At 37.2% G+C, this 576716-nt stretch overlaps 2 protein-coding genes across 38 annotated transcripts in view; both read left to right on the forward strand.

Moving 5' to 3' along the window:
* The first annotated feature begins 89089 nt into the window (after positions 1–89089).
* On the forward strand, positions 89090–374505 carry MAP2 (microtubule associated protein 2). Of its 29 annotated transcripts, none has more exons than XM_030325882.1 (19): positions 89273–89384; positions 158664–158713; positions 233138–233208; positions 271211–271288; positions 296787–297071; positions 320314–320427; positions 322797–322874; positions 332643–332888; positions 334672–338430; positions 338630–338836; positions 339012–339146; positions 341996–342057; positions 345963–346133; positions 347157–347304; positions 352228–352568; positions 363734–363826; positions 365804–365885; positions 370266–370378; positions 370606–374505. In XM_030325882.1, the coding sequence occupies exons 5-19, from the start codon at positions 296810–296812 to the stop codon at positions 370819–370821; spliced, it is 6027 nt and encodes a 2008-aa protein (XP_030181742.1). In that variant the 5' UTR covers positions 89273–89384; positions 158664–158713; positions 233138–233208; positions 271211–271288; positions 296787–296809; the 3' UTR covers positions 370822–374505. The 29 variants fall into 29 exon arrangements, with proteins under 29 accessions (XP_030181759.1, XP_030181760.1, XP_030181742.1 ...); XM_030325881.1 differs by having other exon boundaries at positions 233141–233208; XM_030325889.1 differs by having other exon boundaries at positions 233141–233208; positions 342002–342057.
* Positions 374506–407099: 32594 nt separating this feature from the next.
* Positions 407100–576716, forward strand: part of UNC80 (unc-80 homolog, NALCN channel complex subunit) — a 223233-nt gene continuing 53616 nt past the window's right edge. For 2 of the 9 annotated variants that reach the window (XM_030326989.1, XM_032594509.1), the window contains exons 1-43: positions 407100–407322; positions 408813–408861; positions 411752–411908; positions 412852–413153; positions 422889–423012; positions 426877–426950; positions 430642–430781; positions 451592–451853; positions 452971–453105; positions 455042–455258; positions 455893–456069; positions 457063–457331; positions 458417–458794; positions 463500–463646; positions 467525–467672; positions 469718–469866; positions 472023–472189; positions 472940–473038; positions 476269–476483; positions 477860–477966; positions 479800–479896; positions 485768–485940; positions 503446–503658; positions 506977–507112; positions 510197–510330; positions 516885–517050; positions 524317–524417; positions 529132–529332; positions 537076–537183; positions 538362–538500; positions 547525–547706; positions 548214–548345; positions 550353–550539; positions 551158–551289; positions 553441–553584; positions 556623–556723; positions 557743–557829; positions 561417–561600; positions 563568–563662; positions 565291–565380; positions 566105–566206; positions 574673–574853; positions 575957–576225. In XM_030326989.1, the coding sequence (XP_030182849.1) occupies positions 407231–407322; positions 408813–408861; positions 411752–411908; positions 412852–413153; positions 422889–423012; positions 426877–426950; positions 430642–430781; positions 451592–451853; positions 452971–453105; positions 455042–455258; positions 455893–456069; positions 457063–457331; positions 458417–458794; positions 463500–463646; positions 467525–467672; positions 469718–469866; positions 472023–472189; positions 472940–473038; positions 476269–476483; positions 477860–477966; positions 479800–479896; positions 485768–485940; positions 503446–503658; positions 506977–507112; positions 510197–510330; positions 516885–517050; positions 524317–524417; positions 529132–529332; positions 537076–537183; positions 538362–538500; positions 547525–547706; positions 548214–548345; positions 550353–550539; positions 551158–551289; positions 553441–553584; positions 556623–556723; positions 557743–557829; positions 561417–561600; positions 563568–563662; positions 565291–565380; positions 566105–566206; positions 574673–574853; positions 575957–576225 (6762 nt within the window). In that variant the 5' untranslated portion in view covers positions 407100–407230. Of the gene's footprint in view, positions 407323–408812; positions 408862–411751; positions 411909–412851; positions 413154–422888; positions 423013–426876; positions 426951–430641; positions 430782–451591; positions 451854–452970; positions 453106–455041; positions 455259–455892; positions 456070–457062; positions 457332–458416; positions 458795–463499; positions 463647–467524; positions 467673–469717; positions 469867–472022; positions 472190–472939; positions 473039–476268; positions 476484–477859; positions 477967–479799; positions 479897–485767; positions 485941–503445; positions 503659–506976; positions 507113–510196; positions 510331–516884; positions 517051–522127; positions 522332–524316; positions 524418–529131; positions 529333–537075; positions 537184–538361; positions 538501–547524; positions 547707–548213; positions 548346–550352; positions 550540–551157; positions 551290–553440; positions 553585–556622; positions 556724–557742; positions 557830–561416; positions 561601–563567; positions 563663–565290; positions 565381–566104; positions 566207–574672; positions 574854–575956; positions 576226–576716 lie in introns of all 9 variants that reach the window. The other 7 variants (XM_030326997.1, XM_032594506.1, XM_032594507.1 and 4 more) reach the window with 7 other exon arrangements.

Consider the following 576716-nt stretch of genomic DNA (forward strand, 5'->3'; position numbering starts at 1 on the left):
TTCTTCCAGTAGCATTACTTTAAACGCCATCCATACATTAATGATTCTTACATTTATATTTTCTCTGCTCTGTCATCTGCCTTTGACTTTCATATTCCATTGTTTACTTGCCATCTTTTCTTGCTTATCTTATACTCATTTCAGATACAGTACATGAAACACAACTTGATCTCTATTCATAAATTTACTTTTTATTACTATTATTATTGAAGTATAGTTGACTCACAATGTTACATTAGTTTCAGGTGTACAACATAATGATTCAGCTTCTTTATATGTTAGTCTCTGTTCATCAAAGTTACCATCTGTCACCATATAACGCTATTACGATACCACTGACTATATTCCCTGGGCTGTACCTTTCATCCCTATGACTTATTCATTCCATAACTGGAAACCTGTACCTTCTACTCCCTTTCACACATAAAGCTATTTTTCAATTTTTTCCCTATACCTACTAAATAATAATGCCATTACCTTTGATCAAGGACAAACCTTTAACATCATCTGTGAGTTTCCCTTTCTTTCTATGCCATCATTTACTTAGGAAATTCTAACTTTCTACTTTCAAAGTAACCAAATAGAATTATCTTTTACCAACTTCCTGCATACGACTCTAGTCCAAGTCTACATGATTGCAATAGACTCCCATCTGGCCTTTATTCTTGAGGTCAGACAATGTCAGTTTCCTGTTAAAAATCTTTTAATAAATTTCCTTAGTGTATAGAAAAAAGAAAAAAAAGTCACATCTTTCTACAGTCTTTAAGAATATACATTATTTAATCAGTGGTTACCTATTCAATTTCATGTGCTGCTTTTTTCCCCTTTCCTCACTCTGTTCAAGCCACAGTAGCCCCTTCTAGTTCCAGAATGTGTTAAACCTGTGTCTGACTCAGGATCTTTGCATTTGCTACTCGTTGCCTAGAGCTCGATTAACACAGGCATTTCCAAATTTCCATGGTGTGTTCTCTCACTTGGTTATGATCTTCATCCAAATATAACCATCTGAGAGCAGCTTCTACTTCTCCTCTCCCTATATCTTTCCCCTGCTTTGTCCTTAAAGTACTTGGTATTTTCCAGATACTTAACTGACATGATCTGGTATGTCTAGTTATAAATTTTCCATCTTCTCCACAAGAATATACCTTTTATAAGGTCCATAGTGTTTTATATAAATATGCTACACACACATGTCTTAAATGAAATAACACATTTGCTCATAGGCAAAAATTCAAATGTCATAAACCAAGTCAACAGAAAATGAACAAGCTATGAAAAAATATTTGCAGGAATGTGACAGATGTAGGCTAATTAATGATATAAGCATATGTATAGGTTAATAAGAAAAATAATCAAGTAGAAAAATGAAATCAGGATATAAATGGGCTATTTATAGCAAGAGAAGTACAAATGTCCAATAAACAACATTCGAAGAGGTGGAAGGTTTACTTGCATTTCATAGCTTTACCTCACACAGTCCTCAGAATAACCTAAAGTGGCAGGTTCCATTACTATTGTCATTATATAGATAAAAAAATAAATCTAAGACAAAGAGCAATGAAGCAACTTACCCTATGTCAGAATACTAGGTAGGATGTATATGTTATGATATTTAAAAAATAAGATTTTATCTCTTTGTGGGAAAAGCAGAGAGAATTCTACAGACTTCATTCATGAAAATGAGCACATATGTAAAAATAAAAACAAAACTATTATCTACAGATGCACAAATTGTACATAAATGTACAGAAAAAGTGTCTGACAGGGTAAAGGCAAAACCAATTATAGTGGTTTCCTCTGGGAATAGAATTTGTGGAGGCTGGAAAAGCCACCAAGTTGTAACTTAATTTTTATGTACACTGATTTTTTTTTTAAATAATGAGAATGTACTTACATATTAGTATTATAATTTAAGAATTCCTAGTTAAGAATAAAAATTACTTTTGAGGGAGCTTGTAAAAATTGCATGCCTTTTTAAAAAATTAATGTTTAATTCACTATTCTATGTAGGCTTCAAAGACAAAGCCTAAAAAAGGCTATGCGTGAGCGACTGTCCATGTTTTTTCATTATATTCATTTGTCTCTCTCCCTCTTGTTAAAAAAAAGAAAAAAAGGTTTGGCTAATGAACAGAATGCACTCAGGTCTTAATAATTGAAGGGTGCTTGGGTGGCTCAGTTGGTTAAGCGTCCGACTTCGGCTCAGGTCATGATCTCGTGGTCTATGAGTTTGAGCCCTGCTTCGGGCTCTGTGCTGACAGCTTGGAGCCTGGAACCTGCTTCAGATTCTTTGTCTCCCTCTGTCTCTGGCCCTCCCGCTTCACACTCTGTCTCTCTCTCTCAAAAAATAAACATTAAAAAAATTTTTTTTAATTGATACCACAAAATGGGCATGTGGAATTAAACAAACAGGTAAGTGTCACGTCTCAGAAAATGAAAACCGGACATGCTTATTTATAGGACCCATCTTAATTCATTGCCATCAAAGTTAAATGGGAAGCTAATATTCAGCGCGTATCCCTTAGAAAATTCAAAAGATGCCCACACATCCACACCCCTGTTGATGCTATTGCAAGAAGAACTTAGTCAGGAAGATGAGGTTGGAGTCAAATGAATTTTCAGCATCCTGTTCAGAACTCTTGGAAAAGCCACCTCTATAACCTCATAGCAACAACTACTGACACATTGCAACCCACTTGACCTGCTCTCTACCTGGGCATCAGGTCACTGAAAAGGATAAGAAATCACACTTATATCTGCTTATATTTACACAAGGAAACTCTGGGAGAATATGCAAAATACTACTAATAATGGTTATCTGTGGGAAGGGGGGTGGGGACCAGGTCAATTATAAAAGAAATGTGAGACGTTTTGAATCATATAACTATACCCGTTCAAAAATATTTTATTAATAAACAATGTACTAGGAAAAAACTAAATTGAGTCTAATGAAACTTGGTAACAGCTTCAGAGGTCAACAAAAAAAGCAGATTTGGAAAAAAACAATGTACTAAGAAAAACTAAGTTGGGTCCAATGAAGCTTGATAACAGGTTCAGAGGTCAACAAAAAGCAGGTCTGGAAATCATTTTGCCTCTGGCAAAGTTTTGGTGAGAAACCATATGACTGCTGGGTCAGTTCAGAAAAATTCACATCTTTATGAGGATTTTGCTGCAGTTTATGCATTGAATTGTTTTCCTTAGGTGTAGTCTAGGATCAGCATCTGCTAAACACTCCATTAATTATGTAAAATTCTTACTGTTCTAAGAGAAAGTCTCTCCCACTGAAGAATTGCTGATATATCAATTATTCCTAATTAGCTCTTTGCTCCTTGGTCAGATTTGTCCCTGCAGGAATTTAAAAAGGAAACTACCCCGGGGTGCCTGGGTGGCTCAGTCGGGGACGACTTTGGCTCAGGTCACGATCTCACGCTTTGTGGTTCGAGCCCTGCGTAGGGAGGGCTCTGTGCTGACAGCTTGGAGCCTAGAGCCTGCTTCGGATTCTGTGTCTCCCTCTCTTTCTCTGCCCCTCCCCCACTCATGCTCTGTCTCTCTCTGTCTCTGAAATAAATAAACATTAAAAAAAATTAAAAAGGAAACTACCCCATCGTCAGAATTTTAAAAAAAAATTACAAATTAGTTTACAACATCCCTTAAAATATCTTAGAACTTCTAAACATGCCCTTTATTATTTCTTTTTGACATTGGGGGCTGGGTTCCTCAACTCTGAAAAACAAGCAGAGTTGAGGTAGAACTAAACTTCATTGTCTTGTTTCAGCTACAGGAGTGAAGGTTCAGGAGTCTTGCTGGAGTCCATCAACTATTGTGCCAAGTTGGGCTTCTCAGTCTAGCTTACAAAGAGGATCTGTGTACAAGTAATGTTTTAAGGAGGTATTTTCCAGGATATGAGTCATACTAGAGACAAAGGTATGGTCCAACTTGATCCTGCAGGGGAACTCTGGACCATGAGATACACCTCAAGATTGTCTCCAGCAAATGTGAGGGAACCGAAATTTAGTACTCCCACATGGGGAGTGGAGGCCCACTGCCTAGGGCAGTTAACTGAAGAGCCCCAGATTTAGCCATGGAAGACACAATGAAAGCCAAAGAGTGGAAGGAGGTTGGGGAAGAGGACAGGGAAGAAAGCTATAGAAATGTACAAAGGGGTTGGGGGCTGGGGCTGGAGTGCTATACCAATACATCAGATCTTAACCACAGACACAGAATGCATTTATGTACAATCTGTGTTTAGACCTAAGGCTCTTATGTTTGTTTGTTTGTTTGTTTCTAATTGTTGCCATACTTAACACTGTAAGCCAGAATTCAGTAGAAATTCCAATTCTAAATAGCATAAAAGAAGCTGCCTTAACACTTTGATTTTTAATAGCACTTGGTAAATTCATTAAATTAATGAGTTCCATTGAATAGCAAGGTAAGCATTCTTCTCTACGGTGATGTCTTCACTTAGTAGCCATAACTTAAGAAGCCTTAAGAAATTTAATCCAATGGGGGCGCCTGGGTGGCTCAGTCGGTTGAGCATCAGACTTCTTCAGCTCAGGTCATGGTGTGTGAGCTCGAGCCCCGCATCGGGCTCTGTGCTGACATCTCAGAGCCTGAAGCCTGCTTCAGATTCTGTGTCTCCCCCTCTCAATCTGTCCCTCCTCTGCTCACACTATGTCTCTATCTCTCTCAAAAATAAATAAACATTAAAAAAATAAAAAATAAAATAAAATATTAAAAAAAAGAAACTTAATCCATTGATTAAATGTTTCTAAAAGTGTCCAATTTGGATAAACTATTATAGAGTTAAAATTTCTATATCTGGGAGTCATTTTTCAATGATTAAGTGAAATATTTCAATAATGAATTTATGTAATAAATATTGTGCCAAGCATGCTCTGGACATTGAAAATAAAGTGGAAAACCAAACCCACAAAGTCCTTTCTCATAGAGCTTACATTCCAGAGTGGGGAGATAGACCAAAAATAAAGAAAGGTATGTGTCACATTATTTCTGATGTGACATTATTGATAAAATAAAATAGTGTGACAGAAACTGATAATAGTTTAAAAACATACATAAAAATAAAACTAAAATGCTAACAGAAGAAAATATAAACACTTATCTTTGAAACTTTGAGGTAAAAAACAATGTCGTAGGACCCAAAAAGCACAAATCATAAGACTAAGTAATTGGCTTTAAACACATCAATATAAAGAATGCCTGATCAGTGAATTGAATCATAGACAAAATTAACTAATACACAAAAATAAACTAAAAATGGATTTAAGACCTGAATGTGAGACCCCAAACCATAAACTCCTAAAAGAAAACATAGGCAGTAATCTCTTGGACATCAGCCTTAACAACATATTTATAGATCTATCTCTTCAGGCAAGGGAAACAAAAGCAACAATAAACTTCTGGGACCACACCAAAATAAAAAGCTTTTGCAAAGCAAAGGAAACCATCAATAAAATGAAACAGCAACCTACTCAGTGGAAGAAGATATTTGCGAGTGATATACCTGATAAGGAGTTAGTATTCAAAATATACAAAGATATTATACAACTCAAAACCAAAAAAAAAAAAAAAAATCGGATTAAAGAGTGGGTAGAGGACCTGAATAGATATGTTTTCCAAAGAAGACATACAGATGGCCAACAGACACATGAAAAGATGTTCAGCATCACTCATCATCAGGGAAATACAAATCAAAACTACAATGAGATATCATATCACACCAGTCAGAATGGCTAGTATCAAAAAGACAAGAAATATAAATGTTAGCAAGGATGTGGAGAGAAAAGGAACCCTCATGCTCTATTGGTGGAAATGTAAATTGCTGCAACCACCGTGAAAACCGGTTTAGTTTCCTCAATAAATTAAAAATAGAGATAGCGCATGATTCAGTAATTCCACTATTGGGTATTTACACAAAGAAAATGAAAACACTGATTCAGGGGTGCCTGGGTGACCCAGTCGGTTAAGCATCCAACTCTTGGTCTCAGCTCAGGTTATGATCTCATGGCTTCTTGAGTTGGAGCCCTGCATTGGGCTACGCACTGTCAGTACAGAGCCTGCCTGGGATTCTCTCTCCCTCTCTCTCTGTCCCTCCCCTGCTCGCATTCTCTCTCTTTCTCAGAATAAATAAATAAACTTTAAAAAGTTGAAAAAAAGAAAACACTGATTCAAAAAGATAAATGCAGCCTTATGTTTTTGCAGTATTATTTACAATAGTCAAGGTATGAAAGCAACTCAAGTGTCCATCTTTAGATGAATGGATAAAGAAGACATGATACAAATACACACACACACACACACACACACACACACACACAGAGGGGGAGAGAGAGAGAGAAAGAGAGAGAGGGAGGGAGGGAATATTACTCAGTCATAAAAAAGAATGAAATCTTGCCATTTGTAAAAACATGGATGGACCTAGAGAATATTATGCTAAGTGAAAGAAGTCAGAGAAAGACAAATAGCATGATTTCACTTACATGTGAAATCTAAAAAAACAACAAATGAACAAATAAAAAAAACCAAACTGACTCTTAAATACAGAGAAAAAACTGGTGGAGTCAGAGGGGAAGTTGGTGAAGGAATGGGCAAAGGTGAAGGGGATTAAGAGGTATAAATTTCCAGTTATAAAATAAATAAGTCACAAGATGAAAAGTACAGCATAGGGGATATAGTCAATAACACTGTAATAACATTGTACGGTGACGGGTGGTGACAGGCAGTAACTACATGCACCGTGGTGAGCACTGAGTAATGTGTAGAATTGTGGAATCACTATGTTGTACACCTGAAACTAATATGACATTGTATGTCAACCATACTTCAATAATAAATAAAATACATTTTTTAAAAATATTAAAAAATTAACTGATAATGACAGACTGGGAAAAGATATTTGTGATATCTAAAACTGATTGAGGATCAATATACAGACTATACATGGAATTCCTAAAAATCAAAAAGAAATGAATTGATAGAAAAAAATGATCCAATGATCTAACAAACAGACAAAATGGGAAATCTGCTAACAAGTAGGTAAAGTAATATTGTTTCATGCAATAATTGGAGAAATGCATATTAAAACAAGACAATACGCTTTTTTGTTTTGTTTTTTGTTATTATTTGTTTTATTTTGAGAGAGGGGGAGAGCACAAGTAGGGGAGGGGCAGAAAGAGAGAGAGAGAATCCCAAGCAGGCTCCGCACTAATAGAACAGAGCCTGACACAGGGCTCAGTCTCATGAACCATGAGATCATGACCTGAGCTAAAATCAAGAGTCAAATGCTTAACCAACTGAGCCACCCAGACGCCCAAGACGATACTCTTAACACATCATATGAGCCAAAGTTTAAAATCAGAACGTTGTTTAATGGAGTTTAAAATCAAATGTTGGAAAGTGTGTAGAGAAATGGAAAGCACCATGCCCAGCAGGTAGAAGTGTAACTATTACTAAATACTCTCCAATTAAAAACCAATTAACACACATATACCAAAATGAGTAGTGTCAAGCAAAAACAATTGATAAGGTCCAGAGCGACGTACCACTCATATGTATTGAAAATACACAAATGCAAAATGACACTGCATATTGTATAAGCGTATGTATACATCCAAGGTAAATCAACGAATACAATGGTGGAACTAGGGGAACAAAATTAAAGAATAGCCTTGCACAGAAAACTTGAAGAACTGTGCTCCAATTTTATATTTAGAATCTCTTGCAAAACTTTAACCACATTTTTATTGTGTTTCATATTTACCATGTTACTGGGATCCATGCAATACATTAATTCATTTTACAAGCTCTTGTGAGGGTCTACTGTGAACAGGCTTTATGCTGAATGTTAGGATTAGAAAGATAAATGACACGGGAGCATGTGGTCTCCTGGAGGGCAGGATGCATACTTAGAATAGGTTTGTATCTTCAGGTGATATCTGGACATTTTTTCACATAATGAGTATGATGGCTATTTCATTCAATGTGAACACTTTCTGCTCGTGGATTCTGCGCCTCAGATTTAAATTGTGAATTCCGTAAGACTAGCTAACTAATCCTAAGCTTCTGATTCAGCATTTATTCTGTTTTGCCACAGATTTTGGTCTGACTTTAAACATGTTTATTTCAAATGTTTATTTTGGATGCATAATAATGCAATCAGTCCCTGAATCCTTTAGGAAAAAGATGAAGGATAAAACACAATATATCTGACTAATTAGATAACCATATTTAAATGCAGGCATTTCATGCTTTTTATCCTGCATTTCCCATTGTTATCCAATATCAGATGTCAGATAGCAAATCTGCAAAGTAACTCTGAATGTTACAAAATATTTCTAGAAAACTTGAAAGGTCATAATACAAGAAGTAGCTTTAAGGAAATCTAAGCATGAAGGTTTTGGTAGGAACAATAGATTCCACCAGTGATTGGATTCAGCAAAGTGAAAACAAAACGGGAGTAAGCAGCTGCTGGAGAAAAGAAATGTTTCAGCTGTTTTCTATGCAATACGTCCCAGAAATGTAGCAAATGACATTTTACTTGTGCCCTAGAGCTCCTTCCAACTAAAAGTTCATTTCCTCTGAGCCTCGGAAGACCTGCAGGTTTAACCCACCTTGGCAGTCCTCAGGTAGGAGCCTGACTCAGCAACCCGCCCCAGCTTCCTGTTGCCTCTTTCTGAAACCCGTGACTGATGTAAGGAACCAGTCACTCTCCAAATGAGAGTGAGCTATTAGCTTCATTGTAGGGACACTCATTTGACTACAACAAAACACAACATTGTGGGAGAGAAAATAACACCTCAACTACCTTGCTAGAAATTGTAGATGTATTACTGATAGAAATATTTCTAGGTTTCAGACCTCTTTTTGCTTTACATTCACATTTAATTAACTGAGCACCTTCTAAGCATCTGAGCATAGGTCATCTTTGAAGCAACCCTGAATGACAAATATAATTTTCTTTGTTTTATGGTAGTAGATAATTGAAGCTCTGGTATATTAAAGGCTTGTACAAGATAACATAGCTTTAAAGTGAAGCTGTTTGAGGGTGGCTCAGTTGGTTAAGCATCTGACTTTGGCTCAGGTCGTGATCTCATGGTAGGTTCAAGCCCTGCGTCAGGCTCTGTGCTGACAGCTCAGAGCTTGGAGCCTGCTTCGGATCTGTGTCTCCCTCTCTCTGTGCCCCTACAGTGCGTGTGCTCTGTCTCTCTCTCTCTCTCTCTCTCTTGCTGTCAAAAATTAATAAACATTCAAAAAAAATTAAGTGAAGAATATGTACTAAACGTACTGTTTAAGTCACCCAGGGTCTCAAGACATAAAAATCCCAGACTATCTACAACAATGTATATTTATTGCAAGGATGACAGTGCATGAGGTAAGAGCAGAAGTCAGTTTGTTGGCAACCCATCAACTCAGATTCAGTTATCCAAATTTCATGAGGTAGAAGAGTCTTCATAAATACACAGAAAACTGGCTTGACAAGTTTTTTTTTTTTTTTAATTTTTTTTTCAACGTTTATTTATTTTTGGGACAGAGAGAGACAGAGCATGAACAGGGGAGGGGCAGAGAGAGAGGGAGACACAGAATCGGAAACGGGCTCCAGGCTCTGAGCCATCAGCCCAGAGCCCGACGCGGGGCTCGAACTCACGGACTGCGAGATCGTGACCTGGCTGAAGTCGGACGCTTAACCGACTGCGCCACCCAGGCGCCCCTGGCTTGACAAGTTTTAAGACAGAAATGCTAGCCACATAACCACCCATTTCCCAAAGGGAAGAGTTTGCTTGGGGTGGCTAGGATATCATCTGGTGTGCTAGAGTTCTATTGGGCAGTTTTGGCCAACTATCCCTGTGTGATCAGCTGAAGAAACCTGCTGCCCTGAACCCCCAAGCTAGAGGGGATCCTACACCACCCCCTCCATTTAGAAAAGGTTTCTTCTTAACAGACAGGTGAAAAATAATAAGTGTCTTAAAGAGCACAAAGACTCTTGGGTCACTTGTCACAGATGATCTGTAACCCGCACATCCTCTCTCTTGAGGAACGCCCTTCAAGCTCCAGAGAATAGCTACCCAACATCTTTTGCTCCACATTCTCAAAAGAAAAGCACATGCAGACGGAAGTCATGAAGGTTTGAGGGTTTTACCTCTGCTGCCTACTTTGGAAAAATATACTGCTTCAGAATGTGGGGGAAAGCTGAGTAGGTACAGCCTTCACGTAACTAAAAAGACTAATGAAGTAACTTCTTGCTACCTTCTTCTCAGATATTATGCTTCTGTTTCTTGCATAATTAAGTGTTGTTTCCGAGGAATAAAGATGGTCCATTTCATTGCTTCCCTTTATATCTCAATTTGTGGAAACTCATGAACCAGTGGGGTGTTTGCAACAGTTGCGAATGGTTACTGCGATGTGATATAGCCTTATATATGCAAGTATATATATGTACACATATGTATATATGTACATGTACATATGTATATGTATATATATGTGTGTGTATATATATATATATACATATATATATATACACACACACATTAACTTTAGAGAAAGAAACATAGACATTAGTGCAATACTAATTTTCTCCTGGGCAACTAAGAAGATATTGAATACTAGAATGGTAGATAATTATATTCTTTATAAAAGTAATTTAATAATTTAATTAAATGTTAAAAATTAACATAAAAATTCCAGACTTAAAACAAAACTTCCAGACTTATCTAAATAATGCTGACTTTCACAGGGATAAAAGGTACAACATAGTAGGTGTAGTCAGTGGTGCTGTAATAGCATTGTAGGGTGACAGATGGGAGCTACACTTGTGGGGAGCAGAGAATAACATATAGACTTTTCCAGTCACAAATGCTGGACACCTGAAGCTAATGTAAAATTGTGTGCCAGCTATACTTCAATTAAAGAGATAAATGAATGATCAAATGTTTCAATAGAAGGGATAAATAAATAATAAATGAAGAATGCTGACTTTAAGTTTCAATTTATAACTTTGGTTTAGAGATATGGTATGTGGGCCTCTGTTTCTTTTTCATTTCTTATTTTTTTAAGGAGGCTCCATGCCCAAAGTGGGGCTTGAGCTCATGACCCTGAGATCGAGAGTGGGATAGTCTATCAACAGAGCCAGCCGGGTGCCCCTGTGGGCCTTTGTTTCTTGATGCAAGATGACAGATGTTAGGAACTAGCCTGTATTGGGGTCAGAGAATAGTCCAGATAAAATTTGCTATGACCTGGGCAGCGGCTGGATACCTCCTTCTGACAAAATAAATTGCACTAGCAATGACTGCCAAGATTGGGAAAGACCCTTTGGGGCCAATTTTTTCCCCAAATGGGCATGTATGTGCATGCACTAAGGATATTTGGACTCCTCTGTCAGCTCATCCAGCATATGACAATATGTCATGGTTGGTATTTTCCAAAACTTAAATCAGAGATTGGCAATATTTCTGGGACAAGAAACTTCTAACTTCCTTATGAGCATTAGAGGAAGTGGGTCTAGGGCCTGCCACAGTAAAAAGCCTTTGATCATAGGAGCTAACATCACTCTTCTCTGCAATTGTAGTATGAATGGCAGGGTGGGGATGTTTATCCAGAGTCCTGTCACAGTCCAGAGACACTGAGAAGAGAAAAGAGCTGATGGCCATTTTGACTATGCCCTTCCATGAACAATATCCTCTTAAGTAAGTATCTATACTTACCCTTTAGCTAATAGGAGTTAAGGAGAACAATTCAGGGTCTTAAAAATGATAGAAATAATAGCAATAATTACAGCTACTAGTCATTAAGCCTGTATGTGTCAGAGGCTTGACATACATTAACAAACACAGAAACCATGCAAGGAACACATTAGTATGCAATACTGAAGATGAGAAAGCTGTGATTAAGTAAAGCAAAGTCAGTTACCTGGAGTAACAAAGTAACTAACTTCTAGAGCCAGGATTCCAACCCAAATTTGTCTGATTCCCAAACTCAGGAAAACATTGACCTTTTTCCTAAGCCTATTGCCTCTCTTGCAGAAAGGAGAACTTGTAGAGAAGGAGACCCTCAAAGAAAAGTACAATTTCGGGTAACATAAAGAATATCTGGGCCAGTGCTTTCCAAACTTGAGGTACACAGGAATCATCCATAAGTCTTGTTAATTACTAATTCTGTAGGTCTGATTGAGACCCAATGTTCTGCATTTTCAAAGCTTTCAGTAACAAGCCTCTGGTCTAACCCCATTATTTTCAGATGAGTAAAATGAGGTCCAGAGAAGCTAGGCGATTGGCTCAAGGCCAAGCAGTTTGTTCAGTGCGCACAGATTGATCTGGTTCTCTTTCCAGCTACACAACCTTTCAGTTAACTAACTACACAGAATGGAATGAGAGAATCAGATGACACCCATGTGCTTGAAAAGAACATTCCCCAACTGCTGGGGGTTATTGTGATCCTACACAAAGATGTTCAAAATGGGCACATCCTCATTGCTAGAGCATTTCAGTCTACTACATATCTTTTCAGGATAAATTCCACTCCCATATCCCTGTAGTCTGGTGCTATTTAATACTCAGATTAGAGATTCCCATGTTCTCTCTTTGTATCTGTTACCATGTTAGTGATTGTTTTACTTACTGCAATAGACATATTTCTGGAAAATTATGTGGAACTTTTTTTGATGCTCTGAAAGATCTTATTCTTTTTTTTTGGTAGAGGGTAATAAATTCTATTAAATTTTTGGAAAAAATCTAAAGTTGCGATTTTGTTTACCATAATCTCTCATTGGAGAAACACTAGGTAATTCGTGGAGTTTACAAACAAACATAACTTACCCCAGACTCCAATATGATGCCATGGCACAGATCCATGATTATTAATATGTGAGATTATGTTATCTACACTCAAAGATAATTGTGTTACATAAATAAGAGCAATTCAATTTGATATTTCTCAGAGTTCATCCTCTCAGTTTGGAGAAACATTCTTCTGACCAAAGCACTTTAAGTGGATTTCTCTGGAACCTACTACAATGCAGCCTGCTTTGGCAAAAGGAAAGTTAATTCATCTTCTGATTTCAGAAATCCTTTAACAAATAGTGTCAAAAATCAATCAAAAATGAGAGTGATGTGTGATAACTGTTTTTATTAGAGATGGGGCATCTCATAGAATAAGCATATATGTGATGGAATAAATTCCTCAGGCAAACTGATTCTCATTTCTCTAAGAGCCTTTTTAATTACGAGCAAAGTATGGGCCTTGAACATAACATTACATATTATCACAATCGGAAATGGCATTTATACACTATTCTTAGGCAAATCACATATTATACTTCCTTGAGTACATTAAGTAATTTCTTGGGAGCTTTTTGAACTGACTGTGTTTTAAAATCATGTCTATCTCCTTCTTGCCTTCTTTTGTGTGGCTGCCAATTCCTAAGTAGCTTTTTTATGCCAAGCTTAATCCAATAGGAAGGATCACAATAACCCCAGCAGTTGGGGAATGTTCTTTTCAAGCACATGGGTGTCATCTGGTTTCTCATTCCATTCAGCTCCTCTCCCTCCTCCCCTTCCCCACTGCTGGAGGATTTTAATTTCTTGGCCTTTCACTAAAGAATTAACCTGAGAATAAACTGAGATTAAATGGTACAGATTATTATAGTGACCATCAGGGGAAAATTATTATGTCAACTTTTCCCCTCTCTTCTTTATTCCCACCCCCCCCCCACCAAAAAAAATTGTTTATTTAAAAAGTTCTAGACTGCAAACAAATCACTTAGAGAATTATCACATCATGACATATGGCCAACCTGGATCACTAGTCATTTCCTAACATATAATTGAGTGTCTCTCCATCTGAGCCTAGGTCCATACTGTCCCCACTAATGTGAATGTATTCAATTCACTTAGATGCCTGCTAAGATGCTACTTTTTCCTCAAGGCCCAGTCAAAAGCCACCTCCTTGCATCTATTTCTCCTTTGTAACTGGTCTGCATGGATTTACTCTCATAAGAGTATAAGCTCCTGAGGTCAGTGCCAACGTCTGTTTATGTTGCTTTCCACAGGGACTGTATTAGTGTCTTGTTACTGGTGGAGTTCACTACTAGACTGATGGAGGTCACAGGACAACAAATGCCAAAGTTTCCATAAAGAATCAGTACCATAGAAACACACAACTTCCTTGGGGTGCCATCATGAATAGTAACCAGCCAGTCTCCTGGTCATCCGTTTATTGCAGGTTTTGCAACATACCTGAATGAACTGATCTATGTTGTCCATCACTTTATAACTGTGTTTCTCAAAAGGTTGTATTCAGATCTTTGACAACAGAACCAACGGGGGCTCTGGTTTAAAATGGAGATTGTTGGGGGGCGCCTGGGTGGCGCAGTCGGTTGAGCGTCCGACTTCAGCCAGGTCACGATCTCGCGGTCCGTGAGTTCGAGCCCCGCGTCAGGCTCTGGGCTGATGGCTCAGAGCCTGGAGCCTGTTTCCGACTCTGTGTCTCCCTCTCTCTCTGCCCCTTCCCCGTTCATGCTCTGTCTCTCTCTGTCCCAAAAATAAATAAACGTTGGAAAAAAAAATTTAAAAAAAAAATACAGATTTAAAAAAAAATAAAAAATAAAAAAAAAATAAAATGGAGATTGTTGGGCCTTACCTGAGATCTTCTGAGTCAGTATCTTCAGAGATAACATCTAGGAATATGATTTTTTTTTTAAACAACAATCCTATGAGGACCTTAAGCCTACAAATCTTTGAGAATTGCTGATTCAGAGTAATGAGATTTCACCTTCTTGATAGCCAAGGACATTTAAATGCTTGAAGAAAAAAAATGGCTGGTAAAGATAGAGAAAAATATACAAAGCATGACTTTAAAACTTTTCTGACTTGGCCTGTTCTAAGGTGGAGTTTCTCAAAGGCAGAGACAAGTATAAAATGGAATCGAATATCCCTTGCAGCTAAATGATCCCCTAATTTTTGTCACAGCAGTAAGAGAGCCACAATTTTTATTTGGAAGATTGACAACTGTTTAATTAAAAAAAAACAACAAACTGATTACCATGTCTAACTACAGAAAGGATGGATAAGCAGTTTAGGCAAAACTGTTCAAAATTAATCCATTGCCCTTCCATTTTAAATAATATTCTTCCATTTCTGACCCATTTTTCTCTTTCCTAACATATTTTCCTTATTTCTTTTAACTGAAGTAGCTTGTGATCTATGAAGAGTCTGTTGAAATGATGCGTGGGAGGTTTATCTTTTCCTCCAAGGGGAAGCTCTCGAAAGGGCAAAAGCTCTATTTTGCTATATGCTGTTCAGGGTCATAAACTCCCTGGAAGCTGGGTGATGAATGCTCATATAATAAATATGTTCCCTTTTCCCGTTAGCTTTACATTAATTTCATCTCTTCCAGTGAGTAAATGAAGGCAGACATATTGGACAAGAGATTTCTCAAGCTTATGGGTTGGCAGTTGATGTTTTTGCTGAAACTGGTTAGTTTGGGGATCATATAATTATTTTTTCCTAGAGAAACATTCACAAAAAGATAAATTAGAACTTCCAATGAAACGGTCTTTGGTTCCTGTTCAGGGCAGTAGGCGTGACTGCTGTGTGTGCGCATGCAAATACTTCTGTACTCCTGGAGAACTGCCCACCTGCTCTCCTAAAGTCAGGTATTGCTGTTGAGTTGCTATTGCAAATAGAGTGTGTGTAAAAGGGCTGTGTCTTTTCTGGGTGGCAGCATTTAGTTTCTAGTGGTTGATGCCGCTGGGGCACCCATGGGAGCACATATTAGTGCCAAGGTGCCTCTCCTGAGAGATACAATCTGAGAATTTACTTTAAGGTTACAGAGCTTTGTTTCCAGTCCTTTTCATTAGCTGCCAGTTTCCCCTCAGACAGTTGTTCTTAATTATCAGGCTTGATTGCCCTAGAAAACTGAGGAAGATATTGTAAAATATCTTCTTCCTGCTTCACAGAAATCTCCAGGATGAAACTCTACCTGACGTTATCTCACATCACTCACACCTGTTCTTCTTGGAGTTCAGTCTCTGGGGTGTTTCAAGGGGCCATGTGCCTAATCTCTGAGGAATTCCTCAGGGTCAAGGTACAACAGGTCTAGGCCTGTTGTAATAAGCTACAACTAGCATTTTTCACTAACAAAATAGTTTCTCTTTCTAAAATTACAGAAACACAGATTATTTCACAGGAAATGGCAGTATAGTTGGTTTCTTTTGCCAGTATTGGCTACTTCTCTTGATCCTCTTGCTTTGTCACCTCTGAGTTGTAGTGAACCCTAGTTCCTAAACATATTCCAAATGATATATTTCAAAAATTAAAACCAATCTCAGAATTAGACTAATACAGCACAAGAGTTTTAAGTTATTATTTAGATATATATATGGATGATATACATGTTAGATATAAATATTGATATATATGTGTATACAAAGCACTTATAATTTAATGTAAGGCATGAAGAATAGACAAAAACCTCTATCTGACTACCATGAAGTTTAAAAAGTAAATTATTAAGAATGTTTTTGAAGGCCTCTGAGTAAGCCTCTCCAATCCTACCTATTTACCTCCTTTCAGAGATAACAGTATCCCAAATCTGAATATGGGGGATATCATGCCCCTACTTTTATTTATAGTTTTACCACCTATATTTGTAATGTTATATGTTTTTATTTTGCTTGAACTTGTGTGCTTTTGAATATTATATAAATGGAATTAAACTATGACTATTCCCATATAATTTGCTTTCCACTCAATATTATGATCATGAGATTTATATGATTTGTCACATATAGCTCTGAATAATTGACTCTTTGTTGCCAATGGTATCTCACTGCATATTCCAATGAAATACATATATTCATTCCAGTATTGACTGATATTTGGTTTTCGTCCAAGATTTTTTTTTGCAATTGCAGATTATGCATATCTGAGTATCCCTCTGCATATACTTTCAAATCAGAGATGACTGAAATGAGCCCTACAAGCAAGTGCTATTGAACTTAGTTTGAAAAATCTGGTTTTTCACTGCAAGTCACTGCAGAAGCAGTTTGGTGCAGAATATTTTAGGGAACCACACAGTATCGAAGAGCCCTGAGTGTCTCCATAAATTATCATAGTAAATGGAGATAATTTGGGATGAGGCAGAGAGGAAAATGACTTCAGCATTCCCTACAGAACAAAACAGAATCGTCTCGGTAGGACTGGAAGCAATAGGAGAACTGAAGTTCATGCAAGTATGACTCAGCCCAGATGCAGAAATAATGAGAAGCAAAGCCCCTTCCCGAACAGGGCGGAGTAGAGGCCAGTGTGGTTAACCTTCAAGAAGACGAGAGATCCTCTCTCTGTTAGGCAGAAGGCACCGACAAGAAAATTCCAAGTACAAAGAAAGGCAATGGGCCCTGAATCAGAAAAGTTTTAAGAATTACAATTTTTTTTTTCTTTCAAGGGAGGAAGGCATAACATGAGAGATAATAATAATTGGCTCCTATAACAAGAACTTCTCTCTAAAATCATCGCTGTATTCTTCAGAGGCACCTTGAAATGTTTAGTGAAAATTGGCATTCAGAGCTAAATAACTAAGGCAAATAGAAAGACAGAAATTGAAAATTGGGAGGGAAAAGAGAGAACCCAAGGATCCTCGGCACTACGTGGAAGAAGAAAGGGAAAGGGAATGCTGGAGGGTGGGAAGGCGGTGAAACGCATCTTCGGAAAACAACTGTAAACAAGCATGTTAGCTTGTGTAGTATTGGGTCCTCCCTCACTTCCCACGCAAGGCCTTTATAAAGGTCTGCATTGCCCTCATAGCTTTCATATGACTGGATTTTTGCAGAAACCTCGCGATTGTCGGGTTATACACCTCAGCCCATCTACTATAACACAAAGCACCTAAGGATGGAAGAAGAAGCCCCCAAAAAACATGAAAAAGTTAATTCTTGGAATCCGGAGATTGGTAATTTCGCAGGCCAAGGAAGTAGAGTTTTACGGCAATCCTAGATTTCATTGGGCAGGAAGGACCCAGCTGACATCTTTTGATAATATTAATCTATATCCTTATAGAAATGTTAATTAACATTTTACCTACATAGGGATTCCATGTATCCTTCTTTCTTGTAAAAACAAATCTTAACAGGAACTAAATATATAAAAAATGAAAGTGTCTTATCAAACTTTCTCCATTTTTCCCTCATCTCAGTATCATCCCCAGAGGTATTCACTGCTATTCATTTGATAGATTTCCTTCTGGAGCATTTTCTTTTCATTTGCATACATATATTCTGTAGCCTTTTTTACAACTCTTTTTATTCTGATACTATCCTCTCGGTAAGAGATTATAAATGTGAAATTCTGTACTTTCTGTTTTAGGAGGTAGTCTGAGTCAAAGAGGACTGCCTTCTTAAGAATGGTATTCCTAAACTAGACTTCTGGATATATACCCAAAGGATGGAAAACACTCTTTCCACATTCTTTTTTTTTCTTTTAAGTTTTTTCAAAAGTTTATTTTTGAGAGGGAAAGAGAGAGCGTTAGCAGGGGTGGGGCAGAGAGCGGAGGAGACACAGAAAACTAGGCAGGTTCCAGTCTCTGAGCTGTCAGCACAGAGCCCTACATGGGGCTCAAACCCTCAAACCGCCAAGATCATGACCTGAGCCAAAGTCAGATACTTAACCCACTGAGCCACCTAGGCACCCCACACTCTTTCCATGTTCCAAATAGAGCAACACATAATGAAGTATTGCCACTATGTAAGCCTTTTCTAATAGAATGATTGGGAAAGTGGGTAAAAGAGCAAGGAACTTTTTGCTCCTTCCCTACTTAAACCGAATCCTGTTTTCAAGTCTGACTCTGGATGGATTGGTGTGCCTCCTAATCTCTCTCGAGGCTGCTATCTACAGTCTGAGAAAGTTCCTTATGGAGTTTGCTTGCCTCTGTTTCCCTATTTGAAATCAGAACTAGGCTGATTCCTTCATTCGAAATAAGAACTGGGATGATTCCTTCAATAAAGTTTTAGAATGGCTTAAACAAATTGCTTTGCCTATAATATCCTTTTTACATATACATAAGAACACGTAATACAAACCTGTCTGAAAAAATTCAAAGTACTGTCCTTTTCAATAGTTACAAGTTACGAGCGCCTGACTGCCTCTGTCAGTAGAACATGTGCTTCTGATCTTGAGGTCGTGACTTTGAGCCTCACGTTGTGGATACAGTTTACTTTAAAAATAATAATTATAAATTTAAAATTCTAAGTGAAAGCATTATATCAGAGTTTAGTGGTCAGCGTTTTCTTTTCGTTAGTGGTACATAAAATAATCAGGTATTTCATAATTGATAGCTTCTTAGACGTACTGAAATCTGGTATTTCTAGCCTGTGCAAAAGCTAGGGGACAGACACGTGGACCAGCTTCCTACAATAAAATGCACCTATGTGAGACTTAGTGTCAGTCTGACCTTTGTGAATCAACAGGCTTCCATTTTTTTATGGCTTGAGTGATGGCTGCTGTCTGGGCTGGTCAAGCACAGTGGTTCAGGAAGTGTCCTAGAAGTTTGTTTCTAATCTGTTTTTCTAGCAATTGAATGACTCTGTGAGCTATATAACATCCTGAAACAAATTCCTTTTATGCAGATATTGCTGTTTGCATCTAAGAATCTTAAGTGACACATGAATTACATTTGAGAATACAGTTTATAGTAAAATTGCTAGAGAAAGGATAAGCAATGCATAAATGATTCTGAGCCTTTATACTCACTTGGAAAAAAAGCTATGTTTGAGTTCCACTTCACATGATACATGAAATAAATTCTAGGTGATTAAATATCAAAGTGTACAAAATAAAATTTAAAAAAATATAATGATAATAACTGGAATTTGTGAAACTAAAAAATCACACATACACTTGGTGAGGATATCAAAAAACACAATCTTGTTTTTTGTCAACAGTTCAGTGTTATCTATCAAAATATTAAATACACAAGTTTTTGTGGCAATGAATTTACCTCTAAGAATCCTACAAGAATATAATACATATTTGCAAAGATTTCTATACAGAAGTATTTATTTATTTATTTATTTATTTATTTATTTATTTATCTATCTATCTATTTATTTTAGAGAGGACTGGGAGGAGAGAGAGAGAAAGAAAGAAAGAGACAGAGAAAGAGAATCCCAAGCAGGCTCCATACTCAGTGCAGGGCCCAATGCCGGACTTGATCCCACGATGCTGGGACCATGACCTGAGCCAACATCAAGAGTCAGGCACTCAACTAACTGAGCCACAGAGGTGCCCCAATATAGATATATTTATAAAAGCATTTTTATTACAGGCAAATAGAAAATGAATCAACCTATACAACCTTTAATAGGGAATTGTTGGAAAAATGATAGCATGCCCACAGAATAAAATACTCTGTTGCTATGCTGAAGAATGTTGTTACACCTCTATGTGATAAACTTGATGGTTATATATGATATAGTCCATTCAATGTGTGTGGGAATTTTCACACATTGAGAATATTTGTATACACTAAAATCTCAAAAGACACCCAACAATGATCATCCTTGGGGAAGGAGACAGTAAGAGGAAGAGGAGGAAATTTTGTAATGTTTTATTCTGTATTGTTGGGATTTATTATAATGAACATTATTGCATTCATAATTCAAAAAAGCAATAAAGTCGGAAAAATAGAAACAGCCTCTTGCAAAGCAATATGAATATATTTTCCTGCTTCTGTTGGAGCAGAACAACGCTTTCTCCTGAGGCCCTTAGCTACAGATTCACTGGAAGTGATTTAGATTCTATGGGACTTTTTTCTGGGAGAATGACCACACCAATCCAGGGCAGGTAGCTGTTGTTTCGAGCTCTGTTGTCAAACCTGCTCAAATAATGTAGGGTCCCCATCTGGACTCACACACCCTTTTGGCTGGAGAAATAAATTTACCCGAGTGTGTGTATGCTGAGCCACACCATTCCTTAAAACTACATGTGTGTGTATTAAAAAAAAAAAATTAAAAAAAAAAAAAGGGGCGCCTGGGTGGCTCAGTCGGTTAAGCGGCCGACTTCGGCTCAGGTCATGATCTTGCAGTCTGTGAGTTCGAGCCCCGCGTCGGGCTCTGTGCTGACAGCTCAGAGCCTGGAGCCTGTTTCGGATTCTGTGTCTCCCTCTCTCTGACCCTCCCCCGTTCATGGTCTGTCTCTCTCTGTCTCAAAAATAAAATAAACGTTAAAAAAAATTAAAAAAAAAAACTACATGTGTGTGTAACAGATTTTATACAAACAATGGGAAGCAATACACTTTTCTCTTTCTTGTTTTATTTTTCTGACATCCATTAACCCACATCTGGCATCTTTGAAACAAAAGGATTCTATATAAGCAGTAGAGAAGGACTAGATCTGTAAAGTATATATTGACCAAAAGTGAAATAGATATTCATCATTGGAAGAATTACAGTATTTAGTTACCTTCTTGTAAAGCAATAGCCTATTACATTACCGAACCAACCCAAAAAGGATAAACCTACAAGTAGACAAAACTGAATTTCGTTTTGACATTGAGAAATCTGAGGCCGTTAAAACTGATGACTATCTCAGAACCGATCAGAGAAATTTTGAAACAAGCAGGCTGATGTGACCCATCATTTTAAGTCATTAAAATGTATCTGTCAAAAGCTTGTCGCTCACTCTCTGGTTCACTCTTTTTTTCAAGAAAAGTTGTTTAATTCCCGCGATGCTAAAGTCAATTAAAAGAAAAACAAATCTATGTATTCATTTAAATAAAAAATGCTAACAGTACTGTGGTACTCTTTGCTGTCTTTTGAAATTATATTAACCATCTGAATGGTGCCAAATGATTAAAATAATGTTATAAAGAGCAATATGTACCCGTGATATTAAATATGAATATTTGCCAAGGCCCAAAAGTAAGTTAAAAGAATCTTTATACTTTCAACGTGAAGAAAACTTACTTTGTGATGCTAAACAAAGAAACAGCATATGATTTAAAAAATATTATTAGAAAAATAAAATATTGTTATTAGTTAGAAAATAAAATGTGTGTGTTCACCATAATATTTCCTAGCAGTGTCTCCTCCCCAAATACGCTGATATGAAAGTGACTATGATTTGGGGGTGCCTGGGTGGCTCAGTTGGTTGACCATTTGACTCTTGATTTAGGCTCAAGTCATAATCCCAGTGTTGTGGGATCGAGCCCTGTATCAGGCTCCACGTTGAGCATGGATCCTACTTGAGATTCTTTTTTTTTCTCTCTCTCTCTTTCTGTTCCTCTCACCCTCTTCCCTGTTCTCTCTCTCTCTCTCAAATAAAAAGGTTTAGGGGCCCCTGGGTGGCTCAGTCGGTTAAGCATCTGACTTTGATTCAGGTCATGACCTGATTCAGGTCAGATCATGGTTTCTGGGTTCGAGCCCCTTGTCAGGCTCTGTGCTGACAGCTCAGAGCCTGGAGCCTGCTTCAAATTCTGTGTCCCTCTCTCTCTCTCTGCCCCTCCCTCACTTATGCTCTGTCTCTCTCTCTCTCTCTCTCAAAAATAAACATTAAACAAAAGTTTAAAAAAATGATCATGATTTGATGCAACAATAGCATTGTAGATCAAGGGCAAGTCCTTTTCTAAGCAGGCCACCATGCTTTTCTTTGTGGTTGATTTTATTGTAACTTAACATACTATTACCTTCCATTTGCATAATATAAATATGTTAATCAGATTCCCTTTTCAATTCCAACCTTGTATTGTAATTCTGTATGTACATAAGTAGGGTGGGTTTTTATCTTTATATTTCCCACTGTCTAGTCCAGTACATTGATCAGAATGCCTAATCGATAAGTGGTTTATGGGTAAAAGATTGACAGCCAGTATGTACCGTCACAGCAGATATTTTATTATCTCGACTATAACACAATAGGACAGCTTTTATTTTTCAGTGCATAGCAATTAAATGTTCCTGCTTCCATAGAAACCTAAGCTTATGGTCAGTGTGACATGTTAGTGAAATTACAAATACTGTATCTCTTTCTCTAAGGCAGTAAATTTTGCCTCAATTCAGAGATGATATGCAATACCTAATGTAAATTTGCAATACTGGAGATTCTACAAAGTTGTACTAATGCATATGAATCTGACCTTATAAGGTTTATATGGAAATTTGAGGAAATCAATTTCTTATTGTTTAATAATCTTGTCTTCATTTCTGACATGACATTATAAAAAATCCCCAGAAACCAAATACTACATTAATCATTTTGGTTAAATAGTATTTTTTAGGAAAATTAATTCCTTTCTGTTAGTTATTTAAACATTGCCAAATGCTATTGCTAAAGCACAAATGTAACAGTTCTAAAAACATTTACTTACTTAACATTAAATTTCTTCTATAATTCCAAATTATTATATTCAGGGTAATGCAGATTACTTCTTGATTCCCTAAAACATGATTTCTGCACATTCCTTGGAGATTTAATATAATAATATGAAACTTATGTAGTTGTTATTTTATTTATATATGATATTTCTTTAGCATAAAGTCATTCCTAATTATAGATTCAAAATAAAGACAGATAAAAATATCTCTTATATCTCCTCTTAAATATAGAGAACAAACTGAGGGCTGCTGGAGAGGTTGTGGGTGGGGGGATGGCTAAATGGGCAAGGGGCATTGAGGAAGACACTTGGGATCAGCACTGGGTGTTATACGTAGGGGTGAATCACTGGATTCTACTCTTGAAATTATTATTGCACTATATGCTAACTAATTTGGATGTAAATTAAAAAATATATATAATATATACATATATATAATATATACACATATATATGATATATATAATATATACACATATATAAGATATATATATATAATATATACATATATATAAGATATATATATAATATATACATATATATAAGATATATATATATATCCATGATATATATATATATCCATGATATATATATCCATGATATATATATCCATATATCCATGATATATATATATATCCATGATATATATATCCATGATATATATATCCATATATCCATGATATATATATATATATCTTATATCTCTCTAATGCTTTATTATCCAAAATACTTGCAGAAATTAAAGGGATACAACAACCAGAGCAGATTACCACAATAAGAATAAAATCTGTCATTATGAAAGAGGATGTTCTATCTTCCCCTAAAACAAAATCATGATTTAATGTTTACATTTTAATTCTTGCTAAGTGGTTGTCCTTAATACAGAGTAATTGCAATCTTTATATTCTTGCTTTTCCATTTCCTGATTCCCTCCTTCTTTTATGCTAACTTGGTCAAGCCTTTTTTTTTTTTTTTTTGAGATGGAAAGATAAAAGAGATCTGATTAGCTCTTATCACACATCATGTTGGATTTGCCTTCAAAGGAGTTTGAAAAAACTGTTGATCCAAAGGAAAGATCAAATAGTGGAATTTTAGACATTATTCTGTAAGTTTCTGGAAGAGAGAATATGCATATGTGAAAATGTACTTTCTCAAGAAGAATTATGTCAAAACATAAGCTTGTGACTAAAAAAAGATAATTTTGAACTATTTTCATTTATTAGCACATTAATATCATTAACTGTTTTATATTGTTTGGTATTATAAATATTTAACATGAACCTACTGCTAAATAACATCAGCCAACAACTTTTGAGAACTTATCATGCAAGACACCTGTGTAAAGAAACAAAATAAAGACAATTCCTACTCTTAAAAAGTTCACCACCTAAAGAGGACAAAGAAAAATGAGTTATAACACAAAATTATATGTGCAATAACTGTAAGTCAATTTATTGCCTTGTTAATGACTAATGGGCTATGGTAGCAGCAAATGATTATTTAATGTTTATTATGTGCCAGGCATCTACTATTTATAATCAAGAAAGTTCTTACTATTATACTCTCCATCTCACAAACGACAACACTAAAGCAAAGAGGGCAGGTCATTTTTCCAATGCCACAGAGCTAGTTAGCAGTAGAGTTGTGATTAATGGTCATGTTGGGGGAAGGAATAGTGTTTTGACTTGACACTTTAAGGATAAAAATTTTAAAAATGTACAAAACACTGTACTCTAATTAGTAAATCTGTTTCTTACAGGGGTACATGCTAGCACTTCTGAAACTATTTTATAGGTGTATTAGCATGGAACAAACAAGTAAATGTATTGTAAGTGATGAAAACCAGGTTTATCACTAGGAGAACCTGTAAAGTAGGTCCTCAATGTAAAGTTACAGATATGCAAAGGGGACATGGTGGAATGAATCCTGTGGTAGTGGATTGGAATTGGGAATATATGTATGCATTTATTTAATTTTCTGTATATTTAACAATAATATGTATGTAATATAAGTGGATAGATAAATAGATACATAAATAACATAGACCACAGAAAGGGAAAAATGGTGATTTTATTGTGGAGAAACCTAGCAGGCACTACCTTATCAAACAACCAAAAGTCACATCGCCAGTCATGGGACAGAGTGATATCACTTAACTCTGATACAGTATACCAAAAATACAAAAAACAACAACAACAAAAACCCCCACATCATCTCTGTGATTTTCTTCTGCAAAATTCATATTCTCCATCTAATCATTAGAAAGCATCAAATGAATTCAACTGAGGGATGTTCTGCAAAGTACCTGACCGCTGCTCTTCAAAAGTATCAAGGTCATAAAGGTGAGGAAAGACTGAGAAACCACCATGGGTTGGAGGAGACTAAGGAGACATGACAAGTAACTGTAATGTGGTGGCCTGGGCAGAATCCTGGAGGACAAGATGGTCCTGAAAACCTGGGAACCTTCAAACAAAGTCTAGAGTCCGGTTAGCAGTCGCACAAACGTTACATTCTTAATTTTGTCAGCTTTACCGTGGTTATGGGAGATGCTAGCATTAGGAGAATTATGGTGAAGAGTAAGTGGGAACTCTCTGCACTATTGCAATGTTTCTGTAAATCTAAAATTCTTTTTAATTAAATTTTAAAATTTTAATTTTTAAAAATTATTTCTTTTAAATCCAATAATCATTTTATTATATTTTAAGTTAAAATGAAGTCTAAAAACAAACATAAGGGCGCCGGGGTGTCTCGGTCGGTTAAGTGTCCACTTTAGCTCAGGTCATGATCTAGTGGTTCGTGGGTTCAAGCCCCACATCAGGCTCCACACTGGTGTGAAGCCTGCTTGGGACTCTCTCTCTCTCCCTCTCTCTCTCTGCCCCTCCCCTCATGCTTTCTCTCTCTCTCTCTCAAAATAAATGCAAAGGATGCAAAGGTACATAAATCTCAATACAAAATTTTTAAAGGATTTATAAGTAAATATCTACAGTAGCACTACTCTTAATAATAGTTTTTTAAACTAGAAACTATCCTGGGGCACCTGAGTGGCTCAGTCAATTAAGTGTTCGATTTTGGCTCAGGTCATGATCTCACAGTTTGTGGGTTTGAGCCCCCTGTCCGGCTCTGTGCTAAGAACTCAGAGCCTGGAGCCTGCTTCAGATTCTGTGTCTCCCTCTCTCTCTGCCCTTTCCCTTCTCACACTCTGTCTGTCTGTCTCTCTCTCTCTCTCCCCCGCCCTCTCTCTCTCTCTCAAAAATAAATAAACATTAAAAAAAATTTAAAAAAACCTAGAAACTAATGTTTATTAAGAGTTGAATGAATAAATACATTGTGACGTTTATACAATGGGATTCTACTTTAATGAAAAAAACTACAATAAAGATCACTGTCACAAACTTTATGCTGAATAAATGAGATAAAAGTAATTATTGAACAATTCCATTAATATGGAATTTTAGAGTAAGTGAAAGTAATCTCTAATGATAACAAGCACAAAAGTGATTGCCTGAGGCCTATAGTGGGGGTGGGGGTAGGGTATTGAATGCCAAGAGAGAGAAAGTATCTTGTTGAGATGACGGAAAATTTTATAACCTGATCACGGATGAGTTCCATGGGTGATCATTTCTTAATACTTATTGAACTATACACTTAAAATGGGTTCACTTCTTTTTATATAAATGACATCTCAACAAAGTTGATATAAAATTTAAAAAAATCATCAAGAGATTAATTTACATGTTTGCTAATTTATTATGATGACACAACCCAGCCTTGGTTTCTTGTGTATAAATGGTCTCTGGTCCCTATTTTGCCATATTGGACATGGTCTCAGAATTATTTTCGGAGGAAAAAATCTCCTGCCACTCCGGTGTTGAGATGGAACAGCCATCTCTCGAGACAGCTGTTCTGATTGACTTCTCCAGGTTCACTGAAAATTTCCACCCCTCTCCTCAGCCTGGCAAGTTATCAAAGCCTGTGGAGCTCTCCTTAGTTAGCAACGCAAAACAACTGCCCTTCAAGTCTCCCCCAAAATTAAGGCCTGAAGCACCCTGTTGCTAATTCTCATTAAAATTTTGGCTGTGATAAGTAATTTTATTTGGAGCACGGCCGGTGTGAGTAGTTATTCTGTTCATTCAGAGGTATAAATTATTTAGTCTTCCTAGATTCTCTTTTAGTAACTTGCGCTTTGGTATTAGACCATCAGCTTGGGTTAAAGAAATGAAGAAGAAGAACATACAACTCAATGTTGTATCTATTCATTTGTTCAACTTTTTAAAAAGTTGTTTTATGATGTGTTAATTTTGAGGTGCCTGTGAGAAATCCAAGTGGCTACGTATAGTATCGAAGTCTCAAGAAGTATGTTGTTTTGATTTGGAAATGATAAGACAACACATTTCACAGCCAGTGAGGCCTGGACACTGACCCATCAGGAGGAACACCGCCAGAGCGTTGGAGCAGATCTCGAGGCACCGCTTGCTGTGCCAGATTTCATCCTTGCCTCATGGATGTTGAGGATAAGCAGAGAATTACGAAGGCAGGTTCACATCAGAAAGAGTGAAGAAAAGGCATCGAGGGCAGTGGCAGTTTACCAATCAGTAAGGAAGTATTTCAATATTTTAACAACCAGGATGCCATCCAATACGTGCCCACTGAATGGCAATCCTGAATGCAGTTGACAAGATTTATTAGTATATCAGCCAATGGCTTATTTATGAAGACCCTTGGGAAAATTTTCATTCTGAAAGTTCTCAAGCATCTGGTCTTTTAAAAATGTATCTCATGGATATTCTGAATCTCAAAAATATCTATCTCTGTCTGGCTATTGAGAAGCTTAGAACCATATTTGCAGTCAACTTCAGCTACTGTATTAAAAATTTTTAAATAAAATATCTTGTATTCCTACATTTGGGTGTATTTCATTTTTATTCTAATTTCTTATCTGTCTTTTGAATATATTTTCCCATTGATTTATTTGTATCATATTATACACATTTCTTCAAGAAATCTCAAGCAAATTTTAAAATATTTAATGTATTTTCAATTAAATATACACATTATACACACACGTGCGTGCACACACATACACGCACAGGACAGGTTAAGTTTTTCTGAGTTGGAGTTAAGGGTTATATATGAAGTAGGAATTGAAAGACAATGGTGTTTATTTGGGAGACATTGAGAAAGGACATTTCAGAGAGAAGTCACAGCGTGTTCAAAGGCACAAATTTGTGAAAATAGCATTGCATGTTGCTGCTGATCTACAAGTAGTTCATTTTATATTATTAAAAAAGGATCGGGGGATCGGGGAAGGAGGGAATTACAGAAATAAAGGCTAGCTTTACAAAACCAAAACAATGAGCTGGACTCTTTCCTGTACTTAACAGAAATTTAATGAATAATTTTAAACATGAGAGAAATGTGAATTGAATTGCAATTTAGAAAAAGTACATTAGGAGCAATATAGAAAATCACTTCAAAGGTGGGAGAGTTTAGAATCTGGGATATAAATTGAAATGATAAAGAAGAAAAGTATGTACCAGGCACAGTGCTAAGAGCTTTTCTATATATTATTCTGTTTAGGACTCTGTTCTAAACATGCCACTCTCTTCATAGCCCCATGAAAACAGTCCTACAGTTACCCTAGGGTCTCTCACCTTTTCTGGAACAGTTGACCTGACTTCCTGACCTTCTTGGTCCCTTTCCCACCCTCCAAGGCTGAACTGAAGTGCCCCTCATCTACAGGAATCCTTCCCTGATTGTTCCAGCTTTCATAAGTCAGTCACTTCTCTAAGTTTTGAGATTATACCAAATTTACAAAACACTGTTAAGCACTTCATCATCGCTTCGTGTGTTTATCTCCACAGCAAGAGCCTAAGCTCCTCGAATAGCAGAGCCAGCATGATCGTCCTTTTGAGTTCTCTTTATTACCATCCTCACAGTAGTTAGCATTAAGAGTACACTGAAGAAATCTGGTTCAATTGATCAAAAAATTTTAAAAATGGATTGAATTCTTAATCAATTCCCAATGTCAGCTGCTGGCAAGAGACCAGAAATAAGTAGCTATAATAGGGTAGAAATTCATTTCTCTGCATTAAAAAAAAAAAAAAAAAAGTCTGTATAAAGCAACTCTGGTGGGAGTGGCAGCTCTTTTCATTGTCAAAGACCTTAGTAACTTTCCGGTTTCTCAGCCTTAGCAGGTAGCTTACAAACCCAAGGTTTCTTTGTAGGGCAAAGTGCCAACTAGTAGTCTAGCATATCCAGGAGGAAAGAGGAAAGGAAGGAGTGAGGGGCAGAAAAGACCCATGCCAACTGTCTACCCGCTCCTCAAAGAGGTTTTGTGGGACTTTCCACCTAAAAATTTCTGCTATTGTTTCTTTATTCTCAGTGGCTAGGAAATGTAGTCTTTCAGGTGGGCACTGTAAATCCCCTAATAAAATTAGCCGTCATACTAAGGAAGAAAAGTTGAGTGACTATTAGGTAAGCATTTCATAGTCTCTGCCACAAGTGTTTATAGCACACTCAACGCTTGTAATGTTTTCTTTCGTTTAACACAGACAGCATTGTGCTAAGAGTCATGGCTTTAATGTTGCCCAAATCCATGTCCCAGCTCTAGCTGCGACCAGCTGGGTGAACTCGGGCAAGTTATTCATCCACTCTGTGTCTCACTTTCCCCATCTGTAAACCGAGATAATAATAGTACCTACATCACGGATGGTTTTAAGCATTAAATGAGTTACTGGATAAAATCACTTCAAGGAGTATTTGACTGACTCGCTAAGCGTTTATTTTCTGTTCTTGTTTTATCTTATATTCTTGTTACATATGTTCTGTGCGGGTAGCTTCGTTATTATTGTGAGTGGCAAGATGCAAACCTGACTGCTAACTCCAAGCTCCGTGATCAGCCCATCCCACCTCCGACTCACCCGGCAGCAAGAGAGGCATGCAAGGAAAGGACTACAGAAAAAAAAGACGTGGCAAAGCCCAACGTGAGCTTCACTCCTTCACAATTTTGCTTAGGGCCAGGGCTTTCCATGCCTTGGTGGTCTGTGGCTTTAAATATTTAATAAAGCTTCATGCAGCCCCTGTATCTTGCACACTTACAAGTAAAGAATATCTCGATCTGTCATACAAAACATTGCCTGTCAAAATAAGAATTGCTATGCCGGGGCGCCTGGGTGGCTCAGTCGGTTGAGTGTCCGACTTCGGCTCAGGTCATGATCTCATGGTCTGTGAGTTCGAGCCCCGCGTCGGGCTCTGTGCTGACAGCTTGGAGCCTGGAGCCTGCTTCAGATTCTGTGTCTCCCTCTCTTTCTGACCCTCCCCCATTCATGCTCTGTCTCTCTCTCAAAAATAAATAATAAAACATTAAAAAAAATTAAAAAAAAGAACTGCTATGCCATTGAAACTGCATTGCAAGAATTTAGTAATAAAAAATATTTGTTCTTTTGGGGGCACCTGGGTGGCTCAGTCAGTTAAGTGTCTGACTCTTGATTTCAGCTCAGGTTTGTGCGTTCTCATGGTTTGTGCGTTCAAGACCCGTGTCGGGCTCTGTGCTGACAGTGCGGAGCCTGCTGAGGTTCCTCTCCCTCTCTCTCTGCCCTTCCCCCACTCAAAAATAAATAAACATTTAAAAACATTAAAAAAAAATGTTTGTTCTTCTTGATACCTAGAGTAAATTTCAAAGTTTCAAGCGGTTTTGCACATTAACCATAATAAAGTGGTTTTAATTCCAGACAACAGCAACATTCTCTGTCCCCTCTCAGGAAGGCCTGGCATTCCTAGCAGGTTACATTGCTTCTTATCTGATTGGAGCTTTGCCAGGAATTCTCGCCTCTTACACCTGCCAGCTGAGACAACACCACACCAGCTGACTGATTCATGGCACTGGAATGAAACCAACAATGGCACCGAAACAAGAAATCTTGTTGACAAAAATGGCATCATAGACTCATGATCGAGAACTATGGCTTCATGTTGATCACAAGTGGTGGCTAGAACATTTTCTTTATGTTTAAATTATTCCTGAGACATTTCTGATTTGAATCAGAGCAAAGACCCATATTTAAACCATGCCTTTCTGTAATGTCTTTAGCTCATCTAGAAGTATAACATTATTTAAAAACTTAATAGCTGGTTGTTGCAACCACTATAGAGTGTGACTTTTTTTTTTTTTTTTTTTTTTTTCAGGCGAAGCATCAGTTGTCTTAGTCTATTGTGAAGACAAAGCCACTATAGAGTAAAACGGAATCTCTGGACCTGTCCAACTTTTGCCCTTAGGAAGGAAAGCAACCATGCTGCAAAGAAATACAAGCATTTGGCAGAGAAGACTGCTGATTCTTTTTCTGTCTCAAGGCATAGCCATCTATTAAGCGCAGCCATGAACAATCCAACACCATCCCTTTTTGGTTTGTTCATTTGTTTGAAATTCTAGGCAAGACACATCACTACAATATATATTGCTTTTTCCTTTACCACATCATAAAGATGATAAGAAATGTATTACTATTTGAAATAAAATAATTTTTAATTGATCTGACTGGTAATAAAAAACTATGTAATAATGACAAGTGCAATATGAATTATAAACAAAAGCTGTCATCTGGCAGATTGCATTGCTATGGAAGCATTTATGGTCTTTCTCAAATTATTTAGAATAATGTTTGTCAAGCTGGAGGGTGCCTCGGGGGGATGATTCCCTTCAGTTAGAAGAAGCGAGAGCCAAACGAGTCCAGACGGGTAGGTCAGAGGTCAAAGTATTTGAACAGATGCTCGTTGACTTGGACTTCTGTCTCCCATTTTACCCACATATGAATTAGCACCCTTACATTTAGCAGCTACATATTCAATTCTAGTTACCTGACATTGTTTTATCTGCTCCATTGCAACGCTTTGTCAGATCGTTAAGTCCATAAAGCACAAAGTGGGAGAGTCTTGGGGTTCTCCATGCCCTAGGTCCTGACAGCTGTGAGAAAAACACCAGTCCTGAATTAATTTTGATAGCAAATATCACATGCAAAATGTGAAGCACATATTGTAATAGAAACATAAATAGTGCCTAGCACTAGTAAGCATTTAAGAAAAACGTATTTATCTAGTCAATGAAAAGTTTCAGACATGAGCTCATGGAATATGACTTCGATGCATATGGTTTCGGTGCTATTAACAACATATTTGAATCAATCATTGTATATATTAATGGAAATATGCATGTAAAAAGAAGATCATTTCTATGAAAACGAAGTTGAATGCTTTGGAAAGATCATAAATGTAATACTACCAAAATTCTTTATCAATTCAGGTGTATCTAGAAAACTAAAAATCTGAAGGGAAAATCATAAAATACATCAAAGAAATTTGTACTCTACTGGCTTTGTAAATATCTTTAAATTCCTATTCCTCTTTAAGGAAACTAAATCTCAAAATTGTATAGGATGAATTTTCGATGTGGATTGGGCAGGAAGATGACAATTCAAAGCAGGGAATCCAGAATAAAGAAGATCTTGGCACAAAATCAAAATATTGACAAGTTACTGTGGATTTTTCAAACCACTTAAAGTTAGGCACATATTATTTTTAAGCTTCCGCAATAAAATCACTTTTATTTTAAAACCAACTGACCATAGACCTGTTAGTATCAAAAAACAGGGATTTATCTCAAATATACATGAAAGAATTTTACAGCTCTTCAAGTCTTATAGAAATTTAAGTTATGTGGACCCTTGTCTTTTTTACCAATAAATCACAAAGTTGGTAAGTGAAGAATTCACTGAGAACCAGTGAATGGACTGATATGCAGTTGGTTCCAAAGCCAAAAGGATATATATTATGGCTTGAAAGGAGAGGACACAAAATTTTAGTGCTCATAAATTGGAAGGCTCCCAGAGAGCCTTCCTTACTTAACCTTAGTGGCTTTAGCAGGACTAAGTAACTAACTAATTAACTTCTGTTCATGTGTGTGAATGTGTGTGTGTATAAAATATTTAAACATATGTGCATCATGATTTTGTACAGGCATACCATACATACTTGTGGTCACATTATACATGTACTATATATAACATACATATGCCTATAAATACACAGTGACATGTCTGTCTATAGAACACTGAACACTCCGCTTCCCCTTTAATCTTATTCTTATAAACTCAATTTCCAGCCAACAATGTGAAGTTTCCGAAACAAAATTACCTAAAAGGAAACTTCACACTTAGCTTGCACCTTCTTATAGATTTTCTGTGGCAGCAGGTTCTCAAACTTTACTCTTGGCATTTAGAAAGCTTTACTGCTGATCTTAGGCAATAGAACTTAACACCTAAACAATATGTCCTACATTTTATGAACACTTTGAGGATACTAATTAATCTACGTGATATCCTTGTGAAGGGAATAATTACAATTTTCACAGGTTTTTCCAGATGACACAACCGAGACTTGGTTAAATAAAGTATCTAATAACACAGGACATTAATGAAAATGATTTTAACACTATTATTTACAGAGGAAAAATAACCTAGGAAAGATGAAATGGCAGTTCCATAAACAATTATGGGGCACTTATTATGTGCCTCACAAGCAAAGAAGAAAAAGAAATCATTTCTGTCCTTAATGTGATTGCAGTATAACACGATACGTGTGAGGAGAGACTTATTTAAAGCACAACTGAAGCACAGGGGTAGGGACGACTATCTGTTGTTTGTGTGGGAATGGCAAGAAATGTGTTCCTAAAATGACTTTGATGGAGCGTCTTGAAGAGTAAGATTTCATTTATCAGACAAAGAGGAGAAGGATATTCTACTGAGAGCATCATGACATATCAAGGTACAGAATGCCTTTTTCAGCCAAATAAAATCATAGCAGTACAGTTGGTCTGATGAAACCCCAAGGTTTCAGTGGGAAATTGCAGAATATACAGAAGCCACATGATGAATGGTCTGTATTCTACCTATGGAGCTTTACATCTATTTTGGGCTCCCAGGAGCTACTGAAGATGACATAGGGGAGCGAATGACACCATCCACTGCATTCTGGAAGATTTTTCTGTAAATAAGTAGGGGTTCAATTTGTTAATTTGAACAAGAAGGAGAATATATTAAAGAAAAAAAGTCTGGGATTAAGCCGTTGTACTGAGAATAAAGAGAGAGTGGCAGTTTGGGTTCTTATTTTAGGAGCAGAATTAACAACACTCAGTGCTTTTATTTTTTTTTTTTTTTTATTTTTTTTTTCAACGTTTATCCACCTTTGGGACAGAGAGAGACAGAGCATGAACGGGGCAGGGGCAGAGAGAGAGGGAGACACAGAATCAGAAACAGGCTCCAGGCTCTGAGCCATCAGCCCAGAGCCCGACGCGGGGCTCGAACTCACGGACCGCGAGACCGTGACCTGGCTGAAGTCGGACGCTTAACCGACTGCGCCACCCAGGCACCCCACACTCAGTGCTTTTAAATATAACTGATGACTTTCCTCCACTAGTTGCTTCCCAAAGGGTGTCGTGATTTTTCTCCTCAGGTCATTCCTGTATTTATTTGGGGGGACAAGTTTCTCTAGGGTGGTATATAACCCAGCTCGCTGGCTTGCTGCACGACCACTTAGACCAAGTGTAGGTTTAGAAATCATACAAGTCAACATTTTATCTGAAGATATTCTTATCTAAGGTGACAATAGTGTCTAACTCTTAACTTGGAGTCTAGGGTTACATCAGATTTACACAATCAGTATCTACTTTTCTCCCAAATTAAATCGAGACCACGACAGATTGACCAAAGGCTCTGCAGAGGGGAACTGCAGGTACAGCATGTGGGTTCTCATTTCTACCTTACTTCAGAGAAAAGAGAAGGGTGTGAAAAGTCAGGAAGGGTATTTAATTGCTCCAAACTTCATCGGCTCCATAAAAGCAACTAGAGAGTCCGGTTAATTACTCCACGAGTAATTAAATCATCAGGAGTTTAAAAATAAGTTACAAGGTACTAAAATGGAATGCTTTTCAGAAATTATGTCTCTGATAATTAAGCAAGTATTCAAATATGTGCACACACAAAATGACAATCCCCCAAGCTTTATCAATAAACATTAGCTTAAAAATTAGTTTTGGTCAAAATGATTTCCATTGTTATTAATGGAATCATGCCCCAACTTTATGCATCATGTGGGAAGCTATTAACTTGTAAATTAAGAGCCAAATAGTTTTGAGGGGCACCTGGGTGGTTCAGTCAGTTAAGTGTCTGACTTTGGCTCAGGTCATGATCTCACAGTTTGTGAGTTTAAGCCCCACGTTGGGCTCTGTGCTGACAGCTCAGAGCCTGGAGCCTGCTTCGAGTTATGTTTCTCCCTGTCTCTGCCCCTCCCTCCCTCATGCTCTGTCTCTCTCTCTCTCTCTCTCTCTCAAAAATAAATAAACATTAACAAAATTTTTAAAAAGCCAAATAATTTTGAAATACTCCATTTTTAATACTATTTGTATTGATCCATTATGTTTTGAGGTTTGACATAGAAATGTATAACCGCGACTTTCTTCTCCTTAGCCCTACGTTAAAATCCAAAGTAGAAACCTTTGGGAAGAGTAACGTTCACTAAGCCATTAGGCAAAACGATGAAAACAGGGAGACGGCTGGTTGACCGGCCTTGTACGTACTTTCAATGCATTTCACATGTCTTCATAGGAGGACTTCATATTTCCTCTAGAGTTCTCGATGGGCACAACTCATGCTCACTCGCTAATTTGACTTCTCAGAAAATTTCCCTCCTTATGAGATTCCACTCAAGGGCTTCCCTATAAGAATCAAAATAAAATGTTCTAGCCACCCAGGAGACAGCAGTGCGTAATGCTATAAGCGAGGTGGCAGACAGACTGCTCACTGATGTCAGACATAGTGAAGCTTTTGTGTACTCAGGCCTTGGTGCATTTTTTACCTTCTTATGCATGAGTTTAAGCATATGACTTAACCCAGATGTGTCTCAGTCTCTCCTGTGTAAAAAGTGTGAGGATTATAATTACTTACCTCTTAGGGATGTTATGACACTAATTAATGCCTCAGAATTCTGTGAATAAAAATTATTCTGCACAGATGTTAATTACTATTATTCAAAGAACAGCCATAAGGCCAGATGCCGGAGAAGGTGACGGGCAGGTTTTTAATGCCCGAAATGAAGGCTAAATAGAATTTATTAGGAAGAATTGTGGAGAAAAAGAAAACAACAAAAGACTTAAAATGAAGGCATTATATTAGCAGAGCTTAAGTAACTGGGCATCTACTGAAAATGAGTGTGGGGTGCACATGCCATAGCCAAAAATCAACAAAAAAAAAATGTAATGGCCCATGGCAGATTTCCTGAAGGAAAAAATGCTTTAGTAGTACTTAAATCCTAGTGTTGTGAGCAAATTTTAAGGTACATTGCTATACTCTATATAATCAAAAAAGACTAATTCACTCAAAAGACCCCATGTGAGTCCACCTGACACAGTCTTTTTATTATGTGTAGTAGCCCAAGATGTGAAAATTAACAAATCCGTAGGGATTGCAGAAGAGACAATGGTCAAATAGAGAATTACAGAATCTCCCTTATCTGTTATTTCATAACTGAAGAGATAAGGTAGTGTGTCTTAATGATGTTTCAAAGGCTTTATTTTCCCGTAATTTCTACAGTTGTATCCTTCGGGCTCTGCCCTTGGTTCACTCTCTGGCTACAGCTGGGGAAGCATGAGGAAGACAGGTCTTCAGTTTTCCCTGACCATTCTTGTACACCGTGACGTGATAAATCTTGTGAGGTTATTTCTGAAAGTTTTCTGTATCAGGAAAGACAGCCTAAGCAGAAAGTGGATTCTAAAGTCCTTCCCAGCCTAACACGATGGAATTCTTAGCACTTATATATTGTGGACTATTTACTCACATTTTGCTCTTTCTCCTGAGACTTCTGCAAGATGGCTTGCATTCTTGATGTTACCAGCTGCACTATAGTCTAAGGGCAGACATGCTGACCGAGCACTGGAGTTGTGATTGTGTAGGGGTGAGCTAAGCAATAAGTGGCCCAGCTGGAACGATGGAGAACTTGCTCCTGGGGTCAGGTTTAAAGAGCATCACTCGTTATCCGATGCACCTAAACTGTATCTAACAATGGTTTATTTTTGCGGAGATCAGATTCAACATAAATTGAATTTGTACTATATGTCAAGCATAGCCATGGCTGTTTTCCCATTTTGGATTAAAAAAAATTTTTTTTTTAAAGAATTTTTTTTTTTTTAATTTTTTTTCAACGTTTATTTATTTTTGGGACAGAGAGAGACACAGCATGAATGGGGGAGGGGCAGAGAGAGAGGGAGACACAGAATCGGAAACAGGCTCCAGGCTCTGAGCCATATCAGCCCAGAGCCTGACGAGGGGCTCGAACTCACGGACCGCGAGATCGTGACCTGGCTGAAGTCGGACGCTTAACCGACTGCGCCACCCAGGCGCCCCAAAAAAATTTTTTTAAATAAGCATAATAGTCATTTTCATTGCATTTCTTTTCAAGGAGGAAACTGAAGTTGAGAGAAATTAAATGACATTCTAAGGTAGTTGAGCAACACAAACGTCTTTGACTTTCAGTCTAGTGATCTTCCCTCTATACTCCATGGCATCCTCTGATGTCATAATTAGTTAAGTATCTACAGAAGTTGAATTAAACATGAGTGTGCAACTTCCTGATGGACCTTACCCCAGAAACATTCAAGCCCCAGTCGTAGAGAAGCAAAAATAGTGGCCAACTCAACTGGTACCAAGCCATAGTCACAGAAAGATGAGAAAATAAGCTAAAATATTTACTTTCACCAAATCACCATGGTTAGAAAAACCATGGGTTCATTTATTTTTACAACCAGAATTTATGGATAATCTGTTGTGTATAATCCCTACTAAGTATAGGGATGATCTGACAGTCAAGAGACCCTAGATCCTTTCCCTCAAGGATTTAACCATCTATGGGGGGAGACCGCCGTGAAACAAGTAAATTCCTAAACAAGCATTTAGTCACAATGTGAATAGTGCTAAAATGAATATAAACATTTAGTTACCATAATATCCAGTATATATAAAACAAACTGGGCTTCTGGCAGAAGATGGCAGCGTAGGAGGACGCTGGGCTCACCGCGTGTCCTGCTGATCACTTAGATCCCACCTACACCTGCCTAAATAACCCAGAAAACCGCCAGAGGATTAGCAGAACGGAGTCTCTGGAGCCAAGCGCAGATGAGAGGCCCACGGAAGAGGGTAGGAAGGGCGGCGAGGTGGTGCGCGCTGCACGGACTGGCGGGAGGGAGCCGGGACGGAGGGGCAGCCTGCGGGCCAAGCAGAGCCCCCGAGTCTGGCTGAGGGGCCGGACGGACGGAGTGTGTTCCGACAGCAAGCGGGACTTAGCATCTGGGAGCTCATAAGTTAACAGCTCTGCTCGGAAAGAGGGAAGGCTGGAGGACAAAGGGAGGGAGAGTTGCTGAGCCCCAGGACGACAGAGCTCAGCTTGGCGGGGAACAAAGGAGCTCGCCAGCGCCATCACCCTCACCCATCCCCCAGCCAAAATCCTAAAGGGAACCAATTCCTGCCAGGGAACTTGCTTGCTCTGCGCAAACACCCAATGCTGTGCTTCTTCGGAGCCAAACCTCCGGTTTGGCTCCGGAGGGTCTGACTCCCTCCCGCTGCCACAGGGCCCCTCCTGAAGTGGATCACCTAAGGAGAAGCGAGCTAAGCCTGCCCCTCCTGCCCCCATGCACCTTGCCTACCCACCCCAGCTAATACGCCAGATCCCCAGCACCATAAGCCTGGCAGTGTGCAAGTAGCCCAGACGGGCCACGCCACCCCACAGTGAATCCTGCCCCTAGGAGAGGGGAAGAGAAGGCACACACCAGTCTGACTGTGGCCCCAGCGGTGGGCTGGGGACAGACATCAGGTCTGACTGCGGCCCTGCCCACCAACTCCAGTTATACACCACAGCACAGGGGAAGTGACCTGCAGGTCCGCACCACTCCAGGGACTATCCAAAATGACCAAACGGAAGAATTCCCCTCAAAAGAACCTCCAGGAAATAACAACAGCTAATGAACTGATCAAAAAGGATTTAAATAATATAACAGAAAGTGAATTTAGAATAATAGTCATAAAATTAATCGCTGGGCTTGAAAACAGTATACAGGACAGCAGAGAATCTCTTGCTACAGAGATCAAGGGACTAAGGAACAGTCACGAGGAGCTGAAAAACGCTTTAAACGAGATGCAAAATAAAATGGAAACGACCACGGCTCGGATGGAAGAGGCAGAGGAGAGAATAGGTGAACTAGAAGATAAAATTATGGAAAAAGAGGAAGCTGAGAAAAAGAGAGATAAAAAAATCCAGGAGTATGAGGGGAAAATTAGAGAACTAAGTGATACACTAAAAAGAAATAATATATGCATAACTGGTATCCCAGAGGAGGAAGAGGGAAAGGTGCTGAAGGTGTACTTGAAGAAATAATAGCTGAGAACTTCCATGAACTGGGGAAGGAAAAAGGCATTGAAATCCAAGAGGCACAGAGAACTCCCTTCAGACATAACTTAAATCAATCTGCACAACATATCATAGTGAAACTGGCAAAATACAAGGATAAAGAGAAAGTTCTGAAAGCAGCAAGGGATAAACGTGCCCTAACATATAAAGAGAGACCTATAAGACTCATGACTGATCTCTCTTTTGAAACTTGGCAGGCCAGAAAGGATTGGCACGAGACTTTCAGTGTGCTAGACAGAAAAAATATGCAGCCGAGAATCCTTTATCCAGCAAGTCTGTCATTTAGAATAGGAGAGATAAGGGTCTTCCCAAACAAACAAAAACTGAAGGAATTCATGACCACTAAACCAGCCCTACAAGAGATCCTAAGGGGGACCCTGTGACAAAGTACCAGAGACATCGCTACAAGCATAAAACATACAGACATCACAATGACTCTAAACCCGTATCTTTCTATAATAACACTGAATGTAAATGGATTAAATGTGCCAACCAAAAGACATAGGGTATCAGAATGGATAAAAAAAACAAGACCCATCTATTTGCTGTCTACAAGAGACTCATTTTAGACCTGAGGACACCTTTAGATTGAGAGTGAGGGGATGGAGAACTATTTATCATGCTACTGGAAGCCAAAAGAAAGCTGGAGTAGCCATACTTATATCAGACAATCTAGACTTTAAATTAAAGGCTGTAACAAGAGATGAAGAAGGGCTTTATATAATAATTACAGGGTCTATCCATCAGGAAGAACTAACAATTATAAATGTCCATGCGCCGAATACCAGATCCCCCAAATATATAAAACACTTACTCATAAACATAAGCAACCTTATTGATAAGAATGTGGTAATTGCAGGGGACTTTAACACTCCACTTACAGAAATGGATAGATCATCTAGACACATGGTCAATAAAGAAACAAGGGCCCTGAATGAGACACTGGATCAGATGGACTTGACAGATGTATTTAGAACTCTGCATCCCAAAGCAACAGAATATACTTTCTTCTCGAGTTCACATGGAACATTCTCCAAGATAGATCATATAGTGGGTCACAAAACAGCCCTTCATAAGTATACAAGAATTGAAATTATACCACGCATACTTTCAGACCACAATGCTATGAAGCTTGAAATCAACCACAGGAAAAAGTCTGGAAAACCTCCAAAAGTATAGAGGTTAAAGAACACCCTACTAAAGAATGAGTGGGTCAACCAGGCAATTAGAGAAGAAATCAAAAAATGTATGGAAACAAATGAAAATGAAAATACAACAATCCAAATGCTTTGGGATGCAGCGAAGGCAGTCCTCAGAGGAAAATACATTGTAATCCAGGCCTATCTCAAGAAACAAGAAAAATCCCAAATACAAAATCTAACAGCACACCTAAAGGAAATAGAAGAAGAACAGCAAAGATACCCTAAACCCAGCAGAAGAAGAGAAATAATAAAGATCAGAGCAGAAATAAACAATATAGAATCTAAAAAAACTGTAGAGCAGATCAACGAAACCAAGAGTTGGTTTTTTGAAAAAATAAACAAAATTGATAAACCTCTAGCCAGCCTTCTCAAAAAGAAAAGGGAGATGACCCAAATAGATAAAATCATGAATGAAAATGGAATTATTACAACCAATCCCTCAGAGATACAAACAATTATCAGGGAATACTATGAAAAATTATATGCCAACAAATTGGACAACCTGGAAGAAATGGACAAATTCCTAAACACCCACACTCTTCCAAAACTCAATCAGGAAGAAATAGAAAGCTTGAACAGACCCATAACCAGCGAAGAAATTGAATCGGTTATCAAAAATCTCCCAATAAATAAGAGTCCAGGACCAGATGGCTTCCCAGGGGAGTTCAACCAGACGTTTAAAGCAGAGATAATACCTATCCTTCTCACGCTATTCCAAGAAATAGAAAGGGAAGGAAAACTTCCAGACTCATTCTATGAAGCCAGTATTACTTTGATTCCTAAACCAGACAGAGACCCAGTAAAAAAAGAGAACTACAGGCCAATATCCCTGATGAATATGGATGCAAAAATTCTCAATAAGATACTAGCAAATCGAATTCAACAGCATATAAAAAGAATTATTCACCATGATCAAGTGGGATTCATTCCTGGGATGCAGGGCTGGTTCAACATTCGCAAATCAATCAACGTGATACATCACATTAATAAAAGAAAAGATAAGAACCATATGCTCCTGTCAATCGATGCAGAAAAGGCCTTTGACAAAATTCAGCACCCTTTCTTAATAAAAACCCTTGAGAAAGTCGGGATAGAAGGAACATACTTAAACATCATAAAAGCCATTTATGAAAAGCCCACAGCTAACATTATCCTCAGTGGGGAAAAACTGAGAGCTTTCTCCCTGAGATCAGGAACACGACAGGGATGCCCACTCTCACCGCTATTGTTTAACATAGTGTTGGAAGTTCTAGCATCAGCAATTAGACAACAAAAGGAAATCAAAGGCATCAAAATTGGCAAAGATGAAGCCAAGCTTTCACTTTTTGCAGATGACATGATACTATACATGGAAAATCCGATAGACTCCACCAAAACTCTGCTAGAACTGATACATGAATTCAGCAAAGTTGCAGGATACAAAATCAATGTACAGAAGTCAGTTGCATTCTTATACACTAACAATGAAGCAACAGAAAGACAAATAAAGAAACTGATCCCATTCACAATTACACCAAGAAGCATAAAATACCTAGGAATAAACCTAACCAAAGATGTAAAAGATCTGTATGCTGAAAACTATAGAAAGCTTATGAAGGAAATTGAAGAAGATATAAAGAAATGGAAAGACATTCCGTGCTCATGGACTGGAAGAATAAATATTGTCAAAATGTCAATACTACCCAAAGCTATCCACACATTCAATGCAATCCCAATCAAAATCGCACCAGCATTCTTCTCGAAACTAGAAAAAGCAATCCTAAAATTCATATGGAACCACAAAAGGCCCCAAATAGCCAACGTAATTTTGAAGAAGAAGACCAAAGCAGGAGGCATCACAATCCCAGACTTTAGCCTCTACTACAAAGCTGTAATCAGCAAGACAGCATGGTATTGGCACAAAAACAGACACATAGACCAATGGAACAGAATAGAAACCCCAGAACTAGACCCACAAATGTATGGCCAACTAATCTTTGACAAAGCAGGAAAGAACATCCAATGGAAAAAAGACAGTCTCTTTAAGAAATGGTGCTGGGAGAACTGGACAGCAACATGCAGAAGGTTGAAACTAGACCACTTTCTCACACCATTCACAAAAATAAACTCAAAATGCATAAAGGACCTGAATGTGAGACAGGAAACCATCAAAACCCTAGAGGAGAAAGCAGGAAAAGACCTCTCTGACCTCAGCCGTAGCAATCTCTTACTCGACACATTCCCAAAGGCAAGGGAATTAAAAGCAAAAATGAATTACTGGGACCTTATGAAGACAAAAAGCTTCTGCACAGCAAAGGAAACAATCAACAAAACTAAAAGGCAACCAACAGAATGGGAAAAGATATTTGCAAATGACATATCAGACAAAGGGCTAGTATCCAAAATCTATAAAGAGCTCACCAAACTCCACACCTGAAAAACAAATAACCCAGTGAAGAAATGGGCAGAAAACATGAATAGGCACTTCTCTAAAGAAGACATCCAGATGGCCAACAGGCACATGAAAAGATGCTCAACGTCACTCCTTATCAGGGAAATACAAATCAAACCACACTCAGATATCACCTCACACCAGTCAGCGTGGCCAAAATGAACAAATCAGGAGACTATAGATGCTGGAGAGGATGTGGAGAAACGGGAACCCTCTTGCACTGTTGGTGGGAATGCAAATCGGTACAGCCGCTCTGGAAAACAGGGTGGAGGTTCCTCAGAAAATTAAAAATGGACCTACCCTATGACCCAGCAATAGCACTGCTAGGAATTGACCCAAGGGAAAGAGGAGTACTGATGCATAGGGGCACTTGTACCCCAATGTTTATAGCAGCACTCTCAACAATAGCCAAATTCTGGAAAGAGCCTAAATGTCCATCAACTGATGAATGGATAAAGAAATTGTGGTTTATATACACAATGGAGTACTACATGGCAATGAGAAAGAACGAAATATGGCCCTTTGTAGCAACGTGGATGGAACTGGAGAGTGTGATGCTAAGTGAAATAAGCCATACAGAGAAAGACAGATACCATATGTTTTCACTCTTATGTGGATCCTGAGAAACTTAACAGAAACCCATGGGGAGGGGAAGGAAAAAAAAAAAAGAGGTTAGAGTGGGAGAGAGCCAAAGCATAAGAGACTCTTAAAAACTGAGAACAAAGTGAGGGTTGATGGGGGGTGGGAGGGAGGGGAAGGTGGGTGGTGGGTATTGAGGAGGGCACCTTTTGGGATGAGCACTGGGTGTTGTATGGAAACCAAGTTGATAATAAATTTCATATATTGAAAAAATAATAAAAAATAAAACAAACTTAATTTTTTTCAGAGTAGTTGTATTATTTTCAATGTAAAAAAATATGACTTTAATTAATATTCTATAACTCTACACCCAAGTGGGATTTGCTGTTGCCTTTGCCCTGGGTTTTCACAGTTCCCAGGGTTTCCAAAGCATATTTTAAAGACTCTGCGTTGAAGGAAGATAGAGTTGAGGGTTTGGTTACCATTAAGGAATAACGAACCAGAAGCTTGGAAGTTGGCCTGAGAGGTTGAGTCAAGAACAATAAGACTACAGACACCACGGTGTGGCCTGGCTCAATCCCCTAGGGAATTAGATATCTGATGCCAGGTCATTGACAACCCTGACCAAGAACAAAGGGACTTGTCTCCTGAGCCTATAGGTGAAATGAAATCTACAGTTTCATTTAATCACAACTGTTCTTCAAAATGCTCACTCTAGCCACGAGAGACTCCTTGCGACTCTCTCAGCACTTGAACCTGAATACTGGAAGTGTGCCTTAGCAATTGGAGAGCAGTATGTGGCAACTGAGACTTGTTCATTTGTTTGTACGTGTGCCTTGATTTCTAGACTATTCTTCCTGTGAGTTGTTAAAGGTCTCTGAATTAAGCTGTACCTTCTTGCACTGCCGAGCAGCATTGTATCCAGCACACTGCCCTAGGCCAGCTCAGATAATGGGGCAGAACAGCAACATAATGGGATATTATAGCAATTCTTAACCCATTCCACACTTGACTAACCCCAGTAATGAGTCAATAAGGCCTGTAGCTCTGTAATGGGAGCTTATGCAGTGGAACATTGAGGCAGGATGTTGCAAAGGAAAACCTAGGAGCCATACTGGAGCAGTTACTGCGGCTCCTAATATTTATAATAGGCCAATTCAGTCTGCAATCTGATCTCTGTGTGGTGCCCAGAGTCTTCCTGGTTTGCTTTCCTGAATCACCTCTGTTTTTCCAGTTCCTTACACCAAAATAATTGAGATAGCCTTGCTAAAATGAGATAGACAAGGGATTTACAATGAGTTTTGAAAAGGAGGAAGTAGACTGAATGGAAACAAGGCTCATCATACACAATTTAGTCTCTCATGCCCCTGATTTCTCATTCTAAACTCAGATTTCTATGCTATGGATCCAGGAGGGGGAGATTAGTCAGGATTATTGCCTTCTCCTTCTGGTTCTACCAATACTTTTAGTTATTTTAATTCTTCAAGGATTTCTGATGGTTTTATTCTCTTTTAGCCCTAATAGCCACAAGATATCTTAAAATTGGAGGCTTCGAACACCTGCCCCTTGATCTCAAATTGATTAACTGAAAAGTTCAGCATGTACCTCTTAAGACCTAAATGATATTGTAATTAGATGCAGAGTTGTATTGCTGTGAACCAATATATGTATTCCCTCCTCCCTGCCCAAATTCGTATGTTGAAGCCCGTACTACCAATGTGACTGTATCTGGAGACAGGGCTTTTAGGAGGTAATGAAGGTTAAATAAGGTCATAAGGGTGAAGTCTTAATCTGATAGGATTGTGGCCTTATAAGAAGAGGAAGAGAGGGAGGTATCTTTATTGACATGCAAACATTGCAAGGAAAGGCCACATGAGCACACAGCAAGTGGGTGGCCATCTACAAGCCAGGAAGGCGTTCTCACCAAAACTTGACCAATCTAGGACTTCGAGCCTCCAGAAAGGTAAAAAATGCATTTATGTTGTTTAAGCCACCCACTCTATGATATTTTGTTATAGCAGCCTAAGCTGACTAATACAAGTATATTCAATGATGTACTTAACATTGTTTTCTACAACGATCCTAGAAGATCAGTCTAGCAGAAGAGAAGGATGGACTGTGCTACTCCTACCAGGAGGTTGGGCACAGAGAGCAGTGTCACAGACACTGGTAATATTATTATTAGAGAGCAGGAAGCCCCTGTGTATCGACTGTGGTTCAAAAGAAATCTATTCACACAGGAGCTAGCAAGACACCAACAAAGTTGACCATCCCTTCTGTGACTCTCAGATCTTCAGCAAAGTTTCTAAATTTTTGACTTGTTTTTGTTTGACCACTGACTTAGAATAAAGCCAAGAGCAGAAAGGAAATTGAACCAGAAGAAGAACCATGAAAATGTAAACAGGGATTTCCAAAAGTATGGGGAGAACTTTGAATGTCCTGAGGCCATGGTGTTGGACCAAGTTCAGTAAGCTCTTCAGAAGGCAAGGAGTTTCATTTAAAATGAGAGCAACAGGAAAAACACATACTATGAGAATATGTTATAGTTGGACCATACTAGCCGGCATTTTTTTCCATGGGCCAGTATAAGAGAAAAGGCACTTTGGCACTTTTCTGGGGATTGAATGAGGGCAAAGGAAGAATCCTTACAATATAGCGGAGGTAGAGGATACAGACCCATTACTGGGAATTCTGCTTACAACTTAATGAGTTGTTTCCCCTCAAAAATGACGAATGTACACTTCATTATCCTTCAATATTAATGAGAATAATCAATTTCACTTAATTTGCTCCCTGACACTTTCTCCAAAGATTTAATTTGTAACTGTGTACTTTTTAAAATAACACATTACAAATTTAGTAATATAGAACAAGGAAACAAAATAAGGCAAAGAACGGTTAAAAGGCAGATAAAGGGGAGAAAGACTAGGAAATGAAATATGAAAAAGAAAGAAGCAAACAACCTAACAAATGGGTCAAAGACCTTAACAGACATCTACCAAAAAAGTAGACCAATGACAGATAAACATACAAAAAGATGCTCCGCATCATATGTCATTATGGAAATGCAAATTAGAACAATGAGATACCACTACTACTAGAATGGCCAAAATCTGTAACACCAAATGTTGGCCAGGATGTGAAGCAACAGGAAATCTCATTGCTGGTGGGAATGCAAAATGGTACAGCCATTTTGGAAGACAAAAATTACAAAATTAAACATACCCTTAACATATGATCCAGCAATTGTGCTCCTTAGTATTTGCCCAAAGGAGTTGAAACTTATATCCACACAAAAACTTGCACACGGTTGTTTATAGTAGCTTTAGTTATAACTGCCAAAACTCAGTAGCAACCAAGATGTCCTTCATTAGGTGAATGAATAAATAGAACATGGTACATCCAGACACTGGAATACTATTATTCAGTACTAAAATGGCATGGGCTATCAAGCCATAAAAAGACATGGGGAAACCTTAAATGCACATTACTAAGTGAAAGAAGCCAATCTGAAAAGGTTACATACTGTATGAGTCCAACTATATAACATTCTGGAAAAAGCAGATCTATGGAGACACTTGGCAAAAGTCAGGAATTCGGTAGAGCATGTGACTCTTAATCTTGGGGTTGTGAGTTTGAATCCCACGTTGGGTGTGGAGATTACTTAAAAATAAAGTCTTTTTAAAAAGTCAGGAATTAAAGAGGGTAGAGAGATGTGTGGGTGGAGCATTAAGAATCTTTAGGGCAGTGAAACTACCCTGTATGACACTATAATGATGGATGCATGTCGTTATACATATATGTATAATGAATTTATACATATAGAATTTACAACACTAAGTTGAACCATAATGTGAACTATGATCTTTGGGTGATGATAATGTTTCAATGTAGGTTCATTGATTATAACAATGCACCACTCTGGTGGGGAGTCTTAACAATGGGGGAGGCTATGCGTGTGTAGAGGCAGAGAATATATGGAAATCTCTGTACCTTCTCTTCAATTGCTATACCTAAAACTGCTCTTAAAAATAAAGTCTTAATATTAAAAAAATGAGACTGGGAAAGGACAGATGCAAAGGAATAATGAGCAATTGTAAAACAGAGAAAAAGGACTGTATAGCAGAGATTTTGAGGACACACAAAATATCCATTTCCCATAACCCCTTAGGTTTGGGCTACATGACTAATTCTGGACAAGGAAACAGGAATGAAAATGACATGTGTCATTTACAAGCTGGGCAGCTAAGAGCAGGTGGCCACATGTTCCTAGATCTGTGCTGTGCAATAAATATGATACAAACCCCATATGTAACATTAAATTTTTTAGCAGTCCATTAAAATAAATACATGAAGTTAATTCAATAATGTACTCTGTTTATCCAATACATCCAAGATATTATCCTTTCAACATGTAAGCAATATACAAATAATTATTGAGATATTTTGCGGTTTTATTTTTACTAAGGCTAAATCCGGTGTATTATCTTTAAATTCAGACTAGACACATTTCAAATGTTCAATAACCACAGGTGGCTAGAAACTGAGCAAGAAATAATTTGCAAACTGAGCAAGAAATAATTTTTGGTTGCATTAAGCAAGCAACTGAAATTTTAGGGCTTACATATTACTATAACATTGTGTACATTTGCCCTATTATAAAAACTGTTACAAACTCAGGATCAAACAACAGACCTCCCCCTCTTCCTTTTAATTTTAGAGAAATTGGATGCAATCCTTGACCAGGAAATTAGGTAAAGGGTTGATGCGCTAGAGTTGTTCACCGTTGGGAGCAAACTTACCGAAGGATTGGAAGTTGACGTCTCACTGCCAGAAGAAACATACAGAACAGATGGAGTTGATTGTTCAGCCAGTCACTATTAGATGCGTACACAAAAACAGAGTTCTAGTCACAGATTTCAAAAAAAAAAAAAAAAAAAAAGAAAAATAGCAGCCTCCTTCCCTGCTTGTTAAAAACCTAACTTTTGGGGAGGATATCGTTCAGTCAAACACTAAGTTTATTATTTAGTACATCTTTCCAAGCTTTCTTTTTTCTCATTTAATGACAATTCTCCTTCCTTCTGGTCTGACCATCAACTGCTCAGAAGTCACAGATGCCTCACTGCCAGTGGAGGGGGAAGGAGTCTGAGACCGTGAGCTGGCAGAGGTTGGCGTCGTGAGGACTGAGTTGGGCTCTTTCAGCCCTGCCTGCTTCTCAGCCAGGTGTTCGGGATGATCACGTTGCTGACAGCTGTGAAGACCCATGGGAGCTGAAGTTCTTGTTTCTGGACCACTTCGTCTTTGGGTGCCCAGTTACAACCATGTATGTCACAAACGGCGCAAAGGTGATTCTCACATTACTGAGCAATTCCTTGGGAAACTGGTAGTCAGTCTCATGATTCAAATTAATTTCTCTGGCCGACCCTCAGCCTATATGAGAAACTTAGAAATGACAGCCACTCCCGAATAGGACATGGGGGTGGAGGAACCTCTTTCCTCTCTCATTTAGAAATGCCATTCTGGGACACTTGGGTGGTGCGGTCGGTTAAGCGTCAGACTCCTGATTTCGGCTCAGGTCACGATCTCAGTTTATGCGAAGTTGAGCCCTATGTCAGGCTCTGCGCTGACAGCAACAGAGCCTACTTGAGATCCTCTCTCTCCCTCTCTCTTTCTCTCTCTACCCCACCCCTACTTGTGTTGTCTCTCTCTTAAAATAAATAAAACTTAAAAAAAGAAATGCCATTCCAGCTTCTTCTATGTTCTCAAATTCTGCTGCTCTACAAACTCCAGTTAAAAAGTAGTCACCAGTCCTCTAATTAAAGACTCACCCCAAAATTCCATGGACATGTTCCATAGGGACATCTAACCTCCCAGGAAGATGAATGAAGTACCAGCAGCCCCCATTGTGAGGAGGGTGGCCTGGAGAGGGGCAACACAGCTCTCAGACACCTTTCTCCAAATCTCTTCCCCTGATGCTCCTTTCACTCCCACACCCTTTTGCTCCAACTCAGGAGTGGAGACAAACCGGTTCTTCTAGTTCTTATAATCTCTTTCCCAAAGGCCTTATTCTGACACTTAGCCAGGTCTCCACTCAAATAGCAATCTTCTGTCTTCCCTCCCTTCCTACACTCCTCTCCTGTGTGTGTGCGTGTGTGTTTTGTGATTTTTTTTTTTTTTTTGTAAGTTCATGTATTGACAGCGGAGGAGTGAGAAAGGCAAAGAACTCATTGTTCTCTTTTTCAGTTTATTGTCGCAGGTAAACCCTTCACAGCTCACCCTCTCCCTTGTAACTATAGCCTCACAGCAGATAAAGGAGCTTCCATAGATACTCAAGACAGGTGCACAACTGAGTTCCTGATGAAACTCTTTCTGCTTGGCTTTGTGAATAGATTTGACAACAGCTTCCAGGAAATTGCATCTGATGTTTTAAGGCTAGACCTGGCTGTCAAGCATGCTGAGTCATATCCATTGAGTCAGAGAGTGCTATGCTGTAAGGGAATTTTTCTAACATTAGCCAACCTCCCTGCTTTGGGATGAGGAAAACAGCAGAGTTTCATAGCTAATGATCCTGACGAGGGAGGAAAGCTTCCCTTCAGTTTGTTTGTTTGGTTGGTTGGTTGGCTGGCTGGTTTTTCTTCAAGGTCTTATTATCTCAAGGTTCAAACATAGCTCTAAGCTCACCTACCTGGGAAGTAAAGGCTTATAGCCCATACTATTTTTTTCTAATAAATGTAATTATAAAACAAAGTAAAAGATATGACATCAATTGATTAATTAAGCTCCCATAGGTTCAAAGTAAATACATAGTTAAATGCCATGAGGAGGAAGTTGGAGACCTCAAAATTGCAAAAGTAAAACATCAGCAATAGAGCCATATTTTTCTATGCCTTTAATTCCTAGATGTTCACAAATGACCAAGAGTTTATTGATTTGTGGTCTAAACATGACAAATTAAAACATTAGCAGAACCCATAAACTCCAAATTAATTGGAAGAGGAGATCTATTAAGAGTTGAGTAGAAACGAAAATAATATAAAAACAGGGAGGGAGACAAAAGAGACTCATAAATATGGAGAACAAACTGAGGGTTACTGGAGGGGTTGTGGGAGGGGGATGGGCTAAATGGGGAAGGGGCACTAAGGAATCTACTCCTGAAATCATTGTTGCACTATATGCTAACTAATTTGGATGTAAATTTAAAAACATAAAAATTAAAATAAAAAAAAAGAATTGAGCATCAGTGCACGTGGGTGGCTCAGTTGGTTAATACTTTTGATTTTGACTCAGGTCATGATCTCATGGTTCCTGAGATCAAGCCCCACACTGGGCTCTGTGCTGACAGTTCAGAGCCTGCTTGGAATTCACTCTCTCCCTTTCTCTCTGTCCTTCCTCTGCTCATGCTCGCTTGCTGTCTCTCATTCTCTCTAAATAAATAAATTAAAAAAAAAAAGAGTTGTGCATAATACTTCCACGTAGTTTATGGTTCACAGTCAGTATAAGAATACATATTAAACAGAAACATTAGTTACCCTTTCTTAAGTGGGAAATATCCCAAGCTACAATCATTAGACTAAAGCTGTTCACATTTCAGAAACTCAAGGACCGCCTAGAATAAGTCTGTGATCTTCATAACCTGATTTCAATGGGAAAAGGACCAAATAAATTGCAGGTATGTTTAAAACCACAGTGATCGCTACAAATCAAAAAATCAAGATACCTAGACACACATTCACATTACCTTCATGTGTTTCTCAATATGTAATTCCATGGTAAGATTTTAAATCTGATAATTATTTTTTTGCTTTTCTATTATTTCTTCAACAGCAACAAATAAAACTTGCTCTGCCTCTCAATAATGTGACATTAAAGAAATGGTCTACAGACTTGTCATTTTTCCAATAATGCAAAAATTTTCCTAATAAAAGCATGACTGAATGAGGATGAATATAGGGTAAAATTATTTCCATTATCTTTATCTTCAATTTTTCATCAGAATTTCATAATTAAACTCCTTTTCAATTCTATAAACAATATACTATTCATAAAAAAAATACTAAAAGGTTTTATGAATGCTATAAAATGATTTACATATATTTATGCTGGCTTCTAAAAGAGGTGTAAAGCATTTTCTTTGCCCAAATAAAATGTATTTGGGGCAGAAACTAATATAGATTACATTGAAAAATATGTATGCATTATTTACTCTTTTTTTTCCCCAGTTCATTTTTACCCATTTGAATAAAAATGGATATATAGAAGGGTGGAAAATTCTTTACATTAAGGAGTAAATGAGTGACATTCAAAATTAGTGATAAACTAACAATTGCCCTAAGAGACACAGGTAAAGGAATGTTGGTGGTTCAGCTCTACTATCCATAAACATGTGTAGGGGCCCGATGAGGAATTGGTCCTCCCAAGTCTTCCCAACCACCTACCCAAGTCTATTAAAATCCATTATCCTGGATCTTGAAATATGTTGAGGACTGACAGTCATCCATTAAAATGCACAAAGCTGAGCAAAAGGACATATTTTGGTAGGAAACAGTTTGGGGAGGAATAAAAAAGATGCAGGTTGGAGAAGAGGCAGAGTAAGAGAAAAGTTCTGTGATTGGGGAAGGGGCCCATAAAAGGGAAGGCAAAGGAGCCCCAAAGCCATATGTTGACATCTAGAAGCCCTCTTGTGAATGGCATGCCCTGATATCTTGAATTATTGGCCCTGATTTGTCACCTTTCCATATATCCAGCATCTTTGCCTTGTGCCTTTGAAGTTCTTCCCACTAAAGGCAAAATGTTCTTTCCTGCCCTTGACTTTGGGCTTGGCTTTGTGGCTATCCCAAAGACTGCTAGCCAACATGATGCACCTAGCAGCTTCAAATGTGCTTGTGCGTTCTATTGTCCTCTTCAACAGCTGTGAGTAGAGCATAACCAAGCTAGTGCACAGGTCCAGGGAAGATGAGAGAGACACGTGGAGCAGAGGTGGATTCAGTCTGCACCTTGGAGCCAAATGTATATCAGCCAACCCCCTGCAGACCTGCAAATGCATGAGGAAGAATAAATGATTGTTACTTTAAGCCGTTGAGCTTTATGGCGCTTTCTTTTGCAATCTCACTGTGGCAAGGGCAAACAGATAGATTGATTCTGGTGCTGGTGCTGAGGATAAGGCAGTTAACAAGACACAATTCTTGTTTTCAAGGGATTTACAATGTACTAGATGATACAAATCAGCAGGCAGAAGGTAAATTACTGTCTAGGGTAACGACGAGATATCTAACCTAATGTCCAGGATTCAGGTGCCCTAGATTGAGTTGCATCTAAGCTCAGACCTGACGGATGAAGAGGAATGAACAAACCAAAAGGACTGGCGGGGAGTTGTGATTTGAGAGAGCCCTGTCTGCTGAGCAAATATGCAAAGATATGCAAAGACCTGGGCATATGAGACAGCACAAAATTTTCAAGTGTGAGCAATGGGAGAGTGAGAGATGTTAAGAGAGGAGATGAGAAAGAGTAATAGCCAAATGATTCCAGTCAAAGACTGTACTGTGTAAGAAGGATAGCACGAATAGGTGTGGATTTTGGTAGAGTCTAGGGGAAAGATCATCAGGTTATTGAGTTGCCCGCCCAGAGTTTCAGTTTACTCATTTTGTAGGTCTGTTTCTTTGTACACATCACCTCTGAGCCTCTATTATTTGGTTGCCTCTATTATTTTGATTTAGAAATAATTAAATCCTCCTTAAAGTGTTGTGAACTTTCTTCACTAATTATCGAATTCTATGCAAATGCTATTATTATGTTTGACAATAATAATATCCATCTGCAATGCTCTTTTCTGACAAAGGTAAAAATAATGGTTGCAGGTGAATTTCCATTTTTCAACTTTTTATTATTTTAACATTACTTTTAAGAGTGTCTGTAAAGATATGCATACTTAAAAATTTTTTTTTAACGTTTATTTATTTTTGACAGAGACAGAGCATGAGCAGGGGAGGGGCAGAGAGAGAGGGAGACACAGAATCTGAAGCAGGCTCCAGGCTCTGAGCTGTCAGCACAGAGCCCCACGTGGGGCTTGAACTCCTGAACCGCGAGATCATCATGACCTGAGCCAAAGTCCGACGCTCAACCAACTGAGCCACTCAGGCGCCCCTACAATTTCTTTTTAAAAGTAGTGGGATATTACCAGTACCCATGTTACTCTGCCAACCAAAATCATTCCCTCTCTTCTCCAAACATAAACACAATGCTGGATTGTGTGTTAATGATTCTCTTATTCTTCTTTATAATTGTATCCTTTGTGTATGCTTCCTTAAACGCTATGTTTAGTTTTGAATAGTTTACTTTCTTACTGCGTATATCCTATTATGACTTGCTTCTCCATTCAACATTAGGTTGTGAGAATCATCGACGCTGATGTGTGTGAAGCATTCTGTAAAGTCCCCACCATTTTTTCTATTAAACCCGGAGATGCCAGGAACATTCTTGACCATGTATTCTGTTGTACATATGCAAGGATGTCTTGAGATTCTGTTCCAAGTAGTACAACTGGTGGCTCGTGGATTATGAGCATTTTCAAATCCACTGGGAATGTTAATTTTTTCCCCCAAACGTGTCACCGCCAGCGTTGCCTAAGAATTTACACTGGCCCTTTTCCTCTCTCACGTTATATACTGTGCGTTTCAATTTTGCAAGTCATGCTGGACCCATGTCTCCTTTCCGTCTCCTCCCTCCCTTCCCTTTTCTCCTTTCCTTTCATCCCTTGTGTACCTTCTTCTCTGCACTCCATCGCTGACATGGAAACAGATATCTATGGCTAAATTGTTTAGGGTAGAGAGTGGGGGCGGGAGGCGGGGAGAGCTAGAAATGCTTTGCAGACTTTGTAACACAGGCATCCCTACTTCAAGCTATACGGTGCCAGCTTGGCAATCCTCACCGTATTGTTTTTCCAGGCTACTGTAGCATCATTGATTGCAGAATGACATTTAAAAGGTGACCTCCCGAATCAGAGTCCATGGTCTATGTCAAATGCTTTACAGGCAAAGCTGCTGTTTTGAGAATCTGCACCAACCACGTTTTGGAAGGTACGCAAATAGAGGAAATCTTTTACTAACAGGCTGCAACCGCTGACTCCACTGTTTCCATGGCAACCCAGTCCTAGCAAGGTATTCCAAAGACTCTTTATTTAAGAAATATCAAACAGCCCCAGGGAGTCACTAGTCTTGTCAGACCACCATACCCACAATAGCAAAGATTATCCCCTGCCCATCACAAGGGGATAATCCTTCCCCAGATTTCATGACTTTCTGACACCTCTTGAGAGGAATAAAATTCCATCCTAAAGCTTTTCTTTTCATGTTGCTTTCTTGGAGCTAATAGAGTATTCAGAGTACAAAACAGGAAGAAATGGGGGTTGAGAGATGGATCCATTCTGCCTCCAGTGGTTCTATTTATGTAAGCTGTCTGGGAATATTCAACACAAGGATTCAGAAGGCCTAGGTTTTAATCTGTCCTGCTTACTGCTTGATATTAATACTTGAGTCTTGGGTTCTTCCCCTTTAAAATGAAAGGATTGAACTCGATTACCTCCAAGGATCTTCAAGTTATCAACCAGAAAATATAATGCCATGTGCTATCTGTCATTTAAGACCTCCATGCAAACAGACTTCCTCAGAAAAATGGTCAATAACAAAAACTTCTGTTTTTGCATTGCATAATGTTTTCATTTTGAAACAGGTGAAAAGATATGTTTTTATCCTGCACAGACTCTGTTGAGTTTTGCAGGATCAGCTTTTGTAGTTCATTGTGTTACAAAATGTAGCTCTTTTCAGGGCTAATCACTGAACGTTCATAATCTCTTGTGGCAAATGTAAGAAAGTTAGAGTGTACTAGTGCATCTTCTAACTTTACATAGCAGGGGTGACATTAAATCTGAACTTCTCTGCTCATTTTCTCCCCATCACATCACTGATTATTTCAGAAGGTGTCACCCTGTGGATAAGAGAATAGACCCTTGGGAGTGACAATCTGGTTTCCATTCCCAGATCTGTCCCTTCCGGCTCTTTGACTTTAGGCAACTTCCATACCTTCTCTGACCCCAGTTTCTACATATGTAAAATAAGAATGATGGTACTTCCATTATGGAGTTGTGAGAAATAAATAAGTCACTACTTGTAAGGCACATAACAGTGCCTTGCATAGCATAAGCACTCAATAAATATTAGCTATTATTATGTTATCATTTCAGAAGCATTCCTTAGGGTACCATTTAGTGCACTGAAGTGCTCACTTACTTGATAATGGTCTAGTTGCCCAAATGTTTATTTGCCTCCAAAGTAAGCAGTCCATTGCTTGCTTAATTACCTAAGGCACGCTGGCATATTTTAATCTGCTTGAATAATAACAAAAATCTATTATGAAACATTATCCTTATCATTTTAGGAATTATTAGAGGAAATTAATGCATATAATGAAAACAGGAAGTTGATTAAATTCAATTCTTTGAAAATATTGGCAAATGACTCTTAAAATTTATGTTGCTTAATATTTATTATTTTTTTAATTTTTTTAATGTAATGTTTATTTATTTGGGGACAGAGAGAGACAGGGTGTGAGCAGGGGAGGGGCCGAGAGAGAGGGAGACACAGAATCCGAAGCAGTCTCCAGTCTCTGAGCTGTCAGCACAGAGCCCGATGGAAGATGAACTGTGAGATCGTGACCTGAGCCAAAGTGGGACACTTACTGGACTGAGCCATCCAGCTGCCCCAATGCTGCTTAATATTTAAAAAAGCAGTTAAAAGAATAAAAGATTTTATGTTTTATTTAAACAAGCCTGTTTTTTAGCCTGTCCAGAGTCAGTTTCTCTGTATATCTCAGCATAATTTAGGCCCAAGATTTTTTCCACTTTACCTTTGGCAAGTGAATTTCAATTTTACAAGACCTTCAGGAACCTCCTTTTCTCCCTTCTTCCTCTCCCCCCTCTCTTCCCCGTGGTTCCCCCTTTTTAAATTCTCCAGTTAGTAAGGTTAACTAAAAATGTGCAAAAGTGACTTCAACAATCTAGACCTTTGGTAATTACAAGTGTTAGGAACCCAAAGGAAAACTGTCTTCCATAAAACTACTGGCCACAGCAACATTTGTATTTTTATTTCATCATTTATATTCTATGATTAATTTTGATTCCTGATTATTTCATAAATAGATGAAAGGCAATATTGTATGTAACAACACATTTTCTATGTAATTTTTTTAAGTTTTGCACACTGAATCATCAGCATCATTAATTTTTTTTACATATATACTGGATTTCCTTTAAGTGAGTCCCATCTGTATTTTTCCATCTCCAAGAAGGGCACAGTCAGGCCAATCGCAGCAGGAATGCAGTGAGATATTTGGAAGGGTTTCTACGTTGTTGTGGCTGGCAAACCCTGGGGTGCTTTACTAAAGCAGAAAGCTCTTTCTCTGAAGTTTTTAGGAACAGGATGAGTAACTTGTCTGGGAACAATGCCATCCTGAAATCTGAAGGACAGGCCGGAGTTTCCATATCATTTAATATAGCTCCATTTATCACATTTTATCACATGCTTATCAAACTTTCAATGCATTCATTGATGGTCAGCCTCCTACAAAACACTGACATAATCAAAATGTGCCTTGCTTGGGGCACCTGGGTGGCTCAGCCGGTTAAGCGTCTGACTTTGGTTCAGGTCATGATGTCATAGTTCGTGAGTTCAAGCCCCACGTCGGGCTCTGTGCTGACAGCTCAGAGCCTGGAGTCTGCTTCAGATTCTGTGTCTCCCTCTCCCCCACTCGCACTCTCTCTCTCTCTCAAAAATAAATAAACATTAAAAAAAAAATTTTTTTAAATGTGCTTTGCTTGCCTTTCTCTACAGTAGAATGTTACTCACTATATTACCTGAATCCTAACTGGTGTCCTCATCTCCCGAAGCCTGTGAACTATCCACAGTAGGAAAAATTAGGTGAATTAGCATCACCATAAATAGCATTCCATGTACAGAAATACTTACATGATTACATTTAATTTTCACAGAATAACTCCTTGAAGAAGACATTCTTTTCATTTTGCAACAGGAGAATCAGAAAGCTGAGTAACTTGTTCAAGGCAAACCAGCTGACTCCAAATCTGCTGCTTTTTCCAACAAAGTATGTTTTTCTATATTGCCCAACAAGTCCTCTAAATTAACCACAGAGGATGGCTAATTGGAATTTTTCAGGGACTGTGGACAAGCAGGTAGAGAAATTGTTTCAGAGTTGAGGGATAGGAGGGACTTTTCCCAAAACTCCTCAAACTGTGGTAAATGACCAGGTTCATTGATTGTGTCTGAGTCCAAGATTTCAGATTTCCCTGAAATAATGACATTTGTCCTTAGCTGCCTGGCAGTCCGAATCTTGTAGAAAACAGCAGCTGTCCTTACTTCAGTCACTTGCTCGGTATGTCTGTTAGCTCATCACCCAATAGATCATCCCTTAAATCTTACCACTCATTCACTCCACAAAGATTCAGAAACATCAGGAAAGGAAGAGTGTTACTGTTGAGACTTAATAATTACTTAAAAATATTTGCTTCAGCATCTTTGTTAGCACTTGCAAAGAAATGTAAATACTTTTTAAAGTTTATTTATTTATTTTGAGAGAGAGAAAGAGAGGAGGAGGGGAAGAGCAAGAGAGGGAGAGAGAGAGAATCCCAAGCAGGCTCTGCATTGTCAGTACAGAGCCCAATGTGGGGCTCGATCTCATGAACCATGAGATCATGACCTGAGCTGAAACCAAAAGTAGGACGGTTAACAAACTGAGCCACCCAGGCGCCCCAGAAATGTAAACACTTTAAATTAATGTTATAAAAATAAATGAGGAGAGTAAATTTTCATCAACTGTTTAGTTATACTTGTATATTTGCCTGATGATTCAAAAACTTTAAGATTCTGGAAGGGATCAAAAACCATTTGGACAAATTGATAAAAAATTAGCATATTTTGTGCTCACTTCGGCAGCACATACACTAAAAAATTAGCATATGCTAAAGTAAACATTTTTGCTTAGAATTTAATTTATATATTTAAAATAGTTCAAATTACCAATGTTTAATAGTGATATTAAATATCATTATTAAATGAGGTAATGTACATTAAGTGCTTTACCCAAGGTCTGATACATAGTAATAATGAAATAAAAATTATCATTATTTTTGCAAATCTAGAGTATGATTCTATGTCCTGTCCTCTTTTATTTCATTAATTTTTATGTGTCTCCTCCCGATAAATTGATTCGTTACTATTTTTTAACAAAGACACTTTGTAATAGTAAAAGAACTGAAGTTAAAATATATATCAAGTTATACTGCTGTATTTTTAAAACATGCTTACTAGCCATTTCATTCTCAGATCTTATGAATATGTATTGCAACTCCTTTGCAGAATTTTCATATTAATCTTGATTTTCTTCAGCATTAAACAAAAAAAAAAAAAAAGATTTGTTCATTTTTCAACAATAATATGGGGATTAATGGATTGAATGAAGCCCCTTGCTTATTTAGTTCAAGATCCACACAATGAAAATGATACTAAAAAAAATCTGATAATTGTTTGTATTTATGTATCTCCATGATTAGATTATGCATTACCTAAGGGCAAAGATCTGATATTAGTAATTTTTAAATTTATTTACCCATTTATTCATTAAAGAATTATTTATTGCAAACTTATGTGCTAACCCCCAACCCCGCTGGAATGTATGCATTTATCTCCATTTTCACCACTACCATGAGGGTTCTCTTCATGAATATCTCTTGCATAGGCTCTTCACAACAGCCTCCTCACTATTCTTCCTACCAAAAAGAAAACTTTGGGTTGGTTTATGACTATCTTTAGCAGGAGATATGTTAATAGGATGTTGACTCACTAATTTCCTCATCTTTCTTATCAGACATCAGTTTGTTAATATCCTTAGCGCATAGGTTATGGTGACACATATAAATCTATATGTAGAGGTATATAAAAATATATAGATATGGATATGGAGAGAGGGAGAAATGCCAACTGGCAAGAATGAAGGCAAGGGAGGAACACTAAATTTATTTGAATGAAAAAAATATTTAACAATATTGAAGGAAGAAAGATAATACAGGTCTAGATTATTTCTAGTCACTTTTGTAAGAAAGTTCTCAATTAAACAAATACATATAGGAATCTTTATAAAAATTCACCAGCCTTTAAAAAATTGGCTAGAGTGAACCTATAAAATGTACCTGAAATATAATTACAGAGGGTTTTAAAAAGAAAGGGTGGTCAGTGAGTCCAGTTATGGTCAAGAGAAAACAAACTGGAGGAGGCATTTTACTGGGTTTACTTTAAAGTGAAAAGTATACTTGATGTACATCCAAAGAGGTGTCTAATTGGTTATGATAAAATGGGTGACATAGTCAATAAGAATGATAAATATTTATAGTATTGAACAGAACGGAGTGGAAAACTACATTCATGGCCCTGAGCCCTTTTACCAAATTACAAAGAATATTTGTTTTGAAAAGAATTTTAAAACACCAGGACTATAAAGAAAGATGGGGAAAGTGATTATATTTACATATAAATGTGTTGTAAACAATATTTTTTGTGTGTTTTCATACTTTTATTTCAGCATGTGCTATTTTATTATATAATAATTTATATAATGTGTGGGGCACAAAAATGTAATTAAAATGCAATAAGTAAAAGGCTCATCTTATTGCTTTTTATTGCATGTAATAAATCTTATAAGTAAACACATGAATATTGTTTTCTCTATTACAAATTCAAGACAGACTACTGGTCAAGACCCTAGGCTCTGAAGTTAGAAATTCTGGAATTAAATTCTGCTACTTATTACTTGTGTGCTTTTGCACACTAAACTTCTCTAAGATTTAATTGCTTATAAATGTAATGGGAATAACAAAAGTACTTACCTCATAGCACTGATACACAAATTAAATGGGATTATGCATAAAGTAGCATAGTACCTAGCTACGCTAAGTGCTCATTAAATTGTTTTCATCATCCTAATGGCTATATATTATTTCAATATAATTTTATACTTACATGTATTTAACCAACCATCATATAAGGTCATTTAGACTGCTTCCAAATTTTGTTATTATTACCAAAGCTACATTGAACATTCCTATCACAAAATCTTTATTATTTTTTCTTTTTTATGTACTCATAGGTATAGATGGAATTGCTGGTCAAATGGCATGTCTATTTGTAGATTTCTAGTCACTTTTATTAGTCTAAGTAAAAAAAAAAATAAGATTAAAAAAAAGTGCCTCAGTGGCAGAAAAATGCATGCCTGATAAAACCTTAACTTTACACTGAGGATAGAAGTTAGGAAAAACACTGAAAGTCATGACATTATGCCCTTACCTGATGCAACAATTAAAATGAACAATGTAAATTGCAGGCAGGAGATTGGAATAAGACTTGAAAAAGCCATGCAAAATAGGTCAAAGACTAAGCATTTCAGAACATTCCAGCCATAGGATAGCAGCCAGAAATAATTAGCTCTGGCACCAGCTCTTTCAAGAGAACACTGACAGGCATTATCCAATGAAGACAGAAGAAAGTAAAAATTTGAAAGATGTCAGTATCAAAGGAGATGGGTGTGCTGAAATCCTTTTAAATCTACCCAGAGCACAATGTTATATATTCACGTGCAACTAGAAGAGAAAATAACACAGATTATGACATTCTTTTAGAGGACTGATACTTCAAAAACAATGGGTCAATTAGTTTCTGGAGAAGACTGTACATAAATCCAACATAAAATGAAGTCTAAAGAATGCAAGCTGTGTTTGACTCAGCAAGGAACGGAGATAAATCAGAGGCTTAGTTGAAGAAGTGTGGGCAGCCAGGAGCCCAACAAGAGTCAGGGGATTGAGGATGTACCCTCTCAATGAACACACACTCCTCCATGTCACGATGTGTTTACCCTGTAACTGTAAAGTAATGTTGCTGTGGAAAGTTTCAAGACCCAGAGAAGGAAAGAATTACAGCTGTAGAAAACTCATTACTGCAGAAAGCATAATGGTGCATGAAATTATCGATGCAAAGCTTACAACATAACACACAATTCTTGTTGTCCTACGTCTGTGTGAAAATTGTAAAATTTTTAACACAAAAGAATCTGAAAGCAAAGATAAACTAATGAAAAGCCACTATAAGGAAAGATATATTTCTACATCCTTACTCTCAGATAGTGTATACAGTTCTCTCTCTCTCTCTAGGTAAAAATGTTGAGATATTAAATACATAGTAAAGCTAGTTTCTAGAGCTATAAAAAGGGTAATGAAAAACATATACATTTTACAGTTTATTAAACCAGTGAATGGAGAAAGAAAATAGGTCAAAGTATTGCCTTGGTTTTCTATAAGGTGCATCAACTGTAAGTGGATGTGGGCTAAATCTACTCGAAATAGAGGCCTCCAATTATTCCACGTGGCTAGGAGGGGGCCTTATTTATTAAAAGCTACTATTAATTAAGCTCCTACCTATTCACTGTGTATTGCATTATTTCAGCTGAACTTTCCAACCACTCAAGAAGGATACTACTTTCCTACTTTAGGTAAGAGAGTTTGTGTATATTGTCCAACATCATCCAGCTGGTAAGAGGCAGAACTGGGACTCAAACTTAGGAATTCTGTATGATTTTGAAGCCTGTTAATTTTAAACACTCTACTATCTAACTACTGTTTAGAGACAGCAGCTCAATTCTAGAATAGGGCGTGCTCATAAAACTTGGTTGCCTATCTAAATTTCAGATTTGTATCTGGGATCAAAATAGATTATATAACCTTGTTACAGGAACATCAGGCATCACCCTCAGTTACCAAACTTCCAGTTCAATTGCAAATTGTACAGCCTAATAACACAGCAAGAGGAACTGTAAGAGAGATTTATCTATCTTAAATAGATCTGATCCCTGACCTATAAAAAAGTTAATTAATGCCGTTAAAAGACTGGGGTGTAGAATATGTATGAGAATATGGACAATTAACATGGAGGATATAAAAGCAAGGGCAAGGACTACATGAAGATATTTCAAGGATTAATGATTAGAAAGAAGTGAGTGTGAGTAAAAAGGGATACTGAGAAATGGTAAGACCATGCGGTTGCCAAGGAGACACCAAATCATGCTGTGGATGACCCAGCTAGGAGAAATATTCATAACAGAGAAAATGGTTTTGAGAGAGATATAAGGACAATCACATTCTAAAGCAGCATGTGGGGAAAGAAGACCTACTAGAACATTTGGTTTTTGGGTGCCTGGAAACAAAAAAATGTTGGGAAAAAATAGCAATAGATTTAAGAATGCCAAGGTTAGAGAACTGTCTGTATAAAGGAAGAAACGCCAAAGCACGATAAATGCATTTGCACTAAAGGGCACTGGAGGATAATTATCTAGCAAAGAATACACAGTGATTTTGCTGGTGTCACTGAGCATCAGTGGCCATAAAAACAACTTTTGTGCTAACTTGCTCATAACAAAATTGTTTTTAAGTGCCAAGTAATTTACTTTCTGGTTTGCAAGACCGGATTTGCAGAATCAATTTATTTCTTCCTATCACGTAATACATTCTGCCTTGCCAGCCACCAGGTGACTGCTGACGCTGCATTTATAAAGCAAGACCTAATCACTAGGATTAGTGTCGCTATAGTTAAAAGAAGGTATGAGCAAAAGCACACAATATAAAGAAATGCACTTTCCTAAAAACAAAAAAACAAAAAAAACCTAACTCTTCATTTGATTTATCTTTGCATGTTACATGGCGCCCAGCCATGCCTGGTATATATTTCTTGCTTTTTGGATCCCATTGAACAAAGCATTAACACTAAGTACTCATTAATTGTTAAGAATGGTAAAGTGGGGTCACGTTTAGAGCAAGATTTAAAGAAATGAAGATTGCGAGGAACAATCGGGATTTTTCTTTTTATATGTGACTTATGAGACATTTTTAATATTTTCTCAATTTTTAAATATGTAAGTAGTTGCTAAACCTCAATCTTTAGTGGATCAAATTTTAAAATTTTGCTTTTATTATTCAAATAATAAGGAAGCTCTAGCACCTATGCAGCTCCATAATTCCTTGGAAAAAAATGACGGAACTTCACTCGGTACAGTTTAACAGAGCTATTTTAATGACATCACCTTCTACAGACAACTAATATCTCACCATCTTGAGTCACGTGCAAAAATTGCTTTTTGTTCAATTTTGCTATATTACTTGTAAATGTTAGAAGAACTCATACATACTTGCATACAAGGGAATGGATGCTTCAATGGAACACCCTGGGCCTCTCAGAAAGAATCCTAAGAAAGAAAAATGAATGAATGAATGAATGAATGATAAAAATAAAAAAAGAATCATAAGAAAGGAACCAACACTTAAGGGAACAAATGGAAATTCAGTTGATAAAAAAGTGAGAATTATATTAGGATATCAGTATGTTTAGAGAAAGAAATTTATTGAGAATAATATCCAATTCACATTTTGACAACTGCAAACTTCACACTTCTTCCTTAAATATCATTATATTCTCACACTGAAAGTAATCTTATAGCTTGTTCACTTCCATCTTTAGGAACTGTGGTATTCTTTGTTAAACTTAGTACTCAAAATGCCTTGTGAAATGTTCAAGCCCTTCTTTCTTTAAGATCTTTATAAAAATAAGAACATTCCTTGCGAAAACAGCCACATGTACTTCATTTTAAAAATAATGATGTTCCAAAATTTATTTTTAAATAGCAGATACAATGATCACTTTATTTCTTACTATGACAAACTTGGATTAAATTACATGTCAGTCAAGATAGACTTTAGTAACTGATTTTCCCATCAGGTCAACCTATTAACAGACAAAGCTGCTGTTGGATGTAATGGCCTTGTTTGGGAGATTACTATTCAAATTCCTCCTCACTCATGGACTCAACCAGCTTCATCTTTGAAAAAAAGCATATTTCCATGAAACTGATCATTAAAAGGAATCATCCACTCATTTCATTAGCTCAATTTAGAATCGTATCAGGAATATTATTTTGGCTTTCTGTGAACACCTTTCTTGAGGTAATAAAGTCTGAAGAACTGTGTAATAAATAATGGCACAAGGCATACAGTAGAAAATTTTAATGTAAGTTGCTCTAGGTTTCAGATGTTAGCCTGAATTTTACTTTAACTTAAATAATAAAAAATACCCCACGGTAAAATAAAATATTAGAATATTCATTTGTATTTAAAATAAAAATTAATTCCTTGAGCTTCTAAGCTGGTAGGCTTTCTGAATTCTTCATGTAAAAAGAGCTAAATTAAAACAAATGCTATAGAAATATTTTGATTCACTATTCAAGAGACTAATGTGTTTTATCTTACTGCTTTGAGAAACAATATGTCTTTAAATGTACAATATATTTTAGGACATAGCATAGTTATCCAATTGTTGTTGTTTTTTTTTTTTCCTCTCTTCAGTAATTTCATAACAAAATGATGAACAAGTGGGGGCAGCATATGTGACTAGGAGGTTTCTAGTATTCTTCACTTTATGTCAAACTACATTTATATCTGCATTTTTCAATCTTGTTAATTAAAGCACAAAGACTTATTCAGAGTGCTACAACAATTACTGCAGAATTATTTGGCCTCTAGATATCTAAAGACCTTGTCTTCTGACCTTGTCAAGTATTACAAATTTTGAAAAATGAAACTGGAAATGCTTTTCTTAATTATGTGGGCTACTTTGAGCATGAGGTCATCATTTAAATGTATACTGGTGTTTTTTTTTGTTTCTTTTTTTTTTTTTTTAATTTTTTTTTTCAACGTTTATTTATTTTTGGGACAGAGAGAGACAGAGCATGAACGGGGGAGGGGCAGAGAGAGAGGGAGACACAGAATCAGAAACAGGCTCCAGGCTCTGAGCCATCAGCCCAGAGCCCGACGCGGGGCTCGAACTCACGGACCGCGAGATCGTGACCTGGCTGAAGTCGGACGCTTAACCGACTGCGCCACCCAGGCGCCCCTATACTGGTGTTTTGAGTGGGGTGTATGTGTGTATAGTTAGGTGGGCTTGCAAGACATGAGTCTGAGAAGTTAGGAAGAGAGCATAAATGATCTATAATGTGATAGGAGAAATGTATTTGTATTTTTCATTTCCGTCACTTTCAAGTATTACCAATGTTACTTTTGCAAAAAGAAAGTGAATAGGCAGTTGTTGGAGTGCTTGAGTCTTTCTGCAGAACTGAAGGTGGGGTGAAACTTCACAACACTGTCCAAAGTCTGAGCAGGCTCAGTAGCAATCACCATAACTCAGGGCTGGTTAAAGGCAGTACAAAAGTACTGCTGTTTGTTGATGGAAAAATACAAAAGCTCTGAATTATCCCCATTGGCCTTGGGGCAAACTGGCTTCTGTGTCAGGAGCTGTTCAACACTGTGCCTTTTCCAGTGCAATTATACAGAGAACTCTGACTCTCTTTCCAATGGTAAGTAAGAGCAGCTTCATGGAGCTGCTGATTGATGTTATTACAGTTGCCTTCTAAGCACCTGGCAAGACATGGCGGGGGGGTTGGGGGGGGATGCTATATGTCTCTTAGCAGCTAGAGTTTATGGTATCCTGTGCTTTAATATTCATCCTACACATTTTCATATCATTGTCACAAGAATAACTATTCTCATTTCATGTTGACTATCACTGTGCCCTGCAAAGTTGAAGATGCAGCCAAAATATCCTTGATCAGTGAGAAAGTATCATTCAGATAGAACAGGGAAAAGTGCTACTTTGCACAAAGGAAGGTTTATTAACTGTATAGCAATGTCTCATTATTAAGTGGTTTCTTTTGGAATGCTGAGTTGTACAGAGTGTTGAAAGAACTAAATCATAATGACTCATGTTTGGAGAACAGCTTGCTTACACATTACAATTTAATCAATTTGGGTATAATAAATTGGCACACAGCATTTCTTCCACCTTCATCCTTCCATTGCACACTGCAAAGGCTAGAAAACCAAAACAGACACGTGCCCTATGCTCTTGCAGATTGGGTTCTGGAAATTACATTCACGATTTCCTGCCATTTAGAAAGAAGTAAGGATAGTGATTCGGCTACTGCTGCTGATTAGTGTAGTTGAGGAGACAATGGGTTTTCTGCATTTATCACCAGCTGTGTGATTGTGAAGAGGCAGTTGTGGTGTAAGCAGGACTGGTTTCCTGATAGTTAGATCTCATTTAGGTCACCGCTCTTAAACTCATTACTTACAATAGCAGCTTCATGATTTGCAGTTCTCTGGTTGTGATAGAGGTAAGAGTGTTCCTGACTGACCAGTCCAGAAGGGATGTTCTCATTCTCCTTTGAAGGCCAAGCCTCAGCCCCCTATTCCATCGGTTCTAAAAATGTGTTAGTATTTTATTTCCTATATTGAATCCTTTTCTGTCTAAAGTATGTTGAGTGGTTTTTGTTTACTGCAAGATGATCCAGACAGAAGTTCTCTCGTTTCCCCTAGGAACACTGAAGACTGGATAATGAAAAGAGGATGTTAGGGATTTTAGCTCTTAGTAATTGTAGAATAGTTTATTGTAGCCCGATTCTCCCTCCAAGAAGAATGCGAAGATCTGGACAAAATGTAAACATATATCTGTGTGAAAGTAGCTCCAAATGAATATTGATGGTATAAAACAACAACAATAATGTGTTTGGCATTTAAAACACCCAAAGAAATAAAATAAATGAAAATTGCACATGAGTCAGGAGGGGATATAAGCTGAATTAAAGTGCTCTAACTTTTCTGGATTTCCAGGAAGTGATAAAAGGATACATGCAGGTTGAAATCACTAGCAGAAATAAAAGAATGTACAGGCAACAATCTAATGGAGGGAATATGAAATAAAAATAGCCAATTTATTGAGACGAGGGAAGAAAGAAAGAAAAAGGAACATGAAGCAGTATGTGCAAATATAAAACAAATAGTAAGATGGAAGATTGAAGCCTCAACGTAAATGAATTACAGTAAGTGGAAACAGACAAAACAGACCAAAATTGTCAGACTGGAAAAAGAACAAAACTTAACTCAATGTTGCACACAAACTACTTAAGAATTAACATAAAAGGACTAAAATGAAATAATGGAAAAAGTTATTCCATGTGAACAGTGGCCAAAAGAAGGTTGATGGAAGTGTACAAATATGAGTAAAATAGGCTCTAAGACATTACCACAAAAAAGAGGAATAGCTCATGTTATAAAACAACCAATTAACCCAGAATATATGATCATTCGATCATTTCGATGCTTTGTTTAGCATAGCCTTCAACATGTGAAGCAAAAACTGGCAGAATTATTATTTTTTATTTTCTAATGTTTATTTATTTTTGAGAGAGAGAGAGACAGACAGAGTGTGAGTAGGGAGGGGCAGAGAGAGAGGGAAACACAGACTCCAAAACAGGCTCCAGGCTCTGAACTGTCAACACAGAGCCTGATGTGGGGCTCAAATCCACGAACTGCAAGATCGTGACCTGAGCCAAAGTTGGATGCTTAACTGACTGAGCCACCCAAGCGACCCCAAATTTGGTGGAATTAAGAGAAGAATAGATCATCACAGTGGGAGATTTCAACACATAGCCCTCAGAAACTACTAGAACAAGCTAACAAAAGATCAGTAAGAAAGACAAGATTTAAAACTACAAATTGAAAAATTGATCTAGTAGATACATTGTGAAACAATAACTTGAACAACTGCAGATTACATGTAATTTTTAAGTGCAAATGGGCGATTTAGCAAACTTAACCAGGTACTAGGTCATAAAAGAATGTGGTCTCTGACCACAGTAGAGAAATATATGTATTTTTGATCCAGAAATAAACAAAAAAGATAATGTAAAAAGTTCTGAAGAGTTTGAAAACGAAATGCTATTCTACTAAATAACCACGGGTCAAGAAGGAAATCACAATGGAAAATAGAAAATAAGTTTGACTGAATGATAATTAAAATATGATATATCATATCTAAGAAATAGAGCTAAAACTATGTTTAGAGAGAAAGTCATGGCCTTAAATGCAATTGTTAGAAAAGAATTTCAGCTTCTATATGAAGAAGCTAGAAAAAGAACAGCATATGAATTTCAAAAAAGGTAGTACAGAATAAAGAAGATAGATAATAGGAAAAAACTGATGATAGAAAGCAATTATTTTCTATTTCAATAAAGACAAAAGTCATTTTGTCAAAATGACTTAAGAAATTATAGTCTTGGCAAAGCTGATGAAAAAGAAATATAAAAGGTACAAATTGCCAATATCATGAATAAAATTATGAATGTAAAATAATAAGGATCTCATAAAAAACTTAATACCAATAAATCTGGAAATTTAGTGAGATGATAATCTGGAAAACAAAGTATATTAAAATACACAAAAATAGCAGTAAAAATCTAAATACATTTGTTAAGTAAATTTAACTTTGAATTGGACAACTTTCTGCAAAAAAAGCACCAAGTCTGGGTGGCATTACTGGCAAATTGTTCCAGTCATTTATGAAAGAAAGAATACCAAACCTACGCAAATTCATCCAGATATAGAAAAAAAGGAAAATGTCTAAATTGGTTTCATAGAGTCGAATAAACTTGATATTAACACTTGGTAAGGATATAGCAATAAAGAAAACTTGCAGATCAATTCTTCTTTAAACATAGATGTAACACAAAGAACATGAAACATGAACATAATAAAATATTTGCAAATCATGTCCAGCAACAAAGCTGATGTAAATCATAACACAGTTGAACTGGGAATTCAAGACTGGTATCACATTCAAAAATCAAATCTCCTCACCATATTAACATAGTAAAAAAGAAAATTGCACAAATATATCAATAGATGTTGTGGAAGACAAAATAACATTTCCTTCCTGCAAGGATGTCTACATCTAGTCTCCAAAACCTGTGGATATGTTACCTTACATGGTAAAAACACTTTTCAGATGTGATTAAGGTTAAAGATCTTGAGATAGAGAGATTATTCTGTAATACGCACGTGGATTCATTCTAACAATGAGTCCTTAAAAGTGAAGGACCTTTCCTAGCTGCGGTCAGAGACATGCAATGTGAGAAAGATTGATACCCCTTCCCCATACTGGCTTTAAATTTGAGGAATGAGTCCAAAAAATGCAGTAGCATCTAGAAGCTGGAAATAGACCTCAGCTTACAACCAGCAAGAAAATGGGACCTTGGATCTATAACCACAAGGAACTAAATTCTATCAACAACTGAAATGAGCAAGAATGCTGATTCTTCCCTGCAACCTCCAGTAACAAAGGCAAGCCTACTGACATGTTGATTTTAGCCTGTCAAACTCATGCCAGACACTTAACCTACAAAATTGTAGATAATAAATCTGTGTTGTTTCAAGTTATTAAATTTATGGCAATTAGCTATAGCAGCCATAGTAAACTAATACAAATATATAAAAAGCATTTGATAAATTTCAATACCATTCTGTGCCATAATTTAAAAAATTATTCACAAAATTTAACATAAGGGGCCATCTTTAGTGTGATGAAGGTTGAATACAAAAAATATATATAAGCATCATATTTAATGGTAAAATATTGAAAGCATTCTCTCTGGGATAAGGAATGAGATAAAGGTATACAATATCATAACTCATATTTTCAATATGAGTAATTGATATCATTCAATAATGATACTGGGTGAATAGGAGATTCATGGTTAAAAAAACATTTATATCATACCATCAAACATTAATTTCAGGTGCACCATAGATATTAATGTAAAACCTAATCAAAAAGCTTCTGGAGGGGAGCCTGGCTGACTCAGCTGGGAGAGTGTGTGACTCTTGATCTCAGGGTCGTGAGTTCAAGCCCCACATTGGGTGTAGTGATTGCTTAAAAATAAATTTAAAAAAATTAACATGGAAATTTGCCTCATGACCTTGTGTAGGAGATGGCCAACATGAAGCATATCATTCAGAGTATGTTCTCCGACCACATTGGAAATAAATTAGAAGTTAATTTAAAGTAAGATATTTAGGATATTAAACAACATAATAATTTTTATTTAAATGATATTACAAAGGAAATTAGAAATATTTTGAACTTAAAGATAATAAAAATACAACATAACATTGTTAGAGTGAAACTAAAGCAATATTCAGGGAGGATTTCAGTTTAACTGCTTATATTAGACCATAAATGTCCAGTGTCCAACTGAAAATTACTAGATAAGTTAACAATACGATGATAACTAAGAGAAATATCACTCAAAGGTAAAAGAAGCAGAAATAACACAGATGGCAGAAATAGGAATGAAAAGATCTTAAAAAGGTACAAATGTTGATGTTCAAGTTTTTAAAGAAAAGCACAGTGAAGAGAAAAATGGAAGCATCAAAAACAATGGAACGTCTAAATATATTGGAAATGGAAACTCAACTTTCTGAGAGGCACTGAGGATTAAACGACATAGAGACAGCATTAATGAATCTAAAGACACAAAAATAGATTATTTCTAGACACAAGCACAAAGAAAAGACAGAGAAAATTAACAATCTCTGTGACATATGAAACAAGATCAAGGACTTAAGTAGCCATGTATCTTAATATTTAATATACCATGTAAACACTAATAAAATACTAAAGAAATACTGGTCAGGGAATTTTGAAATTTAAAGAAAATTATAAACCCAAGGATTTAGGGGGCTCATAAACCACTAAGGAGGATACACATCATACAACACACAAACCATTTACTAAGGAACATAATAATTAAATTCTAAAGAAAAATTATAAAAGCAGCTGTAAAACTTTATACATTACATACAGGGGGAAAATGACTGTAGTCTTCTCATCAAAAAATATGCAAGACAGAGGAAAATGGAGATATATCATTAAAGTGATGAAATGAAGAAATTTATCAACTAAAAATTGCATTACTTGTGAAAATGTTTTTAGAAAGAAAGGCAAGGCAATCAACAAAATGGGAGAATATATTTGCAAATGACATATCAGACAAAGGGTTAGTATCAAAAATCTATAAACAATTTACTAAACTCAACTCCCCAAAAAACAAATAATCCAGTGAAGAAATGGGCAGAAGACATGAATAGACACTTTTCCAAAGAAGATATACAGATGGCTAACAGACATATGAAAAGATGCTCAACATCACTCATCATCAGGGAAATACGAATCAAAACCACAATGAGATACCACTTCTCACCAGTCAGAATGGCTAAAATTAACAACTCAGGCAACAACAGATGTTGGCAAGGATGTGGAGACGGGGAACCCTCTTGCTTTGCTGGGAATGCAAACTGGTACAGCAACTCTGGAAAACAGTGTGGAGCTTCCTCAAAAAATTGAAAATAGAATTACCCTATGACCTAGCAATTGCACTACTAGGAACTTATCCAAACGATACAGGAATGCTGATTCGGAGGGACACATGCACCCCAATGTCTATAGCAGCTCTATCAACAATAACCAACTTACGGAAAGGGCCCAAATGTCCATCAACTGATGAATGGATTAAGAAGATGTGATGTGCTACATATTATATATATGTATGTATCTCTCTCTCTCTCTCTCTCTACATATATATATATGTATGTGTCTATATTAATATATGTATCTGTATGTATTTATGAATCTATCTACATATAAACAATGGAATACTACTTGGGGATGAAAAAGAATGAAATCTTGCCAATTGCAACAACATGGATGGAACTGGAGGGTATTGTGTTAAGCGAAGTATCAATCAGACAAAGACAAATATCCTATGATTTCACTCATGTGTGGAATTTGAGAAACAACAGATGACCATGGGGGAATGGAAGGAAAAATAAAATACAAACAGGGAGGCAAACCATAAGAAACTCTTAAATACAGAGAACAAACTGAGGGTTGATGGGGGTGGGGCTTGGGTGGTAGGGAAAATGGGGGTGATAAGACATAAAGGAAGGCACTTGTTGGGATGAGCACCGGGTGTTGTATGTAAGTGATAAATCACAGGATTCTACTCCTGAAGCCAAGGGTACATTGTATGTTAGCTAACTTGACAATAAAAAAAAAAATTGTTTACAGTATGAGTACACTGGGGCACTATAAAAACAAACAAACAAACAAACAAATAAAAAGACAGACAAAATTAAAAAAATTTAAAGACAATAAAATCTGAGAAAATTTGTTACCCACAGACCTAAACTATAAGAATACTACAATTGATAACTACATAGTTTGATGATATTAAAGACAGTACAAATGTATTTTTTATTTGCAATTCTTTTGCTCTCTTTTCTGATTTAAAAGAATTTCGGAAGCAATACTTATAAATCTACATTGATGAGAATACAATGTATAAAGATATAATTTGTACAGCAGTAGTAAGACAAAAAAGAAGGGAGGAAATGATGCTAAATAGAAACACAGTTTTTAGAGGTGCCTGGGTGGCTCACTCAGTTGGGTGTCAGACTTTGGCTAAGGTCATGATCTCACAGTCTGTGAGTTCAAGCCCCACATTGGGCTCTGTGCTGACAGCTCGGAGCCTGGAGCCTGCTTCAGATTCTGTGTTTCCCTCTCTCTCTCTGCCCCTCCTCTGCTCATGCTCTGTCTCTCTCTCTCTGTCAAAAATAAATAAACATTTAAAAAATAAAAAAAAAAGAAACACATTTTTTTATACCGTTGAAATTAAATTGGGGTTAATCTGAACTATATACCTATAAACTATGATGCTGATTACAATCCCAAAAGTATCCACTAGAAAATAACAGAAAAATATAGTAAAAGAAATAATGATGAAAATGATACAATATAAAACACTTAATTATCAAAGTCAGTAATGGGACAATAGAAGAACAAAAAAGACTTAAGATATATACAAACCAATGACATATAAATCCTACCTTACCATAAATATATTAAATGTAAATGGATTGGAAAATGCAGATATTGACAAAATGTACTTTAAAAACTGTTCCAAATATATACTATCCATAAGAGAGACACACAAAACAAGTCGTTAAATATAAATATATAAATAAAATCTTCAACAAATTAACCATTCAAATACAATAACATTTATTTTTATTTTTTTAATGTTTGTATTTGAGAGGGAGAGAGAGAGAGAGAGAGAGACAGAGAGAGACAGAGAGAGAGAGACAGAATCTGAAGCAGGCTCCAGGCTCTGAGCTGTCAGCACAGAGCCCCATGCAGGCCTTGAACACATAAACTGTGAGATTATGACCTGAGACGAATTTGGACGCTTAACCAACTGAATCACCCAGGCATCCCCAAATCCAATAACATTTAAAAAGGATTGTACAATATGATCAAGTGTGATTAATCTCAAGAATGTAAGATAAGTTCAACATGTAATCTATATGATAAATTATTTTAATAAAATAAAAGACAAAACCCAAATAATCATCCCAAAGGATACAGAAAAAGCATTTGACAAAATTCAACATCCTTTTTGATAAAAGCACTCAACAAACTAATAGACGGGAATTTCCTCAACCTGATAAAGAATATTGATGAAAATCCCACAGGTAACATCATACTTCCTAAAAAAAGACTGAAATAGTTTCTTCTAAAACCAAGAACAAGAAGAAAATGTATGTTCTTACTGCTTCTATTCAGCATGGTGCTGAAGATTGTAGCCAGGGAAATTAGGCAAATAATAATAATAATAATAATAATAATAATAGCATCCAGATTAAAAAGGAAGAAGTAAATCTGTATCTATATGCAGATGACACTTTTTTTGAAACAGAAAAACCTAAGGAGTCAAAAAAAAGATGAAAATTATTAGAATTAATAAATGAGTTCAGCAAATTTGCAGAAAACACACTCAGTTACATTCCCTTAACTATCAACAAACAACCCCCAACATATATAACATCAAAAAGTATTAAATACTTAGAAATAAATTTAACGAAAGAAGTGCAAGATTTGTACATTAAAAATAACATTGAAAGAAATTAATAAAAACCTAAATAAATGGAGGCACATCCTGTGTTCATGGATTAGAAGACTTAATATTGTTATAATAGTGATACTCCCAAACTTATCTATAGATTCAATGCAAGTCCTATCATTGTGGCTCATATTTCCCAATTTCAAAAGTTACTACAAAGCTACAGTAATCAGGACAATATAGCATTGGCATAAAGATGGATATACAGATCAGTAGAATAGAAATGAGATTCCAGAAATAAATCTTCACATTTTTTGTGAATTGATTTTTGAAGAATATGCCAAGACAATTCAATGGGGAAAGAATGGTTTTCAGGAAATGGTACTGGGATAACTGGTGGTCAATATGCAAAAGAATAAAGTTGAGCTTGTATCTCATACCACATAAAAAATCAACCCAAAATGAATTTAAAAACCTGCATGTAGATCCTGAAAGTATAAAACTCTTAGAAAAATCATAAAAATTTCCATGACTTTAGACTAGGCAATGGATTCTTACATATGACCCAAAAAATATAGTAACCCCCCCCAATAGATATATCAGACATCATTGGAATTAAAAACTGTTTCAGTGGACATGTCAAGAACATGAAAGGATAACCCATAGAATCAGGTAAAATATTTACAAATCATATACCAGATAAAGGATTAATATCCAAAATATGCAAATAACACTTTCAACTCAACAATAAAAGACGTAACTCAATTTTCAAAATGGGTAAAGAATTTGAACAGATGATTTTCCAAGTAACATATATAAATGGCTAAGAAGCATACGAAACAATGCTCAATACCATTAGTCAGTAGGGATGTGCAAATCAAGACCACAATGAGATACTACTCTACACCCACTAGAATGGCTAAAATTAACAAAAAGAAAAGGCAAGCAATTCCAAATTTTGGTAATGATGTGGAAAGACTGAAACCTTCATACACTGCTGGTAAGAATGTAAAATGGTGCAACTACTTTAAAAAAACAGTTTAGCAGTTAGTCAAATTATTAAAAATGTAGTTAAATACAACTATAAATATATACACATTTATAGGATGTATAGGATATATATGTGTGTGTATGTATATACACACACACATACACATTATATATACATATACATATATAAATATATATGTATATATATATATACACACACACACACATATATATATATACATATATATACATTTCTGCTTCATTCCTAGGCATATACACAAAAGAACTGAAAACATATATCCATATAAGAAGTTATACACAAATGTGCATAGTAGCATAATTCACAGCATCCAAGAAGTGGAAACAACCCAATGTGCATCAACTGTGTTTATCAGTGGTTGAACAAAATGTGGCATATCCTACAATGTAATATTATTAAGCCATTAAAAGGAATGAAGAACTAATCCATGTTACTACATGGATTAAGCTAAGTGAAAGAATTCAGGCACAAAAGACTACATAGTATATGGTTCCATTTATACTAAATGTCCAAAATAGGGAAATCCATAGGGACATAAAGTAAATTAATACTTCTTAGGGGCTGGGAAAGGTGGGAGCAGGCAGTACACTGCTATAAGTATGGAGGTTTCTTTTTATGGTGATGAAAACATTCTGAAATTAGTGGAGATGGTTGCACAACTTTGTGAATATGCTAAAACCCACAGAATTGCACTTTTTAGAAGGGTGAATTTTCATTAATATTTGAATTAAATCTCAATTTTAAAAGTAGAGCAAGATATACTCTATAAATCTTACTCAAAAGAAGTCTGGAGTGATTACATTAATTCAGACAAAGTGGACTTTGCAAAAACAGTATTACCGGGAACGGAGGAACATTAATCATAATACGTGGAATAATTCATCAAGAAAACATCTAATAATCCTTATATGTGCATGTATACTCTTTCAGAGCTTCAAAAACCATGATGGAAAAATCTAACAGAACTCAAAGGAGAAATAGACAAATCTACAATTACAGTTGGATATTTCAATACTCTTGTCTTCATCTCGAGATCAAATAAAAAGAAAATCTACAGGGATATTGATATAAACAACCATACAGGGCAAATTGGCATAATAGACACTTAATAAACACTTCACTTAGCAAAAGCACAAGGCATATTTTTCTCCTAACAGATTGATTGATATATAATTTACATACTATAAAATTCCCTCACTGTAAGCGTACAGTGTGATGAGTGTTAGTAGGTTTACACAGTTGTGCACCTATAACAACAGTTTTGAAACACTAAAAACACCACAAAAAAATTCCCTCATGCTGGTTTGTAGTTAATCATTGTTCCCATTCCTCACCTCAGGCAACCAGCGATCTACTTTCTGTTTCTATTGTTTTACCTTCTCTAAAATTTCACATGGATGAAATAACTCAGTAAGTCAATTGTTGTGTCTAGCTTCTTTAACTTAGAAAAACGTCTTTGAGGTTTATCTTGCTTGTTGCATACATCACTATTTTGTCCCATTACTGTGTAGTAGTATTCTAATGTAGAACTATATTATCTGCTCAATAGTTCATGGACATATGGGTGACTTCCAGTTTTCAGTTATTATGAATTACGCTGCTACGAACATGAAGACAAACATCTTTGTATGGACATATGTTTCATTTTCCTTGGGCAGAGAACCAAGAGTAGAATACCTAGTCATATGTAAGTGCACGTTTAAATGTTTAAGAAACCAACAAACTGTTTCCCAAAGTGAATGTATGGCTTTATGCTATTACCATCAGTGTATAGAATTCCAATTTCTTCATATCCACACTACACGTGGTAATGTTGGGTCTTTGATTATATTCTTCCTAGCGTACATGTAATGGTATCTCATGTTCAGATTTATGTTTTCCTAATGGTTACATGCTATTAAGCATCTTATGTTCTTGGTAGTCATTACTATATATTCGGTGGTAAAGCATCTATTCAAATATTTAGTCTTTGGATGGAGGGCTGTTTATCTTCATATTATTGAGTTCTGAGAACTCTCTATAATTTCTACATACAAAGCCTTTACAGAATACATGACTCTTGGTTCACTTGGGAAGCTTGGGAGCTTCCGCGTGAAATCTGAAACTGTTCACAGAGGTCAAGAAGAGACCATAGAAAGAAGCAGGCCACCTCATATTGGTAGGTGGCAGGATTAACATGCAAAGAAACTGACATTCAAGGCTTGCCTTGGGTGGCCACAAGATGAACGGATCTCTGTGCTCACCCACCAGGAAAAAAAGTTTATAAGAGGCCTCACCTCAGTTCAGATGGTCTCAGCAACACATTGCTCTCTCACAGCTGCATCCTTGAAAACTTCTCCCACTGTGGGAATAGTGGGCAGAAAGTACATTCCAAGGACAGAGGAGGGGGTGAGGAACCTCTAATTGCTCAGAGCCAGCTCACAGGTCAACTGGCGGTCACGACCTCTCAATTACCTCTTCTAACACTTCACCTCTCCAGTGAGCAGCTCTTACGATTTTAAATGCCCCTGTGTCTGCAGCATGTTAGCAAGGGGTTTCACTAACCATGGAGGTGACTCATTTGGCAGCTATCTGACTGCATTGGAAGTAGAAGCTACAGTGATGGTATAGGCACACACGCAGGAAAACACACACACACACACACACACACACACACACACACACACAGATTAAGATAATGATCTTTAAATTAAGTAACAATGTTTTTCTGCTGAAAGCCCTATCATCCAAACCACTAATTTATTAAGTGCCCTAGGCTGGGAGGCAGATCACCCAGGGTGTTCACTTGTGTCCTCACCTCAAGTAATTTAATCAAGATGATACATTAGCAGACTTACCATATATGTGTACCTACTCGTGTAAGTATGAACATACAACATTCTTTTTGGATAATGGCACACATGCCTTCTTGCAAAGCAGTAATAATGTCCAAGACCATACTATTTCGGAGGACAGCCTTTCTTATGAGAGTCATTTTGGTGTGCAGAAAGACAAGATTTGGGGCGCCTGGGTGGCTCAGTCGGTTAAGTGTCCGACTTTGGCTCAGGTCATGATCTTGCAGTTCATGAGTTCGAGTTCCGCGTCGGGCTCTGTGGTGACAGCTCGGAGCCTGGAGCCTCTTTCGGATTCTGTCTCCCTCTCTGCCCCTTTCCCGCTTGTGCTATCTCCCTCTCTCTCCCTCAAAAATAAATAAACATTAAAAAAAAATTAAAAAAGAAAAGAAAAGAAAGACAAGATTTGCAGGCTGTCATTTAAGATTATTGACTGAACTCAGTAGGGGCTTTTTCTATGTGTGCCTTAACATCTTCCAGGCCAGAAGAGGGGAAAAAAGTGGCCAAATGATCATACCAATAGAAAATAGAATCTCTCCATCTGGCCCTGAAAAGAAGAAGATTGGCAAGTTATATTGCCATGGGGCAGATTCTCCCCTATGCCCAGGGGAAACCCAGGGTACAGCAGCCCAACCACATAGGTGGAAAGTTGCAAAGATTCATATCTCGCAACCATTGGGATTCATTCGGGGCTACCCAATACACACCTGGGTGATGTGACTAGTTAGTGTCAAACCAATGGCTAACCTTAAGATGACAGAACGGCTACACAGTTCCAGTAAAATGCATCCCATGTTCTTGGTATAATTGAGTTGGTTTTGTTTGGCATTTTTCTCTTCCCAACTTGCAATAAGGGTGCCTTTGTGCTCAAATCTGCAGAACCTGAGGTGAGCCACAGGAACGCATCCCAAATCTGAGCATAGCCACTCATGGCCTCAATGGTGATATTTTTAGGACCCTTCCAGCCAGCGGTTTGATGGGCTGCCTGTGTAGTTTGATAGCAAAGGAATCCCCATGCCCAGGGTTGATACTGTGTGCCATAGGCCAAGTTTCTGGGTCAGTATTGGTAATACCAGGTGAATTAAGAATAAGAGTCCTAGCTTGTTCTTCCTTAATGTACTGCTTTAGTGTCTTCCAATTCCCTCCCTGGAGTGGTGATACCCACCCTGCAATCATGACAAGCTAGAGGGGGGCAGTTGTCCACATATCCAATAGCTGGATTGATTTTCTAGCCAGACACATGTTTGGGCCTATTGTAGGTAGGTATTTCCAGCAGATGCCTGTCCTATGACTGGATACCATAGGAATAGCAGAAGTCTAAGGTTGAAAAATGGATATTTAGTAGGAACTTCTATGGGAGGGTCTTCCCCTCCTATAAGAATTACACTTGTGGCCTGATCCTTAGATGTTAATGTGGTACAGCTTTAGGAATTTGACCTGGCTGTGTATACCCTACCTGTTGACCAGGGGAAGCAACACTGTTCAGAGTGAGGAGATGTACTGGGGAAGGCATGTGCCACACCAGTACTTCACCTTCTCCCCTTTCAATGGTGAATTTTCCATTCTAGGTATGGTGTGTTTCAATAGGTCCAACCTGAAGCAGGACAATGGGATCTCAGTGAAGATTGAGTAGTTCCTCCTCACCCAGTGATGCCAAGTGACTCCCCATCCAGGTGAGATGTCCCGTTGCAAATTCCAGTCGATGATGCCCTTCCCAGCTGTAATGGACCTTGGTGTTCTCAACAACCTCACCCCAGTGAGAATCAGAACGTTGGCTATTTCCCCAAACTTCTATACCTTTTACAGTATTGGGCATCTTGGCAGGCATCCCCAGTCAGGCATACAGAGCAACAGGCCCTACTGGCTGATCATTCAAGTGTATTAAAGCCTGAGAAAGTACTACTTGCCCAAGGTGGGTTTTACCTGTTAGTAATTCAGTGTGCTGCTTTAATATTCCATTCTTCCTTTTGACCAACTCTGCTGCTTGCATGTTGTAGGGGAGATGGAACCTCCATTCAATGTCGTGTTCTTTTGCCCAATCTTGTACATCATAGCCTTTGAAATGTGACCCCCTGGTCATTGTCTCCTGAATGAGAGTTTCTGTACATGGTACTTAGCATCCTCTCATCCCCTAATGGTGGCAAGCCTGGTTTGTGCAGCAAAAGGGGAAAGGTTAGGCCCTACCCAGTGTTTCCACACAAACGGAGGCATACTTAGAATTGTCACTCAGAGGAAGGGGGCAGAATAAGTAACTTGTCAATTCTTCACGGGTTGGGAATTCCTGTGGATGTTCCAGATTCCTTTGACGTTTGCCTTGGGTGTCGTCTAGAACACACAGAACATGCTGTTACCATATTAACCAAGTCACTGTATTTTAATCCTTCCTCCTTGACAATGCATCACACATCCTAGGCACTATGGTAGTTGCTCTTTTTAACACTGAATCTGCTGCATCTTCTGAAAATTCAGTTGCTAGGTCTCATACCCGAGCTATGGCATCAGCTTCCAAGGGGTGTCAGCCCCTTATGCACTGGGACATGGAAGACAGTGAGGATTGCCTCAGACTCTTACAGGGGAATGCAAATGTCTTTCCACATATCCTGACCCCAAAAGGGCTAATTCTTGATCATCCACCCCTTAGATTCCCATTGGTCAAGCCATAGTGTTAAACCCTTTGGAACAGCCCAACTGTCAGTGCAAAGGGTTAATGGCCAGGGCTCATGAGTGAATACCAACTAAACCACTCTGAGTTCAGCCCAGTGGTTGCTGTGGTTTGTTCCTGTTTCTACCCAGCTGGTGTCAGTATTGGGCTGCAGTCTATGTGGATGAGTTGTCCAGACTAGACTCCTCTCTTTACCATGCTTCAGGGAGAATTTCCTCTGCTCCCTTTCTATAGGCCAAAGGGACCACCACGGGAATGTGGCGGAGGCATATAGAAATTCTACACACTCTACAAGGCCTAATAGCACTGCATTCCTAGAGACAGTGGGCTGGTGGATAGGGTGCTCCTCTGCTGTAAATAGACAGGCCTTCGTCAAAGTGGGAGTTTGAGCCACAGCAGAAGTGAGCCCATGGAACACGTTCCTAAGCCACCCCGTGATAAGAAGGAAAGTTCGCACATCTCGTTCCTTCATGAGAGGCTCTACCTGCAGGAGTACTGTGTACACTGCTGGGAGCTATTGTTCTATGGAGGCATTTCAGGTTTCTGCCCCCTTCCACAGCTGGGACCAAAATCCTAGGGTGTTCTCTTCTTCTGCTGTCTCTGCCATAGCACCCAACCTATACCTTCCAGAGTTATAGACACATCTAACTCAGATGGAATCCCAGAGCTTCAATAGGCTTCACTAACATTTTTGCTTTCTCAAAGGCAGGTTGTTATACTGATTCCCAGTCTCACATGTGCCCTTTCTTTGTCAAGTTATGTAAGATGTGGAGGCATTGTGCCAGATCCTTCAAACTAATAAAAGTCCTTCAAAATCCCTAAATCCCTACAAACTCTTGTACCTCTCTTATGTCCTTAGGGGTCAGATAGGCTTGCACCTTATGAATCGTGGTGTCTGGGACAACCCGTGTCTCCACCCAACCGAAGACTCCCAAAAACTTTATGGCAGGGCCTGGGTCTTAAAATTCTGTGGGTTCACAGTCCATCCTCTTGCTCACAGATGCTCCAGAAAAGTCTGCAGAGTGTCTTGCAGCAGAGGCAAGTCTTTATTATACCACCAATATAATGGACCCATTTTACTGTGGGGAAGGAGAACAGAGACAAATCTTTGGCTAGCATCCCATGACATACTGTGGGGCTGTGCAGGTAGCCTTGAGGAAGGATTTGAAAGGTCTACTGTTGCCCCTCCCTCATGAAGGCAAAATTCATCCTCTGACTTAGCAGCCAAGGTTATGCTGGAAAAAAAAAAAAAGCATTTGCAAGGTCCAGTACAGCATGGTACTCTCCTAGGACCATGGCCAAGTTATCTAAGATGATGGCAATACAGGGAACAGCCTCATAGCTTGTGGGGAGGGGGGTACTATACCTTATTTAATTCTTGGTAGTCCATGGTCATCTACCATGAGCCATGTGGCTTTTTTATTGGTCACACAAGACTATTAAAAGCATTATGGACAGGACATACAATACCCACTTGGTGCAGTTCTTAGATAGTTTCTCCTCTTTCCTTATGCCCTCCACCCCAGGCAATTTACATTTTTTGACAGTTACTGCTCTTCATGGAGGTGGTAGATTTACTAGTTCCCAGTTGGTGTTTTCCCTCAGAAAAAAAATCCCAGAGTTTATGGTTCGATTACTCTAACCAGGAGACAGGGGTCACTAATAGAGGGGACTGCAAATTAAATCAGCAATGAGGTACAATCATACAGCTATTAGAAAGTCTAAAATCTGAAACACTGACAACACCAAATGCTGTTGAGGATGTGGAGCAACAGGAATTTTTATCCATTATTGGTGGAAAAGTACAACCACTTCAGAAGATAATTTGGCAATCTCTACAAAGCTAAACAGTCTGCTACACAATCCAGCAATTGTGCTCCTAGGTATTTACTTAAATGAGTTGAAAACATATGTCAGCACAAAAACGTGAACTTGAATGTTTATAACAGCTTCATTCATAATTGTCAAAAATTAGAAGCAATCAAGATGCCTTCAATAGGTGAATAGATAAACTGGTACATTCATACAATGAAACGCTATTCCACGATAAAAAGAAATGAGCTATCAAGCCATGGGCATGAGGAAATCTTAAATGCTTACTGCTAAATCAAAGAAGCCAGTCTGAAAGGGCTGTGCATTATTAGATTCCAACTATATGACATCTGAGTAGGGAGCAGAAGAAGGGGGGAGGGATAAGTAGAGCACGGGGGGAATTTTAGGGCAGTCAACTATTTTCCATCACACTGTAGATGGTGGATATTATATGTTTGGCAAAATCTGTAAAACTATGACACCAAGAGTGAGCCATAATGTAAACTATAGACTTTAATAATAATAATGTCTCCATATTGGTTCATCAATTATAAAAAAACGTACCATATCTGTGCAGGAAGTTACTAATAGGAGAAAGTCTGGGCAGAGGGAAAGGAAGTATATTAGGAACTCTCTATACTTCCTGTTCAATTTTTCTGTAAATGTAAAACCACTCAGAAATAAAGTTTGTTAATAATATTTTTCTATAAAACTTCCAGAAGGTCTAAAGAAATAGAGGCTTATACCATGTTCATGGATTGAAAGACTCAATATTGATAAGATGGCAATTCTGCAAAAATTGACCTGTAAATTGAATACAATTTTAACTGAAAAAACAGCACTATTTTTTAAAGGGTGAGATGCTTTATTTTTTTTTCAATATATGAAATTTATTGTCAAATTGGTTTCCATACAACACCCAGTGCTCATCCCAAAAGGTGCCCTCCTCAATACCCATCACCCACCCTCCCCTCCCTCCCACCCCCCATCAACCCTCAGTTTGTTCTCAGTTTTTAACAGTCTCTTATGCTTTGGCTCTCTCCCACTCTAACCTCTTTTTTTTTTTCTTCCCCTCCCCCATGGTTTTCTGTTAAGTTTCTCAGGATCCACATAAGAGTGAAAACATATGGTATCTGTCTTTCTCTGTATGGCTTATTTCACTTAGCATCACACTCTCCAGTTCCATCCAGTTGCTACAAAGGGCCATATTTCATTCTTTCTCATTGCCATTGTGTATATAAACCACAATTTCTTTATCCATTCATCAGTTGATGGACATTTAGGCTCTTTCCAGAATTTGGCTATTGTTGGGAGTGCTGCTATAAACATTGGGGTACAAGTGCCCCTATGCATCAGTACTCCTGTATCCCTTGGGTCAATTCCTAGCAGTGCTATTGCTGGGTCATAGGGTAGGTCTATTTTTAGTTTTTTGAGGAACCTCCACACTGTTTTCCAGAGTGGCTGCACCAATTTGCATTCCCACCAACAGTGCGAGAGGGTTCCCGTTTCTCCACATCCTCTCCAGCATCTATAGTCTCCTGATTTGTTCATTTTGGCCACTCTGACTGGCGTGAGGTGATATCTGAGTGTGGTTTTGATTTGTATTTCCCTGATGAGGAGTGACGTTGAACATCTTTTCATGTGCCTGTTGGCCATCCGGATGTCTTCTTTAGAGAAGTGTCTATTCATGTTTTCTGCCCATTTCTTCACTGGGTTATTTGTTTTTCAGGTGTGGAGTTTGGTGAGCTCTTTATAGATTTTGGATACTAGCCCTTTGTCTGATATGTCATTTGCAAATATCTTTTCCCATTCCGTTGGTTGCCTTTTAGTTTTGTTGGTTGTTTCCTTTGCTGTGCAGAAGCTTTTTGTCTTCATAAGGTCCCAGTAATTCATTTTTGCTTTTAATTCCCTTGCCTTTGGGGATGTGTCGAGTAAGAGATTGCTACAGCTGAGGTCAGAGAGGTCTTTTCCTGCTTTCTCCTCTAGGGTCTTGATGGTTTCCTGTCTCACATTCAGGTCCTTTATCCATTTTGAGTTTATTTTTGTGAATGGTGTGAGAAAGTGGTCTAGTTTCAACCTTCTGCATGTTGCTGTCCAGTTCTCCCAGCACCATTTCTTAAAGAGACTGTCTTTTTTCCATTGGATGTTCTTTCCTGCTTTGTCAAAGATGAGTTGGCCATACGTTTGTGGGTCTAGTTCTGGGGTTTCTATTCTATTCCATTGGTCTATGTGTCTGTTTTTGTGCCAATACCATGCTGTCTTGCTGATTACAGCTTTGTAGTAGAGGCTAAAGTCTGGGATTGTGATGCCTCCTGCTTTGGTCTTCTTCAAAATTACTTTGGCTATTCAGGGCCTTTTGTGGTTCCATATGAATTTTAGGATTGCTTGTTCTAGTTTTGAGAAGAATGCTGGTGCAATTTTGATTGGGATTGCATTGAATGTGTAGATAGCTTTGGGTAGTATTGACATTTTGACAATATTTATTCTTCCAATCCATGAGCATGGAATGTCTTTCCATTTCTTTATATCTTCTTCAATTTCCTTCATAAGCTTTCTATAGTTTTCAGCATACAGATCTTTTACATCTTTGGTTAGATTTATTCCTAGGTATTTTATGCTTCTTGGTGCAATTGTGAATGGCATCAGTTTCTTTATTTGTCTTTCTGTTGCTTCATTATTAACGTATAAGAATGCAACTGATTTCTGTACATTGATTTTGTATCCTGCAACTTTGCTGAATTCATGTATCAGTTCTAGCAGAGTTTTGGTGGAGTCTATTGGATTTTCCATGTATAGTATCATGTCATCTGCAAAAAGTGAAAGCTTGACTTCATCTTTGCCAATTTTGATGCCTTTGATTTCCTTTTGTTGTCTGATTGCTGATGCTAGAACTTCCAACACTATGTTAAACAACAGCGGTGAGAGTGGGCATCCCTGTCGTGTTCCTGATCTCAGGGAGAAAGCTCTCAGTTTTTCCCTATTGAGGATAATGTTAGCTGTGGGCTTTTCATAAATGGCTTTTATGATGTTTAAGTATGTTCCTTCTATCCCGACTTTCTTGAGGGTTTTTATTAAGAAAGGATGCTGAATTTTGTCAAAGGCCTTTTCTGCATCGATTGACAGGATCATACGGTTCTTACCTTTTCTTTTATAAATGTGATGTATCGCGTTGATTGATTTGCGAATGTTGAACCAGCCCTGCATCCCAGGAATGAATCCCACTTGATCATGGTGAATAATTCTTTTTATATGCTAAAACAGCACTGTTTTTATAGAAATTGACTTTTTGGCATTAAAATTTATATAGAAATGCAAAAAACTAGATGATTCAAAAGAATTTTGAAAATTTTGAAAGAATAATAACATTGTAGGACTTGGAATACTTGATTTCAAGGCTAATTGTAAAGCTAGAACAGTACTTTTTTAAGATTTATTTATTTTTGAGAGAGAGAGTACAAGCAGGGAGGGGGCTGGGGAGGGGAGCAGAATATCTGAATTGGGCTCTGCACTAACAGGAGTGAGCTTGATGTGGGGCTTGAATTCAGGAAATGTGAGATCAAGACCTGAGCCGAAGTTGGACGCTCAACCGACTGAGCCACTCAGGTTGACTTGCAATGCTTGACTTCAAGACTAATTGTAAAACTGGAACTGTGTTTTTGTTTGCAGACAATGAGGATGGGCAGGATTGTATTCAAGGCCCGAAGTTGTGGTTGTCCACTCTATTCGTTTTTTTAAGTTTATTTATTCATTTTGAGAGAGAGTGTGTGTGCATGAGCTGGGGAGGGGCAGAGAGAGGGAGAGAGAGAATCCCAAGCAGGCTCCATGCTGACATCCCAGCACTCGGGGCTCCATCCCAGAACCCTGAGATCATGACGTGAGTGAAACCAAGAGTCAGATGCTTAATGGACTGAGTCACCCAGGCACCCCCCATCTGTCTACTTGAGGCTCAGAGTTGATGCAGACTCAGGGGAATTCTGCCTGGCGTGAGGGAAGACAGAAGGAGCACCTTCCTTTTGGAATGTGGTTCTTCTATCAAATAGCACGGAATTAACAGGAACTGAGAAACACTCAATAATTGGACTATGTGGGACTGAAGAGATACTCTCAGTGAGCATCCGCAACTGTGTGCTAGGTCATAATTGTCAGCCACTAACGCTGTAGCAGGATTCTTACTTTTCCTTCCATCCCTCATATCATTTCACAGTCTCCTAAGATGTCCTTCTTCTCACGCAGACCATGTTCTGAGGAAAAGTCCTAACTCCTCCAACTTCCCTGCTACTTGGGTGTGCCCTGATACTTCCAGCCTCACTGCAAGCGTCACAGAGACATGGGGTGTAGCTGGGCGGAGGGAAGCAACACATGGAGCAGGGGTGTGACTTCAGAAGCCGGGCTTTCAGATTTTGCTCTGTTACAGTTTTTAATCTTCATAGCCTCTCATCATTAGGTTTCTGTCTTCCATATGAAAATTAAGAGAATTGGACCAAATGCCAAGAAAATCAACTCTAATGTTCTATGGTCTATGATTCTATGGATAATTGAAATGACACAACCAAATTATGGGTGCTATTTCATCAGCACTGTTGAAACTGTGCAAGCCACACCTCTCTATCTTGGCTGACCTTAAAAACACCTTGTTACGACTTGATATAGATGCTTGAAGCAATTCTGAGTTGCATCTTACCTCTCTTACTTACAGTAAAGTGCTGTTCTCTGATTAGAAAGATTCCATGGTAAAGAATCATCTGTTGTCTCAGTTGGTCATATCACTTTCAAAAGTATTTGAGGTGATATTTTTAATGGCGACATTTCAAAGTCAACATTTTCTGTGCTAATTCATTATTCTTATATTTGTCTTCATATTTTTCACAGACTCTTCTTATTCATGATCTAATTGTATCCTCATATTAAACATGGCAGAGGGGTATGGCTAATATTTTTAATCCTCATTCATACACTGAGATTTAGATTAAGTGAAGGGACTCTGGATCATACATCTAGCTAAGTAGCATGTAAATTAAATCCATGAAGCCAAAGTGCAGGGGAGGGAGGCAAGGCAATCTTGTTTTATTCAATGCTGCTTCCACAGTGCCCACAACAGTGCCTGACAGAGTAGGTTTTAATAAACATTTGTTGAATGAATAAATGAATGTCTGAATCTGATTGATGACAGCCATTGCTCCCTTAGCGTTGACAAAAGTTGGTCTCTGTCCTCATGCTCCCCCCAATTTTTCTGTCCTTTCCGAATGCAACTGTTGTCAGGTTTGTGGAGGCAAGTGCAATGGGCCTTCTCCGTGGAGGGGTAACGGGAACCCACGCCTCACAGTGACAGAGGAAGGAAAGGAAGGTATTTATAGAGACTCCCCCATCTCCCCCCCCAGGAGCAGAGAAGGTCCGCTGGGTGCCTCTGTTCCGAGGGCGCTGGTCTCCCTTTGGCGGCGGAGCGGGAATTCTCTGGAGCCCGGTGTGGCCGGGGCTCGGCAGGCTCTGGGTGGCTGCCACTCCCGCGGTCCCCACCGGGCGGCGGGCTGGCTGCGGCAGGAGGCGGGGCTGCCGCGCTCCCCGTTCCCGGACACTGCGGCGGGGGCACAGCCCCCCGGCCGAGCGGCCGCCGCATGGTGAGGAGGGGCCGGGGCGGGGCGCTGGGAGCGGGGAGGCGGGGCCGGCGCGGGGAGGCGGGGCCAGGGCGGGGCGGCCGCTAGGGGAGCCCGGGCCAGGGCGGCGCTCAGACTGGGCCGGGCGCTCGGGCTGCGCGGGCTCTCGGCGGCTGCGGGGCAGCATCCTCCTCCTCCTCCACCTCCTCCTCCTCTTCCTCCTCCTCCTCCACCTCCTCCTCCTCCTCCACCTCCTCCTCCTCCTCCTCCTCCCTCCTCGCGTCCTTTTCTTTCCTTCCGTTTCTTTCTCTTCTCCCTCTTCTCCTTCCCCTGCCCCTCTCCCCTTTTTCTCCTTGTCCGAGGCCTTAGTCCTCAGGTCCGTGAGCGCAGGCAGCGCCAGGGCGGGTGCATCCAGATTCTGCGTCCAGGTAAGAGAGCTGGTCGCCACTCTGGTTCTGTATTCGGTGCCCTTCCTTCCTCCGCCCAGCTTTCTGCTAGAGGGAGCCTCAGCTCGGAAACGGGTGGGACTGGAGAAGGGGCTGGGCTGTCACCTCTTGTCCTCTCTGCCTTGGAAGCCGGCACAGGTTGGTCGGCTATCCCGTCTCCCACCTGGCGGAAGCTTCAGGCCCGGCCTCTCCAGGTGTCACCACTGAGCACGGGAATGGGCGCTGCGCCTGGGCTCTAGATTTGTAGAGTGTGTGACCTTGTCAGGTACCACTTTGAAACCCGGGGAACTTACGTCGGGTTAGGATATCCATATTGAGAGCTAATATTACCTGAGCTGTAGAAAGAGGAGGAGTGGGTTATACAAAGGTAATGGAGGTGGGGGGGTGTGTGGAGAATTCGAGGTAGAGAATTTTTTTGTCCATCTAGCTGCAGAGAACTGCATACTGACGAATGAGTGAGTTAGAGAAGCCTTGTCAGTTTGAAATCATTTTCCTTGTAATTCTTCCAAAAACAGCTGGAAGAAAAAATTGATAAGTATAATTTTAGGCAAATGAGAAATCTATGATCGTGTTGAAGGGCGGGACACGAAAAAAAAATGTCTGGATGAGCCTGAGCGTTTACACAATATTTCTGTTTCAAACGATAGGGGTGAGAAAGCTGCACCTACAGTCCATCTATTCTTTTTATTTTTAAAGGCTTTTGGGGGCCCGCATTGCCAATTGCCCTCCTTCCCCAATGTAGTCTTTTGTTTAAGGGTGGAAATTTAAAGGAGTGTATGAAAGGAGAGGGGAGGTGTTGTGTTTGGGTGTGTGGAGGGGAGGGGAGGGGAGGGGAGAGTAAAGCAGATGGGGTCAGAAAAAAAGCATCTTTGGAAAACTGGAATTGATATTATATTGCTTGGCGTCAGGGCTTAAGGATTTTTGTCAGAAAATAAAAAGCTTTCATTAGCAACAAGCCCATTTATCACAATTACTGTGTGCCATCTGCTGTAAGCCCTTAGCACAATGATTCCAGGATACAGACCTTTAAAACTGACACAATGTGAAGGGTTTTTGTTTCAATGCATACACATACATACGATGTGTGCACTTGTGCACATCACACACACGCTTACACATATGTAATACACTGTATACAGAATATATACAGAAGAGAGTAACTGCTTAAAAGACAAATCTTTTAAAATTTATCTTTGAGGGTTTGGGGCTTATGGTGTGAATGAAATCTGTAGTGCAAAACAAAAAAAAAAAATTCTCAGGTGATATATAATTTTGAATGTGAGGCAGAAGGATTAATGGATGTTGGCAGGAACTAACTCAGATATTAAAGGTGTAATTTATTTAGAAATGGTTGGTCCTGGAGAGGAAATGACTGCAAACTGAAATTGAGGTTTGCAGCCGCAGTGAGGCGATGGAGAACAAAGCCTTTTATGTGAGCCACATTATGCAAAATGTCCCATGCTTGAACTTCAGGTACCAGCCCAGTGTAAAGCATAGCTTTGTCACTCTGTCATTTCACTGTGGGCAAATATATATATATATATTTGGCAATGGAAATAGATTAAACAAATAAAAGCCCTTTAGAGTGCCCAAGAGGAAGATTACAGCCTTTCACCTGAATGTGACACAGAACACCCATTTCACTGGGCATGTTTAATAGGTATGTTTAGGTAGAAATCTTTATGAATTTGTACATCCTAGGTGTTTCAGTCAACCCTCTCCCCTTCATGCACAAAGCATCGTCCCTCCAAGAAAAGGTAAATTGAATTTTTTCTTTCAATAAAGAATATTTATTTGTGTGTGTGGGTGTGTGTGTGTGTTTTAACCTTGATTTTCTGGTGATTTTATTTGATTATCATAGGTTTATATCTGTATGTATGATTTGTATATTATCAGAGCTATGGTGCCTTTAAGATTGTTGGCACAGGCTGTTTATCTGTTCATGATTTATTTGATTTTAATTTGTAGCATTTCACAGTTTGCTGTCATATTATTTAATTTACAAAAGTTTTTAAAAATTTTACACATAAGTGGAAAATTGTCTAATATGCATCTGGAGATCTTAGTAATTTAAAAATTGATCTTCCTTTAAGCGTTGTTTTGATTACCTTAATTTCTTTTTAAAAATATTTTTGAATGTTTATTTATTTTTGAGAGAGACAGAGATGGAGTGTGAACGGGGGAGGGGCAGAGAGAAAGGGAGACAGAATCCGGAGCAACCTCCAGGCTCTGAGCAAGCTGTCAGCACAGAGATTGACATGGGGCTTGAACTCACAAACTACAAGATCATGACCTGAGCTGAAGTCGGACACTTAACCAACTGAGCCGCCCAGGTGCCCCTATTACCTTAGTTTTCATTTCGTTTCTCTCCTATTTTCCCCCCTCTTTCTTGTCAAGTAACCCTGTTTCTTTCTGGTTGTCAGGGCTGCTTTCAGCTTCTAGTTGTGGCTAGACTACCAAAAGCAGAGATAGTTCTCTCAGGAATTTTGAGTGTAGGAATTGTTCATTCTCTGCAGCAACTCTCCCTCGGGATGACCTGTTTACAGCACCTTCTCAGGGAGGAGAAAGAGAAAGAATGTGCTGAGAGAGCATGACCCAGTGAAACAGCCATTACCTCATCGTAGTAGCTACTTCAGATTCATTGAGAGAGCAGACATCCTCTCAGTGGAAACCAAACACTGGAGCACACCCATCTCTAGGCAGAAGCCCTCCTCTTCCCATAGCAGCCTCTACTGATTTTGCTTTGCTGAGGTTAAAGAGATGTTTTCTCTTTTAAGTATTTCAGAGATCTTGAACTTGGACGAAAATATGTAGCCAGAAATGAAACTTGGCACAGAATCTGAGCCTGAAGGAACTATTTCATTCCTTTACCGCTTTTGGCTTAAATCAATTTGCAAATTTTCTAAACATCGGAAGGGAAAAGGAAGAAAAATATTTGTTACTGTATTTTTTGTATGTTTTCTTATGACACACATATTTTGTGTTGAATTTTACTAGCAACTGGATAATAGACTGGACCACTATGCTGTTTGAGAACTATAGCTGCATTATTGGAGTTGAAAATTAAATAGTTATTATGTTTGATTAGATGTATACATGACAATATGTACTTTCCTGAATTATTCATCAATATCCATAGGAGGCAGACCGTATGAAACCAATTGGGCAAGTTCAATTTTCAAGTTGATTATTCTGATTCATGAAGTCTTTTCAATGCTGAATTTCTTTGTGACAGATTAAAATAAGAATCTGAAATAAGAGTTATAGTAGATGACAACAGCACCCCTAGGTCAATACTGTATTTCCTAATGCTAAAAGTGGTCATTAGGTAAGTCATTACTAGATGCGTGAACCTGAAGATAACATTCTGAAGCTGTCATAAGCTCTTTTGTCTCTTGATACATGAGTTAAAGATGCTGTTAAGGTCTGCAAGTCACATCTGATTCTTTCAGATATATCAGTTCTTTTTGCTACTTTAATTCTCTCAATGCTTTTATTATCATCATCGTCTTGATCTATTCAGTGTACGCCTCTCATACAGGCGGCAGTATTTTGATCATTTCACCAGTTCTCTCCTCCCTTCACACCATTTTAATCTCACATCTGAATGTTAGACTTCTCTATTACTATTACTACTATTCTCTCATAGTATTGCTTTCAGTACAAATTAACTTTTAGGAGAACATTTATTCCTATTTATTTATTACACATCTATTAAGTTTCTACGAGATGCGAAGTATCATACGGGAGGCTATGTAATGACATACCAAAAAAAAAGGAAGACATAGTCCTTGGCTTTAAGAAACTTACAAATAAACTGAGGGTTTGTGGGGGGTGGGGGGGGGAAGTGGGTGATGGGCATTGAGGAGGGCACCTGTTGGGATGAGCACTGGGTGTTGTATGGAAACCAATTTGACAGTAAATTTCATATAAAAATATAAATAAAAATAAATAAGAGGAAAGAAACTTACAAATAAAGTTGGAAGGATTTGTTTCTTTTATAAGAGGTGACATTCAAATGAGTAGCTGTTGTATTACAGATATGACAGAGTGCAAGGGACTGCAATGCCCCAGCATCTCAAAGACAAGCTATTATGCATCACTTATATAAATGCCTTAATGTAGACGTACCTTCTTTATTCCATATATATTTTTTGAATTGGAGAATGACAAAACATAACTGTGTGTGTGTGTGTGTGTGTGTGTGTGCGCATATACATACCTACATAATGGAAATAGTAATAGCCCCTCAAATACTTCCATCAGTCAGCTGTAGAAAGTCATGTCATTAAATACTGTACAGCACATGAAAATTCAAATTCAGAGTTTTTTGGATATTCTCAAGGAATTATCTGTCCCAGGAATTGATTCCAGGCCTCAAAAGCAGTTAAAGAACTATGAAGTCAGAAGTGGTAGACAGAGGACCAAAATCAAGGGAAAGGGTCTATGGGAAAGTTTGGGTGGGTGGGTGGGAGTAGAGGAGATGAGGAATGAAAGCAAATTCTCAGTTGTTAATAGTTGTCCATTCAGGATGGAGAAGAGCCTGTGTCTAAGTGGGTGGGGAAGGAAGAAGTCCTTTTTTTCTACCTCCTCATAATATTTTGTTCATATTCCTCCCTTTCATTACTTTGAACTAAGGCCGTAGATGTTTCCTTATAAAATTTATAAAGGATGCTTATTGGAAGCCATTCTGTAGTGAATCAAAATTTTAAAAGAATGTGAGCACGATTAGTTGACGTTTTATGCAAAATGCTTTGAATCTAATCTTTGAACTTTATCTTTCCTGTTCAAGAGAAACAAGCTTTCCTTTGAGTGATAGTATTTTAACTGATATTTTTACTTATACATTTGAGGGAAATTCTGTGAGAATTTAGACAAACTAAAGAGCCCAGGATTTCCTCTTACAGTTGGTTAACTTGTACTGTGGCTTTGGGGAAAGTTGAAAACAATTTACTTCCATTAAAACACACCAGAAGAGGCAAAAATCTTTTTTTTTTTTTTCAACGTTTTTTTTTATTTATTTTTGGGACAGAGAGAGACAGAGCATGAACGGGGGAGGGGCAGAGAGAGAGGGAGACACAGAATCGGAAACAGGCTCCAGGCTCTGAGCCATCAGCCCAGAGCCTGATGCGGGGCTCGAACTCACGGACTGCGAGATCGTGACCTGGCTGAAGTCGGACGCTTAACCGACTGTGCCACCCAGGCGCCCCAAAAATCTTTTTTTTTTTAATTTTGCTTTTTTGTTATGTTAACAATCCTTTAGAGAAAACAATATCTTTGGCGCCTGGGTGGCTCAGTTGGTTAAGCGGCCGACTTCGGCTCAGGTCATGATCTCACGGTCCGTGAGTTCGAGCCCCGTGTCGGGCTCTGTGCTGACAGCTCAGAGCCTGGAGCCTGCTTCAGATTCTGTGTCTCCATCTCTCTCTGACCCTCCTCTGTTCATGCTATCTCCCCCTGTCTCAAAAATAAATAAATGTTAAAAAAAAAAATTAAAAAAAAAAGAGAAAATAATTTCACTTATAAGATCACACAGCTTGACTTTGCCCTTCTTTCTTTTCTTTGCTCCTTCCTTTCAATTTGTGCAAAAATCATTGATCATTAGAAAGGTGCCAATACTATTTTTATTAAAATTTATTTTCCATTACACCTATATTTCTCATTTAACATGAAGTTTTTATGCTACATTCTCCTCCTCCTTAGCATTCCATCCCTATCTTGGCTCTTTCTTTGATCCTACCTTTTATATCCTCTAGCCTTGAATAATCTTTTCCTTGTATTCTAGTGTTTGCTCATGTTCCCTTCTTCTAGAAGGCCTTTGTGAATCTGGAAGAAAAGTTACTACCTTGTTTCTTCCCGTGATTGGAACCAAGTTTCCCCAGGTTCTCTTATCTTAAACATAAATTCTCATCCCAACTGTGTCCTCACCAGCCTTCTTTAAATTAATTTTTTAAAAAATCTGCAGGTAATGGTACATCTAAATGACTAATTGTTTTCAAAATGAAAAATTTGGTTAACCGACTGCTATTTTTGTCATTTTGTTCACCTTAAGCCGAGTAAAATGGTTCAGCTATTTTTATAAATTAAATCGACTAGTAAAGTCAATCCATTATCTTCATTTTATGCTGCTTAACTAACTCCACAGATATATACCTAATACTTGGAGTACTAGCTAGTCAATGACTATTCTGAAAATGCTGAACCAAATTAATTCAGTTTCATATAAAATATTTCTGATTAAATTGCTCTGAACAACATCGTCATTAGCCATCTTGAATCCATTTCAAAATGATCATAAAGCAGAGTGCCTGACTATCCATGAGGATATTTCATCACTTAATTGTCCAGGTCTATTACATATAAAGCAAACTCATAAGTAAATACACAAATTCTATTAATTTGAGGTCCGCTAATCATGCCAATATCAGCCTTTCACATTACTTTAAGTGTTAATGGCTTTATAGTTGACTATGTTTTATTGCTGTAACAATTTTAACAGTACTGTGTTGTATTGTTAATGGACAGCAGTGAAATTCTCTAATGAATTGATATGAAAAAGTGTTCTTAATTTTATTGGCTAGAAAGAATGATGCAACATCAGTTGCATTGACATGAAAGCAATTAAGTAATGCTCAGCTTTGAAATTTCATTATTTGGGCATTGTGTCTTTCAAAATTGTAATTTAGTCTTTCCTTAAGCGTATACATGCTTTTGGCAGAACAATATTTTAAACAATATGCTGCTCACTTTTTGTTGATGTTTGTATGAGATACCATATTCCTTTGGCCCTTTTTAAAAAGAAGCAAAAAAGTTTAAGCATTCAGTTATGCATTCTCTTTTTGATAATGAGTACTGTATAGCTAGGAAAAGCTCTCACTCATTAATTTACTGCACATGTTTATCATTTATTGTTGAACAAAAATTTGCAATCTGTAGCATACAATTTCTTCAGGGAACAATAATATGGAGTCATAGTACATGTAACAATTTATGAACACATGAAATTTGTTTTCCTTCTGTTTCACAAAGGGCTTGCATGGTGTTGTGTGTGTATGTGTGTGTGTTTGTGTGTGTGTGAGATAATCTAAGACAGCCTATTATAACTATGCCATTTTTTGTAGTTGAAATAAATTATTTCACAATCAGTTGATTTAGAGAAAATTAAAATTTTACTATGATGTTCCACATGAGAACTTTTGGTATTAAATACATTTTTAGAGGCAAAACAATGATATGGGTGTTCATTAATGAAATTAAATTGTATTAATTTCAACCTATTTGTGTACTTTTCTGTTTAGAGATAATAGTCCAGATTCCATTGTCCATTGTTGAAATCAAATGATAAGGCTAAATATTGTGCTCAAATAAAAATATCTGTCTTGATCAAGTCAAAATGTCCTAAAATGAAATATTGGCCACTTAAGTTTATCTTTTAAGAAGTTTAGGTGGCACTGCTTTTGCATATAAAATGCAATTTATCTTCATTGCAACAGGAGAAGCTTGAGTTGATGGAACTTTAGAAATTTTACTGCCAAGAAAGCATTAAAACACTAAGCATCCTACTGAAAGCCAAATCTCTTCTAAAACAATAAAGTGAGTATGGTCTAGCATTATTTAAATGGACTTTAGCCATCGTGTCTCAATCTAAAGCTTGCCTCATTCATAGATTACGTGATGGAAATTATTATAGACTACTGAATGGCCTTTGGTGAAATTGAGATTTTGTGGGTTTTTGTTTTTTTTTTAAGTTCTCTATTTCAGACTCAGTCACCAGTTCCATGATTTTTGTTCCTTTTGTTTTAAATAGGACTACATTATATGAGGGTGGTCACTATCAAAATTAGAATTTATGAAAACTGCACAATTCTGGATAATCTCACAGCCCTATATCAGCCCCTTCTTAAAAACTACATGGGGGTATGTGATAAGAATCCAAATGTTCATTAAAAAGCTGATATTGAAAATGAGTAAACTGAGGGGTGCCTGGGTAGCTCAGTTGGTTAAGTGTCTGACTTCAGCTCAGGTCATGATCTTGTGGTCCATGAGTTTGAACCCCACGTTGGGCTCTGTGCTGACCTCTCAGAGCCTGGAGCCTGCTTCGGGTTCTGTGTCTCCCTCTCTGTCCCTTCCCCATTTACGCTCTGTCTCTCTCTGTGTCTCAAAAATGAATAAATGTTAAAAAAAATTTTTTTAATTAAAAAAAAAAGAAAATGAGTTAACTGATTTTTGGTTTTTAAAAATTTTTTTTTTCAACGTTTATTTATTTTTGGGACAGAGAGACACAGAGCATGAACGGGGGAGGGGCAGAGAGAGAGGGAGACACAGAATCGGAAACAGGCTCCAGGCTCTGAGCCATCAGCCCAGAGCCTGACTCGGGGCTCGAACTCACAGACCGCGAGATCGTGACCTGGCTGAAGTCGGATGCTTAACCGACTGCGCCACCCAGGCGCCCCCTGATTTTTGGTTTTTAATAAAATATTTTCCTGGGGTGCCTGGGTGGCATAGCCAGTTAAGCATCTAGCTCTTGATTTTGGCTCAGGTCATGCTCTCATAGTTTGTGAGATTGAGCCCCACGTCAGGCTCTGTGTCAACAGCGGGGAGCCTGCTTGGGATTCTGTCTCTCTCCCACTCTCTCTTTCTTTTTCTCTCTCAAAAATAAATAAATATTTTTAAAAAATAAAATATTTTCCTTTTGCTTCTAATTTATTTGTACTGTATATAACAGAGTAGCTCTTCATAACCCTATTAATTAGTAGCTTCGAAGGATTATGTGCTTACGTACCTGGAAACATAAGATGACATTAATGTATTCTTTAGTTTTATGCCTCTGCCTCATTGCAGAAAGGACATTAGTTCTTAAGGCTTGCTAATTATACATGAACTAGATGATGTTTGAAGGGGAAGAGGGACTGTCAAGAGAAAATGATGTGAACCTTTGACATACGTGTGAACAAACCGGTACACAGAGCTGTTAAGTGACTTACCCAAGGTCCTGAGGAGCAGAGCCAGGCCTAAAACTGTCATTATGGATTCAACTCAGAGCTTGTTAAGGGTGCCAGTGAAGAACCATTCCACTCTGACTTTCTGTTTCCAATTCTGATTATATTGTCGTTTTCTGAGCTGAGGGGTTTAGGTGAAGTGACAATCATACCTGCCCAACTTTGTGATCCTACTGTGACTTTCTCATGGACACCAAAGAGGGAGGGACTTGGAATTCTAAGGCCATTCCAACCAGCTCCATGCCAGCCACACTTCAGAAATTGTTAAGACTAAACCTGATCCAGGAAACACTGACTGGGCTCCTGCCCAGGGCCATTCCTGTGGTTTGGATCTCTTAAAACAGAAGTTTAAACTCTCTGGGGATGTGTGCCCAGACTCAAGGTACTTGGGAAGCCAAGGAGCTTTTCTCTGAGCTTGAACTATCCATACTGATGCTTCTAGATTGATGGAGTCTGTGTTTAAACTTGGCTGTATGTACAAGGGAATTCAACAAAAATAGCCAGATTGAAACTTTTTTCTGACCTATAGCAACATGAAATTTTCTCAAAAATAGCTTTCCTTTTGTGTTTCCCCCAGCTTTAATATTTTTAGCTAGGAGGAAGTGAGCTAGAAAGGCTGTGGGCCTCTGTGTCTGTGCCTGTTTCCCTCTTTCTTACTCTTGTATGTCCTCCTGTTTCTGTTTCCAGTGCTCCATCCCTCTTGGATTTTGCTTCTTCCAAGGAGACAGCAAATTAAATAAGAATTAGGTGTTGCTATGGTTACTATGTTCAGTAGAGCTTCACCTGCACCCACATTGCTTAGGCGTTGTAGAGTCTTAAGTTGACAAATATTTGAAAGGCATGAAAAGCATCTTGGAGGAAAGAAATTAAGCAGAAGCCATGCTTAAATATTTAAAGAGGAACATATTCCTAGTCACTGAAAACTGAAACGATATCACTACCTAGGGAATGAAGGAATTCTAGTGTTACCCTTCTGTTAGAGAATGTTATATAGCAGGTCCTGTTTATCTAGATGAACATGTTTAATCGCCCGTCAGAATCGGAGTGACTTTTATCAGTGAGTAGATGTAACAGAATTCCTTAAAATATTTTCCATGTACATTTGTGAAAGACTGTGTTGTGCATATTGTCTTTCTCTGGGATGTTTTTATTTTGAGCCATAAATACAGGAAAAGTTATCTTAACTGCACACCACGAATCTATACTTTATAAAGGCAAATTTTAAAAAATTAAGATATTCCTTGCTCTTCTTTGTTGTGGTTTATTGAATTTGATAATCTGAAAATCTAAATGATCTTTAAGAAATTAAAATGGTATTCTTCCTTGGGAAGGATTCACTCTCTGTCTTTTTTCCACTTAAATATCAGGCTAGTGAGCCGTAAATATTTCTAGTGTCATCGCCCATAAATCATTCATTATTTATTTAACAAAAGGTTATTGGATCCCTAGTATACATCAGAATTTTTCTAAATGTGTAGGAAATTGGGACATAGCATACAAATTCCCGCCTTTATGTAGCTTATAGTCTAATAACAGGAGACAGAAACTAATAAATAAGTGAATGAACATTTGAAGCATGAAGAAATGCTATAAGAAAGAGGAAACAAAAGCATATGATAACGCTTATTTGGGATGGGATAGGCTGCCTTTATAGACTCAAGTAATGAGAAATAGCCATGGGAATGTGGGCGGGCAAGAATTTTCAAGCTGTGGGGACAGCGTAAACAACAGCCTTGAAACAGGAAGAAGCCTGGCGTATTGGAGAAACAAATACAAGGCCAATGGCACTGGAATCTAACGAACACGATAAAGGGTTGGAGAGGAAATCGGGGCAGAAGGCAGGTGCCAGGCCACATAGGTCCTCTTGATGAGGGGTTTGACTTTTATGTGACTTGCAGTGCTTTCTGATTTTTAAGGTAGTAGAAGCAGAATTTTTTGAGAACCTCATAAAAGCTTCCAAAGATTAATTATATTATCTAAGTCCCTATGGACATATCTGTATCTTATTCACTAATGTGTTAAATCACAAGAGAGAAATAATTTAGAAAATCAAAAATCAATGGTGGGGGTAAAATTAGACGTGTGTTAACCTGGTCTAATATAACAGTTTAAACATAGGCAACCCTTGAGGTGATGGGTGGCTAAGTTAAGCATCCGACTTTGGTTCAGGTAATTATTTGGCAATTCATGAGTTTGAGCCCAGCATCAGGCTCTGTGCTGACAGCTCAGAGCCTGGAGCCTGCTTCAGATTCTGTGTCTCCCCCTCTCTCTGCCCCTCCCCTGCTCGCACTCTCTCTCACTCTCTCAAAAATAAATAAACATTAAAAATTAAAAAAAAAAAAAGGGGCGCCTGGGTGGCGCAGTCGGTTAAGCGTCCGACTTCAGCCAGGTCACGATCTCGCGGTCCGTGAGTTCGAGCCCCGTGTCAGGCTCTGGGCTGATGGCTCGGAGCCTGGAGCCTGTTTCCGATTCTGTGTCTCCCTCTCTCTCTGCCCCTCCCCCGTTCATGCTCTGTCTCTCTCTGTCCCAAAAATAAATAAACGTTGGAAAAAAAAATTAAAAAAAAAATTAAAAAAAAATAAATAAACATAGTAAACCAAATTGTGTCATTTTCTTTAGGTGTTGGAAAATTATGTATATAAGTAATTTTAACCTCTTGTAGCCTTTTTGCACCCCAAACTAACCTTTAAAAAATAAATCCAAACAGAAAAGTACAAGTATGTATATGAGAAAAGAACCCCAAATCATTTTAGTTTCAATATGGATTTGTTCTTTGGCTATTTCCCCACAGCAGCTTTATTGTAAACAAGTCCAGGTGCCAAGCAACAACCAACATTGTACTGAAATTTCTAAATAAATTAAATAACAGAGCAACACATATTTTGCTTCACATATTTTGCACATATTATTAAGGCAATAGCTTAAATCTGAGAATTTATAAGTGAGCTGATCCAATTTCCTGATGATATTGGATCACCTGTGTGATTAATGATCATGCATATATTATACTAAAATATTTAATATACTTTTCATATATTTGTAGATCTAATGTGATGCTCTGTTGAGCTTAGCATTAAACACAGTTTGCCAGACATTTGATTGATTTTACCTCTGGCATACTGCAAGGCTGTTAACGTTTTCTCTAGGCATTCCTCAGTAGAAAAGAGAATTATTTTTTTTTTTGTTCATTCATGTAATGTTATTTTCCAGACATTTCAATATGCCACATAATGTAGGAGAAATTAGTATTTTTATTTTATAAGGAAGAATTGAATTAATGTTGATTTTTCTTCAAGCTTCTTTTCTTGACTCCATTTTGTTTTGTTTTTAGGATTAATTAAATCATAATGTTAATTGGTTTTATGTGGAACCATTAGATAGAGTGATATATCTATTTCCCAGATTTGCGGTTACTCAACTTAAATATTAGAAGTATGAATAACAAACCAAGAAATAATTCTGATATATATATTTTTTTTTTAATTTTTTTTTTCAACGTTTATTTATTTTTGGAACAGAGAGAGACAGAGCATGAACGGGGGAGGGTCAGAGAGAGAGGGAGACACAGCATCGGAAACAGGCTCCAGGCTCTGAGCCATCAGCCCAGAGCCCGACGCGGGGCTCGAACTCACGGACCGCGAGATCGCGACCTGGCTGAAGTCGGACGCTTAACCGACTGCGCCACCCAGGCGCCCCCTGATATATATTAAATCAAATAGTATTCTTAGAATTTTATTCAAATGTGGGCTTCTTAATATTGAGATATCACTAAGCATCAAATATAGTGGAACATGTTATTTCAAAGGATTGATGATCAGGCTTTAAAAAGAAACAGTAATTTTCTTCTAAATATACAACCATGCTTATGCTATGGAATATAAAATATACAGCATATTGCTGTCCCCTAGTTGACATTCACTAGAGACGTGAGACACAAAACTAAAAAAGAATATAGTGCACAATAAGGTAAATGATATAGTATGGCCTATAAATGCTTTGCAAGTTCAGAAGAGGGAGGTATATCACCATGTGTAGAAACTGAAGATTTTGTGTGGGAAGCAGAATGTGGAGTGGGGCTGTATAAGTGGCTGGGTTTGGAAAAGTGCCCAGGTAGGACAGTTGTGAAAGCAAAGGCAGGGAGGTGACAATGAGCAAGGTAAACCAGATTGCCAGCAATAGAGGATTCCGTTAAGAGAACAATGGGATTGGAAGATAGTCCTGGGTTTGTAGAGGTCCTTAAACACTGGACTTAGTAGAGGTTTTGGTTTTATCATTAAGGCCACTGGAGGCAAGCGTTTGGAAATTAGTGAGGGATTTTGACCTGGGGAATGGCAAGAAAGCATGTGATACCCTAAGATTAGCAAGACAAATTTGAGAGAACAGAATGGCAGGTTTAGAATTTCTACGTATGGCATAGCCTAGAGACACCAACCTATTTTGAGTACGAGACTAAAAGATTTGTTTGGGAGCTCTGGTTTCAGACATTTTCATGAACAGTTAAAGAAAATATCAATACCAACAAATGAAAGTAGGTGACACCGATAGAGATGGAATGAGGAATGTCAGCTCTTTGACATTTTTTGAAAGATAGATTTGAGGAAGCCCAAAGAGTTAGAAGCCAGGTAGAACTGCAGTTAGTAATATGAGCCTCTACTGGGGTGATGTCACATGCGTGCAAAATATGTACTTTTAAAAAGAATTGGCTTTGGAAGATAGCAAAGAATTTAGGACAAATTTCAATACAGCTCCTCTGATTTCTAGGCTATATTGGAAATGGACTACATGACTTCACAAATTACTATAGTAAACAGTGACTGAAAAATCAATGAAATGTGTGTGTGTTTAAGTAAACAGATTTTTTTTTGTAAAAAATTACAAAATTATTTTTGTTATTTAGTTCTGATTTTAAATATTTGGATTCTTAAAATGTTTGACATCTTTATAACTAATATCATATGGTTATATGTAAGCTATTTTGTAAAAGGCCAGATAGAAAATGTTTAGGCTTTGTAGGTCACATACACTCTCTGTCCCCAATTACTCAGCTCTGTTTTGTAACAAGAAAGCAACCATAAGTAATATGTAAACCACTGGGTATTGAAGTGTTTCAATAAAACTTTATTTACAAATAAAGGTGATAGGCCCATTTGACCTGTGGACTGTAACTTACCAACTCCTGGCATGTAGTGTCCTGTTTTGGCATAGATCTAGAAAATGTCTTTGAAATTATGTAACCGAACATATTAGAACATATCAGAACATATTAGAAACTATAGAACTTGTCCTAAGCCACTGGGTTAGTTTCATCATATGGGCATGGATTGTGTTTACATTATTTTTTCCTCAGCCTCTGGTAACTTCAGAATAAAATTGTGTTCCATTTCCAAAACTGTTTGAACCTATAGTTAATACATTTCACATACTAACTCTTCTATGCTTTACTTTCTTACTTATGATTTTCTTTTGTCCTTATCTTTTGAACCCTTTTTTAGAACAAGGTAAGATAAAATAAGGCTCCTTTCTATATTTTCATGAGAGAGCCATTTTTAATTAAAGTCTGTGTGCAGAGAATTCTTACTTTCCAGGAGTGAAGGTGGTGTGGCATTTCAATCATGTTTGCTATTAAATTAGGACAGATTGCATTGCTCTTGTTACCCTATTTACACAACTGAAATAGTTTTCTCACACATAAACTGTAACTTTTATGTGAATATGATATCAGAGGACATTTATTAAATCTGTTATCCTCACATTAAAAAAAATGGGATGGTTTGTTGCTTCTGAACATTTCACTGTGTCTGTGGTCACAAATGCCTTTCAAATGAGTTTTAAACCCTCAGGATTCAAGTGATCCTGGCAGGAAGCTGCTAAAACTCAAATATTTTCTCTCTTTTATGAGTACATGAACATGGAAATAGTCTGGGGATTAGGATTCAGATAATTTAAATATTGTTCTCTTTCTCTCCAGAATGCTGTGTGAGATTTTCTCACTCCAAATTGAAATCTGGGACTCATGGTATAAGAAACTACGAGTTTTAATTTGTTTTGTTTTGTTTTACATACTCTTCTTGTGAAATGATACTGTTGCCTTCTGATTTCAGTAAGACCTTGTTAATACATTGGAATTAAATAGTTGGACAATTTTTGACCATCCAGTTAAATTAATAGTGAGATGTTTTTGTTTTACTCTTCTAGATATGGTATAATGGACAAGGGAGCTCTTAGCCTGAAAAAAAAAAAAAAAGTGTTATCAATTAGGTGCAACTTGGTAATGATCTTTAGACCTACCCAAGGAGAGTGACATAGGAAATGGTAAATGTGTACATGTATCTACACGGGATGTAGTTAACACTGAAACAATGTTTCAAATTTTGGATAACTATGTTTTACAATTAGTTATAATATCTAATAATAGAAGAAAAATTGACCCGGTATTGGAAAAATTTATACCAAATCTAATGAGAATTTCATTTTGCACTTAAAATATAATTTAGTAGGGCACCTGGGGGGCTCAGTGGTTAAGTGTCCGACTTTGGCTCAGGTCATGATCTCGCGGTTTGTGGGTTCGAGCCCTGCATGGGGCTCTGTGTTGACAGCTTGGAGTCTGGAGCCTGCTTCAGATTCTGTGCCTTCCTCTCTCTCTCTCTGTCTGTTCCTCTGCTCATGTGGTTTTTTTTGTTTTAAATAATAAAAATAAAAAAATGTAATTTACAGAATTTTATTCTGTCACTACTTAAATTAATAAAATTTAAAATTTAAACACTTAAAATTATTCATGAGTATATACATGTACAACTATGTACATTGACTGGTCATTGAAGATCTATAAAAATTTCTTTCCACATCTGAAGTTAGAGAGGACAAAATGGAGAACAGAGAGGAGAATCATATGGCAATCACTTTGCTTAACTCCAGCTTTATTTGCATTATTTCTGTGAGCCCACATTGTTGCTGTTTCATTTGTTATTTGTAAGACTACACACTTAATTACATAATTCCACAACTATGTGTGATTGCCAAGGTCCACATTTATTAATACCTATACTCCTCTGAACAAGATGCCTAATGTGTGTGCACGTGCATATGTACCTGTATTTATGTGTATGATTTACAAAGGGCAACTTGTCTTAGCATAGACTCATAAAGGAAATGCCCTCCAAATAAATCTACAACCACCTTGGCCCTTCTTTTGTTATCTTTAAAACGAGGATAGCTGCTGGGGCACCTGGGTAGCTCAGTCGGGTGAGCATCTGACTTCGGCTCATGTCATGATCTTGTGGTTCATGGGTTTGAGCCCTGCATTGGGCTGCTGACAGCTCAGAGTCTGGAGCCTGCTTTGGATTCTGTGTCTCCCCCTCTCTCTGCCCCTCCCCCACTTGCATTCTGTCTCTCTCCCTAAAAAATAATAAACATTAAACTAATTTTAAAAAATGAGGATAGCTGCCAAAGATCTCTCAGGCTTTTGTTTTGTTTTGTTTTTAGGTATAAGAATCTGGAAGCCAAATTAGAGCTATCTTTTAGGACAGGATTTCTTGTTTCTAGGTAGCAAAACATGGTGAACAAAATGCTCTACCTTCCACAATTATAGTTCCAAAGAAGAAAGGCAGTGACAGAATTATCATATTTAAGAGATGTCTAGGGGTGCTGGGTAGCTCAGTCAGCTGGGCGTCCAACTCTTGATTTCAGCTCAGGTCATGTACTCAAGGTTCATGAGTTCTACATGGAACTCTGCACTGACAGCAAGGAGGCTGCTTGGGATTCTCTTTCTCCCTCTCTCTCTGACCCTCCCGTACTCATGCACACACACACACTCTCTCTCTGTCTCTATCTCCGTCTCTCCCTCCCTCTCACCCTCTCAAAATAAATAAACATCAAAAAGAGGGAGAGAGATGTCTGTCACCCAGTGGTTATATTAGCCAGTTGGAAACTATGGAACTGTGCAGACTTTTTGGACATAAGGCTTAGCAGTTCACAACATCTTAAGTCAATGTTATCATTGACTTAAGTATTGACAAGTATCATCTTTAATGATGAATTAAAAACTTTCTGTTACATTTCACTTAGATTTCTAAGTCATTGTATGTAGGCTATAAACATTTTCACAGAGTAGTTCTTTGAAAAATTCAATAATTTCATTATTAGAGAATGTGATGTTATAGTTAGTATATAATTTTTCTTTGCTTGTTTGTACAGTAACTACAATATATCCCTACTGCTAAGAAAATTTTGTGAAGGGAGTGGTCAACAAATATTTTTGAAAGAATGAACAATTTTAGATAAAGTTGTTTAGAATCCCAACTTATTTAGTACTGCACCCAAAAGGAAATGATGGCTCTTTTTTTGGGTGGTAATATTTTATTTTATTTTTTTTTTAATTTTTTTGTCAACGTTTATTTATTTCTGGGACAGAGAGAGACAGAGCATGAACGGGGGAGGGGCAGAGAGAGAGGGAGACACAGAATCGGAAACAGGCTCCAGGCTCTGAGCCATCAGCCCAGAGCCTGACGCGGGGCTCGAACTCCTGGACCGCGAGATCGTGACCTGGCTGAAGTCGGACGCTTAACCGACTGCGCCACCCAGGCGCCCCCTGGGTGGTAATATTTTAAAAATCAATACTGTCTCTTTCTCTTAAAAAAAAAAAAAAAAGCCATTTGTCTAAAATCTCAATCTTTACCTTTGTACAAGACGTAGAAAGCATTATCAGTCTACACTCTTATTGAGACCTTGAGAAAGTTTTTGAGTCCCCGGGCCTCAGTTTTCTAATCTACAAAATGAGGAGATGAATTCCATTGTCTTTAAGACTGCTTCACATTCTATAGTGAATTGAAAGGACATCGCCTTAATTTCCACTTTTGCACAAATCAGTTTTTCATGTTAGCTAGCTATTTGGCCAGCAAAGATTTCAGTGATTAAAGTGCTGTACAGATAAGTTTTTTAATTTATTTTTTATTAGGGAAAGCTGAATGTCACCAAGAAGGTTGGCATTATGAGATGTCTTTCACACTTTATCCATTGTGGGCACCTTCTTTATATTCAGCAAATGCTTACTAAGAACCAGTTATGAGCCCCCTGCTGTGGTGAGTCATGTTAACCGTATGAGGAAAAAAACAAGACTGCATCCTTACTCTCCAGAAACTTATTACAGGGTAGGGGAAGACAACCAGGTCACATGCTTTGGATAACTAAACAGTCTATAAATGAACACTTACAGCACATCACTAATTTCCCTGTGTCAAGTACATGGAGGAGGAAGTGTGTATGGGCCAGCTTTGACTAGGAACCAAGTCATGGTATGGTTATGAGTGGTACAAATACTGTGAGCTGATGGAGAGATGAGACTGTGACAAGGCTTTAGGAAAAGATGGAAGCAACTCTACACACGTGGCAAATATTTGCCCTTCTTATAGCCAGTGGGAATTAAAAAAAAAAAAAAAGAAGAAAAGAATTGTTTTTGAAAAAGCTATTTTGTAATAGAAGGACAATAAAAATGTTCTGTTCACTAATATATATGATGCACATTTTATTTCTTTGTGTGGTAAGTCTTCCATCGAAATCATTATGGAGAAAATATTTCTCATGACTCCTTTAAGTTAATTAAGTTAATTTTGTTAATTCCAGATGATCTTTAAATGTCCATTTAAATTCTATGAGAATGACTTCTGCTTCAAATGGAAGTCCTTTGGAAGACATGACGCTTTGAAAAGGTTGGAAAGGAGGAGGAGGTGTGCCCAGAGGATTTATTGTACCATTTTTTCAAAGCAGAGGCCAGCTGTTTTGGAACTAGAATTAAAATGTAAATTATCAAAGGAGGATAATGAGAGCCATTCCTTTCAGACAATGCCCAGTGCAATCCGAGTAAGCAAAGGGTTTGGGAAGATTTTCTACTATGCACAAGTCACGGATGATGAACTCAAAGGCTGGGAGGGAAGTGATTTACAAGAACCCAACTGGACACAACCCATGGATTGTCTAGTACTCTGGACAGCTGAGTTCATTGAGGAACAGACCTTCAGTTCTGCTGGGACTGAATCCAAATCACGAGGTAACTGTACAGAATTGAGGAAGTCACTGCATCAGTACCATGGCAGGGCTGTAAATTGAACTATGGTGCTGGCATGAGTTGCATTTCAATTTATGTGGTTTTATGAATCAAAACAGAAGTCTTTGAGTACAGGGCAACAGTCAGTGCCACATGGGAACAAAATAGAAAGATTAAGCATGAGCTTGTTCAGGATTTTCTACATAAATCAGAGGACAAAAACCCATGAAAGCTTTCAAATGCAAGGATTTTCATGAATAAATTAGCTTTTATTTAAAATTAAAAAAAAATTAATGTTTGTTTATTTTTGAGAGAGAGAGAGAGAATGCGAGCATGAGCAGGGGAGGGGCAGAGAGAGAGACACAGAATCTGAAGCCGACTCCAGGCTCTAAGCTATCCTATCAGTGCAGAGCCCAATGTGGGGCTCGAACTCACGAGCTGTGAGATCGTGACCTGAGCCCAAGTCAGATGCTCAACCGACTGAGCCATTCAGGCACCCCTATTTAAAAAAATTTTTATACATTTATTTATTTTTGAGAGACAGAGTGAGGCAGAGCACAAGTGGGGGAGGGGCAGAGAGAGAAGGAGACACAGAATCTGAAGCAGGCTCCAGGCTCCAAGCAAGCGGTCAGCACAGAACCTGATGCGGGGCTCGAACCCACGAACTGCGAGATCATGACCTGAGCTGAAGTCAGTCATTTAACTGACTGAGCCACCCAGGTGCCCCAAATTAGTTTTTATTTTATTTTTTTTGTTCAAATTTAAGTGCTTCATAAAAGATCCAAAAGGCTACATGTAAGTCATACAGGTATATGTTCATTTGAACTGACCTTTTGGTCCTAGTATTTAATGTCGCTGTTACTCAGACATCACGCTTCTGTAATGAAGAAATCAAATGTCAGTGAGGAAAAAAAAAATGGGGAATATATATATAATTTATATTTGGGTTTTACACAAACTGTGAAAGAGAGTAAAATAACTTTAAACTCTAAGATTTTGGGGTATGGAGCCTTACACATTTTTTTATGAAAAAGTGGTCAATAATTGTCTTTTATATGACCATAAAGTTTATTTGCGTTGGCGAACAATTTCTATAGTGTTCTAAAATCAGATCAGCTAAAAATCAGATCAGAGTTAATGTCTGAAATAATAAGGGGTTTGATTAGTAAATAAATATTTAATTACAAGCTTAAATTTTAGCACCTTTCCTTACCCCCAACCCAGTGTTTCATTTAGATCCATGACTCTTTCTCTTTATGCACTCTTGCTGGTTTATTTGTTCCATTTTTTGAGCCTTAACAATCGTCTGTATTCTCATAACTCTCTAATCTGTGTCTCCAGCTTAGATTTCTTCTCTGGAGACTCAGATTCATATACTCCAATACCTACCAGGTAGCTCTGCTTGGGTTCTGTGGGCATCTGAAACTCAACATGTTCATAAGGAAACTGATTCCAACATCCGTCCTGCATTCCTCTTAGAGTCCCTGTTGTATGTAATGGAATTATTCCAAGTCAGAAACCAAAGGTCATCCTAGACTTCTCAAAATATTTCCTACATGTATTTTCCTTTCAGCTTTTTCTCCTTTTCATCCCCTACTCTCACTGGTTTTTCACCTTTTATCTGTAATATAGCAATTAATTTTCCTGTCTCCAATCTTTTCCTATTAAATTCCATCTTTATATGAACTGGAGTGATCTTTCTAAACTGTGTATCTATCTAGATTACTCTTCTCCTTAAAATCCTGAATCTATTATCTTTTTCACATAGCTTCTAAAGGCATGTAAATTAAGTACGCTGTCTCTTCTTCAATCGTATTGTCAGCCAGTCACTCCCTGCGTGTATTTTTGGCCACCCTCAGAACTACCAAACTACCAAACTACCGATGACTTACTATCTTCTTCCCATTACAGGTTTTTTTTTTTTTTTTTCCTCCTTCACTAACTGCTTTTCATTTTTTAAAATCAGATCAGCTTTTGTATTTCTCTCCCACTGGGGTATTTATGCTTCTTGAGGGAAGGAATGATCATATTTATCTTTGTAAATCCAGGCACTGGCAGAGTGCCCTGCTATATACTACACATTTAGTAATTGTCTGTTGAACTAAACAATGCTGGTTTATGGTTGCATTTAGCTTTTGCTACTGATGACTTTGATTAAGTGGGTGCTTGTCTACTATACTGAGTTTCCATACAGGGAGCTAACTTCAGTCAAATACTTTGGTGTACCAAGTAATTTTATCATGCTTCTTGATCTGTGCTCCCCATCTCTTCACCATCCACTCCCAGAGAGCACCTTGTTTCATTTTTCCACCCAACCCTGAGTAAGTTAAAGGCTCTGAACCTCAGTTTCTTCACCCTAGTTCCTTTTCAAAGGGTTCTTATGAGAATTAACTGTGATAAAGAGCTTTTGTGAAAATGGTAGCATGGTGTTAAGCACAGCATTAGAGCTCAATAAGTATTTAGTGATTTTTCAGAAAAAATAATGACTCTTCATGCTTTCTAAAATGTTTCAGCATTGCTGTTGGGAAATAAGAATGAATGTTCAACTGCTAATAGGAGAGAGGTGAGCTAAAATTCTCAACTATCATAGGACCATGCTATGGGTCTGACTTTACACATTTGACATAACTTTGACCTCAACAAGCCTCCAAGCAAATTGAGTTTTTAGAATAAACCAGTGAGAAAGAATTATTGTAACAATATCCTTTGTATAATAATTAAATATTTAAGTGACAATTATACTAGCATTTCATAAAGTGAGCAAGGATCCTAGTATGCTTGAAATCTATATTGTTTTGCTTAGGTTAACTTAATTTAATGACAATAAATGATTTACCAAATAGATTAATCATTAAAATCAGCAAAGTGGGGCACCTGGGTGGCTCAGTCGGTTAAGCATCCGACTTTGGCTCAGGTCATGATCTCACGGTCGGTGAGTTCAAGCCCCACGTCAGGCTCTGTGCTGACAGCTCAGAGCCTGGAGCCTGTTTCAGATTCTGTGTCTCCCTCTCTCTCTGACTCTCCCCCGTTCATGCTGTCTCTCCCTGTCTCAAAAATAAATAAACATTAAAAAAAAATAAAATAAAATCAGCAAAGTAATCAGAAGCTTATCATACTTGTCTTAGGTCAGTGCAGGAAATTAGGACCTGAAACTTGAAGTCTTTCATGGGAACTAAAATACAAAATTTATGTCTATCATATTTACTATTTCTTACCTTTGCTCAAGGATTTATTATGTTGCTCAGTCTCAGTGAATAAAAAATTAATAATTTTTGTCTAAATAATATATAGTGAACATCTCTGCAATACTAATTAGTATCTTATAATTAGAAGTCTTGGATTACATCTATATAGGGCCATCAGGTCAAATATTAATATACATTCCAATTAAATGCATCTAGTCAGTACAGTGTATACTGTGGCAAAGCTATCGGTCTAAAATTAGAACTGGGTTGATACTTTGAACCAAGATCTTAAGTAAGTTTTTGGTTGCAGCTTAATAAAATTACTTTAAAATTGTTAGGGGAAAGGAAAAATTAAAGTATAATTCAAATCCTATTATTGTAACTTCTAGAGGGGTATGGGAGTTATTTATTTAACTTGGAATTTAATTATAACAACTGTTTTTCAAATTGAGTCATTATTGAGACAGTTTGCTATTGAAATATCCTTTGAAGAAATGTGGGGGAAAAAAACGCCACTTGGTTTCTGTATTAATTTTATTTTAACTGGGAGCAACTTTGGAAATAGTGTGTATTTAAATTTTAAAATGTTTTGTAAAATTGCACACTTTCAAAAAAATTTGTGATTGTTACATTTAAAAAAAGCATAAGTCAAGATTCTGTGATGATGGATGGATTACCAGCTTTACTCTGAAGACATGGATCATCATTTTGGTTTGAATGCAATATTGTTTTTGCCTGATTCTGTAGTCAGTAAACATCCCAGGAACTATTTAGTTTCAAAGCCTTTGGATTTAGAAAATATGTCTGGATCATTCAGATTTTGGTTTATAATCTAAGAGTGTTTACATTGTGATACCTACTCACATAATGTCTTGTTAGCTTACTTAAACATGGCTCCCATATTTAAGAAATTTTAAACATTACTAATAAAATACAATGCAATTCTAACATCTAATGGGTGATAAGGACACTAATGTCATTATTATCCTTATGCTCTCAGGAGCGAGGTTTATGATCACATTTAAAGAATGTATCTTTGAGATATACAATGTAAGCTTCTGCTTAGGCAACGATGAGAGTGAATATCACATGAAAATAAAAACAGTGTCATAGTCACTGTTCAGAATAGATTGACAGAGTGTGGCTTCAGTGTTTGGGTTTTCTTAAAACCCTAAAGCTATGTGGCACAGGTTTTTCAGCAGACAAGTTGCAACACATTTAAAACATGTAGCCAAAAATGTGATAAAGCCAAGAGAAAAAGTTGGTGCTTTTACTCCTTATGGAAAAGCAAAAATCGCTCGGAATATAAGATCCTGCTGGGCACATAGTCTGCATTAAGAGAGTAAGATGCCATTTTTATGTAACATCTTAACTGTGATGGTTTACTAATAAATATGATGGAGAAAATCATGTTCCACCAGTAGGACTAAACTTGGGAATAATAATCAGAAGCATTGGCAAACTATTCAACCACCTACATTTTCCAAGAAAATTACTCATAATAGCAATTTTGCATTGAGGTATTATTAAGCAGCATGTTTTAATAATATGTGGGTTTAAATTCAACAAGGAAACCATAGCAGTGCCTTTTTTTTTTTTGTCTACAGACCATAAAACATACCATAAACTAAGTGAACTAAAAGCCACATGTTTCTGACAATCAAAACCTAAGTTCCTGTGCTTCCTGCCCATTATAGAATACCATGCAAAAGATCAATATTCCCTAACAAGATTCATCTGCAAGATGCCATATTGGAAAATATTTGGATTTGGGGGTTAACTTTAAAATTGTTCAATTTAATGTCATAACATGGTTAGAAGCTTGATGTGTTTTTAGAAAGAGTAAAATTATTTAAGAAAAGTGTAACTTTTCGTATAGCTTTTCAGTTTTTACTAACCACAGTTCTATTCACTGGCTAACAAATGTCAAATACAGAAGGAAAGGAAATATTAGTAGACTGGTGGATATGGTCCTGATTTCTTTAGATTTATGTAGGCCTGTAGTTCTGTCCAAGGGTCTGCCTTAGATTTTTGTCTTCCTTTGATTTAGCTTCAATGTTACATTGTATATTTTATCTTTTTGTGTTGAAAAAGAAAGGTTTCAAGGATAGCTTGGACATATTTACCCTTCTTGGAACTACCACCAATCTCAGTTAAAAAAAAAAAATAATAAGGCTACTACCTTAAAACTATTTTGGGAATGTGGATATTTAATGCTTAAAAATGAAACACACTTTATTATTTTTTTTAATATTTATTTATTTTTGAGAGAGACAGAGACAGAATGCGGGTGGGTTAAGGGCAGAGAGAGAGAGGGAGACACAGAATCTGAAGCAGGCTCCAGGCTCTGAGCTGTCAGCACAGAGCCCGACGTGGGGCTTGAACTCATGAGCTGTGAGATCATGACCTGAGCCAAAGTTGGACGCTCAACCGACCTAGCCACCCAGGCGCCCCTGAAACACACTTTAAATTTACAGTGGTAGAAAGTTTTTGATGTACAACTACCTAAATGTGAATGAACGAAGGGAAACAATGTTGTAGTCACCACAAAAGCATCTACAATCACATTGTTAAAATGGGAGGTTCCAGCTGTTTTATCTCTCCACCCTAGTTGGAATAAATACTTGGTTTTCTCAGATCATGGGAATTGTTTTTGTTTTTGTTTTTGTTTTTTCTCTGTGGAACCAGTAATAGAGCCCAACAGGCTGCTACCTCATACCTTCCTGGTAGTCTGTTTGTAAATTCTGCAGATTTTGAAGCCCATGGCCTTCTATTGAGATTTAATTAGGTTCTCCAAGGCCAGCAAATCTTTATTGCAGGAAAGTTCCAGTTTGCCACTGCCTGTATCTGGCTTTCTCTTTGTGTAGCTAGTGTTCGGGTAAGTAAGTGGAGGAATGCCATGGGACACCAGAGTAATTGTGGCTTCTTTTCTCAGACCTGGCTTCCACAGGGACCTGGGATTCTGACCTATCTTAGTGCCTAATGAAGATACCCCTTATAGTCAGCTCTCAGTGACGTTAAAACTGTGACTTTTGAGGGGTGCCTGGATGGCTTGGTCAAGTAAGTGTCTGACTTTGGCTCAGGTCATGATCTTGCGGTTCATGGGTTTGAGACCTGTGTTGGGCTCTGTGCTGACAGCTTAGAGCATGGAGCCTGCTTTGGATTCTGTGCCTGCCTCTCTCTCTACCCCTCCCCTGCTTGTGTTGCTTCTCTCTTTCTCTCAATAACAAACATTAACGAAATGTTTTTTTTTTTAAATGTGGCTTTTTAGTAGCTTACAAGCTTTCAAGTTTGACTGTGAGGCAAGTGGTCACTTCTGTGGAACTAGATATAACTTGAACCACTGAAGTTTTGGTCACCATGGCTCCTTAAACTGCCTGTGTCGTATATGTCTCTTTTCAGCTTAACTAGAGTTAAAATATAATATGGTACAAAACCTCAAGCTCCAGAAATCTCCTCTGCTAGCATCTTATTTGTATGAAGAAATTCATGCTAAAAATACGAGTAGCTAGCAAAAGAAGCAATACCATTTAGTCTAGAGAGTCTCACGGGACACTCTCACTTGCTGTTGGAGAGGATAGCCATATAATTCTTGATACTATCCTTGGTGATTTTGTCAACCCCCAAGGGTCACTTAACAACCCTTAAGAGGGTTGTTCCTGATCCTCTTGAGTTTGAGAGACTTGTGCTGTCAGTGCTTCCAAACAAGAAACAGAGTACCAGCCAAGTCTTGATCACTCAGGATATAGTGGACGGTACTCTATACCCTAGCTCAGGGAGTGCAGACCATCCTCTTGCATGCTTTCCAATCAAGAATTCTTACTAATGCCTACATTTACTGCTTCCCAAGGATTAATACTTCCCTGCTTCACTTACTGGGACTCTAGAACTATAACTGGTCGTATTAATTTATTGTGACTGCTGTAACAAATCGGTGCCCTGAAACAATAGAAATTCATTTTCTCACCATTCTGGAGGCTGGAATTCTTAAATCAAAATGTACAAGCTCTAAGGGGGATTCTGTATCGTGTTTCTTTCAGCTTTTTTGTTTGTTTGTTTTTAATGTTTATTTATTTTTGAGAGAGAGAGAGAGAGACAAAGAGAGAGAGAGAGACAGAGTACGAGTGGGGAAAGGGAAGAGAGAGAGAGGGAGACACAGAATCTGAAGCAGACTCCGGGTTCTGAGCTATCAGCACAGAGTCTGACATGAAGCTCAAATTCACGAACTGTGAGATCATGACCTGAGCCGAGGTCCTTAACTGACTTAAGGACCATTCAGTTTCTATTGGCTGTTGTTATTCCTTGCCTTGTGGCTATATCGTTCCAGTTCTCTGCCTCCATTTCACAAGGCGTTCTCCCAAAGGAAGAGTCCCTCCTGTGTCTTTCAAAACTCCCTCCTGTGTCTCTTGTAAGGATACTTGTAATTGGGTTTGGGGTCCATCTGGATAATTCATAATCATCTCTTCATCTCAAGATCTCTAACTTACGTCTTCAAAAATCCTTTTTACAAACATACGGTAACATTCACAAGTTCTAGGGATTAGGGAGTGGATTTATCTTTTGGGGGATCACTATTCAGTCCCTTACACCCGTCTTTCTGAAAAATGGGGTAGCTACAACATACCATTGGCACTGATGGCTGTGGTTTTTGGACTAGAGACAGAGATACAGGACACTAGAGCCGACTTTCATAATGTCATTATTAGAATCCTACAACTAACTAGAGAAAGTCTTGAACCTACTTCCATTAGATGCACTCTGATTTAGTGTCTGATTTTGTTCTAGGGATTAGATATGGAGCTACCCAAGCGTGTTTAGCATGTTGGGCTAAAGAGACAACTGGAGACCCAACCATTAGACTATAAGTTCCGTGAGTCTTATTTACCAGCCTATCACCTAGTACATTGGCTGGATCATAGTAGGTACTTAGCATATATATATATTTTTTTAATGAAAGAAGGAACAACCAATAGGGTCAGAAAAGTATTTTGGGCCCAAGCACAAATATTTAGGAAGGAACAAGCGGTCCTGCTCCTTATTCCAGAACTATAGAAATACTTTTGGGAAGGACTGATTAAGAAAATCAGATATTCAGAGAATGTCCTTCCCTCTTCTCTCTGTATAACCAAGTCCTGTGTTTTCATTCCAAGGCTCACCTCTTCCATCAAGCTTTCCCATCTTCCCAGTCTGTGCCAGTGATCTCAAAATCCTTTGATAGACCGCCCTAGTACTACAACAGCATTGAACATACCGCCTAATATGTATTAATTTATTTTCTATACCTTATAAAGTTCCATGGATTAGAACTATGTTGTGTAATTATTAATATAAAAATAGAAAATAAAAAGGGTGAGTGAAGTATGGAATAAAATATCATTTAATATGTAATTTAAGTGAGTTTTATTATTAATGATATTGGATATAAATCTGTATTATAAATAATCTTCTTGATTTTCCTATTTCTTTGGCCGACTTCTTGTCAGATGTGTGTAGACTTTCATTGTCTTTATCTAAAAAGACACATTGCTATACATTGTAATAAGCTAAGAACAATGAACAAGTGGGAGAAGTTCCCTTTATTAGCGACCATACGACCATATGGTCATCTGCTGGATAGCTCATTTCGTCATGGTAATGTGGCATTTGACATACAGACAAAGTGAAAATGCCAGCATCAATTAACATATTAAACAGTAGCAATATTTAATTTCATTTTCCTCCCTTTCAGAAAAAAATTATAAATGGAATTTCTAATGTTTACTTCCTGTGCTACAAGAGAGACCACATTATTTTCACTGTATCACTTAGTACTAGAATATCTAAAACTCCATTATTTGCCCTTGCTCAACTGTAGTCGTATGTTCCTCAGAACATCTGTAATGAAGACGGTCATGTCTTAAACTGCAGTATTCTATATATCATCCAAAAGCATCTTGTAAATGGTGATTAAGGGCTACAGCTAATTGGAAAGTCCTATTGTTCTATGATTTTTTTGATTCATTGAAATCATTTTAACAGTCGGGGTGCCTGGGTGGCTCAATTCTGTTGAATGTCTGACTTTAGCTCAGGTCATGATCTTGCGGTTTGTGAGTTCAAACCCCACACTGGGCTCACTGCTGTCAGCACAGAGCCCATTTCAGATCCTTTATCTCTGTCTCTTTCTGCCCCTCCTTTTTTCTCTCTCTTTCTCCCCACCCCCCCCCGCCCCATCTCAAATAAATAAACATAAAAAAATTTAAAAACAGAATAAAATAATTTTAACAGAATCTAATAGAAATCACCTCAATGCAGCCTAGTAAAATGGACAGTATAGTAGAGCATATAACATTTTTTTGAATTGTACTGTAAACTATAGGCTACTATTTAATGGCTATAATTATTAGAATTTCAAAGTTCTTTTGTGAAAGAGTTGTCTGTTTTTCAACGCTATTAGTAAATTGGAGTTTTACCTTTTATTTCTCCTGTGGAGCATGCAACACAATATCCATTGGACTGGTAGCCTGAGGGATATAATCCAAATCCACATAATTTGTGACTATTTAAGTTGCTTATTCACCATTGCCTCCATAATATACGCCTTGATATGGAAGCTTCTTTAAAATGCAGTTGAGCCATGTTTACAGCAAAACAAAGTTTATAAAAGATTCTTTATGTACTCTTCATCCACACTGCCTCCCCATCTTTCTCTCAGCCCTGGTGAGGGGATTGAATGCGACTCTCAGGATCTGCCCCATCCAATCTCCTGTTATCTCTGGCTTCCTGTCAGATTCGGCCAATGGGAAGCAAGATAGGCAAACAGCAAGTGGGAGAAGGATCTCTCCCACCTCCTTGTTGCTGCTGTAACTCCCGAGAGACTTGTATCTCTCTGGTAGATAAGGCAGCCCCCTTGGATGACTGCAGTTTTTGTGGAGTGTGGTTACACTGTTGCCTCTGCTGGCTCCCAAGTGCCAGGGTTGGAAACAGCTTCTTGCTCTTCTAGGCTCTGGTTGCTGCAACATCCCTGGTTGATTTCCTTAATTTTATCCACATCTCTGTAAAGGACCCCCTCATCAGAACCCCACTTTTCTAATCAGACCATGACAGATACACATGCTAAACAATGTTGGAGTGTTTAACACAGGTCTTCAGCAAACTTGCTGCCTGGTATATGTAGGCACAGCTGTAGGAGGCTAAGAATAGTTCTGCCTGCAGCATCTATTTTTTTTTTTTTTTTCTGGGAATCTTTTGCAATTCTAACTCCAATTTTTTGGGCTTGGTAAGAACTTTATCTTTTGGTACCAGCTTTTTACTTGCAATCGAATCCTCTCCCCACTCTCAAAAACAACCTGATACTAGTCAGCAGTTACCCTTGTTTACCTGACCACATACTATTTTAAAATAGAATTTTAGAGAAGTGTACCTCACTTCTCAGCCTAGCATCCACCTTTTCAATCATCTCTCTCTCATTATATATAGAAAAACTGTATTGATTGTGTGATGGAATTTTAGGCAGCTGTGAGGACTTGAGGACCCAAAAGAACATCTTGAAATAAAACTAGGTCTATTTGCAAGTCTAGCCTTGAGAGTAAACCTGATCATTCTTTGAGGTTAGGAGTAGGAAAGAGTATGAAGTGACAGTCTAGGTATTTTTCTCCTTTAGGGGTGGACCTGTGGTCTCCAGAAGCAGAGAGAGTAGGGGGAGGGTTGACCTATATGCAAATACTAAAGACCTGTTTCTAGGAGCTATTTGGTTTTCCGGGCTTCTTCAAGGAGATAAAACCCACTTTAATCTCATAGCGCATCGTTCTTTCACGAAAGGCATTCTATCAGGAGCTCTCCTATCCTTTTTTGAGACAAAATCAGTATTCTTTCCTTTAATCTGAGGACCTCCTTATACATTTTGAATTTTGTCACACACCTAGAAACAAGTCATAGTATTTTAGTAGCCCTTTATGATGTCCTGAGGCATATCCTTAGGCATCCATTTTCCTTCTGCCTCTGATAATGACATTTCTGATAAAGTATATTTTTATAATGAAACTTTGTCAGTTGGATTAGAATAAACCCATATTAAAGGACGGACCCAAATGTTAGTTTCCTTGTTAGCAATGTGTTTGGTGCCTGCAGTACCCAGCCTCATCAGTCATGACGTTCCTTCTTCCCTTTGGTTAGCCTGCAGACACACCTTGGTACCAGCCGACAATTTTCTATGTAAGTTGAAACATGGAGGGAGGCACAGGGGAATACTTTCAGTGTCTTGTCTAAACCCTTTGCTGCAACCTTAAGCGGTTTTTGTTGTTGTTTTGTTTTGTTTTGTAATCAAAGGGGACACACTTGGTTGGTCACCGCCCTTTTTGCAAATACTATTGATCTTTCCTGTATACGAATAATAATTTACATCTGTCTAGTTTTTCTTTTCCACTCTAAAAGATTTTGAAGATATTTAGCCCTAACCTTTAATTTTCGCTCATAATTCTTCGAACCTGTTGTTTTCTTTGTTCCTTTCTATGTTTTCTCCTGCTCATCTATATTTTGAATGTAGAATAGCCAAAAAGTGCATTCTGTAGCTTATGTAAAAACATCTTTCACACAGAGTGGAAATGTGCCTTATGGTCTTTGTGTTTTATACTCTGTTATTACCTCTAAGAATGGCAATATAATTATAGAGATATTGTTGTTTCTTTAGTGAATGATCTGAACCCCCGGATATTTCTCTACTTTAATGATGCATAATCAGCCATTATCCATTTTGAATTTACGCTTTTGTTTAAGAAATTAATGACAAGCTGACCATGATAGTAACAATTTGGCACACTCCATCCTATATTAGTAAGATTTCATAAATTAAAAAGCAAACTTATTCCCTGCCCCAGGAAATAAAATGTCAAATTATGATCAATTAACATTACAATATTTTAAGATTAGAATGAACAGTTTTAATACACAACAATGCAACATAACAATTTAAGATGGGTTAGAAGAGGGTTAGGATTACATATTAATACTTATGACTGATTATATTTGTTATCCAAAAGAATAAAACCCAAATCATCCCAAACATTTATGTGCCCGTCTTACATTGAAACTCTTTATGATAAAGATCCCACACATTCTCTTAGTAACCAAATTTCTTATTTGGATTTCTTTTTATATCAATAAAATTTTTTCCCATCCAAAGTTTCCTTAATTCTCTGTTTACTCAGAGGAAGTGTCCTATCATGGAACACAAAGTTGGTTACATGAGTAATTATCTTGATATGGGTATTAGTACCAATACACAGACATATAGACTATATAGAATCACCCTTCTACTGTAATAAAAAAAAAAAAAACAAAAAAAAAACAAGGGCAAGTTTAATGCCATTAGCTCAGCCAGTAGTGAGTGATAGTCCTAACATCAGATAAAAGGAATTGTGTAGTCATTCTTCTTCATGGTGTGAGGTAGGATAATACATTAGAAGCTAATACATTAGAAAATCATTAATATATTCAGTGAGTGATGAATATCTTAATAAATTCCATATATGACAAAAGTCTGTTTTAAAATATGTAGGATGCAACATGTAGGAGACATAATATGTAAATATGTGATAATAGATACTGTTTATGTACTATAGTGAGGGTTAAGCATATGTCTTGTACTCTTCCCAATGTGTATGTTTGTGTGTGTAAGAACCTCATTAATATGTACTATTATTAACCTGGTCTTACAATGGAGGAAGCTGAGGAGAAGGAGATGTTACATAATTTGTCAGGGTCACATAGGTAATTAGTTTTGAAGTTACAATTTTATTTCATAATCTTAACAATTAGAGTCAACTTTCTCCTGTAAAATTGTGTGTGTTCTCTTTTATGTGAGTTTGAGTTCAAGATATTTTTGTGGTCATCCTTAATTCCTTGATATAATTTTCTTAATGGATTGCTATATTTTTATGATTCAAAGTAATCTCTAGGTTACTTAGGTAATATTTTTACTTGTATGAAATTATTCTACACTATCTCTGGCATTTAATGCTTATCAACTATCACATTTTAAAGGTACATTAAAATAAAATGGATTAACAAGGTGTCTTTGAAATTGCTCAAGCTCTCTGCTTAGTTATGTCAATGTAAGTCTGTACTTCAAATAACCAAAGTGAAGGGCAAATTTGTTTACTTTTGTTCTATATTCACTATTCCTTATAATAATCCCCAAATGGCTGAAATACAGATGCATCTTTAGGAAGATTTCCTGGCGTAGGGCAAAAATTATTAATGCTAAATACTCCTGTAAGATGTAGAGCAAAATAAAAATTGCCTCTTCATATCCCTAATATACTTACAAATATTTTAAAGAAAACTAATAATGTTTAGAGAATCCACTTAGAAATCCAGAGCCTGATTGTGACTCAGTTTTGGTGATTTGGAATAACTGGATTCTCATTCTTAGGGGTTAATCATTCACCTGGCTATGAACTTGACTGATCTACATCAACTATGTGAGAACTACCACTCTGGTACAACTACTCCTATTACACTATTACTGTGAATAGGAACTTAGGTTTCCTAAGTACCAGATATATTATTGAGCACTAAACCTATACTATGTTGCTTAAATTCTCATAATGATCTTATTAAGTTAGTTTACCCCAGATTATCGTCAGCCTCTTAGCATTAAGGTTAAAACCTGTGCATCTTTAATCTAAAGCAGTAGTAAGAGGCAGCTGTCACTCAGGCTCCCAGATATCATGTCATTCTCATGCCTCTGAGTACTCTTCAGGTGGCCTCTTCCAAGGGGCAGGTCTCATCTGAGATGCTCAATGGTGAATTTCCTGCTTTGGCTGAGGGAACTGAAAGGATGTGTAAGATCTTCCAGTGCAGTCTAGGAATTATAATCTCAGGCTGAGGGGATTGGTTCCCTGCTCAAAAAAAAAAAAAAAAAAAAAAAAAAAAAATCAAAGAATGGCAGGATTGTGAGGGACTTTATTTTCCTAAAGGAAATTAATGTTTGGAATAGAAAAAAAATGGTCACATTGTAGGAATTTTAGAAGAATTTCCCCACTTAACACATTTACACACACACACACACACACACACACACACACACACACACAAAACACACAGATCAAAGAAGAAAGCAGATGGATCATTTTAATGAAAACCCTATTCCCACCAATAAGTGGCCATCTTAATCACAATATTTATTTAGTACTTTGTTGTATAAAAGTGTATTTCACGTACATTATTCCATGGAATCATTACAACCTTTTTGAAGTGGTAGTTAATACTTTCTTGGTTTTACAGATGTAGACACTGAGTCTCAAAGAGAATGAATCTTTTTTTAAGTAAAGTCTTTTGTTTTTGTTTTTTTTAAAAGAAATTTATGTGTTTATTTTGAGAAAGGGAGAGAGAGAGGTCACAAGCAGGGGAGGGACAGAGAGAAAGAGAGAGAGAGAGAGAGAGAGAGAGAGAGAGAATATCCCATGCAGGCTCCACACTCTGGGCAGAACCCAACATGGGGCTAGATCCCATGATCATGAGATCATGACTTAAACCCAGATCAGGATTCAGACACTTAATCAACTGAGCCACCGAGGTGCCCCGGCAAGAGAATGCATCTTGAAAAGGATGAATGGTTTATGGCAGCTGCCCAGATTGGCTTTCACATGGGTACTGCCACATCTATCCTGCACTTCACTGGGTCTTGTAAGATCTTCCAAAATTATCCACCAGCTAGTCTTGAGAGGCACCTGTTAACCTGAGTATCACAGCTAGGGCGCAGTGAGCCAGCAGCTAGGAAATGACTGTGAGTAGGCACAAGAAAGCCCTATGTCATCGCCCAGTTTTGGAAGCAAGAAAAATGTAATACAACAAACTAATGAGGCCTACAAAGATTCTTTCAGTTTAGAGTTTTTGCATGAGTGGGCTACTATAGTATAGTGAAAGAGTGCTGGATTCTGTACCAAAATATGAATGTATCTACTCCAGCTTTCCTACTTATGAATTCTCTGATCCAAGCATTTAACGTATTCTCTCCAAGCATCAAACTTCCCATCCATTAAGGACGACAAGAATATCCACTCTGTATATTTCACAGGATTGTTGAGAAGACCAAACTTAATGCAGCATATGAAAGTTCTTCGAAAACTACAAAATGCCTGAGAAGTGTTCTGAGGGTGAAGAATGGAGGTAGGGGTAGAGGTTAGGCCAAAATGTGTCCTATAGATATAGAGACCTGAGTTTCATTGCCACTTTTCCCCTTCCTTCTTGAGTTAAAATGGTCCACAGTAAGTTATGAACCATGTTCCACAATATGCCAATATCCATCTCAACCATTCGAATGAACTGCAACTACAAAAGAAGTTATCTTACCAACATGCTTTTTCCTGATTTTGTTGGGATTGGAAAATTTGCCTTGTTAAATTTAAAAAGGTCACACTGTGTAACCCTATTGGTTATCAGTGTGTCCTAAGCATTAGGATAATAATACAAATAAACAGGTACAATTTTTCTCTCTGACAGAAGTCCCTGCTGTTAAAATGCCAGGAATCCCATTTAATAAAGTAGAATCATTATAAAGGGCTTGGCTTGACTCCCAGAACAGGAGGTTCCCCAGTGAGAAACCACCTGTTAACAAAGTCTTCATCTCTCTGTTTGGAGTCGTGGAAGAATATAAATTATCCAGAGAAAGTAACACAGAGGACCTGGAGGGAATTCACCTCCCCAAACAATTCAAAGATGTATAGTTATACCTCTATTACATGAAAAGATGCATTCCAAGTATACCCTCTGTTGACTGAAACTTTTTAAAAAGAGGTGGAAATAATATTGGAAGCAAAGTAAATGGGGAAACAGAGGTATAGATTAATGCCAATCAAACTCACATGAAGGAGTCAGACTGCCCATTGAGAAATGGTTGGGATTGGCTAAAAGGATGGATGACTGAATTTGAATAATGAAGTAAGTGGGAGTTTGGAAATGCTGAAAGATATTTTGAATCACAAATTTCCCCCAAAGTCTGTCTTGTTTACTTCTACTCAGAATGATAATTCGTATGGGTAGAGCTCTATAGTTCCAAACCTGGGAACATTAGTCCCCAAATCTCATAGGCTATCCCTGCAGATCAAAAGTCCCATAAAGCTGTATGATGCCTTCATGGCTGCCTCCCCCTACCTGAAAAGCGGTAGAGGATACTGGCTAGAGTATAGGATCTGGAGTAGCTTTGGTTAAGTTGTTGAACCTCTCTGTATCTTAGTTTCCTCACATGTCAAGCAGGGGTAATACTTATACCTATTGCGCAAGGCCGATGGGAAGATTGCCACAATTTAATGTATGTAAAGTTCTTAGAATTGCTAAGGGTAATGTTATCTAACAAATACTACTGATCAAAGTTGAATGACAAATTTAAATCAAGCTGTTGCTATTTATGAAATTTATTTTACCTCTAAAAGACGTTTTTATTTTCTAGTATTCTGTGTAGTGATTAAGAGAATGAGTTAGGAAGTCAAACTGCTTCTGTTTGAATTATGGTTTCATTCATGGTTAGCTGTAATTTTGGGTAACTTACCTCTTATTGTCTCTGTTTCCTCATGTGTAAAGTGGGGATAATAACGATAGAGGTATTAGGAGGTAAGTAATGAGTAAATGAGGTAAGACATGGAAAGCCCTAGAACAATGTCTGGCACATGCTTGGTGCTCATCCAATGCTAGCATTATTATCATTAATTTCCTTTACAATTTCTCTTCTCTGTAACTTTCTGGGACCACTAGATACTCCATTCGTATCTATTCCTTCCCTAATGTTTAAGACCAAACCTGGTCTAAATTGAAAGACACAGGAGCATCTTTAAGTAATCATTCTATGTGTATCTCAATGTTACATCAACCTGTCCTCCAGGCAGAGCCTGATCTTGTTGTTCAGTTTACATATGTGACTTTCTAATATGATTCTTGTGTTTTGGTTTGTACTCTAGCTCTCTGTTGACACTCCCTGGACTCTCTTGCCTCTGAGATCCTTTATTTCTGCCCCATAGGACTGTCATACAACAGATTCATTGGCAAACTTCTTTGATATTCAGTGCCTGGAGCTTCTGGACCTTACTCCTCATGCCTACAGGATTGCACTGGATGTTCCGTAGGTCTTGGATCATTACATCTGATTATTTACTGGAACCTCTCTTTAGTACCTGAAACCGTCTCCTCTCTGTGAATAGTATATCCAGGTCTTACACCCTCCTTATCTGCCTTGCCCAGTAACACTAGCCTCAATGAGCAAATAAGACCCATTTCTAGATTGATATTCTATGATTTCAACTACCCTTATAAAAAACAAATAGTTGCATACAAATCAGCAGACCAGAATTTCTCAACTCAGCATCTAAATTCTCCTTTTTGGAAATTATATCTCAGTGTTTGTACAGTGACCTGTTTTTACTTTCTAGTACAAGTGTGATATTTCTCTGTGTGTGTGTGTGTGTGTTTAGTTTGTGCATAGTTTCCTTGATAAATTCTGGAATTATCATTTTAGCCAAGTTAGAGATACATAAAATAGATGAAAAAAAATTGGCCACCATAATGTATGGAAATTACTAATATATGACTAATGTTCTCAATGACAGTCTTTGTCAGGCTCTACCTATCCAAAGGAAACCAACATGGGTGGTTTGAAAAAGAACAAACTGGTTCTTTTGGGTGTGGATACTGGTTTCATAATGGAAATGTTGGTTTGCCCTAGAAAAACTATTGCAATGCAATAAATTAAGTCACTCAGGTGTGTTAAATTGCAGGGAGAAGACGTTCTCTTTTTTTTTTATTTAAAACAATTTTTTTAACGTTTGTTCATTTTTGAGAGACAGAGAGAGACAGAGCATGAGTGGGGAAGGGGCAGAGAGAGGGAGACACAGAATCTGAAACAGGCTCCAGGCTCTGAGCTGTCAGCACAGAGCCCGACGCAGGGCTAGAACTCACAAACTGCGAGATCCTGCCCTGAGCCGAAGTCAGACCCTCAACCAACTGAGCCACCCAGGCTCCCCGAAGAAGTTCTCTTAGTACCTGAGATCTGGGTGGACTGTGAAGGAATAATTTTTCTCCCTTTCTCTTTACTCTTTTATTTTTCATTTTTAAACTATTAATAACAAATTTCCTTTTACCTGTTTGTGGTAAGTAGAATTGCTTAAATGGGTGATTAAAAAATGGAAACTTTAAAGATACAAAATAGTTCTACTAGAAAGTAAAAACATAAAAAAGTCACTGTAAATACTCCAGAAAACGTGTTCATTAAATGAATTTATTATTAGTAGAAAACCACTCATAGTCATTCAAAGTAAAAATAAACCTTTTTTTTCAAAATCTATGCTGTCCAAAATTCACTTCAAGTGGCTATTAAATTTGAATGTAAATACATGAGTTAAAATTAAACAAAATTTAAAATTTAACTTCTCAGTTGCATTATTTCAAGTGCTCCATGGCCACAGATGGCCAGTGGCTACAATGTTAGGCAGTTCAGAAAGCTCTCTTGGATAGCACCGATTCACGTAATTTCAGTACTGGGTTACTGCAGAAAGTTCAGTTGTACATCATTGCTTCAAGTCATTTCTCTGTTTATGCTTGGTTTTTAGCTTAATAGACTCTTAGCTTAATGTTTTTATCGTTTTATTCTTTGGTTCCTGATCCTCTGGTCTTCTAGCCTCTTCTTTTGCCACTTTGCAGCTGTATTGAACCTCCTTCTGCAATCACTGATCTTTTTTATTCTTATACATTCTCAGTCCCCTTACACGTTATTTGCCAAGATTGCCCCTTTTCCTCTGGTTGCTTTCCATCTTAGAATTTAGTCCAGATACCACCTGGCAGAAAACTTTGCTCATTCTTCTCTCTCTAGGTTAGTTGCCCTTAAAAGTCTGAGTCTCAATAGCACATTCTGTTTATTTTTATTTTATGAATCATCACCCTTGTCAAAATTCTTCTATGATTCCTCTTGTATCTTGAGTTGTCTTATAGAAAATCTTGGTAATGTATGAATTTTACTTTGTTTAATTTTGGACAACCATTGAATTATTTATTCTAATTTTCTTTTTGAGAATAAATGAGAAAAAGAGGAAACTAGTATTTGGATATAGAAACGAGAAGTAAAGTGAATGGCAGAGTTTTCAAGAGACGTTATTGGGCAAGATCAATTCATATACAGGAAGAAAACTCAGGCTTCAGAACTGCACTCTAGTGGTATCCTTGAAGAGAGGGTCATGTGTAGAAAGAGCAGGGGCATTGTAATGAACTCAACATGGGAAGAAATAATGCCTTGGAATCCAATATTGGGTCAGAGGTTTGATTAAAAAACTTAGTTATTCCAATTAGGTTATATACATGTAACCAGAAACTTTGGCAAGCACACATGCTATTTTATATCTCTGAGAGCTCTATAGACACTAGGATTTGGGATCCAATAGACTGAAGAAGTTAATTTCTGGTCATGAAACCAGAGAAGCGTTAACCCATTCGAAACCACACCACGCCTCTTACTTTGGATGTTCTCCTCCACAAATGTTTTGCTAATTATTGCTAATTACAAATTATTACTAGTATGAGAGATAAGTCACTGATTTAGTATTTTGCTAGTGTTATGTCCTTAGTTGCTTGGTTTAATAAACATAAATATATTTTAAAGAGATTACTTAAATTTTTTCTGACACGATTTCTCTCAACTTAGTTTTAAGATCTTTAGCTGTAAATCACCTTAGCATAAGTGGCTTTTGGAAATGCCATCTCTTTCAGTGAGGGGGAACTTGTGTGTAATTATCTATCTACTTGTCTTCTCTTCTGTCAGCACCCAGTACTCTCGTGTGTGTGCACACACCACACCCACCCACATACCCACCCCGACAAACACACGTGCTCATGAACAACTTGAAAGCAACAATGTGTCTTTTATCTCCATATTCTCAGTATCTATCTCATCATGCTTATTTCATAAATGATAGAAGGAGGAAAGGCAGGGAGATATGGATGAAAGAAAGAGCATGAGTGGGGGAGGGAGAGAGAGGGAGAGAGAGAATTGCAAGCAAGCTTTACACTGCCAGTGTGGAGCCTGACGCAGGACTCAGTCTCACGAACCCTGAGACCATGACCTGAACCGAAATCAAGAGTCAGATGCTTAACCAACTGAGCCACCCAGGTGCCTTGAGAAATGGTTTTTTATACAACACCTTACATAGTCATTCTTTTACTATAAACTTATTCTTCATTTAGTAATGTGGTCTTTAAAAAATTGTTCTGATTAGTTATAATATGACTACTATGTTTTATGTTTTAGAAAATAATGCAAATCAACTTCCTACCACTTCTTAACTTTTATTGTCTCACAAAAAGTGTCCTTTTAATGAAGAATCCCTTTAGTGCTTTATGATCCATTTCTAAGTAAGGTCTGACTTCTCTAGCCATTAGATACCCTGAGAATGTTTTTCTTTTTCTGGTCTCTCTCTGAAGAGAAAACAGCTTTTAACCGATTCTTTATTTTTGGAGTTTTATGAGATGCACTTATGATACATTTAAAGTGAAAAATCTTAAAAATGTATGTAGCAAAAGACCAATGCCTGTAGTTCACATATGAGGAAACTAGAATCCAGAACGATAACTTAATTGCATAGGATCATAGGGTAAAAAGAGGGTTATTTCAAAAACACTGTAGGTAAAACCCAGGATTAAATTTTGTCTCCAGTTACTTCACAGGGCACTTACTACAATACCATATTTTAAACTATTATTAAAAGAAAGAATTGAGGGGCACCTGGGTGGCTCAGTTGGTTAAACATCGGACTTCGGCCCAGGTCACGATCTCACAGTTCATGAGTTCGAGCCCCATGTCGGGCTCTGTGCTGACAACTCAGAGCCTGGAGCCTGCTTCGGATTCTGTGTCTCCCTCTCTCTCTGCTCCTCCCCTGCTCACGCTCTGTCTGTCTCCCTCTCTCTCTCTAAAAAATAAATAAACATTAAAAAATTAAAAAAAAAATTGAAAAAATCTATACTAGTTGTCTAGTCCCTTTTCCTGCTTTATCTTAACAGGTGCCTTTTTATTGAAGGTCTGAATGTTTGTAAAATATTATTATCAGCTGGAGTCAAATTAGAGACTAGATTCAGTAAAGTCAATAAAATTATCGATGTAGGGATTGCTCGCTGTTGAACTATTTCTATGTCCCTAGATTTAGAGTGGTTTGCAAACAACTTTCTCTTTCTGAGACATCCAATTCTTAATTTGTTGAATGTCACAGGTGCACAAATCACAGAGTTCAATGTTGAATGAATGACTAGGGTGAATGGGCTCTATTATTTTTTTTATCATCAACAGGTCAGTCTACAGTAGCAAGTCTGAAATTTGAAACCACACTCTGTGCCACTCCAAATTTCATGAATGATTGCAGTGGTTCACTAAAATAGATTAATTGGGGCACCTGGGTGACTTAGTCGGTTAGGTTCTGACTCTTGATTTAAGCTCAGGTCCCGGTCTCATGGGGTTGCGTCCTGTGTTGGCTCTATGCTGACAGTGCAGAGCCTGTTTGGCATTCTCTCTCTCCCTGTCCCTCTCCCCCTGCTTGCTCACACATATGTATGATCTCTGTCTCTCTCTCAAAAAGAAATAAACTTAAGAAAATAAAATAGATTATTCCATCTTAGTACCAAAATAAGACTAGCTTGTCGCTTGTTGACATAGCTTTAATTTTAGTCTTCTTTCTGAGGAATAGGCATGACTATTTTGGATGAAAATAATATAAATTTCTATAGGTATTTATAACTGTTCTCTACCCTTGAAATAATGTGTTAAAAATCCCTACATGTGATTAATTAAAATAATTTCAATGAAATAACTTCAGTTTACTCAAATTATGCTGCCTAAGGAAGAAAAACTGTTGACAGACTCTTTTGGTAACATTATTAGATAATTTTTGTTCTTTAGGGAGGGGGAAGTTTCAGGATCCTGTGGGAGGAGACATATTTCTATTCCTGAAAGAATTATTTTTATTTCAATTTTCCTGAAAAACAGAGGTATGATTCTATAGATATTAAATTGTACATTATTCATTGATTCCAGTAGTGATTGATTTATCCCAATCCAGCATTCAATTAACCATCCTACTGTTAATTATCTTGAATTTATCACTGATTTTTAAAAAAATAATTATTTATTTTTGAGAAAGAATGTGTGTGCATGCAAGTGGGGGAGGAGCAGAGAGGAGAGAGAGAAACCGAGAATCCAAAGCAGGCTCCTTGCTGTCAGTGCAAAGCCCGATGTGGCGCTTGAATCCATGAACCGTGAGATCATGACTTGAGCCAAAGTCTCTACCTACTGAACCACCCAGGCGACCCTATCAGTAATATTTTAATAATATACATGGTCAAGTTAAAAAATCAGCTTGAATGGAAGGCTACAAAGACATAGATGTTTCAAAATAATTCTGTCTACTTATAATATAAGGTCATTATGGACAGCTAGTAGACTTTTTAAAGTATAAAGACAAATTAAAATTGTATTATTTCCCTAACAAGTGAAATAATTTTGTAACATCTTCTTTAAAACATGCTCTTTTTTTTTAATTAGCTCTTTTTTTTTTTTTTAAATTAGTGTGAGTATATGTGTGTGTATATATACACAGGTCATTATAATTGTGTGTGAATAATTGTATACTGTTTTGTGCTTTACCGTATTCATGTCATGTCATAACATTTCTGTTCCAGGCTGAATACATTTTATCATAAGAATGGACTATGACCATTCTCTTGCTGTTGGGCACTTCAGTTATTTCCAAAAGTCATGGGTTAATAAAGTCATAGAGTTGGAAGGGGGTTAGAGAAGATTTAATCCAGTTCTTTTCCTTTTATAATTAGATTTTATAGTTTGAATTAAGGTTTAGAAAGGTTAATTGACTTAGGGATTATTTTATTTTCTTTAGAAAAAAAATGTGAGTTATGTAATTCCAGAAATATTTTTTCTTTAAAAAAATAGTGAAAGAAAAATAAACTAAATCAGTCAAGGCACTTTCGAAATAGAATAAAAAATATGGATGAGTAATCTATCATTGGGGTGACTAATATATCATTTGCTATAAATATTTTCTTCACATTTTAAAGGGCAAAATGCATTCGCATAACATAACTTTTGTAGTTGCTATCGCTGAAAGAAAGGGACACACAAAACATCACATTGAGTGAAAATCAGAAAGTGAGTTTCTGCTCTGCTTTCTCCAAACTGAGCTAATTACATGACTATAAAGAGAGCACATATTGAAAAGTAAACTTGGTTTCTAAAATTCTTTCCATTCTAATAATCTGAGTTATTGCAAGGAACAATAATACTTTTTCCACTCTAGGATGTAACTATTCGGCCTTTAACTTTATATTTCATTTCCTTATGTAGTGTTCACAACACTGTGATTTATGGCTTCCATGTCATTCTAAATGATAGTTTATTCAGTAAATTCCCTTCGGTCTTGGATATATGTCAGTTCTTGGGATGTTAGCCTTTTCCTGTTCTAATGGTGTCTAGAGGTGTGATTTTTTAAGAATAGGTGCATCAGTGGGCTATGCTTCATTTTCCAAGAACAGTGTGGTGGTGAAGCCTAAGTCCTTCTCAGGTGTAGACCCAGTTAAGACTACCGGGCAAGGGACCAAAAGAATCAGAAACGCCGGCACTTACTTTAGGCTATGAAGAACATTTCCTTGCCAAATTACCTAAAGCTAAGATTGAAGGTATGTATTCAAATATCACCAAACTTTGAACAGGCTGGTTCTTATAAAAGTCCCATGATATTTCTGGAGAAATGATATTTAGTCCCAAGGAATACTACTACAGATTTTGTCTGTTTTTTGTAGAGATATATTTAAGAATAAAATGAGATTCTATAAGCTATTGGTGTCTGCCTTTGCCACCCAGTGCAATTACATTTCCAGTATTATCTCCTGATTCAGATATCACCTGCAAATCACTGTCTGCACCCTTCACATTCCTTTTTTCACAGTAACTTCATCTTGACACCTCATTCTAAGCTGATTTTTTTTCTAAAACAGTTGATTCTAAAACAACATTCTAGGATTGTGACCCTGGACTAGTTACCTAACTTCCCTATGACTTAGTTTTCTTACCTGTAAAGTGAGACTAATAATAGTACCTTTACTAAAGGTCGTTGTGAAGATTGCCTAAGCAATTAGAGTGCCTGGGCCATAATAAGTGTTCAGTTTATAGCTACATTTATCAGGGGACTCCTAGGTACCAGACACTTTATGTACACCATCAGAGTTGATCTTGTGGCAATGATACCCATTATACAGATGAAGAAATGTGGACTTTGAAATGGTAACTTAATTAAGGGATAACAGAGCAAAGAGTTCAAGCCAGAATCGTTGCATTCCATTATCCAAGTACTATATATTTCTTCCTCCATGAAAACACTTAAAGAAGGGAGTTGTATTTGTTTCTGCAATAGTAGGTTGAAAAGAACTTATTTCACCCATGACGCGACAATAAGCCAAGAAGGGAGTATATCAGATTCCTGCTGTCTTCAAAATAAAAGGCTTACCTGGTATCTTACTAGGTGAGAGGGACTGTAGGCCTGACTAGGATGTGGGATCTTAGAGAGTGTTGGTCCGTGGAGTTAGATTTCCCCTCCTTGCCCCAACCTCCCAGATTCCAGCTACCAGTTGACATTTTTCCCTGAATGTTCCACTCGTACTTCAATCTCAGTATGTCCCCGTTAGAACTCACCACCTCCTCCAAACCCTCTCCTATTTATCCTATTTTTTCCCATTTTTACTGAGGACGCAGGACATCCACCTTGTCATCCAGACTCTGACAGAGTGTAACCTTTCCCTCACCTCTGTATTTATTCAAGTTGTGCCATTTTTTGCTGTATCTTACTTTTCACTTTTATTTCCACCCCGCTTGTTCAGGCCTTATGTCCCTCTTGTAAAAGTATTGTGACTTCTTTATTGGAGTGTCTCTGTTCCATTTCTACCACTGGCACGTTGTCTTACAGACTGCTGCCAAATTCCATCCTCAACCCTGTCGCTCTCCTGAATAGTCACTTCCAATGTCTGTCAGTTTTTAAAAAATAAATTCTAACTTCCAACAACATACCAATAAAGGCCACTTATAATTTTGCAAATGTGCTTTTCTTAGTTTATCTTTCACTGCTTCTTTTCATGGACCCTCCTCTCCAGCCAACCTGCACCCACACCATTTTCCACCATTCCTTCTTTATTCATTCCTTCTTTATTTATTCCATTCTTCTCATTATGCCTTTTCTGTGCTACTCTCTCTATCTCTGTTTTGCCATTTTGTTCCCCTTCTACCAGCCAAAATCTCATATGGATCTTATTACTAAAGCACTTGATTTGCTTCCTGCATTTCCCCCTGGGGGTAAGAGTCATTTCACTCTCTCTTGTCTGGATAGAAGAGGCAGGATAGCAAAAAAGGATAAAAAACATGGACAGATCGCCAAGGGCTCATTCTCGGCTCTGCCCGTTACTAGCCATAAGACCTGTGTCATTTCTTAACATCCCTGCGCCTCAGTTATCATGTTTGTAAAATGGGGCCAGTAATAGTACCTATCTCCTAGATTGTTTTGAGGATTCTATTAAATGAAAAGCACTTAGAATGGTGCCGGGCTCACAGGAAGCACTATAAAAGTTTGTTAAATGAAAGAATTAAGAATTGACTGCAGCAACTGGTTAATACTTTCTTTATGAGTGGTGATCTCCTGCACCATTTTATTTGCTTGCGTGTTTACCTAAGCCTGTCCCCTCCCACCCCCAACTTGAGGATGGGATTTTTGCTTTTTTCATCATATTTGTACATAATGGGATTTGGTACTTGGTCCTTGAAAGATCCTCATCCTTCCTTCATTCTTATCTTCATGCCCAATAGAATTGTTCTAAGGTTTGGGCCGGCCTTATCTGTCTGGTTAGCTTTGCCATATCTCTCTGAGCAAGTGAATTGAGTTTTTAAGAGAACTGAAATGTCCTATGAGTTCGGTAATTTTTAAGCACACAAAACTTTAGATTCAACTGATGGAGAGTCTATCCTTTCAGTCCTCAGCCTCATAGGCTTTATGGTTCTTGTGTTTTCACAATCTATACCAACAGATAATGATATGGTACCTTAGCCAAAGGGTTTTACAGAGTGTATCTAATTAAACCATGTGGATGTCTTTGATCTGAGCACGTATTACCCTTACTTAGTAGGTGAGGAAACAGGAAGCAGAGGCATAGGGCAGCCAAGCAATGTGGATGGGACTTAGAGCCATCTGACTCCTCCAGTGCCCCGGGCTGCCAACATGTGGGAACATTTCTCTGCTGCTCCGAACCTCCGGGATATGTTGCCTCCGAAGGTTGCAGGATAATATCCAGGACGATACTCTTAGGACCACACTGTGAGCCACAGACTGCATCAGATCGTGGCATTTTCTTAATAAGAATCAGAGAGTTGGAAGAGGTCTTGGATATCATCTTGTTCAATTCCTTATACTGATCCCCTTTAAACAAATGTATTACCTGAGCTCATTCAGCCTTTATTTGAACTCCTATAATGTTAAGGAGCTCATTATCTCTTGTTAGCTTACCACATTTTCTCATTGCTAGAAAGAGCTTCTGAGTATCAAGGCATAGCCTGACCTCTTGTAGTTTGCCCATTTTGCAAGTCCTTCCCTTAAACTATTCATGACTTGTCTGATATTCTTCCATAAGAAGGTTTTTTCCAGTATAAGAAGGCAGATACTGTGCCCCATCTCCGTGTCTTCTTCTCTAAGTTGAATATCCTTAGTTCTTTCATATGTTTCTAATATGGCACAAGTTTTCATATTTTACTTAAAAACAAAAACCTTTACTGACTCTATGCCGTAAATATATGCACAGTGTCCTTTTTTTCGTTGGTGATTAATGGGCCCTTCCTTATTTTCCTCTCCATCTTAGGAAGAGAAAAAGCAGTGATATGTTCAGCCTACTCTATCCTTTCTCTGCTTTTCTACTACACCTGCTGTTTTTTTCCCTTCACACTCAACCTCTTTGTCTCTCTTTGTCTCTATTCCACCCCTCCCCCCACCCCCTGCACCCCCCACCTTCAGTGCCTTGGTTCCTACCCAGGCTAAGAATTGCCTAAGCAAATTACCTCATGCTTGCAGACAGTATTATGAAGATTATTTGCCTTTCAGCTGCACAAATTAGTATTTGAATTCCAGCATTGCCACTTACTAGCTATGTTATCCTAACTGAATGCATTTCCATTTCTTCACCTGCAAAATGGAAAATTAAATTCTTTTCTCACTGGCAAGTGGTGGCTATTAAATGAAATAGTAAATGTGAGAGAGCCTGGCTTATATAAGTTTTTAAGAACTGTGGGTTTCCGTTCCACTGTGGGTCTACATTCTCAAGAGCCCACCTACTAGTTTTATTATGGTTTGCTGCATCAAACACACATGTTTGCTTTCAGACCTTAGTCATCCATATTTTTTTAATATAGCAAATCTTCAGTATTCAAAATTAGTATGGCATGTTTGAATTTAAACACTTGTAATTGAAAGAAGTGAAAATCCAAACAATGCTTTGGGCAAGGCAGATGATGTGCAGGAGAAGATGATCATTGGAAACAGCTTGTCATGTAGATGAGCAATGCCCCCTTGGCACTGTTTTAAAAGCAAAAAAAAAAAATTACATATGGCAAAGTGCTCTTGTATATTTATCTAATCGGGCATATTATTAATGTGTCTTCTTTAGCAGTTTGAGCTTGTGCTACATTGTAATTACACATACTTCCCTCCCTTGTAACTTCTGCTCTATTTAGAGAAGAAACTCAGTTAAGAAAATGTTTTTTCAATAATCCCCTTTCCCTTGTGTGTGTGTGTGTGTGTGCCCGTGCACACACACATGCGTGTTTACCCATTTAAAGCAGGTAATGCCACTGAACCACAGTGGGTAAAAAGCAAAACCTAATCAGGAAGAGACCCTGTCTTTCCCATCAACAGTGTCTCAAGGTCAGCCCATCACCACCCTTGGTTCTGTCTCTATCAGGATTCCCATACACAGTTTACTTTCAGCCCTGAAGTTAGCTAGGGTCACCTTCTCCCCAGTCTCGTCCGTCTTCTTCCAAGATCAGACACCTGGATTCCAAAAGTGAATACAGAAAGGAAACACTTTCTAAGGGCCACAACTGCTTGCACAGAGCATTGGGAGCTCTGGATTTAAAAAGTCAGGAAAGCAGGGGCACCTGAGTGGCTCAGTCAGTTAAGCATCTGATTTTGGTTCAGGTCATGATCTCATAGCTTATGAGTTTGAGCCCTGCGTCAGTCTCTGTGCTGACAGCTTGGGGCCTGGAGCCTCGTTTGGATTCTGTCTCTCTCTCTCTCTGCCCATCCCCTGCTTGCAATCTCTCTCTCTCTCTCTCTCTCTCTCTCTCTCTCTCTCAAATATAAACATTAAAAATTAAAAAAGATAAATAAAAAGTCTGAAAAGCTTTTCTGGCTTTACAAAGTCCTTAAGGGGAGCTCATGGAAATTAGGTATTGCACATTTTCACTGCTACAATAAAAAGATGAATAAGTCAAATGGTATGGTTAGAAGAGGTTTCAGCTGTACTGCTGTCCCCACCCGCCTTCATCCTGAAGATTTTCCATTAGGTTAATATACTAGATATGTTTTGGAAAACAGTCAGATATTAATTTTCACTTGGAGCCCCTCTGGGATATCATTACTGATGCCCCTCAGAGCCAGTGTGTGTCTGGGCCAATAGCCAGGGACTTAAATTCGCATCTGGGTGTATTAAGGAGAAAATGGGTCCCTTAGGATTGTTGCAGGTATATTAACACCGTGCTGAAAAGTACTCCAGGTTCTTGGCTACAATTAGACCAGCATTCCAATGGGTGGACCCAGCTCTGAGTTACATTGGACTTATAAAGTAACCCTCCTTAGGCTTAGGGCTAGGTAAATCTCAAGGGAAGCTAAAGCTTGCAGTCCATGCTTTTTGTTTCCAAAAGATTGAAAGTAATGATTTATCAAATTACTGATGACAGAGGCATCAGCATTTAAGTGGCTCTTCCTGATGAAAGAAAGAGAAATTAAACCCTAACTACTGAGGACTTTTTGCCCCTAAAACCTGAAGGAGGAAGAAAAAAAAAAAAAAAAGACAATTATATAACACAGTTATGAATGGCTCAGACTGCTCAATTGAAAGTTATTGCCAAGTTGTTGCTTTGTCATTGTTTTACATCCAAGAACAATTGTGAATTTGTATAAAATAGTGATACTACTTAATAGAATCCTAGCACTGAGTTAGAAGGAAGTTTAGAGATCTTCTAGTCCAGTCTTGTTTTACAGAAAGAAAAAATAGTGAATTAAGAATTGTCAATCGATACAAATGCGTTCCAGGTTATTTTTATGTATATACGTATTTTATATTCTTCTGATTCTGTCATCATCAGACGAAGACCTTTGATGGCTAGTATCACAGTCTGAGTTCCAGGGGCAGGGTGTTGCTCTCTGGCCCAACTCAAGCCAAACCTCAAGTCAAGGTTTCATAGAACATTGTCCCCACGGCAGCTGTTACTGCACTACCCACCGGGTACTGTGGTGTATTTGGGCTGGTCTGTGTCCACCACCATATTTTGTTCATCTATGGATCCTACATGTTTGACAAGTGATTCACAAGCTGTTGGTTCTCAATAATTAGTTTTTGCTGGGAAAATAAATAATCATAAACTAATCTAATTAGCAACATTTGGAAGATTTATTTACAAGTAGAAATGTTTTTTTTCCCCTTCATTCTTGTGAGTATTTTAATGTAGATTAATTAATTAATGAAAATCCATTTGTTACAGAGTTAGGGTCTTGAGGGAAGAGGCTACAGCAGAGCCTAAGAGGTAGAAGGAGCTATCGTCACATATATATTTGAGGATTCTGCATTAACCAAGCACATTTTCATCAAGGGACCTGCAGGATTTTAGTAAGAGCTATCACCCCCAAATGTCTGGATTTTAATTTTAAATTTTGTACTTGGGGATAGAGATAGACATAGAGCTACAATAGAGATATATAGTTGTCTACTTTTATAAGATAGTTGTGGCTTATAAGTAAAAAGGTACAAGAATTCTTAGTAGAGTCCTCTGAAGTATGTGTGAGACTAGTTTATGATGTATTTAATAAAGGGCTTAGATATGAAGCAACTAATAATAAATTAGAACATATCAGAGAACAAAACTAAAATTATGAATTACTCTTTTAAAACTACCTTGTCAAACAATGATTAAACATATTTATACCATGGTATTTTTTAGCATGTATTTTTTGAATAGTATTGTATATTTCTTTTTTAAGATTTCAGTAGGAGAGAATATTAGTATTTCCAACTTATTGCATTTTTTTCCATGCATCACCCAGTCCTCATCACAAGTGCATTCCTTAGTCCCCATCACCTATTTCACCCATCCCCCCACCGACCTACCCTCTGGTAACCATCAGTTTGTTCTCCATGGTTAAGACTCTGTTTCTTAGTTTGTCTGTCTCTCTTTTTTTCCTTTGTTCACTTGTTTTATTTCTTCAATTGTACTTAGGAGTGAAATTATAGGGTGTTTGTCTTTCTCTAACTGACTTACTTCACTTAGCATTATACTCTCTAGCTCCATCCATGTTATTGCAAATGGCAAGATTTCATTTTTTTATGGTTGAATAATATTCCATTGTATATATTACAACATCTTCTTTATCCCTTCATTTATCAATGGATGTTGAACAAATCTTCCATAATTTGGCTATTGTAAATAATGCTGCTATATACATCAGGGTGGCAGGTATCCTTTTCAATTAGTGTTCTTGTATTTTTTGGGTAAATATCCAGTATTGTGATTACTAGATTGTATGGTAGTTCTATTTTTAACTTTTTGTGGGAACTACATAATTGTTTCCAGTTTGCATTCCCACCAACAGTGTGAGAGGGTTCCTTTTTCTTTACATACTCCTTTTCTTTATATACTCACTAACACTTTCTGCTTATTTTTTTATGTTTTTAATTTTAGCTATTCTGACAAGGGTGATGTGATACCTCATTGTAGCTTTGATTTGCATTTCCCTGATGATGAGTGCTGTTGAGCATCATTTCATGTGTCTGTTGGCCATCTGAATGTTTTCTTGAGAGAAATGTCTGTTCATGTCTTCTGCCCATTTTTAATTGGATTATTTTTGTTTTCTGGGTGTTGAGTTTTAAAAGTTTTTTATATATTTTGGATACTAACCCTTTATTAAATATGTCATTTGCAAACATCTTCCCCTATTCAGTAGGTTGCCTTTTGATTATTTCTTTCACAGTGCAGAAACTTTTTATTTTGATGTAGTCCCAATAATTTATTTTTGCTTCTATTTTCCTTGCCTCAGAAAACATATCTAGAAAAATGTTGCTGTAGCTGATGTCAAAGACATTACTATCTGAGCTCTCTTCTAAGATTTTTATGGTTTCAGGACTCACTTTTAGGTCTTTAATCCATTTTGAATTTACTTTTGTTTGTAGCGTAAGGAAATGGTCGTTTCATTCTTTTGCATATAGCTGTTCAGTTTCGCCAAAACCATTTGTTAAAGAGACTATCTTTTTCCCATTGCATATTCTTTCCTGCTTTGTTGAGATTAATCGACCATATAATTGTGCGTTTATTTCTGAGTTTTCTATTCTGTTCCATTGATCTGTGTGTCTGTTTTTACTCCAGTACCATACTGTTTTGGTCACTACAGCTTTTAATATAACTTGAAGTCCAGAATTCTGATGTCTCCAGCTTTGCTTTGGTTTTTCAAAATTGCTTTGGCTATTCAGGGTCTTTCATGCTTCCATATAAATTTTAAGATTGTTCTGGTTTTGTGAAAAATGCTGTTAGTATTATGATAGGGATTGCATTAAATCTGTAGATTGCTTTGGGTGATATAGACATTTTAACAATATTTGTTCTTTCAGTCCACAAACATGAAATATCTTTCCATTTCTTTGTGTTGTCTTCGATTTCTTTCATCAATATTTTATAGTTTTCAGAGTACAGGTCTTTGATCTCTTTGGGTAGGTTTATTCCTAGGTATTTTATTCTTTTTGGTGCAATTGTAAATGGGATTGTTTTCTTAATTTCTCTTTCTGCTGTTTCATTATTCGTGTATAGAAATGGAACAGATTTCTACACGTTGATTTTGTATCCTGCAACTTTACTGAATTCATATATCAGTTCTAGTAGTTTCTCCAGATTACTGCATTTATTCACTCCATGCAATCTCCACCCTACTATTTCTCTTTGGTTTCACCAGTTGAGGGTACACTACCCAGCACTTTACTCACATTTCACAAACCTGATTCATAGTGTTTTGTGACATTGAACCAATCTGGGGAGGCAAATTTAGAAATGAGTACTCATTACCTTAGATGCACTCTGTAGTGGTTAACCCAAGGGGAGCTTGAGATATGGGCATTCCACCAGGAGATGAACCAAAGCAATTTTGGTTACAACTGATTTGTGATTTGATCTTTGCGGATGTATTTACCTTTGATCTAGGTTTTAGGAAGTCACTGCAATTCCGTGGAGCCAAATGTTGTAAGTGCCTGAAGACAATGCCTTTATGCATATGTTTTGTCAGCTGGATTTTTTGTCTTGGCCAGAAAAGGAAATTATGAGTCCTCCATATGATATGACAGGACCCTCCATGTCATATGATACAGGATGGTAGAAAGGCAATCACACAGCCTTTAAAATAGTTATTATTCATATTAAAAAAATAGTTATTATTCGATTATTCCAATAACCTAGGAAAAAAGCATAATCTATGGGAAAAGGATTCTCAATATTAGTTTCTGACAAAAGGTTTCTCATTATATTCAGCATGATATAGTCAGTATCCCTCAGTTTGGAGATCAGTATTGCTATGAGAAAGACAGTGGGGAGGTGTGTATTTTATATATGTTATTACAAAAATATCATACATTTTATATGATACATATATTACCAATTACATGTTATTACAATATATATTACAATATATACATATATATATATATATATATATAGTATTACAAAAATTAAATGTGCATGTCAATAACAAATGGCAACTTCAGTAAGTCAAAAAATACTAGGAAAAAGCAGTGTTTCTTGGAGGTTGAAGTGAGTGATTTTCAGACAAAAAGTTAAGTAATATTTGACTTGCCAGCAAGTAAAATGCATGGGAATTGTTACTCCAGGCTTACATAGATACATCTAGTTTAAACCTATAAACAGGCATGAGGAGAACATAGGTCATTTTCTCAATTCAGCCAGTAGTATTTCTGAATGCAATTTGGTCATGATTTATCCTCTCCCTCCTAACAGGGATAATTTCAAGTATAATTTAAAATAGAGACTTTTTGCAAGTGATAGCTTTTCACTATACTATCCTTCATTTAGTGGAAAGCACGTTTTCCCTACCTAATAATTTTCTGTATATATGGAGAGGAGTGAGTTTAGCTCTCTCTTCCTTATCTTGGTCCGTTAGACTGGAAAGTTGATTTATAGTCATAAATCCTTAAACACAATGTATTCTGGTGGAGCAGTTTGCTTATGTCATAAAGTTTGCATAAAAGAGGTTAACATCCTACCATGTGCTTATGATATAAACACATGTGATAGACAAATCACAAGCCAGGGAATGTAAAACCACCTTCAAGCAGGTCTTAAAAATACTTATTTGTAAGGTTTTGTGTTTTCTTTATTTACTATAAAATTATAAATTGCAGATGGAATTTTATTCATATATTTTTAACTTAAACCACTGTATACACTCAACTACAAGTGTTCCTCTTCTTCTCATTCCAGTGCAGGGTCTTGAGAGCAAAATATTCTATAACATTAGGGGAAGAATAATATTTATTTAGCAATAAATGTCTAATAGGTATATTCTTATACAAAGAGTATATTTGAAAAGAAGAGTCTCACAAAACTCTTAACCAGAAATTATGTTAAATAGTGAAGTACAACTTAAGGGTCAAATCACTATTGCCATGTTCTAATGGGAGCGACCATCCTTCTGGTTTTATATGTATTCATAAAACAACAATGCCATTTTGAAGTATAGTTCTTAACGTCTATTTATATATCAATTCTAAATAAGTATCAGCCTTTGTATGTATGCATTCTCCTCTCTTCTAATACATTTTTTACTTTAATGCTATGTATTATCTCAACTTCTGTGGAACATACATTCTAAGTACCTAAGTACAAGAAACATGAATAGGGTGGGTCACAATGTAGTACTATTCTAGAGCCTTCTATGAACATTGTCTAGGAAAATTGTTAAAGAATTAATGTGATGTCAGGCGGTAAATGTTGGATTTTTATTAGACAAAACTTTCCCTCCCTCAAAATAGACAACTTTTTCAATGTTAAAATGATTTTATCCTTTCAGATTGAATGTATTTTATTCTAGTGAGAACTTCACATCTCAAAAAGCAAGTTTCTTACCTTCCAAGACAGAGGAAAAAGCCTCCAGAAGAAACAAACATTTAGAAAATACTTTACAAACTGGTACAAATTTTAAGCTGAGACCTTCTCCAAGAACATAACGATAGATCTTAATTTTGGAAATAAGAGTCCTGTCCACGTAAAAGTGGTAACAGTCAGGAATAAGATCCATTGACCTCTGACTTAAGATTGTCTCTCTTACTTTGGAATTAAGCATCTCAGTAAACGGATGCTGAAGAAAGAGTCTCATTTACAGAGGAAAGTAAAATAGCCAAACTGCTATCCTCCCACGATGTTTTTTTCTTTTTTTTAATTCTCTTATACTTATAATTCAGGCCATAATTTTGGAAGTATATTGCTGTATTTCCACGAGCTATCTTGAAAGTGAAACATACTATCCTGGTCAGAGCCCCGTTTCCCTGTTTCCCTAACGGTGATTAAAACTGGGCTGAGGGCCCAAAGTAATAAAAACAGTCTCAGAGATTTTTCACTAACCTTAGTCTGGGAAAAGCAACATTGGAGGTTTCATTTCTTGAAAAATACACAATGTCCATATGATTAAATGCTCTTCAGTTTCTTTTCAGCCACAGACTGCACATTCAGGCCTTAATTGTACCAGCTGTTCCCTTAACCTGTCCCCTAAATATTGCTCTTGAATGTAATATGTCATGATGCAAAGTCTTTTAAGTTTTCTTTATTACAATTCATCTTTTTTATACTAAACGAGATGTCCTTTCTCATTTGAGAAGAGTGAGCTCTCTAGAGGAAAAAAATAAAAACAAAGATTTTTTATTCTGCATGTATTAGGGCAAATCCTTTTTCCCGTCTTAATTGAATTCAGTTAAGTGTTCAAAAACTTTGCCACAAAGATCGGCTGAGCTATTTTTCTTTTTAAATGAGGCCAAGTCTTGTTGGCACCCATGACGAAGACCATACTGTGCACGGGCAGTTTGCCAATAGGTTTAACATCCGAGGCCAGGGTTTCACTACGTCTGCTCAAAGCTTCTTCAAGAGTCCTGCAGTGAAGCCACCTTGCAGGCCAGTGGTGTGCTTTCTGCACAAGTATTATTTTCCCTGCTTTCAGATGGTAGATTTGGAAGTAAAGCAGTCCATTTGCTTTCTCTCATACAAAAAGAAAAACAAACAAAAAAAAAAAAATGAAGGGTGGAATTGGGGGAAGCCAGGTGAAAGGTACACAATAATCTGAGCCTCTTCTACAACTTCTGGTGAGGCGTAAGTTATATTGTAAAAGGGACAACCAGAGCAACTAAATATGAAAGAACCGAACTGTAATGTATAAGGATGGCTTTATCTTCAAAAAATTTAGTTAAAATAAATATGGAATACAAAGTTAAACACAGGTTTTTTTTTCTTTCTATTGTTTAGGCACATGCATGTTAGGCACATGCATGTGCCTAAAACCCTTTACTATTGCAGGTAGTGGAGGGGGAGGTGGAAGAGTGTTAGATTATTCTGTAGCCAGAGCACAGTGGGTTTAAATGGATATTTAAATCTGTCTGTCTCTTTGTATGTTTCCTTCGCTTCCTCTGACCTCTCTTTCCTCCTGGCCCCCTCCCTCTATGCTGACGGTTCTGACATTAAAAGTAGTGCTGGATTAGTCTAGTTCTACTGCATTAGAGAAGTACCAAGTCAGGCTAAAGGTTTATAGAGCCTGGTTTGGATCAGTTACATGTGGGAGATGAAAATGAAAAAAAAAAAAAAATCATAGCAAACATGTTCTTATTGCTACAATTACCTGTGAAGGGAAGGGTGTCAGTTATAGTTAGGTTAGGAACCTGGTTTCCGAAATCAAGCAGCACAGAGTCAAACCCAGATCGCGCTCCTTACCTGTGACCTTTAGTGCCTAATATCCTTATCTCTAGAAGGGGGTGGCCATCATATTATCTGCCTTTTAAGCTTATTAAGAAGACCATGTGAGTTAATATGTATACGTATATGTATGTGTGTCTGTTTAATATAAAATATCAGTGAGTATTAGCTTATTTATCTAACTACAGTAGTATCTAACTACTAGTACTGCCAAGACTTCAAAATGTTTTTGGGTATTTGAAGTACAATTTGCAACACCTCATTTGAGAAGAATATGAAATATGAACAGTTAGAAACTCTTGTGAACACGTAGCACATCACTTCTACTTAGGCTCTTTTCCTGAATAGTCTACTTTCCAAAGGTATGTTGGGCAGACTCATGTAAATAATTTAGTTTTTGCTGGTGTTCATCCTACATTATTTAAATACCACCTTGTAGGGGCTGCTGTCTTCCATTCACTATAAAGTTCTGCCTATTTACTTTGTTCACTTGTTTCCCATTTCTTTTCCAGATTTAATATGCAAATGTAAATTTTTGAAATTGACATCATGGGTTATGTATTAAATTTGAAGGAGCTGCTCATATTTCAATTGGACGCCCTCACTGTAACTACATGGGGTGAAATTCAATAGGCTGTGTGGACTATGCCAGGGTTTGAGACAACTTTGTAAAGAAGTGTGTAGCATTTACCCGGTCACACAGTTTTATCGACTTGTTTTCACTTTAAGCAGTTTTATTTGAGAAGCAATTAATAAAGCATTCTGTAATAATGAATAAAATTAATATTAATATTTAATATCCTAGCATTTGGTGATTAATTTTCAAGTTATGAAATTAAGTGGTTCCTTGAAATAGTTTAGGGAATTTGCCAGAGAGTAGGGAACCTCTCAACCAGGTAAGGTGTCCAGGAAGAAGAGTCCATAAATTGAGCTATTGTGTCCTATGACAGAGGCTGGGGTGGGTTTGGTTTCTGTGTCAGCCCCATCTAAAGTGTATAAAATCGGTTCTTCCCCAGAAAGGTGAATTCAGCTCCAGAAGAAGAGATACATATATGTATACATGAAAATATACATACATATACTGTACATGAAACATATGTATACATGAAAATTCCTCACATAGATCTCTTAACTATGAAGCCAGGTCATCTTAAATTTTGAAAAATGAAGGAAAGTATATGGTGGATATTTATTTAGAACATAGAATCTGGATATGTTTTTGTTCTAAACCTATCCTCTGTTATTAAGTATTTACTAGCTCACAGTATAATATAAATTAAGGGACAGCTAGTTTGCATGAATTTCTTATTCATGTGGAGTTTATGGTATTGTAGATTTTTTTCTGGATTGAAGTATACATGAATCTCATTCATTTTTTTTCAAAATAGTATGTTCTTATGCATCTGAGTAAACTCATTTAACTGTATTTAAATGAAGTGTCTTAGGAAGAAACACATAGGAAAAGCTGGGGCTGAATGATTTGTCTCAAAGACAACAGTGGAATCAGTCTTGACACCTTGTCTATTCATACTTAAAAACTAATATCTGTAGTTCCATCATAAGGATGGGTCATGTGTCTTAGCTCTATTATTAAATTGTAACTCTCTGAAAATGGAGTATAGGTATGCTTGCCTTGTGTTGCTTAGATCACACAGCACCCGACCCTGCATAGTGTAGACAACATAAAAATATTTGTGTAAGTGAATGTGTTGGTAATAATCATGGGTAGTTAAGGCTTGTATTAAGTAAAATAATATCACCATCAGAAATCTAATGTCAGTTTCAGTCACTTCAGTGTCAGTGTCCAGTAGCCTATCAGAGTTTGCCTCATTAAAAACTAGGTGAACCCTTTCCTATTTGGCACATGTGGTAATATGTGTACAGATTAATATATTATTGGCAAGATAGACATCAGTCTTAAAATGTAAGCAGATTTGCACACGCATGTTATAGAGTGAAAAAACTCACTATATGCCAAATTTTGTGATATACTCTGAATACGTAATATCTATGTAATCCTCAAAGAAATCTGGGAAATAGGTATTCTTATCTCCATTCCAAAGATGAGAAAACTGAGGCTCATACATATATTTAAACACTAATTGGTTAAAAAAAAAATGGCAGGATGCAAGGACACTTCATTAAACACTTAGATTCAACTAAGGACAATCTAAATTCTTTATTACACACTAATGACTGCAAACATGACCTGAAATTTTGTTTTCAGAATGTTTTTCTTAAAGTAGAAATTTTGTACTGTGACCACAGAAAAAATATTTTCTAAAAATTATTTTTTCTTCTATTTTTTTATTACTGGATATGATGCATATTCATTAAAGAAAACTTAATACAAAAAAATGAGATAAATATAAAAGAAGAGAAAAATAACAGCATTGAAATGGGTTCCTTGTTTTAGTGTTGATTTCATTACTAGTATTTGTACCAAAATTCAGTGGCACATTTACCCTTTGTTGAAAAAAAGTTGTTCTTGAAATTACTTATTTTACTTTGGTGATCCAGTCTATTTATTATGGTTCTTGTTTATATACAAGAAGAAAATGCATTTTGAAATTTGAGGCCAAAATATCATAATTCATTGTTCAATTTGCCTTTTGGGCAATGCCAGAGTTTGTAGTAATCTTTTGAAAAATTTCCAAGTCACATCAGCATGTTTTGCTGTGAGAGAGCACACACCATTTACTTCTATCCGTCCTTTCATCCTGGGAGGGATTACATAGAATGCGTGGAGTCTGGAAAGGTGGTTGACAGCTGGGAGAGATTTTTGTAGGGGCCTCAGAGTCTTCCAGAAGATTGATTATGCAGCATTTTCTGCCAGTTCCCTTATAGCTTCACCCAGGTTATCATCCCACCAGGAAATTTGGCTCTGGACCTCATTGTGTTTCTGATAATTTAGATGACTTTAGGACATCCCCTTAATCTCTTGAAGCTTGATTCTATTTTTCAAATATATGGGTAAGGTCCCTTATACCCTCTAATCTTCCTAAGGATGATATAAAGAAAAAATCATTTGCATTTGAAAAAAAAATTTTAACTCTTGTGGGAGCCATTCGAGTTGACTGTTAGAACAGTAAAATGACTTCCCCTGAGTTCAGTTGGAAACTCAGTTTGCCTTCTTACAGAAGTGAACATTTACTGATGTGTGGTCAGTAGTTTATAGCATACCACCAGGAAGTCAAGGCGGTTTCTTTAATGCATCCTTATACCGAATCTTACCTTTCTCAACAAGTTTGCTTGGGAATGAGTTATTCCAAGTCAGGAAATACTCATTTTGTTTTTACTCTGCCTTTTTAGCACCTTGGCCTTCTTGATTTGGGATTGGCTAGAAAATAATGCCTCTTCGATAAGCTGTAAGCTCTAGTTAAAAAAGAAAAATTCTGTGAAAGAACTTAAATCTTCTAGCTCGGTTCCCAGAAGCACACTGAAACTGGCAGATGGAAACACAATAGCAATTTTGCAGTACGACTGCAGCCGTGACATACACACAGCAGAAGTTGGTAATTGGGTTCCTTATTATCGTCAGGGAGAGGCCTGTTGACTTTCTCTACTGCTAAAGAGTATATTCAGTTACAGTGCTGTGGCACTGGGTCCATCAAATACTGAGTGCTCCAGGAAGTGACAAGGGGACCGGCTGTACAGGCTACTGCTGGCTGTCTTCATATGAGTCACATGGGGCAGCATGTTAGTGTTGCCTGACTGCTGTCAAAGTTTATTTCCCTCTCTGATAACTGGTTGAAAATGTCTGTACCAAGGGGAACTTTTACTAGTGTATTGTAAGTAATTTTGTGCCCGGCCCAAGCAAGAAGAGTTCATTCATTATGGATGGATTATAGAACCTACCTTCTCCAACATATTTTTTTTTTTTTTATGTTAAAAGTTTGGAAACATGAAACACATGTTATTATTTGGAAATACTTCAGCACATGAGTGTATCAAAACCTAGGTCATTTGTTTTCCTCGGTCTCTAGATTATTTTCTTTCTCGCTTGACATTTGACACTTTGGTAAGCTAACGGTTGTGGATAGCCGGTTACTAGAGATTGCCTTTCATTGGGAAGCAGGTATAATGAGCCAGGACCAACTAAATCTAGGTCAACAGAGGTATCTTAGTTTACAGAATTAAGCAACACTGTATATGTGGAAGAACTTAAAGTCTCTAGATGTAAAGTGATAGTTTTTAGTGTTCGCACCGATACGACTACTAAAACCCCACGCTAGTTCACAAACTGCATCTTGGGTGCATTTTGAGAATGCACATGAACGTGTTACATTTGCACTTTCAAACTTGAGGACAGTTGTAAGCCAGGGATCTATCTGCTGGTTGAAATATTCCCCTCTGAAAGGGCAGCGGGTGAAGGTCTAGCTTTCTGGCCGTGATCATGCCATTTCAGCTTGTATCTATCAGCTGCTGAAATTGGGCGGTAGAGAAGGCTCCCAACTACCATTGCTTACCCTGCTTTGTTTTCTTTATAGAAATGACCACAATCTTATGTATTTGTGTTCTGTTAGAGGAATGGAAGCTCCAAAGGGGCAAGAATCTTGTTGATAACTTATTGGCCACCAACATATACCAGTCCCAAGAAATGGCTGCCATGAAGCAGTATTCAAAAATTATTAGTTAAAAGAGTGAATAACTAACTCCCAAGGGTATTCCATTTGCTTGGGAAAATATCCTTACAGAAAATAATGACGAAGTTGTATCTTGGAACACTGTCAGGCTATAAACATTCTATTTAGCGAGGCAGCACTATTTGGTTTTACTAAGAATTAAACAGGCCAGGTTAGGAATTTAACCACCATTTGTAATAGTTCCTTTATAGCTTTCAATAAATGGTTTGGGAAATTATTAGTATAGGAGTGCCTGCGTGTGAAATACAGGGAAAATATGTATTGCTAATTTACTTTCGTTCCACTATAATGCTTTTTGCTTCAGTGCTACTTTGCGGGAAATTAAAGCTTTAGCCCCTGATTTGTTCAGTTGAGGGATGGCAAGAGTCTGAGAAAGTACTTAATATTTAACATTGGTAACAGCAGATCTGTTTCCAACATTAATGCTTTTAGACTTATAGGAAACCCTAACTTTTTGCTGCTGTTACATTTCTTCCAGATATAGGATTTTCCGTTATTATGTATAAATTCTATACTTTTTTCTAGAAAAAAAGTATAAATTTATGTACAAATTCTAGACTTTTTTCTAGTCCTTTGTATGTAATATGAAATGGAATAAGAATATTCAAATGGATGAAAATGTTCTCTATAATAATAGTTCTGAAGTCAATCCTTTTATACCTCGTTTGGGTATTTGCAATTCTTTATTAAATTAATTAAATTATGTTGGAAATGAGTTATAATAACAACATATGTAGGAGTTAAGTATACCTGGATTCACCCAGGAGAAAGCCTGTGACTCAGAGAAGTAGGTTCAGTAATGTGTGGAATGCTCCAATTTGGCTTGTTAGTGCCGTACTAGAGTTTTCAGGAAATGAGAGCTTTGGGCAACAGATTTACTTTATTGTTTAAGGATTGCCTATAGCTGTACATTCCTTTGAAATCCAGGTTTCACTGAGATGACAAAATGACCTGTTGGTAGGCCTGGAGAATGTGTGCTTTCTGAATTAGAGAAAATCAGGGTTGTGACAATCTTAAAAAATATCGTGATGTTAGACACAAGCAACATTTCTCCTTCTTGATGAGTGTCTCGTATGTTTCCCACATCTTTCCAAATCTCCGCTGTAAATCCAAGTATTAGTGTCAAGATTCTTCACTATAGATTTTGGACAAATAATTAATAATGCATTCACTTTACTATAAAACCATTTCAAAGGAGACCTTGGATTTTAACGACTAATGGTTTGAGTGAACCGATAGGTTTTTCATACTGAAAAAAAGCGAGCTTATTGGCTTTTGCAGATTCTATCCTCGTTCCAGTCAGTGTACCACCTTACTACCTAAATAAATACAGCATCATTCAGATACCTTCCAACTCTCAAATAACTCATGTTCCCTACTGCTGTGTTTCATCATAAGCCTTAAATATAACAGTTAACTTCTTAAACTATTTATATGCCTAACATTAATAAAAGAAAAATTATAAAGAAGAAAAAAAATGAAAAGCTCTTGGATGAAAATATGTTAGATCTTTTTCCTATAGACCTATAAGGTAAGGTCAGCAAAATATTTCTTAAAAAATAAATACTGCCATCTTCCAAATATTTGTCCCACTGAAAATACTTGGAGAGAAAACTACAGGAGACCAGGCTCTATTTCCAAAATTTGTCTTTTTTTTTTTCTTTAGAGCATGCTTACAGTCACTGTTTCTGCCTGAATTTGAATATGCCAGAATTCCTTAAGGAATCACGCAGTTGGAAAGAACCATCAGAATTCTAACTTAAGGGGCGCCTGGGTGGCTTGGTCGGTTAAGCATCTGACTTCGGCTCAGGTCATGATCTCACGGCCGTGAGTTCGAGCCCCGCGTCGGGCTCTGTGCTGACCGCTCAGAGCCTGCAGCCTGTTTCAGATTCTGTGTCTCCCTCTCTCTCTGCCCCTCCCCTGTTCATGCTCTGTCTCTCTCTGTCTCAAAAATAAATAAACGTTAAAAAAAAATTAAAAAAAAAAGAATTCTAACTTAAAATAAGAGATTAAAGAATATATGTATATATAAATATACACAGGCCATACACCCAAATGTATGTATGTATTTCACCTTGTCTCTGACTTTTTTTTTTAAATGTTTTTATCTATTTTTGTGAGACAGACAGAGCAAGTGGGAGAGGGGCAGAGAGAGAGAGAGAGAGAGAGAGAGAGAGAAAGAGAGAGAGAGAGAATAAGAATCTGAATCAAGCTCCAGGCTATGAGCTGTCAGCACAGAGCCTGACGTGGGGCTTGAACTCACCACTGTGAGATCAAGACCTGAGCCGAGGTCAGATACTCAACCAACTGAGCCACCCAGGTGCCCCATCTTGTCTCTGACTTCTATTGTTATTTCTTTGCCTTAATAAATGATGTTTGTGTAGTGTCAATTACTTAGTGATCTTTATTTATAGGTACTGGATATTTAATCTTTATGAGCTTAGTTTTCTCCTGGGAAACTAATATATAATAATAGTATCTGCTGTATTTGGTTTTGTAAGGGTGAAGTGAATAATGAGTGTGACATATTTTTGTACAATGTCTGAGTTATGTAGACACTTAATGATCATTTCTTACTATTGCTGTTGTTTTGTATTAGAAACAGTACAATAGTTTTGGAAAACAAATTCCATGACTGAGGTGTTTGAAAGTGCTTCACTTTAAGTGAGCTCTTATTATCCAGTTGCCCTAACACCCAGTCATTCTTTTTTCTGTGTTGTGACAGTAGATGAGTGACTTAGACACATGTAGCTGGCCCTCTGTAGTCTTAACCTGTATTTGCCATCATTATTATAGCAGCTACAGCAAACATGTCAGAGTACAGAACATTCCATTAAGAGCCATACCTAGTGCCTGGCTTCCTACAGTGTTATTTTATATGAATAATATAAAGTCTAGAGGTGAAATTAGTTGGAGTGTCCATGACTCAGCCTGTTTTTCCGGGGAGTGACTCATTCCACATTTATAGATAGATCCCTGACTTTATGCCATACACCACATTAAGTGCTTGAGATACAAACATGGATTTGCTGGGTCACTGACCCAGAGCAGCCCACAGTCTGGGTAGGCAGGCTACAGCATCATTCATTAAGAACAATATGGGTATGCATGTGGCCAGTACTTTATTAATGTTCTATCTACCTATCAAGATGGTGACTAAATATACAATAATGTGGGCTGGCTAGATTACCTAACTCTATGGTTTGGATCATACACATATACTTCTGATTTTATATTGATATGTTTTAGCCTAATTATATCACCATAGTTTTCATTCCTTTTTGTTCTGTTTTTAGTGTTAAGTAAGACTTCATTCTTTTTGCATATCACATGAATCATACTCTCCACGAATAGGTCAGTTGTCTGATAAATACCTTCCCTTGATTATCCTGCCAGAAACTCAAACTTAATGTGTCTACAAAAGCCCCTCGCCCTCTACTCTTGCTCAGCGCCTTGATCTTCTTTCAGCCTTACCCGTTTCTAAGAATGGCACCATCTTTCTGGGAGTCTGTCTCAAACCCTCAGAATTCTTTCGGCACCTTTCTCTGTCCTGCGCCTTTCATATCCAACCGATTCCTAAGTTCCGTGACTTACACACAGCACTATGGACTGAATTGCATCCCCTCAAAGCTCCTACATTGAAGCCCTAACCCCCAAAGTGACTGTATTTACAGATAGGACTTTGGGGAGGTAGCTAGTATTAAATAAGGTCGATAAAATGAGGCCCTAATTTGACAGTGGCTATGTAAGGGCACAGTGAGAAGGTGGCTGTATACAAGCCAGGATATGGGCTTTTACCAGAAACTGAGCAAGCTGGTACCCTGAGGTCAGACTTCCAGGCTCCAGAACTGTGAGGAAATGCATTTCTGTTGTTTAAGTCTCCTCATCTATGGCATTTTGTTCTGGCAGCCTGAGCTAAGATACTTGCTATGCAGTAGTTAGGGTATTCTTCCTCCTTTGCACTGACACTATCTCTACCTGAGTTGACTCTTCCTTATCATTCACTTGGACTTTGGAAGGAGTCATCTAAGTGGTTGACTCTTTAATCTCATCTCGTCTCTGATCCAATCTATACAGTGTTGCCAGATTCAGTTACCTAATTATGCCATTCTTGAATTTAAAACCTTCAGTGGTTCACTTTAGCATACAAAATTAAATATATTTAATTATGTAGCCTCGTCAGCTTGTCATTCAAGGTTATTACCCTATACAGACCCAACCTAGCCTTTCACCCAATTAGTGTTTTTCTTATGTGTTATATTCCAGTCAGGTAGGCTTGCAGGTGTTTGTACAGACAGCCCCTGGGGTTAGCTTCTTTCATTACTTGGTTTCTGCTGAGTCCATTAATCTGAGTGGGTCTCCTTCCCATTCCATCTCTGCTTATCAAAATCCTTTACCTCCTTCAAGGCCCAACTCAAATGCCTGTCCTCTGTGAATCCTTATCTATATAATAGGATTTCGCTGTGTTTTTTATTTCCTATTCTTTGATCTCCTGTAGCTCTTTGCTGGTATTTCTTTGTGACAGCAAGCATATTCTGTTTAGTATCATAGCTTTTGTCTTTTGGCTTTTCATAACCACCTCCATCCCACCGCATTCTCACTAAGCTCTTTGATGGTAAAGAACTTTAGATCTCTGAAATATTAAACAAGGCTATTAAAAAAATACCCCACAGAACTGTTCTATATTTTAAAAACTAAAGATTATAAACAATTAAAAAGCACTTTGATTAATTTTTTTAACAGAATTGATTTTTAATTTGTCTTGCAACTGCAGTCTTTCCTACGTTTGTATCTGTAAATTGATGCTCAAGCAGTAACTTTTCTAGTAATCAACAACAGTTTCTGTAAACTGAGATTCATGTGTAACTCTAAGGGAAAAGCACAGCAAGTGTGAAAGGTGGGTTTTCAATTCACAACGGACCTGGGTAATCTAATAGTTAAAATATGTCTGCTGTTTTCCATTTTTATTTCTTGTGAGGTATAAACAAGCAAACTTCAGCTTGATACAGAGTTTATAATCTGATTTCATCATTACAATATGATTTATAAAATGTAGGCAGGAGATCATTTCTTATTGGAAAAGAGAGGGGGGGAACAAGCTGTAGCAGTTAACTCTCAAGATTATTTTCTGACATTTCCCCTACCTTTTTGTTGTGGAGCAAGAGGATGGAGAAGTGGTGCTTTTATATGCTGATAAGTTAAGCTGCCTGGAAGCAGATGCAGAATCCTATTGAAAAGAATTTCATTTGAGTTCTGCTTAGGGCATTGTTTAGTGCAATACTACACTGAGTCTTGACCTGTGTGTTTGAAATGGCAGATGTTCACAGTGAAGGCTGAGCCTTAGGGCAACATAAATCTTCACTATTCTGTGCCTATTTGCTCAATAACTGGGTTGAATGAAAGAAAAAAAAAAACGGTCTAGAGACTTGTTATTTAGAAAGCAGCTGCTCTTGCTTGGCACTGCAAATGGAAGAGCCCCCTTAAGATAAGAAAAGCAAGCGAACAAACAAAAATCCTAAGAGCCCAAGTGAACATAAGTCCACCAGGTCGAGACTGTCCACCCCTTCTTCCTCAGAACTTTGTCTCCATTAAATATTTTTTTTTTAATTTTTTTTTCCAACGTTTATTTATTTTTGGGACAGAGAGAGACAGAGCATGAACGGGGGAGGGGCAGAGAGAGAGGGAGACACAGAATCGGAAACAGGCTCCAGGCTCTGAGCCATCAGCCCAGAGCCCGACGCGGGGCTCGAACTCACGGACCGCGAGATCGTGACCTGGCTGAAGTCGGACGCTTAACCGACTGCGCCACCCAGGTGCCCCTCCATTAAATATTTTTGATGCAAGTCAGGTGGGACAGGATGAAATTTTTTTTTCTTATTTCTGCCCAAAGGGGAATTTTCAACTATTGAAATTTGGCAAAGCATCAGAAAAGCACAACACCAAGCACCCTCATTCATTTGACAAATATTTATTTACATTCTCCTGGGTGCTAAACACTGTGCTAAGCCAAAGGGTTCAAATATAAGATTTGCATAGCTAAAATAGCATTATTATTATTATTATTATTATTAATTATTATTATTATTGTTATTTTATTTATTTATTTATTTTTTTGAGAGAGAGCATGAGAGCATGAGTGGGGGAGAAGGACACAGGGAGCAAGAGAGAGAAAATTAAGCGGACTCCACGCTCAGCATGGAGCCTGACCTGGGGCTTGATCCAATGACTTTGGGACCTGAGCCGAAATCAAGAGCCACCCAGGCACCCCAGAATTAATATTTTAAATAAAGTTTGTATTTGACTTATGCTATATTGAAAAGAAAATAAACTAGAATTTTTTGGAGGCAGGGCTGGGTTGGGGTGGGGAGGTAGTGGCCGTGGCAAGTTAGAATTTCTCCCCATGTATGGAATACATAAATAGCCAGGTTCATATTCCATAAAGCCTGACTTCTGAAAAGCTCTATAAATATCATTCTGTTTTTACTATGAAAACATATATGTAGAAAGGATAAAATCCAACTTATTTAAAAGAATATTAAAGATATCAGGATCTTGATCTAGTATGTTAAAGAAGTCTTAGCAAGCAGTAGCTATGGCCAAATCGTACATTGAGGCTTAGGACAGCACACAAATGAATGTGCAGATCTATGTAGTCTCTCTTGGCTCCAGACAACGAGGGAGCCACATTTTCTTAGGGAATGACGGCTGGTAATCAACATGGTGAGAATGTACATGTATGCAGTGTGCCCACTACTTGTTCTTTGTCGTTCATTTCTGGTATTCATGTGTACTATTTTAGCTTCCTCTTTCACACACAGTAGGACACTCACACATGCACGTGTACATATATAGCACACACAGCCACACATACAAAGTCGCTCTGTGTTCGTTGAACCACTGACCTTCCTGCTCTCCCAGTATTTTTCTTCTTATTTTAGGAAAATTTTCCTTCCTCTCTTTTTCCTTTTCTCTCCTTTACTAGTCTTTTTTTCTTGGTTTAATCCCTCCCACTTTCTTTTTTATTTAAATTTGTGGGGCAAAAAAGAAACAAAACAAAACAAAACTAGGCTTAATGGAGAGTGTCCCAGACTTTCTCTGTGGCATTCTGGGTATCTCAGTAATTTTTTTCATGGCACCCCATAGGCCAAAAGAAATGCTTCACAGTTCTGTTTCATTAGCATAAGTATGTATGTCCTAACAACTGAATGGCTTTTTGGAAAAAAAAATACACAAACATTGAAAGAAAAGTCTTTTTACTTCATACTTAGAAACCCACAGTTACTTACCAATGGTATGTGTGTGTGTGGCTGCTGGGTACAGCCCAGCCCTCCAAGCTGGGAGTCTGATTGGATGTTGTCATCCTCATTTCTTATTTCACGTTGGTTTTCATGCCGTATTTGCTTTTATGTTACAAACGTTATCAAAATCCAACTTTGCAAAGTTATCGTATCATTGAAACACACATTGCAAAATCTAAAATTGAAACTGTGGCTTACTTCTGGGGCGCCTGGGTGGCTCAGTCGGTTGAGCGTCCGACTTCAGCTCAGGTCACGATCTCAGGGTTTGTGAGTTCGAGCCCCGCATCAGGCTCTGGGCTGATGGCTCAGAGCCTGGAGCCTGCTTCCGATTCTGTGTCTCCCTCTCTCTCTGCCCCTCCCCCGTTCATGCTCTGTCTCTCTCTGTCTCAAAAATAAATAAACATTAAAAAAAAAAAAAAAAAAAGAAACTGTGGCTTACTTCAAGTTAGTTGTTTGTGTTGTGCCTGATGGATGTTGCTGTGTTTTTCATTTATTGAATGTATTTATCAGTCTCTGAATTTACACTGGTGCCCTGGGGTACTGTGACACACAGCCTGGGAATTGGTGGCTTTATAGAAAAATAATAATATTGGTATCAAAGTAAGATAAAGGCAGGTGTTTGAAATGGGAGTAGACATATTAAAGGCATTAATCTTGAAAGTCCCTCAAAATGCCCCCAAATCCTATCGTTTAATCTTCACAAATTTATCCACCTGTTAATTCATTCTTGCAAAATAAAGTTCACTTTTTTTTTAAGCACCTACCCTTGAGATTAAAAATCAGGAATTTCATGTCCAATCATACTTTTTTGGTTTATTAGTATTTCTTTTATATTATCTTTTAATAAAAACTATATACTTAAGGTGGATAACGTGATGCTTGGATATACATAGTGAAATGATTACTTGTAGGCAAGCTAATTAACGGAACTCCCTAGAGTATATGAATATTACTTTAGACTATCTTTTCATTAAATAATTACCATTTAAGGTTAATTTTACTTTTGGATTTAACCTAGGAGTCTAATAATGACCATTTGTAACAATATCTTGGGGAACAAATTCTAACTTCTAACCAGTTAACTCACAAATATACTTCTCACTTGTTTTTTGTTTTTAATTGGAGATTTAGCAGTAGACACTCCCTGCAGCAAGTCAACAATTATGCTCTATGTCATTTTAGTTATTATCTTTACTAACTTTCCAAAAGATAGGCTGACTTTTGGCACGGAAGTTTTGGGTTTGCTTTTGTCCTTGGTGTATCTTCTTTGGTACTTCCATTTGATGGTGTGCTTCTCAGCATAATTCAGTGGCAGGACTAAAGTGTAAGACAGGAGTGGGAAGATGGATATTTTGCCCCTGGAATTGCCTTATTTGGCTTCTGTTGCTTTTTAACAGATTGTTGATACTGGACTAAAAATCTGCAGACTGTTAAACCAGATTAAGGATCCAAATGCAGTCGTTTTATTATTTTCAATTAAACATCTTTCATGAGAAATGGTAGTCTATGAGTACAGAATTGGTTAAAAAATTGAGGGGAGGTTGATGTTTTAGAACATAAGCACAAGCATTGTTCTGCTTTATGTAAAAACCGCTGAACATAAAAATAGGGCCTAATTTGGGCATATAATACATCCTGTTAAACAAGATCCAGAAAATAAAGTTTTATAACTACATAACCCTCCTTATTATAAACGTATGTGTTGTCAGCCAGTACATTTTATGGTCAAGGAACCAAATAACTTGACTTCATCTTCTTTCTTAGTAAAATAAAAGATTGAATCATTCAGTTGATTTAATTTACAGGATGTTTTTCTGTTTATCTTTCAGATTTTATTGATCTGATCCAAGGTATCTTGTGACTGCTGGCTGGAATTAAGGTTGGTGATGTGTTTATATCGATTATGAATAAGCTGTGAAATAAAATAGAGGCATCTTGGGCCTTTGGACAGCTGGGTCAAACAACTCTTGCAGAGCGTGGTGTTGAAAGCCGAAACTTCGTGAGAAATGGATGATTTCAGACTTGGGGCACTTAACACACATGTTTTCCTCAGCAGCATTTGTTTTCATAGTTAGTATAATTTATTTCATTATCAAGTGTTGTTTCATTTATTTTACCTGTCTTACTAGCTGAATTTTGATCAAATAAATAAGATCCAATTCTAATTTATTCATTTAATAAATACATATGTCAGAAGAATGACTTCTTTGTAAGGCTGGCTAACATTTTAAAGAACGGTCAGCTTCCTGAATTTGCAGGGAAACACTTGAGACCCACAGTTTGGTGTCCACACTTCCTGAGATGGGTGGAGTTGAGACATTGCTTATCAGCTGCAAATTTCGATTAATTGGCAAAAATGTTAAGATGCCATTCCTTTTGTTCTATTTTCTTGTTAATTGGTTTTATGGGAGACTCAAAACTAGCTTAACTGGGTTTAGAGTAGTAACAGAATCTTGAAGTTTGCTCACATCAGTAAGCTTGGAATTTTACTTATCCTTTCTATTTTCTTCTCTAGAATATGTATTCAGATTTTAAAACAAAGGAAAAAACCAGTCACTGTATGAAACGAGGGCTTTTGTTGCTCATATAACAGCAAAATGCCAGGTGTTGCTAAATTTTTTGTGTAGGGCTTTGATTAATAATTAACAAAGAAAAACATTGGCTTTTCATTTATGCTTACATTAATCACGAATTTAGCCTTCAAAGCCCGCATTTACCCTTCAAATTGCAGTGTCTAGCACATGGCAGGCACACAGTAAATATGTACCTTTTCTGCCTTCAATTCTGACCTCACTCTTCTACCCCCTACACACACACACACACACACACACACACCACTGACTGTTGTTTCTCTTTTTCATGTACAAACTATGCTTTCCTATCTTTGAAATATGTATGGATTATAGTAAAAAGACTATGTTGGAATCATGCCTACTGATAATTGGAAACAATAAGAAAAAAAGTAAAATGTTTACACAAGGATAGTTGAAAATCTTTATTTGTATCCTGTATTATTTTATCATGTGTATTCATATAGTTTGGAGTTGAGTTTATTGAAGATACTTAGCTTGGCTTCCTTTCACATCTACTCCTCAGTACATTCTATGTAAACTTGCACACATTTAAACATGAAATTTCTTGTAAGACTTTTTGAACTTCTGGCTACTCCTCTTTTTCCTGCCAGTCCGTATCCATCTGCCAAGCAGAAATTACAAGTAGATGAGATTTTTGGCAAAGTGTAAACCTTTGAATTAGGAATATTTTCATATATAGGGTTAACTTTGAACTGTTACTTTTTCATTTTAATTAAAAGTAAATCATACTTTGCCCCTCGTCCTTCTTGGGTTGTGTTTTATGGTTGGTATGATTGACATGGCAACTTGAAATCTTATCTCCTTTCGGCCACTTTTCAGAAAGAAGAAAAAAAATAAAAAGAAACATGTAAAAGAAAAGAAGTAAAAAATTTTGTTAAAAAAAAAAAAACGTTAAGAGTAATACACAGAAACTTTTCTTGATCTGAGCCACTACCCATCTTCCATATGGAGAGTTGCTTTTGTGGAAGGGTGAACATAATTTAAGTGTGTTCAGTCTAACTGAGATAAGTCAGAGTGACTTACATATTCCAAAATAAAGGTATCAATTAAAATATATAAAATGTGTGTAGAAATGGAAACGTGTTTAATCCTCTCATTGCTAGGTGTCTTCCCACATGTATATGTGTGGTTTAGCATAATTGGTATTGTTTTTCTTTTCAGCTGAGAACGAAAAGAGTTAAATTTGTTAGTTATCTAAATCATACTTTGGAAACGTAGCTAGATATAGCAGGGCTTTTCAAAAATGTATTAATTCACCAGAAACAGCCAGACTCTCAACATAAAATAAGATAATATAATGAAAATGACCATTCTTTTCAAAACTAGAGCTAAGTCTTTTGCTTCCGGAAAAAAGTCTTCCTCATAGAAAAGCTCCTTCTTAATATTAGCTGAGCAAAATAACTAGTGACACTGGATAAAAGCAAGATACAGATGTGGTATACAAAAGGGGGTGCCAGAAATGTTCTTGCACTTCTGCACAGCAAAGGAAACATCAACAAAATAAAAAAGCACCCTACTGAATAGTAGAAAATATTTGCAAACATCTATCTGATAAGGTATTCGCGATATATCAATAACTCATACAACTCAATAGCAAAAACACAATCTGATTAAAAAATGGATAGATGACTAAATAAGACATTTTCCTGAAGAAGACATACCAATAGCCACTGGACACATGAAAAGATGGTCAACATTACTAATCATCAGGGAAATGCAAATCGAAACCACAATCAGATGCCACCTTACACCTGTTAGAATGGCCAGGATCAAAAAGATAAAGAATAACAGGTGTTGGCAAGGCTGTCGAGAAGAAGAAACCTTTGTGCATTGTTGGTGGGAATGTAAATGGGTACAGCTACTATGAAAATCAGTATGGAGGTTCCTCAAAAATCTAAAAATAGAACAACCATATAATCCAGCAATTTCACTTTTGAAATGAAAACACTAACTCAAAAAGATATGCACCCTCATGTTCATTGCAGCATTATGTATAATAGCCAAGGTATGGAAACAATCTGTGTCCATTGATGGATGAATAAAGAAGATGTGGTGTGTGTGTGTGTGTGTGTGTGTGTGTAAAATGGACTTACTTAGACATAGGAAATAATGAAATCTGCCCATTTGTGACATCATGGATGAATCTTGAGGGCATTATGCTAAATGAAGTAAGTCAGACAAAGAAAGACAAATACTATATGATGTCACTTATATGTGAAATCTTAAAAAAAAAAAAAGTTGAAAACAACCTAAGTTCATAGATACAGAGAACAGATTGGTGGCTGCCAGAGGCAAGGGCATGGGGGCGTTGGCAAAATGGGTGATGGGAGTCAAAAGGTACCAACTTTCTGTATTAAAATGAATAAGTCATGGGGATGTAATATATATCATGGTAACTGTAGTTAATAATTCTGTACTACCTATTTGAAAGTTGCTGAGAAAATAGATCTTAAAAGTTCTCATCAGAACAAAATACAATTTTATAACTATGTGTGGTGACAGATTTAACACAGCTTATCGTGGTGATCATTTTGCAATATATACAAATATCGAATCATGTTATATACTGAAAGTAATGTAATGTTATATGTTAGTTATACCTCAATAAAATTTTTAAAAGAGAAATGTCTTTGTAAAATTTCATCAATTCTAAGATGTCCATTTCTTTCACATAAAACTATGTAAAATTAAAAAAGAATGCCATAGTTGGCAAATATTTTTTTCTTTTATCCTAGCAAATGGAAGTATGTCTTACAATAGATTGTATCTTAGATTCTATGAAATACAGTATTACTAAATTTAGATTGGCAAAAAATTTAAATTCCCTAAAGTTATTACAAATGGGAACCAGAATGATGTCCAGAAACTAGAAAGTCAGACTTGTTACTGATTCTTAAAACATTTTGCACCACCATTTTATCTTTAAAAGAATGTGTATAAATGTGTATCTACTTTTCCGATTCATTTTTTCTCTTCATTATTTATACTGCTACTAATATTTCGGTATATTTCCCTCCATTTTTTATCTTGCTTTGTTTTCACAAAATTGAAGTTAAACTTTGTATCCTGTAACTTCTGGTTACTTGAAAATGTGATTTTAGTGACTGCATGGTTTTATCCTATAGATATTCTATATTTTTTTTCACTATTTTACTTATTGTTGGACACTCAGATGATTTCTTTTTTTTTTTTTTTTTAAACGTTTATTTATTTTTGGGACAGAGAGAGACAGAACATGAACGGGGGAGGGGCAGAGAGAGAGGGAGACACAGAATCGGAAACAGGCTCCAGGCTCTGAGCCATCAGCCCAGAGCCTGATGCGGGGCTCGAACTCACGGACCGCGAGATCATGACCTGGCTGAAGTCGGACGTTTAACTGACTGCGCCACCCAGGCGCCCCAAGATGATTTCTAATATCTCACCATTTCAACTTGGACGTGGTCCTTCCTCCTAATTCTAGTCTATACCTCTGCCTTGAATTCTGATGCTTTCTATTATGTTTCTATACTACTAGGCTGCTTGCCATCAAGTTCTTTGCTTTCATTATTTTATCTCTAAAACGGGAACAAAAATAACTTATACTTCAATTAAAATATTAAATGTGGTAATGTATAATTATGAGTAAAAAAAAGGGAGGGTTCCAAATCACTTTTAAAACCTCTATCAAAGGTCTTTTTTTCCTCTAGGTTTTGCGTAAGGAATACATTCTGGTGCTTCTCTTAAGGCAGGCAATAAAACTAATGAAGATCTTTAAATTGACATTAATTTTAAAAATAAAATATAAATATTCTAAAATAAAGTGTAAAAATGAAGGAAGCCAGAAGTTTTATACACATATATGACAAACTAAGCTGCATATTGCACAACTGAATGGACTTTCACTGAAGAAAACCAGTGTAGAATGGGGCACCTCGGTGGCTCGGTCGGTTGGGCGTCTGACTTTGACTCAGGTTTTGATTTCATGGGTCATGGGTTTGAGCCCTGTGTCCGGCTTTGTGCTGACAGCTCAGAGCCTGGAACCTGCTTCAGATTCTGTCTCCCTCTTTCTGCCCCTCCTCCACTCATATTCTGTCTCTCTGTCTCTCTCCCTCTCAAATAAACATTAAAAAAATTGAAAACAAGCAAACAAACAAAAAAAGAAAACCAATGTAGAAAATGAGAATAATATAATCAGGAGTGGGGAGAGAGGATACACTTATGTCTTCTGAATAAGCTTTGTGCTTTGAGCTTTCCAGGGTCAAGACCAACAAGTCTTTGACCAGCTATGTAGTCTTCAGTATCACGTGAGGGAGAAACTCTATTTCGCCTCTAAATTGTTTCATGTTGCTTCACACATACCTCACAGTGTTTGTTCATACCTCGATATGTTATGATTAGTTCCGGATATTTCTTATCTCTCCTAGTAACTCATAGCAACTGGGGTCTTTGCCATTTTGTCTCATGCTCTGGTCAGGCCTTGTAGGAGTGAACATCCAGGAATTGCTTATTGTATGAATTCTGAAGATTAGAAGCAAGCCACAATGAACAATTTTGCTGTGTGTCTATAAGCGAAATACACAGTTAAACATATATATGGATCTGCGTATATATACATCCTAATAATTATTTTTTTAAGTTTATTTATTTATTTTAAGAGAGGCAGAGACGGCACAAGTTGGAGAGGAGCAGAGAGAGAGAAAGGGAGAGAGAGAATCTCAAGCAGCCTCTGCTGTCAGCACAGAGTCTGATGCGGGGCTCGAACACACGAACTCGTGAGATCATGACCTGAGCCCAAACCGAGAGTTGGACACTTAACCGACTGAGCCACCTAGGCGCCCCAGTCCTAATAATTATTAATCACCGTATTTTCTCCCCTGGTGATGGAAAAATTTGAACAAAAAAGCAGGGACTTTTATTTGAACAATAAATCACCCAAAAAACATTTGAAGCAGTAACAATCATTAGGTTTAATATGTGGAATTTAAAAAAGTAAAGGTGATTGTTTTGTCATTCTGTTTTATCCCTACATTTAGCATAATATAATAGTATAAATATACTAATGGATGAAAACTTACCCAGAATTCTAATCATTGGATTAACATGTGACAAAGTGACTCTGAGATTCCAGGAAAATTTGCAGAATGCCTAATTATTTGATTGCCACTTTAAGGAAAGATCCAAAGCTACTAGAATCACATGTCAAACTGGAAAGACCAGTTGGTTCTAGGGAGAATTTGCTTTCTCTGGTGCAGCTTTCTGAAATCTGAAGCATCGTAAATCCTTATTTTCTCCTTTTTATAAAAGGTAATCCTTTCCCATTACGAACATTGAAATCAAGAAATAAGCTTGTGACATGATTTGGAATGGGAGAGGTGGGGGCAGGTGAAAGTGGGGGTGACAGGTGTAGGAGAGGAAAAGTTTTCTCTTCTTTCCTTCCAGGTGCTTTGGCTACCCTAATAATTAAATTGACATAGGACATACTAACATAGGGGATAAACAAATTTAATTTTGTATGAGAGCTCATAAAAATATGAGACTCAAAGAAGCGACCAAAACTGGCAGCTTTCGTACCTTTTAGACAAAGAAACGATAAATTTGTGAAACATTGACATGATAAAGAAGTTTGGGCTCAGGGGTAGTAAATTAGTGAGGAAGTAACAAGGTTTGTTCATTCAGCCTTCTGGACTCTGAATTCCCTCTCTCTGGTGATAAGGATGTCTCTTTACCTCCTCATACAGGGAGGATACCTTTCATAAGGGAGATTTATTTCCTGCTTTCGGGAGGACAAAAGAGGATCAGGGTGTCTTTCTTGCACTGGCTATTCCTTAAATAAATTTTATTTAAAATAATCAATATGCCAAGTGACATACTTTGGGGTAGCCTGCCCAGAACCTAATCAGAGACAAACTTGCTATCACCTCTCAATCTCCTCATATGATCTAGGGAAATAACCTCAGGAAGATGTATTACCAGAATTGCTCCTTTATTTTGAGAGAGTCTTGACATACTGAAGAAACAGGCTTGTTGTTGCCACAGAGGACAAATAGGATAAAGCAACTCACTGGAAATATATCAAGTAACTACTAATGAGTCTATTTTTTCTTTGTCAAAAAAAAAAAAAAAATTCTAGCTGAGTCTTTTTTTCTTAACTAAATGTTTATGGTATCAAATGGCTACAAAAGACAGTCCTTTGGCTATATTTTCAAATAAATCCCTTGCTTCTGAAAACAAACTTGTGGGTTTAATTCACTGACCAGCTAATTTTTATTTTTTTCCTCAATTCATGTGAAAGAAAGAATGCTGTTCCAAAGAGTAGCTCTGCTGATCTTTTTGCAGATTATTTATATCATTAAAGAATACCATGAATTTAATTTGGGCCTATATCTTATTAGGGAAGTTTGAAGGATTTAAAAACAAGAAGTACTTTCTTCTTATGTAAGGAGCCCATTCATTTAGAAATGCTTTATTTCTTTCACAGCCTACTTACTGCAAGGTAATAACTTTATATTATTGAAAGGGGATATGCTTTCTTCTTCCTCAGCTTCTATAAACCCACGTGATGTTATTAAGTTTCATTAGTTATTCATCTACCAATAGAAAATCATCAGTTGCATAGCAGAAAAAGGAATGTAACATATATAGATGTTAGATAGATACATAGATATGCCTACTGGTGTTGGATAGTTTTGGCAATAAACAATACAAGGGCTTTGCTTTGGGGCATACTTGATGGGCCATTCTTGTTAAAGAAGGTAAAATTATCTGCCTTTTCTGAACAAACTCCCTACAGTTATTTGGCAATATAAAAATGTTAGTTGAAAAACCAAGTAGACTTGGTTTCATTCCATATTATTCAATGTCCCGTGACCATTAGCTTATGTTTTTTTCAGTCTTTGCTTTGTTTACTTTTCTTGCCACTATTTTAATCTAATTAGTAAAGAGCTGAATAAAAACAAAACAGTACATTATACACATGCTTCTATGTCTATATTTATATATCCATCCATGTCTCTCTTTCAGCCCCCCTTTCTGTCTTTTGTAAAAGTTATATGTCTTTCAAATAAAGTTTATAGTTCAAAAGTAGGGCAAGCATATTTATATTCTAACTTTTAGAATATGAATAGATATTTAAAACTTTAGGTACTATCATCCTCATTTTATGAGTAGAGAAACTTAGTCACAAAACCAGACAATTTTTTTTTTTCCAACATTTTTATTTATTTTTGGGACAGAGAGAGACAGAGCATGAACGGGGGAGGGGCAGAGAGAGAGGGAGACACAGAATCGGAAACAGGCTCCAGGCTCCGAGCCATCAGCCCAGAGCCCGACGCGGGGCTTGAACTCACGGACGGCGAGATCGTGACCTGGCTGAAGTCGGACGCTTAACCGACTGCGCCACCCAGGCGCCCCAAAACCAGACAATTTTTATTAACGACTGATTCTGTGTAAAATGTAATAGTTCTTAAAAATATAGAGGTGTTTTGGGGGATAAAATAAGTATAAAAATGGGTTAGTAAACAGAATGTTTAATTTGATAGGCAACTTTATAGATGCAAACACTTTCAAATTCCACTTGACTTTCCATTATCTTTCAGGGACTGAGAGATGTAATACAGATGATTTGGCAATAATATCACAGGGAGAGGACCTTTGTACTCAGTTCCTTTGGGATTTTCTTCCTGTTTTAAATAACTGGAAATTAGGATATACATTTTTCACTATTAGTAGTATATTTGAGGCATGCACAAGCAGCTATGTAGGCTAGGTGAAATCAATGACCAAAGAGAAATTTATTTCTGTTTTCAAGCCAGGCTATTACATGTAGGTATTTAAGTGTAGTGTGATCACCTTTTCTTATATTTCACACAAGTATTACACAACATAAACAAATGCATGTTACATATTTTTAAAAAACATTTTTCTTTTAATGTTTATTTTATTTTTGAGAGAGAGAGACAGAGCATGAGCATGGGAGGGGCAGAATCTGAAGCAGGCTCCAGGCTCTGAGCTGTCAGCACAGAGCCCGACGCGGGGCTCAAACTCATGAACCGCGAGATCATGACCTGAGCCGAAGTCGGATGCTTAACCGACTGAGCCACCCAGGTGCCCCTATGGTACATATTAATAATTACTTAAATGACCTTAAAATATCTCATGATACTTGAGTGATTGTGCATCAACTATAAACATAAATTCCCCAGAGAAGTTACCTAAGTAATTTTTATTTCCCTTATCAAATATCATTCTGCCTTTTCCACTGTACCTGGAATTGTATTCTCTTTTTACATTGCAGAGACTGAAGCAATGTTTGTTAATTTTATTATTTTCCTGTATTTAGTTTCTCTTTGGATTAAATGTAGTATCTTTTCCACTTCTATGTCATGGTTTGCTCAGTGATATTTTTCCCAGGTTATTATTTATCCCATGAAGTCCACACAGATTTTGTTCTTGATACTTATTTGTTTATTTCATCATTTTGATTTTGCCATATATGGTGTCCAACTCAGCCTATCAAACAATGTAGCGCATTATTGGATGCAGGAGTCATTAGCTAAGGTGGCCCCACATGGAGGTACATCACTTCATACGGTGAAATGATCATGAGGGGTGGGGGAAGCAAGAAATATGCCCAACGAGGAGAATAGTTTATGTAAAAAAAAAAAAATCCTAGTCACAGATAAATGTCTGATAGCCAAATGGAAATTTTTAAAAAGGAAAGAGGCAGGGAGTGGGGAGGGGAGTAAGATAGCCCAGATGTGAACTCTTTGTGCCTGTGGGGAATCAAATTATTTTTTTCAGTCTCATTGTTTCATGGAAATTTACAGATGAAAGGATTTCTAAATCATGAGTTGTTACCTGTACTCTCATATTAAAGTCTTTGCATATATGAAATAGCCTACATGAGAAAGTATAGTTCCAGTGAAACAGAACAGTTATTAATAAGTCAAGTATTGAGAATACACTTGCAATTTATTTGAGTGCTGGGTTCTGTGGATGCTTTAGAAGTATTAAAAATGATTCATTTTTTCTCTAATAGCTTGTGGTCAAGTTAAGGAAAGGGAAAACTAAAGCATGTAAATAGTAACTAATACATGTGATACAATCAAATCCTAAGTACAGACATAACCTTCTAGGGAGATCTAGAGAAGATATAATTCACTGTAATTTACAGAGACCTACCTCATTTTAAAAAGAACTTAAGTTGGGTTTAAAGGTGAATAGAATTTAGGCAAAATAGGAAGTGAGAGGTCGAGAAAGAAGGGCATTTCTTGAAAGGGGTCTATGGAAGCCAAGGCACAGAGAAAGTACCAAAGACTGAGAAGTTAGGAAACCTGAAACAGAAGGTGCAAGACGGTTTTACTTTGGACCTGATTCTACCTCTTCCCTCTCCTCTTCTCAGTCTTCCCTTTCTTGTTTTTTCTTTCCACAAATATTTGTTGAACTATGTCAGATGACAATAACAATACAATTTAGTAACAAATCTTATGTCCTCTGTTCAAGGAAAGACAAGGAGCACAGTGGAACACAAGCAGTGGAATGGTTTTCTGGGGACTTTGGTTGGTTAACCGTGAGTTTTATAGAGCATTAGAAGAGGCAATGCAGAAACAGGGCCTGATTGGCTAGGAGGTTGAGGATTTCTTTCTAAGCAGGTTCTATTATCTAGGGAAAGGTAACCTAGCTAAAGCTGGGTTGGATGATTGTGACTGGTATATGATAGGATTCCTGGACAGTTATTTCCCAAAAGTGCAGTCTGACTTAAGTTTAGATTTGTCACCTGGGCTGTGCCACTGGGGTGGGTAGCCTCCATTTTGTTGATCCACATATCCTTTGTCAACTTTAATGTGTATCTGTTTTTTTCACTCTAAGCAGGAATTCAATTCATTAGATCTTTCATACTCTTTTGGTGCACAAAGAATAATTACATACAGAAATACTAATGTGAATGTCTGTTCCAAGAGCTTCCATTAAGAAAGTTACATTTGTGTGTTAGATTTTATGAAAAAAAACAAAACCAAAAAAAAAAAAACACAGTATCTCAACATAAGGGAACTAATGCTCCAGCTGACATTCGTGCTATCAGGTTTTATTTAATTTTGATATCAATGTCGCCAAACTTGTTTATAATTAAAGGTAAATGAAGTACTAAATTTAAGTACTATAATCAAATGATAATTATTTTGGGTATATAATTATAATTAAATTTATAATTCAATAATGTTTATAATTAAAGGTAAATGAAGTACTAAATTGAAGTACTATAATCAAATTTCACATGAGAAATTTGGAATTTCACCATTTAAATTATTTGTTAAATTATCTAAAAGGGCTCCACTAAAGGGAGAAGGGTTAATTGGAATTGAAATTATTGGGGAAATATAATTAAAAACAAACTTCTTCCAACTCAGAAATCTTCTCCACAAAGGTAGTAGAGGAAAAACAAAAACAAAAACAAAAACACACAAAAAAACAAAACACCACCTTTTGTTCAATAAACATTAAATGAGAATGTGATGCACATTGAAGGCAATCCAGTAAGAAGAGATTGCAAAGACCAAAAGAAATTTCAGTCTTTTTTATAATCAAGCAGATAAAACCCATTATCTACATGCTTTCAAGAGAAACAATAACTAATCCTTCTGTAAGAGCACTAAATTTACCTGGTAATTGGGGTGACCATCTGTGTTAGCTAATTGGCTTTCTCTAGAGGAGAAACACACTTCTCCTAACCTTTATGATAGCAAGTAGTTTTACAGTTTGGAGCAAGGAGCCCACTGAAGTTAGGCTCCTCATCTCCCACAGGAAGATATAAAGAGAGAGAGAAGCTACCTCCTTTCATGTTTGCATAAAAAAAAAAAAAAAAAGGCTCCTAGGCCCTTGAAGAAACATTCCTGAGTGTAAGAGGGGCCAAAGGCTTAATTAGCCATTATAAAGACTTATATGCATTTGAAAAGGAGAATGAAAAAAATTCTAAAAGATAAAGGAGGAGGGTGAAGTCTCTTATTTTTAATGGGCAGAATTAAGCCTCTTATTTTTCATTTGTGTTTGCCCTTCCAATGAATAAAATCACTTTCTTTAAAAAAGGCAATGGATTGTTTTGGTCCTCCAAATATACTGCTAATATATTCTAAAACAAAGGGAAAAAATAGGCTTTAAAGTGGAAAGATTTAGGTAAAATCATCACTTCTTCCTCAGTCATTGTAACGCCATTGCTGGGTAAATTAGTGGGGCCGTACTGCTCAGATTTGGCCTTTGTCAGGGAAGGCTCAGGCTCTGCAGAGGGCGGAGTGGACAATATAAAAATAACTTAAACTACTCCTTTAAGTGTGTTCAAAGCTTTCTGGTGCATTTAACTTAAACTTTCTGAACTGGTGGACCTCTGGTACTCATTCAAATGCTAATGTTTGGCCTTCTGCTTTTTTAAAGAAATGCAAGCTGGAGGTCACGTGACCCTAATTACTGCAATTATGAGCTTTCTGGGAGTAATCACTCTGGTTGCACCCAGATGAGCATCTGCTGATGATAAATAGATCTGGAGATTACTAAGACCAGGCTTCCTTATAAGACATCCAGTTATTAATTTCTTCATATATGTATACATATACAGAGCGAAAACCCATATACTCTAATGAGAGCATTCTTTTTCCATACAAGTTATTTTTTTTTCCTTAAAATTCTTCAAATTTAATTGGAACAGTTGAAAATGTGTATTTGTGTATGTGCATATATTAGCATTCTAAAGGAAGACATGGAAAAGCTCTAATAATGACTAATAATGAAGCAGCACCCTTCCCCTACATACATTTTAGTTTCCTGTGCAGAGTAAAGAATGTTACAAGGGCTTAATCTTTTCAGCAGAAGTATCATTTGATATCATTTTATTCTGTTCTGTTTTATTAATTTGGGGATGAAGACCTAACTTCTAATCATAAGGGAATGTATCTAAGGGGAAATTCTCCAGACAACATAAGGCTTCTAGGAGTCATCCTTTAACAAGGAAAATTACTTTCCCATGTGAGTAAGGCCATTTACTTCTCAAGAGGTTATCATTTCATAGGATAATTTTTAGTGGACTCAGTTTTAGATTTCATTGTATATTATTGGATTATTTTTACCCTGGCCCATATCACACAGCAACATTTGAGCAAAACTCTGTTTATGCTGAATTGCTACCTTATTGAAATAATGTTGATAGACAACAGTGAGATTAAAGATTGTGTGTGGCGTCCTTGTTTGAGAATCCCTCATTTTGCCAACTTGCCTCTAAAGTCAGGGTTAGAACTTATACTTTGCTATTTTAGTGTTCAGGCAAGCTTACTTCCAGTCTGTGTAAAATGTACATTTTACAGATAGTAAATTTCTGGTTCATTAAAGAAATGCTTTTGTGAGCACCATGACGTGCCAAGAAGTGTGCCGGAAGGTGTAGGGGAGGAAAACTAAATTTCCCTTTACCCTTCTGGGTTCTCAGCTGAGACAACCCTGTAATGAAAGAGAGATTAACAGGAGAAAAACAAATTTAATTTCATTTCATTCATGCATGGGCCCCAAAGATATGAGATCCAAAGAAGTGATGAAAGAAGGCAGCTTTTATACCTTTTAGACAAAGAAACCATAAATTTGTGAAGAGTTGACAAGACAAAGAAGTTTAGGCTTGGGTAGCAAATTAATGAAGTAGCAAGATTTGTTTATATAGGCTTTTTGGCCCTGAAATCCCTATCGATGGTGAGAAGGAGGCCTTCCGCCCTCCAAGTTCAGGGAGGGTACCCTTCACAGAGGAAATTCATGTCCTGCTTTCATGAGGACAGAGAAGAATCAAATTGTCCTTCTTACTTCAGCTGTTTCTTAAGTGTCTTTAATTTCAAAGCAATCAGTATGCCAACTGGCACCTTTTGGGGTGACCGGTCCTGAACCCCATCAAAGGGAACGTGACAAGCACTGTCTTGCTTTCTAATATTCAGGACTTAAGTGGAACAGCCTTTGAAATACAAACACGTCTTCTACAGAACATTTGTGTGGCGTATCTACATGTGATACAGAGTTTGCTAAATGATTTGTCTTCATCTATCAACAAGTTAAAAATGCATCTATTGATGGCTTTTAAAAGCCTTTTTGTGGCAGCACCTGTCAAGTTTCCCTCCTACCCCTTTTTTTTGTCATCACTAGGAAACGACACAATTTATTCTTAAAGAATAAAGGATGTCTGATTGGATCATAACCCTTTCCTCCTACCTTCATCTGTCTGTCTTTGTTCTTCTGCCTTGCTTCTTGTAAACTCTTTAATCTTCTTTAACAACAAAAAAAGCTACTTCATTTGTAAGGATTGAGATCCCTCTTTTCTAACTTCTCAGAGAAAGAACAGTAAAGAGACTTGGCCATATTCAAATTCTGTCAGCTGGGAATCTGTGCCTTTCAAAGACGACATTAGAAGCACATTCATGTTCCATCTAAACTGATACGCCAGGAAATTGGGATCTTGAGATCAATAGTTAAAGCTTTACATATAAAATTCTATAGCATATTTTAAAGGAGAAGCTTCACACACTAATTTGCCAAATTGAGTAATTATTGTGTCATAAGTATAAGAGCCCCCCATTCCTTTCGCTGAAATGATAGATTAAATATTTGATAATATAGTTCAGTTGTTCAGCATTATGACTTCTTATAAGTAAAAGCATAAATCACACACACAAAATTTTTGGCAGATAGATGTTCAGAGATTTGGTTGAGAATAGGTTGTCTTCATAAATATAATTCAAATGAGGGGAGTTTGTCCACTCACTTTTAGAGATGTAGCAGAACCTGTGGTGAGCTTCTCCTGACACTAGAGATCCAACCAGACAGCTCTTGCCAGCGTCATTCCAGTCATTTCTGCCACAAATGGCAGTGCTCCTTTTATTTCACCAGTTGGATCTCCTCTACGATAGGAGAGAAAAAAAAAAAAAAGGAGTAACATAGACATCAAGAGCTAATCAGAGCAGAAAGGCATGGCTGTGAAGAAGAAGACAGAAGTCAGGAACGTTATGCACATGGCCAGAGCAAAAATGATGTCATTTGCCACAAAATAGCATTTTGAACCCTGAAGGCAGAGAAAGAAAAGTGAGTTGGCAGAAATCTTACAGGTTTAGATGAATGATACTAAATCATGTCATTGAAGTAGGTTGACAAATCTTCAAGACTGAGTTAAATAGTGCCTTATAGCATGTTTCAAGAAATGTTTGTGACAAATACTTTTCAAAATAACTTGAAAGGGCTGTGAATGTATTTTATGATTTGGAGTCACTGATTGAGGGTTTAAATCAGTATATAAAATACATTTCAGGGCACTTGGGTGGCTCCGTTGGTTAAGCATCCTACTCTTGATTTCGGCTCAGGTCATGATCTCACCATTTGGGAGTTGGAGCCCTGTGCTAAGCTCTGTGCTGAGTGCGGAGCCTGCCTGGGATTTTCTCTTTCTCCCTCTCTCTGCCCCTCCCCAGCTCATTCTCTCTCTCTCTCTCTCTCTCTCTCTCTCTCTCTCTCTCTCTCAAAATAAATAAATAAAATTTAAAAACATAAAATAAGTTTCAAAATTATTAATAGGTATAAAAAGCTTGCAGTTGTGGGTCTCTCCTAATGAGAGAGGCATGGAATCCTGGAAATTGTTATTAGAAGAGTCGTCAATTAGGGTCTTTCCGAAAGCTCTTACTTAGAAGTTCTTTGTCTGTTCACCTTTGGCCAAATTTTAAATCTGTCTCATTAAGGGAAAGTAATAGTTGATGCTACCCCCTCAGAAATAAGTGTCCCACTCAGATGTATTATAATTTATGGACAGGAAACACAAACCAATAAACCATAGACATCAACTCAATGCAGCCCACAATCATAGGTGACATAAGAGTAGTCGAGTAGTCGTGACTCTAATAAATTTAGAGTTGTCTTTTCCTGTTTATCTATGGATACCTCAGTCTGGTTTTTAGATATGACATATTGCATGCTTATGGGAAGGCTGGTAAGATACAAATTAAATTCTGATATTTGTATTCACCTGAAATTAGTTCCAGTAAATAGTTCCTCAGCCTCATCTTTTGCTACTTCCTCTCCCTTTATATTCCATTTTTCTGTTGAAATGCGTGGTCACGTATCAGTTTCATAGAGACGCCTTCCCTCCACTGGGCTAGATGTTTTGGCTATGCATTCCTGTAACACCTCGACTTTCACCTGTCATTACACTTCACTTTTTTTGCATTGCTTAATCAACCTTCATTTTTCTTAGTAATTAGATTCTAAGTTCCTTGAAGGCAGAGACCATGCATGCCTTGTCATTGCCCTCTTTCTGTAACCTGCCTGATAGAGTTTTTGTAGCTATTAAGTGTTGATTACACTCACTGTCATTGCTGTTGTTGGGTTGCTGGTTGTTATTCCCAGTGCCTTGTGTGCCTCTCTCAAAATACTGTCTTGAGCAGTGGTATCCCTTTCTAACCACTCCGTTTGGGCTGCCCTGTGCCTGGGCCTTCTGCATTTTGGAGGCTGGGCCTCCTTTCTGCTCCTCCTGACCTGCAGAAGTCCCTTCTTCTTCCCCAGTGGAGGCCCCTGTCATACTCAGCTGTCAATCAAACTGCAATATTTTCACCCTTAAGGAGTTTGGCAAATAAAAAGAAATCCCTTCATACTGCATGAGAGGAATCAGCAGACCTGTTCAGCTCCATTTGACTTTTTATTCATTTATTTATTTTTTTGCTAGGTGGTCTGTATCAAGGATGGAAGTGCCCTACATTTGCGGAACTGTTGCCTACAAATTCAGTGTTAAGCACTTAGCGCCGTTTATAGCTTAAGCGTAACTTTATAAAACTCTATTTTGAAAAGCTATGACTAACTATGGAAATACATAAAAAGAAAGTTAACGGAAATGAAAAGTCCCCTTTAAATCTGTTTGACAAGGCTTCTCTCATTTAGAAAAACAAAAACTATGTTGCTTGCTTCACTGATGAGTTGTGCCAGTGTTATTTCTCCCATTTGCTAAAGATTCAAAATTTAGTTGGGCTTATTAAAACAGTTTAATGTATCAAAAGCCTACATAACGTGGTGTGAGTAAATGTTATTTCACAGCTTATTTTAGTATCTAGAATGGTTGGCATGGAAACCTTGAGAAGGCATTTTAGATGCTTGATACATAAAGATTTTCATTTTGAAAATCCTGGTTATCTTATTTATTCCTACTCAGAATCAATTTTCATGTTTATTTCCATCCAGTTTTAGAAATATGATTTTTTTCCACGGACAGAAACAACTTCTTTAATGAAATTTTTTTAAAAGAAATACATATTTTATTAGAGACTAATAAGGAGAAGGTAGGCAGGGTCAGAGGGATAACTTTCAAGAATTAAGAGATTTAATTTGTTGGATATACATATGGGCTGTGGAATCACATAGAAATGGGTTCAAATGCTGGTTCCAGCACTTACTAGCTATATGACAATTGCTATATTAAAAGTCTTAAAAAATTGAGATTAAAAGTTGATATGGTAGTTATAAAAAAATAAATGAGGTAATGTATGTAATGTACTTAGCAGAGTATCTTGTATGAAATACACATTCATCAACTTTCATACTTAAATTTGTAAAATACAAGAAGAGCAGGCAAAAGAAAAATTCCACAAAATACTTTGATTCAAAAACCTTTCCATTAGCCATTCTTTTTTCAATCATTGTCTTTTGCCTGAATATTATGACATAGTGGTTATAAAATGTCTCAAGACCTTCACTAATTTATATGTGCATAAACTTCTGTGGTTTAAAACAAGGTGTAAAAAAAGTTCCATGTCAACCATTTTTTAAATTCATTACCTGTTGTGTTGTTCTGTTACTGACTGGAGCTCTCTTACCCCATGATAGTGACCCTCAATGTCCCTTGGGATCCAGAAACCTGGGTTTGATTCCTGCCTCTTCTGCTAAGCACCTGCGTGATTTTGAATAAAAAAAATTTTAACTCTCAGGACCTGGGTTTTCTTGTATATAAACTACATGGAGATAAGCCATGTGGTTTCTGATGTATAGATATTCTGGGTTTTTAATACTATGATTGTTGTCAACCTGGGTGTCAGGATAAAGTCTGAAGTTCTGGGCACCCATTTTTTTCTTGACACCACATACTAAATTCAAGTATGATATTGGACGTTATATAAAGATTATTTTACTCCCTTTATAGTCCTGAAACTGCCATCCCTGCAGTGCCCAAAGGCTGTCAAACTTTAAAAAAATAACTTTAAGTAAATAAGCAACTAATTTTTTTAAACTTAGAATCACAGAATATTTGGCAAGTTTGATAACCCTGGTTTTCCAAAAACTCCTAGCAAGTAAATGACAATTATTTCTAAATCTATTTTTAAAAACACAGAGATCAATTTTCCATATCCATATTTAGAACTGGCATTTCTTAGGCTTAAAACAGTTAAAAAACAATCAGTGTATTTTATACCAAAATAGCCAAGTGATATGAGGAAGTTATAAGAGAATGACCCAAAGGAGCAACTTTCTCAGGTTATAAAATTTGCCAGTGTGTGGACGACTGTTAATTCATGGAAGGTTCATCTGTAGGCAGTGACTGTTGTTGAGCTGAGGAAAGTTCTGCCAGAGCAAGTCCATTCCTGAATGGACCGCCCCTTGGAGTAATTTGAGTTAGGGACAAAGGTAACTATGCCTTTGGAAAGGGTATCAGGGCATAATTATATAGACCTTCCTCCTCAAAAGCTTCAACCTTTGTAACTAACGTTTTTACTAGGCTATCAGAAGAATCTCAAGATTAACTTGGAAAATTCCACTAAATCAAAACTCTGTTGTCCTTTCAAGATACATTCACATGGAGTTCTGTATACTTCAAGACCGCATATGTAGCTTTGTCCAAACTTGGTTCATACATTAATTTACAATTTCTTTTTTTTCCCCTTCCCAAAGAAAGTCTGGGAAAAAAAAATCTTCACTATAGTAACTGATTAGTTCCATTTCCTGCAATATTTCTTTTCTTGTGCTTGCTGGTTTCTAGCCAATTCTATTTTTGCATTTATTTTCTCCATTACATTTTTTTTTCTGAGTAGAAGAATTTTTGTGTTTTTCATTTTGTCAAAATGGAATTCTTCCCACGTCATGCCATGATTTTGATATTTTCAAAGTTTAAAAAGCAGTACAGAAGAGATGTCCACATAATTAAACATGCCGTGGGCTTTGAAAGCCAGTCTGATAATTCAGAACGTATCCTTAACCGTCAGTGGATTGGGAGTGCCCGATCACTGTTTTCCTATGTCATATGCTCTTGAGTATAGCAGTCAGCTTGAGGCAGCTGTGGTCTAAAAGAGGAAACTACAAGTATAGGAAGTGACCTGATGAGAATGCAAAACCTAAGAGATTAAATAATAATAATATACAAAGACAAACAGCATATTTCATTGAATGTATGAAAATTCTGAAAGTGGAGGGAAATGCAATTCAAAGAATATGCAGATAAGTGTCTACATATGAGCACATGGAGATATACAATGGAGTGAGTGAGACTTTTCTCAGTCTTTTGGTTTTCTGGGATCTTTCTGGTTTATTTTGGGGGTGGTGGTGGTGGGAGTATGTGTTTAGAGCACTCTAGATTTATTTGAGTAAGTTACTGAGTATTTACAGTTCAGATGTAAGCATTTATAAAATTAGGCTAGGACTCTGCCTGGGAGCAAATCCTTCTGTCCTTCTGCCTCTGTGTTATATGTTGAAAAGTAAGAAGTTGCTGCAGAATTTATCTCCTAATTGAACTCTCTGTGCTAGATCCTTGAAGAAACATTGGCTGATTTCTGCCATTCTAAACGTTAAAGAAGGAAGTGTCACTAGAATGAGAGCTATAACTAAATCAGACGGTATTCCTATTTTCTGATTGTGGTCATTGTCTGTTGGAAAAATTTCGTTTCACACCTGGAAGATGTGCAAACCTCTGTCCTAAGCCTGATCCTCCAAAACACATCTGTGATTGGGATGTAGTTCCAACTGTGTAAAGCTAGCAGACCAGAAACCATCAAATACTTTCTCTTCTCTCCCAGACCTAGTTAAACTGTATCTGTGAATATATGAATGCAGTAGATCTCTAAGCTGGAGGACTCCCATGAATTCTACACCCTCACTATCTGAAATTCTTTATACTAATCCTGGTATCTGGGGGATAAGTCACTGCTAAAGTTACAGGTTGGAATTGTCTCAGTTTCTTGCAGCAGCTCTTATGTCTGATATCTGGTAGGCATCCTTCCCACATTGCCCTGTGTGAAAAATGAATACTTCACTCCAATCTACCTTACCCTGTATTTTTTTTTTCTCCATGGCAGTTATATATTGTAGAAATATTTGATATGTTTTATTTATCTGTGAAATTACTTATTATGTGTTTCCTCTAACTAGAAAGCTCCTGAGAGCAGGAGCATTTTTAAGTTTATTAATTCATTTTGAAAGAGAGAGAGAGTTCACGAGCATGCAAACAGGGAAGGGGCAGAGAAGGAAAGGGAGGGGGAGTATTCCAAGCAGGCTACACACTGTCAGGGCAGAGCTCCCTCGTGGGGCTGAATCTCATGAACTGTGACACCATGACCTGAGCTGAAATTAAGAGTCGGTTGCTCAAGTGACTGAGCCACCCAGGCACCCCGCATTTTCTATTTTGATTCCTGATGTGTCCCTAACCCCCGGCCCAGTTTTTATCACTTAGTAGTTGCTTACTAAATATGTATCGAATAAATAAATCTCGTTGTTATTACTATGCATCCACTGTTGTCCGCTGGTCTTTGTTCTTCTCCTGAATACACATGCAGTCTCCCTCTCTTGTCTCTCCACAGTTCCCATCCTCAAGTAGTGGCTTGCTTCACTACAATGAAGTTACACACTCTCTTTCTTTTTCTTTCTTTCTTTCTTTCTTTCTTTCTTTCTTTCTTTCTTTCTTTCTTTCTTTCTAATTTGAGTATAGTTGACACCCAATGTTACATTAGTTTCAGGTGTACAACTTACTGATTTGACCAGTTTATATGTTATGCTATGTTCACCACAGTGTAGCTGTCATCTGTCCCATTACATCACTATTACAGTATCATTGACTCTGTTCCTTTAGGCTGTGCCTTTTATTCCCATGACTTACTGCATAACTGGAGACTGCACACTTGTTTCAGGAGACTCTCTTCTAGATTTTTCCCAGGTGCTTAGTGTGACACCCTATGTGGCTATGTTCTCTTAGAAGTAGAGGTTGAGCTCCTTTGGCTTCCTTATATTCTTCCTCCATATAAGACAGAGGTTCTCGAAGTGTGTTCCCTAGACCAGCAGCAGCAGCATCACCTGGGAACTTGTTGGAAATGTAAATTTCTTTTTTTGGGCCCTGCCCAGGACCTAATGAATCAGAAACGTGTGGATGCAGCCCAAATCTGTTTTATCAAGCCTTCCATCTGATTCTAATGCTAAAATGTGGGGGCCAGTGGTAGGACACAGGTTGCATCCCTGACATTGTTTTTAACTTTCCGAAAAGCCTGTAATTTCTGTGGCTTCATTTGTTCGGGGGATCAAATAACGGCTCATTATACTCAATTCTCTATTTAGGTTAGTATAGGGGTAGAGGTGCCTATATGGCTCCGTTGGTTACGCCTCGGATTCTTGATTTCAGCTCAGGTCATGAATTCACTCTTCATGGGACTGAGCCCCACAGCAAGCTCTACAGTGACAATGTGGAGCCTACTTGGGATTTTCTCTCTCTCTCTCTTTGCCCCTCCTGCACTCATACATGTGTGCATGTGAGCTCTCTCTCTGTCTCAAAATAAATAAATATACATTTAAAAAAATACAAGGGCTTAAAATTTTTTTATTCAATTGTGGGCATGGTGAACAGAATCTACGTAATAAATTATGTGCCTTTGTAGGATTTGTTTCACATTGTTGAAACTTTCTTTTTTTTTTTCCAGAAAATATTCAAAATCAAGTTTCTAGAGGAGTTGATTATAATTCCCAATCTCTTGCTATATGTCTACTTCCTCCATCCCACTTCCACTCCCACACCCCCACCACAGGACATATATAAATTCAACCCCAGAACCTGCTGGAAGTGAGCCATTGTTCTTTATGGAAAATATACAAAATAACTTATTGGGTCTAAGACTAAAAAATTAAATATTTTAGAATAGGAAATATAACACAGATATTATACATTTTTTTCCTAGAAATCCTATGGATTTCTGTTTTAGAGGATAGGAATGATTGCCCCTGTTTAAGTATTTATGTACAAAGTCTGCTTTAATTTGTAAAATAATATTGCGCCTATTTTTTGGCTAGAACTGCTTCTACCATCTATGGGAAGATATTTCAGATGCCGCATTTTACTCATCATTTGATTATAGTTTGGTTGATGTATTGAGAGTTCAGTCTTACAGGCTTTGTGTCCAGCTTCTATACCTTTTTACTGTGGTGAAAAGAGCACCCGGATTTAGGACTGTCTCAAAAAAGCAACTGGAAGGGTGGCTGAACTCATGTCATCCTAGACCCTGCAGAAATATATATCCATATTTCTCCTCAGTCATTTTTTTTTTTTGCATACTTAAAAGTAGAATCACATCTCTTGCCTCTCTTTATTTGGAAGACCAGTTCATTATGTTTCCTTAATAATCTTTGTGGCTGAACTAAGAATAAAGAGGTGCTATTTGTCCTCCAGAGTGGAGTTTTCCTGTTCTAAATGAGAACTAAGGAGGGCTACAGTTAGGAATGTGGGGATGAAGTTGAAGTGGCAGCAGATTATCAGAGGTGCAGTAGTAGAACAATAAGGGCATTGGATTTTGAAGGGAAATAAGCAAGTTTTGGAAAACTGGAATTGTGTTGTTGTGATGGCTGCATTTAATTAGCAGACCATTCAGTCCAAACCAACTTGTAGTTAATGCATTGTAAGTGAACTTCTCAGCAAATGATTGTATGTGTGCTCTGATGAAGAGGTGGTAATTGAACTTATGGAATGAGGGGCATTGCCTGGTGTGAAGGAGGAAAAGCACATTTCTCCTATGAAAATCATAAGCATTATCATTAAGTCCATTAAAATAGCTCTTCAAGAAAAAAATGGCTTGATAATCAGGAATGTTATTTACTAGCGTACCCAGTCTTATAACGACAAAGAGTCCCCGATAATCCCATGTTTTTAAAATGTTTTTATTTTGAGAGAGAGACAGAGCACAAGCAGGAAAGGGGTGGGGTGGGGGGACACAGAATCTGAAACAGGCTCCAGGCTCTGAGCTGTTGGCGCAGAGCCTGACGTGGGGCTTGAACCTACGGACGGTGAGATCATGACCTGAGCTGAAGTCAGGCACTTAACCCACTGAGCCGCCCAGGCGCCCCTAAAATCCTGTTTTTTAATTGCTCTAAAAGTAGAATTCCATTTGAAATAAGTAGGAGGCAAGCAAATTCATCAATCCCTAAAGCGTGTCAGCAAGATGAAAAATGGTCCAGGGAGAAGCAATAAATACTTTGAGCAAATATGTATATGTCACTAAGTACCTAAAAGCTATTTATTTCTCATTTTAACCATAAACTTTAATTGTATTCTTGGCTATCCTAGACCAGTTACTCACTTCTGGACTGCTAAAGTAATTTGTTAGGATTACATATGGCCTAAGTTTTCTTTTCAATTAGTGACTGTGAAAGGAAAATGAATCCAACACTTCTGAGGGTTGAGAGCAGAGTTTCTCTTAGGTATGTTTAATTTTGACTAGATCCAGGCAAGAATGACAAAAAAAAAAAAAAAAAAAAAAAAAAAAAAAAAAAAAAAAAAAAAAATCAAACCTGAAAAATATTTGTCAGTATCGTTTACAATTAGTTTTAAAATTTGTTATCTTAATTAAATTCTGAAATTTGAAATAACAGTAACTTCGGCCCATCGAAGTTTAACATAGTGCTCCATCATCGAGGACTCAGATACCTTCTATGTTTTCGCCCTGCCATCCTCAGCTGTGTCTTCCAGTTAGCGTTCAAGATGACTGCTTCAGTGCCCACTGTCTGACAGGCATCCCAGGGGGCAGGAACAGGAAAGAACAGGAGAAGGGTGTGGTCCTACCTTGTACACAGATTTCCCACTAGTCAGACATACCTGACTAGTTCTCAATTCCCATTGACCAGAACTTAATTATTGGTCATACTTTGCTATTGAGATGAAATGTGGCATTTATTCAGAATAAATACGTACCCAACTAACATTTGAGGATTCTTCTGCTGAAGAGGAAGGAGAGAATGAGTAATGGAGGACAATTTGTATCCTCTGCCACACTAGAATTAGCTCTATTTATTTTGTTAAACGGGAGGAAATGCAGATTATTTGGGTTGCAGTGAATGTTTACCGATCAGTAACATGATTATAGGACAAATATAGAGAGGAAATTAAATGTCTTTTGCAAATTGTGTAATTTGAGACCTTAAAGTTGCCTGCTATTTATGAGGCTAAGCATTTTTCTCAGCTTGAATTAAATCATAAATGCTAGTGATTTGTGTTGATAACAGGACAAACATTTATGAAGTTCCAGGCAGGCAGCATACCAGGTTCCTGATGTATATTATCTTTTTTTTTCTTTATAGCCATCCAATATATTTTTTTATAACCGTCCAGTAATTCACTTTCTTTTGTAGCTGAAGGATCTGAGGATTAGAAGAATTAATTGGCTCAAGGTCCCATAGATAATTAAAAAATGGAGTTGGATTTTTACCCATGTCCATGTGATCACAAAATATGTGTCTCCCCTATTACTTTTCTATATCCCAGGAGCTCTTCAGTGTCACTGGCATGGTATTTAGTTTCTTTCATCCATCTTCAGATCCTCCTTGTTAAGGGTAATAACCTGTAGCTACTGATTAAATGAATGAAATACTAAATCTACTATTTTTTTCTGACACTATGAAATATTTCTTTCAATTGCAGACGATCTAATGCTAGCTAGCTACTGTCTTTGCTATGTTTAATTTCTGACCGAATTTACATAATGGCTAAAATTTTATTAAGTAGGTGACATGGTAAGTAGGAGATTCCAAGTAGTCCTTTTCTTCATAAGAAAAACAAAGGAGAGAAACAGATTAACAGGAAAGAAAAGCCAATGTCCTTCTCTTTGTTTCTGTGTTCTTACTGCACCTGACTCTTCTCATATTGTTGGTTAATTTTGTCCATATTCTGTGTCCCAGAACATCCGTGCTTCCTCTCCTGAAGTTTGTGCTTGTTTGTTTGTTTTCATCATTTAATAGCATGGTTTTAAAAGCCATTTAATTTTAAAAAGCATGTCTAGTGCCATTTAGTGGTTGTAATATTTGAGTGCTACAGAAAAGAAAATACAAGCAGTCCTTTTATGAAACTGAAACAGACTTTTGTGAAATAAGTTATAAAATAATTAAATGTTTGCCTGCTACATTTATGTATATTAGCCTTGAGAATATTGAGACAGAAATTGAATACAATTATCCTTCAGTTCTGTTGGAATATTTATTGGTTGATTAATGTGACTAATTTGTCAGTATGGTTTCACCTAGTTTTTAAAATTTAAGTTATCTTGGCTAATTTGAATAATAAAAGTTTTGAATTTTAAGAAAATTTGAATAATAAGATTGAATTATAAAGTTTTCAATATATGGATCACTATCACTAATTTTGCAGTCAGTTCCTTTTTCTGTTTGTAATGCTAAATTTAAGTGAGTTTAATTATCCCAGTACAAACAGTTTTGATGTTTTTGATGTACCAAATTAGGGTATTCTTAGGCAACCAATCTTAGAGCCCTAAGGGAAAGGTCTTACTGAGAAAAAGTGTTTTTAAATGATACGATATCATTCCTTTCTAAAATATCCATGCTGATTGTTTCCTTCCTTTGGCTCACTGGAAAATAGGAGCCCTAGGTATGACTTCAGTTGTTCTAGGGTTTACTTATTTTATACAAGTTCTTCATCAGCATAATCATTTTCTTCATCATCATGCCCAATTTTTACAGAGCACTAAATGCTTGCCATGTGTTGTTTCAATGAATCCTTTTAACAGTTCTGAGAAGTAGCTATTATTTTTATCCTGATTTTAAAGATGACCTAACTGATATTTAATAAAGTTAAACAATTTACCCGGTAACTGACTGGGCCTGGATCCAAGTGGAGGCAATCTGGAGCCTACCTTCTAAACCATGCTGTGATGCCCATATACATCAACTCAAAGATTCTCCAATCTGGAATTGGCCATGTTTAGATGCCCGCTTTTAGTGCCTTCCTGCTAAATCTTCTTTCTTTGTTTTAGCTGTTGCCCTGGAATTTTGGGTTACAGATGGATATTGACTAGATCTATAGGCTGTTTACATTTGCTGTTTGACTCAGTGGGTTGGCTTTCGTTGACCAATCAGCTCAATGAATTTTCACCAGAAAATTAATGTACCTTACACACTCGGCCTAACCTGCTCTTGGGTGAACTCATGAAATAGCTGAGGTGTGCCCACCAGTCACCTAACCCTACACTCACACCACTTTTCCTTTCAGACCTTTTTTTTTTCCCTTCAGGAGTTCCACACTGCCTTCTGTGTTCAATGCCCCCTTTTTACAACTTCAAAAGCAAGTCTTGTAAAATAAATGCAAATTTACTTTCACATTATTCTTCCTTACTGCCCCCATCTCCCTAGTCAAGATATATTTTTTTTCTGGTTTTCTGATTGACCCGTTCTCTCTGTGGAAATTTTAGAAAAGTACAGAACCGTATAAAGAAGCAGAAAGAAATATAAGACCTAGGACTGTACCACCCAGATGCTGCTACAGTATGCATGTTGGCAAATTTCCTTCTAGTCTTCTTTTGTTGTATGAAAGATTTCTAAGGCATGAGGAATTATTTTGTTAATAGGATACAGCCCTTTAAAACAAAGGACTCATTGTCAGGACTTGTTTCCTGTTCAGATTAGACAAAGGTTTCTGGTTATTTGGTATTGGGGGGCAGGGGGATGTTCACTAAGGACCTAAATTGGTTTGTATTTGGGAAATTGATGTAATGCAACCCTCCAGGGGAGGACCAGAGAGTCGCTTACAGGTCAAGACTATTCCTGAGAGAACTGAGGTGAGGCAGGGTAAGGAGAGCTGGTCCAGGTACCAGAAGTCTTTCTAGGAATTTCAACCCAAGGAGGATCTAAGCAGTGACCTGGCCCAGGTGGAGGGAATGGAAGCTGATGCTGGCAGAAGGAGTCAGGGGATCCCAAGAGGCCTGGGTTCCAAAGGGCCAGTCAGCAGTCTGGCTGCCGCCCCAAGGGGCTATATAAAATACCAAGGTAACCTGCCAAAATGCGTGAAACCTTCAGCTTAAAGCATAGGCTGATTTCATTATTTCTGAGCCCTGCAAATAACTGATGCGAGACCTTTTGTTAGTTTGCCATTAATAACAGCTAATGTTTCTTGAGTATGTGTGCAGCACTGGCTAATCTATTTCCTGTCCTGGTGTTATCTCATTCAGCCCTTACAAGTCAGTCACTGTTAGGATCTCCATGTTACAGATAAGGAGTCAGAGGCCTTGAGAAGTTGATGGCTATGACTAAGGCCACTTGGATAAATAGAGGGATAGGAATTCCAGTCCAGGGATTGTTTGACTCCAGAGTTCTTACTCTTAACTGCCACATGGTCTGTGATTTAGTCTTTTGTCTGGGGTTTAAGGTGGGATTCTAACCTACTAGAAGAAATCATGTATGTGTGTAGTGGGAGGCAGTATTTTCTGGAGGTCATCAAAGTAATGTACAAAGATAACATTGCTTACCCCTTCCAAATTACTTTATAAAATCTGACCTATAAATATGGCAGATATTCAAATTGTCTTCTGACTTAGAAGTATCCTGGGCTCTTTATTATTTCTGGGTTCTTGATTCTGTCCGTTTTTTTCCTCCCTGGACCTCAAATTTATTCAGATAGAAGGTAGAATTATATAACAAGAACATCTTTCTCAATTGCCACAAGTTCTACAAGAGCTGCAATTCAATATTTAAGTGAATTGCTGCTCTGAAATAACAGTAGTGTTCAAGCTAATCTGTAGTGACATGTAGAAATGTCCATGAGTCAGAAGGTCATGTACCCTGCCTTGCATTTTATTGAATGGAATACTTATGTATTCTGTTGAATGGAATGCTTGCATTTTACTTTTGTGAATAGATTTGGGGGGGATACAATTCACATACCACACTTTTCACTTATTTAAAGTATACAATTCAGTGGTTTTTAGTTTATTGGCAGATATGTGCAACCATCGCCACAGTCAACTTTAGAACATTTTCATCATGTCAAGAAGAAATCCTGAACCCTTTAGCTATCACCTCCCAACCTGCCTTCCACCCTCAGGCATAAGCAACCATCAGTCTACTTTCTGTGTCTATAGATTTCCCTATTCTGGATTTTCATATGAATGGAATCATATATTATGTGGATTTTTGTGACTGACTTCTTTCACTTAGCATAACATTTCCCAAGTTCATCCAGGTTGTAACATATACCCAATTATTCCTTGTGTTATATTTTTCTCTAAGGATCTTCACCCTCGATGCCACCAAAATGTTGACTCCCTATTTATTCTTGAAATGTCACTGGATATCATATCATTTCCAAGGAGCACTGAGAATCTTAACTTCTGTAGGGCTGTAGACAGATAGTGGTTCTTGCGAAGAAAGCTTCAGAAACACTCTTTACTACTTCAGAGATGCCCATGTCCTCCAAACACCTCTTCATCCATCATAAATATATTTTTCAGTCATGCATGCTTTGCTCAAGGCATTCGTTCTCTATAATTTTGTAAAGTATCTTTCCTTACAGAGGAAAACTGATCCATGACTTTGAATTGGAATAAAGAGAAAGCTGTGAAGCAAATCATGAGAATGCAGTATAATCACTACATTTTGGGAGGACTGTAGTTTAGCCTCTGTTAATAAAATTGCAAAAGGGATTAAAACTGGTGATAAATAATGTATATTTTTAAAAAAAAATTTTTTTTAACGTTTATTTATTTTTGAGACAGAGAGAGACAGAGCATGAACGGGGAGGGTCAGAGAGAGAGGGAGACACAGAATGGGAAGCAGGCTCCAGGCTCTGAGCTATCAGCCCAGAGCCCGATGCGGGGCTCGAACTCACGGACCGTGAGATCGTGACCTGAGCCGAAGTCGGACGCTCAACCGACGGAGCCACCCAGGCGCCCCATATATTTTTGTATGACTTTTAAAGTTTTCTCAGTTATACCACATTGTATGTTGTATGTTGTATGTAATATTATATTGTATGTATTGTACCAAATTAAATATAATTGATTAAAAGAATATGGAAGCTAGTATAATTTAAGATTTTACTTATTCTGTTCCTCAATGTCTTTTCCTACAAGCTGACCTATTATATAATAGTAACTGAACTGTGATTACATTTTGTAAGCCTTTGTTCTGGTCATTGTACATTTGTAAATCTAGAATGAATTTTATCAAAAACCTCCAGAAAATTAGCTTCTTCAAAGCTTTCTTAGAATGAGGCAGATTATGATAAAAATAAATTGTAATAAATTGGCATTTTAATTATTTGGCAACTATTTTTATTTCAGCACTGTCTCAGATTGAGGCAGCTGAATTTTGAAATTGTTCTCCTAAACATTTGTTAATCACTTGATCTGTGCCATAAACTGGACTAGGTGTTTTCAAGTATATCTCAAGTTTTTATGACGTCTGCAAGTATAAAATCACTGGCAAAGTGATGTCACGTTTTCATACTATTACAGTTCCAGCTATCTATGTATTTCTTGCCAATGACTTTAATAGACTGATCAATCTGCTGCATTTTGAGTTTGAGCTGACATCAGGAAAGCTAAGTGATTTGACGTGCAGTGATAAGGCCAGTCACAGATTCAGATACACTACAAACCAAATTATGTACTTGTAACAAAAAGTTAAATACTGATGATATAAGCTTGTATTGGGAAAATATTCTGTCCGTCAACTCCAACTCATTAAATGCTTTTGCTGTAGCTATAAATTGTCTCTTCAGATTGATTATTTAGAATGAATTCAGAGCTTTTAGAATAGATACCATATAATTGAAATGTTTGGCTGAGCTATAGGTGGTTTTGATTCTAATATATTTGGGTTCACAGTCATAACTCTGGGAATTATTTCATGCCTCCAAAATTTTTGACCTCCTCTTCTTTAATAGCTCTGGAGTTATATTTTGATATGTGTTCAAGGAATATGAAGCAGTATTAAGGCAGTGAATATTATTGATATATTAACTTAAAAATTGCATTCTTCAGGCAATTTTTATAAGGTCATTTTTATAAGGTCAATATTTAACTTTTAGAATATGAACCTATTTTGGAGCATAAATTTAGTTTCTTGTTAATCTAATCTAAAAAATAAACGTTTATTTATTTTTGAGACAGAGACAGAGTGCTAGTGGGGGAGGGGCAGGGAGAGAGGAAGACACAGAATCCAAAGCAGGCTTCAGGCTCTGAGCTGTCAACACAGAGCCCAACATGAAGCTTGAACCCATGAACTGCAAGATCATGACCTGAGCTGAAGTCAGAGCTTGACTGACTGAACCACCCAGATGCTCTGTAAAATACAATACATTTTTTTAAGAAACCCATGAAAAGTCCATGCAATGACCTGGGCAGAAGAAACATATTTGTGCCCATCCAGGATGGAAGCTTTTGTCTTCACCTTTTGTTTCCATTTCCACTCTATTGAGGTGCACCAAAGCAAGGTTTGCATTGAATATGTCTATTAATATTTGTGTACATACTCTGAAGGCAGCTCACAAGTGGGAGGCCATGGATTTTGTAGTTTTTTCTATGTCACCAAACAACACTGACCCAAGAGTCAGTTACTATTTTTAATAGTAAAATACAGTACACTGATAATATCAAGTACAAATATATTTTGAAAATTTTTGATGTGTCCTAATGGGGAATAAGGAGTGTACTTTTTGTGATGAGCATTGGGTGTTATATAGAAGTGTTAAACTACTGTGTTGTATACCTGAAACTAATATACTATATGTTAACTAACTGGAATTTAAATAAAAACTTAAAAAAAAATAACTTAATTTCTTAAACATAAAAACAGGAAAATTTTTGATATATTCCTGAAATTTATTAGATGTTTCACTTAAAAATTTTTTTTAATGTTTATTTATTTTTGAGAGGCAGAGACAGAGCATGAGCTGAGGAGGGACAGAGAGAGAGGAGACACAGAATCTGAAGCAGGTTCCAGGCTCCAAGCTGTCAGCACAGAGCCTGATGTGGGGCTCGAACTCACAAAACTGTGAGATCATGACCTGAACTGTAGTTGGATGCTTAACTGACTGAGCCACCCAGGTGCCCCAATGTTTCACTTTATTTAGTACTATTACTTGATAGCCCCAGACATCACTTTTATCGATGATGTGAATGTGAAGGTGCACTTCACTGGCACGTTATGAGAATGAAAAGGGCTTAGGTATTGTTGAGATGTTGGCCTTATAAAGTACCTTAGCTTTTTATTAAATGTTTTAAGTGTTTATTTTGAGAGAGAGAGAGAGAGAGAGAGAGAGAGCGTGTGCACAAGTAGGGAAGGGGCAGAGAGAGAGTGAGGGAGAGAGAGAATTCCAAGCAGGCTCCACGCTCGGTGTGGAGCCCCACGTTGGGCTCTATCTCACAGCAGTGAGATCATGACCTGAGCCAATATCAAGAGTCGGATGCTCAACGGACTGAGCCACCCAGGTGCCTCAAGCTTTTTATTAATTTTTTAATGGAGATAGTACTTAGGAATGCATTACATAAATGTGAGTCTTCAAAATTTACCTTTTTTACTTTCCTTAAAATTTTCTCTAACTTTTCCTCAAGTTGACAGGCACAGAAAGTAGTTATTGCACATTTCCTGTACTCTTTGAGGTCACTCTCAGTGAAAGATTCAGGACCAAATCTGCTTTTCTAAATTAATGTGGTTTTTGTGTGGTTTGGGCAAGTAAACAAATATGTCTTCCTTGAGTTTGTCAATAACAAATTTGCACTATTCCTTACTGCAGACACAGAAAAGTAGATTGTTGAATTTTTAAGTTTAAAATACTTGACATTTATATTTAGAAGTAAATATAATTAGATTACAGTATTCATTTAAGTGATATTCAAAATAAGTGATTTCTTTTCAGAAATCAACATGTCAGCAACCATGATGAGGATCATAAAGCCATAGAAAAAGACAACCAATAAAGTCTTTAATCCTAAAATTAAGACCAGTTTTTTTGGATATTGTTTAGGGAAAAGAATCCTCTAAAAGCAATAAGATCACAAAATTGCTTCTATATTTTTTTTTTAATTTTTTTTTCAACTTTTATTTATTTTTTTGGGGAGAGAGAGAGACAGAGCATGAACGGGGGAGGGGCAGAGAGAGAGGGAGACACAGAATCGGAAACAGGCTCCAGGCTCCGAGCCATCAGCCCAGAGCCCGACACGGGGCTCGAACCCACGGACCGCGAGATCGTGACCTGGCTGAAGTCGGACGCTTAACCGACTGCGCCACCCAGGCGCCCCAAAATTGCTTCTATATTTAATATTCAAATGAACATCTCAGCATAAAGGCAAATGTATTATTTTCCTTAGATATTCAGAGTAGATAATATTAATTTTTTCTGCAGAAAATATTAGTTACTTTATATGACTAGTCCAGGTATTCTGATTCATGGTTTTTTTAAAAATTTTTTAACATCTATTTATTTTTGAGAGACAGAGCATGAGTAGGGAAGGGGCAGAGAAAGAGAGAGACACAGAATCCGAAGCAGGCTCCAGGCTCTGAACTGTCAGCACAGAGCCCGACATGGGGCTTGAACTCATGAACCATGGGATCGTGACCTGAGCCAAAGTCGGACACTCAACCGACTAAGTCACCCAGGCATCCCTGATTCATGTTTTAAGTTAGGTCACATGAGTGGCTGAATCATGGAGTGGATGTGAATATAGAATTGATTAGACCCCAAAACTTATTACATACAGAATATATTCACATGTATTACAGAAACATTTTTCAGCTAATTCTAAATAAGATATTTACTCTGATCTATATACTTAGCACTCTGTAAGAATAGAAATAATCCATAAATTTAAGGTAATCCCCAGAGTAATAAGGATCCTGGACAACTATAGGGTTGTCAGTCAAATGAAATAAGGTTGAACTAAAAATTTATGTTTTAGTTCACAATATCATCAGTTGCCAAAGGGATATTGATAATTTGTGGAAAAACTAGTCTTATAGGTATAGACTTGAGTTAAAAATTAAGCTATTAAAATGTACCTGATTCTTTTTTTTTTTTTTTTTAATTTTTTAACGTTTATTTACTTCTGGAAAAGAGACAGAGTGAGAGTGGGGGAAGGGCAGAGAGAGAGGGAGACACAGAATCCAAAGCAGGCTCCAGGCTCTGAGTTGTCAGCACAGAGCCCGATGTGGGGCTTGAACCCACAAACTGTGACATCATAATCTGAGCTGAAGTCAGACGTCCAGCGCCCCAAAATGTACCCGATTCTTAAAGAAGGAAACCACTGATTATTTTTCCATAACTAACTTAATAACAACAATGATATTCTTTGTTATGTACTCTAACACATACCTGTTTAAGAGTTAGTTAACTTCCTTTTTGCTGAGCAAACATTAGGGTAGTCAACAATAGATTTGATTGAATCAGTGTGATGTACTGGGAAAGAAATACTTTTTTTTCCAACATCCTCAATTTCCCAATGTGTTTTCATTAACTGCAGAGGCAGAGGGCGATAATATGGAAATTTACTATGTATTTTAATTCAGAGTATACTGAGCATTTGCATTCATCTTTTCCAATGTGTACCACATTTCTCCCAAAACAGTTTATTACCAGTTCCATTTATACCCAAAGCCACATGCAGAGAAGAAAACAGGTAGTTGGCTCTTGTGCTCTGACACTGATTCATCTACATTTTTTTGGATTGAATTGTGTTTTATTTCAACTGGCTCAAAAAAAAAATTAGCAAACATTAAAGATCCTTCATTATTACTATTTTGACAAAGAGGATTTGAGGAACTTGTTGGCATGTGAGTCAGTGATTTAAAATAACAAAAATATCATTCAGGGTTGGAAATCCACTAAACAGCTCTTTTAACCTAATGTTGGTCACCACCAAGGTCATGAATCCAAAGTATCAACCTATTCCACTGTTGTTTTCCCTCTCTTCTCTAAGCATTGTTTTCAAAATGCAGCCCATTTATCTTATCATAAGTTGTATTAACCACTTATAAAGTATTCAATGGAGACAATATTCATAGGCAGAAATCCAAAATGTCAAAGTGCCCTTAACAAAAATTAGCCAATAGGTTTGTATGTAAGACACAGCCAGAGAGTATCTGTGTCCAACATCAAAATATTCTATAATGATGCTTAAATGAAGTGGACCAACTTGAATCTGCCAGACTGTAACCTTGGGGGAGTTATTTAACCTTGATGAGCCAGATGTTATTATGGTATTTATTATTGTATTTTTACCTGAAGATTAGAGATGAAATAATATGCAGAGTATTGGCTCAGATGCCAAACATCAAATACGGTTGATGTTATTTTCATTTCAATGCATCTTAATACCTCTGTGAGCAGTGGAAGGGAAAGGAAATTAAACTCATATTGGTCAGTAATGCAGTTTCCTCATAAGATGCATTGAAGGCTGAATCTCAGGCAGGTGAAGGAAATAAGTAAAATATTCAAGAATATCAGCTAGAGTCTTCACTGTGAGTCCAGGGTCTATTAGCATCACCCCAAGGTTACTTCAGACCTTTGAAAGGACTTGGCTTAATTACAAACTAATCAACAAATACTAATAGAATTCTAGCTAGTTTCTCAATATCATGCTGGATAGTGATAGGGGCTATAGTGCAGGCACATAAACAATGCCATTGCCCTCAAAGCCCTTGAAATACAAAGAGACAAAGCTACTATACATAAAGAAATAGTACATAATACACATACACACACCTGTAATCAGTTTCTGAAATGCATTATCTAGAAAATTGTACAATTTGTTTTTTATGATGTTCCATAAGAGTTTTGGTTCATTTAATCGTTTCATCTAAATATAGTCTCAGTACAGAAACAACCAGAATTATTTTTATTAAGCTTCCAGTTGCCTTGTTAGTTTATACAGAGCCTCCCCAGGTATAAATTAATTCAAATTACATTGAAAAATTTGTTGTGTTGTTTCTTCTAGTGACTCATTATTTAATTCAACTTGGATGTGTATTAGTTTTCAGCCTTAAAATTTGGCATAGAGGATGCTAATTTATCTTGAAAAAAAAAATAAAGCTTTACTTGATCTTTATCTTAATTCATAATATATTACAGGGTTTTTGAATCAAAATTTTCTGTAATTTAAGAATCTTAATTAGGGGAGAGAGTACAGTAAGCAGAAATCTGTACTTTATAAAAGTTAAGCAGTCCTAATTATTCATAACTACCATTTTTTGATTAACATCTCTGGGCAGTGATTCCACTTTTTTATACATGATCTCATTTCTTCTGTTCAATTCTGCAAGGTGGGTGTTACAATTACTCCATAGGGCAGTTGAGGGCCAGAGAGACTAAACAACTTACTCAAGAACATATAGTTTATAAGTCATGAAACTATCCTGGTCTGTGTGATTCCAGTGCCCAAAGTATGTCACTTTATTCTTCTGTAATATAATGCATTTCATTAACTCTTTCTTCTTAAAAGTAGACTGAAACTCATAACATAGAGCAGATTGGTTTAGATGGCTTCTTTTGCAAGAGAATAGCTTGATATTTTAGCCATATATTTTGGAATAAAGTCTCAAAATATGTAAATAAAAATATATGTATTAAAAATAAAAGAGTTAAGTAATATATGTACATTATTTAATGAAATAAAATTTTAAGAGACAAGTCCTATTTGGTGGCAGATATTTAGATATTTGTTTTATATTTTAAAGAATATATTTTTTCTCTCGATACATTACTCTGTAGAAAACAGAGCATTGAAATCTTGGCTTTAAAATTGCATGAAAATGGAATATCAAGCTTTATTTTGCAGTTGTTTAAAAATAATAATTTTGTCATAAATATGTGAAGCTTCCCTTCCTAAAAGCTTTCATTCCATTAGTATCCTTTTTTAATCCTTCTATTTCCTTTTTCTTTTTTTTCCCCTCTGTCCCAGCAGTATCATGATAATCTTGAAAATAACAAGGATAACAAAATGGCATTGGAAAGAATTTTTATGGCAGTGGAGAAAGAGTAACAGTTTTTCATCTTGACTGTGGAAGGGAGGGATATCTATGGATTTTATTTATAGGAGCAGAAGGGCTTTAAAATAATTATTATATATATCATTTGGAACTGGTTGGGTCTGTCTTCTCTTAATGTTTTATTTCTTCACAAGTCATTGGTTAGGCCAGCACAGCGGGATATAAGCTTGAGCAAGTTGCTCACCTCTGAAACCACAGTTCTTCTATAAAGTGGGGTTACTTCATCATAGGCTTTTTTGTTCTTTAGTTAGAATTAAAAGAGATAATCCACGTAAAGTACTGGCACTCCTAAATACTAATATATATATTAGCTATTATTTTCTGAGAAACCCTTGCATTACTGGGTAAAAGCAGAAGAGTGAAATCACAGTCATTGACCACTCACCCTTAGATTCCTTATCCCTTTTAAAAATATAGAGTAACCCAATAATGTGATACCTAAATTCTATATGTAGTCAGCATTGCAAACTGTCAATATTTTTACGTGTGCATTAAAATACAATTATGGCAGGTACTTGATTTTTCAGGGCTTTGGTAGGTAGGGTCTAAATTGCATCAGCCTTTGTTAAACTGGAATCTTCTTCTGGCCATTTCACTGCTCATTAAAATATCTATCAGAACATGAGCAGTGGAAATGGTAGCAGATAAAATAGAATCCAAACTATTTTTGCTCCTTTTTAAAAGAAGAACACTGCTGTTAATTTTTTAAAGAGATTTCAACTATGGGATAATGATAAGAGTTTTCTTTTTTGGGTGGGTGGGGTGATCTGGCAGTGATTGGATTTTTTACACATTTAAATTAGGTTATTTATACTCTACCAATTACTGAAAGTAGTTGTGAGATTCCTGCAATGTGCTGAACCTTAATTTACACTTTACCATCTGTCTATGTCTTAAGGATTTAATAGATTCTTGCCTATAGTATCCTCTTGTGATGAAATCCACCTTTGGAAAGGCATCCTAAATGTAAAGTTACCTAAGCTGCACTATTGGGTCTCCAAATCAAAGAAACACGTCCTAGTAAAATTCAAGAGGCAGGTAATTACTATTTTTTAATACTGATTTTTTTTTTTTTTTTAATTTTCATGGGTGTAGAGCTTGGACTATAAATCAGTTGACCTGGTGACAATAATATTATGAAAACAATGTAGCTGACAGTATTGTAACATTATTAGTCAAGTCACATGATTAGTAACCTATTAACCAGAGAGTTTCTGTTTAAATTGATCATGTCTCTTCTTTTATAAGAGTAAAAGATGGGTCCCTGGGTGGCTCAGTTGGTTAAGTGTCTGACGTTGGCTTAGATCATGATCTCACTGTTCATGGTTTGAGCCCCAGGTTGGGCTCTGTGCTGACAGCTCGGAGCCTGGAGCCTGCTTCAGATTCTGTGTCTCCCTCTGTCTCTGCTCCTACCTCACTCTTGTTCTGTCTCTCTCTCAAAAAATAAAATTAAAAAATAAATAAATAAAAGAATAAACATTATAAAAGATTTAAAGAAAACAAAACTTACCTCATTCCTTGTGTGTAGCACACAAATTGCTGCATTTGTGTTTTGTTTTTGTTACAATTTAAATTCCTAATTAACAAGAAGAAGTTAGATGAAGTTTAGAAACTTCATCTAAAACTATAAAACTGAATAGTTAAGTTTTCAGTTCAACATGAGAAAATGAATGGTACTGAGTTAAATCTACATGTAAAGTAGATGATATTTAACAAGCTTAATTTAGGAAATGCAAGCTTTTATAATTTATAGTCCTGTTCATTTCACCCGTGTATGGGTGTTTATCACATAGAAGTGTGTGTGTGTGTGTGTGTGTGTGTGTGTGTGTGTGTGTATCTTTATATGCTTGCATATATGTGGACACTGTGTACATATGGATATATACATATTGGTATATAGATTTAATTACACAACTAAATATATATGTATGTATGTTTCTTTACATATAAATATGTATATATGCATCTATTTGTATGGGGAAGTATCTTTAATACTATATCTAAACAGTCAAATGATTATGTAGTTATGTATTGTCAATGTTGTCATAAGGAAAAAACTTGGTCTATGGAATAAGATAAAGCTGAATTTCAATTTTGTCTGCCTCTCACTGCTTATATATATTTTTTCCATCTTTTTGAGCACCAGTTGCCTCACCTATAAGTTAACGTATGTCAAAAAGACTAGCTAGGAACAGTAAATAAGACAATATGTAATGTGTCAGGCACATACAAGGTTTTCAGTTAGTTGACCTTCCCCTAAGCGTGAAGAACTACAAAATTTCTTTGAGTCTTAAAAGGATATACGTTGTTAAAAATGAGATAAAGGATATGATATGCTTGGCTTCTAAAACCATGTGGTTAGCCCAAATTAGAAAGCATTTTTGTAACATTGTTATGTAATAATTCTCCATATAATCCAGATTTTAGAAGAATTAAGTAACTAAAACTCTTTCCCCTTTATTTTTCACTGGTTAAAACAGAAAGATTGACTAAAATATGAAGTTATGAATTTACATAGTTCAGTGGCTAAAAAAATGCTTCGAGTATGGAGCACACATTATGACTTTCCAGTGAGTCAATAAATATACTAGACAAAAGAAAAGTTTTATACATATTTGGAAATAAAATATTTAAAATGCCCACTTTATTGGTCCAACAGGGAAAAATTACCCAATTATACATATCCTAAGTTGTTTTTGTTGTAGATACTATAAGCTGCTATAATTGTCTCTTCTCATTTCTAAAATACTCATGGTGGTTGGTGCCAGGGTTGTGTTAAGAGATATGCACCCAGAAGCAGGACCCTTGAGCAAAGGTGGGTTTGGAGCAATAGCTTGGAGGCTCTGCTACTCTGCTTTTCCCCACAATCTGCACACAAAACTACACCCCCCACAAAAGAAAACCACCAAAACATTCCTTTGAATTAAACAAAGTATGTTTGCTTTAGCAATGTAAAAGTCCCCAGTCCCCCTCCTACTCAATTTTAAATTCTTTTTTTTTAAATTTTTTAATGATGTTTTTATTTTTGAGGGCGATAGAGAGACAGAGCATGAGTGGGGAAGGGGGCAGAGAGAGAGGGAGACCCAGAATCCGAAGCAGGTTGTAGGCTCTGAGCTGTCAGCACAGAGCCCGATGCGGGGCTGGAACCCACGAACCATGAGATCATAACCTGAGCCGAAGTTGGATGCTTAACAGACTGAGCCACCTCTTAATATGTTGTAATTTTGTAGTCATCACCACTTTCAAGGTAAGTGAGCTTTAAATAATGACATTTAATTTGTAGCAATGCTTAAAATACAAGCAGATTTTAAAGCTTGAAGGACCTAAAGAAGAAAAAAAAATAGGGGCGCCTGGGTGGCGCAGTCGGTTAAGCGTCCGACTTCAGCCAGGTCACGATCTCGCGGTCCGTGAGTTCGAGCCCCGCGTCGGGCTCTGGGCTGATGGCTCAGAGCCTGGAGCCTGTTTCCGATTCTGTGTCTCCCTCTCTCTCTGCCCCTCCCCCGTTCATGCTCTGTCTCTCTCTGTCCCAAAAATAAATAAACGTTGAAAAAAAAAAATTAAAAAAAAAAAAAAAGAAGAAAAAAAAATGATGTTGGTAATAAAAATATTCATATTTGATATGAATATAGAGGATATAGAGGGTTCTGGAGCCATATCACCTGAGTTCAAATTCCTGCCTGACAACTTATTTGCTGTGTGTCTTTGGACATGTTACTTAATCTCTCTGTGCCTGAGTTCCCTCTGTCAAATGAGTAGAATAAAACCATTGGTCTCATCGTGGTTGTGAGAATTAAATAGGAAATCCATGTAAAACGCTTATAAAATAAGGATTAGTTCTTGCTGGAATTTCCATCATTGTCATCATTATTACTATTATATTAATAAATGTCATATCACATGGAAACAAACTTGTAAATGTGCCTGAAGGCTAGAATTCTTTCACATTTTTTATACTAGAATATAGTCAGTCTCTTTACAAAAAATGATAGTCATTGTGCACTAGTCTTTAAATGGGAGAAAGGATAGAAATAAGAACACAAGGCTTCTCCTTTTTTCATTTTTTTTTTTTTTTTTTTTACTCAAACAGTGAAGCTTTACATAGTACTTTTCTCAATAAAACACCAGAAATAAATTGACTGCTGTTTATTATCTGGACACAAATGTCCTGATTGGTTCGGTTCATCTAGACATGTAAATTATTCAACATTCCACACTAAATTAGACTTCAGGATCAGTAGGAAAATATTTTCTGAGTAGCTTAAATGTACATTATTGTAATGAAGGCAGCCGTTCAAGGAGGCAAATCATTCAGCGTTGGTAGGGAAAGTGAAGAGTTCCACAAACCTTGTATTTGTATCTAGGGACAATTAACCGCTGTTTAGATGGACAATTAAGATGATAACCTGTCTAGGAAGGCTTTGTATTTTTTTATTTGTTCTCTTTCTGCTACTCACCAGATATTCTAGCTCTTTTCTGTATTTTTTCTTTGCTGAACAAATAGCAGGCTTGGCTGAATCCACATATAACTTTATGAATCATTTTGGCAAATATGGAAAGAGAAGCCTTTTCAGATGTCATACAAATGACACAAGTACAGAAATTAATCTGTCAAAAATGCAATCAATGTTCAGTGATATCATTGGATACCTAGGGTCCTCTTATCTTTTTACATTTTTGTGTATCCTCATGATGTTGACTTTTTTTTCCATCATACTTTTTGCCTCATACTTACAAAACAGCTGCTACACCATCAGGTATCATATCTGTATTCCAGGCAGGAAAAAGGAATGGTAAAGGCTTTTTCTTCCTGAGGGTTTGTATTTCAATTTAGGACAAAATGCTCTCTTCAGGATATTTTCCCTTTTATTTGTTTTTATTTTTATTTTATTTTATTTTTATTTTATTATATTTTATGTTTTATTTTATTTTATTTTATTTTATTTTATTTTATTATTTTATTTTCCCTTTTATTTGTTTTATTTGTTATTTGCCCCACTCCAAACCAATCACTGGCCAAAGAAAATGGCTCTTGAAAAGACAATGGAGTGTCTGCACACCTGTCTTTGACCAATGAAAAAAATCAGTCTTTTCTCCAAAGCAGACTGGCAAAGGTCTCACAGTTGGCTGCAAACTTAGTTCGCTCTAGTGGCTTCCACCTTACCCCACTACAACCCTCCATTAATCAAAGAAGCGTCCTTTGAATCCTTTCTAGAACTGTGTTGTTATTCCTGAAAGTTAATTTTAATTACCTTTAAAGGACAATTAGAAACATATTGCTTATTGATAAATAAATCACCATACTATTGCCTGGAAAAAAAAATACTTTTTAAAGACACATTTCTTAGATCTTTAGAGAAACTGACGTAGATTTAAATCTGTCAGAAAACTTCTTTTTCTTGTTCTTGTTTTCTTCTTTGCAGCTACTGTATATTCTACTGCCTGCTATTTTCATGGTAACAATCGCAAGTTGGTTGCTCTTTTTAGCTGTAGTGGCATGATGCTGAATAGGCCAGCTGATAGCTATTTTACAAGAAAATTTAGCAATTGCTTTGCGGTAATGGGTATTGGTTTGTGGCACATCCGTTCCAGTTTCTGCCTTGTTAAACACTTTAAAAGCAGCTCCAGTTTTCTTAGCCTCTCTTGCTGACCCTCTGGGAACCATAGGTTTTATGCATCTTTACAACTGGTGATGAACAAAACTAACCTAATCCTAATTGCGTATTTGACCCATTGACATTATGTGAGAGGGTTACCTGGATACTTTTTAAAATAACTTTTGATTTTATTCTGCTTCCTATGCTGGAAAATATGCTGATTCATTGTAACACAAATTTCCAATATTAGCTGTTAGGAGATCTTTCCCAAATTTTTTTAAAAGGGATTTGGGTGGTCTTAGAGAAAGGAAGCAAGCATTTGGTGCATTCTATTATTGTCGATTCTTGTGGAAGCTATAATAGTGAATTAGTCAACTCTGTATTTTACATTAAAAATGTTTAAAATGCAACTGCTGTTGGAAAAATTACCTAACAATGTGCCATATTTAAAAAACGACATCCCTAGCCTCCCTCTCCTCTGAGACTATCAAACCATACTCAAAATATTGAAGCTGTTCACAACATCTATTTGATGGAAAAATGAATGGGCAGGGAGTCCATATGCTTATGGTTATAGCAATAACATATATCATGCTTTATAAAGTAATGTTTCCCCTAAGTTTCAACAGGAGACTGTCATGAGTGCTAAATTTAAAATGCATTATTAGGTCCAGTTAGAAAAGTTGATTAAAAGATTCAAAGAAATTGGAAGTTTTTTTGGATTTTCTTTCACAAAAATGTTTGACTTTTCTGATTCTAATTCCTACATTTGATATTTTCTCTGAACCTGAAACAATACTTTGAAATGTTGATGATGAATATAAGACAGACTCCTGGATAGTGTTTCTTAACTTCTGAGCCAGAGTTAACCAGATACAGCTAGAACATTTAGGAAATGTTGCCAGAAGCAATGTTTAGATGATTAATAAGTAATCAAGATTAGTTATTGCAGTTAACTAAAGGCTGTAACAGTTGCAGTGTTCAGAAGACCCAAGAATAGAACTGGTTTTGTCATGGATAAAATATTTCTGGAAACACTTCCTACCACTCACAGTTCTCATAGTGTACTTTTTGTTTGATCAAATATAATTAAGTAATAAAACTTTACAGAGTTTGGTTATATCAGGTCCCCCCAAATGAGTGCTAAATTACGTAGAAGTTGCATTAGATAGGATCTCCTAGTCACAGTGAGGAGGTCACCCTGAGCCTTCCTCTATCCCTTCTGACAGCATACTCATTTTAGTCTGGTTCTCAGCAGAACACAATCAGAAGAAAGATATATGGTGCGGATGCTGTTTAATCTCAAACACCATCAAGGACATCCTATAAAGGATTCCAAATTACCCTACCGCTAACTGTTGCCTAGCAAGTAAAAGGGCTAGGTAGAAAAAAAATACAATCCATCCTTCTTTTTGTTTTTTAAAAATTTTAAGAGATTATTTATTTATTTAGTGGGGGCAGAGAGAGAGAGAGAGAAGGAGAGAGAATCCCAAGCAGGCTTCATGCTGTCAGCACAGAGCCTGACATGGGGCTCGAACTGAACAATCCACGAGAGCATGACCTGAGCTGAAATCAAGAGCCAGACATTTAAGTGACTGAGCCACCCAGGCACCCCTTTTTTATCTGTGGAAAATTGAGAGCTGCAAGAAAGGAGCGTACCTGGCATTATTAGATGGAAATAGTTTGTCTGTGGATTTCTGTTAAAAAACATCATCTGAGTAAGAAAAGGTGCTGTCCTAATAGTGCTCCTCTTCTCCATGTTTATTTTTGACAAGCTAGCTTTCCCAGTTTCATCTGTCAATTTTTATTATATTTCTTTGAAAAGTGGCATACATACAATGTTGTCTTTTAGAAGCATTTTCTTATATTGCATTATTTTCTTACATTACATTATTCACTGTGGGAAGCCCATTGCATTCACCTGATAAGATACATTTCATAATTATTCAAAAATGTTTTAGTTTGGAATGTGTTTATCATGTTCTTGCATGGAGCCCAGAGAGTTCGAGTGTGCCTGTTCTGTCTTAAAACACATTTTGATAATTTCGTTATATGCATAGTCTAATGCAGGTGAAACCAGAGTATGGGATGGCCTATTAAGAAAGACAGAGGACTAACTTTGTGGGGAGGGTAGGATGTACTATTACTTTGGGCACATCAAGTTATTTATTTCATATAATGATCTTATGAAGTAGGGATTTATTAAGTCTAGGCTACTTAATTTCCCCCAGGCTTTACAGCTAGCGAATAACGGAACTCAATTTTAAACTTAAGACTCATCCCACAGCTATGCACTGCTCAGTATACCGTGCTGCCAGTAAAATTAAATGGCTCTAAATGAATAAGTACACTTTTGGATCTATGAGTTATTTCTGTTATGGAGTCATGGCACATGAAGTTTCTGCCTAGGCAAAAAGATGCATATGTGTTTCTTTAAAGCGTATATTCCATTTTTCCCCATTGTTAAATTACGGATAGGAACTTCTATAAATAAAAATATTTATAATAAAATGAGACTTCATTATAGACAGTCTTAGCTCTTTTTACTATTTCCAATTTACTGTAAAGTTTCAAACCTTAACCTGTTAGGAACAAAAATGTCTTTTAGTCCATTTGGAACCCTCGCTTATAACAACTTCCTGCATCCATTCCCTCTATTTCTATTTTTAAGGCTAGAGGCAGACTTAGCACAGTGCCAGGAACATAATATATTTAAGTAATGTTGAATTTATGCTCTTAATAACATCAGAATTCAGAGTGAAGAAAGCAATCCAGTGGCCTCACCTTCCTTGCCATGTCTGTCACTGCGACCTTTTCCATACGATCTCTTCTTTTAAAAATCCCACATAAATGACCAAAGCCTGCTTTTAAGGGATTTTTAAGATTCACTAAAATTAAAATTAATTTAACTTGGAGGATTTTTAAAAATCTAACAAACACGGTTTGAGAGTGTGGAGACTTCACAAAACAGAGTGAAAACATGAAACAACAACACACATTTATTTCTAAGAGGTAGTGTGGTGTAGGGAGAAGACTCCTGTACTAGAAATCATGCAGCACAGCTCCTGGTGTTGCTTTGTGCAGAAACCAGAAGTCTAAGCTGATGAAGGGATGTGTGGGAAGAAAACAGTACCGGGCCCAGCACCTTTCCAAGATTTGCATCAAGGACATAGGAGGTAACATACCCGAAACAATATGATGATGTTCAGGGGCAAATGACCACCCTGATTGTCATTGCTGCCATTAATACCACCACTTAGTAGTGGTGCCACTAACTGGAACTACTCCTTTGAAGTCCAAGTCATTTCAAGTAATTTTTCCTGTTTTTATGCCTCTATTACTCTTGTTTTTGAACTGTCCTTACCATTTGAATTAACTTGTCCTCATCTGTAAGTGAGGCATTTGGGATTGTCACCACTGCTGAAAGAAGTGTAAGAATGTGTCCAAAGGAAGACTCTCAAACTTTTGAGAATCAATAGCATGCTGGTATTGGTAAACTGACTCTGAAAGGGGAAGGCGGGTACAGCAAGAAGAAAACAATTCCAATTTGTAGAGTTAGTGGGTTTCTGTGTGTAAATCCTCCTCCTGTGGCTGATTTCAAGGTGCCATCATGTCAGTGGCCACAGAGTTAGGGAGAGAAGCACATGGTTGGCTCTTGCAGGCAGGTAGGAGCCAGTCCAGCACACAGACATGGGCCTGGGCACAGATGGGTGTGTTCAAGGTGACGGCCTCCAGGTGCCTGTCTCACTGTGCAACCTACTGAGAACAAAGGCATGGACAGAAATGCACACCTCTAATTCAGTTCAAGATCTTTTGGATCTTTGCCTCTCAATACAGTATCTATTTCTATTTTTTAAATTTGTTTATTTATTTGTTTGTTTGTGTGTTTATTTATTTATTTATTTATGAGAGAGAGAGAGAGAGAGAGAGAGAGAGAGAGCAAGCACGTGTGAGCCAGAGCAGAGGGGTCTTAAACAGCCTCCACGCTCAGCACAGAGCAGGGCTTGGGACTTGATCCCACAACCCTGGGATCATGACCTGAGCCAAAGTCAAGAGTCAGATGCCCAACCAACTGAGCCACCCAGGCACCTCATAATATCTATTTCTGGTCTCTAATAGAGCATTTAAATTCAGTCTTTTGGGTATTTAAGTCTAAACTCTGTCTACTAGACCCTGACTTGCCTCAGCCTTATAGCCCATGAAAGCGAGGTTGTCTTCAGGATTCCTCTGTTCTTCTTCTGTCCCTTCCAAATTAAGCCCACCACCATTCTAGCTATGTGTACCCATTCCCCACCTCTACCTCCCACTCTCCCTCTCCTTGAGGGTACACAATTCAGGCAAATAGAACCATGGCATATTCTGGGGTTAAAATTTTCAATTTATTTTATTAACAGGTAAACTGAGCCCACAGGATATAAACAAGCAATAGCTGTTTGATTTTATATATACATATGGAACCCCAGAAATGTATTTAATGTTTGTTTGATAAATTTTATGTGGGAACATTGGGCAGTTTGCTTTGGGTGCTTCTGGTAAATCTCATGGAGGCACTGAACTGAACTGTGTGTGTCGATCTGTACACACACACACACACACACACACACACACACACATTTATTTACCTGCTTATTCTCAGCCTTTTTTCAGAAAGGATTTGAAGTGTTGGGAAGAACTTCAGGTTAGTTATTGAAGGGGCAAAAACAATTATACAGCCTTGATTCACAGGACTTCTAACTGAAAAACTAGGAAATAGCACTTGATGTGTACCAGAAGACAACAAAAGTGCCCATTGTAATCATGATTATTCTTAATTTTATGGTAGTATGTCTGCTTTTTGTTTGAATCTCTGTTACTGCCTTGAATTCAACCATGGGTATTCATTTGATAGAAAACATCTGATAAAAATTGATTTCCCTTAAAAAAATGCATGTAGAACCAGCCTAGCTGGTTCTATCAGAAAAGCATGTGACTCTGAATCTCAGGGTTGTGAGTTTGAGTCCCACATTGGGTGTAGAGACTAGTAAATAAGTAAGTAAGTAAGTAAATAAATAAAGTTTTTAAAAAAATTCATATATTCTTAGAAAGCGAAGATGCTAGCAAACATCCATTCAATTCAGTTATTGATTTATTTTTAATACTCACATAGACTTTACTGTGGAAGAGAGTTTTAATGCAGTCTGAGAGCTAGGCAATTTAGTTTAATGGAAAATGTAAGGAGGGTGGACAGACCTGAAGGGGATTTTTTATTGAGATTCGAACGTACAGTTGGGCTGGAGGTAAAGTAAGTTAGACATTGAGAGCATAGAGAAATACAGGAAAAGTTTCATTTTTTTTTAATAACAAACGTGCTTATCTATTAGTTTTCAGTACAAAAAGTCAAAACAGAAACTCAGCTTTATCTCCTCATTTGCAACTTGTTTCTTTCTTTGATTCATCCATTCAGCATTTGTGAAGCCATTAGGGTGTTCCAGGCATAGTGCTCACCAAAAACAGTTTCATCTCAGATTTGTACTATGATTCAACCAAATGTGAGTTAAATAGATTTCTGTGGGCTAGCTGGGGAACCCAAGTAATATCTAATATTCTTCAGAAACTGGTGAGTGCTGACATTCCACTCCCATCCTTCACTAAAGAATAAATTTAAAAGTCTTATTATTTTTTTATTTTTTTAAATGTTTATTTATTCTTGGTGGGGAGTAGGAGCATTGAGAAGGAGAGAGAGAGAGGATCTGAAGCAGGCTCTGGGCTGACAGCAGAGAGCCCGATGTGGGAGCTCGAACTCATGTACCGTGAGATCATAACTTGAGCCGAAATTGGATGCTTAACTGACTGAGCCACCCAGACGCCCCCCCCCCCCCTTCTGCAGTTGTTAACACATGTCAGTTATACACAGCTAGGGTTTAACAGTTGTGTTCTATCTTATTAATGGTGTTAATTCTGGGAAAACTACATTTTATACTTGAGAAGAAATTGGAAACATAGAATTGTTTTAAAGCATTCTTTCTTTTATGATTTGTAGTCCTACTGTTTATTGTTTTTGGAGGGCAAGTTACTTAGTTTTTTTGTGCTTCAGTTTCAATATCTGTGAAATGGAGATAACTACAGTGCTGCCTCCTAAATTTTGTAAGTAAGGTATCCTCTGCTTTTTGAAAGTTCATGTTTTACTGCTTTGCTGTTATGCAAAGGCCAATATCAGTGCCTGTGTTTGCTAACCAAAAGAAATCTGAAGAGGAATTTTGCCTTTACAAAAAAAAAAAAAAAGGAGAAAAGAAAAAATAGCGTCCAGCATTTGCTTTGCAGCGAGCCATTATAGAGGCAGCATGTGCTCCAAATAGTGAGTGTGGCCTCTGCCAGGCTCTTCCCCAGGAACCACACTGCGCATCTCAGCATCAAGCCCCCATAGCTTTGTACTGTGTCTTGATTCATTTGTGCATCAGTTAGCAAAGATGAGTCCTAAGGTATCAGAAAAGCCAAGAGGTTATTTCAGACGTTCAGGAACGCTCTAAAATTTTTTTCCGTATAAGTTAATGGTAATTGCTTCTTCACTTTATCACATTCTGGCTCACAAAAGATTTTGTAGGAATGTTCTACTTTTAGATAGTGTGGGAAACCTGTATTACCTGAGCCTTGTTAAGTGCAGAGCACAGTATCTGGCACATAGTATGCACAACAGTTCTGCCCTCTACTGCTTAGAGAGAAACATAGGGACCAAGAAAAAAATAGTGCCAAATTTTAGCTTGATGCACCTCCTTCTCTCCCTCTCTCTCTCTCTCTCTCACAGACACACACACAAACACATACACCTCTCTCTCTCTGTCTCTCTCTCTCACACACACACACACGCACACACACACAGCAACATAATCTGGTTCATTAAACAGAACAACACAGTGGAAAAAAACAATCAAAACTGAAAGAAATATTTCAACTAGAGGTAACTCAGCATATAAGCATTGCAGCCTGTGTTGGCATATAAAATCCATAATTGCTCTAACCTGCCTTCTAAAAATTCTTAAAGTTAGGTGACTGGGTGGCTCAGTTGGCTAAGCATCCGACTCGGCTCAGGTCATGATCTCATGGTTCATGAGTTTGAGCCCTGAATCGGGCTCTCTGCTGTCAGCTCTGCTTCAGATCCTCTGTCTCCCTCTTTCTCTGTCCCTTCCCCAATTGTGCTTTCTCCCTCTCTCTATCTCAAAAATAAAAAACATTAAAAAAAATAAAAATAAAAACTCTTAAAGGTAAATGTATTTGTAAATCTCATGTGAAAAATTGTGCCTCTGGGGTTGATTTTTAAAAAATTGTTAAGGAGTACAAAAGAAAAAAAACACAAGAATTTAAGTGCAGTGCTGGTTATTCTCCTAAAGGAAATATGATTAGTTGTTATATGTGTAGATTAGAATTATAGATTATTCAGATCAAGAAAGATGCTGGTAGGCACTGTATGTGAAGTCCTCTAGATGAGAAAATGAATATTATTTGAATCTTCTAGTTTAACTGAAGACATTTTCTTTTGAACTATTAAAAATAATTTAACATCTTCATAACTTGATAAAGAATATCTACAAAAAACATACAGTTAACATTATAGTTAATAGTGATAAACTTGAACATTTCCCACTAAGATCAGATATAAGGCAAAAATGCCCCCTCTCACCACTCCTTTTCAGCATAGTACTGGAAGTCCTAGATAATACAGTCAGATAAGAAAAGGAAAAGAAAGGTGCACAGATTGAGAAGGAAGAAATAAAACTGTCTTTATTCACAGATCATCTGTGTAGAATATCCAAAAGAATTAACAAACAAACACACACACAAAAAACAACCCCCTATACCAGTAAGTGATTGTAGCAGGGTTGCAAGATATAAGGTTAATATATAGAAGTCAATTGGTTTCCTATAGACCAGCAATGAACAAGTGGATTTTGAAATTAAAAACACAATACCATTTACATTAGCATACAAAAAAGAGAAAAACTTAGGTTTAATTCTAACAAAATATAATATCTATATGAGGAAAACTATGCATTCTGATTAAAGATATCTAAGGAGAACTAAATAAATGGAGAGTTCTTGGATAGGAAGATTTAATATTGTCAAGATGTCAGGTCTTCCCAATTTGATCTATAGATTCAGTGCAATTCCAATCAAAATCCCAGCAAGTTATTTTGTGGATATTAACAAAGGGATTCTAAAGTTTATATGGCGAGGCAAAAGACTCAAAATAGCCAATACAACGTTGAGGAAGAACAAAGTTGGAAGACTGAAACCATGCAATTTTAAGACTTACTATAAAGCTACAGTAATCAAGACAGTGTGGTATTGACAAAAGAATAGAAAAACAACTCAATGGAACAGAATAGAGAGCCTAGAAATAGACTCATATAAATGTAGTCACTATCTTTGACAAACATGAAAAGGCAATACTATGGAGCAAAGATAGTCTTCTCAACAAATGGAGCCGGAATAACTGGATGTGCACATGCAAAAACAATCTAGACACAGATTTTACACACTCAACAAAAATTAACTCAAAAATGATCACAAACCTAAATGTAAAATGCAAAACCATAAAACTTCTAGAAGATAACATAGGAGAAAACCCTGATGACCTTGGATATAGTGATGCCTTTTTAGATGCAACACCAAAGGCATGATTCATGAAAGAAATAATGGATAAATTGGACTTCATTAAAATAAAAAAAAAAACAACTTTTATTCTGTAAAGAACAATGTCAAGGAATGAGAAAACAAGTCACAGACTTGGAGGAAATGTTTGCAAAAGACACATTTGATAAAAAGACTGTTATCCAAAATACAAAAAGGACTCTTAAAACTCAATAATAAGAAAAAACACAATTAAAAAATGGGCCAAAGACCTTAACAGCCACTTCACCAAAAAAGATATACAGGTGGGGGGCAATTGGCTGGCTCAGTCAGCAGAGCATGTGACTCCTGATCTTGGGGTCATGGGTTTGAGCCCCATGTTGGGTATAGAGTTTACTTTAAAAAATTTAAAAGCTTAAAAAAAAGAAAAAAATCTTAAAAGATATACAGATGTAAATAAACATTTGAAAAGATGTCCCATATCATATATCATCAAAGAAATGCAAATAAAAACAATGAGATCTCACTACACACCTATTAGAATGGCCAAAATCTGGAGGAATGACAATACCAAATACTGGTGAGCATATGGAGCAACAGGAACTCCCAATCATTGCTTATGGGAATGCAAAATGGTACAGATACTTTGGAAGGCAGTTTGGAGGTTTCTTACAAAATTAAACATAGTCTTACTAAACATTACAATAATCATACTCCTTGGTATTTACCCAAAGAAGTTGAAAACTAATGTCTACACAAACACCTGCCTATGGATGTTTTAAGAGTCTTTATTTATAATTACCTAAACTTGGGAGCAACCAAGATGTCCTTGAGGAGATGAAAGGATAAATGAACTGTAGTACACCCAAGTCAATGGAATATTATTCAGCGCTAAAAAGAAATGAGCTATCAAGCCATGAAAAGACATGGAAGAAACTTCAACTTAAATACATATTACTACATAAATGAAACCAGTCTAGAAAGGCTATGTGTATACTGTATTATTCCAAAATCTGGAAAAGGCAAAACTAAGGAGACAGTATAAAAATCAGTGGTGGCCGAGAGATGGGTGGAAGGAGGGATGAATAGATGGAGCCCAGAGAATTTTTAGGGCAGTGAAAACACTCTATGTGATAAAATAATGTTGGATACATGTCATTATACATTTGTCCAAACCCATAGACTAAAACATAAAGAGGTGAACAATAATGTAAACTATGGACTTTGGGTAATTGTGATGAGTCAGAATAGTTGCATTAATTGTAACCACTCTAGTGGGGGATATGGATAATGAAGAAGGCTATGCTTGTGTAGGGGCAGGGGCTATATATAGGAATCCTCAATACTTTCCCCTCAATTTTGCTATAAACCTAAAGCTACTCTAAAAAAAATAAAATCTTAATTTAAAAAATTAATCTAGGGGCGCCTGGGTGGCTCAGTCGGTTAAGCGTCCGACTTCGGCTCAGGTCATGATCTCACGGTCAGTGAGTTCGAGCCCCGCGTCGGGCTCTGTGCTGACCGCTCAGAGCCTGGAGCCTGTTTCAGATTCTGTGTCTCCCTCTCTCTCTGACCCTCCCCCGTTCATGTTCTGTCTCTCTCTGTCTCAAGAATAAATAAACGTCAAAAAAAAAATAAATTAAAAAAAATAAAAAATAAAAAATTAATCTAGTTAAGAAATAAATAACCCCCAGTAGACTTTAAAAATCTATGATCTCACATTTACTGTCAATTAAAAGTGCATTCAACAAAATAATCTTGAGGTTCACATGAATCCTTGAATCTTACGACTTCTTTCCAGTTGTGAGATCAAACAACAGACTTATGGAAGTTTCTTACTCACAAAATGCGACCACTTAGGCCTCATTAAGAGTATTAAAACTTCAGTGTCACTCTGATGGCAAAATCACCTTTCTGGTAAGAAGAGAAGACCATTGTCCGGTTCTTCCAGATAATATAAAGGTAAATGGCAGGAAAATAATTGTTGTCTTTCTGCTATGTTTTAAGTCATGGAGTATAATCCAGTCAAGAGTGAATCTTGTGTGAAGGCCTTTTCCAGTAGTACAGCTACTATCCAACTCCAGTCTCAAGCATTGCTAGAAGGCCCACCTAATTTTTTTCCATGTGAGTTTACAAACACCAAAATTTGTCTGTAAAAGGAGTTCTTTGTCCTGGGTATCTTGAGACCCCTTGGATCTAAAGGGGCCTGGGGGCTGAGAATAAGCCAAATGGTCTTCAGCTTAGATTAGATTTCCTTTTATCAGGCAGGTAAAGATAAGAGGTTGAGTGACTAGAGGTGAAAGTCCAGGAACAGCGTGTGAGGGTGGGAGAAGCTTAGAACAGGGTCTCAGGATCCTGAGGTTAGAGTCCATCTCATCTTCCTCTGTGCTTTCATGGCTCCGTAGGAGATACTCTTGCAGAGCTTACCACATTGAACTCTAAACAACTTTTACATACCTTTCTTCATCACTTTATTGTGAGCTCTTTGGAACATAAACAATATTTTTACTCCCACCTTTTAGTTTTGAATAATTTTACAGCTACAGAAAAGTTGAAAGAATGGTAGGATGAATGTCTATGTGTTTGTAGTAGATTCACCAATTAACATGGTGCCATGTTATGACCATTCTCATAACCACAGTACCATTATCAAAGCCAAGAAATTTAACAGTTATTCAATAATATTATGTAGTATACCACCCATATTCAAATTTCCTCAGTTGTCCCCAAAATGTCCTTTATTTTTTTTTTTAAATCCAAGAGACAGTTAAGGTTGCCATGTCTCTTTAGTCTCCTTTAATGTAGTAGAGGCCCCTTACCATTTTCTTTCTTCTTTTTTTTTTTTCCTTTCATGACATTAATGTTTCTGGTAATTCCATACCAGGTGACTTGTAAACTATCACGTGATGAACTTTTTGTTTGCTTCCTCGTGATTGTGTTCAGAGTATATATTTCGGGAAAGAATAGGTGATATTGGGACTCCCTGGCAATTAACTATAAAAATGCCTTTCTCCCTCTGTAACGAAGAAGAAAACTGGGTGATACTTTGAGGCCATGGGAATATCCTGTTTCCTAGCAATGTTTCACCCAGTAGTTTAGTATGCATTCATGATTCCTGCTTTTGTCGCTTATGTATCGGGGGTATGCTGGTGACTTGAAAAAAAAAATCATTCTTTTTACTTTTTGTAACTAGCATTCTTCTCTAAAAAAAGACTTTAACACCACTCCTCTCCTCTAGGGTTCTTTCCCTCTTCTGACTCTCTCTTTCTCTTCCTCCCTCCCTCCCTTCATCTGTTCCCCCTGCCCTCTTTAGCGGATCTCTATAGACTCATGGGTTTTCTTTGATTTGATGTCTTACAATCTTAATGCCATCATTATTATATTTGTTACCTAAATTCACTCAAATCTGGCCATTGGGAGCCCCTCTGAGACAGCAGTGCTGTCTTTTTGATAAGCCCCATTAATCCTTCAGCCAGTCTCTGCTTTCTGACACAACAAGATGTCCAGGGACTCTTTGTACTTTCCCTGCTGCAGCCCTGGGTTCAGCCACTTTTTTGGAAGAAGTTCTGGGTCCTTTTAGTAAAACGTGGTATTTAGAAAATAAGACAAGGATGTCATTGCTTTTAGGACAAAATGAAATAATTGATGTGAGAGTACTTCATAAACTCTAAAGCTCTATACGATCACGATTGTTCTTAGTGTCACTGACAGGCATTCAGCTTATTGGGAGTAATGCTAAATAGCAGCACCATGAGTCTCTCTGTGTTTAGAGAGTAACTAGGAGACACAGGACACATGTGAAGGGGGAGGAGAAAAATAAGCCAGCTTTGTCAAGTACAGTGTGAATCCTTGTCTTACAGCTCTAAGAGAGTGTATAAAACAGAAGAAAAGCTGTGGACTGTAGTCTACCTTTTCCCCCGAGTTGCTTTCTTTAATATTTCAGATAGAAAGGCACAAAGCATTTTATTTTGTGGGCCAATTAAAATCTTTTTAAAAAATGAAACAGTCATTTAAAGGATGAAATATAAATGTGTGATTTCTGTGTTTTTTTATTTAAAAATTTTTTTAACATTTATTCACTTTTAAGAGACACAGAGAGACAGAACATGAGTGGGGGAGGGCAGAGAGAGAAGGAGAAACGGAATCCAAAGCAGACTCCAGGCTCTGAGCTGTCACAAAGCCCAATGTGGGTCTCGAACCCACAGACCGTGAGAATATGACCTGAGCCGAAATCGGACACTTAACCAACTGAGCCACCCAGGCACCCCTGTGATTTCTGTTTTTACATTTCTTACTTTATTTATTTAGTAGGTTCTAAAAGAATAGTGTAATTTAAAGATTTCTGAATTTTTTATATTTCCAATATATAGCTTCTTTTATTTTCCCCACTGGCTGGTATACTTCTTGTCACATTTAAGGAAGTAATGTTGTGGTATCTTTGAGTTTCTTTGTGGGCAAATTGATTGCTGAAAGTGTTGCTCCCTGTGACTTTATTGCAAATAAAAAGCATACCTAGTTGTCTATATGATTTCACTGTTAAGATTCACACTATAAATATCATTTGGTTTAATTTCCAGGCTTTCCTACTTGTACTGCATCTCTTTATACTCTCAAATTAAAACTTTTTTATGATATTCCCTTGTGAGACCATAGATGATGATAAATTGGACAGAGGACAGAGATTGGTAAACAGGTGATGCTTAGCATCTCATTAATTCCTGGAAGGAAAGCAAAATAGGCCAGATGTCCAGGAAACAGCAATTCTTTTCTTTTTAACTGCCAGGACTATTTCTTTTGATGGTGGTGGTAAAGGGAGGAATGAAGATGGAGTAAGGAAGACACCCCACAAAGACCCAGTGGTTTTACAAGTCCTTTTTTCATAGGAAACCAGGCTAAAAATGGAGAGGAACTAAAGACATGTGATTGTATGCTCTACATTGGAATGCCCTTTATTTTTCTATTTGTGGTTTTGTATAAAACTCAGATGAAGGGATGTCAAATGCCTGTGTGTTTTTGGGGGAGGCTGAGCTAAGCAAAGAAGGTGATTGGGTTTGTTTCAGCTGTTTCAAGAACTCATCATTTTCCAATACTGAAGACAATGGGGTAGTGCTACACAGAATTCAGAACATCTGCAGAAAAATTTAGGCTCTTGGAGAAACTCATACCAGATTGTCTAGTTGATAAAGTTCCTCAGTTTACTGGCACTTTGTCTTTGGGTAAGTTATTTAACCTCTCTGTCTCAACTTGCTTACCTAGAAAATGGAATTAATAAAAGGACCTTCCTTATAAGGTCCTATTTTATGTTCAAAGTGTTTAACATAATATAGGCAAATACTCAGCACCCAACAAACATTAGTGCTTGTTGTTGTTATTTATATATGTCGAAATAGAAACAGATATTAAGAAAATAATATTACTTCTTATCAGTATTTGAAAATTTTAAAACAATCCAGTCAACAAATGGATCAAACACTCAATCCTAAAATCAACTTTCTGACTTTATTTTGTTATGGATTTATTTAACTTCCTTTCCTAGACATGAAATATTTTTACACTTTTAATGCCTCTCAGTAACTAGGTCCACAACTCCATACAAGACACATTGATGAAGTACCCGCTATGGCCAGCACTCTACCAGATGCTAGGGATACAAAAATATAATGTGATACGTATCCTTAAATGGCTAACTCTGGTGGGACTGACCATTACATAAATTAAGAATGTTATTTGGTTTGATAATTACTATTACAAGGTACAATAGTGTATGGTTGGGAAAATTAAGGAATTTTTATACTTCAGAGTCATGGTGGATGAGCAGATATTCCCCCAAATTAACAAAGCTGCAAAGAACTGTCCAAAATGAAAATATAAAATAATCTTGCTTGCTGACCAGAGTGTTTTTAAGAAAGTATGCCTTAACCTTAGAGCAGTCAATAAATGTCATTCTGAAGATTTTATTTTGGAATTTATCATAACGTCCAAGGCTCTAAGTACTAATAATTTATTTCCCCTGGTCATCTTATACTTTAAAAGAATAAGGTATCACTTTCCACTTTCAGCTGGAGCACACAAGTCACAAAGGCACTTATGCACTAGTGTGTTTCCAGCTTAAAAAGGTGATGCAAACAGCATCTACATGAAACTTCAAAAAAACTGAAACTATTGCCCAGAAGACCAACAGTGATTCCACACTGAGTCAAGTACCAAAACACAGAGCTTTTTATTTCTTGACTTTTTAACTAACCTTAAAATATAAGGCAGCTTTTAAAATTGAAGACCGGTTTCATTTTAAAAATTGAATCTATAATGTTGTTATTCATACATCTCAGAAAATTAAAAGACTAAGAAATAAGTTACCAAAAAATATATATGTTTTTGGATTTCCATTGCTCCCTGGGTACCAGATTATCCATATTGTGTGTATTACTGATGTGGACTCATTGCCAAAATTTGCAGCTGGAAGATAGGGATGCCAAACAATAGCCTTTGTAAGATCTTTAACAATCTCCCTGCTAGGAAAAGTTTAGATTACATCCAAAATGAAAGAGAATACTGAGGAGTAGAATTTAGGGCGTTTTGCTATTTTTGTTGTTGTTGTTGTTGTTTTATTTTAGAATACAGTTTTAAAAGCATAACTGCAGTCAGATATGCACTGAGTTCATATCCAATAGTTTAATCTACTATTAATACATTTAATCTACTATGAATTTTGGCTTTCTAATTTATAACACGGGCATAACAGTAACTACCTCAGAGTTGCTGTGAAGATTAAATAAGTTAATGTAAATACATGCTCAAAAAAAGTGTTTCGTCTTTAGCAAGTCCCTGATAGAAATTCCTCATTATTATCTGTAGAGATTCATGGGAGCAAGTCCTTATAGAGGCCATCTGAACCCAGTTTAGGAGTAAGGACATCTGCTCCCCCTTCCTCCCTTTCCCTTTCTCAAGCTCTGAAATCAGTCCAAGGCTCTGCAGACCATGTTCATGTTAACATACTTATGGGCATACCCTCTTCTGGATGCTGGCTGTGCTGTTCCAAAATCCTTTTTTTTTTAATGCTTATTTATTTATTTATTTATTTATTTATTTTGAAAGAGAGAGAGAGAGAGAGAGAGAGAGAGAGAGAGAGAGAGAGAGAGAGAATCCCAAGCAGACTCCACACTATCAGCACAGAGCTCAACACAGGGCTCCATCCCTTGTGAGATCATAACCTGAGCCAAAATCAAGAGTTGGACACTCAACCAACTGAGCCCCTCAGGTGCCCCCTGTCCCCAAATTCTTGATAGAGGTTTTGGTTTCTAATCAAGATAAAGCCCTTTGAGAGCTAAAGTCATGTTGCGCTTATCTGACATAAACAGGTGTCTCACCTTATGGTTGCTTGGCAGTTGAAAGAATAAGCTTTTATCTGGGGCTCCAAGTTCACAAGCATCAAATACAAAACTCACATTAGTTGATAGAAATAAGATAAAAATGATGAGGGCAACATTATAATTTTACGAGCAATATTTGTAGATTTTATTTAAAGTATATATCCTAAGTACAATCTTGGAATCCTCTTTCTGTCTTCATTTCTGTTCATTCTTAACAGTCATAGTGTAACAAAAGAGTTAATCTTAAAATGTTTGAGTAGAGCGGGGCGCCTGGGTGGCGCAGTCGGTTAAGCGTCCGACTTCAGCCAGGTCACGATCTCGCGGTCCGTGAGTTCGAGCCCCGCGTCAGGCTCTGGGCTGATGGCTCGGAGCCTGGAGCCTGTTTCCGATTCTGTGTCTCCCTCTCTCTCTGCCCCTCCCCCGTTCATGCTCTGTCTCTCTCTGTCCCAAAAATAAATAAACGTTGAAAAAAAAAAATTAAAAAAAAAAAATGTTTGAGTAGAGCAGTACTTTTTTCTGGATATTACATGTTGTAACTGATTATAGCTAATGAGGAAAGAATACTAAGAAAGGAAAAATGAACAGAAAAATAAAAGGAAATAAAGTAAGTCATGTTCTTTAAAAAATATGTTTTGTAATTTTAGCATAATCTTTAATTATAAAGGACATTGTGGTAATTCACTACACTTGTTATTGGCACAAATTCATATTGACACATAGTTTGGCCACTTCACCCCCTTTTTTGGAACCCCTGTTGCTTTCATTAGCACAAGAGATAAATACCTTTGCAATTAGTGAGCAATTTATCTCCTCCCTCTTTCTTTCTTTCTTTCTTTCTTTCTTTCTTTCTTTCTTCTTTCTTTCTTTCTTTCTTCTCTCTTCTTTCTTTTTTCTTTCTTTCTTTCTTTCTTTCTTTCTTTCTCTCTCTCTCTCTCTCTCTCTTTCTCTCTCTCTCTCTTTTGTGGCATTATTTTTTCAAGATGTATTCCATGAACCAGTAGCATCAGAATCATCTGAGGTGTTACACAGTGGGTTCTTGGGCCATCTCTAGACTTCTAAATCAACACACAATGGTGAAACCTAGCATTTTAGCACAACTCTGTGGAATCCAGAACAAATGTTGGGAACCGCAGCCATGTTCTCCACTTTCACAGTCTCTGCCCCATAGATGGTATTGGGAGGAGTGAGGGCAAGATCTCACTTCATAACCTTGCAGAATCTCAGGTTTCATAACCTTTTGTTGTTGGTGGTGATGATGGTGGTGGTGTTCTGAACCACAGGTCCAAAGAATTAAGTTCTTCATGATCTTCATTTTTAGGGGTACATCATCATCAGAAAATGAAAGTTCCTTTCTTGATTCACATTATTTAAAATTTTTCTTTTAATCTCTGACCTCCACTTCCATTTGCCTCCCTCATATACTTGGTTGATGCATATCTGTCTTGGCAGAGATGATGTTCTATTTATGCCTTTTCCATTCAATATTGTTGTATGTTTACTTACTTCAAAGCTTCTAAAAGCTGTGCAGGACTCCGGGACTTCTTCTATCTCCTTTGACTTGTCCGTATGCCTCACTGTGAGCACCTCAGTTTTCTTCAACTCTTGTGGCATCATGAACAATGAATTCAACCACCTCACACACATTCACCACTTGTAATCAGGCTTCAAGAATACTCTCACCATTTCCCTTTATCTGTTATTAAATCCAGACTTTAAAAATTATTTTTCATTGATAGTATCCTAACAAGCTGTCTGGATAACATGTATTGGAAGGAATTGCAAACTTAATGGAAAATGCCTTTAAATTGCATTGTAGAATGAGTTATATCTGAATTACCCTTAATCATGTAATTCCAGCCTCTGATTTATAAGGTCTTTTTGAAAATGAGTCATAGGTAAGATATCCTAACAACAAAGCTGTTTTCTTTTTCTTATATTTGTCATACAATCTTGGATCTTTCTCTCTGGAGACTTTAGCTCTTTATGAACTTTAAGTTACCTGGAATGTGTAACAGAAAGTCACAAATCTATTCTCACTAGTACAAAACACATGTCCTATGCTAGAGGTCATCATTTCTCAATGAAATATGCAATATTAACATAAAGGTTATGGTATCAGGGACTTTTGATCAAAGTGTTATCTTTGAATCTCTTGTCTGGCTGCACGGATGTTGGAAAGAAAGTTTTTCTGAGCAAAGATATTTTATGTAAGTAATCAAGCATTTAACCTAAAGAAGAATGCAGCCAGGCAGTCAATAGTGATGAAATACTCTTTGTTTTTCACTCTCCCTCACTCAGACACTGCTGACTGTTCACCTCTAGGCCATAGGCATTTTGAGGGTGACATTCTCTCTTTCCGAGATAATCCTCATGATAGGATACACTTAATTTATGCTATTGATGGGACGGCTTCTGAACTGAACTGATTTGCATATCATCAATATACGTAAGTCCTGAGTAGAGGGCCAGCCATCCAAATTAAAATATTCCCTGTCAAGGACATGCTGTGTCTAGCAAATTCTAGAGTAATGCTGATTGCAGGTGGTTGGTGAATATTGATGCTGTTCAAGATTTATAAGGCTTCATTGGAGGGACAATGAAACTTAAGATTTCTTTAGAACAATGTCCCTGTTTAAAACAACTCTTGTTCGGACCCAGCTGGGCATTCAGTAATGCCAGCCACTGAATAAGATCTTTCAAGTGCCTCAGCCCGCCTCACCTGTCAGACTGGCTCACTGGTTTATAAATGAAACCCTGTTTGCTTCCAAAGTTCTTGATCTTCCAACTTTTCTCTACCTTTCTCCCATATTCTTACTTTTCCTTCTGATTTGAGTGTCTTAACCCTTCTAGCACATGTCATCAGTTTTTATTTACTTTTTTTCTTCAGATGCTGCACAAATAGCACTGGGTCAAGGTCAGCATGTCTATGCTATTTTATTACTTTCACTCCTCTTCACTCCCCTTTCCAAAGTTTTTCCCTGTTGTAAAATAAATTTCTCTTTTGTTGCACTTGGCTTTTAATGGAATGCCTTGCCAATTTCTCAAAGGTTTCCCTTTTTGCAGTCCTTATGTATTTAACAAAGGCTTTACTTCCCCATCTCCAATCAGCAAATCAATCAATCATACATTCTACTGGGGATTTCCAAATTAACATTTGAAATTATAACAGAGTTATAATCAACCATTGCCATCTAGAAAAACCTGTCATTGAGGTACCACCTGTTCTTTTCTAATGTGGCATCTATGTGCTCACAGGTGTTTCAGCAGAAGGTATCTGGAAGCTGGGCATTCTTTTTTTTTTTTTAATTTTTAAATGTTTATTCATTTTTGAGAGACACAAAGAGACAGAGGGTAAGCAGGGGAGGGGCAGAAAGAGAGGAAGACATAGAATCTGAAGCAGGCTCCAGGCTCTGAGCTTCATCACAGAGCCCAATGTGTGGCTCGAACCCACAAACAGTGAGATCATGACCTGAGCCAAGGTTGGATGCGTAACTGACTGAGCCACCCAGGTGCCCCTGTAAGCTGGGCATTCTATTCCCTTGTCTTTATTTCTTTAGTTCTAGTGAGTTCAAAATAAATAGATACCATGCTGTAGTATTATGTATAGTGAAAACAATAGCTATATATTTTTCTCCTCATTTCCAGTTACATTTTTTTCTGAGTCAGCACCCAAGACACACATTATTTATTCTGCACCAATGTAAGAAGAATCTATAGATATTGTAGAAAGAAAATGCTATAAAACACATCAAACCTGCCGTTAACTGAAGTGAAACCAAAGGCTTCGGTAGAGAAAAGTTGTCCAAATGATTCCTTACCTATTTTCCTGTTTTCTTGACCATGTTCCCCATGACTTTGGGGTAGAAGGAGAAGAAAGAATTGACAAGGGATAGACAAAGCATAGAGAATGGGAGAGGAAACACACACACACACACACACACACACACACACACATACACACACACAACAAGAGTGTAACAGTTTAAGAAAAAAGTTAGTGTTCTCAGGGATGTGGTAATTTCTCTCACAGACAGATTCATTGGCCCAGATACTTAACAATGGCTACTTCTGCAAAGATCATGTTCTTTCAATCCATTTGAAAAATAAGTTATAATAGATGGATGATATCTGGAAAAAAAACCTGAGGTTTTTCCCCAAAATATTAAATAAAACATTCTTATTTCTTTAATTATATGTTTGCTATTAGTAGCAAAAGGGAGGAAAGCCACAGAATTGTGGATAATGATAGTATAAATATAATATAATTTCAGACATTGTCATATAGAATTCTTCCCACATGAACCCTTTCTAGCCAACTTGATGGTACTGTTGAGAAAGAATGTCCATATATAGACATGGATCATATCTAATATTTCCTTTTAATTTAAAAACCAATATGTCTTTTATCTAGAGTCTTTTGTAGCTTAGAAATCTGATAGGATGAAACATAAAAGTATTCCTGCTCTCCATTCCAGTTCCCCTCTCTTTTCACAAGGGGTTTGATATCCGTAATCTATGTTCTCTAGCTCCAATCAACAGGAGGATTTAGGACTTTTGTGCACATTTAGGTATATCAGTGGATTTATTCTAAACATTCAAAGTGTGTGTTGTTCTGGCAAACTGTTTTATTTAAACAATGTACAAATAAACACTCATATCACCAGTAAATTCTCTTCTCATCTCTGATGTACCGTTGGTAGAAGGACTGGAAGAAGAGGAAAGATAAGGACTAAAAAACTTTATATACATTTCCTGGTGGCTGTTACCTCAGGGTATACTCTCCCCTAAACAGCAAAGAAAATAAGTATGGATTTAATAAATTTTTGGAATGTGGATTTTAGCTATTCACAGAATATATATATTTTTTAATATATGCATTTTCGAGAAGCATTCCACATATGATGTTGCATTTATGAAGCCATCACAGTAGATGTTTTATGAATTGACCTGGAAATATTTAATGCTGGAAGAAAATACTATAAGAGCTTGTAAAATTTAAACCTTTTCAGAATAATCTGGTACTAATGTTAAGGTTAAAGACTGCCTAATTCATATGGATTGGCCTCTCAAATACTGCTAACTCTCCAGTTCTATGAAGTTGCCAAGTATTGAAGAAATGAGAAAGGTTTAGAATATTGAGATAATAATCTTGAAATCTAGAAAAGCAATGAACAAAATAACTTCTTTTAGCATTTTTCAAAAAGAAATCGGAATTTTAGAACTAATGTCATGCAATGTAGCATTTAATTTTGTAGCATTTGACTTTGTGCCATTATTTATTCTTCCATTAAATCCTAATGGTCCCATTTGTGTAGACGTTCAATCAAATAAAGGTTCATTTCTGGCTTCCAGGAAGATCAGCCAAGAAATTCATAACTCCTGAAGATGATTCTGCTTGGCAGACTGTTAAATGAAACTTTTCATTGAGAATTCCTCAACACCAAATCTTATAATTTTCTTTCATGACTTCCCATTTTCTCCTAATAATATAGATTCCCTATAGGCTGATTGTATACAGTGAAAGAAAGCAGTTTGCATCAACTTTTAGGTGATTGGAAAGCTAAACATGCAAATTATAACTAAGGATTCACAAGCATGTACAAAAGTTGCAAGAAGAAGTTTTGTCAAAATAAATAATAAACACATAGATAGATAACTTTTTGTAAAAATTTAAATTGTGAGATGCACTTAAAATGGCTACAAATGTGTCATAGATGAAAAGCCTAAAATGTGTATAGTTAAATAACCAAGACACAAAAATAAATAAAATCATTGCACCATGTATTTTGTCAAATGATTTCTGAAACTAGTGATTTCCACCAATTTTGCCAACTGTTTCAACTCAGACTTCAGATTTTTATGAGGTCATTCATCCTTTTTATATGAGTCTTAGTGTTATAATTTCAGTCATCCATTCATGCATACATGAGTTCAAGGAGTATTTATTATGTGCTGATTATGTACCAGGCCTAAGAACCTGCGGATATTAGTGAACAAAAGAGGCAGAGTTTTGCTTTTCTGGGGCTCACAAATGAATGAGGAGAGACAGACCACAAAGAATAAGCATAAAAAATAAGTAAGTTATATAGTATATTAGGAAATGATAAGTATTCTGCCAAATGCAATAATGGAGACTGGGAATGGGAATTGCAGATTGCAATGGTCACATTAAGCCTCACTGAGAAGATAATATTTGAGAAAGGGCTTGATGGAGGCAATGGAGTTATTTGGAAGAAAAGTATCCCGCACCTTAACTGTAGATAAATTTAAGTTAATTTAAACAAGGCATGCATTGGCATATGATATTGGTGTAATGTTTTCTGATGTAACCTTTATGGTTAACCATGGTATTCAATTATTTCTAACTTGATATAATAAAATGGAAATAGTAATTGGCTATGTAAAACAAGTATTTTACCATTATAATCTATAGTTAAAAAAATTTTTTTAATCTTTATTTACTTTAGAGAGAGAGGGAGGCAGAGTGCAGGCGGGGGAAGAACGGAGAGAGAGGGAGACACAGAATCCAAAGCAGGCTCCAGGCTCTGAGCTATTAGCATAGAGCCTGATGCGGGGCTCAAACTCCCAAACCATGAGACCATGACCTGAGCTGAAGTCAGACACTTAACCGACTGAGCCACCCAAGCACCCCTGTAATCTATATTTTTAAGACATATGTTAATTTCAACAAGAGGTTAAAAATATGCACAGTAAACCCAAATTATCAATGAAGTTCTTAAATTTTTTTTTTTTCAACGTTTATTTATTTTTGGGACAGAGAGAGACAGAGCATGAATGGGGGAGGGGCAGAGAGAGAGGGAGACACAGAATCGGAAACAGGCTCCAGGCTCTGAGCCATCAGCCCAGAGCCCGACGCGGGGCTCGAACTCCCGGACCGCGAGATCGTGACCTGGCTGAAGTCGGACGCTTAACCGACTGCGCCACCCAGGCGCCCCTATGAAGTTCTTAAAAACCACATGAGCATATATCTCACGCATGTCACTCTGTCAAGATTAGACCAGATAGTAGATAAAATTACAGTGTCTTCCTTAACTATAGGAATGCTTGTGTTTCCTCATTTATATATGAACTGATGGAAACTGAAATAATTCTGAAAGTAAATTTTTTTATTTCTAAGACTATCTCTTTTATGCACACTTAGAGTAGTATAGTCTGTCTTAAAGTACCTGACCTAGAAAAATGAAAAATTATTATTTCTATGTTCAGTTTAGCTCCTTTCTTCTGATGACACCTTAGAATTGTTAAGGTGGATTACAAATAATTAACTCAGAAGTCCAGGGATTGAATTTCTGCTTCACCACTTACCGGCTGTGTGCTTGGCATATAACTAAACCTAATTGGACTCTTACCTCTATTGTAAAGTGGAGGTTCATAACTCTCAGAGTTGTGAAATAAAACAATGTTCTATTTATTTATTTTTTAATGTTTTATTTATTTTTTAGAGAGAGACAGAGAGCGAATGGAGAGGGCAGAAAGAGAGGGAGACAGAATCGAAGTAGGCTCCAGGCTCTGAGCTGTCAGCACAGAGCCCGACACGGGGCTTGAACTCATGAACTGTGAGATCATGACCTGAGCTGAAGTCAGACGCTTAACCAACTGAGCCACCCAGGCGCCCCTAAATAAAACAATGTGTTCAAAGAGGTTGGAACATTATAGGTACTTAATCATTTATATTACAATTGTGTCTTATGCTTTTTAATTGGTCAATATTAGAATAAATAAATGAATATAAACAACATAAGACTAGCCCAAGGCCATATATAATATCAGTCATTATAGCATCATGGTGATTTTGTTTTATTTTATTTGGTATCAGGGTGATGCTGAGAAGGCAAAGTGTGTACTGGAGCTGTTCTGGAAGCCTTTTATAAAAGAGGGCAGAACATTAAATGGACAAAACAGGAAGTCTAAGATTTTGGTTGGTGGCAAAGAAGTAGATGATTTTGAAGAAAACTAGTGACTATGCTGGGTGTCAATGGGCAAGGGATTTGCGTGAAAGGGACAGTATAAAAGGCACCTCACCTGTCCATGCTTTGGTCATCACAGTGTAGTTGAGTAGGTATTGCTATAGACAAGTATTTTCCCATGTTACTAAATTTCTAAGATACACATTTTACTATACAGTTTTTTTAGTTCACTGTTTCCTATTTATTTATTAAAAGCCCATGTGAAATGTTCTTGCAGTTCGTTTATTTAACAAACACATAATACTCATAGGGCCTTCATTTATGAGGCCATGGTTCCACACCTGAGTATGTATGTTCATACCAGAACCCTTTGCAGAATGTTCACTGTGGATCCTAAAATGTGCTATAAACAGAATTTCTAAACCATTGGCATCATAGTATTTTATTGCTATTGTTATTATTATTGAGGTATAATATACCTTAATAAAGCACATGCATCACGATTGTACACCCCCCTCAACATGTCACAGCCACCCATGTCAAGACGCATTGTACTTCTTCTTAGTCAGTACTACCCTTTATCTTAATCCCCATAGAGGTAAACGCTATTCTGACTTCTATTTCTGAACATTAGTTTTGTCTGTTCTTGAATTGCATATAAATGGAGTAAAACAGTATGTCCTCTTTTGTGTCTGTATCTTTTACTTATCATCATGCCTATGAGATTCATCAGTGTACTTGCATGTAACAGCAATCCTTTTTTATTCTTTATTTTTTTCACTGTGCTAATCCATTGTATGAATATACTGTAACAGCTTCTACTATTGTTGAGCATTTGAGTGGTTTCTAATTTCATGATGTTATGAATAAAGCTACTAAGAACATTTCCAAAAACGTATTTAGATAGGCGTATGTATTCAGTTCTCTTGAGTATATACCTAGAAATGGAATTACTGGCTGATGAGGTAGACTTACATTTTACTTTACTAAGTCTTGCCAAAGAAGTTTCAAAAGGGTCTATACTAGCTTGTTCTCCCACCAGCAGTGGGTTAGAGTTTCAGTTGTTCTGCCATTATAGTTTTCAGTACCTGGAGAATTTTATTCCCAACATAGTTCTTCAAGTGTAATGAGATTATAACTTGATGAATTGAACTAGCAATTATTTTTCAGAATTGAAGTTCACATAACACTGTTTTGCAAAAAGAAGTTTAGTTCCGTTTACTTTGATGAAAGTATATGAGCAGAATAGAACTTGGGGTAACTGTCATTTCCTAAGCCTCGGTGGTGATGGCATACACAACTTAAATATGGCCTTTAAGCTAGCTATTTCACTAAATAGCAGTCAGACTGTATTTTGGGTGCTGACAATTGGAAAAACTTCTCTTTCCTTTCTCTGTTTACATCATCTTTTTTTGGCTTCACCTTAATGAGTGAAATAAGAGTACTAATGGAATAAAGAAAAACAAGAGCATATCATTTTTGAAACTGCCTGTGAAAAATTGCCAGTGAAATATGAATATTTCTGAGGTTAAAAATGGTGCATAACCCAAAAATAATTTGAAATGTATTTTGTGCTTATATTTGGATAAGAATATAACTGAATTTTAGGAAAAAAAATCACGACACTAAGATTTAAAATGAAATTGTGAAGCCAAACTCTGATCCTGATGACTCAGAGGATTAAAACATGATACAAGAGCAAACGGAAAGTAGTCCAGTTATGTTGCCTTACTCCTCACCCTACTTGCTTAGAATATATTCATCCTTCCCAGTATGGGTCAAGTCTAATCAAAATCACAGTGAACATGGCAAAGATGACTGTAGGTGACCCATATGTAAGTATGCTCTTTGCTTCTTTATAAACATACTCCATTTCTGATTCACTCTATCTAAATTCAGTGAAAGTACTAAGTATCTTGGCTTAAAAGTTTTTATTTTTAAAAATTTTAAATTTTCTTTTTATTTGAGAGAGAGAGAGAGAGAAAGAGAATATCTTAAGAAGGCTCCACTCTCAGTGCAGGGCTGGATACGGGGCTAAATCCCACAATCCTGGGATCATGACCTGAGCTGAAATCAAGAGTTGGATGGTCAACTGACTGAGCCACCAGGCTCCCCTAAAATTTTTTCTACTGGGTTGTATGTGAGGAGACAATTAATATAAATATTAAAAAGGTGAATAATTATGGAAGTTGAGGCCTGAACAATATCAATCTGTTTTCAAGTTTTGGATAAGTAAAAATCCAGCTCAGTAGCATAGAGTACCTAGTGAAAGTCAGTGAAAGATGAAGCACACAACAAGCTGATGAATGTAGTTCATCCTCTTTAATCATAACAAGAAGAATTTAGGGGCAAGAGTCAAGTGATTTAAAGATTTTATTGCGGGGGAAGGGATTTTTATCCTTCTATAATAAGTTTGCCCATTATCTGCTCTCAAAATCCTATATATGAATTTCTCAAGATATTGGTTATTTATTTTTATAAAGATAATTCAGCTTTGTTTATGTTAATAATTTTTATAGTTTGCTATGAAAACAAAAAACATCATGTGAGTAATTTACGTAAATGTGTCCTTTGGGTGCTTAGGGATTGTCTTTTACCTCCCAACCAGTTATTCATCCCATAAATCAGAAATCCCCTAGAACATATGTCTTGCACTGCTGATATTACATTGAATCTGTTTGCCTAGGCATTTTTAAGAAATGAAATCCAGAGACTTACTGTAGAATTTGTCAAAGAATTCAAGAAACATTTCTAGAAGATTTTCAGATCCTCACATGAATCATAGAGCCTCATGGCCTTAAAAGCAATCAGTAGTATTGGGGCCTATGCTTCTCATAATTTGTAATATTCTGGAAAGTGTCACATATTGAATTTGAAACTTGTCATATTTTATTTAGTGGCTATTGAAGACTTGCCTTTGCCTAGAGACTGGGACATTTTGTACAGTTCTCTACTCAGTTCGGCTTCCTTTTTATGACTTCTTCAGGTATTGTTGAACAATATGAAATTGCTATTTTATAGGTTAAAAGGTAATGGAATTTCAACATTTCATATAATTCATACAGATACACTAATTGTGACACTTTTCTTTCTTTTTGTTTTTTGTCGGACCACAGTGTACTTTTTTTTTTTACATTAACACATGTTTTTTGAATCTTTATAAACAACTGAAGCATCCATTAACCATATCTACTGACACTTCATGAGTAGTTTGGTTACCTCTGATTAGCATAAACTCAATCTGCCGCCAAAACACCCAAGTTTTCTAGACTTTCTTTGAAGGAGGACACCCTGGAAGTAGCATTTCCCCAGGTTTTCTGGGCATTCAAGTCACCTGGAGTACACAGGCTTCAGGCCCATTCCATGGAAATCCTGACTCAGTAGGTCTGTCTGACTCAGTAGGTCCTGACACGGAACCTGACCACAGGATACTTTTGTGTGGGCAAAATTTGTCCAAAGAAGAGATGCCATCTGTGATAAATAAGGCAAAACAGTGTGCAGTGAATTTGGATGTTATATAATTTGTAAGATACTCAGATATCTGCTTATATTTAGAATGACAAATTTCAGAGTATAAGGTAAAAGTATAATTATTATTTCTATTATTAATTTTTTAAGTGCCAAGTATAGTAATTATAGTCAATTTATAAAAAGCTACTTCAAGGGCGCATGACTGGCTCAGTCGGTAGAGCATGTGACTCTTGATCTGGGGCTTGTGGGTCCGAGCCCCACGTTGGATGTAGAGATTACTTAAAAATAAAATCTTAGAATTATTTTTAAATTAAAAAAAATTAGCCACTCTGGAAAACAGTGTGGAGGTTCCTCAAAAAATTAAGAATAGATCTACCCTATGACCCAGCAATAGCACTGCTAGGAATTTACCCTAGGGATACAGGAGTGCTGATGCATAGGGGCACTTGTACCTCAATGTTTATAGCAGCACTCTCAACAATAGCCAAATTATGGAAAGAGCCTAAATGTCCATCAACTGACGAAAGGATAAAGAAGTTGTGGTTTATATATATAATGGAATACTACTTGGCAATGAGAAAGGATGAAATATGGCCTTTTGTAGCAACATGGATGGAACTGGAGAGTGTTAGGCTAAGTGAAATAAATCATACAGAGAAAGACAGATACCATATGTTTTCACTCTTATGTGGATCCTGAGAAACTCAACAGAAGACTGGGGGGAAGGTCTTCTGGGGGGAGAAGGGGGGAAGGGAAGTTACAGAGAGGGAAGGAGACAAACCTAAGAGACTCTTAAATACTGAGAATAAACTGAGGGTTGATGGGGGGTGGGGGAAGGGGAAAGTGGGTGATGGGCAATGAGGAGGTCACCTGTTGGGATGAGCACTGGGTGTTGTATGGAAACCAATTTGACAATAAATTTCATATTAAAAAATAATAAAAATACATTTAAAAAATTAAAAGACATTTCTAAGCATTTTGGCCATAAGGCAGTATTGATTTATTAACTATTCTAATTTTATTTAAATAATCTAAAGATTAAATGTTAGCATATTTAACACCAATAGAAGTATTATTTATCAAACAATCTCTGTCTTAGCATTTAAGAGCTGATAATCCTGTGCTAGGAACATTGGAGAATTCAAAGAAAGCAGGAGACAAGTCCCTATGTTAAATAAATGTATATCCTTTAATGGAAATAACAAAAAAATATTGATTCCATGGGAAAAATGATTTATAATACAAATAAAATACAATATTCATAAGGAAGACTGAATATATGGAACAAGGAAATCAATATAGAACACAAAGAATTTTCTTGTGCTTAAATGCTTCAATTCATCTGCTAATGTGATTTTCACATTTACTCATTAAATATATATATATATATATATTTTTTTTTTTTGAATGTTACTATGTTCCCAGCCACTGTTTTGGGTGCTTTGGATACACCAGCGTGTATCCCACACGTGTGGGATACATGTATCCCAAACGTGTAAAGATGATTTCCCTCACAGAACTAGCAGAATGAGGCAGGTAGTAAATAATAACATAATAAATACAGGTTTATGGTGTGATAGAAAGTGGTAAGTGCTGTGGAAAAAGGGAAGCAGGAGCAGGGACGAAGGCTATGGGAGACATGGTTGCAGTTTTCATCATAGTAGTCAGGAAAGCCCTGGCTGGGAAGATGATATGTGAGCAAAGGCTTCAAGGAGGTAAGGAAGAAATACCTCCATTATTCATTCCTAAAGAACTCCAACAAATATACAGACCACTGTATCTAGGGAGTAAAACTAAGGGTCTTCCAGAAGAGCCATAGGGCTAAGCTAACTGAATTTGGGGATGTAGTTAAATCAGATTCTTAACCATCAGGATCTGAGATGAAGTAGATTTTAACAGACGGGCAGAGACAAAGTGTGTCATCAAAGGTACAAAATGAAGTGTTAGCTTAATTTCCTGCTTACTTTTATGTCCTCTCCACTATAGTTGAAGTTCCTGGAGAAGGAAATGTTGTTTTTCCCCCATACCTATCAAGTGTTTGAAATATATGTCTGTATGTCATCAAAATTGGTTAAACTGATGAATGGTACTAAGTGAAGGTCTAGAATATTGTCAAAGAGAAAAAAGGGAAGGAAAGCAATACAGTTTAGGCTCATAAGCACAAATATAAAAAATATAAAATGTCATGAAAGGCTCTCAATTATCTGCCATCTTGTGGTCTTAGAATAGAATTAAAGAGAAGAATTACAAATATAGTGCTTAGTATACAATACACATGCTAAAGTAATAGTTGCTTCCATCCACTAACAAATGAAAAGAAAAAAAAAAAAGAAAAAGAATCTACCAATTCATTCTCAATGACAAAGCAAATATTCTCAACTATTAAATGACTCCTAAAGAGTCCTAAATATTTTTGAAGCTGTGCTATTTTTTTAGACTGACCAGGACCATTATGTATACTTTATAAGATTCTGACAAAATATTTCTGTTTGAATAAATGACAATCTTATGCATCTTTTTTTTGTGCTTAGAAGTTAACAATATATTATCAATAATTAATATATTAAAACATTTGTTTAAAAAAATAACTTTAGTGTCCAAATCACTAGAGAAAAATAGACAATTAACAGAAAGATCATATTTAAGAAACACTTTTTGGAGGAGAAGATGTCTAACCACTACGTAAGGTTAACTGAAACTGAACTCTCTCGTAATTTTACTAGGGTAATCATATTTTAAATGTTATTTCTTTATTTTGTAGTTGACATACTGGGGGCAGAGGACAATAGTAATGACAGCAACTGTATTTCAGACGTCAGAAAAATCAAACTGATCCTACCTATGGATGAGTTAACCTAAAAGCAATGAGTTATAAGAACTGAATATTGAAAGAACATTTTATGAAGGAAATAAACACAGTAAAATAGCAAGGTCAAAATCCTAATCACAATTTTTGCTGACTCAGAAAGATTTTAACAAATATTGCGCCCCCCAGTGGTGGTTTTTGAGTGAAAGATCTCTTAATTTTTTTTTTTTTTTTTTTTTTTAACTTGGGCTCCCAGTTTTCCAGTTTCGTTATTTTGGGTAACTTCATGAAACTACACAAAGTAGGGGGAACCTTGGGAAAACCCCTGAGTTTGCCCGATTTCATGCTTGCAGAAAGAACAATGCCTGCCGGGGATGATAGAGTGCCTAGTATACGATGATTAAGTTCAGGCTCAACAAGATAGGTTCACAAAAGGGTAATCATGCTGGATTCATCTGGTTGTCGGGCTGGAAATGAAAGAAAAGCAGTGACATAATTACCCCAGATTCTTCAGACCCCCAATACAGTACAGCACAGCTATTAAGCAAGACTCGTCTCAGAATTATTGGAACATATTTTAAAGAGGAAGATCACTGCTTTAGCAAGTAAAGGAAAGCTTACAAAATCAAAGACAAAGGATGTTTCTGGAATCGCTTTTGCTTGCAAACAGAACGGGACAGAGCAGGGCATGAAAATCACTTGCTGAAAGAATTAAAGCAGGGCACCTGAGATAGGAAACTGGGATGGTATTTCTGCTGGATCTCCAGCCTGCTTTGTGACCTTGGTCAGATTCCCTGGGCTTCTGCTTCCTCACCTATGAGACAAAGCGTGTGGACTAGGTTGAGTGGTGTCCATGAATCCAGAATATGGACAGAAGCAAGGAGAAGTAGGAACCATGTCGTACAAAAGAACCGTAATTTGAATATTTATGAAAGCAAAATTAGCTAGTGATCGAAAAGTGGAGAAGAAAGGTGGCTAATGGAGGATGTAAATTCATCTTAATGTGTCAAAAATAGAATGTAAAACCGATAGAGACAGTTCTTTCCAGAAGGCAAAGAATGAAGCCTATCCCTTGGTCTCTAAATTTCCTCCACTGGAGTCTCCTCTTTTCTCTATCATCACCTTATTTTTCTCAGTACTTTCTGTTTCCGGTAACCATGGTGATGCTCCCTCCTGGCAACCTCCTTCAGAGCCAGCCCTTTTGGTATAGATCGAATTTTGTTCTATTCACTGATGCAGGAAGCTAACAGTGCTATAAAAATTAATTTATTTATTAACATTTTCCCCAGCTCTTTTGTCCAGGAAATAAATTCAGGGAATTAGTCCACATGCAACCTCCCTACATAAAGGGCACCGTAAAACAGGGATAGTCAACTGTTCATTTCAGTTGCTAACATAAAGGGGATACTGATTATGCCAGAGATTCAGTTCCCTGCCTTGGCCCTTGGGGACGGTAAAGTCCCAGTACTCAAGCTCCTTGCCACTTCCTTTTGCTTCTGTATGTAAACGGAATAAAATAGATTGCCCACAGAAATCACACATCAACCCTGGTTTTCCAGTCCTCTTTGTTTTTTTGCGGTATTCTCTCTTGTAAGGAAAAATTGCCAAGTGTGTAATTATCACAGTTAAAAGGGGATTGAATTTCCCCTCTGAAAATACAAATACATATATGCATTTTTCTATTGGGCACAGTTATTTATTTTGGAATATAAGTAAGCAATATGTGATACTGAGTTTTTAAAATATTGCAATTAGCAGCCAATGACAAAACATCAAACAACCTCTGATGTCATTAATGCAGATAATAAAAATTCCCATAAACTACCATTTAGTCATGTCCAGTTTGTGTAGCCAGATTTATTTGTAATCCTATATGCCGGGAAACTGCCTCTCTATTTAAGCAGTGTGTGTGTGTGTGTGTGTGTGTGTGTGTGTGTGTGTGTGTGTGTCTGGCATTAACACAAAGGAGACCAGACGATGACATTCATAGGCTTATAGACTCGACTCCTGGGGACACACTTGGATGGAGGCAATTAAAATGCCTGTCAGGCATTTGATACCAGAAGCCCCTATGGTAAACCGCTAAATCATAAGCCAGGGCTGCATCTTATTGTCAGTGAATGATGGCGGAGCTGGGTGGCTTGTCATCATTCTCGAAAATTCTGAGGCTAGTGAGCTCTCTCTCCCTCTCCCACTCGCCTTATTTTCCTTTTCGCCACTGCGGGGACTTTTTCTAATTTGCAGCTTCCCTTTCCCCGACACACACAGACAGGAGCTGGTGGCTTGCAGACTGCGTCTGTCTGGAGCTAGAGAGCTAGAGCCAGCCCGTAGAGATAATGCTCCGGGAGAAGGATTCTGCAGCAATCCTCAAAGGCTAGACTTGGGTGGTATCGCTGCCTATTCACTGGTAATGGTTTGGGTTTTTTGGTTTTTTTTTTTTTTTAATTTTATTTTGTTCTATTTTTAATCCATTTTTCAAAGGATCTGCTTGATGGGATCTCAAAGTAAAATGCTTTAAAATTCATTACTGAGCTTCCTAAAAATTCAAGTACTGCATTTTTTGTACTACAGATCTCAAGACATAGATTTATTATCTGGATTATAAAGAATACATTTGCTTACTGGTGAGTTACAATTTTCAATATTTAGTTAACAAATCTGTATATGTATTTTTTTTTCTTGTGTTTTGTTTCAGTAGATTCTTCAGCTTGTTGTCTCTAACCGAAGAAACATTGATTGGGAACTACTCATTCAGAAAATTAAAAGGTACCACATGTTTTGTTTGGGTGTTTAAATGAGGGAAAATCGGGAAAGATTTGGAATGTTTTTATTTAAATTAATCTGTCTATGGTTGATCTTTTATCCTTAAGCCTACGTTGATCATTGTCTGTAGCATGTATCATTCCCCAGGCAGAGAATGCCATTATCCAAGGTTTTTTGATTATAAGACGTTTAAAGAATTATATCTTTTGCCTGTGTTGCAAGTTGTTAACAAATATCAATATGTCTGGCTTATTTTTGGATTTTTATTATGATAGCAGCTAAAAAAAATGTCCAAAATTCTCTATCTTAATGAAAATTCAGTCATTTGAATTTAACAGAACTATACTAAAGTAATGATTTTATCTGAGGGAATCCTGCTAATAAGTAGTATTTTTAAACTGGTAAATGAAACGCTGGTAAATTCCCAGGTAGAATGAGCGCTAGAGACAAGAGCTTAGGAATGACTCAGTATTGTTAGGTTTTGCGAATAAAATATTGTAACTTCTTCACTGATGCTTCAGTCTTTAGCACCATGTTTAAAGGCTGAGGTTGTCGGTTATTAAAAGAACTGATTTTACATATGCTTTATTGGCATAAGAAAGTAATCCTTCATCTTGCCATGAAATCAAGTTGAATCCATTGATCCTGGGCCTTATGCCTTACATGAAAAATATTAATTTTCGAATTCAACATCACGATGTGTATTGATTGGAGATGGCAATTACAGGTATTACCTTTTGTTTAATTCCTTAAGATTACCTCTGACTTCAACATACACTCATGTCAAGAAAAGCTATATTTGAAATTTGCCTTCCAAAAATGGAAGACATTTTCTGCCTTGCTGAGAAGATCAATAACATCTCTTAAATCTTTCTTTGGCATTCACATAGTATTTCCTCTCAAGATTATTGGTCTGAAATCTTTTATGCAGTGAAGTTAGTTTTTTTTTTTTTAATGTACTTGGGAAATAGCTAATGTTCAACGACAGATCCTGAAATGCCAGAAGTATGTGAGTGTACATCTGTGAGTGTGAATATTTGTACCAGTTGAAGGAGATGAATGCATTGTCCTCGTTTAATTTTCTCTGCAGTGTGTATTATGAGGCCCTTAATTTATTCATTCCACAAGCACTTACTAAGAGCCTTGGTAATGTGGGTAGTTATTGTGGGAGAGAAGGAAGGGGCAGATGCCACTGTAACCACCCTTCCAGAGTGTAGGCGATATCACATAATATTTTTGCACAAGAGAATGAATTCATTACAATAAATCAGTGTGTTCTAAAAAAAGGAAACTGCATTATTTCAGATATTGAACAAAAATCTAATAGACTAGTCTCAGAGATACAGGAAATATATTGCATTTTTCCTTAGAAATTACTCAGTGGAGTCAGGTATGGAATCCCCAGACAGGACTTAACTATTCCTCCTGGATATTGTAAAACCCTTGGGACTATTCTCTCGTTTTAGGTTTCACTCAGAGTAGTGAATACATTTCATTTTTGGTGCAAAAAATCTATTTGGTATTTTCCCATCTCACAAAATCCATATAGTATATATTTTATGTGAGAATCTGTTTCCTAATCTGCAGGATCATTTAGCAACTCATTATATTAATTTTGAACATTGGGGTATTTACATGAGTTGGAAAAGGATGATGCTGCTATTTAACCACTAAAAAATGTATTCAATATATTGTTAATAAGAACGAATCTGCTCTGTGATTTAACTGGGTGTTGGGAAAGTGGCATATTACCTCACCTAAAGCCTCTTAGTGCCTACATTTTCTAGGACCATTTTAAAATATACCTAGGGGTGTGTTGACAGACTTTGTGTCATCAACTAGGGTTTATTGAAATAGACTGTTATGGTGTCAGATCAGAATTAAATTTGACTTTTGGGCTCGAAGAGAGTCAGGGATCTGTATTATGGTTTTGCGAATCAAGCTTGTCTTGACATTGGTTAATTATTTCACTGATTTTTTTCACTGATATCTACAGCACATAAAATAGTGCCTGGAACGTAGTAGGAGTTCAACAAATATTTACTTATTTGATGAGTAAATGTTTCATCAGCATTTTTCCTCTGTTACTTTTTTGTTCTTGTTTTTCATGAGATTACACACTGTAAAACAGACATTTGGTACTTCTTTTTTTTTTTTCATCTACCCAAAACATTCATTATATCGTCTCTAATTAATAAAAATAATTAATTAGATAATTAATATCAGGTAGAAAATCAGGCGAACCATGTGTGGAAATTTCTCCAAGTTATATAGAGAAGAATTTTTCCAGTTTTAGGTTAAGATGGAAAGAATTTTTTAAAATGTCCCTTTTCACTTTCATCAGCAAGGGAAGGGTGCCAAACTGCAGCATGAGTTTTGCTTTAAGGATGCTTCCTAAATACTACTCCTAAGCTTGACGTTGTTTATTGCTCTTCATGTCTTCAGCCAAGATTTTGCTGCAGCAGTGGGGAGGAGGCCTTCTCTTTCTGTCTCTTTCTTTCCCTCTGTAATCCTAGAAATGATGTCATAGTCTTCTTAAACGCTTCGTTGCTCATCGTGGACTAGTATGACATCATTTCCTAATGTATAGAGAAACTTCTAGAGTCATGATAGTTTTAGAGAATGCTATTTTTTCTTGTCATTTATTTCTATTAATAAAGCTATGGTTTTTTTTGTTATTAACTATGTGCTAGATAATTACCCTTAGCCCCTAATGTAGGTTATCTTGTTTTAACTCTCTCCACAATCCTGGGAGGTGGGTATGGTCTCCATTTTATGGATGGATGAACAGAGATTCCAACTGGGCAACCAACACAAGTCTGGCCCAAAGTCCTTCATAGTAACCACAACATACTACCTTTTTTTCCTAGTAGATTTTTTGGCTCATAGCCATTTGCTTTAATATTTTATTTATGCACGTGACATATACTGAAATAAGGTTCAAACAGTATGCCTGTAGATTCTTGTTTTCATATGCATAAGGTGGGACTAAATATATCTTCAAATATGTAACATAATCAAATTCTGATATATTTTATATTTTTAATATATATATTTTTTATTTAAACTGAAGAACTTTATTCTTTAAGGAGGAATGTCAGAGAGAAATTAGGAAGTCTTAAAATAAATTAATCCATAAAGGATTCCTGTGTCATTACGATGAAGACATATTACTGAATTATAGCCTACATAACTAAATGAGCCAGATATCCAAGTGTTAAATAGCATAACTTGATGCAATATTTTGTAAAGCTTTTTTTTAATTGAAATATGGCAGAAGTTTCAAATGACAAAACAAACAAACAAACAAACAAACAAGCTGGCAACAGTATGCAGTGTGCAGACACTACCTTCAACCTTAAATACAACTTAGCCAGAAAAATAGCTGAGAACACTAACAATTACAAACGTGTATTAAGATCCTCTACTTGACAAGCGTATATAGAATAGAACACTTTTGGAGCACAGTGGGGTGCAGCAGAATAAAACAAAGAAGTAGCCTCAAGGCTCAGTGGTAGCAAAAGAAGTATTCCAGGGAGAGAGAATGCATGGAGGAGCTCCAGGAAGAACAAACAACACTTAGCGCAGAAACCAAAGAAAGTGAACAAGTGGGGAGTATAGACTGATCTCATTTATATTCTAGAGTGTAGGGTAGAGGAAGGGGATTCTTAGAAGGTGTGGATGGAAATAGTGTTCAGTTGTGCCATCTGAAATGGCTACGATTCTACCCCCTTTTGAACTACAAAATAAAAATCCATTCAGGTCAACCCAATACATTGTAAAGGGGACCCTAAATGCCAACTTGAGGAAACCGTTCAGTATTTGATGAGAAGCTGTTGGGTGTATTTTGAATAGCAGACCACTATGACCTAAACTGTGTTTTCAGGTGACTTATTTTATAGCTCTGTGTGAGATGGAGTTGTGAGTGAAAGTGTGTTGAAGGAGGCATCGCTTTGGAAGCTATAATACGGTAATCCAGGAAATAATAAAGGCTCAAAGAGGGCGACTGTCAACACAGTGGGCATAAAAAAGAGGTCATGAAAATGAAAGATGTTTCTGAGCTCAAACTCATAAGGAGAATACAGCAACTGCTTGATTAGTAAGAAGAATGAAAAGCAGAAGGACCCAGTGCTGCCTCTAATGTTGGAATTTGGTAACTGGAAAAAGGAGGGGAGAAAAGCCATGAAAAGCTGCTTGAAACAAGAGGCTGTCTTTCATTTCTGTTGCATCCTAGTCTCTAGCAGACTGTGTAGTATGTAGTGTACAGGCAATAAATATTGACTGAATGAGAGAGGGGATAAAAAGAGAAGGAGCAGGTTTAGGCCACGACGGGCTGGATATGCAGGTAGACTGATCTGGTAGTTTGCAGATCACGTAGGGCCAACATTGAGAACAGGAACTGGGGAGACAGGACATGGGTGACATTATCAGGAGAGGAGAGAAGAGGACCCGAGAGAACATTCTTGATAGCACCGACATTTAGGTGGTAGAGTAAGTAACAGGAATTGACAAAGTTAAAGGAAGAAATATTAAAAAAAAAAAAAAAAAGGACAGGTGAAGTAATAGAAAACAAGGCTAACACTCAAATTATGCCAAAAAGTTGAAGAACGACAACAGGTAAAAGTCTGTTGCATATATTATTTATTTCAGTAATGTTTTCTGTTATAAAAACAATAAACCCACGTTTTATAAAACTTGTAAAATTTGGAAGAGTGTAAAGGAAGGAAGTAATAGCCATCCATAATTACACTATCCAGAGCCTGTGGTTAATATTCTGTTTAACTTTCTTCCTTTCATCTATTGTGTTTAAATTTATGTAACTGGGATCAGAACAATACAACTTGAATTCTGCCTCTTTTTTTTTTTTTTTTTTTTGCTCAGAGTACTTAAGCATCTCTTACAATATTTTGCCACCTGTGTAATATTCTATCATGAAGACATTGGATATGTTTATTCCCCCGTGTTTCCCAACCTTTCACTACCATCCTAATGCTGCAATGGAATTGTATTTTACTCTCACATGGTATTTCAAATTATTTCCAAGGGATGTTTCTATAACAAAAGCATCAATGTATTTTGTGTTGTGAAACTTCTGGTCAAATATTATTTGATGGCTCAAAACTAGCCTCACTTTTGTTCCAACAACGGGAATCTAGGATGACATTAGCGCCTGCCATGTGCCAGCCTCTGTGACAGGCACTTTAATCATCACAGTGACTTTAGATTCTTTTCTGTCCACGTAAATGGAGGAGCAGAGACTGTGACAGTTGCACAAGTGTCAGGACTAGTTGTGAATCTCGGTATGACTCCAGACCAGTCAAATTGTTCTTGAGGAGTGAATGAGTACATAAGGATATGAAAGTAATAAGAAAACATGTTCAAGAGGTCCAGAACTCAAAGGCAAGAGAAGAGAAAATATATAAGGCAAGGAGGACAGTGACTGCAGTGTGACTTTACTCTTAGTAACCTGGTAAGTCCTAAGCCAAAGGGAGGGCACATAGAGAGAGGGAGGGTGTATATGTAAGCAGAAGAAGGACAAAATTATAGAAAAGGTCCTGAGATAAAGGAGATAAAAAGCACAGACAAGGATTTAGGCTTGGTAAACAAAATTCTTGTTCCCTAATAAAAGCAAGAGAAAAGAGAGTGGGACTTTTCTAGTGGTAAAGAAAAGATATTGGGGGCCCTACATATCCCCTAGAATTCACTTCAGACTAGAGGAAGATCCACTTTTAATCATTCATTGAATATTTATTGAACACCAATACCATGCCCTTTTCCTTCCCTAATGGAACTTTATTTCTAGAGGGGGGAAATAATCAGTGGATGTACAAGTAAAATTAAAAGATTTATTCATGCAGTTATGCAGAGAATGGATGATAAGGTGGTAAGAGTAGACCCAGGGAGATCAGCTCCTCAAACTTTAAAGCAGAGAGGAATCCCATTAAAATGCAGATTTGGAATCATTAGGTCTGAGGAGGGACCTGAGAGCCTACGTTTTAACAAGCTCCTGGGTAATGTTGATGCTGCTGGACTGTGTACCATGCGTGGATTGACAAGAGGTTAGGAGGTGAATGTCCAGGCAAGAAAAGTTAGAAATAACTGGAGCAGTTGTTATGAACAAGTCAAATGTGAGCCCTTCTTTTAGTGTGGCAGCACTGCATACTTCCCCACCTCTTTGGTGGTAAGAGAGAATTGTCTCTCTTGGTTTCTGACTCTTTCAATTCCAGCCAGTTGTTTTATGAAAGGTCCATTAAACAAACCACAATGAGCTACTGGCATTTCAATCTTTCTGCCCTATGCTCAATGTTTCTTGTGCCATATAATGAATTCTTATGGCTCAGGTTCAAGGATGTGTTTCCATATAACACTGTGCCAGTTTCTTAACTCCAGTTCTATTTCCCTGTTTCATGATTTCTTTGAACTTCTCACCTCCTCTCTGCCTGGATGTTCACCACAGCACCAGCCCGATAAATTCTCTGGTCCCCTAGCACTTGACATACCTCATGCCCCTCTGTGCTTAGTGGCAAAGCTCCTGGATGTCCACATCTCATCTTCTTGCCAACCACATCCCAATACAAACCTTGTGGGACTCTACTTAAAGCCACAGGGGACTACAGGGTATGGAGAATAGTCTCTGATTTAAGGAATGCATTTTTTCCAACAAAATCATTTATCTTTGGTGGAATGTTTTGGTTGGTGGCAGCAACCTGCATTCCTCTGGAGAAAGGATGTGTTTTTTTTGCAGATGATTAGAGTGTTCAAAGAGGCTAAGTGTTCACAAGAAGCCTTGACAGACTCTTGAGGGATGTTATCTTTCTGCCTCCACCATGAGTCTCTTAGTCCTCCTCTATAGCTTCAGGAACTTGTGAACATTTGCCTGTTTGGTTCCTTCCACACTACCCTTTGCAGCAATAAATTATCTAAGAAAACAAGAAATCACATAGAAACACCTTAAGTGCATATTAAACATTTGTGATGTCCTCACACTTATTAGCATTTATCCTTTGTTTAAATGGTTGCTCCCATCTCTAGGCCATATGTGACCAGATCTGTGGTCTTTGTCACTGTAATTTTGACATTTGGTGTTTACTTTAACAAGCAAGTAGATGTGAGCAGTGTCATTAGAAACTTTGAATTAAAAATTTCAGTGAAATGCTAGTTTTCATATGAAGAGAAGTCAACTTAAATTGATATCTCTTCAAGGAAAACACTTAGGAGAGGTATCTAAGGAGCAAAGCCATGTCATGGACATTTTTGCATTCATTATGTTGTCTGCTCAGAAACGTCCTTGATGCATAAGTCAAGATGAAGCTACGAAAATGAGTGTTGGGCATGAGTGTATGTGCGTGCATGTGTGCGTGTGTGTGTGTGTGTGTGTGTGTGTGTGTGTAACTAGTCTTCCTATAGTGGACATCACTGGTCTTTGAATAGACAAACTGGAATTGGTAAAATACCCAGAATTTGAATACCATGCCTCTGCCTTTTTGCAATTTTATTCAACAGTTAAGAGTCTCAGAGTAGCACAGGATAATCTCTGGTCTTCCTGAAAAATTCTCCTTTTCTCTCTCTCAAAAAAAAAATTGAATCAATCCTCTTTTTTTGTGGATTCCATTTGGGTCTGCCACAGATGGTTTGAATTAACCTTTCTTCAGATTCTCTCCTGGTGTTAATGACTTTGGATTATGACTATTTAAGTCACCAGATGTATATGGGTCCACATCTGGTAATTGTTAAAACAAAGCTACTCTATTTAACACTTACAACCAAAATATATTTCTTTACAATGAATAGGAACTTAAAAGATGATGTTTCTTTTCAGAAAGATCTTATGTTTTATTTCCAATGTGAATAATGTTGCTACTTTCTTTTCCCTAAAAGTATTTTCTTGCTTACTGTAGGATTTTCTCATGGTAAGATTTCATGGTTATAGATACAGAATAAGATACATGTAGGCATTAAGGATTCTCTCAGTGCCTAAGAGCAGCTAATTAGCATGATTTTGAGTATAGCTGCAGGTAAATTTGTGATATTCTAGAATCTTTTTTTTTTTTAATTTTTTTTTCAACCTTTTTTTTAATTTATTTTCGGGACAGAGAGAGACAGAGCATGAACGGGCGAGGGGCAGAGAGAGAGGGAGACACAGAATTGGAAACAGGCTCCAGGCTCCGAGCCAACAGCCCAGAGCCTGACGCGGGACTCGAACTCACGGACCGCGAGATCGTGACCTGGTTGAAGTCGGACGCTTAACCGACTGTGCCACCCAGGCGCCCCTGTGATATTCTAGAATCTTAAAAAAGAATAATTAGCCTGCTTTAAGTAGTGGGGACAGAAATCCCTAAAATGATTGACTTTTAAGATTATGTTGGTAGTTGAGGAAATATGACATGTAACATTGAAAAGATTTTAAAATGATACATGAACTCATAGTCCTAAGTCACATAACTGGTCAGACTTTTCCTCTACAAGATGGGTGGATAGTCCAATAGGTCAAAGGGCAATAATAAATGTAATATATAGTTTAATGTGTACACGCATTTTTAGTTGTTTCTTATGATATGCTCACAAAAAGGTCCAAGACATAGACTTTGGTTTATAAAATTATTGAAATAATACAACCAGTGAGGAAGTAGCATTTAGACTTTGAGAAAGAACTTATTTCTGTACCACTTTTTAAGTGCTAGAAAGCATGTGACCTCCCAAAGCTCACAACAGTCTCTGGAATGGGAATGGCAGATCTTGTTATATTTATTACAGATAGAATATCTGAAGTTTGGAGAGTGCAAATGACCTACCCAAGTCCCTCCACTAGAAAACAGTAGATCTTTGGCCCATAACCTTGCTCTAACTCTAAAGCTTTTACTTTCTACTAAGATGTAGCCAAAGCAGATAAATGAGTATATCATCCCAAATATGGAATATTTTAATAATGCACTGACTTGACTGCTAAAATAAAGAACACATTTCCAAGGTAGCCCTGGCCTGCATTATTGCTCTGCTCTCCCAAAAGACTCCTGCCCTTTAGAGTACTGGATTAATATGGCATGGAGCTCAGTAAATACTAGTAAAAATAGCAGTTATTACTGAAATGGCTTTATACTTTTCAGTATGAAAAAGAGATCAGACTAAATATATCACAGAAAATGTAATCTTAATGATTTAAAAAGCATTTGCCAGAGGGATGGATTAATAAGAATCCATTGTTTAGTTTCAAGTTTCACAGAATTTTAAGCAAGTGGTAAGTAACTCAGCAAGAATCCCAGATCACAAAGAAAATGATTAAAGCCTCAGAAAATCAGATCTATGGAGAAAGATTTGTAAAAGCAGGCATTTTGATTTGCCTATTTTTAGGACAATTATGAGAGCTAAGAAAGAAGAAGCTGGAAGCAATGATCCCAATTCTGATCTCAGATGTAGAAAGAGGAGGGTAGCATATATAAAGAAAATTATAACCTCAGAGGTCATTGAGTAGGGCTAGGGCTGAGGTTAGGTGTGTTGAGGCAGACAGCAACAGGTACGGGTCCACTGAGGACATTGTCATTGTGGAGACCTAGCTCTCCCCCAAATTCTCCTTTCCACCATCTTCATCCTGGTTCTCATAGCTGTCAGGGTTGCTGAAATGCTTTTATCTTGTCTTCCTGCCCCGAACGCCATCACCCCATTAATCGCCTAAACAAACTGTTAACACAAACTTTTCTTTGGCTCTTGTTTGTTTTCTTGAGTTGTGCTAGCCAATAAGTATGGTGGCAGCTAGCTACTTGCAACTATTTAAATCTAAATTAATTAAAATGAAAATAATTAAAATTTCACTTCCTTAGTCATACTAACCACATTTCAAGTGCTCCATAGCCACATTATTTTTATAGAACATTATCTTCGATAGTACACTTCCCTAATGAGATAACTTTCATTGGAGAGGGCTGATCGGAAGCATAACCCACGCCCCTCACCGAAGCATCCAAAGCCTACATTGACCTCTCCTTATCCCTCACTACCCTTGGCACATACCCTGCACTCCACACGTTTTTCTCCTCCTCTTCCTCATCATCATTACTACAATGATAATCAAAATATTAATAGTCCTTATTTATTTAATCTATATTATGTGCTAAGTACATACAGTTCAGAAGACGAAAAGGGGAAGAGGGAGGAGGAGGAAGAGAAGAGGAGGAAGAAGAAAAAGAAGAACCCTGCAGATAGGATTTTTAAATCCCCAATTCACAGAAGAGGTTTAATGAAGTATATTCACCAAAGATAAATTGCTAATGGTTAGTGGAGCTCGAAGGAAACCCAGGTCTGTCTGTTCTCATAGTCAAGTGTTTTACTCTGTACCAATGATTCTTAACCAGAGACAATTTGCCCATGCTGCCGGAGGTCTTTTGGAAATGACCTATTTAAATTAGATCTTTTTAACTCAGAGAAACTTTCCTCTGGCTTCCTTTTTTTTGCTATCCCTGCCTCTGTCCTATATTTAGGAGATTCCTATTGACAAATGTTGGACTTACTGGATTGATCTGTCTTAATTGCCTTTTTTCTTTACATGTTTTTAAAATCCCTTTTTCTATATTCGAGACTTTTTTTTCTTATCAGCTGAATTATTATTTGCCTTTAGCCCTGCCAATTCTATTTTTAATTAATTCATGAACTACTTATTTGGGAAATCACATATTAATTTCCAGAAACTTTTTTCTTACCCTCTATCTGATACTTTTCTAAAATTCATTTTTGGAAGGAAGTTCATTTTTAAAGTGTGCAATATTCTTTCAAATCTCTCTGAGAAAGACAATTGTAAGTTCTCTTGTTTCCTGAATCATCTCTATTTCCTCAGGAGTCGTTTCTAAAAATATTTTTCTTGTTCATGCTGCTGGTGTTTCTCAAAGGTCTTGATTTGGAGGACTTTTGTTTGTTTGTTTTTATGTATGAAGAACTAGGCTGAAGATGATAGGTAACTGCTGTGAGTTTCCTCTGCAGTTGTGCAGATATGTACGTCCGCTCACCATGAAAGCTGATTGCAAATGCTGGGTAAATGGGCAGAGTTTTTCAGGAAGCAGGTATCCCAGGAGAAGCACAGAAATGTAACCAGCACATTAGCAGGTTACAATCCCTACAATTGTTCCAGTTCTGCATAGATTTATCTGTATTAGACCTGGTTCTAAAACTGATCACTTGCTTTTATTAAAGGCTAGTTCTTGCTTTCACCATTGGGGGCAAAAGCTTCTCCTATCAGCTAAAAATGTAATAGCAAGGGGAAGAAGAATAAATAGAAAGGGTCCCTATTGTTCTGAATACATTTCTTAATGAAGAGCCATGATTTTAGTCTCACAGCTTCCTAGGACCCTGTATTTGAAGACTCTAAGCTTGGGGTTTCCCCAGGTTCTTCTGTTAACGCAGGGGCTCCTGGCAGCAATTTTTCTCTTTCTTTCTTTACCTTCATTCTAGGGTATCTTCAGAACGGTTTTGCTAGGGCTACATTATTTTCAACATTTTTATTATTTTAATAACAACTAGAGAAAGGAGAAGGGTGTGATAACTCCTCCATTACCGATCATGTTTAATCTTCTTTACCATGTACTTTCATAGCACCAGTCTAAGTTTATACTCTTTTGCACTTATTATTCCAGTGTTCTATCTTTACTGTTTACTAGCCAGTTGGAAAAAAATATTTCCCTTTCTTGGGCCTTTCTCTTTCTGTAAAATAAAGATAACATCTTATTTTCTGGGTTGAAATGGAACATATGAATGCATGTTGAAAACTATAATGTAGAATACACATATAAGCTGTCTTTACATAAAAGATTTTGTCATAGGTCCTGAGTAACAAATAATGCAAACTTGAATGGCCATTGTTACAAGAAAACCCTTTCCCTATGCAATAGGAATTGCAAGGCGATGCCAGTTTGACACTAGAACTATGCAGTGCAGAAGAAGCAGAAGTTATGCATCAATAGAAATAATTAAATAAGCAGTTGTTTATTGATATATTTTACACCTAAGGGAAAAGCAAAGATAAAAGCAGACCAAGAATGTGGTTGATATACTATAGCTCATTTAAAACAAATTTGAATTTTTGGTTTGGCAAAGAACATATGACTTAATGTTGTGTGATCCCTTTTGATTGGCAAAATTAAGAATGTGAATATTTATGATAATAATGAGTATAATTTAGTGCTGTTAATTAGCTGCCACAAAAATATTACTGACTTAATATGGCTTCAGTTAATTGAGGGTTTCTGCTCTGTCAGTCAAGTTGAGACATGAAGCACCAGTAAAAGGAAAATGAAGAAAATGAGAATAACAGTAAAGTGGCTTACTCGGAAAAGTTGCGGAAATGTTAACAGAAAATTAAATGTAGAAAGAAAGTTAAGAGTCCCAGCAGCCTTTGATTTCAACCTACTGAGAACCATTTGTGGAAAATTGATGAAAGGAGTTTTTTCCTTAAATTATTAAATCCAGCATCTTATTGATAGCTTTTATTCTTAGAAACAAAATGAAAACACATCAAACAGACAAAACAAAATAAATCAATGTGAATGTACGCTGAGTGATGCGTGTATGATTCACTATCTGACAGCTATTTATTCTCATTTTCTGCATGTAGTTATTACATTCTGAAGCTGAATGTCTGTAGAGGATAAGTCACCAGCCATAGTTAAATGTTAATGGATCCAGTGACATAATTTAAATTCAAGGCCTCATCCAAAGGAATGTGAATAAAATGCATTTGTTTGGCTTTTTATGACCACTATTAAAAGTAAAGGAAATGAAACCATAAACAACTATGCTCAAATATTGGCCTAGCTGAGGCTGTTTTGTAGCAGTATAAAGCCATATTTATTGATGGGGAAGCTCTGTTTAACTTACCCAGTCTATCTAGATTATAATTGAGGTTAAAAAATGTATGTAGCGACATAGACAAAATGTGGAATACTAATTCAAAATGAGTTCATTCTGATGTGTTTTAATTTTCTGTTGTTGTAAAGGGCGGGTACCATTTGTAAGTGTTATTTGTTCCTACTCCATCTCTAAGGCCTTAGCCCGTAGTTAATGTGATGCAGATTACTTTTGCCCCCAATATTGATTATCTCTTCCTTCCTCAGTAATAATAGGACCCCTGCTATTTGGAGGGTTCGTGGTCACATGGACAGTCAGAATAAGATCCAGAATTCCAGCCTCCCTGACAACAGGTGTAACCATATGACTCAGTTCCAGCCAATAAGATATGAATTCTAATTGTGTGTGAAACTTACATTAAAAGGAAGGAGTGTGCTCTTCATCACTCTTTCTTCCATTCTTATGGTAGGAATTCAGAGGTGATGCCTAGAATTTCTGTAAACATTTTGAATATGAGATAACTTTGTAACGAATTTTTATTGTTTAAGCCACTGTTATTTGGACTTCCTCCATGACTTACCATCATTTGTATGACAATTTTACAACTTAAATTTACTTTCAAAGGCTCTGAAATGTCATTTTATCAAGTGCCATTGTTATTTATATAAAAACATTTATATTAAAATTGTTAGTTAAAGGGATGCCTAGCTGACTTGTAAGGCATGCCTCTCTTGATTTGGGGTTCATAAGCTCAAGCCCCACTTTAGATGTAGAGCTTGCTTAAAAAAAAAAAATTGTCACCTAAAACATACTGGTCCAATCTGTTACCAAGTCCTGTCAATTCTACTTCGTAAACATTTTCCAAATCTATCCATTTCATCCATATCCCCAAGGACTACATTAGTTTCCCATTACCCCTGATCTTGACAACGGCAATAGCTGCCTGCATCAATTCTTCCTCCAATAAGCCATTATACATATAGTAACTGGTGCAATCTTTTAAAAATGCAATCTAATCATGATATTCCTGTGTTTAAAGCCGTAAGTATTCATCATAAAGTCAGGAATCTATAAACTGTGCTATAAGCCTATCCATGATCTGGCTTCTGTCTGACTCTCCAGGACCATCCTGGGTTTATTTCCTTGGGGCTATTGCACATATTTCTATTCTCTTTGCCTGGAACACTCTTCCTATGCTCCTCCTCTCCTGCTTTACTCTCACTTCGTCTACCCCTCTACTTAGATAAGTCCTGTTCACTGGTTAGGTCTGGGATTTCCCAGGTAAGCCTTCTTGCATCCTCTGGCCTAACAGGTCTGCTCATTACATTCTCTATGGCTCTCTGCTTTTCTCTCACTTGTATTCATCCGTTGAATGTATGTCCTCCCCACAAGACTGGAACCTCCATGACTGTATGTCTCATTCCTAACCAGAATCCCAGAATCTGCTGAGAGGACTGATACAGAGTAGGTGTTCAAACAGCAATGCTGACTGACAGAATGATCCTTCTCTTCACTTACCTTGAAAAGTATACCTAATATCTCATCCAAAGTTCCACTTATCAAAATCCCATCCATCTTCTGGATTATTAAAACCATTTATGTGCTCTCTCCTTCTAATTAGATATTTACTTTATTTCCACCCCTTTGCTATGACTTTATATTTTAGAAGCATTTTAAATTTGCAATAAAATTGAAAGTACAGAGGTTTCCCATAAACCCACTTCCCCCACACATGGCCATCCACCCCTATTATCAACACCCCTCACCAGAATGATACATTGTCCACTGACGATGAACATTGGCAGATCATAATTCACCGAAAGTCCATAGCTTACCTTAGGTTTCATTCTTGGTGTTTGACAAAAGTATAATGACATATATCTATGATTATACTATCATACTGTCACTGCCTTAAAACTACTCTGTGCTCAGAGCGCTTGAGTGGCTCAGTCAGTTAAGCGTATGACTCTTGATTTTGGCTCAGGTCATGATCTCGCGGTTTGTGGGATCGAGCCCCACGTCGGGCTCCATGCTGACAGCTCAGAGCCTACTTGGGATTCTTTCTCTCTCTTTCTCTCTCTCTGCCCTGTCCCCTCAGTGCTCTTGCTCTCTCTAAATAAATAAACTTAAAAGGAAAGTCCTCTGTAGTCCATGTCATCATCCTCCCCCTTTCTACCAATATTTACTTTTCTTGTGATCATATGCTAGACTTTAATTACAGGTATTTGTTTACAGAATTCTAAATTTGGGGGGAAACACATTCTAGAAAAATGAAGTCTTTTAGAAAAGTTTTTTTTAAAAAAATATTAACAGCCTCAATGTAAAAAGCCCTTTAACAGTGCCTTCATCCCAACAGAACAGGAATTTCTAGAGGCTATGGCTATTAACTGCCTTGCAAGCAGAATGTCTGGCACATTAAAGGCATTTAACAAATGCTGGGTTATAAGGTAGTGAAATAAGTACAGACTTTGAAATTAGATACCCTTGGCTTCAAATCCGGGTTGTTCCCCTCATCAGCTATGAGAAATTGGGAATTTATCAAACCTCAGATGTATAAAACAGGAGTGACAAAAACAACCTTATTACAATATTGCAGGAGTTAATGAAGGTAATTCGCATAGCAGAAGCCTGTAATTGTTAGTGATTATTATGACTTTCTAAGTTTTTATTTCTCCACCCTCTTCTTAACAGACAAGGTAGATGCTTGGTTCTTCCTTTATGTTGTTTTAAAGCTGAAGGGTAGAAGCTTGATAAAGACAAGGCCCAACATTAAATAAAAGATAAGACCTGTAAAAGAAGTGTTGAGGGTACTTCACAGTTTTGTTTATTGTGGCCCGCTTCTCCCTTCTGCCTGCTCTACTACATAAACCAACCAGCCAACCAACCAACCAACAAACAGGTGAAAAGCAGCAAGGGAAAAGATAAAATTATGTTAAATCACCCAAGGTCTCCAGAACGGCCTGGAAATTATATACATTCCAAATTACAACACCTGAGGCCACTCTGCTCTCTGGAGAGAAGCTGGCTTGGGGAGATGTTAAGAGTTCAGCTGTCTCCCATGAGGTTTATCTGCAATGCAGATTTTTCTAAGCCTTTCCTCACTATTTTCAGCCTCCAGACCAACCAGCTGCTCTCAGCTCTCTAGGCTCTGTCTTCTCTACAGCTGGCTTTCAGGATTGTCCACCACCAGGACATGTTCCAGATAAACATTTTCCCCTTAACTGACATCACAATCCCTACCGATCCCCAACGTCACAAGCCTCCATTATTGCTCGACTTCAAGAAAGGTACACTATTGAGAAATTATTTTGCACACTCTGCCTCTTGCTTCACAGATGTTATCTTTTGCAGGAGCTGTCAGTCCCTGTTGCAGAATAAAGAGTGGTATACCTCCTTGTAGGGCTCGTGGAGCCAGGACACTGGCCATGATCTTGGAGGCAGCTGCCTGGAATTTGCAGGCTCCCCTCCCCAGGTGTTAGTGCTTTTCAGCTATCTGATTTCACATGGGCTGCTGTTCCTTCTCTGCAGGACTCAACAAATCAGTTGAGCCAGGATTGTGACTGTACAACCTTTCCTGTAGGCTAAGGTTATGCTTTCTTTACGTGCACAGATTCATTGCTCATGGTTTTATGACTGAGCAAGCATATTGTTGACAGGCTAATAGCGGAGATCAGTGTAGCTTTGGGTTTCTCTGTGTGCTCTGGTCAGTTACTCTGTAGGGAGAGGTTTCTTACCCGTAAGTGTCAATTGTCCTTACTTCGAAATTGTGATAAACAAATATCACATGGATTATGAAGTGCTTAGCAAGATTGTGAAGTACTTAATAAATCTTCATTTTTAAAGACTTACATTTTGTATCTACAAATAAAAATTAGATTGTAAAACAGACTCTACTTAACATTTCTATTGCAATTGGGCACTTAGCAGTGGTGAATCATAGTAGTTGGTATTCAATTATTTTTATTTATATTTAGTGACAAGCACAAGTTATAGGTAGTCAATTAATTTTTTTCAGTTTATCCTTGTTTTTCTCTTTAGTCATAATGTAGGGTTTAATTTTCAGAACATTTTCATGACGAGGTGTCTCATTCATTTCTACATCTTACATGAAAAAAATAATTTTCCTTTAGGCTTAACTTTAGCCATGTTTTACTTTTATGGAAAATGAATTTTTTTTTGTATCTAGAGGGAAAAATACTTATTTTCATAAGGTATTTAATAATCTTTGCTATTTAAAACATTGCTTTAAAAAAAGGTGAATAGCTGTTCCTTATTTATAAAGAAAACTCATGAATTATGTCTGAAATGCAATGAGCTTGGAAGTCAATATGCTATTAAGGTAATGCTCCTGGGAGTTTTTATTTCTTTAATGTTTGCTCCCCTTGTGTCACTAATGACTTACCAAGTGTGTAAATGAGAAGACCACTGATTGATTCTGGTTTCATCAATAATGATTCTTGCATCTGCTACAAATCAATTCTAGGAAGGTCAAACTACATTTGGCTGGCAATGTAGTTTTCTGCTATAGAGGACCTACAGATAAGAAAGAATAAACCGGGGGCGCCTGGGTGGCGCAGTCGGTTAAGCGTCCGACTTCAGCCAGGTCACGATCTCGCAGTCCGTGAGTTCGAGCCCCGCGTCGGGCTCTGTGCTGACTGCTCAGAGCCTGGAGCCTGTTTCTGATTCTGTGTCTCCCTCTCTCTCTGCCCCTCCCCCGTTCATGCTCTGTCTCTCTCTGTCCCAAAAATAAATAAACGTTGAAAAAAAATTTAAAAAAAAAAAAAAAAAAGAAAGAATAAACGGTATTCATCTTAGTCTTCTTTGAAGGAGTACTAATATTTTATAAAATAAATCTTAATCTATAAAGATGTACACATTGCATCTACAAAACTGAAAGTAAATTGTAAAACTGACTGACAACATTTGGGAAAGGAGGTTGTTTACTTGTGTGACGTGCATTAATTCTCCTAAACTTTAGGGTTCAACTTCATAAATTCCTTTCTTCACAGACATGTGGTGTGACAAATCTCCCAAACGAACGTATACAACATCTGACTCAAAGGCATATAATGTGGTGGTTGTTTTTCTAAACTAGTTGTTCATCTTTTGAATTTTATCTGGTTAAAAAAGGAAATTGACCAATATGCCTTACCTTCAGTTCAGCTCAAACAAGGCTCAACTATTTATTTGCCTTCTGTTTTCCCTTAACATGAAACAAATCCAGTCTCAGTTAAAAAGAAAAAAGTTGGTAGATTTTCCTTACCGTTGGGGTTAAAAATGTAATTGACTTTTATTATTTATTTATTTATTTATTTATTTTAAATGTTTTTATTTATTTTTGAGACACAGAGAGACAGAACATGAGCAGGGGAGCGGCAGAGAGAGAGGGAGACACAGAATCGGAAGCAGACGCCAGGCTCTGAGCTGTCAGCACAGAGCCCGACGCGGGGCTTGAACTCACGGAGTGTGAGATCATGACCTGAGCTGAAGTCGGACGCTTAACCGACTGAGCCACCCAGGCACCCCTGTAATTGACTTTTAAAGCAAATGTAAAAACGATTAGGAATATTTTTTTCCCTCAAATACATTTAGGTAGAATTAGCAAAGGATACAGAGAGGCAGTCAGTTACCCGTTCAGTGACGAACTAAGTGTGGCTGAGCTCTCTGCATGCTCTTCTTCAGCCAGACGCAGAGCCATCGTGGCATCCCCTTTGCTGTCAGAAGGATTGAGCTTTCAGTAAGCTCACTGGATCAGAATCCCAGCACTTTGAAGAGTTAGTGTAAATAGGAAGATGAATACAGAAATAAACTCTATCTTTACTCAGATTGATAATTAATACCCGCTCCCAATAAAAGTGCACATTTGCCCTGGGAATCTCTTTTAATCAGCTCATTGAATAAGAAGCAGCTCTCCTGATAACTGAAAGAGACAAAGAAGACTCAGGTTCTTGTAAAAACCTTAGTGTGGATTTTGAGCACACCAAAACGGGACTAATTCTCCAACAGGATCTTTGTAAACGTGAAGTGCTTCCTACGGGACTTGGTGCCACTTTTCTGAAAATCAATATTACACGTTGGAAATTCTCTACCAGATTTTAAAATGGCTTCATGACTTGCCTTGTTTTCTCGAAATAGGAATCAGACTGGCAAGAGATATTATGGCGACCGACCCCACTCTCTGACAGCCCTAGGAAGGAGGCTAATGACTCAGGCAGAGACATCTTAAGTTCAAAAATCAAGGGCTTGAACTGAGCCCATTTACAACAGAAACTGTTTAACCTTAAATATCAAAGAAAGATAAAATATCCTTAAGAAAGAGGATCACGGGCTGCACATAGCCACTCTTCATTCAACTCCAGGCAGGAGTCAAACTGGCTTCCAACGTGGGCATGATAGTTGGTTGAATAGGATTGGCTGTCCAAATAGACCTGAGGCCAAGAAATGTCTGGGAAAAAGAAACCCTTTACTCTATTTAAGGTCAAAGTACAATGTGGAAACTATAATATGGCATGGGTATTATTTTTTTTTTCTACCTAGGATGTTGCCCATGACTGATGCCTAGGAAGACCATAATACTAATAAATAATCAATAGAGAGAGCTTTATCATCTCCAGTGTGCCTTCATAGTTATTGTCTCATTTGATGTAGAAACTTGAAAGTGGGGCTTAACCTACTAGTACATGAACAGTACCTTCCCTAATGATGTTCTGTTGACCTTTGATATGTAGACACAGAGAAAACATTTAAGGGTAAGTTTTCAAAGCTTTTCTGCTTGATGGTGGGAAGTTCCTTTTGCTCACTGTTAATAACTAAGTGGGGAGAGGGGTCACTCACACTCTGTCATCCATGTTTAACCTTTGCTCATTTCTTTGTGTCCTCCATTTTTGGCTAAATAACACGATAGCTATTGTTTTGCCCATTTATGGCAGAATCTCAATTTTCTGAATAAATGTAATGCTATATAGGAGGACCCTTCTTTTCAGTACTGTTCTGATCTTTTCATCAGTGGGACAACGCACAAGCACTGTTACTGGCTTCAAAGTTGATCTAACAATCTACAGGATGTGTGTGCTCAGGTGGCAAAATCAGATTTGGAGAAGTTTATATAATGCCAAGGTAAAGCCACAGATGTCCTGCTTTTGCTGGACAGAGGAATGTGCAATTGCCTTGGGGGAACATGTTACACATTCCAGTGAGCTAAGGGTTCTGCCTTGCTGAGTGGTGGCAGGTCCCGTGGTCTGTTGGAGGATTTCATTTTGCATAGTGTGTGCATTCACTAGTTTGCATTAATCTACCTCTGAGATTCACTGGGTCTCTCCAGCATTAAGGAGAGGTACCAAAAAGAAAGCCGTAGATTAGGGTAGGGACCAAGAAAGACGAACAGACTTTTACTCTTAGAATGATTACATTTGTTTAATCATAGCTTCAATTTAGCATTCCCGGTAGATACCAAGGTGCTCATTAAGTCTGTGACCAGTGCCCTTGAAACAAGAATGCTGTACAAATCCTATCTTAATCTGCCCTAATCCAGATGAGCTAATTTGGTAGTTTGGCCTTTGCATTAAGTAAAATGACTGTCACATAGGGAGTTCAATGCCCTTTCTGCATAATCATAAATTGTAGCAAAAAGGATTTTGCTCCTGGTCTTAAGAGTCTTACCAACATCATTTTAGTGATACATTTGTTGTCTGGTATGAATATCAGTATTTTAATTAAAATATAATTAAACTAAATATAAAACTAAAACATAAAGGAGATCTTCTTAATGTGACTCTCTTGCTTTCTCTTGGAAGATTTTTGTGAAGGATTTCTATAAAATTATCATTGGCATTTTTGCTGGAGTAACTGAAAATGGCAGTCTGTTTTATGGAGAGCAATTGGGATTTTTCCATATTATGTAGACTGGCAGGCCAATAACCCTGTGCATTTGAGTCTTGTTTGTGGGGAGAACACTGTTCAGTTTTTTTTTATTGCTTAAGTAAAAATAACAAATAATTATCCTTCTGTAAAAGAAAACACTGATAATTATAATTTGTCAGGCATGTTGCATAAGGGGACAGGAAATACAAAGTGTTAGTGTCGGCAAATCCCAAAACAATGCCCTGCAGACTGAAATAAACTCCCACGCCTAACAGCCTCCCCACAGAAATCCTAAAAACTTCAAGGGCTGAACAAGAGTATATAGTTATGATATATTATGCATAATCAGAGAGACAGAGATTTTAAACATAGTCCACAATTTCCCACTTTATTTTAGTTGGTGTGGCAGAAATATACTGAGAGAAAGTGATTGAGAGAGAGAATGCAGAAGTGAGTAAATAGCCCTGAAAGGAAAATATTTAGATAGAAGCTGCTGGACTATTGTAAGAAACAATTTTAAAAATTCAGATTCTTCTGGCTCTATTCATCAGTAGTTTCCACTAAAATATTTTGGTTAGACTCAAGTCCATATCTTAAGAAGTTTTGTATGGCTTTTAGACAGCAAATCTATGAAAATAGATTTATTCAAAATGAGATCTTTTGCATTGAACATGTACAAGATAGCTTCATTATCTGACAATAATTGGCATCAGAAAAAGACATTTAACATGAATCTTCCTCAAACACCAATCAAATTCCATTAAAACATAGTGGAAAAAAGTGTGAGGCAAGCTTTAGTTTAAAAAAGTACAATTAGACATTATGAAATAAATTTATTAATACTGTACATAGACATTTTTACATTATAATTGCACCTATATGCTAATTCTAAGAAACAGCTAGTGTTAACCAAAGGATAGATGGATGTGCAGATTGACGCTCAGTTTGTCAGTGATCTGTATTCACATTATGCTGAGAGGACCCCATAGAAAAGAAATTTTCCAAATTTGCAAAATGGTCTCCCTCACTTAAAATCATATATCAAGGTTTCTCTTTAAGAAATAACTCATTTACAGGGTGCCTGGGTGGCTCTGTAGGTTGAACATCTGACTCTTGATTTCAGCTCAGGTCATGATCCCAGAGATAGAGCCCCGCATCAGGCTCCATGCTGAGCATGAAGCCTGCTTGAGAGTCTCTCCCTCTCTCTCCCACTCTGTCTCTGTCTCTCTCTCTCTCTCTCTCTCTCTCTCCCCCCCCCCCCTTCTGCCCCTCTCCCCTTCAAGGTTGAACATCTGACTCTTGATTTCAGCTCAGGTCATGATCCCAGAGATAGAGCCCCGCATCAGTCTCCATGCTGAGCATGAAGCCTGCTTGAGAGTCTCTCCCTCTCTCTCCCACTCTGTCTCTGTCTCTGTCTCTCTCTCTCTCTCTCTCCCCTTCTGCCCCTCTCCCTTCAACGTTGAACATCTGACTCTTGATTTCAGCTCAGGTCATGATCCCAGAGATAGAGCCCCGCATCAGGCTCCATGCTGAGCATGAAGCCTGCTTGAGAGTCTCTCCCTCTCTCTCCCACTCTGTCTCTGTCTCTGTCTCTGTCTCTCTCTCCCCTTCTGCCCCTCTCCCCTGCTTATGCTCTCTCTCTGTCAAATAAATAAATAAATAAATAAATAAAATTACCCATTTACTTGACATGACCACAGAGAGCTATTATCGATAAGTTGTTTAGTCATTTTGATTTCTGGCTCTTTCAGAAAATAACTTGAAGGCTATTTCTAAATATATGTCCATGGGTAAAAAATATATAAGAAATGCAGAGTTGCCAGGGATGACTACACATGTTTTGTTTTCAGGCAGAGTAAAGGAGCAGGTTGTGTTTCTGGATATTAACATGTGAAAAAGAAATGAGGACATTGGTGTTTAAGTTACAGGAGATTCACTTTGCGGATCCAATTTAATCAGAAACCAGTTAATTAGCATCGATTCCTATTAAGTTGGGCATATAAGCTTTGGAAAAATCTGTACAAATCCCTCCCTTTGTTTTGATGATATCGTTTTGAATGTAATAAATAATTATGACATTTGATAGTTGAGATCATGTCTGTGAGTCATTTGCTTTTACATCTATCTGAGAGGCTGTCTTTCCTTTCTGGAGCTGAGTAATTGCATAATTAAATTGTCATTTAAAGAAACAATAACAATCACAGAATGTCACATGCTAACTCCAGTGACACATGATAAAGAAGATCTCATATTCATATTTGAAGAGGACTCCACAGTTACCTTATAGCATTAATGATATTAAATATATTATTTGCTATTGTGTTCCTATTAAACTCCATCAGAAACATTAATTAACCTTAAATGTATTTTTCAGTGACTTTATTTTTAATGATTAGAAAAACTAATAGCATCTGCAGTGGTATAATAAAATAATAGCAAATTCATTCAATCACCAATACTATATATATTACACGATATATATTCAAGGTACATTTCCAAGTAGGAGTAGGATATATATTCAAGGTACATTTCCAAGGTCCCCAAATAGAGCTGGGAACAATATAAATATTGGATACAATTTATCATTTGAAACATTTTCAAAAGTTGAGGGATGCTCTGAGTATTTAATTTTTTTTTCCCTTCTACTAAATTAAGAGGTATATACTTAAATACTGGGAGAAACAACTATTCTGTTGACTAAGATGAATTAGTGAAGAAATCGCATAAAATTTGATCCAGGGTCAGTCCATACCAAACACATTTTGAGATATAATAAATTATTCTCCCACCCCCTTTCAGGAGCCTTCAGTGTAATATCATGTGACTGCCTTACCCCTGTTGACTCTGGTCCATTGCTAGATCCTGACAAGTCTGGTAACTTTTTACAACAGAATCCTCATTGTGAAAATCCCAGGCTAAAAGCTTATTGCTTACATGATTTCCAGCTACCATCTTCTTATTCCCCTTGTTCTGCAAATTCCTCTAACATATCTACTCCTCTTACTGTCTCATTTCCCATTTGTCCTATTGTCTTAGCATTTTGCTAGATGTTTTCTTTCACTCTACTACTTACTGAAAACATTTTTGAGAGATCTCCTGTGTTGATCGTATTTTAAAAATTGAATGGTTGCCTCCCAGCCTTTAGACTGAAGGCCCTCTCTTGCCACAGCAATAATGCAGTGGAAAGAAAACTGAAAACCTGATTTCAGTCGACTTTGCCTCCTACCACTGACTGTGAGACCTCAGACAAATTATAAACTATCCAAAGACTGTCCAGGATTAAATATGGCGCACATGCATAAAATATATTATTAGTAGCCACCCATTTCTCCTTGAGATCTCTTTTTCATTAGGTTTTGCAGTACTGACTTGTCTTGTTTCTTCATTATTGTCTTTGCTAGCTTTTCCTCATCCTGCCACCCTATTGATGATCTATCCCATGACTATTGGTCTATGCCAAAACACTTGTTCTACATATAATTGATCAGCTCGTCCAAGTCCAGTCAATTCAAGATGAATCTTCCTAAAAGTCAACTGATTCATAAAATCTAAACTATCTAAAACCTCCAAGGAATCCGTTACTATAGAATAAATATCCATTCTCCCAATTAAGATTCTAAGCTCTCTCTCATATGACCCCAACCTACATTTCCAATTCCCCCCAAATTCCCTGTGTACCAGTTACTTGTAATTTTCATTGCCTGCTTCTCTTCTTTTGCTTCTACTATTTTCTCAATTTCTTCTCTTCTTTTTTTAATTTTTTTTTAATGTTTATTCATTTTTGAGAGATGGAAAGAGACAGAGGATGAGTTAGGGAGTGGCAGAGAGAGACAGGGAGACACAGAATCCAAAGCAGGATCCAGGCTCTGAGTTGTCAGCACAGAGCGCCACACGGGGCTTGAATTCACGAACCATGAGATCATGACCTGAGCCATCAATTTCTTCTCTTCTATCCCTCTTCCTTCCTTGTCCAAATCATATGTAACTATAAAGTTTGTCTTAAATACCATGCTGTCCTGAATAATTGAAATTCAACATAATCTCTCCTTGGGCTCCAGGTAGGCCCTGATTTGTACAGTTTCATCTGTATTCTCACCCTGTGCTTTGTGTTGTAGATAATTACCATCTCAGGTATGATTGTATAAGCTCCTTGCAATCAGGGAGGGTGTTTCATGCATTTTTTAAAACAGTCTAAGTAGGTATAACTTAGTGTTTAATGTATAGTAACCAGTGAAGTACTCTGAATGAATATTCTGAATATTTTGTTCCACTATGGGAAGATTTCCTACTCCTTGGGCTTAAACTTCTTGGAAACTTTAACTTCTAAAAAGATGAATGTTTACTGAATTATTTAGATTAGACATATTATGAATTAACATAGCCAATGGGTCATTGATTTTTTTGGTAATAACTATATTGAGATATAATTCACAAGCAAAAATTCAGCCTTTTAAATTGTACAATTCAGTGATTTTTAGTATATTCAGAGTTATGTAGCTGTCTTCACTACCTAATTTTAGTACATTTCCATCCCCTCCCTAAAAGAATACCCATAATTATTAGCAGTCCCTCCCCATTTCCACCTCATTTATACTCTAGGCAACTGCTAATCTAGTTTCTGTCTCTGTGGATTTTCCTTTTCTTCTGAACATTTCCTGTAAGTGAAGTAATACAACATGTGGTCTTTTGAGAGAGGATTCTTTCACTCAGCGTAATATTTCAAGGATTCATTCATGTTGTGGCAAGAATCAGTACTTCCTTGTTTTTTTATGGCCAAATAATGTTCCACCAATGAATATGCCACATTTTTTAATCCATTTATCAATTGATGGACATTTGAGTTGTGGAGTCACTGACTTTTAAAACTGAAAACGAACCCAGTGATTATTTACTCAAAAGCCCTCATTTTGTGCATGAGAAACTGAAGTCCAAAGGGGTATTCCTAGACTTTTAGCTGGTTATTGGGTTTTGTATTATTTTAGATGCTAGGTAGGTAACAATATGATGAAAGCATTTTTTTTTATTCATTATCGACCACCAAGTCTTTATGGTCTGGGTAGCAAAAAACAGCTGTGGTCTTCGTCCCTGTGAAGCTTAAAGTCTAGTGGGGAAAAAGCTTTAGGTCAAATAATTACATCAATAAGGGAAAAATTAGAACTATAAAAAGTGCTATGAAGGAGAGATTCATGAATTGACCTTGTCAGGGAGGATAATTTAGTAATGATCTATGAATACCTAATACTTAACTAGGCAAAGAAGGTAGAAAAGAGCATTTTAGATAGACCAAAAGCACATGCAAGAGCCTTGTGACTACAGAAGCATGGCATATAAGGGGGAATGCCAGGAGGCTGGTATAATAGGAGACCAGGGAGTTGGGGGCGGGGGGGAGGGCATAGCATAGAATGAGGCGGGAGAGATAAATAAGTCCAAGTGAGGCAAGTTATTCCAGAGCAAGGTAATGTTTTAGTCTTTTTCCCAAGAGCATTGGGCCATTGAAGCATTTTCGTCTTAGAACAATGTAAGCAAAAAGGAAATGTACATTGCCTTACATCTCTCTCCCAGGACTTAGATGCAATAAGAAAGGTAAAACTTGCTGGGCAATACATATCTGTTTTACAAAAACTTGTGGTAGAATCTGTGGCATTTAAAGTTTGTTTTTACTGAATTCCTTGTTATCCAAAGTAGAAACTTGTGTTATTTTAACAGAATAAACAGCCTCCTTCTTAGAATTCTCCAATTCAATTTTGTAAAGAGCTATTCTTTCCAAACCTCCTACAGAATAAGCAATCAAAGCTACTTGAGAATAAATAGATATATAAAGGTCACATTTTTTCCACTGCACAATAATCATGTTTTAGACCTGTGATATCTAAAGAGTACAGAAATAAACTGCAAATGGTTAATACCTAATTCTTTAGTCCAACTGCTTTTAACGTGAGGTTTGTTAGATCCCAGCTAGTATATGAATGGGACCCAGGAAGCTTTTGTACAAATAAAGGTCATGCCACACGGGTGTTGATCCAAAGCTTCCACTGAATTTTATAAAGAGTCTATCACACACAAAAAGCTAAACTCAGATTTTTTTGAGAAGATAAATAACCCATAAATTACTAGGAAAAATATTTGGGATTATTTTAGATCGCTTATAGAAGGCTAAGCCTATACAATTAAAAATAACAAAAATTAACAGCTGTTGCTAAGCTAGTATCTTGAGAACAATATCCTCCTTGTCTTAATTGATATAGTCACAGTAAAAAACTCATGATTATTTTAATAGTATTAGTTATATATTATATACCAGTTATTTCTCAAATTGGGATCCCCAGATCACCCTCTTAGAGATCGTATTAAGTACCTGTGAGAGATATAGATTCCTATACCCACTCCAGACCTCTGGGATCAGAATCCCTGAAATGAAATTCAGGACTCTGAATTTTTAAGCAGGATCCCAGGAGATTGTGATGTCTGGCCATGTCGAAAGTTCTAAAATGCATGATAAATGGCAACACTTTTTCTTTTCACTGTTTTGACAAATAGTCCTACCCAATTCATTGAGTTGTGTCATAACACCAGTACCACGTATTGGTGAATATACGTCAGACCCTATACAAAAAGCTTTCCCTAGCCTATTCCTAGTCCTTAGAATCTTTCTACAGGAGAGTAGATATTACTATTTACAATTTATAGATGAAGAAATTATGGCCAGATGAAATTGAGTAACTTGCTACATAGAGGTCTGGCTGGCTCTAAAGCTTCTCTTTCCACTCTATTAAGTAGACTCTTGCTGTAACCATTATGCCAGTGACCCACTGCAGGAAGTATCCAGGAAAAAGAAAGTGAATGGAGTTATGTGTGAGTCTAACAGCTCTGGTCAGCATCCACTGAAATCCACAGTCATCAACAAAATTACAGATTATAATGAACAAAGTATAACACATGAGCCCCTCTTGCTAAGCACAACTGTCTGACACATTTCTAAAATAGGTTCCAGAGATAACACTTTATAGGCAGGAATAGTGTGAATATGAGAAAATTGCTTCCAGTTTTTACAATTTAACAAGGAGAAAATATAAAGGAAAATCAAATATTCTATCATGCAAAGTGACTCTAAAATCACTACCAAAAAAGAAAAGGAAAAAAGCTCTGTGTAACTCGATAAAGGAACTGGAAGACAGTCTGTTGGGCCTCTTTAAAATATGAGCTTTTATAATATTCCTGCCTAAGAGAGATGGCTCTGTGATATGTGTGTGCTATATCACTTAATTATGCCTTATCTCACTCAACGCCTTTTTTGGGCACTAATTATTCAATTTAAAAAACTGACAATCATCTCTATTTTATAGGCATTTACTTGAAAAGAGTTCAAACTTCTTTGCCAAAATTATAGATATAATATAATCGATTCTTGCAATTTTGAGAATGACAAAAAACAAATTACTCTAGTTATCGTTTAAAACTATGCTCGCATTGGGACGCCTGGGTGGCTCAGTTGGTTGAGTGTCCAACTTCAGCTCACATTTCATGAGTTCGAGCCCCACGTCGGGCTCTGCTCTCTCTCTCTCAAAAATAAATAAACATTAAAAAAATATGTTTGCATTTTAGTTATGAAGTCATCATATGAAGAATTTTAATTTGATTTGTATGGAAACTTTATTACAGTAACAATGATTTCTTTTAAAATATCTTCACAGATAATTTCTTTTCAAGGAAAAAGATTTTAATTGTTTAATTAATTATTTGGGAGCAACGGCTGTTGGTTTGTAACATACTCAAAACCAATTCTCTGGTAAACTGGAAACCCGAAATTTCCCCTGGGTCTGTTGTGACTGGGTTGTCACCTGCCATAAAAGGCTATTATTCCTTGTGGTTCCTGCTAGAAACTGATGGTGCTATTCAGCAGCTGTAGCAAGTAATTTGTTAATGAATGGGAAAACTATTAAATAAACCTTTTTTTTATTTACACTGAAACTTCAGAGACTGTTAGATGATGCCACATGCTAATACAATATGCAAGAACATGGTGAGAAATGAATGGTAGATGACTTTTGTGATAGTGCATGGACCCCTTTAACACACAATTTCGTATTAGAACACATTGCAAAGGGAATATTATTCAAGGACAGACAAGCTTATAACATTCTTCTGACACAGAAAGGTCTTTATATTTTGGTCAAGGAGTGGAATTAGATAGAACATGTTTTCTTACAAACAATTTAGTAGAAATCTGAGTTTCAGATTTTATTGCTATTTTGTTTATTTATTTTTAATAATTTTTTTAACATTTATTTTATTTTTGAGAGAGAGAGACAGAGCGTGAGCATGGGAGGGGCAGAGAGAGAGGGAGAGAATCAGAAGCAGGCTCCAGGCTCCGAGCTGTCAGCAGAGAGCCCAATACGGGGCTTGAACTCGTAAACAGTGAGATCATGACCTGAGCCGAAGTTGGACGCTCAACTGACTGAGCCACCCAAGTGCCCTGATTTTATTGTTATTTTAAAGTTATGTCAGTATCTAATGTGTCCTCACCCTTTCATGTCTATGCTCTACTGTAATGGCTTTCAGGGAATTTCTGGAAGCAATTGATTAGATTACCTTCTATTAAACCAGGGTCTATTCCCCTCTGTGGTCACCAGATCTCCAAAGAAACTGAGAGAGCAGTGGAGGAGGTTGTGCATAGATAAAACATTTCAGTCCATGCTCACTAGATAGAGCCACCAAAAACATGAGGCAAAAAGGAAGTAAGGAATGGCTTGCAGCCTTAGTTTTAACTGTTTTCTCCCTTTTCTTTAGCTGCGTGAGTTTTCTTTGAGCTGAATGACTTCCAGGGTGCAGGGGGACTCACAGAGCAGGTGGCTGGCCCTCACAGTGCAGAGAAGATCCTGGAGAGATGGGGGCAGTCAGTGGGAGTCGGGCAGGGTCCTGCACGTGCAGTTAGAAGACTCTGAGACTTTCCTGATGTAACAGTTGGGAACCACAGTTGTTAAATATTATAATACAGTTTTAAAGTCTCAATAATTTTGTTTAAAGACTGTTGGTTCTTCTTTGGCTCTAGCGTAGCTCTAAAAGCCATTCTCAGATTGAGAGCATGGAACCTTACCTCTGAAGCAAACTTTGGTGCCTGCAGATACCAAAAGGGGCTGATGGAGTCCCAGAAGAACCCAGGAGAACCCTAGCTAGGCATCAGCAGCCCTCACATTTCCTTTGAAACAACAGTAATTAGAGCAGCTGGAATATTTGCAACCTCATTGGTTCGCTTGCTGGGTTTTTTTAAAGCTTAGACTTTAATCTTATTTTCATATGTTTTTATATAAATCAGACCCATGTTGCTTGATTATAGATGTTAAGTGGCCACTGGGAGCTGTAGATAAAAGCGTTTCTGGAGAAGGCAGGGCTTGAGGTTCTCTGATATCTGGTTACAGTCCCTGTCTCTCTGTGCCCCTCCTCCTGTGTTAATTTCCTAATGCCTCCTTCCTCCATTCCAACTGCCCTTCTTCTCAGTGGTGTCTATTTACTTAAATCTAAGCCAATTAAATAAAGCATAATAATAGAACACCCTTCTGAAAAGAGCACAAAGGAGAGGAATTGCATGGCCACTGACAGAATAATAAAGGAGGGGAAAAACATTTTTAAAAGCTCCCCAGCAGACGATCTGCCTCCTCCTTTGCCTCCTATTTATAGTGAGGCAAACACTTTTGTTACCAGCATCTCTGTGTCAAGCCCTCCCCTTTTGTTTGGTGAAATCTTAATGATATATCCTTATGTGTTTTAATATTTCTAAGTTTACTGATGGGAGAATTGTTGTATCATGCATGCCTTAATATTGTTATTGAATTTCAAAAGCACCTGGGAGTGCTAATGTAGTTCATTCAGGTATATTTTAAGGGAAACTTTTATTTTGATGTATTTTCTCAACCAGTAAGTAATATTCTCACTCAATTAAGAAATCTTCACTTTTTAAAATGGGTCATTACTGAAAATTTCTTTAGTAATAAAATGTTGGTTGCCACTGTTAATAACTTAGGGGGGAGAGAAGTTATTTCAAATTAGCATTACAGAAGGGGAGGGGTAGGTGCCTACTTCATCCCCACTGTGCTGATTAAGTTATCACACATTGCCTCTTAAACAGTATGCAGCAGGAGATGAAGGGCCTGAATCAGCTGGAGATCACCCTTAATTGTAAATGCTTCTCCAAGACTTCAGTGAGTTGGTGAAATCCCTCAGCTTCTAGAGCTTTTAGGTCTTTGGGCTAGAAGTAGAGTTACCAGAATTTCATCTTTCCCATCAGATGACTACAGCACAGCAAGTATTTTCCTCTCTTTGGTGGAGCCCCCTTTCCTAAATACATGACTTTTCAAATTCTCCAGCAGTCAGGACGTCGCCCTCAGAGAGTGCAGGACCTCTGGCAAAGAACATCATCACTCAGCTGAAATCTGACTTTTTTAGACTACAGCTGGAATTTGCATGCTCACAGTGGCCTCAGAAATAGCCTGGTGCCTTGTCACTGGGGTTCAACCAGATGCCTCCTCTGCTTCCCCAGTGAAATCTCTCTTCGCTTCTGCAGGTTGACAGATGGCTCCCAGCAGGTGACCTTGGGCTATTAGTAAATGAGTTGCTTTCTTTCTCTGGCACAATCCTTCTCAAAGACACTCTCTGTCCTAAGAATTTACAAAAGGCATTTGGCTGCTAAGCAAAACTAAAGAGAAGAGGTAAAGCTAGAAACCATGTATTTGCACGAATTTTGCTCAAGTTAATGCATCCTCTCTTCATAAGGGATATAGTAGTGCTAAATGGTGAAGATATATCATCTGAGACCTTACCATTTTCCACAATTGTCAAACCACTTTTCTACAAATGATTTTCTTTAATTCTTGTATCAACTCTGTAAGGGAAATCTCATTAATAATCTCCATTTTATTGATAAAACTAAGGTTCCAAAAACTTAGAAGATGTGCCCAGTCTTATGCAGCCAGTAGGTGATAGGCCAGTGTTCCAACACCCATATCCAAAGTTTGTGTTATTTTTTATTTTAAAAGTCTAACTTAATCAAATCCTAGTCAGAATAGTTAGAAAAATAAACTGTTATCATTCTTATAATTATTCACTCATTCAGCTTTTGCCAATCACCCACTGTCAAATCAGGGAAGCAGTAAGCCAGTTAGATAAGGAGATATTGGTTAGAACAGACAAGTTCACATATACAGAATTAAAGCATCAACACACCTTTCTATCTTTTTTACAATACATGACTCAATTTTAATTCATTTGTTAAATAGTTATTGAGCAAGTACTTGCTACCAGACAGGGAAGGGTCATAGTAAATATAAAAAAAATGGCCCCTGCCCTCTAGAGCTTGCAGATTCCTTGGAGTGGGATGGGGTGGGGTGGAGCAGATATTAAACAAATAAATAACACACAGTGCTGCTAATGGTGTAGGGAAATAGACGGTGGTAGAGGTGTAAATTGCTAATACTTCTTGAGACAATTTGATAATATGGTACCCTTATTTGAAGTGCATTGTATACTCTTATGTGTCTTCATATTTTTTTGTTCTTCATTTGTATTCATTTTGGATTCGGAATACTATGAGAAAAAGGAATTCATATATTTTATAGAAACCAATAGCTTCTAGTATTGAAATAAGCAGAAAAAGGATGGGGCTGCGAATTTGTTTCAATTTCAATAAGTTTCATTCACAGCATTCATATGAATGTCAAGTAGGTGATAAAAACAAGCAACATGCACCTGGAAGTCGTTGGGGAGACCTCACAGAGAACAGGGCTCCCATTCAAGGAGGAGTTGACAGACATGGAGGAGGGAGGAGACAGGGAGAGAGGAAGAGAAGAAAAAGAGAAAGAAGATGACTTTGTAGAGGGAAAGAAGAAAAATGCAAAACTGGAAAGAAGAGGGCAATTAATAGGCTGATAAAGGAGCTAGAGTGAGACAATATGAATCTTTGTGATGGTAGAAAGTTGGGGATGAAATTGAACAAGTTGAGCGTAGGCACAGTGTAGAACCTTTTGAGACCAGTTCTAGAAATTTGGTTTTTATCATGTTGACAGAAGAGTTTTTAACATGATAGTGAAATCACTAAGAGGCATCCTCGTCAGATAATGTTATGGCAGCCTGCTGTTTCCTTTGTGTCTCTCCTCAGTTCTTTCTTCTTGTACCACATGAACCTGCAAATCTGCACTAACTTATTCTACCATTTTAAAAATGGTTAGTGTTTGTATGAAAATGAGAAACAAATGAACAGATGGCTTTCTGTCAAGCAAAGAAGTGTTAGTTCTTCAGATATATTCTGACTCTGAGCAGAAAACAGCAATGTAACATATAAATACGTGAAAACACTGACACGTGCCCCGTTGCTGTCCAAGGTTCTCTATATTGCAATGCCTCTTGTATTTTATCTATAAAATAAGATATTTATTTATATCCAGTCAGAGTCAGCATATGTTAACAATTTAGCAAAATAAGTTTTTCACTGATACCACCGACCATTTCTTTTCAACCCTTTCCAACCAAGAAGGAATCTAAACCTGACCCTAAAGTAGCTACTGGACATCTCATCATGCTTCCTTCACTCTTGCAATGGAGACATTTACTACTCGCCAGATCTCCATGTATTTATTTATTTTTTAAAATAATCTCTATGCCCAACATCGAGCTTGAATTCAAACCCCAAGATCAAGAGTCACATGCTCCACTAAATGTGAGGCAGCGACGTGCCCCCAGAGTTCCATTTATCCTCCATGTTTCTCAACCCCTTAAGTAGGCAGAGCCATAGTGGTTAGTTCAGTCCATTGAGTGGTAAGAGGAGGTAATAATGTGTGTCACTTCTGTGTTAAAGCATTTAAAAGCTGTGGGCAACCCTCTCATAACTTCTTCCCTGCTACTGTAATCTTGGAGGCCATGAGTTGAGCCACAAAAAGGTGTACTCTGATCATGAGAGAGAGCTGTCCTGGAGCATTACCTTACCCACATCAGGATTTGTATGAGCAGGATATAAACCTTTATTGTGCAAAGTCTCTGAGACTTAAGCTTGACTTTTCTGACTAATTCAATCCTTTATCCTTCACCTGCTTGTATCCTATTTTTATGGCCTTGAATTAGGTTGAGGTGCTTTGGACAAGACTAGCTAATTTCTACTCAACTGGATTAACCTAGTCTGCTACTCCTTAGCAATAGCCTGGAGTATATCAGGTTTGGGAATCAAAGTGGAAAATTCTTACCGTCTACCTTACCTAGATATGGAGACCATATGTTTTGAGTAGGGCTTTTGTTAACTCTCCTTAATTCATATATTTCAAGGTATGTTTCCTTTGCAAGAAACATAATGTTCTCCAAAAAAGAACTTTGGCAAAAGCCCCAAGAAAGGAAGATCTCTCTCTGATCTGTTTAACTATCAGTGACTTTGGTTCACCATGACTTTTGGCTACTTACAAATAAGTAGTGATAATGAACTGCTTCTAAACCTATTAGGGAATAGAAATGGTTTAATAGCCTATCAGACTAAATGATTTTATGTTGGCAGCTTCTCTCCTGTTTAAAGACTGCTTGGATAGTGGATCCTTTCCCAATAGTACTGGCAATTTTGAACGTCCTCAGTAGTTGAAATCTTGTTATCCTTCACAAGTGATCTGAATTACATGAACTGTTCAAAATCGCATAGAGCATATTCATAGAGGAGGCAGAGAACAATGTTACTATTGTTTATTCGAGAGCTAACTGAATAAGCTAATGATAGCCAGTGAGTTTAAGGTTAGCCTTCTGAAATGCTGTTTAGGATTTCAACTTCAAGCATCTCACGGTTTCACTTATCTGACAAAGTCTATCAAAACAGGAAAAATAATCAAATGGTATTTATACTAGAATGTGTTTCAAAGGTTAATGAAAAGTGTATCCTGGCCTAATAATCTAAGGAAGATTTTATCTTGACTTTGTTGCTTAATGAAACATTGGTTCTTATATCACTTGAGAAAACCACATGTTGGTATTAATTTCTTCCTGAGATTTTAAGTCTGCATGAATTCATCATTCTAACTTCAGTGCTAGGGGTACAACACAACTTGCATATAAATATGTCAACAGCCAGACATGTATTATATGCAGACTAAGTGCGTTGTATGTACATCCTATTTATCTGGGTAATAAACTGGTAAAAGCTGTTTTTGTCTATAGCTGAACAATTGTCTATCTTGGCTTTCTCAGTAGGTAATCTACTCAGCTTATTTTGTGATGCCAATGTACACTCTATTCTCTATTATATATAGGCCCCTGAATATAGTGGTTAAGTAAATTAACTTTGTCAGGTGTTGCCAGCCATGATTCTCAGGATTTCACACCCAACTCTAATAGATTCTGGAACGTGGCTTAACCAAACCTGATAGAAATAATGGAGTAGAGAACAGAGGCAAAACTGCAGTTGAGTACATTTCAATTTGGTAAAAAAGCTGAATATACTGAATAAAATATATGTTTAGTAGGTGTTTCTAGTAAATTGAAGGTTGCCATTGGTGAAATACCACTTCTCAAGGGCCCACAAAAACCTTTGTGCTTGAAATTGTCTTTCCCCAGAGTTGGAAACCTTAACACCAATTCTCAGGGTCCATAAGGAGTTGGTGTACGGTTGAAAAGTCTTGTCCACCTCCTAGCTATGTGATGCTGGGAAGGGCACTTAAAGTCTGTTGGCCTCAGTTTTCTCATCTTTAAGTAGAGATAACAATAGTTACCTGTCATAGAGAGTAATCGTGAGGACTAAGTGAATTAATATATATGAAGTACTTGGAACATTGTGTGGCACAAAATAAATGCTGCATAAATGTTTGCTAATATTATTTTACGGATTTGTAGCCAGTATGTGTAAGATATCAAATACTGAGACTGTGTCAAATAATATTCTTAACAAAAACTGTTAAAGTATTTTAATCTTTTGATATGGAATAAAATGATCACTTCTAGCTGCACTGTGTTACTTTAAAATGACTATTCAATTTTATGTGCCTAGTGGAATAGGCCACAAGTTGCTTTTAAAAAATAAATCCCAGATGACATTTATCTCTTTTTCATAAAATAAAGTCTAGAAAGAAGCACAGCCATTTTAATTTTATAACAAACAAAAAAACCACAAAAGTCAGGATGATGGGTAAATGGGACATTATTTTTATGACTAAAATTGTTATGACTGAGTAACCTCAATTTTCTAGTAATGATCTCATCTTTTGGCCAATAATTTCCCAATTCTGTTGGAATTAAATTAGTTTTTAAGTGTTTAGGGCTGTAATTTCACTTTCATTCATATATAACTATTGAGTTAATATTTGGGAAGACTATAAAAGACAGGATATTAGTTTCTTAATATTGTTTTTGGTATTCCTCAAATGATGAACATGTTCTTTGATAACAGGTGTGAGCAAATGTTTTTGGTAAAGAGACAGATAGTAAACATTTGGGTCATGTATAAATACATGAAAGGCCATACAGTTTCTGTCACAGCTTCTCGACTGTGGCATTGAAGCATGAAAGCAGTCATAGACAGCAAAGAAATGAATGAACATGGCTGGATGCCAATAACACTGTATTTGGAAAAACAGGCAACAGGACAGATGCAGTCCATGGACCACAGTTTGCTGATCCTTGTTCTATGGAATTCTTTCTTGCTTTTAAAAAGGTTTACTAGGGTCCAAGAGACATGCATACATATATAATATGTACTTGCACATTATACACACACATGGACATGTACTTCAAAATCATGAAGATGTAGTGTAAAACATATGCACATGAAGGAATTTAAGGAAAATCGGGAATTTAAAGAGGAAACAAAGCATGATATTTTATTCAGCATTCATTAATTAAATACATGAGGACCCTTTCTCTCTGAACAAGGTCCAGAGCTCCTCTACCATTCTCTTTTTGCTCTAAAATCAACCTACAACATTTGATATGCTTTTAATCAAAGTTACTCTTAAAAATTTTTAAGTAGTCTTAAGTTATTGTGTATAGAACTCTGTATAATAATGTTATATATATATATATATATATATATATATATATATATATATATATTTTAAATTTGAAAAACACTGAGCTGAAATAGAGGGGGAAAAAACTGTTCAGACGTGTGGGCAGTGAAAACTTTTTTTCCCCTAAGATAACTGCCAAGTTATTTGAGAGATGGGAGAATTCTATTGTGTTTCTTCTTGCCTGCAGAATTTTATTTTTTTTTAATGTTAAGACTTTCTAACTTTAATATGCAGTAATAGACTTATTTGCTGCTGCATATGGAACATGGCCCAGTCAATGTTTGTTACTTTTGAATCAAACCCTGTCTGCTCATATCTCTATACGCATTGTTCTCTGAAGGGTGATAGAGAAGAAATGAGCCACCACTTCTTATCTTTCCAAGTTCATTTCCATTTCCTACTGGGTCTCAAAGAAGAGTTAATAGCTATCACACTTTGAGTCTTAGGGCCCTTTACTTATAGAATGACATCTTCCTTGAGGGTATATAATGGGATCCATCCACTCTACCAGGTGTGAAATCACACAGGGCCTGGTGATAACACATAGAGATGGATAGATTTAGATACCTGTTGTAAAACAGCAAGATTTCAAAGTGATTTCTGCCCTTGTTGTAAGTAAACACAAATCACTTATGTGTTGAGAATGGCTTAATGAGGTACAAAACCTAGTGCCTTCTAGTAATTGGGTTTATTTTCACATACCACTCCAGTAAGAAGTGTCCTGTATTGTTCTAGTGAAATTTCTAAGCAGAATTACTAATCCAGTATGACTTTTAGGATTATGAATGTCAAAGTAAGTTTCATACTGTATAGGGAAAATTTAATTGGTTGTTAAAAAATTCCTCTCCATCCTGTGCTGGAGGGAATCAGTGCAGCTGGGCTAGAGGCCCAGTCCTTTAAAGATATAATTAACAATTTACTAGGATGAATATATTCTCTTGTGAGAGAATACAGTTGCCTGCTATTTATTAGCTGAAAAAATTCAAACAATTAAAAATTTTATTTTTCCTTCGATATAATACTTAGGAAACTTCACTAGAGTGAAGCTAAAAAGTGAGGAAAAAGTGTGCATCTTTAACATTTTCATTTCTCTGTTCCAAACAAATGAAAGGGCACTTAGCTGGTTGTAAATGCTCAGTGTATGACCGTAGAAGAAACCATCATTAAATCCATCTTGCAGCCTCCTAGTTACCCAACAGAGCAAGAGAAAGCCACAAGTTGATCTACACGATGTAATAGATTTTTATATGGATCATAGATTATATTAATAATTTCCTAAATTCTTTTTTTTTTTACAGAAAGAAGCCAGAACATATTATTAACCCTTTGAGAATACAACATAACGAATTTTACCATTTTACTACTTCCTTGAGTAGGTAAGACCCTATCCTCTCTACAATAAAAGACTTATCCACGGTTTTGAAAAATAACTTGTTGTCAACCACATTTTTAAATGTTTATTTTTGAGAGAGAGAGAGAGAGAGAGCGCGCGCGCGCGCGAGCAAGTGGGGGAGGGGCAGAGAGAGACACACACACACACACAGAATCCGAAGCAGGCTCTGAGTTGTCAGCACAGAGCCTGACACGGGGCTCGAACTCATGAAGAGTGAGATCATGACCTGAGCCAAAGTCGGAGGCTTAACCAACTGAGCCATCTAGGTGCCCATGTCAGCCACATTAAAAAAAAAACAAACAAAAAAAAAAAACAACCAAAAAACTTTACTAAATAAATATCAATTTGTTTTGATAAGGGAGAAATATACATGAATTCTACAGCTAATAGATTTAGGTTTATTAAATTAGCACTTCAAAATGTTTTGAATGATTTAATAGTAAAAGAGTTGAAAAGATCTTTTTCTAAAATGAGGACCGAACTAAGCCTGTTTCTCCTGTTATGGGTAAAAACACCAGTGGTATTTTCTCAACACTTAGTATGTGCCAGATATGACCTGTATGACTTACTTCATATAACTAACCCCTGTGTTCCTTACAACAACTCTGTGAGTAGATGCAGGGATCATCCCCATTATACAGACTCAGGGTTTGACACAGAGGGAGAGGAGGCAAGTAGATGTAAGGACTTCACTCAGGTTTTATATATATGTCTGGGAAGAGCAGGCACCGGGAGAACGCCAGCCCCAGCTAGTATTGTGAGAATAATTTCATGTTGTGGTGTAAATGCCTAGCCATCAGATTCTCCTATGTTTTGAATTGGTTCTATCCAAATTTCAAGAAGAAAAAAAAATGTGTTTACCAAAAGAGTCATGGCAGGCAACATTTACTTTATATTTGCACTTGTTAGTTTATAATAGTTGCATGAGTAAAAAAAAAAGAATATATAAACTTTAGCTCAGTTTACAAGCAGAAAGAATTTTTCTTTTGTTTTACACCTTTCTTTAAACTCAAAATTCCTATGTTAAAGCAGAATAATATGATAGAAAGAATACAAATGAATGACTTTTTATTCTAGGAAATGGAGAATGTATTTTACTGTAACTAGTTACCCAATTTTAAATTGGGCACAACAATGTATGCTTTACTGTTTTCATGAATTCTTCATCACTTTATTTTTAATCAAGAAACTTTACAAAATTTTCAAATCAAAATACAGAAAACATATAACAATTACCTAAGTATCAGCCACATGGATTAAACAAGTGCTAATATTCAACTTTGTTCAGATCTTTTCTGATGAAATAAATCGTCATAGAGAGAACAAACGCTAACCCTGCTCCTTTTCCTTTCTTTCTGTAAGGTGTCATAATCCCAAAGATGATATATCCTTCCTATATGTGTTCTAAAACTTGAATGGTGTGTTTGAAACAATATGCCATGTAATTATTTACATTTTAAAAGTTTACATAAATGACATCATACTGTAAACTTCTTTTGCCTTCACCCAACATTGTATTTAGAGATTCAGCCATATTGAAACATGAAGATCTGGTTGACTCATTTTGTCATAAAGTTGACTTGTTGTAATGTTTCAATCTTGTGGTATTTAGTATTATAAATTACTTTTAACATTTTGAAGATTTAATGCCAAGATGGTTTAAGCATGGCTTTCAAGGTATCTTTGGCATTTGTATATAAGAATCCAAAGTTCTTAATATGTGATACTATGCTAATTCTATTTATATTTTAGTTTTTTTTTCCTAGTAGAAAATCATCCCTTTTACTGACTGTAAGAATCTTGCTAATTAATAGACTCATGTTTTGGTTGTTTTATAATGTTTTTGCCATAATATAATAATTGAAATGTTTTATTTACCCATGGATGAAACACCGACTATTCCCAAATACAATGTAAATATTGCCTCCAAAATTTAAAAGATATTTAAAAACTCTCTCAATTGGCCTACATTAATTGCTTATATTTCCTTCAAAAATCATGAGGGAAACTAAAAAAAAAAGGGACTTTTTCTCTAATTTTCTCTAACATTAAAGTTAATTCTAGCATTTGTTTAAGGTAAAAGAGATATCAATATGCATTAGTAAGATTTATAGACATAGAAGCTTTCATAACTTAATTTCTGGAGGGAGTAGATGAGTACCCTGGCTGTGTTGGGGAAGAAAGTAGAAATGAACTAACCTTTTCTGGGCGTATATGAGTAAATGCAAGACTGTGTATGCACCCAGATCAGAAGTGCAATGCAAATCTGCAGATGGGGAAATTGAAGTCCATATATGTCAGGCAGCTTAATCAAGATCATACAGTGATTGCAGAGCTAGATTCAAATTAATTTTTCTCAGACTCTAAAACTATACTGTCTACCAGAAAAAGAAAACCTACCTAACCTATTTGACACAGAAATAGCAGTTTCCTTTATTTCACTAATATTTATTGGGATCTTTTTATATGACTTGAAGACACTGATGTTAGAAAGGCAAGAAAGCCACAAGATCTACCCAGAGAGACAAAACAGGCTATTTAGGAGTGGCAAAGTTTCCTTCGGTAAGACCATAAAAGTGACTATTTCGTTAGATATCTCTATTTTGCTATGCTATGTTAACATCGTTTACCAGGTAAATTACCTTCCTGGTCACCTAACCATGCCAATTAGATTAAATTGAATGAGATAACAAGAGTAAAAATGCTTTGTAAATGACATAATCTTTATAATCAATTGCCATTATTACTAAATATAAATTTAGAATAAAGTATTTCAAACATAATACATGTAATTCAGACATAATACATGTAATTCAGATTCAGATTCAGAATACATAATACATGTAATTCAGATACCATGTAGAGCTTGGTATCTGTCTCTGAAGTTTAATAAGGGTCTTACTACTTCATGTAATAGCATCTCTTTGACACAAAAGCCCCATGTAAAGATTACAGTGTAATAAACAACCCTGACGATTGGTTTATTTTCAGCCTTTACTACCTATTAGAAGCATCTTGTTTAACTCCCTTAAGCTTCACAGCAGATAATAACGGTACCAAGCTGGTGTCCATCCAGAATGTGATCATTTCTCATTCTCTCTACTTGTACCATTGGAATCCAGTCTCTCTCATCTTGAGCACTGCAGTAGCCTCCTGTGCTCAGTCTTGCTCTCCTATAGTCTGTTCTTCACATAATGTGATCTTTTATAAATCTTAATTGATATGACTTTTTTGTTCAAAATCCACCAGTGGCTGCCCCAAATCCATCAATAGTCAGAATAAAGCCCACGCTCCTCCTGTGGCCAGCAAAGTGCTATACGAACTGGCATCTTCTACCTCTATGGCATCATCTCAACCTCCTTTTCCCCCACCAAGGGGACTGTGTGACATTCTGAGCTGTGTCTAGAACAGTGTCTCTATCTTGGTGGATTCTCACTTGCTAAGGGGACTGAATAGGTATGTAAAGGGTACTGTGGAATACACACTATGTCTTTAATACACACATCAGTGATGGTTGTTGCCCTTTTCAGGATTCTTTCAGTTTGTTTTAATTGAGGCAATTGCTTCTGGGATGCTGGGGAGCTTTTGTGCACGATTTGACGCACAACTTTATAACATTATGATAAAACTTTACTGATAAATAATCTTGAATCTTAATTTACAGTCCTAAAACCACAGAGAGAAATTAAACACAAATCAGCTGGGTAGATATGACAAATCCATTTTAAGAGCAGAAAATATTTATTTTATAATTACATGCCATCCTTTAAATAAAAATATTAAGACTTGGTACAACATGACATTGCTTAGATTTTGCTTTATCTTTAGAATAGATGGGTATCTTTTCATCACTCATAGATGGGTGAATTTTAGCCCTTAAGACAATTTTCTGTAAAACAGGCTGACTTTTTTTCTTTTACTTTTACAGTATTCCTTAGGAACAGCACTTGATGCGTATTTACATTGCTGAGAACATCTGGCAAGAGAAAGACAAACAATAGGACCGCAATGTCCCCAACAGTTAGGGAAAAGAGAAGGAAAACCTGGTATTTTCACTATCCTCTCTGAAAATAAGTACCTTGTCTTACACTGGTTACTATCTTATCAGCACTCAGCTTTGACCCATGGCCCTCTATGTGAATAATTTTAAAGGCAGATTAAACATCCTAAAAATAAACTCAATTGGTAAATTAGGATATCAGATATCTCCTTTATGAAAGCCTCTTCTAATCTGTACTATCAGCTTGCAGTTATACACAGACCCCAAATTGTTCTGGCTCTTACTGAGCAAGAACCTATTCCAGGGGTGAGGTTTTGAAGAAAGATGTCTTATGGTTAACTAGAGACAGAAAAAGGGAGAATTGCCCACATACTCTGGCAGGAGTTAAAATAACAATAACAGTCCTCCTACTAAACAGGCTGAGTCATAAGCACATTCTACTGATTTCTCAGCAATTCCGAGCAGATTGTTTGGGCTGCAATTCTGTAGGCAGAGGTGGGCACCACCTGCTGCAAAAGGCTCGGGTTCTTGTCAGGGCGATGCTGTCAGCAAGTCTTGCCTTTTAACAGTTTGGCCAAATGGAGGTAGGAAAACACAACAATTTGGTGCCGATGAGCACTTTTTCTAATGCATAGAGTATACGAATGATTATTATGCATTGAGTTCTTTTGCTGGCCATGAGTATAACTGACTTAAAGAAGGAGGCTTGGGGCGCCTGTCGGTTGGCTCAGTTGGTTAAGCGTCCAACTTTGGCTCGGGTCATGATCTCGCGGTCCGTGGGTTTGAGCCTCACATCGGGCTCTGTGCTGACAGCTCAGAGCCTGGATTCTGCTTTGGATTCTGTGTCTCCTCTCTCTCTGCACCTCCCCCGCTCGCACTCTGTCTCTCTCTCAAAAATAAATAAACATTATTATTATTTTTTTTTTTTAAAGAAGGAGGCTTACTGTGGGAGGTCTTAAAAATCAACTCTTGTTGGATGTTTGCCTTCAGAAAATTCTTGACCAGTTGCAGGGCCCTTGTCTCAGTCAATTCGGGAAAGGAATGAAAGCCAATGGAAATCTACATTTTTGCTTAAAGAAAGTGGGAAAATTATGTAGTTACTGAGGTACTTCATAATCCAAGGACTGGATACTCTTGCTCCCTCAGTTCAGCCTCCAGTACCTTTACCTGAACCTTTCAGTGACCTTCAGAGTTGCCCTTTTCCTGACTCTTTTACAACCCGACTCTCCTGCATGCAGGCACCACGTGATTTTTTTTCTTGTGCATCAGATCGTTTCTTTTTCCTACTTAAAATTTTCCTATAATATAAAGTATCAAACTCAGTAAACACCCTTCAAAACTGGGCTCCCAGGGGCCATTTCTGGACAACCTCTAATCCGTCTGTCTACTCAGCTGCCTTTCCTTCATTCCAACCATGGCAGACAACTTGTTGCTTCTTCTTCAACTTAATTAATTCTCTTTGTAAGCCATGTTTTTCTCTCACATTACACTTGTCTTTGTTATTTCCGCAACTCCTGCCTAAATACCTAGATTCCCCTTGTCTGCCTTAGAAAAGCTATGTGTTTTCAATCCATATGTCATAGCATTAGGAGGGCTAATTGCACACACAAATAGATCCAGAAATGTATTATCACATTATTTCTTGCTCACTTAACAGTCCTGCATGAGTGTTTGGATTGGGAGCTTATCTGTCTTTTTTACAGATTTGTGGGATTCCTTTTAGACAAAGGGATCTTTCCATTCATGGCTTTACTTTGTCATTGTCTCCATCCAGCTGCTAGAGGGGCAAAGACCAGGGAGGAGTACATAGGCATTGTATATGAGCCAAACTTCCATTGGCTAGAGCTGAATTATATGACTACACCTAACTATAAGGATGGTTAGGAAATACATTCCTGCTATGTGCTCCAGAAAAAGAAGAAAGAGATTCTGATAAACTGTTAGCTGACTCTGTGATACCAAAGGAAAAATCTGTCTCCAGTATAAATATATTTGAACATTTGGATCAAAAACTCAAACCCTGGTGAAAAGAGATGCCAATCATACCATGGGAACAAAACTATGAATCATTATTTCAGTAACATGTTAAAACAGTAAATGTATTTAATACATCAGCTTATCGATGCTGATTTTTAAAATAGTACACAAATAAGATATTTTTTAAAACCTTCTTTATAGAAATAAGCATTGTGTCCAAGAAGATAATGGCTAAGAATAGCATAGTGCCTAATACCTTTAGTTTTTTAATAACTTCTTGCTAAGTGAATCAACTGATTAATTAATAGATGAAGAAAGCTTAATTGAGGGGCAAAATGAATATTTGTACTTTGACAAATTTCTAAAATTCATTATAAAAAGACATGACTGAAGTGGTCAAAACCCATTTTGAACTGAAGAAGGATGTGTCCTTTTAAAGAAAAATAACGAGTAAAGATAAAATATTGAGGGGAAAAACCCGGTTTGTACTTTTGCAAAAAATTTTTCAAGAACTTTTATGTTTTGATGAACTCACAAATAATCATAACAGACTTCACAGTATATTTTGTGTTTGTTCCATGTATTTATTTGGAGTAAATATTGCTATTTGTATGAAGGGTAGCAGTCCATCTATTTTTTATGAATGGAATATCATGTCAACTAAATATTCCATAAAATCAACTTATCTGCTAAATAATTCTGTCATGGAGTTTCAGTTTCCTGTGACTGTGGAATGCTTGGGTGAGTGACTATATTGCATTACAGAAATGTATGATCACTGGTTTTTCCTGGAAGGTTAATATTCCTTTACCCTTTGAGAATAGGTAGCAATTTAATAAAGTTCTCATGGCATCAGAGAAAAACTGCCTTTTCTACAAGCACAGAAGGAAGGGAAGTCTGATGCTTTAGCCTGTGCGGGAAGAATGGGAGGTGATGAACAAAAATCCAACATGGCTGATCCTGGAATCCTGGAGGCTGATTCCTTCCATATCTCTGTCAGATCCTTCTTCCTGAGAAGTAGAATGATTTACTTAAACCTTCTAATTTCTTGTGATTAATTTTTTTTTTTTTACTCTCCACCCCTGCACTTTTTTTTTTTTTAAATGAATGTCAAGGACTCCAGTTGTACGATGTGCTCAGTAATTACTACAGGAAGCAGTTTGATTGTGACACAGTTGTAGTCTCTGTGAGAGAAATTTAGAATTCACTAAAGCAATACTTTAGTGAGGGGGTGCCAAAGCTTGAATCATTTAAAACCACTGTGATCAGAACTCTAGGAAAAATACGGTAGTAATCAATGCCAAATAAAGAGCAAAGGACCAAAACAATCAAATAGACCTTTTTCTAAGGCAGACTGCTGTGGTTGGGAAGCAGTGTGCACACCTTTTTGTTTTTAGTTTTCATTTTCTAGCATATGTTTCTTTTCAAAGTTGGTCTTGTTTTTGAAACCTAAGAAATCTAAAGGAAACTTTGTTTTAAAAAAGGTGTTTAAGGACCACCCGCCACAGTATTTGTGTTTCCTCTGAGTTCATCTCATCAGAGATGCTTCTCTGACTATCCTATCGGAAAAAAAAAATGACTTCTTGCCTTGCTATCTTCTTCTCATTTTTGATTTTATATTAAATATATTAAATGATAAATTTAGTAATTTAATATTAAAAGGAAGTTCATATTCTCATATGAAATATTACAGTTTACATTTTAATTAGGGTGTTGGTTACTGTATGATCACCTCATTAAAATGTCACTTTCATTAGGATAGGAAGTTTGTACGACCTGGGGCATTTTGAGAGACCTCCCTGTGTCTCAGTCTAAATGTCTTATATCTTCCCCCATCTCCAGTCCCACTGCTATCTTCATTCAAACTCAATGTTGCTCTCTCATTGATTATTACATTATTGGCCCTCTATCTACTTTTCCTGTTTCTGATCATAACCTGCAACTCTTTCTCTGGCTCATCTCATCAGCATATATTCAAAGTTTCTCAGTGATAGGCTGTTAAAGATGATACAAGTTATACTTCACAGCCTGACAAGCAGAGTGCTTTATCATCTAGATGCTTGCCTCTCTTGGCAGCATCTTCTGCTACACTGGTTCCTGGCATTCCAAAACATCCCTTGACGTTTTCTAGCACATTTCCAGTTCTCTCTCTGCATGTCTTTGTATTGCCGTTTTTGTGTATAGAATTGTGCCCCTGTCCACCATGAATACCCTTCAACACTGAAAGCAAGTGTGTCATTCTGAAGTCTCCCATGGCTTTCTGATTTCTTGGGAACTTCCATTGACTCATTTAATACCTCTCTTAAAGCATTTGTCATATTGTTACTTAAATATGTGTTAAAGTGTTAGTTTCTCTCAGTAGCTCCTGAAGGCCAAAAGTGAGTCTTGACAGTATTTTCATAACCTCAGCATCTAGAACCATGCCTGTGACAGAATAGGTATTTAATAAATATTGTTAAATTTCACCATCAGAGGAGAAAATTTTCTGATCTCATATTTCTCTCTTTTACTGCCTATGCTTAATGCACCTGCCTCACTTTTTATTTTCTTGTAGATAAGGATGAGTGAGGTAGTCTCTGTCTTATATGTAAATTATTCCTGAAAAGACTTTTATACTTTCTAAGAAATGTTGGTTTCCTTTATGTTTCAGGTCTATGGTTTCTCAAAGGAGATGTGACTATGTATTGTAATTTATATTATCCTGAGCTTACCAAGAAAATATTTATGTTTACTGAAATGTTTGTTTCCTTTTGTCTCAATGATTAAAATTCCAGACATGGAATATAGTTTTAGTTAAAATATTTAATTCTAATTTATTTTTTAAGTTAAAGAGAGAAAAAGGTGGAAAAGATGAAATTAAATCTCGATGCTTAGAAATTCTCAACCAAAGTTTCCCCTGGAAATATGGATCCCAGGTCAAGGTAAAGAACAGTTGTTTATAGCCATTTTCTTGGGAAAAACAAAACAAAACAAAACAAAACAGTTATCTAGAGCATTCTTATATCACTGAGTTTCTTGATTCCATCTTGAGTTCACATTTTTTACATAGCTTAACTCTGAAATTCCTAACTTAATTTTGGAGAGTTTTCTCTCCTCTATTTACCTCCTATTTTAGCTATTAATAAAATATTTTGAAAAAGCCAAAGAAGCAAAGTCTTTTGATCCCACACTTTGTTGGATAAAGATACTGCTTTTTCCATCTATTTCAGTCAAACCCTTTTCAATAGGACCAGTTATCCTAAGTGTAGACGAGGAGTCTATTAGTACTTGGTTTGGCCAAATGGAGATCTATGAGCCATGTTCTGAAAGTCCCATACCCATGTCCTCTAATCTGATGCTATATCCTGACATCTCTCTTTTTTAATAGTACATCACTTTTTTTTTAAATGTTCATTTATTTATTTTGGAGAGAGAGACAGAGAGCACGAGCGAGGGAAGGGCAGAGAGAGAGAGAGGGAGAGAGAATCGGAAGCAGGCTCATACTGAAAGAGCAGAGCCTGATGCAAGGCTCGAACTCAACAAACATGAGATCATGACCTGAGCCGAAGTCGGAAGCTAACCAACTGAGCCACCCAGGTGCCCCAGTACATCACTTCTTTATAGGCTTTCAGAAATAGTAAGAAAAACATTTTTCATTTTAATTATCAATGTTAAGGATTTTGAGGAACCTCAGGTCAATTTGTGATTTTTTTTTCCTTTGTTTTGAAAGCCTTTCTTTGAAAGGCTCTATCTATAGCCTTTAAAAAGAACACCATGTGGAAATACTATGCTCTCCCATTGTTGAGAAGCCATTTCTTAGTCTATATATTTATTTCTGGTGCCCAAGTTCTTCAGTGTGGAATTGAAAAGAATTTCAAAAAAATGTTTTAGAGATTCACAGTAGAGACAGGAAGATTTTCCAGATTGTTCTATTCACTGCTTTGAAAAAAATATTAAGGTGGATTCTTGGATTTTTTAGGTTAAAAATCCAAAAATCACAAAGTGCCAAACAAAAGCTCAGACAGTATCTACCTAAATGATGCAGATTTACAGTGGTCATGCTTTTCTGGTTTCAGTTCATCTGGAAACCAAGGAAGGTGAGGAGCAGTCCACAGTGACCCTGTCTTTTTCAGAGATGTTACCACCAGTAACACCTCTAACCTGTGCAGAGACTTCTCAGCAGCCCTATCTGACCCCTTTTCTGCCCTTCTCCTGTTGCCATTAAAAAAGCATAAAGTTCCTATCCTTTATTAATTCAGTGGCTATGATGAACTGTTAAAAATGTATTGGGTTTAAATTAAAAGTAAGCACTTCACAATGAATATATTTAAAAAATTAATATGCTTCCTCAATTTTTTTGTGACTTTCCTATACATGTATTTCATTTTAAAATTAATTTAACATTTCTTACATTCCAAATCATGTTTTTATTTGCTCTTGGCCAGTGTTAAGTCTGTTATTTGCCTGACTTGACCATGGTAAGTCTACTCTTATATCAAAATATTTTACCTATGAGCCTACCATCTAATATTGCCACATCTGTGCCTACACTAAGACTTTCACACATAAGACTGGAATATATTATAGAAAAATTTACCATTGTGGCTATTTGTTTACTTGAATATTTTTTCCAGTCCAGTTTTTTACCTTCTCATAAACATAGACAAATTACATACATTTCAGTCCTGGAGGATTTAGCAAATTTATGTCCTATCATATCACTCCAGAAGTCTGGCAGAATACAAATAACAAGCCATGAAAATTGACTTGATTTCTCGAATTCACTCCAGGGCACACGAAGATATGTCTGCTCAGAGAGATACGTCAAGCAGTATATGAAGACAATTGAATCAGACCTGAGTTATGAGGGAAGTCCAAATGATAAGGCCCAACTCAGCTGATGGAGTGAGCAAGGCTACTTTCTACTTAGAATTCCCCTGAGTCACCATTACAGCCAGCTGTACCACAGCACAACGTAGCACACAGACTGCCCTAAATCCAAAGAAAAAAAAAAAAAAGAAAGAAAGGAGAAATTGATCTACTGTATATGACTCATACTTTACTCTTATATGACTCATATTTTACTTTTCTCTAGAAGACAATTAGAACTAGATTTGGGGTTCTCCGTGGATGTAAAATTTTGGTGTATTTAAAAATGCATGTAATGCAGGGGCGCCTGGGTGGCGCAGTCGGTTAAGCGTCCGACTTCAGCCAGGTCACGATCTCGCGGTCCGTGAGTTCGAGCCCCGCGTCGGGCTCTGGGCTGATGGCTTAGAGCCTGGAGCCTATTTCTGATTCTGTGTCTCCCTCTCTCTCTGCCCCTCCCCCGTTCATGCTCTGTCTCTCTCTGTCGCAAAAATAAATAAACGTTGAAAAAAAAATTAAAAAAAAAATGCATGTAATGCAAATATTTTGCATTCTTCCTTTTTTCTTTTTAAATACGTATGACTCAGAAGGCTTATATTCATTTAGCACCTGCTTTGTCCTCTTTCATTGCATTTACTGTGATATATTGTACCCTACATTTTTCAAACGTATCTGCTTTCCTCTATATAGTGTGAGCTGTTTATGGTCAGAATCTGTATCTTAACCACATCATAAGATGTGATCATCCATTTTCATTCTTCCTAGAAAGACTCCCCTCCTTTCTTTGGCTAGTTCCTACTTGTTCTTTAAACTCAGGTCAGGGGTTACTTCCTCCTGGGAGTACTGGTTGACTGACTTCCCAGTGTGGTAGGAGCTGTTCATGTGCCTCTACAACTTCCTGACTGCGTGTACCATGCTGTATTTTTGTTATTGGTTTGTCTGTGAGACCCTTTAGCAAAAGGGCTACATATTTTTCTTATATCCCCAACGTATCTTTTCCCTATTGCCTGATACATGAAGCCTTTCCATTAATGTTTTAGAGACAGTTTTCAAACAATTATTTGTTTAATGAATTAAGATTTGTAATCTTAGAATTGGAAGGCATTTTGGCAGTCATATAAGCCATTGCTCCATCAGTCAAAACCACAATTGATTCTATAACATTCATCACAGGGTGGACATTTGGCTTTTGCTTAAATACATCCACTGTCAAGGAGTGCATTAAGTTCAAAGAAATACATATAACAAATGCTATGACATTGTATGGTAAGTCCATGTACTTACTGTATTTGGAAAAAGATTTTAAAACATGTTAGAGACAGCATCACATGGCTTGCAACTGTGGAAGGAGAATTGTTCACCAAAAGATAAAGGAACTGAGGAGATCAGATAAAGTACGAGGAAACAGAATAAATGGAATCTTGCTTATCATTCCCCAGGTCTTCACTCTTCCTTCTGTCTTAAATAGCTAATAGCAGGTTCCTTTCATGGAAAACCATAAGTCATTAATTTTTGAATATATGGTTCTACACATCCTTCACTTCCAATTCTCCATTCTTCTTTTATTTTCTTTTCATGACTGTCATTTCCTTCTCCAGCTTTTTGGCTTTTGTTTGGTTGGTTTTTGTTTTTAATTCTAGTATCTTATTTTGTGGTATATGACACAGCCTTCAAGTTTACCCAAGTCATGGCTCTATTCCCATCTCCTATAAAGAAATCTCTGAAGCATCTTTTCCTCAAGTAATGATTGTTGTTTTTAGATCATAACCACTTGAACATCCAGCCAGTGCCTTTCCTATTATGGATCTTAGGTGTCCAGAACTAAAGGATCTTCACTTGGTGGTGGTGCAAGTAAATACTTGTGACTTAATTTTTCCTTGGGGATGTCTGCTATTCCATAGAATATTCTTTAAATTGATACCCAAAAGAGATTTATATTTACAATGTTTTGTTATATGACACTGGACGAAGTCTGATACATCTAAAATCAGATTTCAACTGGAAAAAGTTTAAAACAAAATCATTAATTGTCCCAAATCCAAATTACAATTTCCCTGATGCTCAAATTTATGCTTATTTAAAGAAAACGTTAGTCCAATTATTATGATTGAATTTCTCCTTGTTTGGAAAAGAAAAATATTGATGTAAGGGTCAAAATGTATTTGTTGAATGCTTCAGTAGTTTGTTTCATGTTTATGAAATTAATACTCAGGTTTAGTGTCATATGTAAGTTTACAAACCTAGTAAGTGGGAGAGCCAGGATTCAGGCCTAATTTTCTGGTTGTAAATCTATTATTTATTCTACCGTATCTTAGTACCTAAGTGCTGGTCCTTAATAAATATCATCAGTAGGAGCTAAAGCTTTAGAGCATTTTATAATATTTATTTCTGAAATGTATATAAGGTATTTATTAGTCGTCTTAGTGGGAAAGAGGAATCAGAAATAACGTAGAGCTGGGAAGTATAGCTTGTACACTAGTCACATAAAGTGTCTTACCCAGCTCAGTATGGTAGGTTGTTATCAATGGAGCAGTCTTGCGAAGTTAGTGTTATCTGGATTGGCCTTTCTAGTTCCAACCCCATTCCACTATCTCACTATTTGGTGAAAGAGCAAACAATGATATGGATATTAGTAGATTTGGCTCCTCATTCTAGATTTTACTAGAAGTGTCTAATTTGGTGAAACAATTTACTCTCTTTGGCCTCAGTTTTTTAATTTGGGATAAACCATGTATGGATGCTATTGCTAAAAACGTTCAAAAGGCATAAGTAATAACAAGTAATAGGTAGGGTTTATTGAGCACTTCCAACTTGCGTGGGATTATGCTTTATTTCTATTAGCTTATATAATTCCACCAATAACCTCACACTGGGTTTTGTACTTTGAGTTCATCATCATCAGAAATAATTATGCATCCATCAACTCTCTTCATACAAATTGTTTATTAGTCATGGTGTGTAATGAAGAATGAATCATCCTTCTAGGTATTTTACAGTCATCCTGAAAAAGAACAGAGAAGGCATGAAACAAATATCTGGATTCTCAACTTAAGTTTCTCATGTCAGCACGAACTTTTCCCTCAGTTTTGCATAGAAGACAAAGAGAAGGAATAGAGGGTTATAGTCATTTCATCAACAACTGTTTAAGCTTTGAACTCAGCATTTATAAGCAAAGATGTGCGTTCTACATAAATTTCTAATACTCTTAGGGACCAAAACAAAAGTTTCTGTTTTGTGGTACTGGTATGGATAGTAATAGTATAAAGCATAATTGAGCCTACATGGAAAAGGGAGACAGCATTCATTAATTGCATTATATAACTGGTTGTTTTATTCTTTTGTTCATTCTTGGATATGCAGCAGTACAAAATTATAATCCCAGTGTTTTTATTGAATTGGTACATTACATGATGACAGGGCAGAACATATCATAGAAAACATTCTAGAACTGTCCATGCCAAGAGCATTATAAAAATGGAGTCCTGCCTATCTGGCACACAGTGTATTTTTCCTTTAGATTTTCCAAGCTCTCATTGTTTCTCTTTTTGCCATTTTTTGAGAGTATTTAATGTTGCCTGGTAATAACTATAATCAGTGACTATTTCTGTGCTTTGTGATCTTTCTAATACTGTAATCCGAAGAAAAACAGTGAGGTTTGTGGTTATATGGGAATCCTGAGAGAAAAAGTTATACTCTACTAAATGATATTTTCAGCATGCATCTAAATTATCAAGATAGTAAAACATTCAGTTACTACTTTGAGAGCTTTGCTAGTTCAGATTATCACATATTCACACCATGTTTATTACCCTACATCCATTTCTAAAATGATCTAATGAGGGGCGCCTGGGTGGCGCAGTCGGTTAAGCGTCCGACTTCAGCCAGGTCATGATCTCGCGGTCCGTGAGTTCGAGCCCCGCGTCAGGCTCTGGGCTGATGGCTCAGAGCCTGGAGCCTGTCTCCGATTCTGTGTCTCCCTCTCTCTCTGCCCCTCCCCCGTTCATGCTCTGTCTCTCTCTGTCCCAAAAATAAATAAACGTTGAAAAAAAAAAATTTAAAAAAAAAAAAAATAAAAAAAAAAAATAAAATGATCTAATGGATAAAGAGAATTATAACTGGATTTGAGATATTTTAAGCAAATGCACTTTTGTCCTTAACCATTAATGAGTGTCAGGGAGTATCTAGAATAAATATTCTAAAGACAATTTGAAGATGTGGATAGACTGACTAAGGACAAGTTACTGCTCGCAAAATGTGAAGTAGATTTTACCACAAACAATGGGTAATTCTAAACATTCTTCTGAAACATTTCTACCTCCTTCAAGTAGGATTAGACACAGCAGCAAACTGGCATGCTCCCAGGAATCTGACTAAAAGAAGCTGGTCCTGTGATTGGACTAGGTTGCTTCATCATAAATGTACTAGACTGAGGAAGTAAAAGCTTCAGCCTATATTTGTGAGAATGATCATGTGACCTATCAAGATTATTGTCTTAACCTTTTACTCCACTTATTCTACAAGGTGTTTGTGTGTGTGTGTGTGTGTGTGTGTGTGTGTGTGTGTGTGTGTGTTTCTATCTTCCCTGTTCTTTTCTGAAGTCCTATGTAGCAGGCTTTCCTGAAAGCATGAGTCTTCCAATTTTCGTATATCAGAATCACCTGTTGGTCTTGTTAAACTACCAATCAATTTCCAAGCCCCATGCTCAGAAATTCTAATTTATCAGATCAATACTGGAGGTAATTGGTTGGAAACACTTTTAAGGTACATTGGAATGGATGAATGCCAAAGAATGTGTCAGTTTCATGATTTTAGTACCTTTTCTGAAACGAGATAAAAGAGTTTATCTTAAAGGTATTTCTAAACCGACATTCACATGGTCTCTGTTATGTATACTAGGTCTTACCCAGGTGTAGTTACTCTTTGCACTTGGTGTCATTTTTTACATGTTCTCCAATGGACTTAGAACTTGAGAGAATGCCAAATCCTAACCATTAGACCACCAGGGAGCATCTGGAGTTAGGACTTGAGTCCAAATCTACTGTGCCTGAAAAATTAGGTTCAAAAAGATTCTCTTCTCACCCAGTGAGCTAGTGTTGGCCAAACATCCCATAGCTGACAGAACCTTTTTCTATGTGTTTATCTTGAGGTTGGGGATTGATGAATAATTCATTCAACATTTAACAAATATTTGAAACCCAACTGAAGACTAAATGGCATTTTGGACAGTTTGTATATTACTATCATGTTTTCTTTGTGTGCATCTTACTTTTGCATGACCCCTTTCAGACTTTGAAAGAAAAATATGAAAACCTCCCTAGGTAGGCAGAAAATTAAAAAATGGTTTCTTTTCAGTGCAATGTGTCTCTGATTTGCATCTTTAGCCCTGAGAAAAGAAATTCACTTGGTACTTCAGGAAGACAATAGAGCTGTAAGGGACATTTTATTCTTGGCGTTTCTACTTAGTTTTTATTTCTTCCCTTGAAATAGTGGAGAAAATGTGACAGTCGTATCTTATTTTCTTGTATCTTCAAGTGTTCAGGGCATATGTTCCTAGAAACTTTTGTTTGGTGCACTTAAATAAATGTATCTATTTGCTCCTTGTTGTAAAGAACAGGAAGTATAGGAACTATCAGAGCTTATCAAACTATTTTTTTGCTAGTACAGGATTCAGGTAGTCCAATGATAGATGGAGGTCTAAATGAAAATGCTTCTCTTTTCAAACTGGGCTTAAAATGCATTAAGTTTTAATGTGCATATATTAAACCTTCAGGGAGAACCAACAAAAATGTGTTTTTTGGACATCATCAATATAAGTCACTTCTCATTTTAAAGTTATCATTCACTTACTACCAACATTTGCTAGAATAGTAATTAAAAGAGTACTCTACGGAAGATAGCTAAAAGAGAAATACTGGTTTTAGAAAACTAAGTAATGTTAGGGGCGTCTGAGTGACTCGATCAGTTAAGCGTCTGACTCTTGATTTCAGATCAGGTCATGACCTCAGGGTTCTTGAGCTGGAACCCTGAGTCAGGCTCTGTGCTGCTAGCATAAAGCCTGGTTGGGATTCTCTCTCTCTCCCTCTCTCTGCCCCTCCCCCACTCATGTGTGTGTGAGTGTGCTCTCTCTCACTCTAAAAAAAATAATAAAACAAAAATAAACAAAAAAACTAAGTAATGTTAGTTTTTGCAAGAACTCATATTTGTCATGTGACTTTGTTAACCTATAACCTATCTGAAAGATCTAGAACATTAAGGCCTTATAAATGTTCTCTGTGGAAAAAATTTAAGTCTTTTTGTATTTTATTCATTTTATATACATGAGGGGTAATATGAGAGCTACTGTGTGCTAAATAATATTATATAATTTAAAAAAATTTTTTTTTTTAACATTTATTTTTGAGACAGAGACAGAGCATGAACAGGGTAGGGGCAGAGAGAGAGGGAGACACAGAATCTGAAACAGTCTCCAGGCTCTGAGCTGTCAGCACAGATCCCGACGCGGGGCTCGAACTCACGGAGTGTGAGATCATGACCTGAGCCAAAGTCGGACGCTTAACCGACCGAGGAACCGAGGCACCCCTATATAATTTTCTCAAAAGAGTGATACCTTAAAGTAAATTGTTAGAAGGCAATAGGCATGGTCATTATTTATTTATAATATATAGTTTGCCTGATTTTAGAAAAGATTTGACAAGTTTTACAATTAAAAACAGAACATAGTACCACAGTCTTAGGCTGGGAAATACTGCAGTGAAGCATTAAAGTTCCTAGTAATTAAAGAAAGATATCAAAAGTGATACATTACTTGATTGTCTAGGAAATGTCAAAAATCAGCAAAATAAATATATTTGAAATTCCAATATAAATTACTTTATTGTGTATATTCTTGTGCAAGGGACAATCATATCACAAAAGGCAATGTTTTCAAGAATGGCTTTATACAATTAGAAGCGGACTTTCAGGTTGCCTGTAGGCCAGTGCAAATTTTTTTCACACACACAAAAAGCAGTGCCTATAGATATATATGAATTCATATAAGTATCTAGATAGATACTCAGATAAAATCCGGAGTTTTGAAACATAGACCATTACAGTCTTAGACCTGGGCAATTTGAAAAGCAGATGTATTTAAATATAGTAGAATCTTAATATAGGAGAAATATAATTATTGATATTATAATAAATATTCCAGTAATCTGATAAATAATAGTGGTGCTGACTGGTACACCTATCCATAGGCTACAAAATGTATCTCCAGGAACCTAAATTAGTTATAATATTGATTTATTTATTTATTTATTTATTAAGTAATTAAAAATTGGAATTTATCTGTCCCAAGCTATCGATTGAATTTTGCCATACAGACATGTTTTATGTTAAGTTAGGCATTTAATTTTGTTGTTGTTGTTGTTGTTCCTTGTGTATCTTACTTGTATAGCTCTTCTCTTTCTTGGGATTTCTTAACTACAATTATCTAGATTTGACTACTTATAAGGCTCCTGATTCATGGTACTAAAACCTTCTACCCAATATGTGAAAAAGTACTTATTTTACTTAGCAGCATTAAACATATAGGCATCAACTGTATCTAAAAACAAAATTGAATGATTTTACATAAACAAGTAGACAAGGAATTAATCCATATGCCATTTCAACTTGGAATTTAATCTGTAGAAAAACTGTATTCATTCTGGTTTTAATATACGGTGGTATACATTGAATCTTTAAGAGGTTGGAAATCTGATCAATGCCAAGTCATATCATTTGGCCCATATCCCTAGAATCAAAAGTTAATGACAGATTGCCACATGGTAATGAATCTTACATTTTTTAAATAATTAGTCATCAAAGAAATGACTTAGAGTGTAGCAGTGATCAAGGATTCAACAGCTGGGATAAGAGCATGCATTGTTGAGGGGGAAAAGCTACAATTTTTTTTTCTGAAGTTAGTTAATATACTGTGTAGTCTCGGCTTCAGGAGTAGAATCCGGTGATTCATCACTTACATATAACACCCAGTGCTCGTCCCAACAAGTGCCCTCCTTAATGCCCATCACCCATTTTCCCCACCCCCATAACCCTCAGTTTGTTGTTCTCTGTATTTAAGAGTCTCTTATGGTTTGCCTCCCTCTCTGTTTGTATCTAATTTTTCCCTCTCTTCCCCTATGTTAATCTGTTATGTTTCTTAAATTCCACATATGAGTGAAATCATGTATCTATCTTTCTCTGACGGACTTATTTTGCTTAGCATAATACCCTCCATTTCCATCCACATTGTTGCGAATGGCAAGATTTCATTTTTGTTGTTGTTGTTACCTAGTAGTATTCCATTGTATATACATACACCACATCTTAACCCATTCATCAGTTTATGGACATTTGGGCTCTTTCCATACTTTGGCTATTGTCGATAGTGCTGCTGTAAACATTGGGGTGCATGTGTCCCTTCGAATCTGCACTCCTGTGTCCTTTGGATAAATTCCTAGTAGTGCTATTGCTGGGTGATAGGGTAATTCTATTTTTAATTTTTTGAGGAACCTCCATACTGTTTTCCAGAGTGGCTGTACCAGTTTGCATTCCCACCCAACAGAGGGTTGCCCTTTCTCCACATCCTCACCAACATCTGTTGTTTCCTGAGTTGTTAATTTTAGCTACTCTGACTGGTGTGAGGTGGTATCTCATTGTGGTTTTGATTTGTATTTCCCTGATGATGAGTGACATTGAGCATCTTTTCATGTGGCTGTTAGCCATCTGGATGCCTTCTTTGGAGAAGTGCCTATTTATGTCTTCTGCCCATTTCTTCACTGGAATACTTGTTTTTTGGGTGTGGAGTGTGGTAAGTTATTTATAGATGTTCTATACTAACCCTTTATCTGATATGTCATTTGTAAGTATCTACTCCCATTCTGCTGGTTATCTTTTCATTTTGTTGATTGTTTCCTTTGGCAGAAGCAAAAAGCTAGAATTTTAAGAACTGGAATTTTAAAGGCTAGAATTTTGATGAAAGAAGAAAGAACTCTGTTCTTAGAGAAGTCTCAAATATCAGCAGGAAATTGTTAAATAAAAAAAATGGTAGCAAAGATTGAAACTTATCACTCAAGTCCATGACTGACATTTTTGGTGGCACAAGATCTTCTCTCAGCTTTCTTTCCAACTGTGTATCTTTTTTTTTTTTTTAATTTTTTTTTCAACGTTTTTATTTATTTTTGGGACAGAGAGAGACAGAGCATGAACGGGGGAGGGGCAGAGAGAGAGGGAGACACAGAATCGGAAACAGGCTCCAGGCTCCGAGCCATCAGCCCAGAGCCTGATGCAGGGCTCGAACTCACGGACCGCGAGATCGTGACCTGGCTGAAGTCGGACGCTTAACCGACTGCGCCACCCAGGCGCCCCTCCAACTGTGTATCTTAATTGAGATGAATACTGGGGCCTGCAATATGCAGCATAATAGCAATGTAATGATAAAGTCAAGTGAAATATCTCATTCTGATATAAAGAGAAATTTGAACCCTTAAGATCTCCTTTTAAAAAATCCATTTTACAGGGTGCCAGGGTGGCTCAGTCGGTTGAGCGTCCAACTCTTGATCATAGCTTAGGTCTTAATCTCAGGGTCATGAGTTCAAGTCCTGCATTGGGCTCTGTGCTGAGCATGGAGCCTACTTAAAAATAATAATAAAAATTAAAAAAATAAAAATCCATATTACAAGTAGCTGTATCCTCACTGATATTGGCACCTGTGTTTAGCCCTAGCAGGTAAGATTCCCATTGCAAATTTGTTGTACATTGGAAGTCAATGTCTCGGACTTAGTACAGTTCTTTTTAGCTTAATAATTTCCTTGCCCACATTATCAAGCTAGGCTTTTGGAAGAGAGGGATGAGGGGAAGAATTCAGGTAGCTTTTCAGTTTAATTCTCAAGTAAGATGATTGTGTGGCAGATTCCCAGCTGCTCAGTTGTTCAGAGCAGTTAGGATCTGTGATCTTTTGCGATATGGAAAATAGAGTCTTTCTCATTACACAGTAGGAATGGATGTTACAATTTCTAGTACCTCACAAGTTTCCTTCTATATTTTGGAGGGGATTGGAGTTTATCTCAGCTTTCTTATCTTTTTTAATACTACATTCACGGTTTTCAGAGAGATTCAGGTAAAGGAAGACTATATATCAGGAAGAAGAAATGAAAGGAAGCTGTGGTCACTTTTAACTATATTGTAAAACCATTTTGACAAGTGGAAATAATCTACGACCCTAAAACACTGATTAGGAATTTAAGTGAAGTTTACCATGAATGTGTGGGATTTTCATAATACCATGTTGTGATTATAAGTTAGTATGGCCAAATAGTGTGTCCTTTGATTCCAGCAACTTTTCAGTACAGCAGAAGAAAATCTTTCCAAATCATATTTCCTGTCAAAGTAGTTTTGTCAGAGCAATGCTGATTGTAGCTTGAAATCTCCTGAAATGATTTTCACTTAATAGATGGTTAGACTATGTACATTTCAAATACCTAACAAATTAGAAAGTGGCATCTGATTCGTCTGCAAGTGTTTTAAAGTGTATTATCTGAATAGTCTTATCAGGAAGTCAAATAATGCATTTTAGGTAACTAATTCCCTGTATTTATGCCTCTGATATTAATTGGAGCAGCATGACCAGACAGCTCTTTCTTTTTCCAAAATTAGCTTTTATTGATTAATTGAAAAAAAAAAAAAAAAAAAGAATCCAAAGCTCTAAAGCTTTGAACATTAAGGAGTTTGTTTACTTTGTAAATGCCTGGTTTCTTTAAAACAAAGTATCTTACCATTTTAAGGTAATTAATTTTAAGATAATTAATTGATACTGTCCCCAATAAGGCATTGGTTTTTTAGGTTCAAGGTGAAGATTTTTGGTCACTGACAAATCTTCCTCAGAGAGCCTTGGGGAAAAAACTGCCAGTTTTAGCTAGGAGTTTGGGTTCTTATATTGTTTTATTTACTTGGACTATCTGTGGCTAGGACTCTTGGTGTTAAACAAGGGCTAAGATGCAAACCTAAGAATTTCCCAAATCCTTTTGGACATGTTAATAAACATGGCATCAAAAAAAGTCTTCTATGCTAAACTGGTTGGAATGCTTTGGACATCATGCCCATCCCTAAGATTCAAAAGTCCAGTAGCTTATCAAAAACTCTTAAAAACCTCAAGTTATATACATGCCTCTGTAGCTCAGCATTTCTCAAGCTTATTTGAGCACTTTACCACTGTCTTCTTCCCCAAAACACATAACCCAAGACTAATCATGAAAAAAATCAGACAAATTTCAATAGAGGAATTATCTATACCTGACCAGTATTTTTCAAAGTCATCAAAAGCAAGGAAAGTCTGAGAAATTCTAACAGCCAAGAGGAACCTGAAGAGACATGGCAATGAAATGTAATGTATCCTGGATGGAATTTTAGAACAACAACAACAAAAGGACATTAGCTAAAACTAAGATAATCTAAATGAACTATGGACTTTAGTTAATAATAATATATTAATATTTTATAATTAATTATAACAAATATACCATACTAAGGTAAGATGTTAGTGATAGAAAATTGTGTACAGGGGTGCATGGGAACTTCTTGTACAATCTGGTTAATATTTCTATAAATCTAAAACTGTTCTAAAATTATAAAGCCTATTAATTTTTTTAAAGTGGCATTAACAAGGCATGTACTTGTTTTGGGGGAAACTTGCTACTTGCGAGTATTTACTCAGCATGCAAACTAGATTGGATAATTTAGGAATATGGAAATTTAAATTAAACTATTTTAGTAAAGAAAAGTAAAGAAATCGAGGCATATAAAGAAAGGATGCTGAGCCAAGGGTCTCAAATTCAAAGGTGACAATTTGAATCCACATAATTTCTTCAGCCCATTGGACATAGAAGATGCTGCAACAACTGAGAAAAAATATAATCTGTATATACCTAAATGAGGTCCTTTGATTTTTGACTGGAAGACAATGACAGAATGGATTCTAGAACAGTGCAGAATCATCTTTATAAAAGATGTAGGGAAGATTTCAGATGTGTACCTGGAGTGCTTAATTCTGACGGTGCACCCCTTCTATCAGGTTTCCATGTCTCAGACATTTCCCATGTCTGCCTTGGAACATTCTTTCAGTCCCATATAATATCCAGAGACAGATTTGCAAGTAACTCTTGTTATTGTACCAAGTTTTCAGACTCTTGTTCCTGTGGCAATAATTCCAGAAAACTACTTAAAATATTTTATATATAAGGACTTGTAGTATAATGGCTAGTAGTATAATTCTAACAACAATAACAGAGATTGTAACTGTTAATTATTGGACATGACTGGGAATGTGCTGAGCCCTGTATATTTTTCTTTTTTTTCTTTTAATTTTTTTCAAGGTTTATTCATTTTTCAGAGACAGAGAGACAGAGCGTGAGCGGGGAAGGGGCAGAGAGAGAGGGAGACACAGAATCTGAAACAGGCTCCAGGCTCTGAGCTGTCAGCACAGAGCCTGACGCGGGGCCCGAACTCACGGACAGCGAGATCATGACCTGAGCTGAAGTTGGACACCCAGCCGACTGAGCCACCCAAGGCACCCTGCCCTGTATATTTTTCTGTTCAAACTTTACAATAATAAACTAGGCATCATTGTCCTCGCTTTACAGATGAAGAGACACTTCTGGGGATAAAGTTCTTTACACATTGTCGGTGATATAGGGATGTTCCTTGGTTTATTCACAAGCCCTTCAATCAATGCTTTGAAAGCTAAATTCATATCACATTTTAAATATGTTCTTAAGGACAATAAATAGAACCCTTATGGGAAGCAGTTTGGGGGTAGGTTTGGTATTGTAGTCAAATTAGTTTAAATGAGTTAACTCATCTAGCTCTTCCAGCTATGAATAGAAAACTAGAATGAGAACCTGAAGAACACATTGAAATTTGGGGGGGAAAAAAAGACAAATGCTTGTTAGGAATTTGGTGGGAAAGCTTACTTTCTTTACAACTTAGTTTACTTGTGATGTCTCTAAACAGAGCTTAGTAACAGGAAGATTTGTTTTAATACAATTTTGTTTGCTTGTTTGGATGTTTTTACTTGAGTTACTGTTTTGAAAACAGGAAAGTAAAAAAAAAAAAAAAGGAAAGAAAAAGAAAATGGGAAAGTGTTCTTAGTTTCCATCAGAGACAGTCATGGCCTATGTCTCTATCCTCAGTCTGGGAACAGTAGGCCATGAATAAGACTACATTGCTGGCAACAGCTTTCTAGAAGTGAGTAATGAATCATCTGTTATCAACTACATGTCTAAACCTAGTGACATCAGTGTGTAAGTGAAGGCCATGCAATGTCTGTCACTGACTTAATGTGTACAAAACACCTACTCCATGACTTTTTCAAACTTTATTACAATTCACAGTTACTGATACATGTCAGTAATTTAACTTTTCCAGATCTGATTTGACTTAGTTGTGAAATAACATTATAAGGTAGGATGTAGGTCTAATACTGTATTTTTTTATCTTTTCTCTATGTAAGATATACTAAGACAAAATCTTAATATATCTATATATACTCTTAATCCATAGATAGGGTTTAGGAAAATTTGCTGAGAAACTAAGCCAAAACTCTCTTTTAATATACAGTATCCAAGAAAACATATCCATCTCTGGTTTGAATTGAACACCTTTGAAATGGAAAAAGCTAATGTGGGGGCACCTGCGTGGCTCAGTTGGTTAAGCATCTGACTTCAGCTCAGGTCATGATCTCACTGTCATGGGTTCAAGCCCTCATCAGGCTCTATGCTGATAGCTCAGAGCCTGGAGCCGGCTTCACATTCTGTGTCTCCCTCTCTCTCTTCCCCTCCCCAACTTGTGCTCGCTCTCTCTCTCTCTCTCTCTGTCTCTCTCTCTCAAAAATAAATAAACATTAAAAAAAAATTTTTTAAAAGACTAATGTGTTAGCCATTGTCTTTTCTAGGGTTCAGGGAGAATTGTGTTTTTAAATATTTTTTTAAATTTTTTAAAATGTTTATTTTCGAGAGAGAGAGACAGAACATGAGTGGGGGGAGGGGCAGAGAGCGAGGGTGACACAAAATCTGAAACAGGCTCCGGGCTCTGAGCTGTCAGTGCAGAGGCCGACTTGGGGCTCCAACTCACAAACTGTGAGATCATGACCTGAGCCAAAGTTGGATGCTTAACCAACTGAGGCACCCAGGCATCCCTAAGAATTGCTTTTAAAAGAGTACTTCGAGTAGTTTCCCCCAATTCATAATTTCCCCCTCAGCCATTTGTTTTCTCACATACTTCTACCCAATTTTCTCATACTACAAATTTTCCCTATCCTGAAGGATCCCTTGACTCTACTGTATAGTCAATATCATGTATCAATGAAAGTTAGATATCTCCTTAAATGCCAAATACTAGTGTAAAAAATATATATGTAAATTAATGGTGATCCTGTATTAAAAGAACTGATACGCCAGAAGAGATCTGTAAAAACGAAGGTATTAACAACAGCTGTTTTCTTGATATTAACAGTCGATTATTGAGCATGTTTTTTGACCATAGCTAACTATTGAGTTTGCTATAAGTGTGCCCTATCTTAGTAATATTAGATCGTAGTTCCCCACAGTGATGGCCGCTATTGTTTTTATTCCAATCCCAGAAGAGGTCACAAGGTGTAGAAGAATGGCAGATGATCGGAAAGATGAAGCAAAGGCGCCTCACTGGACCTCAGCTCAACTAACAGAAGCATCTGCACATCCACATCCACCTGAGATTAAGGACCAAGGCGGGGCAGGGGAAGGACTTGTCAGAAGCGCCAATGGATTCCCATACAGGGAGGATGAAGAGGGCGCCTTTGGAGAACATGGGTCACAGAGCACCTATTCAGATACCAAAGAGAATGGCATCAATGGAGAGCTGACCTCAGCTGACAGAGAAACAGCAGGTAACCAAGGGCTCCTCTGTCACCAGTGCTGGCTTTGTGCTTTGAAGTCTGTTTAGTCTGAAACTGAATTAATTTACCATGATGACCTTCTTTCACCAGCACAAGGTCTAAAATTCCAGTCCGTCAGGGAAAATAGACACCAAGAAAAAAGAAAAATCTGGAGGAGGAGCCTAACATTCCCCCAAATTAGTTGTATTCTTAATCTCATCTCCCTATTTAGTTTTACCACTTTAACTTTAATGGACAGATGGCTCAGTGTGTGTGTGCTTTTGCTGGTTAACTCTCAGCCTTTTTAACTCATTGAAAGAAAACTTCACAAATGCTTTGAATGTTGTTGGACCTAAATCTGATTGACTGATTAGAAGTGTATGTACATTCTGGGTCAGAAAGCCATATAGAGCCTATCTCCCAGCCTTTTAAAAAAGAGACAGAGAGATTGGGGCGCCTGGCTTGCTCAGTTGGTGGAACGTGCGATTCTTGATCTTGGGGTTGTGAGTTCAAGGCCCAAGTTGAGTATAGATATTACTTTAAAAAAATAAAATCTTAAAATAAAAAGAGAGAGAGAGAATAGGGAAGGGAGGGGAGGGAAGGGAAGGAAACACATACATGGGAACCATTTCATACTTCCTCAGAGAGCTTTTTAAGAACTAATATTACAGATGCTTGAAAGAGAACTTAATTTGGCTTACTCCTAAGTACTTCCTTTCAAAGTGCAATTTCTACCAATAGTCCTCTTTACTCTCATTTATAATAGCTTCCTTGATGGCGTAGTCATTATAAAGCATTAACAGCATAGAGAAACACTTGCTTTCACTATATTCTTCACCATTACTTTCCGATTTTTCTGTCATAAGAATTTAATGTGTTTGTACACAATAACTTGCTGGCATGCTACTCCAAAAGAGTAGGTAAACTATAAGTAATAAGAAAGGTAATGCCTCCTTCAGAGTCATCCCTTGCTTATTCAAAGACCGATTTTCTGCATTCTGTCAGTCAGCAGCACTTATCAACTGTACGCTTTGTTCAAAAAAATACTTAAAATTAATGGGGGTAATATTAAAGGCTTCTCAAATAACTGAAGAGAAATTACATAAGGACATGCTGTAATTTTTTTAATCCACTCATTTGATAAACTACTGTTGAGCATTTTCTATATGCAAGGTATATTAGCTTCTGTGCCAGGGCACTTGCAAGGAGTGGTCTCTGAACTTCACAGAGCAGAGGATGCAGTAGCAGACATGAGGCCTGTGCACACAATTCAAATGCAAAACACAATGTATTGTGTGCCAAATGAGCCGTATAGAAAGGCAAAGTTGAAGAGAGATCATTATTACTTGGGACCAAAGTTCCCAAATTGCGTACAGAAGCATCTTGATAAGTCGCAGCAAACTCAGGGGTGTGGCAGAATATTTTAAATGCTCAAAGGAAACACAGAGATACTCAACATCTGTTAAGCACTACATGACCTCAAGATAGTCCACAGTTGCAACATTCGATTACGGTATAAAATATAAATATAAGTATAAAATCCTTTTCAAGATTTATCTTTATGAAGTCAGGTTTTCAGCTGTGATAAGAAGCAAGTACCCTGCAGAAAGTCATGTGGAACAGGAGAAGAGAGTGGCAGTGTCCAATCTAATTTAAGTATTTGAGCAGCTGCACAGTGCACAACAGACATATATGCCCCATTAGTAAGGAATTGTGGATACAAGAGAAGTAAAAATGTTATTTTTGCCTTTCGTGGCCACAATGAGGATTAAATGAGATAGTAAAGTGTACAAAGTCAATGAATCAAGAAATAGTATCTATTAATTGCCATTAGTATCATTGGCGGTGGTAGTAGTGGTGTAAATATGGACGATAGGGCACTCTTGATCAAGGAATATTTTTCTATTTTTTTTTAAATTTTTTTTTTCAACACTTTTTATTTATTTTTGGGACAGAGAAAGACAGAGCATGAACGGGGGAGGGGCAGAGAGAGAGGGAGACACAGAATCGGAAACAGGCTCCAGGGTCCGAGCCATCAGCCCAGAGCCTGACGCGGGGCTCGAACTCACGGACCGCGAGATCGTGACCTGGCTGAAGTCGGACGCTTAACCGACTGCGCCACCCAGGCGCCCCAAGGAATATTTTTCTAAAGTTGAGTATAATACAACTTGAACAGGGCAGGACCTGAGTGTCAGGAGCACTAACTAGGAACATTTTGAAGAAACTGAAGCATGAAGAGACGAGGACATGAGGAGCAAAATTGTTGTGGGGAAAGCAAGAGATCATGTGATAGACCAACATTTTTCTCATCGTCATATCTTGCAACAGCTGACATTACACTTCAAGGACTCACTAAATGTGTGTTGAATGAGTGAGTGAATGAATGCAAAAGAAGAAAGAAAGTCCTACTTAAATTAATGGTGAATGAAAACTCTTGAAAGTCTTGCTTTGTCTCTTGGGCTCTCACCAGCTGAATCTTACTGATGATGATAGAGGCTTGAAATATACTAAGGAAAAAAATCCCTGTAGCGTGTTTGGTCAAGGAAGAACCAATATCACTTACTATTTCATTTTTTCAGTGGTCTTAATTAAATATTTAAGAGCATCAGAAAAATCTCTTTGCCAGGTCAGTATGTCCTTGCCAGCTTCTTTGAGAAAATAATATAAATTAAAAAGAGATTAACAGATGTTTCTTTTAATTTATGGGTTCAGGACCATCCAGAGTTAATTTTGAATTCAACTCAACATATATCACACGAATCTTGTGCTCCCTTTGAGAAACTGATTCTGAAAGTTCTATATGTGTGTTCATAGTGAAAAAAAGTTGTAAACAGCCGGTTGTGGGTCACCAGAGTGAAGTGTGCAATCCAAACTATGATGTTTCTTAAGTTAAACTCCCTCCAGAAATAACAGGCCATTTTTAAGTCCATAAAATATCCATATGTAGAAAGCTGTGGGAAAGGAAAAATGTGAGATATTGTCTCATATCTACAGAAGATGTTCTAGTGATAATTCAATGTGCAGTTAGATTTTTCTCCAAACTTTTGCTTAATAAAATAATGCATTTTATTATTGATGGTTTATATATAACTGTTTCACAAAGATCATTCCCAATAAAAAGAAGTGTCCTTAAATCTCAAAGATAGTCTTTAGAAATGCTAACCATTGATAATAGGCAACACTAATGTGAGCTGGGCTTGTATTTCAAGGTGATTAAAGAGGACCAGAGGAGCTATATTCTGGCCTCCTCTTTTATCATTCACATGTAATCTATCAGTATATTGCATTTTTTCCCTTACAAAAGATACTCCTCCGGGCACTTTTAACATGACACATTTCCTAGGAACATCAGGTCTTCAGCTACATGTTGTGGTGTCCAAGCCACTACTGGTTGAATCCAGAGATCTTTCTTCTTTCCTTCTTTGCTATAGTCCTCTCTTAATTTTTAGAAACAAATTTTTCCTCAAGGTTGTTTATTTTTATTCATCTCTAAAAACAAGATCCCATAATAAATGAAACCATCACTGCATCACTTCCTTCCTTTTGTCATCAGGTGGGCTTACTTGAACCAGAGATCTTACCTCATTCTCTCTTACCTATGCTTTTCAATGTTCACCTTCATTTCTGGGCCATAATAACTCTTAATTTTTAGATGTGCAAACCCATAGTCAGCTTATCTTTGATCTTATGTGCTGAGGCTGGGAAAGGGGGAGAAGGGAATTCTAGAAGGCAATAATATTTTAAATTATATATATTTTTTTTACAGATTATTCTTCTAGATCTTGGCTCTTTTCTTACAATTGAAAGCTAATCCATAGAAAAGTAGATAGATTTACTTGCTTATTGTATCATAACTTTTAATTACTTTAAGGATTATTCCTGTATTCACTAAAGTAACCTTTTTAGAAGCCATGACATAAAAGTCCCCCCCACCCCCCGCCCCACAAAAGGAGAAACCATTGAGAATCTAGTCATTTAGGAAAGCTGCTATTATAATGAAACTAAAACCATCATTTTTTTAAATTTATTTTTTTATTGAAATATAGTTGACACATAAAGTTACTTTAGTTTCAGGTATACAACATAGTGATTCAACTTCTCTACACATTATGATACACTCCCCACAAATATAGCTGCCATCTGTCACCATACAACACTATTACAGTACCACTGACTGTATTCCCTATGCTGTACCTTTTAGCCCCATGACCTACTCATTCCATAACTGGAAGCCTGTACCTTCCTCTCCACGCTCATCTTGCCCTGCCCCCTCACCCCATTCCCTCTGGCAACTATCGGTTAATTCTCTTTATTTAGGAGTCTCTTTCTGCTTTTTGTTTGTTTTAAAACAGTCATTTTAAATCATCTTCCAAAGCATGAATCATAAAAGGCTTGTAATAAACCTTTCCTCTCTTTTCTGCCTCATCTTTATTGAAGAAAGCAAGAGGACTGCATTTGGTACCCCTAGAGTTCCAATCCTGACTGAAAATTAGTAGCCGCATCTTTTTTTATTTAGAAAAAAAATTTTTTTGTTAAGTTTATTTATTTATTTATTTATTTATTTATTTATTTATTGAGAGAGAGAGAGAGAGAGAGAGAGAGAGCAAGCAAGCGAGTATGAGCAGGGGAGGGGCAGAGAGAGAGAGGGAGAGAGAGAGAACCTCAGGCAGGCTCCACACCATCAATACAGAGCCCAATGTGGGGCTTGAACCCACGAACCATGAGATCATGACCTGAGCCGAAACCAAAAGTCAGATGCTTAACTGACTGAGCCACTCAGGCGCCCCTAAGAGCCGTATCTTTAAGTTTCTTATCTCTCTTATCATATTAGCATTCATATCAAGATCACTGGAAGAGACAGGTAAGACCACCTTTCAGTCCTCCTCTTTACTGGTGTAGTCACCCATCTGAGATCCCATGACCACAGCCAGACTGCAGGTCTCCAGCTGCATAGACCTGTGCGCTTCCCACACCCCACTCTGCCAGATTCAGAGCAGCACGGCCAGCTGCAGCTGTTACCAATTATAGCCTTCTTCTATTACAGAACGGCCACATCCCTGTACCTTTCAGCATGACAGAAAATCCTAACTTTAGTCTTGATTTTAGCATGAATGGAGCAAGAAAGGGAGCAATTCTCAGAAGTTTATAGATGCCACAACATTGAAGTATTTAAAATCATGCTTTTGTGGAGCACCTGGGTAGTTCAGTCTGTTAAGCATCCGACTCTTGATTTTAGCTCAGGTCATGAACTCATCGTTTGTGAGTTCGAGCCCTGCATGGGGCTTTGCTCTGGCAGTGCAGAGCCCGCTTGGGATTCTCTCTCTCTCAAAACAAATAAATAAACGTAAAAAAAAAAAAAATCATGCTTTCATGATTTTGACTCTCCTAAGGTGCAATGCTTTCAACACAAGTAAGAAAGACCAGTCAGGGGGTAAAGGCCTTTGTGATCATCAAAAGTCGGTATCAGCCATCTCTTGGAGTAAATTTAAAGATTAAAGGACATTTCTCCAGTTACCCCCATTCCAGTTCTCCAGAGCTGCTTTGTTTTCCCAACATCCTGGGGATCCTATTCAGGTCTCCTTCCTGCTGCGGCCGTGAGATCTGTAAAAGCTGTTCCAGGTGACACACTATTGCTTTTTCAGAGCTTACCAATGGAGCTGTGCCTTTGGAAGCCTTGACCTGCACTTTAACCTCCCCAAAGCTTAGACAGCCAGGTGATCAACATACTGAGATACGCAAGTTTATTGTTGCTGGAATTAGAAGCTGAGGCTTAAAAATACATAAAGGAGGAAAAGTTTGTCATCATTCACATGCAAAAAGTTGAATATACCTTTAAGCTTCTCTTTCCCTTTTTCATTTTAGGAAATGTGAACCTGCCTTTTTCTTACCTCTCTCATTTTTCCTGCCTCCATTCCTAGATTTGAGACTTACTGGCAGGAGTCACCATCCCATTTAAAATATGGCATATTGTATATGATATTTTATTAATGTACGCAGGGCCAAAAAAAGTACAGAACCATGTCTCTGTGAGACGACTAAAGCCATCTGCACCACCCCACAAGGCAAGTAAACACGCTGGCCTAACAATACAAGAGATTGCAGATTTTCCTTGTTGCCACGGCAACCACTCATTGCTCTAGCTGCCATTTCCCTGAGCTGCGCAGAGAGAGGAGTGTGCAGAGCACAGTTATTTAGCATTCAAGGCTGGATCTGCAGAAAAGCACCAGGGCCTCACTGCGAAGCGTCTGGGCCTGGAGGCGCCGATAGATGAGTACACAAAATGGGGATCTCGTCCGTGGTTTCCTTTGAATGGTTAGGCATCTGGGGCTGGAAAGAGTAAGAAAGACAGGATTGATTGAAAAAAAAAAAGAAAGGCAATTCCACAAGGTTTGTATTTGTCATGTTTGCTTTGTCCTTATGTGGTCTCTATACCATTTGAGGCAGATTTGGGCATTAACTTCAATCATAAACTGTGGCTTGTCTTGTTGGTAAATAGAAGGGTCTGAACCTGATGGAGAGCTTGCTTACATGGACGTTATAACAATGAACTGTATCTCCTACTCTTGGTAAGATATGAGCTTGTATATAGATATGAGCTTGTATATAGATATTGATAGCTAGAGCTTAAAATGTTTGCACAAAGTGGAGGAAAAGACAGGCACCAGATAACGTTGTTTACTTAAATGCACAGTTAGGGGTGGTTCTTCCTGTAAAAATTGACTTCACATCTCTCTTTGCTCTTCAGCGGAAGTCTTAAAGTAGAATGAGATTGTCTTAAGTCAGTAATTCTGAATCAAAATATAAGGAAACATGATTTCTCTAGACTTATTTTAATTAAACCCAGTGATGTAACAAATTAAAATATGATTTTGTTCCTTGGAATTTTAATTGCCTACAAACATTTCCAGTTGTGAGGAGCAAGGCTCTAACACAATATAATAAGATATTTGAAAACTAATATTAATTTGCATACACATTTACTCCCATGTATATTCTTCCACAAAATGCCTCCCATGCACTTGGTGAAAATTAGTCCCATTTCTTTACATCTTGTTTTATACTAAATGTCAGAACCACAATCCCAATCACTAAAAAAAAAATATTGTTTATCATTCTCTTTGGGCACTGACACTGAAAAATTATTTTGTTGAATTTGAATCTTAATGACTGCAACAGATTTGAGCTAAGAAAAATTAAGACCTACTTGTAAAATTATTCTGTCTGGCTTTTTTTTTTAATGTAAATATAATTTAATTATCACTGTGTTTTCTTACTTGACCCTCTCCCCTGATCCTGTATTTTCCAAGACATTATCACATTTCCTCCTCTCTAATTTGCTATCATGTTTTGTCATCATATTTTTTTAAGGTATTTTTGAGGTTTTTAAAATCTCCACTTAGGGAAGAATTCTACATGCCCCATAAAATCCATTTGCAGTGAGCAGATGAAAATAATCAGTCATGGAAGCAAGTCTTCCTGGATTTATTTTTGGACAATGTAAGCCTTTGTTTTGATTAGCCTTATGCATAGCCTTTATCTGTCTCTTGTTCCATTTCTTTTTTTTTTTTTAAGTTTATTTATTTACTTTGATGGGGGAGGAGCAGAGAGAGGGAGAGATAAAGAATCCCAAGCAGGCTGCATGCTGTTAGTGCAAAGCCTGATGCAGGGTTTGAACTCATGGACCATAAGATAATGACCTAAGCTGAAATCAAGAGTCAGACGCTCAACTGACTGTCTCTTGTTCTATTACTAAGAATTCTGTCCTCACAGGGGGCGCCTGAGTGGCTCAGTTGGTTAAACACCCAACTTCGCCTCAGGTCATTATCTCACAGTTTGTGGGTTCGAGCCCCGCTTCAGGCTCTGTGCTACAGCTCAGAGCGTGGAGCCTGCTTCACATTCTGTGTCTCCCTCTCTCTCTGCTCCTCCCCCACTTGTGTTCTCTCTCTCTCAAAAATAAATAAACATTAAAAAAAAAAAAGAATTCTCTCCTCACAAAAAAAAAAAAAGAGAACAACTTTAATAGTAATTTGCAACAAATAAATTCCTCTGATATCTTGAGAATATATTAATCATTGATCAACAATGTATTTTTTAAGTGTAACATATATAAATTAACTATATTGCTTGTATGTGCCTGAGAAAAATATCTGTCCCTATTACCAAATACCACCTCAAGGGCTGGCTCTGGTTTTGATGTTACTGTTGCTAAGCGGTTAGTAGACCAGGGAGTATCTCACGGTCATCGGTCATCGCTCCTCCTGTCCTTCCTCCCCTTCCTCCCCTTACGACTCTTTCTGCTTCAGGGTACCAAGCCTTTTCCTCTCATTCCCTCACACTTCACTGCTCCTTAGCACATTACATAAAGCACGTGCTTTGACTGTCAGGGGAGTCTGGAAATTCATTTCAGGAGCAGATGAACAGAATAACTGGTGCTGCCTTGCAGATCTGATAGTGAAAGCATGATCTGACTTGGCATCGTGAGTCCTGAGGGGAAAAGGACACTGAGCCGCTTGCTGCCTGCTCACGGTGCGGCTCATCTCACAGAATGAGTCACCATTCGGCAACACTCATAGAAAATACAATTCAAAACCCAGCCAAACTGATGACATATGTCTTAGGCTCTCATTGCAACTTTTAATAAATATGCAAATGCTAGGTGGTTATTAGAACACAGAAATGAGAACAAAATGTCTGTTTCTACAACTTATTTCAAAAGTTCAAACCTTAAGACGTTAGGCAAAATGACTAATAACAGAGGAATCAAGATTCAGAGAAAAATCATCTTTAATAGTATGATTCAGCTTCAGCAGCCTGAAAGCTAGATTCAAGATTTTCTGTCCAAATTTTTTATTTGGAAAGACAGATTGAGACAGTGTTGGGATATGAGCATCTCTGATTCTTCCATAAGTGACTCCAGCATGAAGGGTCAACTCCCCTGAGTGAACTAACAACCTTCTCTTTTGCAAAACAAGTTACATTTGCCCAACTAATCAGTGGTTTTATTCGTGTTCTGCATTGAACCAGTGATGGCAAAATGTTTTGAAAAGGTGCATATCCCACAGGAGAGGTTTTCAGAGTCCACGGTCCAAGATCCAGAACTGATGTTGATTTTATTCTTTCCAAGGAATCTCTTCTTCTGAACACCTGCATGTAACATGTTCGTATCTTGCTAATAGCACTCATCATATGGATCATGTTACTGGGCTTCTTACCTGTTTTAATCTGCAGCCCTAGGTTGTTAGTGTTTCGAGGTAGAAGCTGTGCTTCATTCATCATTTCACGTCCCTTTCGGTACGTGATGCAATGATTGTTTCCTATAGTAAGTACGAATCAATATTTTTGAATTGATATAAAGAAGAGAAAGAGTTCATATCCATGCTAGGTTTTGAGATCAGGAATCTCATAAGCAAAACAGGGCTCCAAAAATCATTTCACGGTATGAGCAACGCACTTGAGAGAATGATTGTATTGAGAGAAATGCTGGATATAAAGAAGCAAAAGGAGAAACTGAGAGAGGAAGCTAGAATCAAAGTGAGGACTATCGAACTGTTGGCTGGAACAGAAAGGAATTAAGTAGGAACTCAGAAATACTGTAGTGAAAAGAAAGTCAAGAAAGGATATAGCGGAAGATGGCATGGTCTAAAAATGAGAGTGTAAGTTTGGAGTAAAGAAAATATACCTTTGACTTAATTAAGGTAGCAGTATGACACCTGATTAGAAATATTTTCTTGATTGTAAAAATTAATGAACTGGAAAGAGTATGGAAACTCAGGGTAAATGACCTAAGACACATCTATAGCAGCTAAGAAACACATGGACAGTGAATAAATTCTCATGCTCATTCCTGCAAAATTGAGCCCGATATAACAGTTGGCTCCACTTGAAAGGCACTGAAATATCCTGCAAACAGCTTTACAGTTCTTATCCCTGTTGATCCTCTCGTGTAATGTGTAAGGATCGCCTCACTGTTCTAGGTCAGGAGCTCATATTAGTTTCATTTCTGACAAATGGACAATCTGAATCTTAAAGCAAATGAATATTCTAAGTCATAGATTTAATTATCCTTCTTTAAAGGAATATACCAGTTTTGTCTTGGAGAGATGAATCTTATTTTTGAAGGTCAGCCTGAATAAAAGTATCACCAATGTCCTTTTTCTCTCTACTTCATCTTTGAGTCTGTAAAATGATTTGCAAAGATAAGTTCTTCGGTAATAAACAGCATTTCTCTACTGAATAACAGGGATATTTATTTGTTAACTTTAGGAAAAATGTTTGATTTCAATTGGATATGCTTCTCTAGTTTCATTATTTTAAAAAATGATAAGAGTTTTTTGTAACCCATTTTTTTTCCTTTTTGGTATATTAAAATGAAAGATGCTCCCATTTGTGTTTTCTGATTCTAATCATCAAGTATTTTAGTATTTATAAGACTGTTTTTCTTCTCCATAAGAGAAAATCATCATCATCATTTACTATTGCTTTTATAAGCTGTTTTAAAAATGAAATTTTTAGATACTTTTTGCATTTTGCATGTTGCTATCCTTTATCTTAAAGCCTATGTACATTTTCTCTTTCTTAAAAAATTGTTTATTGTTTTTCCTCATCAGCTTAGAAACTAGAGATTTGTGCCTAAAGCATTGGAAAGATTGGAATAAATCTGCTTTACTCAAAGTTTTACCAGAACAAAAATGCTAACCTAGGGAAAACTGCTTTTTTTCCCCAAAAAAAAAAAAAAAAAAAAGCTTGACCTAGGTGATAAAGCATGGAAGATATTCCTCCAGATCAGTTCTCACCCAATTCTTAAAAGTCTTGATTTCAATCAGAAAACAAAGAACTGAGTTTGAAGCAAATACAGATTGTACTCTCCTAAAAAGTCACATTTTAGGAGGGGAAGTTCATGTATTTGGGGTAATAATGATCCCTGTGACCCCTGTCCTCATGACATATCTGCCATCCAGCCTATGAAAATTATAGTGCTTGAAATGCCCTGTGGACCACACCGAACTTAACACATGATCTGAATGAAGCATTAAAAATACTGCTCAAGATGGGGTGCCTGGGTGGCTCAGTCGGTTAAGCATCTGACTTCAACTCATGTTATGATCTCATGGTTCATGGGTTCGAGCCCCACGTAGGGCTCTGTACTGACAGCTCGGAGCCTGGAGCCCGCTTCAGAATCTGTGTTTCCCTGTTTCTCTGCCTCTCCCCCACTCACGTTCTCTCTCTCTCTCTCTTTCTCTCTCTCTTTCTCTCTCTCAAAAATAAATAAACATTAAAATAAATTTTTTTAAATACTCTCAAGAACTTGGATGTTTTGGTGACACAGATTTCCTTTCTAGTTGGATTTCATTGTTTAAGGTGGAGTAAATTGAAGCTACCCTCACTGATAATTTAATATCTTAGGACTGGATTCACCAGATGAGATTGAATTTGTTTTTTGGGTTTTTTTTTTTTTTTAGTGTGAAAAATTATAAACTTCCCAAATTATGTTTAACTTTTTAAAGTAAATTTTTAAAATGATGAGCATTTCTTCAATTCTAATTGGAAATGCTTGAGTCTCCTGTGCCCCAAATAATGCTGAGTTTCACCTCTGCCTTATGCTCTGTGATGCAATTGGATATGAAAAAACTATATAAATACAAAGTATTTTTCTTCACCTGGTCTGTAGAGAAGTGAAAATTACCACATATGCTTTTTAGAAAATATTTTGGAAAATCTGTTTGATTAAAATATTGAGGTGGTTCTTTTATTTTGTCCTATAAAATTTTAAGTATGATGCTTTAATTCATATGGTTGCATTAAGACCATACTTCTCTTCCTATAGCTTTTGATTACCTTTTTCCTATCAGACCACGTTATTCATGCCTCTGCATTTCATGTTGCATGTCAGAATTAGCCAAAAAACAAAAAAAAGAGCAGAAATAACAAAGTTCCCTGATTTCATGAAAGTTTTTCCTTTTATAGCAAACTTTTCTTCAGGAAAACAAAACCCCAAAATAAGCCCAAATAAAACATTATTGGGGGTAGAGGATATCTCTAAAAGTTGGGAAGAAAGTCTTGGTAAACTTTCAAGGGAAATAGAAATGAACCAGAAATATTTTCAGGCTTCTTCTTAGAACCAGGAATTGGGCAACTTGTTTGTGATCTACCGTGTACAAAATAACAAAATTATAATTTAATTTTGAAAAAATAAAAGCTACAAGTCCAGATATACAAATTTTTCTTATATCTCAGGAAGAAAATAATATACCTTTTCATGTTTTTTATAGTAAATTGGATTTTACTGCCATGAAATGAAATGAAGGTTTATGAAATCTGATTTACCTTAGCATGAAGTAACCCCATCTATCCCTTACATGGGATTGTGGTTTTCATGCCACATGAAACTCTCTGTTTTTAAACATAGTACAGCTTATAGTTACGGTAGCATCTGCCTACCTGGGGCCTGCCCTAAGCAAAATTATGAAGAAAATAAAACTTACCTTGAACACCTTTGGCTTTGGTTCCTGAATCTCCATTTCTTCGTTTTCTTCAGATTGTCTGTATGCATCTGAAGCTACCTCATGTGGTCAGGATCCCCCCCTCAACCCCATGCAAATCCCTTGCTTGATGTCAGCCTACCCACCTAGATAACATCTGGTCCTTACTTTTTTTTTTTTTTTTCAATTCTGCCACTCCATCAAAATCAATCTATTTTTCTCTTTCTGCTGGGCTTCTACAATAGAACAACCAGAACTGTTACCATAATCAGTTACAGCTTTATGCTTTCTAGATGTTGTTTACGTTCTGATATAAAGCTTCAATGTCTTTGGCTGATTGAAGCATGATATAGATGGCACCCACAATTTGCAAGTATTTCTAGAAGTATACTTTGTAACAATGATACCAATACACAGAGAAGAGATAGAGATTGACATGGTAAATAACACTGAAGCAAACTCATCAATGTAAAATTTTATTTCAACAGATCTCTAAGAGGTATTTTCTAAAGTAGAATGTGTATGTTATTTGCAAATTTCTGAAGAAAACTTTGAAGTTACTATTGTTCTTGTTTGTTATACATAATGAAACTTTTGAATCTGTGGATGGAGAGAAATTCATTTAATAACATTTTTTAAAAAATTTTTTTTAACGTTTATTTATTTTTGAGACAGAGAGAGACAGAGCATGAACGGGGGAGGGTCACAGAGAGAGGGAGACACAAAATCTGAAACAGGCTCCAGGCTCTGAGCGGTCAGCACAGAGCCCGACGTGGGGCTCGACCCCACCGACCATGAGATCATGACCTGAGCCGAAGTCGGACGCTTAACCGACCAAGCCACCCAGGCGCCCCCATTTAATAACATTTTCTATGGGATGCATTAATCAATCCAGAATACAAAAGTAGTCATCTTTATTCTAGAATAATTCTTGTCATGAAGAAATTAAAAATTCTATTGAAGTCTTTCCTCTTTCCTATCATAATGTGACCAAATTACAAATATAACTTTGGACTTGACACTTATTTTCTTACTTAAAGGATCTTGCAAAGTCTCTTGATTTTGTTACTTAGAGGTCCTAGAAAAAAGTCTTTAGGGGCACCTGGGTGGCTCAGTTGGTTAAGTGTCCGACTTCAGCTCAGGTCACGATCTCACGGACCGTGAGTTCCAGCCCCGAGTCGGGCTCTGGGCTGATGGCTTAGAGCCTGGAGCCTACTTCCGGTTCTGTGTCTCCCCCTCTCTCTGCCCCTCCCCCATTCATGCTCTGTCCCTCTCTGTCTCAAAAATAAATAAACGTTAAAAAAAATTAAAAAAAGAAAAAAGTCTTTAACTATTATTAATTTTACTTGTTTGGAACTTTTCCAGAGAATGTGCCACACTTATCTTGTGTTGTGGCTGAGCTTTTATTTAACAAAAATTATTAATGAATAATAGAGGGATAGCTCAAAACTCTATCTTCTTATTTTTCTTTTTGTTTTATTTTCACGGCATTTTAGTTTTCAGAATTTCATAATGTAATTAATTCTATTGTACCTTTGCCCACAGATTATTGAATTACGGTTCTCTGGTATATGTATATTCATTTATAATTTGAAATTTATAAAGAATTACCGTATACACTTATTAGTGACTTGAAATCTGCCAAGTGGTTTTAGGGCTTGTGTAAAGAGAATATTTGTGGATGATATTTTATATAGCTATAATGGCAAAAATAAAACAGGCAGTTATAGAAGATGGAGAATCACTTATTTAAAACATTCATAGTTCATGAGAGACTTGATAAGAAGAAAGCACATAAGGTTGATGTATATGCTGCTATTTGCACATTCATTCTTAGAAACATGGTGGGACTGGAGGCTTAAGCAAACTATAATTACATAAAAATCATGTTGGTCTCTCTATGTGCTGATTGTACCCTACGATGTGTTGTGAACAAAGTGATTTTCCTATCACACAGTTCCTAAATTCCATATGCTTCTAGGTCACAAGGCCTCCGAAGGCCTTACATACAAAGCATGTAAGTTATACTATGATGGGGATGAGATAGAAGCAGTGAACAAAAGGTGATTTCTGCCATTTTATCATAACAAACACTTTCTCCTAGAAGAAATAACTAAGTTTATAGAAGTAACTAGTAAAAACTATTCCTGGTATATAGACAACTTACATTTCGAAAGTTTACTCCAATGACTTTTTTTGGAACCTGGAATACTTTTCCATTTTTCCGTCATATCCTCTGTCTGAAGCATTCCTAAGTTTTGAAACTATAGGAACATAGGGGTACCTGGGTGCTCAGTCGGTTGAGCGTCTGACTTTGGCTCAGGTCATGATCTCACGGTTTGTGACTTCGAGCCCCATGTCAGTCTCTGTGCTGACAGCTCAGAGCCTGGAGCCTGCTTCAGATTCTGTGTCTCCCTCTCTATGTGCCTTCCCCACTCACACTCTGTCTCTCTCGCGTGCACTCTCAAAAATAAACATTTAAAAAAATTTTTGAAACTTTAGGAACATTTATTCACCCAAATCTTAGCCTCACTCTAGGTGGTCAAAGTCTTTGAGGTACCCAAGTACAAGTGGAACTTTAAAAACATGGAGATACTTTTATGTATATGAGTGCTGGCGTGCGCGCGCACACACACACACACACACACACACACACTACTGCATTTCTACACAAACGTTTAAATTTTGTTTATCCCACAGTTACTCTAAGTGTGAATTTATTTAAGGTGTCTTAGTTTTATTGATATTTCATCTTCCCATTAATGTTATTAATGATGTCTCATTGGACTTAATGCAGAAATGTTATTAATGTTATTAATAATGTCTCAAGACTTAATTTACCTCAAATGCATTTCTCCCCCATAAACTAAATTGATCTTTGTTTTAATCAGTAAGTCTTTAGAAGAAACCTTTCGAAGAAAGGTATGCAAAGACCTACAGCTGCAACATTGGCAAGGGTGACCCTTTGAGATCAGAGTCTGACTAAGGAAGGATATGCCAGTGCTGGCCTCTTTAATTAATGCTGAGGTGCCAAGGAAACAAACAAACAAAAACCAACAATCTGCTCTTTTAATTTCCTTCTTCACCAGTTGATTGCAGGAAATAGTTTCAGAGGAACCATTTGCTCTCCAAATTAAGCAAGGAACTTTTCTTCTTTCCCTGTTTTTATGAATTTATCAAGGGTATTTGTCTAGCACAGTGCTTCCAACTACACAGTGCTTTCCTTGTTGACTAGCTTCCATCAGCAGCAGCAATTAGCACCCGTTTCCTAGGCAACCATTCTGTACCCTACTGAGAAAAACCTTTCCTTGTCAGGAGCATTCTGTCTAAAATTGTTTTGTTTTCCTTCTTTCACAAGTGTACGGTAGGCTTACTTGTCATTTCTTTTAACACGGCATTATTATGTCCATTATTCTTAAAAGCAGAAACATTTACTGGCTTTTATATTCCATATGGTTGAGTTTATTGTTAGTGTCTCTTACTTCTCCCTTAACAACCTGAAAGAAATCAACAAAAATATGTTCTCAAGCATATGCCAACTTGTTTTGGATTTTTTGTCCACAGTCTAATTGGTGAGCCTTTGCATGTTCAAGTAATCACAGCTGGTCCTGATGAAAACTCAAAGAGTACACGTTCAAAATCAAACTTCTGTGTCTACCAACAATGTCGTGTTGCTCAGAGGCAAGTTGAAGTTTCCGGGACCACTGAGAAAGTTTTAACTCCATTGCTTTTGTTATGAATCAGCCAAGCAATATCAATAGATTAACATAACAAAATAACTAAACTAGAAATATGTGCCAAAAAACAGGGCCTTGGGACTGTGTTAAAAATTTGACGTGATAAAATACCAGAGGAACATAGCAACGGTATAGCATGAATCAGCACTTGGAATAAGCCAGAAGGTTATAACAGCTATACATGCTGAATAGTATTGCATACTACTGAATAATACTATAGGTAGAGTAAAATTTAGTTTATCATTTTAGTTTAATGGCAGGCACCTGACATATTGTGTGTTGGGCAGTGGTTCAGCATTTAGGCAAGGAGGTACTCATGGGGGAAAATGACAGAATTATCTCTGTATGTGGCAAAAACTTTCGTATCTTTATATCTTGTCAAATGATGATTATAGACTTCGATGACCGCAAGACAGCAAGAGTGATTAAACCAGTGATACAGAATTTAAATGAGCAACTGATATATATATCATTGCATTTAATTGTCACAACACACCAAAAGGTGAACACCAGTTTAATTCCCACTTTACAGATGGGGAATCTGAAGGTTAGAGAGATTGTCACTCACTTGCAGCTAGTAAGAGATAGAGGCAGAATTTTCTGACACCACAATCTACTACTCTAAAATATTTGAACTACACCAATATAATTCAAAGTGTTGTCTAAATGGGACCGTAAGTTACCTTTATCCATTATTTTGCCAGTTTTCCCATCGAGAAAATGTATTATTGTGTGGATTCAATATGTTGATGAGAAATAAAAGTGCCTGGGGTAGCAACTTATAAATTTGTATCACAATATGATGTTTATTCATTATTTAGGTGAAATATAAGTAGCTTAGCATGATATCTTTTGAGGATTATCAGGTAGGTTTCTGTAGACGCAAGCATGTCTTAATTAGTGTCTTATCCCTATTTGCCTCCTATATGTATTTCTACCAGTTTATTTCCCCAATACCAACAAAAAATATTCTTTCTTTCCAGAATTCATTTTATCTACCAAGGGCTTCCTTGATAGTGTTTTTTGAATACTGGCCCCATCTCCATTGCCCAGAATAAGTTTTTAGGACAGACTTCACTTTTTACTTAAAGGTGTTTATCTATATAGTGATGATCTGTTATCACCCATGGCTCTGTCACCTGGGTTGTATCTTTAAATCTCTTATTTTGTATCAGCCTATCATTTTAATAGACAAATGTGTTTTAAATAAGTTGATTTTAATGTTTTCCTTCAAACTGATTTAGGGTCGCATTACTTACCAAATTAGATCCCAGTTGTCATTCATTTTATTTAGATATGATATGACTTAGAACCATGTCATGAAATATTTTTGTAATACTTACAGAAACTGTCTCACTAACTGTAATGACACTATTAAAAAATAATAATATTCAAATACTGGTTCTCACTTCAATGCAAAAACTACCATTAGTTATTTACATTGAGAACCTGACATTAACAAGAGTGAAAATAAAATACAAATTATATACACTCCTTAACTAAGGCAATTTTTAACATAAACTAAAAAATATCCACTACCAGAAAACTTTAGATGTTCAAAAGAAAGATAACTGAGTCCCTAACAATTTCTGCTTATGCTAAGAAGTATAACGTTTTCAGCTGTGAAGATCAATGTTACCTTTCAGTTATGTATAATAATTTCCCAGTTTATGCGTCATCTAGATTCATCTTTAATCTTATGAACAACAAAGTCCTATTTATAGTTTTATACATATAATGTGTCAAAGAAAAAATAACCAAAAAATAGAGTATAAAGTAGGATAGGGAATAAAGAAGTAGAAAAAATAAACAATGAAAAATTAAAATGTAGCTCTTACCTGAAGAAAGATTTTTTCATGTTGCTAATAGTTCTCAGGAGAAGACAGGGGTTATCAGGCCTCTTGGAGTGCTGTCCAGAAGATGGTCCTAAATTGGGACGCTAGCAGAAATCTAGAGCAGGTCATAGCCCAGGACCTCTGCAGCCAGGAAAATGGCTATAAAGCCAGAAAATAAATAACAAAGAAAGTTTTTACTTCTCTCTAGCTTTGTCTAGGAAAGTCAAAGCAAAACCAAAAAACACTGTCCCTGAAATCAACATGTATGATTGCAGATTAACTCTATTATCTGATGTTCATAATAGTAATAGGCTAGTTGGTCTGGACCTTTAGTTGCTCTTCCTTTGAAGCAGAAATACCAGAAGACCCAGAAGAATGTATGACTAGGGGAAATAAAGACAACTTGGTGAAGAACTCCTTGGAAGTCTCAAGTTCCTTGATGTTCCAGGCCTGTTCTATAATTATGCAATTGAGTCTGCACAGCAACTTGTGAGACAAGTGCTATTAGTATTTCCATTTCATGGATGAGGGATTGAAACCCAATTAGTCCGAGTAAATTTCATATTTTTTAAATTTTTTTATTGTGTTTCTCTTTTTTTTAAGAGAGAGAGAAAATGTGAGGTGGGTAGGGGCAGAGAGAGACAGAGACACAGAATCTGAAGCAGACTCCAGGCTCCAAGCTGTCAGTACAGAGCCTGACGTGGGGCTCGATCTAATGAACCACAAGATCATGACCTGAGCTGAAGTTGGACACTTAACCGACTGACCCACCCAGGCACTCCATTCCAAGTAAATTTCTTAGTATGAAATAACTAGACAGTAGCAATGCTAGAGTTTGTGCCCACATTTCTCAGAATTAAAGTCCATGTGACTTCCTTTAATCTACAATATAAAAGGGAATGATCTCCCAGATAGAAAGATTTGTTGGATAGATGGATGGTTTGATGGATGGATAAGTGGATAGAGTCATTTAATAGATATTTGTAGAATGAATGAGTAAATTATATATAGATACAGATTATAGATATAGATAGATATATAGATACATCATACACACATCATAACTCTTATATTTTTATCTTTGTAGGTCTGATTTTGTGACTCTCTTCTTTGTCTTCTGTGTTTGTTTGGCATGTTTACCGTTAATTTTCTCTGAACTTTCCTCAAACCTTGAGTGAATTTTCTTCTGTCCCAGGAGCCAGGCTTTAAGGGTAAAACTCACCCGGAGATCTGCTGATTAGGTTTCTGTTGGGAAAAGGCCATCTGTCCTTGGGGGGAGGAAGCTACCTCCCTGCACTGACAGCAGCCCTTGCTTAGAGGAAGATTTTAAAGTGACTGGACCAATTGAAACCCTCAGGATAATCCTATGCTCATGTTTTATTGCACTGGGAAAATAATATGAGACAATGTGATATTTCCTGTTTGAAAAGTTTTAGCAATATTACGCTTTCAAAAAAAATGAAGATACTATGTCATTATATTGGCTCCCACACAGCCTGTTTGCTTATTCTAAAATAGCATTTCTTAAAGTCAGTTAAGTTCTTTTAAGGAAAAATAGATAATTAATTCTCCCACGACTGAGTTAAATTATTTTCTTACACATTTTGCTTAAATATATACAAATGTAAAATTACCTTATTCATAAGCTCTTATTCAACTGTGAAACTCAAACACATTTATAAGTCAATTTTATCTGAAACAACAAAGCCAACAAAATTCAAATGTTCCACTACTTATTATGTAAAATAAACTATTGCTTTACTGAAACTAAACTATTGCTCACAAGAAATGGGGTAATGGGTGATAACAGTGCATTTTTATTTAGGTTGGACATGTCCACACTAACTGGAGAAAAGTAATGATCCTATTTTTCCTTTCCTTGTCTCTAGAATATTTTGAAAGTCTGTTGTATAGTGTACCATGATGTTATTTGGCCTACATCTTCTGTGAATGCATTTTTTATTGTAGAGTGTTCACTCACCCCTGTTCTCTTCTCATTAGCCCACAACAGGTAAACTAATTGTCTATGGTGTCACAATTATTCTAAATGCAATTCCAAACAAAAAAGACAAATAATGTGGCATTGCTCAGTTATAATTTGTTCACACAAACCAATAGATACTTTTTATTACTTTTATTGGATTATTTTTCCAAATTAAGAAATTTTATTCATGTTAAGTGTTTGCAGACTCTGGAAAATTCATCAGTAGTTATACAAGAATCTGGAATGCTCACTTAAGAAATACTGTTTCGAAATACATCAAAACTTAAACAAGAACTCAGTAAATAATTAATTTGGGGAGGTTTAAGTTAGTAAATATAATAACGAGCATGGATTATTACTAAGCTTGTGTAAATAGCATGAACAAAACCTTTCATGTTAACTTTTCATACTTTCAAAAAACTTTGTTAGGCATCCAGTCTGAGTAAACATCAATGAGAGGAGCTTCAAGGACTGCAACAGTGATAAAGAGAAAGTCCTTGACTTGGGAAACTCTACAAAGCGAGGGAGATAAGGCATGTGTACCAGCACAATTCCATGCAAGATGTACTAAGTGCCATAGGAGATACTATACTGGTGTAAATGCCACCAGGGTATGCAGGAATGATCCATAAGATACATGGGTTTCATATATGTCCCAGTTTCCTCTGTGTTTGCCCCACCTCTCCATTACACTGAATTTCCTATGAAACACTGAGGTTCTAGAAGTACTGAAAATCATTTTATTGATTTTAAATGTCTGAATTTTATTGAAAATGATTATATGGAAGTGAGGTAAGTTATCTATTACACTATTCAACTTTATCTACAAGAGATATAGGTAGGCAGGTAGATGGCTAATAGAGAGGACAGATAGATGGATACATACGTGCATACATACATAGATGTGCGGATACGTAGTTATTGCTCAGTTGTGGTCAATTACTTGTTTCATAGTCTCAGAATACATTCAGGAATAGCAGTTTTGTACTTTAGGTAGAGGAGCAGGTCTGAGAGTGAATGTTACCTTAGTTCATACCTTTAGAAGAATTTATGTATTTCCACTGGGCATTCTCACATGACTGTTAGGGAAGTTTATGGTTATTTTCTCATTATTCCTTCTGCTGTTTTTCTGCTTGAGACAAAGAACAGCATAATAGTCAGGGAATCTGGGTTCTAATTTCAGTTTGCCTCCATTGACTGTGTGAACTTGAGCAACTCTCATAACCATGCCTAGCCTATATTTCCTCATCTACAAAATGAGAGAATATAGATACAATCTACTCTTCAAGCCCTTTTAGCTCTACAGCTGTGGTGCTGTGAATTAAATTGCATAGGATAAAACCACCTTACAAGAATGAGCTGTATCTTATTAGTTTGAAATCATAATTATTCTTTACATTTTTTGCAATATTAAGAGAAGATCCTTCTTAGTTTAAGCTAAATTGAGAGTATAAAATGTGTCGTGTAAAAAAAATGTTTTATGAAAAGTACTGAGTACATAAATATATGAGACAAATTTGCTGGAGCCTTGTTTAGAAATTAAAACTTCTTCAGAAATAATTTTAAGTAGTCTGTCAGTACTTGCTCTTTGAAAACTTAAAGTTTGAATGAGGTCTCCAGCTTCCTAAAATTGTATTTCAAGCATAAAAGAAATATTACATCACATTTAGTTTAGTTATAGTACCTGAGGCATTTTACAAGATCCCAATTATTTGAAAGTGGGTTTTCTAAGTATGATATTTATAGTGAGAATGTCTAATTCTCTGGCCTGTTAGTCGTCTGTTTCCTCATCTGAAACATGGAAGTAACAATAGTAAATCACTCATTGAAATAATGAGGGCAAACACTTTAGCAGAGTGCTTGGCACATAGCACCATATTTTTAAAAAGCTGCTTCTATTCCTGTGACTGCTACCCGGTCTAGATAAGGGTGTTTCTACAGTGCATCAAGACTGTATGTAGGCTATAGTGTCAAGTGGCTATTTAAAAATCAGGAAGTTAGATATGTGATGGCAAATATACTCAATAAGGTGATCTAGCTTTTAAAATTCAGATAAATCCTATGCAAGTGGATTGCTCACCCCAAAAGCTGGGTTTCAAGCACTATACTCTGTCATCCTGGGTGGGGTAAGGAAGGCTTTCCAGAGAAGGCTAAATCTAAATGAACCAGGAAAAAATAGGATTCCCACTGCCCTCTATCAACCTGCTTGTAAATGTGCAAATTCTGATCATAGAAAAGTCAAAGTAGGGATTTATTCTGAAAGCTAACATAACGAGAACAAATCCCACTGCCCCACCCTCCTTGTGTAGTACAACTTGTTTCTGTAAGGGCGGTACATGGGATTATTTGCTACTTCTTTCATTTTTAGTTGATGATATACAGAACGTTGTTTCTTGAATATTTATCTGACTTGGTTATATAAAATTAGCACTGGGATATGCTCCAGGAGGTCCCACTTGAGCCCAAAACCTAGCTATCTGGCATTTTACAAACCGGTTATTTTAATGATGAACCCCCCCTTAACCCCATCTTGTTGAGTGAAACTATTGTCCTGACGAGGTGAGTATATATCATATGGCCTTAAAAATCTTTAAAACTTCTGCTGTCTCAAAAAGTAGTAGCTCTTTAGAAAGAGACCATCTGATATATCGTTTCCATGTGTTTCATTCAAATTTTATCTTCCCAGGATTTTCTTAATCAGTATTGTTTATACTTATCCTGAATAATGCTGTTTGATCACAAATTCACATTCTGAGGCCTCATTTTTAGGTTTTAAATCATGGTATGTCTGCAAATCGGCATAGAAACTATTGCAAAGAAAGTTTTCTGGAAAACCACAAAACATTTTATATTAAGCCCAAGATGAATCTTCTCTTCTCTGAATTTGTGTTACTTGGTACAAAAACTTTGTTTCTGTTTGCATGAACAGCTTTTAAAAACAAATTGCCATCCAAATTAATTATTTTTTTTTATTCTGTGTTCATTTTGCATAGCTCCCAGAATGCCAAACCCTTTTTTTCTCTTTATTCTTTTTTCTTTTTTTGATTACAATATATGTATTTGTGTTTTATCTACAATTTAATAAATTCTATCGTACTTATTTTGGGGGGGGATAGAAAATAAAGTCTTAATCAACCATATTGTTTCCTTACTTTTCCCCTTTGCTGCCTGTTTTGGACGTCTCATTACTTTCTTTTCTTTCGTTACTGTGTATTACAGAGGAGGTGTCTGCAAGGATCGTTCAAGTAGTCACGGCTGAGGCTGTAGCAGTCCTGAAAGGTGAACAAGAGAAAGAAGCTGAACATAAAGTCCAGCCTGCAGCTCTGCCTTTAGGTAAATGGGAAAGAACCCTCGGTCAGGGGCTATGCCTGCTGTGCCCTGATCACAGGACCAAGTCTTCATGTTCAAAGGAAGGCCCTACTTCATACTTCATCCTTACATATAACATTCATCAAACACCTCTGTTGGGAGGCGCTGGCACCTGTTTTCACTTTCTCCCCAGGCTCATTTGTGGTATTTGGACAGTCTTTAGGGTAATAAGCTTATAGTTAGACTTTGCCCCTAAATCGTTTTTAAATTTTCATTTCTAGACCACTGGAGATACTTACTATAAAAATAAAGCCAATGCATATTGATGTCACGACACCCACTTGTATAGAAAATGTGTTAAAACTTTAATTAGAAATGATTATTTCCCTTTATGGATTTTGGCGAATGATTGTCTAGTCTTATTTCAGTCTCCCTGAACCAGCTATAGAAAACCTACAGTCAGGGCTTTGTTAGAATCATGAGTGACTTTGTATCCCAGTATGGTCTTCACTTGGTTCATCTAAGGGCACTAGATAGCATTGCTCTCTCCCTTGGTCACAAGTCAGATGCCCTCCATAGCCAAACAAGTAATGTAATGGTGTTTGCCAAAGAAAACACTCTCAGCCAAAGGCTTGCTGACTCTTCTCTAAATAGATGGCAGATAGATAGATAGATAGATAGATAGATAGATAGATAGATAGATGATAGATACATGGTAGATAGGTAGATAGGTAGGTAGATAGATAGGTAGGTAGATAGATAGATAGATAGATAGATAGATAGATAGATACAAGAGAGATAAATGATAGATACATGGTAGGTAGGTAGATAGATAGATAGATAGATGTAGGTGTATATACATGCAAAGACACAAAAAAGAAAACTCTTAGGTTCAACATATGTCTATTTCACAGGAACATATAACTAACCCACAGAAAGGTATAATTTTAAAGCCTAAAAAATAGTACATATCCAACGCATGTCTCATGTACCCTTAATATTTGATTTTCTGGTCAGTACCCCTTTAAGCAATTTGAGCAACTCAAAAAATTAAGCAATTAAAATTCTGCTCTCCCAGAATAATCAATACTCATTATTTGTAGTAGAATGTTCTTTGATTATAAAGGTTTATTTTTCTCTTAAAACAGGAGGGAAAGTATATTACTCAAAGCATTGACCTTCTGCTTGTGGTTCACTTCTATTCCTTAAAGAGAAGACCCCCACCCATTTTTTTTTTTTTAAATCTGAAACTTGAGGGGAGCCTGGGTGGCTGAGTCGGTTAAGTGTCCAACTTCAGCTCAGGTCATGATCTCACGGTTCATGAGTTTGAGCCCTGCGTCAGGCTCTGTGCTGACACCTCAGAGCCTGGAGCCTGCTTCAGATTCTGTGTCTCCCTGTCTCTCGGCCCCTCCCCTACTTGCGCTCTGTCTCAAACAAACATTTAAAAATTAATTAATTAATTAATTAATTAATTAAAATAAAAATCGAAACCAGAAAATGTGTTATATAGAAACCTATGGGTCAAGGGGTTAAGAAGTTGCCTGTGACCCCAAAGCTCCAACTAGTAACTGATTTAGGAGAGGGGAAAACAGATGCTCTTTAAGATAGATTTTCCTGCTGGCCTTGATGATAAACATTTCCTTTTGCAATTTCTCACCTTCATAGGAGTAGTCATAAAGAAGGCAAGAGTCTTGAAAAGAAGTAGAGTTAACTGTGGTGTTAACATCTTTTAGAACCTTTCTGTTTGGCTCTCTATGTATAATGCCCAGGCCAGAAGAGTACTCAGCTCCCACTAGTGCATGGTTTCCGTCTGAAGGTTGCCTCAGGCTCTGATAGCTTCATTTTTTCTTTTCTGAGAATACATAACAGAAGATGCATTTTGACATTAGACTCAGTGGACAAAGTGTTGTTTAAAAAAATACATCACCTATAATACTGTGAATGACGAAGGTTACATATGTTTCCAGATCAAAAATTTAAACAATATAGAGTTCTAATTTTTTTTCAGTCAGCCAAGCTAAATCCAAACTACAGTGCTTGCCTGTGCGTTTGAATACAGTAGATTAGGGCCAGAATAAAATATTATATTAATCAAACAAGCAGACACAAATTAATGGGATTAATGATAGAACTTTAGCAGGCATCAGTAATCCATTCTTTAGAGGGAAGACAAAATGAATTTTTTAAAATATTAAATGCTTTTCTTTCTTTTTAGGTTCTTTAAAATATGTGAATCAGGTAATGGGACAAAAAATAAGTCAAGCGCAACTTACTATTGAATCTTTTCCTAAATTTCGTGGAGTGGCCTTTTTAGAGATGGCAGAGCTGTTACCCATCTACTGACCGAGCAGGATTAATTGCTGTATCTCGTTTTTCCACTGTTTGCTCTTTAGCAGCTGAAGAGACACCTAATCTGCCTCCTTCTCCACCTCCGTCACCAGCCTCAGAACAGACTGTCACAGTGGAGGAAGGTAAGGCCTATTGGACTTTTTGAGGTTTGTCTTCTGGTAAAGTGTAAATGGACATCAATCCATAAGCAGTGGACTTCAGTATAGGTTAGTACATGACCCAGCTGAGAGCTGTCTGTTTCAAACAGTCAAGAAGAAACAAAGACTCTACATAAATGTATAATCATTTATCTATACAAAATCAGAAGTAGAGGAATATGGTAAATAAGAAAAGGAAAAATCACCTTGATCCAGGAGAAGGTAACTCTGTTTAAATTGCTCAAATAGCTACAGAGAACCAGTTCACTTAATTAATGTAAAATGTTTTGGCAGAGAAGATACAATCCTATCTTATAAGTGACTGAACAAAAATAAATTTATTGGTGAAATTATAAGGAAGTGTTGTCTGAAATTGTCTCTGTTTTGCTCACTATTGTGCTGCCAAGGACTTCCCTAGGGCCTGGCCCATAGCAAACTCTCAATAAATATTAATGAATAAATGAAGAAGTCAATGAATGAATTTGATATTGAGAGCAGTGAACTGGAAGCGGAGATCATGGCTTCTTTCCTGCTGAGACCTGTTATTGTCTATGAATATATTTATGTTTTATTCAACATAAAATGCTATGTCAGCTTTTCAGTTCCAATAAAACAGAGGGATGCCTTTGAAGAATATTCATTCAAAATCTGAGCTGAGAGGCACTACTGAAAAGCAAACTATTACTGGTTTTCTGACTTAGATCAGTTAACTTTTGTGTATTGTTTGAGTTACAGGCAAAGACAGAGAAGAGCGATAGCTAAAGTTTTGTTTCAATATAATTTAGTTTTCATATAGCAAAATCAGAATTTTAAAGCTATTCCATTTTATTCACTTACTGTTTTATTTATTTTCGTTTTGTTGTCCTTTTAGCAATTATTTTACTGGGTTAAAAATTGAACAATGTCACAAAAGAGTCATTTTTTTATAATTTATAATTAGGTTCATTTAAAATATTCTTTGAGTTCCTCAATACAGATTTTCCAAGTTACAGAACTGTAAACTATCAATAAACATAATTTATTTATCATCACAGATTTATAAACCTAAACTTCTTTTAATGAGGTTTTTCTTTCTTAAATTGAGGCCTTTTTCTAATTTACTGCCTGAAATAGCATTAACTGAGCTAAATTATTCTAAAGAATAAAAGAAAATTTGGGGACTATAATTAGTGGATATAATCGGGATTATTAGTCAATTTCCTGAAAATGTGATTTGATCTTTTCCTTTATAGATTTGAAAGATTTTTTTGTCCTTATTTTCATCCATTCATTGACACATATTTGCAGAGCACCTACAGTGTTCCCAGCACTCTTTAAATTCTAAGTATACACTAGTGGGCAAAACAGACGTGATCCCTGCTTGTAAGGAGCACAGAGTCTGGTGGAGAACAGCAATCCAATAAATAAGCTTACAAATAATTTCAAGTTGGATTAGCACTAGGAAGGAAAAGAATAGAGCTTTAAGATAGAACAAGGGAAATCTTGTTTTACTGGATGGTGAGAAGACAGTTAAGGAGCTGAGCTCAAAAGCATGAGGAAGAGTTGGTCAAGCAAAGATGCAGGGAAAAGGGCATTTGGGGTGGAGAGACCAGGACATGCAGCGGAACTCAGGTGGACAAGAACATGAAGTGTTCTAGCAACTAAAGACTTCGCATGGCTACTGGGTAGTGAGAAAGGGGTTGAGTACTGAAGGAGTTGAAGAGTCAGCAGTAGCCAACTTGGTTCATGAGCCTGGATTTCACTGGGGATGCGCTGGAGAACTTTCCATGACAGCTGTACTTCCCTCAGGCCATTGAAAATGTTTCTGAGCCTCTACTTAAAGCCTTTCAAGTATCAGAGAATCTTCTTAACTCAAGATGGTCACTTGGGTATGATGTTCACTCCAAAATCGGCTGGAAAGCTAGTAATTTACTCTTCTTACTCTTATATGGGAGTTGGAGCGGAAAGGGTAGTAGGATCCGTCTATCCGCCTGGGAATTCACCCAATCTGCTTTCTGATTGGTGCTATCGTGCATATAATGAAAATATAAATAAGTCATAAGTCATAGAATCGTTTTCATATTTTGATACACTTTCCAGAGTAACTATTTCCTTATATTTCGAGATTGCTTTCCCCAAGTTGTTTTGAGTATATTTGGGGAAATTTTCAATTTACTTCCTATTGAAGATGATCCAAGATATTTTATCCTTAACATTTTTCAAACCAAACTTGTATTTTTATTGAATTATTACTTTTTATTTTTTCAAAAGAAAGCATTAAACTCTATGAAGGCCTAATGATTTGCTTTTCAAAGGATAACCATTTTTTACTTCTATGAAAAAAATATATGTCCATTATAAACTCTACCTCATTAATTTAAAAGATCAAGTAATATTCTTATATATGTGAAAGGTATGGGTCTAGGTAATTCTACTTGCCATGTCTGATTTTAGGCCACCCTGAAAGCATGTATAATTTTTTTTTAGGTTTTGTTTATCAGAAAATAAATAGTGAAAAGTTACAAGACAGGATTCAACTCTTCAGTTTTTCAAACCAATTGGTTTGCAAAGACCTGGGAAAAATTCTATTAATGTATAGCTCATAGCAGGTTGGGTGGAAAAGGAGTATGTGGGTTTTTCATCTGCAAGATTTTTTTTTTACCTACCTCAACACACCCTCAAGGAAACTTTAATCTAAAGGCATGTGACTGCCAATTCATTTATACAAATGTAAGAGAGCTCTTAGATTAAATTGAGTAATTCAATGTTTTTGAGGATGTGATTATTTTTATGTTATCAAAGGTTTTTAAGTCTGTTCTTTCCCAAAGGGGAAGCATGAACGCTTCCACCAAAAATAATTTAAGATGTTAATTACTGTAAGTTATGAATATTCATTTATTATAATTGATGTAATAATAATTCTCAGAATGTGTGCTTATTTGGGGAAACAAAGGGATTTTGATGGCAAAAATAGATCAGTAGCACACTTAAAAGGAAACTCAGGTACAGTGAATCAATTAATACTGCACTAGTTGTCATGTTTTCAGATTAATCTCCTTTTTCTTTTTGGCCTAACCATAATAGTTGTCATTTGGACTGAACTGTTAGAATTTGGAAGCCTGTGCAAGAACAATGGAATCATCTGAAAATAGAACCAGGAAACTTTCTGCCCTCTTAGGTTTGCTCCAGAATCCTAGGGTGGTGTTTTCCTGTGTCAGTGATGTCGTAAAGTTATCGTTGCTAATCTGAAAGTATTTTTCCTTCCAACTCACTCTGGGCAGCAAAAGCTTGCAGAATGGAAAGGGCTTAGAGATAGTGGAGAACAATGTAAGTAGAGCCAATTGCCCCAGGTGGTGGGACAGAAGCCGCGATGCCAGGACAGGCAAAATCACGAAGTCACTGATACCCCAAGAGACTCCGTGTCTATTACAAAGTGACTTCTCATTTGTACCAAAGGGTACAGACAGACCAAGGCTGGGTTTTATGTGGCCAATCTTACTTTAACTCAATATAGAGTTTCCAATGCTTTAAAAAAAAAAAAATGTACGAAAACAAATCAGGGAGATGTACTCCTCCACTGAAATCAGGTAAGCTTCATTTCTGAATATTATCATTATGCAACAAAACTATGTAAAAGTCCAAGATTCATCAGGTAACCATATCCTTTGAAATATCACATTATCAAATGAAATAGAATATTTCATGGTGAAAGCAGAGTCCCTCTCCCAAAACAGGTGTACTTTTAGTAAAAGGAAACATTCAATCCTGACCATAAACGACAAAACTAACTTATGAGATGAATTTACTTTTTATAAATCTCTCAAGTCTGGCCTTGGTGTATCAAATGAATGGAAAGCACAGGTACATGACAAGTTGAGTATATCGAAGACAAAGATGCTAACATACATGGAGTCCAGCATCACACTTGGCATTTTCTCAGACATCTCCTCATTTAATCCTCCCAGCAGCCCACAGAGATAGATATATTCACTTCCACTTTTTGCCCCTGGATGTCATGGCTAGTAATTCAGGATTGCAATCCAAATCTCAGTCCCTGCAGTCATAGCCCACTGTGTCCCTAAAACCATTCTTGGTTCTTAATGTAGGGCTAAGAAATGGAAGTGATCTTCCAATGAGGGTTTTTTTTTGTTTAAGCTCCTGGACCAATTTCCTTTTTTTTTTTTTTGAAACCATACCAAAATAAATAATTCATTTACTTATAATTAGTATGTATCCCACCTCCACTGGGTGTGAACCAAGAACACCTGCCATTCACGATTCCATAGCAAATAAGGTCTATTTCTTTTATCATTATTGTTGGAACCAAGCACACTGGTTGGTCTTAGCTAGCCATGGTCCTCTTAGTATAACTTCCCTAGCACATCTCTGCAACTTGTAGATGGACTTGAGGCTCATAGGTCCGAAACAGAGACTTGGAGCACCTACAGCTAATAGTACCAAGACTGAACTTTGCCAGACATTCATTCTTTTTGGAGTTGCCTGGCCATACAAATACTACAGAGAAGCTCCTTTTCACTGCAGTCCTTAAAGTTTTTTGCTGTTTTTGTTGTTATCTGTTTCAAGTCAAAGTTTTCAGAATAGAAAATACTGTTTCTTTGAAATGTTACAGATCTGAAGCAAGACTCTGTACTGTTTTCACATTTTGGCACTTTCGAAAACAAGCAATGGCAACAAGAAAGAGGAGATCAAAATCTTCAAAAGGCTAATGCATTCAAGGAGTATTGCCTTTAAACTACCAGCTCTCAGCTTTAAATTCTTTCATTTTACATTATAGTTAACCCCTACTCCCCAGAAAACGTTGAAAAGCAGAGAGACAAATATGCCATTTTCACTTATTGATAGTCCATGCAATCTATTGAGCATATTGGAAGTTTTAGAAGTAACTTGCGTACATGAGGTGTTTAGAGCCTTAAGGAGTCCTGGAGGAAATATGAATGGCTAGGACATGTGACAAGCCCAGGGCTTATGATTCAGCCAGTGTTGTAGGCCAATTATCTCAGTCAATTATCTGCTCAGCTGAGAAATCGTGCCGAGTTGAACTAAGAATATCAAATGTAATTTTAGTCTTCTGCTACCCCCTGATATAATAAGCATCATGGCTGAGAAAGTTCTGAGCACCCAGCCCCAAAAAATATAACATGGAACAATCAGTAAATAATGTGCTCAAAAGATTAAAAGCATTCCCTCTATAAAATGTTATTTTAGTGGGGCGCCTGGGTGGCGCAGTCGGTTAAGCGTCCGACTTCAGCCAGGTCACGATCTCACGGTCTGTGAGTTTGAGCCCCGCGTCAGGCTCTGGGCTGACGGCTCGGAGCCTGGAGCCTGTTTCCGATTCTGTGTCTCCCTCTCTCTCTGCCCCTCCCCCGTTCATGCTCTGTCTCTCTCTGTCCCAAAAATAAATAAACGTTGAAAAAAAAAAAATAAAATAAAATGTTATTTTAGTATCCTTATGATTTCAGATTTATTTCCAGTTGGCAGGACTTTGTTGCTGAAAATTAGTTACTGCCCTAAAAATACAGTGCATTTTCAAATAAATGCTCTAATCCATCTGCTTAAGTTTTGATAGAAATAAAAATTATACAGATAGATACACAGACTTTCAGTAAATCTTAATCATTCTTATTATTGAAAGTTATGAAATTTAAAACTTATTTCTCTCTATAAGTAAACAAATAGTGATTAGCAAGTTCAGTAACCTGTCATGTAGGCCTGAGATGTAGTGTGCATACCACATCAGAAACTGAATATTGTTTGCTGTCATCATCCTTAAAGCTCACGAAATATACCAGAATCCAAGTGCGAGCAGACTAACCTACACTTGTGTTTTTAAGGACATATATTTAAATAAGGCTGATTTCTAAGCCAAGACACTGGAAAGGATAGAAGTGAGAGCAGTTCTTTTAGCATTTCAATGAGAAATATGCAATGAGGGTTTAAAATATAAAGACAGCCAAGAGCCAGAGGTGCAAATGAAATCACATAGAATAAAGTCTTGGTGAATCTGAATCCAGCTCTGTGGAACTTCTCAGCTAATTATATCACTTTTACGCTTTCAGAAGAAAAAGAAAAGGAAATGATTTATATTATTAGGGACTTTCTTAAAACCGTCTACCTTCACAGTCACGCAAATGAGAAGCAGTGTTAGAAGGGACACCACTAGGATTTGGCATCCAAAGAAAGATCTAAGGAGCTATGCCACTGTGCTCTCCTTAGCAAGACAGGAAAGAATAATACACTACAGATTTTTCTCAACTGGATTGGAATTAAAAATGGCTTTCTGGTGAAAGTCATTAACAAAAAATTAAATTAACCAAAGTGCTAACTATGTGAGCATCCTAGATAATTAAGGTTGTGCTTCAAACAGGACTGTTTTCCTCTATAATTGTATAGCATCAGGTCCTAACACTTTTCTTCTTTTTTAACTCATAAAAATATTGACAGAAGCATGAAAAGAACCTGCTTGAAAACATTTCTTCCAAATACTGCTTTTGTATTGTAATGCTTTGTTTCTATTCCAGTGTTTTTGTGGTTATTCTGACTTGTTTGAGGGGAATGTATAGACCATTTCTATTATGTATGCAGTAAAGGGTGTTAGCGCATTTGATTTATTAAATCAATGGCAAGGTTACCTAAGGCATAGTGTAAATTCAGTGGCTGCTGAAGCATGAAACATTCACTCTCTCCCATCCTCCATCAGCTTGGTCTTGCTAATTCCCCTCCATCCCGCTCTGCTGGTTCTGTAGCCCATTGTGTCCTTGTGCAGGTGTTTGTCTCGTTCGTCTGATCTTGTGTCTGTCTTGTCCAGTTCTCCCTGCAGTTTCTTCCTGTGTGTCTGTTTGTAGATGAAGGGGCTGAGGATCAAGTGGGTCCTCTACACAGGTTCCCCAGCCATGAACCTGCCACCAGCGGGGAGAGGCGTAGGCTCCTAGCCCCCTCCATCTCGGTATCTGTGCCTGATGATGACCCTTGCAATTCCGATGAGGAGTACTATGAGCATCCTTTGTTCAGCTCACAATGGACTACCTCTAGTGTGCTCCCCAGTGTCCCAGCGCAGAGTGCAGAGGCCCACTTAGGCCAGGAGAAAGGTGAACCAAGCATGGTCCCTTTTTGCTCCTCCTCCCCAGCCTGCAGCTTTGACCACATGCATCATACTAAGTGTACCGTTGTATGTGGGGTGGGAGGGGAAAGAGCCTGTTTTTTCCACATGAAAGTGAAGTCCCTATATAGTTTGTATGTCTAGCGAAATACCTCATGTACAAGAAGCCTTATTTGAGGCATGTGAGTGTTTTCTTTTTCTGTATCATTGCTTCTGAGAAGAAGGCAAAAAAGATGGGGGAGTGAAACGGAGGGAGCAAAAGGAGTTCAATTAAAGTTTGACTCCTTTCTGCTCCCTGTAAATAAATCAGTGGGGGAAGAATATATCCTCTTACTCAAACTGAAGAAGAGGATCCTGTATATAATTTTTCCTCTTTGGATACATAATATTACTAGGACCAGACTTAAATAGAATTAGCCTTCTTTTTAGTGCCATGTTAATACAATAGCTCTTTAGAAGGGAAAGATTGTGAATCTGTTTGGAACAGAATTAATGTTACAAATGAATGTATTTCTCCAAAACACTTAATCCTCTACAGAAAGTAGAGAGGCTCCCCCGGGTGACTGAATATTGGCTAACATCAGCAGACCTGGGCTAAAGTGAAGGAACTGATCCACAGCCTTTGTCATCATCCCACCCTCATAAAGCTAGAAGACCCTAGTGTATACCTGGCTGTGATGAGAGTAAAAAAGGTGGGCGGTGGGCTGCAATTTATCTCATTCTAATTAGGTAGTTTTGTAAAGGAAAACAAAATTAGAGCTAAAAACATTTTTTGCATAGGTGAAGAGGTTATTCTCAAATAGGGAGAAATGACTTGTTTGCATGAAGAGTTTATTTTCATATGAGACAGCATTTAATGTAAGGGCCGATAGTTCCAAGGCAACAGGGAATAAATGCATAGCTTACCAGCTACATTCATGATAATAAGCTTCTTCAAGGGTGCTTTGGAAAACAAAGAGCCCCAATGGCTCGGACACTCTGACAGAGAAATCTAACCCATACTAAGTTCTTCCAATAGCGTGAACTTACCAGAATTAAGAGAAATATGTGAAATTTTGAATAAAGGACAAGTGCAGTGGAAATAAACATGATTTATAGGAAATAAGGAAAGGGAAAGCTAAAAGGTTATGTAGATTTGGAAAACATGTCGATTAAATTGATTAGACTTTATACAACAAGGTGACTTTAAAAGTCTCATCATCTGTAATCAAAATCTCTAATTCTATGCATTGTAAAAATGGCCTTAATAATAATTTGGAGTCTGAAATTTTAAAATGTTACTTACATAATTAAATGATAAAAATGAAAGTGGCTGGGTGCTAAATGGGAGGAAATAGATGAAGTATTTCTCTCCCCTCCCCCACCCAAGAATTTTAATATTTCTCAAAAAAAAAGGAAAAGAAAAGAGAAGAAAATTCCTTTCCTTTCCATCTGTCGTCTTTCTCACCGGGCCATTTAAATAACGTATAATTGTTTCATGAGAATTTCATAAGAATCTTTCATATGGAGAACTATAAAACAGCTTATATATCTCCCTCTGATTTCTTAAGGAATAAAATGGGATTTATTTTATTGGTATTTGAAGTGCAAATGAGAAGCAAATAAACACGACAATTCATGGCCTTCATAAGTGTGCTGTCTACATTTTAATTGTTAACATTTTTCCATGTGGTATACATCTTTAGGGAGGATATTTTGGCAGCTTAGTTGCCATTCAGTTATCTTGGTGGTTTTGTTTTGAATTGCAGAAATAAGACTTTATAGGTAATATGCACATTTTCTTATTCAGGATCAAAGAGAAGTATACATGAACTACATTATTGGTATTTTAAGGGTTTCAGCAATAGGGTAACAGTTGTGTCCCAGAGGTAGACTTTTCTAAGTGGGAAGATTACATTTTACCTGGACCTTGTTTTTCACAATATTTTGCTTACCCATTCTCTGATACCACGTGATGCAAGGAAGGTAAAATAAACTGAATCAGGAAGTCATTTGCCTTAAAAATATTAAACAAATTAAAGTACAGTCTGAAGCTTTAAATAGTATATACTTCTGCTTTTAAATACTAAATAAAATAGTTTTGATGGATTCCATGATAAAGCTGTTAAGGTAGTTGGTGGCTATCATTTTGAGACCAGGTGTTTTTTTAATTCCCAAAGATTCTTTACTGAAGTTTGCATGGTTTAAGTAAAGTAATAAGAAATTCATATGTAGGGGCTTACTGCATTGGAGAAAACAGCAGGTGTCTAACAAATGTAAAGGTATTTTTCAGTACATCTATGCATCTATCTTTTCATGATCATCCATCGTCCAGCAGCATCATCTCTTATTTCCAGCGAGCTTTCTATACGTGTGCCACTTCCTGCCATTTCCACCAAGGGTAATAGAGCAATAAAACCCTTTCAGCTCTCAAGTTTTAAAAAAAACAGTCTTTTATCAAGAGTGTAAAAGGCATCATTATTAGCAGATTATATATAATAATTTCCCAAGCAATACATAATGCACGTTGCATTAGAATATTAATTTGCTCATCCAAATGGGAAAAGAGGTTCTGGTGAGGTCAACATAATGGAGCTGAAAGTGTTCCTTGAATGATATTTCTGCCATTTTGTGTATTGTTCTGTGGTCATGATGTCAACATCTTTTTCATCCCTAAGAAGAAGAAACGCTAGAGGGAACAATGGCTGAGGAAGAGAAACCTGCCACTCTTCCTGGGAAAGAGTGCGGGGCTGCCAAGGCCTCAGACCAACCCAAGGGCCTCAGTGAGGGCCAAGTGGAGTCTAGTGCGGAGGCCCAAATAGTTCCTGAAGAGAGTGCCCCAGCAGGGGCCCCACAGGAGAAAAGTGTAAAAGAGGTCTCGGAGGTGTCTCCAGAAGTAAAAATCCCTTCCTCTGCTGGGGAAGGTGTGTCTTTCCTAGGATTTGCATGTGTTTTGTTGCAAATGATCTCTCCGGCAGCTTACCAACCTGATGCCTTTCCAATGCTATTCCATTGCTTGGTCTTCTCATGGTCCCAAGACCACTGTTTTAGGTTTAACGGGCAGAGTGTGGCTTGCACAGGTGCTGTGTGGCAGCTAGGTTTTCCACCGCTGCAGCTGATTCTTGGTTTTACTTTGCCATGATACGATACGCTTTGCGGCCAGGCTGAAGATGCTGTGTGAGCTTTTTGTCCGCCCCCTCATCTCAAGTGTTTGCCAGTCACATTGCTAATACATGTATATTTTTATTTTTATTTTTGAGACAGCGATTCATATGCTTTTCTTTCAAATCGTAGAGTTGGATTTTGGCACATAGAGGCTTAAATGGTAGAATTGTTTTTGTTTGCAACCGCAGTGTGCTATATTTTTTATGCTTCGATGAATACTGGTTTGGTTTCCTTAAAAGCTCCTGCTGATGCTTCTCATATCATTTCCTCTCCGTGGCAGCCAACCTCTTTGACCATCACCATATCTCTTGAGTTTTCATTCATCTAACCTTTATTAGAAGTTCATAAAGTATTTCTTTTCTATTGTTACAACAGGACACACAAGTATATAAGGTAATGATGATCCATACACTTGCTCTTCGAGAGATGACTGAATTTTCTTATTTGCCCCAAATCTTTTCCAGATAATTACATTTAGCCCTAAAGATCACAGTGAAATACCTGTGACAAAAGTGAGACTCTAAAACCTTTCGGGTTAGTGAACAAACCGAAATTGAAAAAAGAGTTGTTTAATTTCTGGGAAGCATCTTTAAAGCCAATACTACTTAGTGTCTCATCATTAGTCATGTTCCAGAGAATGAGGTCATGACCAGGGAGAGAAAGATGTTATAATAACTGACTCTTTCTGAAATGTGTATTCACATGACATCCCAGTATTAACAATATAATTTAGATTTTCTTATATCTGTCATGTAGGTTAACTAAAATGATTAGGAATTAAGAATTTTGAATTTGTGGTACAAATTGATTTGTCGACTTTTAGGTCATATCATATAAAGTTAATAGCAAATATTTATTTACATTATAAATATTTATATAAAATATATTTATAGATAAATATCATAAATATTTATTTATATTCCTGAAATTTAATCTCAGATGATCTCTAAAAAATTATGTCAGTAACCTTTCAGTGTTCAAAAAATTGGCCCTGGCATGTGTAAATCAAGGTAATTGAAACTATTGATACTTATTATGAATTAATTGGCACTCTGCCCATGGCCTGCCAGTTCATTTTTAAACGAGAACAAAAATGAAAAGTTCAGTAGACATTCATCCTTTTTCATAGTTAGTCCTTAATGTATTTTTATACGGTAATGTTACTGACTTATTCAATATTCTTTAATTTATGATTTTTGTCTGTAGAAGGCACATGAAATTTTTTTCCACTACAATATACATGACATACTATTTAGGAAAGACCAAATAAAGGAGAAAGGAGTATTCAAACTACACACTTAACTACAATTCCTGTATGCATAGATTCTCAACAGGAGTCCATTTTAGCAGTACAAATATATCTCAGTCCTGACATTTTCATATTGATTTTTAAATGGGTAGCATGCTTGCATGTTCCATAGTTTCATTTTGTTTTGTTTTGTTTACCCTACCATTCATTTGTCATTTCAAAATATAATTTTAAGCTTACTGCCTGAAAGCACTTGCCTATTATTTGTTTAAAAATCAACCCAATTACTTCAGGTTTACTTCCAGCCTCGAAGATGGAGTTCCATGATCAGCAGGAATTGACTCCCTCCCCAGCTGAGCCATTGGACAAGAAGGAAAAGGAGTCAGAGGAACAAAGTAAGCCTGGTGAAGACCTTAAACATGCTGCCTTAGCTTCTCAGCCTGAGATGACTAAAACTTCCCCTGATAAAAAGGACACGCAAGGCACAGAAGAAGAAAAAGCACCCACCGCCCTGTTTGGGCATGCTCTTGGTGCCGGGCTGGAAGACATGAAACAGAAGACAGAACCCAGCCTGGTGGTGCCTGGTATTGACCTGTCTGCAGAGCCCCCAGCTCCAAAAGAGCAAAAGGACTGGTTCATCGAAATGCCAGTAGAAGCAAAAAAAGATGAGTGGGGTTTAGCTGCTCCCATATCACCTGGCCCCCTAACACCCATGAAGGGAAAGGATGTGTTTGAGGATATCCCCAAATGGGAAGGGAAACAATTTGATTCTCCCATGCCAAGTCCCTTTCAGGCTGGAAGCTTCACTCTTCCTTTAGATGTCATAAAGAATGAAATAGTTGCAGAAGCATCACCCTTTGCCCCTGCCCTATTGCAGCCAGATGACAAGAAATCTCTGGAAGAAACCGGTGGCCCAGTGACTGCCAAAGATAGTTCTAAAGCTGAAGAGCCTCATAAGGATAAACCTGACAAAATGGCAGAAGCACCAGCCTCAGAAGCAATCACCTTACCCAAAGATGCCCACATTCCAACTGTGGAAGAATATGTCCCAGAGAAAGTATTAGGAGAAGAAAAAGGGGCGATAAAGCAAGAGAGTGTGCAGAAAACAGAGATCTCAACCCTCAGTGGACAGGAAGCTACACTTACTGAAAAGGAGTCTCAGCTAAAGCTTGAAGAAAAAACGACCATCTCTGACAAAGAAGCCATGCCAAAAGAGAGTGAGCCCCCCAAACTGACAGATGAAGAAACAGGCATAATTCAGCCCTCTGTGGAGCACACCCTCTCGAAAGAAGAACAGAAAGGCCAAGACACTACCACAGATACACTAAAACAGGACTCATTCCCTGTAAGTTTGGAGCAAACAGTTACAGATTCAGCCATGACCTCCAAGACACTGGAGAAAGTCATGACCGAACCAGCTGCAGTAAGTGAACAGAGTGCAACCCAGGACCTTTTTCAAGAAAAAGTTGCTGATAAAGATCATAAGGTTGAAGGGGTTGGGGCTGAAACGTCAGCTGAGCTTGACATGCCATTTTATGAAGATAAGTCAGGAATGTCCAAGTATTTTGAAACATCTGCCTTGAAAGAAGAAGTGACAAAAAGCATCCAGCCAGGCAGTGATTACTATGAACTAAGTGACACAAGAGAAAGTGCCCAAGAGCCTTTTGATACCGTATCTCCTGCATATAAAAACGGTGACAAGGGACTTCAGGCAGGTAAAGAACCCCAGCCCAGTGCTCCAGCACAAGAAGCAGGGTATAGCACTCTTGCACAGAGTTATCCATCTGAGGTGCCTGAAGAACCCAGTTCTCCTCAAGAAAGAATGTTTACTATTGATCCAAAAGTGTATGGGGAGAAAAGGGATCTCCACAGTAAGAATAAGGACGACTTGACATTAAGCAGGAGTTTAGGACTTGGTGGAAGGTCTGCAATAGAACAAAGAAGCATGTCAATCAATTTGCCCATGTCTTGCCTGGATTCCATAGCCCTTGGATTTAACTTTGGTCGGGGACATGATCTTTCTCCTCTGGCTTCTGATATTCTAACGAACACTAGCGGAAGTATGGACGAAGGGGATGATTACCTTCCAGCCACAACCCCTGCACTTGAGAAAGCCCCATGTTTCCCAGTAGAAAGCAAAGAGGAAGAAGAACAGATAGAGGGAGAAAAAGCTACCGGAGAGGAAAATGCTCAAGTTGAGACATCGTGTGAGTCACCTTTCCTAGCCAAAGATTATTACAAAAACGGCACTGTCATGGCCCCCGACCTGCCTGAAATGCTAGACCTGGCAGGCACAAGGTCAAGATTAGCCTCTGTGAGTGCAGATGCTGAGGTTGCCAGGAGGAAATCAGTCCCATCAGAGACTGTGGTTGAGGAGAGTAGCGCCGGCTTGCCCCCTGTGACTGATGAAAACCATGTCGTTGTTAAAACAGACAGTCAGCTGGAAGACCTGGGTTACTGTGTGTTCAATAAATACACTGTCCCACTGCCATCACCTGTTCAAGACAGTGAGAATCTGTCAGGGGAGAGTGGTTCCTTTTACGAAGGCACTGATGATAAAATGCGAAGAGATCTAGCCACAGACCTTTCGCTGATTGAAGTAAAATTGGCAGCTGCCGGCAGAGTCAAAGATGAGTTTGGTGCTGAGAAAGAAGTATCCCCACATATCCCTGGTGACAAATCAGTACTGGGTAGGGAGTTTGACCAGGAGAGGAAAGCTAATGATAAGCTGGATACTGTACTAGAAAAGAGCGAAGAACATGCTGATGCAAAAGAACATGCCAAGGCAACGGAAGAGGCCAGTGATAAAGTCGAAACATTTGGATTAGGAGTAACCTACGAGCACCCTTCGACCAAAGAACTGCCCGTATCAAAAGACACATCACCTCCTGCGGCTGAGAAAGCTGAGACAGGTCTTAGTTCAGTCCCAGAGATAGCTGAGGTGGAACCATCCAAAAAAGCTGAACCAGAACTGGATGTCATTGCACAGAAAGCTGACCAGGGTCAATTAGATGTTAAAATCAGTGACTTTGGACAGATGGCTGCAGGACTGACCATAGATGCTGGAAAAGCAATAGAACTTCAACTCGAAGCTACACAGGATCTCACCCCCTCATCTGCAGTACCTCAGGAGGGAGATATGTTTCTGAGTGTTGATCCTGGCCACATGAAAGAAGGCACTAAAACCAGTGAGACAGAAATCAAGGAGAAGGTGGCCAAGCCTGACTTGGTGCACCAGGAGGCTGTGGACAAAGAAGAGTCCTACGAGTCCAGTGGTGAGCATGAGAGCCTCACCATGGAGTCTTTGAAAGCTGATGAGGGCAAGAAGGAAACATCCCCAGAATCCTCTCTAATTCAAGATGAGATTGCCATCAAATTGTCAGTGGAAATACCTTGTGCACCTGCTGTTTCAGAGGCTGATTTAGCCCCAGATGAGAGAGCTGATGTCCAGATGGAATTTATTCAGCAGCCAAAAGAAGAAAGCAAAGAGGCCCCAGATATATCTGTCACTCCCTCTGATGTCACTGAGCCATTACCTAAAGCCATCGGGGCTGAACCAGCAGAGGCTCAGAGTGAAGAAGAAGAGATAGAAGCCCGGGGAGAATATGATAAACTGCTCTTCCGCTCAGACACCCTTCAGATTACCGACCTGGGAATCGCAGGTGTCCGGGAGGAATTTGTGGAGACCTGCGCCGGTGAGCACAAAGGAGTCATCGAGTCCGTGGTAACCATCGAGGATGATTTTATCACTGTAGTGCAAACCACAACTGAAGAAGGGGAGTCAGGTTCCCACAGTGTGCGTTTTGCAGCCCTAGAGCAGCCTGAGGTGGAGAGGAGACCATCCCCCCACGCCGAAGAAGAGCTCGAAGTAGAAGAGGCAGCCGAAGCCCAGGCAGAACCCAAGGATGGCTCCCCGGAGGCTCCAGCTTCCCCTGAGAGAGAAGAGGTTGCCCTCTCAGAATATAAGACGGAAACCTATGACGATTACAAAGATGAAACCACCATTGATGATTCCATCATGGATGCTGACAGCCTCTGGGTGGACACTCAAGGTGTGCATTTTTTTTTTTTAATTTTCTACTTCCAAATAAAATCCCATAACCTAATGGATTTTTTCGATTTTAAACATTTTTTAAAATGTCCCTTTATCTCGATTTTGCATTTTGTTAAATATATGAAGGATTTTGTACATTTGTTACTAATGTTTTCATTGTTGTTGTTGTTGTTGTCATGGTTTGCTTTGATCCACAGATGATGATAGGAGCATCATGACAGAACAGTTAGAAACTATTCCTAAAGAGGAGAAAGCTGAAAAGGAAGCTCGGAGACCATCTCTTGAGAAACATAGAAAAGAAAAGCCTTTTAAAACCGGGAGAGGCAGAATTTCCACTCCTGAAAGAAAAATAGCTAAAAAGGAACCTAGCACAGTCTCCAGAGATGAAGTGAGAAGGAAAAAAGGTTCATTTAACAATCCCTTCTTTCAAAATGTTTTTGAATTTGTTATTACTCTTATGTAAAAGAAACTTCCTTACAGTGGTAACTAATTATTTATGAAATTTCGTTCGGTTTTGCTCCAAGTGTTTATTTTCTCCTGATGGTATGCTTTTTGTGTGTGTTTTTTTTTTATTCATAGCAGTTTATAAGAAGGCTGAACTTGCTAAAAAAACAGAAGTTCAGGCCCACTCTCCCTCCAGGAAATTCATTTTAAAACCTGCTATCAAATATACTAGACCAACTCATCTCTCCTGTGTTAAGCGGAAAACGACAGGTGACTGTTCAATTGTGCAATGTGGCTGGCAAACATAGATGTGTATTTTTTTTATCTCATTACCGTAGCAGCTTCTTCATTTTGTTTTTCTTCCAAGAATCTTAGCAGTCATGAACAGTTTTGCTATTAAGTGTCTTGTATCATTATTCTTTTTTTTTTCTCCTCCCTGCAGAAGAGGTCATGACCATCTGTTTCTTTGTTATGCTCAGACTTAGCAGTGATTTTATCTTGGCATTGTGCTCTAGTGTCACGTTCTGGGGATTCCTATTTTCATTCTGTGTGTTTGGTTAGAGGATGACGATGAATAGGACTGTGGTATGCATTCTCATTATTTTGCTTATTTCTCTCTCTCATGCTTAAACCCATACTATATTTGTTCTATTTTCTACAATGGTTACTGCCAAATCTGTTACTGATGTTGATGAATTTACCAAGAATGTACAGTGATTTCAAGATTGGAAATGAAAAGCAAATCTGGGGTAAAATTGTGATTTCAAAATTACTTTGCTTCAGATGAAAGAAAAAGAAAAGGAAAGGAAATGGTCTGGTCATCCCATCAGATTTTATTTTTCGTATCCAAAATTAGCAAGGCTTTCAGTTCACTGTACTCCATCTCTTCACTGACTTTTTGTCATTGGGATTTTCTTAAATGTGTTGGATGCAAACTGCTAATTTTCTGATATAATTTAGTATTCAGAATTCCCAGATAAAACTCCTTCCCCCTGAATCTCTTAGAACTTAGGTGCATTTATATTTCACTACCTCATTTTTCTGTCTTCTCCAAATACACTTGTTTTTAACTCCCCTTGGAAAAGTAGTGAAATGAAGGAGCAAAACGTATTACAAATCACAAATAAAAGCGCATACAAATATCTATAATGCGAACTCTATTCCTAAATTTCAGTACCAAGTATTTACTTTAAGTGTGTGATTACCCTCGGATAATCTTAATTTATAATACATTTTATTTTAGCATTTATTAAGTAGCACACTTGTAGTCTAGAAAATAAGATATCAGATTGCTAAATCAGAAAGGAATATTTACCTTTACAGTGTATATTGGAAGTGCCTTTATATAAACCTTTGGATGGCTTTAAAAGTTAAGAGCAGCATTAACCTTTGTAAGAAAAAGAAGATCAAGGTAATTGATGGTTTTATGATAGTCAGTAAAATTACAAGTTTTTTATATTTGTGTTCCTCATATGGTAATCATCTCATGAGCTTTCCTTCAAGAAGCAGTCTTTCAGGAAGTATTTGAAAGTGGAAGGCTCAGAATTATAAAGAAACCTTGATGATAGAAGTTCAGGATGAGGAGCTTTTCTAAATTAGACATTAACATGCTATTTCTAACTCTTATATCACATCTTAATTCATTTGCATTAAACTCGGAATTTTTCTTCTAATTAGACAAATGCTTGACAGACTCTCTTGGTTTGGGCATCAAAATCAGATATCATACGTAAAAGGATGAAAGAGTGTATCAGGATTATGAAATTTTAGAGGAAATGTCAAATGGTTTGGTGAAGTGTCTACATGTCATTGGTATTCGATTTACCACATTGAGAGTAAACACCTTTTTAACTCATTCATTAAGAGAAATTTAAGATGTTTGGACTAATTAGAATCTTAGTCTGTTCAGATATTAAGATACTAAAGCAGAAAGAATATACCAAACACTAGATGTCATTGGCTTGAAGCAAGCTCTATGTCGCAGAAATTTAAGAAATGCTACAGATACATTAGGGAAGCATCATTTGCACTGCTTCTTAAAAAAAAAAAAAATCATTCCAGAATCTGAATCTTACTAGCCAGTCCTAAATAGCATATAGCATCTTGTAGACAGTTGTTTTTTTGTGTGTGAGAGCTGCATGTGACATAAGAAACCTTTTTGAAACTCATTTGGAGTGCTTATAAGCTTTAGATTTTTCCGCCCTGACGTTTTCCCTTATGAAAGAAGATTAAGGAAGAAATAACTACACAAGCTTGTGCCTTTCATTTTCTAAGCACAATTTTTAAATCGAGATCGTTTTTCCAAAACACAAAGGGTTGTTTTCAATCATGACAGATATTTGAGTCAAGTCAGGTAAGTCATCAACAGAAAATGTGCTGGAGATAGTAGAGTTTAAAATTGGAACCAGAGGTATTAAACAGCAGCAAGAGAAACAACAGTAACAGATGTGGTAATAATTTCATACAGGAAGTGCATGTGTAGAACATGTTCTATATTACTGAATTTGAAATTCCTCTCATGTTTTCTTTCCTTGACAAGCTGTTTTTCTTCTCATGTGGTGCGTTTCACGTCAAACAAGTGTGTCACTCATGTTGTGAAATGAAGGGGTACAGAGGAAAAGGGGTTGGCTGACCATGACAGTTTGAATATAAAATGTAGAAATATCTGTAGGTATGCCACTGGCCATAAAAAGAGGGCTTGGGAATCTCCATGAATGCTCTTTTACATCATGCCAACCCTAGAAACCAATCACTCCCCCTTTTCTTAAATTTGACAGTATTTGGATGGTGTTCTGTGACTTCCGTTCTAAAGGATCTATGCTTATGTAGTAATAAGATTTAAAGGTACCTTGGTAACCAATAGGAAGTTATTTGGTGTGCTTACCTGTGCTTTGGTAAACACTGGGTTGTATTAATTAGCACACATTGTAGTGGGAGCCACATGTTATAATGTTGGTATTCAGATTTCTTCAGTTACTGAATTTGAATCTCAAAATAAGCAAAATTTTGCTTTGCGTTAGTCTGTTGACACAACTGAATAACCAAAAGAGATTAAAAAATGCATTGTGTGGTTTTTAGCCACTAAGTTCGGGGTTGTTTGTATCTTCTTTTTTCGACAGCAACAGGTGGTGAAACAACTCAGGCTTCCAGTGTATTTAAACAGGCAAAGGACAAAGTCTCTGTGAGTAAAATGGTTTTTTCCTTGTTCTTCACTTGAAGCTTCCTTTGGTATTGGTGGCAATGTTTTAGTAACTTTAGTTGTAAGTTACACTTCAGATGTTTACTCTTAAATGTCATTTTATTTATTTATTTATTTACTTACTTATTTATTTACTTACTTATTTATTTTTATTTATTTATTTTTAATCATTCATTCACCCAGAATGATTCTCCATGGCATTTGGGCATATCTCAGTATCTTCTAGAATGACATCTGATAGTACTTGGTGAGGGCAGAGCTGGGATTTAGGCTATCTCTCTGTTAGTAAGATAAAAACAAACAGCACAATGATCTGGCAAAAATAGGGAAGCTCAGTTTATTTACATTTCATGGAATCAAGATAAATCACTATAATCCACACTAAAGTGTACGTTATAAGACATTTTCATTATTGTTATTACAAAATAAGAATATGAGAAAATTAAACAATGTAGATGAGCAAATATAAGTAAAAATATATTATAGTCCCCTTATCTAAAGAAAACTATAGTTACCATTTTGATATAAAATCTTTATTTTTTCCTACATATTGATAGGTTTAATGACAAAAATGGAAGCACTGTGTATCAGTTTTTTACTAAAACAATGAATAGATTTGTTTATTAGATTTTAAATTTGTAATAGATTTTAAAACAATAAATCAATAAACACATTTCCCTCTCATGAACCAGTCTTGTACATCACTTTAATGACTACATTGCATTGTGTTTTATTTATTTATGGTGATATACATTATCAGTTCCCTGTTACTTGACTTTTAAACTATTTTTATTGTCGTTTTAACAATATTACTCTAGAAATCGTTTTGGCTTAATCTGTGAATGCATCCATATGCTTTTCCTTAGGATAATTTCCTAGTAGTGAAATTATTGTTTCAAGCAGAAAGTCCATATTTAAAGTTTTTTCCTAACATTATCAAAATTGTCCTCTAGAAGTGTTCTACTGACTTATATGTTCTCCAGCTGTATATAAGAGTGCCCATGTTCATTATTATTACTAGATATTCTTGTACTTTTTCTATATTTACCAAGTTATGGGGATAAAATATTGTTTTAATTTAGTTGCATTAATGATGTTTAACTTCTTCATATGTTTGTCTTTCATATTTCTTTTTTATTGTACTTTTTATGTTATTAACCATCATTTTTTAAACTCCCAAAAGACCAAAGCAAACATGAAGTATTTTACTCCTTTCTGATTGAAAGAAAAAAAAAAAATAAAAGACTACTAAAGAGGGGCACCTGGCTGACTCAGTTGGTAGAGTATGCTACTCAATCTCAGAGTTGTGAGTTTGAGCCCCACTTGGGTGTAGAGATTACTTAAAAATAAAATCTTAAAAGAAGGACTATTAAAGAAATCCTAAAATTACAAAACTTTGTACAAATAAAAATATAAATACTTTGAATGATGTTAACCAGTAGTACATCACAATGTTCTAGGTTTTAGATGTCACATGTAAATCACAACTCTTTGTTTAGCATTCTAAAAACTACTCAGATTTTAGACTTCCACTTTTTATTTATTATGAAAAATAGAAATACATTTCCAATGAGAGCCAAACTGTTTATATCATTTTGAACCTAAAGGACTTTATGTTGATTTAAAAAAATTGATTTTTATGTTTCCAGGCATATTCCTGAACATATGGCAAGCAATAGACTCCATTTACTGCTTTGATAAATATTGGGCTTTATTTTGAAAACACTGTAACTTCAAGATTTCTCTTTACCTTTTGTTTCTGATGGGCAACTAGTGAATTGTGGCTAAGAGCAGGGCTGTGAAGCACACCAGGTCTAGGTCTTGAACATTTATTAGCTATAATAAATAGCTCCCTATGTCTTAATTTTCCAAAAATAAAGGGAGGGTTAAAATTCCTATATCCTACTTTGTGAAAAATAAATACAGTAAATTATAAAATAGTACACTGTATTGTGCTTAGAACATAGTATTTATTCAATAAACAGTGATCGTTGTTGTTGTTGTTGTTGTTGTTGTTGTTGTTATTTGAAAAGTAGAAGTCTTTAGGAGCAGATAGAGAAAGTAAGTCAGCTTTCCCCTATTAAAAAAAAGCATTTTTAAGTGGACATTGTTTGGAAAATCTTTTTTTTTTTTTGGCTTTTAATTCCAGTTGGTTAACATACAGTGTAATATTAGCTTCAGGTGTACAACATAGTGATTCAACACTTCCCTACAGCACTCGGTGCTCTCATCACAGGTGCCCTCCTTAATCCTCACCTATTTCACCCATCCCTCTACTCCCCTCCCCTCTGGTAACCATCAGTTTGTTCTGTATAGTTCAGAGTCTGTTTCTTGAGTCTCTCTCTTTCTCTCTTTCCCTTGGGTCATTTGTTATGTTTGTTTGAAAAATATTTAGGAAATTTTCAAGTCCCTTGGTATTCAAGTAACTCATTGGGAATTCGCACTAAATGCTTGTACTTAGGAAAGAAACCATATACATCTTCTCCACAGAACTAATTTTTTTCCTTTATAAATGCCCATCTCCCCTTTCTGAAGAACAGAGATAGGCCACCATTCTTTCTAACTTTTTCTCATTTAACATTTTTTCCCCTCATAACCTCACCCTCTTCCTATAAATTTCCTTTATAACCCCAAGACTAACCTGTTTTTATCTGTGACTTTCAGTACATTCCTCAGAACAGTTCTTTCTGATTTTTCAATTGATCTTTATTGTGAGCCTGACCTATAATCCTTCATTTGTTGCGTATTTGTTTTGTTTTTGTTTTCGTTTTAAGCACAGGATTAGTAGTTGTCTTTCATAATTTGAGGCAATCCAATTATTCCATTTTTTTCTCTCCTGTATCACTTTTGTAATTCACTATTTTGTGGGTAGCATCAATCAAAAAGAATGACTTGTGCCGAGCCAGGTGCATGTCCCGCTCAAGGCGCTGGGTCTGGAAGACGAGAAGTGATTTGTGCAATCTGTTAATTGGTCTGCCCTGTTAAAGTGCCTGTGGAGGTTAAAACTCAAAATAAAGATGTCGATTTCAACTGCTATTTTTGTAACAGCAAAATCATATTAATTAATGAAATAAAATCTCCTTGGCTTCTTTATACTTTTCTGCATTTTTAACAAAGTGCCCTGTGAAATATGCAACATGTCAGCATAGCTTTCTCTAGAAGCCATATGTCCGACCCCCTGATGATTCCCACTTGAGAAATATCTCTCCAGGGACTAGCAACACCCGTAATTTAAGTCCTGTGATTTTTTATGGGCAATGTCTTTAGTGCTCACTTTCATTTTTAGAATTTATAAGACACCGTAGAAACTGATCTATGCATAAAAATGTTATCAATTCTATGGTAAAACTTGGCCCCCAGTATGCATTTTACTCATAAAATGTATTAATTTTATATAAACTCTGTAATTTTTTTTGACGAAATCAATGTAGACATCTGAAAGAACAAAATGTATTTTCCATTATGAGACCTTAAATATACCTTGTTCTAAAGTTCTTGAAATGTGATCAAGATTTTTATTATAAATACACCTTAAGGGTTGTATTTATTAAAGGAACAATTCCAACAGACTCTCAAGATATTTTTCAAATATGGTATCATTGAAAGACCTATGGATTAATCAGATTTTCTGCATAGAATTCATGAAGAGTATTGTAATCTGTATTCTCATATATGAGCATTCTTAAGTTAGTTGCAGTTAACATCTGTTCAATGAAAATCTCTTGTTCTCACATAATATGCATTTCTGTCATTGATTATAACCATTTATCATGTGGTCTTTTTAGATGTCAGTATTTAATTTCTTATATGTTTATACATTTTTTATTTTCCTTTTACTTCATAGTTTTGTTTATTTTGTGCTTTTGTTTGTTTTCTTTCATGGCTAGAATTCTACTTTGTCAAAGATTCCTGCCTTTCAGGGTAGCTCAAAATCCCCAAGATGCAGCTCAGCCTGCCTTAGTACGTCTAAAAGGGCTACACTTTCTGACAGTTTTTCAATAAAGCCCACCTCAGCAGGCTCCACAGACCGTTTGCCATTCTCAGAATCAGGGAACAAGGTAAGGCAGCAGGTCAACTGAAGTTTCAGAAAAGAATATAATTTCAGAGGTTGTAAGACACAGTTCAGTAAATATATAAAAACAGAGACTAAACTCTAAAGTGTTTGACATATAAACAATAGACTCTCTTATAAACAAATAAAAGTTTCAATAGTTATTAATAGCCTAATCAGTAAAAAAAAAAAAAAGCCTCTAGGTATACTGTCCCTTATTAATTTATTATTTGTTTATTTGGTATCTTGTAAAATTTCAGATACAAACCAAAAAAATAAAATATATATGCTATCATACATAATATATAACATGTAGCATATACATATATATAGCATATAATGTATAATATGTAATATTGTATAATAATGATGAATTATATATAATATGATAGACCATTTGGACTCAGTCAGACACATCAGGATTTAATACTGCCTCTGCTACCTATTAATTCAGTGATTTTGAAAAAATTACATACATTGATTCAACCTGTTTCCTTGGCTATAAAATGCATATAGTATTTTGTGGCAAGAATTAAATCATAAATGGATGTAAAGTGCTTAGAATTCCTGTCACATAAATGCACAACATACGGTAGTGTTCATTGTTAAATGTCATCATGCAGTGCCCACTGCCAGTCCTTTCTGATTAATGAGTTTTCATGCTTATCAAGAGGTTTTAGTAAAATTTTTCATTTGCTGGAGATTACTTAGGTAAATTACTATTTTCCCATGTTATTTAGAATTTGAATTTCATGATTAATTATTAGCACGAACTCCAGAATAATAGATTTTTATAGCACCTCTAGGCAAATAGGAACCCTTTCTAAGTTTCAAAGTGGAAATGCTTATAAGTATATGAAATTCAGTAGTGCTAAGTTTCAAAGTGGAAATGCTTATTAGTATATGAAATTCAGTAGTGTGTATTAAAAGAAACGTATCTATCAGCACAGGAAGAAATTAGCCAGGCTAACATAATCACTTTGTATACCTGAAGATTCACGAGAACCCAATGTGTTTTTTTCCCAATCAGGATGGAGTAACCAAGAGCCCAGAAAAGCGCTCTTCCCTGCCCAGGCCCTCCTCTATCCTCCCTCCTCGCCGTGGTGTATCAGGAGACAGAGAGGAGAATTCCTTCTCTCTCAACAGTTCCATCTCCTCTTCAGCAAGGCGGACCACCAGTAGGTTTATTTTGATTTGGCTTCCTTTTTAATCCCTTAAGTGGAGTAGAGCTTATTCTAGGTCTATATTTTACATCGTTCAAACAAAACATACATTGAAAACAAATTATATTTCTTCTAAGAATCAGAAAAGCCAGGGGCACCTGGGTGGCTCAGTCGGTTGAGCATCTGACTTCGGCTCAGGTCATGATCTCACGGTTTGTGGATTCTAGCCCCTCGTCAGGCTCGGTGCTAACAGCTCAGAGCCTGGAGCCTGCTTCGGATTCTGTGTCTCCTTCTCTCTCTGCCCCTCCCCCGCTCACGCTCTGTCTCACTCTGTTTCTCAAAAATAAATAAATGTAAAAAAAAAATTTTTTTTAAAGAATCAGAAAAGCCAGACTATTGATGGATCCAAAACAGCTGCTTGATTCAAAATGATTGTTTTGGAAAATGAGTACCTACAAGGAAGTAATTAATAGAGAAGACCAATAGTCAGGAATTTTTTTTTAATATGTATCTATATAAGCTTAACTTCCTTAGAATTCCAAATCCTAAAGTCTAACTGGGAAGTCAGTAATCAAAACCTAGGATCCTGCTCAATTTGGTAGGAATTTACATTCCAGGGGCACCTGGGTGGTTCAGTCAGTTGAGCGTCTTGATTTCTGCTCAGCTCATAATCTCACAGTTCTGGAGTTTGAGCCCCGCATTGACCTCACACTGACAGTGCGGAGCCTGCTTGGGATTCTCTCTCACCCTTTCTCTCTGCCTCTCTCTCTTTCTCTCTCTCTCAAAATAAATTAAAAAAAAAAAAAAGAATTCGCATTCCAATGTGGGTGTAAACATAACATGTTCCGTGCAATAGTTTAAATTTCTTTTGGTTGATGGCCCATAATGAACTAGTTGGTGTCATCACAGTTTAAGGAAAGAATATAACAATGTTCCAATCATTACCCACTCGTGTGGTGTTACTACCAAGATTATCTGGTTGAAGGACAGATGCAAATTATTTTCACAAATAGGTTTCTATTACAACAAAAATAGCTACGATTTATTTAGTACCTGAAGATGCTAAGATCCTAAGACACGTTTTTCACTCCATTTAAGTTAATAATGCTGATGGTTAGGTAAAAATAGCCTCGTTAAATCTACTCATGAGGAAACTGACCTTTTAAAGAGGGTAACTTGTCCGATGCTACTAAGCTAGAAAGTGGTTGAATTGGTTTTCAGCCCACTGATAACTTCATTCACCTGCCCTTTTAATGTCTTTTTTATATTTATTTATGTGGAAGAAGTACTTCTAGAAAACTATGTAGAATCACTTGGAGAATAATATCTCTGTCATTTAAAAACCATTAAAAATGGTGGAAATTGCTCCTCCCATCACATTATAGTTGATTTTGTTACTTACTCTTAAAATATTTAATAAAAATTGGCCCACTTCAAATATTACCATTCTGTATGACACTTAAAGCATATTTTTGCCTAGAATTAAAGTGTTTATTATATTTAGAGCAGTTGTGCCCTACACCATTTAGTTTTATGAAGCATTAACATTCTTTGAAATATATGCCAGGAACCCTTTAAGATCACAAAACTATTTCTTCACAAAAATAAAGTATTCAAACAAACTAGCAAAGAAGGCATTGAAAAGATAGTGATCCCCAGAGAAAAGACTTCAATTCCAAATATCCGGAGTTGGAATTGGGCATCAGCAATATGGAGGCTGTTCAGACAAGACAAAGGCACCAAGTGCTTCCCAAAGGTATACCTTGAATTATGCTTCTATCTGTGGTTATGGGAGCAAAATGGTACTTTATTCATAACTTCACATCTTCAAACTACTGTGCTCTGCCCTCTAAAATGCATCCATATATAAATTGTCCTTTATGATCTGAGCCAATTCTATTTTGACTTTCTAACTTTATTTACATTCATAAGCATGATGCATTTTATTATTTGCTAAGAAACATAACTGATACCCTGATAATCTCAGGACATTCAGTTTATTTTGTTTCCCTATAGCAATAGCTAAAAAGCCTAAGGACAACTAAAAGAACAAGTACTGTGCTTCCTCCCATTCACCCATCATCTCCGTAACTACACACAGACACATTCTGGCATTTTGTACCACCACTGAAAAGATTTGAAGGAAACAAAGCTATGCCCTTACACAAACAGAGAGAAAGGCATTGTCATTGAGGAGTTGACAAGATTAATAAGAACACAGTTTCATAAAGTAATTTGTAAATATATATTTTCTCATAGATATATTTCACATTGTTTTAGTAGTTCAGATTTAATTAACTCTTTCAGTTTCAGAATAGGAAACACTCAAAGTTGCCATTTGATGACTAGAATATAATTTATTATACTTGAATCAATCCTATCTATTCAACAGTGGTGGTTGGGCTTAATGCTTTTGGTTTTTCCTCATTCTCCAGATGTAACACAAAACTTTCATTCCTTAGTTTTCTGAAGCTTAAAGCCATTTTCTATGGGTATAGAAAGGACTCTTTAAAAACTGTTATTTCTTTTAGTGAAACTTGTTATGCACATGCAGAATATTGCTTCAGCTCAGTCTCCCTCGAGTAAAACACACCTCAACACACTGATTAATTTTGAATCCCATTTGTACTGATAGAAAAGAAAGTATGTTGAGCTCCTACTGTATACCGATCTCATGGAAGGCACCAGTACAGTGACAAATAACAGAGAGAAGTTTCCGCTCCCCAAAAGACCTGAGCTATTCAAAGGTAATGAAGGCATAGAGAAAACATTTAAGGAGGAAATGAAGTTTCTGAAGAGATTTTTCTGAAGGACAGAATGACTGACTCAAACATCAAAAACTTGGTCCAAAAACGAACTTTGTAGCAAAGAAGCCTCAAAAAGCCAAGTTAGCTGTGGCTGTATCATCGTGGTCTTGAAATGTCATTTTTGTGGAAAGCAATAAAAATCATAGAACGCACCACTCATCTGTCACGTTAGTCTTCTTATATCCCATTTCCTATTGTCAGTTAAACAGTCTGCCCATGGTTGGCCCTTACACGTTAAAAAACCAGAAGGACACAGGGCAGCTTTCACTTATATGTAAAAACTGTTCACTGAAAGAAGTGAAATGCTCCTGTTTCTCCAGGAGACTGAACCCAGGCCAGTAGGTAAATAGATGTTGTCTGTAGATTATAATTATCTAAGAAACTCTCTTGAGCTCATTCCCTGTAATTATTCCAGCAATGATTAATTATCCCCTTTCACAGGCAGAACTTCCCACACTGATGACCAATTGTTCGAGATGACTCAAAGATCCCTTTCACTTCATTGATTTAAAAACTAATGACTTGTACCTTTGTCCTCGACAAAATTTCTAGATTTATTGATTTTACAAAGTATATATACTCAGTAATAAAAAATAAAATTCATGCCCTTCTCATAAAACACCAAAAAAAAGTGAAGGTATTTGAATAATAAATGTAAACAATGTAAATAAGTGTTGTATTATTAGACTGAATGTGTTATTTTAAGAGAAAAGATTTTTAGAGCTCAGAGGCTAAATATCATATCTGGCTTTGAATTTAGTATTATCTGGGTAAACAAGCCTCAGTATCCTCATTCTTGAATTTAGGAATAATAAGAGCTGCCTCTAACTACTGTGTTTGTTTGCTCATCACGTTTGGTATTCACAAAAGTGCTTTGAAATCTATAAGGTTCTGTAGTCTCACGTATCTCTTTTTTTTTTTTTTTTTCAAAAAAGGATTTGAAATGGCATTCAAACACTCAGTTAAAAAGTTAATGTGAAAGAAACATAGTACAGGAAAATGGGCGGAAGGAGCTAAATAGTAAAATGATGCCCAAGTCGGGTTGAGGCAAAGAAATGCCTCCCACAATGTCATATTTAATTGACAATGGGGGATTATTGGTTTGACTCCAAACTGCAAACTAGCAATGAAAGTATACGAGAAAACAATCAGGTACAAGATGCACAGTGGATATATTGTTAAAATACCCTATTTTTCTAAGAAGAAAAATAGATTTTTTTGTGTGTGGTATTAAGAGCTGAGACGAGGGACGCCCAGGTGGCTCAGTCGGTTAAGTGACCGACTTTGGCTCAGGTCATGATCTCCAATTTGTGAGTTCAAGCCCCGTATCAGGCTCTATGCTGACAGCTCAGAGCCCGGAGCCTGCTTCGGATTCTGTCTCCCTCTCCTCTTTGTGTTCTGTCTCTCTCTCTCTCTCTCAAAAATAAATAAACATTAAAAAAAAAACTAAAAAAAAAAAAAAAAAAAAAACACCTGAGATGAATTTCCATACAAAGGAAAATGTAATACTGTAGAACAATGTCTAACATGACTGAATAGCCCTCAGTACACACATTTGCAATTCACAGTGTTCCTCAATATAAATGGAAGGAGTACCACTGAAATGCAATTCAATAAATAATTTGTACACAGCTCAAAATTACTGATATAAACACACAGTTGTATGTTGTATGTCTACCTGAATCTTGGAATGAACTTACTGCACAAAAGAGCAAATGGTCCACATATCATTCAAGGAATCTTTAGTAAATGAGCCCACACAAAAAATACAGTGCAGACACTTCTTCCAACTAAAGGCAGATTCATATGCCTTAATGATCACACAAGTATAAAAAACTTTTGACACATTCAAAGTTAGAAGGAAGAATAAATCAAGAAAACCCAAGTTCTTTCTTTGCATTGATAGCAATGCATTTTCACAAATGTTACCAGGTTATAAGCCTTTGAAAAAAAGGAGACTTTCACCTTTTGGAGCATTGTTGTTATCCATAAATATTCTCAACTCCTTAAAAATTAACGTATTGTGAGTTCTAACAACCCGTGGGAAGACAATGTCTTGAGGAGAATTTTCTGATGCTGTGGTTTCAGTTTTGTTTTGTTTTGTTTTGTTTTGTTTTGTTTGTGAATATAGGATCAGAGCCAATTCGCAGAGCAGGAAAAAGTGGCACTTCCACACCCACCACCCCTGGATCAACTGCGATCACTCCTGGCACCCCACCAAGCTATTCTTCACGCACACCAGGCACTCCTGGAACCCCTAGCTATCCCAGAACCCCTCACACACCAGGAACCCCCAAATCTGCCATCTTGGTGCCCAGTGAGAAGAAAGTTGCCATCATACGTACTCCTCCAAAATCTCCTGCTACTCCCAAGCAGCTTCGGCTTATTAACCAACCACTGCCAGACCTGAAGAATGTCAAATCCAAAATCGGATCAACAGACAACATCAAATACCAGCCTAAAGGGGGGCAGGTAAGAATCATATGAACCCATATTTGCTGCTGGAAGTAAATTGCCACTAATTATTAGAATGCCTTCCTCATGTTATATGCTAACAGTTCTTACAATAAAAGGGAGGTGGAGGTGTTAAAAAAATTAATGGTTATGGTTCATTGCCAAGAGTTTAGACCTTATCTGAGAAATCTAGCTTATCAAATATAATGAAAATGACATGAGATATCCATTCCTTCTGGTTATTATCAGGTAAAAATGGATTTGACCATGCAGGAGAATTTTTCCATTAATTGCTAGCAGATCTTTTCTGAATGTATGTCTATTGCCTTGTGGACTTTGGTTTAAGAGATTAAAATTACATTTCTGATATGAATTTGAGTGTTCTAGTTTAGATCCTGTGACCTCATTTGACTATCTTTTAAGAATTCCACTTTTATCTCCTTTCTCCTTCGATGATTTTCTGTGACATCTTCTACCATTTCCCCATCTCTACACCAACACCAGAAAGGTTCGCCAAATTTCTTTTCTGGCTGTTCATGTTTACAAATTGCAAAGGGTAGACATTCGTGTTGATGATAAACAGGCAGCTTTGTATAGTTCTGATGCATGAAATTATTATAGCAGAACTCTTTAAGATTAATTATATTGGATAGAATTATTAGTAAAGCTCTACCTATTAAGTCTTAACTTCAGTTCCAGTACAAACGTTCACATTTTTACCAACCAAGGGTGTTTGAATTCTGCCTTGACCTGAACCTTGCTTACATACTGTTTGTTTAGATGAAACAATTAGCCTGGAAGGAGATAATACAAATATCATTTCTTGTTTTCGTTGTGATATTGATCTGCCTATGGGATAGTTTGACTTTTCTTGTCAGTAAACAGATAAAACACCCATCCTTGAGAGAAAGAAGAAAGAAAGTATCATTTCCTTTGTGCATCACCAAACTTGTAATGCCCTCTCAGCATCTCCAAAAGCCTTTCTTTTAACTCAGTATTCTTTTCTGCCTCTCTTTATTTTGTGTCTTATATTTTCTGCCGCTGATTTTTGGTATCCTTCTTCCATGCCAAAGAAAATATATTTTCAGGCAGGTTTAGAAAAAAGATCTTGCCAAAATGTGAAGCTATCAAGGATTCCTACTCACTGCTGAAACAAAAACTCAGTATTGCCCCTTCCTTTAGCACCAAACTTGATTGCTGTCTCACTGTGATTCCGTTCCACAAAGCCCAAGGAGGTATGAAAAATCAACCAAAGAGTTGGAAGAAGTGGAGGGCAGGGGTGGTGCTCAGTATGCCCTCTGCAGAATGACTGTAACATTCTCTAGTAATAAAGTCATTGACAAATGCTTTTTCATACAAGATGTTCTTAAAATATGAGCTGCAAGAAATCTCTTTTAAACAATACAAAACAAAAAACTAATGCTACCAAATTTGATCCTGTAATTCCATAAATCTCATAGTATTCTTGGATTCCTCAGAGTTTTACACACTCCAGAGAATGAAATATTTTGAGTCTTTAGGAAATACCTAAATGCTGTATTACACACCATTTGTAATATTTATGTTTTATATTTATATATAAATATTAGTTGACTAAAATAAATTTAGTACAAATTTTAAAGTATCATTTTAGTTTTTGTTGAGATACCTATTAAAATACAATAGCCAGTAAGTATATTTAGAATCAAATCTCTTTCTGTAAATATCCTTTTGGTTTGTATTTTCCTGATCTAAATGTGGGGTTTATTTGCTTATATTCTAGAAAATACTGATACTTAACATGTTTCTTCTTAGAATTACAAGGGAATATAACTCATCTCCAAAATATTTTCCTGAAAGTAAAAAGAAAATGTAATCAAAATGGAATAATTATTGATATAATTTGACGTGGAAATTCTACATGTGACTCCTCAAGGTAGAGAGGCATAAAGAATGGTTTTAGCCTCCGCTTTGCCAGAGTCACTAAGGTTAAACCAGTCCAAAAAATATGAATACTTCATCCTTCTGCTTCTTTACCATATCTGATTGTGAATATTTTTATGTCTAATTAATTGACTTCTACTATACTTGGTAATTCATAAAAGTGACATAAAGATGTCTCATTCTCTTGAATTCAACTAAAATGGCCTCAGAGATTGTCGTAATTAAGGGCTAGTAAAGACATATGACACAAAAATTACAGAATAAAAATAGCCTCAAACTCATGCTGTCCTTTGAAGAAAATCTCTTCTTTCATAAGGCAAGTGATAATCTGCTGCAAAATTATCCTATCTCAGCTGCAGATGACTTGGAAAAATGTCCACAACAGTGGAGTTATGAAGCGACTCTTGTTGGAGAAGCAGGAGATATTTCCTAACCAAGATAAACAGATGGAAGGAAGATACTTGCCTTCTATTTGGTGATAGATGGTACAATGTGTTTAGGTTGGAAGAGGAAATAAATTGGGAAATTGAGGTGCTCTGTAGTTGAACTGTCTTGGTAGGAAAAATACATCACTTAACACTTTAACAGTGTTAATATAAGCTGCAAGAAATCTTTTTCTTTGAGGCTTAAAAGCCTCAAACACAAGGAGTAAGGAGAGATTCTTTTTCTGTACATGTTAAACTGGAGGTTTTGACTGGATGATTCAAGATTCCACTTTACAGAATGACTAGGAAACATTTTTATGTTAAAACATGTTAGAAATTATCAGGATGATATACTAAAGACCCTTGTTATCTGATTGAGGATCCATAAATGCACTCTACTGGGGAGACCGTAGCCAATGGCATGTTGTTCCCAATTATAAATTGATAATCCTAAGATATTTGAATGGATGCTGTTCAACTCAGAATCATTGAAGAGGACAGGATAATAGCAATACTTTCCGTAGAAGGCAAGTTCTGTAATAGCGATATGTAGTCTATAGATATTAGGAAAAATAGTCACACAATTCTTATTAATAAATAAAGGAGGAAAATTATAGATGTAACCTTAATTCTCCTACACAGGCTCTGTTGTTAAATCTGAAGTGGTTAGACTGTATGCCAATGATTTCATTTTAAAAGCTATATTATTGCTGTTTTAAAGTTTGTATAATTATTAAGAAATGGGAGGGGAAATATGTAATAAAAAATATATATGTCTTGGGAACCCAACAACTTTCAAGTTGGGAAGCTTTATTATTTGCCTGAATCTGAGCATTTATTGCCCTTCCGTATGTATAGGTTGTGTGCTTACATTTATTATCGCTTCTGTTAAAAGTCCAATTTTATATTGGAAGAGAGGCTTAGCTCTGTGGCTCAGTTCAGTGAAGCAAATCAATGCATAATGGAATAGATAAACTAGCTGAAGATGTGAGGAGCTTTACAGAAAGCAATAATATTAATCTTTTCAGCTAAAACACAAATTCATTCTGCTGGAAAGAACATACCCAATCCTAGATTCACTGTACATTGTGACCTTGGTTAATTTAACTCGAGGCTCAGGTAAGACTATCTTAGTGTATTAACTTGAAACTATTTCAATGTAGTTAGCTCCCTATTCTACATGAAATCTAAATCTAGATTTTACAATCAATAGTGTTAGCTTTTTAAGAACACAGCTGCTTGATTTAAACAGAAGTAGGAAAATAAACAGTTTCTCTAAATGCGTGGCATAAAAAATTTAGGCAAGAATGCAGTGAATGGTACTTTTTACCCTTCCTATCAATGGATCAGCTTTTTTATAGGTACTTTGATTTACGTGGAATACTTTTACATGCTTTAAGAAGTTTCTCGTTTTTTTCTCCAAAAGCTTTATGAAGATCACTATACAAAGAACAATTTTTGTACCCTTGTCATAGTTGAAAGTTACTGATGGGGTGACTTCATAAAAACTATTTTATTTTATAGCTTTTTGGATATGATGGTTAGCTAGATCATGATCTCTGCAAGGACATGTCTATGGATTTGACTGATTACCTTGTGGGTTACATACTTCTCCTTCGTTCATGGAACAGTCAGTCATTTTCAGGTCAGCTGCGCTAAAGATGGTGGCATCTTCGAGCAAGTCACACCTGTTAAAGAAAAGAACAGTACTTCTCTTTTATATACAGAATCTTGTAGAATGTGTCAATCTATTACCTTCCCAGTCAGTGTTGCCCTAGCATCTTTTTAAAAAAACTTATTTAGAGGAGCACCTGGGTGCCTCAGTTGGTTAAACATCCAACTCTTGATTTCGGCTCAGGTCATGATCTCACGGTTCATGAGACTTGAACCCCGCGTGAGGCTCGGCCCAGAGCCTGCTTGGGATTCTCTCTCTCCCTCTTTCTCTGCCCCCTCCCCCAGTCACACACTCTCTCCCTCTCAAAATCAATAAGTGAACTTTTTTAAAAAGACAATAGAAACAACAAAATATACTTCTTTTTGTAGTGCCATTAATGTATTTGTACCATCTTAATGTCATACCATTTCATTTAAGCAGATGGTGAGGTCACTTTAAACTCTCAAATTCATGGTTCTACTTAAGAGATTGATAGTATTTTTGCGTTACAACTCATTAAGAATATTCACTTAGCTATTCTAACAAATTCCTTAAGTATGTGCCACAAAGGGCAAGCTGAACTTGAGTAAAGCAATCAGTGCTTCTGAAATGTAATTGGGAGAGAGGGAGGAAGGAGGGAATGGATGAGGGAAATGTGGACAGGAACCTTTTTTAGATTTTCTTATAAAGTTTTAGGAATTAGAAAACTTTTTGGGCCTTTCACGTGTAATTTGAATAAGTTACTTTTAGTTTCATACTCAAGGAGAAAATGGAATTAATGCTGGAGGCAAGTAATAAATTATACTGAAAGAGGGTTTTTTTCTCATTCTGTCAAATTATGATGGCCACCATTGTGAAAGGTCTACTGAGTGCTATTAACATATAAGTAAATTAATAAAATTATAAGCTTTATAAATTAAAAGAGAATTAAAATTTATTTAGATTTATTACTCATTCTCATTGGGTATTATTTCATCAAACATTTATTAAGACCCTGATGGGTACTCTATGACAAATGGAAAGAGACATGGTCTCTACAATCTAGGCAGAAAAGAAGTGGCTTTTTTTCTTCATTTCCTATCTTCCCCTAGCTGTCTTGCCCTTATGTAATAATTTAAAGTTCTTTCCAAGCCATTTCTTTCCATCTCATTGGGCTATAAATAAGTGCTAAATAAGAAAAGCAATAAAATACCCCATAAGCTTTAAAATACTGTCAATCTAGCATGAAGAAAAACTATTCACTGAATATGCATTATATTATACTGACAAGGGTGTGTATGTGTGTGTGTGTGTGTGTGTGTGTGTGTGTGTGTGTTTGAAAGTCAACATTTTCTCAAAGCAAAAGCTCCTTAATATCATGGACCCTGTCTTTATGCAAGAGAAATTTTATAACTATAATTCAAGTGTCTTTTGTAGGTTAATGAAAAATTTTGGAGCTATGCTTCATAAATATTAATAATTTAAAAACTATGATAAAAATCATTACAAGTTGAGGCCTATAGAGTCCTTTTTATGTTTGCTATTTACTTACATGCCAAGCAAGGACATAGGAACAACCTTGAATCTCATATTATTTTCAAACAACTGAACTAAATTAAAATTTTTTTAATGTTTATTCATTTTTTGAGAGAGAGACAGAGTGTGAGTGGGGGAGGGGCAGAGAGAGAGGGAAACAAAGAATCTAAGCAGGCTCCAGGCTCTGAGATGTCAGCACAGAGCCTGATGTGGGGCTCAAACTCACAAACTGCAAGACCATGACTTGAGCTGAAGTTGGATGCTTAACTTACTGAGCTACCCAGGCACCCCCTAAATAAACCCTTTAAAACTTCCTGCCTTGGGGTGCCTGGGTGGCTCAGTGGAAATGACAGCTTCCAATTCTGTCTCTCCCTCTCTCTCTCTACCCCTTCCCCGCTTGTAGTCTGCCTCTCTCTCTCGAAAATAAATAAACATTAAAAAGATTAAAAAAAAAAAACTTACTGCCTTTACACTTGGTCCACTATTCCTTAAATTTCTTACAAATTTAAACTGAACAAAAAAAATGTAGTGCCAGTGTTCAACCATGAGGTTAATGCCTAAACTCAGTGTCTGTTCCACCAACCATTTCTTTACAAATTTTTCAGCATTATTTGCTTATTCAGGGTTTTTGACATGGTTCTGTTTTTTGCTGTGTGGCATAGCCTGCATAGAAAAATTGGGCTGGCATCTTGATGGGCCCCTCCAATGTATCCTTTTCCTTTAGAGCTCTGTGGAATTGTAGGTTTTGATATAAACTGTTATTTCTATTTACATGTGCACTCTATTTATTGCTTATATTTGATACATCAAATTCTGAAGAAGTTATAGGTCAGTATAGGCAGAGTTAAAGTTTGAAATAGAGGGGCGTCTGGGTGGCTCAGTGGGTTGAATAAACGGCTCTGGATTTCTGCTCAGGTCATGATCCCAGAGTCGTGGGATCAAGCCCCAAGTCGGGTTCCGTGCTGAGCATGGAGCCTACTTAAGATTCTCTTCTTTCTCTCCCTCTGCTCCTCTCTCCTGCTTGCACTCTGTCTCTCTCTCTGTGTAAATTAAAAAGAAAAGAGACCTTGCAATTCAATAAATAAAAAAAAATTTTGAAATAGACTATAGAGTCTATATGCATTTTAATCTGAGTACATGGTTGTTAACAAAAGAGTCTTTGTAAAACATCATCTGTTCCAGAGAACTTTTATTCTTCAGAGATACCTGAGGTTGTCATTTTTTTAAGTGTTTATTTCTTTATTTTGAGAGGCGGGAGAGGCAGAGAGAGAGGGAGAGAGAGAGAGAGTCACAGCAGGCTCCATGGTCAGCACAGAGCTCCACACGAGGCTCAAACTCATGACCATGAGATCATGACCTGAGCCAAAACTGAGTCCGATGCTTAACTGACTGAGTCACCCAGGAGCCCCTTTTGTTTTAATACATGATACTGCAGGACCCTAAATAGGCTCGATAAATAGTTTTCATTAAAATTGAATGCTATAAAATGGGAAATACTTTTGAGAGAGAAAGAGGGAGAGAAAGTGTTTTTCTAATGCACGGCCAAGGAAAGGCTTTATTTTTAAGCACTCCTGAGAAATCATGTAAAGCCAAGGGAAAAGCTTAATCTCCTGGAAAGTTGAAGGGAAATCAGCCACTGGCCACTACCTGTCCAAAAGAAAAAAAAAGTATTCTTTCTAAGACAACGTTAGATGGAGGAATAAAGAAGTGATACAGCAATTAAGGATCATACCTAGCTAGAGGTTGTCTGTAGGGCCTAGCACTATCATGTAGGAGAGCCAAGAAGAGAATCCAAACTTTTGAACTCCCAGTTAATCTCCATATCTTGCTATCTTGAGCTGCATGTGGATCTTTTGATAAAGAAACCAGCATCAGAGTGTGTCAAATTTAAAAAAAAAAAAGATCAAAACACCATTGCTTAAGAAATTCAAGTTGACATGGTGATTAATGCCTCTGGTTTATAAATCGTTTTACTAAAAACCATAAACCAGGATTATATTTTCTTTCATTTTACACGTTTCATATTTCCAATGAAGCTCTGGTAAAAAGAAATTTGTTCTTGCCTTCAGACATATCCTACGTTTTGTCTTCTGGTCCTTCTTAAAGCAACCTCATTTGGGGAGAAAAAGAAGTGTATTTCTCTAAAGGAGCATTCAAACTTCCATGCAGAGAGAGTACAGTGGCATATCATTTCAACTGAACCATCATTATAAAATCCAACCAGAGTCGCACCAGGAATATCCAGAAAGTCACTACACTGTTCTTCCCTAATGTGGTGGAGGAAGATAGAATTAGTAAAAAGTAAAATAAAATAATTCTGATTAATTATTCAATTACATTAGTCTATTCTTTTTAACTCTTTCTTATATGACTCTTATGTAAATGAAAAGTCAACAGTGAATGCAAGCAAGTCTCCAACCTTTGTTCCTGAGACTGAAATCCTTTTTTGCCAGCCTCCCTTGAGAGGGACTGATGGACTGATCCCATGAGAGGGACTGATGGGCTGATCCTTGAAGAATGACGAGTTCCAGACTCAACTTGGAATGAGGCATTCTAGCGAGAGATAACATAAAGAAAGCATGGGAATAAACTTCAAAACGTAAACAAGGGCCTTAAAGTATGGAATGCAACACTGTCTGGCCAAAATGTAAAATTTTGAGAAGCAGGCTCAAAAATCAGAATTTGGAGAACCTGATGGCCTACCTAAGAATTTTTGATGCATCTAATAGAAAATAGACTTTGGGAGAATTTTGAGTAAGGCAGAGCTTTAGGAAGATGATTCAGTTCATTGAAATAATACGTTTCCCTTCCACTATAAAGTACACAGAAGGAAAGATTGCTACTCTTTCAAATGACTCCATTTTGCATTAATAGTGCAGGTAAAAATTTTGACTGAAAGAAATTGACAAAAAAGATAAAATGTGCTTTAGAGTTAACCTTGTATAATGATTATTCAAATATTTTTTCCTCCGTATCATGAATATAGAAAATTAGTTCATCAAATAGAGGTTTGTTATATTTTTTCTAGACCATCTCTGAAATGTCAAAATAATTTTCCTTTGATATATAGGAAAACAAAAGCTCCATGGAAATTCCTTACCCAAAAAAGTCATTTTTATTTAGACCCATCCATAGAGCACAGAGAGTTGAAATTTGAGTCTCTGATTTAGAAAAAGAGCACGAATCTGGAATAAAGCTTTCTCCTTCACAGCAGCTATCTATTTTTCTATTTTGTGGAATGATTTCTGAGGACTGCTGATATTTGTGGAATTAACTCTCTAAGGTGTTAATTATTTGTAAATGATCCCAGAGTTCTTTGCCATGAAGTATTTTGTGATTTTGTTAAAGCATAAATGTGCATCACATGGACTAGGTGGGTGCAAGTTGTCAACCTAGAGCACAACTTTACTGAGCATCAAGCATCTAGTGCCCAAAGTGATTTTGTTTCTGTCTATTCAACCATCAAGCAAAATGGTGAATGTCATATTCTGCCTTATTTGTTTAGCAAAAACAATATACTCTGAAACTATTACAAATATGGAAATATGTAAAGAACATGCTATTAATGCATGTCAAAGGTCTGCTTCATCTTAAGAATTGAAAAGACATAGGTTGGGAAAGTCAACCGTCAAAAAAGACCCCTGGTTGTTTCACTAGAAAATCTATGATTCTCTAGAAAATCTGAGGAAAATCGACAGAAGTCAGCCTTTAAGTTTTAGGATTTTAAGATTTAAAGTGTCTTTAAATAATGCTAGCAATGTGCCCCCTTTAGGTTTGAATCATTTGTTTTAGAAATCATAAAAATTGCCAGTTGATTAAATGTTAGAGTCAAACAGATTCATGCAACTAAAATTGGAATTTCCATTTTTGCAACAAGTGAATCAGATTTAACATTTGGCTTTGATCACTTGGTAATGAGTCACTTGATTTGTATTCTAATGATCTCTAAATTAAAATTTGCAAATGGAATATGAGACCCTGTACATCCACAAGGATTAGGAAAAATGGCTTAGATGAATTCTGTTTCATTGACAAAATAATTAGATACTCATGGAGGATAATTAAAAGTATTATTATTTGAAATAATAAAATGATTTGCTTTCTACAAATAATTTATCTGTGAGGCTTGAGGTGTAATGGCCCTTGTTGACAAAGTTATTTGTGTCTCCATTTTATGTGAAATTCCTAGCATACAACTACACTTATTGTTAGGTACAGACTCTGTGATATTACCCCCTTCTTTTTAAATTGGAATTTTTATCATGCCCTAAAGAGTGGCCCAGTCATCATGTTTTCTGAATTCAGATTTTGGCAAGAGGCCCTTTCCTTGGGCAGCCGGTGAGAGCTGTCAATGATATTTCCCTGTAAGGGACAAGCTCTCTTGTCAGTGGTAGGCAGGCACTGCAATTTAAGCTTTGTCTAGTTAAAAATAGTCAGGACTCAATGTCAACTTGAATTTTTTACTCTGTTTTGCAAATACCAAGAGATGTGATACCACTCTTGGAGAGGGCTGTATATCTAGGATGTATTTATTTAGCTTTTTATAATAAGAGGACAAACTGTCCCCTAAAGCATTGAAAACATAATTTCTCTTTAGCTATTAAAGGGACACCGGCAGAGTAGTAGAAGTAGCCAAAGTAAAAATCAAAAAAACAACCAACAAAAATAAACCTTTCTTTCCCTGCTTACGTTATTCATGTGCCCTCCAAAACATGCAAAATTTAAGACACGTGAAAGAAGTCACAAGAGCTATTACTTTACACATTACATTACACTAGAGTAATGTCTGTCCAGATCTAGATTTGCTATTGTCCTTAAGATGAATACTGAACTTTCTGAAAATAGAAATAAAACGCCTAACCTCAAACCTTTTGGACCTAATGAAGGCCTGGACTACCTTTACATGACCTAGTATAAGTCAGCTAACTAATGGTCCTTGGTTTGCTTCCTTCTAAACATGGAAAGAATGCTTCCACACCAATCATCCAAGGTTTATGGCTGTTTATGAGCAGCTGTCAGAGAGAGGCCTTTCAGAAGACCACTGAACCAAACCTGCAAGGCAGTAGTGAAGCCCTTTCAGCAGAGGAGGCCCTGAGCCTCCTTGTTGATGCCCTTGGGAAAGCAAGGGTACTTCCACTGGATGCATAAGAACCCTCATCTATGGCATTCAGCCCAACCAGTCAGGAACCTCACCTGTGCTATGTCAACCAATAAAAAGTCAAATGTACCAGGTAATTTATAATTACGATGGCTGACACTGTAGGATTTAAGGGGGTAGGGCATCTACTACACTGAATTACACTATTGGGCCTTTCATAGAGTAGACCTGAGTCCCAGCATTGTCCACAGTATCAGGAGCCTCCCCATCACAGATGACCCAATTTTTATTTTTCTATTCTTCTCATCATTTCCAGATTACACCTGCCTACAACTTGGATATCTAAAGTTCTTGAGCATTTGGCCCTTGGGGATTCAGGAGAATAGGGGCTCATACTTATATGATAGATCTGTTCTTCAGTTCCAGTGTTAGTTTTTTTTTTTTCTCTTAAATGATTATGTAGGTGGAAGGAAGTTTGGAGCCTCCTTGGCACTGATCCATTCTGGCTCCCTATACCCAGCATACTGAAAGAAAAATGCACGGTGAAGTTACCTCCAATTCCTTTTAGGTTAGGATTTTAAACAAGAAGATCGATTTTAGCAAGGTTCAGTCCAGATGTGGTTCCAAGGATAACATCAAACATTCTGCTGGGGGCGGAAATGTAAGTAGAAGCTTCTATCAGAAAGCTGTCCTGATTGTTTGGAGCCATCTGCACAGCCAGCACACTGTCTCTTTTCCTGCCTTCCTCACAATACACACCCCCCCCCCTTCTTGTTGCTGCTCCACGTGTGCCCTGGTCGGGGAGCTGGTCACCCTTGCATTTTTGCTGGTGGACTTCCCATCCTTCCCTGTAAGGTCATCAACAAATTTCTTTCTTTGAATTGAGGAATAAAACCTTAATGGACTGCACAGTGGTTTTCAGGGGGATGGCAAACCCACCTCACTTGCCAATTTTGTTTGCTGGCCTTTGGCTTCAAGGTATTTCCTCATGCTGTCTCTACTCCCCAACAGAAGTCAGCTGGGCACACACACATTTATAGTTCCATTTAAATTACTCTTGAAGCAAAGGCTGATACACTTGAAAGTACCTAAAGTGTGTTATGACAGTCTTTTGTCCATCGCTATTCATGAGAGTTAGGGTATCATTTGTAATAATGCAAAACTAATGAAACACAGTTCATGTGTCATTCAAAGTCCCAATATAAATTTTGTCTTGACGGGATTATGTTTTCTGTGCCTTGAATTGAGTGGAAATAATGTCCTTTGAGAGGAAGGGAAAGATGAATCCATGTTTCTAAAATGTAGTTGAGGCAGAGGCAAACCCAAGGTATAGTCAGCATGATTCTTCACAAAATAAGAATAATAAAAGAGGTGAGCCAGGCTGACTGTCTGTTCTACAGATCCTGTCACCTAAAACTTCAGAACCTGGCCATCTGTGACTTAAGTAATTTACAGTGTAAAGTCCAGATTTCTCACCTGTTTAATAACTCTTGGCTCCTTGCTCCTCAGCTGGGCAGAGATGGAGTCAAGCAGTGAAAGGGGACAAACAACTGCCTTCTGCCAGGAACTGTCACCTCTTGCTTGAACTAGTCCCACTGAGCATGAAAATATCACTGTCATAGGAAGTCCATAACAAGGTTTGCTGGGCTCCTTTAAGGGTGCTGAGCTAAGCCTCAGGATCAGTATTTACATTGACACGTTGCCCTCCTCCCTGTGTCCTGACTGTAAGTGCAAACCATGCGATACTTTCACAGAAACAGTCTCGGTCCTGGGAAATAACTGGAGGGTATCAAAGGGTGACCCCTATCCTCTACTGCAGGGCCTGCTGGTCCAAACAGCTAAGTGGCAAAGGATAAATGAGATAACTAACCATCTTAAAGAAATTAGGGGAGCTTCCAACCTCCAAAACAATAGTCTTAAACTTTCCTCTAGAGAAGAATCACTTGTTCAAATATGCAGATTCCACGGCCTCATTTCCACAGTGTCCAATTCAGTAATCCCATGTACATCTAATGCAAATGGACAACAGCCCACATTTGGAAAAGCACTGTTTCTAACACGGGGAGAGGAAATAATTTCAATAAAATACAAGAAAAAATGTTAATACCATCTTATAATTTGGTGTATGAGAAAAATTCCATTAGCCAAGACATGACAATAGTATTTTAGAAAAGCATGGTTACAGCTTTCTTCTTGTATCTTAAAGCAGTGGTGGTCTTCTTATATCTATGAGCAATGGTGGTCACTTTTATGTAAAAATCACTTTTAAAAAAATAATTCATCTCTTCACTTGGCTTTTTGCTTATGGGAAGGTTTAACACCGTGTGGTTTCATTCTCTGAGTGGAAGCTTGCCCTATTAATCCAGGTGTTGCTATCCTCTTGTGGCATGATCTGTTTTCTACTAATAAAATCTTCTATCCTAGGATTTTCTTTCACTTTAGTCCTTCTCCCCAATCAAACGTGGGAGGATATTGGGAGGTTATGTTTTCCTGTGTGTGTGTGTGTGTATGTACTTCAGTTTGGGTTTCTGTGTTGTTGGGTGTTGTGAGCTTGGATATGTTTGTGGGTTTTGCATATGAGCTTGGGAGCTTGTCTATGTCCCAACCATTTTAAGCATATTTTATGTGGCTCATACAGGTACAGATTGTTACCAAGAAGATAGACCTAAGCCATGTGACATCCAAATGTGGCTCTCTGAAGAACATCCGCCACAGGCCAGGTAAATAAATTCTTCTTAGTAGTTAGAGAAATACTAAATTGTGTTTAAGAAATTGACAAGCAAAATTTTTGTTATGAAATACCTAATTGGAAAAATGTCTCAAAATCCTGAAAATTCATGCTTTTATTAATAGAAACTTAAGCTAGAAACTTCAAGCCATCTTCATTTGGACAGATAAACTTCAATATCACAAAGAGGCCACATATCATAGGACAAGTTCAAAATCAAAAGATATATAAAATGCATTTATCTCTACGTTCTCAACCTGCACACTGGAGTTCTTTTAAAATATATAGTCCATAAAATACCGTGGGCCATGTATTCATACATAATTACATGAGCTGAAATTAGCATTTCCAAAGATTTTTCATGAAAACGTTTTTTCTACATTATGTGAAATAGGGTTTGTGCTTAAGCAAAGCTGATGAAATGTGTTTATCTGCTGAATTTCTCACATCCTATAGTAGGTCAACAAGCATTACGAACCCTCAGCAGAATGCAGTGCTTAATGGATCCATTGCTTGATGCAGTGCTCATCCCAATTCATTTAACCATTGGCCTCTCGTTTTTCTAGAATATCCTATGGGACTAGTGGTCTAAAGTAGAACTTATATTCATACTTGCTGGGAATTATTTCATCTTTAAAATGTAAATCTAACATATTATGAGTCATTTTTTATTCTGAGTATCATTATCACATATTTTTGTTAAATTCTACCTGCATGCCTATGTAAATAGTGGACAACTGTCAAATTTATAATTTTCTTAAGAATGTTTTGACACAGTACATACCATTGAATTATAGAAGGACACGATGTTAGTATGCCTGATAACTTAATTAAACCAAGTAATAGGTTATTACCGTTCATTATCTCAAATGTTATCAGAAACGAGGGATAAGAACTGCGAGCCCCAGGGCACCTGGGTAGCTCAGTTGGTTAAGCACCGACTCTTGATCTCAGCTCAGATCTTGATCACAGGGTCATGAGTACAAGCCCTGCATTGGGCTCCACGCTGAGCATGAAGCCTATTTAAAAAGAAAAAGAACAACGACAACAACAATTGTCGACAACAACAATTGAGTCCAATAAGATTTGTGACCAAGAGAAGATTATTAGCAATGTACTAATTGAAAATTAGTTGAAAACCAAATGTAGATAGGATAAGTTTCAAAATGAATAAATGCATTGGAAACATGTCTAGGGGTCAGGCTTCACTTTGAGAAGGTGTGTTCATAAAGTAAATCAAGGAGTTAGAAAATACATATATGGAATCTCTGTTGGTTCACGACCCTCTTGGGAGCTTCCCTGGTATAATCTGAAATTGGCCCCTGTACTCAGAAGGCAGGGAGAAACTGAAGAAAGAGGCAGGCCACTCCAGGTTGGCAGTGGCAATTTTAATAAGGAAAGGGAATTTACATATGAGGTTTGTCTTGGGCAGCAGCAAGGTGGATCCCAACACCTACTTGCCAAATCTTAGAAGCTTATAAAGAGGCCTTAACTGGGTTTAGTCATGTTTACAGTGTAGCTCTCAACACCACATCGTTATCACAGAGCTACGTCCTTCGAGCAGCCTCTGGAAGCAGGAAAGGCAAGCAGAACCCACATTCCCAGGACAGGGTAGGGAACGAGAAGTCTCTAAGTGCCCGGGTCCAGCTCTCAGGTCAATCAGTGGTCATGTCTTTTTGTAGATTATCCCCAATAATGTCCAATACTAATTTCAGAACTGTTACCCTGGAATTAGCTTCTCTTTCATTCCTGAGGCAGCAGGGACATGGTGTCATACTGCATATCGTCACAATTCTGTCTGTACCTCAAGCTTACAAACACTTAGTTGACTCTACTGCTGTGTCAACATGACAAGTATTTGGCCATACCACCTATTTTCTTCCAGAATGCAAAATAAAATTTTGAATTCTTTATTTTAGACAGTAAGTATTCCATTAGCCAAATTCAACCAGACTCTTGATGCACAGAAAAATGTTACACAGTTAAGGAAATAGTCTATGTAAGATTTACTGGTCATAAAAGACTATTGTCATAGACTCCCACCTATTTCTAAATCTGGATCTTACTTTTCTAAGAACTGCAGCAGATGACTAAATTCATAAAGAAGTGTTAACACTATGATCCTTGACAACAGCAAGCTTTTCACAAAGTTACTTTGGAATGTGGAATATGTACAGAGAAAATAAAGGCAACAACTCAATACCTGGAAGCTCAACTTTAGGATGTATGAGGCCTGATAAAGATTATAGTCCTTCACAATCACAGCTCCTGGTGGGTGCCAGGATTCTTCAGGACCAAGGGGATAGATCCATGAATTCAAATGGGCTTCTCTAATAGTTATATAAAAGTTTCTAGTAGGATTTTCACAAAAACAGACTTCTCGAGCTTCCTTTCCTGAATATATTTGGGGTCAACCTTACATTTTTTTTTCTGTCGTAAAATAGAATTCAACAAAAAATTTAACACAGTTATGTTGACACAACATAGAATCATAAAAGAGAGCTTGAAAAGGCCACTTCTATTAAAGGCTACCAAAAAATAATAGAAAGGTCCTAAGAAAGTGGATCTCATCTAGAGAATTCAACATCCTCTATGCTCTAATCAAGATAAGTATGTTTTATAAATCACACTAATCCCATCACAACTAACAAGTGAGACCCACATGGCCAGGTGAAATGTTGGAAGAATAAAATTTATTGCAATAATACATATTTTGAGGGAGGGACAACTACATGTCTCCTGTAAGCATGAGCTAAATAACATCATGCACATCCTAAACCTTCAGAAGAACGAATGGATATAGCTTCAAAATGTAATCTAATCACACCATTTAATTTCAAGGGGCACTTTCCCAGGTAGTTGGGTGTCATTGTAAATGTCCAGGTATCATATGAGAAAAATACTGCAAGGTCTAAGTCTGGGAAGACTTAACAGACCTTTCTTTGCTGACCTTGAGAGATAAATAAGCATCAAGAGTCCAAAATTGAAAAACCGTTTCCATGTTTCTCCCAAGTCAAAATCCTAAGACAGATGCAATAATAGTAGAGGATCATGTCTTTTACCACTGGCCTTTCAAAGAAATGCACACAGCCAAAACCAAATTGCTAATCAAAGTGAAAGCAAATCTTAGGTGGAGAGGTAAAGGAGTCTAATTCAGACTAAAGGACAATGGATACCAACTGGGCTTGAACTCCTTGCATTTGCAAGATGGAAAAGGCATGCAGAGATAGGGGCATCACTCTAAAAGGTGGCATGTTGGCACTCTCATCTATCAGTAGATCCTCAAATTTAAGACTAGCATTTAGGGAAATGGCATGGTCCAAACTGTATCCCCATTATCAGATCAAAATGAGTGTAAGATTGGTCCTATGGCATCTGTGTAAGAATGGGATCTCTTCATGTTCTCCTCCTATTACTCCATCTGCTAATGATAACGGGACACTCTCAAAACTCTCTAGTTATAAACCACTTAGTTTCCAGCTCGAATTTCATCAATCAAGCTCTCAGTGTTGAAATTTTACAAATGAATATATGACCCGTATGTGCACCATTCCTAACCTATAGTTTTTTGGAAAAGTGACCTATTACCATGAAGAACATTAAAGAAGATCTTCATTTCAATTTAATTTGCACCCTTAAGGATAAGAGATTGGATGTTCCATGTTTTAGAAAGGGTGAAAGGAGATATTTTCATTGTGTTATTTTTAGAGTTTTTGTTGTATAGATAAGGAAATGCCCCTCATATATTTTAGGTTAGACATAGGTAGATTATTAAGAAGAATTTATTAGTTGAAAAGTAAAGAGCAGAGGGGATAAGTTTCTTTTTTTTTTTAATTTTTTTTCAACGTTTATTTATTTTTGGGACAGAGAGAGACAGAGCATGAACGGGGGAGGGGCAGAGAGAGAGGGAGACACAGAATCGGAAACAGGCTCCAGGCTCCGAGCCATCAGCCCAGAGCCTGATGCGGGGCTCGAACTCACGGACCGCGAGATCGTGACCTGGCTGAAGTCGGAGGCTTAACCGACTGCGCCACCCAGGCGCCCCAAGAGGGGATAAGTTTCAAAATAGATAAGTGCATTGGAAACTTATCTAGAAATCAGCCTTCACTTTGGCTTAGAGGAAAAAGATATTAATATGTAGAGCAGGCCATATAATGGTACAAAATAAAGATGTCATTACCTTGGGTGGTATGGGAATAATGGTATGGACTGGAATTCTAAAAAAATCCCCATCACATCCGTGGTCAAAAGAATAGTAAATGAAGTTTGTGCTTTGTGATGGTCTATCTACTGAAATCATTTTAGGGAAATAGTCACCACAAATAGAAGATGTCATGGTAGCAAGGCATTTAAAAGCTTTGTCCTCTCACAGGTGGTGGGCGTGTGAAGATTGAGAGTGTAAAACTGGATTTCAAAGAAAAGGCCCAAGCTAAAGTTGGCTCACTCGACAATGCTCACCATGTACCTGGAGGTGGTAATGTCAAGGTAAGAAACAAGGTCGCGAGCCAAGCCTGTCTTATTTTGTTTTGTTTTAATCCTTCTGAAATACTCCTTATCAAAATGGGTCCCAGATGGAAGACCTGGGCATAGAGGAAGTAGAGATGGCAGAGCTGAATAGAAGTGACATTGACATCAGCTCTGAGACACGATGGGAGGTCTAGGGGCCATTTAAGATGCTTGAGTTAACAAGGACTGATGTTTGTCTTGAACAGATTGACAGTCAAAAGCTGAACTTCAGAGAGCATGCTAAGGCCCGTGTGGACCACGGAGCTGAGATCATCACGCAGTCCCCAGGCAGATCCAGCGTGGCGTCCCCCCGACGACTCAGCAATGTCTCCTCCTCTGGAAGCATCAACCTGCTCGAATCCCCTCAGCTTGCCACTTTGGCCGAGGATGTCACTGCTGCACTCGCTAAGCAGGGCTTGTGAATATTTCTCATTTAGCGTTGAAGTAATAATATTTAGGCATGAGCTCTTGGCAGGCGTGGGCTCTGAGCAGGTGTTATATTCATTCTTTACAAACCATAAAATAAATAATCTCATTCCCAAACTGTAGTAATTGTTACAATTTTATAAAAAAAACAATGAATAGTATATGCAGAAATTGACTTGATTTCCATTTGCAACAGGAAGACACTGGCTTTACATGAGTACAGTTGGACAATTATTTTTGCTCTGCTCTGTTTTGCATGGAGTATTATTATTTTAAAACTTGCATTTTTACCTTTCATGTGCCTGAAGGCTATCCATACATTCTGAAAGGCCTTGTTGAAATCCAAGCTGCTCATTTCACTATTCTGTTGCTGGGTGAAAAGATAAAAGCTGCCCATTTTAACTTATTACAGGTTAAATTAAATCAAGGAGTCTGATTGCAGGAAGGAAAGAGCATGTAAGAAATAAGTTGTTGTTTTTTTTTGTTTAAGTGTTATTTTGTATAAATGGGAAGAAAGATTCAGTTAAGTTATTAACATTTGGGACCTGGATAATTATATCAGAGTATAAGTCAATCCAATAAATTATTTAACTAATTAAAAATAGTTACGAAGCATTTGATCTGTGGTTGAGGAAGTGGTATAAAAGTGCATCTCTTAGGAATGAAGCACTTTCATTAGGATGGGCTCGTGTCTGATTAGAATGTCAGTTGATCAGCTAGATTTGTGTCCACACTACCAGTTTCACACTCCCTTTCCATCTGTTTGATACAGTATTATAGATATAAATATATATATATTTCTCTGTGGCCATTTGTGATACTTCCTCATATACTTGAATATTATACTTCCTTATTCACAGTATCTGTGTCTCCTGCACCCTTTGGTGTTGCAATTTTAGGTATGTGAAAGTAGATGTTAGCAGGGTTCTTTCCCTACTCAAAAAAAAAAAAAAAAACATTAAAAAAGAACAAAAAGTTTTAGCATGAAGTTGCTTCCTGTAACAACTCAGAGCTGTAACCCTGTTTTAGTGCCAGATACAAGTCTCTCCCGTGATGCTAGGAAAAATTTTTTTTCTTTGCTTTTACCAACATGGAGTTTGTCGGGGTGGGTCCAGTTATACATTGAAAGGGTTTACAGATTATTGGTTTAAGATTATGGATTTATCTCATTTTGAATTATGGAATAGTTTGGGTTTTATTCCTGTAATCATTCACAAAACAGACTTCTTAGGATTTCTTTCTTTTTTTTTTTTTTTTTTTCCATTTGCTAAAGTTGAAACTCACAGAGGGAGTTTGGGACATGTTGCCCCACTCCTCCAAAAAGTTACTGCTAATTAAATTACCTGATAGAAAACATTTGGCTTTCTTACCCAAAGTAAAGATCCCTTGATCAGAAAGGACAAATACAGTATTTTGAGAAGGTATAGCTACAAAACATTTGAGATACAGATATCTAAATCAGTCTTTTCAGGACTTCCAACATTGCCCTCTGTAAAGGAACACTATATGACTATTACTTATCAAAAGGTAATGCTGGTCTGGCTTAATATTGAATCTAGAAATCACAAATGAATTAATTCCTCTCACAAATCATTCATTTTAGACTTGTGAATAAGCAATTGATAGTCAATGGCCTGAATATGCAATGAGTTACCAGTCTGGGTGGATGCTCTTATGTATTTTATCTCTGTTTTTTCTTGCTCGGGGCTGGTAGGTTGGATATGAACAGTCAAAGGCAAATGGTCTGATAGGTGTTTGATCTCCGTAAGCCAATTCCTGAATATAAAGGAGGAAATGATGAGCATGGATGTAGCAATGAGGAAGTATAGTAGTATCTAAGAACACAGCCAAGGGATACAAAGACAGAGAGACACAGGTACTGCCATTTTGTGACCACTGGATATTGCAACCAATGTGACTCCCATCAAAAAAACTCTAGGAGCAAAATCATATCATTCATTCTCAACAAGGAGGCTTTACATAGGCAAACATGTCTGAAAATATAAATCAGTTATTTTATACGACAGTCAAAAAATTAGAAACTGCTCAGTATGACCATGGATATATCTATTTTCTGTCTAGTAAGTGCTGTGATGTGGATTTGACCAACCTGAGCATTTTATTCATCAGCTTCCCTTGAAATGCACCAGAAAATAATGGAAGAAAGAATAGTTATATGGAGACTTATGGTACTTTCTTACATGTTTGATAGTGTTAGATAGTGATTAAAGTTCTCTAGAAAGAAGTTAACAGTTGGTTAGGACAGTCTTAACCCATGAAATAAGCATTTTTTTATCAACCTGGTTTAAATTTTTTGTAAAACTTAAGAATAAGTAATTATGCTTTACATATTAAAATTCCATTTCCTACAAATACTTGCCCCAAATAAAGATTATATAAAGCACTAAATTTAACTTAGATTTGGCATTAAAACAAATGTTTATTTCAAATCACAGCAAAATTATAATGAATAAATGCCCTTCCTTTGTATGGAAATGTGATTCTTTACAATGTTAACAAAAAGAAACTGATAATTTGTACCAATGGAAGAGGGAAACACACAGGCTAAATGTCTTCTTATGGGAAGAGGGGGTGGAACCTATCTTGCCTTCACTCTCAAGATTAACGACACAAATTAAGCTTTTTGAACACCACTCTTGTGGGGATACCCATACGCTGATCTAGAAATTAAAGCTTCATAGTTCCAATTCTAGATCTACTAATGCCAGTTTCTCTCTGGCTTTAGCCTTTGAGAACCTGTTTAAGGATACATAAGTAATCCAGAGCTGTGAAGAGTTAAAAGGCCAGCTTCTCCAATGAACTCACTCTCTTGGGTCACCTGCAACCAATAATTGGGTACTTCATAATGACACAGGGAAGATCCAAGTTCCTGATGAGTTTCAAAGGCCATGTTCATTTAGGAACCAACTCTCTCTGGATTCTCCTGCTGAGTTCCAGCAGGGTGATAGGCTGAAATCCCACCCACAAGCAAGACACCTGTGTAACACCAACTAGGTTTGGCTAAAGAAGGCTGAAGAGAGAACTCTGTTAAATGGAAGAATCTGCTGACGGTAGCTGGTCTTCTCCACACATTCATATAGTAATACAGCAGGAAATAGAATCATCAAAATATAACATCATGTCGATATTGTTAAAGAAATCATCTCAATGTGGTTGATTGTGACATTGCTACAATTACACTTTTTCTCCTATTTTTCATGCCACAAAAATGAGGAAAATAAACTATTCATGGTCTAAGTACCCAAAAAACAAAAATACATTCATGACTTGGAAAGACAAACTTTAGGCATTCCTTCCAAGATTGATGTGCTAAAATCAACACTGATGTTTGTGTTTTTACACCTAGGATTTTTAGCCTGGGTGTGTAGGTTGAGGCCAAGTCCCTCTGCAGGAAATAGCTTATTTTTAAACTTAGAAAATGTCAATCATGAAAATCTACTTCAACTTTAGCAAAAAGAAAAAAAAATCAACACAAAGTATACTCTGTATGCTGGGATTCCAAGGTTCCAACATGCCGCTACAAATCTCTGGGGGGTTTCTTTCTTCTGATAATTCTAGAGCCTGTTACCATAGAAAGGCATTTCTTCAATGGCTGGTTGTAGTTAGTTCATGTTTTTCAATCAAAATTTGCAAATGTATTTGTTGCTGTATAGTGATTGTTTTGCAAAATAAAATTGCTTGTCACCTAACTTATAGTTTCAGATTGTTTCTTCTCTGGAAAAAAACATTATACACACATGCACACACAGTGCTCAGTTCAATCAAGGAAAAATTATGCTGAGAAGGCTACAATTATCTCCCTAATTCCTACTGTGTACCAGGCTTCATCTACTACTGTATTTAGCAGGATGCTATCTGTTTTAAGTGACAGAAGCACAGATCAAATTGACTTAAGTGACCAACAGTTCAAGCCTCAGGCATGGATGGATCCAGGCATTCAAAAGATGTCATTAGGAATCTTTCTTTTTCTAAATCTTAGCTCTGCTTCTTCTGTGTTGGCTTTATTGACCTTTCATGATGGTCACTGGAAGCTCCAGGTTTTACAACCCACTAAAGAAAGCCTCCTTCCCACTAGCATTAGCCAAGGTCCCAGGTCTGAAAATCATTTAACTTTGGGTCACCTGCTTACTTCTGCTGATTGCCCATGGTTGGGTCACATGATTAACTCTATCCCAGGTGGCTGGGGTAGGAAGAGAGCAAAGGAAGAAGTGGTCTTATCTGGACTACATAAACTAATCGTGAAGAGGAAATATTCCCTTCTAATTAAATGTTCTGTCCTAAGTAAAGTCGGGTTCTACCGCTAGAAAAAAGAGGAATTGATTCTGTGCAGGTCCTAATGTGGACTTCATGTGGGTCCATATGCCCTTTTCACTATCTTTATTCAATCCTTTATCTTCTTGCTACTCAAATTGTGCTCAGGCATCACTTGGGACCTGGTTAGACATGCAAATTCACAGGCTCCACCCCCATGCCAACTTCCAGCATTTCCCTAGGTGAGCCAGTCGTCATGTTAAAGATGAGACGCATTCACCTCTTCTAGTCCAAGGGGAAAGAGCTCCCCTGCAGCCCCCTAACAGGTAAGAATTACTCCTAAGACTACATGAGATAATATCACCAAGTCTAATATCAAAGAGTCTAGATAATTCTATCACAAGTGGTAGAAACTTGTGACTGGTGGAAGAAGTGTCGTATTAGAAGTTGTCCAGACTTGCCATTCTAGCTTGGCTGAAACCTACATCTACCAATGGAGTTATCACCTTCCATTCCATCTTTCTTTACTAATAATGCAGATCTTGTCCAATATAGCCAACATCACTGGACTTTCTCTTTAATAGTGTTTTTTTTTTATTAGTATCCTTGTTGTCCTTCAAGTAAGTCTTTACACAGGATTTAGACATTTATTTGGTAGCACTAATCACAATAAAGTCTTAATTTTCTTTTTTTATTAACAAGGCAAAGATTTTACTTGTCTTGAGAAGAGATAAGTAACTCACATATAATGTAGGGTTACAAAATAACCCTCTAGCTTATATAGAGAAAAACTGTTCCTCTTTTATGATATGGTACTTCTAGAACATTGACTGAAGTAATTCAGGGATAGGATGTTGTCCCTGTCAAAGTACACAGTCCAGCAACCTAAAATTGTTTCAAACCACTGTCCTTTACTAGGTTTTCTTGAGTGTGTCAAAGAAACATCACAGACACGCTCCAAAAAGCCTTATTTTTTTTCTCTCCTGCCTTTTATCACCAATATACCACAGCTGTTCCCACTTCTAATCCTTCAAATTCCATTAAAATCTCCTGCCTCAGGCCTGGTTGAGGTAATAGACCTGTGGCCTCCAGATGTGCTTTGTTTGGCCCGCACAGTGTTTTCAAGCCCAAGGAAGTTCACACGCCACCCCCCAGACCCACACTCTTAGATTTGGATCTTTCAAAAGTTAAAAAATTTGGCAACATTGGGCCTCCATTCATGATATCAATTGGCTGGAGCTGGTTCATGAATGATGATATGGGTTTGTTCCTTGCACTTGGCCATAATGCCAACCCTAGCCAGTTAGTACTCTCAGACCACTTATTCACATTCACTCATTACCGTAGGTGCTAGACCCTACAGACTTAGTTTGTAACCTCAGGTTTAGACCCACTTATTTTTCTCTCCCTCCTAAGTATTTCCTCATCCTGTGAAGCAAAAACCCAAAAAAATAAACCCCTAATCCTAAAGTGGGAGTGGGAAGGGTCAGGTTGAATAGGTCAGATCAGAATCCACTGGGAGCCTGGGGAACCAATATTTAATCAACTTTTGCCCTATCTCAACAAAGAAGAAAAGAAATCTTTAAGTAGTACATTTATTTAACAGTAACAATTGGTAATTTTCATACCCATGATAAACACATTTAAAATTCTTTTCCCACCTGTATTTATCATTAATATAAAGGAAAAAGAAAAATATAGTGGAGTTTGTTTGCTTGTTTCCCCACCCTATGATAGATAAAAATCTCATTATCAAGTGAGCAATGACAAAAGCTATCCTCTTACTTAGTAGGCCTGAACTTATAGAGTACTTGTCGATAACTTTTGGAAGTAGAAAAAAGACATGGTTGGAAAGATGTTCTAACCTGGGGAAGCAAGTGACATGGTCTTAAACCCGGGGCTGATCTTCAGCCAACAGACCCCTTATTCACTTGAATAAATAATGAGAATATTGAAAGTCTTGCTGCCCAAGCTTCTCCTTACCAATGCCCCTCTTTGGCCCCCCAGGTCTATTCCTCCAGCCTCCACAGATCTCATCCAGTTCTAACACCTGTAAGGTCAATCAGTGCCTTATACAACCGAGAGCCTCCAAGATCTGTCCCAGTCCCCACAAAAGTCCTGCCTTTTAGGGATCACCAGTGGCTATGATCCCCTCAGCGGGCTCTGGAGGACTGGCCTGTGCATTACCAGGTGTTCCAGGAAGCCCAGACGGTCTATGCTGGCATCTAGCAGCCTGCCAGCCAGCCACAGCCATCACTTGCCTACCCTTGTCCCTGCATTGCCCCTCTCCTCCAAGTCAGAGGAAGACTGGAAGCCCACAGGGGAGACAGTGCCTCTTCTGGCATTGTCAAATAGCAGGTGATCAGTAACCACACTATGGTCATCTGCTACCAGTCTTCATTCCACCCAGAACTTCCCTCATATGGTTGCTTGTAGGAACTATAGTCACCATAGGACTTTAACTCTTAACAGGGTATAGAGAAGCGCAAAAGGCACTGAGGAGGTAATGGGTTTCCTGAAGCCAACAACAGAAGAAGATTATGGGCAATAGATAGGCCCCATGGGGCAATGTGCAGTTAACAATGCCTAAGGAAAAGAAGCCGTTTTATGGTTCCTGTTGAAATTCACCTTTGCCTAAAACCCATGAAAAGCCCAATTGGAGTTGGCATAGATAATGATTTTATAAATATTTAGTGACTCTCTTGAAGACTCCCTTACAAACATGTTAACTCCTATGAGTACTGGTAATCATGAGCATCCCCATCTCACAGATCAGAAAACTGAGCGTAGGAAGGTTGTTTAAAACTTAATGGGCAGAGCCAGAATTTGAACCCAAGCAGCCCAAGATGTCTCATCTGGTCTAATAGATTAGCTTTGATCTCTTTAAATATTCTAATCAGCAATTTTCATGACAGTCAATAACAAAGATGCCAAATATACATTATGTAAAACTCTGAGCATTATAGGAGCTAGAAAAATGGTCATGTATTTGCTGTTAATTCAGCAAATAAGGAAGGAGGATTACATCTCATAAACAATGTCATTATGTAAACCGCAATTTTTTCTTTTTTTTAAATTGAATTATAGCTTATGTACAATGTTACATTAGTTTTAGGCATACAACATACTGACTTGAGAAGTCTATACATTGTGCTGTACTCACCACAAGTATAGCTATCATTTGTTACCATATAACACTATTACACTACCATTGATTATACACTCTATGCTGTACCTTTTATCCCCATGACTTGTTCCATAACCGAAAGCCTGTATCTCTCACTTCCCTTCACTCATTTTGCCCATCTCCCCACCCTCTGGCAACCATCAATTTGTTCTCTATACTTATGGGTCTGTTTCTGCTTTCTGTTTATTCATTTGTTTTATAGATTCCAGATATAAGTGAAATCGTATGGGATTTGTTTCTCCCTGACTTCTTTTACTTAATGCCCTCTTGTTCCGTCCATGTTGTTGCAAATGGAAAGATCTCATCCTTTTTTGTGGCTGAGTAATATTCCATTGTGTGTGTGTGCTGCTTCTTTATCCATTCATCTATCAATGGACTGTGAACACTTGGATTGCTTCCATATCTTCGCCATTGTAAGTAATGCTACAATGTGCATAGATGAGCATATTTCTTTTTGAGTTAGTGTTTTCGGTTTTGGGGGGTAAATACACAGTAGTGGTATTTCTATTTTTCATTTTTTGAAAAATCCCTATACTGTTTTTCATAGTGGAGTCACCAAATTGCATTCCTACCAGCAGTACGTGAGGGTCCCTTTCTCGCTACATCCTCACAACACTTATTCATTCTTTTCTTTTTGAATCTAGTCATTCTGACAGGTGTAAAGTAGTATCTCATTGTGGTTTTAATTTGTATTTTCTTGATGATGAGTGATGTTGAGCACGTTTTCATGTGTCTGTTGGCCATCTCTATGTCTTCTTTGGAAAATGCCCATTTTTCACTGGGTTATTTATTTTTTTGGCATTGAATTGTAAAAGTTCTTTATATATTGGAACATTAACCCCTTATTGGATATACAATTTGCAAATATCTTCTTCCATTCAGTAGACTGCTTTTTTGTTTTGTTGATGGTTTCCTTCTCTGTGCAAGAGGCTTTTATTTTGGTGTAGTCTCAGACGTTTAACTTTGCTTTAGGAGGCATATTCAGAAAAATGTTGTGATAGCCAACTTCAAAGAACTTACCGCCTGTGTTTTCTTCTAGGAATTTTATGGTTTCAGATCTCACATTTAGGTTCTATTCCATTGTCAGTTTACTTTTGTGTAGGCATAAGAAAGTAGTCTAATATCACTCTTTTGCATGTAGCTGTCTATAGTTTTCCCAGCACGATTTGTTAAAGACACTGCCTTTTCCCCATTGTATATTCTTCCATTTTTTGTCATAGATTAATTGACCATATAAGCATGGGTTTATTTTTGAGCTCTCTATTCCGTTCCATTGATCTGTGTCTCTCTTTTTGTGCCAGTACCATACTGTTTTACTACAACTCTACAGTATATCTTGAAATTTTGAATTGTGTTATCTCCAGCTTTGATCTTCTTTTCTCAAGAATGCTTTGGCTATTTAGAGTCTTTTGTGGTTTCCTACCAATAGTAGGATTATTCTAGTTCTGTGAAAAATGCTGCTGGTATTTTAATAGGGATTGCATTGAATCTGTAAATTGCGTTGTGTAGTATGGACATTTTAACATTAATTCTCCCTATCCATGAGAATGGAATACCTTTCCATTTGTTTGTGTCATCTTCAATTTTTTCATCAGTGTTTTATAGTTTTCAGAATACAGGTCTTTCATCTTTTTGGTTAGGTTTATTCCTAGTTATCTTATTGTTTTTGGTGCAATTGTAAATGGAATGTTTTCTTAATTTCATTTTCTGCTACTTTGTTATTAGTGTATAGAAATGCAACTGATTTCTGTGTATTAATTTTGGCTCCTGCAACTTTGCTGAATTCACTTATTATTCTAATAGCTTTTTGGTGGAGTCTTTGAGGTTTTCTATGTATAATATCATATCATCTGCACATAGCAACAGTTTAACTTCGTCCTTCCAATTTTGGATTTTTTTTTTTTTTTTTTTTTTTTTTTTTTTTTTTTTGTCTGCTGTGGCTAGGACTTTTCAATACTCTATTGAATAAAAATGGTAAGAGTTGACATCCTTGACCTTAGAAGAAAAGCTCTGTTTTTCACCATGGAGTATGATGTTATCTGTGGGGTTTTGCATATGGCCTTTATGATTTTGAACTATGTTCCCTCTAAACCCACTTTGTTGAGAGCTTTTATCATGAATGGATTTTGAATTTTGTCAAATGCTTTTTCTCCATCTATTGAGATGATCGTATGATTTGTATTCTTCATTTTGTTGATGTTGTATATCACACTGATTGATTTGAAAATTTTGAACCATTCTTGCATCCTCAGAATAAATTCCACTTGATCACGGTGAATTATCCTTTTAGTGTATAGTTGAAAGCAGTTTGCTAATATTTTGTTGAGGATTTTTGCATCTATATTCATCAGAGATATTAGCCTCTAGTGTTCTTCTTTTGTAGTGTCTTTTATTTGGTTTTGGTGTCAAAGCAATGCTGGCCTCATAGGATATATTTGGAAGCTTTCATTCCTCTTCTGCTTTTGTAATAGTTTGTGGAAAATAGGGACTGACTCTTGTAAATGTATGGTAGAATTCATTTATGAGTCCATTTCGTCCTGGAATTTGTTTGTTGGGAGTTTTTGATTACCAGTTCAATTTTGTTTACTATTAATTGCTCTGTTCAGATTTTCTATTGCTCTTATTTCATTTTTGGAAAATTAGATATTCCTAGGAATTTATCCCTTTCTTCTAGGGTGTTTAATTTGCTGGCATACATTTTTTTTGTGTGGTATTCTGTTATAGTCTGTATTTCTGTAGTGTCAGTTGTTACTTCTCTTTCATTTCTGATTTTGTGTCTTTTTTTTTCTTCATGAATCTTGCTGAAGATTTATCAATTTTTATTCTTTTTTATTCAATTTTTATTGGTTTTATTGATCTTTTCTATTCTTTTAGAATCTATATTATTTATTTCTGCTTCGATATTATTTCCTTCCTTCTACTAACTTTGGTCTTTGTTCTTCTTGTTCTAGTTTCTTTAGGTATAAAGTCAGATTGATTGAGATTTTCCTTGTTTCTTTTTTTTTTTTTTAAATTTTTTTTTTCAACATTTATTTATTTTTGGGACAGAGAGAGACAGAGCATGAACGGGGGAGGGGCAGAGAGAGAGGGAGACACAGAATCGGAAACAGGCTCCAGGCTCTGAGCCATCAGCCCAGAGCCCGACGCGGGGCTCGAACTCCCGGACCGCGAGATCGTGACCTGGCTGAAGTCCGACGCTTAACCGACTGCGCCACCCAGGCGCCCCAAGATTTTCCTTGTTTCTTGAGATAAGCCTTTATTACTATAAATTTCCATCTTAGTACTGCTTTTACTACACCCCAGAGCTTTGGGGCCCTTGTGTTTTCTTTTAATTTGTCTCCATGTATTTATTTTCTCTTTGATTTCTTCATTGACCCTTTGGCTATTTAGTAGCATGTCGTTTAGTTTCCACATATTTGTGGTTTTTCTAGTTTTTGTGATTGATTTCTAGTTTCACACTGTTGTGGTTGGAAAAGATACATGATATCATTTGTCTTCTTAAATTTATTAAGACTCGTTTGTGGCCTAACATCATTATTCTGGAGGATGTTCCATGTGCACTTGAAAAGGGTTTGTATCTTGTTATTTTGGGATGGAATGTTTTATAAAAATATATGTTAAGTACATCCTATGTAATATGTCATTCAAAGACACTGTTTGATTTCTAAATTTTTTTGAATGTTCATTCATTTTTGAGAGACAGAGAAAGAGTGCAAGTGGGGGAGAGGCAGAGAGAGAGAGGGAGACACAGAATCCGAAGCAGGCTCCAGGCTCTAGGCTCTGAGCTGTCAGCACAGAGCCTGAAGCAGGGCTCCAACCCACAGACCACGAGATCATGACCTGAGCTGAGGTCGGCTGCTTAACTGACTGAGCCATCCAGGCACCCCTCCTTATTGATTTCTTATCTGGATGACCTACCTATTGATGTAAGTGGGGTGTTTAAGTCCCCTATTACTATTGTATTACTACCAATTCCTCCCTTTATGTCTATTAATATTTGCATTAAAAGTGCTCCAATGTTGGGTTCATAGATATTTACAATTGCTACATCCTACTGTTGGATTGATCCCTTTATCATTATGGAATGCCCTTTTTGTCTCTTGTTACAGTCTTTGTTTTAAAGTCTATTTTGTCTAAGTATTGCCACCCTGGCTTTTTTCTTTTCTCTTCTTTTCTTTTTTGTTCCTTCTATTTGCATGGTGTATCTTTTTCCATCCTTGCGCTTTCAGTCTATATGTGTCTTTGGGTCTGAAGTCAGTCTCTTACAGACAGCAGATAGATGGGTCTTGCCTTTTATCTACTTTGCCCTATGTCTTTTGATTGGAGCATTTAGAACATTTACATTTAGCTAATTATTGATAGGTATGTATTGATAGGCAATAATTATTGACATTTTCTTCATTGTTTTCTGGTTGCTTTTATAGTTCTTCTCTGTTCCTTTTTCTTCTCTTGCTCTCTTTTCTTATTTTCTTTATAAATAAAAATTATCCAGTGACAATCAACTAAACAGGAAATCTTTGAAACTACATTATGCCATTCTCTATGTCAAGTCATGGTTCATACAAAGGCATCATGTAGCAAGTGACATCTAATGTCAAGCAAAGGTCAACCAATAGTTTCTAAAAATCAATAGTGTGTTTGGAAATTATTAGGTAAATTGGATGAACGATTTGTACTGCAACACACATCACTTGACAAAGCCATTTTGTAATTTGTATTTTTTTAGAGAATAAAAGCAGTTTTTCTAATGTATGTATTAACTTACCAGATCATCCTTGCTTCCAGCACTGTGCAGCTTTCTTAAAGGCTGTTTTTCTTTCTCTGTTATGACACCAATACCTGAATTAAATTTATTGCTTTTATTACAACCATAGCATGTCACTTAAATTTTCCTTATGAAACAAGGATCTGCAATCCATAGCACAAACTAGGAGAATTCCTGATCAGGCCTTGGAAATAGAATGCACACTTCAGATTATCATCTTTGATATGTAATATTAGTTAACAGAAATATGTTGATTTTCATTGGCATCAGAAAATTAAGACCCAGATAGATACCAAGAGGACTTCTCAGCCCTTTTTCTGCTTCAACTGTAGAAAAATCAGAAGCACTCATTATATGGGCACCAACGTACCGATATTTTGTCTTTTCCTGTGTAACCATTGTGTTTAACAAGCATGACTCCCATGAATTGTGATCAAAACGTGAGTTTATTTTTGTCTCTCACAGTTTCTTTCAACATTATGCAGTGGAAGAAATCTCCCTGCCTCAAGCTGAAGACTTGGGCAGACGTGTGACTTGTTAGTCACTCTCAGATAATAAAATTCTTCTGGTTATAAAAGGAATCTCAATTCTAAAAAAGGGTCTCAATTCTGAGATTAAAATGTCCAGCTCACGGAACAGTCAAAACTCTGAAGCTGATGGTGTAAGATCTATACTCTTCCCCAGTATGGATTTACCTCGGGCTACAAGCATGCATTGAGAGTAGGGGATAGTCCTACACAGATGCTGTTTCTGCTTCCTCTTGGTATAAAACAGAGAGTAGGAGAAGTAAGGGAATGTGCTTTAAGCCGTGTTCCTCCCTTTCAGTCAGCATCCTGTGGTATACTTCCAACTTCTTTCTGTTGAGGCTTGTCTCCTATTCAGGCAATCTTCTAGGATGGGACATAAGCTGACTTAGCTGACTTTCTCCAGCTGCCTCCCTTCTATGGCCCTCATCTGGCCCTTTTGTATTCCCTCCCCTGCTGCTGTAGGAGCAGAGGTGGTTTCCAACTCAGCCGCACCAGAACCATGAGCTCTCCTCTAGACACTAGATCTCTCCAGCATATAGAACTCCAATGTCTCCCAACATCAGGGGACACATTTCAATCTCTCCAAGTATTTGAACACTCTTTTTATTAAAGCCTCGGTTAGAAGGCAGCACCTCCCCATGGCTGTCCTAAAAGGAAATGTGACTCACAGACAGCATGGCATCTCTGTCCAAAGAAATGCCCTCATGAATCTCCTCTCACCAAATCCCTCCCTGTGTCCCCTTTTTTTGCGTTCTTAGTCTGACAGGAACACAGTTCTGGAGATCATTTCCTTTATAAATCTGTACATAAGAAAGGGCAGTTTTTCACTCACTTTTGAGTCCTGATGTCAGTCAGGCTAGCCCCTTGGTAGTCTCTCAAGCCAAAGGAATCTAATTCTAACATTGTGTTTTCTTTTCTACACTTCTTGCTAGAGTAATCTCATAATATCTTACCTTTTTAAATAGAAAATGAATAAATGGTACAAACACTTAGTGTACATATTCATCTGGTCCAGTGCCCTCAAGGAATCAGAGAGTCAAGTGATGGGGGCAGATCATGAACAATGAACCACAGTCCAGGATAAACAGTGAATAGTGGTCGTAATGCAAGTTCACAAAGAACCTATGGGAGGAGGCGGGGGGAGAGAGTGCATTAAGAATAGAGAATGGAACCAGATTTCAAAAGCAGACACATAAAGGCATGCGTGAAGGATACATTCTGATACTATGAAATCACTTGGTGTATCTGGAGGATAGGTGAGTCAGAGAAAATGAACTCCTCTCCCCCGCAACAAAACGACAAAAAAACTTGGAGACAGATTTGGGATCTTCCACTCAGAAGTTTGGATTCTATTGTGAAAGCTATAAGCAACTGTTACAGGGTTTTGAAGGGATGAGAAATGACATGATCACGTCTGAATTTTAGAAGAGTAATTTTGACCACAGTGAAGAAGCTGGACTGTAGAGAAGAGACTAGAGCTGGGGAAACCACAGAGAGGTGACAGAGTCTGAGTCAGGAGAGTGGTAGTGAAGATTGGGAGGAGGGAAGATATTTACAGCACTTTTGAAATAAATGGCGCAGAACTTGGAGACCATGGGACATGAGTTAGTTAACAGAGAAGGAGAAATACATTTGAGTTTTAAAACTTAGGTATTAAAGAAGGTATACAGGTAGAGAAAATGAGGTAGTGAAGTATACAGGTAGAGAAAATGAGATGTCAGTGGGATGTCCAAGAGGCAATCTCAGAAAATTGTTAATTCATGTCTGGATCTTAGAAGTAGAATCATGACCAAAGATGGATACGAGTATTTCCTCAGATTCTAGATGAGCTCAAGCCTGGGAGGATGAGGGGAATAAATAAGGGGTGTGGCTTGCCCCAGTCATCTCCAACCCAACAATATAAACCAATAATAAACAGTGCTCTTGCCATTCATCCCAGAATATGGGTCTCTCTGATTTCAGACATTATCCCTTAGAGTTGATCTAGTCACCAATGCATGTAATGTTAGTAACCACACCAGGCCCATGACTTGCCTGTTACAGATCTCTGAAGATGTTGTTGGTTTTAGGGGAAGTTAAAGGAGCTGAGTTTTAAAACATCATCTGAATCAGGAGAACGCAGGCCACAGAAATCCTTCCTTACCTTGGTGTAGTTATTTTGTATCAACTCTTCCTATGTCTTCATCAGTGCTGATTCTTAAATGATTTATCGCCTTTCTGTTTCGTCATATGTGAGGAAGGGTCCTTTATTTCTGATTTTTATGTTCTTGACATGTATACAGTAGAAATCTTGACTCCATTTCTTCTGGTTAGGGAAAAAACATCAAGTCCTCTAGGAATAACATTCTTAAAATCAGTCAGCAAGGGTCAGGACCAAGTTACTAATTTTGCCATGTTATAATAATATTTGACATTTGTTCTTTCCTCATTTGCCAAGGATACTAATCTGAAACAGAGCTTTGAAAAATTCCTAACATGTAAATGAAGTCATTAGTCCTAAAGAATGGATGCGTTCATGCAGACTAGGCTCACAAAAGGGAGTTTAAAAAGCCCAAAATTACACTTGTGTAATTCCTATATTTAAGGGGCAAACAGAGAAAAAAAGTGATCATAAAAACTGAAGACCAGCCATTTGAGGGATGGTACTAAGAGAAAATGTCACAGAAGCCCCAGGAGTGGATGTTTCATAGTGTTAAAATTTGCAAAGAGTCTGCCAAATGTGAGAAATGAGAAGCCATTGAATTTTAAAATAGATCATTTGGTGACTTTGCAAAACAATGGTAGATGCTGAAGATAGAACAGGCTTCTTGGGCTGTACTTCTTCATTTCACTTATATATGACCTGGGGCAAATTACATAACTGAGCCATTGGCAAAAAAGGGCAATCTAAAATGAATTTTCCCATGCATAGCTTGCAGAACTTCAAATATTAATGTTTTCCTCTTGAAATGCCTTTCATCCAGGGTACACAACATTTGTCAACATTATCAATGGTGGAAAGGCTTTTCTCTGTACTGAATCAATGGCTATTCTTTTTTTTTTTTTTTTTTTTATGAAATTTATTGACAAATTGGTTTCCATACAACACCCAGTGCTCATCCCAAAAGGTGCCCTCCTCAATACCCATCACCCACCCTCCCCTCCCTCCCACCCCCCATCAACCCTCAGTTTGTTCTCAGTTTTTAACAGTCTCTTATGCTTTGGCTCTCTCCCACTCTAACAATGGCTATTCTTGAAAGCCACTTTCTATTTCCATTATTTCCCAAGCACCTACATTTGCTATTCTGCTGGCACATAGCTGCTAAATCTGACGTTGACTTCTAAATGAATATCAGCAGATTTATTTGCTTGTATAATAAAAAGAACGAATAAAATTTTTCAAAAGAATGAACAGGCTTTGGTTATGTATGTGAAGCAACTCAAAGCATATCAGGGGTTAAAAGAAAGTGATTGATACCTGTTTCATTACTGATTCATTTGTTGGTCTTAAATCTTTTAACCAACCCTTCTAGCCACGAGAATGAAAATAATAGTTCTTACTTATGTCCTTGTGTTTTAGCCAATGAGATTTGCAGAGTAATTTCTGAATCTCAGGTGAAAATTATTAAGTTTTCTCATTTACACATTATGAGAGTAATGGATAATGAGTTCATGAATTTAAAACCCTCTGCCTTCAGGGCCAGTCTGGAAAACCACAGATTAATTTTGGTTACATAATTTATTGTGATTTCTTCTCTAGATAGACTTGAATGCATTATACAATCATGCAATCACTTGTACGTATTTGCCTTTGAGTTCTATTTTGATCTGATTCCAGTTTTTACACACATATGCATGTGGGCACACTTAATATTCTACATTTTATGATGTGCCTATTCTAAAATTAAGTTAGTTTTTAATTTCCTGGTAAATGAGAAGTGTTTCTGACAATTCCAGAATGAAAGGGGAACTAAATTTGCAGGTTAATTCTGACAGCAGGCTTGTTTTTCCCAGCTATATTGCCTGGGTTTTCGTTCCTGATACCAGAGGAACAATGGCGCTTGATTAGAGAAGCATATTCAGAGCAACGTAACTTATTGCAAAGCAAAAAAATCCCCAAGAGGAAATGGGGCATTTACTTATGCCTTAGAAGGAAATTTTTCACCAATAAAAAAAATGAAATCCTATTAAACATTAAAGCATAAATAGGAGACTTCAATTCTTTTTTAGAACATGGATTAAATATAAGAGAGCAAGAAGAATACTTTTTTCTGAACCTCAAATCCACACCCAGTGTCATGCCCTTTTTATTTTTTTTAATGTTTATTTACAAGTGCGGGAGGGGCAGAGAGAGAGAGAGAGAGAGAGAGAGAGAGAGAGAGAGAATCCCAAGGAGGCTCCACACTGCCAGCACAGAGCCCCACAGGGTGGAGGTGGGGGGGTGTGCAGATAGAAGGGAAGGGAGGGGAGGGGAGTCTCAACCCACAAACTGAGATCAACCTGAGCAGAAATCGAGTCAGACACTGAACTGATTAAGGTACCCAGGCACCCCAGTCACTCCCTTTTTATAGCAAAATTCTCACCAATCTTCTCTAGAGACATTAAAGTTTCATAGAATCAATTTCATACATTTGAGATAAAGACCTTAGGCTGTAACATCCGTGAAAGATGTAAATACTGAAAGAAGTCTGTTTGGCTTGTTTCTGATGAAAATATGCTAGAAAATAGAGATTAAAATTACCAAGTGTGGCATAGCACAAATCACGGAGCAAGATGAAACACCTTTGGTGTCTCAAAAATGTTTCAATCACAGGATGCCATTATTGTCTGTACAAGATACTTGACCAAGGCTGTTTTCTGGTGTTTGAACCAATGGCTGGCTCAGCTATTTCTGGTACCCCAGCCATGACACTTACAAGAGGAACCCATAGCAACCATTCCTCTATTGGTGGAATTTTTTTTTTTAACTTGCTAGGCTGTAGTGCTAACACTACCGGAAAGGAAATTTCCAGCATCATTCTTTATGAAGAATTGAATCTTTTTCTTGCAAACATATTTTATTCAGCAAATATCATTAGGCAGGCTGGGTAATGCCTCTAGATGTAAAGGGTGCTTGTTTATAAATGGAAGGACTATACAGTTTATAGCAAGGCTCAGAGAATGATTGCTATGTGTGTGAGAAGTCAGGCTTTGTCTTTAGTATGGTTTCCTTGAAAAAGACAAACTAGTGATCTCTAAATTAGTAGTTACCAACTGTTGACAACCGGTGTTAAGAAGCAGAATTAAGGGACACCTGAGTGGCTCAGTTGGTTAAGCATCCAACTTCAGTTCACATGATGATCTCATAGTTCGTGGGTTTGAGCCCTGCATCGGGATCTATGCTGACAGCTGGAGCTTGGAGCCTGCTTCAGATTCTGTGTCTCTGCCCCACTCCTGCTCATGCTGTCTCCTTCTCTCTCTCTCAAAAATAAACATTTTAAAAAAAATTTAAAAAGAATTAAATTACGTAGTCATTGCTTAGTATTATCAGCCATCAGTACCAATTGTGGTACTCGTTTCTTATTACGTATTTAAGGGAATCAAAGTAGATTGCTTTTCCAATATGTCTTATATGCTTGGATACATGGTTTCTTTTAATCTTTATAATAACTTTTTTTTTAAGTAGGCCTGATGCCCAGTGCGGAACCCAATGTGGGGCTCAACCTCACGACCCTGAGATCAAGCCCTGAGCTAGTATCAAGAGCCAGATGCTTAACTGACTGAGCCATCCAGGCATCTCTCTTCATAATAATTCTTAGATAACATTTTGTCCATTTTATTTTAAGGAAATGGAGACTCATAGGGCTAACTAACTTGTTTCACATGTCAATCAATGGTTGAGCAATGGATTCCATGGATCTATCTGATTGGAAAACCTATAGTTTTCCCACTAAATTATGCTGTATCCCAGGAAAGACATCAGTTATTTACATTTAAAAAAAACATGTTAGGGGCGCCTAGGTGGTTCAGTTGGTTAAACATCTGACTTTAGCTCAGGTCATGATCTCACAGTCTGTGGGTTCAAGCCCCGTGTCAGGCTCTGTGCTGACAGCTCAGAGCCTGAAGCCTACTTAGGATTCTGTGTCTCCCTTTCTCTCTGCTCCTCCCCTGCTCACACTCTATCTCTTGCTCAAAAAATAAACATTAAAAAAATAATAAAAATATATTAAAGTTTACTTATGATTTTTATTAAAATAAAACCTCCAACCCAAGCCTGAAAGGAAGGTGTGTCATAGAATACAAGGAACATGAGGTTTCTAATCCTGCCCTTAGTGCTTTCTGGATATGTAACTTTGAGAAATTTACTTAATTTTTCTCTGCCTGAGAATACTTATAAAACAGATACATTTGTAGGCTCATTAAAATGTGATTAAATTAAAATTAGTGAATAGCTCATAGAGTTGTTGGGATTTTTAAATGAGATAAATGTGTAAGGTTGTCTGTTAGAGTACTTGATACTCAGTAAATGCTAAATTTTCAGTTCTATTTTTCATATCTTTAAGAATGTTTAATGAAATATCCCAGCATAATTTTACCAAAAGAACATAGTGTTCTTGTGTACCATGCCATTCTCCCCTAAACATGTAATTTGAACATTTTTTTAATAAATGTAGGTGTGGATTATCTTTTTAAATGACTTTATTACATTCCTTTTGGTGGATATACTGTACCTTACCAAAGCAATTAGACACTTGGTCTGTTTGCAGATTTTCATCATTATATATGATTCTGCTTGCCCACATCTTTGCATACACCTCTAATTATTTCCTTCCCAAAACTTCTATCAGTGGAATTGAGCTAAATATATAAGGGCTTTTTATACATGTAACCACACTGCCTCCCAAAACTGAAGGCTACTTTTTATTGCCACCATAGAGGAATATTTCACCACTTCAATTTTTTATCCTTGCTAATGAGTTATGCACACATTTAGTTCTTTAATTTAAATGCTTTGATAATAAAGAAAATAGTGTCTGATCAATTAATTTCTTTTTTTTAATTTTTTATGTTTATTTCTGAGACACACAGAGAGAGAGAGAGAGAGAGAGAGAGAGAGAGCCCGCGCGCGAGCATGAGTGGGGGAGGGGCAGAGAGAGAGGGAGACACAGAATCAGAAGCAGGCTCCAGGCTCTGAGCTGTCAGCACAGAGCCCGACGCGGGGCTTGAACTCACGAGCTGTGAGATCATGACCTGAGCTGAAGTTGGACACTCAACCGACTGAGCCACCCAGGCACCCCATGATCAATTAATTTCAAGAAAACACGTTAAAAGCAATCAGTAGTTGGGGCGCCTGGGTGGCGCAGTCGGTTAAGCGTCCGACTTCAGCCAGGTCACGATCTCGCGGTCCGTGAGTTCGAGCCCCGCGTCAGGCTCTGGGCTGATGGCTCAGAGCCTGGAGCCTGTTTCCGATTCTGTGTCTCCCTCTCTCTCTGCCCCTCCCCCGTTCATGCTCTGTCTCTCTCTGTCCCAAAAATAAATAAACGTTGAAAAAAAAAATTTAAAAAAAAAAAAAAAAAGCAATCAGTAGTTTAGATCAGGGATTTGTGAACTTGTTCGGTAACAATCTCAGGTTTAGTGTAACTATTTTAGGTTTTACAAGCCTTACCTTCCCTGTTGACTCAACTCCACTTAGAATGTGAGAGCAACCACTGACAACATGTACACAAATGAGTGTGGCTTGTTCCAATAAAACTTTGTTCATGGACACTGAAATGTGAATTTCATATAATACTTGCATGTCTCATATTTTTATTCGTTTTATTTTTTATTTAAAATATAAAAACTGTTATTAGCCTACACAGACAAAGGAGCTGATTTGGCCTAGGCTATAGTTTGTCAACTGCAATTTGGGTAGACGTAATGTGTTTTCACGTGAGTCAGGCTTCCTAATTTTCATCTAACAAAGGCACAGGGGGAGACGGCAGCTAGAGGGGCCAGTCATTGGAGAAACCGGGGCCCTTTTTAGTCTTAAGACTTGCATCCTTTCACAATACTAGATGGCTTCAAATCATGCTTTAGAATTTACTACTAGTATGGACTTAAACAATTTATTCTCTCTGAATCTCAGCTTTCCCTTGCCTATAACAAAATTGGAATCATCCATATGATGCCCTTCATTCATGTGAAAGCAGTTAAGTAACAGCCAACATTCTTCAGTTCTGGAAAATTCACAGGTGAGGTAGGGTATCAATGTATTGGATACATGAGTTAAAAAGGACAATCAAGCTGATATTTATTCATAAGCAGTGACCTTGCATTGCCCACCTCACAGTAATTAACCTGACATTCTGGTACACTGAAATATTCTTTTGCATTTGGTGTTTTTAGATTTACAGAGCATTTTCGACCTCTATTTAATCTTTAAAATAATCCTGTGGGGTATATAGTCTTGCTACATTTTATAGGGAGAAAACTAATACGAAGTAATTTTCCAAGTTAAAGAGTTATAAGTTGAACACAGAAAAGTCTTTTTTTTTTTCATGTTTGTTTATTTTGAGAGGGAGAGTGAGCTGAGGAGGGGCATGGAGGGAGAGAAAGCAAGAATCCAAGTAGGGGAGGGAAGGAGGGAGGGAGGGAGGGAGAGAGAGAGAGAGAGAGAGAGAATGAGAATGTGCTGTCAGCACAGAGCCCTACAAGGGGGCTTGATCTCACTAATACTGCGATCATGATCTAAGCTGAAACCAAGAGTCAGACACTTAACTGACTGAACCACCCAGACACCCCCACGGACAAGACTTCTAACTGCAAAACCAGGCTTTTTCACCTCCACCCAGATGGAGCCTCTTATATTTGAAAAGACTAGGTGGCTGCCTTTTCTGCTGTCCCCTTATCCTGGACTTATCACTTAACTGCCTCACTCTCCAATTCAAAGTGAGTCTGAGCTCACCCCCCAGAATCCCTGCTGTCATAGTTCCGGTTAGAACATGTCTTTTCTCCTCTTGACTCTATCACCATTTACTGAGCCAGTAAGGACACTATGACTCAAAGGCAGCTAAACCCTAGGCCAAGTGACAGAGAGGAGCAGGTGCACAGAGCGTAGCCGAGACACTAACGCAGGAGCTCCAGCCTGATCTCCTGCTGTGGATCCTCTTCATACCCTTGCACACCCTACTTCCATGTCAGCGAGACTGAAGCACAACTTCTATGTTTGTGAGATTTCCCTCCTGATAGTATCCTCCTTTGTTTAAGCTCCTCTGAATAGGTCTGTTTCTTCTGACCAAATAAGCCCAAAACAAGGCATACTGCTGGATCCACGAAACATTTTTTCTTGCCTTCCTACAGTATGTAAAGACCTATGTAGACCTATAGGATTTGGGGGAGAAACATAAAAATAATATATTCATATATATGATTGTGAAAATAATAAAGGAAACTAGCATGTAGTAGTCAAGATGACATGAGAAGCTACATATTGATGTAATATTGAGCACATTTTAAAAATATAATTAAAGTAGGCAAACCACTTTGAATTATTTCTCATGGGAAGTAAAGAACGTTAATTACTACTAACCCTGACATTTGTTTTGGATGAGGACTATTCTATGATCAGATGTTGATAAAAGGCTTGCAGGTAGAATATAGTAGATTGTGTTTCCTTTTATGGCATTTGTTTCTGCTTTTGCTGGTGAGAAAACTGTATTTTCTTGATTAATCCTACTTATGTGACAGTTGGAGTTGTTTACTTCTGTTTTTCAGTCTTTTGTGTAGTCTCTTTCTATACTCAAAAAAGTGCTGTCATCTTGTGCCTTTAACGTATTCAGTTGTCCCCATTGGCTTGAGCTACTTACCTGCTTTTTCTACTGTACACATATCTATTTTGTGCACTATAGTCACCTGCAGACCTTCACAAAAAATATTCATAAGCTTCCTATTCCCCAAAGATTCTGATTTAAGTGATCAAAGATGGGAACTAGATATTAATGTCTTTTTGGGTTTCTCTGATAAGTTTTTTTTCTTTTTCCTTTTAAAGAGAGAAAGAGGGTGCATGAACTAGGGAGGAGGAGCAGAGGGACAGAGAAAAAGTGAATCTTAAGTAGGCTCCATACTCAGTGTGAAGCCTGACCTGGGCTTGATCCCATGACCCTGGGATCATGACCTGAACAGAAATCAAAAGTTGGATGTTCAACCAACTAAGCCACCCAGTCGCCCCAAGATTTTTCTTTTTAAAGATTTTATTTTTATGTAATCTCCACACCCAAAGTGGGACTCGAACTCATAATCCCAAGATCAAGAGTCACATGCTCTACCAACTGAACCAGCCAGGTGCCCCTCTTTGGTAAGATTCTAATCACCAGGATTGAGAACCATTAGTTTCAGGAAACCTAGCAACCTCTTTTAGAATCCAATTAGTCAACAGTAGGATTGATAAATGTGTGCTTTATTTCTTAATCAGATAAAAAGATATTGATCCTGATGCACAACACTTTTGGATAAGGAAACAGGAGAAGAGATGATTCTTGATATAACTCAGAAGAACAGCATGAGATGGACTTGGGAAGCCTTGCATGAGCTTGGTTCTATCAACAGAAGTGATTGTGCTGAAAATAAAGAAAAATTAAAGTATTCTATCAATGGTTAGTGCTTGCTTTTTTAAAGGAGAAAACCATGAGCTGTCAGAGTTTGCTGGCATTTTCAATTAAGTTGCAAATGTTTCTGCAGACCAAATCCCCTCCTCTGGAGAGGAAGTGCAGCCCATGGTCATGGTCACGCTGGGAGGTTCCCTGGAAGCAGACTCTCAGATGCGGTTTGGGGCACAAGCAATGAGTGTTACATTCACTATAGAACAGAGGAAGCTCTCTCTGCTGAAGGCAGGTCAGGGTCTGGTTTCTGGTACTGTCACATGACTGACTCACAGATAGAAGCTGCCGCCTTGGGAGAGGACACACACACTGAGGAACAGGAGTGAGGGGTCAAAGCGACACAGCAGGAGGGATGGAGAGCTGCAGCCAAACTATTTCTCCCTGGCTATTTCCTAAGGAGCCCAGCAAGCCATGTCTCCTCTCACACCAGTGCTCATTACTCCCTATTGCAGAGCACACTAATTAAGGTATTTCTGAAATTTCAGCCCATCACACACAAGTCTTTCGTTAGTAAGAAAAAGTCAACAGAATACTCAAGTGCAGATACTGCTTTTCCACATTTTAAAAGGATACACCTTCTGAAAAGAAATCATTTTATTTTTTCTAAATTGGCCCCTGTGCAGAAGTGGTTTGGACTCCTGGAAAACACGCTTCTCACCATTCCTTTAACAAGTGATAGTATAAAAGACGTTTAAAAAAAATTTTTTTTTTGCTACATATCAGGAGGAAAATTAAATTGAAGAGCAGTTTTCTAAGGGACTGCTTAGCATTTCCACCTTAATAAAATAAAGCTCCCTCCATTACAGTATACTATAAAGTGGAAACTTACACATCTTTATCACCTTCATCATATGACAAACAGGGTGCATAATAATAAAGCCGGAGAAGTGAAAATATTTCAAGCCATATCAATGTTAAGTGAAAATGAATACTCGGTGACTCAGCAAATATGGCTTCCAGCACTGTGAGGCTTTCACACTCTTTAAACAGAAAACGTGATTGTTTATAAAGCTAGAAACAAATGACAATAGACTTTAAGATATTGAAGTCTGCCGAAGTACAATATGCATCCTTTTTTCATCTTAAACTTGTAGCAGAAAACAGCTTTCATACTCCTAAAACAGAGGTGTCAGACAATTGACCAGAATCAGAGGGCTGAGCTAGCACGAATTTCTTTGGTAAAACCATTGAAATTAAAGTTAAAACCGAGATCTGACCTATTAAGGGAATGTGTGAGGATTTCAAATAAATGAATCCCAAAGTGATGTCCAGAGCTGTGTCCATCCCCATTGTCTGTAAGCATCAGTGAGCCACTCCGTATAACTTTACCCTGTGCTTCAGGGACATGCTGAAGCTCTAAGAAGATGCCAAGTGGAAAAGAAAAGTGTAAATGTAAACATTGTAGCCATCTTCTCCACATAACTGCAAGGTTTATAGAACATCGACTAAGAATAACCAGAAGCATTGTTTGTCCATCTTCCTCAGGGTCACTCCATGAAGGAGCACCATGGATTTGCACCAGCAAGACAAAATGAAAAAGAAGACTAAGCTTCACAAGAGTTTGTGTGAAAGACTAAAAGGCTATGTTATCATGTCAAAAGAGTAAGACTCGTGATCACTTTGAATAGGCCCTGTGCCAAGAGCTTTACCTATATTGTAGTTATTCTAAAATAGGTCCACAAGTTCTTTGACACTTCTCCCATTAAGAGGTGGGATCTATGTCACTTCCTTTCAGTAATCAAGGAAACGTTGTGACTTAATAAACCACAAAAGTGTTGCTACACGAGGCCAGATCAGAAAAAGCTATGCAGCTTCCACTGGTCCTCTTGGGATGTTCTCTCTGGGTGAACTGAGCTGTAAAAAGTCCAGCCATCTTGAGACTATCACTCAGAAGAGGTCAGTGGATAGCCCAAGCTGAGCAACCAGATGTCAGCCAGCCTCAACTGTCAACCATGTGGGCAAGTCACCTTGGACACACCGACCATTCAAGTCCTCACATAATTACAGTCCCAACCCACAACTAACTGTAACTGCATGAGAGACTCTAAAGGAGAATTACCCAGCAGAGACCTCCCAATTCCCCGACTCACAAATCATGAGCACAATAAATGGTTGTTTCATGCCACTGAGATTTGGACTATTCATTTGTTATGTAACAGTTATGACCAGAAAATAAATGGACTTACTGGATCCTCACAACCTTACAAAATAGCTACTCTTATTTTCTTCATTTTTATAAACAATGAAGATATTGACTCTCAGAGACATTAAGTGGCATTTTCAATGTTACATGACTTGTGAGCAGCAGTACTGGTACTTGAGCCCAGGTAGTCAAAAAAAGGTAGACCCTTTCTCTAAAGGGTCTTGAAGTGGGGTGTCATCACATCTGAACTTCTCGTGTGCCATTTCAAATCCTCTTAGCCTCATCTGTTTCTGGAACCAGTGACCACTTGCTCTTGCTTCAGTCTCTCCTGTAGAGCGACCTTACCAAGTTCACCTTGCCTAATACTCCTGCTACATATACTACTAGTGACCCAGGAATCACTGTTGGTACTAAGGCACAAGATAATGTAGGACCATCACTGAGCCCATACATATGTGTCAGGAAAGTGCAGACAAACTGACACTCCACAGAGCCAACGCAACCTCCAGATAAACTCTTCTCCCTTCCCTGTGTAGACATACTTTCCTGAGAAGCAGTTATTCTGAGAAGCAGGTTCTCAGAGGACCACCTCCAAATCAAGCAATCTATTGCATTTGATACAAAGTAGTAGTCAGCTTGGTAATATGCCATCCTATTAGCTCTGTCTCCTCCACCTTATGTATTTTTAGTTCACTTCTACCCACTTGGACTGCACTCCCTAGTAGGAAGAAACACATAAGCCATGGTTTCAAGCCCAGCTTCCTGTGAAGCTCAGGTCAAGACAATAACCGAAAATATTTTCACTAAATGATTAAGCCTAGGTATGCATAAAATATATAGCACTGTTTTGCATATTTTAAACACTTAAATGGTATTATATCATGAGATCATTCTGCAAATTGTTTTGTTCACTCAACATTATATTTTGGAAATTTTCCCATGTTGATACATAAAGCTATAAATCATACATGTTAAATGCTGTATTTTATTTCCTTGTATGCATGTATCTTAGATAATTTATGCATTCTCTCATATATGGACATGCATAGGATGCTTAGAATTCACTGCTAAAATGTTGGTGTTATGAGTAATGTTTTTATCTTTTTATGCACATATGGGATAAATCCTCCAGGGTCTACTTAGGGGATTGTTGGATTGAAGTGTGCACATATTTCAGTTTTTTTTACTAGATATTGCCAAAGTTGTCTTCAAAATTATAGAAGTCTTACATATTCTTGACAGAACTTGGTATTATCAGACTTTTTTTAAAGACAATTTTTTAGAAAAGTTTTGTGTTCACAGCAAAATTGAGAGGAAGGCACAGAGATTTCTCCTATATCTCCTGCCCTCACACACACATGCCCTCACACTGCCCCACAGTGACACCTCCATCAGACTGGTACATTTGTTACAATCAGTGAACCTACACTGACCTATCATAATCACCTAAAATCTATATTTTACCTAGGGTCCCCTCTTGGTGTTGTGCATTATATAGATTGAACAAATGTGTGATAACATATATTGATTTATAGTATATTACAGAGTATTTTCACTGCCCTAAAAACCCTCTGTTCTCACCTATCATCTCTTGCCCCTCGTCAATACCAGGTAGCCACTGATCTTACTGTCCCCATAGTTTTGCCATTTCCAGAATGTTATATAGTTAGTCAGAATTATAGAGTACATAGCCTTTTCAGACTGGCTTCTTTCACTCTGAAATATGCATGTAAATTCTCTCCATGTATTTTCATGGCTTGATAGCTTGTTTCTTTTTATTGCTGAATAATATTCCATTGTCTAGATGTACCACAGTTTAATTATTCATTCAGCTATTGAAAATGTCTTGGTTGCTTCCAGGCTTTGGAAATTAAGAACAAAGCTGCTGTTACTATACACATAAACATAAATTTTCAATTCGTTTGGGCACATGCCAGAAAGTACGATTGCTGAATCATATGGTAAGAGTATGTTACCATACTCTAAGAGTAGTTTTGTAAGAAACTGCCAATTTATCTTTCAAAGTAGTTGTACTATTTTTCATTCCCACCAGCAAAGAATGAGAATTCCTCTAGCTCCACACCCTCATCAACATTTTGTGTTGTCGATGTTCCAAATTTTGGCCATTCTGATAGGTATATAGTGATATTTCACTGTTATTTTAATTTGCATTTTCATGATGCCAAAGTAGAGCATCTTTTTTATTAAGTTTTTAAGTTTAATTCCAGTGTAGTTAACATAGAGTGTATTATTAGTTTCAGGTGTACAATATAGTGATTCAACAATTCTATACATTACTCAGTGCTCATCATGATAAGTGTATTTTTTCAAGTTTATTTATTTATTTTGAGAGAGAGAGAGAGAGAGAGAGAGAGACTGCAAGCAGTGGGGGGGGGGGGGTGTGGAGAGAGATAATCCCAAGTAGGCTCCATGCTATCAGCGCAGATCCTGATGTGGGGCTCCATCCCACAAACCATGGGATTATGACCTGAGCCAAAATTGAGTCGAATACTTAACCAGCTAAGCCACCAGGCACCCCATTAAGTGTACTCTTTAATCCCTGTCACCTGTTTTACCCATCCTCCCCCTTCCTTCTGATAACCATTAGTTTGTTCTCCATAGTTAAGAGTCTGTTTCTTGGTTTGTCTCTCTTTTTTCCTTTGCTCATTTGTTTCTTAAATTCCACATGTGATTGCAATCATATGGTATTTTTTCTCTGACTTATTTCACTTAACATTATACTCTCTAGCTCCATCCATGTCATAGCAAATAGCAAGATTTCCTTCTTTTCTGTGGTTCACTATACTCTATTATATGTCTATACCACGTCTTCTTTATCCCTTCATCTGTTGATGGACACTCGGGCTGCTTCCATAATTTAGCTATTTTAAATAATGCTGCAGTAACCATAGGGGTGCATGTATCCCTTTGAATTAGTATCTCTTGTTTTGGGGGTAAATATCCAGTCATGCAATTACTGGATCATAAGGTAGTTCTATTGTTAACTTTTTGAGGAAATTCCATACTGTTTTTAAAGTGGAGCATCTTTTAATATGTTTATTTGCCATCTGTCTATCTTCTTTGGTGAGGTGTCTCTGAAGTTCTTTGGCCTGTTTTTTTTATTAATTGAGTTTATGTTTTCTTTTTTTTGAGTTTCAAGAGTTCTTTGTAATGCTTTGGATAGTCCTTTATCAAATACGTCTTTTGCGAATATATTTTCCCAGTCTGTGGCTCATCCTCTCATTCTCTGGCCATTGTCATTTACAGAGCAATTTTTAATTTTATTGAAGTCTAGGTTTTCCCTATTATCTTCTAAGAGTTTTATGCTTTTGCATTTTACATTCAGGTCTATGATCCATTTTGAGTTAATTTTTTCTTAGTTTTTTAAATGTGTATTCATATTTTGAGAGAGAATGTGCACAACTGGGGGAGGAGCAGATAGAGAAGAAGACAAAGAATCTGAAGCAGGCTCTAGGCTCTGAGCTGTCAGCACAGAGCCCAATGCGGGGCTCAAACCCATGAACTGTGGGATCATGATCTGAGCCAAATTCAGATGCTTAACCAACAGAGCCACCCAGGCATCGCTGAGTTAATTTTTGTGAATGGAATGAGGTCAGGGCTAGATTTGTATGTGTGTGTGTGTGTGTGTGTGTGTGTGTGTGCGCATATCTAATTGCGCTAGCACCATTTGTTGAAAAGACAATCTAGGGGTGCCTGGGTGGCTCAGTCGGTTAAGTGTCTGACTTCAGCTCAGGTCATGATCTCGTAGTTCATGAGTTCAAGCCCTGTGTCAGGCTCTGTGCTGACAGCTCAGAGCCTGGATCCCACTTCAGATTCTGTGTCTCCCTCTCCCTCTGCCGTTCCTATGCTCATGCTCATGCTCTGTCTCTCAATAATAATAAAGGTTAAAAAATTTTTTTAAAAACACAATCTTTGCTCCATCTTATTGCCTTTGTCCTTTTGACAAAGATCAGTGACAAAAATCTGTGGGTCTATTTCTAGGCTGTCTATTCTTTCCATTAATCTATTTGTCTATTTTCTCACCACTACCACATTGTCCTATACCATATTTCTAAATTAAGTTGTAAATTGGATAGTGTCAATCCTCTAATTTTGTTCTTCTTCAGTATTGTATTGGCTATTCTGGGTCATTTGCCTCTCCATACAAACTTTAGAATATGTTTGGTAACATCCATAAAATAACTTGCTGAGATTTCGATTGGGATGGCATTGACTCCATAAATCAAGTTGGGAAAAACTGTCATCTTGATAGTATTGAGTCTTTCTATTCATGAACATATAGTATCTCCCTATTTATTTAGTTCTTTGATTTCATCCATCAGAATTTTATAGTTTTCTTCATACAGATGTTGTGCATGTATATTTCTTAGATTCATACCTAAATATTTCATTTTAGGGGGTGCTAATATAATTTGTGTTGTGTTTTTCATTTTGAATTCCTCTTGTCTATTGCTGGTATATAGGAAAGCAATTGACTTTTGTGTATTAATCTTGCATCCTGAAACTTGCAATAATCACTTATTAGTTTCAGCGGGACTTATTTTGTAGTTTTTGAATTTTTCTCCACAGATGATCAGATCATCTGTGAGCAAAGCTTTATTACTTTCTTCTCAGCCTATATACCTTTTATTTCCTTTTATTCCTTATTGCATTAAATTTATCAGAATTTTAAAGCTTTTTTTAAACTTTATAGTTTGGAGAAGTATTAAATTTTTTATTTACATTTTCCCATATTATTGATGAGATTTAAGCATAATCTCATTTTTCAAATTTTTTTGTCTTGGTTTATTGATTTTTTAGTAAACTTAATAATATATTCTGGATTCTAATTTTTTGTTTATAGAGTGCATTCCAAATATCTTTTCCCATTCTAGGATGTATATTCTTATTTTTATAGACCTTTCATTGCAGAAACTATTTAATATATTTGAGTTATCTATATTTCCTTATATAATTTTAACTTTTTAAGTCTTTCTCAAGACTCAAAGTGTTTATAAAACATCAGGAGATAAAAACTATTTCTTTTTTAAAAAATTAAATTTTGCTTTTTACATTTTAGATTTAGGTCTTTAACTCATCTTGAATAATTTATTTGTTGGTAGGGTTCAGGTAAGAATCTCAATTTACCTTTCTCCGAATAGAAACAACACATTCTTCTGTGTCACATGTTGTATATTCACATTTCATTTTTTGGACTTTTTATTTTGTTCTACTAGTTAATTTTTCCATCTCTATGTTATTATCGATCACGCTGCCTTAATTACTATATAGTCTTATAATTCCTCAACCATTTCCTTCTTGGCTATCTTTGACTCATTATTCTTCCATATAGACTTTAGGAACAGTTTTTTAAGATTATGAAACATCCTAAAAAAACATTGGATTTAAAGAATAGCAATATTTCTTTATGAAAATGAGTCTTCCTACCTAAGAACATGGTATTTTTGTAAGGTTTTATGCCTCTAAACAATTTAGTGTATTTTTTTTCCACAAAAACATTAAATATTTTTGTTACATTTATTCCTGGATATCTTATAGATTCTTTTTGCTATTCTGTAGGCTGAGCAGACAAACCTTAAAGTAAGTAAATATGATATTCAGAAAATGATAGGTTTTATGAAGTAAAAAATAGAATTATAGTAGAACATTTCTGAAACAGTATAGGGAGGATTACTTTAGGCAGGTTAATAAACAGTCTTATCAGAGGAGGTTATATTTGAACTGAGGCCTGAATAGTGAAAAGGTGCCAGCCTTGTCCAGATGTGGAAGAAAACCAAAAGTTCAAGGTACTTGAAAGGCCAGTCTGTCCAGAGCAAAGTGGAGAAGGAAGAGTTTTGAAACACAGTCAGATCATGAAGACCCTTGCAAACCTGAGCACGAAGCCTAAATGAGCATGGACTGTGAGATTTGGAGCTTTGTTCTACTCACTGAAAGACCGGTAAGCCTTGCCCTCCTTAGAGAGATCAGCTATTTGGGCTAAGGATGCCCAAGACACATTGAGTATACCCATTCCTGCATAATGGGAGTGACCTTAAAGTAAGCGTGGCCTTTCTCCTAAAACTGCAAAACTACTGCATCAATGTATTTGCCATATGCTTCTTACTGACAGACAGAAGATAACAGCAATCATTGTTCACATTTAAATTCTAATGGGTTGCCATAGATTAATGGTGGACTCTTGTCAAAAACTGTTTTTATAATTACTATGAGTGCTTTTATTATTACTAGCTCTCATGTACTTACATAGCCTTCTAGATTCTGCTTACTGAAGCAGTCTTTTCCAAGACCCAGAGTTCTCTGTTCAACCTATCTGCCAAGAATGTTTATTTATATATTTATCTGGCAATTCAACATCTGGCCACTATCAAAATTCACTCTTCCATTTAAAAGACAATAACCTTCAAAACTACATCTGCCTGTATCTTTTTGCAATTTCCTTTCACGTGCTTTGTAAGTCCAACAGCCAGTCTCTCTCCTGCCCAAGGCCATTCCATCATTGGCACCATCTTTGGGAAAGCTCCATTCCAATTCATTCTTGCACAGTAAGATTATAATATAATGCAGTGATTACCATGGACCTGGTTTATTAACTGTGATGGTGTAATTGACTGGATTACCCAGTTCTTAGCTTCCCTCCAACAGTGTTCATCTGAATTGAGAAAGAAATGCATGGCAGAAGGCAATGTAGATGAAAACATTTAAGGAGGACAGGTTTTTTCCCAAAAACCAAAAATTATTTGGAGGTTTTCGATAGGCATACGAGAAGTAAACCATCATGGTAATTTTTATGTGATTCTGAAAACTGCTCTTGAAAGTACTTATTATAGATTTCTTCCACCCCTAGATGACTCAATGCCTTAAGGGCATTTGGGATTGGAAAGGACCGTTAGCTCTTCTTCATCTTCTATCATCAACAGGGTAATTCTTGCATATGTCCTTGAGCAGTTCTCACCAACATGACTCATAGCATTTTTCCCAAACTCTCACAACTATACAACACTCAGTATTATGCTAAAAAGTTAAGGCAAAACTTTGAAGCTGACTTCACTGTTTCTTTCATTACTTACTGTGTAACTTCAGGCAGGTTATATAACCTTTCTGTGTCTCAGGTTTCTCTTCTTAAAATGTTTATAGTGAGTTTGTGTGTGTGTGTGTGTGTGTGTGTGTGTGTGTGTGTGTTTGCAACAATTGATTGATACATTTAAAATAGACCTTGACATATTGCAAGTATTCAATGTATGTTATCTGCTATTAATATCTTTCTGAAAAATGTCATTATTCCTCCTCCATCAAATATCACTCTTAAAAAGTGACCATACTGATTACTTCACAGTTTACATAGGCCATCAAGGCTGAACTCTGTCCTATGCTTATCCTTCTTTTTCTGCTGAGTTAGCCTTTACCATTCTTCCTTTTTATCTCCCATCTTAGGAATTATTCCTCCACCAAAGAATGATTAATCCTTCTGTGTGTCAGATATAACATCCTCCAGAACCTTGTTAACTTTTATCCCCTCTCTCAAATAGCCTCAACATTTTCTTCTTCCATGACTTTTCATTCTGGCCCATAAATATGTTCAAGTATCTTATTTTTAAAAAACTCTGTAGTATAGCCATTTTGGAAGATAGTTTGGCAGTTCTTACAAAGCTAATCATAGTCTTAAAATACAATCCAGCAACTGTATTCCTAGGTATTCAACCAGACGAGTTTAAAACTTACATCCACACCAAAAAGTGCACATGAAATATTTGTAGCATATTTATTCATAATGGACCAAAATTGAAAGCAACTTAGATGTCCTTCAGTATATGAATGAATAAACCAACTATGGTACATCTATACAATGAAATATTGATCAGCAATAAAAAGAAATGAGTTATCAAGTCACAAAAAGACATGGAGGAGACTTAAACACATATTACCAAGTGAAGAAGCCAATCTAAAAAGGCTATGTACTGTATGATTTCAACTATATGACATTCTGGAAAAGGCAGAACTATGGAGACAATAAAAATATTAGTGGCTTCCAGGGATTAAGGAGGGAATAATGGGTAAAGCACAGAGGATTTTTAGGACATGAAACTATTCTTATAACTCATAACGATGGATACATGACATTATTTGGCAAAATATGTACAACTGTACAACAGATATAGTGAGCTTTAAACTATAGATTTAGTTAATAATAACATATCAATACTGGATCATCAGTAATAATAAATGTACCACACAAATGCAAGCTGTTAATAATAGAAGAAACTGGACTGGAAGAGAGGATACATGAGAACTGTCTGTATTTTTGGTGTAATTTTTTCTGTAAATTTAAAACTGCTTTAAGAAATAAAGTTTATTAATAATTTTTAAAACTTTAGGTATTCTGTAAATCTTTTCACAGCAACACCTAGATTAGTTTTTGATCGAGTAACTGGGAGAGGGTACATATATACACCAAAGGGTGGGAATCTTGAGGACCCTCTTAGAACTCTGCCTATCCTACTATCCTATCCTATGCTGTCAACTTGTGGCAATACACTAAAGTTCATGTTCCCTAGACTTGTAAATTGGGCTCCTTTTCTCTTTTTTCTCTTTCCATATATTTCCCTGACTTACTTTAACTACTTCTGTGGTTTCAACTACTTTTTATACAGTGTAAACCACAAAAAATTGATCTGTCCTACCTAGTTAACGCTTCTGAACCCCATACTCATACTTCTAGCTGCCTCTTCATGATAGCGATGGGAATTTCCAATAGAGACTTAAGGAAAACTCATTAATGCTCCTATACACATACCTAAAATAAGAACATAATTCTCCCTGTCAACTTTTTCTTTGAATGAGATCATCATTTACTCAGTTGCTCAAAACAGAAAATTTAGATTTGCTAGATATTTATTGAAGGCTTAGTACAGATTAGGGAATCTCTTAAATTCTTTACAAGTATTAACATTTAATCCTCACAACATCTCTATGGGAAGGGTACTATTATTTGGAAACCTTGGCCAAGAACCTTTCCCAGGGTATTATATCTAGGACAAGCTAGTACTAGAGAGAAAACTGTCTGGCTCATGATCTAAGCTCTTAACTACTGTTCTATTTTTTTTCCCCCAATTCCTGCTTGGTTATTGAATCTGACTAATTATACCTTTGCAGTATCATTCAAAATTATCTCCTTATTTCTAGCTCTGCTATCATGGCCTTGGTTCAGCATCCCATGAAGTACTTCTCTAATCTCCAGACTGGGGTTCCCATCTGCACCTCCCATTTATTTTAAATGACCTCTACATTCCAGGCATATCGATCACACTTAAATGGAAGCAAAATTTTTACTGCCCTACTTAAAGTCTTTCTTATCTAAACTTTGTAGCTTGCCATACAAAACCTTTCTCCATCCGATTTCTGCTCATATTTTCTGCCTTGTCCCTTTGTTTATAAGTGAATCTGTGTCATGTCTCCCAGGGTACCCTTTTCTTTATATGTCTATATTCCTTTCAATGCTGTGAGGGCCTTATGAGCAGGAATCCACATAGCATGATACTTGGCATATAAAATAAATTCAATAAATATACACTGAACAAGCTGTATTTAGAATCTATCTTTCCTTGTTTCAAAATTCCTATTAAAAGATTACTTCAAGATATTAAATGTATACTTTAATTTTGTGACTGAAAATACCAATATATACCATATAATTCTCTCTATATGGAATAAAGGCTCATGTAGTTAATTACATTGGAAATATTTCTAACTATTGAGATCAGGTCCTGGGGTCTAAGTCTCTATTTCATGCATTACACCAATATTTTGTTCAAAGATGTGTGCAACCATATTTGTTTGTTTGCAGGTAGCTGGGCCCACAGCAATGATTTTCTACTCCAACTGCTTCATTTCACCCCACCCGCATTTGTTTTGCTGCTAGATAAAACATCTGACAGTAATCCATCTATTAACTATATAGACATCTGACTATAACAACTGAAGGAAAATGGCAGCTATCAACGGGATGAACAGGATCACCCAAGTACACTAATGGACTGTAATAAACAGCATTTCCCAATAGCATGATTCAAATGTTCTTTCTCAAGTTACAACTAACTGATACAACTGCCTAGTTTGGGGATATTCCTGCTTTAGCAAAATGAGCAAGGTTAATTTCCTGTGGTTACCATTTTAAAATAATTTCTCACATCAGAAAACTTTCAAGCTTTCCCGGTCTTGCCAAGCTTAATCCCTTCCTTGTTTACACTCCTAATAATTTTCATGTGCTCTTTCTGCTAAAACCCAAGGGTGGACTCCTGACCTCCTTGCTTGAGGTGCGAATGATGCCGGTGTTAGTGACTGTTCTGCGGTTTCCGAAAGCTCCTCCTCCCCAGACCGTGACAATTCTTTGGATGCTGAGGTTGGGAAGCAGGACAGGGGACACTCCTGGGGTGCAGCTCGGAGGGAAGGAAGCCGAATCCTGGGGCTTGAAGAGGCGCGAGGGGATCAGCGTGCAATGCGGAGCGTGGATCTTTTGGACCATCCCGCTGCCGTTCAACCTGTCCCCTGCTCTGCTCTCCCGCCGGGCTGTCCGGCGCGGGCCGCTGTCCACAGTGGGTGGTACTGAAAGCAAGGAGCGGGCGCGGGGGCGGCGAGGCGGACAGCTCCTCCGAGCGCCCCCCTCCTCGCTCCGCGGCTCCTCCAGCCCTCCCCTCCTCCCGCAGCCATGTTCCACGCGCGGGGAGGGGTGGGGGAAGGAGAGAGGGACGGGGGATCAGGGCGGAGAGAGCCGGCTCTGCCTCGGGGAAGGAGGGGATGAGAGTTGGGGAGAGCAGCGGGAGGAGGAGGAGGAGGAGGCGGCGGCTAGCGAGGAGCCAGCGCTGGGTCCTGCAGTAGGACTCCCAGGAGCCACCATCATGGTGAAGAGGAAGAGCTCCGAAGGCCAGGAGCAGGACAGCGGCCGCGGCATCCCCCTGCCCATCCAGACCTTCCTGTGGCGGCAAACCAGGTGAGGGGCGCAGAGGGCGCGCCGCGGGCCGCCCTGGGCTGGGGGCGCTCCTGGGGCCGCCTGGGTCACCGCCACTGCCACTGCTGCCACTGCTGCTGAGGCCGCGCCACAGCCTGCAGCTCCCTCTCTGGGGCTGGAAAGCAAGCCCTCAGCACCTGCTTAAAAACACGCATTTTAAAAATATTTCCGTGAAGTTTGGCGACAAGCAGATTGGCAGTTGAATAAATATATACATTATTTAGAGGGTGGGAGGGCAGAAAGCCTAGGAAGAGGGGGCGGGGAACTAGGGAAGATAATTATGACTGGTTGTGCTCTTGCGTCCAATTGCCCCTCCATCTCCTGCTGTAATTCCAGGCCGGTGACCTGTTGTTTTTCCAGCTCCTGTTTGGCGAATATCTGCTGTGCCCACTTGTTAACCATTTTTGCTCGGATTCAGCCAATGTAGTCTTCCTGGTTCAAGACCCTGAGAAGGAGGATATTTTATCATTTCATTTTTTCCTGGAAAGACCTGAAACCTAGTCCAATAAACAGGAAACAAGATTTCCATTATTATTGTTATTAGCAGTAGTAGTATTATTATCAGTATTATTATTTTGGAAATGTACCAGATAACAAATTAGATTCTGGAAATCATAGCCCACAAACTGTGTTCATTTTTAGTTTTTAATATAATTATATACATGAGTAATACACCACTCCTGACCATTGGCAATTTAGAATCTGGTTAGGTAGAAGTCTTCAGAATAAGAGTGGATACAGAAAATGTGGAGAGCCACATCTCTTTCATATATGTAATTACACATGTAAAAGCAAATGTCGTCAGCTGTTCAACACCTGCTCATTAACAGGCTATAGGGAGGCATGAGATTTGGGTTCCAGGCCGGTGACCTGTTGTTTTTCCAGCTCCTGTTTGGCGAATATCTGCTGTGCCCACTTGTTAACCATTTTTGCTCGGATTCAGCCAATGTAGTCTTCCTGGTTCAAGACCCTGAGAAGGAGGATATTTTATCATTTCATTTTTTCCTGGAAAGACCTGAAACCTAGTCCAATAAACAGGAAACAAGATTTCCATTATTATTGTTATTAGCAGTAGTAGTATTATTATCAGTATTATTATTTTGGAAATGTACCAGATAACAAATTAGATTCTGGAAATCATAGCCCACAAACTGTGTTCATTTTTAGTTTTTAATATAATTATATACATGAGTAATACACCACTCCTGACCATTGGCAATTTAGAATCTGGTTAGGTAGAAGTCTTCAGAATAAGAGTGGATACAGAAAATGTGGAGAGCCACATCTCTTTCATATATGTAATTACACATGTAAAAGCAAATGTCGTCAGCTGTTCAACACCTGCTCATTAACAGGCTATAGGGAGGCATGAGATTTGAGTTTCATAGAACCATGTTTTATTCGTTGAAAAAAAATGTCATAAAGATGCTAATCATTTTTACTTATAACAAATATCTCTATTAATTTTTCAGTGCATTTTTGAGGCCTAAACTGGGGAAACAATATGAAGCCTCATGTGTGGTATGTGATATTCACCATTTAATGATTATTTCCATATTCTGTGTGGCAATTTCAACCCAAAGAAAGGCATTAAATTGTACTGACTATATAGATTCACTCACTATATTAATTCACTCAGTAAATATTATTGAGGACCTACTATGTGCTAGGCATAGTTCCACATGATGGGACAGAACAATAATCAAAACACAGAGTTTGCATTCTGGTGGGAGGAAGTCAAGCCACTGACAAATAAGTAAAATACATAATAAGCCCAGATAGTGATAAGCACTATGAGGAAAAATTAAGTAAGAAAGCAGACTGGAGGCAATGGCAGCAGGGGGAGGAGGTGGATTCCATGTTTAGAGCAGTGGATAGGTAAGGTCACCTGCTAATGTGACTCTTAGACAAAGATGTGAATAAAGGGGGGGGGGGGTAAGGAGAGAACAGAGGGGAACAGTACATCTAAAGGACCTTAGCCCAGAGTGGGTAGGGGTAGAGGAGGAGAAGAAAATGTGGAGAGATTACGGAAAACCAGGTGGCGAAGGGCCTTGCAGGGCAAGTATAAGAAGTCCAATCCTTAACAAAATAGAGACTGTTCTAGTGGAAGCTAATGAGATGAGTACCTAGGAACTACTCAAACAAAGTAATGTGCAATTCTGAAACTTTATGTCTTGTATGTTTGGTGTAAGTCTGAAAATAGATAATGTAAAATAATTATGAAAGTAATGCTACCAGTATTTATACTCTATAGAGTGCACTTGTCCTGAGATTCTAAGGGAATCCCGTATCTCTGAAATTTCCCACTTCACAAATTGAAAACAAAAGCCATGAAATCATGAAGCAAAAATCAAGTGAACTTTTCACGGGTTTCATTAAAATCTGGAGCTCAAATAAAGGTCTTCACATTTCATATATTAAAACCTAAAAGTGGAAACCTACCCATTTGGACATTGCCCTGAATATTTGCCAATGACTACATAGATGACTACATAGTAAGGAGTTCTGAAATGTGTTAGGGATTTTAAAATGATGAAATCCAGGGTGCTGAGTGGCTCTGTTGGTTAAGCATTCGGCTCTTGATTTCGACTCAGGTCACGATCTCACAGTTCATGAGATCAAGCCCCGCATCAGGCTCTGTGCTGACGGTGTGGAGCCTGCTTGGGGTTCTCTCTCTCCCTCTCTCTCTCTGCCCCTCCCTTACTCCCACTCTCTATCTCTCTCAAAAATAAATAAAAAAACATTTTTTTTAAATGATGAAAGCCAACTAGAGAGTTAAAAATACAGGTACACACACTCAAGTAGGAATTTGTTTTGTTGTATCACCTGCCCTTCAAAGTTGCCACAAGGATATTTTTAAAATATAAATTTCTAATAAGGACCTTTAAATGAAATTTGTTGTTGTACTTAGCTCAAGGTAGAGTAATTTGACACTTAAAAAACCTCTGGGCCTTCCATAGATCACGTTTACAATTATACTAGCTTAAAATAATCCTAACTTTTCCCTGTTCTTGGCAAAGATATGTCTGACATTTTTAATATAGTCATGCAATATAAAATAACTAAGTCACGTAAATAAATAAAAGTATAAAAAACGATGTTCAGGGTTGAAAAAATAATAAAAAACTCATATTAGTAACATTTAAGAAGAAAGTAACATTAAGTGCCCAGAGTGCTCTGCTATTATAAAATACAACTCCTGCTATTATAAAATACAACTCATCCTCTAAAATGTTTTCAACAAGACTGCGTAAATTCTTTATAATCTTTTGATTCCCAACATACTCACCCTTTACTTAATGAATACTTAGATACCTCAGGGCTGAAGAATTTAAAAGCATTTGGATCTGTCTTTATTTAGTTTTTTTTTTTTTTAAAAAAGACGGTATCTCTCCTTTTACTCCTTATTTTCCTTTTTTGAGTCAAAAAGTAATTAGGTTTCTTTGAAGAATCTCTCCATTAAGCTGTGTCTTTTTCTCTGGCATCCTAATAATATCAATAATACAGCTTGAATACTTGGAACTTGTATTATGATCACTCTAGAGCACACCTCCACAATTTTCTTGATCACTTGTGGCATGAAGCAGCAATCACGTTCAGTTCATACAAGTCGAATATTTATTAAATTTATTTTAATATTTGGTAGCTCTACTTTCCTTAACGTCTTATAGTGATGTCCTCCTCATCCAAACAATAAGCACAACAGAAACTGAGTAGGTCACATTTATTCTGGGATGCTTCACTTTCCGGAAGTATCCCTGGACAAGACAGAAGATTTAATAAATGAGCAAAACTTATGGCATGCTTCCCTTCTTTTTCTTCTCTCCCTCCCTTTCTTTGTTTATTCAACAGATATATTAAGTATTTTTACGATGACAGGCATTAGGTTAGGAATGTCTTGTGCCAGGTTGTCGCTAGGGACATGGAATAATTCAGGGGCCCCAAAATCAGATTTCTTGAAAGAACTGTAACTTTGTTAGCGCTTGTTGAAAATTGACATAAATTCTGCCCTCAAAACACTTTCAGAAAAGACATTTTACTTTGTTCTGCAGTTGTCACAGACCCTTTGGATGCCTCAGCAGCATTTTATAAAATATTACTTCTAAGAATTTCATGAGTTAAATGTGTTGTTGCGCTTTTTTTTTAAGAGGAAGCTTATTTTGGTGGAAAGAAAAATCATTTAATAATTCAAGTCATGTATTTTAAATCAAAAACCTAAAATGGGTAAAAAGAAATTCTCACGGAACCATTATATGTCAACATATACTATGAAATGCTGTGTGAGTGCACCCTCAAATATCTCATCCACTGATTTGCATCTTGTAGTACCTTGGTGTCCATTTTCTCACCAATCAGGATCTCCAATTCCTTATTTTACATGTTTTTTTTTCTTCTTTTTTGGTATCTACAGTCCTTTGAACGAGTGTTGGTAGAGAATAAACTGCATGGCCTTTCTCCAGCCCTCTCTGAAGCCATCCAGAGCATTTCCAGATGGGAGCTGGTACAAGCTGCTTTGCCTCACGTCCTCCACTGCACTGCAACCCTGCTTTCGAACAGGAACAAGTTAGGTTGGTTCTTCTGCATTGCTTCTTCATGGCCTCTGACCATCTACACTCATGGTAACGACATTTACTGGGCACCTACTATTTTCCCAGGCCCTGTACACACGTGATCTCATTAAATCCTCACAAAAGCCCCCTCCCATTGATACCACCGTGATCTCCATCTTACCAACAAAGAAACTGTCACCCTTGTCTTAAAATTTTTAATTATTTTCCAATATATGTGAATATATTTTCCTTTTAAACATTAGAAGATTATAGGGAAGCTAAAGACTATCACCCATCCAAGACGAGTTCCAATCAGATTTGTCTCCTTTACCCTCTCAACTCCCAAAGTGACCCCTTGCACTTTGCAGTACTGAGTGTATGTGCATGCGTGTGCGTAAAATTTCTTCCTCTTTTTTAGATTATTTTACAGATTGCTTTTCTAACATGGTAATATGTCCTAACATCCACCCCATGTTTGCATACATTCTCTACATGCTCTTTTCCATCCAGTTCTTTGCCCTAATTTGGGTTTCTGCTCAAATGTTACCTTTATAGAGGCATTTCTTGATCACACTGTCTAAAGTAGAGTAATCGTTATCTTCAGACCCTTCAGACCTGATGTTCTTAACCACTATGCTGCCTATTTGGGAAGATTTTATATATATATAAAATATATATATAATATATATATATATATATTTTATATATATATATAACTGAAGACATGTGATATTCCTATGACAGTATATTATTCTGTAGGGATTTTAACCAGTTAGGAAGCCCCAAAACAAGAATAAACCCTTCCAGCAGTGGTTGTAAGAGGTACAGAGAAATGCCAGTGTCTCCCAGGAAATCAAGCCACAGAGCAAAGCAAGGATGTTCTTCCCAGACCCAAAGTGGACATCAATTGTTCTGGTGGCAGAGTTGGTCTTAATTCGGTTCTGTGGTTGTCCCCGTGCAGGCCACCAGGATAAACTCGGTGTTGCTGAAACAAAGCTCCTTCACACCCTGCACTGGATGCTCCTGGAGGCCCCCCAGGACTGCAACAGTGAGCGGTTTGGGGGCACAGACCGTGGCTCCAGCTGGGGTGGCAGCAGCAGTGCTTTCATCCACCAGGTAGAAAACCAGGGTTCCCCTGGGCAGCCTTGCCAAAGCAGCTCCAATGATGAAGAAGAGAACAACCGAAGGAAGATCTTCCAGAACTCCATGGCTACTGTGGAGCTCTTTGTGTTTCTGTTTGCTCCTCTGGTACACAGGATCAAGGTAAGCAGGGGCTAGTATGAGGCTGAGGGTGGATAGATGTGAGGTGGGCTTCAGATGATGCTTCCATATTTCCATATTTGGTTGACCAGATCTTGATATGATCTCCTAGCAAGCCAAGACATGGAGAGCTTTATTTTTATATCAAACCACTGGACATTATTTCAAAAACACAATTCTTTGCATATCATTTATCTACTTAAAAATCTTCAGTGGTTCTCCTTCTGTCCCAAGATAATGTCCAAATATTAAACATGGCATATCAAGTCAAGCATGATCCAAAGCTTCAGTTTCTTTTTTAATTTGTCGTTTGCTAGTCCCTACTGGTATCATCATGACCCAGCTCTGGGAGCCATTCCCTGAATATGCCCTTGCTGTTCACTCTGCTCTCTTTCCTTCCTCTGTTCTTCTCATGATTCCTCAAAGCTTAACTTCAGTGTTATCATTTCCATGAAGTTGTTCCTCTGAAACTCCCCATGTAGACTTAGTCACTATCTCCTTTGTATTTCTCTACAGCACCTTATAGCTATCTCTATTATAATGCAGATCTAGAGCAGAAGTTTTAAGTGTTTTATATACTGTGGATTTTTTGACAGTGTGATACAAGGTGAGAATTGCTTTTCAAAATATTTCTTAAAGCATAAAATACAAAACATAGGATTACATGGAAACCAATTGTATTAAAATACAATTATATACAAGTATCCCTTGGATCTGAAAAAGATTATCATTTGAAATTACTATGCCACCACTCTCTAGCTGTGTGATCTTGGTGATATTACTTAACGTCTCAGATCCTCCATTGCACACAGTTGTGGATATCTCTAACACAAGGTGAATATATGTGAAGACACAGTACGTTTCCAACACATGGAGAGAAATCAAGATCTATTTGTTATTTCTGTGGATGAATAAATTCCATCTGAGGGCTATGTTAAGAGTTAGGAAGAAAATAACATACTCAAATGTTCTTTAATAGAATATTAGGATCCTGGGGCGCCTGGGTGGCGCAGTCGGTTAAGCGTCCGACTTCAGCCAGGTCACGATCTCGCGGTCCGTGAGTTCGAGCCCCGCGTCGGGCTCTGGGCTGATGGCTCAGAGCCTGGAGCCTGTTTCCGATTCTGTGTCTCCCTCTCTCTCTGCCCCTCCCCCGTTCATGCTCTGTCTCTCTCTGTCCCAAAAATAAAAATAAACGTTGAAAAAAAAAAAAAAAGAATATTAGGATCCTGATGAATGGGTGTTCCAAGTTGTGTGTGTGTGTGTGTGTGTGTGTGTGTGTGTGTGTGTATGTGTATGTATATGTAGGTGATTGTGAGCCCACTAACAATCACTATAAGGAGAATGAACTAGTGAGTCTTCACTCATTTTAGTTTTAGTTAAAATTCACTTTCACTTGACTCTGTCCAATTGCTGCTAGGAATAGAACTGAAATTACCTGTAACTTCCCAAACTGCTTTACGTGCACTGGCCACATTTCCCATGAAACATACTAAAAATTTTAAATGTTGTAAAATCAAATTGCTGCTTTAAAAACTTTGGCTTTCCATTTTAAAAAGTCTTTTATGATGGATACATTTACTAAAAAGCATTACTGTAATTGAGACCATCCCCTGGCCTATGGGGCCTGCAGGTCTAGGCCCCTGCCCACCTTCTCAGCCTCATCTCCCTCCATATCAATAGGCTTTTTCTCGTTCACTAACCTCTAAGCTCACTTGAGGCTCACCCTCAAACTCATTCTTGCTTTCAAGTCCGGCACTGGTTTTTCCTTCTGTTGGAAACATTTACCCTCCCCCTCATCCCCTAAATTTTCATATGGCCGTGACCTTCTTATCAATTCACTCACAACTCACATGTCATCACTTCAAAACGAATTTTCCTGGCTACCTTAGTGTCATTAGCACATGCCTGTACTTTTTTTTCCCTCTTAGTACTTATCAGTACCCGAAATTATTTTCTGTGGTTGTTTTCATGTTTCTTGCCCATCACCCTCCTAGAACAGAGTTCTTGAGCAAAGGGACACTGCCCATCCAGGTCACACTGTATTTCCAGTGTCTAAAAATGAGGTACCCAATAAATATTTAACAACTGACTCACTGAGTAGACCCAACTTATTATCAGAGGCTGATCCAGGTGCCAAGAGTAGCAATTATATGTAGGTACATAGTCCTTCAAATGGAGAAGACAGGAAAGAAGGCTTCTTGAAAAACTGATAGCCCATAGAGGTGACTATCTGTGGAGAAGTAGCCCCTGGACTAAAAAATGTGTAAGTGTAGAAGTGACAGGAGTGGCTGTGATGTTATCTGAAGACAAGGCTGAGAGTCCAAGTCCAAGCCTGCACTTGAATCCAGTGCTTGTTGCTTCCTACTGTACGACTTTGAGCAATCGGCTTCTTGAAGACTCCGTTTTCCCAAGTAAGAATAGTTTTATGGGGCCTCGTGATTAAACCTACGACAGTGCTCCACATTACACACGAAAAGGCATTAACACATGGTTAGTTGCTTTTAGTGCTCAGCATTTTCTTGCCATTAGTATTTTGTATTATTAGTAGGAAGGGAGCCAGATCCTCTTTCAGGGGAGACTTCCGGATAGTTTCTGACTCAAAACCCTCAAGTTTTACTTATGGCCTGGGTATTTATAAGAAAGTAATTGGAGGGGCGCCTGGGTGGCGCAGTCGGTTAAGCGTCCGACTTCAGCCAGGTCACGATCTCGCGTTCCGTGAGTTCGAGCCCCGCGTCGGGCTCTGGGCTGATGGCTCAGAGCCTGGAGCCTGCTTCCGATTCTGTGTCTCCCTCTCTCTCTGCCCCTCCCCCGTTCATGCTCTGTCTCTCTCTGTCCCAAAAAAAATAAATAAACGTTGAAAAAAAAATAAATAAAAAAAGAAAGTAATTGGAGCATTTATAAGGGAATAAGATGAGGCATATAAAACACTGTACAGCGATTAAATCGTAATAAACAATTATTATGAGCTGTCATTACTAGCATATTATTATTTCATCATTTTATTATTGCTATGAAGGTAATATTATTCCAGATGCTATAGGGAATAAAAAATATTAATAAGTCAATAAATTCTCCATAAGGCCTTTTCCTTCTGAGTGAGGTGTTTGCTTTTTAAAACATATTTAGGAAATCTACAGGCCCTGGATCAGGGTTTCCCAGCCTTGGCATTGTTAGCATTTGGTTCCAGGTAATTCTTTCTTGTAAGACATCATCCTGTGCAGTGTAGGATATCAGTAGCATTTCTGGCCCCTAGTCACCAGATGCCAGTAGCACCTCCTCCCTCTGAGTTGCGGCAGCCACAAATGACTCCTTACATTGCCAAATGTCCCCAGTGGGTGCGCAGGGGGTGAGAATTGCCCCTGATTGAAAATCACTACGTTAGGTCTTTCATTTCCCTGCTGGTTATCAGACCCTGTCTGTCCCTACTTTCCTAGCCATTGTGCACCCATGTGAACTGCTCCTCACCAGCACCATTAATGTCCCTTTTCCCTATCCTTCCTTTGCATTTGCCCTTCAAAATTCCAACCCCAGGTCATGACTAAAATCCACTTTTTCTATCCCTGCCCCCAGATACCTGCATGCTCCTCTGGGGGAAAACCACACAACCATCCAGACTGGTGTTTCTACAAAGTTGTAGTCCCCAACCCCTGTGTGCTGCCCCATGTGTCAGTCCTTTTCTTGACTTTACTCCCTCAAGTAGCCAGTCAGCACTTATACAGAAAGTGTTGTAGGTTAAGGCTTTTATAGGACATGGTGCTGCAGGACGTGGAGGAGGCTGAAATCCAATTGAGGTCACTTTCTAACTGGATTCACAGTTTTCTGGCTTGTCTCATAAAATCCAACTTCAACACTAAAGCAATCTATGTAGATCTGACCAAGTCACTGACATGCTTAAAATAATTTGTTAATTTCTTATCCTACAGCCAGTGAAACTCTAGCTCTTTAGTCTGGTAACTGGGCCCTCCATGACCTGCCTCTATACTTCTGTCTATGAGCTCCAACTGTTTGGAGTCTCCCCAAGAACATAACATGCTTTTTTTCCAGGCCTATTCTCATCCTGGTCCTACACCCTAGAATGTTCTCATGCCCTTCTCTTCTGCCTAGAAAACTCCTACATATCCTTCACAATTTCATTTAAGATCCATCCCTCTCTTCCTCTATCATTATAATATTCTACACAGATTTTTATTGTTATTTTTAATTTATTATCACTATTTCTTTATGTGTCAATCTCTCCCATTAGAATCTCAACGGTTTGAGGGTGGAGAGTTATCACTGTACTCTGAATAGCTAACATAGTATCGCAATTTTGTAAGTATCTAATCAACATTTATTGAGTGCATTAATTCATTAATTAGCAAATAAATCTAATATAAATGACTCATCCTTTTGTAAGACAGTGTATAATCAACTCAATGCACATTTTTCTATTATTGTAATTAAGTTTTTATTTAATTCCAGTATGGTTACCATACACTGTTACATAGGTTTCGGGTATACAATATAGTGATTCAACAATTCCATACATCACTCAATACTCATCACAACAAGTGCACTCCTTAATCCCCATCACCTATTTCACCTCTTCCCCCCACCCACATTCCCTCTGGTAACCATCAGTTTGTTCTCTACAGTTAAGAGTCGGTTTCTTGGTTTATCTCTCTCTCTCTCTCTCTTTTTTTTTCCTTTGCTCATTTGTTTTGTTTCTTAAATTCCACATATGTGTGAAATCATAGGGAATTTGTCTTTCTCTTACTTATTTCACTTAGCGTTATATTCTCTGGCTCCATCCATGTCATAGCACATGGTAAGATTTTATCCTTTTTTATGGCTGAATAATATTCCACTGTATATATCACATCTTCTTTATCCCTTCATCTATTGATGGACACTTGGGCTGCTTCCATAACCTGGCTATTGTAAATTTGTAAATAATTCTGCAAAAATATAGGGGTGCATGTGTCCCTTTGAATTAGTATTTTGTATTTTTGGGGTAAATACCCAGTAGTACAATTACTGGGTCATAGGGTAGTTCTATTTTTAACTTTTTAAGCAACCTCCATGCGTTTTCCACAGCAGCTGCACCAGTTTGCATATTTACCAATAGTGTAAGAAGGTTCCTTTTCATCCACATCCTCTCCAACACTTATTTCTTGTGCTTTTTATTTTAACCATTCTGGCAAGTGTGAAGTGACATCTCACTGTAGGTTTGATTTGCATTTCCCTGATGATTAGTGATGTTGAGCATCTTTTCATGTGTCTGTTGACCATCTGGATGTCTTTGGAGAAATGTCTGTTTATGTCTTCTGCCTACTTTTTAATTAGATTGCTTATTTTATGGGTGTTGAGTTTAATAAGTTCTTTATATATTTTGGATACTAACCCTTTATTGGATATGTTATTTGCAAATATCTTCTCCCATTCAGTAGGTGGCCTTTTAGTTTGTTGGTTGTTTCCTTCACTGTGTAGAAGCTTTTTATTCTGATGTAGTCCCAATAGTTTGTTTTTGCTTTTATTTCTCTTGCCTCAGGAGACATATCTAGAAAAATGTTGCTATGCCTGATGTCAGAGAAATTGCTGCTTGTGCTCTCTTCTAGGACTTTTAATGTTTCAGATCCTTAATCCGTTTTGGTCATTAATCCATTTTGGGTTTATTTTTGTGTATATGTAAGAAAGTGGTCCAGTTTCATTCCTTTGCGTGTAGCTCTCTAGTTTTCCCAATGCCATTTGTTGAAGAGACTGTCTTATTCTCATTGCATATTCTTTCCTCCTTTGTCAAAGATTAATTGACCATATAATTGTGGGTTTCTTTCTGGGTTTTCTATACTGTTCCATTGATCTGTGTCTCTATTTTTGTGCCAGTTTGAATGCTATAGCTTTGTAGTATAACTTGAAGCCTGGAATTGCGATGCCTCCAGTTTTGTTTTTTCTTTTTCTTTTTCAATCTTTTCAAGGTTGCTTTGGCTATTCAGTGTCTTCTGTGGTCCCATACAAATTTTAGGACCAATTTTGTTTGTTACAGTTCTGTGAAAAATGCTATTGATATTTTGCAGAGATTGCATTAAATGTGTAGATTGCTTTGGGTAATATAGACATTTTAACAATATTTATTCTTCCAACCTGTAAGCATGGAATGTCTTTCCATTTTTTGGTATCATCCTCATTTTATTTCATCAGTGTTTTATAGTTTTCAGGGTACAAGATTTTCACTTCTTTGCTTAAGTTTATTCCTAGATACTTTATTATTTTGGGGGCAATTGTAAATGAGATTATTATCTTAACTTATGTTTCTGTTGCTTCGTTACCAGTATATAGAAATGCAACAGATTTCTGTACATTGATTCTGTGATTTTAATTTATAACTGCCTCAAATATATTACATGAAACCAATAACCTAAAAATTCTGTCAAACATATTATTTTCAGCTAGATTTAATTTTATTAGTGAAAAATGCTGAGTATTTATTACAACTAAGGAATTTAAATGGGACGTCATGATCTGATCATATTCAATTATGCCTCCAATAAATTTGTTGAGTGCCTACTCTATGATAGGCACTCTTAAGAGTGCTTTATTCAGCAGTGGATAAAACAAAATCCAAGCCCTCAAGGAGGTTTTTATAAAATCTGTATGTGTGAAGTAAACAACTTTAAAATGAAATTTAAGATAAGAATAATTTTTCAATTCGATTTCTCTAAACTGCTAGTAAGCATATTTAGAATAGTTTCATGCTATAATGGAACAGGCTTTCAGTGAAAGTAAGAAATGCATCTGAAATGTGGGGATATTGACTCTGCCAGTGTCTATGTCTTCTGGTTTTTCTAAGGACCTTACTAGACTACATGCCCACAGCTGTTTGAATGATACTGTCGTTTTCAGCTATCAACTTTCTGGCCATATGTGCATTCATAGCATTAGATGACCCACTAATGGGGACTCCAGAAGAAAAATTAGAGTCCCAGAATTTATGCATTCAGCCAATTTAAAAGGACTTACAAAGGAACATAGCAACATAAGAGGAGGCCATACATTTTGCAAGTGTTCAAGTCTGAAGACTGATTAGATTTAATTGGTGCTATTTTTGGAATGTAAACTATGCTCCATTAATCAACAAGTATGTATTGACGCTCAAGGAGAAATGTACAGAAGGAAATCTCAATGTGTCTCCATAAATATACAATCTAGTTGGAAATATATCAGATAAAATAATGACAGTAACTATCAGTGAGTGAATCAATTGAGACAATGTTAAAGGCCAGTGTTTCAGTATAAGAGGACTTACCTTATGCTGTAGTGTCCGCTAGAGTTTTATTTGTGCCAAGATTACTTATGAGGAACATGGAAAAGGATGGAGTTCCAAAGGTATAAAAACCAGGTCAATTGAGATTTGACTTCCTGCATTTCTGGAGACAAATCAGATAAGCTTTGCTCACGTTTAATCCCCTGGTTGCTGGATCTAACACCACACATAATACTGGGTTCCCTTAACTTCAGATCCGCCTGTCAAGCTGCTTATTCAGTATCTCTAGTTGAATGTCTAACAGGTATCTCAAATTTAACATGTCTGAAACTAGGCTCCTGATATCCCCCAACCTGCTATTTCTTCATCTTGCCTATCTTTGTCAAAGCCAAAAATCTTTGACACCTCTTTCTCTCACCTTCCACTTCCAGTCAGTTCTGTAGACTGTATTTTCAAAATGTATCCAGAATCTACCATTCTCATTTTGCCCTCTACCAACACCCTCCTCTAATCATCTTCTACCCTTCCTAAACAGACTCTCTTTCTACCCTTACCCTTTCTCAAACTATTCTTAATAGCCTCAGTAATCATATCAAATGTACATCCAGTAATGTCATACCACTACTGAGAACCCTCCAGTGGTTCCCCATCTTAGTGACTGCTGAAGCTCTTAGTATGACCTATCAGGCCCTGTATTATTTGGAACTCAATGACTTCTTTGACCTTATTTTCTTTTTCTTCTACTCTTCTGCCATTTACCTGACTCTAGACACAGAGTCTCCTGGCTGTTTCTCAACACACGAGGCATATTTAGGACCTTTGTACTTACTGATTCCTTCTCATGGAATGTTTTTTTCTGAAACTATCTACTTGGCAGTTCCTTCATTCCATTCAGATCCTTTTACTTAAAGCCGCTTTCACAATAAGGGCTTTCCTGGCCATGCTGTCTAAAATATCAACACCTTGCCTGACGCATCCCTTTGCCGGCTTTTCTTCTCTTTTGCACCAGGAGAGCAGGAATTTTTGTATGCATTGTTCACTGTTCTAGCCCAGAACTTAGAATAGTAGCAGGTATGCAGTAGGTGGTCTACAAATATTTGTAGAATGAATGTTGACTGAATTTGGCCAAGTGCTTTACATGCTTTTCCTAATACCTCTATAGGGAGTTCTAGATGCTTTCCCATTGTGGGCACTGCTGTAGTGCCAGAATCCTAGTCTATAGCTTACAGAAGAGGCCTTTCTGTATCAATGTGTGGATTTCATCAACCTTTCTAGCTGAAGTTTCCTTTGACACTGAGCCACGGTGATTCACCATTTTCAGGATCACTTTCCTTTTATTTTATTATTTATTTATTTATTTATTTATTTATTTATTTATTACAATTTCTTCCTACATCTTATCCTTCTAGATCATTGGTCTTCAACCATGGCTACACATGAAAGTCAGCCGAGAACTGAGTGATTCTAATTTAATTGGTCTGGGCAGGGGAGGAAGTGACACCTGGGCCTCCAAAGCTGCCTAGGTGATTATAATATGCAAGCTAGGGTTGCAAATCACTGTCCTAAGTGAATCTCTAGGTCTTGGTTGTGTTCATTAATCTGTGATAACATTCTCTGATTCCATCTCTATGTTTTTTTGAGAGACTGGGTTGTTAATTTATTTTTTTTAAGTTTTTATTTTAATTCCAGTCAGTGGCTGAGTTGTTTAAAATGTAATCTCAGAATGTAATATATTTTTATTTACGTAATATGAGATTGCATTTTAAATGATGTAACGATGAAGCAGAAAATGTGCTCCCTGGAAGAGAGCTTAAGTTGTAGATAGACTGAATGAGTATGAGTTGTAAGGTCTGTGCAACTCAGCAAGTACTTACTGAGCTCCTGTTGTTCACCTAGTTTCTAATACTGTATTAAGCACTGTGATGATGCCGGGTGCTATGGAAGAGGGAGGATATCTGATAGATCCCTGCCCTCAAGGGATTAAAGATTGTTGAGAAACAACATAACAATATACTAGAAGGGTCTAAATATATGTTCCTGGTTATATGAAATGCAAAAACAAGAGATGGATTGGAGAATTAACAAGTCAAAGTAGCCAATATCTGAGAATATTGATTTAAGAGGGAAAGAGAAGGACAATTAAATACTTAAGAGGAATAACAACGATAACCACAAGAGATCTGCCGAGACTCTTAAAATAAACAGGCCTTGATCACTGCTAACACAAAACAGTAATTGTGTTTCATGCTTTGCCCAAAGCTGCATTTTAATTATTAATTTTGCCAAAAGCACACCACTGTGGTTTCCATAGTAATTGTGATGGTAACAGGGCTATTGGTTTACCCTAGAAACACTCATCTGAGTGATGAAAGGTCTAGAAGATCAACCCAACGTACCTTGACAATAATCTTGTGAATGATATTAATCATTGCAATGACTGGTCCTTTCAACCAGGTCTTACAAGCCAGTTATTGGACATAGATCTTCTCTTTCCCCAGGAATCGGACCTTACGTTCCGACTGGCCAGCGGGCTTGTTATATGGCAGCCCATGTGGGAGCACAGACAGCCCGAAGTCTCTGGCTTCACAGCACTGGTGAAACCCATCAGGAACATCATTACAGGTTCGTAACTTGGATGCCCAGTGGGATGGTCTTAGCAGACTCCCTCATATGCAGGAGTAAGGGTGATGAAATGATTTGCCCTTAAGGAACCAAGAGGAATGAGGTACCTGAATGGCTCAGTCTGTTAAGCAACTGACTCTAGATTTTGGCTGAGGCAATGATCTCACTGTTCATGAGTTTGAGCCCTGCATCAGGCTCTGGGCTGACAGCATGGAGCCTGCTTAGGATTCCCTCTTTCACTCTCTGTCTGCCCTTCCCCACTTCTCTCCCTCTCTCTCAAAATAAATAAACATAAAACAAAACAAAAGAGCCCAAATGTCTATCAACTGATGAATGGATAAAGAAGATGTAGTTTGTGTGTGTGTGTGTGTGTGTGTGTGTGTGTGTGTGTGTAATGGAATATTATTTGGCGATCAAAAAGAATGAAATCTTGCCATTTGCAGCAATGTAGATGGAACTAGAGTGTATTATACTAAGTGAAATAAGTCAGTCAGAGAAAGTCAAATATCATAGGATTTCACTCATATCTGGAATTTAAGATACAAAACAGATGAACATAAGGGAAGGAAAGCAAAACTAATATAAAAACAGAGAAGGAGATAAACCATAAGAAACTCTTAAATACAGAGAACAAACTGAGGGTTGATGATGGGGTGTTGGGTGGGGGGATGGGGTAAAGGAGTGAAGGGCATTAAGGGGGACACTTGTTGGGATGAGCACTGGGTAGTATATGTAAGTGATGAGTCACTTCATTCTATTCCTGAAATTATTATTACACTATATGTTAACTAACTTGGATTTAAATTCTAAGAAAGGGAAAGAAGAAAGAAAGAAAGAAAGAAAGAAAGAAAGAAAGAAAGAAAGAAAGAAAAGAAAGAAAGAAAGAAAAAAGAAAAAAAGAAAGAAAAAAAGAAAGGACAAAAGGAAGGAAGGAAGGAAGGAAGAAAGAAAGGAAGGAAGAAAACCAAGAGGAAGAAAATTTCTCTAGAAAGTTATTATGTAAATGCCCTGGGCACAGGGCTCATTTACATATGATGAGAAACTCTAAACCAGGGGCACATGCTACTGAGTTGTGTGGCTTTGGATAAGTCATTTAAACTTCTTATACTTCAGTTTCCTCATGTGTAAAACAAGAGTTAAAATATAATGTTGCTAGAACAGTCAGGGTTGTTATGAAGAATAAGTGAATTAATAATATATAAAATTGCTTAGAAGAATGCCAGGCACATAGTAAGTAAATAAGCTATTATTATTATTATATCTTCATAATCATTATAGTAGACAGAGTCATAGATCCTTAACAATCTTACCTTAGTGCTTATTTGCTATCAAAGCATTTCACTACAGGAATTGTCTAATGAAATAATTTTATTGGTGAATTGTAGAAAGAGTAATAAATGATAGCTTGAAAAGTGCCTGGAAAGCTCAGGCTTCACTCCAGATGTACCACTTACTATGTATGTAACCTAACCTCTCTGAGTGTTTCCAGTTCTTTAAAATGGAGATAATAATACCACCTTATATGGCCTCATAGTGTGGAGTAAATAAGAATCCACATAAAGTACCCATTTTATAGTGAGTGCTTTATAAATTCAATCCTTCTATTCCCAACCAAAATTTTGGCATCAATAATAACATTTACAAAGAGATAAATTGTGTGGTAAATATATAGAGGCATGATATATATACGTCATTTGCTTACTTCCAAGGTTTTTCTACAGACAATGGAATATTACACATGTAAAAAAGCTTTGTAAGGGGAAGGAAGCCATAAACAAGTTTTTACATACTTTCCCCCTATCAAGTAACATACCTTTGCAAGGTACATAGTATGTTAAAGGATTTTCTGAACAAAAGATGGTAACATGCTTATAGTGACAAATCATGTTTGCTTATAGTAATTCACACAAAAGATACAATTTTTCATATAGTGAAAGTAGACTAATTCCAGAATTAATATGTGAACAATACATTAGTGAAATAAATTATAAATTCGAGAGTAACAGTCTGTCATAACATTCAAATAGCAAGGACCTAAAGATGTCATAGCCAGAAGTGATCTACTTAGATTCCCTGGATAGAATGAGGTTAATTTCACAAAATTAAAACAATCTGAGAGTGAAGACAGATGTACAATATTAAAAAACTGAAAACAATAGAAATAAGACAAAGGAAAATAAAATATGCTACAGTAAAACAAAACTATTACTGAAAAAGCCATATCATTATGCTGATTAAGGATTTTTTTCGTATTTGTTAAGTCCTATCACTTTCCTTATGAATTAAGAGGTCACTTTACATTTAGGTCACTCTCTCTCTCTCTCATTAATACATAAACTATCATTTAACAGATGTATTAAAAGCTGTTAGGAAATAGTGTCCCTCATGAATCACTGGGGCTGTTCCCTCCAACATCCTTTTGCCTTGGGATGTTATTCAAAGTGGGTTCTTTTCCCCTCTGCCTGATGCCCGTGGATGTGAAATGGTGCCCAGCCTCTGAGGTGAGATTAAACCCAGCTCAGACACGTGGCCAGAAGAAAAAGCAACAGCACGTGGGTGGATGACACTCCCTAGGTCTCTTGTTTTGTGACCTTGGTAAATCACTTTCTCGACATCTGTTTTATTCACAATTCCAATACAGCATGGCCATCGTCACTTCCTACTGTTCCCAATCCTCAGGAAAAATGTAACTGATTTAACTTTTGCCGTAAGGGAAGCTTAAGGTGTTCATAAAAGCACAACCTGGAGCCAGACAGCCTAGGCTGGAAACTTCATGTAAAGGCCAGATGATCTTGGGCAAGTTAAACTTCTTGTGCCTTAGTGTCTTTATCTGTAAAATGAATCTAATAATTTACCATATGTTATTACTGGGTTATTGTAAAGGTTAAATGAGTTGAGACAGTAGTTCCCCCCTTATCTGTGGTTTTACTTTCTGCAGTCTCAATTACCCATGGTCCAAAAACAGATGATTCGCTCCTCCTGACAAACCGTCAGAAGGTCAGTAGTAGCCTAACACTATGTCACAATGGCTACATCATTCACCTCACTTCATCTCCTCACGTAGGCATTTTACATCATCATAAGAAGGGTGAATATGGTACAATAAAGTACTTTAAAAGAGAAAGAGACTACATTTACATAACTTTTATGACAGTATATTGTTAGAATTGTTCTATTTTATTGTTAGTGATTGTTGTTAATCTCTTACTCTGTGTAATTTATAAATTAAACTTCATCATAGGTATGCATGTATAGGAAAAAACAGTATATGTAGGGTTCAGTAGTATCTACAGTTTCAGGCATCCACTTGGAAAAGACCCCCTGCAGATAAGAGAGGAGCGCTGTATATGTAAAGTTCTTTAGTTTTTAAAAAATAAAAGAGAAAGAGGGGCAGAGAGAGAGGGAGAGAGAGAATCCCAAGCAGGTTCTGCACCATCAGCACAGAGCCCAGTGCGGGGCTCAACCTCACAAACTATGAGGTTATGATCTGAGCCGAAATCAAGAGTTGGATGCTTAACTGACTGATCCCCCCAGTCACCCTTGTAAAGTGACTTAAAAAGAATGTGGTAGATATTTGGTACCATATAGATGTTAACCATTATTAAATTTAGTATTGCCAACTTTTTAGCACCAATAGCCTTCTGAGTCAGAGTGAATAGATGAAGAAATCTACATTGTTATGATAACCTAGCAATGCTAAGATTTTTTAATTGGTTATTTGATTTCTTTTATAATATGTGCTACTAAATATCTTCTTTCAGAATGACAATGATATGTAAAAATTATTTTTTGAGAAATTATTGAATAAAATGAGCGTATTGTAATCTTATAAAATTTGTGATGATATTTCTTCCATCTTTGCAGCTAAGAGAAGCTCTCCTATCAACAGTCAAAGTCAAACCTGTGAATCACCAAATCAAGACACAAGCCATCAAGAGGTGAGTTTATTGTGATCCTAGGAAGAAATGAGGTGGTCATTCCCTGGATGTGGTGTAGTGTGAAAGATAAGACATGAGTTCTAGAATAATACTACTTGGTTTCAGATCAAGCTCCTACTCCTGAATATAAAACTTTAAGAAGTCTCAACTTTACTATCTGTCAAGTATGGAAAACAATTTTATGCACTTTCCCAGTGTGGGAAGGCTGAAACAAGACAATGCATGACTGGTACTTTATCTTTGTGGCAAGTGTAATCAGCAGTGCTTTATCTCCATGCCTAGTGAATAATCAGTGGTGTTCTATCTCCATGGTTAAAGTGTAATTAGTAGTGCTTTGTCTCAATGGCTAGCATGTGACATTCAATAAATGTTAGTTATCATTATTCATCCCACATAAAGTATCAAAATCTTCTAATATTTTTTAGGCAATCGTAATATAGGTAAGATAATGCTGCAGCAGGTGGGGAGGAGGGAGAAAGTAGAAAGGAGGCATAATGTATAGTCCTATCCCTTAAGTAATATAAAGTTTCATGAAAAATCAAGACGAATCCACATAAAAACAGAATATATGTAATAAAAAAAGACTATAATTTAGTGAAAAATTTTCAAGCATTCTTTGGTTTGGAAAAGAAAGAAATGAAGGCCAGGGTGGTTTGAAGCCACATAGCTATGACTACTGCCATTAGCTTAGTGTGGTTTTAGATGACCTGTCTTAATTTCCGGTCCAACATGTGCAAGATACAATTTGCTGCTTTCCATGAACATTGGATCCTCTTTCTAACTGATGCATTACTGTCAGCAGTGTCATCATCCTTTTTAGCCTCAAAACTGGAAATTTTGGAGTCCTATTATAGCTAATGTTTATTGAACTATTGCTAAATATAGACACTGTGATTTATATGCTCTATTTTATCTATTCTAATATATATATATATTTATATATATTATATATATATATTACTTTTAACATACTTGAAATCAGATGTGTTTGATGATTGTCGACTTCTTAAAATCTCCCTGCCTGGTGATGGTACTAATATGGTTGTCATTCTTGTACAGCATGAATTTGTCATTTCTGGCATTTAAATTTGTAGAATTGGGATTAGTGGCTTAGAAAAATATGTCAGAGGGAATAGTGGAGCACTCGTTTAAGAAATAACATTTTTGACACAGAGGAAGTTACTCTATAGAAAGACATATATCAAAAACTCTGGAATTTTTTACAATTTTTAATTAAAAAATTTTTTTAATATAATCTATTGTCAAGTTAGATGACAAAAAAGTGTGTACAGTGTGCTTTTGGTTTTGGGGGTAGATTCCCGTGGTTCATTGTTTACATACGACACCCACTGCTCATCCCAGCAAGTGCCCTCTGCAATGCCCATCACGCATTTTCCCCTCTCCCCCTTGAGTTGAAACTTAGAAATTTCAAGAATACCTACATCAATTTATTTCACTTATATCTTCCTTTTTACATATACACAGAATGGATGTATAATCAAAAGCTACACCTAAATAAGTCTAAGATAGTGCTTGTAATAAGTATATTAGAGAAAGTCCTCACTGGAAAGTGTCCTAGTTTAGCTAACGGAGTTTTTTTTTTCCTTCTTAATTGCACATAAAAAAATGGTGTATCTTATAACTGCTGACATCTTAGATACAACAAAATATATCTCCTGTTTTGTACTCCTTAGTCCTCTCAATTTGATTTCTTGCTGAGTCACGTCGTTTTATCTTGTAATGTGGCTCAGATGTGCTCTTTATTCTCTACGCCCGCCACTGCCCTCTAAATCCAGGTCCTCAAAACTAGATTGCAGCTGGAACCACCTAATTGGATTTTTCTACCTTTAGCCTCTCCTGCTTCACATAAATACCACTTAATAATGCCTGACTAATCTTCCTAATGCATCATTTATTTATTGACTTATTCCACAGAGGCTTATTATATGCAAGGTGCCATTCTTTCTTTCTTTCTATCCTTGTTCCCTAGAAACCTCTAGTGGATTTTTTTTTTTTTTCCGTCACTTCAAGACCAAACTCCTCTCCCTGCTTCTCTGTGCCTTCTACCACCTGGCAGCATTTTTCTTAAGTGACTTTGTTTACACCTTCAGTTATTTAAGCCCTGTTTCCAATATACAGAGCATGCTTCTTTAGCCTCTGGGTCTTTGCTCAGATTGTTTCCTCTAAGTGGAATGTTATCTTTCCTCCTCATTGCCTGTCTACATTTTATCTTTCTTTTAAGGACCAATTAAGATTTCAGCTCCCCCATGAACTCCTGTCTAATTATTCTAAATCTGCACTGCCTAATATGGTAGCCACTAGGCCCATGTGGCTACTGAATACTTGAAATAAGGCTAGTCTGGGGGCACCTGGGTGGCTCAGTCGGTTAAGAGTCAGACTTCATCTCAGGTCATGATCTCACAGTTGGTGGGTTCGAGCCCCGGATTCGACTCTGTGCTGACAGCTCAGAGCCTGGAGCCTGCTTCAGATTCTGAGTCTCCCTCTCTCTCTGCCCCTCCCCACTCATGCACTCGTGTTCGATCTCTCTCTCTCTCTCTCTCTCTCTCTCTCTCAGAAATAAATAAACATTAAAAAAAAAAGAAATAAGGCTGGTCTGAACTGAGATGTATTGTAAGTATCAAATGTACAACTGAACTTTGACAACTTAGGAGGGAAAAATGTAAACATCTTGATGATAATTTTTATAGCAATTACATGTTGAAGTGATAATTTGGGGTTACACAGAATATATTGTTAAAATTAATCTCACCTATTTCATTTTCTAATATTTCTAATCTTAGGTGTGTGTCTCATGTTTTGTAGCTTGTATTACATTTCTGTTGGACATGCTACTCTAATCTATATTCATTTGTCTTAAAATTTAACCATAAGTTCTTGATTTCAAGGTTGAGGTTTATGCAATACTTTTTATCTCTCAAATTGCCTAACATGAGGCACACATAGCATACTCATGCTAAGGGAGTTTTCGATCTAGTTCGGAAGACTTATTTTATGAAATTTTTAGCCGTATTGGTCCCTCTATGCATCATTACTGGACAGTGCTTTCTTATTTTACATATGAAGATGGAAATTATAAGGACTAAAGTACCATGATAAGCTGAGGGTCTTTACACTTGAGTGAAGAATTTCATCTGTAATACCTATGGAAAGATAATGTCATATTTCCTGAGCAGAGTTACATTTATTAGCTAAATGTAATTAAAACAAACTACTCTGTAAGAAAATGACTGAACTTGTGCATAACAAATCAGAAAAAAGATCATCGTATCCAATTGGAAAAATGTATCACATCTTCCTTTAATGAGTGGCGGTACTATTCAGTTCATCTCAGTATTGGCATATCTTTGATGAGTTTTTGGTTTATAACTCTTCCCCGGCAGCTACTGGATATAAAAGTTAAAAAGAAAAGAATCAAGGGCAAAATGAAATAACATATATGAAAGTACTCACCTGAATGCTTAAAATGGTATACATTGCTCTCTAGAAGTGTTTCCATTCCCTCTTAAATGAAGGCAAAATCCCTTGGTCTATGACATTGTAGTTAGCTGTGTTACAAAGAAAAATTTTCTATTTTAAAAAACAATATATGTCATATGATAGCTAATTCTAAAGGATATACCTAAAGAAAAAATAAAAAGAAGAACTAATCTGCTATCTCCCCCTCCCTAAGGGATTCCAGGTGGTCTGTGAAACATTCCAGTCAGATCCCATCTCTCCCAAGGCCACCATTTCAGGCTGCCACCGTGGAAACTCCTTTGATGGAAGCCTGTCCTCCCAAACTTCCCAGGAAAGAGGCCCATCACATTCCAGGTACGTAATTGCAATGTTCGGGACAAAAATATTTCCCTGGTCACTCAAAGTTAGATATACATATTTAGCTACTTGCATGGTCTCTGTTCCTTAGAAAGTGTCAGTGCATGATATGTGTATTCTTGGTCATAGTATAATTAGATTAATAATTCCAGAAATGTGCTATGAATGATTCTCATTTAAACAAACTTGGGTGGAAGTGGGCAGACATCTGATAATGAGATGTCTGAATTAGATTATATTTTAAATTTTTAAATGCAGAACCTCAAATTATGCTATCAAGTACCATGCTGCAGGGATGTGACAAGATCCACTAATTTAATGTGTAAAAATACTTTATCTGATCCTTGCATTAAAATGGATGCTTTTAAAGTATGCATAGAGAATTGAAAAGGCTGTTCTTTGTAAAGGCTACAACACCACGCTCCTTAGCTTGTGTGTGTGGTAAATTTGCTTAAAAATGCCTTCCCTTGAGACAAACATTAAGCCACTTCTTCCTGTTCCCCATTGAAATGGTGGAAGACTGAATTTATGAGGTTTGCTTTGAACCCAACTAGAAACCACACTTAACTGCCAGGAGTCCCTGAGACTGTATCTCTACACTTGAACTTGACGTGTAATTTACATGCCATAAAATTCACTTATTTGAAGTATACAATTAAATGACTTTTAGCAGATTTATAGAACTGTGCAGCTACTCCCAGAATCCAATTTCAGAACATTTCTATCACCCAAAAATATCCCTTATACCCATTTCAGTCTCTCCCAGATGATCGCCCTGCTCCAGATAATCACTTAATGTATCTTCTGTCTATATAGTTGAATTTAATGGAATTTTCAAATACATTGAGTTATACCATATATGATCTTCTACATCTGGCTTCTCTCACTTAGCATAATACTGTAGAGGCTTATCTACATTACAGCATGCACAAGTTGTTCCCTCCTTTTTACTGCTAAATAGTATTCTATTGTATGGATATATCACATTTGAGTTATATACCAGTAGATGAATACTTGGGTTGTTTTGACTTTTTGTTTATTATGAATAATGTTGCTATGAACAGTTACATACAAATTTTTGGGCAGGCATATGTTTTCAGTTCTGGTATCCTAAGTAGATACCTATGTGTAAAATGGCTGGGTGGTATGGCAAATTTATGTTTAATTTTTTAAGAAACTGCCAAACTCTTTTCCAAAATGGCTGCACCATTTTATGTTCCCATACGAAACGCATGAGGGATCATTGTTTCTCTATATCCTTGGCAGCACTGTCTCTTTTACTGTAGCCATCCTAGTGGGTGTAAAGTGAGATCTGATTGTGATTTTAGTTCATATTTTCCCTAATGACTAATTATGTGAAGGTGCTTATTAGCTATTTGAATATCTTTTGTGGTGAAATGTCTGTTCAACCCTCTTGCCCACATGTTAACTGGGTTGTTCATCTCCTTATGATTGAATTGTAGGAGTTTTTTAATATATTCTGGATGAAAGTCCTTTCATCCATGGACTTATCCACAGATATTTCCTTTCAGTTTTATCTTACCTTTTCATTTGGTAATTTTTAAATGATCTACCTCCTTCTGGCACCAGAACCAGGCTACATGGGTATAGCATTTTTTAAAGATTTCTTAGAATTGTTGAAAGCATGAAGTTATATGAATAGAATTGCTTTTTAACCCAAATACTACTATATTGTGCTTTTAAAAAATAATATGCAATGAGTTTATCTTTGTGTCTTTATTTTGGACTTTAAAATAGGCACTTTAAAAGTGTCCTAGTTGAATGATCTTTTGCTGGTTGAGAATATGAATGTGACAGTAACATTAGTTGTGTAAGCAGAGATTGTATTTTTTCATAGGATTTACTGTACTAGGTCATTAGTGATAATGGGTACTTAAAATCATATAATTTTTTTCTTTACTTATTTATTTTTTCTTTATCAATATATGAAATTCATTGTCAAATTGGTTTCCATACAACACCCAGTGCTCATCCCAAAAGGTGCCCTCCTCAATACCCATCACCCACCCTCCCCTCCCTCCCACCCCCATCAACCCTCAGTTTGTTCTCAGTTTTTAAGAGTCTCTTATGCTTTGGCTCTCTCCCACTCTAACCTCTTTTTTTTTTCCTTCCCCTCCCCCATGGGTTTCTGTTAAGTTTCTCAGGATCCACATAAGAGTGAAAACATATGGTATCTGTCTTTCTCTGTATGGCTTATTTCACTTAGTATCACACTCTCCAGTTCCATCCACGTTGCTACAAAGGGCCATATTTCGTTCTTTCTCATTGCCATATAGTACTCCATTGTGTATATAATACTTATTTATTTTGAGAGAGAGAGTGGGGAGGGACACACACACAGAGAGAGAGAGAGAGAGAGAGAGAGAGAGAGAGAGAGAATCCCAAGCAGGGGTTGGGCTCAAACCCATAAACAGTGAGATCATGACCTGAGCAGAAATCATCAGTTGGACACTTAACTGACTGGGCCACCCAGGTGCCCCTAAAATCATATCATTTTTTCTGTGGAAGAGCCCTGTGAAGATAACCAACTCCATCCTGACAACATTTTCACCACCTAAACACTTTCAGCAATGAGGAATTTTGTACTCTTGAATGAAGTTCATTTCATTTTTAGATAGCTCTATTTAGTGTCATGTCCTTCTTATATTTGACCAAAGTTTGCTTTTCTGTAATTTCTGACTATGGTTCTTATATTAGTTTTCTACTGCTGTGTAACAAATTACAACAATTTACTGGCTTAAAACAACTTACATTTATTATTTCACTATTTCTGTATGTCAGAAATATAAACACAATTAAGCTGGGTTCTCTGCTCTCAGGTCTGACCAGGTTAAAATCCAGATGTCAGGATTGAATGTGGTGTCATCACAGGCTCAACCAGGGAAAGATCATATACAAGCTGCCTCAGGTTCTTGGCCAAAGATTGAGCTTCCTGTTTTCCTGTTGACAATTGTCTGGGGCCTACTCTCAACTTCTAGATGCTGCCCACAGTTCACTGCCATGTGGCCCTCTCCATAGTTACCTTACAACAGGGCAGAGAAATTCTAATTACAGCCTACGACTACAGAAACTTTATAATATAACGTAATCACAGGCGTGACATCTCATCACCTTTCTGATATTCTGTTGGTTATAAGAAAGGCACAGATCTACCTACACTCAGGAGAAGAGGATTATAGAGGGTGTGACAACCATCAGATGGGAATCAGGAGTGGCTCCCCTAAGTGTGTTTACCACAGTCCTTTTAAAGATGTAGAGACCCTTCCCGTATTAATTTTCCACTTATTCAAAAGTCGCTATTATGAATCTCACACACACACACACACACACACACACACACACACACACACCAAGGCTTCCATTTTATTTGATAACAACAATAACTCACTAACAAAGTTGTCAAGGGCATAATTAAATCAGATTTAGGGAAAAGGTAGTTGCTTTGGTTACAGACTTCATTTTAAGTATACAATATAATGATTCAACAATTCTATACATTTCTCAATGCTCAAGATAAATGTACTCTTAATCCCCTTCACCTATTTCATCCCTCCCCTACCCACCTCCCCTCTGGCAACTACCAGTTATCTGTATTTAAGAGTTTGGGTTTTTTGGTCTTTTTTTTCTTTGTTCATTTATTTTGTTTCTTAAATTCCAAATATGTGTGAAATGTGAAATCCTATATGGTATTTGTCTTTCTCTGACTTATTTCACTTAGCATTATACCTTCTAGTTCCATTCATGTTGTTCCAAGTGGCAAGATTTCATTATTCTTCATAGCTAATATTCCATCGTATATATATGCCACATCTTCTTTAATATCTTGGAAGCAATGGCTATTGTACAATGGCTGTACATTGTACAATGGTATTACAATGGCTATTGTAAATAATGCTGCAATAGACATAGGGATGCACATATCTTTTCAAATTAGTGTTTTCATTTTCTTTGGGTTAAATACTCGATATGGAATTACTGGATCCCTGTAATTCTATTTTTAATTTTTTGAGGAACCTTCATACTGTTTTCCACAATGGCTGTACCAATCTGCATTCCCACCAACAGAGCACAAGGGCTCATTTTTCCCCCACATCCTTGTCAACACTTGTTATTTCTTGTCTTTTTCACTTTAGCCATTAAGACAAATGTAAAGTGATTTCTCATTGTGGTTTTAATTTGCATTTCCCTTATGGTGAGTGATGTTGGGCATCTTTTCATGTGTTTATTAGCTATCTGTATGTCTTCTTTGGAAAATGTGTCTATATAGATACTTTGCTCATTTTTAATCAGATTAGGTTTTGGGGGGTATTGAGTTGTATACATTCTTTATACATTTTGGATATTAACGCTTTATTGTCTATATCATTTGCATATGTCTTCTTCCATTCTGTAGGTTGCCTTTTTGTTTTGCTAATGGTTTCCTTCTCTGTATAAAACCCTTTTACTTTGGTGAAGTCCCAACAGTTAAATTTTGCTTTTGCTTTCATTGCCTCAGGAGACATCTTCACAAATGTGATGGCCAGTGTCAGAGAAATTACTGCCTATGTTTTCTTCTAGGAATTTCATGACTTCAGGTCTCACGTTTAGGTTCCTAATCCATTTTGAGATTTTTTTTGTGTATGGTGTAAGGAAGTGGTCCAGTTTCATTCTTTTGCATGTAGATATCAGTTTTCCCTGCAGCATTTTTTAAAGAGACTGTCTTTTCCCCATTGTATATTCTTGCCTTTCATCATAGACTAATTAACCATGTAAGCATGGGTTTATTTCTGAGCTATTTTGTTCTGTTGATCTATTTATTTATTTTTGTGCCACTACTGTATTGTTTGTATTACTATAGCTTGGAAGGATATCTTGAAATCTGGGATTGTGATACCCCAGCTTTGTTCTTTTTCATGACTGCTTTGCTAGTTAGGGTCTTTTGTTTTTCCATAAAAATTTTAGGATTATTTTTTCTAGTTCTGTGAAAAATGGTGTTAGCATTTTGGTAGATATTGCATTACATTTGTAGATTTGTTTGGGTGATACACGTATTTCAACAGTATTTGTTCTTCCAATCCATATCTTGTAAGTATGTGTTAGACATAGGTTGTAGCAGCATCAAAGTTTTGTCCTTAAAGAGCTGACTTCTTTAAAGGTAGACAGATAATGGGGCGCCTGGGTGGCTCAGTCGGTTGAAGTTCTGACTTCGGCTCAGGTCATGATTTCGCGGTCTGTGAGTTCGAGCCCCGTGTCGGGCTCTGTGCTAACAGTGCAGAGCCTGGAGCCTGCTTCGGATTCTGTGTCTCCTTCTCTCTCTGACCCTCCCCCATTCATGCTCTGTCTCTGTCTGTCTCAAAAATAAATAAACGTAAAAAAAATAAAACTAAAAAAAAATAAAGGTAGACAGATAAAAGAGTAATTGAGTAAAATTACTTGTAGACTTCTTTAAGACTATGAAACAAAAGCAAAGTAAAAGGATGAGAGGTGGGTTCTTTTTCATTGAGACTTGAATGATATAAAAGAGACAATCTCAGGAAGATCTGAGAAGAGCAATGTAGGCAGAAGGAACACATCCAAAGGTTCTGAAATGGTAATAAACTCAGCATGTTTTGGGAACATCAATAAGGCAGTGTGAACAGGCAGTAGCACTGAGCAAGAGGGTACAACGCAGGTCAGAGAGGTTGTGAGGGGTCTGATCACATGGGAGCCAAAAGGCCATGTTAGGAAGTTTGGTTCTGTTCCAGGCGTGATGAAAAAACACTGGAGTTGTTGGAACAGTGGAGTGACATTAACCAAATTGCATGTTTTAAAGATCATTTCAGAGAGTTCATGGAAAATAGACTTGGGAGGCAAAAGTGGACCCAGAGACTAGTTAGGGGACTGTTGCAATGGCCCAGGTGAGATAGTATATGCCTTGGTCAAGGTGGTAGTAGTATAGCTGGAAAGGCTGAGATGAGACTGAAACTGGGATTCAGTTACAGGGTAAAGCTGACATGACTGGATTTGGGGAGTGAGAAAAAGAAAGGAGTCAAGCATAACTGAAGATTTTGGCTTGAGCAGTTGCATGAATGGTGATTAAATTTGTGAGATAAGGAAAGCGGATAAAAAGTTTATATAAAAATACTTGAATCTTCTTACTTCCGTGTATCTCCAAGGCCACCACCATCATTCAAGCCACTCATTTCCCTGTGCCTGGAGTACTTCATTAGCCTACTGATTCACCTCCTGTGATTCAATCTTGCCACCATCCAATATAGAACATACAGAGTAAAAATAAAAAAACAAACCATGACACTTCTACTCTTGAATTCTTTTAATGCTATCCGTTGCTATCAAGATAAAATTCAAAATCCTTGAGGTACCCCTCAAGCCCTGCGCATCATTTGGCTGCTGTCCAGTTCTCTAGTGTGACATTATACTGCTACCCACACCTCAGTGACTAAACTTCAACCTTTTTTTAGACTTTCAAACTTCCCCTTAGCTCTGAGATTTGGAGTATGTTATTCCATCTGTCTGCATCGTTCTTCCATCTATCTTCACTTAACCAATTCCTCTTCCTTTAAGACTCAATCTAAATATGATTTCTTTACTCCCTAGAGAGGCTTTGGCAGATGTTTAACACTTTCACAGAACTCCATGTTTTCTATTACAGCATGAGTAGCAAACATGATATAAATAGTTGTGTGACAATTTGTCTAATAGTTATCTCCTCCACTAGACTGTAAAATTCACACACAAGAGAAAAGACCAAGTCTCTTCCACTCCTTCCTCTCTTTAGTACCTGGTACATGACCTTCAGTGAAGTGTACTGAATAAGTGAAAGAGCTTAATTTTTATAACATCCATGAAAAGACCTTATTCCTCTTTTAAAGATGAGGAACTGAAGCAAAAAAAGATTAAATGGTTCCCCCAAGGACATACACAGGAATTGGAAAAGCTAGATTTGGGCCCATTCTAACCAACTCCATGGTCCACAATCTTCTCTCTTACCTCATAAAGAGGTAGGTCTAAACCTTTCCATATATTTTCTTTGGCTTCTCTTCCATGGCCTTCTAATTTGTCCTTTATTTCTACTAACTCAGAAATTAGTAAATATAGGACCAGATATGTGATTTTCATATGTCTGCATCTTTTATAGACTTACCAAGAAACCCCATTGGAGTTAAACCAGTGTATCAGTTATCTGTTGTTGCACAACAAATTACTCTGAGGTTGAGTGACTTAAAACAGCAAACATATATTATCTCACAGTTTCTGAGGGTTATATATCCAGACCACCAGTTTTGCTGCAGTCTTTTTTGGCTCAGAGTCTCTTATGAGGTTACATTTAAGATGTTGTCTGGGACTGCAGTCATCTGAAGGCATGATTGAATTGGAGGATATGCTTCTAAGATCACTCTGGTGGCTTTTGCCCAGATGCCTCAGATTCAGATGCCCCTACATAAGGCTGTTCACAAAATGGCAGATGACTTGGCACAAAATGAATGGTGTGTGTGTGTGTGTGTGTGTGTGTGTGTGTGTGAGAGAGAGAGAGAGAGAGAGAGAGAGAGAGAGAGAGCGAGCTGGGGGCGGGGGGTGGAGAAAGGTCTTTTATAACTAATTTCAGGAGTAATATACCACTATTTCTGTCATATTCGCACAGACCAACAGAACATATTTTAGAAAAAAATTGTACAAAGCATGATCAATGGAGAGATCTTAGAATCTGCTACCATAGTTTGCCTCTGGTCCCTAGTGATTTCCACCTCTTCCACATGCAAAAAAATTTGCTCTCACCAAGATTGCCAAAATCTCATCCAATTACAAGATCAAGTCAAAGTCCAGATCTCATCATCAAAATCAGATCTAGTTGCAAATAAGGTACCTCATGTGTATGATTTAAGCCAATTCCTTAATTATAGTTCTTTTCAATCCATGCATCTGTGAACTAAAGAGATAAGTTATCTGTACCTAAAACACCCAAATACAATGGTGGAATAGGCACATGATAACTGTTGTGAACATGCCTATTCAAAAGGAGAACATAGGAGGCACTGGTCCATAGCAAGTCTGTAATCAAGCTGGACAAATATTGGAAAATTCTTGATTAGATCTTAGTCCTATTCTTGCCCATGGCTCTTAGCTCCACCCTCTGGGCTATTGATTCCATGCTCTAGGTCAACTTTCACTTTTTTAAGAAAGATAGATGTGTTTATAGCTGAGTAGTTTTCTCAGCTTGGTTCCTGCCAGTAAAATTTGGGGGGTATAAAGCCTCTTTTAATTCTATACTGCTTTGGCAGTGTTTTTGTTACATAAAATTCTTTAAAAACTTTGGCAGTCCAAAGTGAATCTTATTGGGCCCCAGTAGAATAGACAAGTCTCTTTAAGGTAATCCTTTCTCTAACTTGGAAAAGGTTGAAAAACAACACCCTTAAGTTTCTTTGAAACCCCCCCCCCTACTTTTTTTACATGTGAATCACACTTTCAAAACCTTGAGTTGGCCTTTTGTCTCATGGAATAATATTGGGAGGCAAGACCTTAGATCATTCTGAAGGCCTAAAAAGATTTTACAGCTTCGCCCTTGACTTTATCTTTAGACCATGTTTTTCCAGAAATGCCCTAGATTAGATGTTTGCTCAGAAGTCATTTCTTAATTTTAGCATTACTTCCCATCTGGAGAGGCTGAACGTTTTCAGAATCATCAAGTCCTCGGTCTTTAGTCTTTAACAGTTCTTCAGTTAGGTCATATCTTTCAATCTTCTATAAGCAGCAAGAAGACATCAGAAGACACCTTCAACACTTTATTTGGAAGTTTTAATTAGATCATCTATGCTCTTAAGCCTGTTTCTTTAACTTTCCACAACACAGCAGGCAGCTTTTGCCACTATATAACAAGGATCCTTCTTCTTCCTCTTTTCAATGTCATGTTCCTTACTTCCCTTTAAGCCCTTAAAGGGCTCCAACAGACTCCTTAAAGTTCAGGATTTCCAGTAGTAATTTGTGCAAGGCAATTTATGCTTTTATTTTTTAACACACTCTTCAAAGCCTTTACAGTCTCTGCTACTGCCTGATCCCAAAACCATTTCCAAAATTTAGGATGTTATCTTGGTATTCAAGTCTGTATTCTCTATCAATTGCTTTATAACAAATTACCCCAATTTCTCAATAGCTTAAAACAAAAAAACATTTATCATCTGACATAGTTTCTGAGGGTCATGAATCCAGAAAGAGCTTAGCTAAGGGGTTGCAGCTCAGGGTCTGTCAAGATTTTGCCTAGGGCTGCTATCATCCAGAAGTTCGACTGGATTTGAGAGTCTGCTTTCAAGATCACTCAGATGGCTGTTGACTAGAAGCTTCAGTTCTGCAGCATCTGGACCTCTCCATAGGGCTGCTCATGACATGCTAGCTAGCTTCCCTGAAAACAAATTATCGCATAAAGAGAGGGAACAACCAAGATCAGTGCTTCGGTGTCTTTCAACCTAATCTCTAAAGTGACATGCCGTCATTTCTATATGCTGTGGATCATGCCAACACTGGTATAGAGAAGGGACCACAGGAGGGTGTGAATACCAAGAAGCAGGAATCATCGGAGCCTATTTTGGAGGCTGGCTACAACAATGATGATGATAATGTTACCATAATTTTATAGGTAATTATTACAACTATATCTGTACATTTTCTTCATTATTGAGTATTCTCATATTCCTCCTTCACTAATTCTGTTCTACACAATTTCCAAAAAGGTTAAGTGTAAGTAATTTCTTACCTCAAATACTTTGGCCTGACTTTTAAAAATTATTAAAAACAATATCAGGGTGAAATCTTGAGGTCTTAAAATATCTAGGAGCTTACATTTCTTACATATTTTTTTCAGCCATGGTATGCATTAGAAATTTGCAAATATAAATAGCATGTGATATTTCTTTGACAAACTGCAAAGTTCAAGGTTTCCTGTTTGTGGAAGAATGTTGTTTTTTCCATTCTCTGAGATTACCACACTCAAGCATCTATATGCATATGCATTTCTTGACGCATACACACAGTCACCCACAGCACACCCACACTCACATATGTGAATTAGACATGAATCAGTGGTACTTTAAAAGAATGAATTAGGTCTTCTCTCTGCCTAACTGCAGTGGCTGGTTACCATGGAAATGATGCATAAGGTAGACCTTTCAGAAAATGCTAATGTTAATATGTCTTTGTTGGAAGAGTTCATGTATTAATCAGAAATGAAGAGAACTTTAATAATAAAGCAATGCAAATAGCTTAGAAACAAAAGCTGTCTGCTCGGATCAAACAAATACAATTCATCATCTCTTTTGCCCTGACCTTGATAGAACAGAACATCACTCTTCCCTGAACTCTGCAATCAGTGAGCAGGTAGCTAGTTTTTTTTTTTTTTTAAAATCAATGTGAGATTTCATCTTCAATTACCATATGCACAGACTTAATTTCTGCTTTGTTAAATACTGTATACAGTCAAAACTGATTTCTACAATTCTCTGCCTCCACAGATTATTATTTCCAGAGTGTTTTTCTGCCTTGGATGTTCTCTACTAGCATCCCCCAACTCTAATTAATAATAACTTGATTTCCTGAAGCCATAGTTACACGGAATATATATAAAAGAAATTCTTAGCTTTTTGACAGCCTTTTTTGATCATAGTGTATTATTTATTTTATGCATATAAAAGAATTATATGCTAATTATAGAAAAAATTTAAAGGTATAAAAAAAATTTTAAGTAAATATCATCGATGAGCTCATAGCAATATTTAAACACCATTAATTTTTTGTATGTATAATTCTCTTTGTTATTTTTATAGCATTCTCTTTGTTTATTATATAGCATTTAGAATAAAAGTTGTTTTCATACTTTTATAAAATCTTCATTTTTTTCTACAAAATAACTTACAGAACAATAGAATATTAGTTAGTAAGAACATTTCCACCATATCACACAATGATAGCCCCCAAACCATCTTTTTCCAGTTATGTAAGTTTTTCTCTCATGTATTAATTAGATTGCTAATTAAAATGACTTTTACTGGTTGTTTAGTGACAAGACGATTGTCTGATAATGCTGTCATAAGTGAAATTAAACATTTATTGATGATTCTTGCTTTTTATTGACTACTCACTCCAGTATAGCTCACACTTTAAGACAAATAAACTCGTGCTTGAATAACACCTCAAATGAAGGTACTTTGGATTATAAATATTTGCTACAGAATGTTCCTCATTGTTGTTTCAAATGGAGTCTCTTTAAATGTTAAGCAATTGAGATGTGAATTTACTTAACAAATTTTTATTGCCTTAAAGACTCATTTTCAGTCTCAGATCACAGCCTTGTTGGTGGACTCTTGCTGTCATGCAGTCCATCCTTAGCTGAACTGACATGATTTGTCAGGAAGTAGTTAATGACCATGGGACTCCACGGTATAGTTAATAATTACTTTCATCAAATAAATATTGTAGGTAGAGAAAGACATAAATTTAGTCATCTGGCACCCTTAGGGACAAAACTGTCAACATATCATTCCAGTTAGTGTTTCCATATAGGAATTGTTTTGGATGTTGGCCTATCAGTACAAAAGTCATGCATTGCATGTTTCTCTAGGGCAATTGTCCTCTAAGCTTGTTAAGAGTGTTTAAGAATTGCCTGGAGATATTATCTAAAATGAAGATTCCTGAGCTCAATCTCCAGCAATTCTGGATTAGTAAATCTGGGGTAGGACCTGGGAATGTGCATTTCTAACAACCTTTCTTCTCCCTATCCACTTGGGATTCTCAGAGAAGTTGCCCACTGACACTTCAGTATATGGAACACTGCTCCAGGAATTTGAAATAATTTTTGGAGCTGCCTAATCTCATTTACAGAGTAGAAACATTTGGGGACAGTGAGGTATGGGGCAAGAAGTAAAGGGTAAATATAGCTAGTCCAATGGGGGAAAATAATTCTGTTGAACTAGTAATATCTCCCTTAATCACAGCAACCTAGCCAAGGAAACAATAGTTTTCACAGGCTTTTATAATAAGCCCAATCATTGTCACAAATGCTTGAAGACCTAGAATTACCCAGCTGGTTGCCAGCCAGCCTCATACTTTGTCTTTTCCTTATAAATCCAAGACTATAGCATTGGGGAGAAACTTCTATTCTTCTAGGTATAAAGGACAGGCTGAGAGGAGTGGGCTAATCCATGCTTTTTTAAGAAAGAGAAGTGGAGGTGAGGAGTGGCAGGAAAAACATTGAAAGCCTCTTAAGAAAATGGTAGAAATGAGAATCAAGGTTGTTTCTTTCCCTCAAACTGAGCTTGAGGACGTAATCAGTCCTCCTGTAATCTCATTAAGAAACAAGTGGCACACTGGTTAATTTGAGAAAAGATTACAGCACGAGTTATCTACAAAGGTTGGACAGGATGTAGGGAGGCCACAAGTCCATGCCCATACTCCAGAAAGACAATCGGCTCTGGGCCCAGAGGGGCAACAGAGGGAGCAGTTGTGGAGGGAGTGAGTAACAAGAGCTGTGACCACCAATAGCCTAGGTCAGCCCAACGTCACAGAGCCAGCCCTAGGCTAACCTCTGGGAGGAAGGGGTCTTGGGGAAGATGCCATTGTCCTTCTGCTTTCCTTCTCCTGTGAGAGCTTCCTTTTGTCAAATTCAGTCAGGAGCCAGAGGTTGGGGACCTGTTGGTAGAGTGTGTACAGATCAAACTTCCAGGACAGGGAGGTAGAGAAGGATGGACAGTGAATGGGGTTGGAAGTAGGGGCTGAAAGCAAATAAAAGTAAAAGATTTCCTGACAGAGATGGGAACCTTGATTTTGAATCTAGCCCACAGGCTTCTTGTGAAAACTTGGCAACTCATAAAATTCTGAGACTCAGTCTTTTTATTAAAATGATTATATAATGAAAAGTTAGATGACAAAAAACTTTGAAAGGACAGACATAACACATCATCTGGGAGATAATGAGACTAATTTATGCAAAAAACATATATACCTATACGTACATATACACATATATAAGTACAAATATACTTGTACTTATATTTGTTATGTATAAATGTATGATGTTATACATAAGTATATGTGTATATAATATATAATTTATATAAAATGTATTATATATGGTGTATATTTAGATCTACTTATATATAGAGATATGAATAGTGGATTTTTATTTCACTTTGATAAAATCCAAGATCTTAGCTAATGTTCTCTAAAGAAACATGGAGAAAGGAACACAACACCTAAGTGTTCTGTTTTATGTCTTTTCACAAGTGAATACAGTAATTACCATGCAGATAAAATAGAACATTATAAGCACCCTAGCCTGTCACATCATATAACATTTAAATAGTATTTGGTAAATACATGTCAGCATTTATTTGCCCTTCTCCCTTGGCTGACTTTCAGGATGTTCTCTAGTGTTTTACTATAACAGAATTGCTGCCATAAACAGTTGTGTACTGTCTCCTTGTGTACATGGGCAAGAGATTCCCTACGATAAAGTTTCCCTCAGGAATGGAATATCTGGATCTTAGGATAATGACAATTAAAATTTACTAGATATCAACTAATTGCACTCTGTGTTAGCCAGCAGTGATAGTGTTTCTTAGTCACACCCCCCACCAATACTTCCCATCTTCAGGCTTCTGTATTCTCACAAATCTGATGGATTCTGATTGTCACTAAGCCTGTTCCCTTGATTATTAATGAATGGAGTACCTCTCTCTGTTTAGTCTCTCTTTAGGTTTCCTTTTTGGTGAAATTTCCTTCCATACCCTTTGCACATTTGACCTGTGTGTCTTTCTTCCTGATTTGTGAGCATTCTTTATCAGTGAGAATAGTAATTCTTTCCAGACTAGTATGTTGTAATCATCTTTTATACTTTGTAAACTTTCACTTTATTTTTTAATAGAAATTTTAAATGTGAATATAGTCAAACATCAATATTCTTTTAAAGTAGCTTGGGCTGTTATCTTCTTTAGAAATCCTTTCATACCTTAGGTCATAAATATTTTTTCTCTTTCTTTTGTTTTGCTTTGTGTCTCAGTCCATGTCAAGTTGGCTTTTTTGTTTGTTTTTACTATGGTGGTATGAAATATGGGTATGTTTTTTTCCACATAAATAATTTTTCCCTCACCATTTCTTAAATAATACTTTTCCTGCAGATTTTAACTTAATCTCTGTTGAACATCAGATTTGCACATGTGTGAGGGTATGGTTTTGGGCTCTTAATTCTGTTGTATCATTCTGCCTGATTCAGTAACAAAATCTTATTAGTATAGCTCTTTTTATTATTATAGTTCTTTTATAATTTTTATTTTTGACTTTAAGAAACTGATCATAAATTTTATAGGTTTTTCTGCATCCATTGAGAAAATCATGTGGATGTGTTCTTCTGTAATCTTTTTAGGTGGTGACTTACTTTACTAGATTTTCTGATAATACACGATCCTTAAATTCCCAGGAAAAAACCAATGTGTACAATGCTGGGTATAGTTTGTTAACATTTTATGTATTTTTTACATCAGTGCTCATAAATGAGCACAGCTTATGATTTTCCTTGCCTATGCTGTACTTGTTTTGTTTCCCAGTACCAAGGTTATCTTGGCCTCATGAGAAGAATGTTTCCTTCTTTTCTGTCTTTGGAACACTTTGTATGAAAGTGGAGATACCTGTTTCCCTAATGATTAATGGAATTTGGCTGAAAACCTTCTGGGCTTGGTGAATTTTTAAAATAAATTTTGTTTCCCACAATTCAGCTTTTAAAGGTTGTGGGTCTATTGAGGTTTTTATTTCTTCTCAAATCAGTTTGGCTGGATAAATGTGTCTATCTAGGTATTCAAATTTTTAATCATAATGTTTATAATGTCTTCCCTTTTTCTAAAATCATCACTATGTCTAGGTATGTCTGCATTTTCAGTGATAGTATTTTGATCACACCTTTTACTATATTTCTTGTTTAATTTTTATTAGTTTTGTCAAGGAAATAACATTTGGTTTAGTTAATCCTATCTACCTTTGTTGTATATTTTATTAATACATGCTTCTATCTTATGTTCTTTTTTTCCCCTACTATTCAGGTTTTTATTATTTTTTAATCAGTTTAAACTTTTTAAAATATTTTTTAATGTAGATGCTTCTCTCATTATTTTTATATCCTTTGTCCTGGTAGAAGCATTTAAAGCTCTAAATATTCCTCTAATTCTGCATTAGCTATATCTCACAAGTTTTCATGTATAGAATCATTATTCCATGTAATATATTAAAAATTCTCATAATAACTTTTTATTTGACTCGGGTTATTTCAAAGTGTGTTTTTATTTTTATTTTTAAAAAATTTTTAAATGTTTATTATTTGAGAAAGAGACAGAGAGCAAGCAGGGAAGGGACAGAGAGAGAGGGAGACACAGAATCGTGGAACTCATGAACAGCGAGATCATGACCTGAAGTTGGATGCTTAGCCAACTGAACCCCTATTTTTACATTTAAGTCTTATTCTATCTTGATTTTATTTGGTGAATAAAATATGCCAATTTAAGACATGCTAAGTTATCGTTTTCTGAGTAAGTCAATTATGCCAATATTATTTTTTGACTAATGTATGCTTTGTACTAATGTAATGCATGACCTTTCTGATAGACTAGATTCTTATAAATATTTGAATCTTTTGTAACTCCATATTCTATACCACTGAACTCCTGTCTGTTCCTAAATCAGCACTACTTGGCTAAATATTATTGTTGTAAAACATACATTAGTATCTGACAACTTACACTCTTTATACTTCCTTTTAAATCTTTCTTGATTACACTCAACTTTGTAATCATTCAACCAGTTAAATTTCAGAACAGCTTTATTGATTTATAAAAGATGAATTCCTTTGGAATTTGGTTCAGAATTTATGACACTATGAGTTCTTATATAAGAAATACATATTTGGCCTTAGTCCCTGTTTCTGTCACTGAGCTCCTAAAACCCTTAGAATTTCCTGAATGATAAGAGCAACACAGGTAATATTTGTTGTTAATGAGGTGACAGTTGGACTGCACCTAAGACTGGGGCTGGTTGCCACGAGAACCAACCATGCGATTAGAGGGTTGAAACTTTCAGTTCTGCTCCTGACCTCCACGAAGGGGAGGAGTTTGAATCAGTTGCCAATGGCTAATGATTTAGTCAATTATGTCTTATGTAATGAAGCCTCCAAAAAATGCCCAAAAAGGACAGGGCTCACAGAGTTTCTGGACTGGTGAACACAGAGAGGTGCAGTGCACCCAGAGAGAACATGGATGTCCATGCCCCTTCCCCATACCTTGCCCTAAGCATCTCTTCTGTCTGGCTGTTCCTGAGTTGTATCCTTTTATAATAAATTGATAATCTAGTGAGTAAATGGGTTTCCTGAGTTCTGTGAGCCACTGTAGAAAATTAATTGAATCCAAATAGGGGATCATGGGAACTTCTGATTTAGAACCTGTAAATAAGAGGTATAGGCAACAATCTAGACTTGCAACTGGAATCTGAAGTTCAGGAGTGGGAGATGGGGGAGGGGGGCAGGTCATAGGATCCTCCAGTCTGTGGCCATTTGGTTACAAGCACAGGTGACACCGGGGCTTGTGACTGGTGTTGGAAGTAGAAGAGAGAGCAGTCGTGCAGGACTGAATTCTTAACCTGTGGAATCTGATACTATCTCTAGGTAAATAGGTGTCAGAATTCAGTCGACAGAGAATGGACCCAGTTGGTGTACAGAAAATTGTTTATGGGGTGGAAGCTCCTCCCCACCCCCCCCCATATACATTGAAATTGGGCTTAGAACACAAAAGAGAATTACATTAAACTAATAGATTGTTAGGGGCAGGGATGCAAATCTTTAAAATATTGAGAATTTATCCTAATAAGAACAGTTTGTCTCTGTTTACTAAGGCTTAAAAAAACAAAAAAACCCAGCTGCTCTACAGTATTGTTTGTGGTGGTCTCCAAGTGCCCTCATTTCCTTTATTATCATTCGGTTTTAGTAAGGGGGTGATATTTCAGGCTAAAATGTGATAGAGCTCGTGCAATCTTTCCTAGTTTACCCTGGTAGTGGTCGTTTTTTCAAGTCATATAGAATGATGATCAAATTTATATTGAAAGCTAGATATTTCCTACCTACTACTGATACCAGTTGGTATTAAATTGACATTTCTGTCCACTATATTTTGGAATAGATGTTTATTTTCAGCTTGTTGGGTCAAATTTTCTTTACATTTGAACATACTAAGTTATATTGTCAGTTTTATTCCTCATCATTTTCTCCTCAACCCTTGGCATTTACCTATTTGCTGTGATTTTGGATGGGTTTCTTTTTTTTCTTTCCATTTTCAAAATGTGTTTTGCTTGTATGTACAAAATCCTTTGATTTCTCCATCTCTGTCTTGAGCCCACTTCTAAAATTTATTAATTCATTCAAATAAATGGAGAGAGGCACTAATGAAGTAAACAGTATAATTTCAAGTTATGCTACATACTATGAAGCAAATTAGAACAAGGTAAAGAGGTGAATGGTGGCATAGGGAGGCCACTCTACATAGTGGTTGAAGAAGACCTCTCTGAGGGTATGACATTAGAACCGAGCCCAGGTAAAGCCTAGGCATTGAGGGTAGAAATTTCCACATGGAAAAAAACTCTGAAGCCAGCACAAGCTTGATGAATTCAAGAGTAGTAAGAAGGCCAATGTGGATGAAGCACAGTTACCAGATGTATCAGGATTGGTCCAATCAGAAGAGAGAAACCAAACAGTAATTTGAACAGGGCAAGTTTAATATAGGGAATTATTAAGTATATCAGGATTAGAGTATTGGAGTAGTGAGGGACTGGCTAATAAATAAGGAGAACTCTAAAGAATATAGGAATAGCATATATAATGGAGCAATCACCAGCTTTAGGCATCAGGCTAACACCAAGCAGAGACCTTTTTCTCCTCAGGATTGAGATTCTGACCCTCTTATGGAGGACAAAGTTATGCCTTACTGGATGGCAGAGAAATCACTATGGTACTGCACCAGGGGAACTTGTTGGAAATCTGCCCCCTGGAACTTGTCAGAAATCCAACTTTCTGGGTTTCTAGGGAATGCTGTTCATGGGAAGGTGTGTTAGTAGAGGCATTCTGCTACAGAACTTCTAAAGGGAAGGGCCGTGGTTGCTGTTGGCCGCTGGGTGCTACTGGCTATTGGACAATATAGGAGCTGAGCAAAGGAAAAGGTATGAGTGCTATAGAAGCTTGGTGCTAGAAAAAAATACCCATGCTGCAGGAGTTATGTGCCACTGCAGGAGCTTAGCACTAGACAGCCCATTACAGGAGACTGGTACTGGATAAGCTGTACACACATTGCAGGAATGTGCTGAGAAAGTACACCAGGGCTAGAAAGCAAAATTCTTTCTTCCTGCAGCAGCTTTTCCATTTCCTCTACTGGCAAAGCCAAAGGTCATGCCAGAAATCAATGGGAAAATATTTAAAGGGCCAGATCCATTTTCACAGAGCAAGAAAAAAGATGAATTTGGAGCAAAGAGGCAGCAAATAAATAATTGGTACAGCAGGGCAATCATGATAATGAGGTTGGATTCATACACACAGACAGATTATGCATGCCATGTTGACTACTATAAGAAATTTGCATTTTATTTTAAGGATGATTTGAAGATCTATTGGAAGGGTTTGAGGAGAGGAGAGGAGGAACTAGAGAAGAAGCAATGAGACTAGTAGGAAGTAATTACAATAAGCCTAATGTAAGATGTTGGTGTCTGTGGAGCTGATGAGAAGTGGTTGGAAGGAGAATCTATGGCGCTTTCTGATGGATTGAAAGCTGACATGCAGTTGATGCTCAAAGAGCATTCTAGCTCCCTAGAAAAAGGATGAACTCTAACATAACATATATGGGAACTTAGCTGATTGTAGAAAGCTTCTCTTTATATGACTGCCAACTCAGTTAAATAATTAGTATTGTAGTACCTTATTGTGGTTGAGTTTTAACTCATATTTAGTTTGCTACTTATTAATCAAAATACTGAAGATTAGACTACAAGACACCATTGACATTCAAAACCACTGTGTATGTAGGCAGTTGTCCCGCAACACACCAGACAATGCTACTAATGAAAGTAAAAATAGCCAAGAGCGATGTGTCCTTTCGGGAAGTGCAAAGACTATGAAACTGTCCCCCAGGGCACCAGACCTTGTTTGGGTTTGTATATTTGCACTTTTTAACTGCAATTCATGGTAAGAAATCCATTTTATGTCAAGACTAATGACAATGTGTGAAGTGAAACAAGTTTCGCTAAACATACAAATCCTTATTCTATTTGTTGCATTCTAATAGTTTTTATTCTAGTTAACATTTCAAGAGTAGTCATATACTTTTGAATTAATTTCTTGAACCAATAATGAGCCATAACCTTTAGTTCAAAAATATAGGTCTGGGAAGTTTAGGAAAATTTCTCCTCACTTCTCAGTGGCTACATTTTTTGCTGAAGCTCTTCATGTGTGAGTAGTGCTACACTACACACCCGTGCTAGTTTGTAGCAGGGTACAAAAATTTCCCTTTTGCATCACCTGACTCAGGAAGAAACTGTGCTTGGGGGTTAAGTTTACATTTTAGTTTTAAGGTTCCATTTTGGATTCCAGAATTTCTAAGTTTATAATTTATCATTTATTGTCTGCCATTCACTGGACCATCTGTTCCTCAAGACTAAGAAGTTAAACTTACTTATCTTCACATCCCCTAAGATACCTAAGATGATGTATTCTACTGAGTAATTAAATAAACTTACCTTATAGCGTAATTAAATTGAACACTAAATCATGACTATCGCATGTGTTTAAATTGAATAACAGAATTTCAGAACCTTGAGATTTTTAAAAATTAGTTTTGCTATTTATTTTTTTTTCAACGTTTTTTTTTTTGTTTGTTTTTTTTTTTTTTTTTTTTTTTTTTTTTGGGACAGAGAGAGACAGAGCATGAACGGGGGAGGGGCAGAGAGAGAGGGAGACACAGAATGGGAAACAGGCTCCAGGCTCTGAGCCATCAGCCCAGAGCCCGACGCGGGGCTCGAACTCACGGACCGCGAGATCGTGACCTGGCTGAAGTCGGACGCTTAACCGACTGCGCCACCCAGGCGCCCCTAGTTTTGCTATTTATATGAACATATAGCTTTATAACTTTCAAAATGATTTCAAAATTTTGAAAATTTTGAAAATTTTCTTCATAACATAACTTTTGCTTGTTTAGTACTTTGCAGTTTTCTTGTTTTTTTTTTTACATACTATTATCACAATTGATATTAAAATAGCCTAATAAAGTACACAAATATTCCCATTTCTATAAGGAAAAAAAACCCTGGTAGCATAGTATAATCCTCAATCTGAATCTCATCTCTTTCTATAGACTCTCCTCATTGCCCATCACCCAAATAACTCACCAACTATACCAATTACTTATTCTCCTCCACCTACCCAAAACTCATGATTTTTTTTAGCTCCATACTTTTGTAGGCATTGTCCTCCCTGACTGAAATGCTGATCTACCCTCCTGCCTCATCCTCAACTTTGCCTAGCTAATTCCAACCTATCTTTCAAAACTCTTTCTAACCTCTCTACTTCCAGAAGTATCTAGCAAAAGTGAAATTAGTAAGACTAGTTGGGAGGATATTAGAGCAAACCAGACAAAAGTTAAGTGAATAAATAAGGAAACAAATGAGAAAAGAAGACCTATAAGCCATGTTGTGTCACCCCTTGGAATGTTTGGCTTCCAATATAATCGTCTTCTTTCTGTCCTTGGAAACAGAACCTCTCTCGTGATACCTCCATGCCAAAGGTCCCGCTATGCCACCTACTTTGACGTTGCTGTTCTTCGCTGCCTACTCCAGCCTCATTGGTCTGAGGAAGGTACTCAGTGGTCTCTGATGTACTATCTACAAAGGCTGCGGCACATGTTGGAAGAGAAGCCAGAAAAGCCCCCAGAACCAGATATTCCTCTCCTGCCCAGACCCAGGAGCAGCTCGATGGTAGCAGCAGCTCCCTCACTAGTGAACACCCACAAAACCCAAGTAAGAGAAACTCAGTCCATTGTCTTTTGAATCACCAATTTTGGCCATAACAGATTCTCTTTTTCTTCCATTCATCCATCTCTTATTTATTCCAGTGCTGACTATTTTGTTGGTGGCTTACTCTAATGAAATTGCCCTTTCCCTTCTTTCACTAGACCCTTTTGCTTCTTTTTAGTATCGAATTTACTGTTCAAAAAAAAAATGGTATCTAAATGCCTCTTGTACACACTAATCTAGAGTTAAGACTCTGATGATCCAGAATAATGGGAAATTGGGCCTTCCAGCTATCTGAAGTACTAGTTAATAGATAGCTCTCACATATAACTGTTGATTACTGGTATCATGAAATGTGACATTCACGTTATGTGGAACATGGTTTAACTTTTTGCATAGCTCAGAATTTTTCAGCACCTCAATATCATAATTAGAAATATTGCTTTTCGATATATAGTCTTGCTCTTCATTATAGATGTTTGAAAAAAATAAACTGTATGCCGATTTGATGACATCGCCCTGAAAATCACTTTTTGGTAAATAAATGTGTTAATAGCAACTTGAACACTTTTTCTTTCCCTCTTTCTCACTGATACCATGTATGTTGAATATGTAGAGAAAAAAGGTGTAATTTGCAGTGTGTTCCAGTTGTTTGGTTTACTTAAATATGAATTGGCTATGTCTGAAAAAGTCTACATATTCTGAAAATAAACATGAACAATCTAAGAGTATAAAGGGGGAGATACTCCATTTTAGTAGTAGATGACTCTGCTCAAAGTAAAAATCTCCTTTGGTGAATCATTAAACAGAAAAACTTTTTTTAATAAATAAAAATGAGATACCTGTCTCCTCCCTATTTTCTTAGCTTTCCTGAATCTGGATCCTTATGTCTCACCGTTGAAAACTCCAAACAGAAGTTACAAAATATATGATGTTTCTCCTCAGTAGCAGGATATGGATTCTAAGAGTCTGGACGCACAAGTTAAATACTTCATAGATATCAAAACAGAAGGCTTACCCCTCATAAAAATAAGACATAGAAAATGTCAATTTTCTTGTCAATAAGAAAAGTCTTTAAAGCCCTAAACCCTGATCATGAAGTCTACCTTTATTTTCTGTTAAGGATCTCACCATGAAGTGTAATGAAGAGGAAAAATCTCTTAGCCCTGAGGCATTTTCTAAGGTTTCATTGACTAATTTACGTAGATCTGCAGTTCCAGATCTTTCTTCAGACCTTGGCATGAACATTTTTAAGAAGGTGAGTCAAATCACTTATGCTCTTTGATATTTTGGTGATTGAAATACAAATCAGCATGACATGAGGTACTTCTGATCATGCTGCAGAATAAGGTGGGCTGGGAACGGAACCTTGAGAAGAGAGGTCAGCCCCCAGTTATAACATGGCTTACAGCATGACCTTGTGTAAGTCCCTCTGTGTTTAGGAATGTTTGCCATTCTAAATGCTACCAAGCTTAATCCTGATGACATGTATAGAGGGCTTTTAGTAGTGTGGTGGTGGAGGTAGTCGTGGTAGCCATGATGGCAACTTAGGTTTCTATGATTCATCTCATTTCATCAAGCATTTTATATAACTGGTTCTCACTTAATCCAATGAGATCCTCATTTATCACATTTTGCACCTAAGAAACTGAGTCTTACTGAAGTTCTTAGAGTGATTTAATCATCCTGGAACATTTATTCTTGAAGTCATCTCCATTTTAAAGACAACAAACAAACCAAACTCTTAATAAAGTAGCAAATCCTTATAGCAGATCACTAGATTTTCTACCTTCACAACTTGTTGTAAGTCATAGCATAGGTTTCCATTCAATAAGCATTTTTTAACCATCCACTAGAATTCTAAAGATGAGAAATTAAAGGACGAGTGTGCACTTGGGAGTTAGCTAATGAGAGTTCAAATTCTCTCTCTGCCACTGTCAACCTGTGTGATACTGTGTATCAGTTTCTTCATTTGAAATTTGGGTATATAATATACTTACCTCAAAAGGTTATGAGGATTAAGTAAGATAATTCACATTAAGGTCCTTACTGTGCCTGACACTTTGTAAGTATTCAATAAATGTTGACTATTCTCAAAAAAGAAAGGAAGGAACCGAGCCTTAGAAATTTTGGTAGTCCATGAAAGCTTGAGTCCAAACTCAAAACTAGGTCTTCAAGCTAAATAGTTCATGCTCTTATGAATCCATCCTTCCACCTCTCTTTTTGTAAGTATATGGAGCTAATGAGATAGAAAATAATATGTATAGAATAATGTATGTGCAGTAGCTTTATTTTCCAATTTTCAAAATAATCAGTTCAATTGTGTTCGTGGAAGACAGAACATTTATTATTAACTTATCTATAAGCTCAGAGTGTTGCTAAGCAAGCAGTCATGTCTACTTCATTGCAAATACAATAATAGGCAATGGCTATAGTTTTTCTAAAAACATTTATCATCAGGGGAATAAGTTTTCAGTACTGACTGCACATGAGAATCTCTGGGGAGCCATTAAAAATTCACGTGCCCAGGCCTGAACTCAAGCCAATCAGGTCATAATTGCTGAAGGTTAGGCCCAGACATTGGTATATTTTAAATGCTTTCCAAGAGTTCTGAGCTCTTATTTATACTGGGTTTTAAAGTTGTTTGGTAGGAATAATGGGTTTATACCAATTCATGCTGTGTGTCTTTTTTAACTCTCCTTATGAACAGTGGCACACATTTGAAGTTGTCTGGCCAGAACCGTTGACCTCAATCCTGAAAAATGGAACAGAAAATACTGGCTGATCTAAGTGGTGACTTAGGGATCCTATACTCTACGTCAGTGGTCCTCAAATTTTAGCATGTATCATAATTACCTACAAGGCTTATCAAAACCCACATCACTAGGTCTTATCTTCTATGTTTCTGATGTAGTATGAACCTGAGACCAGTTGATCCTGATGCTGCTGGTCCAGGTACAAGCCAACCAAGCAGAAAGACCCAAGGGATATGTTGTCTTTTGCCTTGTTTCTTTCACTCTTTCGATGCATTGTGGAAATGTCACCCATCTCTATCAGATGATACTCAGTGACTTTCTGAGTCTCTTCTTCCTGGAACATTCCTGTAATTTACTGTAGATTGTAGAGCCCTTTGGGAAGCAAACTATCACTTTTCCTTTGCCCTGTGCCTAACCCTTAACCTCTCATCCTCACAGTTCAAGAGCCGCAAAGAAGACCGAGAGAGGAAAGGCTCCATCCCATTCCACCACACAGGAAAGAGGAGGCCTCGAAGAATGGGAGTGCCATTCCTGCTTCATGAAGACCACTTGGATGTGTTCCCCACCCGAAGCACATTCTCCTTCGGAAGTTTCCCTGGGCTTGGAGAAGACAGGCGAGGCATTGAAAAAGGAGGCTGGCAAACCACCATTTTAGGTGACCACAAGGACTTTCCAAAGTAGGGCAGAGCTTGAGTGACCTGTTTAGAAATCTGGATCTAGGGCCCCCCGGGCAAATCTGCATCTTTCTTGAACAGTTTAGTCAAGAAATGTGGGCCCAGATGCTAGCTTCCTAGTACCAAAGGAATGCAGGTAATTTAATTAAATATGGAAAAACCCTGTATAATTAGGTAATGGCCCTATTTCTTACATACTCTAGATGTGGAAATATGGCCTTAAAGGGTCTTGTGCATTAACTTCATTGTGAATCCAAAGGCAGACTTTAATTTGGATATTAGAAAAGGGAAATGTAAAGAAAAGAAAAAGATTCTTTTTTCTTTCTGAATGGCATATTCAGAAAGCCAGCTCAAAATCAGGAGCCAGAAGCTAGCTGGAACTCCACATATGGTTTCTGACATTTGGCTTAGATTGGGGCTGATCTTATGACAGGCAGCTTCATGAATCATCTTGACCCTGACTATCCCCAGGACTAGTCTCATTCCTACTATCTGACTGTGCCTCATACACTTCCCAATGTCCCTTTACTCTCACTGCCATCCTTTGGTAAAACAACATCTTGGCAGAGGATCTTCCATTTTCAAACCCTCTTGTGGTGCTCTTGTCCATCTCAGGGAAATTTACCCGGCGGGGCAGTTCGGATGCAGCCACGGAGATGGAGAGCCTGAGTGCCAGGCACTCACACTCCCATCACACCCTGGTGAGTGACCAGCCAGATCACTCCAACAGCCATGGAGAAAACACTGTCAAGGAAGGTGGGTCGGAAGGCGCACCTGCAGGCGGGAGTTCAGGTTCCTTTTCCTGTTTCCTGTTTTTACTCCATGTTTCATTTTCATTGTAATCTGGTTCCTTACACTTTTTGAAAATTTGCATTCATGTATTACATTGCTTGGTAATTTACTAGTGAGCCGTTGTTAGGATTTCCTTAGTAACAAAGCTACTCGATGGCATACTGCAAGCACCATGCGTCTCAGAGGGAAAGCAAGCCATGCATATTTGTTTTCAAAAGGTCATAGACCCACAGGGCTAGAAGAGACTTGGAAGACAATTATATGCATTACTTGGACACCCTGTATGATGTCCCTCTAAAGGACTTGTCCACTTTCAATGTGAAGAAAGTCACTGCCTTTCAGGGCCATCGATTCCTTCCTCAAACAGCTACGATTTTAAATAAGTGCCTTATGTGCTTTGTGTGGAGAAAACATGTGTGTCTGGGTGGAATCTAAAATGGGTTCTTAATCTGTACTCTTAACCTATGAGCATAATTTGAGCTCTCTTTTCCCAGGAGTATATTTCAAGTATTTGATGATACCAGTTAGTTACCACCACAGATATATGTTCTATTACTTTTAAGCAAAAAAAAAAAAAAAAAAAAAAAAAAAAAAAGAATCCTTCTTATTTGTTGCTTAAATATGCTAGATAAAACCAAACATTTTACCAGCCACAAACTTGGGTAGAAATACCTCAACTAAACTAGTTTAACTTTATCAGTAGGATCTGCCATTTAATAGTGGGCAAAATCCACCTGTTAAACAAAAGTTAAATTCTAGACTGAGTCTTAAGGAAGCCAGTTGGAAGTCATATTTTCTATAACCTTCATTCAGATATTACATGGCCTTAACACTTGAGGCAATTCCATGAGAATTGAGAATAGCTTTGAGACTATAAGTCAAATATCTACAAAAGCTTCAGCTGTGATTGTTGTCATGATAATAAAACTGTCTGACATGATAGTGTGGCAAGTTAATATGGGGAAAACTAAGACATTGCTTTCTTTTTATTAGTGCAATCCCAGATCTCCACTATTACAGTTGCAACCTTCAATACCACATTGGCATCATTCAACGTAGGCTATGCAGACTTTTTCAGTGAGCATATGAGGAAGCTCTGCAACCAGGTGCCTATCCCAGAGATGCCACATGAACCCTTGGCATGTGCAAACCTGCCTCGAAGCCTCACAGACTCCTGCATAAACTACAGCTACTTAGAGGACACGGAACATATCGATGGGACCAATAACTTTGTCCACAAGAATGGCATGCTTGATCTTTCTGTAAGAAGAAAGAATTTTTCTTACCAAAGCTTGGAAGATAATGGCTCTTTGATCCAGTTTTTATAAGGCTGGGTAAAATGGGTATATAGATTCTTAGAAATGTTGACTCTTAAAATGAAAAAGCTACCCATATACAAAATTTCACAAATATGTCAACCATCATAGATGTATCTTTCCCCCTTTTTTCCAAGAATTACATTAGGTGTGATCTGATCTCAGAATATTTTTATAATCCAAAAGAATTAGTGAATCCTGAATATGTATATATAAATATACATAAATGTGTGTGTGCTAAGTCCTTTATAAAAAGTTCTCAGTTTATTTTCTTTTATTATATAAGCAACATGATTCCAAACCTCCCACATAGCAAGGGAAAATGAATAGAAGTCCATTAAAAGATTTAAACTTGCATTCTCAGGAATGCCTGTCTTGATTATAGTTATTACCAAATGAAAGGGTTGTTATATTTTACAATTATATTTCACAAAATGTTTTATTTCACATTAGGGAACTGGATCAGCAAATAATTTAAAATATTAAAATCAATGAAAGGACATAATTTAAACATGCAAATATTTTGCATTTAAAATTGAAGTGTAAATAATGATACAATTGTGAATACATAAATGTTCCCCTATTATGGAGATATGGAAATTATTGTTCTTTATCCACTATTGACATAAAGTGAAAGGCAGAGGATTAAAGCACTTTGGTGTAAAAAATCAGTTGAGCAAGTTTCCATTTGGACAAAAAAATGTCTGCCCCATTAATCACTGTTTTTCAGTACCCCTATTAACTGTCTATATGATGGCAAGTTTTGGAATACTTAATGTGAGATAATACAGACATTTTTTTCACACAGACATTTTTAATTCTTTGGGTGACTTATACGTTACGTTAAACACGTACACAAGGTCCCAATACAATGTAGATAGGAACATCTGAGAATTAACTGAATTATTTATGCTTAAGTGCTTAGAACAGCCTAAAGGAAATGATTAAACAGAATAAGCAAATCTGTGTACGAAGGTGTAGGTAGCTCATGTAAATTAATCATCCTCTGTTTATCTTTGTCTTCCCCCCAGGTTGTTCTGAAGGCTGTTTATCTTGTCCTTAACCATGACATCAGTTCTCGTATCTGTGATGTGGCACTAAACATTGTGGAATGCTTGCTTCAGCTTGGTGTGGTGCCTTGTGTAGAAAAGAACAGAAAGAAGAGTGAAAACAAGGAAAATGAGGCTATGGAAAAAAGAGCAAGTGAGGGAACTTTCCAGTTCAAAGGAGTATCTGGAAGTTCACCCTGTGGATTCGGGGGCCCTTCGGTTAGTGGAGCTGGAGATGGTGGAGGAGAAGAAGGAGGAGGTGGAGGCGGAAGAGGTGATGGAGGTGATGGAGGTGATGGAGGAGGAGGTGGAGGAGGTGGAGGTGGACCTTATGAGAAGAATGAGAAGAACCAAGAGAAGGTATGTGTTCTGTGTTCTCATGAAATGTTGCCCCTAATTTCTTTCCAGTGCCTGCTTGCCAGCATTTAGTTGACTCAATCACAATTAGTCACTAAAACAAGAAAGTCACTAAAACTAGAAATCTCTTCATTGAGTTTTCACCAGGCATTAGTAGAAACAGTTACACGAAACTGTATTCTAAGTTCAAAAACTGTATTGTCAATTCAAAGACCAATTCAAGCAGTGTTAGAGCTAATTCCCTGGTCATGTCATTTCTGCAAGAGAGTATCTACATTACCATAATTCTCAGTCTGCCACCAACGATTGTCTCTTTCTAGTTTTTCAGGGTCTGACCTAATTGAGCAATGTTTTCTTCTCAGACTACCATAGCAAAATATCACAGATTGGGCAGATTAAACAAAAGAAGTTTACTTCTCATACTTCTGGAGGCTAGGAACTCCAAGATGAAGGTGCTAACAAGGTTTCTGAAGTTTTTTTCTTGGATTGTAAGTGGTTGCTGTCTTGTTATGTGCTCACATAGCCCCTTTTTACTGTATTCTCTCTCTCTTACACACACACACACACACACACACACACACACCCCACCCACAGACAGAGAGCGAGAGTGACTCCTCTGTTGTCTCTTTTTATAGGGCACTGATCTTGGGGTGCCTAGATGGTTCGGGCAGTTGAATGGGCAACTTCATTTCAGCTCAGGTCATGATTCCAGGGTTGTAGGATTGAGCCTTATGTCAGACTCTGTGCTGAGCATGGAGCCTGCTTGGGATTCTCTCTCTCTCTCTCTCTCTCTCTCTCTCTCTCTCTCTCTCTCTCTCTCTCTCTCTCTGCCCCTCTTCCCTGCTCAAGTGCTCTCTCTCTATCAAAAGTTTTTTTTAAATAAAAAAAAATAAGGGCACTTATCAGACCAGGGCCCCACTCTCATGATGTCCACATCTAATCCTAATTACCTCCCGAAGGCCATAATCAAATACCATCCCATTGGGAGACAGGGTTTCAACACATGAATTTGGGGGAAACACAAGCAGTATCATCTTTCCTCATAATGGTGTTTCTTCTTCTGATCTAAGGAACACATTTTGGGGCAGCCAGTTTCCATCATGGTTGAGAAAGAAAGGGAAGAATTTTGTTCAGTTAATTGGTTGGTTTGTTGCTGTTGGTTTGAAAGACTAGCCTTGGTACTCTCATGTTTTACATCTTATGTTTTTAGCTTTCTTATTATTGATTATCCCTGAATTTAATTCCCTTTGCTCTGGCAACACCTCCTTTATGATCTCTGCACTTAATGCCAAGAATTGGTTTTCTCCTTTAATTTGGGTTTTAAATAAGAATTACCATAGCTTAAAATCACATAACTTACACCGATTCCAGTATGAGGTTTTTGTTGGAAAATGCTGTTAACAAATTGAAGTCAACAAGACATTTGAATCTCTAACAGGTCACGATGTACATAGCAGGTTGTGTTTACAGGTGTAAGATGACATTGTTCGGAGTTCTACCATCTACACATTATCTAAACTATGAATTGTCCATTTTTTTTCTTACAGTGTGTCAGGTTTTTACGTCTGAAAAGGTGTTGCTGTGCTCCTTCCTCTTTTACAGTTTCTTCTCCATCTCTTTCTAATCCTACTTGGTACATTTTTAATGTGTATTTATCATGTGTGTTTCTGCATCTCATTATCTACTCCTATATTCCCAATATTCTGGGTCTCTGATCCAAATATTCTTTCCCAATATTTGGGTTCCTGAATCATTTCTTTAAGATTTTCTTCTTCTACCCTAATCGTAAATATGTGTTTTCCAATTCTAATAGCATCTTCCAGTACTTAAGGTTCTCAGTTTCTTACCTACTCATACATCACTGAGGACAATCCAAAGATCCTCATATCTTACTTTTACTAAACTTCTATGTTTTACCTATCAATCTAAGCTGGTACTCAAAGAGATAACAGATGGTGTTATGTTCATTACAATATTCAAGGGAAAATAGAAAACAATAAAAGGGAGTTGTGAAATTTTGATAGACTTTTATTAGTAAAGCTTAGATAGTCCAACTAAATTGAAGAAGGCTTTGTTATGTATCCTAAGAATTTCTGAATTTCATTATTAGTATTATATTTTTGTTTTTACTTCTAAAATTATATCCAATTAGTATCTTCATCTGATTTCTTATTATAGACCTGAGATTCTCTTGCCAATTTAAATCTAGTTATTATACTAGATACTAAATAATATAAATATTATTTCGACTTAAGTTATCACTCTTGATTAGATGGGATTTTTTGAAGTTAGATTATGTGGGCTCAAACAGCCACCAAAATATCAACGTTTTGTGGTTATGCAAAATAATATTCTTTATAGTAGAAAGAATTTATAAAATAAAACTTAATTATAGGTCAAGTGCATATATTTGTGATTCACAGAGGTCTGTTCTTCCCCAAATCCCTGTTATTTTTGGTGAAATCAGAATTTATCTAGTCTTGTACCCTAGTAATACCAGAAACATGGGGAATTGATTAATTCAGAAAGGAAGATCTAATTTCTATTTCTATATTTGCTACTAATACTGAGAGCCTGAAATGTATCTGTCCTGATTTCTGCCTATAGCTTGAAACATCTTTCTGAATGTCTGCTATAAGAGGAATCTAAATCCTAAGGACATCTGAAGGTCCAAAGAAAATCAAACCTGAATAGATACTTAAAAAGAGCTTTTGGAGCTAGAGATTTTTTTTAAGGAACATATAGTAATCTAAAAATGTATGTAAACCAATCTTCCAAATCAGGCCCTACCCAGGGTGAACTTTTCTGAGGCCAAGAGGGACTGAAATCCAGTGTAAGCTCTGCTCACTGAGCTCTTCACTCAAGGGCTGTATCTACTAAAAGGGCTCATCTTTTTCTGATTCACTTACCCAGAGGAATGCCTTTTCTAATTTGCACAAAGTTGTCTCAGAGGAAAGCAGTATCCCACACCTACAAATGATAAACATTTCTGTGCTATTATTGTGTGTCTTACATATTTTGACTCATGTTAGCCTCACAGCTGTATGATATAGGTATTATTATGATTCCCATTTTGTAGGGCTCAGAGTGGTTAAGTAGCTGGCCCAAGGTTATGGAGCTAAGATTTGAAGCGAAACTAAAACATTTCTGAATGTCATATATATATATATATATATATATATATATATATATACACACACATACATATGTATAATATATATATTACGTAAATAAATGTTTACTGATAAGTCCAAGTCTTCCATTTGCAACCACCTGATCTATAGAATTCCCAGGAAACACACTAAGATATAGAGATGTGTGTACGGGAAGTTTCCTGGGATGTCTTCGCAGGATCAACATCTATGAAGTGTGAAATAAGCAGGATGAGGTAGAGGGAAAAGCTGAACTGTAATATAGTTGTAACAGAGAACTCAGCCCATCACACAGGAAACTCTCAGCAAGGACGGCTCTCCAAAGCTATCTCCAGATGGAGTAAGGGAGCCCACCTTTATACACCCCCATCCACCCACCCACCTTCATTATGCCTTTGACCAGCCATTAGAAGCAGGCTGCTACCAGGAAGAGCTTAAGTGAGGCAACTCTCTTTAGCTAAGAGCAATGTCTGGAGAAGAGCTCAATGGAGAGCTGTCAGCCATTAACAGGTCAAAGAATAAATATTCATTCCTGCAGAGGGCATCTCAGTACCACATCCACTACCTGAGCCTGTAGATTGAAAAAGAAGACCAACTGCATAACTTTAGGGAAGGAGAGTCTACCCTACCCAAATTATGGAACATGATGTCCGGATAACTCCACCTCTTTCACATCCTATCCACATTTGAGTACTTTCAACGTGTGACCCCAGCGTTTACATACCAGTCTGATCCACAATCAGAAAAGCCCTTCATAATTTACAGAGAAATGCTTATCCATGATCCATTATTTCCTTTGTTCTGCACAGTAAATTGATGAAATAGAAAGGAAAACTATTAGAAACCTTAGGGCTCTTTGGAAATAATCCACAGAAGTCCATTTTTTCTAGAAGCTATGTGCTCCACTAACAACAGGAATTAAATGGGCAAAAGAGAGGATGATGACAGTTATTATTCACCTCAGGAGGGCTTCCTATTTAGCTTTGAAGGAAGAAACAAGCTGAATGTTGACAAATTTTGTATTCTCACTTTGCTTAGGCATGAGTATTACAATATAGTGAACATATTATTTTAGAAAATCCCTTAAAAATGCCAGAAGTTGCCATGTGATCTCAAAGCTCCAGACTTTGATCAGTTCCAGAAATCTAACAAGAATTCTTGCCTGGTGGTACTATCAGAAGCCTACTGAAGAGGGTAGCTTCTGGGAAAATCTTTTTGTCTTTATCACTGATAGTCCCCTTTGTCTCTCTCTAGGTGGTTCTGATAGTCTGCCAAGGATACAGAAAGCATGTTTTCTAATCAAGAGGTCTACATTCATATCCTTTAGCACTAGAGGGTGATCAAAATGCACAGACATTTTCCTTTCTCTTAAATCATATTCTGAATTTTACAAAGATTAACTTGCTTGGTGAGCTCTTGACAATTCTGTCTTTCAAGTTGCACATGCTCACCATAAAACATATAAAATTTGGTTTAATCACAAAATGGAATCTCAGTACCAAAAGGGCTTAGTGAGTAGGTGAACAGACGTCTTTTTTCTTGTTTGTGGGTGCTAGGATGAAAGTACACCTGTAAGCAACCATAGGCTTGCTCTGACCATGCTCATCAAAATAGTGAAGTCTTTGGGATGTGCCTATGGTTGCGGAGAAGGACATCGAGGGCTCTCTGGAGATCGTCTGAGACACCAGGTATTCCGGGAGAATGTAAGAGAATTAAAGTAGATTCCATTTCCTCTCCCTCTTCCCTCTCTCCAATTTAGGAATGAGTCCTTTGACAATGAGGGTCAGTGTTCCCTGAAAAATATTATATTTCATAGGGGTGATTAATGCTGATTTGGATTGGGAAGATTCCCACAACATATCTCAAGACCTCTAAAACCCAGGCCTGGTAAAGCTTAATTGGGAAAACACTTCTGCCTTCTGCCTAGGGCAGGCCAACTCCCAGTTGGTGAAAGGGTGTATCATTGGAAAGTATGAATTAGAGTCTGAAAGACCTGTGCAAAGACAAATACATTCAGCAAGTCTCTGATGGTCTGTGACAAATGACTTTTTAATCATCTGCCTGGGTACTATAGAAACATATTTTATATTAAAGAAAGGGGTCAAAGTTTAGGATTTAGTTTGTTATTCCTATATAGATAGGGAAAATGGCCCTTATTGGGACAAAACAGGACTATAAAAGTAGCCAGTCATGTTCTGGCTGCTTTGTTTCAGAATGAACCTTGACTCCTAAGTATTTAAGATCATGTCCCTTTGAACTGTGTGAAACTTGAAACTCTGCGCTTGGGCTTGCAAAGCATAATGCTGTCATGGAACATGGTCTTATTCCAGCTCATTTTCATTTGCCTCAGCTGATTGCGACTTTTCCCTTGACTCTTGAGCAATAACCCACCTCCATAGCAAGTCCAAGATGGGACATTTGCCTCATGCATATGTTTGAATTGAAACCATAAGAAAATACCAGAAGAAAATAAGAGTTTTATGTAAATTTGAGTCCAGGAAACCCTTTGGCATATTTTGGCAGAGTTTTAAGATCATGTCAAAATCTAACGCCAGCCCATTTTTTCTTGGTATTAGTTTTTGTCATGAAATGTTCACACAGTATTAGCATGCTGGGTATCTTTCTTAACATGTCATCCACCTGTCTATCCATTCATCCATCCTTGTCTGTTTCTTTTATGTTCTATTACGTTGTTTTATGTTAACTTATTATATTATATTCACGGTAATTAACTTCTAAATTATGAAACTTGGCAACTTTGACCAAGATCTAGATTTTGAGGTCCAAAATTTAAAAATCAAAATAATAATTAGTAAGGCAATAGAAAGCTGACATTCCCCCCATCTTTGCACATGCATAAGTGATTTTTAATGTGTGGTTTTTAGTTCTATCGCAGTATGAATAAGTGCCTTCAAGGCTAAAACATTAACACTCCTCATACAGAAGACCAGTTCCATGAAACGAAACACTAAAAAATAGTAAGTGTCATGCTTGACTTGGAGGTATTAAACTGGCTCTGATGCCACAACCTGTCTTTCTAGACTTGAAGAAAATAGGAATAGTTGGATCAGAAGCCGCTTGAGAGACCATTGTTGCCGCTCAGTCTACCATGCTTCCCTCACCGAGACTCCTGAACATTTCCTGTCAGGATGTCTAGACAGTTTTTTACCTGCCTTCTCAGCTTTGCTGACTTACATGGCAAATCTTCCATTATCTTGTAGCCCAGCTTAATACTCATTATAGGGATTATATTTGCCTAATTTTGCTCAGCAAACACATTGTCCAAGATATACAAATCTGAGAAATTATCCCTGGGAAAGTCTAATTAATTCAAGAATCTAGGTCTTTACAAATTTCTAAGGCATTGAATTTTCAGAGGTTGCTTAACTTTTAAGATGTTAAGAATATTTCTTACTTCTACCAGATCAGGGCCTCTATACTTTAAAAAAATTTTTTTTAATATTTATTTATTTCTGAGAGAGAGAGAGACAGAGACAGAGCATGAGCAGGGGAGGGGCAGGGAGAAAGGGAGACACAAAATCCAAAGCAGTCTCCAGGCTCTGAGCTGTCAGACACGGGACTGACACGGGACTCGAACTCATGAACCGTGAGATCATGACCTGAGCGAAAGTCGGACGCTCAACTGACTGAGCCACCCAGGTGCCCAAGGGCCTCTATACTTCTTAGAAAGAAAGAGAGAAAGAGAGAGAAAAAGAGAGAAAGAAAGAGAAAAAAAGAAAGAAAGAGAAAATTACTATAATGATATTCATCAAAATGCCTAATATTTCCAGCATGTGTCTTTTAGATTAACCATTCATTGGTTGTCCCAAAATATTGAAAGGGAATTCACTCTGACAGTTTTATATCTCTTGGAGAAGAGATTCTTGAATATTCATTCAAAATCAAAATACTTAAGGTTTTGATTCCTGATTCTTGCTTAAACTTCCCATTGAACTCATTTAGACATTCTAATGGCCTCTAAACAGTACATCTGAAACTATGCTGTCATTGGAGTATTTTGTAGAGAAGACAGGATAATTTGTGCTTCGGGGCTTTCCAACCCAGGATTTTAAAGTGCTTCATATGTGTTGCAATCAAGATCTTCACATATTTTTTATGGGGTAAAAATTAAATACTACTTCATAAGGGAAATATTTTATGTAAATGCTTTGAAAACATAATTTTTCAGCAAGCAGCAGTTATTTTATAAGAAGAAAAAATGAATTTGCCTGAGAACCAGCAAACAGCAATATCTCTGGAATAAAAACACCTAATTTCTCAATATTCTAGGACCTAATAAAGGCAAAATGAAAACAATTACCAGTCCACCTGACTTTGTGATATAGCCAGAGAGATTACCACAAGGTCATACCAAGTTTATTGCTAATTCAGCCTTTTATACTCTTTCTTTCCCTCTCAAATTTTTCCAGAAGCTTTCTCTGGGCCTTGTTTTGTTAAAATAGTGATGTAACTTAAATTTTCTTCTGGGAATCCATTAAGGGCCCATCTTATGTGTTTAAATTCTTAGGGACTGCTTTCTCTAATCTTACTTCCATGATTGTGCCTGGTTGTCCAAAGTTCTCCGTCCTCAATTAAGGTGGTTAACTTGGACAAAGTCCTTGACTTCTGTGAGCCTCAATTTCCTCCACTGTAATATGGGGATACTCATCAAATCACAGAGGTGTGAAAGTCAAATGTTATACAGTTATAAGCAAGAAACATGTTTTAAACAGCAAAGCACCACCCAAATGTGATTTTTCTCTCCATGATAGGACAAGGCTGGGAGGCTTCTAATGACCCTCGATACTATCAGGGCATTCTGTCTGTGGCCTTCTACAGCCAATGGCTGTGACGTTACTTGCTCTAATGGAGAGATTATTCCCGTTCTCTTTGTCAGATGGCAGAATCATTTACTGTATTGTCTGAAATATAGTTGTGAATAGCAGGGTCTAGCCAGTGGTCACTTGGTTGTCATGTCTATAAAGCCAATTTCTGTTTAAATATCAAACTTTCACATTGAAATACAGACACATAAACAAACTAGATGTGCCTTTATTTTATGCCTCCTTCATGCTTGAAGGGTCCTCCCTTCCTGGCCATATATGAGAACACTGGATACCCACTTCATATATCCCTCTCACCCACTCCATTAAATCTACTTAAGTCCAAAATAGCTGAACATGGGAGTGGCACCCTTCCTCCCACTGCACAAAGCTTTGAGGTTTTCTAAACCTGGATAACCAATTCTATAAGCTGCCTAATTTTTATACTTGGAGCATTTTTCATTGAGATCTTAAAATCGTGATCTTGGCAAAAAGACTGAATTCCTCTGGCACCAGCATTAGACGTTAGCCTTGGGTTTTACTTGGAGCAGCCCTTCTAAAAGTAAAGTCCCTCATACTGCTCAGCTTAGTCTCTGCCCCTTCCTTGCTCAGACAAGGGGGGCTTGCAGGGTTGGCTGGCACCAGCCAGCAGGGATGGACAGAAGCCTTTGCCTTCCGCAGGCTTCTGTCTCAGACTAATGGTATCCCCAGCTTAAGCTGGTACCTGTGACTTCTTCACTTTTCTTCCTTCATTACAGGCCCAGAACTGCCTCACTAAGCTATACAAGCTAGATAAGATGCAATTCCGACAAACCATGAGGGACTATGTGAACAAGGACTCTCTCAATAATGTAGTGGACTTCTTGCATGCTTTGCTAGGATTTTGTATGGAGCCAGTCACTGACAGTAAGTAAAGCTGTGCCATGTTCCAGGAGAGATCACTATGAGGTGAAGCAGGTAGTGTTTCTGAGGTACCCTGAATATGTGGGGATAGACTTTAGAGGAAAAGGTGTGTGTGTGTGTGTGTGAGAGAGAGAGAGAGAGAGAGAGAGAGAGAGAGAGAGAGAGAGTGTAATAGAGTATAAGCAAGAGAAGCTTGCACATTATCTTTGGTGACACATTTTGCGGGGTTTCTAAGGAGAACTTAACTCAGCAAAGGGCATTTTGTAAAGCTGTGGCGTCCCCACCATTAGCCCCTCAATCCATACACTATCACTCATGGCACTCCTCTCTTTCTCATACAATTTTCTGTTATATGACCACTGAGGCAAAATCAGGGAACAAGGGAGTATATTCATTAGTTCAACAAATATGAAATGACTACCTAATATGTGCCAGGAAGAGTGCTTGAAAAATTTTTTTCACAAGATAAAACAGGAAAGAAAAGATATATAGAAACATAGTAGTAACATAATTTTGATATACTCATATACACATATATACTAAAATATTTTAAATAGGCAAATAGATATATAGATAATTCCACATACCATTTTAGAACTTGGTGTTTTGAGAAAACTCCACTGTAGAAACCTGTGGTATAGGGGGACCAGTGAACATCAATTGCACTCATAATAGACCTAACACCTTCAACATCACTTGGGTGTAAACACAGTAATGAAATGAAAGTGATGTATGAAGACTGAGGTGAGTAAAATACACATTTTAATTAGAGCCTGGGAAGAAATAACTTCTTCATGTGGATGTTTATGGTTTATATAATACATGTGTGATAGTTGATTAATTTATAATGAAGATCTATTTGATGAATTTGGAAGCAGTTTCCCTATCTTTATTGCTTGGCGATCACATTTAAAACAATATTGTTCCTCTATAGAGCCCCTAAAACAATGTACATTATCAGAGTTGTTCTAAGCTGAGCACATTACAAATTTTAGACAATAATTAAATGAGAAGAGAGATTCCTGAGTACAAACTATTTTCTCTTTTTTAAGCCATTTGAGATAGAAACTACAAGCAGAGACTAAGAGATTTCTTTCTATAATGTAAAGTCTAGGGCTAATCCCCGGCCAGTTGGCACAGACAGTGAGAGGTTATAATAAAGTGACAAATCCCCCGTGGGACTCTTGAGAGACAGAAGTAGCTCCCAGTGAATCAGCCAGCCAAACACACAGGTCCCTATCTGATCAGTGTCAGGGCTACATAAATCCTGACCGTACAGTCCACAGATGGTTCACAGTCATTAAGAATCTTCTGGCAAGTCTCCAGAATGGCTAATGTGTCCCCTAAGAAATGTTTCCTGGATATGTTAAAAAGTGGCATAAAGTGCCATGGGAGGATGATGGCCTCAGTTCACTGGCATTTCACATTTCAGTGAGTTATAAGGAAGTGGCTCTAAGAGAGGTGGTAGGTTTTCCCTCTTGGTATGGCAAGTCTGTGGAGGCAAGAAGCTGCTAGAAGTTCTATGCAGCTCATGGCAGCACTCAGTGTCCTTGTTATTGCCAGTGCTAGTGTGAATCCCCCTCAGGGCCCTTTCCCACCTTTTCCTCCCCCTGGCCAGCTCATGGGGTTGGCCCCACCTCACTCCACTTCTGAAAGACTGAACAATTTCCACTGGGAAGCCAGCATTCCTCACCACCAAAAAAGCTGAATCAAATAAATTCTCTCTTCAATGAGGGATTCTTATTTTTTAAGTGATCACCTATTTAAAAACTAGGTCTAAACATCTTTCTTAGGGTCAACAGTTGATTCTCCCTTTTTGCTAAGACTTATCAATATAAACATTCCACAACACGATGGACTATATCATGGTAAAGACTCTGAGGAAGACTGTGAGTTGTTTATCTCCAAGTCTCCAAGGTGTATCTTTAGTCCGTTTCTGAATTTTGTGTAGCCCTTCACTAATTCCTGGGTGCCAAATACTTCGTTACTTCTTTAACCTGTGTAGCTTAATGAAAACATTGCCTTGAATTAGTGCCTTTGCATTCCAGACAAGGCTGGGTTTGGAAATAACTTCACCACGGTGGACAACAAATCCACAGCCCAAAATGTGGAAGGCATCATCGTCAGCGCCATGTTTAAATCTCTTATCACCCGTTGCGCTTCAACTACACATGAATTGCACAGCCCTGAGAATCTGGTGAGAAGTTCACCTCTTCTTCCCACAGGAGTTCTTGGTCTCTGCTCTAAGAAATGTTCTCAGTCATGGCCATGAGATAGACAAGTTAAAGTCTAAAAGTCTTCACCTTAAAGTTAAAAATCTCTATTTTCCCAAAGTGACCAGTAGCTCATGGTGGAGCCTCGATGACACATTTCTCCTCGTTGTTATTCATTATTCTACTTGAAAATTGACGTATCTTCCTCTTCTACCTCATCAGTTCTGTGGTGATTGCTGAGATAGTTGCAAGGTACTTTGAACCCGTAAAAAGAAAGAGGGGCTGGAGCACAGCTTATTAACTCATGAAATATTAAATAATACTACACCAAGCATTTTCTTGAAACCACACTTACTTTAAAAATTAAATATGCTGCTGGAACTAGTTTTGTTTTCTTTTATTGAATTTTTTAGGTACTCCTCATAAATGACTGTGTTAATTAAACCACTGAAGCCGCAAGTAGTATGGAGAGAGAAGCAGGTTATAACAAGTTAGTGCTTAATTGTGGTTTGGGGTACGAGAAGTAGATTAAGGCTGATGAATCTGACATGACTAGATGAATTCATTTCTCTCTGGGGAGTAAAGGGACATTTCTCTATCTTACCAATCTGTTACATATTGTGACTTCTATGTAGAAATCAGCCCATTTATACATATTGACACTATCTGCTAATCTACCTAAATCAAGGAAATCATTTTAAGCTATTGAAACTATTCACATCACTTTGGGTAAACAAACTAAAATCCCAAACCTAAGGCAATTTAATTTTGCTGACTGTCAAAGCCACCTCAGCAAAGTTTTTGGAGCTTGAGAAAAACATGGGCCCCATCCATGCATTTAATTTGGTCATGGCAAGAAGTAATTTGACAAGTTGATTATAATATGTGTGAGTACTTGTTATACATTTTAGTTTGCAAAATCATGTATAGAAGAAATAACTGTATTTCTTAACTTTCTTTAAATCATCTTAGTTTTGACTTTGAACTCTCATTTCAGAATGGCTGAAAGTTGAACCCCAGTCATTCTTGGGTTTCCTTGCTTCATAGAGTGGTGCAAAGATCCCAAGTCTTTGATAGGACCTAGGACCTGGGGAGCTTCATGGGTCTCAATCATCAATTCATACCTGTTATTTCACATACTGCTCTCTGCTGCATGCTTAGGGCTGGGCATTCTAGTTAATTTAGAACCCTGGTTTTGGGGGTCTTGTCCCTTTTATGGAAGAGCTACCAAAGTATACAGTGAAGGCACAGGGTCTTTCTGACCCTAGAACCAAAAAAACACCCTTTCCATCTTTTCCCCAGTAACTGCTCCTTCTGATGTTTTAAGGGTCATGGGCATGATTGTCCCATTGGGCCTTAGGTTTTTAAACCAAAGCTATCAAGTAAGGGTTTAAGTGATTTTGTTTAGGCTTCTGTGTTCTGCTTTGCCATGAACCTTTCCTAAGGCAAAGAATACAGTAACTACCTTCTTGAAGAGAAAGGAGGAAATGCTGAGTGAAAAGCTTAATATCTCAAGAAAAAGGTCCTGTATATATTTTTCAATATGGATTCATCAATGTACTGGTTTTAATAGCCCTACATCACCTGTAGTTCATAGTCAGGTTCATGTACAAATGAACTTCAACATACACATTTTTTAAATATGTCAAGCAAAATAAATTGTCCTTGAATATCAGGCTCTGTTAGAAGTGTCTAGATGACTTAGCATACTTTATCACAGTGATGTAGAAAAATTGGAGAAGCTGAATAAGGACTGAAATCTCTAGTCTAAACAAATTTCTGATTGCCTTTTTTTTGCAGGCATCTCTTCAGAAGTCCCAATTAAGAGAGAAAATTAAAGCTTGGGAATCCAGTGGTTTAAAGTATAAATTGATGTCTTTCTAATGATACAACCAACTTTCTGAATATGAAGCATGGTAACCATCCTTTATCGTACTAAGGATGACAGGCAAAGTTCTTGATAATGTTGCTGTAGGAACAATGGAGAGATAGTGTACCATCGGTTTCATTGTCGTAAATTGTCTTCCTTTTATAATTCCAATGCTGACCTAAGCCTAAGGAATTAGCTTCTCCCACTCTTCCTGTGAAAACCACTTAATCACACGACTTTCCCCAAACCTTCCTTCTTGCATCCAAACAGGGGCTGTATTGTGATATCCGTCAGCTGGTCCAATTTATCAAAGAGGCTCATGGGAATGTCTTCAGGAGAGTGGCCCTCAGCGCTTTGCTTGACAGTGCTGAGAAGTTGGCACCAGGGAAAAAGCTGGAGGAGAATGAATCTGAATCTAAGACTGCAGGCAGTAAAAGGTTGGAAGCTTGAGCTATATATAAACATTAGTTTTTGCCTTCTGTCACTGGAATGTAATCTTCTGTTGTACTGCCCATGTGGTTCATAGCGTGGTGTATAACTAGTGCAGGCATGGTGGAACTATCTTGAATAAATGGCTTCACTGGTGATAGTCCAGCTGCAGCTTTGAAAAGGGAGGTGTTTACTGTCAAATAAACCCTACCTCTATATAAATCAAAGCTCGGTTGATTTCAGGCTTGCATACTCTTGATCTTTAATTCACAGCTCTCACTAATATGGTGAAATGCTATCTGTGTGTTAGTCTTTTCCAAGGAAAATTTACATTTTTGTCCAGAGAGGAAAAGCAATTATTGATACTGTATCCTTCTGTTCAGTAAGTAATATTTTAAACATGGCAGAATAGGAATTGCTGAGCAGCCCTCTGTTGTTTTTCCTTCTAGTATGTATGTTTATTGTATGCCTGTTCTATAAAATACGCCACTTACCAAGATTTAAAGAAACTCCTAAATTTACAATCTTGTTTGTAGTTAATGACTGTTCACGATGATGGTGGTATACTTAGGCAATAAGGCTCTAGGTCATGAATGAAATGGTAGGATATAAGTTTCATACAATATAGTCTCACGATGACAGGGTCTGAAAGCAATACACATTGCCTATAAGGGAGTGTTCTGCTTTGTGAAGTATATGAGGTATTGAGGAGTGGTGTCCTGCTCTGTTGTGATTGGTGGAATGCACCATTTGCATAGGTCAGAGGCGGGGAGCATTGTGGAGAAAGGCCAGGTGTCCTCTGCCCCTGAGGAATGTCGCAGCTTCATGTCTGGTCGCCCCTCACAGACTCCAGAGCAGTAAGTAGCGTTGATTTTTGTCTCCAGTGCAGTTGGCTGAGCACTTCCTGCTGCAAGAAATCATCTTCTTTGAACTTTGCCTTGCTTCTGACCTTTACTTTTCATTCCCAAAGCCACTAATCTCTACAGACCCAAATCACAAATAACCAGCCTCAGGCCTACAGGAAGCTTCCTTAACTGCATTTCCCTTTCCCAGTCTCTACCCCACTTCTGCTTTTCTTGCACACTCCTACAGATAAATCATGAAAAATACTGTGCCTGTCAGGTGGGGTGGGGATGTCATCTACTTTCTTGCTTAAAATCACTTATAACTTTTTTTAATGTTTATTTATATATTTTTGAGAGAGAGAGAGAGAGAGAGCATGTGAGAGCAGTGGAGGGGTAGAATGAGAGGGAGAAAGAATCCCAAGTAGGCTCTGTACTGTCAGCACAGAGCCCTACATAGTGCTTGAACCCACAAACCTTGATGTCATGCCTCAGCCGATATCAAGAGTCAGACATTTAACCAAATGCCCGCTTATAACTTTTTTCATTTAAATGTATTAATGACTGTCAATGTGCTCGATGAAGCCTTTCCAAAAATAAGTAAGATAAACTTCTCTTGCGCCCAGATTTAGCTGAAACAAAGACTGTACTTCATTTCACCTTGGTCTTCTCCCAAGACCCATTCCAAAGTTCTCTGAAATCAATCAGTTTATCTCCACTTTTTATAATGGCAAAGTCAAAAGCATCTTAAAATTAGTGCCCCCAGGAAATGTGAGAATTACTGTAGACAGTAATACAGCCTAGTTCTATGCAAGACCCATTTGTATTTATTCTTCTTTTGAGAACTATTTACTCACAAATGGTATGATCAATATTTAAAACACAAACATCACTTAAGGTATGCCATTTTACTTCCACAAACTCTGGTTTACTGTGAAATTATTATCCTTCCAAAAATTCTACAGGGTATTCTAGATTTTATGGTATACCTTCTCTATAATCAAGGAAATCACCATCATCAAATAGAACCTTGGTAATTCACAACGAGCAAAGAAAACCTTCAAAGAACAAAAGCCTGCATAGCTCTTGCAGCCCTTCAAAATCTTAGACACTGCCCCTAAATGGCTGGAGGAAAGTAAAGAGAAGTAAGTAAACTCCCTGAGTCTAGGGACCATATGAGTTTTTGCTTACCGTTATAACTTCAATGCTTAGACAGGGCTTGGCCCCCCTAGTGAACACTTCATATCTATTTCATAAATAAATGAATGAATGACAGTCAATCAATGAAATGATAGAATTGTCAAATTATCATTAAGCTTTTGTTTTCTTTAACTTCCTTTCTTAAATGTGAGGTTTAAGGAAGTCTTTAAGGACATAGTAAAAATTCAAACATAAGCCCTAAGGGGAAAAATAATGTAAAAGGCAAAATTCTGTAGCTGAATAGCCATAAGACTAGTTAAAAGTCTTTACATACAGGGTATGAGAAAAAACATCAATAAATAAAAGGAGAAAGAGGGGCACCTGGGTGACTAGCTTAAGCATTGATTTCTGCTCAGGTCATGATCTCATGGTTTGTGAGTTCGAGCCCCATGTCAGGCTCTCTGCTCTCAGCACAGAGCCTGCTTCAGATCCTCTCTCATTCTCTCTCTACACCTCCCCCACTCATGCTCCTCTCTCTCTCTCTCTCTCTCTCTCTCTCTCTCTCTCTCTGACTCTTTCTCTCAAAAATAAATAAACATTAAAAAAAAAAAAGAAAGGGCTTTTTTCCCTCAAAGTAGCACGAGCAACTATTAAGCTAATATGTTCAATGAGATGATTTAATAAGTAAATTGGATTTTAAAAATAAAACCATCTATCTTCATAGGTGATTTTGTTTTCTAGATTGCAAAATATTCTCTTTCTTCAGTGTTCTGTAAACACTGCCTAATATCTCAGCATTTAGCATGGGTCTGTTCTTTCCTCTTGAATGAAGACACATGTTTTAATATCCTTCCACATAAAAATTTCCATTTGGAGGGATGACATAGAATGTTAAATATAGAGCTTTTCCCTATTCTGAGCGGGCCCAGGAAACGAGCATGCCGAATATCCTCTGTTTAGCACCGGAGCAAAGTAGGTGGGTAATCCCAGCTCCTCCTTTATCCTCTCTCTCTCTCTCTCTCTCTCTCTCTCTCTCTGTCTCTCTCACCCTTCCCTCCCCTTCCCACCCTTCTCTTCTCCTTCCTCCTTAAAAGTCACACTAACAGAGCATATCACTGCCAGTACAATAGCCACCATTGCTTTCTTTCTCCCCTCTTAATCTCTACCAACTTAATGAGTGAAAATAGGGATCTCATTTCAACTGACCCTCCCCTCCCACCCCAATTCCTAGTGAGAGTAACCTCTGCATATTATTGGCCACTTGTCTTCTTCCTCTTGTGGAATGCCCTAGTCAAAAATCCCTTTGGAGGTGTCCCCATTTGACTTACTGAGTCAGGCTAATTTTTTTTTTTTACTTTTAAACCTCTCTTAGGGGCACCTGGGTGGCTCAGACGGTTAAGCCTCCAACTGCGGCTCAGGTCACCATCTCATAATGGGTTCCAACCCTGCGCCTGGAGCCTGCTTCAAGTTCTGTGTCTCCCTCTCTCTCAGCCCCTCCCCCACTCGCACTCTGTGCCTCTCTCTCAAAAATAAAATAAAACACTGAAAAAAAAATAAACCTTACTTAAGTTTCCTTGACTTAAGAAAACTTAATAATCGCATGATGGAAATAATTTAGTAAACAGATGTGGGATGATGCACCCCCTGGCTGTGGTTGCACTTCACTTATTCATTTATTGAAATATCTTTGGTTTGTTTAGTGCCAAGAATTTTGCTATACTGGCGTGAGGGTGGTGAATGAGATACAGTACTGTACAAGACTCCGGGAACTTCAAGACAAAGTAAAATATTTAGACATCATAAGTGCTTCTATTATGACTCACACCCGCAGAGGAACACCTGCAATAATATTTGGTCTTCTTATTAAGGTTGAAAAAAATGATTACCTCTATTTGACAGCTGAGACATGACTGTTTTCAAGAAGTGCTCAGAGTCAACTGTGGTCTCACTTTTTCCACTCCCACTCTGACTCATCCTAAATCCCAGCCCACCAAAGATCATCCTGCATGATTTGCCTAAATGTCATTGGCAGGAAGTTGAAAGAAATTTAAGGGAATTTCACACGTGTTGTCAGATGTTTAACTCTATCCTCCGCTTGTTTTCAGCGATGAACAAATGCAAGGGGGCAACCTGGGGCGGAAAGATTTCTGGCGCAAGATGTTCAAATCCCAGAGTGCAGCTAGTGACACCAGCAGCCAATCTGAGCAGGATACTTCAGAATGCACCACTGCCCATTCCGGGACCACCTCTGACCGTCGCGCCCGCTCACGGTCCCGCAGAATTTCCCTCCGGAAGAAGCTTAAACTCCCCATAGGTAAAAGTATGTCTGTATTTATTTATGGATTCTCTTACTCCCTGCCATGTCCTCAAATCAAATCATAATCAAAACAAAGCAATGCATGGTAGGGTAGAGAAAGGGAAAGGCTTCAAGTCACAAGGTTGAGGCTGGCTCATTTATTCATTCGTTCACTCATTTTTTTTTCGGCAGGTATTTCTCAGACCCCTACTATGTGCATTTATGATGTACAACCACTATGCTAGGCATCAAGGATTAAATGGTGAACAAAATTAACACAGTGCCCAACTTTGCTGAACTTAAAATCTATTAGGGGTGACAGTCACTAAAGCAGATACAACTAAGTAGTTGCAAACTGTGAATTTTATGAAGGAAATATACATTGTGCTATGAAAGCATGCAACGAGATCTGACCTAAATTGGGAGGAGGAGGCAGAGATCAGAGAAAGCTTCCTGGAGGAAGAGAGATTAAGATCTTCAGAGTACTGGGGGAAGGAAGAAGGAGAGCACTCTAAATGGTAGCAATAGCATTTGTAAAATATTAGGAGGGAGGGAACTAGAAGAACTGAGATGAGAAGAGTGGCTGTATAACTATGACAGAGCAAGAGGGACTAGGGCATGTGGACCCTACGGGTCAGGTTGGCTCTTCATCCTATAGCCCTACCAAGCCTAGGCGGGATGATGAACAAGGGAATACCACAAGCAGGCTAGCTTTTTCTAAAGGATCACTGCTTGGACAACATATTGGCGGGAGCCCAAGTGGTTAAGGGAGAGCAGATAGAAACCTACCTAGTAGTCCAGGTAGAGGTAATGGAAGCTTGGTCACATGGTGACCATGTACAGAGGAGTGGACAGATTTGAGAAACACTTAAGAGGTAAAATCAAGCGTGCCTGGGTGGCTCAGTCGGTTAAGCATCCAACTTCGGTTTAGGTCATGATCTGGGAGTCAAGCCCTGTGTCAGGCCCTGTGCTGACAGCTTACAGCCTGGAGCCTGCTTTGGATTCTGTGTCTCCCTCTCTCTCTCTGCCCCTCCCCCACTCATGCTCTCTCTCTCTCTCTCTCTCTCTCTCTCTTTCAAAAATAAACATTTTTTTATAAAAAGAGGTAAAATCAATAGGACTTAATAGAGGATGTGAAAGTTGTCAAAGGGAACTGGATGGAATATAGTTTTATTCATCAAAGAGGCCCAAGTTCTTTTTGTCCTGGTCTTAGTCATGTAATTTTATGGTCCAACACTGAATATTCAAAGCATGTACAATTTTGAAAACAATTTGTCTTCACTTCAATTTATACCACGCCATGTATCTTTCATTGCTTGCTGAGCACATGCTGACATTTCTTTTTATCTACTTGGGAGAACATGCTATAATGGTCTAACTTTTCAAAAATTATTAAATAGGAAACTGGCTGAAACGGTCCTCCCTCTCGGGCCTGGCAGATGGCGTGGAGGACCTTCTGGACATCAGCTCTGTGGACCGCCTGTCTTTCATCAGGCAAAGCTCCAAGGTAAACAGGACATCACTTATGTAAGAGAGTGTTGGAGTTGTTGATAGAAAAATGTCAGGACTGAGAAATGCTAAACACCTGGACTGGCCAAATAAGAAAGAGTCGAAGACACTGTCTTCAAGCTGAACCAAGTTTGGAAACTTAAATGAGCAATGAAAACTAAGATATCTAAGTAGTAGGCTATTATTGAAAGGAAGAAAAGAGTAACAAAAAATTTACATAAAATTATAATGCAGATCTAAAGGTGTACATGGGTATTATTTCCTGGATATTTTTTTTATTCAGTTTTAACTTTATTTTTTTAATTTTTATTATTAAATTCCAGTGTAATTACCAGAAAGTGCTATATTACTTTCAAGTGTACAATATAGTGATTCAACAATTCTATACATCACTCAGTGCTCATCATGATAAGTGTACTCTTAATCCCCATCACCTATTTCACCCACCCCACCACCCACCACCCCTCTGGTAACCATCAGTTCTCTGTATTTAAGACTCTGTTTTTTTGTTTTTTTCTTGTTCTTTGTTTTGATTTATAAATTCCACATATGAGTGAAGTCATTTGAAATTTGTCTTTCTCTGACTTATGTCACTTAGCATTATACCCTCTAGATCCATCTGTGTTGTTGCAAATGGATTTCTACTCTCTACTTTTATTCAACATAGTACTAGAAATCCTAGCCACAGCAATCAGACAAGAAAAGTCAATGAAAGGCATCCAAATTAGTATTTCTCAAATAGTTTTAACTTCTAACACACATGTGAAATTCCTGACATCTGAAGCTCCCACCCAACTATCTGGTATTTTTCTAATGTTTCCTTTTATGCATTAAAACCCACATTGATCCTCTTTCTACTACTTTTGCAACCACCTGAACCATTCTTCCTATTGAAAAGGATAAAGAAATTCAGGATCATTTTTTTCCCATTAAGTGCTTCTTCATAATACTATTAAGCATTGTAACAGCATACTATTTGCAAAAGGTAATGAATTATACTCAGTGAAATCCATTGCCTACAAGAGTCTTCCCTGTGCATGATCCACACTATAATTTTTAGTGTATGGTAAGAGTTACATTTCTTTATATATAAATCATTTCCTTATATTATTTCTGCTTTGAATCTCACTAAAGCCAGTTTTCTTCTATAGGTTTTAATAGTAATATTTTGAAATTATAAAAAGAACATATCGACATTATAAGACATTTAGAAAATATATTTTCTCCTTCACATTTTTTTTGGCTAAAATATTGGCCAAATATTGAGAGTATGTGAAGCCCATAGATTCCTTGCTTGCTGAAAATGTTAAATACTCTTAACCTAAGGGCAAGATCAAGAACACATTTTAACTCCTGAGGAGAAAACAAACACACAGACATCTTATTTCACTTTAATTATAGGGTACTTTATGAATTAATTTATACTGTTTTATTTTCATAAAAATTTGAAATCTTCTGTTTGGCTGTCTTCCAGTTTTGTCTCATTATCAATTGTGGTGTGGTTTTTAAAGGATGAATATACCTTGTTGTTCATAAATTTGAGCTTGGATTTTATCAGAACGAAGCTGTAAGGACATCTCACTTACTCACTGAATTAATTCATAGTGCCTGACTATTTACTTTCAATCTATGACCGGATCCTTCTTCTAATTACAATTATAAGTGATGTCTTCTGTGGTACACATACTTACTGACTAACCAGATGTGGAAGTCTGAAGAACTGAAGTAATCTTCATATTCTAAACAACTTATTTTTCAAGGCAAGAGTTAGTATAAACACAAAGAATTGCCTTTGAGTTTAGCTATCTTACTACTCTCCTTTTTGTCTCAGGTCAAATTTACCAGTGCAGTGAAGCTTTCTGAAGGTGGGCCAGGGAGTGGAATGGAAAATGGAAGAGATGAAGAGGAGAATTTCTTCAAACGTCTTGGTAAATGTCATGCAACCTAAGAATGACATCCAATTTTCATCACACAGAACAAAAATTTGTTTAGATAAAATGGTCCATTTTCTATTTCCACTGACTTCTTTCTTATATGTGTGTTGTACTACTATAGCTTCTCACTTTCTTATCAATTTTGTTCAACAGACATTTATGGAAGACATTAGGTTTACAAAGAACCTCTCCTTCTGCTATCTGTCCTTTGTTAAAATCTAAGAGCTTTAAAGAACCTTCAGATATCCATCCACCTATCTACTTAGAAACTCTGCACATTATATCCCTGACAAGTGGCCAGCCACCCTCGGAACACCTCCACTGAGGGGGAGTCTGTTACTTTACAAAGCAACTTGTTCCAGAACTAGACAGTTTTAATTGTTAGAAAGTCTTTCCTTACATTCTGAAAATATTCCCATCCATAAATTTGATTCATTAGTTCCAGTTATGATATCTGTGGCCAAACACACAAATATACACATGTAATGCTAACTTAGCCTATTATCTATTTCACATTCTCTCTTTTCATCTCACTTCTGCTGGTCAAACATTTTTGAGTCCTTTTTTTTTTTACATGGAAGTGTCTCTAGATCCATCACCATCCTGATTCCATTTTACTGTGCATTCTAATTAAATGATACACTTTACAAGATATGGAGCTTCAGACGGAATGCAATACATCATATTTGACTTTAATCGGTGTAATAAATAGTGCAACTATTAAGCTCCAGGAACATAGCAAGTGTATGAGCATAATTTAAGGTTGCATTATCAACTTTTATATCACATAGTTGGCTTATACTGAATTTTGGATTAACTTTTGATAGCCCTCTTCCACATGAATGAATATCATGCTATATTTTGATATAGCCATTATTAATTCTTCATCTCAAAATAAATAAAATTTATTGTTTCATTAATTTGATAGGTGGTTAAGTCATATGCTCAGAACAGAAATTAAGAGACAGAACCAAAACTAAGTTGAATTTGAAATCTTTTCTTCTTTACAATTGTGCTATAAGGATTCATCTGCAGAGACATACACATTTCCCTGTTTCAATCCAAATTGTTGCTATTATTACTGACTGGGACAAATATAAAGATATAACCTCTACAACACTTCTAATTAACTTTTATTAATTAACAATTTGTGGGTACAGTTTTTTAGCCAACCATATACTTAATTTACTAGAATTAGTAAACATTTTCCCATTTCTTGATAAAAATATCATCAGATTTTTAAAAAATCTCACATCTTTATAACTCTATCTAAAGGAAATCTGCAGCTTAGTTCAATACAATGTATTCTTCATGAAGCTACAATGATTTCTATGATTACTTCTGTTTAAAAAAAAATGTTCCTGTTTAATTATCTCTGACAGAATTTGGCTAGGGCATACATCAAAGTTATTAGTCTATGGTTTCAAGAATCTTCCTAACTACCAGAACTTTTGTCATTTTCAGTTCCCATAGATTCTTTTTCACTCCTCATGATATCTCAGAGTTTTACATATTCTTTTATATATTGTTTATATTTCATTCACAAATAGAAAAGGATGATAGAAAAATTATAGAGAAATATAATATGGAATATTCATAAATTCTGACTTTGGGATCAATTTGTGTCAGCAGTACCTTAAATAAGACTATCTGTTTCTGTGTATACAGAAGACAAAAACCATAAAATCTAAAATTGATATCTGGAATTTTATGTGCTTTTGACTGGCAAGAGAAGATAGCTTACACATCACCATTATTCCTTGCCCACGTTCTCTGGCTAATTAAAGATTATAGGGGTGCCTGGGTGGCTCAGTTGGTTAAGCATTCAATTCTTAATTTTGGGTCAGGTCATGATCTCACAGTGCATGGGTTCAAGCCCCGTACAAGGCTCTGAGCTGGCAGTACAGAGCCTGCTTGGAATTCTGTCTCTGCCCCTCCCTCACTCTTGTGTGTGTGCTTGCTCTCTCTCTCTCTTTCTCTCTCTCTCAAAAATAAATAAATAAACTTTAAAAAAATTAAAAAGAGATTATAAAAGGTATTCTGTGGGATAATTCCTTCTGGATCTCTTGCAGAAGCCAGGTATCCCCAGCTCTTCTAAAAAAATTAAAAAAAACATTATCTATTAATCTTACTACATTGCAGTTTGCAACAACTAACTGCCCTTGGCCAGGTGAACATCTCTCTCTCTCTCTGAATCTGCTTTTGCCTTCCTTCCTTCCTTCCTTCCTTCCTTCCTTCCTTCCTTCCTTTCCAATCCATATGCACAAATGATTCCTATGCACCCATTATAGATGTATTGTCCTTTTCTTTCTCAATTATTTTGATTTAATTATATTGTCTCTGGTTCTTTAAAGTTATTAAAGAAAACAAACATCAAGCATTCTTACCTTCAATTTAAATGTAGTACTCAAAATTCACTGAGTTAAGATCAAATGCAATAGTTAATAGGATTTCTTTAAAATGTAAAAACATTATTCAATAAATTAAAAATATATCTGAACATTTAACAACACTGAAATTGCATTTATAATAAGCTTTTTCTTCTATGTTTTCATATTCACTAAGAATATTTCATTTTAGAAATCATGTTGTCTTTATTTGAGGGAAGATATTTTATTAAAGCAATGTGTTTTTTTCAACTGATTAATAAAATTTACTGAAAATCTTCTATGTGCTCAGCTCTGCCATAAATTCCATGGAAGTGCTGCTTAAAGAAATACTATATTTGAAGTATCCCTTTTTAAGTTTAACACATTATAAAAACTGTATTCTATATAAATTTATAACTTATACCTCAGTAAATTTAATGTAAAAGATAGTAAATAAATGCAACTAGAATGTACTGAGACAAAAAAATCATTATGTCCAAGGAAACCAAGAGGCATCCTTACATCCTAGTAAGTTTATATAAAAGATTGACAGGAGATGTATTCTATAGCCAAATTACTTTTAACATTTCTTTTAGTATTACAATATGGAATGCCAACTGGGAACAATTTTACAATCAGTTTGTAACATGTACAATGTTGATTTATTTCTTACTATAAGTTTTCCTGACATAATCTCTACCTTCAGCAATATAGAAAACTCTAACCTCCTTCAACATGAACAGTTGTGTATTTTGAGGATGCTCTATGACATAATGATAAGAGCGTAGGCTTGTGGTCATTAGGTCTGGATTTGAATCCTGACTTGATAACTTTCTCTTGCATGAACTTAGACTGGGCTACTTAACCTATCCCTTCTTTGTGTATCTCTCTATGTTCTTACTGCTCTCTTGTTTCTCATTCTCTTTCTTTCTCTTTTTTTTTAAATCATCTTTAAAGATTTATCTTAAAGGACTATTACAAAAAATAAAATAAATTATAAAATATTTCATACACTATTCGGCATGTACTAAATGCTAAACTATGGTAGCAAATATATGGTTATCCATTAATGCTATATAGATACAATGGAAATTTTCCATTATAAGTAGCTTTTTCTTACAAGCGTGATTCTTATGCCCTGAGCTCATAGGATTCTACTGATCTTCATACCTGAATAAATATCCATCATTCTGTGAAGCAAAGAATATATGTTCTTCCTGACAAAGATTGTTTTGATCACTTCTCTCTTCATTATTTTACTTAGACTCTTTAACCATATTGTTTCTGAAGTTCTTTTGATCAAAATGGTACTTCCTTTGGTAATATTCAATAGCTTTCTTTTAGAATTCATTATCTTGTCAAATAAATATTGAGAAAAATGATGAAAAGCTTATTATTGTTAAGCCTCCTTTAATAAGATGATGACAACTGTCCTTAATAAATCGGTTAAATAAGAATAAGTTTACTGATCATACATCCTGTCTTATATATTCGTTCTATTACAAATTTGAGGCAGTTATCACCTAATGTATTGTAAATCTTACTTATGGTAACAAATCATAAAACAATTGGATTCATTAAAAATATATTATTTTATAAAAGTTAAAGGCACTGCTAAGGTTATTCTTTTAACAGATGAGATTTCTGCTGATATGTGCAACTTAAAAGACTGTATATCAATGACTAATAAAGTGACATACAGATAGGAGAAATAACAGGAAGTTACTCGTTCTGGTAGTTTTGATAATGCCCAGTGAACAAATAGAGTAGCACTTTGAAAGGCAGCTGTCCAGGAAGTGTTTGTTCCTTATCTGTAGCTTTTAGCTCTACCTCCTTTGTGTCATTTGAGATTCTGTCTTCCAAATTGTTTGCACCATCAGATTCTTTGTGTTCTATTTCATTTTACAATTGATAAAAAATATGTCACACTAATTGGAAAAAAAAGTGCTGAAGATGTTTAATATGGAATTTTGAATATGGAACATTTGCATCTGAAAAGGAAGTATGCTCATAAGGACTGAAATATGGGAAATTTTGACAATGATCTTTTAATTATATCATGAGGCATTTTTTTGTGCTTATGAAAATTTTCAAACATAGACAAAAAGTAAAAAGGATGGTCTAACGGCTCCCAAATATTCATCACCCATGATCAAACAAAAATTTGATCAAATTTTTCCATATCTGTTTCATCTATCTTTCATGCTTTTTAAAGGTGTTTTTTCAATAAATCCCAGACATACATACATGTGCCTTTGTGCTGAGGCAGCAGGTAGGAAAAGTAGGGCAGTAGGTAGAAGGGATCAGGGTATTCTTAACAGAAGAGGTGGGAAAGTCATTTCTGGAGATCCGATCTGTGACTTCTCAATGACAACCTGGAGTTGGTAACCACAAATGAGTGGTGTGAACAGAAATAAAGGGAAGCTCTAAATCAGTGATTCTCATCCTTGGGGTTTATTCTCAGGTATCACAGGTACATTTCAGAATCCTGAGAAGGGGCTTGGACTGAGTTTTAAAAACAATATTCAGCATAATACCCTTATAAAAGGAAATTTTTTAGATATATATTAGAAACTGTAGTAAAGTCAGGAGATATTTAGGTTTTTCAAATGTGCCTATGGATAAAACTAATGAAAAACAATACTTTGTATCACTTTTTTCTTAATGTGTGATCCTTAGACTTTCTGTGGTCAATAAATCATGTGGAGTGTTTGTTAAAATATGCATATCCCCCCCCAGACATGGCATCAAAATCTCTAGTGATGAGACCTGATATTCTGTATTGAATAAGCTCTAGACTGATTCCTATTCATAGGCAGCTTAATTATGGAAAAATAAGTGTGGGGAGGGATCGGTGGTTCCCAAATCTCTGGTCACAGTGCTGGGTCAGACTGGCTGCCTCATTATGTTCTGAGAGGCTTACAAAGCACAAATTCCTACACTCCACTTCTAAAAATTCTGATTCTGAAAGTCTGGTTGAGATTCAGGATCTTACTAGGTAATTTTGATATACAGCCAGGTTTAGAAATCCTGGAATTAAATGACCAACATCTAAGATTCTTTACAACTCCAAAAGTCAGTGATTCTTTGTATTATTACCGAGATATCAAGATTCTGTCCTTGATAATAGATTTAAAATTGCACAGTACTTGCATCGTCCATAAAATAGAAGTTAGTTGTCGATTACAAGAAGAATCATTTTAAATATACTAAGGTCTCTTGCTAGTATTAGAGAAGAGACCTGGTAGCAAAATGATCAGATCCTATATTCATGTAAACCTCTGCACATGCATATGCTATGTGTCACCAGATTCCCAAAAGCCATGGTACATCTAAATCAGGCATTAGGATGGAAAGGAAGGAGGTGGAGTCAGGGAGAAAGTTTTCAGGCCAACTCTACAGAAAACATAGTGTTATAACTTTGAAGCTCTTTTTCAATCTATGACCCATTATACTCTCTCTCCTTCATTCCTCCACCATGGGAAAACCTCTACAGGTTGCCACAGCTTTGATGACCATCTGTCTTCCAACCAAGATGGTGGAAAAAGCAAAAACGTGGTGAATCTTGGAGCAATCCGACAAGGAATGAAGCGCTTTCAATTTCTGTTAAACTGCTGTGAGCCAGGGACAATTCCTGATGCATCCATCCTGGCAGCTGCTTTGGATCTTGTAAGTTGTTAGAAGAATTTGCCCACTCTATCTCCCATTACAATTAATAATGCTAATGGAGGAAAGCCTGAGTCCCTAATCTTAACCCTATCTGCGGAGTTATTTTTTTTTAATTAAGGTTTTATTATAGTTTTCAGAGGACAGGTCTTTCAAAACCTCCTTGCTTAAGCTTATTTATAGGCATTTTATTATTTTGCATACAATTATAAATGGGATTGTTTTCTTAGTTTCCCTTTCTGCTACTTCATTATTAGTGCATAGAAGTGCAACAGATTTCCATATATTAAATTTGTATCCTGTGACTTTACTGAATTTATTTATCAGTTCTAGTAGATTTTTGGTGGAGTCTTTAGGGTTTTCTATATATAGCATTATGTCATCTGCAAATAGTAAAAAGTTTACTTCTTTCTCCAATTTGGATGCTTTCTATTTCTTTTTCTTGTCTGATTGCTATGGCTAGGACTTTCAATACTATGTTGAATGAAAATGACAGTGGACATTCTCGTCTTGTTCCTAATCTTAGAGGAAAAGCTCAGTTTTTCACCATTGAGTATGATGTCAGCTGTGAGTGTTTTGTGTATGGCCTTTATGATGTTGAGGAATGTTCCCACTAAACCAACTTTGTTGAGAGTTATTTTCAAGAATGAATGTTGTACTTTGTCAAATGCTTTTTCTACATTTATTGAGACGATCGTATAGTTTTTGTGGGTTTATTTTTTTGTTTGCTTTTCTCAGCACTAATGGCAAAAGGAGGAAGAAAGGTGGTGAGATGAAAAAAGAAAAGGACAAATTTTAATAAATATGCACTGGGAAGTAGACTGTATAGCATTATGATTAAAAGGATATGAGGGCTTTAGAATCTGACTACCTGGATCAAAATCACTCTAACATTTACCAGACGAACTTCTGTAAAATGAAAGAGTAATAATAACATACCTACCTCCTCAGGCTAGTGTGAGGATTAAATGAGGCATTAAATAGAAAGCCTTTATCACAGTGCCTGGTAACATAACTGTTCAATAAAGTAGGTCATTATTATTATTTTGTTATTATTAGTTTTAGGTTTGTCATGTATTAGTACTTAAACATCTCTGAGTCTTTGTTTAATTGTCTATCAATTGGAGGAAAGATATGAAGGATCAATTTAAATTAATTGTGCAGAAGTGCTTTGAACTTCATGGTATTATATACACAGGTAAGGGTTTAAGGAATATAAAGTGAATCTTCTTTAGAAAGGGCTTCTGTCAGGTAAACTAGGCCCAGATATGACTTTTGAACTCAGTCTCTCAATTTCCTTTATTTATCTCTGGTTTAATAAATTCTTCATACACTGCGTAAATTCTGGGTACTCAATACCAGATAAGCATCAACAATAAAAGTCTTTTATTTTCTCTTTTAAAAAATACAAACTAAAATAGACTGTTTTTAAAACAAAAAGCTTTAAGCCTGCCTACTAATGATCTGTTTTCCATATTTTGTAGCACAGGAATAACTGATCATTGGCCACCTATATTTTACCTTTGAAAATAATCCAAATCTAATCATGTGATTTATGACATTTTTTTGGTGACATTTGCAGCTTTTGCTCTCAGGATAGTGACTAGCAAGAGAGGTGGTTTCATTTAAGCCTGAAACACAAATACCACTGTAATCACCCAAAATGATAACTTGTTGTATAAGATTTTTCAGTCAGTTCCCCATTCCTAGATATTGGCCATTGTGAATATTTATATATTCCAAAATGTTCAATGTGTATTGATGTCTGCTTTGGTGACTATTAAATGTGAAGAATCATGAGCCTCCAGGAGAGCTGAGGCTGGTGACAATTAATCAAAAACAAGGTGCCTGTCTAAAGCAAGAGTTTGACAAGGCAAGGAATCAATCCCTTGTTTTTTAAGTGGGAGAATGGTAACTAGCCTGCCACCCCTTTGAGTTGTGCAATGATGTTTTTTAATCACTATTGACCTATTCCAAAAGGAGCAGATTAAAATAAACAAATGTAACAAATTCATAAGAAAAGGACAAACAATGGAACATTCACATAAGGAGTAAGTATATGAACAGCCAGTTCGTCAAAAATATTAACACCCAATTAAGTATGTTCCATCTTATTTGCACTTAAGAAATGCTCATTAGCGTGTCCATAAATTCCTATATTCTAACTATCAAATGATTAGAAAGTGTTGACAGGGAATAAAATGTCAGACACCACTACATGATGTTGGTTAGTGGTGGAAGCAGCAGGATTTGATTAAGAATAGAAGGAAGTCAGAATAACAGGGTAATAATGAGATGGTGGTAATGGGGAGTGGAGCACTCCTTGGCCCCTCCCTGCATAGTAAATAATTTTAAAGTGGATATTGTCACAGAGGAGGGGCAGTTCTCTGCATATTAATTATATCAAGTGGCATGAGTGGTGGAATTAAAAAGTGGCTTAAAAGATATGGCCCAATGTGGCTTAAAAGATACTCATCATATAATTAATTAATTCTATCAATATCTATTGAGAGCTTCGCATGTACCAAGCATGGTGCTAGCTGTTAATAATGATGCAACAAAACAACTTCTTTTGAACCCTTCTTACTGAAGATTGTATTTGCCTAGTGATCTGTATTCCAGCCTTCTTAATGTACAGCATTCTAGGGTAGATAAACTAATGATTAACATTTATTGTGTGCCTACTGTTTCCAAATGAAAAAAAGACTGAAACTCAGAAAGACCAACTAACAGTCCAGGGCTACACAGCTAGCAAAGGATAGAGCCAGATTAGACCTCTGTGTGTCTTTAAAGACTGTATCTTGGTTGTCTCATTAAAAAATTAAGTGAGATAACTCTAGGAACTTATTTTAAAACATGCAAAAGTAATAAATTCTGTATTTTATACATGATAAATGTAAGTAAGAAAGTAAAGATGACAGAAGTTAGTTGAACTCACAGTAACAATTATGCATTAGCACTTTACAGGTAGGTGGTTTAAGCTGTAATGTTCCAAAGGTACCGTCATATCTATTTTCGTGTCAATCTTAAAGTCATAGCTACTTTGGGAGATTTTTAGACAAGATGGGGCATCAAATTTCTCAAGCAACTGCCTAATGAGATTATGGAAAATGATAATAACAAACCATATTATTTCAAATTTTTGAAAAATTGGTAGAAAGATGATATAGACATAGCTGTCCATACAACTTGGAAAATGATGGCATGATAACATTTAAACAGCTATTATGAATTTTAATGGTCCAAAAGCATTTGAATCCTTTAAAAAGTTTCCTTTACACACGAATACATGATGAACTCATAATCAGAAAATATAGTTTTTCTTTAAAGATTCACACCACATATTCACTCTCTAAACCAGTATTTATTTTTTTAAAATGTTTATTCATTTTTGAGAGAGAAGAAGACAGAGCATGAGTGGGAAAGAGGCAGAGAGAGAGGGACACACAGAATCTGAAACAGGCTCCAGGCTCTGAGCTGTCAGCACAAAGCCCGACACAGGACCTGAACTCACAAACCATGAGATCATGACCTGAGCCAAAGTTGTAACGGACTGAGCCACCCAGGGGCTCCACTAAACCAGTGATTCTTAATATTTTGGAGACATAGACTCTTTTAGAATTGGATTAAAGCTCTGGAAATTTTCCCAAGAGAAGTGCACTTGTAGACAAAATTTAACAAATAATATTAGAAGGTTTATGGACTCCCCGCAAAACCCATCCATGAAAACAAAACTATTAAGAATTAAATCTCAATTAATGCATTATTACTGGCAAATGAAACATTTTAGTCAAGTAATTGGACTGATTACTTTTATTAACAATTATTGGTGTTATGAAAACAGAATAATTGCTTCCTATATGTAATACTTAGGAATTGTATAAGATATGTAGGCATGGGAGAAATATGAGGGTTGTCCCAAAGAGAGCATTTAAAGACTTGAAAAATAATCCCAATAGAACAAATGAATACTGGTTTCTGAACATAGATTATTTTAAGAGGAATACTGATCAATACTTTGATAATCAAGTCTCTTTGCTGTTGACATTTCATCCCCTCCTACCAAAATGGTTTCATACCTATTTGATTTCCAACTGCTATAATGCTTTGTTTTCAAGGAGATGAGGTTACAGGGGTTTCCAGATACAAGTACACTCTTTTCCTGCCTGTAGCTTGACTCCTACCCCTAAGTTGGGCTGAATCCCACTGGAAACTTAAAATTTATTTTACTTCCCCAAAATATGGCTATTGCCAGATAGTTACCAGACCACTAGATTCTCTTTTCTTCCTTTCCTTTGGAACCTACTCTGGCCCTGCTTGACCTTCTCAATCTTATAAATCTCGTGGTAAGAAATAAAATAAAGGGGATTGATGTTTATAAGCAGTGTCTTTGAGCCTCAAAGAAAAGAAGCATTTTCTGATCATTGTAGATGTCCAGTGATGGGGTAGCTCCACTGAGAAGTGATCAGTTCTTTGTCACTAGACTGGATTCAATGGGGGCCACTGTACAGAGGGGCCACAAGAAGTGGGTGGTTTGTATGATTCCCTTTCATACCTGAGTCTGTGATTCTAGGTCAAGGCCAAGGAGTATACAGAGGTCAGAGGTCACAATTCCAGATATCAGAATCAGTAAAGGTTTAAAGGAGTGTGGTAGTCTCCATTATCAGACAAAGAATCTAGGTAGAGCTCATTGAATAAAAGGGAGAGGTAATGATGGTGGCAGTAGTGGATAACCATAGTAACATTTTCATTATACTTGATAGTTTATAAAGCACTTTCACATTTATTACCTTGTTCACATGAGAGAAAAGGAACCAGCTCAGGGAACAGTCCCCAACTAAGGGCACAACTTAAATCCAGTTTCTCAAGTACGGAAAAGTGAAGGAACGGATCACTGATGAATTGTGACAAGCATCCTGAGGAAGGGGAACAGAGCTGTGTGTCCTGTGTGCTTGACTCAAGGTAGCCTTTGGTGTTTACTGTCATTTGCCCAGGTATGACAACTGCATACCTGTTCATCTGGGTTAAGAGTTTCTTGGAATTACTCTAACTTTCACAAACGCCCTCCACTAGATGTATTTTTAGCTTTGTTTCCTCTGTATTTGGCTTCACTTAATATCTGATTTCATCTTCCTCCTGGCTTTCAGAAATGTCTCACTGTTAAAATATGTCTTACATGTTTTACAATGCATTTGTGGTTTTTGTCATATAGGTATAATTGTGTGAATATGGATAGAAATTTCTATCAAGTAGAAAGATGAATATAGAAATATCTGTATTTCTACCATATAGAAATATGAATATAGAAACATAGAGAGAGGTAGGTATAAATATAAATGACATAGATGGATAGATTGCTGATTGATACACAGATGAGATACAGATACAGATATGGATATAGGCATACTTCTTGATTCTGCCATTTCATCAGATAGGATTTGGGAGAGGAGGGAAAGACAAATGTGTTCATTTCATCATCACAATCCATTCCAACACTTTCTCCCTTCTCTCCTTTATTGTTTGCTTCTGTTGGATGTTGCATTTATTTTTAAGTGCAGCTTAAATACACTTTTTGCATTATGATGTAATTTTTATTTCAGAAGTTTTCACTGTTTTATTGCCTTAATCATAGATTGTAAATGTGACTTTTTCAAATTTGCAATTTTCTTCAGAATTAAAAAGTATCATTAAATGAAAGAAATGTTAGAGATGTCAACATTCCAAGTCTTTCTGCAAGTTTGGTTTTAAACAATTCTCTTGTCATTGTTGCTCTGACTACTCAACTTGGGGATAATTGGTTTAATTTTAAGTCCAGCACAGCTCTGCCTCACGCTCTTTCTTTTTAGTACAAATTTAATAGACACAACTGTAAAGCATTTTAGAAAAGACATGTTTTAGAAAAACCTCATTTGTCTCCAGGTTTATGTAATCTGCAAGCACAAAAATAGAAAAATTAAACAGTTCTAACGAAAGGCACTTCTGTCTGTTTTCTGTATAGTTCAGATGAAATATTGTGTCCTTTTTTAGTCAGTTAAATATATAACATGAACAGACATAGTGATCTCTAATTTATTAGCATGAATAACACTAGTAATAATGTCTTTTGCATTAGGAGAAATTCCAAGAAGGCAAGAAAGTCAGTGATATTATAGAATTCTCTCTGGTCTGGGATGGAGAAAACCTAATTCTTGGTAAATTACATAGCCTTATAAATAGATAGCTTTAGGAACGATTGTATAATTTTTTCTCCAACTGAGGCACTTTGGAGAGTGAAAGGGGATGCTATCAAGAATTATACCAGTTACGCAGAATAAACTGGAAGTCTTTGGGAGAAAACGAAACACTGGTTCCCATAGATATAGTCACACTTTCAGGTTCACTGCATCGAATTTGATCCACACAGGGCTTTCCATCATAAGACTGCTTGGTGATCAATGCAGATTAGCTTCTTTCAGGGAAGTAGGAATATACATGCCTACGAGGAACTATCAAAGTGAAATCATACTGTGTTCTCTTTTGAATCATAAGAAAGTTTGAAATAATTCAGTAATAACCAAAACTAAATCATGAAATTATTCACTTGATTCTAGTGCTATTTCTATATTATTGAATTTTTAAAAAGATCCTAAGTATGAAATGTAGCATAAAAGTAATGTATATCATAAACATGAAGAGTTGAAGGGGAAAAAAAGTTTTAATGTCACATATCCACCACTACCTTAAAATAGGACATTTCCAGTTTTTTAAAGTTGCTTGGATTCCCTTCCCTAATCATATACCCCCTATCTCCCAGAAGACCCTGCTCTCTTGAACTTTATTTTATCTTTCCTGTGCTTTCTTTATTTTACCACATGCACTTGTATCTCTAGGAAATACATTGTTCCTTTTTGTTTTGTTTGCCTAGTTCTAAAATTCATTTAAAGTTAAATTATACCATCCTCTTTTTGTTCCATGTTTCATTTGAGTTCACCTTTGTTGATGCTTTAGCATCAATACAATCATTTTCACTAGTGAATGATGTTTGTTTGAATATGTCAGTTTACATATCCATTCAATGTTAGATGGACATTTTTATTTTTTCAAAATTTTGACTATTTTGAACAATGCCTTCATGAGTGTTACTGCATATGGGCCTTGATTTACAGTTTTCAAAATACATGCGTGGGTGGCATTACTGAATCGTAATTTTACTATAGGATACCAAAGTGTATTTCAAAGTAGTTGCAACAATTACTGGCACCAACATTGTAATAAAAGCTGCTGTTGCTCTGTGCTCTTGTCTTGTATTGTCCAACATCTTTATCTTTACCAGTCTGATGAATTAAAGTAACAACACTTTATATTTCAACCTAAAATCTGAAATGTCTTCTTATACCATTTACCATTCACGTTTCACTTTGGCAAAAGATCCCATGTGTTTATTTTCTCTTTTTTGGAGGATTATTTAAATTTTGTTGAGGATTTTAAAAGGATGTAGATATTGTCAATAAGAATCCATTTTCTGTTCCCTACTTTGTGGCTTATTTTCATTTTATTCCTTATACTAAATTTTAATAAAGAGAAAATTTTAATTTGATTCATTAAAATTTTCTTTATGGCTAGCAGTTTTTTTTAACAGATTTTTAAAGAAATTCCAAGGCAATAAATATATTCTTATTTTTTCTTATAAAAGTTTTAAAGTTTGCATTACACACCGAAGTCCTTAGCCAGAACTTACCATGTGATTGGTATAAGATAGGAAATTGTTTTCTTAATCCTTTTTTATCCACATGGAAAATAATTATCCTAGCATAATATATTACTAGTTCCTACTTTATTCTCTGATGTGCGGAGAATTCATTTCATTTATTGCTTTGAATTCATAGTATTATCTTAATTATGTGTCAGATTTCCACATATGCATGAGTGTAATTTTGAGGGTTTCTGTTTTTGTTTTTTGTTCTATTCCCCTTGTACCCTAAGTTAAACTACTCTGTTTTAATAGCTAGAACTTTTAATGTCACCTAAGCTATTTATGGCTCTTTGCTCTTCCGTGTGAGTTTTATAATTAGGTTGTCAGGTTTCATAAAAATACTTTGATTTATTCTTGGAATTATATCGAGTCCATAGATAAATATAGAGATAACTGAAATTCAAATTGAAATTCAGTTCTTAATTGGTTAGTCAAAAGTTCTGCTTCCTTCTGAATCAATGTAATTTTAATTTTTTTAGTAATTTGTCAATTTCACCTACATTTTCATGGGTTTTTTGGCATAAAATTTATCATAACATTTTCTTATTAGCTCTTAATCTTTGCAATATCTGTAGTTATTCTATGTTTTTATTTCTAAAATTGTGGGGTTTTTTCTTGTTTAGGCTTGCCAGAGATTTCTCAATTTTATTAGTTTTTTTTTTTAATGGCCTTGTTGATTCTGTGTTATCTTTGTTCTCAAATTCATTACGTCCTGCTCTTTATTTTCTTCTCTTGTTTCGAATTCATTGTATTTTTTTTTAGCTTATTGGCTGATTGCTGAGCTAATAATTTCACTTTTTCTTTTCAAAACTGATCATTTAGCTATTAATTTCCCTCAAAGACGACTTTAACTACACACCATAAATTTTGATAAGCTGTATTTTTGCTACAACTTATTTTTAAGTAATTTTTTAATTTCTTTAATCTTTTTTTTTGACCCATGGGCTATTTAGATGTGTATGTGTGTGTTTCAGTTTATAAATACCAAGGTTTTATTAGGCATCCATTTGCTATTGATTTGTAAGTTTGTTTTTACATACTGATTCTTTGGAATTAATGGAGACTTGTTTTATGAACTAGAACATTATCGATTTTCATAAATGTCCCATTTGTGGTTGAAAAGCATGTGCAGTCTCCAATTCTTAGGTGTAGTGTTTTATATTCAAATCTCCATTCTTATTGACTTCTTACTAGTTTGATATGTTGATTACTAAGTTGTGGGTTTTTTTTAATTTAAATTTTATGTTTTATTTTTAAAAATTTACATCCAAATTAGTTAGCATGTAGTGCAACAATGATTTCAGGAGTAGATTCCTTAATGCCTTCACCCATTTAGCCCATCCCCCCTCCCACAACCCCTCCAGTAACCCTCAGTTTGTTCTCCATATTTATGAGTCTCTTCTGTTTTGTCCCCCTCCCTGTTTTGATATTATTTTTGTTTCCTTTCCCTTATGTTCATCTGTTTTGTCTCTTAAAGTCCTCATATGAGGGAAGTCATATGATTTTTGTCTTTCTCTGACTAATTTCACTTAGCATAATACCCTCTAGTTCCATCCACGTAGTTGCAAATGGCAAGATTTCATTCTTTTTGATTGCCGAGTAATATTCCATTGTATATATATACCACATCTTCTTTATCCATTCATCCATGGATGGACATTTGGGCTCTTTCCATACTTTGGCTATTGTTGATAGTGCTGCTATAAACATGGAGGTGCATGTGTCCCTTCGAAACAGCACACCTGTATCCCTTGGATAAATGCCTAGTAGTGCAATTGCTGGGTCGTAGGGTAGTTCTATTTTTAGTTTTTTGAGGAACCTCCATACTGTTTTCCAGAGTGGCTGCACCAGCTTGCACTGTCACCAGCAATGCAAAAGAGATCCTCTTTCTCCGCATCCTCGCCAACATCTGTTGTTGCCTGAGTTGTTAATGTTAGCCATTCTGACAGGTGTAAGGTGGTATCTCATTGTGGTTTTGATTTGTATTTCCCTGATGATGAGTGATGTTGAGCATTTTTTCATGTGTCGGTTGGCCATCTGGATCTCTTCTTTGGAGAAGTGTCTATTCATGTCTTTTGCCCATGTCTTCAGTGGATTATTTGTTTCTTGGGTGTTGAGTTTGATAAGTTCTGTATAGATTTTGGATACTAAGTTGCGTTTAAATCTTCACACTGATGGCAAATTTGATGGCATTTATAGTTGTAGTTCTGACAATCTATATTTATTTAGTAGCAGTTTAGAAGTATGGCAAGTATCTAGTGCTATGAGCCTTTTATCACTAGCTAGTGACCCAGTTTATTTTTAGTAAGATAGATTTCTCTCTGATTCCAATACAGATGAAATCATTTTATTAGGTTAACATTGGCTTGGTATGTCCTTTTACCAATAATTTACTTTCAACTTTTCTATATGTGTTTTAGGTATGATTCTCATAAAAAAATACACTGAATTTTTTATACTACTTTAACAACCTTTTCCCCTGGAAAATTTAGTACCTTTGCACAGATTAATGATTGCTGATATAGATTAACCTCACTTTTTTTGCCTATTTATCACACATTTTCATTATTTCATTGTATATGTGTTCTTATTTCTATTTTATATCCTCTTTTAGATTGTGATGGATTTAGTTTTATTTCTATTGACTTGGTTTGGTTTGGTTTGGTTTAGCTTTGTTTTATTTATTTTCCTTCACTAGATTGGAAATTATTGTATTCTGTTTTTATTTTTTAAAATCACATATTTCAATAAATGAAGTCTATAATTAGTATCCATACTCTTCCCTCAAAAAGTAAAATACTGTAGAGGATTTTAACCCCAACTATTGTTCAAGATTTAGTTCCAGCTTGTTTTTGTTTTAACATTGACAAAGCAGACAATATTTTTATTGATTTTCAGGAAAATTATTTTTGAATTTACCCAAAAGCTTAGCATATTCTCTGCTCCCCATTTCTCCTTGAATCTCATACATTCTTCCTAGGATCCATGTTCTTCTGAAGGTGACCTTTCAGAAGTTTCTTTAGTGATGATCAATTGGCAGTAGCTCTCACAACTACAATTTACTTGAAAATGTCTTTATTTTGATCTCATTCTTGAAAGATACTTTTGGGGCGCCTGGGTGGCTCAGTCGGTTAAGCGTCCGACTTCGGCTCAGGTCATGATCTCGCGGTCTGTGGGTTCGAGCCCCACGTTGGGCTCTGTGCTGACCACTCAGAGCCTGGAGCCTGTTTCAGATTCTGTGTCTCCCTCTTTCTCTGACCCTCCCCTGTTCATGCTCTGTCTCTCTCTGTCTCAAAAATAAATAAAGGTTAAAAAAAAAAAAAAAAGAAAGATACTTTTGCTGGAATTATAATTACAAGCTAACATTTTCTTTCTGTACCTCAAAGTTCTTATCCCATTCTTTTCTGACTTTATCAACATTCATTTAAGTAATATGCATAGTCTAATCTGTCTCCCTTAATTGCTTTTAACACTTTCTTTTTATTGTTGATATTTCGCAGTTTCACTAAGATGTTTCTAGCTCATTTTTCTTACTTTAGGTTCATAAAGCCCCTGAATCATGTACTTGGCATATTATATATGTTCTGCAAATTGTTCAATTATTATCTCTTCAAAACTTCTATCTTTCACATTTTATCTAATCTTTAGTTCTATGAATTAAAAAGGTATATGATAGATCTTATTATTTTATCCTCTGTTTTTGACAATTTCTCTTTCATATTTTTCATTTCTTTGTTTCTTTCAATCTATATCCTGAGTACATTGCTGAGATATGTCTTCCATTTCACATTTTCTCTTTTCAACTTTGTCTAATCCCATGGTTCTAAGCCACAAGAAATTTTACCCAACAAGGGACACTTGACAATGTCTGGAAGAATTTTTTATTGTCACAACCTGGTGGTTGCTACTCGAATCTCGTGGGTAGATAACAAAAATGCTGACAAACATCTCCTAATACATAGTGCACCCTCCGTAAAGAAAGAATTATCTGGCCCAAATGGTGATAGTGCTAAAGTTGAGAACATTTGGTCTAATCTGTCTTTTAATCTATACATTGAGTTTGAAATTTCGAGTACTACTTTTTATTTGTAGAAGTTTTATTTGATCCTTGTTTTAAAACTACCAGGTCAACTTTGATAACCTATTTCTTCATCATACATTTCAATATCCACATTAATCTTTAGATGTATCTGATACCGTACAATTCCAATAACTCCTGTCTTTGTGAGTTTGATTCTATACTTTGTTGTTTCTGCTCTTACGGTAGATTTTTAAATGTATTTGTTATGTGAACTTAACTTCTTGAGATTTTATCTGTGAGAATTCTTTAAGACCTGTATTAAAAGCAGTGTTATTTAGCAGATCAGCAATATCAGCATCATCTGTGCACATGTTTGAAATGCAAATTTTCGGGCCCTCAATATATCTCCTGAATCAGAATCTTTGGGATGGGACCAAAAAAGTCTATTTTTGTCTATATTCCCCAGTGACTCTTATTCACACTTAAGTCTGAAGATTTGAGAAGTACTGATGTAAAATATTCCTCCAGAGAGGATTTCCATTTCCTTTCTCAGGCATGGAAGCAGCACTAACCTAAGATTATTTTTAAATGATCTTTTTAGTGGTCAAGGAGCATGGAAGTCATACCCATTCTAGTCCAAACTTATACAAAAACATGGGATTTTGATTAGGAGTTCTCATAAAAGAATCTTTTTTGTTTTGTTTTTTGTTTGTCTGTTTATTTCTGTTTTACCCAGAGCCAGAGCCAAGTCTTTTCAGGCAAACCTACTTCTGCGGGGTAGATCTTTTTCTTATTCATTCACTGAACATAAGTCACACCTGGGATCTTGGCTTTATGTAGGAATTAATGAACTGACCTCCCACTCTGCTTGGGCCCAGACATTTAACTCATGGCCCATTGAAAACCCAGGGTCTGGCCTCTCCACAGTCAGTAGGAACCCTCAGGGTAATTATTCCTATGCTTGCTCTCACCCCTTTCTTTCCCCCACCGAAAATAATACTTTCTTGTAATTTCTTCTCTCCAGCAGTCTATCATCTCATGTTAGAAACAAAAGAAAGACAAAATGAAAACTTTGGGGGATATTTTATCCAGTATTTTTAGAAGTCGAAACCAAAGGAAGTTTGTTTCTACACGTAATCCATCAGATTGTCAGAAACAGAAGACTTTATTTAGTTTTTATAATACCCAAAATTTTAGTGTGATATGAGTAACTGTTAAAATGACTAGCCATCTAGACCATGTACTAAAATATAATGCCTGCCTCTAGCCTGATAACCAAATGATTTCAGTTGCCCACAGCTACTGTGGAAATGAGCAAGGGCAGAGACAGCCTGTCAGTTACTTACTGATCTCAGTCAGGCAGAGAATTCAATATAGGCTAAGTAATAAATACTGACTCACAAGCACATATCCTCTAGCAAACGAGGTTCCAATGCACATTAGGACCCACAATAACTGCTTATTCCCATTGGTTTTAAATAAATAGGTACGCTATGCCAGCAAGAGCTTTATATTTTATTGTAAGGCAATAAAAATATTATGTAATTCCCCAGGGGCCAACATAAAATATTCAGTCTTTTAAAACAGTTAGTTCCTGTCCAGTGTTTTTTATATGAGTTTTCAGAATCAGTTAGGTTTCTTCTCACATAATAAGTTTAGATATAGTCCTTCAGGGAAAGAAATGTATTGCAATTATAACCTTCAATTAACCATCGTATCTTGGTAACAATATTTTCTAAGTCCCCAGGCAAAATAAAGCACAGCTGCTTGAATTAGTGTTCCAATTCTCTCCTTCACTTTCATAAAGGAAACATTCAATATACATAATGATCTCATAAAATGCAGGAAAAGTGACAAAGGAAGTCAAGGAGAAGCAGCCAACCCTTGAAGTTTTCTAGTCATAGAATGTTAGAGAAATCCGTGCTGCATAATGACATTCTTATGACATTTTGTAGCTCTAACTAAATAGCTTTGTAGTCATTGCAGAGAACACCTTATATAAGAGTGAACCATGTGAAATTGTTAGTATTCAACTATTTTTGACCTTCAAACTTATAAATTCTATAAGATTTCACTGAATATTTTAGGTTAATCTAATCTTCCCAGTTAAAATTGGTTCCTGCCTTGTCTAGGACTATAAGGTTATGCAACAATTGAATTGAAGCTACTCTTTGGCATTACAAAACATAAAAAGGTAATCTAGCAGACATGCTAATAAGACAGAAATTTAAATACACCTACTTTTCTTTCAGGACCACCAGTAAAAATTCTCTGTGGTATACCAATGGTATCAAATTTTGTTTAGATGTTCACTTTTGACTATGCTCTGATACTCTGTGGTTTTCATCCATGCAGCGTTCTTCTGATTCATTTTTCTCCATTTGTGCTGTTGTTCTGTGTGATGTGAGTCCATCCCTATCCATTCTGTCATGTCTCCATTTTTTGCTGCTTCTTCAGATTGCGCTGAACTGTAAGAGGTAAGCTCCATCAAAAAGAGGAAAAATTGACTCTTCTCTATGTCCAGGAAGAATTCTTTTTGTCCAAGGTATTCTAGAACTCTGCCCCTAAAATCAATACTTTCTAAACTATACTCTGAAAGGAATTTATAAGGAAAATAATTCCCTATAGCCACACCCCACCTAAAATGCCTTGAAAGCTCTTTCATACACGTTGTAAAGTCAGTACTTAATGCTAAGTATCTTCTACCAGGATGCACAGTAGAGTCCTTAGCTTTGTAGAGTCCTCAACAACTTCCTCAATTGTCTGTATAGTAAGATATATACTACAATACCCCCAGAAAGTGGTATTATTCAGTGTCATCTTGACTATACTATTTCAAGTCTGCTTTCATCCACCAGGTTGATGAGGATTATAATAAAAAGGCAATGTTTGAGTTACTCTATGTCCTCATCCCTTAATGCAGATAATGACATTTCCAAAAGCTACCTACTTTTACAGTTAACATGGATCAAATTCGTCAGATAATAATCAACCCTCCTTTTCATGTTGTGCTATATAGTTAATGGGAATTATTTTCATAATGATCTCGATTCCATTTCCAAACTTTAGATTAGGATTTCCTAGGGCTGATAACTGGTAATATCTGAGTTTTATTATAACTAGTTTTTGTGAACAGAAAATCAAAATTGCTTTTCATTCCAAATGCCCTGAGCTTTCTAAGCCTTCTTCTGAAGGAGGCAAGCCAATGTACATAGGAAAAACCACAAAGCACAATTTGGATTTTTCATTCATCTATTATTAATCTTTTCAGTGTCATCTAATAGTTAAGGGCAATAAAAAGATCCTCTGCCCCATACATTTGAGTTAGGCTAATTTTCGACCTTGGTAATTCTGTAGGAGCCAGGGTTTACAACATAATGCCACCCTAACAGTGGTTCTGTCTTCCTGTCATTAAGCAATGAATCCCATTGCTTTATATTGGGAATGTGTCAAAATTTGATGGGTTGACAACAAATTCACACGACTCACCTTGCCTTCCAGACTGCCATCCATTTTTACAGACAGATGTTCAAGCCTTTTCCAGACACAGATTAGCATATCTGAGATATGTAGTAAAATAAATATTTAATACAAGAAAAGAGCATAGACGTTTAATATGTATGTTATGGTACCCCAATACTGATAGGTTTAACGCAGAAAATCATTTGACCCTCTCAATCTCGTCTTTCTATTCCTGTGACCTACTACCAAATCTTGGCACCAATGCAGTGGATGATAGATTTTCATCATTAGTGTCCACTTTTTTTTTTAATGATAGGTTCTCACCATTAATGTTCATCTGGTACTCTACCTTTCCGCATAGGTTAACTTTGCATGTAGTATCGATGCATCATATGCTTTGTGATATTAAGTTCCTACATAAATATATTTCTTATCAGAACTCTTGATGTCTTCCTTTAAGTTGTGGACAATGAGAAAATGCTTAAAGGGCTAACTTACTAGAATCATTCAGTGTGTTTGAGATACTGTGGTATTCAAAGAATGAAGTAACCAACTCTGCCTAAGTGGAGAAACATTAAGGAAGGCTTCTTAGAGGAAGTAACTAAACTTATTAGTAAAAGTGGGAATTTACAAGATGGGAAAAAGGCTTAACAGCTCCACAAATCATGGAAACAACATGTGAAAAGGTGTAAGATGTCATATTTAAGGGACTGTAACCTGTTCGATATAGTTAGACCATAGAGTACTTGATACAGAGATAGAAAGGGAGATGAACCAGATAACAAAGGTTGAGTATCTTTATTCGTGTTATGATTGAGATGGATGGAGCCTATAATAAATTTTAAATAGGAAAATGATATGATCATATATTTGTGTTTTAGAGAGTAACGTTACATGACTTTAATGCCCCATTTAAAAAAAATGACTTTCTACACACATTCTAGAAATCATCTTTGTCAAGATTTATCTGTGTATATATTAAGACAATGCAGGTACCAAAGAGGAACTAGCAACAATTTGTACATTAGAAAGGCCTGGTATTGAATCCTGTGTTCACCTCTTCCCAGCTGTATGATCGTAGAAAAATTATGCCTCATTTTTAAAAACATTGAAATGAGGATATTATTTCTAGTCTAGAGGTTTGTTATTATTATTCAGAATGACGACTCATAAAAGCTAATCAACATGTAATTGATACTCTCTATATATTAGCCCCTATTTTAATATTGTGGATTAATGAATCATTAAGAATATTATTGTTTGAAATGTTGAAAAGCATTGGTTACTAATCAGCTTATGGCTATTAGGTAACTCTGAGTTGATGGCCAGTATTGTGATGTATTTTTTTAAACTGGCTCAAGTTAAATATACACATTGTTGATGTATGTACTTTTTGTTACCTGTTGACCTTCTATGGGAATGTTCCTTTATTTATTTATTTATTTATTTATTTAATTTATTTATTTTAGCTTGTGAAGATTTCAGTAGGTAGATGATCCTTACTAGTTTCTTGGTATTAACTGAAAGTTGTTTCTTCTTTTCTTTTTTTTTAAGCACATCTGGACATGACAAGATGGAACCATATTTCTCTTTTTTTGAATAAATGCTCTGTTTTTCATTTATCAATTGAATAATTTCCTCTTTGTCAAACATTTTCAATTGAAACCATGCCCATTTAAGCAGAATTTTATCTGTTATTCATCACAAAGTAAGGGGGACAAAAGACTAACTCAACAAAATCTAATAAGCACTTCCTTTTCTTACTAGCCAAAATGCGCAGGAACAGTTGTACTTCTTTGGAGTGTGTGGATGGTCATAGATAACATTATCGTTGGAACAAGATCACTATTGACTCCCTTGATTAACATAAGACTAGTTCTAGAAATTGAATATTTGTTTGCCTTGGGTTAAAATTTTAGGTTTAACAAAAGCTTCATATTAAAAAACTCCTTTGAACATTATCTCACTCTCCTATGCAAATCCCAGCTGCCTCTTAAATATGCAATGATAAAGTCATAAAATTACTTGAGATTCTTCAAAAGGGGAAAGCTAAACACAGAAATCTACTTAAAATGTCTAATTCTTCAGTATGCAAATTTGCCTTCAAAGATTCATTTTCCAGAATTCCCACTACTGTTAACCATGCTACTACCAGTCTGCACTCTGGGAAATATGACTAACCTAAATCAAGACATGGAGACTAAAATAAACTAAGAGTACTTAGTAATTCCCTTTAAGGTCGGCCTATTGCTCATTAATCCGACATCATTCTTTCCTCCACAACCGTCCTCAGGAAGCTCCTGTGGTAGCCAGAGCAGCTCTGTTTCTGGAATGTGCCCGTTTTGTTCACCGCTGCAACCGCGGCAACTGGCCAGAGTGGATGAAAGGGCATCATGTGAATATCACGAAGAAAGGCCTTTCCAGGGGACGCTCTCCCATTGTGGGCAACAAACGGAACCAGAAGCTACAGTGGAATGCTGCCAAGCTGTTCTACCAATGGGGAGACGTGAGCTTACGATTTTCTTATATAAAAATTCAGGTGCTTGGGTGAAGTGAAGAAGTTCTATGTTTTTGTTTGTTTGTTTGTTTGTTTGTGAGACAATTTATTGAGTATCTGTTATGTACCATGCACTGAAAAAAAAACATTTTAGGGGAAGATAAACTTAATTCATTTAATGTTCTCAATAAATCTATGAAGTTAGACATTATTTCCTGTCTCCTTCCTTAGTCCCCTGCCTCCTTCCCCCCTATAAATATAGACATTCCCAGAATTTATTGTAGTTTTTTCCTGCATAACCTCCCCCAGGAGTACATTTATTCCTGTATTTTTAACTGTAACCTATATGCCAGTAGCATAGACTTCTCTATCCATAGCACTGTTCAGATCCCAGGCCAGCATTACCAACTGTACTCTGGAAGCATTCACTCAATACCCTGAAACACAATCTGACCAAAATAAAACTCTTCTTCCAATATAAATACACCCTCATCTGCAACCTTTCCTGAACTTTCTATTCTTATAAATGGTAACACCATTTATCTAAGATGACAGCCTTTGAACATATTCCATCCTTCCTTCCCTTATTGATTCCACCTCTTCCATGTCACTGATGTCCTTTTAGGTCACATCTTTGTTCTTTTTCATCTGGATGGCTAAAATATTTTCTGATTTGGTCTTCTTCCCACAATCTCCCCTCATCTGACCCATTCTACACACTGCCAACAAAATGATCTCCAAATGGCAGAGCCCATCTGAAAGCAGAACATTCATACTTATCTCCCGGCTTCCAGATTTACCCTCTCTAATTCATTCTCCAAACTGCTCTCACAGTGATTAGGCTAAAATGCAAATCAGATTGTGTTTCTTACCAACTTACAATGCTTCAGTGGCCTTCCTTTTCCCTTGGGATAAAACCCAAATTGCTTAGCCTGACATCACTGCTCTCTCCACAGCCTTTATTCAAACTACAGCAAGATTATGGATGATGAAGTCAAATGACCTAATGTATCTAAAAGAACATTTATCTCAATCCTTTGTGTCTAACAGGTGTTCAGTAATAATAAGTTATTACATTAATTTCTGAAAGCAGGATACACAGTTTGTGCATTTCTAGGCAGTTAACACAGAGTCTCTCAAAAGAGTAAGGGTTCTCTCCCATTCACACATTGCCTTTCATCATTCTTCAGAATACAAAATGAGGTTCAGCTTCAAGAACTATAGATCTAGGCCCAATCTACCCTCCCAGCCTTCCTGCACATGTTTCTGTCTCACAAAATTGTGCTTCAGCCAAGTGGCTTACTTGTCAGTCTCTGAACAGATCCGTGCACTTCCTTGACAGATCTTTTGGAACTCCCTGCCTGGAGTATCCACTCCTCTTCTTCTCCATTAGCCCAAACACCAATTCTTCAACATCTACAGCAATCTACAGAAAAGAGACACTGTATGATTCTCTGAACTGAATCTAATCTGTCCATCCCCTGAACTAATAAAATACTTTTTGTCTCTTTCATCAGTTAATGTGTTATTTTGATGTGTTGTTGCCTCCCCCAGGAGACTGTAAGCTCCTTGAGGGGAAGAGCAAAAGACAGATACCCTATGTTTGGATCTCAGACCATGGCTTGCTGAACAACCTTCAGCAAGTCTTTCAACCTCCCTCACCTTCCCAGTTGCCAAACAGTGACCCTTCTAGATGAAGGCTTGTAATCTACTAGGGCACATTCAGCAAAGATACTGGCATACTGTAACAATTTATTCAACTCTATGTTTTAGTTACTACCTAACAAATTACCTCACTTAATAAATATTTGATGAAAAAAAAGGAACAAACCTATCCCTAAGGCATTTTTCTAGCCTTGGAAGAGACAAAGAGCTCTAAATTATTATCTAGACATTTAGTGTTATCCAAGGCAAGTTCATTTTCTGAGCAACTCTTTAAGCTTTCTGAATTGTGGATTTAACTTAAATTGTTTAGCGTCAACATCCTGGAAAGATCCATGTAGATTTTTTCCCCCTTTGAATTTCACCATTAAGTTTGTTGGCTCCATTCCAGACTCATAATTGCATGTCTCCTTCTTTAGAGAGGATCTCCAAATAGTGGCATCAGGACAAGGCTTTTTGTTGAGGTAGTGGTTTTTATTTTTAATGTTTTTCTTTGTTTGCTTAAAACTTCTCAGGTTAGTGACTAAACTTTTAGGATGCCATGACACCTTTTTACAATGCTTTCCTTCTCATTGATATAGTTTTTGTTACTTGTCACTTAATTCCAGAGTTTAAGGAGAGCTTTTTCTTTCCAGATAGTCAAGACATTCAAACGACTTGTGTTTTTATTTAAAGAGTTTTGGACGTATCCTCATCAATTTGTAGTACTTTGTCTAATTTCTTGCATGCCCAGAATTTAGCAACCTTTCTGAATATTTGAAAGAAGTAATACCAGAAGGAAGAAGAAAATTAGTTGGAATTTATACCTATGAATGCATAGACTGTCAAACCCCAAGTTCAGTGCTCATTTTAGCTTTTGACTCTCCTTCCTAGGCACGTGTCTTTTATTGTACACAGTATGTAATTGGAACATAAAAAGAATTAGATAGAGGTGGTGTATTTTGTCTCTTCTTATGGAAAATTCCTTTTGGCAAATCAGACAATAGTGCATGATGATTCAGAAGAACAGATAGCAGGTATTGGTTCCATGTTGATGTTGGATACTCTACCAAAGGAATAGTTAGTGTCTCTTACTCATTCATAGACTATCATGGAGTGGGAGAACAAAGTCTATAAAAAAGACATTACTTTGTACATAATGCTAGATATAAATAAAATTGCTGTACTAGAATTCTTGCCAACCTCCAAACTCATTAGCATGGCAGTGACATTCTCATAAAATAGCATAATCAGAAGCACTCTGAGGAACTGAGAGTTCTTATTTTTTTACTACAACAAAATCCTCCATTAAAAACAACTTTGCACTCCCTTATATGAGACCTATGAAATAAATGTCCTTCAAGTAAGTGGAAATATATTCAGAAAAAAAATTTGTATGAGAACACAAAGGTTTTGTTCCAGTTCCTACAAGTCTTCAGACTAAATGACCTTGGAGATAGTGTCAATGCCATCCACCCCTGGGTTTCTACATAAAGAAACATGGTGAGTACAGCACATTGGCATATAGAGGAGGCTTATGTATCAGTGTCAATCTCTTTGTTTAATATGCCCTACTAGATGATATATACCTTCCCATTAACAGTTGCTTATGGCCTCTGTAACGTGAAAGCCTATTTTTCAGTCTGACATGCTTTGTGCTGTTTCACTCTTTTTCTCCCATGCTAGGCAATTGGCATCCGGTTGAATGAGCTGTGCCATGGGGAAAGTGAAAGCCCCGCCAACCTTCTGGGTCTCATTTATGATGAGGAAACCAAGAGGAGACTGAGAAAGGAGGATGAGGAGGAAGACTTTTTAGATGACAGTAAGGAGACTCCCTTTACTACAAGAACCCCTGCTTGTAAGAATCTTTGCTTTAGGAGCACTTAATATTTCTCTTTCCTCTTTCATATTCTTACCACCTTCCCATCTCTTCCCACTGCTCCTTTTCCCTGATTCCCTGTGCATGGATGTAACGCATGTGCATAAAGCCACACAAAGAGAGGGCAAGAACCAAAAAGAGAAGACCATAGACAGACACAAGGAGTTGCAGCCAATACAGAACATCCAATGCTTTGTAGTCTGTGACTCTTACTATTATACAAGGGTTAGTATTAGGCCTCTCTGAGAAAATATAGTTGTGGAAAATTACTGACCCAGAAGAGGTTCACTCAGGTTTTGCATTTTGTTATTGCTCTTGGAGATTAAAAAAAAATGGACCAAATAAAATTGAACATGAAATGCTTCCCAAATCATTAAAATAGTGAATTATTTGATTATAGTTTTTAAGATGAATTTGAAATATTAAACAATTCAGATTTTTAGAAGTGTGAATGTCTGCTGTACTGTACTTCTTTGTTAAAATTAGAAGTGAGTCCCACCATAGACAAAGAGATTCCTGTACACTCCTCTTCAACACCATTTTGTGCATACGTGTGTTGTATACCATACAAGCTTGTTGTGTATGTTTACTACTACCTAAATAAAATTCCTAAATAGTTATGGAATTGGTGACATTATCTGATGAAGACAATAATACCTCTTCCTCTTGCCTTTCCCCAGTGGTTTGAAATTCAGACTCCCTGATTATATGTTAAAGACTGTTGTCAGTTAAGCAACGCCAAGATGACTTCATCTTTCTAGTCTTAAAGTGTAAAAGGATGGCTGGGTGTAATATTGAGCATAATTAAATAATAATCAAAGAAAATTTATTGTCTTCTTTTCCACTTTCATACCAATGATTTTTTTTTGCAATTTTTTTCATCATTTTGCACTTTCTCATCCTTTATCACATCAGAGCAAATTTTCTTGACTTAGCTGCTAACAAAATACCAAATTCTGATATCAGTATTTCAGCCTACCAAGTGAACATTGGCCCCCAAAGATTCCCTCAAGTTCACAGGAGTCTAGACTATCCTAGAATGCCTTTGGATAATTGAATGGAGAATAGAATTGGGTCTGGCCTTAAGAGCACTTGAGGACTACCCAGCAATCACAGAACCTAGTGAAGACCCACCAGAAGACATCTCCAAACTGCCCTGGATCTCCTAAGCATCCTTCAGAACACAGATGAGCTAAAGCACCATTAGATGGATATATCCTCACAGCCCAAAATGAGCTTTAATCTCCATGAGACCACATAAATGTCGTTTACCAATATGTTATGCCTGGTACTTGGGTTTTTGATGAGAGCATGTAGGACTCAATCATTGTTCATTTTAACAAAACATTTCAGATGATAGTTGCAAGAGGGCCTGGACTAAGACCAAGTTCACTGTTTACAGGATTGACAAGAAGAATCTGGATGATAATCTCAGGACAAGATCCAGAAGTTTATACTGAATATGTAGTGTTTGATCATTTTTTAAAAACTATTGCGCATCCAAACAATTTAGTCTAGGCTTATGTAGCCTCCATTGAAGAGAAGATTGAAATGTCTGGTTTAGTTCTGCTTTCTTGTCAGTACATAGCTCATCTTGCACTTAAAAGGTAATTATGGCTCGAGTACCTGGGTGGCTCAGTCGTTAAGTGTCTGACTCTTGACCTTGTCTCAGGTCATGAGCTCATGGTTTGTGAGATCAAGCCCCGTGTCAGACTCTGTGCAGATAGCATGAGCCTGCTTGGGATTCTCTTTCTCCCTCTTTCTCTGCCCCTCTTCTACTAGCCCACATGCACTCTCCCTCTCTCACAAAATAAATAAATAAACTTAAAAAAATTAGTAAGTAAAATAAAAGATAATTATGGCTCCAGAAAATATCCATCTAGAAATTCCAGAGGACTTTGTCTCTTCCGTTCTTAACAAGAGGCAGTGTCTCCAGCCACATACTATCTCTGGAGAAAAAGTAATGGTTTTCATGAGGAAATCACATATCTTCAGAAGAACATCATTTCCACCCTCTCTCAGCTAAGCCATAATATGTACATGCTATTCAATTAAGAAAGCCTAATACACAGGAAATCTTTTAGAAAGATATTTAGGAATATTGATCTGTAGTTGTGACTGCTTGATGCCTTGATTCAAACAGATAACTATTTTCTTTCTTTTATGAGAGGGAGAACTTGACATTACTTTGGTCTTTTTTTCTGAATGTTGATAAATAATCAGTATATTTCTGTAGGATTAGTGACGACATGTATCTGAGAACCAATCCTAAGAATTTTAAAAATCTCTATGGTGTCACCTTGGCCATTATCTGCCTCTATAGTAAAATCCATTGTTAGATCTATGATGGAGGCAACATTTTACTCATCCAAAGACTGATATTCTTCAGAATAAAAGAGAATATTTTTATACTTCTAGTGTAGCTATGCTTTAATATGATAGGCCAATTTGTATAAAGTATATGATACAAGTGACCAAGTATGTCTTGTCTATGCTGCAGAAACACATCTGGGCTAAATTGGAAGCAACATCACTGCCCTCAAGATAGATGTCTCTCACAAAATAAGGTGGTGAGATTTATGTAGTCCCAAAAGTAGTTCACTACCCTGTACACAGTCTAAATCTGACTAAATTAGCAATGTGAAAATCTTGCAAGACTGTTTTCCATTTCTGTTTTTGTTAAAAGGCTTTCTAGTTTAGTGGACTGTGTTATGTTATGCTATGAGTCTTAAGGAAAATAATTTAGTTCATATTGATTGATATCTTAATACTAAACAATACTAATTATAGAATTACAAAATGGAGGAAGAGAGAGGTATATGGTAATGCATAGATCATGCTAAAAGGAATAGGTAAATTGAACATGTATAGGTAACATTCTCATATGCAATTTCATTTTGGACATGTATAGGTGACATTCTCATTTGCAATTTGATTTTACACATGTGTAGCTTTGTCCATCAAACCGTGACTCTGTGTATGTTTTATTGATTTGTTTATTTAGGAAGGAACTCTTTCATTCCATAGGTACTGTGAACCCCTCTAAATGTGGCTGCCCCTTTGCCTTGAAGATGGCGGCGTGCCAGCTTCTCCTGGAGATTACCACCTTCCTTCGAGAAACCTTTTCTTGCCTGCCCAGACCACGCACTGAGCCTCTGGTGGTAAGTCAAGCATGTGTGTTAATAATCAGGTTACTTGGAGAGGCCAGACATGTGGCTAGGTTTTGAGTAACCACAATTTCCTCAAATGCTCAATGGCCAAATGTATCATATAACTTAAAAATTCAACCAAGGGATTTTCATATATAAAAAGAAAAAAATCTTTTTTTCTATTACAAAAAATAAGGGTAATAACTCTGAAATTGACCTTGAAATCACTGAAGATAACACCACTGGGTCCAACATTGTACTGATCGCTGTCAGTTATGCTGGGAATGTCTAATACAAGAAGAGGCTATAAAGCAACAAAAACATTCCTTTGAGGCTGTAGAGACTGCATCTGGAAGACACAGGGTGTACGGAAATGGAATGTGTTTTCCAAACTGGAATCGTGAGTGGGCTTATAAAGGCAAAAACCACAAGGTTACAAAACTTGTTTTAAAAGACGTAATGATTGGTGCTGGCCGAGTTGAAGCTATCTACTACAGGATTGGCTATTTAGCTAACAGGTGTTACATTATCTCTATTTTAATCCAAAGGAGAAGGGTGTGTACCAGGAGGTGGTGGAGTTGCAGTTGACAAATGGCAATTGACAAAAGTAAAAACTTCATGGTGTTGTGGAGACTAAAACAGAACACATACACAGGCCTTACTTCCTCAATATCCTCTGTCCTCTATTTTGAGTGACTGTCTTGGCAATGCTGACTTCATTTTGAATCTTCTTTCACAAGACTTTAAGTTCCTTTACTCTGCAAACTATGAGGAGTTTTATGACCAGCATTCTCCAGAAATCACTGGCAGAATCTTTCTGTCATAAAAATCTAACTGCTCATAAATCCTTGTGGAAATGTGCTTCCAATGAGTTTTCTCATTTAAGTTATGGGGAAAAAATTTTATTTAAGTATTTAGCACGTAGACATCTCTAAACATACACTTTTATTACTACAGTACTTCTTATGGATCTGGATGGGCAGAAGAAGACTGTACACACACACACTCACACACACACACACACATGCACGCGTGCACACGCATACCCACATGCACACACATGCACACACATCATACTCCTGTACCGCTGGGGCCTGATTTGTTTAGCCGAGTATACCAACACTCTGCAAGGACCAGGAGTCTTCACAGAGTATGTGAGATGGGCACACGTCAGAGCCGATTTTCCTTGGCTCTTAATCCTCTAATAGGCACCAAGTTTCCAGTGGTTCTTTTATTACAGGCACCGCCCAGCCAGAGCTGAGAAACCAGACAAATTCTCTTATTTATTTATTTTTTTTTACACAAGACTTAGACTACTCTACCAGAAAAATTGTTACACGATCCATGTGCTTCTACGTTAGCCAATTTTACACTCCACCAGCAGTCCTGCTTTTTTGACCAGACTCGGCATGAACAAGACCATACCCCAATCCCTGGGAGAAAACAAAAGAATCCATGCTATTATCCCTGAGCACTGCCTCTACCTCTGGTTCTCCAATGTCTGGAAGACCTGTTTCCTCACACTTGGAAACATAAAATGGATATTTTTACATTGGAAACATTTATGGGTAAAAGGTATGTTTTCAACAGAAACATACCAGCATTGGACTGCAAAACTACATTATCTGAATGTCAGAAAGGGACGTTTACTGCCCTGATTTCATTTCCTATTAACCTGGGCCTTTAATTTTCTGAATGTCACCTCGACTATTATATTGAGACTACCCTATAAAATCAAATCAAGGCCAGCACATGTGCTTGAAGCCAAGTGGGATGAAATATGTGATCTGTAAGACCTCTACTGGTGTTATTTTTTCAACATTCTAATTATACTGAAGCCTTCATAAAAGCATGGTGGTACATCTACTTTTCATTTTTCAAATTTTTTTTGGTCCCCATTTAGATCCATTGTGATTTTTGAAAATAAGAATCTTAAAGTCTGACTCAGTTATTTTTGTTCTCCCTTTCAATTCCACAAAGCTATAGTTTAATGTCCCTTGTCATTATAACAAGTTTCATTTTTAAAAAGTCAACCAGATCTGTTAAAAATTACTGTATAACCAACTGGAAGACTAGTAGAAAATGGCAAGAAATTAAGCTAAATGATCCTTTGGTCATTCAGTCAATGAGAGGAAGGTTTTCACTGCTATATCACCCTGAACAAGGTCTCAGGGATCTTTTATTCAATACGCTAGGACTTTCATTGTCAAAGGTAGATTTATGTATTATGTTGAGATGTGACCTTTATAAAATAAATGGGAAGAAGATTTTTCTCCTGTTTAATCTAACAATAGTTGATGGTAAACAAAAAGAAAAAACACCCTTCAAGTTACCTTCCAACCTACTATAAGGAAACCAGTATGATAAAACTGTTTTACCAACACAGAAACTGTTAAAAATTAAATTATTAATTAAAATTAAATTATTAAATAAAATTAAAATATTATTTTAGCAAAATGCCTCTGGCAAGGGTATGGATCTTCAGAATTTTTTTTAATTCAGTAACATTTTTAATAATAGTAAAAAAAACAACCACCCTAATATGTGAAATAACAAAAGTATAAGGTAGTAAAATAATCACATGAGATACTATGGATATTCTAGAATCTGAGGCTTGAGAATGGGAGAAAATCAGGGACATAAACTTTCTATCAAGAAAAAAAGTTTTTTCTGGGAACACAAGCTGGTGCAGCCACTCTGGAAAACAGTATGGAGGTTCCTCAAAAAACTAAAAATAGAACTACCCTACAACCCAGCAATTGCACTACTAGGCATTTATCCATGGGATACAGGTGTGTTGTTTCAAAGGGACACATGCACCCCCATGTTTATAGCAGCACTATCAACAATAGCCAAAGTATGGAAAGAGCCCAAATGTCTATCAATGGATGAATGGATAAAGAAGATGTGGTATATATATACAATGGAATATTACCCGGCAATCAAAAAGAATGAAATCTTGCCATTTGCAACTATGTGGATGGGACTGAAGGGTATTATGCTAAGTGAAATTAGTCAGTCAGGGAAAGACAAAAATCATATGACTTCACTCATATGAAAACTTTAAGAGACAAAACAGATGAACATAAGGGAGGGGAAACAAAAATAATATCAAAACAGAGAGGGGGACAAAACAGAAGAGACTCATAAATATGGAGAACAAACTGAGGGGTTGTGGGAGGGGGGATGGGCTAAATGGGTAAGGGACACTAAGGAATCTACTCCTGAAATCATTGTTGCATTATCTGCTAACTAATTTGGATGTAAAATTTAAAAACATTAAAAATAAAGCAACTTAAAAGAAAAAAAAAAGAAAAAGAAATAAAGAAAAAAGAAAAAAAAGTCTTTTTGTCAGAAATTTCCGTAAGACCCTTTCTTTTTTTTTTTTAATTTTTTTTAAACGTTTATTTATTTTTGAGACAGAGAGAGACAGAGCATGAACGGGGGAGGGTCAGAGAGAGAGAGGGAGACACAGAATCAGAAACAGCCTCCAGGCTCTGAGCTGTCAGCACAGAGCCCCACGCGGGGCTTGAACTCATGAACCACGAGATCATGACCTGAGCCGAAGTCGGACGCTTAACAGACTGAGCCACCCAGGCGCCCCATAAGACCCTTTCTAAGATGGATGGGATTTTCGTGCAAAATATCTGTTTGAAGAAGTCCTAGTTATACCCAAATTGTTGGGAGAGTAATCAAAAGAATCTGAAGTACAAATAATTAAAATAAAAGTTAATTAGTTTATCCACAGTTGTTTCTTGGAGAGGGTCAGGAAATCCCAGGAGGCCACTCACTGGATTGGTGGGGGCATAGAGGTGAAAGAAAAGGCAAAATGACATCAAAAGCTTTTAAAAATTATTAAAATACGTTTTTACCAACTTAATTTTTTCTCAGATCCCTAGATACAACTTAAATAATGGTTTTTTTTTGTTTTTTTTTTAAGAGCTTCTGGTAGCATTTTTATTCATTGTTTCATAAGCCATACTAACAAATAATGTTTTTAAAAAAGAAAAAGAAAAAATAGCTTTGTTACAAGATTTATAATCAAAATAGCATAATAATCAAATTTTTTCTAAATGTTAATTTTCAAACAATATTGAGAACAATAAAGAAATCATTTTTGAATAGAGAATTTTGTTTGTAAAACTGCGGGCCTATTCAAATGTTTACCAACTGAATTAGTGAAACCAATAACCACTGGCCAAGCAACATGAATTAAAACAAGCAATTCTCCTCCAACGGATAGATGAGTCCACCATAATAAAGTAAAAAGCAGTAAGGAAGTCTCTTGTCTACACTCATTCATTAGAGAAAGCAACATATTGGATGCTTTTATGCAAGATTTTGCTAGAGGCTATGCCAAATGTGCTGATGGAATTTAACAAATTGGGTTATGAAAAATATACTGCTGGATTCCAAATGTTCCTAAAGTTAAAAAACAGAAGCAAAACACAATTCACATATACCAAGGCTAACTGATGGATGTTTATTGAGAATAAGACTATGAACAAGGTGGTGTGATAGTTACAGGAAAGGGAATAGGGGGGTTACAGAGATAATTATATTGAAACAGGAGAACCAACATATAAAAAATTATTTCCCGGCCACAAAGAGTGGCCATGAAAAGGGGGCAGAAGGGCCATGGTTGGCCATAGAAGGGGCTGGAAAGACCTGAAGAACATTTCTATAAGAGGTCACATTTGAATGTAGCTTTGAAAGATAGATGGGATTTTGACAAATGGATAAAAGAAGAAATTGGAACTGCTTTTGAGAATCAGAGTTTTTACATTACTTTTTGTCCCAAGTAAGAAATTTATCTAATTAAGTTTGGCTAACAAAATTGAAAATATATTAGGTTTTCTACTTGTTTTCTAAAAGGGATTAATTTCAGGGAAGCAATTATATTCCTAGAATATTTTTTGACAATGGTAAATAGATTCTATGTATTTCCTTTATTTTTCTAGATGTGATGTAATTTGCTAGGTACCGAAATGTAACTTCTGTTCTTAATCAAAAGGAAAAGAAGAAACAACATGTAGAGTCTAAAGTTTCATTTATTAATAACAATTAAAAGCATTAGATTTTAATTTTGGTGCAAACTAGTTTTTTTTTTTTATTTTTTTGTTTTCCATATCTAGTTGAATCTGAGAACTTACATCATATTTGGGGGAAAAATGCTCTATAGAAATAAAATAAGCATTTTATATAGTTTTCCTTTATTAACTCCTCCAAGAGTGTTTTACAGCTAGCAATTAAATATGATCTTCTGGTTGAATAAGTCTCCATTCACAGAACGGTCAAATTTTCAATTGGGGGCCTCATTGACCAAGCTCCTACAAAATATTTTCCCTCCCCAAGGCTTACTTTAGGTTACCGGCTCACTCTGTTCACAAGCAGATAGTCATGGAACCCCTCTAATCCTGAGGTCCTTCTAGAAGAGAGTGAGAAATATCTCTAATGCCTGATAGTATTTTGAGACGCTGGCCCTCACATATGAGATTTCTTAAGCCTGAAATGCCTTTTTCCCTTTGTTTGCTGAGCCAACTTTAAGTCCTCAGGACAAAACTCCAACATCACCTCTTTATACATTTTCTATTTCTGTAGAAATTTAGCTACTTAAAAAGGTGTAAACATTGTATCTTACATTCCTAGAAATCAGAAGACTCACACAGGTCTTACTGGGCTAGAGTCAAGGTGTTAAGAAAGCTGCACTCTTTTCTGGGACTCTAGAGAAGACTCTTTCCTTGCCTTTTTTCCACCTTCTTGGGCAACTCACATTGCTTGGCTCATGGTCCTTTTTTCCATCTTCAAAGCCAGTAATTTGGCATCTCTCTCACTCTTCTTCCATAGTTATATTCTCCTTTGACCACAGTCTGGAAAAGCTTTCTGCTTTTAAGGATTTGTGTGATTAGGCCAAGCCCACTTAGCTAATTCAGGATAATTCCCCATCTCAAGATCTCTAACCTAAATCAGCATGCACAAAGTTCCTATTGCAATGTAAGGTAACATATTTACCTCTTCCAAGGATTAAGGCATAGACATATGTGGGGGTCCATTATTCTGCCTCCAAATCTGATTTCTAAGTTCCTACTCACTCTCTCAGTCTAGGAATTTATCTTTTGTTTCCCTTCTGAGTCTCTGTCTCAGGATTTTGAGTTCGTTTAGGGCAAGAACCATTTCTTATTTATCCCCCAGTACATAATACATTCATATTCAGTACACTCAGTGTATAATCATTTAATAAACACATGAATGCCAAAGATGTAGGCTAAACTGTGGACAAAGTGTTAGAAGGGGAGCAAGCTAATTCTAGATTTGGAACAAGGTCTGTGCTTTTTGAAGATAAAGTATGAAGAAAAGGGAAAAACTATGAGTTAGAGAAGTTTTTTTTTTTTTTAATTCAAGAAATATGTCTGTTGGCCACAACCTGAAATTGGCATTAGATAAAGAAGAATTTGGCTCTGTGCAAATTCAGCTGTGTGCAATTCAAAATGGAGGGAGGTTTACCACAAGACCAATGCAGTGCTGAGGAGATGCCAGCATTCATGTACTCCTCACTAACATTGCAGGACTTAGAGAGCTGCAGACTTCGTTTGGATCCTGAGTTGGACCGGCACAGATATGAGAGGAAGATCAGCTTTGCTGGGGTCCTGGATGAAAATGAAGACTCAAAAGATTCCCTCCACAGTAGTAGCCACACCCTCAAATCAGATGCAGGTGCCGAGGAGAAGAAAGGTATGGAAAGCAAGAATTTTTTTCCTGTTTCAGTGTTTCTCCTAGGATATTTGGCCTGGGGTCTAAACCACAGAATTGTGCACCCAAAGTCCAAAACTGTTGGCTTCATACAGTACTGTGTCCACTTAATGAGGTAGGAAACCACGCTAGTTAGCAGCTGGACTCGACAGTCGGAGAAGTTCAGATTGTAATTCCAGCTCAGCAACTCTCCATATCCCTACCGATGCCACCAGGTAGTCATCAGATGAACCATTATTTCATGTACCAATAAGGAAGAAACAATACTTCCAATTCAGCCCTTATGCAATACTTTCTTACCATTTAATTCTTAAAGAAAGAGGACTTTCAGACTTAATTAGATGTCAAATTTTATTATTAATATATATCATTCTTGTGCAGCCAAAGAAAACGGAAAGTATAAATAGAATAAATGGTTTAAAGTCTTTCTAAACAATCTTCAATTCCAGGTTCAAATTTCTTAATCACTTTGCAACTCAGAATTGTCAGTGTCCATGTTTTCTCTATATGATAATGTCCTCTGTGTCATTAGAATATTAATAATACACCATTAAATGGATCTGTAAAGGAAGTAAAGCTGTTGGTGCTAGGTACTTGAGCCAACATGCATTTGCACGAAACTAGCCTACCCTCATACTCAATACCTCCTTCAAGAATGTTGCCAAGCACATCTGACTTACCACCACATGCACTCCGTCACCCAACTACCATTTGACTCCCTGGTGTTAAAAGACACTCTGGCACCCATTCTGTACATCTTGTTGCTGGTGCTTTAGATGCTCACATGGACATAAGCAATAGCAAACGTGTCACGACAGCTACCTGGCACTAGTGATCTTAAGATGGCCTCAACTGTAACACAAATATCAATTTCAGATATATGAAAATGTGAAAATATGCACTTCAAATGGTAAAATATAACAACCAGCTGCATGACGTTGTCCAAGTTACTGACCCTCTAAGCCACAGTTTTCTGCTCTGTAAAATTAGGTTATTAACACCTACCACATTGTAATATTGAAAGCTTTAAATGAGACAATACGAGCAAAGCATAAACGTAGTACCTGGTACCTAGATTTGGTATAGGATAAATAATTGTTGTCACTGTGGTAGGTTTTATTAATATAATGAGTGTACAGACTAGAACTGCAGAAAATTCTAAATATAAGCTAAAGATTACCAAGTTTTAAGTTGCTTTCAAGGGATCCTTAAACTGTTAACTTCTCTGATTTTGCTACTTCTTTTTTTTTTTTTTTTTTTGGCTATTTCTTAAACTCTACCACCCTTCGTTGTGTTTTTCTAATTAATTTCAATTAAAAGAATATCAGTACATTTGTTAAGAGTCAAACACAATTTTATGCATTTATGTATTTTCTGGTATCCTAAAGACAATGACTCAATAAATGTTGGATAACTGAAGGAATGAAGGAATCTAGGAAGGAATAGCCCTGGATAGGGAAAACAGAAAATTTTTAAAATTTTCTAAGAAATGGCTATACACTGGAAAAAAATTTTAATATTTTAAGATCAGATTGTTGTCATGACACTTTTCAAATGCAAATAATAACTATATTGTATTGAATTTATGGTCAACCAAGAATTTACTAGCCAAGTCTTAGCAATTTTTGAGCATGAAGGAGTATCAACTCAATATATTTTTCTACTATTACTTTTTCAGATAATGTTAACTGCATATGATGAAAAACTTACATTTTTAAAGATATCCCAAGGGGATTTTATTTTGCCTATTCAAAGTTATTATGCTAATCATTACTTAAAGTAGCTGAAATAAATATTCCTAATATGGACATGGTTAAACTTGAACAGAGTAAATTCTACGCCATTTTAAAAAATAAAATATCAGATTAATTTTTAAGAACACTTTAATTTCATGTTTATCATTTATGTAAATTTCCTTTGATGTTCAAAACCACAAATGCTTCGTGTTTTTTCTCCTCATGGAATGACTACATTAATATATGAATGTTGTTTAAGAAGTGAGCAGAAAACTGAAACTATAAATAAAATGAGAACATATTCATAAAACGTCCTTTACTGGTTGGCAAAATCTTGAAGATTCCTAAGTATTCCTTAATCCTTTGACAAGTTGATAGCAGATGCTAAAGTCGTAAGTACTCTGCTAAATGATATTATTAAAAGTTTATTTAAAATTTTATGCCATCTGTTTTTATAAAAGCGAAAAATGTTGTTCTTGAAGTAAACAACTTGAGGACAATTCAGATTCTACCAGGGAAAACAAATGTGAGACAATCCTCAAACTAAAATGTCTGCCTAAAATCCCCAAGCAAGGTCTGTCCCATCGTTTTACCCACATTCCAAATACAAACGAAGACTGGTATTCCAAAATACAGACACCACGATGTGTCTAATTACTCAACAATCATCTACTGAACACCTGGTATATGCCAGGCACTATTCCAGGGTCCCAGAATACGGCAACCAACAGGAAAAATGTCCCACATGTATTTCAGTTTATATTAGCAAACAGCTAAATAACAGGGAATAACATAAGATACTAGACTTTCAAGTAATGATAAATGGTATCAAGGAAAACAAATGAAGGTCAGAGAATTGGTAGTGACCTGGAGTGGGAAGGAGTGTAGTCAGAGAAGGACCCCGAAAGTGGCATTGAGCAGAGACCTGTATGATATGAAGGAGCCAGTCATGCAAAGCGCTGAGGCAGGAGTCTTCTGAGCAGACAAAACAGTGAGAGCCAGGCTCTGATGCAGGAATGAACGTGGAACATTTGAAGAAGGACAAAAAGACCAACATGGTTGCAACAGAAAGAGTTGAAGTAGAAGACTATAGAAAGAGTAGAAGAGTGGCAGGAAATGGGGTTAGGCAAAGGGCATATAAATTGGATATGTAGATATGGTTAGAAATTTAATTTTGTATAAGTGTGTCTGAGTGTTGTCGGCAGGTTTTGACTAGGAAAGTGATATAATATGTGTATTTACGATTTATGAATTTAAAAGATGAGTCAAGCTGTGGGAGGGGATGTAAGCCAGAACAGTGAGGCAGTTACAATAGTCCAGGGAATAGATAATGGGGCTTTCGAAATCCTAGGAAATTTTAAGTGTGAAGCTAGCAGGACTTGCTCGTGGATTTAATGTGAGATGAGAGACAAGGGGAAAAGATGTTTTATCCAATTTAGATGTATTTGTTTCACTTTCCCACTAGTTCATGTTCTCATGGAAGTAAAGGCTAAGACTCAATGCTGTACAAGCTCTACTAAAGGTTTTCAGGTACCAGAATCAAATCTGAATTCTAACTACTGTGTCCTTTGTAAATAATCCATGCCATAATTCTGAGTGCTAATTTTTTTCTGCTACAGGATATATCCAATTATCTTTGGTAGTATAGAATAGGTTCTCAAAATTGAATTTCGTTCAGGTCACATTAATTTGGGGTTACTTTCCCAAATTTGTACAGTTAAAGTTATCATGAAATCATAGAACGCAAGACAGTGTCTCTATAAAAAAAAAAAAAAAAAAGAAGAAGAAAGAAAAATCTAAGTCTGTTTTCTCCTTCCTAATCTACCTTGGTATGAAATTGTATTAGTAGTCATTAAAAGTGATAATAATATTCTATTTCAGATGTATTTCAGGTAGGTCATTAAAGCCTCAATTAAGCCTAAAAATAATATTAAAAAATGCAGTGGATGAATTTTGTGCTATAATTAAAAAGCAGCCTTCTAGTCTAACTGCACAGCAAGAGTTTCTATCCAGATGTAAGATTCTATCCAGATGTGTTCAGGGCACTCCACGAGGCCTTTGCCAGCTCAGTGGTGATGGTTTTAGTCTTTCTCAAACGCAAGATTAAGTCAGAGATTAAACACTGCACATTATTCAACAGAAATTCTTATAGGCTCCTTTTTTGGCACTGAAAGTATACATTTAATTACCATTTTGTAGAGCTGTACAAGCTCGATCATGGTCACATACTCTCCTGCGAGTTAGAACCCAAGACTAAAATGCAACCTTCCTGATTGGAACTTTTAAGAAATAATACCTATGCCTTAAATAATTCATAGGAAATCTTCTTACAAAAATAATGGCCCCTTCCTGATAATGACTAAGCTTTGAAAACTTTTTTTATCCTGCCCTTTTAAAATCAGTGTGTGACAACACCAGAACTCCGAAAGGAAAGGAAGTAGGACTGTATATGAGTATGGGAAATAAGGATGCTTTTGTTAGAAAAAAAAAAAAAAAAAGAAAGAAAAAAAAGTAGGTTTCAAGTTTAAACGTGTTTCTTTTACCCTTTTATTTTCCTCACCGATGACTGTTTTTTCCAGAACACTAAAGATGAATAATGCATGTTCTTCTTGGTACATATAGACTGTAAGGTTGGCTCAGGGTGTTGCATCATTTGGACTCACATCCCACCCAGCCTTTTGACTGAAGGAAGGATGCTATGACATCACTAGGTGCATTGAAAATGGAACTATTTCACACTCATGTTCACCCAAAGCACACCAGTGAAAACAGATCCTTTAGTGCCTTTGCTGAGGAGCTGGGCGGAACCCGCTGCTGACTGTTGGAGAGAGAAGCGCCTCTTGTTTTTATTTCTTAATGAGGTATTCCAAAATGAAGGGGTTTACATGAAGGGGTTTGCATAACTCACATAACTCTGCAAGTCCCATTTCAAAAGAAAAACAAAAACCAATGGTTTGCGGTTCTATCGAATCAAGGAATGATGTTCTGTAAATGTGCTAACAGTCCTAGATAATGCTGCTACAAGGGCGCACTCATGCTTGTGAACCCTGGGCCAGAAAGACAGCAGGTTGTTCCCAGCACTGATGAGCTATGTGCCCAAGAAAGAAGCTGCACCAGCCCTTCCTGGTGGACCCAGCCTCCTGGCTGCCTAACAAAGCTGCCTGACCTGGCTGGGGCTTGGGAGGAGCTCCTGGTGCAGACATGCTGCTCATCCCGGCCGAAAGAGAGGACGCTGTTCAGGGACAAGTTGGGGAGAGCTTGGATCTAACACTGGCTGGGGAAAACTAAGGGGGAAAAAGCCCTATTTTATTCTTTTAATACAGTTCCCAGCAGGAAGATCAGGATAGGAGGTTCCCGCCTGCTCCAGATTAAAGGAACCCGCAGTTTCCAGGTGAAGAAGGGGGGTTCCTTGTCCAGCATTCGCCGAGTCGGCAGCTTAAAGAGCAGCAAGTTATCACGGCAGGACTCAGAGTCCGAGGCTCAGGAGCTGCAGCTGTCCCAGAGCAGGGACACTGTCACTGACCTAGGTAACATAGAGGAGTGGGGTGCGCAGGGACGTGGGGGGTAGGAAGACAGGGCCCAAATCCTGAAATAGTTGTAGCCCGTTTTCTTACACATCAGGAGCTGAAGAGCAGAGCCACAGGCTAGACCACTCATTCAGTCTGAAAACCATGCCACCCTTTAGAGCAGGGCTGCTCGAACCTTAACGTGCACACGGGTCACCTGCAAGGCTTGTTAAAATGCAGATTCTAATTCAGCAGGTCTCGGGTAGGAACCGTTGACAAGTTTTCTGGTGAAGCTAATGCTGCTGGTTCAGGAACCACAGTTTGAGCAGTGAGGATATACAGTATACGTTAGGGGAAGAAAACACTTTAATGGCAGGACAGATTTTTGAAATCCAGATGTTTGCACTTCCGTTCTGATCAGGACCTTGAAAGCAAAATGTAGAAAATCCTTTGGGGGCAGCTAGCTAAAGTTCTTCTGTATGTTAAAGCGTCTATTTCACAGAAAAAAAAATATATCTATATCTATATCTATATCTATCTATCTATCTATATATATATATCTCAGATTATATATCAGAGGGGAAAGACTGTCTAGACCTGACAGTGAGTGACCTTCAGCAAGTCAGTTAGCATCTCAGGGATTTGTTTTCTCCAACTGTGCAGTGGGAATAATTCTATGCCCCCCTCGCCTACTCTGAGGGGACATTTTAAAGATAAACTAAGGGATGATTGTAAAGTATGAGCATGAGCTCTGAATACAATCAAAGGACTAGAGATGAAGTTTGTCACTGTAGGATCCAAAGAGACTTTTGAACTCCAAAATGTGCGAGTCCAATGAGCCTGATGATCATCTTACTAACAAGAAAAGAGTGAGCAAATATGCACATAAGACTCACCAGCTGCCTGGAATTTAGCTATCAGGTAAAAGTTAAAGCACATTTTCTTTGCCATTCAGTCCCGTGAGAAGCAAAACAGAAAGTTCCCCTTTCTAGGCAAGTTGTTTCAGAAGTCAGTCAGGATATGTGGATGAATTGTCGATCAAGTCTACTGAAATAGAAGCTGAGTGTATCTAATTAAAGAGAGTCTAAATAGGAATTGTTTCTATACCTATCCACCCTCACCTTTGAAGATAGCTAATTTATGCATTAGTTAAGATTTGGCTTATTTTTTTAAGGAGACAATAGAAAAAAAAACAAACCTGTGACTTCTTTTGTTACGGGTCTGAGGTTGTAAGAATGTCACCAATTAGTTTTGGGGGAAAAATATTTCAATTAATTACTTGAATTCATTGACTTAGCCTGACCAGCTGGATCAAAATAGGCAGGCTAGAGGCATGGTTTCATCATAGAAATGACCCAGAAAAGCTTTTAGATTTGAGGGCGAAGCTTTCTTGTGTGGTCTACTATGTAGTGAATTCCTGAGAAATGTCTCCATATTTTTCCACAGAGAAGAGTTTGGACAAAAGGATCACCCATGATTGGCCACAATGGCTTACAAATTCCCTTAGTTTTTTTGAGGCACCGTCCATTTTTGAAGTAGCTGTAACAGCAAAGCCAGGTGGTACCAAGAGCAGTGGCACTAGACGTAGTCACAGCAGCAGAGGAGACAGTAGCACGCTATATGGCCACTGCAGGTTGCTTGGTGTCCCTCTGTAACTACACCTGCAAGGTCTGGGCAGTCTGGAATGGATTTGGGCACACTCAACCAATAGCTTGCTCATCTCAGCAATTCAAGGACTTGACTCTGTTTCTTCCCTGCTCCCATGTCTCAAAATGGAAGCCATCACAACAGAGATCATAAATGTCTTTGCAATTGCCTGTTCAGCTGGTGGTGAAGGGAACAGCTCCTATTAACATTCCTCCACTAAAGTCAAGGCTATGCCCTGTTAACCCACTGGGCCACGGTAGTCTGCCCTAGGATTCAAAAGCATGGACAACTCTACCATACCAACATGCTCTCCATAGAGACTGAACAATATAAACTTTCTTGGCATTTTTCTTTTGAAGAAGGGAGTCCTTGGAGTGCAAGTGAGCCCAGCATCGAGCCAGAGGGAATGAGTACTGCTGGCACAGAGGAAAATTACCACAGGAGCATGTCATGGCTTCACGTAAGTAGGAATCTCAGAGACAGACCTGAGATCAATTTCCTTTGGTATTGAGAAAGATCTATGGAGTGAGGACAAAAGAGTACACTAAAGCTATCAATCTAATTTAACTTCCAAGAAAAACCATAGGAACCTCTGAATTCTCACTAGGGTTGGTATTCTGTTGGACTGTGTTCCATTTTAAGTTTAACAAAAACCAAAGGTTCTTTGTTATGGCTGGCTTGTAGGTCAACGTAAGTCAGGGAAAATCCTGAGGGACCAGACCAGGCTGGTGACCAAGACAGCCTGGGTACCGCAGGCAAGTCATCACCATCAGTTTGATACAGGTTACCACAAATGCTGAGAGCAAGGTTATGGTGTCAGTCTTGTGTCTGTATAGATCTAACTGTAAACCAGGACGTGGAGATTCTAAGATGATAAAGGTCACACCTCAAAGGTTTCTTCAGAGGTCATAGGCGGGGGTGGGAGTGGGGATTTCAAGAAAGCTTTGGGCATGGATTAGAGAGTTCAAGGTTTGAGCTGGCCATGAGAAAGCATGAGAAAGGTAAGGAAGCATAACATCAGATCCACACCTGGTGGGATACTTCCTGCACTGTCAGTGATCTTATACGGACTGTACCTTCTGTGATTTTAATCTGACTTCCTGGTAGAGTCAGATAAGAGCTGGCTGGTACATGACGCTCCTCAGTTTACAGTGCTGTGCCATCACAACTGGCTGAGCCCCAGAAATGTTTGCAAGTGATCCCCAGAACCTAATTTTCAAGACTCTCTGAGGCAGCTGTTTTTAAAGTAAACTCTTTAGTGAAGTCCAATGTACATGTTGAAAGGCATAGAAAACCTATGTGTGCAGCTCAATAAATTTTCACAAAGTGACTATCTGTGTAACCACCCGCAGGTCAAGAACATGGTCCCACTCTAGAAGCTCTAAACATGCCCTCTACCAGTCACTCCCCTCCCCTAATAGTAACCACCAGCCTAATTTCTGTCACCATAGATTAGTTCTGTCTGTTTTTGAAATGCATGTAATTGGCTTTATATGTCACATACCCTGTCATTTTATGGTTTGGTTGGTTCATATAAGGGTAAATCTTGCACCTTTGTTCTTCCTCGAGATGGCTTGTTCTATTCTTGGCTATAGTCATTTCCAGTTAAAATCACCTATTAATTTCTATTAAAAAGCTTTCAAAACAGCCTTATATTAAATATAAAAATCATTCAAAATTGAGGAATTGAAATATTTACTCAGTGAATCTTCTATATAAAGTGGTCTATCTCTCAATTTATGTCCTACCTCTTAAATTTCCTTCAGTAATGCTTTTAGTTTTCTGTGAAGTATTTGTGTTAGACCAGTGTTATTTCTTCTTTAAGTAGAAACTTAGATCTAAACATTTTTTTTGTGGGAAGGTTTTTAATTACAAATTCAACTTATATAATATGATTTTTTATTTCTTCTGGGAGCAGTTTGGGCACTTTCTTTTCCCTAGGAATTTGTTAATTTAATCCAAATATTTACATTTATTAGCAAGTTTTTATAATATTTTCTTAAAGTCCTTTTAAATTCTATAGGATCTACAATGATGTAACTTTATTGTTTCTAATGTTGGTAGGTTATACCTTTTCTTTCTTTCTCTCTCTCTCTCTCTCTCTCTCTCTCTCTCTCTTCAGTCTTGCCAGAAGTATGTCAGTTTTATTAACCAGAAAATCAGCTTTTGGTTTTGTCATTTGGGGAATGTCTGAGTTGTGTTTCACTAATTCCTCCAATTTACTATTTCCTTCTATTTTCTTTCAGGTTAACGTGTTTTGATTCCTTAGCTTCTTGATATAGATACTTAGATAACTGATCTCCAACCACTTCACTAAATAGTCATTTAAAACAATAAATGTTCCTTAGGAACAGCTTTAGCTCTATCATGCAAGATTCAATATATCATATGTTCATTATCATTCAGTTAAAATTTTTTAATTTTTATTTGCATCATGCACACTTGAAGTCCATGACTGATAACTCCAATATGTGAATCTACTGTCTTCTCTTGGTCTGTTCCTTAATATGCCTAGTGATTTCATTGACTGCCAGTTTGCCAGTTATGGTGGGTGAAAAATTATAGAAGCACAGTAATAGATACATGCCATTATAGATCTGTCAAAACCCACAGAATGTACAACACCAAGAGTGAATCTTAATGTAAACTAAGCACTTTGGATGATAGTGATGTGTCAGTGTAGATTCATTGATTATAATAAACATTCAGCCTGATGGGAGATGATGATCATGAAGTCCACTCTGCATGTGTAGAGGCAGCAGGTGTTTGGGAACTCTCTGTACATTCTGCTAAATTTATTGCTGTGAACCTAAAACTGCTTTAAAATAAAGTTTATTAATTTTAAAAAACTATAGAATTATAGAGGTTCCAGATGATACTATCTCCCTCCAGAGAGGATTCACCCTATACTTTGACAGACAGCAAAGATCACCTGAGTGCAATCAAGGACTAAGTGGACTTGACTTGTACTGGTGCTCTCCCCCTTGCCCCACTCTCCAACACATACCTCCTAGTATCAAGTATTCCACTGCTAAAATCTCCATATTGCTTGTCAGCTGGTTCCTGCTTGGCTTCTTAGCTTTCAATCAACAAATGCCTAGAAGGAAAATAGTCACCCAGCACCAAGTCTACCTTCTCTTCGGATCTTGTCCACTCAATTCTTCTTCCTTTTGGCAATTCTGAACTCCAGTTTTTATCTCCCAGCTCTTGTGAAATTGCCTAAAGCTTTGCCTGGCTTCTTGGCCACTTATGCCTGAAGGAAAATGTGGCATGTGCCCATATTGTGCTCACCTCGGTAAATGCCCTTTCCACATCTTGCCTTTCAGGTCCTGACTGCCTCACTGTATTAAATGCAATCTCAGGCATTCAAATATATATATTCAAATATATGTATTAATATGCATGTGTGTGTGTGTGTGTGTGTGTGTGTGTGTGTTAAACAACACACAGTTATTAGCTTATAGTTTCTATGGGCCAGGAATCCTGGCACAGTTTAGCTGGATCCTCTGCTTCATGCTCTCTCACAAGATTGCAATCAAAGTATTGGCCAAGAGTGGGGTCTTATCTGAAGGCTTCACTGGGAAAGAGTTTGTTTCCAAGCCCACACGATTGTTGGTAGAATTTCAGTTACTAAAGGACTGTTTGATTGAAGGCCTCAGTTCCCACCTGGCTGTTGGCCAAAGACCACCCTCATTCCTTGCCATATGAACCTTTCCAACATGGCAACTTGCTTTGTCAAAGCCAGTAAAGGAGAGTCTGGTAACAAGAGACAAGTCACTATTTTACACAATCTAATTACAGAAGTAACATCTGATCCTCTTTGCTACATTCTGTTGGTTAGAAGCAAGTCACTAGGCCAGCCCATACTCCACAGGAGGAGGTTTCACAAAGGCACTAATACCAGAAGGTGGGATCCTTGGGGACTACCTTAGAAATATATCTATCAAAAAGACATCCCTGAGCATAATTTTCAAACTACAGATTTCTAGGTCACCTCCTAGAAATTCTATACTGAATCAGAATCTCCTAAGCAAAAGTCCATTTGTGTGTTTGTTTATTTGGTTTTTGTTGTTGTTGCTTGAATTTCTTGGTATTTCTCTTTAACAGCCAGATTTGAGAATAACAAGGGAAACCTTACAATTCTTATATGTGCCCTGCTTTGTACCAGTATAAATAGGAATATCAGGAATGTTAAGTGAATCTCAAGAGAAATCTGGATATTCTGTTCAGGCAACACCTATTTTTTTTTTTTTAACTTTGAGGAATGTGAGATATTGTTATCTGAGTTTGAGTAAGCAGGGCCGCTCATTCCTGAGGAAATGTGTGGCAGCCCTACCTGGTAGGTTTGATTGGCCTTGTCCATATGGACTTACTTAATGTTCTCCAACCCATATGGCACATGGTCTCTCACAGGTTAGGTGTTGGGGCGGGAACTGGTTTTATGAAGGATAGAAGCATTCGGAAGATTACTCTATGCATATTTGACTAGCCTTGTGCACGTAGGAATGCTATTGCCTTTTTAGAAAGGCAACTTAAGAAGTTACAAACGCAGAGACTTTTGTTCCTTATCTTAAAATAACCATATCCTTTAAAACAACTGAGTTCTTTTCTGGAACCCTACTTGGGAAGTCCAGGTGATGTGAGGATTTAAGCCAGATCAAGGCACAAGAGCTAGAATAGCCCAAAAGCGAAAGAAAAATTAATTTATAGAGAGAAGAAATGAAGCTCTATAGTCAGGTTCAGGCTCAGTTGAAGGTTATAGGCCAAGGTAGAAGATGCAGAAGTGTTTTCAATTCCACATTGGCAGGCTGGGGTTAAAGACATCCCACAGCTGTCAAAGGCCAGCCAAATCCTTTGGCACAAAATTTCTCACAAGTTTATACTCTTTAATCTGGCTCCGTCCACAACATAAGAGCTGAAAAACTAGTGTGTTTCAAGTTTAGAATCTTCATGTGAAAATAGTTGGAAATCATATACGCCACAATAATTGGTTTTTCAATGTCACTTAACCTTTTATTGTTTCGAAAAGATCTTTCTATCAAGTGTGAATGGAGAAATCAAAGAAGCCAAGTGCATAAAGGCTTGTAACTCTTTGCTTTCTCGTGGGAATTGGTAAATTACTGTGATTTCAACCCCGATTTCCTGGTTGAGTCTGAGTGATGTCTGTGTTCCAGGTCATGATCTTGCTGTGCAATCAGCAAAGCTTCATCTGCACCCATGTTGACTACTGCCACCCTCACTGCTACCTGCACCACAGCCGCTCCTGTGCCCGGCTGGTCAGGGCCATCAAGCTGCTCTATGGAGACACTGTGGACTCCCTCCGGGAGAGTAACAACATCAGCAATGTGGCTCTCCGGGGCAAGAGACAGAAAGAGGTGAGTGAATGGTCACCTGAGAATATGCCTATCGTAGGGAAAATGATGTCCTGCAATCTTTTCTCTGGAAATACAAATGTCAGACCACGGCAGTTGTATAAACCAGGTTACAGACCTGTGTGATTTTCAGCAAAGACAGAAGATGAGCGAGAAAAGACAAGTGCTTAGTGTTCATGTCTATGAGCCAACATGGAATCTTTTCCCAGGTTTTGTTTTACTTCTGTGAACAAATATGAACTTGTATGAGTGGTGGTGATGGGTACATTATGGTTGATAGAATAATGACCCTCAAGGATGCCTGCATTCTAGTTTCTAGAACCTATGAATAAGTTACCTTATGTGGCAAAACAATTTTGCCAATGTGAATAAATTAGGAATCTTTTAATGGGGAAAATTGTCCTGAATACCCAGGTGGGTTCATTGTCATCATAAGGGTCTTTATAAGTGAAAAAAGGAGATAAGAGAGTCAGAGTCAGAAAAGGAGGTGTGACAACAGAAGCAGAGGTCAGAGTGATGCAGGGCCATGAGCCACAGAATGGGGCACCCTCTAGAAGCCAGAAAAGACAAAGAAATGGATGATTCCCTAGAGCCTCCAGAAAGAACACAGCCCTGCCAATCCATTTTAGATCTGACCTCGAGAACCGTAAGATAATAAATACTTATTGTTTTATGCCATGAAGTTTGTAGTGATTTGTTGCAGCAGTTAACAGGAAACTGATACAGTTATGTATTAAGAAATAAGTAACAAATGGTCCAACTATTTACAGATAAATAATTGAGTAATCTAGGTCAAATCAGACTACAGGAAATTCCTTTAAGAAACTATTAACGTTTTCTAAACATTGAGCTGCACTTTCCTGACAAGTACACTGAGCAGCTGAGCTGGCAGAAGATGAAGACAGTGACCAGGGCTGCCGTGCCCCTGCCAGGGAGGCCCCGAGTCACCCACCTGCCCCTGAACAGGCGTGATGGCCAAGATGCCTGACTGAGTGCCTCTGGCTGCCCCAGCAGCTGCTCCTCACAAGCGGTTTTACAAAGAGGTTTTGGTATAATACCTATTCATTTCAGTGAGCATTCATTGTGCACCTGCTGTTGGCACAATATGAGACCAGATATTCTGGAAGAAATAAAAAATAAATAAGTAGGAGCACAGGATCTTTCTACTAAGGAGTTTGCATACCAGGTTTGGTGGAGTGGGGGATGGTAATAAAATATAAATCAAACAACTAGAGAATATGAGCAATAACAAAAAATTCACAGTTGGGTCATGCATGTAGCACTTTGTAACGCAAAGGAATTTTTGCAAAGGAATTTTTTAAATTATTTTACACTTCACTGAAGAAATTTGGGGTAATACAAAAGATCCTAGAGAAAAAAAATCTGTATTTCATACATCTTATAAGTGTGCTATTTGCCTTCTGGGATGTGATATTCCAGTATTTTTTTTTCAAAACATATATGTGAGGCTATAATGCAGGTATATATCATGGATAGAGTGCTTTTTGATTCTTACAAACCTTGTGCAGGAGATGCTGTTCTCCCTATTTTACAGATGAAAAAGTTGAGGCTCAGAAGGATGGGATTGTCTCAGCTCACATCTATAACATATTCAGCTACACTTTAATTTAGAAATATGGAATATCAAATCCAGAGCTTTTTTTACTAGACTCTATTGTATTTCATGGTATTCAAACTACACATATTCTGAGGGAAGATCATGGGGGGACTAGATCAATGTGGGTAACTACATAAACTGTTAGTGATGTTATAAAAAGAAAAATATACACCTATACATATATTTGTATCTATATGTATGTACATAGTTATGTATATGTATTTTTATTTAGGTTAAGTTCTCCTTCATATAAAAACTCCCTTAGTTTTAGGAGAAAACCATGTATGTTGGACGTTGCAAAAATATACTAACGTAAATCAATGTTCACTGTTCATCATACACACTTTGAGATTTCTTACTGCTCCAACTATACCTTCACCTGTAATACATATGTGGCCAAACTCAAACATCCTTCAAGATCCAATTCAAATTCCACCTCCTCCTTGAAATCATTTATGATCTTCCTAGAGTTAACCACAGGGCATACGATGGTGGATAATTAATGTTATTTTCATTCCCTCCTTTCTCTAAGTTACAATGGCATTTTACTTGTGCTTTTCTCATTTTTCATTCAATTATTCATTCATTAATTCATCCATGCATCCATCCATCCATCCATCCATCCATGTGTACCTTCAAATTTTTAAAGAACCTATGGACATGCTGGGTCCATTTTATGTGCTGCGTGTAATAATGGGCAAAAGCAATATGGCCCCTGTCTTCATATGATACACTCAGTCTAGTTGGAAAGACAAACATTAATCAAATAAACATCTCAAATTGCTATAAAACTGCAACAGCAGTAAGTGCAAGGAAAAAGAAACACACTGTGCTGAGACAGCTTATGAACAAGACTTTGAACTTGTTAAGGGAAATAAGAATAACGAGTGAGCTTTGACTGAAGGATGCATGAATATTAACTGAATATGGAATTTTCCAACCTGAGAGAAGAGGAGTACAAAGGACCGTGGCTGGAACACAGGGGACTTCTGTGCATGCAGCACAGGCAGATCAGACAACATGGGGCCACCCAGGCTCTGGGAAGGACTTTAGTCTTTATCCCATGCGTAGCATCAGACTCTGAGAATTTTAAGATCACTCTTCCTGGGGCACCTGGGTGGTTCAGTCAGTTAGGCGTCTGACTCTTGGTTTTGGCTCAGGTCATGATCTCATGGTTCATGGGTTCAAGCCCTGTGTTGGGCTCAGCACTGACAGTGTGGAGCCTGCTTGGGATCCTCTCCCTCCCTCTCTCTCTGCCCACCCCCTCACTCTGTCTCTCTCAAAATAAATTTTAAAAAATTAAAAAAAACAAAAAGATCACTCTGCCTACAAAATGGGGCTCTTTATATCCCCATTTCTCCTCTGCCACTTAATTAGAAAGTTCTGGAAAATTGGCAGTCTTATACACTTTGTATCCCATGTGGTATGTACTAGAGTTCTCCTACAGCACAGAGACAACAAATACTGAATGGCTGAGTGGGCTCTCTAGTTCATGAGTGCCCTTTACCTCAGGCCCGACAAGGATGCTGGCCTGAAGCAGAAGAGTCTTACCAACCTTAGATGATGCTCACATTTTGGGAAAGAGGAAGAGAATGTAAAGCAGGAGTTAGGCGTCCTCTAATCTTAACATATTTAAATTAGTAATGCAGGTGAAGAGCTGAAAAAAAATATATTGAGTCTGCTGTGATAAACATTTTATTTTCAAAATGCCAGCCTCCTGTGCAAGCTCTTTTTTGTTCCCTCCTGATGTTTCCATTTCCTGTGCTGAATCTGTCACGTTATCGAACAATGCCCACATTTCTAGGGTCAAAATGAAAACAGAGTAGGCAGTAAATCAAGAATAAAAGCAATGATTCTGATTAAAATTGAACCTTATGAGCAATTGATATTTCATTCCTGTTTCCTTTTAAATTGGTTTTTATCGCAGAATATATTTGTGGCAGCTAGTACATTTTGTAATGCATGTAACTCTGATCAATCTGCTAATCTACATTTCAATGCTCGGAGAGTCACTGTACATCCTGCTAGTCTATTTTAGTGCACTTCCAAGCTTAGGAGGTTTTTATAAACTATATATATATATATATATATATATATATATATATTACCTTCACCAAAGAATTCTTTGACTTTCCTACATATATGTATCTTGTCCAATGCTATGTTTTGGACAGAGTAAATGTTGAATTAGTGCTTGCCGATGAAAAAAAGGAGTAGATAAAACAAAAATTTTCTTTTCCTTTCAGCCAGAAAGGAAAGGGCTGTAAAAAGTGATACATGCCCAAAAAAGAAAGGGCACAGCATCAGTAAATTCTGCAAAGCCAATGAAAGTGGCAAGAGGCCAACTGGTTTCCTGCAGGACTAATGTTTTTCCAAAGCTGTGGAAGAGACTATTGTTGAGACCAAGAGCAGACCCTGGGCCTTGACTTCATCTGCCAGAATGTCTTCCCATTCATACTCATGTGTCAAAGATGTGTGAGGCACAAAGGTCTTGGTTATCTTTAGGGAAATAATTGGACTTCTCTCGTCATGAAACATGTTTCTGGGAAGATCTCTTTCCCAGAGATCTTGGTAGACTGGCTCCAATTTTCTTTGGTTTTAAATACCCCATTATTTCCATAGCAAATCATCATTCGTGGCATTTGTGCTTACTATGATTTTTCATTTGTTTCCTTGCTTGCTATCTGTCCCTCCGAGTGAGATATACTCTCCGTGAAGGCAAGCACCAAGGGAGTTTTGCTCCTCAGCATATGCCCAAAAGTTAGCTCAGTTCCTGGCATATGGCTAATTCTTAATAAGCAGTCTTGAATTGTTAAATGAATAAGTACATTTTTTACTTAAAGTAATTAAGTATTATGCCTCTCTGGTCAATAATCTTTTATTGGAAGAATCTCCCTGAAACTTGTTCAAATAATTAGAGTTTCTCCAAGGGGCACAGCAGAATCTCATGAAACCAGGGACAGACCAGGAAATAGCTGAGCCTCAAAGGAATGAGAAAGCTGTGGTCCCTATCAGAATGGATATAGTGTCTCATCTCTGCTTTTTTCTGTATCTCCACCTGCTCACCCATCTCTGTCCCCTGACCTGCTCCTCATGTTTATTCATCTTGTGTATAACCTGAAAATCTCCAGGTTGCATTATCATTTCTCAGCCCCAGCAACCGTCACCACATGAATCAGACTCTGTGCCCCTTAATTCCCTAGGACAGGAATTTGGTGGGCTCAACTCCTCCTCTTTGTGATCCAAACATCCCAAGGGATAAACCTCTGGCCAGTCAAATAATTGGTTTTGCATTGCAACTTTAACCGATAATGGTCAGAATGAGGAGAGAAGTCCCAGAGCCAAATATGGTGAATATATATCCCAAGACACACAGAGAGAAGAAAATGGCAGTGGTCCAAGATCTATGCCATGCCACAGCAAGCATGCCCCAGGATCCCTGACATCTCATGGGGCTGTCTAGCTGCCTCCCATTGACCATATCTCCCTTGGGTAGATTGAGTCAACAATGAGTGCCATCCTCTATTAGTGATACATTCTGTCCTTTGGTCTTGGATTACAGTCTCGGGTTTCTTTACAGGTCCCAGTTGGATGTGTAATTCCAACGAGCATATGCAACTCACAGTCCAGTGAAATTTCTTACTCTTCCATGAAACACCAACAACCAATAGATGCCTTCAGAACTAGTCTCCTGCTCCATCTAGCTCCTAGCTCTCTTCTAACCAAGTTTTACATCAAGTTACTAAATCTAAAAAGCCACTGATGATAGCCTTGTCGGTCTGAGTTAGGGGTCACATCAGTAGAGAGAGTTGGGTACATACCAAGTGCTTATCACACAAGTACCCATCTTCGATACCTACATTTCAAACCTCAACAAGTCATGTGGGAAGAATGCCTAGCCCATCACCTTAGTCTGAAAGCCCTTCTAATTACCTTCCCTTTCCTCTAAAACAAGCATCCTAACTCTGATGAGGCACCAGAATACACCATACTTCCTAGGGAAGCATGCCAGAATATTAAATGTTTGAGATCTGAGAAGCTTGACATATACCTTCTGTCCCTAGTTAATAGGATTAAACAGAATCCTACATTTACCAGAGTGTCAGAGGGAAACATGAATGTTCACCCTTTTTATTCTAAGCTGGTATCTGCCTGATTAAAAAACATATAATTTAATCAAGAAGTAAATTCAAAAGTAACCCTGAAAAAGGCAAAATGTCCGGCCAGAGGAGAAAGGGGTGAACTATTAATAAACTTTGAAAATCATATTTTAAAATAAGTGTAATGACCTAGGGAAATATTCATTATAAGATCCTGATAAAATGAAGTGTTTAAACTTGTATGTCACATACATAACATGCTCACCACTGTGTTAAGAGGCACAGAGTAGAAAAAAGCTGAAAGGAACAAAATAATGGGCATCATTGGATTAGGGATCATAGACATATTCTTTTCTTCTTCCAAGTTTTTCTGTGTTTTCCAGATGTTCTACAATTTACATGTATAGTTTTGTAAATAGAAAGAATAAAAGAGAGATGTCACTTTTAAAATACCTTGAATTTTTAAAACAGGAAGTCAAATAAACCTCTATATTTATATGGTAAGTTACTGCCATATGATTTTAGAACAGTTTCTAAATTATAAAACAAGCATGTATATTACTGTATATTGTTTTTACATTTACAGGAAAAAAACGCAATCCCGGATTTATCTCCTCAAATGAGATGTGTTCCCAAGTATGTGCCCCCGTGTTTTTATATTTAGAAAACAGAGCAAGAGCTCTGGTTCATTTGTTTCGAAGTAGATTCATTCTAAAAGTTCATTCCTTACTAGTCACACACCAGATGCATTGTCTAAGGTGTTTTTTCAGCTTTGAAAGACTTTCTTGGAATATGCAGGTACTTTTAGATATGTCTTTTCTTTCAAATATCTCCATCTCTAACACTGTGCAGTTCTGCTCAAAAATTCTTGAGGAGCTCATTTTTTTCCCCCAGCATGGAGGGAGAAAGTGTTTCATTGACATGGCTGTGGAAAAACAAATGAGCGTTTGTTCCGTGTAGAAGGATGGATTCCCTCTTTGCACAGCCCAGGGTGCAAAATGAGGAGTGATCAAGACTCAGTATAAATAAGCAAGAGCCTGTCACCATTAGGAACGATCATTCTCCCAGCTGCTCTGTCCACCCCATCCCTCGGCATTCAGAGAGTCAGAGAACTGCCTCCTCCGTGTTTATGCAGATGAGTCCATTTTATTTGGTACCCTGGTTGAGGAGACAATTTGAAAGAAGAGTTGCTGCCTCCCATAGGCGTGTGTGGTTTTTGCTTTTGTTTTTCAAATGAGTTTGGATTTTTAAAGAAATCATTTTACCTTACAGTTCAGGCCTAGATAATAAATGCTGTGGACTTATACTTCCTTGATGAGTCTATTTCTTACTTCCCAACACTCCTTTATGAAATACGTTCTTTCTTCCATGACCAAATGGCCACCTTGTAACATCCAACCCCGTAAAAGAGCTATTAAGTTTTAACTGATTTTTTTTTAAGATTTGTGGTTTTAAACAGCTTTCTGGGATACAATGGGTCCTGAGATGGAAGTCAACAGATCCTTGTCTTGTTTTAATTCCGCTAATGGCCAGCTTTGTAACTTGGTCAAGTTATTCCGCTTCTCTGGGCCTCTGTGGCAAAAGAGGAGCTTGTAGCTAACTATCTCTGAGCTCTCTTTCATACCAAAATGAGCTGTTTTCATCAGTTTCAGAAAGTGTGGGCCTCCAAAAAGGCCTAAACTGCCCCCCCCCCGCTAGAAGAAGATAGTCGTGGGGTGCGTGGGTGGCTCAGTTGGTTGAGCGTCTGACTTTGGCTCAGGTCATGATCTCACAGGTTGTGAGTTCAAGCCCCACATCAGGCTCACTGCTGTCAGCCTGTCAGTGCAGAGCCTGCTTCAGATCCTCTGTCCCTCTCTCTCTGCCCCTCCCCCGCTTATACTCTGCTCTCTCAAAAAATAAATAAAAGCATTTTAAAAATATAAACAAGAAAAAAAGAAGAAGATGGTTGTTTGGAGACTGGGGGAAAACAGCACTGTTGGCCTTGAGAGGATGTGACACTCTTTGTCACTGATCTCCTGTTCTTTGCAGTGCTCAGAGAAGTCATGCCTGAGGACACCTTCTCTGAAGAAGAGAGTTTCTGATGCCAACCTGGAAGGGAAAAAGGACTCTGGAATGCTGAAATACATCAGACTGCAGGTATTGACATCTGGATCAGAAACATTCATGGAGCAGTCATGGGGGAGGAGGGCGCCAAATATCCTTTTTACTAATGCTTGAGACCGACGGGGCCAGTTGGCATAGTGTTAGCATAGAGACCCCTTTAATTGGTGGGTCTCTATTGCAGGAAATTGCAGGGAAAAAAAATCCCTTCTCGTTAGCCAGCAAGCTTCCACAGAGCCCGGCTTGGGGAATGTGGCTGGAACATGTCTCCTCTCACTCACCCCACTCCATGGAGCTAATCCCCCACCAGCGTGTGGTAGCCATGCTCACCGCTCTGAGGATGTGATTTTCTGGGTTCAAATCCCGCATCTGCCGCTCTGGCTCTGGGACCTTGGGCAAGTTGTTCAATGTCTCTTGGTCTTATTTGCCTCATCCATAATAGGGGGATTATTGCCTGGATTAAAAGAGGTAGTACACTTAACTACTTATCCAGTGCTTGACACATTGTTATATTGTTATTACAGCCTAAACCCTAAACTCTAAATCATTGCGTGTATTCCCGAGTCAGGCAGCAGGGTGGGGGGGGGGGGGGGGGGGGGGAGGGAGGGAAGAAAAACAACTTGTGTTTCTGGAAAGTATTTAAAACGGTTAAAGACCTAGACTGTCCAGAACCTACATTTATCACCTAAAGTATCTGAAATAATGGATTCAATATGGTTTTTGTGGCCTAATCTGGGGCATTAACTACAGTACACAATGTTTTAAAGGGAAAATGTCATCCACATTTACTGGCTTAGAAAACTGACGTTCTGAATGGAACTCCTTTGTAAATTAGAGGCTGCTCACTGTCTTCAGTGGACCTCAAGTCCTAAGAGAAAGGAAAATAGGACGCTTTGAAAGCCCATCAGGACTTTTAACACAAAGATGTACTGGCTTTTCTCATAGAGCTCATCTTACAGCTTATTTCTTAGGTGGCTGCAGAATAGTTTTTGCGGTGAAAGCATTTTAAAAGTAGCGTGTCGTTTTGTAATTGTAATCAACTAATGAGGTATAAAGCTTATTATACACCATGCCAATAAATATGCTCCCATTTTAGGAAGCATTTTACAGTCATTTAAGGAAAGCAGAGAAGGGACGCGGCACGTAGGTTCCAAGAGGAGTGCAGCAATCAGTGTCTTCGAAGATTTTAAGACGTGACTTCCATCTCTTCCCAGGTGATGAGCCTGTCTCCTGCCCCTTTATCTCTGCTAATCAAGGCAGCACCGATTCTGACAGAGGAGATGTACGGAGACATCCAGCCAGCTGCCTGGGAGCTTCTGCTCAGCATGGATGAGCACATGGCAGGGGCGGCAGGTAAAGACAGAGCACCCGGGACCCTGCTTGCCACTCATCCTGGGTGTTTAACTGAGACGCACATCCACTCCCTTTCATTCCAAGGTCAGACCCAGAGCAATTGCTAGAACTCGAGACAGAGCTGTGCACTACAGGGAGGGAGGCTGAGGTGCCACCCACCCTTTACGTTTACCCCGTAGACTGCACAAGAGCAGTGTGGCTCTCTGTGGCCTTACCAAATTACAAAGAGTGATTATCCCCAGAACCTGCATTTCCGCCGTGCTTCACAAAAAGAGAACTTCTTTTTGTGTGTTGTGATCTCCCAGATTTACCGTGAGCCGTCATCATTAACTTCACTAAATCGATACAAGTAATATTTTATGTCCAAATGAGAATATCGAAACAGATTTGTTGAAATGTGGGTGACATAGCCAAAGACACACAGCTAGTAAAAAGGACATGCAAAATGTGGGGTTTTCTTGTTTTTTCCACTTTTTGTACATATTCTTTTAGTTTTATATAGTTGTTTTAATTCCATAATGTACATGGTAAAATCTCAAATAATACGTAAGTGTATGAAGCTAAAAGTATCTCTTCCTCATGACTCTCAGTCTCTTCCCCAGAAGTGACAATTTTTAAGTTTTTCAGGAGTCCTGCTAGGGTACACTATATATATACATATATATATATATATATATATATATATATATGTATGTATATATAGATCTATATAGATCTATATAGATATAGATATAGATATATACCTAAGTACCAATGTATATGTTGTGTTTTCTCTTTCACACAAATAAGACATATCATAAAGACTTTTGAACTTTCCATTTTTCTTTTATATCTAGATTTTTTTTAAGAATTTATTTGAAGAAAAATCTATTCAAATCAGGCAGCACCAAACTGGGAGTGCTTTACCAACAGGAGCTCAGGGAGGGTCTTTTATAGAAAAAGGTGGGCCACCTGGCTGGCTCGATCTGTTGAGCATCCAACTTCAGCTCAGGTCATGATCTCGCAGTTCACAGGTTCAAGCCCCATATCGAGCTATGTGCTGACAGCTCAGAGCCTGGAGCCTGCTTCAGAATCTTTGTCTCCTAATCTGTCTGCCCCTCCCCTGCTCACACTCTGTCCTCTCTCTCTCTCTCTCTCCCTCTCTCAAAAATAAACATTAAAAAAATTTTTTAAAGAAAAAGGACAGAAGCAAAGTAAGGCAATTATTGACTGGCTATAGCTAAAAGCCTAGTTGGCTTTTATGGCTTTTAGCTTTATGATTTGTAACCTTAAGGCACTTACAGGCTTAGATTCTTGCTGGCTTACATAGGTCACTGCAGGATTAGTGCCACATCATTCTAATGGCCTCCTTGTTTAATGAACAAATTTCCCCTTGTGGTCATCCTCTCATATATGAGAGATCCAAAAATTTGGTATTAGTGCTACCCTCAGTCAGATCAGAGTTAAGTTGCTCTTATTTCATTGTGAAACTCATAGGTTATGATGTCAGATCCATAAAACAATTGTTTTTACTATTTCCCTCTTTGTTCATCTTCTTTCTGCTCTTCTGAGCAAGTGAGACCATGTAATATATGGTTGATGCTGTGACCGTGCATTTAAGAACACTGAGAGAACGTGGCACACCAGGGAGACTATAATGATAACTATTAGGGGTATAATGCCAAGAGACTGAAGGGTGCTCCTCAGCCAGGGTCTCCATGACCCAAACTAGTTGGTATCAGTTAATGTACCTGTTTTTAGCCAAGTGGCTTATTTGTTAATTTCTTGTATTTGCTACAATGCCAGATGTTTTGAGCCAGGTGCAGCAAGGGCTATTTTATCATGGCACAGAAGTTTCTGTGTTTAGCCAATAAGTAATCTGAGGCAATTTTATTATCTGAAACCACCTTGCCAGGAAAATACAGAGATTTTGTTGTACAGCTATGGCCTTAGCAGTAGATGTAGCCATAGTTGTCAGGGCTGACAAGCACTGTCTTTCCTGTTCATTAACAGAAAAAAGCAAGTAGCAAAAAGGCAAAAGGAGTAACAGTTTAATATTGGAGATGATGATCTTGATCTGCGATCTTGAGAAAGCTGTCCCCAAAATGCAATCTGTATCCGAGGAGGAAGCTCCCTAGTCAGTTTTAAGGTTAGATCTCCAGCTGGTATGCAGTTCCAAGAGTTTAGAGAAACTCTCTCATGAAGGATGTAGACCTACCATTCAAGTCCCTGAAGTTTGGCCGCCATCTGGGTAGTAAAGAGGAACTGGTATGGTCCCTTCCAAGGGCATTCAAGGACAGTTTTTGTTCTTAGTGATTCCAAATCAGAAAGTGGGGAACATTAGTTTGGGAGTGGTGGCCAGACATTTAAGGAAAATAGGAGATTCAAGATCTAGTTGGGTGTACAGATAAATAACCTCAATGACAATGAACAGGACTGGAATCTGATATTCACAAGTGTTACAATTTTTTACTGCAACATAATTTTCCCTTTACAATCATGTTCATTTCTATCAAAGATAATCACTGTAAGACTAATTAATTTGTTTGCAAAATAAATCTAGTTTCATTAAACGTGACATATTATTTACCTAAGTACAGCAGGAATAGTGATTGAACATATAGGATTATTTCAAATCTGTTTTGCTGGAACTTTTTAGAAGAATCATAGATTGGATTTTAAAAAACTCTCCAGGGATGCCTGGGTGGCTCAGTAGGTTAAGTGTCCAACTTCAGCTCAGGTCATGATCTCATGGCTCATGAGTTCGAGCCCCGTGTCGGGCTCTGTGCTGACAGCTAAGAGCCTGGAGCCTGCTTCAGATTCTGTGCCTGCCTCTCTCTCTTCCCCTCCCCAACTCATGCTCTGTCTCTCTCTGTCTCAAAAATTTTAAAAAAAACATTAAAAAAAATCAGGAAAAAACAAAAATAAAAACGTCTCCAGGCTGAGAAGCCAAGAGAAGAACTCAATATGAGACTTCACCTGGAATACCTATAGATTTGGCTGAATTTCAATCTTCTTGAGGTCCCCAGGATATCTTGAGTTTCCTGGGCCTTCCCGGAAATGACCTTTCTTATTCACCTGGTAAGGTTGCAGGGAATCCTGTAAGCAAGGTACCAGGCCAGTTTTTCCAATGAGCTGTTATTGGCTCCATAAAGTCAACCTTACTTCCTTAAAATTGTCTGGTCATATCTGATTTTATGCATATTCTCAAATACAATATTCCAGTCAAAGTCTCAGTGATAAAACAAATGTTTCCAGTTGTGCCCTCTTATATGAAAAACAGATTCTTATTGAACTTATGCAAATAATTACATTGTCATGAAAGTAAGAATACTCAATGAGTTTCTGAATTCTGGAGGAATCAGGTGAGGAGAAAAGTGAATGTTTTATTTCAATATGGTTTATAAAATTACCGTTAAGTCATAGATAGCTTAAGAGAAAAGAGAAAAAAGTATCTTTAAATCTGGAAAAATAAAACATTAAGGAACCAGCAATGTTTCAAAGAAAAAGTTATTTAAAATTTTAATCATCCTCATCAGTACATTCAATCTCATATCATTAATTCTTGTTCTACTTGAATTGTTTTTCCATTAGTTCTGGAAATGCTTAACCAGTTCAGTTTTATGATCTTACCATGAATCTTTCTGAAGATGCTTTTTGTCAAAGCATCAGAATAAAACAAGAACTGTCTACAAATGACAAAAAGACTTTTAAAAAGTGGCCATGATTAAAGATCTGATGGGAGTTCATTTGGTAAAGAAAATGAGTTATTTCTATGGTATGCAATAATTTAGGATAATAATTGGACCATGAGAGTATTAACAACTTCCTAGAAACTTTGAACAGTTTCTGGAATACGTGTATTGGTAACATATATCCATACATATATAACTTAAGAATGTTTATTAACACTTCTTACTTGACAATGCTTCCACATAATTTAACATGCCAAATAAACCTAATTAGTTTAACATCTCTCTTCAGAGATGAGAGACATTCTTTGAGATTTTCTAGAGACCCTCTGGGAAAACCCAAAGTTACTTTGAAATCAAAAAGACTTCATTTAGAATTTGATTTTGGGAAGTTGCCAAAATGTCAAAAAGTTTGAACATTTGACTAAGTAGGATCTCAGATCATTATGAAATAATACTTAATTATCTATTTAAGCCACAATGGATTTTAAAGGTAAATACAGGAAGTTACATAGTTGTGAACCAAATTTAGCTCTTTTAATAATAAAAGGATTGAGTTTTTTTAAGTTATTAAAGACCTGATAAAGACAACATGAAGCACAGTAAATTATTTTGGCAAGGCATAAAACCTTCATTTTCCAGGTAGATTATCCAAAAGGTAAAAAACAAACAAAAAAAAACAAAAAAAAAAACACTTTTCACAATCTTTTATGAAAAGCTGACTAATAGTCCACGAAAAGTTTGGTTTTTTTGTTTTGTTTTGTTTTGGTGAGACAAAACCAAATTCTAATTTTTTTACCAGTGTGTTTTTAATATTAAAACTCATTATTTAGGGACGCCTGGGTGACTCAGTCAGTTAAGCGTCCGACTTCAACTCAGGTCATGATCTCACAGTTTGTGAGTTTGTGAGTTCGAGTTCTGCATCTGGCTCTGTGCTGGCAGCTCAGATCCTGGAGCCTGCTTCAGATTCTGTGTCTCCCTCTCTCTCTGCCCCACCCCCGCTCATACTCTGTTTCTGTCTCTCTCAAAAATAAATAAACATTTTAAAAAATCTCATTATTTAAAAATTTAAATACGTCTATTCCAGCCACATGTAAAATTTCTTTTCAAAGATTCCTTTCTACAAGCCTTCAAACAATTCTTTTCACACCATTCAGATTTTGTTCTGTTTTTTGTTTGTTTTTGAACTTGAAAAACATTTCATTTAGTTTCTATATTTCTGAGAGTATATTTGTTTTATGTAAGTGCTTATTTATCTTTAATCCAATAAATAGAGTTCTTTACAAATTAATTTTGGCAATATCATCTGGAGTAGGAATATATCACACATCTGCAACATACATGCATAGACATACATAAATATATAGACAGACACAGAGATCTTGTAGCATTTGCTTTAAAATTTTTGTCATGAGACAGGTGTGATAATGCAAAACTGGCTAGTTTATGAAAAAAACATCTGGATGTAAAGTGTGTTTCTGGCAGATAGAATAAGTTAAGATTACTTGCTCAGGTGGCTAATTCTTTTACCAATATTTGTGGAAAAGACTAAAGATTTTCATTCACCTAATTTCTCAAGTAGTTTCCTTTTTTTTTTTTTTTCTGATAAAAATCACCTCCCTGAAGTTTGCATTTCGACTTGGCTCTAGGTTTCTAGGGAAGACCAGATAGAACATTTACATCTCAAAGGCACACAGAAAGGATGTAAATTTCTTCAAGAAGGGCTTTTGTTCCCTAAATCCACATTTCTTATAATATCTGAAAGCCTTTTGAGATGAATAGGGGTTTAGAGATTGGTAGAGAAGATAGGTATGTTTTGTTTCTAGGGCTGCATTTCTGTTTTTGTTTGATAAGTAGAAGATAATTTATTAATTCCTCAAAGAACTATGTTGTAATTTGAACATCAAGATGCTTACCCAGCCATCCAACTACATTATCCTCAAATTGCTTCTTTATATCTGGGAAATCAACTAAGATGGAAATCAAGATTCCTATGTTCTAGATTTATGGCTGTGTTTCTTTGGAATGTTTTAGTAAATCCTTCCACAGTGGCTTCAGAATGTTTCTATCCCTCCAGGCTCTTAGTTTCATTTTGACTTAGGAGAGAAGCCCTAAAAGAAAAAGTTTCTATGGAGCTCTGAATATCAATTTCCAATTTGGCCAACTTCTGACCATAGAGCTACTTGAATGAATGAATGAATGAATGAATAAATCCTTTTGAATAATTTCTCAGGTTTCATCTGAGACAAATAGTAAATATTTCTGGCAGTACTGAACAACCCCATGGACACAAGAGGGGACAAAGATGATGCAAAACATACTACCCTCCCCAAATCCAGAGCCATCCCAAATAACAATTATAGTGAGTGCCTGGCTGAGACCCTTTTTTCTTTAGGGCCTTTCATAAATGAATGAGCTTATCTGAGATGATTAAGTTATCCACTGTGGCTTCGTGATTCAAGACTATCTTTGGTAAGGTTAACCTTACTTGTTCAGCCTTAAAACAAAATTTTATCCACCTGAGGCCTCATATTAGACCAGTCCAGTTTACTTCTGACCCCAGACCCAGTCCAGTTTCTAAATCTGAATCAGTCCTTGCAACTCAGTCTGACCCAGGCTAACTCAGGCCAGTTTCCAGACCCAATACAGAAAAAGAAATGCTCAAATAAAGTCTATAAGCCCGTAATGCAGAAGCTGCAGAGCTAGGATCTAGGACCAGGAAGAGACTTACCCATAACCTCTGAAGGTAGGTAGCAAGAAAGCAGCAAGTTCAGGGGCTCCATAGGTACCTATACCTGGTTGCTCATTGCTCCTGGGAACCATCAGGGTCCCCTTTGGTTGCCTCTTGTGACACTAGAACTGTTAAAAGATAAACTGGGGTATACTAAAAATTTGAAGAGTTTATTTGAACAAAAAACAATTCAAATTGGGCAGCACCCAATGAGAAGTTGTTAGAAGCACTCCCTAGGAAACCATTTTTAACATCTGCTTATAGATTCACCTCATTCTTTTTAATGGCTACCAAATATTTCATTGAATGAATGGGCATAATAATTTATCTAACCTGGACCTACTAATGGAAATTTAGGTTTCTTCTGGATTTTTATACTACACTGCAACAAATGTCTTGTAAAATATTTTTGTTCACATTAAAGCTTAGATTTTTGCTTCTCTACCACATGTTTCTCAGGGAGAGCTGTAGGGAAAGGCACACTTCCCAGATATGAGACAGCCATGGAAACTTTCATGGAAGATATGAACAGGTAGACCGGGCTTTAATAAAAGCTAGAAGAAGATGGTGTATGCAAAGCCACATGGGCTGTGGAAATGCATGGGTCTTATTTGGAAAGCATGAAGAGGAACTGAGACTGGGGTGGCTTTTGTAGAGGAGTCCCCAGTCCATTATTAAATAAGTGAGTGGGACTCAGATTGTAACAGACCTTGAAAGACACACTTGGACGTATGGACTTCCCATTGAACTGTGGGAAACCACTCATGGGTTCTGAGCCAATGAGTAATGTCATATATAGAGGATGTGTTGTTACCAAGTCGAATGTGGCAGCAATGAGTGAAGTAGTAAGGCGACATATAGCCAGTGATGTGACATTAAAGCTAATAGGAAAAGGTCAAAGGTAGAGATAAACTGTGGGGGGGGGGGCGGGAATCTGATCTATGTGGTCTCTGAAGCAGTAAGAGTGGATGAGATTTCCAAGGGAAGAATCTATAGAGAGGAAAGAGCAGAAGGATGAGCACTAAGCCATTGACCTTCTCTACCTTCAGAGACAGGAAGAGGAGCAGCCAGCAGAATACCCTGGAAAATGACCAGAAAAGTAGGAGAAAAACTCAACCTCAAACCATGGAAGCCAAAGAGGAGAGCTCATCAGAGAGATTTTTATGAAGGTGTTAAAAACTGAAAGGAAACAAATGCTGTAAAACAAACAAACAAACAAACAAACAAAACCACTGGGTCTACTGATTAGTGATCATTACCAGAAAATTGCTTCAGGACAGAGATTGAGGTAGAGCTTCAACTGCAATAATGTAAAGAGCAACCATGGTGTTTAAAAGTTGAGACAGAGTAGAGCACACTTGGAAGAAAAGTAATGGAAGGAGACAGAGTGGAGATTTAAGGAACTAGTAGGATAAAGAAAAGTATAATCAAAAGCTAATGGTCACAGTAGCTAACATTTCTTATAGAACTAACTATAGCACACCAGTTGTCTTACTGGATCCTTGAAACCACTATTTTATAGATGAGCAAACTGCAACTAAGAGGGTTCAAAGGGCTTATCCAAGTGCACACAGTTCAGAATCAGCAGGGCTGGGAAACCAAACCCAGGTCTTCTGACTGCACACACATAGATGTCCCTCCCATATGCCACATTGTCTCTAAAAAATGAAACCTGCTTTAGAAGTGTGTAGACTTCTCGTGTCACAGAGCACTTTCTCATACATTATTTTATCTTATTTTGACAACAAATTTGGAGGCAGCTATCATCATCATCATCATCATCATTGACCTTCTGACCCTAAAGAAACAGAGGCTGAGAGAAGTTGAGAGGTTCTCCTAAGGACACATAGCAGAGGGGTTTCAGACCCGGCACTCAATCCTAGCTACCCTAACACAATTGTCTGAGTATTTTTTTGATGATCCAGGAAAAAGTACAAGAGAGATTTTTAAATTATGTTTTTATGATTGACACTGGCTCATTCATCCATGCTACAGAGTGTCTTTTTCTGCCCCATTATTCATTAACTTTGTAACTTATCAGGGCACTTGACCTTTCTCATATTGATATTTGGCTTTCCCCAAAATTAAAAACAACAATGGTATCATGATTCATGAAATCTCTTTGGGCTTCTCGATCTTTTCTATCTCTCAGAAGGGTAGATGTTTCTAATACAGTCTACAATGTGGATTTTATTTTTAATATAATGTAACTGGGACAGTTTTTAATGGACATTTTTACATACTGTCCCTGGATTACTATGAAGGGCCACCTTCATTTTCTAAAAAGGATATTTCGGTATATAATTGCCTTTTTTTTCATTTGCTTCCTCACACATTCACTTTGCACTGTGAGCCAAAGGAAGCTTTGCTTGGAATGAGGTATTCTACTGAAATACCACACTGTCACTGCCCTCACCAGATATAGGAAGATTGTGGATGGCACAAAGTATGTTTGGTTTCCAGCAGCTGAAATAAGATGTGCTTTTGCCAATGCTGGTGGCCTGGCTGCATTAGCTCAGGAGTCATTTTCAAGACACAAGAATAGCTCCCCACTTGTCCCCATCCCCAAGAACCAACCAAATTTAAAAGATGTGTAGCTGACAAATTGTTGGCCGTCTCTAGCTGCCATGTTCCTGCTGTGTGCGGTGAAAGTCCCTGAGGCTGTGTCTGACATGTTGATGTCAGAGTTCCACCACCCAGAGACTGTACAGAGGCTGAATGCTGTTCTCAAGTTCCACACACTCTGGAGGTTTCGCTACCAGGTCTGGCCCCGGATGGAGGAAGGAGCACAGCAGATTTTTAAGGTGAGGGATACTTCCCCCATAGGAATTAGATTAGCACACTAACCCAAGACTTGTTTAAATCCTTGAACCTCAAATCCATGGTGTGTGGCCCAAGAGATGCTTCTTTTTTCTCTCTGATTATGTAAGTAAACCTAACTCATATATGCATGAATTCTTGTTTTAATAATTGAAATAGAGAAGAGTGGTAAAGTAAGAAAATCAATGTTCTATAAACCTCAAGATCCCACTACCATCCCAAGAGGTAAACATAAAAATTTGGGGTATAAACTTTCAGACGCTTTGCTGTATCTATACATATAGATGTTTTTTTGGAGGATGGAGTAATTAACACAAATAAAGAACATAGAGTTAAAACCTTTCATTTTTTAATGAATAAGCTGAGACCCAGAGATGTTCATCCTGTACTCTATAACATCATGTACTCTATAATATTATTTCATAATTATACTTCAGACCCATTCTAGTTTATTTTTCACCTGACTTCATTTTTCTGATGTCAACTAACAGATCCCACCTCCCAGTATAAACTTCACCCTGCCCTCGCCAGTGCTTGGAATGCCATCCGTCCCAATGTTTGACCCCCCATGGGTCCCTCAGTGCAGCGGGAGTGTCCAGGACCCCATTAATGAAGACCAGTCTGTGAGTAACAGGCATTTTCTCGTATCTTCAGGCTCCTTGGTGTACATGTAAGAGAGAAGGACAATGAGTATGTGAGACAGTTTGTTAATTCTTGTCATAAGAATGGAATAACAACACAGAAAATCAGCCATGAAAATCATAAAAGGTCATTGTTCTTATGAATAGAATCATAGTCTCAATAGCAGCCACCTTATACAGCTGTTAAAAACATTGGGCATTGATTTCTTGGCCAAGGGTAGCACTTTTGTCCCTAGTTATTATAACACAAACACATTCGTTTAACTGGTAATTCACAAGCTACCCAAAAGTTAATGAGAGTGACCCTGGATAAGAAAAGGAACTGAATTGGCAGTTCTTTTTTCTTTGTTTGGATGTTGGTCTGTTCTTCATTTTGTTGATCATTAGTATCATCATCACAAATATCGCTCTGAGACCTCAGGTCTTAATGTACTTTAACGTGACACTCTATATGTAATATAATTCATAAACAGCTAAGTTTAGAACATGGCATATTCATAGAACCAAGAATATATGCCTTTTGAAAAAAATGAGTCTTCAAAGTATGCTTTTTTCACCTGTTGAATAGCATTTTTCTAAATTACAAGAGTAATGTAGAAAATATGGAAAATAAAGCAAAAAAGGAGAAAAAGAACATACGTCTTTGCACAAATCTATGATTATTTTCTTGCACAAATTCCCATGGAATGAGGGCAATTGGTATATAAATATTAAAGATTAAATACACCTCGCAAAATAACCCCAGGAAGATTTTATCATTTTACCCACGTAAAATAGAATAGGAAAGTGTTTTGTCTTTATTCAAATTAGCTAGTATTATTTTTTAATGCCACTTTGATTGACAAAAAACGAAGTCATTGGTTTTTTTTGTTCACAATTCTTTAAAAAGTTTGTTGGATATATGAAGTTAGCTTGAACGTTTTTGCACATCACATATTTTCTTGACATTGTAGTTCTCTTTGGAGAACTGTTTGTTTGAGCTCTTAACCCATCAAAATATTTTAATTCTTCTGCATATAGTACTTTTGTATCTGATGGTGTTAATGCCGAAGAGAAAGGCACACCTGGTTTTTTCTCCATATATACAATAAATCCAGCATCTGAACCCCTGGCATAAGGATCTTTGATTTGTCTCCTGCATAGACAACGGATTCATTTGAGCCAAACACACTCTCTATCCCAAGTTCACAATGAATTTGAAGCCAAGACCCCTGATTCGATAGAGTTCTCTTTCTCTCATTACATAATTCTTACCTTACCTTAATATAATAAATCAGTTTAACCCCTAGCTCTGCAAATAAATTGCCATGTGGCCTATCTAATGCCCTTAATTGCTATTGTGCCATTCTGCATAGGAAACCTTTAGTCTTATGTTAAGATCCTGCATTCAACCTTAGTAACACTATCAATTCTCATTATTTCTATTCACTAACTTTGTTTCTACAAATACTGTTAAGTATTTACAGTGTCCCACTGTATTTACCTACAATAATTAAATATTTACAGTGTGGTAGTTAGTCAGGATACAAAAATAAAATAAATCATATAACCAATTGTTTTATGTAAGCGATAGCTCTCTTTCCTCCTCCTTTCCATGGTTCTTTCTCTTTTATTAACCTTTATGAAATAAATGTACTTCATTTAAAATCATTTCAAAAAATTATGGAAAGGAATAAATATTAAACTTCTTTATTTCATTTTAGTGTTTAAAGAGTGGATCATTGATATCACCCCAAATTCTAAAGGTGAAATCCCAAAACTTATAGATATTCTTGAAGAATTATTCTCATTGAATGAAAATGAATAGCTTAGTTACATACAACCTGGAAATCTGATAGAAAAACAAATAGCCATGAAACTAGACCATGGGTGCCCTACCATTTCCTGAGAACAAAGTACCATATTTTGTAATTCTATTGAAACATTCTTTATGTCTATGACCTTGCAAAACAGTTTCTATAAGATCAACTGGTCTTCATGTCTCCACAGAAATCCTTTTCAGCCCGTGCTGTGTCCCGCTCCCATCAGAGAGCAGAACACATCTTAAAGAACTTGCAACAGGAGGAAGAGAAGAAACGTCTTGGTAGAGAAGCCAGCCTCATCACCGCCATCCCCATCACCCAGGAGGCTTGCTATGAACCCACCTGCACACCCAACTCAGAACCAGAAGAAGAAGGTGCCCTCTATACATGGGACTTCTTGGGGGGCTCAGTCTCAGGGAATGAAAAGGACTTGCTTTGAAATAAACATTTCTGTGATATAAGGTGATATGCACCCTCTTTCTCTCTCACCTCCTGACACTATCCAAAGAAAGAGAAGGGAAGTTGTTCTTTTCTTAATTGCTAGAGTTGGCTTGTTTACAGAGGAGGAAGTTAGTCACATTGAATGAACCAATATGATAATGAACCAAGAAGTGATTATGATTCAGAGAACAGCTAAATCCAGAGTGTATATTGAAGTGAATGCAATCAATCCTTCATCATTAAAAATGGGGTTAGTCCATTTTAACTATCAACCTTGACAAATGCAGCCAATTTGTTGGTTGGTATCAGAAAATAATTTATGAACCATTCTAATTAAGTGATTCTCTGCCCAGCTTTTGTAGAATCTATGGGACAAAGTTTCTGCCTTTCTTTCTAAAATATTTTTTTCCATTCATAAGTACACTCTAACTTACTTAAGCCTTATGCTCTGAGAGCAGTATACACCTGTGATGTAAGTACAGCTATAGTTGTGACGATGATGACTTTTTTGTTACAAAACCAAAGGTTACATTCCTCATTTTCTTTGCCAGTAGAAGAAGTCACCAATCTGGCATCCCGTCGACTGTCTGTGAGTCCATCCTGTACCTCCAGCACTTCCCATAGGAATTATTCCTTCCGCCGAGGGTCAGTCTGGTCTGTGCGTTCAGCTGTCAGTGCCGAAGGTGCGTCCTCTTAGAAATTTGTTATTTATTGCTTATGACTTGTGTGTGTTTTGAAACATTTTCCAGTTAATATTATTATTATACTTCACCACACTGTCTTCATTAAATAACTTGTTTTATGACTCAAAGTTCCAAAAATAAATATTAGATTAAGTGGTACTTTTTTTTTTTTTTTTTTTTTTTTTTACCCAGCAATTTACCCTTTATGAATTGGCTCTATTTTTTTTTTAATTTTTTTTTTTTAACGTTTACTTATTTTTTGGGACAGAGAGAGACAGAGCATGAGCGGGGGAGGCGCAGAGAGAGAGGGAGACACAGAATCGGAAACAGGCTCCAGGCTCTGAGCCATTAGCCCAGAGCCTGACGCGGGGCTGGAACTCACGGACCGCGAGATCGTGACCTGGCTGAAGTCGGACGCTTAACCGACTGCGCCACCCAGGTGCCCCTGAATTGGCTCTATTTTAACTACATTATAAGTAATCATATTGCTGATGGGTTTCATCCCTGGCTACACATTACAATCAACTGATGAGCTTTAAAAAAATACCCAGGCCACACCCAAGATCAAATCAGAATTTCTAAGAATGGGACCCACACATCAGTATTTTTAAAATCTACTCGGGTGGAGATTCCAATGAGTGGCCAAGATCCACTAGAATGCTATAGGATGCTCTTCTGGAATAATTGAAAAATCAAAGAAAGACCACAGCTCCTGTTACTTCTGTAATGAAATCTGATTCCGGGGGGAAATGTGATATCCTTCAATTCCAAGAATTTAAAAAGTATGTTTTCTCTACTCATGAATAACTGTCTGGGACTCACTGCCTCATGATAACATAAATTTCATTACTGATTTATAAAGTTATTAGAAAGTTGTACAGAAACCAGTGGTTCTCAACCCTCAGCTGCACAACCCTCAGGAACTTCAAAAATGACCGATGTGGATTAATCACAACAAATAGGGATTGGGCCAAAGGCTCATTTATATTTTTTATCACAGATATAATTTTCTTGAGATATGATTCATGTACCAAAAATATTCACCCTTTTGAAGTATACAATGCAATGGTTTTTAGTATATTTATAGAGTGTGAATAGAATGATGATTATCACCTCTCATTTTAGAATATTATCACATCCAAAAAGAGACGCTATACCCATTAGCAGTTGTTCCTCATCCACACTTTCTCTAACCAGTGGCAATAAATAATCTGTCTCCCATTTTTTTTTTCAACGTTTATTTATTTTTGGGACAGAGAGAGACAGAGCATGAACGGGGGAGGGGCAGAGAGAGAGGGAGACACAGAATCCGAAACAGGCTCCAGGCTCTGAGCCATCAGCCCAGAGCCCGACGCGGGGCTCGAACTCACGGAGCGCGAGATCGTGACCTGGCTGAAGTCGGACGCTTAACCGACTGCGCCACCCAGGCACCCCTCTGTCTCCCATTTTTATGGATTTGCTTTTCCATACATTTCATATAAATGGAGTCATATAATATATGGCCTGTTGAGACTGGATTCTTTCACTCAGCACATTTTCAAGGTTCATCCATGTTGTCTCATATATCAGTTCTTTGTCCCTGGACAATGTTCCATTATATAGATATACCACATTATTTATAAATTCACCAGTTAGTGGACATTTATTTCCACTTTCTGACTATTATAAATTATACTACTACGAACAGTGATGTACAAGTGTGGGGTACACTGCCAAGCTATTTTCAAGATCAGCTGTGTCATTTTACATTCCTTCCAAAAAGTATGAGGGTTCTGATTACTCCACATACTTGAATAATCAAAACCATCTTGGAAATGAAGAACAAAACTGGAAGACTCACATTTCCCAATTTCAATACTTACTGTAAAGCTGTAGTCATCAATACTGTGTGGTATTGACTAAAGATTGACAGTAAATCAATGGACTAGAATTGAATGACTAGAAGTAAACTATTACATTTATGCCGCTGTCATGTTTAAAAGGGCACCACAAAACCTCAATAAGGAAAGAAGAGTCTCTTCAACAAAGGGTGCTGAGGCACCTAGATATCTATAACCAAAAGGATGTTAAATAAGCAAGCTTTGAACTGAGAAATGTTGCACTGGGATTACAATACTAAGAAAAGCCCTCCAATGATGTCTCTCTCTTCAGATGAGGAGCACACTACTGAACACACACCAAACCACCATGTGCCTCAGCCCCCCCAAGCAGTGTTCCCAGCATGCATCTGTGCAGCCGTGCTGCCCATTGTTCATCTAATGGAGGATGGTGAGGTGCGGGAAGATGGCGTAGCAGGTATAGCTTTGACTAGTAAACCCATCAATAACTCTCACAAAACACTGAAGCTGTTATCTGATGGAGGACAGTAGGATGCTTTCGAAGACATTAACTACTGGTCACATGTTGATTTGTTTTATGTACAAACTACAATTACAGATTTGTAGTATACTATACTAACATGATCACTGTCTTCATCTCCTTGTTCCACTAACTTTATGACCAAGAAGTTGCATTTGAAATACATACTTGGGTCTAGGAGTATTATTTACGACTAGAAAACTGAATAACACTTATTTGACCCCGTGGACATCAGATGGCAATTCCGGCCACCTTGGAAATCTTAGCTATTAGCTTGACACCACCAATGCCATCTGTCCCACTTGATTACCTTTCCAGAGGTACTAATCTAAAGATAATAATTGCAAAATGAAATGATAAACTATGGGTAAAGATGAGTAACATTTGTGACAGATAACAGGTTGATATTTCTAATGTTGTTATTAAAAAACCCATAGAACTCAATAATGATGTTTTTAAAGCCCAACAGAAAAACGGACAAAGGATATAAATACATGGCCCAATGGCCAATAACATCTGTAAGCAACATTGTTGTTTAAGACAATAGAAACTTTATATTTCACCCAAAAAATTGCAAAGCTTTTTTTTTATTTTATTATGTTTTTATTTGAGTACAGTTGACATACGATGTTATATTACTTCCAGGTACACAACATAGTGATTCAACTTTTCTGTATGTTATGCTATGCTCAAGTACAGCTACCGTGAAAAAATTATTCTAAATGAAAATACCCATAGTTGGTAAAGATTCAGGGAAAAAAGAAACCTCACACCTTGCTGATGGGAATATAGAATTCAATACAAGCATTCTGGGAACAAAGTTTCACAATAGGTGTCAAAAACCTTAAAAGTGTGAAAGCTCTTTGATACAGATTTTGACTTCTAGCAATTTCCTAGGGCAACGAGGGCTATATAAGGGTCTTTATAGGTTTCTGCTTATTGTACATTATTTAAAATAACAAATATTTGAGAAGAGTTTAAATTTCCAGCAAGCAATTAGTTAGACATGGTACCTCCATATGCACATTAGAAATAACATTCTAGTAGAATATTAACATTAAGTTTTTAATATATTGCTAAGTAAAAAACTGAGTGCCAAGGAATATTTTCTACATATTATTTAAAACTACATGTAAATAAAAATTTCACGTGTATGAGAGGACATATTGCAAAATGTTTATAAGTTGTTTCTATGATTTGTAGTCTCACTGTCAGCTGTCTTTTTCTGTATTTTTCATGTTTTTAAGTGTTAAATTGCCCTACTTCAGCAATTAGAATAAAGATAATATGCTAAGATAGTTTTGCAACCAATTTTGACCTAAGAAAAACCTACACCTATTTTAATTATTTATAAAGACACACAGAAACTAAAGCTTATATTTACATATCTCTTGTTCATATTATTTATTTATATAGCCCATACTTTTAATTGGAAGGTTAGTTTCTGATGCAAAAAGATGGTATCTTTTATTCAAAATATAGACCGAACAACACATTCATGCTGAATTCCATATTTATAGTTTAGAACACTAATTAAACCATTTAGACTAAAGATCATCTAGTGCTTATCTACCACTCAATTCTACCCACCTGCTTTCCTAGCTTGGGCACTTCCAGGCAGTCTTGGCCTGATTGTTTTCCCCAAAGTAGTAGAAGCACTTTCTTCACATCAGGAATAATTATTTATTCCTAAGACATCCTCATAGAAGTGGGAACCTAATTACCACTGGCTTAACTACTTCATCTCACTAAAGGAGATACTATTTAAAGCACTCACATGAACAGTAAAAGATCATCTCTAATTCATATGCATTATAAACCAAAACACATTTTCTAAGAACCGAATAATTACTTTAGAAATTTCTCCATGCAACCAATATTAAAATATGACTTTAATTTGACAAATATTTATCACTCCTAAAATTAGGGTAATTTCCAAAACAAAGATTCACTAATGTAGTCTTTCTTTTTATTTTATTCATTTTTTCAAATGTTTATTTATTAATATATTTTTGAGAGAGGGAGGGAGAGAGAGAGAGAGCAAGGAAGGGCAGAGAGAGAGAGGGAGAAACAGAGAATCTCAAGCAGGCTCCATGCTGTCAGTACAGAGCCTGAGACCAGGCTTGATCTTGCAAACTGAGATCATGACCTGAGCCGAAATCAGGAGCCGGGTGCTTAAACAACGGAGCCACCCAGGCATCCCTCTTTCTTTTTAAATTGAGATATAATTGTCATATAGCATTGTATTAGTTTTAGATGTACAATATAATACTTTGATATATGTGTATGTTATGAAGTGTTACCACAATAAGTTTAGGTAATACCCATTACCACACGTAGTAACAATTTTTATCTTATAATGAGAACTTTTAAAATATACTCTCTTAGCAACCTCCAAATAAGCAATACAGTATTGTTGACTCTAGTCACCATGCTGTATATTACATCCTCAGGATTTATTTATCTTATAATCAGAAGTTTTTACCTTTTGACCACCTTCAAACATTTACCCTACCCCCTCTTTTGGGAATCACCAATCTGGTCTCTGTATCTATGAGTTTGGTTTATTTTAGATTCCACATATAAGTGAGATCATACAGTATTTGTCTTTTTCTGTCTGAATTATTTCATTGAACATAATGCCCTCAAAGTCCATCTTCATTATCACAAATGGCAAGATTTCTCTCTTTTAAGGCTGAATGATATATCACTGTAAATCACAAATGTATTCTTTACAAAAGCAATTCTAAAATCTAAAGACCACCCTATACTTTTTCGTTACCTTTTCTTTACAGGTGAAAATGTTCAGAAACAAGTAACAATGAGAACAAATACCTACCTTTCAACAGAAAAAGTGTTTACAGAACATTGTTAAGGCAAAAAAAAGATACTAATTAAAATCTTAGTAAATTGTTTGAATAGTTTATCTAATACTTTATTTAAGACAAATGCTCAATGTCTTCTCTCTTCTGAAGTGAGTGCTGTGGCCCAACAAGTCTTATGGAATTGTCTAATTGAAGATCCATCGACAGTTCTTCGACATTTTCTGGAAAAACTGACCATCAGCAATAGACAAGTAAATTCTTCTTTCTTTGTAGTATAGCTGTGTAGCACTGTGGGTGAACACTGTTAAAAGCAAACAATGGATTTCATAGTGCTATGCATAGAACATCAATTTCTGATACACAGCAAATAAGTTCTTTAGGAAATGGTAATGATGAGCAGTACTAAACCTTGCTGTTTTCTTTCAAATTTGTCCATCGACTGATGTCTCCATTTGTGTTTGGTGCACTGGTAGTGATGAACCTAAGTTACTGAAAGATTTTCAGTCTTTTAAGCAAAGACTAAATTCAGTATAGTGTTCTTAGTAATGAATATATTTATTAAATTCTGATCGCTTAGTAGTCTGTGATACAGGTGGGATTATTAGAATTTGTTGAAACTATCCATTAATCAAGACAATCTAATCCAGCAGGCCACCTGTGTAAAAAGATTATGACAAATAAAGTAGTTTTCTGAGCAATGGCAAAACACACTGATTAAAAGTATTTGTTCATTTCTGTGTTATGCTCTTGTTCTATAGAAGATCAAGTTTAGTTTCTGAAAGGTAAGGTGACTTATAAACATCTCTATTTATTCCCTCTTGACCTAACTTTATCTCTTTGACTCAAAACCCAGGAAGCAGACCTGTGAAGTCCATGAAACCATGTATATTTAATGGTATCTCAAGATAGGTCTGCCTGACATTTGCATCACACCTGGAAGTCATAGCAAATAGAATTGGCTAAATATATACCTTTCCTGTGATTTGCCTGTGACCTATAGACACGGTCTAACTTTTTATTAAAAAAAAAAAGAAAGAAAAGAAACTTGTCTAACTACTGCTCAGTTATTTCAGATTGGCTCCTAAGCAAAGGTGTTACTGTTGGTTTAAATACTGTTTAATAAGTATCATATATACTATATTAAAATGCTGAACATAATGGAAATCAACATGAGGGAAAAGCAGGAACCTCCCCCACTTTTTAAGAAGTTAAATTTATGTCCTACAGCATGGTAGCTGAACGAGATGTAGACATTCTGTTCTTCTTTCAGGATGAGTTAATGTACATGCTGCGCAAACTTCTCTTAAATATTGGAGACTTTCCTGCCCAGACATCTCACATCCTATTCAACTACTTGGTGAGTTTCAGCCTCCAGTAAGTTGTAAATGTTCATTTCCAGTTAGGAAGCAGCAACATGAGGAAAAATTCATAGGAAACTTTTTCAATAAACCCCCCCATTAATTATGTGAATGGAGGTAAACCATGGTCAGCTAAATTCACCCCTGTTTGTATAGGGAAGCCCCTCCTGACACTCTGCTTGGCATGTAGTAGGCACTCAATAAACATCCATTTCATCTCTGCCTTCCTTTGGCACTATACAACTTCCTTATGTTGCTTCTTAGTTTGGGTTTTCTGTTGTGAAAACTTATATGTCATTTTAGTCACTTTTCCCTTTTTCTATCTTGCTTTTTAAAACACACACACACACACACACACACACACACACACACAGGCAAATAGTTGCCCTAGATGGAAAGTATCTGTGAGTGTATTTTTCCATAGTGCCTATCTTTGCTTTAAACCATCCTGACAGCTCCTTCCTGAACCCTCCAGAATTTACCAGTTTCTTTAGGATGTTACACCCTAAATGAATATGCAGTTTTGGGGTGGTTAGCCTGATGCCTGTTCTTTGAAACTGCACCTTAATCCAGACAGACAGATAGCCAAGTGAATGTCTGCATTGGGGGAACTTCGTTCTCCCTCACTATTGTCAGTCTTCTAGCAGGTAGGGAAATAGAAGCGGAATCCAAATGCATCTGCAACGAAATGATAAATTTAACATTACAGCTCCTCTGTGCAGAGAAAATTTGTAATCCCTTTCTCTTGTCTGTGACTGATTTGGTTTCCCTCATGAGTGCCCACCAGCCGGGTGACAAGGGAAAGAATATAAATAAGTGTCCAAATCCACTTTTAAGTTCAGACTGATAAAAATGTATAAATAGTAACTTTGGATAGCATTTGGTCTTTCCTGGCTAAAAAAAACCCCTAGGAATCCTATTTTTTTTCCAACTTCTTTCGTCTGTAAACACTATGTGGAGTTGGAAAGAAAAAAGACCTTTGTTGTTGGAAGGTGGAGGAGGGACAGTATCCTCCAGACTGAGGCCCTTTGATATGGAAAAATGAAGCAAGCCACTCCATTTTGTTCACACAGAATTTATTCGGGGTAACTTACTGACGGCGGTGGGGGGGTGGGGGGGGAGATGGAACAGACGCCAATCCAAGTGCTATGCAGCTATTTTCCATGAAGTCCACACCATCATCTAGAGCTTTTATATAGAGCAAGGGCAACGAGGTGAAGGGAACAGGTAGTTATCTAAAGTGGTACCATCTGTGCACCAGAAGGAAGCTCAGAACAAGCTTTCCTGCATTCTGGTCAGGGCATACATTAACCTCCAAGGGACCTGGAACATGTAGCCCCAAGGAAAATTACTGCATGAACACAAACAAGATGGAAGGGCAAAATCGGAGTGAGTATTCTCAGCACTCCTACATTCGTTCAGCATTCTATCTATTATTCAACATTTGCTCCGGCTCCTCCCTTTGTGAGACAGCGTTCTTTATCTGGCTGGTTGCTAGATGCCTGGCTAGTGGAAACCAATGCCCATGGTTGCTATGACTTGGGTCCTGTGGGCTCCACGTGGTGCCTGCTGAGAGACAACCTCACCTCGGCTCCTGCTGGTGCTATACACACCTCTAAGTTCTAGTTGCATGTCCCAGATGGCTCCAGCTTAGGAAAGCCGCTGACTGGTGCAGTATGCTCGGTGACATCAGTCTGTGGCAATTCTATCCAGAAAGCTTTCCAGCCAAACTTTATGCTACTTCTTGGTCCTGGCTACACCACGCAAAAACCAAAGGTAGGTTATTAAAGTCAAATGTCAGGGCCTTCCTCAGTTTAAGTATGTGACCTATCAGGTGGCATCCCAGTGCTATCGAAAGGCCCTGAATTGAACCTTTGCTAGAGACCCAAAGACTGGAAGCAAAAGCCCTTTCAGGTGTCTGCCCATTCCCTTGGGTCACTGGGTAGGGGGGATACTTACCAGGACCATTGCTCTCCATTGTCTTTTAGCGCTGGGATAAGAAGATGGACATTCATTTCTGTTTTTGCCATACTCTCTTCTGTCAACTGAAAATAAACCTTATTGGCCCACATAGGTGCTCCCAGCTAGGTAACTGACTAGGTCAGTTAATAAAGAATAGGCCTGGCAACACTTTGGCTTTGCTGTATAATCCTATTGTACTTGAATATAAATTCTTGTTTTTGCATTTCTCTCTAAACCCTAATCTTTCCCCAAATCCCAAGCACATGGATGCCTTGAGTGGACTATAGAATAGGTCTTATACTTAGAACAGCAAAACAGTGAAGGGCAGAGTCATTTTTAAACCATTACCCTTATTATATATCTTTTTTCTCTAATGACTATTAAGGATGTGTATAGTGGGGATGTTGGGACCACTGACCCATCTCTTCCAGACTTTGTTAGAGACATTTCACTGCTTAACTTTGACCCATTGATCTTCACCCTGGGGTTTGAGCACATTTGGGAGCAGGGGATGTGAAAACTTTCAAAGGGATTTGGTGCCCAGATAGTTTTAAGGGAATAAATCTCCAAATCTTCTATTTACAAATATGCACTAACACTTCTTCAGTATGTCTGCCCTCTCAACCACTGTTCCTCTGCAGGCTCACCCTGACCATCCCCAATACCACCAGACTGCATTGACAGATACATAAGAGAAAGAATCGAATGTGCTTCATGAGTTTTAGAGAAGCCTCATTTCTGATGGATCAAGGCACTTTAAACCCATAGGACTTCCTGTCTTTTTCCTGTCTTTGGTAGATTTCTACTAGAGATGAGGTTTGGCCCTCATTAGGGTGTCTAGCCTACAGAACCATCAAAGCAATTTTAGGTTAGTGACACCATAGGCTGATTCTTTCAAAATAACTAGAAAGTTTTCTAAGATTAAGAAATTTTTCAAGAAACAATAGAAAAAGCTGCAGTGGGGAAACAATTTTACATAATTTCTTTATGATTTTTTGTGCACTGTTAAATAGGGTTGTTAAAACTTCTTTCATCAAATTTGTGGAAATACATATTCCAATATAGTCAATCCTCCCTTTATTTCAATGTATAGTGTGTTTAACATATTCTACTCCTATTAACAACAAAAAAATTACCTTATGATGAAACATTTTAATTGTAAATTTAAACATGTACCAAAGGACACAGAGCTTTTCGAGATTTTAGGTGACAAGAACAAAAAACTCTTAAGTTCACCATTTAGCCAAGCAGAGTGTTCATTGGTTCAGACTGTTAGATATAATCCAAGCTGCAAATACTGTTTGGGCAAACATCATGTAGAGATTAATTTGGGGTGGCCTCAGTACTTGAGCTACCAAGGGACTTGAAGCCTGGAAAAACAATCTTCTGCTTTCCTCTTGAGAAATCACCATCTTAGTGATACACAAAAATATATGGCAACCTGTTCTGGTTGGTTTTCCAGTTATACCCTCTCTTGCTTATGCCCATTGAAAGTATTAGAGGACCTGTTGAGCAGAGAATATGAAGGCACAAAAGAACATTTAATTAAGGAAAGAAAAGCCAAGGGAATGAGAATGTTTGCTCAGGATTACTGTGGCTTTGTGACCTCTTCCTGTTCTCTTAGGTGGGATTAATCATGTACTTTGTGCGGACCCCCTGCGAGTGGGGGATGGATGCCATTTCAGCCACTCTGACTTTCCTGTGGGAGGTGGTGGGCTACGTGGAGGGCCTCTTCTTCAAGGATCTGAAGCAGACCATGAAGAAGGAACAGTGTGAGGTAAAGCTCCTGGTGACTGCTTCCATGCCAGGTAATCTGCTACTGCTTTGGGTGATACAACTTTTTTTTTAAGAGTATAAATAACCCTTTTAAAGACCAACCATCTCTCTCATTCATGAGAAAATTTTCAGAGTCCTGACCCCGGTGTTGAGGGCATCAAAGAATTTTTGTTTAATACGATCTGAAGAAATACAATAGACCCTTTAAAAGTCTGCAATTGCCAGATGAAAGGGGAGACATCAGAACTAAGATCCACGTGAATCAGCCCTTGAAGGGCTGCCAAGGTTGAAGATTTATTTAAGTCTATCGCAGAGGGCCAGTTGCACAGAGAGCCTTTTTGAATGAATGTTTGGCACTGCAAGGGGAATAATATTGTTTGCATGGCATGGACCCCAGATCTTTGTAAACTGTATGAGAGGTGGCTTTATGAAAAATTGGAAAAGGGACAAGCAGGAAGAAGGAGAAGAACAAAAGAACATGAAGTGTGATGTAAACTCTAGCTGCGGTTCCTTTTCACTTTGGATAGCTGTTTTTTGTTCAAGATACGAATTCTGCCAAGTCTTTATCCTGGTGCAGTGACTAAGGAAATATGAGATGATACGTGTATTAAAATTAAGAGAAAGACAAAATTATATCGAGATAAGAACACAGGGTATGGCAGGCCATGAAAGTCATGTTGCTGCCATTTATTATTTGTACAATTAATATTAGCTAGGAAAAAGTGCATCACCTTTTCAGGCTGTCTTTACTTGTGTGTAAAATAAGGATGTGATTCATCATTCACAATCACGAGTAATCAATGAGTCTAGGTAGGTAAAACACGTGCTGTCGTAACTGACTCACAGCAAGCATTCCATAATGCTTGTTATCCAACAAAGTGATCAGTTTTTATTATAGCAAAGAAACTCATATTGTCATTTATATACTTAAAAACAGCTCATTAAAAATCAAGGTATTGGGGCACCTGGATGGCTCAGTAGGTAAAGCATGTAGCTCTTAATCTCAGTGGTCATGAGCTTGAGCCCCACGTCAGGTGTAGAGATTGCTTAAATAAATAAACTTATAAAATAAATAAATAAATGCCAACATTCATTAAGAAAATAAAAATAAAAGTCAAGGTATATCATAATGTTTGCAAAGACTTATAATGAATGAATGAAGTAGAATAAGTATTAACTCAGAGCCAAGTAGAATTGAGAAAATGTAAATTTAAACTACATTTTGGAAACTTGTCATGGTTTTGCTCATATCTCTTGTTTATATTTTTTCAACCATTATTGCAAGATCATCTCATTTAAAATAAGGGATATATTGTTGCAATGCTTAAGGTTTGAATGCTAACTCTTCTACTAAATAAATGTGTCTTTGTTACTTATACGTTCCTACTTGTAAGAATCTATTTTCTTTGTTTTCTTATTTGTAGAATGAAAATAATAATACCCATACCATAGGGTTGCTGTGAGATTTAAATATAATTTTGCATATAAAATACATGTAAAGTTATCAGGAATTCCATAAATGGTAGCTATTGTTATTTAATAAGTAAATATTGTTTAAATTTTTTTCATGCTTATTTATTTCAAGAGAGAGAGAGAGAGAGAGAGAGAGAGAGAGAGAGACAGAGCACAAGCAGGGTGGGGCAGAGAAAGAGGGAGAGAGAGAATCCCAAGCAGGCTGTGTGCTTCAAGGGCAGAGCCCCATGTGGGGCTCGATCCCACAAAACATGAGATTATGACCTGAGCTGAAATCAAGAATTGGACACATAACTGACTGAGCCACCCAGGTACCCCTGATAAATAAATATATTTAAAACATATATTTAACTATAAATAAAGGAGTGATATTTGTTCAGTGGATAATTTACCTTAAGCACTCACTAATAGTAACAATCATAACAAGAAAAACATCAGCCTATTGATAATATTTTAATATTTTATGCCTTAAATATATACTTTCTTATAGCAGAGTTCAGTTTATTATTGTGTTTGCCTTCTATAGGTACCAAAACCTTGGTAGTTCATGGACAGAATGAGTGTGATATCCCAACCCAGTTACCAGTCCATGAGGACACTCAGTTTGAAGCCCTGCTAAAGGTAGGGATGGCTTTGGACAGAAATGATTTTTTTCTAATATTGTTTTTTTTTTTTTTTTTATTTTTGAGAAAGAGACAGAGTGTGAGCAGGGGTAGGGTGGGGGGCAGGGCAGGCGGGGAAAGGCAGAGAGAGAGGGAGACACAGAATCCCAAGCAGGCTCCAGGGTCTGAGCTGTCAACACAGAGTCCAACGTGGGGTTGGAACCCATGAACTGCGAGACCATGACCTGTCGAAGTTGGATGCTCAACCAACTGAGCCACCCAGGCACCCCAACAGAAGTGATTTTTTTAATGCACAATGTCTACAACTATGGCTACTGACCACCCAGTTTAGAATTAAGTGACATTTTTCTGTCTTCAAATGAATATATGCATTTATTTATCTCTGGTAGAATCTGTTCCACTATTGTGTACTTCCCCTATTTTCTTGCATAGTTTTCCCCCACACTGACATTTTTGCTCTGCATTGAGGTGCAAATGCATGCAGGTTCTCTCTCAGCTAAAGCAGCAGCCCAAAGCTCTAGTGTGTCCTCCTAACTCCCCTCGGAATGCTTAGAAGCTTCCTGGCATCACTTGGGGTAGTGCTGGAGGTGCCCTGGGTTTGCCAGCTCTCTGATGATCCTGCCACAGAAAGGGTCTCTAGTTGCATGGATCCAGTCTGACTTGCACTGACAGAAATTAGTGGAGAAGCAGAAAACACATATCTGAGAATAAATCAGGTGGGTCAAGAAAGTAGTTTTAATGATTATGGAGATTGTGCTCCTCCAAAAAAAGGCAATTCATGGTTACACATGCCTGTAAAGTTTTTAAGATAAGGTAATAAATAAACTACTACAGCCATTCCCAACTTACCTGGATTCCAAACTTTTGGTAATCTGATTTCCTGGAACACAGCTCCAGACCCAGACATAAGCAGAAAAGGCCTCTGAAAAATTCAGTTGTACCAAACCTGTATATCTTATTTCAGTACAAAGGGTCATTAAACCTCCTCAGGCCTCACCCAGACATCTCCAGAGAATTTCTAAGGCCTAATGGAGCAAACTTCAGCAACCACTCCGTTTTCCAACTCACACTGAATGACAGAGTAGCATGAGGGCAGAGTAAGTCCAAAGCCTGATTCCACTAGAACCAACAGGTCCTACATCAAACAGGACCTCTCTGGGCTCGGATTCTTTTTCACCAGTACTGGCACACTAGTGAAGTCATACAAGTTGTCTACATGGAAAGCATTGAACTTAGAATACACTATATAATAATTGCTCAATGAATTGTAGTTTCTATTATGTTTAATGGTGTCACTAAACATGCTTTCTTCCTGACATTGAGACCAGTAGATGCCAGTATGCCTCCACAGTTCACTACTCCATCTGAATTTTTAATTGTATATCTTTTAGCGCATGGAGGGCAGATGGTTTATATTACATGACTAGTCTTTATTGTATCATTCTTCGGAACTGTATATCCAAATCCAATGTGTATCCATATATATACATATAAAAAGTATATTAAATATAATAATCCTTGTAAGCCGTTACCTTGTTTTTAGGATATTTTTATCTTTCAGCTTACTACCTGGCACATAATATGTTCCGGGTTAACATTTATTTATATTTGTTGTTATTGTTCTAGGAGTGTCTGGAGTTTTTTAATATCCCAGAATCTCAGTCAACACATTATTTTCTCATGGATAAACGGTGGAATCTTATCCACTACAATAAGGTGAGACCATGCAGTAATGGCACTCATGTTGAGTTATGTCAGGAACTTGTCATGCCTTTCCTGAATGTGCCTCTCACTCAGGGAGGTATCGTTGTTTAGAGGTTAGGAATATGGTCACTTAGGTGACACCACCTTACTGTCAGCATAGCTTTGGACTAGTCATGGTACCTTGTTACCTTTCATTTTCCTTGTCTGTAAAATGAAGATGATGATGATATTATCTACTATAGGTTGCAATAATTAAAGGATATAAGGCAAGTAGAGCACTATGTTACTCATTACTATCACCTCTTGATGAAAAATTAAGTTGCCCATATAATAACTATGGTCTATTTGGAATGCTAAAGTCATTGTTGTTCCTCTTTCTATTATGTTAAGCGTGATTGTGATAACCTGACCTAATGACCAAAAAGGCTCCTCAAGAAGATCATTGACATCACTTTACAGTGGCCATCCTCCAGAATGTCATTTATTAAATTGCCTTTGGCTCCTCTGCTCCTGATGCAGCACCCTTGTGTTTGGAAAGGGTGCTAAGCCTAAATGGTTTGACACGTTCCTGAGGAGGGGGGTTTATCTTCCCTGGGATTTTATAGAATTGGGAAGCATAAAGTGATTAAACCATTATCAAATACATAGCTTTCTTTGACCTTTGGGTAAAGAGGAAATGACAGTAAAGTTTTAATCATTTGAACTCTTGTTTTCTCTTTGTGTAATCCTGCCACAGACCTATGTTCGGGATATTTATCCTTTTCGGAGGTCAGTATCTCCACAGCTGAATCTTGTACATATGCATCCAGAGAAAGGACAGGAGCTCATTCAGAAACAGGTGCCTGACCATCTCTGTTTAATTATATGGTTTTGTCAAGTCATTGGGATAGATGATCAGTAAATGTGTTTGTTGCCAACCCTGAGATTCTATGATTCCGATGCAATCCTCTCTAGAGAGAGTTGATAGATAGGCCCTTGATCAATAATTCCCCAAAATACTGTGTTAGTTTTCATAAATGGGATTATAATGGAGAGGTATTAAGGAACACTCAGTTGGATTAATACTATAACAAATTGTTGGGTATAAACATTACAAATCTTCTTCTTTTATTTTTTTTAAGGTTTATTTATTTTTGAGAGAGAGACAGACAGACAGAACATGAGCAGAGGAGGGGCAGAGAGAGAGAGGGAGACACAGAATCTGAAGCAGGCTCCAGGCTCTGAGCTGTCAGCATAGAGCCCGATGTGGAGCTCAAACACATGAACCGCAAAATAATGACCTAAGCCACAGTCAGATGCTTAACGGCTAAGCCACCCAGGTGCCCTACCACTAGAAATCTAATTTATTTACCTACTAGTTTCCAAGTTTTCTTTTCACAGTTTTGTAAAACAGGATTGGAAGCACACATAATGTAGCTATTAGAAGTTTGCCCGAGATGTTTACACTAGCTGGGAAAAAATAAAATAAAAGGGACAAATGTATTATGCTTGAGAAAAGCACTGAACTAAGGTATACAGATTTGGACACAGTCATAGCTCTGCCACTGACCAGTCATCTGACCTTAGGCATGTTACTAACTTCCCTTAAAACAGGAGGAAATGTAATCAAGCAGTTGTACTTATATTTAAGATTGAAGACCAGAATAAGGAAATTCACTAGTTTGCATGCAAAATATTGCTACAGTCCACAATTCTAATAATGATACAATTTTAATACAGTCTATATGTTACATTCACTTATTTGTAATAAAATGTCTAAACCAGAATTTCAGGATAATTTATCGTTTCAGGTTTTTTGCACATATCAAGATCAATTTGGCATCAGATTGTTCAAAAATACCTTCATGAAATGAATGAGAATGGTACAGAGTTAGACCAATTAAATAATTAAAAATATAGTTAGCATTGGGGCATCTGGCTGGCTTACTGGAGCATGCAACTCTTGATCTCGGGGGTTGTGAGTTCAAGCCCCACATCACATGTAGAGATTACTTAAAAATAAAAAATAAATAAAAAATAAAAAAAATATACATACACACACACACACACATATATGAGTTAGTATTAACTACCTGAATTGTGAATGTGTTACAAAATGTGAGGTTTTGGGTAAAACTGCAAGATCTTTTTTTTTATTTTAATATGAAATTTACTGTCAAATTGGTTTCCATACAACACCCAGTGTTCATCCCAAAAGGTGCCCTCCTCAATACCCATCACCCACCCTCCTCTCCCTCCCACCCCCATCAACCCTCAGTTTGTTCTCAGTTTTTAAGAGTCTCTTATGCTTTGGCTCTCTCCCACTCTAACCTCTTTTTTTTTTCCTTCCCCTCCCCCATGGGTTTCTGTTAAGTTTCTCAGGATCCACATAAGAGTGAAACCATATGGTATCTGTCTTTCTCTGTATGGCTTATTTCACTTAACATCACACTCTCCAGTTCCATCCATGTTGCTACAAAGGGCCATATTTTATTCTTTCTCATTGCCACGTAGTACTCCATTGTGTATATAAACCACAATTTCTTTATCCATTCATCAGTTGATGGACATTTAGGCTCTTTCCATAATTTGGGTATTGTTGAGAGTGCTGCTGTAAACATTGGGGTAAAAGTGCCCCTATGCATCAGCACTCCTGTATCCCTTGGGTAAATTCCTAGCAGTGCTATTTCTGGGTCATAGGGTAGGTCTATTTTTAATTTTTTGAGGAATCTCCACACTGTTTTCCAGAGCAGCTGGACCAGTTTGCATTCCCACCAACAGTGCAAGAGGGTTCCCTTTTCTCCACATCCTCTCCAGCATCTATAGTCTCCTGATTTGTTCATTTTAGCCACTCTGACTGGCATGAGGTGGTATCTCAGGGTGGTTTTGATTTGTATTTCCCTGATGAGGAGCGACGTTGAGCATCTTTTCATGTGCCTGTTGGCCATCCGGGTGTCTTCTTTAGAGAAGTGTCTATTCATGTTTTCTGCCCATTTCTTCACTGGGTTATTTGTTTTTTGAGTGTGGAGTTTGGTGAGCTCTTTATAGATTTTGGATACTAGTCCTTTGTCTGATATGTCATTTGCAAATATCTTTTCCCATTCCGTTGGTTGTCTTTTAGTTTTGTTGATTGTTTCCTTTGCAGTGCAGAAGCTTTTTATCTTGATGAGGTCCCAAGTTCATTTTTGCTTTTAATTCCCTTGCCTTTGGGGATGTGTCAAGTAAGTGCTGCGGCTGATATCAGAGGGGTTTTTTCCTGCTTTCTCCTCTAGGGTTTTGATGGTTTCCTGTCTCACATTCAGGTCCTTTATGCATTTTGAGTTTATTTTTGTGAATGGTGTAAGAAAGTGGTCTAGTTTCATCCTTCTGCATGTTGCTGTCCAGTTCTCCCAGCACCATTTGTTAAAGAGACAGACTGTCTTTTTTCCATTGGATGTTCTTTCCTGCTTTGTCAAAGATTAGTTGGCCATAATTTTGTGGGTCTAGTTCTGGGGTTTCTATTCTATGCCATTGGTCTATGTGTCTGTTTTTGTGCCAATACCATGCTGTCTTGATGATTACAGCTTTGTAGTAGAGGCTAAAGTCTGGGATTGTGATGCTTCCTGCTTTGGTCTTCTTCTTCAAAATTACTTTGGCTATTTGGGGCCTTTTGTGGTTCCATACAAATTTTACGATTGCTTGTTCTACCTTTGAGAAGAATGCTGGTGCAATTTTGATTGGGATTGCATTGAATGTGTAGATAGCTTTGGGTAGTGTTGACACTTTGACAACATTTATTCTTCCAATCCATGAGCACAGAATGTTTTTCCATTTCTTTATATCTTCTTCAATTTCCTTCATAATCTTTCTATAGTCATCAGCATACAGATCTTTTACATCTTTGGTTAGGTTTATTCCTAGGTATTTTATGCTTCTTGGTGCAATTGTAAATGCAATCAGTTTCTTTGTCTTTCTGTTGCTTCATTATTAGAAGCATTCTTATTCTTATTCTTATAAGAATGCAACTGATTTCTGTACATTGATTTTGTATGCTGCGACTTTGCTGAATTCGTGTCTCAGTTCTAGCAGACTTTTGGTGGAGCCTATCAGATTTTCCATGTATAATATTATGTCATCTGCAAAAAGTGAAAGCTTAACTTCATCTTTGCCAATTTTGATGCCTTTGATTTCCTTTTGTTGTCTGACTGCTGATGCTAGAACTTCCAACACTATATTAAACAACAGCGGTGAGAGTGGGCATCCCTGTCGTGTTCCTGATCTCAGGGAGAAACCTCTCAGTTTTTCCCCATTGAGGATGATATTAGCTGTGGGCTTTTCATAAATGGCTTTTATGATGTTTAAGTATGTTCCTTCTGTCCCGACTTTCTCGAGGGTTTTTATTAAGAAAGGATGCTGAATTTTGTCAAATGCTTTTTCTGCATCGATTGACAGGATCACATGGTTCTTAACTTTTCTTTTATTAATGTGATGTATCACATTGATTGATTTGCGAATATTGAAGCAGCCCTGCAGCCCAGGAATGAATCCCACTTGATCATGGTGAATAATTCTTTTTATATGCTGTTGAATTCGATTTGCTAGTATCTTGTTGAGCATTTTTACATCCATATTCATCAGGGATATTGGCCTGTAGTTCTCTTTTTTTGCTGGGTCTCTGTCTGGTTTAGGAATCAAAGTAATGCTGGCTTCATAGAATGAGTCTGGAAGTTTTCCTTCCCTTTCTATTTTTTGGAACAGCTTGAGAAGGATAGGTATTATCTCTGCTTTAAATGTCTGGTAGAATTCCCCAGGGAAGCCATCTGGTCCTGGACTCTTATTTGTTGGGAGATTTTTGAGAACTGATTCAATCTCTTCACTGGTTATGGGTTTGTTCAAGTTTTCTATTTCTTCCTGTTTGAGTTTTGGAAGTGTGTGGGTGCTTAGGAATTTGTCCATTTCTTCCAGGTTGTCCAGTTTGTTGGCATATAATTTTTCATAGTATTCCCTGATAATTGCTTGTATTTCTGAGGGATTGATTGTAATAATTCCATTTTCATTCATGAATTTATCTTTTTGGGTCATCTCCCTTTTCTTTTTGAGAAGCCTGGCTAGAGGTTTATCAATTTTGTTTATATTTTCAAAAAACCAACTCTTGGTTTCATTGATCTGCTCTACAGTTTTTTTAGATTCTATATTGTTTATTTCTGCTCCGATCTTTATTATTTCTTTTCTTCTGCAGGGTTTGGGGTGTCTTTGCTGTTCTGCTTCTATTTCCTTTAGGTGTGCTGTTAGATTTGTAAAACAAGATTTTTCTTGTTTCTTGAGATAGGCCTGGATTGCAATGTATTTTCCTCTCAGGACTGCCTTCGCTGCATCCCAAAGCCTTTGGATTAGTGTATTTTCATTTTCATTTGTTTCCATATATTTCTTAATTTCTTCTCTAATTGCCTGGTTGACCCATTCATTCTTTAGTAGGGGGTTCTTTAACCTCCATGCTTTTGGAAGTTTTCCAGACTTTTTCCTGTGGTTGATTTCAAGCTGCATAGCATTGTGGTCCGAAAGTATGCATGGTATGATCTCAATTCTTGTATACTTATGAAGGGCTGTTTTGTGACCCAGTATGTGATCTATCTTGGAGAATGTTCCATGTGCACTCGAGAAGAAAATATATTCTATTGCTTTGGGATGCAGAGTTCTAACTATATCTGTCAAGTCCATCTGATCCAATGTATCATTCAGGGCCCTTGTTTCTTTATTGATCCTGTGTCTAGATGATTTATCCATTGTTGTAAGTGGAGTATTAAAGTCCCCTGAAATTGCCTTATTCTTATCAATAAGGTTGCTTATGTTTTGATTGTTTTATGACAATTATTTATAAGTAATTATTGGGGGCTTCCGTATTCAGCACATAGACATTTATAATTGTTAGCTCTTCCTGAGCTACATGGTCTTCATGGTCTACATGGATAGACCCTGTAGTTATTATATAATGCCCTTCTTCATTTCTTGTTACAGCCTTTAATTTAAAGTCTAGTTTGTCTGACATATGTATGGCTACTCCAGCTTTCTTTTGACTTCCAGTAGCATGATAGATAGTTCTCCATCCCCTCACTCTCAATCTGAAGGTGTCCTCAGGTCTAAAATGAGTCTCTTGTAGACAGAAAATAGATGGGTCTTGTTTTTTTATCCATTCTGATACCCTATGTCTTTTGGTTGGAGCATTTACTCCATTTACATTCAGTGTTATTATAGAAAGATATGTGTTTAGAGTCATTGTGATGTCTGTAGTTTTCCTGCTTGTAGTGATGTCTCTGGTACTTTGTGGTCCTTGCAACATTTCACTCACAGAATCCCCCTTAGGATCTCTTGTAGGGCAGGTTTAGTGGTGATGAATTCCTTCAGTGTTTCTTTGTTTCGGAAGACCTTGATCTCTCCTTCTATTCTAAATGACAGACTTGCTGGATAAAGGATTCTCAGCTGCATATTTTTTCTGTTCCTCACATTGAAGATTTCCTGCCATTCCTTTCTGGCCTGCCAAGTTTCAGTAGAGAGATCCGTCACTGGTCTTATCATTCTCCCTTTATATGTTAGAGCATGTTTATACCTAGCTGCTTTCAGAATTTTCTCTTTAACCTTGTATTTTGCCAGCTTCACTATGATATGTCGTGCAGAAGATCGATTCAAGTTACATCAGAAGGGAGTTCTCTGTGCCTCTTGGATTTCAATGCCTTTTTCCTTCCCCAGATCAGGAAAGTTCTCAGCTATGATTTCTTCAAGTACACCTTCAGCACCTTTCCTCTCTCTTCCTCCTCTGGAATACCAATTATGCGTATATTTTTGCGTTTAATTGTGTCACTTAGTTCTCTAATTCTCCCCTCATACTCCTGGATTTTTTTGTCTCTCTTTTTCTCAGCTTCCTCTTTTTCCATAATTTTATCTTCTAATTCACCTATTCTCTCCTCTGCCTCTTCAATCTGAGCTGTGGTCGCCTCCATTTTATTTTGCACCTCATTTATAGCATTTTTTAGCTCCTCATGACTGTTTCTTAGTCCCTTGATCTCTGTAGCAATAGATTCTCTGCTGTCCTCTATACTTTTTTCAAGCCCAGAGATTAATTTTATGACTATTATTTTAAATTCATTTTTTGTTACATTGCTTAAATCGTTTTTGTTTAGTTCATTAGCTGTCACTACTTCCTGGAGTTTCTTTTGAGGAGAATTCTTCCATTTCATCATTTTGGATAGTCCCTGGAGTGGTGCGGAACTGCAGGGCTCTTCCTCTGTGCTGTCTATAGTAACTTGCGTTGGTGGGAGGGGCCACAGTCAGACCTAATGTCTGCCCCCAGCCCACTGCTGGGGCCACAGTCAGACTGGTGTGTACCTTATCTTCCCCTCTCCCAGAGGCAGGACTCACTGTTGAGTGATGTGGCCCCTGTCTGAGCTACTTGCACACTGCCAGGCTCGTGGTGCTGCTTCGATGGGATCTGGCGTATTAGCCAGGGTGGATCCGCAAGGTGCACAGGGGCGGGAGGGGCAGACTCAGCTCACTTTGCCTTCGGTGGTGCACTTCGGGAGGGGCCCTGTGGCACCGGGAGGGAGGCAGACCCGTTGGAGGAATGGATCCACAGAAGCACAGCATTGGGTGTTTGTGTGGTGCAAGCAAGTTCCGTGATGGGAACTGGTCCCTTTGGGATTTTCCCTGGGGGATGGGAGAGGGAGATGGCACTGGCCAGCGCCTTTGTTCCCCGCCGAGCTGAGCTCTGTCTTCCGGGGCTCAACACCTCTCCCTCCCATTGTCCTCTAGCCCTCCCACTCTCGGAGCAGAGCTGTTGACTTATAACATTCCAGATGTTAAGTCCTGCTGGCTATCAGAACACACTCCGCCTGGCCCCTCCACTTTTGCAAGCCAGACTTGGGGGCTCTGCCTTGTAGGGCAGGCTGGCTGGCCCTCCGCTGCCCCGGCTCCCTCCCACCAGTCCGTGTAGCATGCAACGCCTCTCCACCCTTCCTACCCTCTTCCGTGGGCCTCTCGTCTACGCTTGGCTCTGGAGAGTCCATTCTGCTAGTCTTCTGGCAGTTTTCTGGGTTATTTAGGCAGGTGTGAGTGGAATCTAAGTGGTCAGCAGGATGCACTGAGCCCAACGTCCTCCTATGCTGCCATCTTCCTTCCGAAAAAATGCAAGGTTATTTTTTTCTCTGCTGGGACTGTTAGAGCTCTATCCTCAGTCATCCTGTTCTTGATTTTATTCCAGGGACAAATGCAAGATCATAGTGGGCTGTCTGACACTGGCCTGTTGAGCTCCCCTGAGCTTGCCGCTTTCTCGCAGGCTCTGGAGGCCGTAAGTCCCTCCTGGAGTCTAGCTTTATAGCTGCTCTGTCAGGTGCTTTCAGACAGCAGGCACTTCCTTTCCTGGGCTGTGTCTGGGGTCAGACTGGGTGCACCTCCGAAACTGAGGGAGTGCGAGGTCAGATGGCAGCTCCAAAACTGCAAGATCTTAAGTATATATCATTTCTAGAATGACTTTCCCCAAATTATCCCAGCCCTTGATTTTAGCCGCAAAAGAATTAAAATCATAATCAATAATAGCACTTTGCTAGTGTATCCCTCTTTATGTATAAGAACATGTTTTTAAAAATAGCACAAAATGAGGTTCTTGTTCTACGTACACTCTAAGTTGGAATCTTAAGATTTCTTCCTGAGTTCTGCCGGGAGAGAGTGATATGCAGGCTTATGATTCTGGCATGGGAATTTCCTTAGCAGCCTCCGACCGCTTATGGACCACACCCTCTGCTCACCGATCATCAATAGATAAGGAACAAAGAGAAGGATCCAAGAGAATTATGTCCATGCCATCTAGTCCCATCAGCTTTGTCCCAAGATAGGTTTCTCCTGGATCCCATTTCAGTCTTTTTTTTAAGAGAAAAACCCAGAACTGACAAGAAACAGCTTAAGGCATCAGTGGAAATGGTAGAGGCACTTGGAACTGACTGGCTCCTGTTGTAAAAGATCTTCCATATTATGCCATCCAAACAAATGGGCTCTATTTAATATCGAACTATTCCTGACAATGCTTGCATTGTGCTCCCCCAGCCTGCAAACCCCGTAAGAAACACTTCCTTCTGTGGAGCAGACGGAGACAGGAAGTGAGAGTCAATCAAGCATTGTTTGCTCTTTCTATGTGGTAAAGAAAAAAAAAAAAAAACATTTCTCTCTCAATTCACCACTCCCCTTAATTTTTTATCAGCCCCGTTTGCTATTAAATATTTTATTTCAATTTCTTCACTCCTTTTAATTTCAGAGTTGCTAATTCTACTTTTCCTCTACTCCTGCCTTTGTTTGCTGCCAGGTGTTCACTCGGAAGCTGGAGGAAGTTGGGCGGGTTTTGTTTCTCATCTCCCTGACCCAGAAGATCCCCACAGCCCACAAGCAGTCTCACGTCTCCATGCTCCAGGAAGACCTCCTCCGGCTACCCTCATTCCCCCGAAGTGCTATTGACGCTGAGTTTTCACTCTTCAGTGATCCACAAGGTATCAGGAGGAAAGCATTTCCTCCCTTGGGCTTCCCAAGCCCTGGATTTGTCCTCAGCTGGAAAGCCTCTTAACCAGCAGACAGTTTTCTAAGCCGTTGTTTCTCAGCCTTGAGTGCATCAGGATCACCTGGAGGACTTCACAAAACACAGATTGCTGGGCTCCACCCTCCCACGCTTCTGATTTGGTAGTTCTGGAATGGAGCCCGGGAACTTGAATTTTAACAAGTTCCCAGGTGATGTTGATGCTGTTATTCCAGGGATCAAACTTTGAGACCCATCCTCTAAGCTAATCATAAGCAGTTGAAGGAAATAGTATGGTATTGTTAAGGAAGTACTTGACTAAGTGAAGAATGGGTGTTCATAGGCCGTTCAGAAAGGGGCAAAACTAATTACAGAAATCAGGACAGTGGCTGCTTCTGGGATGGGGATAGGGGAGATGGATTTTCTGGAAAGGGGCCTGAGGGAACTTTCTGAGGTGATGAAAATGGTCTATGTATTGACTGGTATGTTGATCACATGGGTGTGTATTTTTGCCAAAACTCACTAAGCTCTACATTTGAGATCTGTGCACGTTTTACTCTATCTAAATTACACCTGAATTGAGAGGGAGCCCGAGACAGACAAAAAGAAACTTGTTTTGAAACCTTACTATGTTACTCCTTTGAGACACTTCAATTAGCATCCCAGTGTTCAGTGTCTTCACCCAGAAGCTCCAGAACAAATAGTAGAAAGAGCTCTAGTCTGTCCAGGAGTTAAAAGATCTAGACGCAGTCCCAACCCTGCCATTTTCTCTCTGAAACAACCTATTTTTTTTTTCCTCAAAGCCACTGCTTATTCAGTAGCAACACGCTGCAAATGCCAGCCCTGTGTTGCCTACAGAGTTGAATCAAAGAGGTGATGATGGAAGTCCTTTGAGAACTAGGGAGTGTGATACCAGCGCCAGCCATGTGTGCTGGGAAGCGTTTCAGCAGTGCATCTTATCTTCACGTCCCGGAGCTGGAGCAAATGGGAAACAGCAGCGTCCTCCGGTTTGATTGCCCTCCCACGCTGACAGGATTGGTGTGGGGCTAATTCTGTCTCTGCTGTTTCATGTTCTCACAGCTGGGAAGGAGCTGTTTGGCCTCGACACTCTTCAGAAAAGCTTGTGGATCCAGCTCCTGGAGGAGATGTTCCTGGGCATGCCAAGCGAGTTTCCCTGGGGAGATGAAATCATGCTCTTCCTCAACGTTTTCAATGGGGCTCTGATCCTCCACCCAGAAGACAGTGCCCTGCTCAGGCAGTACGCTGCCACCGTCATCAACAGCGCTGTGCACTTCAATCACCTTTTCTCTCTCAGTGGCTACCAGTGGATTCTGCCCACCATGCTGCAGGTGCCATGGCTCTACTCTTCTAACACATAATTAACTGCCCAGATAGCAGGTCAACAAGATCTGTGCTAAACCTTTTTCATGATAGAATTATCTTCTTTTGTGGCAGCAGAAGGCACCAAATGAAATCTCCCCAGAAATTCCAAAAGGTCACAATATCCTAAGATATCCATTCTATCCTCAGATCTCCCAGACCTGGGATTTGCTTTCCCATTTCTCCTAGCCACTCTGTGAGTGCTTCTCAAAGTGTGGTCTCTAGACCAGCAGCAACAACATCACCTGGGAATGTGTTAGACGAATTCTTGGGTTCCACCCTCTATTTAATCAGAAACGGCGGAGTCAGGACCCATTAACCTGGGTTTTTACAAGACCTCCAGGTGGTTCTAATGCCCTAGAAATTTGGGAATCACTGCTCTTTTTATTCAAATATACAGCAAGTATTCAGCTGATGTTTCTCCTGAGAGATTCTCTGATCTCTATCTGAATAGAGATTT

Source organism: Lynx canadensis, chromosome C1 (assembly GCF_007474595.2).
Source record: "Lynx canadensis isolate LIC74 chromosome C1, mLynCan4.pri.v2, whole genome shotgun sequence".
NCBI classification, from domain to species: Eukaryota; Metazoa; Chordata; class Mammalia; order Carnivora; family Felidae; genus Lynx; species Lynx canadensis.

Bases quoted from the DNA above. Each gene is read 5' to 3' on its own strand.
- MAP2 (XM_030325882.1), top strand. From the start codon at position 296,810: ATGGCAGATGATCGGAAAGATGAAGCAAAGGCGCCTCACTGGACCTCA. The intron at 342,058-345,962 runs GTGAGTAAAATG...TTTCATGGCTAG, and splicing joins AGGCAAAGGACAAAGTCTCT to AATTCTACTTTGTCAAAGAT. The intron at 352,569-363,733 runs GTAAGAATCATA...AATTCCTTTTAG, and splicing joins ACCAGCCTAAAGGGGGGCAG to GTTAGGATTTTAAACAAGAA.